The following is a 440,703-nucleotide window of genomic DNA, read 5'->3' as shown; positions in this document are numbered from 1 at the left end:
AATGAGAATGAGAGTCAACTTGTTTAAGAGGAAGAAAGTCATAAGCAGAAACCTACTCACATTGCACCTCATCCCATTGGCAAACTCTATGAAAGATATTATCTTAAAAGACATCTCTTGTTTAATTCAAATATAAATGTGGTTCATCTCTTTACTTGGACATGGCACTTCGTACCCATATCCCTTGTCCATCAAGACTCACTAACAGGCAAAGAAAAGGAAAAGACATCAGTGAGGGTATTTTCTGGAAAGAAGTCTGCATTCCTTCCCAGTGATCCAATCCGCACTGCTGTTTGAGGTGGGAAGAAACCCTAAAGAGAGAAGTTACTGATCACTTGAACACAATGCCACTGAAGGGCCCCCGCAATTCAAAACACGCCAATCCATCAGCACTCGCGCTGCTTTAACTTTGTTAGCTATTATCTCGTCTGCATGGGAAATCTCCTTCGCTAATATGCAGGAAGACGGATGACAGTGAATCTCATGTAGTCGCACATTTAATCATTAGTGCATGCACCCGCAGCCCTAACCATGCATTAACTCACAGGATAAAACATTATGCACACACACACACAGGCGGTCACACAGAGGGCAAAGCTTTTGTTGTTACCTCCGATGGAGTGGATCCCATTGGTGGTTTGCTTTGAGGACCACAGATATGTTTAAATAAAATGTTTCTGAGCAGCTGAACCACACCAGGACCACACACAGGGTTGGTGACCACAACACAGCAATGCCAAGGCATGCTGGGAACATATACACACATGCACGTTTGCATGCGCGCGCACACACATACACAAACATAGATGATTTTGTCAACGATCTATAAGGTTGCTTGCAATACGTCACTCCAGAAACGTATAGTCTGCAAGTCCCCAAGCATGAAGCACAAAGTGACAAAGAATTTTGTTTTTATATTTACAGCACAACTGCATAGATTGGACATTTGCAGCTTCTCCATTAAAATCAAGGGTGATCATTTTCTCTCGTGGGACGCCTTACTCTCTGCTTTGCCTTTCAGTTATCACCTTTTTCAACACCTATTATCCCATTTCCACGCTGCCCAGGCCACATACTCATTGGCTTTAGTGGCGATAATGACCAAACCGATCGACTATCTTACCCACAAATGCACACACCCTTGCACCCCCACGTCGGAGACGAAAACTAAACCAAACCCCAAAGACAAATTTGTTCCTGTGAGTGCCAGGACGTCCACTCCTGCCAAGGCTGAGATGTGCCAGCTGAAAACATACACTCTCTCAATATACACATGCATATACAGAGAATTAGTTGTCTACCCCATGCTGTGACAGGAAGAAAAGCCTTCAGTATTTAGAGACCTCTTGGTGAGCTTGAGGACCTGACAGGCAGCTGTACTAATACTCTGTTTGACTGTGTGTAGGTGTGTTTGAGTGTGTGTGCATAAAGACAGAACAAGAAATTGAAGAGGTGGGGGCTTCTGTGAGAAACAGACACATCGTATCTTGTTTTCAGGCTCTGATTAAGATCAACATACAGTATATGTTTGAGGTTTAGAATCTAAATATTTCACCAGCTTGAAGTTCACCATCTTTCCTTCAGATCTACAGCTCATACACTGCTTTAACCACATACTGAATAACAAAACCAGAACAAGTTATGCTCATGTATTTAGCATTCCATTCTGTATTTGTGTAAACAAGCTGAGGGGAGATTTTTCAACATTAGCATTGCGAGCGGAGTCTTTGTAGCTGCAATCTGAGCTCCGGCAGTGCTCTGAGCCTTCGAAAAGCCTCATTCGCTTACACATGGCAAGCTAAGCAAAGGCCTGGAGGGGCATATATATTAGCTCACTTAAACAGGAAGTGGCTAAATGGAGACCCCTGCCTTGCCTCTGCTGCTCGAATGCATGCAGCCTCTTTTTAGAGAGCAAGCCAGCGTAACAAAATGGACAGTTGTGAGTGCAGAATGAGGGGAGAACGGAAAGTGAGGAAGGAGACCTAGATTGGAGGTCAGGGAGGCAGTGGAGGGAAAGGCAGGCTAATTGTAAAGGAGCAGGGGGTCTAATGATATCATTACCTAGAGCGAGCCACCGCTGGCTCTCAACCTTGGTTTGTCCCAAGGTTCCGGTGCGAGGTTGGGAATAAAAACCACTAGAAGTATTGTGAGCACTTACGAGTTTCCTCGGATCACAGTTCATCAGTGTCAGCATGTTTGTCTTGGATGCTGGGGCCATCAATGAGTTCGAGGCTATTGGGCTCGTTGGCTCCCTGCTGCCTGCTATAAATCCCGCTGTGTTGATGAAGGCTAAATGTTGATGTGATAATTGATGCTGTGTTTTGTTTTTGCTTTTTTGTACATCGGGATTGTGCGGTCGTATCAAACTTTAATAGAAGTCAGTGTGTGTCTCTGTGTGAGTCCATCTGTCATGTTTGATTTGTATCTTAATACTCCAGCCTGAGAGCTGCTCCTGCTAACCTTCTATAAACTCAGTGCAGACAGGACTAAATGGATGATGTTACTGGCACATTAGGTTATGTGTGCGTGCATATATGTGTGTTGGCATGCAACACACTCATGTTACATGCCAACACACATATGAGTATAGAAATGCAGAACTATGATCGTTGCTTTTCTTGTCCACCAAACTGTGGACCCAGACAAGGTTAAAGTATGTATCCATAGTGTAATGTATGTGTGTATTTGCTAGCATTAATACATGAAAGAGTGTGTCAGAGCTTGATCAAAAACGTGTGTGAGACAGAAAGAGAAAGGTTTGTTCGGTCCAAACTGCCAAAAACCATGAGTTTAAAGGACTGTTTGAGGGTTATATATTGGCTCTAGGGTTCGGGTTGGAAAGTTGGATGATTCAGAAGAGTACTCTACAGTTCTTTATAAGAGTATTTTCCTCTTAGTATTATTGTTGTTGTTGTTCCTTTTTTGGGATACGGTGGTGTTATTGTTAGCGCTCATTTCATAGCAAGACGGTTGCCATTTTAAATCTCGGCTGGGGCCTTTTGTGTAGTGATTGGATGTTCTCCCGTTGCGTGTGTGGGTTTTTCTCTTGGTACTCTGCTTTCCACCACAGTCCAAAACCATATTAGATTATTAGGTAATTGTAAATGGTCAGTTGGAATGATCACCCACAGATGTTTGCCTCTGCCTGGCCCTTTTGATTGAATGGTGAACAGAGTGTACTTATCAAATCCCAGCTAGAATAGGCTCCACCCCTTCACAACCATGACCCGGGTGAAGCGGGCATAGAAAATGGATGGACGGGTGAACGTTCAAGGCGTTGAGATACGATCAATAAGTATTTGAAATGCAAAAAAAAAAGAAGTTTGAGATTGGGAGGGATATCTGAGCTCTCACGGGGATGGCAGGATTCAAGGAGAAGTCGTCACAAGTCTAGAAAAACAGGCACAAATATGCTTCTGTACACACACATTTGGCTGGAATGATGAGCCGCATGTTCTTTGTGTAAGCCTGGCCCGGGTCTTCGACGCCCTTATTTTGCATAGCATAGCAGTGAAAAGAAGGCTAGGGTTACAACCACAGACCCTGACAGAAAAATCACTCGAGTAATCTGACATTTATATGCCCTAGTGTCCCTTGGTTACCTCTTGAACGCTGCGCTCAGTCATTATTACCCTCTTGACCGCTGGAACATCTGAGTGTTTGTTCTCGATGCGGTGCGTCAGCCGCAGTCCCTCGCATCCTTCTCCGTCTTAATCTTACCATTGTCCCTTTTCCGTGTTTTCATGTTGTTTCCCGTAGATTTAGAATAGGATATAGCTTTGCATGTTGAAAATTGAATGTATTTTTCTATTCTTTTTCTCCTTTCTTTCGTTTTCTTTTACTAAAAGCCTAACTAGGGACAGGAGATGGAAACTAGCAATAGCTATAATCTCTGTATGCAGAACATCAGTCACATTGGCTTGTTTGTAATGAGTGAATGTGATCACATGTAAACCTGCATTGTCCCTATTAAATTAAATTAAATTAAATTTACATATTTATGCTCGAGTCTAAAGTGCGCGCCGTCTTTTTTTCATTCCAAGCCTGCGACCCTCCTGCTTTCTCTCATCCTAAATGTCCTGAGCATTTTAAAGGCCATGACATCAGAGCGGGCTAATGCTGGTGGCTAATGTGTGTATTGTGGTTGAGGCTAGCTGGGCTGTAATGTCATCTGCTTGTTTTCTGAGATCTGTAGTTGGAAGGGCGTCCTAGGGAGTGGGTTGATTAGGGTCCCCATTTATGTGATTTGTGTGCACTTCCAGAGTTACAGTGTAGGTCTTGTTGTGAGTAAAAATAATCAAAGTTGTAAAATGCTCTGGATATGATCTCGTCATAGCTCAAAGGCATAGTGGGTGGGTGTGCATCATGGAGTGGATGAATGTGTGTTTGTGATTTATATTGCTTATTAGTGGGTGTATAAAAAGTTTTACTAATGAGCTGTGTAATCCAAAATTCCTGCAGTGTGTCATTACACGCAGTCAGATTCGTCTTACACCAAGAGGGATAAGAAGACGAGACGAGAAAGAAATGCAAGTGAAGGATGAATATGATGAAACTGTGTGTGTATATCCATGTTTGAATGTGAGCAACAACGTAAATGTTGATTATTATTGTTGTCAGTGAAGGAAATAGCAGTAATCCCCTTCATATGCCACCATGGTTGATTTCTGTAAGAGCAGAGATGAATCCTTCACTTGAACTTCTGAACTTGATTTCCTCCCCCTCTCTCTGTATGTTATTTCATTCACTTCTCACTCGACCTTCTTTCCTCTCCTGGGTGTTATTTCCTCCACTTCTCAGTTAAACATATTTCTTCCTGTTTTCACTGTAGACATTGCTTTTTATTCATTTGGCCAGCTTTTGATAGACAAGATCTTTACCTCAGTTTTTCATTATTTCAAGTATAAGACAATTTCCAATTCTCCTAAAAGATTTTTAGGAGCTACACTGTTACTAATCAAAGTGAAATCCATGAGCTCACATTTGTGTGGGACATCCAGATTTTTTTTTTTGGCTTCTCAATTCTTTTTTATTTCTTTCTTAATCCAGAAATAAAACTAATACATTAGTCTTGCTGAAAATGTCCGAATCAATGTTTCATATTTCACTTTACATCTTTCAGAAATCAGTTCATGGTAAATGGTAAATTTGGAGTCCTGTTGCCAAAACTTCAGAACTTTCTACTGCAAGTCAGTTTTTCATTCATCGACACATAGAAAACAATAACACCCTTGAGATGAGAGAGGTTTTGGAGTTCATTGAAGTTTCCCGCCGGTTATGTGAGGTGATTGCACCTTGGGACACATAAACATCTACACTTGTGTTTAATTTTGCATAAGTTGCAAAATCAAGAATCGCAAAGAAAACCGTTATGGAATCTCTTGATCTCTTGAGCCCTTCAGTTCTGAAAAAGTAACAGATTAAAAAGTTCAAGATGATGTAGATGTCTTTACAGAAGAATGCGCCAATGGTTTAAAAAGGTTGTATTTAGACATCACCTGAGCGACGACAACCCTCAGACAGCAGTCACATGTTAGCATGTCAATAGAAGAAAAGGAACGAAGATTATTGTGGGTTTGACTTCATCCAACTTTCAAGATAGACCTAAAAACGTTAGTCTGACCTATATTATGCTAAATCAATTTCTTTCGTTTGCAGTCAAACAGACTTTTAAAACGTTTTTAAGTTCTACAAAACACTCTACAATGGGCTTCTTAATTAGCTTCCATTCAGGGAATAATCAAGTATTTTTGAATTGATTCACCCTGTTACACAAACCCACTCTTCTTTTATAATACACTCTATATGCAGAAGTACTTTCTGTTTGGATAATCATACCCCAATCAGCATATCGGGGTTAATGTGGGCTTGAGGATCCTGTCCAAGGACGCTTCAATATTGCCTTTCAAGTGTTCAGTCCACGAGCTTCCATTTAGATGACGACCTGCTCTATCCTCTTGAGTCATGGCTACCCTAAATAACGGGGTTCGTGTAACAAGATCTGCTCAGCAACCAAGCATTCAAATGGATGACACAACAAGCAAGCAGCGTAAAATTTCTGGGTGTTTTTTTTCAAGTGAAGGAAGTTCAGTCACAGGTAGTCAGCTCAAACAGAAGCAGAAGAATCAAGGAATAGGCAGCAGGAGGAGGTGGATCTGGTGAGAGATAGACCGGATAAACACAAGAAGATGAAGAAGATAAGGGAGGATGTGGATAAATCAGAGAATGAAAGGACAACGTAACCCACGCAGTGGTCTAGGATGTCACATTTGGGAGTTAACTTATACTCCTGCATGCATACTTTCAATTAGACTCGAGTAGAACCCGGCTCTCTGTGCCTTGCACTTTGAAGACACATAAGAACTTAAGACATAAAAGAACACAACGCAGGTAAATAATTACAAGGAGTAACGGGGAGGGAGAGCTGGAGAGCTGATCACCATTTGAAATGTTTCAAATTTGCTTCCCTAATATTATTTCTTATTTGTACTGATGTATGATGCAATAGGTCAACACTAACGAGGCAAATGCTAAAAAGCTAAAAGAGATTTCAGGCTTGTTTGTTTTTTCATTTTTCCTTGTTTGCACTTGACAAAAAACAACTTTAACATCTTGATGCCTGATATATAAAATAATTCACAGAAAATTATAATTTTTACAATTCAAAGCGTTCATTATATATTGAAATCAAAACACTCCCAAGGCTGTCTTTAACAGTTTTCTAAATAATAATTTGGGGACTTTATGAATACATTAATTTTATCTATTATTCTATTTATTATACAATTTTTTTTAATTGTATAAATCCATTTTTTCATTATTGTTTTGATTTTTGGGTTGGGGCAGAGGTTTCAAAAAGGTATGAATCAAATATCAGGTATCAAGTAGTTAAACTAAAAAACAAAAGCAAAAAAAGGCAGTAAATATCAAAAGGATAATTTTGATGAAATTGTCATTAATCTGTGAGTAGATTTGCACCGAAAACACCTCCTTAACTAAAAGTCCACTTCAGGAAACATTCAGGAAAGCTGTAAAACTTGAATTGATCATGAGAACATGTGTTCATATATGAATGCCAAACTAGCCGCGCTTCCACAGCTCATCAACTAGTATACAGTAAATCCTTACCCAGGGACGTGTAAGGTGCATCCTCCACCTGCCGGTCTACCTGGTGAACAAAATGTTGTTCCAACTTAAAAAGGAGAGGGAGAGGGAAGAGCTACTACTAGTGTCATTTAGCAGACGCTTTTATCCAAAGCGACTTACATCTGAGAGAATAACACAAGCAAGAAATCACATAGGAGGGTCCAGCTGGATCAGTGCTGGTCAGACTGCTGTGAGTCCAGGTGGACACAGCTACTGCCATGCCAGTGCTAGAATATATATACACCTTTTTTTTTTTTTTTTCCTCTGTTTCCCACCCAGTGATGTACAGGTAATTGTAACTAAAGTGATAGAAAAAGGATGAACATTTGATTCTGCTCTGTACAAATGTGACAAGGACCAGCAAGGCACAGGCTTGAAACAGGTAACTCATGCAACAGACAGATTAATTAATCTGTCCAGAATGGCGTTCAAGGCAAACAGGTGTTATACTTACACTCTTTATTTTGTGTGATATACTATGCATTTTGGCATCCAGGGCAAGAAACGATAGGGAAGCATAAAATCTATAGCCTTAATAGCAGTTAACTGTAGTTAGTTCAAAGTTGTTTTTTTTTCTCCACTACAAACTTAGTATTCTTTTGTTAGTTTCAATAAATAGATCTGCAGGAAACAAGTTCTACATTTAATAAATTACTTCTAATGTTGAAGTAGCCCACCGGAGCTGCAGAAACAAAACCACATACTGTAGAATCATTCAATAAATTGCTGGCTTGTCCAAGTAGCTCCATCGGGGGCGTTGTGAACTCGTTCTGCAGGCACTCTGGTGCATACAAGACCTCTGGCACTGGTAGACCTCGTTTCAAGGCCATGTTGTACAGGACACAGCAGGCCAATATTAGTTTGTATACTCATGGTTTGTAAAGCAGGGTGTTGCCACTTGCCTCCAAGCAGTCTCCTTGTTCAGTATCAGGTTATTTTTACATTTAACAGCCTAGTAGACTATAAGAAACACAATATGAAGCCTAAATATACAAAATGGCCTTCAATATTGATAAATATATCATATTTCTAATATATTCTCATGGTTAAAATACATGTTTTAACAGTATCTGCATATTGTGAAAATAGCATTCCATATAACACATTAACATTGTAAAGTCTGATAATTACATGCAATATTCCTCATCTGCACAGGTTCTATGCATGGTTGAAGGTAGGAGTGGGGTTTTTGCCTATGAATTACATTAACATGATCATGAATGCCAAAATCAGTGTAAATTCTGCTAGACTCACACGTTATACACACATTTGTTCTGCTCAGGTTTCCTGAATGTGGCCCAATCCGTGCAGTTTATCTAGTTCAGTAAGAACTACTATCCAGATTATTAATGTACAGTATAATGAGGGATGAAGTGTTTTATTTTATTTATTTTTGTTTTTTGTTGTTGTTTTTAATGATATAATCAATATGAGTGTAAATCAACATTAGAGGTTACTAACAGTTTCTCTATGCTGTCCAGGGCAGGATGTCCAATTAAGTCTAACCCTGTCTCCTTGAAATTGTGTTTATACACCACTAATTTTTGTTGATTGCTAAAGGGTTATGGGGTATGTGCAGTATATTATGAGCATGAATTAGACTAGAATTTCTGGAGCCTTGAGTATTTCCCAGATGTGTTCTCCAAAGTTTAATGTAAATTATACCCCTGGGTGAATTTGAGTTGAGGGTGAAACCAGGCATACATTTCTTGGTCTGAATTTCCATTTTTCTTTTTTTTTTCTCTTTTTTCCACTGTTGGAATGGGAAACTTCCTATTCTTGTTGACCTCCAGGCCAACAGCCTGTCTCCTCTCAGTGGCAATGACAAGAGACACAGGTATACCAGGTGTTCGCGCCAGGTGTGTCTTGGCAAGTGTGTGTGTCAAGGATAGATCTCTTTTGTGTGTAAACTGCCAGATGTGAATCTTGTTATACTGTCAGAGAGTTACAGAAACCAGAACCAGCAGGCCAGTGTGTCTCCCGCTTAAGAACACTGATCACAGCTGACATCAACAAGACCCAACTCAAAAATGGAGCATAGCTGATTTGAAAGGAACGGGTTTCAAGGAAAGTGTAACGCTTAAATCAGGAGATTCTGAAACTCTGGAATAGATGAACATCTACTGAGTCAACTAACTGAGTCATAGGTCTCTCTGTGGATCAGTGAGGATGCGGCCAGAGTTAAAATGTGAGACAGCTGTCAGCAACGTGGATTAAATGTGTGATAAACCAGCCATCTAGTGCCCTATATTACAAATACTACTGAAAATGACAAGAAATCCATGCACCTCTGCCCTGATGGTCCATTGCAAAACACAAAATGAAATAGTATAAGCTTACTTTTGTGTTTGGCATTTTGAACTGAATTGAATTGAATATACTTTATTTATTCCTTGCAGGAAATTCTATCGTCAATGTGCTTCAATGCACAAATGGCAAAGATTAATGTATTATCTTTGTTGTTTCTCTTTCTTTCTTCTTTCCTCTTTTGCTCTTTCACTATTGCTCTCTGCCTATTTTTTTTCTTTTCTATTCCACGAATTCTCCATTGTGGCAAAACAGTGGCACGGAGTATGGAACATAAAAATTGCAAACAAAATGAACTAGCTAAAGTTGTAGCTACAACAAATTGGATCTTGTTAAGTCTGCAGCCGTGCCCTTACAGAATTCCATCTTACAAAATAAGTTCTTAAATAGAGATTTCTGGTAAATTTTGAGGAGCAAACCTTGACAGAATGGACTAACAAAGTATAACTAATTACTTACAGTAATTGACACTCCTAAACCACTATTACAACACACTTTTTGTCTTTTCTTAAAGATGTCTTTCTTGTAAGCGCTTCCTCGTCTCATTACAAGCCACTGTAATGAATATACTGTATCATATTAGGGACCCTAATTTGGTTAGTTTTTAAATAAGTTCTTGCAGAGCACATGCTCCACATGTCACTACTGTAGGTTTGAGTTTGCCTCAGCTCTTGCTTTGTCTTATTGTGTAGTTGCTTCACTTTATTGTAGTGACAGAGATGGAAAATGTGCTCGGCTGGTGCATTACGTTGTGTGGGAGCTGAAAAGCTAATCTCTTTACGACACAACCATGCTCCATGATGAAATTCAAGTTGTGTTTAATGAATACCCACTTTCCTTATTAATGTCCCATCTACACAAGAGAAGCTGTTAAACAGCTGAGCGGTCCCAGCATAGTTTCACTCACATATTGATACTCTTACAAAACCTGGAGGGCCAATACACACTCCGAACTTGGCAGACGGTATGACTTTGGTTTGAGGACTTCCCTCGTGCTTCTTTTTCATGTGGTTCTCTTTCTGTCTCCCTCCCAGTCTCTCTTTTACTTTCCCCGTGCATGTGTGTGCGTGTGTGTGTGTGTGTGTCTGTGTCTGTGTGTGGTAGTGGTGGCGGCGGTGGTGGGACCTTTTCTTGCATAACTTATATCATGCAGGAAAAAGACATTGCGGGCTCATAAATCATAAGCACTTTCTACGCAAAGAAATGAAAGCTGCTCACAGATGTGATGTTTCAGTTAACATTCATCAGTTGATGTTTATTAAAGGAAATATGGAATTTCCACCTCAGGTGTCTGTCAATAAAACCAACTCGAGCACTGAGCGCTTTGGGTTTCTTACTCTCATGACTTGATTTGGTAGATATGGAGATGAGAAACGTTTAGCACAGTTTCTGCAGTAAGTTCTGCATCCTTGCAGAATTCTTATCACGGATGGTTAAAGAAAAAACATATCTTTCATAGGGTCATATTTAGATAGTTAAAGTAAAAAAAGCACCACATGTCAGACAATCTCATTTTCCAAAATATAAAACTAGGTGAAAAGCTTTCTGTGTTTCAAAAGCTTGTAAAACTTAATTAGTTAATTATTAATTAATTACATCTTGACTTGTTGCAATTTCATAGAATCCTGATTGGTTTGTAAAAAATACCCTTCATAGCAGTTGTATTAGAAGAAATGTTGTACAGTTAGCATGTTTGAAAAACATGTATTCCTTGAAGGCAACATCCTCTTAATTTTTCTAACCTGCCACCTTTGAATTGATAATTGTGGGAAACAAACAAAAAAAAAGTGATGAGAATTGACATTTTGACTCAACGCTTGTCATTTTTGGAGTAGTCGATCCAAGTCTGCCTCAGGCATCAAGAGCGTCGACCCTACTGACCTGCTTAGTCAAACTAAAACCTACACAGCCCTCTCTGCTGTAATCACGGAAAATGGCAGCATTAAACGTAAACGCTTTTGCCTCGCCAAAAAAAAAATCTTTTTATACATTTTTCTTTTTTGCTTTCATTTAGGAAGGAACAGGTGGAATAGGTCCAGGGGCCAGTCCTGTTCATGCGTAGTTTAAAGTAACGCTGTGCAATATTTACGGACATCTAGCATTCCAGTTGAAAATAGCATCCGTCTTCGTTCATTCACATCTACTTACGTCTTGCATCTAAGCTGGCATGGTGTAATGTCTGTCAAGGAAAACGAGCTACTTAAGCATGACTACCAAAACCTCTGCTCTTCATTAGTCATCTTCATGTGAGAAAAGCCAGGGTTCATTCTTGCTGTCTGCGTTTGTCTATCCCCACATCACTTGGCTTCTCTGGGTGTTTGATGAGGTTAGTTCAGCAGCCTCTTGTCTTTCCTAAGCAATATGATCCTCAAATGTGTGCCTGTTTCTTTTTCTCTGTCACTGTCTGAACACCACTCTTCTTCTGTGTGCCTTTTATTGTAGCGGTATAACAGCAGTCTCCATGTACAAGGCCCTATTCCTTGCATACTTTTAAAGGATTTGTTCTAAGTATATAAAAACATAACAGCAAATAATATTTTTATTATTGTAATATTTTTTCTCATTAATCTGTGTTTGTGTTACCCATTGTTACTATGACAACTTCACTCTTTTTGAAATACAGGATCGCAGAGTCCAAAAATTGTTTTAATGGAAATATTAAGTACATTTCTGGTTGGTTCGGGAACATGTTGGACTTTAAAACCAGTGTCTGAAAATCATCAGAGGTCTGGTGTACGAAGAAAAATAAACCAAAACAAAGTGTAGCTCCAATTGAATTTGTTAGTCTGCCAAGTTAGATGAAACTGCAGAGAAAAGAAGAAACATCTGCTAATTTTTCTTTGCACCACATCACTAACATAGCGGTTGGTCCCCAGTACTGGCAAATGGCGTTTGATAAAATCTTTATCATAAAGGATTGAAGATCTCATATTATTTCATAAGCCCTGTCATTAGAAGAAAGCAGTACTATATTTACAATTTTCACCATTACAGTTAAAGATGTAGGAACAGCAGCTCTAAAGGATGAATGGCTACGATAACGGGTTAAGGATCAGGGTAGGGGTAAGGAGTAAGGGTTAAGTATTAAAGGTAAAGGTTTAAGGGGCTGAAGATTGAAGATAGAAGGGCTAAGGTTATAAATTAAGGTATAACAAGGTTTGAGGGCTTGGAGGAAAGGAAATTTCATGGATTTTAGAAAAATTACCTTTCTAAAGATATGAAGGAATCCCTTTGTGATTGATTTGGATTTTGGTTTAAGTTCTCCATCTGCTATTCCAAGGTTTTCTTTACTTTTTTTTCTGTTTTAGCAGCTATAATCTTGCCAGGTACTTCTGCCAGCAGACCAGCCATTCCGATGCTGGGACTGGCAGGAAGGGAGTCACTACATGCTGTGATTTTTGGGCTGCAGCTTAAACTCCAGGTCCTCGTAGCAGCGCAGCTGGCATGGTCAATGTAGGGACTGGTTGGCAGAAGCTTTCTGCAAGCTGAGATGTTTGTTGTTGCGACATGAACTCCAGCAGCACTTTCAAGGCAGGCACTTGAGCTGATTATGAAGGAGTCGCTGCAGGTCGTGGTCTTTGGGTTGCACCTGGAGCGTCAGGTTTTTACAGAAGTTGGTGGTGCAGTGGCGTCTGTGGTTCATCTAGCGGTGTAGTAAACATGTCAGGTACCTGGCTAGTTTGTTTGTTGGTTTGCTTTGTCCTGCAACAGACTACAGACTGCTACCTTCTGAGCTAAAGCTCAGTTTTTCAGATACTCTGAAATGCTGTGTAGATGTTACAGTTCCGGAAGACTGCGTCATCATCAATCCAAATGTTAATCTCAGGTGATTTTCTTCTCTCTTTTTTTTGATATTGACTTTCTGACCCAGTGGTCTGATTGGCTATTCTCTGAAGGAAAATCTGATTTAACAAAGTTACAACCTTGAGTAAAGTTTCATTTTGGTCTGATGCGGGAAGTATTCAATTTTGATATTTTTTTCATATTACGCAGCTAATGGGAAGATCTTGTTAAACATGCACAACCATGTGTTTTTCCTCTGTGTGGTCCATCATTGTTGGACTGTAGAGAAGATGACTGGACACACCTAAGACATCAACCACAGGCTTTCTGAAAAGTGGTTTTGAAGTTCAACATTATCCCGTTTCAGATGTTGATTCAGTGGCGAAATCAGACCAATGACTTCCTCAGCTTTGGGACGATAAAATAATGAGGAAGGACTAATGGTGCGCTGCTGATTGGGCTGGCTGTCAATCAAAACGATACACCTCATATAAACGCCTTTTTATGAATTCAGCTGATACGGTAAAAACAAATGAATTCCCCTCAGAGTGGTCAAGGATGTGAAATCAAACAATACACACCATTTTAGAACCAGGCTCTGAATGTGTTTATTAAAAACTGCTTAAAAACAGAAGACATTTAATTGGATATTATTCTGTAGTTTCGGATCAACATCCGTTGTTGCTACTTGGGCCAAAGTCTATCCTCTCTAGACCATCAGGACATGTTTTTGAAGTATAATAATACAATACAGCTATTTATTTAAAGTAAGAATAACTCTCTGATGTATTATTGCAATTTGATTTTTTTTTTTACACCACTCTTTAAGTACGTTTGTTTCTGCTGTAACGTTTAACATTCGAACATGGGGTTCTCACTTTTGGAGCCAGTTGCCTGGCGTCAGAGGAAGAGGAAGGCACTGTTTGGACTCCCTGGGTGGATTTGCTTTTAAAACACGGCTTGGTTGTTGCATGAGCCAGCCCACATACAGTACATGAATATATAACACTCACCTTAATCACCTCTTTTATTTTTAGGGTCTTTTTGTTTTAGGGTCTATCTTGCTCAACTTAAGGACTTTAATTAGTCACTTGAGTAAAATCAAAAACATCTACTAACCTAAACTAGTCTTTTTTGTTTGTTTGTTTTTGTTTTTTCATCTTTCAGCCAGTTTAGGTTATCTTGCAGAACAACTTGGTTCCTGTAATATTCGTCAGATTACGTAAGAAATAGTCTGCAGCATCACTTCATGTAGACCAATCGATCAGACAAGATCTGACTGTCTCCCAAGTGGCGATGAGGGAGCCATGTGTAGTTTTCAGTTTTTCCATTTTCTCAACCTTTGAAGATTAGCGTAAAAAATGTAACTTCCTAAGGAAGAAAAAAAGTGTGAATTTTTCTAATTGATATTAAGTTTTTCATACATTATATCATCTATTTAACAGATATTGCACATTTATGTGTTTGAAAATCAAACTCATGAGCACTACTTGGACTTAAAACCCCACTTTAGATGGAAGTAATATCTGTGTGTGTGTGTGTGTGTGTGTGTGTGTGTGTGTGTGTGTGTGTGTGTGTGTGTGTGTGTGTGTGTGTGTGTGTGTGTGTGTGTGTGTGTGTGTGTGTGTGTGTGTGTGTGTGTGTGTGTGTGTGTGTGTGTGTGTGTGTGTGTGTGTGTGTGTGTGTGTGTGTGTGTGCATGCTGCCATCTATACAGAGGAGTGTTCTCCTAAAGTCTGGGATGTGGGATGCTCTGGGGAACAACCATATATTAAGCAAAGGAGAGAAAGACAGCCATGTCCTCCTCCTGTTTCTGTACCCTCCCTCCCTGTACCATGTACCTTCGCAGCATAATTTAAAAGCAGCAGACTTTGTGAATTAAATATTACACATCTACGTAATGCTGTCTGATTTTTACATCAGTGACTACAGAATAGACTAGATGACACTGTGGAAAAAGAGCATCTCCGCTACTGTACACGGTGAAATACAGTTTTCAAGAATTATACTGTAAATGAGCAGTAAAATAAAATGATGGGTTGCTGTCTGCAGCAGGTTCGTACGTTAGAGCACATTCTTCAGAGCTGCAGTGCAGAGGGACAGGTTTAAAAGGAATGTCAGTCTCCTAAAACCCTTCGGGTGAGGAATCAGGAACCACAGTCTGACTGAAAACACCTGCACCGTATAGAGGCCAGTGTGCAGAGAGCTTCAACATCCTGATCCAACATACACATTCATGAATGTTCGCTTTCACACACACCCGCGTGCATCCAGGCTAAACACGCACGCACACACATGTGCACACAAATGGAAGTGGGAGCCACTGGGGCGCACACACTGAGCAATGCAAGAAATTGTGGCATATATACCTTGTGTCATCTTTTCCATGACTGCCCAGCTCTCCGCACATAAGAAGCATTTTTATCTCTTCCTCCGGTAGGTAAAGTGCAATGAAATACTATCCACAGGTTACAGAAATGGAAAAGACCCAAGAAAATGCTTAACACTCCCAAATAAACTTCCCCTCTGCTCCTTTTCAGCTTTTCATATGGAAACTTCTGCAGACACTGAGTTATTTGTGCAGGTCTGTCACATGTTTGCAGGCTTGCATTGGACTGTAGCTGGGATAGCTGACTGGTTTTACTGGTCTACCTTGATTCACCTCATTGTGAACCAGGGACAAAGCGAGTGGGGCTTAGAGGAAACTTTCTTTCTTTTTTTTTTTGGAAACCCCTGTGTATGGTGCCTTAAAGGCAACCTCCTCATTAGTGCTCCTTCCCGCTGATTACACAGGATGTCTTCAGACTGAATTCAAATCTATTAAGTCTGAGATTTCCACACAACATACAGAAGCAATCAGTCCTTGTGAGGAGAGTTTGTAACACCTGGTACATTTTAGGTTCCTCACCTTAATACAAGAGCTTAGTTAAGTTTCAACTGTGTGTATTTTGAAAACGTGCCATGTAACACAGTCATATCCAAGTTTTATTAAGAGGTGGCACTGTGGAATACCTTCATATAATTTAATTGTGTCTCATTAGCCTTGCCTCAGGGCTGATGGCGGCTCGGTGCTCTGCATCGGGTTAACACACAGCCTTCATTAGCATTATTGTTTACCCAGGCTGGAGATGTGCTATCACGCTCCAGGAGTCATTAAGAATCACAGCACAAGTGATGAGTTAAAGAATAAACTGAAGACTAGCTGGGAATCAGTGTACTAAGCACACAGAGATGACTTTAACACCGAGCACCTGAGGCACATCTTGTGCAAGGTTCTTATCCTTTTCACGGGACATGATGAAACCAATACTGTATATTGTTTGTGGACAGAGCACTGTTCTCATTTTGGTTTCTGGCTGTCTTTTCTATAAACAGGAAACCAGATTTATTTTCGTTGACATCCAAAAGAAAGTTTGAAAAAAGCCAGGCAGGAGGGAAATGAGGATTTTTTTTAAAGTGAAGTACAACCCCATTTCCAGAAAGATTGGGAGATTATTGAAAATACAACACATTTTGAAATCTCTCAAGTCTTAATTTGTCAGAACCTTTCTTCAGAAGACACAAATAAAAGATTAAACTTTGTTCTTGAGTCATTTAAACATATCAAAAATGAGGCAAATATATTAGATAATAACTTAAACTTCCCGACAAGGAATTATCAAGTAAATATGCAAATGAAAGGTGTATTGAGAGGATCCAGAGGTTGATATGTGTATGGGATATATATATGAATTTATTTTCTAGGTAAGAACTGCTATCTGTGCCCAAGACATTATTTTATTGTATAAATTCAGAAGGGTGTGTCATCCCCAGGACATGAGTGTGAGTAATGGTGTGGCATATCAAAACTTTCCAAAAGAGTGAGCAGAATTTTGATCTTGGACCTGAGTGTTAAAGGTCAGCTCTTCCCAGTTAGGACCAGACGAAACCGGAACATCTCAAGAGCAGAACTCAGAATATGGTGCCACGGCCACCTGTACGTAGCTGTGTCACTGGACAGAGTCCAACTGCTGATCCTCGAGTCAAGCTCTTAACTAGCTGAGCTGGAGCATCTGGAATAAACTTATCTTCCTTTCCAAACATCTAAGGAGGTCCATTCCCAACAAGCCTATGAGTAGTTTTGACCAGCAGCAAACTTGGCAATTGTGCATTGTTTAGAAAGGCAGAGATGGACACTGTTCTCCTCCTTTAAATAGATCAGTGATCTGGAGAGTAGAACTGGAAATAACCCTGTTATGTTAGAGCCTTTGTTTCATAACATGAAAAGTTTCTTGAGGGAGTTTTTCAAAAGTGTTTCAACCAGACTGAGTACTTCAAGTATTTTAACCATTAATATATATGCAGACAGCTGTTTTTAGAAAAAAAAAGAAGAAAGAGCCACCGTTTAACACACGCATCCTTTAAGCTCCCAGGCAACATTGCACAAGTAATTTTAATGATTCTACCTTGGAGAACTATTGTTACTCGGTACATTTTAGCGTTACATCCACAAATGTAAGCTGAAAGTTTATAACACAAGCAGGAAATCATTTATCAACAGTGCACCGAAATCACAAAAAGTTCTCTGGGCACGAGCTCATCTCAAGACATGGGCACATGTTCTGTGGTCGAATGAATCCATATTTCAGCTCGCTTTTGGGAAGAACAGATGTTGGCTTCTGCAGCCCAAATACAATAATGACAATAATAAAAGACCAACTAGATTCTTATCAGGGAAACATGAAAAATTACATTATAGGGGTACAGCAGTGCACATGACACGGATATCCTACAGAGCTTCATTTTAAAAACTGGATAAACATGCACCACTATCGGGTTAACATCTTCTCCCCAGAGGTCTGTGGTTATTTCAACAGGACAATGCCAGACTTTTGCACAGCTCCCAAGAGTCTGGGTTTGAAGCTGCAGTACATGTGCTTGACGGGCCTACTCACAGTCCAGATCCGCCTGCTTCTGAAAACGTGTGGCGCAACAGGAAGTGGAGAATCACACATCGGTGGCCAGACTGCTGAGCAGCTGAAATCTCGTTTTCAGCAAGGATGGGCACAGATTCCTCGTGCAAGACTGCTACAATTAGTTTCAAATCAATAAACGCCTACTTTTAAGTGATATTATACAACAGTAAAGCTTACTATGTGGTTGTATTGTGTTTTTATGTGTTGCTGACATTAAACTTTAGCGTGTTCTTATGGAAATGATCAGTAAAAACTCTAAAAAAGGAAAAGCCAATTCCATTTGTACCTGTTAAAAAAAACATTAAAAAAAAGTTTTCTGTTGCATTCTAGTTTTTGGAAACTTTGTTATTACATTAAGAATGAAAAGTGAACTGTGAAGACAAGGGAGACAGTGAGGAAAAATGTTGGCACCAGATATTTCCCCCGTTTGCTGCAGGGCTGAATGTAATTTGTCTTTGTTGTATATTTGGGCTTTGTTGTCAGAAAGACATTCTGGATAGTATTATTTCCATTTTTGCTCCAAAGTCAGTCTCACAGCACTCAGGTTTTTATCTTCTCTGCTATTTTCTCGTTCTACATAGATGCCAGTATTTCATTTTTCATTAGCCAATAAGAAAGTAGGATTAATACAACACACTTTCAGCGTTAATATATTATGACACATGTATTATATGTTTAAGCGGTTCAAAAGTCCACCATTGTCTTGAATCCATTTTCAGCTGCTATTTTATCTTGATTGCTATAAATTTTGCTTCTATTTTGGCATATAAGCAGAAGGGGAATTGCAACCAGTTCCAAGCAAGTATGAGGTACTATGAATTAGATAACTGGTCTTTCTCTAAGACTGAACTCAGGTCAAACTATATGAATATATGTCAAAGTATATGAGCTTTTTGGATTCAAAAGCGCATTGCTATTGTCTTTGTCAGTAATGAATAATGTTTTCCATCTAGAATGAAGGCTCAGAAGAAGGTCATATTTTAATGATGTGTGCTGCTATGTGGTATGTGTTTGCAGTTTGCATTTCTGCGTTTGTCTGTGAGACCCCTGGGAACAAAATTTCTGGGTGTAAGAAGACCTAAAGCTGGTCCTCTCAGTGCGGCCAATCATAACCGTGTCTTTAAAGTCTGAGTTTTGTGTGTGTGTTTATGCACGCATGCAGACTTACACACATCACTAGCCCAGTGCCAGAACACATTCATCAGACCCTCATAGCTGGGTCCTGTCAACCTCCAGCCCCAGGCCTGTAGGCCTTAAGCCAGGGGTTCGAGTTCCGGGCTCCCCGCCAGTCTGTCATGGTGCTGGGCCACTGGCCAGCCTTCCATCAGCTTTGATGTGAGCTGGATTGCCAAACGGCTGAAGAAGGGTGGCCCCTCAGCACCGGGAGTTACACTGCAAACTGTGTGGGTCAGTGAGCCACCACAAGCAGTCCCAATGAGCTCACATGTGAATGCACTCACCAAAAGTAGATGCATCAAGGTTGCACTTTTTTTCATTTTTTTTTTTTCTAAATTGAAGTTTCCATTGCATACACTTTTAATAAATTAAATTAACACTAGAAATATTTTGTATTCTTACGTGATTAAGTGGGCCTAATTGTTTGACTTGGAGGGTTTTTAGAACTCAACCTAATTAACATTGCAATAAATAGACGTTTTTTTTTATTGCTCCACATGCTGAGCTATAATTTGTCAGATTTTCATCAAGTTGAAGACTGAAATACAGCATTTTATGGAACCGGAGGCCCAAGAGATTGATTACATTGGAAGAAAGCAAGCAAAAGTTAAGAATTCATGAATTATGTCATGTTTTAAACTAGTGTGCCAACACCCGTCTTCATAGACAGGTTAACCCCTCACAAAATACAAACATATGTAGGCACGCGTGCATGCAAAAACCTCACATATACATGCTTATTCACACCATAAACGGCGCAGACGTCTAACAACTGGTTGTGCAATACTCCTTGCAAAATGATTTTACTTAACTAAAAACAGCATTCATGTTTCAAAAACAACAAACACTGATGAGTATACATGTGCTGACTGACAGCCAGTGTAATATAAATTGAGCGTGAAAAATTTGTACTATTTTAATATAATCTGAGAAAGCGTTGTGTTAACTGTTGTCCAACCTTGAGGAGAAAATGATTTTCCTAAAACGTGGCCTGCATTAGCACCTCGGCTCTCTTTTGCTTTGCTGTGTTTGTGGTCCCTTTCTATCATTCTGCTCTCTATTTACCTCCTTCTTTTTTCTCTCTTTCTATCTTTGTGACAAAAGGGTTTTTTTTTTTACTTTCTTGTTGAACAGAATCAACTATTAAAGAACATTCATCTCTCTGAGTTCAATAAGGTTATACACAGCCTGCTGGATCCAGCAACTCTGATTAATTTCTCTGAAAAATAGTTTTTCTTTAGATAATCTGACGAACAATCGTCATTCCTTCTCCATTTAAGTAGTTATTCATTTAAAAACCACCGCAAAGCTATACCAGTGATATTTTAGAAAACCTTTGGTGCTTTTTTTCCAAATTGGACAAATAAATATGACTTACACTTTGTGGGAATGCGGTGGCCTTTCCGAGCTCTCCTAGAGAGTTACAGCCAAAAGGAAATGTAAAAGTTCCACATGTAGACACAGGCCCTTACAGAAGGATATTCACCTTAAAAAAGGTGTTAGTTTTATTGGATCTCGCAAGACTTTACCTGCATATGCAGCCTCCATTTTTCCATCTGTGCTGTGTGGATTCATAAACCACAAAGACCTCAGTGTAAAACTGGTGTTTAAACACCTTATTTCATTAAGTACTTTTTAATGAGGGCGCTAACTAGCCCAGGTGTCAGTCATCAGGAAAGATATGGCTAGAGCTTATGGAAATGATGTCTTTCTGTGGTCTATTACATGATTCCTGTGATGGTTAAGGTAATGATGAGTGCATGTGTCAGTTCCTCTTTGGTTCTCAGCCTAAGTGCATCCTGTCCGACCTGTGTGGGGGATAAACTGGCAATGAAACAATGGGCTCAGTTTCACAATAGCATGACTGAAACTCACAGTGACTGAAACAGTAATAATATATCACTGTGCATATTGTTAATGGATCAGAACAGAAAGTGTCCATGTTTCACTGATCGAATTTACATGTTGTGGGGCCTGTATCACCTTCCAAAAAACAAGTTTAAACAATTAAGCGTTGACGTCTTTGTAATGCTATCGTTCATTCTCACAATATAATATTAGGATTTTCTTGACATTAAATAGTTCAAAAATGATTTGTTGCATCATATATTAATCTTTTATGTCATCCAGTTGAATTTTATGCAGTTCACAAACGCCTAATCGACAAAAAGCATGTGTCAGTGTGTTGAGAATGCAATGTGTTAGACATAAAGTCAAGAGAAACCATAATTGGACTCCCATCACAGAACATCTGCATCTGGACCCCACATGAGCTCTGCCCTATTCTTGTGGCCTATTCTTGTGGTGTAGCAGCTTGGCCAGAAAAAGCCCACCCACTGAGACTGCATGTTGTCAAGGTAGCGATATTTGTATTTTTGATTTTTTTTAGACATTTTGATTTTCTCACAAAAAATAACAGGATTCAGGCAAACATAAGGTAAACATATTCATCTACAGAATATGTATTAATTGTATATTAATTATATGTATCTCTTTACAGTTCTGTACCTTGTTTTGCATTGTTTGCACAAGACTTGCATATACACGTGAATATATTATAAAGTAAGCAAAAAGCTTGATATCAATGATAAATGATTCTGTTGCTCACGCTATTGTTCCACAACTTGTGTTGGGAGGTGTCCTGCAACAGCTGTCCGGATGGTTCACGGCCACGTTAACTTTCTGGATCAGATTCGCAGTGCGGTTCTTCAATCTTGTCTCGCCATTCTCAACTATTTTACAGACGCTGTTTTGATTCTGATAAGTGCATACGAGGGAGATGTGCTGAACAACTCCATGTGTCAGTCCTGCTATATTCTGTGTTTGATTGGTTCAGAAACGTGACTAAAACAGCAGAGTGGGGATATCTGGGGAAGGGCTGTGGATAGAGGAAACTGGTCAACATTAAAAAATAGAAAATAAAAAAAAAGAGGCTAAATGAAAACCTTTTAAATGAGAAACATTTTTGTTGGGTTCTATGTTAAACTAGTTAATTGCAATACTTTATAAAAATAAATACACTTGAACATAGGAAAATATGAGATCTTTAAAGGTGTTTTGGTGTTGATACCAAGAGATGAAAAGTTTCAGTTTTCATTTTTTTTCCATTCTTCCTGAAAATGTATCTGAAGTTTCATTTCAAAATTCTCCACAAATTCTCTTTTCGGGACATGTTAGGATTGTAGGCAGAACAGTCTGGTACCCGCACCCTCTATCTTTCTAATGTGTATAGAATATGATTTTGCATTAACCTGTTGAAAAGATGTTGTCTTGAAGGCAGCATCCCCAAAGTAATGCCTTGCTAATGTGGTTATATCAAGTCATCTGAGGGATTTACATGCGTCCAGTTTAGTCTTACATCCTTGCCTTTTATGCACTGAAATTCCCCCAGATTCCTTAATTCACTTAATGAAAATATTAGTAAAATAAGAACTACACAAATCCATTTTAATGCTTCTTGTTTTGAAGCATATCACTGATTTTCTAACACTGAGATTCTTTGCCCATCTTTACTGTTCAAGGACTCACCCTCTATATATATATATATATATATATATATATATATATATATATATATATATATATATATATATATATATATATACTGTATTTGTGCCACATCATCATCACACTTTATATCATATGTCTGACAACATTAGTGTTTCTTATATTTTGAATCTTTGCTAGCACTAAATTACTTGCATAACCTCTTCTGATACAAAGTATCTGATTATCATGTTGCAGATTTTTCTTAATTGCTTATATAATAAAGGCTAACAATAGTAAAACACATACATTCACCTAAACTCCCAACACTTTATCTGTTTTGACAGATGTTTGTTAGCTGCTCTTGGTAGAGTGTAATGTAGCTACATGTAATGTAGCTGTTAAGTGTACCATCACATATGTTGTCAGAAATGCACTGACTCACATCTTATATATAGCATAGTATGTTTAATTCAACTTTGTAAGAAAGGAAACGGAAGAGTTACAGTATCCCAAACGTGTACTTGGACGACCCAGAGACATCCACCTGTTGCAGGCGCTTCATGTTGTTGTATGTTGCACATATGACAGATGATATTATAGCCATAGAGAAAGATTCTAATGTCCAGGTTGTACGCGCCCACTCACTTCCACTCGGGTATGTAAAAAATGAATACTGGCTCTCAGTTGATTGATTACCAGCAATGGCCAAAATCCCCCTTCAACCTGAACTTGAACACGTCACCGATATGCTCCATTAATGCAACCATTCAAGCACATGGCTTCAGTTCAGAGAACCAGCAGTGCATCAGTCACTGTCTTTCTGCTTCCGATGCAATTTCCTGTGCTGTAAGTCTTCTTGGTAGCGTTATTTTGTTTCTGTAAATCCCATTTCAAAATAAATCTTATCAAAACAGCTTTTTCAAGAGGAAAATCTTCCGGGTGAAACTTCAAGAGATGTTTTGAAGCTGAAGTTAGTGAGTTCAAATTGCGAATTTGACATCTCATTTTGCCGATTATTGTCTGTAATTTGAACATCAATGTCAGGAGGTATCTATCTTCCTCATTCGACGTTTTAAACCAAGTTCACAAACACAACAGCATTTAGTAAGAATTAAGACACACACCCTTTTGAACCTATTTCATAGTAAGCTTCTAATCAGCCTTGGCAAAAGGGAACACATCACACTGTCATTGTTGGTTTTTTGTTGAGTTTGTTTAATGTTTTTTTTTTCTTTTTACTCCATCACTGATATACAGTACCTACGATTCATGTAAAGAGTAATGGAAGTATTATTGAAATGAACACAACTCAGTCAGGATGAACATAGCTCAATAACTGCTGTGCTATTCTTTGATCATAAATGGGCTGAGTTGCGCTGATTTCCGAGCAACCCCAGGGGCCCACTTTAGAGTAATCCATGAAGGCTTAGTGGGCTGACAGAATCACTCAGCTACTGGCTGTGACCTGGTATCCCCGCTCCCTGTGGGGCAGCGCTGCACTCACATCCACCACATGACCAGAGATGGAAAATGAAAGAGACCCCATGGCAAACCATAAACAAATATATCTGTCCAGGGCTGCTTGTAAACATGTCTCGTTGTGTGATATAGTGCTTGTACTCTGAGAGGAAGCCATAACGCAAAGATACGATGACAGTGGAAGTGAACGCGATCTACGTTGACTCAACGAAGGAGCCGTGTGAGAGCAAAGCAGTGGCACACAGAAACTACTCTGCACCACATGTATGAGAACAGCAGATCAAATGTCAGAGTGAAATACTCAACAGCAAATATTTGTCTTTCTCCGAAATGTTCTGTAAAATCAATCTAAGTGCTTCTATAAATAAAAACCTCAGAATGGTCATTCTCTATGGCATTTAAGACAGAATGACATAGTGTACTCCTCAACTGCCAAATGAAGGTGAATGTGTTTCCACATCTGTGAGCAATGAAGCAAGATGAGCTGCGCCCTACTGTGCTGCACAAACAGCCAGTCCTCCATTTTTACCTTTTCAGTTTCACAGGATTTACCTCAATTAGTCTGCTTTGAAACATGATCAAATAGATCTAACTATAAAGCATGAGAATAACTCTTAATTGGATAGCCATGATAACCAGTTGAACAAAGATAAACTGACCTCTGTTGTAAATGAGAACAGTTATTATTGAGCTGGTAATGATTTCCTTTGGCAGCCGTTCTTCCCTCCCTCTAATCCTCCTCCACCATACACACACAAAAACCTCAGCCATGCACGTTGAGAAATTGTGACCTCTTTGTATAACTTGTCTATTTTCAGCAGGAGCTCTGAGCTGTTGAAAAAACTTGTGGCGCAAGTGGTTTCTGGGGGAACCCTGGGATGGAACTGGCAGTAATAGGTGGGAGAGCCGGTAACTCTGAGACCGATTTATTTCTCTGATCTAGTCCACATTGCATGTGACGTCACAGCCTGGTGATAGACCTTTCCCTCTTTCTCTAAATCATGCAACCACAATGTCGAATAACCCTGAATGGAGCTCTGTGGAGCACCTTTACTTTGACCAACTTGTTGTTTTAAAGCAAGAAACCTGGAAATAGAACAGAATCTGCTTGGGCTTGGGGAGATGAGCTCTGCCACACAGCTGCACTGACAGAATATCCCTAATGCTTTAAATATGGTTTATGCCTTTCTTTCTTTTCTTCCTTTCTCTTTTTTTGAAGTTGTACAGTAGGTGTTTTCCACACTGACAGTTTTATTTGAGTCATAATGTCACGTAGTGACATACATAGGAATCAAACTACTCATATAGGCTACCCCTTTATTCATTCAACCATGATGTGGCATGGTGAAAAATGGGGATAGACCATAGTTCAGACTGAGGTTTCGTTTCACAGATGGTAAAATGTGGGATAAATGTATTACATCAACATGTGTAACCTGGTATACTACAGTGGCTTTTTGCAGCAAAGGAACAGAGTGAACACAATTGAGTATTCTGCATCCAGAGAGTTCTGGTCAACATAACTGGCTTCAGCAAAGTTTGCCTTAAATCAAGCAGCAACTTTTTATTAAATAAACACAACTTTACATATACTATTCATGAAGAACCGCAGAGGAATTTTAATGTAGTGGAAGAAGGATAGAGTAAAAACCACTTGATAAGCTCAGGGAACCTCAGTTTTTATAAAGATGTTTTCTCTATTGTCAAAATTACCATTGAAGTATGAATTAAAAAAAAACTAAAACACAAGCAGCTGAAGCAAATAAATGCTCAACTTGGTTTCAGAGTTCCAATATCTGTTTTTGGAATTCAAAACCATCCGAATAAGTGTGTTTTTTATTTATTCATTTGACATCAATGCAGAAAATATCCAAGCTTTATCAGGTAAACCTTAAACAGGCCGTTTTTCTCCATTACCCACATATAGTGGTGCTTGCCTCTAGCCCTGCAGAATAAGCTCTATACTAGTAGATAAAAAGAATCACATGAAGCAAATAGCCATATGATCATACTTGATATTGTAATTACTGAGAAAGAAATATGTAACTTTCCACATATTTTCATTGACAAAAACATCTGGGCCTCCGTGTTCAGGTCCTTACACAAAGGCATTGTAGATGCTGGTTGGTTTCCTCACACGAACCGCTAATTTTAAAGCATTGCAATTTATTTAAAGTCAACAGCTTGATTTGGGTTTTCCAAAACATTAGTTTTATTCATTATGCATCATTATGTTGCATGTATATTCAGGGCCAGAAGCTCAGCTCATGGTTGCATGTTTTGACTTGATTCTTAAGAATTTGCTCAAATAATTTGTACTTTATCCTACCATCAGCTATGACAATCCATCATGGCCTAAGTGCAGATTTCCTTTCTTTAAAAACAACACCTACCATTTAATCCATCAAATTCTACCTTGGCTTCACCGGTCCAGAAAGGATTTTCCCAACAACCTTGACGTTTGTCCCTTTTGATCTCTTGCAAACTCTAACCTACTCGCCAGTAGGACTCATTTTTCTTCCTTCTTTTTCTTCTTTTCAGTAGCATTTTCTTGCGGACATGACACATGCACCAAATATTAAAATTAACCAATGTAAAAAGCCTTTAGGAATGAATGAAGCCTGGGTTGCTTTGTGGCTTCGCAGACTTCTTGCTTTTACTCCTGCAGAGGGTAACAGCAGTCTTGAATTTCCTTGTGCTCAATCTGACTGTGGATCAAATTCAACACTGATGGTTTTGTAACCTTTTTATGATGAGTATGAACCATTTGTTTTTCTAAGGCCCTTTAAATGTTCCTTTGTTTGTCCCACTTCCACAAACATGTGGTGAGGATCAGACTCGGGTATATGCCAGCACACGTACTCACCTACCGTCGTCCGACTGGAAATTACCCCCCCTTTTTTTCCACCTTCAAATTAATGACTAATTGACAAAGTTTACAAAAAAAAGAAAAGTGACCAGATATATAATTTGTTTCTTTATATGTACATATATGACAATTGTGTTGAATTTAAGTGATAATTACGATCAAATCCAGGCCGTCAGTTATGTGAGGCTTGTAGGTGCTTTCACAATCAATACTTAGCTGTGTGTGCAACGCCAAACCACACCTTATCACCGTGTGACCACAGCCCCAGAAAAAGACGTGGTAGGACAGATGTATAAATATTTATGCAGTCACCCACATCAGCTGTCAAGAAAAGGGCGCAGGCTGAAAAAAGACTGCCAAGATTAGATGTCGAAGCATTTTGTTTGAACATTTAAAAGTATCCGTACCTCTTGCATTGAGTGAGCGTGTCAGCTGTCGTGCTCGTGCACCTGTGAGTTTCAGGTTTCCCCCTCCTCCTGCTGTATCAATGAGCTATGCACCTGGATTTTTGTTTATGCTACAGTTAGAGTCGTGCTGCTGGTATGAAGCCAGGCCCTCACTCCGAAGCAGAGCCTCGTCCAGCGCAACCTGCCCTTCATGTACAGCAGGAACCCAAAGTAAAGCCGTGATTTCATATCCCCATAAACCTAGCTGTTGACAGAAGGTTCAAATATGCAAGAGCTCTTGCTAGGCTCAATCTCCTCTGAGTTTTTCTCTTAACATCTTGCGCTCCCTCACACTCTCTCTCTCTTTCTCTCCCCACATGCCAACTTTGCATCTTTCTTGCCTTTGCTTATTGGCTGGCATGACACCAATTAGAAATGTAAACACTAGTGATGATGTTGCAGAAGCTGCGTAAATGGGACACACGCAACTGTGCAGCCACACACATGGGGCTAACTGACAGGGTCACATGTGGTACATGCACTTAATGTCTATATCGTTTTACAAGTGTAAATATTAGTCAGATTCAGGAACGTTTACTGTATACTCTAATGGTAGGTGTTCAACTCTCTTTTTGCTATGAGAATTTATTTTTGCTTTTCTCTTGGATCTTTCAAGCCCCATTTCTTATTACCAGATCTCCCCTGCTTCCGTCTTCTCTTAGTCATCTCTCAGATATTTAAATGTCCCTCTTTATTCTGACACAATATGATTAATCACCCTATTTACAAACCCGTCGTCATTAGATATTCATGGAAACATACAAAACAAGTGAAATCTTCTGATCTTTGTGTGCTACGCCCCTAAAACAGCCACCATCCAATATGACTGACTATTTGCCATAAATCTGCTGGATTTAGAGGCTATTTCACCATATATCATTGACAGTTTGGGGACAAATATGCTCAGAAAAAAATGTTTCTCAGAAAGGATTAAGACTAATCTCAGAGGATACACACAAAGAAATACTGATAGAAAATACATCTCAGCTGGTTTTACATTTGATATTTATTGAAACAAAAAGTAGAGCAATTAGCCAATTTGTAAAAAGGTAACAAAATATCAGCTATAACACATTATGTTTAACAAACCTCAAATTCGTAAGAAGCTTATAAATATACATAGTTGAATTGGTAGAAACAGTTGGCCTATTGAGAATGATCACAGGGATAGTGAGAGGTTAACTGAGTGGTACTGGAAATACGTGGCAATAGCAGAATCGGAACATTTTGTGATGCAATGTGTGCGACAGTAACGCTGAACATGAGTGAGCAGAAAGAAATGGTTTCAAACAAATAAGGTGCATTTCCCTTTTACAAAAAACAGTGAAAAGCCACATTGGTGTGAAGAAGGATTCTGAAGTGACCTTAAAATGCAGAGATATCTGACTAAATATTTATTATGGAGACAATGCTTTTCTTTAGGATTAAAGGAAATAAATACAGTTTACTGATTGGTTGGATAGACATACTATATACAGATAGCACTGAATTTTTCACCACTGTAACCACAACATTGCCCATATATATTAAAACCAGGATAAGTACTGTAGAATAATGTTAAACTGATAATCTGAATTAATATGGGAAAAATGTAGGCTATAATATGAGTATACTGATAACAGCTGAACAGACATACCGACCAGTCAAAGTCTCTGAATCAAAGTGCATAATGGTGGAGGGCTTGTTGCAGCACCTGGGGAACATTAAGGCTTCTGGGACAGCTTAATAAGTGGCCCAGTCCCCCAAAAATATCCTGCCTTTTATAACCATAGTACTGAAAGGACTCACGCAAACCAACAGTGTCCTTTCCGGCACGTGCGGTGACAGGTGACATGCAGGCATCGTGAAATCCAGTTTGGGACTTGAGGAGGGACACCCGCAGCACGCATGCATTCCTCTTCTCTACACAGTCATTTTCAAAACAACGAATCAGAACCTCTGAGCCAACTATGCCACAAATACAAGACTTTTCCTGTTAGAAAATGGGAGGCACAGTTCAATTTAGCAATCAGAGTGACCCATTTGATGAGAAAACATCTTCTCTTGCATTAAAAACAAAAAAGGTGAGGTGGGGGGACATTTTCAGACCGTTTTAGGCACTTGAAAGTTAAAAAAAAAAAAAAAAAGTCTGGTGATGACTGGGCCTGAATAAAACAATCTACAAATAAATATTTCACAATACTCTCAGTTTCTGTAGACATAAGGTTTTTTTGTTGTTTTTTTTTTAAAAAAAAGGAGTGTCTTTTTGCAATGACATAATTGTTTAACTCTATAAATATAATTTATATAGTTTCTTTCTTCCATTCTCTCTCCGTCTTCCATTCCTTTGCTCTACTGCTCACAAATGCAACAGTTCTCACTTGCAGACGAACTGGTCTACAGTTTTGGTGCAGCGTCTGCACTTGACGTAGCAGCACCAGTGAAACTTGCAGTTGCAGCGCTCCACTATCAGGGCCTTGTATTGGTCGTAACCTCTGCCGCAGCACATCAGCTCACACCCATCCATGCCCTCTGAGGTCTTGTTGCAAAGGCGCCCCACTGTGCCCAGGGAGCCTGTGCTTTGGTTCTTCAAGCAGTAGTCTGGACTGGGGTCAATGTACACCAGATCGTGGTTCGTGGGAGGGTTGAACTTACTGTGCATTTGCACCAACCTTCCGCGAGAGTTGAGTTTCATGGCTGCGGCACTGTCGTACTTTTCCTTCAACGCGTCGCCCACCTTGCGGAAGTCGGCCAGCTGAAGCCAGCAGGTCTTCAGGCTGCAAGAGCCTGACACGCCATGGCACTTGCAGGAAACATGGGCAAGATCTGACACCGTCTTGAAGAGGAGAAGAAAGTGGATGGTTTTAATAAACGAGATGAACTGACAAAAGGGAATTGTCTTTCTTAGAAAATGACTGATAAATAGCATGCTCAGGTGACACATGCTTCATATTGTGAACTTGTACTGACAAAATAAATATTCTCTAAATATGCTGCCGACACTCTCATAAGGAATCACTTTTGTATAGAAGACAAAATGATCCCGTCCGTGTCTCAGATGGTGCACGGAATAAAACATTGTCCACTCATTTGTTCTACTTGAAAGAGTACAGTCTGGCAACAGAAATCTGGCACTTTGTCTGCTTTGAGGTGGATTCAAGATGTTTGGAAAGGAAAAACCCCAGAGCCGTCTCCAATGACTCCATCTCCCTACAGATCAAAGTTGCAGGAGGAGGGAGCAGACGGAGCTGTTATACAGATGATCAGCGGAGACCTTTCCGACTGACCTGCATTGTCTCACTTCCAAAAACCTCTTGCTCTCCACCACTAGTGGGTGTCATTCTAGTGCTTGCAATTGAAATCTGTTTGTTTCTTATCTGATGAAATCTATCCATGTCTGTGTGTGCACGTGTATCGCTCAAATGTCTTACCCTTCGTCCCGCCTCATTATTGTGAAGATTCATCAACAGTCGTGCACTGTCATACGAGCCTTTGGGATAGCTCTTCTCCCTCTCACGTGCATCGACAAACTCTTTGGAGAACCTGTAGCCATAGATGAGGTTGTCCCCACAGCCGCCCCACAGCCAGTCTCGGGGAAGATCTTTGGGGCGAGCGGCACGACTACACCCGCAGCTGGAGAGCTCCCCCTCTCTGCAGGCGCGGCTCACTGCATTCACGACCCCCGCTGCGCTGATGGCGTAAGTGAACGCCGTCTCTCGGCTGCCTGCACAGACACAAGCATGAGCATGTTATCCCTCTTGAGCTCAATGACAGGCAGTAAATTAAGAATTTCTAAATGCTGTTCTGTCACTCAGTGTACACATTTTTTGCAGGTTATGTCTTTAAATGTATTGTTAATCTGTCATTTTGCTTAGGAGTGTGTGTGTGGTGTTATGAAATCTTATGTGAGATGACAGCATTCGCTGTACACTTAAGACTCCTTAAGTACCTCATACAAGTGCTGAAGGCTCATCTTCAACTTGTTGAACAGTGATCTGGTTTGCTGTTATTGGGCTTCAGCCAGAGAGAAGAGAGCGCCCTCAAGTGACCGAGAAACTTAACATGCAGCTGCCATTTCACCCCAACTGAAAGTGATGGCAGCACTTTTACTTTATCTGTCATGACAGTGGTCCTGGAGCCACTGCTGATTAACTCCCACCATTTCTACCCTCAACATTTCCTCTATGGAGACAAGAGTTTGAAGAACATAAAGAAAGAAGGGGGGGGGGGGGGGGGGGGGAATAAAAGACAAAAAAATTGCACATAAGCGATATATGCTGTCACTCCACAAAGCCACAGACAAGTAGAGAAAACTGAGATGTGGAGATAAGTGACTTAAGAGGAAACAGACGACCAGACCATGAGGCTGCGTGGTAAGATTGAAGCAAGGGCTGCTACACAATAAAAAGGCATAGCTCATATATACCTGCTGGGCCAAATCTTTAGAGGCACTGCTATAATGACAGTAACAGATGGGCAGAGACGGAGAGATATGTCAGAAAAAGACAAATGGAGATTGAAAGAAAAAAAACAAGCAAAGTGGAAAATGGGACAAACACACTTTCGATATCTGGGAATTAAAAAAAAAAGAAAAGTATAATGCCAAATAAAGATGAAATAAAGATAAAGAAAGAGCTCTTTCTGAAAGTCTAAAAGATGTCAACTTGGGATGGCAATGCCAGGAGCAGAAATGATTGAGAATGTTTGTTTAGTTTTTGTTTAATGAGGACTAACTTTTAATCTATCCTTAGGAAACTGGCTTCATGATGTAATTGTGGACAAAAAAAATGGTCAAGGTTCCAGTTACGGCTGCCTCCATACTGCAACCCAACTTGCAGAGTGCCAAAACAGGCAGGGGAGGGTCTGAACACAGTACGAATCCCAGACCTTTGGTGTAAACCTTACGGGCTTTCATCCATTCACAGAGAAGGATGCATGTTTATTTTGCCCAGTCTGGATGGAGGCAAGATCCCTGCTGGGGACGGAGAAGAGGAATGGAAGAATGACTGCTGATGAGGATATGTCTGCGAGGGCAGACCTGCAGGAAAAGAAAGCAGCAACAGTTCTCCAGACGCAAACATGAGCTGAAGGGAGGGTGACTGACCGGAAACACCAAGCACCAGAGCGTATCGATTCAACAGCTTTTGGTACCCGTCTTCCTTACACAACCTCCGAAGTGGAGTTTTTGATGTTATGTTAAATATAAAAAACAAAAACTTACTCCTTCTGTTCATTTAAAATGTTTATTCTCGTTAGGAAGAGTTCAAGAAATAAAAACTAAACCATTTGCTATTAACTAAGTATTCAAATTAGGTAAATACAGACTCATGTGAATAACACCACAACATTTTTCAGTAATTTATCTGATTCCAATCTAAGGGCACATTTATAAAAGCCAAAGCTTTTCTGGAAAACTCCAATGGGCTAAATAAAAATATTGAAAGAAATTAAAATATTCTGCTTTTATTGCAAAATTGCTGACTTTTACTTCATGCTTAGTAGTTTGCGTAGAAATCTTGCAGCAACACGTTCACTACTCCAGGTTTGGAAGGTAAACGCACATGCTACTTCTCCACACATTGCTGTGGAGGAAATTTGAGCTGTTCCTCTTTAAAATTAATTGAAAAAACACTGTATTCAGGCATAGATCTCTTAAGGTCCTGCCACAGCATTTCAACCAGGTCGAGGTCTAAACCACGACTTAGGCACTGCAAAATCTTGACTTGCAAAAAAACAAAAAAAAAAGAAGCTATTTTCCGGCTTGCCAAGGATATCTGTTCTGTTACACGAGCCTGTTTAAAACATGTCTCTCTGTGTACAAAGTACTTTACAGTAGATTCAATGAAGGCAAATGAGTCCACATTACGAACCATCCACCTATCCACCTCCATGCTCGACAGTTAATGTGAAATATTTGTAACTTTATTCCCAATTAAATTATTGAATAATTCAGATTTTTAGGTGGGGAGAAGTGGACCGTGCAAATCTACTAAAACGTGCGTTTATAATGCTATTTATAACAAACAAAAGCATTGTGGTTACAGCATAACAAACCGAGAATCATGTCGCCAGTAGACCATGCATGGGTTTAAGCTGGTTTCTGACTCAATGCCAAATGTACATTTTGTTGATATTGTATCCGATTTAACACAAAAATCAGAGAAAATATTAAATCGAAGTGAACACTGTGTTTAGCCAAAAAACTGAAGTGATCTCCACATATCCCTCATTATACAACGGGGCAGCCTCAAGCTTAAATGCGCCCCTTTAGCAGCAGGGTTAAATGTATCAAGTTTAAAGTTTAAGAGCTTTAATGTGCACCTAATACATTAAACAGCTGGAAATGAGGCTGCATTAACTGGTAAAACAAATATCGTCTTACAAATTTACACATTTTACAATTTTCAGCCAGCATTATACTCTTACCTTACGTGTAGCAATTTGCTGTAATAGCCTAATTTTTTATATTCATTATAGCTCTCTCCGTTTTAACAACCTGGCCACCCGTCTGACACGGGATTGGACAAATTTCTTTGGAGCAGCAGAGGCATCAAACTCGCACTTTTTATGACTAGTGTAAAGCCGTTTTCTTTATTCGCATCAGTTATTTGCATCAGACTGGTGCATAGTTGTTTTCTCAGATGAAGCCCCTTCCAGCTGTTTGAAACATCTGGAAAATTGATCGTCTGCTGAGGAAAAGGTGAACGCAGTACCATGAGTCCCGTGTCATGCCAACAGTGAAACATTTAGAGGCCATACATGTTTGAGGTTCCTTTTCATCCAAGGGAGTGGGTTGACTTACAATTGTACCCGAAAACGATGCCATGAATAAAGAACGGCATCGGAATGTCCCATGAGAGCAATTTCTCCCGACAGTCTAGTAGCAATTTGGTGATGATGCTTGCAGTTTCACACGTAATGGAGCACCACTTTCACAAAGCAAAGATGATAAATAATTTTTGAGATGATGGAAGTGAAATTTGTACTCTGTGGCCAGGAAACTCCCCACAGTTTAATCCTGTAGTTCATCCTCACAAAGTGGACTGCAGGAATAAAAATTATGATCAACTCGGGGTACTAATATAGCAAGAACAGATCTCCAGGCTTTGGTGCAAACATTGATATTCCCCATGCCATAGTGAATTGCAGACATTTTAAAGAAAAAAGAACAACACTGGTAAACATTAAGAGCCTGAATAGAATTATGCATTCACCAAAAAAAGAAAAAAAAACACAGAAAGGCTCAGAAATGATTTTAAAGCTCATATGTTCTTCAAAACCCCATCAATCAAAGAATACTGAAGCAGCAAAGTTTGCATAAAAAAAAAAACGAAAAACTTTGCATCACTGCCAAGACCTTTGACTGTGAATTCAGCCTCCTCAAGTGGGGTTTAGTTTCTTTAAAATACTTAAAGCTGTAGCTTTATAAATAAATTAAGCACACTGAACCTCCATCTTTAGAAAAATGCAAAAACTAACGGTTGACAGAGAGACACACTGCGACGCACTCTGCACACTCGCTTCTTGTGTAAACACAGGGAGGCAGGTATTGTGTGCGTGAGGTTTGTGGGTGTGTGAATGAGTGCGAGTGTGCATTTGACTGTCTCCCGTTCATTAGGAGAAAAGTAGATTCTCAATTTCCCTCCTGCACTATGTCGGGGGATGGTTTAGCAGGCCCATGTCACATGAGGGATTTATCCAGCAACCTTACCCACCAAATATTCCATTCATACAGCTGCTGAGAATCAGTAGCATTATGCATTTCACACACACTCAAAACAAAAAAGGTCACTGGGAAAACAGAAACACAGAATGCACACATAAAGTCAGGTTAACCGCAATGAATATTTCCAGGAAATATGTTCAAGCTGGTGAGTACATACCTGTGGTTGGAATAATTCATGAGCGCATTCATCTATGCATTTCTTACAACGTATTCTTTTGGGTGCCTTCTCCGACTATGTCTTACCTATTTGCATGACCCGTCCAAAAACAGAGGAGTTGTCCACCGTGCTGCAGTTCCAGCGGCGATGTCTGAACTGGTACTGGCACTCTCTGATACCCGTCTTGGCACCTTCGCCGATGTACTGCATGTGATCCTGGTAGAGCTGGCACAGCTTCTTCTGACCCTGCGACAGTCCCACCAGCTGGCTGCACAGAGGCTGGGCACCGATGATGTACACCTCTGGGACCAGTATCTGGTTCATGGCCAGAGACCTGCAGGGACATTTAGTGCAGCGTTTTCATTCCTGTGCCACAAGAAAGGTGTGTATGCAAGTTTTTCAGGCCAAGGTCATGATCAGTAGCAGGTTGCACTTGACTGGTTTGGAGAGATCAAGTTAAGCATCCCACTGAATTATACTTAGTGTGTGAAGTAAAGTTACATATATCTTACACTGGGTTGAAAGGTCATTTAAAGCCAAGAATGTATAATCAGCTAAATACAAAGAGAAAAAAGCTTTTTACTGGACTATTATCCTGTCTCACACAGATTGAAAAAAACCTAAGTGCTGCACACTTTTTTTGAAGTGCCACAATGGCTAAAGTCTCCTTGTTTTGTAAAAAAGTGACTACTCTGATCAGAGAAAGAACGACAAATCAAAATGTACTGGAAAAAGAGTGGGATGGGAACAAACAAAGCTAAAACAGAGAGCAAAAGAGGAACACCAGTGTGAGCATCTGGTTCCAGGCCACAGGACAATTAGAGCAGCCCATCTCTGAGCCCCAAGAGAGACACAATTAGCCCCCAGTGTAACCTGATCGACTGAGGAAACTCAGCTGCAAGGGAATGCAAAATGAATACAGCGGAAACATATACAGCGGCACACAGCAGAAAAAAAGAAATATGCATACACAATGTCTGTGCACTCCTACAGACATGCAGATAGATGTTGCCTTCATGCCTGTGTTCACCACAAAAATAATTAAGAACTGTGCGTCATGTCTACGCGACGCATCGAGTTGGCGCTTCAAACTCTATGTTCTGCAGGATCTGTCTTAACATGCGAGTCGCCGAGTCTGTAATCTGTCCCATTGTTTGAACTTTAATGTAGCTGCGCTTTGACTTTAATCTAAGACTATCCTCTTGTGTGCATCACACAGTCTCAGGACAATTTTCTTAAAATATTTTTGTGTAACCGAGTCTACAGGTCATGATTTAATAACTTGCTTTGATCAGTTCATAAATAAACTTGCTTTTAATACTTCATGTGCTTGAGGAGCTCTTGCTGGGATACACAATCATTCACAGGGAGCAAAATTGAATAAAAAAAAAGAAAAAAGAAAAGGGGAAGAAAAATAGCAGACTTAGCCCTGGGATACAAAGCGTTATGATTAGCTTTCATTTCTATTGTGAAGTACTCTACAATATCAGAAGTCCAGTGTCCACAAATATCCATTTCTGCCAATCGCAACAGGACATTTCATATTTGCACGCCGACTCCTAAACCTCAGAATTTTGTGTTTTCTATAATACTCATAATTTTGGTTTGGCAATAGAAAGATAATAAGTGAGAAAATGGGTTCTTTCAGAGAACCTAATGTGCTACAGTCAGCATGTTATACTTTATATGTGGTTCAGCTGTAGCTGGGAAGGCTTACGGTACATTGCAAACACAGACATATGCATCTCAATCCGTATGTCAAACAAGGAAAATAACTGACAACGACAAAAAAAGTTTGATTCTATTTCTTTTTTTGTAATTTTTGGATCTGTAGTATCTCATTTTGAGTTGTTTGAAGTCTTTTTAGGCACGGTTGTTCTGTTTCCAAACGTGACTTCCATATGAGAAACAACCACCTTTTGAAAGATGGTAATCTCCTCTTGAGGGAAAGCATCAAACGCATGAACAAATGAAGACACAATCAGGCAAAAAAACTGTATGGAGATAAAAAATGTATGCATACCACCATGAGTTGGCCTCCACCACCACCTGCATGAGAAGTGTAAGCAGCGTAAGGGCAAAGACACAGTGTCTGGAGTCCAGCACGCTGCCAAAGGGCCAGCAAACTGGCCGGCGCACACAGCCTAGCGCCAGGTTCATACTGCCAGAGATCTGCGGGAGTACAGAGAACAGGATGCGCGTCAGTCTCCCTGCCTGCTTCAATTTTTGTTCTCACACACATTTCACTGTCCATTAGGTGGAATACATAGAGACATATCTTTTAGTGAAAATGAGGTGGTGTCTTTTTTAGCCGTGTTCTTGTACATCTGCACTTGCAAGCGATGCATGTGTGATGAGAGCCCTGAGGCCATCACCGCCTGCACAGCAAAGCCAGGGAAGCCATCTGGCACCAGGTCTGAGTGTGAATCACACATGACTGATAGACGTGCAGCTGGAGAAGACACAATGACCGAAAAACTGCAGACACATTCCTGACATTTCACTTTTCTCAAAGAAACAGATACACAGAAGCTAAACAGAAGAGATAAGAAGCTGAAGGAGGCCTTTTTTTTTTTTTAGATAGGATAGGGTGTGGTAATTAAAAAAAAAAAAAAAAAAAAAGTATTTTAAACTATAAGCTTACATAATTATGATGACACATTTTTAATTTGATACCAGTTCATTTTCCATTTTGACAAACATAACCGTTTTTGCCTGAGCTGACATGTTTTAATTTGATTGATTTTATGTCAATTTAAAGCATGCACAAATTTGGGAAAATGTAAAGTTGTTACAGAAAATCGTTCAAATGATTTTCATTTTTGGTTAAAATAATTTATTCAAATCGGACTTTTATGCAAAGTGCAGACATTAAAATGCTAAAATTGAATTTAAAAAAATGTGTCTTTGGTAACCGATGCGTGGAACGACCAATGCGTAATCTGATAATTAACCTCATGTTTGAGCTGATTTGCATCCTCATTAAAAGTTTGTGTGTCGGTCTGACTGGGGCCACGTCAGCGGATGGCGGCCTGATATTTATGTGCAGCTTTTCTCTAGGAAACTATACAGAAAGAAAGAAAAAAAAAACCTACTAAAAAGCTCTGCAAGACCACTTCATAGCGTTTGGTGATAGAGTTTAGTTGCCATTTAGGCAGAAAATGAGTCCGAATAATTACCCCTAAATATAAGAGTGAATGCCATGTGCCAGCCTTCCAGTTGGGACGTGTGTGAATTTTGGGACCGAGAGCAGCTCTAATTTGCCACGCTCCTTTATTTTCCAGGGTTGATTTGTGGAGACCTAGGCCTGCCTAAAACTCATTAAAAACAAAGCCAAGTTCGCCCAGCGTGCGCATACACAAACCACACACGCACACACCTTACTCGCGAGCATGTGCTTTTAGTTTGCGTGCAGCCTCCGCGCTGAGAGCTGCTCTGGCCCTTCAGCTGCTTGCTGTTCTTTCACATAAATTAAAGTAATAATCCAAAGAGTCTTTTTTTTTCTTTTTTCTTTATTTTTTTGTTTGATTTTAAAAAAAGAAGGAGAAAGCGATAGATTGTCCGCTAATTTTAGTATTTGAAAACATATTTAAATCGGCCGCTGACTCTACAATTATAGGCCTCTACTTTCCAAACTGCGCACGTCATTACAAACCGAAAAAGATAAATGACTCATTATGCAGACTCGAATTAAGTCAGTACGCGCATTGCATCAGCATTTGTTTATTTATGCACTGACATATTATTTATTCACAAAATTTGGTCAACTGGAGGAGACAAATTATAGAATATTAATATTTCACGTTCTTTCCATTGCCATCAGATACTAAACACACGTTGCAAAAATCGTTGTTATCATTAACATTTTGTCATTATCATTTTAGACTTCCTGGATTTGGCACCGCCATCATAATCTGCGTAAACCCTGCGCTCAGTGACCCCTGGAAACGATTTGACCCGAGCAAAGCGCTCATAGGACCTGGCCCGATGACTGATGACGGCTCTGCAGATTTCTGTCGGTGAAGCAGGCATCTAACTGAACACATTTCCGGAAGAGAACAACTCAAATACTGTTGTCAATATGATTAAACATCAGGCGCGGCCTTGGCTCTGGGACAACAGAAAGTTTATTTTAAACTCCACAAGGGAACGTACAAAATAGAAGAAATTATGTGAAAAGTGCTTGGAAATTTTCTTTTTTCCCTATACTTTTTTAAAATTAAAGTTTTTGTATTTGTCGCATTTTTCCTGTTTTTAATTTTTTCTTGTTGAAACATTTGGCCAAACTATCTTAAATATCTGGCCAAAAGTGAACATATACATTATATATATATATATATATATATATATATATATATATATATATATATATATATAAATAAACACCATATTTTATAAAAACGAGCAGATTATAATCTCAGTAAAAGTGTGAAATTATAATATATTGTAGCCTACTAAATGACGGCATTGTAAAAGCAAAAACATATGAGCTTTCCCGATAGTTTTTAAATTAAATATTTATAGAAGGTTTGTGGAATTGAGGGCGTGTGAGCTGGTGGTGCAATAAGAAAATGAGAATTTCATTCATCCTATTGGGGGAGAAAAACAATCCACATCTCACCAGGCGGCACGGAAACCCAGTTTAATGAGTACGAGTATGCGCAGGATGCATAAAATGATGCGTGTCTCTCCCTCCTTGTCCTCGTGTTTACAGAAAACCAGGAGAGGGAGCCAGGTACAAGGATTTGTTGAAGAAACAGCATTTAGGATGTACATACGAGGTCCAGAAAACAATAGGATACGAAAACAGAGATTAGAACGTAATCTGTGCATTTATAACAAATGGCCTGTGGGTGACTTTTAATGAACTTCCTTCTGCACAGCAGGTCAGGGACATGAGTCAGTACCAGTGGGGGTGGTGGGGGGGCAGCAGCATGTATCCCATAACACATGTCAAAAATTTATATCCACATCCAAGGACCAGTGTCAGTCCAAAAACTTCCCACTGAGACACACTTTACCCATTCATAAAGAAGAACTGCAGTAAAGTTGAAAACTGAGTAAAGCATGAGATCTACAGGCTACTCACCGGGGAGCCCAGCACGTTAGAAGATGTAATCCACTCTCCGCAGACGATATCAAACCAATAATCCCAGTGCAGGCCAGGTGGATTTAAGATTTCCTTTTCCGCTGCACTGGAAGTAAATTTCGCCTCTTTGAGAGAAAAAAAAAAAAAAAAAAAAAAAAAAAAAAAAAGAAATCAAAAAGATCCGGCTCTCTTGGGAAGAGCTTGGGTTGACAGAATGTAAGACTAAAGGGGAGAGTTCCTCTGCTTTAATGTTCTGGTGAGCACAGTCGCTCAAAAGAAAAAAAAAAGATCTATGAAAGCGCTCCGTGCGTCTAGCAGCTTAGGGTCTGGTGGAAAGCAGCGGGACATATGAAAAGATTAAAGTGAGAGCTAACGAACAGTCATTTTCTTTGACTTTTCAGTGCGTGATTGTTGCGGTAGCAATTAAGGCACAAAAAGCATCTACAGCGACCCAGAGCGCCGCTGCACAGAAACCTTGGATGGAGTCTATACTTTGAGGCTTTGGTTGTAATTGAAAACGGCCTATCTATTAACGACCTTTCCCACTGGAAAAATAAAGTTCCAGATTATAAACTAAATATATCAACATAAAAAAAACGTGTAAAAAAATCCTCTGATGAACATAGAATCCAGCCGCTCACCCGCTCAGGTCATTGCGCCTTTTACCTGCGCAGAGATCCACACGGTGATCCTCGCCACAGACGGCTTGTCAATTTACCTTCCATTCTGTGCAAAGAAAACGAAAAAGGAAAAAAAAGACTCTGGCAAATCCTTGGCCCCTGTTAAAACCCGTCACACGCAAAAAAGGTAATACATGCGTCTCACATAAATTAGGAAAAAGTGGGGTCGGCTCCCAACTGCATGTTCCAAAGAAATAAGAAAAAAAAAATGAGGAGAAAAAAAACGCAGCACGGACGCAAGTCTCCAAACAAGTGCGGTTGAAGCGCACACTTGGTTCCAGGAGGGAAGGAAAAAGGACACGGCGTGTGAATAACAGCGGCTTTTTGTCGTGGATCCGAGTGCGTCGTGCTCCCACGCTGTATGAGCGCGTCTGTCTGCGTTGAAGTGCACAAAAGTTTCCCTCCCTCCTTCCTCCTCCTCCTCCTCCTCTCACCCTCTCTCTCTTTCTCGCTCTCTCTCACCTGCTCCGGTCGCCTCCTCTCAAGCCTGAATTATGGTTCTGCGTTAAATCGACGCAGAGCATACGCCGTAAGGTACGCCGTTGGCTCTGCGTTGGTGTAACGCGGAACCATAAATCAGCCTTCACAGACAAGCACGCTGCAGCATGGATGCGCGACGCAAAGGGGGGGAAGAAAGACGCATTTTCACATGGCGCATGCGCCTCGCGATTCTAATCCAATCTCTTCTCTTCTTCGAGCCACTAACTTTCAACAACCAAGGAATTTCAGTGAAGGTAATATTGTGGAGGCATGAGCGACTGACTGAGAGAGAGAGAGAGAGAGAGGCGGAACAGGCTGTAACAAAACAAGCGTCTCTATTACCTAAAATAAACTTATAAAGCACCCGAGGCTATTATCCTATCCATACCAGAGCAAGAGTCAGGGTTTTCACCGGCTGCAGATCAAGTTACCGCTCAGTAGAATCAAGACAAGCAGGTCCGTATCGGGTGCTTACACAAGCTGCTCTCATCACCTGAAGGCCTGCGAGCATTACGGCCGTCGCGGTAGGCCTAATTATTATTTTATGGTACACTATCTCAAAACATGCTCCGGGAATCTTGACGGTTTACAGTTCGAGATGTTTCAATGAGCCCGACTTCCAGTGTCAGAGAGGGTGAAGTGTCCGACCTTGATTTCCCGGTCTGGAGCACACTGAAGGCATTCACAGGTGAAGGCGTTGCTCGTGTCAATTATATGCCGGGCAGAATTTCACGTGGATCCAGGAAATATGGTTAGAATAACAATCAGTAAAATGATTAAAACAATGCAAAAATGTATGGAAGGAAGCAGTCACCTGACTATCTGGCGGTGTGCCAAAATAAAGACTTGCCCCCCCCTATACCAAAGACTTGAAAGAAACAATGAATCCTAATTATTAGTCAGCTTCATCAACATCATCCCAAAACGCAGATGTGAGCTATATTTTCATTTGCAGAAAGCCACAGGAGTTATGCAATTCCAGGAGTTTATGATTAAAATAGAATAATTAATCAATGACTTGAATAGGTGCCACATGCACATTTAAAGTGGTTAAAAAGCTACTTCTCCTAAACAAAACAAAAAGGAAAGAGCAGAAAATCATGTGTTTATTCAGCAGGGAATCATTTTTTTCAAATGAATAGTTTATGTAAAGGAGAATAAACAGTATGAGGTCTTGCTGCGTTATTTTCCATTATGTTTTGAATCGTCACCTGCTGGCTTCCTTACATAAAATCATTTCCACAATAAAAGACCACAATTTTGTGTGCTAAAAGTGTACCACAGTGCAACAGTTTTTTCTCTTTTTTTTAAGACACTCTAAACAAAGCTGCTGCAAACCTCCAACGGATTTGTCAAAGTCCTGTTTTGAATAGCTGTATTTACTGGAAATAGGAGCCATGCAAAATGACCAACGCTCAACTTTATGTTTGTGCATGTTTTCCCATCAATTTTGTTTTAAACTATGAATTTACTTTCCCACACTATAGTTCTATACACAGAGCGTATAAGACTTGAACACCACTGAAAGTCTTTATCTGTGTGAATGCCTGTGGCAGAAATCAGTGTGAAGGGCCTACAAACTTCCAGACTCTGGAGTTCTGGTTCCAGCTAATGTTACTGTGGTGGATGCTGGGGAGACTGTGACTGCGTCAAAGAACACTTAAAACATGCTCGGCCACATTTTAGGACCCCCTTCTTTCCCCCTCCTACACCACCACCATGCCTCAGTGCGCCGCCCTCCGCCATCCCCCAACGTTCCCTCAGGAAGAAAACTGGGCAACATCTGGCTGAGTTTATGAGAGAGAGGGAGAGAGAATTGGTAGACCATGAAAACTGGGAAGAATTCTTTCTCGGGCAGTGCAAGAGTCTATTGTTGTAGATGCCATTAGTGGCGGTGAAACTTTAATCTTGTGAAAATTCTCATTGTTGCGCTCAGATTTGCCAGTAACACAGCTGATGTCAGCGTTCGCGTTATTGTCCTTTTGATAAAACATATGCTGCAGCGCTTGTGAAAACAATTTTTATTCAAACAACAGAAACAGGCTGACCTCTGCAAAACACCATGGACCAAGCCAAGGGTGAATACTGTTACTTTCACAGTCCCTACATCTGAGTGAGCTGAATGAAATCACTCACAAGCTGTACAAAAACTGTACGTGATAGGCCAGACTGACACACTTTTAAGTTGTTGAAATAAATCACAACAAAACTGCACATTATCGCCAATTCGGTCGACTATCAGTACAGTGAAATAAGTATTAATACAGTTTCTTAAAATGCAAGTCACTTCAATGTACTCAGATTATTCACACAGTTTCACTGGATCAATAAATACACAATTAAAACACATCACTCTTCAGTACAATAAGACACGCACAGCTGCTACAATAGAAAAAAAAGAATAAGAGTGGCACTGAGATTGTTTCAGCTGTAGAAAATGAAACAGAACATGATAGTGGTTCATTAAACAGACGCACAGCAGGCTAAACGGACACAAGGAGAAATGTATAAACATTCAGCTCAAGCTGTAAACTGGCTCATCTGAAGTCGGTGGTAATTCCCTCTCTTCAAAATTAAAGTCTCAATTTTTGAGAGGGTTATTACGCAATCCTCAATCTGGTTGTGGGGCATCTTCGAACCCAAATAGGCCTTTTCTCATTGATTTCTGTGCAGGAAATGCAAGATAGAAAAATGAGTAACTGGGGTGGTTTACTGAGTAGTCTTAGATCACAAACGATTCAGTTGCAGTCCCATCTCAGTAATTTGTCCCAGCAGACTGGGACGACTCCTTTGGCACGGCACATTGAGAAGGTCTCTGTGGATTGTTGATTTTGAGGTCCATGTTGTCATATTTACAAATGTTTGATATTTAGCTGCAGAAGTAAACACATTCATGCCAACATAAACCAGGCCAGGATTGGCATGGGTTTATGGTTTGTTCCACTAACTCAGCTTCGTCACGCTTGCAGTCGACAGCAGAGTCGTGACTGTCGGTTGATGTGAAGCCAGGACTCTGTAGCACCATAGCCCTGTAAAATGAATCCAGCTTCCAGTCTATTGAAAACAGCGATGGAAATGATGGGAGGGGACTGCTTGCCAGTACCTTAAGATTCCACAGTGATGGCCGATGCTCTGGTAGTGGACTTCTACCCACCACAGCCGTCGCACCCACTATTGATCCAGAGTCGTGCTTATTGAGGCCGAGCCAGGCCAGCTGCTTTACCTTTGTCACTTTCAACGTTAAACAGTCAACCTGGGCCACCCTGGATCCCGCTCTCTGGCCTGCCTTTGTGTACAGCTAAGCAGGGTTGAACTGAACTAAACATTGGACAAAAAGTAAGGACATTTCTGTTTGGTAGATTACTTCTTTGTTGTAACAATGCTTCTTGGCAATCAATCTTAAACTGATGAAAAAGCCTGTTTATTTCCCTTCTGAATGGTGCTGCATTTGTAAGGAACATGCATTTGTGGGATGAGCAGCAGAACTGAGTATTTGGGTTGCGCCCCTGAAAAATTTCCCAAATCTTTTCTGCCAATGCAGAACAACATTGATTGTTGGATGTTTGGTGGATTGGATGATTGAAGTTTGAAGAAACAACACATACTAGCAATTTATCCATTTAACAAACAAGAGCCTTGTTTAAAGAACCATACACAACCACAACAGCTGGCTCCTCCTCCTCATGCTGGTCACCAGCCTGGTCACACACTGCTGTTTTATGGCACCCCATTGTACAACCAGCATTTGTTCCAAATCAGCCAACATAGTTGTGTTGGTCACTCTGGCACGAACAGCATGCCCAAGCTGATCTCACAAGTGGGGTGAGGTCAGGACCTGTCTACTCCCAAATTCTGTAGGTAGCCTCTGATGAACCCCGGTCCGTGGGGACGAACGTTGTCATCTTGGAGGATTGAGTTTGGTCACAGGCTGTGGAGTTATGGGATTGCCACTGGTTGCAGAATCTCATCTCTATATCTTTCTGCACTGAGATTGCCTCCAATGATGACGAGCCTCTTTTTTCTTGTGAGGGAGATGTCGCCCCAGACCATCACACTGCCTGCACCAAAAGAACTCTCGGTGCACACTTTGACCCTATGATCTAACCACCGTAGGCAGAATCTGGACCCATTGTTGGACACAACATTCCTTCATAATCAGGTGCCTGACTGGCAGCAACTGGCGGTACCAGAAGCTCAAAACAAGAGTCAATAGCAACAGCAAAATAAGCGGTTTGGTATTGGTAGAGAAGATTTGGGAACGTTTTCATGGGCGCAACCCACATACTCGGCTCTAATGGTCATCCCACGAATGCATGTTCCTTACAAATGTGTCACCATTTAAAAGGGAAATAAACAGGCTTTCCAATGGTACAAGATGTATTGCCAAGAAGCATTGTTACAACAAAGAAAATCTACCAAACACAAATTTCCTTACTTTTTGTAGCAAATTGTGGTGACTAGACTAAGGGTTTTACAATTCAGCTTCTCTCTGGTTTAACTGATGGCTCTTTTTATTAACTATGTTTATGATAAGCTTAATTGATTTACAACAGTTGTTTACATTTGTCACCAGTACAGCAGATTAAGTTTCAGATTAATTTCAGTTACTTTGTGCATGGTCTCTGAGTGTTTACTCGCTCGGTCCCATTGTGCTGCTTGTGCTTGCAGGTGCGTTCCCATTACCCCTAGATTTGTGCAAAACCAAATATTGAAAAAGAAATCCTGTAATGGAAACGACACTAATTCGGAAAAACTCCAGAATATCCAATAAACCTTTTTTCACTTCCAGGAGGTGTTTTTTCAGGCGATTTGAAGATCTAGTTATTCCCAATAGTGGAATGAAAATGCTTTTTGTGAATTTCCACATCTCTACCAGCCCTGGATGTAACGTAGCCGGTCAATCTAAAGTAATTAAAATCTAGTTTCCAGCTACTTTTGGCCTCATTAATAAGATGTAGTTGTGCTATAACACTATTTAATCAATTAAATATAATTTGTCAAAGATTAAAGATGTTTTAGTCCATTTTCAACATTGCGATTTTCTTTTTCATTTTTTTAAAGAAAAGTCTCGTGGGATGAGATAAGGAGAGTTACAAGACCCCTTATTCCCCTTATTCGAAAAACAATGCTTCCTGCAGTACTGTCCCTTTGACAAACCAGATCCCAAATATAAATCTACACATTTTAGAAATTTCCTTGTTAAATATTCAAATGCTTACATTGCTCCTGAATTTGTTGAGTCTGATTCTGCCAGTTCCCTGTTGGCTATTTGCATGTTCAGTTTTTATGTAAATTTATTGGTTCATTGGATGAAGCGCTGGTCCGTACACAGCTGCAGCTTCCTTGCATTACAGGCAAACCAAACTATTTCATTTTGTGCTGATTGAAAAAGTCTGTCAAAACAATGGGGAACTAGAGGTTTGTGATGGTGACTTTGTTATCATTTCGCATAAATCTTCAGTGACTAACACAGGGATACCGATTCACCAATGTCATTTGTTTGCAGGGAAACAATCACATTCGTTCAGTCTTGTGCAGTCTCTGTGTCTAGCTCTGGTCTCAAGGTACCGCATTAACAACTGAGCAAAGCTGAATTGTAAAGTGAATGGATTATTTCAGTAAGATAATTTCATTTCAGGCTATTTCAGCCCAATTCCCAAAAAAATATTTTCTTATTTGCGATTCACACGGTGTGAATATACCCCTTGATGGCTAAAGCGCAGTGCGATGTTTCTACAAGGATGCACCATTATGGACAGGTCAAAAGGGCAGCATAGTGGGACTATCAGCCCCAGCAGGAATTATTTTTTCCCCATGTGAACTGAGGCTATGGTGTGATTTGTACATTTAAGCCTTGGCTCGGCCGGCTTCCATTGTCGCAAAATGGCCAACGGGCCCGGGTCCCAAACAGGCCACTGCATTTGTCCATGAGGGAGACATTCATCGGTAATGAGTAGTACTTTCGAAATGGTAGGAACAGGAGTGTGAGTGGACATCTGCTTTTAAGTATATCTGGTGCTCATGATGATGGGGCCATATCAGCTGGTGTTTGTAGCCAAAGATAATCTCACGGTATCTGGTTCTGTGGAAAGAAACATTAAGAAAACAGGAGTTAGTGGAAAGTGAAACACAAAGAATAAAAAGTATACTAAATAAGGGTGCCAAATTGGTTACATTTCCTTAATAAATCCTGAAGGGTTATGTCGCATAATTTCTTAAGAAAACAGCCATCAGACATTATGGTTTGAAATAAAATAAAAAAGACACTATGGTTCAATACAGCTTCTTTTCTCATGATAGTTTTCCTGTAGCTGTCTGGTAAGCATTTGGCAGTACAGACAGCAAGTGTTCATTAATAAAAAAGGGGGGAAAAAAACGATTGGAATGTGTCTATTATTTAGATTGCACTGCTGTCAACAACAAGTCACTTCTTTCCTGAGGACCCTGAACAATGATGTATGTCTAGTTTGCTGGGGGCGCCTCATTGGCTGAGCAAACAGGCCCCCGAAATAACCACCAATCACTGAAGACGCTATCATCAGTCACCCAGAGAGGGGCTTGTGAAAGAACCAAGATAAACTTTGTTTGTTGGAGGCCCAAAATAAGCATGGCTAAAACATGGAATAATTTGCACGAGTAAAATCAATAAATTAATTAATATGAAGTGCAATACTGCAAACATGGCATGTTAGGCTAGTGTGTGTTGTGTATTTTAAGGTGTGGGTCCACACTCTTCCTGCCTCACTCTGAATGGCTGCCAGGCAAAGAAGGAACATCTATTACATGCAGAAGTAAATAAACAGTCATGCAATTAAAGTGCCATCATTTGTTATGCAATGCAGGGCGTGTGTACGTGTGTGTGCACATGCCATGCTGCTTACATGTATGTGTCACCAACTATATGTCTGTGCATCTACATACTTGCGTGTGTGTGTGTGTGCGTGTGTGTGCGTGTGCGTGTGTTGGACACCATTCTCAGGTTTCTTTGCCGTTGACTGCACTTAAATTAATGATTTGGGGGCCCAAAAATCAACAAATATGGCCCCCGGCAGAGTATAATGGAGAGCATGACCTGCCTGTGGATGTGTTTGAAGACTGCTCCTCTTTTTTCTCTGTCAGCACCTCACTACCTCCACACAACAGACGCATTCACTTCACAAACTTGCCTGTGTTCATGTTGTTAATGAGGAAGCACGTAGCTATGTGGTCACTCAGCTGCATATGCTTATAAACCCATGATTATTTTGCATGTTCTTAAGTTGTGACAGTCTTAAAATCATTAAAAAAAAAATAAAAAAGGTTTAGAGGTATATGAGAAAGGAAAGCATATTATATCAGCTGGGGAAGTGGGAGAGCTCAGCTGGCTCTGACAGAGGTCACTATCCAAAATGTTCTGTATCATCAGGCACTAAAAGCAGCAGAAGAATGACAGCTACCCGGACTGCAATGCACAAGAGGAGCATTTATATGATTTGTTGTTTACTTTTAAGTACCAGTGTTAAAACTTCAGCTGGTGTTTCTGTTTCATATTCAAAAATGATTTTTGAATAAGCATGCTGCAGAGTAATTTTAAACAAACTGACCCAGGCAGACATGTTTCTTTAAAAATACTTGTTCTAATTGGTATTTTTCTAGTGTTAGAAGCATGATTGATAAATAAAAAGAAAATGCCCCCAGATAATTACTTAGGAAGCAAGGTATAAAATAAGCTGTTGAAAAGGAAAGAGTCTTGATACAGCTGTGATGTGCAGGAGTTTAGCAGCATGACTAGAATAAATTGCTCTGTAACATCCAAACCCTGGCCTAAGTCTTCACAGAGAAATTTCTGATAAATCCAAAACCTCAACTCTTGACACCCATTCCAGCAGATCAGCTGTATTCCCTCCATTTTCCTGTTTTTCCACTTCACATGAAGAAGGCTCACTGAAAGTTTGCTAATGGCAAACATGCACAGTTGTACATGGTAAAATATAATTTCTCCCTCCGCCTCACTCCAATCAGCCATTCCAATCTTGTACTCCCTCAGTAACCTCCCTCCTCCCTCCTACTCTTCCACTCTCCGTATGCTTGATGGCAGGATCAGGCAAGGTGAACACTCTCTCATATTAATACTTGTTGAGTCTGTGGCTGTAGACAGAAAAAGAACTGTATCAAAGTTTACAAATGCTCTCAGAATCTTATATGTATTTCAGATGTAAAATAATACATGATGTTGCTGGTACCACTGTTCACCATGTGATCATCGTTTGGTCACAAGACCCCTGACCAAACTACAGGCAAAAGGATCAGACATTTCTGTAATAATGTCTGTCTGTAAGGTGCCTATTTTGTTTTCTACCAATGTTTCTCAAAAACTCTGAAGACTGGATATCAGATCTCAGGTTGGATGTGAGTGGTTAAAACCATTCTTGTCTTTAAGTGCTACTAACATAAACGGCCTGTTAAATGGATCCATGTAGAGTTTGTGGACCACCAATGCTAGAGTGCTGCTCTTTCACTTGAAATTACCTTGTGGTTGGTGTTCTTTCACTCCTGCAGAAAAAAAAGAGAAACACACCAAATTCAATTACTAGTACAAAGATTCAGTCCCCTCAACGGCCCACTCTACCTCCAAGAGGAGAGTGATGTAAAACAAGTTATTTGATGGAATGAAGAGGCAGATATTGGGGCTAAAAATACTGGAGAAGAGCAAGCGCCCTTCATCACTGGTCTTCAGTAATAGTAATATTCGTGGAAATCGACCGTGTATGTTTTTCTAACCTAAACCATACATTTTTTCACTTCTAAACCTAAATAATTGTCAGTAAGACTAAATTAAAAAAAGTGATGGGAATATGTTCAACATTTTGCAAGACACGTCTCCAATTTGTATTGTGCATAGAAGTCCACCTTCATCCATCCAATTCTTTTTCCTTTTAAGAGTGATTTTGTTCAGATCAGGAACAGAGAACATGCATAAGACACAACACATGGACATGATGACTGTTGACATCATGACGTCTCCTGCACAATAATGTAGGAAACACGATCTTCATCTAAGTAAATGATTGACTAAGGCATATTTAGTCATTATATATAATTTCTTTTATCTCACAGTTGTGGACCAAAACGGCAAACAACAGCTGTGAAGAGAGCTGTGAAGAGCGGCATATTTTAGAGAAGATGGTCTATTTAAGCTTAAAAATAAAGCCGTTTGGGCAAGAAGCCATGCAGCAAAAACAAATACACAATAAATCATTTCACTTCTTATGCCTTTGATTTATTTGATGGAGAGACTTTGGGTGAATCAATTTTCCCAATGATGGGAAACTGCAACAGATTTCTGCTCCTGTGTCCATTACATCAATCATAGAGAATCACTTTTTTGATCGTTCTACTGTACGTCTGGCTGTCCCAACAACATAGAATATGATTTTTGTAACAATGGCTGCAAGAGCCCACTCCTCCATCCCTAATTTTCTCCTTTTTTCTTCTTTCTTTCTTTTTTTCAGCCTGACTTTTACAACTTCCTCCTGGTTGGGGCTGCAGCTCTAACCCAAACAAAACTCCATTTTTTAGTTATTGGCCCTCATGGCATGTAATGGAGAATCAAGCTAATTATCCCTACAGCTGTTTTCACTTGCTTTTTATGTAAGCAATACCTGGCTGATCCAGAGAGCAACAGTGAGGCCCTTCTTAGCGCTCCAGGCCTCCAGGCCGGCTGGAATTAGAGAGCAAAATGCCAGGTCCACGCCCCCACCCCCAATCTTCCCTTCCCCGGTACTGCCTGTGTGTACCCCTGAACCCATCTCCCACCACACAAGCCCACTTAACTAGGCCCAACACAACCCCCACCCATCCAAAGTCTCCATGTCCACTCCTAAATCTACCTCTCAGACTCCCCCTTTGATGTTTAACAAAGCTGCTCTTCAACAGCTAAGATGGATCCACATAATAAGTACCAGTTTTCTGTCACTGATGGCAATTAATGAAGGAGGTGAGCGAGGGTGTGGCTTTGGTTAAATGAGAACCATCTCCTGCTGTCACAGGACTAGAAAGAGATAAAGTGAGTCCACAAATAAGAGGGAGGGAAGGAAAGAAAGAGGGTAAAGGTAGATTCAGGGGAAAAGAGTGAAAGAAAACAATCCCTCACAGGCTAATTACATAATTTCCTTCATCTGAGCAAACACATGCTGGGTGAAAGCAAGTGTGAGCAAAGCTCACATATGCCAGGCTGAGGGATGCTGAGCAGACCTAACACTGTCTGCAACTGCTCCCTGGCAATGGACAGCGTGTGCCACACAGGCATGTTGCCGGATCTCGGGGGGGAACATCATCCGCACAGTTTGTAGCTTTTAAGTGAGTCATATCCAAAATCTTACTGTACTATCAATCTTCTCTTTTACAGCAATGGTGCGGTAAAGTGTCTCCGCACAGATAAACCATTGCCGGTGTACTGTTTCCCTCATAACAATCCATTCCACACTGCAGCCAGAAATGTGTTCAGTACAAACACCACTAGGTGGAGTTGACTGATGTTGAAAAAATAGATATATCTCACGTATCAATCTCATTTAACTCCCATGGAGAGGCTGCATGCATCTGTAAGTGAGTCAGACACTGTGCATGCTTCACATGTGTTTGTTTCTGAGCTTTATTTTTGTTTAAACACTGCTTTAAATGCATTGACTCCTCCCATCTCTTCAGACTGACATCTACTTGGAAACGAACAGTGAGAGAGAAAAAAGGAGATAGGAGACCAGCTTTTTCCCTCTCCCCGTTTCATTTTTTTTCTTGTCTCTAATTCGGTGAGGAATGATGGGAGAACTCTCTATGGAATGGTAGTGAGTTTCCTGAGTCCAGCCAAGGTGTGCCAGTATGCAAGAAATGATATGGGTGGAATCTACAGTACCTGTTACTGGTGTGGAGGTTGTTTTGACATATTTTGCTGACACTGGCGGCTCTCCACACACACGCGTATGGTGCAGTAGGTATGCTTCCATAAAAATAATTGTAAAAAAAAAAAAAAAGCATATGCGCTGAAATTCACACATAAATACAAAGACCCACATGTCAGAGGAAAGGTGAAAAATAGTTATTGGTGGGACACGTTCAAAGGCTCATTACTCATTTAAAAGCCCTGAGGCAAAAAAGAAAGTATGTCCATAAAAATGCTTAATGTTCAAGCAGGTTAAAAATCCAGGTTTGCGCAACAAAAGGTGAATGGAATTCTACCTGTCATCCCCAAAGCCTTTTGATCTGCGTCTCTTAGCGCTCAGAGTTTCCTCTCTACATAATCTCACTCTTAGGCCTTCAAGATTTTTTGTCTTGATGATTCATGAGCTGAAAGAGAGAGAAAGTGTGATTGACAGTGTTTTTGTTGCTGAGAGGAAAGTCAAGAGCTCTGCTGTGGGCCACCTGCTTGTGTGTCAAAACCTTAGGATACAACCCAACCACTGTACCTGCTTTTCAGGGTGAGGAGAGTCCTGCAGCCCTAGTGAGCTCGTGCCCCATAACAACACCTTGACCTGGAGTTTAACCTTGACGTAGAGCAGTGGAGAGACCCATCAGAACCAGGTCCTACATCAAGACGCCTGAACACGCCTGCATCTTGAAAGCAGCGCAGGCCCAGCCAGGCAACGGAGACGAGTGAAACCCGAGCCCACATTAAAGCATCTGAATCAGGTAGGAGATCAGGGGAGGCCTCCATGCTGTCAGAGTTTGCGGGAGTCCGGGCCTCTGAAGCCCTATCTCACCTCCATCTGGAAAGAGAATCTGAGGGTAGTCTGATGGCCCGATAAGAGGCCAATGCCGACTGACACGGTAACAGCCTCTCACCCCCATTTGCAAAAAAAACAGCCGAATGGATGCAAGTCTCGTTCTCCACTCTTATGTGGGTACAGGAGGAAGGGCGGTGAGTTTAGAGTGGGGGTCTGGAATTGAGTAGGGTGGGTGTGGGGGTTATTGGTGCATGGTGGCATCCACTTCACTTTGATGGTTTGACCCTTTATCCTGAAGTTCACACACAGGTGCTAGGTTTACAGAAACAAATTTATAATGAAACGCGTATGGTGTCTTTCTCCTGTGCGTTCTTTGCTGCTTCAGAGTTAAAATACACACAGAAAGGAATTATAATTTCAATTATCAGGGAGGAAAATTCCGACGTAGGGATTACAGAGCGGACCGGCTTCCAGACTTTTTTCTGGAGGACAGAAAAGAAAAACGGAGAGCAAGACAACTTGTGCAAAACCTTCAATGTACAAAGTGCAACAGCGGATTGACACATTTTCAGAATGTTTCTATCCGTTTACCTCTCTTTTTCCTTTTTGTGTTTTTGGTGACTGGGTTAGAAAATACTCCAGTTATCATCCAAGCAGTCGTTCTTTTTCCCTGGGTGCTGTTACAGCTCCACTCTCATTATGATGTCTTCTCAAGACGACATCAACTCCACTGACCCATTAGTTTTTACTCCTGACCCAACTTGTTGCTTCCTCTCTTTAACTGCCCACAGACTCACTGCTTCTCCATCTGTTCTTTATTGCCCCCAGTTCAGTTCAGTTTCTTTTCCTATTGCCCCTCTATCACTCCAGATAGGAGACAGAGAATCCACTTTCCTGCTCTGTGTTTCAATAGCAGACTCTGATGTGGTGGAATACATTTAACAAGGACTACCCTTCAGATTTTATGAATTCCAGCATAACTACTAACCAACATAAATAAAATATGAACAATTACTGAGCTTAATCCGGAACACAGCACAACATTTCTGAACTTGAACTTAATTTAGTACGCCAAAGTTTTAAAATCTGCTTTAGTGCAGATGTGTACTTGCTGTAAATGGGAACAGAGACAATAGAAACCAGGCTTCGCATTTAAAATAATTCAGTTTGGTCTAGTTTGATCAGCTCACATCTATTTAGGGTCACTTAAAAGACAGTGGAGAACATAAACGTGATCCCTGAGCTCCCAATAGGCTCCCATGGTGCAACAAAAATGTATGAATGTATGTCGGTACTGTACATCTATTTGTCCTCATGCGTGGGATAGTTGTGCCAACAAAATATGACAACAATGTGTATTTAGGAGCTTCGGGTATTTTAAGTGAATGAGTACTGAAAGAAATTTATGAAAGAAATGCATACAGTATACCCATCCAACATTGACACTGTAGACATTTATTGATCTTTCCAGCTCCCTGTTTTGGTTTAGCGGCTTTTTTCATTAAAATAAAATACAAAATGGGTCTACAGAGCGGCAAAGTTGACTTTTGACTTGACTTTTTATCAAGTAGAGTTAGTGTTTTTGTTGTAGCTAACACAAACCATGGCGCTTAATACTAGGTAAGTCTGGTCTCAGGTCTAAGTCTGTTTGGTGCTCTTAGGGTCACTGTAGCCCCAGGACATGAGACATATAAGATATACGCTGGGGATAAGCACGAGAGGCTTTTGCATTGCCTGGTGGTCTGCTAGAGATGTTTACCTCAGTATAGCATCTGTGTCAGTGCAAAGGGTGAAGGAATGTAAAAGAAAAAAAGAAAAAGATGTCAAACAACCAGTTTTAAAATGGTTGTGCTTCTCACAGGTTGGAAAAACTGTAGGTACAGGTTACATATCCACCATTAAAATATATGCAGCTTAGACAGAGAGGAAAAATTGTTCATTTACGCCCGCCCCCGGTCCGCAGGTTTATTTAGTAATTTTTTTAAATTTTTATCCCAGATTTTTTCCCATTGTTTATCACTCAGTGCCCCTACCTAAGTCAGTCCTGGGCATTGCTCACCCTCTACTAGAGGGCCATACTGAGCTCAAGTTTCCTCCTTAACTTGAGGAGTGAACCGGCTTCTTTTCACCAGACAGGGTGATGCTTCTCCGGCCAGACGTAGCGCATGGAAGGATTGCGTTATTCCAGCCTGATAATCACACCCCTTCTGGCGGCCGGCTGGCCAGAGGGGGCAGTGTGTAGCCCAGGACTGCTGCCATCATGGGGGAACTTAACACACACTCAGCACTCACAGCATCCCCGACGGGAATCGTGCTGTGAGTGCTGTACCTGCACTACCAGCTGCCCCACCGTGATGTTGTGTGGCTGTTGTGACTGATAACCTCAATAACCAGGAATATCAGCTCAGGTTGAATTAGGTTTTGGGAACCATGGTTGCGTTTTTATTGATGTTTTACTTTTTCATAATTTTAACGTAGTAAAATGAGTTTTCTGAATAAATTGACAAAGAGAAACCTCAATATTCTCTTTCGTATTTGTCAAAGTTGTTTACCTTCTAATTTTCAAGGTGTTGTTTTCAATTAGCCACAACATCTACAATCTTCACTCTATTACGTGCAAACACAAGATAGTTTATAACACAAGCATTTGAGAACACGGTCCAGTTTTTTGGTCCGAAAACCCGTAAATGCAAATGTGACCAACTGGCATTTTCTGTATTGCAATATTTCAAAAAGTTTTTTTTCCAACTATGACAGTAATATGGAAATCTGATTTACATATCTGTGTGCACATATGCCGTAGTTACACAAGACCGTGGCGTTCCAGTGCCGTGTTTGACAAACAGAGACGTGGAAAGGAGGGGAGGTACGAAGAAAATGATTTGAGCAACATAACAATCTTTGCAGCATCGGGGTGTGTTGGTGGGAGAGTGACAATGATACATAGAGGGTTAAGAGAAAAATGTTGCTGGATTGAAATGGGCTGTGGGGGCACCTGACAGGACAGGGGCCAAAAACACACATTAAGGTGATAAACAGTTAAGTCATCTGAGCCAGTTATGATTCCTGAGACTTCTCTGAACTACAAAAGGCCTCTGGAGTGTTTTAAACCTCTAAATATGTACATTTTTCACTCCAACTAAAACCACAGATATTCTTTGCAGACATCTTGAATCCTTAACAGCCGCTTGGACTGCTCTGTGCGACCATATAGAAAGCTCTGCCCGTGAAACCTAAAGGGATATACTGCAGATCATAAATAAGCATCGTAGAAAGTGACAGGACTGGCTCCGCCTGTAGAGAGAAAGTAAATACTGCTCATTGGTTCTGACAAAGCAACTCATAGTCTTATGATATTTACTGCCGAAAACACCAAATACACATTAAATAAGCGTTGATAGAGTCATCAGCACTGACAGTGCAGGCGCTTGCACTTAACATTTGCTACGTTGCTGTGGGATCTCAGGCTGCGCTGGCTGGGGAAAGACGCTTTGTTATGATAACCAAGAATGATATAGAGTGGAGCGCAGACTGTAATGTATGTAAACCTGTCCTCGCTGTGTTTATTAAAGTCTGTGATGTGGAAATATCGACCTGCCTGCTAAGTTACGGATCACTTAAGGACTTTGGCTCTTTTAACTCAGGCAATTAAAACAAACTCAAGATAAACTTACCAACTTTTTTATTGATATCAAGACCAAAAGAAAATGAATAGAGGAGAACAAGCAGCTGATAATTTACACTAAAAGGTTTTTGGAAATGTTATTCAGAAAACCACGTGCCAGTAACTCATAAAATTTGCAGTATGAAATGTTACCGTGTATGTGTTTGCAGAGGTTTGTGTGTGAACCCGGTGTATTTAGTCTTGCCAGTGCTGGGAATAGTATCGGCTTAAGACTGAAAGAATTCAGGCCTCCCAAGCAAGGTCATGTGCTGATGTTTAGTAGGAGCTTTCTCAGGTCACAGACTGTGACTTTAAACCATCACTCACATTACTCCAGATCTTTATGTGGTTCTGTTTAACTGGCATACCTGACATCTCTCCTCCAGATTGCTGTAATGATGGGTGACAGCTGTCCCACTCTGCTCACCGAGTTAAAGGAGAAGTCAACCCAAATAGTTGCTAGATATGTAATACACATAGTGTTGTTGATTAAGTCTGTTCGGTTATAACTTAAGAATGAAAAACCTTCTAAACTTGTAGCTTGGTTTTTGTACTTAAATAACTTAAAATCCCTGCAAAGAAAGCCCAAAAATAATAGTTCTGTTTAAAAAACAAAGACTAATGAAAAAAAAACAACATAAAACAAAACTATATCAACAGAAAAGTGAGTTGCTGGTTTTGGACAGACTCATGGTTTTCATTCCTTTCAGACCCCCACACTTGTGGCTAAAAAAGTACAGCAACTGTAGTTAATATTAAAACAATTTGACACTAAAGCATTAAAGGATAAGTCTGTATTTCTTCAACTCTGGCTTAAAACAACATCCACATGCAATTACTAGCATCGAGACAAATTCTACTTGCCGCAATCATTCCCCCTGTTTATGCTGGCTGATGGAAGAAATCCCCTGATAAAGTGACAGGCGAATAAAATCTGCATCCCTCTATTCTTGTGGTGAACTGGATTTAATGTTGGATGAGGATTTCAGGGCACAAAGCCTCACTAGTTTGAGTTACACTGAAGAAGGTATGATACTTAAAGTACAGAATTCATTCTTTGCATTTCTGCAGTGGAGGAATTGAAACAAAAGGAGTGAATGACATTTTTTGTACCATGATGATCACTCATTCTGTTCAGGACTGCTGGATCCTCACATTAGCTCTATTAGCTCTATTTTTAAATGAAAGTTAGAATGGAGGTACAGTATTTGGATTCTGTCCTCTCTCATTGCTATTACTGCTAGCAAAGTGATTAAAGTAAGTAAATTAAATCTGGTTAACTGTTTTCACCTTACTCTTATTTTAAGACAGGCCTAGGGTGAATTTATGCTTTAAGCAAGCCCCCCCCCCCACAAAAAAAGACATTGGCATGGGTCAATGAAGCTCTGTTTGGTCTCCACACTGAGAACATTAATGGGAATTCTTCAAAGTTATAGCCCACACTGAAGTGGATTTGACTGACTCAAGTGGTGATGATTGATTACGTTTAGATATGAGAATTAAAACAGAGGCACAATATGGTGATGCTCGCTGACAAGGAAGCGCTTCGCAGGTGATGAGTGCATCAGAGGTGATTCAGACATAGCTCCACAAGTAACATTTTAGTTTTCACTATACAAGGTTTGAGACAACACAGCAAGATTTTGTATAATCCAGCTCACATTGGTATAATTTAACCTACAACTACATGCTTGTAACAGTTAATCACTATTTACTTATGTATATGACATACATTTAACATGAAAACCGGAAAGAAAAATTAAATTTAACCTGTTCAACCGTAAATCTGCCCTTTTTTCTTTTTTTTAACATACACGTGGAAATATAGCCTTTATTATAAAACCTGCAAGTGTTGTTTGACCTGCTGGAATGTAAAACATGACAAAAAGAGTTCTGGGCACATGGGATGCCTCCGGGCTCAGGGAGACCCAGAGTTCTTTCTAAAAGGTAGTGCATGTTGTAAAGATCAGCAATATTATACATATTTGCATTAACCTCTTAGAAAATGTGTGATTATATCTTTTTTATCTCATGCTATTTTGGTGAACCTCAAGAGTAAGAAAAGATCCATCCATCCATTATCTATACCCGCTTTATCCTTTGCAGGGTGCTGGAGTCTATACCAGCTCGTTACAGGCTGAGAGGCGGGGGTTACACCCTGGACAGATCACCAGTCCATCGCAGGGCCACATATACACAAACAACCAGACACACTCACACCTATGGGCAAATTTAGAATCATCAATTGACCTAATATGTTTTGGACTGTGGGAGGAAGCCGGAGTACCCGGAGGGAACCCACGCAAGCACGGGGAGAACATGCAAACTCCAAACAGAAAGGCCCCTGCCGGGCCTGGGAGTCGAACCGGGGACCTTCTTGCTGTGAGGCAACAGTGCTAACCACCAAGCCACCGTGCTGCCCAGAGTAAGAAAATATATTAAAGAAAGAAATCCTGGACCCCCTCACTAATTTCTAAACCCTGGCTTTAAGAACTTGAAGAAGATGGTGGAAAAGTAAACATGTTCACTGCTGGATGAGTAACCATAAGTGTATGTGCTGCTAACCTTGTAATCATCGCTGAATCACGCTAATCAGAGTCCAGAACAGATCAACAGCAAAATTCTTCTTTCTACTCTTTCAGTCAAAAGGATCGGCCTCTCAACTCTGTTCTTTCTCCTGTTCTTCTTGTTCTGAAGACTGGTGACCACAGAGCAGAGTTTACTGCAATAAATTAAGATCAGCTCTTGTAACTGCCGGTACACATGTGTGTAGCGTTTGTGTTACATAGATAGTGTTTCGCAAGGATAATTACATTGTGTCTCTCCCCACCTGGACTCTGACACATGTTAAACATCTCAGACAGTCACGCCCAAACACCTGTACGAAATAACACACTGAGGTCTGACTGTCAGAGTCATTGAGGGATGGAGGAACAGGGTGTGAAGACTTGGCATTTCCTGTGCTCCTGCTGTGACTGCGGCAAGAGACACATTTTTGGGTTAATTGTCACATACGCTGCACTCGTTCCCACAAGCAATGCGTAACAAACACATGTACTCACCAAAAGTCGTAATATCACCACTGGTATCATTGTACTAGTTCCTCTTTCTCTGAAACTCTGGCTACAGCAGGAGTACAATTTCTGTCACATTCACCTCTTACAAAGCTTCTATTCAGGGATACCGTCTAAAGACAATGGCCAGAGCACATTGGCTTTTCGATGATGACATGCCGGTCATGGTATACCATACCATAATAATTTCTGAAACCCCCCCCCCCCCAACTTACTTCAAGCACAAAAAGTAAGACTGGAAGAGCCAGAGATACACAGCAAGATGCAGGAAAACAGAGACAAGGAGTGATATTTAAAAAAGAAAAAAAAAGGTGGGGAGGTTGGGGGGGTATAATGACAGTGGTGAAGGCCTGCTCTTTCATTGAGTCAATCTGGCTGTGGCTATTTCACACTGTAGGAATCTCCTGTCGACTAGATCAAAGGCTCGCCCAGACACAGGACTTGCCCAGAACACGAGGAACAGGTGACACCTCCAGCACGCATAGGCACTCACACTTGAACACACATACCTTCTCCCACAACACAGCGCACATATATTTATGACTGAATGAAGACACCACAAGATCAGAAAAGTGTTGTGGCAGCTTCCTTTGTGTCGAGGTGAGTCTAGGGGGAAGTCTACTCCAGAAACCAGAGGAAAACCATACTGTCTATCATCTATCATCTAAGCTTGGAAAACCACTTGACGAGAGTGCATAGTACACGCACACACTCACACACAAACTTATGTTGCAGTGGGTATTACAAAGCACGTTTAGACTTTTCAAGAGTGAACTTGCACATGCTATATGAGCTAGAACACTGACGCAACAGACATCAGTGGACATCTACTGTAGCTATGAAGAGCATAGGAACTGTAGTACTCAAGTGCAACCACATAATGAATAGCACTAATATTGAGTGGCTTTGAATGAGTAATAAGTAGGAGGATTATTATATATCACTATATCATCACTAGCCCATCTCTCTCCACTTAATCCAAAATCATTCACGCAATCCAAAAACAAAGCAGGAGATAAACTGACAGAAGAAGTAAAATATGAAACCACACAGAAGAGGAAAGCACTTTTGAGATACAACACGAAATAAAAATAATACACAAAAGTCCAAAAGAGACCAAAAAAATAGGAGAACCCAGAAGGTTTCAAATAAATCCTCAAAATCAAAATCCCAGAACATGATAAAAACCACGAGGGATACGGCAACTCATTGGAACGCATGGATTCATCCCTATGTGCACACAGGCCCTTTCATTTAGTTCCTTTTGAACTGAGACATGCCAACAAGCGCTTGCATGCCTATACACAATAACATTTTCACAAAGATAATTTAATCCCGGGCGATCCCAGAGCAGCAATGCTTTGGTTTTGAAATCACGCTATCCAGTTAGTCTGGCTTCCAACTGCATTCATGCACTGCAAATACCAACAAAATAAACTGAAGGGATTTTCAAGGAGTAAAATACCGGTAATATATTAAATGGAAATCCAATCTCAAATAAAAAGTTGGTAAATGGAAAATGCAAATAAAATAGCATTGATTCATATTTTTTGCAATGATGCCTTTCCTTCTCACAACACTTACATGACTCTATGGCATTGATGCCAAATGACCAATAGTTCGAGGTTCTTCTTCTTCTTAAAGGAGCATGAGGCAGGATTTAGGCAGGATTTATGAAAAAAAATGCGTATATGTTTTAAGTTTTCTAATAATAATGTCAGATGAAGCGTTCCAAACCAAAAAGAATGAGCCCTCTAGTGTATCTCTCCGTTGCCTTGAACAGGCTGTGTGCTGCAAAATGTGCTGCAATTCGGACTCCGAATTTCCCACGCTGGGCGGCGGATGTGACGTCACATGACGCTGCATGCGCGTTCTCCCCGTTCTCCCGTGCCGGCTTCGCTGTTGGCTGCAGTACCCCCGACGGCCGTCGTGGCGAAGGGTGGCGCTAGAGAGTCTCATTTCTTAAAAGGAGCCTCAAGCTCCTTTACTGTAAGTATTTCATTTCAATTTTTTTTCCTACAATACTAGGAGCAGGTCATGACTGTGGTCAAACCAGTCCACTGTCTGTACACTCTTCTTCTGCAGCCACGCTTTTATAATATCTCCAATATACAGCATGTCATCTTCAAACCAGCGCTTCTCTTTCGCCACAGAATTGTGGATTAATTTTACTGAAAACTGAACACTGATTCATTCTAATATATTATAGCCCCCGGCTTTTGGACTTTGGCTTTTGGTTACTGACTACAGTTTGGTACAGTATGACTTTTCCAGCCACATTATTACATTGTTGTCTCATCATCAATGAATTCTGATTCTATGTAGAAGACCATGACTCATAAAAGACACAAATAACACTATTTTCCTCCAAAATCAGGATCTTAATGTCGTCAGTCTGTATTTATAAAGTTTGAATGGGATCAGAAATACAAGCAGGTGATACTGAAACATCAATGTCTAATAATATAGATACAAATAGTTTTTAAACTGAGCTGAGACGAGTTGTTGTGAATCCTGTTTTCTGCAGTGCACTGGGGAACGTTCACTAACATCAATCGCTGATTTGAACATCTCAAAATTCTGTGTTTTATTTCTGTTGTGACATAGAACAGGGAGAATATCTGTGGCCAGCTCTGACTGATTTTGTTGTCCATTCATTGTTAATTCCTACTCATGACAAAAGCATTATTTGAACAATGACGATCACATTGTTTTGGTTGGTAAGGTAATCCCACCCTTTTCTCTTGATGTAAAAGGAGTGAGGGGCAGGATTCTGCTTCAAGCCCAGCAAAGTTTTTGTTTTAGCATAGAACCAGTTGTCCCGGGGTTATACTGGCACGGAACCAGTGCTTTCTTTGTGGCTGGCAGTCGAAAAGCAAAGAGTTCAAAGTCTGGCACCAACATGCATGCTGAATGGTGCAAGAGGTGCGTGGATGAAAGAGTGACGTGTGTGTGCAGCTCGCTGACGTGTGGAGAAGTTGCATGTACAGCTTCAGTACAGTAAATAAAAACACTGCAGCTCCTCCAGCTGGAATAGGCCTGTGTTGAAAAAATCGATTTTCCGATTCTAAATCGATTCTCATATTAATTCCTAAAAATCGATTTGTATGCCTAAAGATCGATTTTTTTCATCATTACATTTTCGCCTGGTGAACTTTAATCCCAGTTGTCACTTCATTTAATTCACGCATGCGCGTGGTGTGAAGCTATCAAACAATGAACATGGCGTTGAAGAGTAGCGGTAGCGTTAAAGCACTGTTTTTGAAAACTCCTAAATGGCTTTACAATTGGCGTAAAAGTTTTTTTTTTTTTTCTTGGACTAAATGAACTTTTCTTTCAAGAAAATGCTCCTGCCCCCGCTGCCCTCATGAACAAAACAAACAAGTCGAGGCGGCCGCCTGAGAAACCAGCAGAAGCTACAGAACGACCGGTTTACTCCCAGGTACAAGGCAGAGCAGCTTCCCCAGGACTGTTAATGCTGGAAAATACTTACTGTTTATTGGTATCGTCAGCCTCTTTGTGTTGTAACTTTTATGCTTTTCACTCTGTAAGTGATCCTCGCAAGTATCCTTTCGTGTCCAGTCAACTGTGTGTTGGCAAAACTTGTAGATCATTGAATCCTCAGCCATGTTACACACAGACACGAACACACTCATACACACACCCAACCATGCAAAACCAGTGTTCAGTGCTTTGGATATTTCAGCTTAAATTTCAAAATGTTATATTAGTTCAATGAAGTTCATATTATCTATATTTACTATAGCTTGTTTGGTTTTTCTGTTATAGGACACACGGTTTGTCATGACATACCTGAAAAATGCCGGGTGCTTCATGGCAAGCTGTGTGTCTGGTGACAGAATAAATTAGACGAGCTAAAATTATTTGTTTACTGCATGAGCTTTTGCAATTTCTTTCTTTTTTTGCACTTTAAATGGCTATTGAAAGGCCTATTTCAGTTATGTATTTCTTAGTTATTTGTTTCATTCAAATAACTTTTGGCATTTTTTTGTTTATGCCCAAAAAATAAATGTTTTGTCAGACACAAAAATAACTAGTGCCATATTTTTGCCTTTAAATATGTTTAAAAGTGTGAAAACATTAAAGTTTTCAGTTATAATTGCATACATTGTCTATATTTCATTACTTTATATACCGTCTTGGGGGTTATATTTGCATAAAATGCTAAAAACCAAATTATCAAAGATTAAAAACCGAAAAACACCAAAAATGGAAAAAAAAATGTAACGGAATTTGGGAAAAAATAAAACTGATTTCATAGGGCCCTACCTCTGTTGACTGCCCTGGACCTGTTTCATCATTCTGCCCCACACAATGTTTCTGAAAGCAATTATATCAGCATTCTGGGAGGCGATTAGTCCTTACAGCCATCATTAGCTGCCAATACTTGCTGTTGAATCTCAATATAATACTAGTATTAATATGTTGCATAACTACACAGTCATATAATTCCTAAATCAATATTGGAATCGAATCGGACTGAATCAAATCGTGATAATCGATTCTGAATCTTAAGAATCGGAATCGAATCGATTCTTGACATCTGAATCGATCCCCCGTCCTAAGCTGGAAGTGTCCAGATCTCCTCACCAGCTGCTGTGTCATTTGTGAGCGGGTTTTACCTACGAGTGCTGCTTGTCCCTGGAACGACTATGGTCGGCACACGTCCAACGTGATCGCAAAGTTATTAAATTCTCACACTTCTCACTAGGCTACGGAATGAGTAGATGGCCCTAAAATACATGCCCGGTCCCTCCTTTTTCACACATTTTGGTGTACCTCAGGATGTGCAAAAAAGAGGTGATCAGATTTTACACCTTTCCAGAAAGTGGCTCTTGCATACAAGCACTATGGGCGGCAAAAGGTGGAAATGTTCTGCAAAGAAATGCCAGTATGTAAGTGTGCAATTGTGGATGGAGCTCTGTACTGTAGTGCTTAACAAAAGTTCCCCAAAGCAGCTGCTTGGTTATGTTATTATATATTACAACCACCTGATTACATCATTTGTTTGACACTGTAATGTATCATAAAAGACACACACACTCAAAAATGTACCTGAAAAAATAAAATTCCCATTTGGAAGGTGCTGCAGGCCTCGTCTTGGAGTTATATTTTGTGAAATTAAACATGTTTATATCCAAATAAATATAGGGGCTTTCTTATTTTTTCCCCTCCCAAATATGTATAATAGAACACAAAGACAGACATTTGGCCATGTCTCTTTGCTTTTCAGCCAAAGCAAGGATCAAGCTTAGATGCTGTATGTTTAACATGGGAAGGTCCCACCTTAAACAGGTCATTATGGCCAATAGCCTTTGCTGTTTTCATAGAATATGAGAAGATTACACAGCACTATGACAGGCCAATTACGTCCTTTGCTAAAATATACCTCTGTAGCAACAACTCTCTAATGATGATGGCTTAAACGTTTTCACCAATAGACCCCTTTCAGCGGGCTTGGCACTCACATACAAACATACTCTGCAGGTATAGTTAACACACATACGCGCAGTCACAGATGCTGACTGACTCAAATTGAATCCTTCTGTTATGTGTACAGGGCATCCCACTCTACCACAAAGGGTTGTTTGTATGTGCATATGTCATCTCCGTGGAAACACAGCAATCAGACTGAGTTCTGCTCAAGTTGGATTTGAGAAAAAAAAAGAGAGACAGAGACACACAAACGGAAGGTTATTGTGCAATTTGTACTTTATCCTTTTTCTAAACAGAATTATCGAAAATGTTGATAGTAACCAATATACGGGGCAATCAACGTCCTTCATGCCAGATTTCAATAAGACCTAGGCATGACTTACACTTTTAAAAAAGCCCTGATTAAAGTTGTCAATAATCTTTAAGTTAAGAGCAAGAATTTGTTTATATTATTATTTTTATTATTTTCTTTCTTTATGTATTTTTTGCTATTTGCGATTATTAGATTGATGTTTAGCAATACTTTGATTTGCAGACCTGAGAGAAAGAACTACATTCTGCCTCAGTAGGCAAGTTTAAAGCCTAAATAAAATAATTTCCTCCCTGCTGTGGGAATATGAATTAAAAAATGACAAAGCTGGGATTGCTCTAAGAGCTAAAGTGTTGCAGGAATATACCAAAGGGGCAAAAATGCCTCTTAGTAGTGAGAGATAATGGGAGACAACGGTACCCTGATATGTTCAAGTGAAACATGAAATGTAATCCTGAAAAACCTTAGCTAAGCCTATTATGCTAACAAAAGAAAATATATATCAGCAACTACAAGGGGTATTTGAATACATTTTGAATCACAATAAAAGGTACTTGAGATGGAGACATTATGACAATTGTGTAAATTTAAGTGTATGTAAATCAAGTCAGAGTAAAAGAATGTTTTTTGAAGAGTGATTTTTACACTGACTTTTAGGTATACTGTACCCGTGCCATTGAGGTATCGGATTACCACCACTAATCATTGTTCAAAATCTTTACAGAAATAGAATCGATGTCAGTTTACACCACATGGATAATATGGGAATTATCCAATCAGAACGAAGCAAAAACTGCATATATGGTTGAAGGGTAATCAGCCGTCTAAGCTTTTGTAGGTATCTCTCAGTAATAGAAATGTCCAAGGACAGCCAGAATGCTCATGGAGGCTTGGAATTACATGCTGGAATATGATGTTAATGTTAATGGTGAACCATCCAAGGTCATACCAGTATCAGAGGATGTCTGGAGAATGTGAAGCTGCTAGCTCAGTGAGTGTTTGGCATAGAGTAGCTGTTCGTATACAGTTGAAATTTGTGGAGTCTTGAGTATCAAGTAGTAGTAACACTTTTGTGGTGTTGTTTCACAGCTGGACGCTGGTGTCTGCTTTCTGTGACGGACACCAGTCTTGTCTTTTTGTGATGTGTTCATGAGCAGCTTGGTGTTGGAATTGTGTTTTGTTTAGTTGGATCTTAATTTACTTAAATCTTAGGGATTTTTCCATTAATTTGCTGTGCTACATGTATATATTTTGTAATGTTTTGTTTGTCTAAAGATTACTTGAATTATAATGGCGGCCATTTCCCCAGGACTGGGGGAGTCTGTTTTTATCACGACAATGTTCAGTGTTCTCATTCAAAAACCTAGTTAATTTGTTGAACATATCAGATATTCCTATTTCCACTTGCTGCCCTCACTACCAGAGAGCAAAGCTGCAGCGGCATAGACTGTCAATACAGAACTATTAGCAATGGGTGCTACATGCCAGTATGTCTGTTATTTTTTTCTTTTTCCTTTTCAACTTCCACAGATGGTCAGAATAAAAATGCAAAGAAAGTGACACCTCCTTACTCCTTCACACACTCCTGCCAAAAAATGCAGATGGAGTGTGTGAAAAACCAAGTACACCTCATGACTCAGTAGCTTGAAAAACTAACTTCAGTAGAAACAACTTTAAGTAACTATATACTGCAGGACATTATCAGCCTCTCACTTCATTGGGAAGGCACCTCTTCTTATTTTTTTACCAATTCATTGAGATTTACAGGCATTTATTTATCCACATATCTCTTAAAGTCACACCACAGCTATAGTATTAGATTCATATCTAGACTTTGAGTGGACAGGGCTCCAGACTAACTTTTTTCACTAGGAGCACAGTAGCCCCTAACTGAAAATTTTTAGGGGCACAATCAGAAATTTTAGGAGCGCACATCGTTTATCGACACGCTAACCAAATTTTTACATTTCTACTACATTTCAGTGTATTAGTAATACGTATTTCATAATAGATTAATGAATTACCACAATGTGCTGTTTCAAATGCAGTGTTACATTTTATTGTGCATTTTTAAAGATGCTGCAACATAAAGTAAACTGACAGCACCATTGCTGTCATTATATATAAAAAAAACATACATTCACATGATAAAAAAGTGCTTGGTAACAAAGTGCTTAGTAACCTTTCAGCCATGAATGTAACTGTTAAACACAGTACTTAACAAATGTACAAATATTGGGGGTACTGGCCAATAACATTTCCCTACTTGTGTCTTTACTAAAACCCTGAACTTACACCAGTCGACCAAATTCAAATTCTTATTTCTAACCTAAAAATGCCATTACACCTGAAAACACACATCACTTAAAAGGTTAGGTGTTTTTCCCACGTGTTAAAATTTAACTTTCATTTGTGTCAAGCAAATTTTAAGCAGTGTTCAAAATAAAATTATGAGACCTGCTGTATTGGAGCACATTTTCTTTTAGTTAAAACTGTAGCGGGGACAGAATGATGTTTAGAGAAACCTATGTATGTACCGGGTGAAGGCTGATTTATGGTTCCGCGTTACAACAACGCAGAGCTCTGCGTCGATTTAAGGCGGAACCATAAATCAGGCTTTAGAGGGGGGACATATCGGAGAACAACCAGAAGAATATAGAGTGGATTAAAAATAAAAGTTAAGCACTGAGCTACATGTGTCTCCCGTCTGGGCCATTGCAGACTCATGGCCTGAGCATGATGTTACTAAAACCAAACATACCCGCCGCCTCTTTCTTCTAACTTTATGTGCGCGCCGCGGCGGCAGCGGGTTGTGTCGCATTAAATGTCGTCCGGGCGTAATACCTGCTTTGAGCTGGTGAAATTAAACGAAAAAAAAAATAAATAAATAAATAAATAGATCCCCCAACTCATTCCCTTTCACACTCATTGGCCTGCAAATATGGGGGTTCATTGAGGCACTCCTTCCACGTTTAACGTGTAAAAAAAAAAAAAAAAAAAAAAAAAAAAAAACAGGCAAATTTACTGGTCGCACGTGTGCGAGTGGACATGAAATTCAGTCGCACATACTCAAATTTTGGTCGCAAAATGCGAGCATTTGGTCGCAGTCTGGAGCCCTGGTGGACCATTGCAATTCCTTGATTATCATCTTTATCAGCCAGTCTGTGTTTTATGATCTCCTTTGGATCATTGTTCTTTTACCTGACGCAGTTTAAGCTAAGCTTGATTCATCCAACACATGGCCTCACATTTGAATTGATAATCGTCAGGTATACAGAAAAGGCCTATTCAATGACTGCAAGTTGCCCAGGTCCTGTTAACCCAAATCATCAACCCTCCACTACCGTGCTTGACAGCTGGTACAAAGGGGGATGCTGAGTTTAACCATGCCCATAATGGCCAAATGTGGCCAAATGTTTCCCATTTGGCCTCATCTTTAATAATTACAAAAAAAGCATGTTCCAAACCCATGTGATTTACTCATATGCACCTAAGCCATGATGCTGGCATGTTCTTTTTTAAAGACAATACTTCTATACTTCTTTTACTGTCATGAACATTTAACTGTAATTCAGACTTTTTTTGTCATAATTTCTTTGAGTATTGCATAGTCTGACCTTGGGCGGAACTTCCTGAGATGTCCACTCCTGCTAAGATTTGTCATCTTAAATGAATACATTTTTTTTCTTTTTTACAATTAAAAAAATCTTCATTACTATAGACTCTCAATAGTTTTGAAATATCCTTATAACCCAGCCTAGACTGATGGGCAGCTAAAATACCTACTGCAAGGTCATTTTTTGTTGTTGTTTTTTTCCCTCCTAAATACACATCTAAAGCATACAGTATGGTTTTACAGAAGTGGTCACACCTCAAAATGATTAATAACTCAAACACAGGACACCAAACAGGATGAAAAAACCAACCAAGGACAAAAAAGAAGAGTTATATATTTTTTAAACAGTCGTGAAGTACCAAATACCCACAAAGGGGCAAGGAAAATGAATAACACAAGAGGCACCAATACACACCAAAACCATGAAAACATGAAACAGGAAGGAAGAAAATGAAAGTAAAGTTTGACTAAAAGCATTAAGGCTATATTGGAAAGGATGCAAAGAAAAAGGGAAACCAAAAGAACTTCCGGGTTCTGTTATAAATCTCTCGTTTTCTTATGTATTTGATTAGCCAAGTGCAGCTCAATCTACTACGTTGTATACATCAACTGTTTTATATTTCGGTTGATCATGTATCTTCTGTGTGTACACACACTTTTTTGTTTTTACTGTAAAGTATTTTGAATCTACCTAGAAATAACATTTGACCCATAAATAAGGTTTGATTTTCACTCAAAGTGCCACCTTGTCTCTGACATCTTCTCAACATCCTTTCTCCATCCCCCTTCTCCACCAAAATCCTGTGTCACCTCTGACCCAGGTCCAATTCACTACCGTGATTATGCAATTAACACCAATTAAGTCATTTGGCTGTGAGAATGTGTGCGTGCATCTACACGAATGTGCATGCATGCTTGTGTCTACGTGGGTATGTGTTAAGTATGTGGATGTGTGTAAGTGTGCATGATAGGGCAATTACAGCAGCACAAGGGAGCCTTTTGGAAGCTGAGAGCACTGCAATCAACCAATCAGCCTTCATATGGCTTTGACATGAAAAGAGAGCATGGCCTCTGCTAACCCTGGGGGTCAGCCTCAATTTACTCTATTTACCCACTCAGGAATGATCCTCTGTGTGTGAAGAAGGAGACAGAGATAGGGAGGGAGAGGGGATGATGAATAGGTATGGAAATGTCTAAGCGAGTGGGAGCCAGATAGAAATGGGGAGAATGGGGGGGGGGGGGGGTGCATGAGAAGGCTTTGGGTTGCTGTGCAGGTGAATTTGATCGAAGGGCGGGTGGGCGAGGCGTGGTGGTTGAGTGGAAAAAAAAGGGGATGGGGGAGAGCCCTTCAAGTTGTGTTTGCAAAGCTAAAAGGCCAGCAGTTGGAGCCCATTTGCTAACAATTTCCCCTCGGAGAGTGGCTCTACACACTGACACTATACACACACTTATGTAGCGCACAGATGAGGAATGACAACTTTACACTTGGCTGGAGTTGTTAAACAGAGAGATGCTCTAGAAAGATAAGGAGGTTGTTTCTGGAAAACAAAATGTAAAAAAATTACCAATATGACAGCAAGGAATTATTGGATTATGCCAACTTCTGTTGGTTTGGATCTACTCTTCAACGGTATAAAACCCACATGTTTGCAAGCTAAGAATGCTTTAACCTTATAGCCAAAATTCAAATGTGTGCAAAAAAAAAAAAAAAAAATCAGCCTCCGGTACAGTTGCTATGATGACGCAATGGAAGTCAAGAACTAAAGCTATCATTCTCAAATGAGAAGGTTCACCCTCTGGTTCGACTCACGATAAAACATGCAAAACCACTGATACAATTCCGTAATAACTGAACTGTAGCATATAGCCACAGAAGGAGGACAAGTTTTGTTTCTTCTCACTCCAGCTTAAAACAAGTATTGATTTAAAAAAATAAAAATGTCATGTTTGTGTCCCCCCAACCCCAAGCTAACCACTCTACTGTTCAATAGCTCAGCTGTGAGGCCTGGTGCCAGGACTTGGTCACAGAGCAATGAGTAAAATACAACAGCAACAGTCAGCCCTTCATCATAGCAAACAACCTCCTGGCTTCAGAACAAGGGATGGCAGAAAAACCAGAAACAGACAGAGAAATGTTAAGAGAAAAATAAGAGAAAAGTAAACACAAATGCTCAACATTTCCAGTGCTCCTGATCAATGATATCGTATATCTGACAAAGGGCACAGGTTATTCTATATCCATGGTACATATACTGTATACATATGTTTGTGTGTGTGTGAGTACATTTATGTGTGTGTATTAGTACAAAACTGTCCTTCTCCCGGGGTCTTGGATGTGGACTTTAATCAGGACCACATTACTCCGCCACAGGAAGTCCTCCAGCAATGGACAGGAAGCAGGAACACTAGGACCACATCATTAGTCTCGCCAGTGTTCAGCCCCACAGCCAATAGGAGCCGTAGATATGGCGGAATGGGCGTAGCTGTTGGTCCGTCCGTGATTGTGTAGGACTATTATAAGTTTACATATGTGTGTGTTGTGCCTGCTGGCTGGTATTAGTGACTTATTTGTTTACTGAGGGTAATGAATCCAGGTTGTGAGTGTTTAGTAGAGTCATAGCACAACTCTGAAGTAGGGTATGGCTCCTGGCCAGAATACCAGAGCTAAATAACAAAAACACACACAGGCACACACAAACAGACAATAAACACAGGTACAGTACAGACAAATGAGAAACAAATGGCTCAACTGTATGGTCTCTACCTTGACTCTCCTTCCCTCTTACTCATAGTGGCACAGTGCGAACACGGTTTTGAAAATGGTGTGTCCGTATATGTGCCACACGTACGCATAAACACACACATGCACTGCACACACCTCCTCAAAGCCCCTCCATCAATAGAGCCTCCTACAACATTCTCACCACCCCTTCCTTCTCCGCTCTGCATCCCATCAGAACTAAAGAGGCTAATTTCTGTGGATGGCTTACAGGTGGCCAGTGCAAGGTGAACCAAAACCACGCTGTTGGCTGACACACATGCAGCAACGCAAAATTCATGCCTCTAGAACCAACCCTTTTATAAACCCGGTGCAAAACATCAAAGAGAGCAACACACCTTAGCACACCTCAAAGGCACCAGAGACACGCAGTCATGCATGTGTGCAAAAGCACGCATACACACGTTAAAACACCCAAACTCAAACATATGCACACTCATAAAGTTTAAGGCATAAAAGATTTCAAACAAGTGGTTTAAAGTTTAACCCTAGGGCTAGTACTATCTCATATTTCAAAATAGAGGAAAATCTTTTAGTGGTTTTAGAAAATTTGAAAAAAGTCTTATGACTATTGACCTTTATATTCTATTGTTGGGAAAAAAACTGTATGATGAAAAAAATAAACATTTGAAGCTGAGTCAATAATCTTCCTCTTTTTCTCTGAAAGTTTCCATTTGGAAATACTTCAGCTGACAGCAAGACAGTAACCAACTATGAGACAACTGTTACAACATTTTACTTGGAATGAGGTTTCTCTCCAGCCTCAACTTTAACACAATTTAGTTCCCACAATTTGCTCATTAGCCCTTAAATTCCAAAATTTAGAAAACTTAGCACATGTCACCTTCAATATACGTCCATCATAAAAAATTACACAAGTGTGTGCTGTTCTTTTTCTTTTTTCGTGTTCAGTCACAAAGGTTTGACATTCTTGGACATACTTCTGTCTCTCTCAGTCAAGGTTGAGAAGTGTACTGCCAAATTGCAAGACCAGGCTGAGAGATTGATCTCTTATTTTTTCATTTTCTACAGCCGGCATAGGGGTACATGTGTAGCGAGTGCATGATTGCGTGTGTACTCCTGCACATGTAGATTGAATTGCAGCTCTTTGAAGCCATGCCCTTGCCTTCATTAAACACAGTCCTACAGCCTGGAACAGCTTTCTGGGAATGTGTCAATAGCACACGCAGACATAGGTTAACACAAAAAAAAGAAAGTGCACATTGCAGTGCCAGTAAAAATTGACAGGTTTCTTTGAAGTCTGTGTCACTGTGCAAAATGATAAGATTAAAGCTGATCGCCATTTTCAAAACAAAAACAAAACAAAAGAGAAAAGAAACTGCAGAGGCTTAAGTAAACACTGCAGCAGCAAGCCTGCACCTCAGCCAGGAAGGCCCGATTGGTGCCAAGTTAACTACTACATGCCACACTTATCAGCTGTTATCTGATTGGACGGCATAGTAAGCTCCCACTTGGAAATTACAGATCAAAAATGAACAAGACGTTCTGACGAATAAAGGCTTTTGAAGTTCTGACACGCGGATTGCAGAACCAGCACAGACAAACCGGTGAATGGGTGATAGGTAAAATGAATGTAGACAAATATACACTGTTAAAAATAAAGTCGGAATTATTTATTTATTTATTTATTTTTTATACCTTTTCTCATGAAATGTAGCAAATAAAGAGAGGAATAATAGAGATGGATGCTTTTGAAAACAAAATTATTATTAATTTGAATACAGTTACAGTGGGTGTTCCAGTGTGGGTGATATGTAAAAATATATATGATATTTTTGATATGATATTTTTATTTTAGGTGGGTAGGCAGGTTCAGCAAAGGTTCAACCAATCAGAGTGAGCGATTGAAGCACTCTATTTTTCCCAATTAGCCTTCATGTCTGTCCTCTTTTTCCAAACCTTATCAATATAAAAACAGCAAGTTCTTTTTTCCCCCAGAATCTTTTTCTTCGAATGTTGATGTGAACGTTGGAATTAGGACTTTTTTCCTCACATCTATGGGTGCCAGTAAACCAGGACTCGATCCAGCTTTTTGACTATGTTGGATTTACATGCTAATAGCATGCTTGCTTATAATATTTGGACAACTGTGCACTATTTTGCATTCAATTCCATTTAGCAGATGCTTTTATCCAAAGCAACGTATAACAGAGGAACAGATTCAAGCCACAGTAACATCCTAGACCACTTGGAGGAGGACAGTTTTAAACACCTTTACATAAAGAGGGACTACTCATTTCTCGTAGCCACTGGTAACTTGTTCCTGCATTGAGGAAATATGGGAGAAGAGACTATACTTCAATTTCCTTGTGTGAGGATTGGTCAAAGCCAGTTGTTATTGTGATGAGCACAGTGCTCGTGAAGGGGTGTAAGCTTTTACAATCGAGTTTAGGTGCGGACTCTGAGATCATCATGTATGCAAGTGTCAGAGACTTGTGTTCATTTGAGCAGCCATAGGAGTGAAGCTCAATAAACATAATAGATTATGCACCTTTTGTGGTATTTCACAATGTTAAATCTAACTAAGCGAATCACATCTTTAAGTGAAAATGATTGATGGGAAAATGGCTCCTGTTCCATAGCTTAATTATGAAGTATTTTTCTTCTGCAAGAACAAATACAGTAAATGGTAAATAAATGCTCCATACTTAAGAGTATATAACACTGTTTTGACGTTGTCCGGGTTCTACAAAGGGTTTAATGTGTTTATTTATACAAACACTCATAAAGCAATTCTTATTTTATATATGCACACTATATCCCAGTATGTATTATTTCCTTTTTTCTTACAATCATACCTTTCTGTGCATTTCATGGGAAATATGGAGGGCCAGGGTCTTGCCAAGGAGACATTCTCAACCCGTCTTTGTACTTGCAACTGCTGGACACAAACTTGTCATCTAATTCCTGTTGACTGCTGCGACTTTGGAGGTGGAACCAGTGACTGATGCCTCCTCCATTTAACTGGAAGATGCCTGGTTCCACACTCCAACCCTGCAAGCTACAGTTCCTGGAATTAACAGAAGAAACAGAACACAGTACACAGTAGGTGTTGTCAGTAATTGTGCACTTGTATTCAAAGTTGCTCCACCTGTAGTACAGTCCACATAACCTACAGCAGCCTAATATAAGCAGTAATAAAAGTTGGATGCCAGCATGCAGTTTGAGAAGTGGGTAATAATAAGTGCAGTTATACCTTTGCTAGGGGTTTCTACAGGGCAGCCCTTCACTCCAGCAGTAAGCACTGTGACGTCACTTTTGATTATCAAAGTTTCTGGGCTAAAATCTCAACTGTTTTCATGCATGTTTTCCCCATTCCTCCATATGTTTTCTCTGAGCAAACTGGCCTCCTCCCACAACCTAAAACCAAGCAAGCTTTAAATGTGATTCAAAATTTTCCTTGGGTGTGAATGTTTGGCTATGTGTGACCCTGTGTTGGTCTCACAACCTCTTCAAGCTGTAGCTTGCCTCTTTCTCCATGTGGCTCTTGCACATATGGGACATCTGAATATAATTGAAGCAGATTTACTGAACTGAACTTATTTCCATACTCTGTAAAGTGCTAAGTGTTGTGAAGTAGGACTATATGAATAAAATGTTTATTAATGAAATGAAATAAAATGAAATTAATGTTTTTCAGAGGTGAACCAGTAGTTAAACAGCACTGAGACTGCATGTATGTTTAGTTACACTTGTGACAATGATTGATTTTTCATTTTTAATCCATCACCAAAGCAACACGTCCTGTTTGTACATCAAACAAAATGGACTGTAGTTCAAAGTGGCATTATTTTAATTATCTCTAAAAAGATCTGACCTAACAAGAGCCAGCCAGAGGAGGTAAAAAAAAAGACACTTTAAACACCTCCTAATTCGGCTTTACATGCAAGCATGTGGAGCATATGCAAACACGTACGGCGCATCGACCATGTGCTCCTCGTAAGCACTGTTATGCATTTGTGGGGCAAGAAATGTTCCCTTGTGAGTATAGTTTTTGACTGGTGGGTAGTGTTCTCATATCACATGCACATGCTGAGCATTCACACACGCAGCTTCTGAGACTAATTAAAGGCCATACATCACTTTTAGTGAGGCTCAGCAAGCCAGAAGAGTCTGACACGATGGAGCGCAAACTTTGCAGAAAGAACTCTTTTTTTTATTTGTGTGTACCGGTATATGTTTACATGAGGTGGATACAGAAACAGGTTAAAGAGAGAGCAAAAAAGAAAAAAAAAGATGGAGTGAAAGTAAGCAGGGGTAATCCTGTTGCTTCGTGCAGTGGCAGTGATCAAATGGCATGCTCACACGCATTTAAACAGAGGGTTATCCCCACTCTTTGATACACCCCTCTGTAATTACCTGTACACATTGTTGTGTGAATGTTTGGAGTGCATGTGTGCATGTGTCCGTGTAAGTGTGCAGTACTGTCTTGTCTGTCAGTCGTGGTCATTACGAGTAATCCAACGGATGACACTTTCAATCCTCTCTGTCAACCTCAGCCTTTGCAGCAGCACTCAGGCAAAGATCTGGGTTTAGCACTTGTTCCTCCTCCTCCTCCTCCTCCTCCTCCTCCTCCTCCTCCTCCTCCTCCTCCTCCTCCTCCCCCCCACCGAACCCCCACCCCCCATCATAAACACACATGCATACACACACACAAACACGCACACGCTTACTTGTCAGGTAACACCAAAGCAGGTCGCAAAGAGAAGAAAGCATTTTTGCTTGGCAAGAAAAGCAAACTATCCCACATCTGTGGATGTGTAAGAATGTGAAAAGAAAAGGGGGACGGAGAGGGCGCTAAAGACAGAGATAAAGACTCTCAAAGATACACTTTGAGCATAGAGAAAGATGAAATAAAGCAACACTTCCTGTGTTTGGAAACTTAGAACCATCACAAAGAGATGACAGATAAAAGCCCTTCGAGGAGGTTTGTATTGATCATGAACTTCTCCATTTAAATGTGTACAAACTCAGTAGTTATTCATTGTTCTGTTGCCCCCACTTTCTCTTTACTTTTCATTTGTTTTGTTATCATTACCTCCATTTTCTACTTTCTCCCCACTCTTCTTCCAGCAAAAGGGAATCCGAGAAATGTCCACAAAACATCTTTCACCAGCTGTTAATACTCGTTCTGTGTTGGCATGATAAAGTCACGGCATGTTGCCCCACTCCACCACACAAAGGCGCACACACCCACATATCCACACAAATGCAGACACACACGCATACAAACATTCGTTCATTTAAAAGTATTTTATAGTCCAAATGCTGACGCACATAAATGTGTCTCTAAACATATTGTGTAAACTTTTTTTTTCGAATTCCTAAATGTCAGTAAATGACCCTGCTCTCTTTCATCGAAGTGTATGTTGTTGCAGGATGAGGCAAGGTGATTTTACAACCAACATCCCTGACAAAACCTCTGAGCGGAGCTCACAGTGGGAGTGAAGTCACCAGCTGGGTAGTGAAGACTGGCAACCCCTTAGCTGATTTGGCAATTACTAGCACTTTTTGACCCCTGATATTACTTTATATTGAGGTAAATGCTGTTTTCAGGATGGCTGTGTGCATGTGGCCAACAGTATAAAAGTATAAAAACATTCATTTGTGGGTGGCTTGTTTGTAAGTTCAAAGGGACACACTTGAACTTTTTGTGTAAATGTGTAAAATCCCAGGGAGTAGTTCTTTTCAGCATACACACACATGCATACACACACAAACACCCTCACACAAGCATCATACAACAATATAAACACAAACAAACTATGGCTAAGCCCACTTATTACTTAAGCAAACAGAGCAAGGCGGAATGGAACGCCTGCTGTGAAGCACACACCACTTCCAGACACAAAGGCATGTGATTCAGCAACAGAGCAGGCACACTCACATACACAATTTCTGACATACATGCATTGTACTCACACTGCTTCAGGTAACAAAAAAAAACCAGTGTATATGCAATTAGAAGAAAAAAGCAACAGAAACACATGTTTTGCATTGTTATTTGGCATGCACTCCTGTGCTGCGTAGCATATTTAGCTTTTCTAGAAAAACAGAAGTTTAAAGCTGGTTGATGGATCCATGCTTTCATGCATGTTATGCCAAATTCTGACCATAGAATCCAAATGTCACAACCAAAATCAAGACTGATCAGACCAGGTAGCATTTTCTTTCTTTTTTTTAATCTAGTGTTGTCCAATTTTGGTGAGCCCATGTGACTTATAGGCTCAGTTTCCTCTCCGTAGCTGGGAGGAGTGGCACCCGGTGTGGTCCTCTGTTGCCGTCACCCATTTGCTTCAATGTTCAATGTGTTGTGTGCTCAGATATGACTTTTGCATACCTGAGTTGCTGGGGTGAATATTTGAGTAACTGTGGCCTTTTTGTCATCTCAAACCAGTCCAACCATTCAGAGCTGCAGTTTTGCCCAGAACGTTGCCAGTCATTTTGTTGTTTTTTTGTTTTTTTTTTCCCCTTATGGATCATTCTACTTTAAACTCTTGAGGTTATTGTGCTTGGAAATCCCAGTAGGTCAGAAGTTTATAAAATCACAGACCAGCCAGTTTGGCACCAACAACCATTCCATGTTCAAAGTCCCTTAGATCTCCCTCTTTCACATTTTGATCCTCAGTTTAAACTTCTGCAGTACTTATTCACCCCGAAGAGAAAATGTTTACATTAACGAGCAGCTGAGCAGTTTAAGTGTACCTAATAGAGTGGCAGCTGACTGTATGTTCTTTCTTTCTGATTGTAGTTGGTTGGGGAATGTTATTCACATGTTCCATCAACATTTTGTGTAGTGTAAAAAAAATACAAATCTTGCTCATGAGAGTCTTAGCCAACACAGCAGAATTATAGTTCTTCGTACAGTAAACTCACATAGAGTACAATCAGCATCCATGCAATACATTGGAACATACATCAAACTCAAAACAGAATTTAAAATAACTGACCTTTCAAGAAAAAACAACTGCATGTTTCATTCACCACATTTTTTACATCCCTATTAATTCCTCCATCCGTTAACATCCACTTATCAGTTCAGGTTGTGAGGCCAGCAGCCCAAGTTCAGAGGCCCACTCCTTACTCCCCCCCGCCCTCCTCTGGGGAAATACTGAGGCGTTTCCAGGCCAACCCAGAGATGTAATCTCTGCAGTGTGTCCTAGGTCTGCTGAGGGGCTTCCTCCCTGTGGGACATGCCTGGAACACCACCCCAGGGAGGTGCCCAGGAGGCTTCCAATCTTTCAGTTTCTAACCACCGTTTGTGACCAGGTGAGGGGAGGGTCAAGGATCGACCGGTTAACAGAGGGTCTTTCCTCGTGCCTGTCTTCATGCCTCAGATTTGGCTATGTAGCCATGGCCTTTAATTCATCAGTAGATAGATTTGTTTCTATAATGACAAATTTGTTAGATTTGCCAACAATTACACATTAAAAGAAAGACTCTTGTAGAACATTTTTTAATTTAATATAATTAGATTGTAAAGACAGAAGTCTTGTTGTTGTATAGATACTGTAGATAGATAGATAGATAGATAGATAGATAGATAGATAGATAGATAGATAGATAGATAGATAGATAGATAGATAGATGGCAAAAAAGAATTACACCTCTGTACTTTCAAAAAGCTTGCTCATATATGGTAGATATTCTTCCATGGATATTTGTCATTAAACAAAATAAGCTACGACACTGTTCTACCTACTCCCAAATCGTATTACCTGTTAATACTTGCATTTCTTCTATCTGCTCGACTCTCTATGTACTATATTCCAATACAGGTACATTTATAATAATTAAGTTATTTATATTCTTATGTTTTTCTACCTTCTTATTTCTCTTTTGGCTAAACAACTGCATAATCATGGGGACACTCTTTGGTGGAATTCATTCATTCACTAGTTAGTTTTGTTTTGTTTTAAAGAATGACCATCCAAAGTACCTAAACGGGTAACAATTTTGAAAAGTTGAAAGTAGTATGAAACAACCATGTAACAGAAAATATTGTATTTGAGCTGATGTACACAGATACAAAACATCAGAACAACCCAGAGGACGGGACATGTCAGCATAGGAAAGATATTGTCCAATACATTAACACTGTGTCTGTTTAAAAATTAGTTTTCCTTACTTTGATCATACACTTTTTAATCCTGAACTGTAACCAAGAAGTTTTTAATGTGCAAAACATAAGTAGGGAATGAAAGCACAATGAAACAACGATTTCACTTTTTCCAAATGTTGACAATGAATAATCCAAAAATGAGTAAAATGATTTCAAGACATGCCCCCTTAAAAGTGTCATTCTAAAATCTTCCTCGTACTTCAAAAAAACTGTGGAAATGTGTTTGTCTGTGTAGTTAGTCACGTCTCATGTCTGAGGAGACAAATCAGTAGACTAAGCTTTGTGACTTTTATTATTGCTATAAGATTGGACTTAAACGGTGGTGTGGACAGCAGTATCTTTGTTTAATTTCTCACGTATGTGTCATTTCTATGTCTGTCTAAAGAACAGAAACACATGAACAAAGCTTTATTGGTTTAAAGCCACACATCCAATATAGCTAACCATGTGCACTGTCACATTTCATGCAAAATAAATTGAAGGAACGTTAACCTGACATAAACAGTGAAGAAAAATCAAACTAATTAAAATGTCAAAGTCAAGACGGAAAAGCTTTGACATTGCTGAGTTACCTGTTACTGGATGTAATTGGAGTGATTTCTCAACATAGCCATCATTCATAGATAAAACCAAAAATAAATGAAGAAGAGAAAGGGATAATCAGAAAGAATGTGACTGAGTAAGATAGAAGGGCTGTGAAATTAAATCGAGAAGTACAAGGGAAAGACAGATTGCATCCATTCTGGTATGCCATCTTTACGATCTGTCTGTGAAAGAACTAGTGAAATTGAACTCAGGTGTGGTGTGATGCCGAAAAAACCCATTTCCCCATTAGGCCTATGGAGTCTCATATAAACAAATTACACAAATACTTTCTCTATAAAAGAAAGGGTGAGCTTTCTGTAACTGCAGTGAAACTCGAGCGGGGGCTTTATTTATGTGTGTGACAGAACGTTTACATTGCCTTCCTCTCCCTTCCTTCACATGGGGAGAACACCAGGCCTCCGCCAGCGCCGCTGCTGTCACACTACCTGTCTGTATGAGGGATTTTTCTTATGGAGAACATGTGCTGAATCTGCGCATGTGGGCGCGTGTCTGTTGGGCTGCAGATCGCCAACAAGTTCTTCTGTCCTCATTACAGGCAGTGTAGGAGCCATTATTTCTCTGCTTATTTCAGTCTTTTTGTTTATTTACAAGTTGTCACTTGGTGGCAGGTTAGATGGTGGTTTGGGTCCACGTCACTACCGGTGCAATTGGTATTTAGGCGCAGGTGTTCTGGGCGGCCAATTAATGCATGGGTGACGGGGAGACCGCACGGTTTTTAACCTCTCTTTAAAGACAGCTTTTCTACCAGCCAAAACCATCACAATTAATTCAGATCACTCCATAAACAGTTTTTCCATAATATAAACATGCTTTGAAATATACAGTAACGATAATAAATGGGAACCTCACCCAGTGGACGTTAGGGATGGGCGGTATGGACTAAAAAATGTATCACGATCATTTCTGGCATTTATCCCGATAACGATAAAAAATGATGATAAAAAAAAATACCAATTCAACTCCACCTTTGTAACTATAAATTTATCACCACATTCAGTCTTTGGAGCCCCCATAACACTGCTCTAAAAGATACTAAATACTACTAAACTACACCAATTACATTTAATTGATCGTTCTTTCTTTCTTTCTTTCTTTCTTTCTTTCTTTCTTTCTTTCTTTCTTTCTTTCTTTCTTTCTTTCTTTCTTTCTTTCTTTCTTTCTTTCTTTCTTTCTTTCTTTCTTTCTTTCTTTCTTTCTTTCTTTCTTTCTTTCTTTCTTTCAACGTGAATTTATCGTTTTAACCTCGAGATGACAAATTCTTACCGTGGAGAATTTTTCTGACGGTTTATCGTGAACGGTAAAATATCGCCCATTCCTAGTGGACGTTGCTGTGTACTTTTCATTCATTCACTCATCCATCAGCTGAGCGTGTCAAAAAAGAAGTCCCGTCCCGCACCCAGTCGAGTGGCTAATTGTTTGCCAGGATAGTCGCTATAGGCAGCTACACCACACCAAACAGTGATGAGTTCATGGACAGGTAAAGAGGTGAGAAGCTGAGAAAGAAAGTGACAAACTGACACCAACGGTGGTGAATCTGCACTACCACCTGCCCACAACTACAGTATGACTCCTTCACTTTGCATTGCACACTCATCGCAAATCTTTCTTTATAGTTTTTCTAACCCGTAATCTCTCTGGTGACACCAGCTTTAACGTATTTCCGATCCTTGGGTACAGGACCTGACAGCTGACTAAAGCAGCAGTCATAGCAACAATGAGATCATCCACTTCCTCTTGCGGGATCAACCGCCACTGTGACTGACCTCTCATACTGAAAGTACTTATTGCATTTAGGCTTTTTTTTTATGTTCTTGGAGCTGCGTCATGGGTGCAAAACAATCAACATTACCCTGGCTGGCCGTCAGTGCAAGCAAACACTGAGCAAATAAAAAGCCAGACAGAAACATACATGAATCAGTTCCAGCTGGTGGAATTACTAATGTTCATTGCTCACATCCCCGCCCACGGTATTTACTATTATGCAAGCTATAGGCGTCATCTTGAAATTTTGCGGCTTTTGTCTCGTCATGAATTTGCCGAAACAACCACACAGACGTAAATACAATCAAGCCAATAATCATATGTTTTTTTAAACATACAGCTCAACGACCCAACCTGATTCATAGTCCCAACACCTAGAATGACTACACACTAGACGATGATGCTTTTCTGAGATCAGCATTAGGAGGACCACCCAGCAGTGGAGCTAATCCCATAGCTGCAGGGTTGAAGACTTGCCACATATACACTCTGACAGGCTAGTCCACTCCTGAATAGGATATTAGAGCGGAGCAAAAATACAATGGTACCCATTGATGACTGGTGTTATGTTTTATCCCGATGTGCTCTGATTTTGGTGAGAAAGAATGATCAAAAAAGTCTATCTTGCTCACTTGCTCACTTACCCCTCTTTTACACCCTCAACCAGCTGGTGAGCAGTTCATGTTTAACATGGTTCTTATTATAGGTGGTTGATAACAGTGTTTTTAAAGACCGCGCTGAGTGTCACAAGATGCTTGAGATGTTTCTCTGGGGAAATGTGATGTGAAAAGCTACATATTTTTCATATTTGAGATCTTTTTGTGCTAATAAATGCAGTGTCACTGAAATAGCAGTCATCTGTTTCATCTGTAGTGCACGCTCCAAGATTTAACCATGCAACAGCAAAAATCACAGAGCATTGGTATGATACAGATAAAGCAGAGAAGACTCAGTATTTTATCTTACACACTAAATAGTTTCCCTATGATACTGCAAAGCATGAAAACCAAGGTGGTTAATAATATTGCCTGATTTTACACCTCTAAATGGATTTTAAGGCCTGTGCTTCTTATAAACGAATGATATGTTCTATATAAGCACAGTCAGTTACATAGCTGTTTGGCCTGCATGGCTTAAAGTTTGAATTTTAAAACTTCTAAGTTTAAAAAAAAAAATGACAGTTATGTCTAAATGAGCTGAAAACGTCATGTAGACACAATAAACCCGTACTCTCATTTTTGAAGTCTTAACAGCATTCTTACGTGGAAAACAAAGAAAGAATTTCACTGTACCGGGAGACATGTTTCATTACTTTACATATGACAATAAACGTTTTGACTTTGAGTTTGAATTGGAACTCAGATAATATATTCACTCTAACGTCAACAAAATCCCACAAGGATAATGTGGGCAACCATCTCTGCGCTGAGCTGGGTTAACTTTGCAGAAACACAGACCAGCACACTGCTGGTTCTGTTTTCCTCACTCAAACCTACCCACATGAAACACACAGCCAGCAGCACTCAATAAGATACGGAGATGGAGAAAGAGAGAAGAAAAGAGCAGGGAGAGAAATTCAAAAGCAGTGACAGAGATGCACTGAATCAAAGCAACCCCTAAAGATGAGGCTCAGGGATAAATATCCATCAGGAAACGATCGTTGTTTAGGCCAATCAGAATGCATTCCAATGACAATCCTCTCCAGACCGAAACAACAAATCCCCAGAGGTACGCACAAAAACATAAGGCACATATACAGTGTGACCTAGTTACACAGCAGTATCTTAGCTAAGATCCTGAACATTTCTGGCCTTAGCACAGCTAAAACACAAGGAGTCTGTCTTCAATCTACCACTGGTCTTAACAGTGTATGTGAGTCGGTCAGTATGTGTTTCTGAGTGGGAGGGACTAAGGGGGCTCCCATTGATGTCATATTTATGTCTGGTCTGTGATCCGTGCTGAGGATACCCTATTATAGAGAGCAGAGTTACAAAAATAGTAACAAAAGGATGTCAGCGTGTCTGTGAGCTTGTGTACGGAATGAGATGATTGTGTTTGATGAGCAGATATTGTTACTTAGCTTTGAAGTAATGAGTACAACATTTAAAAAATATATGGGTAGAAAAAAATATTTGTTAAAGTGAGCCAAATATGTCTGTATGTACATTGTATATGGTATTTGTGTCCCTGCTAGAGTGGTAATTGGGTTACAGGAGAGCGTGGTGGTGTATGGATTCCCTCTTGGCAGTGGCAGTGTAAACTGAGGAGGGTCTAACAAGGGCTTTAATCCTGTGCTGAATGTCATCTTACAAGTGTGGGTTTTCCACAGACCAAGATAAAAGAGAGAGAAGAATAATTTTGTCTGTTATATCTGTGATTTATATGCATGTTTGCATAAAGATGGAAGTGCATACGTGAATAGGAAAAACACCCACGTATAGGAGTTCAACTTCCTGGAAATGCAGCAGTGACTACAGTTATCTTTTAGGGAGCAGTTACAGCACTAATCTGCTTGTCTGAGCTGATCTGATGAAAGAAAGCAAGCCTGCCTAGGCATCCCCTTCTGATGTTTCAATAGAAAGCACTGTCTACCTGAAAACACGTTGCACAACCCAGCAAGCAAAGCTGAGTTGGACTAATACAGGTTAATTCTGTTTTTGAGGCAAAAAAAAGGCTAATCTATAGAACCACATCTGAAGTAACAACCACCACTCTGACATCCTTTTGTCTCATCACTATTTTGGTTACTCTGCGCTCTGAAAAAGGGGTACCCTCCCCACAGATCACAGACCAGACTGACAGAACACAACCCTGTCAGTTTTTACAGGAATACCCAAGTAGGAATTAACAACAAAATAGTGGATGAAAGATTGCAGTGCCATTATTCTGATAGAGACATGGCAAAACTAATGTTCAGGACATCACCATTCGCAGGGAAGAGCAATCAACATTCAAGTGGGAGAGAAAATACATTCCCAGCATCTTAAGGGGGTTGGTATGTGTGTCTACAAAAGCTACTATTTTGGGTAATAATACTACTGTGGTCTGAAGTTATTTCTCTCTAGACACCGACTTTCTGGTGATGAAATGAAGAACATTTTATCTTCACTGGGATTTTAGAAGTGCCATTACCACTACCACTGTGTACATCCCCCATGGTCCAAACATCAAGGATGCTCTAAATGTAGTGTACCACTCCATCAGTACACAGTACACACAGCTGTACATCGCCGTGTCTCCTGATGACACAGGGCCACTTGATGCCCTTTTTAACTATATTTTAGATATTAAGTCATGGATGGCAGATAATTTCCTACAGCTCAACCAGGACAAAACAGAGGTTTTAGTTATTGGTCCTGAAGGCCAGAGAGAGAAACTTTTACCAAAACTACAAGATTTCAAACATTCGCAATGCGTAAAGAACCTGGGTGTTATTTTTGACTCTGAGCTCACTTTTATTCCACACATAAATAATATTACGAAGATAGGTTTTTACCATCTTAAGAATATAGCCAGAGTCCGCCCGTTTCTCTTTCAGGCCAGCACGGAGGTGCTAATGCATGCTTTTATCTGTAGTCGTTTAGATTATTGTAATGCCCTGCTCTCTGGTCTTCCTAAAAAGAGTATTAAGAACCTACAATTATTACAGAATTCAGCCGCTCACGTGCTGACGAGGACCAGAGGGCGGGAGCACATTACACCTGTTTTAAAATCGCTGCATTGGCTCCCCGTCCGCTTCAGGATTGATTTTAAGGTTCTTTTACTGGTTTTTAAGTGTCTTAACGGTCTTGGGCCATCTTATTTATCTGATCTGCTTTTACCGTATCAACCCTCACGGAGGTCCTCTGGCACCGGCCTTGTTTGAGTTTGAGTTTGATCAGTAATCAATCTACAAGTAAACCTCACATCCAGAGCATGTCTCCATTGTTGTTGGGGACTTCAACCAGGCCAACCTTAAGAAAGTTTTCCTTCATCGTCATCATGTGGATTTTGCAAACCGAGGCATGGACACACTGGACCAAGTCTACACAAACATCAAGAAGGCATTTAAGGCTGTCTCGTGACCCCATCGCAGCTCCTTGGACTGCTTTTCTGTGGTGTTCTTTCCCGCACACAGGCCCCTTCTCACCAGGCAAAGAACCACAAAGAAGCTGGTAAGGGTCTGGCCTGAGGGTGCTATGTCAGCACTGCAGAACTGTTTTGAGAGTAAGGACTGGAACATGTTCAAAGGAGCAGTGACTCTAAATCACCACCAACGTGGAGACGTATGTTGCATCCGTCTGGACACATTTAAAAGCCTATGGAAGATGTATTTGTTGTCAAGAACATCACCATGTGAGCCAGTCTGAAGCTGCAAATGACCAGTGAGGTGCATGCAATGCAAAAGGCATGTAATAACATGTTTAAGGGCAGTGATGGGGTGGAGCTCAGTAGAGCAAGAGCCAATTTGAACTGTACAATCAGAGTTGCAAAACAAACCTACAACCAGAAAATCGTGACCTCACAAACACCAGGTGTGCGTAGCGGGGCTTCCAAACTGTCACACACTAAAACATTTCTCCAACATCCTGTGAGGCTAACAGAGTTTCTCAGTGAATCATTACTCATCAATTATGATTTAAAAAAAAAGTATTTATCCTGGAGGAACTATGTCTTGACATAGCTGATGTCAAGAGGAGAGGAGAGGAGAAGGAGAGCTAACCCCTGCAAGACAGAAGGCTTCTGGGATGGCTGCTCAAGGACTGTGCACATAAAGTAGATGTGGATCTTGCAGACATCTCAAATTAAATCAAATCAAATTGTTTTTATTGCCAATTAAAATTACTGGTACACAGCACAGTACATGTGAGGGAGTGCTTGTGTTCAAGTCTCTTACACAAAAGTATTAAAGAACATTTAACAAGAATATAAATGGGCAGATGTACAGAAACAAAAAGCAAACAAGTAATACACTACAACTAAATATACAATGATTATGAATGCTGCGCAAGATGACATTGTGTGCAATATTAGGGTAAATAACATGATGCTGTGCTTATGATTAGTGTTCAGCATTCTGGTGGAAGAAACTGTCCCTTACTCTGCTGGTTTTGGACTGGATGCTACACTATTATCTTCCTGATGGGAGTAGCTTAAAGAGTTTATGGCTGAGTTGATCCCTGGTGATCCGTTCTGCTTTCCTCAGGTACTGCTTCCTGCAGATATGTTGGAGGGAGGGAAGCTCACCTCTAATTATCATTTTGGAACACTGCACCACTCTCTGCAGAGCTTTGCAGTTGTAGGTGGTGTTGCTGCCGTACGAGTGGGTGATCTCCTCCAGCGAGGATGCTCTCAATGACACAATTGTAGAAAGTCCTGAGGATGCAGGGGCTCAAGCCAAACCTATGCAGCCTCATAGTAAAGAAGAGGTGGTGCTGTGCCTATAGTTCTGTCTGTGTGAAGTGTTCTTGTGAGGTCCTCCACAAAATGTACACCATAGAAGCAAATCTCAATGTGCCAGCTGAAACAACATCTCCAGTAGCATTTCCGTGAGCATTGGCTTCCCACAGGGCTGTGCCCTGAATCAACTAATGTTCACCCTGATAACCCAGTCACACTTTGCCATGTTCAGTACAAATCACATTGCCAAGTAAGTGGAAAACACAACAGTGGTGAGCGTCGTCCAGGATTAGGAGCAAACCGGTCTACAGGTAGGGAAAATCACATCATCAATGACACAGCAGTACAGGTTGCAGACAGTACCCAGCTCCTGGCGGAGCATGTTAGGGAAACTCTTTCATGCTCCCTCAAATCTCCACTGGGGTCCACAGCATCCAGTGCAGAACAACCAGATAATCTTTTTTTTCTTAATTATTTTTCTTTAAGTCATTAGATCTTGAACTTTTAATAAACCCATATCAGTATAGGCTACAGGACTACATCTCACAGAATCAACGCCATGACTAAAGTGCATTATCTTTTATGCATATTATGAAGTTTATAATATGGAATATATTTAACCTATTTATCATATTTTAATTATCTTCAATTATCTCAAGAAATTATCTTAAAGTAACTGCCCAAGTTTGGACAGCCATTTTATCACACACTAGTATGCTATATAGTTATTTAAGCTCAGTTTACTATGTGTGCTTGTGAGTGCCCTCTGATATAGAATAACGTTGTACATTTACATAGCATAACTGGTTTCTAATTTTTTAATTTGCATGAAAACAAAACTCTACATTACTCTGAAAAGTGGAAACCCCAGCAACAGTAGCACCACTAAACACTGGGCTGCTTTTAACTTAGGTGGAGAGGAATGAGTAGAAAGGGAGTTGTGACACTTAATTTCTGTGGTATTTTGACTAAAGTATGTCACAGACATTTCATTAAGACTGCAGGTAACTTTGTCAGCTTGTGAAAAATTGGGCATAATATGTCTCTTTTAAGACTCGGGGGGCTTTAAAACATTTTTACTACCCATGTCATATGGTTGCCCTACAGCAACAGTCTCATGACCCGTTTCAGAATTGGAAGTCTAATATCAACAGACTTTGTGCAAGTTTGAAGAGGTCACTGATATAGAATTTCAGTGACTTCTTTTTTAATGCAAAAAGCTAAAAAAGTAATTCTGCCTGACATGAAGAAAGGTGTTGCCATTTGTCAAGTGCTAACACAAGGCATCTTACCTTTTACAAGCTAACTAGACGTGAACAACCTTTGGGAACGTGCTTGGCTAGCGTGAGGAATAAACTGCAGCCTACTGTTATATGAGGCCTAATTAGTGGTCAACCCTTAATGCTGAATGACAGTCCAAAGGTTCTTGACGGTAGGTATTACAGTAGTTCCTTGACAGGCCCAGTTCAGAAAGCTGACTTTCAGATGGAGGAAACAAGTACATTCCTGTTAGTTTAGCTCTTCACTTCTGCAATATCTGATAACAGCTCAGGTATTTCGGTAATAAGGAAAGAAAACACTATCATTCTTTCCACTGCTATCTATTATAATATATTTCCGTTTTTTTCTCTGCCATTGTGGAACCTTAGTGTCAGTTCGATTTTTTTTTTCTTAGCCGGTATAAGCCTTTATGTGGAAACATTTGCAGTGGTGCTGAAGCTGAGATATCATAAATGCTGTTCAGCACGTTTGAGGGCATTACATCCTTTTAGTGATTGGTCAAATAATAAAGTCAGCAGGTATAATTCCTTTACTTTGGGGCAGACCCCAGCACTTACATTCCCATCTCTTCCTTTCTGTGCCTGAATATTTTCCTCTGCCTGCACAGATGCAGCCACGTCTGTGATTGGTAGCCTCAGGGTGGTTAAAAACACGCTTTGGGGAGCAATAGAGGCCTTAACAGAGACCTGTGACTGTGCATGTGTCTTTTTTTAAGAGCTTTTAGTGTGTGCATGGGTGTTTGTGAGTGGGCGTGTGTGTCATGTGTCTTTTAAAGATAAGGAAAGCAAGGCGAGTGCAGGAAGTCTCAGGAAAATAGCAGCTTTAAAGTGAAAAGGCTGTGATTCTCTTTTTTCTGAATCCAAATACCTCCCACTGTCAGTACAGCCTTGTGGATTTGCAGACTTTCCCTTCAAGGAAGTAATCCAGCTTGAACAAGGGATATGACCTGCAGATCGTCACACCGAGGGGTCCCTTACGCAGAATTATTATGCTCTGTATGTCATACACAGGCACACACACGCACAAATGCATCCACTCAAGAGTGCCTCCCCAGGTGCAAGTTCTTCCTGAGGGAAAGGCTTTTGTGTGCTGCCATCCCATTAAGCTCAGAAAACACCAGTTTAATCCTGAAAGAATCTCTCTTTTTCTCCTCCTTGATCTGTCCATTACTCACACATACATAACATTCACGCACATGCTGCTGCAGAATACGAGCCATCAGAATGTATTTAATGGATAAATCAGTTTTGCGCTGTTCCACAAAATACAGGAAAGTGTCCTGGGGTGGTGACATTGGACATTGGAAGAAATGATGCATGTAAGTGATAAAGTATAAAACAGAGAAGAAAAGGGTGGGATAGGGGGGTGCAACAAAAACAGTTTGGGGTGTGCTGATTTATGGCTGTAGGCTGACTTGCGCGGAGAGCTCTGAGAGGAAGATAGGAGTTTACAGAGACAAACTGAATTGCACCTGGCATGTTCAGACAGAGACAAAGATGAGAAGTTACTAAAAGTACTCCATCTTGTATGAATACTGCGTTTACAAACATTTTATGCTGCAATAATAGTGTGGAACATTTGTATTCAGTTCCATATAAATGTAATTGACAAGTTTACGCCCGTCCAATCAAATGTTTTATGTTCATTTCATAGTGTTATTACCTGACATTAGGATTTGGAGCTTGTAAACCAAGGCACATGAATTAAAAACGCTTTGCAATCATTGACAATTATGAAAATTACAACAATTATGAGAAAGGTATGACTCAATATTTTCTTGCACTAATTATTGTAGTCATGAAATCATGACATTTTGTTGGGAAATCTTTACCGATGTACTTTTTATGATTTGTTGAGTTAATATGATAGCGGTGCTATACAATGAAGTGTTTAGTCAAAAAATTATATTTTCAATATATGAGTCTCAAATAAAGTTTATCTTTAAAAGAGATGCCACTACTTGATCTCACAATAATTTTTGACTCTGAATAAACAGCCCTTCACTTGCAATCTTTTAACCACTTTTCCACATAAAGTTATGAAATCTTGATAATTTGCTACTTTATTTCACATCAGCATTAGCCTCATGATGAAGACTGTATTTTAACGCTTTGTAGCTAATGACGTTTACAATAATACACTATGCAATTATTAATTTATTACAGCCATGATGAATTGTGCATCTGTTATTTTTATTTGTACATTATTTTCTTCTACTGGGCTATGTGTATGGAGAGGAATGGAAAACTATTTCCAGCTGAGAATGGTTTCTAAATTATGACTTGCACCAGAATTATACGCTTCTGAACTTAAATGATTTCCACATAACGATGCTGATGTTTCTTGGACAGCTGCAAACGGCAGAACGATGTTGTCAAACGCTTGTGTTGATGCTGCTGGAAGCAAAGGATGATGAGAACATGTGCTACATGGAATATTTGTAAAATTATCTTTTCAAGAAAGTGCGGAAACACTCGCAATATGTTTTATGTGCATCATGCTGGAAATTCACAGTAGGCCATGTCCCTGATGCTCTCCTGCGACTCTGCTCCTGAAAATAAAGAAGCTGCAGCATACAGGTAACCATAGCAGATTTTCTTCTTCACTTAAGAAGGCCCTAAATAAAAACAAATACTGCTCAAATGTTCTCTCATTTAATATATTTCAGATGATGACAGATAGACTGCTACTATGGATAGGTCTAACTTGGCACATAGGACAGGGGAATTACTAGCAAAGAATGTGTCACATTTTACAATTAAAAAAATCTGTCGCAAAGATTAAGAGAAGTTTTTCTACACTTGACTCCAATGTTTTTCATTTTTCTATTAAATTTGAATACTTTTTACAGGTACAGTGCCAAATGTTTCCCAAAATGCCCAAACTATTGTACAGATAATGTGTTTAAATTAATTGCAGATAACATCAGAATAGTATACTATGTTTTTCAAATATTCCTTGTCACTGGAAACAATCCCATTCCATACAGAGTTTTGACTGAGAGTTAATGCAAGTCATTCAGAACTCTGCTGCTTGAGTCCTCACTAAGACCAAAAAAGTGACCACAGTGGTGGTCCAGCTACACACTGGCTGCCTGTCCATCAGAGGATAGACTTTACGGTTCTGATGCTGGTCTATAAAGCTCTGAATGGTCTAGGACCAAAATACATCAGTGACATCCTGACCCAGAATTAACTTTCCAGACCCCTCAGGTCACCTGGATCCCGTTTTTCATCAGTTCCCAGAGTCAGAACCAGACATGGAGAAGCTGCATTCAGCTTCTATGCTCCACATGTCTGGAACAAACTCCCAGAAAGCCTCAGATATGCTGAAACACAGTGTATTTAAGTCCAGGTTGAAGACACACCTATTTCCAGCTGCATTTGAATAAAGCTCTAAATCTGCACTGGTATTTAAAGCTTGAGTTTCAAAATGTAATCATATTTTAACCACTGATGCTTTTTATGTCTACTATTTGATGTTTTAATGTCTCTGTAAAGCACTTTGAATCACCATGATGTTGCTATACAAATAAACTTGCCTTGCCTTGCCTGGCCTAATTAGACAGACGTGTGAGTAAAAGCACTCTGCAGCATAATAATTAATCCCATTCAGACCTAATGTTTTGGCAAGCCTATATTGTTCATCTTTGTACTCGGAAAAAGGGAAAGATGTGGTCAGGCTATCACACCAAATTAACTTAAAAACCTGTCTTAAAAGTCAGTTCTTCACTTCTAAGTGGGGGAGCTTTATGAGAGGAAATGTTTGTAGACAGATCTCCAGATTCTACCATTATCACCACAGTCAAGTGGGCCATTATAGGCAGCTGAGTGATGGAAGAGGTGGAACGTATGCAATAAGGTAGCTGCTAAACTCTTCAGATCTGCATATTCTGGCCGGGGTGGTCCACACACGGCTTTGTGGATTTACTCTTGATTAAACGAGCAGCACACAGATACTGCATCTTATTGAAAGGATAAGAAGTGATGAGTAGGGATTTACTTACGATCACAAAAAACCCAACTATTAGGCGTTGCTTCCGATTCTGAAAGTTTGCATGAGGTAGTGTTTGTGTGTGGCCGTGTCTCTGCGTGTGTAATGAGTGTGTTGTGGGTGGGACAATGGGGGTTACTCACACAAACTGCTTTATGATCCACAAATCAGGCAACTCACTACCCTCTCCCTTGTACAACTTCAAGAAAACCACAAAATAAAGGAAAGGAAACAAGAATAATCTTGCATGGCTGACAGCACTGCCATGCCTTCCTCCCTCCCCTTTCTTTCTTCCCACCTCCTCCTCCTTTGTCTGCTCAGGCTGAAGAAGTGTCTCTGGGTCATGTCTGTCTACAGTTTCATGGGCTGACAATGATAAAGCAACTCTGTCGCTGCTCTTCATTTATCTGTTAAAAGTAACATTGTGCATGGCCTTTAAAAAGCAATATGTTCTTGTCAGTTTAATCATGATGCCACTCTGCTACAGAAAACAAAGTCAACGACTGGATGCCTACGTCAGGGTTTTCTAGTTTCTGCAGATTGCCATATTTTCATTTGTTCCATTTCTTATGCACTGTAAATTTTTAGTTGTCAGTTGAACTTCTATAAAAATTTGTTCAAAATGCACTAACATAGATCTAACAGGCATCAGTGCTCAGGTGTTGCTGAGTTAATAACTTCTCTCCATTCATGTTCAAGTAGTGGAACAACCTTTGACTCCAGGGACCGATGATGCTGACAGGAGGCTGAAGGATGGTCGCGGTCAGACGCCTCTTCTGACCTTGTAGCCATAGTTTACTGATAACCAAAAACACATGGCACTGAATTGTGTTATGCATTAACATATTCATATTAATTCAAAGTATTAGAAGGAAATTCAAAAAAATGTTTAGTTCATTGACAGCGAGGAAACAGCTTGAATAAGTTGATATAAAATTGAGGTATCCAAAAAAAAAAAACAACCTTCAGATAACTTTTAGAAACTGATCAGAATCATAAATGTTGCCTTTTGATGTGCTTTTTTATTTGATTTGCATGCGGAGATCTACGATAAGCAATGATTTCTGACTGTTTACAGAATCTAGCCTGAGACCAGCGCATTCAATAGTTTACATTTAGAGAACATTTCTTCAGGCACCTTACGAAATCACACCGTCTGTCATCTTGTAAAAGCCTAATTAATGTGTTGAGTAACTGTTGTTTATGCTTGAGATTCAATCTGGCATGCTGCATTGCATAAGTTTAAAAGCTGGCATTGCAATTTTGAACGCTCCGGGACTCATTTTCTTTTGGAAGCAAACTTAAATTAAAATTCACATTAGATAATTAACTCAACGTGCTAGTTAAAGCCTCGGTCCTGTTTAAATTTAAATCGCAAATGGACTGCATTTATATTGTGACTTTGTAGTCTTGTTGACCCCTGAAACCATTTTAAACTGGAAGGCATTCATGGATCTTTACAAAGCACTTTTTGATCTGTGAAGGTTTTTAATTGGTTCTTTCAAGATTGACCAAAAGCCGCATTTCAAGCATGCGTTGGATCAGTGGTTCCCAAAGTGGGGGGCATAGCCCCTAGGGGGTGTGCAGAGTCATTGCAGGGGGGTTTGCAGTATAAATGAATGAAAAAATGAATGCTTGGAGAGTGGTAGCATAATGAGAGGCACTGCTTGCCAACAGGCAGACCGGGTAAATGCTTGGGGCCCCAAGCCAGAAGGGGGCACAGAGCAGTGACAATGAGGAAAATTTGCAATGGCAGTGGTCGGCCGGCAGAGAACTCTCTAAAGGGGCCTCGCCTCTACCCCCCTCTGTTCTCTCTGACAGCGTGTCTATCAAAATGAAGAGTAGCTATCCATATGGTAGTGAGAAGTTAAAAAAAAAATAACAGGAGTAGAAAATAATGCATAAAGAATGTAGTAAGTAGTGCCGATAAGACATGAGCTAATTCAGTTCAGAGCAGCTCGGTCTGTCCTGCTAATTTTGAGTGTCACAGTAAAGACACCTGCAATCAACTTGTTTATTTAGCTCGCCCGCTGGAAATAAAATAGCTATCCTGGACAAAACTCGCTCTTCAGCTATCAAATCAAAGCTGTGTCCAGCTAAACTTAACTGTCAAGGTAAGAAGGCTAAACCATCAAAACCAAAGGGGGGCCCACCAGAAAAAGTTTGGGAACCACTTCTCTGGTGTACACGTTACTAAGCAAGATCATTGTTCATTATTGCTATTAATGTATAATATGTTGTTCTTGACATCGATGCTGTTATTTCCTCATTATTCATCCAGGTTTTAGTTTTTTTTTTTCTGGTGCAGCGTCGTTGTACTGTAGGTTGTATGGCAGCATGAGGGAGAGGGCATGTACAGTCAATAACCTTCCTAAAGGGACAGTTAGTAATATCTACATGATTTCAAATCCCTGTTACTATTCAGTGGTAACTGAGGATAAATTGGAACTGAAAATGACTGAAAATGAATTTGCTGCCCTATATCTGTTATAGTCTTGCAGATTATATAAAAGAGTAGGGGCACACATCAACATATAAAATACAGACATGAAGACACTTTATATTTTTTTATATAGACAAAACTACATCGGATTTGAACTTGAGGATTACCTTATTACCTGCTTGCACACAGACATTTTGTCATGCACAAACATATATGCAAACGTATTTCTTTACAAAGTTGAAAAGCCTTTCAGCTTTTTATTGCTTTATTGAGTACAAATAACTTCACGGTGGGATAAAAGCATAATGTTCTCAGAACATCTCTTCCCCTCAACCTTAACTCTTCTTCACTCTTTTGGCCTCGTGATCTTCATTTTTACATCTAAAGCTTTCTTTCTTTTTCTTTTTTCCCCCTGCACTCTTCGTCCAAAAGGACATTCTTGTTTCATTAGAAGAGGTTCCAAGAGGCCACAGTGTAAACAAAATCTCTGTAATCAGCAGCAGGATATATACAACATCAATGAACCAATCAGAGTTGAGTATCCTCAAAGACAAAAAAAAAGAAAGAAATGAAAAAAAAAAAAGAAAATTGCTAGTCAATGTGTTTTCACACCTGGATGTTTGGAAATCAGACTTGCCAACTAAACTCAGCACTGAGGTTTGTGAGGAATTAAAATTGCAGCCTGGTGCTGAGACACCGATGTGCACACATGCACACAGACACCAAGATTCCCAGCTATTTCTCTATCTGTGCTGTCATCTCTGTTTTCTCATATTAGGGAGGGCTCACTCAGGAACAGGAAATGGGGATTAGGTATGGCCTTATTGCACCGTAGCTACATACAGCTGAATGGCTCCCATCTGTTCCTCCATTGAGAATGGCTAAAACACGTTAGCTGCAGTCGAGCTGTGCACTGCCAGAATAACAGGAGTGGATAGATGAGCAGCACTGATATCGCTAGCCACAACACCACTTTGCACTAAAGGCTAATGCGGTGGGCTTATTCTATTAGATTAGGATAAAAGCCTCTAATACCCCCACACATACAGATATGCATGATAAACTCACCCCATCGTGATAAACTGATTGAAGTTACTCAACCAGTGTGCTAGGTGTAGCCTAAAATTAAGGTTTACCTTGAGGAATATGAGTCAGAGGAGAGCAAAGCTAAACCCTGTAAAAGGTGGAAAGAAAAGGAGAAATGGAAAAAGGTGGAGAGATGGAAAGGGAAGAAGAAAGGGGGCAGTGTGGTCTGTTTCATTACAGTGAATCCTGACACTGCTGCATTCTCGGCACACATGGACTGGATTAAAGGCTATGTGGGCTGCTCCGATGCAGTATAGCTCAGCAACACTCTTGAACACAGGCACGCACACACTTGCAAATGCACGCACATCATCGAAATGAGCACAAACGCTTTGCACTGATGGAAGACAAACCATTTTCTCATACACAAGCTATATGACTCTTAATCCCAAAAGCAAAAGGCTTGGGCAAAATACACAACTACTAAGTCATTGAGGTTAGACACAGAATCTTCTTGTGATGGTCCACCTGTGGATGACAGAATGGGATGCACTGGAAACTATGAGTGTACCATACTGTTTGGTTTTCTCTCTCATTCACACATAAATATAGACTTTCCCTTTCCATTTTCTACATCTTCTTCCCTCCTCTGTCTCTTCAGTCTTTCCCATGTAAATAGTCAGACTAAAGCAAATTCAAATGTTTGGATGGCAACTTGTTAAAGTAATTAGAAAAATTAAATACGCTTTCGATTTCTTTTTGTATCAAAACATAATTAAATAGAATGTGATCCCGATCAGATGTTAAACAGCATACAACACATTACACTATCACATTATGTATGGAACAAAACCAAAGGCAAAATACAGAAGCAACGTGTGACAAACTAAATATACCTCATGGTTCAGTAAACCAAACTGACTGGATCATTGCAAAACGTGGATTCTTTTCTGTCAAAACATTCTGTTGCAGATTTTGCATGTGTTTGGGATCATTTTCCTAGAAAATGACAATATTACTCCCAAACTTTAGCTCTTGGACAAATGCCCTTTCATTTGACTCCAGGATACTTTCATATACAAAGGATTTCATGGCTGACTCAATGGATGTAAAGATTTCAGGTCCTGTTGTTGCAAAACTAAATCAAATCATGACCCTTCCACCATGAAAGTCTGACAAGTTATCCATCATAATTCAAGACATAATGAAGTGAAAGAGATATATCTGAACTTTTACACAAGCCTTCAGATTTAACTTTTAATATAGTCTACCATTTTCTTAAACCAAGACATGGTGAACTTGATGTTTTGACAGTTTCCTATTTGTGAATAATCTTCAGCACTGTAGAAAGATGGATCTCAAATCGTTTTGAAATGGCCTCGCAAACATTCCCAGATTGTTGAGCAGCATCAATTGTTCCTGCAAGATTCCATGTTAGATATCAGCTGGTATGGAGCATTCAGGCATTCGTTAACACACTTCTGAATGCTCCATCTCATGTTCTGCTTTAACTGAGGGGATTTTTAAAGACACTAATAAACAGTTAACTGACTGCATTTGAGTAGCAATGCCTTGCCGGATATAACCTTTTAATTACTATGTAAGTTGCAAGACTTTGCTTTTGCATTTTAACTTTTATTAAATTAACAAAAGTACTAATGAGTTGTTGTTCATCCTAGGCTTTAGTTATCTAACTGTATGACCTAATAAGGACCATATTTGTTTTTTTACTACGCAGTGAAAAGTAAAACCTTAGAAGTGATAGAGGATGCACTTTTATTTCCACATGACTGTACAGTATATGTCAAGCAATAGTTGCTGAAAACAACTTTTGCTTTTTTCTGCTCAGGAATTCTTTGGGCAAATCTTAAATACCTCTTTCATAAACAGGAATTGTTGAGTAGGAATCATAGAGTGTATACAACAATGGATAAAGCATTAGGTCATGTGACCCACAGGATTGTGAAAAGTGGTTTTGAAGCCCCTTCTTCCTCATCTGGTATATCCTGCCATGGTCAGTCAAGGAACTGCAACAAATCTTGAAGGGGACCTATTATGGCATGTAATATCTTATTTTAAACAGGCCTTAAATGTCTTAAAAACAAGCTTTTGATTGTTTTTTCTAAATAAATTAGAAATTCAGCCTCTGATCCATGTCTTTATCTTCCCATTCTCTAACCTCATTATCTATGCGGGATCTGAGTGGGCGGGGAGGCTATGATAATGAGGCTCTATGCTGATTGGCTGCCTGAATGACGTGTAGCAGGGACGGGCACAAAGCATCGCTGTGGGCAGAAGAGCAGCCGGCTGCGTACACTATTAAACCATGTCCTAACTGCATACGATGCTAGCGAGCGTCAGCGACAAAATCAATTCCATTGCTTTATTTTCTATTGGACTGTCCTAACTGGCCGCAGCGACGCAGCGATGCAGCGATGCAACGCTGCGCAGCACGCCGTTTTAAGCTGAACATTTGTCTTCTATTTTCTTCCTCTCGCTTGCGTTGAAAGTTGGTTGAAAGCGCTGTAGGAAACAGTCATGGATGAGGAACTGGCTGATCCAGTTAGTTGAAATGAGAAGTTATCTCTATGATACCTCCTCATTTCACTACAAAAACCTCAATAAAGTGGCAGCTGGCTGGAGGGAGATGGACAGAGAGCATCCAATGTCACGCAGTGCGACACGATAGTTGGACGCTCGCATGCAGTTAGGACACAGTGTTTAGTTGTGGGCATGGTTTGCATTTTGGTTACGTAACGATAGTGAGCAGAATCTGAACGGCTCGTAGAAGCCACATCACACTGGATGGCTCATCCTGGGCTGTACAGACACTGCAGAATTTGGTTGCTTTCCTCCTTCTCTGAGTTGGCAGGCTGAGGGGAGACCACTTTATATATGTTAAAGGGATTGTGACATGAAAAACACATTTTTCTTGATTTTTTGTGTCTTGACATCAATTACACCCAAAAAACAACAAACTTTTAACATTCAGTGTATTGTGTGCTTTCTGGGACTTTCCGCATAACTATGCAAAAACGGTGCATGTGGTTTGGTGGCGGGCCGTTACGTAAATCACCGCCCCCTCCACCCAGCTCCCTGCCTCCTCTCCTCTCCAGCGCACCATAAAGGCTGATTTATGGTTCCGCGTTACACCGACGCAGAACCTACGGCATAGGGTTACGCGGCGACGCGCAACGTACGCTGAACCCTACGGCGTAGGCTCTGCGTCGATTTAACGCGGAACCATAAATCAGGCTTAACACGGAGCTGTTTAGAGCCTCTTTTGTTCTAATCACCGGAGGACAACTGCTAAGAAGACCCGCGGCCACTGACTGGACTTAAGATAAGGGGACCCTGCTGCTTGCATGCCTTTATTTTTATGATTGTTTGCGGTGGACTACTTCGCCGTGCTGCTTTTCTGTGCATGCTTCGCCTGTCGCTCCCGGCTTAACTCTCCGACGCCGCTGTTAGAAGTCCGGTTCGGTGTGCGCACGGACTTCATCCCCGGGCTGTAGTCGCCCTGTCTGGGCTGTGTGTGTGGGTGTTTGTGGTCGGTGTGCGCGCGTGTGTGTGGAGACCCGTTATATAATACATCCATGGTGGAGACGCTGGCAGAAGTGTGTAGCAGTTGGTTGGAGGAGGAGGTTTGGAGGAGGAGCGGGGCAATGATTGACAGGAAAAAGGGAAAAGGACGCATTTTTCACGGCGCAAAAAAACACTAATAAAAAGCCAGGAATGGAGTACTAGAGTGAAGTTAAAACCTTTTAGACACATTTGAGATATGTTGGCCAAGACTTTTAATAGTGTTAAAAGCATTTTAAAAATGATGTCACAATACCTTTAAAGCAAGAAAAAACTTGTTTTTCATAATAGGTCCCCTTTAATTACGCATGAGCCTGATCCCAGAAGTTAGATGGTTGGTGCTTGGTAGAAATTGGAGGCCACCCCATCCCCACTGCTGTAATATTATAAATTGGCCTAGATACGTATTGATAGCTAACAATCATCATATCACAGAAATTTTCCTAAATGACAGAATTTTCAGATTTTGGACAACCCGCGTAAAATTGGCAAGGAATATTGAGATGACTATTTTAATGTTGTCAAAAGCACAGCCATAATGCAGCACTGCAGTTGTTAGAGAGGCATACTCCAGACCGAAGGGCCAAGTTAGAAATTGCACACCATGGATTCGTTTTGTGTAGAGCCAACTGTGTACTGCTGACATTAAAGACCTGCGTGTCGACTGAGACAACCGAAGTTACAGAAATAGGTGGTCATGTAATGCTTGGTGGCTTTAGGTTGAGCAGAGCCAAAGTCAATGTGAGAGTTACGGATCACTGCCAATATGCATCTCTGTTGAATATTTAATTTATAAATGTATATAGGAGACTAGGGATGGGAATTGATAAGATTTTTCCAATTCCGATTCCATTGTCGATTCTGTTTAACGATTCGATTCTTCATCGATTCTTATTTGGAAAAAAGGAGAACAAACAGGTCGATTAGCATTAACTTTGTTTTATATCTTTGAACAAAAAAATACAAGTGAGGTCTTGAGCCCAGCCTTGGGCTCCTCGATGGTGTGCCAGGGGGTCCCCACAAAATGATTTGTAATATAAAATGTGTATTTATATAAAATAATAATAATAAAATAAATATTCTTCTGTAGAAATTAACTAAATATAACAAATTATTCTGTGGCAATTACACAAGATTGTCCAGTAACATGTTCAACATCACAAACTTAGTCACTGCTCAGTGATATTCATCTATTCTGGCCATGGTCAGACTCTTCCCTGCCTTGATGAAAAGGAGAAGCTAGCAATAGACTGCTCTTTAACTTCTCCCATAGATGAGCTGACAAGCTGCAGCTGTCCGCCGGAGCGTGCCTGGATCATCCTCGTGGCCGAGCGGCTCTTCTGGCCACACGTCCGGCCGACTCCGCGCTCCCAGGTGGGAGAGGAAAGGACCAGCCGGCCAGCTCTAACAGTTTCCTACCTTTGTTGAAATGTCCACATTGCAAGTATTGCAAGTTGCGCTGTTGTCATCCTTTTTGGTAAAATATAACCAAACTTTCGAGCGTTTATGCTGCTTTGTCGCCATGTTTTCCTGCTGCGTGTGTGGTGACGTCATTCGCGCCCACTGGAATTGATAAGGGTATCATTTGCAAAAAAGGCAGACGATTCCAAGGAATTGAAACACTGGGAACCGGTTCTCAACAAGAACCGGTTCTCGATTCCTATCCCTATAGGAGACAGTTGGGATAAAGTGATACATCATAAGGCCTTTTTTATATTAGACCCCGCAATTGCCCCTGGATGAAGAACGCATGTGTAACGCATGCTGGGCAATGTATGCGAGGCGTGTTTTTGCGTCCCCGGTGCCTGAAGCCGAGTTGAGGGGAGGGAAGAGATTTGGGAGGCGTTATCGAGTGGTCTTACATAATAGGACGGTCCAGTGTCTGTCTGTCTGGTTGGCCTCTCTGACTTTACCAACATCAGAAAAGCTGTCTGTTGCAGGAGATGGAGCGGGTGGAGGATCCATGCTGAATAACAATGTGATTTGCATAGCGACTTTCCCCCAGATTGTGTTGCACAAATGTGACCAGCAGTCTTCCTCTGCCACTCCTGCTGTTGTGTTCCCTGAATGCAAATAACTTCTTTCTGAGGCTCTCCAGTTTGTTATTTACCCAAGTTTGTTTCTTGCAAAGCCACGGTCTGTCATTTTAGTAGCCATTGCAGATTACGGTTCTGTAACAAGCTGATTTATGACGTCCACGGCTCTAGGGATGAGGAGCTCATGGACATCCTCCTCCTGTCATTAACAAATCCCACTGACGACACGCCACCACGTGTCAGTTGATGTAAAAAGGACTGGAGACCCGCTAAATGTGAGTGTTAAACGCAGGATCTGCCAATGTCAAAGGGGCTATAACCTGATTACTTTCTTCTTCCCGTATTACATTGCCCTCATGTTCACGCTCACAAAACTCGAATGCATTGCAGTACGATATACTGTACCTGCCAGTTACTGTCATTTGCACTTAGTTCACAGCTGGGAATTGAACAAATAATTTATCATCTGCAATTTGTTTGTGATTTAATATGTAAAGCAATATTTGCTCCACTACTGCCATCCATTATTTTTGATCAACAAGTACTAATTATATTGTTTTTGAAAAGAAATCGGAAAAATTCACTGATGCTTTTTTATTAATGCTCATGTTAAGTTAAAATAAATGAAAGACACATTTTTCTTAGATGTGACAAACCTATAATACACTTAATTCTGCCTTACTCAGACTTTAAACCACTATTAACTGATCCTGATACCACATGCATGCTTTTTTTGATCATTCAAGCCTGGAGTCATGCACATGTTGTATGAAGAACAAAAGCCAACTATAATTCCTTCTTTCCTTTTTTTGTTTTTCTGGTAAACAAAAGAGCTAAGTTAGTCTTTTGAATCAATGCTTAAGGTTTTACATCTCAAATGTTTTTTTTTAATTTCATGTTTTTTTGTTTCAGAGGCTAAGAAATAAAAGTTTTTTTGTAGATACATGTAGCTAGCCTTTTTTTTTTTAGAAGTCTTTCAGGATTAAAAGACTTTTTAAAGCAAGGCCTTTGGTTTGAATCTGTTATACATTTATACATCTCTCTTTGTGATGGATGTACACACACAAAACACTTAAACTCCAAGGAAACTTTACCCCCCCCAACACAGACCACTTTCTGCATGCCCATGTTCAAAGGCATCTCGTCTCAGTAGGGGTGCATCGATATAAAACTCCCAAAACAGGAATTATTCTTTATGACTCGGCATTCTTCATTTTATGCATTTTCTGCTCATAGCCTTAGAAAAAAAAAACAAAAAAAAAACACCATGACTGTTCTGTGTTGTATTGGAATAACTACCCCACACACTGGCACACAACGGGGTGTGGTGATGTGGTAAAGTTTTACTATGACTGAAAAAGAGTGGTGCAGAGGGACGGACTCATCCATCTCTGGTTTTTCTCACCATGTCATTTTTATCACCTATGGGCTCTGGTGCACTCACTTTATGTGGATGTGTATAAGCTTAACCACATAGTTACCTATATAGCCACAAAGTCCATGCACCATATGCAGCACAACCAGCATATGAGCACTTTACAGAAAGCACCCATAAACTTCTGAATCAACGGACGCTTTTTAGTTGACTGAAATTCACAAGCAGTGGGAATGGACTCAGGTTCCATTACAGTCTCCTCTGTCAGAGCAGGGTAATGCTGTGGTTAGTGTGGTACCATCGGTGTTGCCTGCAAATGGTTACTTAAGCCTACTGAAGAAGTCCATTGTATAGACAATCATTAAAGTAGCTTGAAACGACTCCCTTGCAAGCATTATTAGCTGTGTAATAGAAACTTACTATGAAAAAAGGTATGCAGGTTGCCATGGTAGTTGTCATCATGCCCATATTCCCTCTTCATCATCCTGTGAGTAAACAGATGAAGCATCATCAGTCATCCATTAAACATCAGCTTACATTTTATTGACAATACAATTTTAATCAAAAGTCATGTGTGGTAAAAGATATTGCCCTTCAAAAAGAGAAAAGGAAAAAAGAAAGAAAAAAAATATGTAAAGCTTTCCCAATGGTTATCTTTACTAGTCAAGACTCATTGCTGAATCTTATAGTATTCCTAACCCCCCCCTGTGACTTTTAATCAAAACAATTCTGTTCATGCTTTCTTTCAAAGAAGTTGGGTATGATATCATGAAATGCTTTCCTTAAAGTGATTGTTAAAAACCAATAACTAAACACATAAGAGGTTTCCTTGGGGCTGAAACTGTGCAGACAAGAGCCCTGCTAACAAGAAGGCTAATTCACTTAGACACTAACATTATGACGGTTAGCATGAACTGGCAGCTCACTACAATCAAACCCTTGCCTGAGTAATGCTAAAATGGGCTTCAGCAAAGCAGGATCTATGCTAATGTGACACCAGAGCAAAAAAATCACAGAAAGGGTCTTGGCTGCAGTCCACAGTGGCTTTTGTTGAAATAAGGAGTTGTGACAAGCTTGGTAAACGCAGTAGGCTACACCTAAGCAGCTAAGCTATAGATATAATGGCCTTTAAATGCAGTATGCTAGATGCTAACTGCAAAAAAAGCAGAATGGCTGTGACAGGCCCAGTAAACAGAGCCAGACGTATAACTGCTCATTCTGCCAGTTTAAACACATAGATGCATACATACACACACATTCACACAAACATGCCAAATACCATGTGCTACCTCTCATAAACCTGAGGCAGGCAGCATGTTAAGAAAAACAATCAAAAAGAAAATGTTGTATAATTCAGTCTCTGATTAACCCTTTATGGCTGCTTTTTATTTCCTTCCGAGACTGTTGCCAAGTATCTGGCAGTGGCGCTGGCATGCCTAAATGAGAACAACATGGACACAACATGCCCGTCAAACTGCACAAACTCCAGTCTGGGACATAAAGCCAGGATGGATCTCTAGAGGGTTCATGCTTCCGCTGCATTTCTGCTTCAATTCGATCTCACCTGCCCTCTTACATGGTCCATCTACAATTTAACAGGGGACATGAAGTATTGCTTAAGGATGGGGATGACTTGGAGAACTTTGTCCTTGGAAAGTGTATTTGTGCATTCACTGATTCACAAATGCAGAAAATGATTCATAAGTGCACAGAACAAGATTCACAAATGCAACGGACAAGATTTACAAATGCACTATGCACAGGATGTTTCACAGGTGCGTAGGATAAGATACACAAATGTATTTTTGATGCGCACACAAATATAACCTGATTTACAAACAGCTTGTGGGCTGTGGACTTCGCTGCATTCGTGTGTGAATTTTTGAGACCCCTGACTTACCTCAACCCACAAGAGTCTCTTTTTAAAGGCGTAATGATTTGCAACCAATCCTATATCTTCCTTGTTTCAGCCAGTCATAAGAATGCACTTCACATGGGGGAAGATTTACATAAGCCATGAGCCATAAGCCAACCACATCACCCTGTGCATTTGTGAATCGTCCTGTACATTTGAGAATACTGAGACTGTTTTAGCTCCATACATCCATGTCCTGTTACATGTCTGAAATGCACCAGTTTCATGTGTCTGTTTTGGCTCAAATGTAGATACAGAAAAACATGCTTTTGTGGTAACTGTTTAGGTATTCACAGCACTGGCTGCATCTTGAAAAGGCATTGTAGTCTTGAATGTGAGCATCACACCTCTTCATCATCATAATGATTATTATCAACATCAATCATCCTTTGAATACCATTCCTCAACCAGAAATACTTTGAGTCGACCTGGCTTTATTAGGGCCCGAGCACTGACAGTGCGAAGGCCCTATTGTATCTGTAGGAATTTTTTTTTCTTCTCGTTTTTATTTTTCTGACGAAATGAGGCCCTTTTTGCCCCCCTAAACGTGCCCCAAAAGTCACCAAATTTGCACGCAAGCCAGGCCTGGTGAAAAATTTGATATTTAATGGTTTGCATTAATGGGCGTGGCCAAATGGCTCAACAGCGCCCCCTAGAAAACTTTGTGCCTCAAGCCCAACAATACGGTTTGACGTACATGCACGAAAATCGGTACACACCTGTATCATGTCACAACTTAAAGAAAAGTCTCTTAGCCGAAACCGAACAGGAAGTCAGCTATTTTGAATGAATCGTGTAATTTTGGCGCAATTTATGACATTTCTTCGGCCGTTAATGCGGCCCGAACCGTAACGTGCACCCAGATGTGCTATACATCAAAATGTGCATCTCCATCCTGCGACGATGCACATTACTTTTCTCAGTCAAAAGCGTTACCGAGGCAACGATAGACTCCAAAAAGCGCGCCCCCCCTTCATTTGATTGGTCCATACAGGGCATGAGTGCGAGGGCCCGTTCATCGCTGCTTGCAGCTTAATTTGTAATTACTTTTAGAAGGGGAAGGATAGAAGGAAAGGAGAGACAAAAGTTGAGTATGAAATAGAAAAGGAGAGAAAGAAGGTGGATGGGGAAAAAGATTAATAAAAAAAAGTTGTGTTAAAGGGGTAAGAGACAGGGGAGGTGAAATATAACATGGAATAAAAGAGAAATGGAAAAAAGAAAGATTGTAAGAGATAAATAATCACTATGATACTGTATATATGCACACATACGCATACAAACTGGCCTCGCACCAATCTCTGCTAAACTTCTTCATGACGTCAAAGATCAATAATGAGAAAAAGCCATGTGGAGATATATCTGACCTGTCAACAAAATCTGTTTGTTACTTTTGAAGCACATTTGCATGCTTCAATTAATAAGAATAACTAACAAACAACATCCCAAAAAGAAATGCAGTTGTAAGAAGAGATTTGGAGGGCAACAAGTTCATCAGGGAACAGTCACCAAGCCAGCTTGGTCTGATCATACTAAAAGCAGGGTTCTTTGAACTGATAAGTAAAAACTGGTTTTATTTATTGCAGCAACCCTAACTAGTTGGAGCAGTTTAGAAAAAGGGGTGCTTAAACCTAATTATAGTCAATACATTACTGAAACGTGATCTCACTTCCTTTTTTTAAGGCTTCAAAGCTGGTTTTAATTGGCTGAAACAGATGTGAAAATCATAATTTTTACCTGAATATCATCTTAGCAGTTTTTGACAGAAGCTGGTTAAAAGGTTATGGTTGTGAAAACAATATTACCATTAAACACTGACATGACAAACTGATATGTCTCCCCAGTGAGACCAGACACAGTTTCTTTATTACTCGTTCACGTCATAAAAATAAGATGACCATCATAATGATTTGAATGAAAAAAAAAAATCTCCAAAATGTGATCTCCAAAACTGCATTCCCAAATCCATGCACCAAATTTGGTTTTGATAGATCAAAACATCCATCCATCCATTGTCCGCCGCTTATCCGTTCCCGGGTCGCGGGGGCAGCAGTTTCAGCAGACATGCCCAGACTTCCTTCACCCCAGACACTTCCTCCAGCTCTTCCGGGGGGAGTCCGAGGCGTTCCCAGGCCAGCCGAGAGACATAGTCTCTCCAGCGTGTCTTGGGTCTTCCCCGGGGACTCCTCCCAGAGGGACATGCCTGGAACGCCTCCCTAGGGAGGTGTCCAGGAGGCATCCGGTACAGATGCCCAAGCCACCTCAGCTGACTCCTCTCAATATGAAGGAGCAGTGGCTCGACTCCGAGCTCCTCCCGGGTGACCAAACCCGTCACCCTATCTCTAAGGGAGCGTCCAGCCACCCTGCGGAGGAAACTCATCTCGGCCGCTTATATCCGCGATCTTGTCCTTTCGTTCACTACCCAAAGTTCATGACCATAGGTGAGGGTGGGAGCGTAGATTGACCTGTAAATCGAGAGCTTCGCCTTTCGACTCAGCTCCTTCTTCACCACGACGGTCCGGTACATCGACCGCATAACTGCGGACGCTGCACCGATCCGTCCGTCAATCTCCCGCTCCATCGTTCACTCGTGAACAAGACCCCGAGATACTTGAACTTCTCCACCTGAGGCAGGACCTCCCCACCCACCCGGAGAAGGCATGCCACCCTTTCCCGGTGGAGAACCATGGCCTCGGTTTTGGAGGTGCTGATTCTCATCCCTGTCGCGTTGCACTCGGCCTCAAATGCCCCAGCACATGCTGAAGGTCCCGGTCCGATGAAGCCAACAGGACAACGTCATCCGTAAAAAGCAGAGACGAAATCCTGTGGTTCCCAAACCGGATCCCCTCCGGCCCCTGGCTGCGCCTAGAAATCCTGTCCATAAAAATTATGAACAGGCCCGGTGACAAAGGACAGCCCTGCCGGAGTCCAACATGCACCGGGAACAAGTCTGATCTACTGCCGGTAATGCGAACCAGACTCCTGCTCCGATCATACAGAGACCGGACAGCCCTTGATAGAGGGCCCCGGACTCCATACTCACTGAGCGCCGTCCAGAGAATGGCACGAGGGACACCGTCAAATGCATTCTCCAGATCCACAAAACACATGTAGACTGGTTGGAGAAATTCCCATGAACCCTCGAGCACCCTGCGGAGGGTGTAGAGCTGGTCCAGTGTTCCACGACCGGGACAAAAACCGCATTGTTCCTCCTGAATCCGAGGTTCAACTATCGGCCGTATTCTCCTCTCCAGTATCCTGGCGTAGACTTTCCCGGGGAGGCTGAGAAGTGTGATCCCCCTATAGTTGGAGCACACTCTCCGGTCCCCCTTTTTAAAGAGAGGGACCACCACCCCGGTTTGCCACTCCAGCGGCACTGTCCCCTTCCTCCATGCAATGTTGCAGAGGCGTGTCAACCAAGACAGCCCTACGACATCCAGAGACTTGAGGTACTCAGGGCGAATCTCATCCACCCCCGGTGCCCTGCCACTGAGGAGCTTATGAACCACCTCAGTGACCTCGGCTTGGGTGATGGATGAGCACGCCCCAGAGTCCCCACTCTCTGCTACCCCAGTGGAAGGCATGTCAGTCGGGTTGAGGAGATCCTCGAAGTATTCCTTCCACCGTCCGACGATGTCCCCAGTCGAGGTCAACACCTCCCCACCCACACCATAAACGGTGCCGGCAGAATACCGTTTCCCCCTTCTGAGGCGCAGAACGGTCCGCCAGAATTTCCTCGAGGCCGACCGAAAGTCTTCCTCCATGGCCTCCCCGAACTCCTCCCAGACCTGGGTTTTTGCCTCCAGGATCGCCCGAGCCGCGGCTCAGTGCACGTGGCACCAGGACACCCTAGGCCGGAGGTCAATGATCGACTTTGTTGTCGTTTCATCTGACCTTCGGCCGCATGTCTTGGACACTCGGGTGAAGAGAGGGGCTGAGCTGTCTACTGTTGGATGCGCTGGCAGGGGAGGAGGCTGGACAGACCGGGCAGACCCAAACGGATTGTGAGGGTCTGTTGGGAACGTCTGGCTGAGCCCTCTGTCAGGGACATCTTCAACTCTCACCTCCGAGTGAACTTTTCTCAGATCCCGGGGGAGGCGGGGGACATCCAGTCCGAGTGGACCATATTCTCTGCCTCCATTGTCGACGCGGTTGGATAGATCAAAACATATCTGAGATTTAACCTAATTTTCTATTACGTAGTTTTGCCTCAAACTAGCCTGGAATGAATGAATGTTAAAAAAATAAATAATAGTTAATTGATTTTAAAAACTGGAGAATTGTTTCTGAATTTTTCTTAATCTCATTACCGATGTTGGTGAAGATTGGAACAAACTGAGATCTATGAAACTTTTACTTTGTTATAAAATCTAATATAGCATAAACCAACATCACTCATCTTCACCCAAGGAACACAACTGTATTTCATGTTTTTGGCCTTACAGGGACATGATTCAAAACTTTCATGCATTAATGCTCCGACTGGCATCCTGTACATGGTTGCACCCAACAGTTTTCCTGGTGATGTCGCCCCCACTCCCAGAACCCTGCATAGGGTTAAAGCAGCTAATGGAAATGGATGTATGGGTGGATGGGTAGATGGACGTCCCATCACAAACTCAAAACGCATTACAACGTTGTGAAAAAAGTATCAGAGGAGTAGCTGCAATTAATGTTCTTAACCTCAACACCATTTCCTATGTTTTGATGAGGTACAACTGATTCAGATCACAGAAGGCAAAAAAGGAGAATGAGTTGTACAAAACAGAAAATATGTTCTTTTAAAAGCATCAATTGCGCTGTCCCTAATCAGCCTTCAGGATGATGGGAAATCAGCAGCTGAACTTGTTACCGGTTTTGAAAGGCAGATTTCATGTAAGCAGGGCAGGGTTACACGGCCATACACACTTGATTGTTTTTTTTTTTTTTTTTTTACATTTTTTTAAGTCTTGCATATCTCATCTTTTTGAAATCATAACTAAGATGACAACTACACCTGCAAAGATTTACATGAGCACAAATGGAGAGGCCATTATCCTTTCACATATTGTAAACTTTAATGTGAAAAACAACAGTTGCAGAAGTGCCAAAACAATAAATGATACAAACTGGGAATCTAACTCTGCAAAGCATCTGCAGTTGTGGGCCTGATTGTTTTCAGTATCCTGGTAAAGCCAAGCTTTTAAACTGCTTTCATGACAACCACATCTTTTTCAATGTAAGATATCAATGCTTTGAATATTTGCTTTCATTGCTGACTTCTCATACAAATTTACACTGGAAAGTGAGGCAACAAATGTTATGTCTTCTCTAGAGCGTGAAGCCCATGGTTGCACATTGTTTCCATTCCTCTGTGTACTTTAATCTCAGGTGCTGAAAGTCATTTGTCATGCTACCACTTAAAGTTTTACCAAGTTTACACAGCATGGTGGTCCAAATGGCGGACCTTTGAAAAAGTAACAATTTAAGTGTATCAGACTGGAAATCTCATTTGATCAGGCAAGGAAACAGCACCCACTGTTTGTTACGGTGTCTGACAGTCAGCAGAAAAAAACAGTAGTCTTTATTTGATTTAGGCTTTTAAATAAAGCAACAATAAAAGTAAAATTAATCTAATCCATTCAACAGACCCCGCAGCATGACATCACTAAAATGATGTCATTCATGTAATTTTCAATTATTTGTAGGCACTGTCTGATACTGTATGTCGTGACTTATAATTTCTTTTTGTAGACCCATTAGAAACCTCAGCTTTCATTTTTCCACAAATATATAAATAAATGATTAAAGCAAAGTCAGATCAAGTAAACTTTACATGAGTTTTGCTCAGCCAATGTGCCCACACTGATTTCCCAGTGCTTCCTTTGCTACAGCTGCCTCCATCCAACTTCAAAAAAAGTTGTATCACTTGCAGAAAGCTGATGTTTCAAATGTCAAACACTTGGACCGACAACAAACAAGACTGCAATAAAGCAGCACTGTCATATTAGAGCGAAGACATTTGTGATGTGAAAGAGGGTAATTTGTGCCAGAAAAAAGAAAGAAAAGAAGAGAAATTGAAAAAAAAAGATCTTCTGCAAAATTCAATAAACACTACTGTAGTTGGAAGTCATTCAAAAATAATGAATCTTAATTGCTTGATTTAAGGATGTCGGATTAAATTATATCACATTATATTGGGATTCAAAATTACATCTCAGGAATGTTATGCTCCATTACACTTTCCTCCTTCTAAATCCTCTTATGTTCAGAATTAAATGTAGATTCTTTATATGCCTTGAAAATAATGCAAATGTATACCCTACAGAGTATACGGTGTCATTCAAGATTCCTCAGTTAGAGAAGAAAAAAACAGTTATGCAAGTATTAACATACTATTTTATTTTTTCAAGAATCAAAAATAGTTTAAGGCATGGAAAGCTATGAATGACTGGAACCAGCAACACTGTGCTTCCACATATTCTCATGGTATTTTTAAGCATGTGCATACATTTAAAGTGTTGAAACATGCAAGGGTGCATTTGAATAGAGAATACATTGGAATTTAGATCCAAGTGGAAACTTCCAGATATTCCTCTTTTAGTCACTTGGACATGCATATTTTCATAGCTTGGAATCCCCCCAATCATAACAATGGAGCCGTGATGAGTTTGAATTACATTCAAATTGCAAGAAGCTTTTATACTCTAATGGGTGGACAGCACATTCTTCTCTGGTTTTCTTTGATTGTGGCTTTATCCCATAAGCACTTTCAGGAGTGTAAACATATACTCCTGTGCATCTACAAACGCACAGGCAAGCACATGCTTGTGCTCACTTGGGTGCTACCGCAGCTCAGCTGCTGTGCTGAAAACAACAACAGTCTGTTCTTTTTAAGCTCTCCTCAGACACATCAGGTGTGTCTTGAGGGTGGTGTGGATATCATACTCGGCGAGACAGGAGGAAGCCTGCATGGGAGTTGAATGATGAATAAACTAATCTCATATACAAATCTCATCAATCAAAAGCACTCATTTGGCAGGTTTCCCCTTCGGGCCTGTAATCTAAATAATGTGAATAACTGTAACTTGGCAGGAAGCATTGGGGTTTGAGGGAGAAGAGACAGAGAAGGGAGACTGGAAATTTTATGCTGTCAAATCAAACCACAACTGACTCGTGGTGAATATGACAGATATGAAATTGCATCAACTTCAAAAGGCATAAAAATTAGAACCCACAACATGTCAACTTGTGTAAACAAGCCCAAAGTTGAAATGCTGTCTCAGGGTGGTTGTGTATCTGTGTGATTCGCACATTTATATTGACCTGGTCCACAGGTGGTCGGTGATTGGCGTGGGGGAACCCTCTTGGCAGACTCCGGTGATGCACATTTACTGGGTGCGAATGGTGGGAATGATGCGGATGATGTTGTGGCTGGATGTAATCTTCCTCATAATTATCTGCTATCAGCTTCATTCTGCTCTGAGTCTGAAAAAAATAAAAAGAATAGAATGATATACTGTATGCAAAAACCAAGCAACAAGAACATTAAAAATACATAATTACAACACGCATACACACACAGCCACTTATTTTCCTAACACTACTTATTTGTTTCGTGAAAATGTTCTCCGGGTTTTAGGATGATTAGGCTGAGGAATTTTTGGATGAGAGAAACTATGTTGAAAGCCATCAAAGAAGATAAAAACTGTTGCGCTGATAACATTTGACAGGTCATAAATTGTGTTAGTCAGAACGCCAGATGAATATATCGTAAGTCTGTCAAATATCATCAGTGTTGCAGATTATGATTTGATTTGATTAGACAAATCCTCATAAGTACAGTTAGTTAGAGATTTGTGTAGCCTGAGGCCACAAGCATTCTGCTCTGCATAAGCAATCTCACTTTTAGATGTCAGTGATTAAAATTACACTCAAATATGTATGTATCTTTTGGCCTCTAAATGGCCAAGTGAGACTATGGGTCCATTGTGTATTTGCATCTGTGAGAGTGGAATAAGTTGTTATCCTGCCAAAATCATTACCTCAGAAGTAGATAACAGGCTGACTAACTTTAGCAATCAGCCACACTGCAGTGAGGCTGGCTGTTGAAGAGATAGACAGACGCAGAGTGGCTGCAGACATACTGACAGACTCAACATTATTGCCTTAAGTGTACATATTTCCCTTGAGTGCATGTATGATTGCAGAGTGGGAGGTAGGACAGTGGGATTTTGCATGGAATGAAGATGACTCCAAGGGAAGATATGCACACATTGTATCATCCACAATGTTGTGGCATTTTCTAGCTTAAATTAGAAACAGCCGCTGCAAGAAGAAGTAAACAGCCTGACTCAGCTGTGAAGATAGGAGGGAGATGGTGTTACAGTAGTTAGCGGCCCGGGGACATGAGCGCCGCGATAAGAAGCTGCAGCCTAATGACTGAGGAAACGAGCCAGTCAGGATCACAGGAGAGGATGTGGCTGGTATTCAAGAGGATAGTAATTAGCTTAAATTGGAGAAGAGCAGGAGATAAGATGGGGTGGTAGTTGGGGGTGAAGTTGGGGTGGGGTCTAAGATGGACACCAGACCCATTGTTAAAGCTGTAAAAGGCTAGCTTGTTATGCACAGCTTTTCATGACCCCAGGTATAGACATTAGCAGGTGTGAGTGGGTGTGGCTGGCTGGGTTTAACAGTTGCAAAGCTGTCACCTTTCAGTGAGGGGAGGAGGCTCTCTTACAGCCTTATCACAGTGCTTATCCTTATCAAATGTTTTTAAATGAATTTTCCACACTGCTAATTTTCTGTTATTAAATCTGTGTCTCTCATTTTTGAAATCATTCTTTGGCAGTGAGTCAAAATCGCTAATGAGTTTACTTGTTACTTGTTGCTCATAATATAATAAGAAGCTTAGTACTTTTTCGTGATAACCCAAAATAACCATATTTGGTAGCATAAGAAGAATACTTAACCTGTTTGTGTGTATTTGCATGTGTATGTGAATGTGTATGTGTCTTTGTAACTTCCTGTGTATGTGAATGTGTTTGTGTATGTGTATATGTGTGTGTGTAACGTCATGTGAGTGTGTAAGAGAATATGTTTGTGTATTTGCATGTGTGTATGTGTAACTTCATGTGTATGTATGTGTAACTTCATGTGAATATGTATATGTATATGTATGTGTATGTGTATGTGTATGTGTTTGTGTGCAAGCTCACATTTAATATTTAACGACTTGAGACAAACACACATGAATGGAGTGATGGATTGCCTCAGGACGAGTCTTGTTGTGTGGTCAAGACAACCCGCATTTAATCCAAACACATACACACGTACACACACATTTCCGACAAACTAATTCCAGCATGCGTGCCTCCAGAAGGTGTTCACACATAAAATGCCTGTGAGGTGGAATGTGCATTAATTAATATTAATTAGTAGCTTTGGTGAGTAAACAGCTCGTTGATGGCCTCCAGGCCTGCTTGTATATCACAGACAGATCCACAGACACAGGTGGCTCAACTGGGGGTAGACAAGAGTGGAGGAGCTCTTGTTTGACATCTCTATGCAAAACTAACTATGTCTGTGCTGCGTGCACGTTTCTGCATGTGTATCAGTGTACAGCTGCTGGTGTAAACATGGCAGCGACGGCTGCTGTGCTCACAGCTGCGTCCCAAACTTCAACACAAGTCCTCTGTAAATCATACTCCTGCCATGATTAGAGAGAGACTACATTAATACAGACACAAGAAGATGACAAAAACCCCTTAAAAAGCAGGCAGCTGGGGAAGGGGCGCCCAAGTTTCACAAGATTTGTACTCTCCTTTAATCAAGTTTCACCTGTGCGTGAGTGCAGCACATTTTCGTGCAATGCAAGTAAAAACAGAGTAGAGCAATGACCCAGGTATATGAGGTTCCTAAGAAGCGCTCAATGGGAGGAATGATGCTTGAGTACATCCAAAATAAGAGAGAGAGGATAAAGATACACCTTTGAAATTTTCCAATCCATCTTTTCCAAGCTTCAAAGCCCTACTGATCTCAGGTCAACCATCACTTGGATGAACTACTCAGAGAAATCCCACATGGGGACACATTTGTTGAGACTCTCTCCTCATGAAGTCTAAACACTACACCCTACACGTGTATCCCTGTATGTCTGTATACGTGGGCCATACTGTTTTGAAGGGAAGCAAACCGAATGAAAGGAAAGTTTGTCTTAGACTGCCTGCTTTCTACAGATATTCTCACACACATGCATCTTTAAAAATGAGGGGAGGTCAGACGGCAATGCTATCTTTAAATCAATCTGCTGTCCTAAGATCAGCTTTCTCCTGAGAGATTTTCAGTCCCATAATTCTTAGGCATTTCCTGGTCAGTTTCCTTCCGGGATAGATTGTTGAAGACCTGAATGCGACACCCTATCCTGATATGTGTATTAATGGAGGACAAAATGCCAGACTGTGGAAAGTCGAGTAAGTTCACTTCCAAAGAACATATTGTGTAAAACAATGGAAAGAATCGTAGCAAAGAAGAGACTCCTTGCAGGAACTACATGTTTGAGGACTTATCCTCATTAAAGTGATAAGTTCCCATTTGTTACCAGCTAATATGGTGGGCGTCCATGATACTGCCACTGTTAACCTTGATGTTAACTACAATATTTAAATGCAGGATTGAAATGCATGTGTGCCTCTTTTCTCCAAATCTGGTTTTCATGTACAAGGAGACAAAGAAAGTTTGTGTCCTCTCCCTTTCTTTTCTTCTTCCCCTTTTTCCTTCCCTTCCTTTGCCTTAGACCCAGAGGCCACATCGTATCAATTAGAGCTCATCACATCATCAGGTGGACTTGTACTGCCAGTTACCCGACGGGAAAACATGACGCATCAAATGGCGATAAACAGATAATGGGCTTTACTTGAAATTCCTCAAATGGAATTGCAGCCGTAAGGAACTATTTACCGTTTACGAGACACAAACATAGGTTCTCACTTACATGCACAACCAGCCACTGCATCTGTTGACTTTTAAATGTACTATCTTTTCCCAGAAGCTCCAATGACTAAGGAGACCGTACTTGAAGACTCCCTGCTGTTAGCTCATTACTGTTAGCATTCACGTCAGATCAGTCACTGATGTGGTCTCACCAGACCTTAATGACCCAAATACCTTCCTCAGCCCCGGGTCATATTGTAGATCCAGGGGAGCATGAGAAATAGATGTGTGAGAATATGCAGGTATATACTTGTACTGTGATTTAAGCCAGAATACGTCAGCCAAAAAAAGTCCAGTGGTTGACTCACCAATGACACCAACCAATGTCTGCAACTTGCATCCAAGTGCATCTAATGACTCTTGACAACTTGACTACTGAATATCTTTCTTTGTGTGTTTACGTGCCTGGATTTGAAATCATAGCCCCTGGTTCTCAGCTTTGGGTTAAAATGATTAAACCCGGCAAGTAAGGTTTGAGGTGGGGAACTGTATTCTGTTAACCACCACAAACGATTAACCCCTATCTGTTCTTGGTTTTAAAGTTCAAAAGTCTTGCTCTGAGGTTGCTGTAATGTAAGCAATGCCTCACAATGTGCAGCAGGTTTTCATTTGTATCCCCCTGCTTTGATTCACTCGTAGGCCTTTGCCACCAAAATGGTTCCAGTGCTGATTCAGTGCCAGTGCCTAGTGAAGAACCAGTTCAACAGTTGTTTTGACAGCCAACCGTGAAAAGAAAGCAATGGTTCAGAGCCAGGACAACTGGTGCTAGTCTGGCCCCAAAAACCCTTCCGGGGTAGGTATAAAAACCAAGGGATAGACGTAGGGTGGGGCGTGTCGTTGTAATAAAACAAAACATTGTGACTGCCATTGTTAAATCACATCCATGACTAAACACATTTGATGGCACAAGACACCAAAGAGTCCCACTAAAACATTTGCATCAATAACTTAAACTAGTCAGCTTGATTTACAAATAAAAACAGGATGGATAAAAACCTGTGCTTCAAAATGAAAGTGAATTGGAAGCATCAGTGGAAGAACGACTTTAAACCATTTAAAATCAGCAGCCATTAATAAGTATTTATACACTCCTTTCAAATATGGAGGTGTAAATTATGTTTGTAGCAGTGCGAAAAAACACTGGTCGGTGTTGGGAAATGTCTGTTGGCATAGCAAAGAGTGCTCAGCAAGCTAAACACAGACTAGCAATATTAAAACTATGGATTTTCAGGGAAGACGATGTGTGATCTGTATCCTTTATGCACTATTGTCCTCTACAGAAATTCTGTATACTGAATTGAGGTTCAGTTGATAATGATGTGGCTCTGTTTATAAGGAAAACAAACTAGTTATTAAAACATTCCAAAGTTAAAGCAGCTCCGAACTAGCTCTAGCACCAGGCCAGCTCCAACACCTGGTTTAAGTGGATCGAAAATGCTTTAAGTCATGTGCAGAACAGTCCGATTTTAGAACAGACGTGTTTTATGTTCATTTTATTCTTTATCGGCACATATAAATCAGTTGGTGGTTACATCTGGGCAATGTACCTGCTGTTTGAGCTGGTGCATGAGCCTGTCCTTTTCCCTCTTCAGGGCCATCACTTCTTCCTGGGCCTTCTTGCGTTTGGAGGCAGTTAACTCCAGCAGTGCAATGTTAGCATCCTTCTCACTGATGGCTGCCAGCAAAGCCTGCTGCCTGAGGTGGTGAGAACAAAGGAAGGAAGGGGGTTGTATTCAATAATGGGCAAGATATCAAATGGGAAGCATGTTTATTACCCCAGGTTCACATTTAGAAAACAGACAAGTGCACAGCAAAGACACATAGACGAGCAGAATCCACACTCCAGCTGTGGGCTCTTGATCTTATTGAGAAGTCACAGCAAGCATGCTAATTCCAGATTTCCCCAAAGTCAGACAAATTCTGCAGGGAAAAAAGAAAGCAGACATCTTTGAAGTGGTCTGCTAAGAGTTGTATCAGGGATACCTCACTGTGACTCATAGGCATGTTATAAAGTAACAGACACTAATGGAGCAGGCTGAGGAGGATATGACATCTTTCCTCTGTCACCACTAGTTACCAGAGTGTGTGTGTGTGCGCGCGCGTACGTGTGTGTGTGTGTGTGTGAGTGTCTGTACTCTTATAAAAAAGGGGTGGCAGCAATTGACTGTCTACAGGTGCAGCGGAAACACACTGTTAAGCTTCATCATACACACCCAACCAGATGTAACTTTGACCGCAAGAGGAACTGATGAGCATGCCTTGCCTAACATTTACAGAGAAGTCTGTATCTGGAGCAGATCTTTGATGGCTATTCTCACAATCACGGAGGATGTCGTAAATCCAGAGTTGCGACAAACACATTGTCTATACACACACGTAAACACACTCGGAAACAGAAACATTCCCACAGACGGACAGCAACACACCTCCACTACTTTAGTCACTGGCTTTTAGAATATGGTTAAGATATATAATACACAATTATGACAAAAGAAGGGGGGGCATTAAAAAGGCATACTGATGTTTGCATATAATCTGCCTGTTTGGTGTAATTCATGGCAATGACCACTGTTAATGTCTCTGGTGGTATTTGAAGTTTGATAAACATGCATGTTTAACTCCAGACTCCTAAACAGCATTAAATAAGCATCAAACTAACATAGCATGGTAATGTGTGGGTTTGTGTGAGGTGAGTGGTAGCAGGAAGGAGAGGGAGGGAGCATTCAAAATAGACTCGGTCTCTTATTAGAAATTGACCTGGATTGAGGTGTTTTTATTCCATGATTTAAGTCCCTGCAGAAAATAACTAAATTGCAAAAACAAACACATTGAACTCAGAATAAAGACCTGCTGGCTTGGGACTCCACGTCTTGTGTTTTTAGTACAATTATCTGCATGCCGCATCTGGATTCTCCCATTCAACAGCATTAATAGGCCTCTGTGTGATTGTGTTGTGGATGTATTTGTGTATGCATCCATGTGGGATCTGACGTGGACTGGACTGTAGCTAATCACTCCATTAATCAGAGAGTGGGAAAACCTTGACAGCTTTCGTCTCCCCACACATGGACCGTTATTTCTTTTAATGCTCTCTGCAGCAACACACTGTCCTTCAGTGGACCTGCACCACAGAAGTCTGCTGTAGACTAGAATGATTATTCAGTTTGATCAGGTCATTCACAAAATCTTTAAATTCAAAAATCAACAGCAAAAGGAAAAAAAAAAAGTCTCTTTTCTTGGAGCCTACCACAGCATGGCATAACAAACTTATGACAGATTTAACATTTTAGAAATTGGATAATTGCAGTTCCTTTGCTTTATCTGAATAAAGAAGTCATGCACACATACTTATATGGGCAAGGAATGTGGCACAATGTGTCACAGCTCATAAACAGTCCATCAGATTAACAGCTTGCAGGATGGTCTTCTTTACACCAGACTGCTGTTTCACAAGCAGGCAGTCTAACAGCTACGTGTCTTACTTCTTTTAAGATTAACTTCATACAGATGCAGCTTGGGATTTTAAGGTTTGGGGTCAAAATACAAGCGTAAATCAAACAAGGGTTGCCATTCCACTGCATAACATGTCCACGGTTCGGACTGACACAAGATTTTTCAAAAAGAATCTAGAAAGTGAACTCATAACTTGATATGGCACCTGTGACCATAATCGATCAACGGTCTCCAGTTACAAATGCCCTACTAATGATTCCAAACGATGATGAAAATTAATTTTTGCTTTTAATTTCAAGTTGCCGTTAATTTGAGTTTAGAGGTAACAGTAACTAGTACCTAGTACCAGATACTAGTATCTGGAAAAATGGAAAATAATTGTGGAAGTAGAGAAAACAAATCAATGGTGCACAATTTAAGTTTTACTGTTTTTTTTTAAATCATGTTACCAATATATTTTTTTTATAATACATTATGTACTTTTTTAGATCTCTTTCTTTTATATCAAGTGAATTTCCTCCTGTGGAAAATGTGGTCGACAGAGCAAAGCAGTAGTTTCATAATATATGCTCAAAAATATCAAAGTTACGACACTTTATAGGCTCCAAGATTGTTGTACATATGAATGCTTCTTAAAATTGTTGCATACCTATTTTGCATTATGTAAAGTTGTTCCATGCTCAAAATATACAGTCATTGGAATTAGGCTACACACACAGTGAATGTAAATGAAAAATTGCATTAAATCATAAGAGCTAAATGTAAGCAATGGACGTCAACCCAGATGAAATATTATGAGTTCAGCTTTTCATAACAAAATAGTATGTCTTAAAAGTTGACAGAAGTAACTTTTGACTTGATTATTAAACAAATGTGGTGAAATAAGATTTATTTCCCTCTTGCTGTCTGAAATGCATAGGAGTGTATTGCAAAATATTAGAAGAAAATAAACTGTTGCTGGAATGTAACTTGGAGAATCAATGGTAATGTGAAAGAAAATATATAACCTGTGATATAAAAAATAAAGAAAAAAAAGGAATTAGGCTACACCAAGGATATTTGTCTGAGGAACTGAAATCAAGTCCCCTCTATATCAAAAATGTTGCACTAAACAACACAGAAGTAAAAAAAAAAACTACAAAAAAACAAACAAACAAAACATTAACATTGGGCAATTTAGGTTCCTTTTATTGTGCCACTAATCTAAATGGACATGTGACACTGTAGAGAGCAGGGTATTACACAAGTGGATTTGGGGAGGTGACAGGGCAATGAGGAAACTCTTTCAAGCCATCAATTCACTGTATTTTATTGATCTATGAACCAAATATTTCGTCAACCACATTTTGTGGCCTAGTTTGGTCTGAAGTCTCATGACCATAAGCCCAACCCATCACTTCAGGTGCTCTATTGGTTTATAATTATGTGGCTACATTTGAATGCACTTGTGTCAACATCTTCCCAAGAAAAAAACTGGTGATCCAAGCTGGACAAACGGGACCCCGGGAACCGAAGTGGCTCCCACCCTTCAGTGCTAGCTAAACTGTTTCCTGTCACTGCATCAGCATCTAACATTACAAAGCTGTCTCCCTGTGGGTGCTCACTGAATGGGGCCGCATGATTCTGCTGAGCATTGTCTTCCTAAAATGATAAAAAGGGGCATTATTATGATTAGCCAGCTAGTAAACTCTGGCTCCCACATCCACAGCCGGTGACTGTGTGTGCACGGTATTTGTGCCTGTGGTTGTGGGCTGATTAGCATTACAAACAGTCTTTGAACCTGAATCGCTCTCAAGTATTTAATCACATCTAATTTGAGTGGCCATTTGGCCTTAGTTGTAGAGTACACTTGCAAGATGCATTAATCTGGCAGACAGGATTCATCTGTCAGGCACGTGCACACACCCCACACAGTCAAAGACCAACGCATACTGTAGCCTATCTGCTGGCTGATCTTCATTGGATGAAACCTCTGTCTCCCCTCTCTTCTTCAGTCACTCCCTGCTCAACTTTGAATTCTCCTGCATTAGCAACGATTATAAGCAAGGATTATCTTTTTTTTTTCCCATCGAGAGGGTGATAATTACTTGTGTTTTTTTTTTCTTTTAGCCAAACCAGCTCTTAACCAGTGTAACCCCAAAAAAGGGAAGTCAACACTTAAATAATTCCTGCTGCTGGATGTCTGGCGTCAAAAATCCTCTCTTTTAGAAAAATGGTGTCGTCACTGACATTATAAAACTAGCGGTCACGTAAACAGATATAAAGACACATTTACATATACATCTCACATGGCTTGAATTTAGTGTTAGTATTGCAGGTGCCCGTGGAAAGCTCTCTAGAAAAGCACTGGCTGAGCTGACATCTTATTTATAACGGGTGAAATTCTCAGTTCAGCTAAAACATGTGATTCCAATTGAGCCTTCATGGTTCTTGGGACATATTGAGACATTCAGATCTATAGAGGTGGAAGATGGATTGCTAAAGTACATGACCAAGGGGATGAGAAGTTTGTCTGCGTGTTTGTGATGTAGACATGGACAGGAAAAAATGGAACCAAAAAAGTGGAGGAAGAGTGGGGTGAAGATTTGATAGGCGGAAGGAGATTTGTTCAGGACAATGAAAACAAAAATTCAAGAGAGGAGACGGTGATGAAGATATCGTCGACGTGAGGCTGATGTTTAACGAGTGTCATGGGGCAAGTAGGAGACTGCCAGGTCAAGCAGATTTCTGAGTGAAAAAGGGTGAAGGTAGGGTCATGAGTGAGCATTAATTCACATTTACATCTGAATTAAAGGAAAATTTGAGAAAAAGCATGGGAAGCACTGGTGTTGAGGTCGGAGAGAAGATCATAAATATCAAAAAAAGACAAGAAATGGCAGGATGAGAAGTAAACAGGAGAGATGGAAGAACGTCTTTTTCAAGATTGAATGCAACATGAGAGAGAAAAGAGGGGAAAAAAGGAGGCGAGGAAGGGAAGAAAGCAGCAAAGGTAAAGATTTAAGAGTCCCAGTCTACCCTAAATCAGCTCAGCGCACTCCATGTTGTTATTCCAAGGCGTCACGGTTGAGCGATATGTGTTTATAATTTGTGTTATGACTTACTTGAAATTATGAGTGGGGAGAGTCAGTGGGATAGAAACAGATGCGTCTGCAAGAAGCCTGGGGGAACCATCAATACTGTCTGCCCCTAAGTGTAGCATGCGCTGTCTATGTATATGTGCGTACATTTGCACATATCCTAGCTTTCATGTCCTTATTTCCCCAAGTGGGTTTCACTAGCAGAAAAACAAGAAAAGCCCACTTGTATCTGTTCCCAGCACATCCGTTATGAGCTCTTCCAGTTTGCAATCATGCCTTTCCACCACTCGAGTGTCCAGTTCTGGAGAAACATTCCATTGGCATTTTATGGCTGTTCCTTGATTGTGAGTGTGTGAAGGTGCAGCACGAGTCTAGGGGCCCCCCAACTAAGCAGTACTAGAGGCCTGTGGTGAGAGCAAGCAGAGGACATGAAAATGGGGCATGGTTGAGTGACACTATTATTTATGGTCTTGGAACAGTGTGTTATTTACAACTAAGGAGGAAGGGAAAATGTCTATTTTCAACATGAAACATATGCCCTGGCTTTATTTGGTAATCTTACTTTAAAGCTGATTGAGGTAAATCTGTGTTTCGAATCTAAATGTTGGTTAATTGTATTTTCATCGGGTGCATGTTTTGGCTGTCCTACTTTCGATTAGCAATTAACATGTGGCAACTTGCAAGATCCACCAATTAGTATTTCCTGTCATATGCTTTCCTGTAAAAAATGTTATTAATCTTAATCAACAAGATAGGACTTAATGGTAAAAAGCACAAATAAAACTCACAGGGCGATACGTGCTAATACTGATCCTGGCCATAAGGGTGCTACCGTTTACATGCTAACTCTGAGCTGAGCTTCCCGAGAAAACTCCATGACAGGAGATGGGGCTCCCAGAACTGGACCAGGTTATGTGTGTTTTCACTTGACTAATAAAATATACAGCCCACTTACTCTGCTCGCCCCCCACTCCCACACTAGTGCTGTGACTGGTGGGTGGCGGTTGAGGTGGGAGTCTAATTGAAAAAATATGTATCAGTTTTACAGGAACAAGAAGGAAAATATGAGGGGACAAAAATCAACAAATCTGCCAAAACTAGCCAAATGTTTAGAGTGGGAGCAGGGACGAGGAGAGATGGCTGACTACTCCCAGAGATGAGCAGGACCAGACGGCCACAGCTGCATTCCAGCCGGAGGCATGGTGGGAGGGACAGAGGGACCCAGACGGAAAGGAAAAGACTGAAGAAGACCAGGTGGCTGTTTGTGTGCACAAATTAACAAAAAGATTCAAAGTTTATCGTACTTCAATGTCTATACTAGCAAGGGTTAATGCTAAATATGAGATGGAAAAGATACAAGATTGTAATTTAAACCAAATTAACCAAATTAAGTCTTAAAGGAAAAGTTTGACATCATGAAAGGCATGTTTCCATGGGCTGACTCTATACAACATTATGTCATGCTGCTTTACCATATTCAGAAAGGAAATTTAAAAGTAGTAATAAAAAAAATCCCATTAGACCCATATCACATCATGTCAACTTCATAATGAAAGTAAATTATTGTATTACCTAAAATTAGGGCTGTTAAGCAGTTACTTTTTTTTAATATCAATTAATCAAAAGAAGTTCATAGTTAACTCTCAATTAATAGCATTTTTTTTTCCAGATGTTCTGTTTTGGTTAAGAAAATATAACACACTTCAAGTGCAGCAGAGACTCGCCTGCAGGAAACAACACAGCTTTGGTTGAGAAATAGAACCATCTATTTCCCCAGATTGAAGATGGAATCAGACCACGCCAGTACTTCCTGGGGAGCTACAAGTGATCAAACGTTCATCCTGAAGACACACAAGGTTGACTGTGTGTTAAAAAGTGTGAATGTCAATAGGGCAGCAGGCCTGATGGGATCCCAGGCAGGGACTGTTCCCACCTGCTTGCAGAGGTTTTAACGGACGTCTTTCATCTCTGTTCAGAGGCTGACAGGGCTACTGTGGTTGACACAGCCCAAAAAATCTTTGGTCCAATGATTCAGTGGTGACAAGAAAACACATGAATTGATTCAAAAATATATTTTTTCAAATTACATTGACACAGGAGAAGACAATTATCCTTGCTTTTAACAAAGGGTTGTTGCACTAGAATGTGTCAAAAACCTAAAAGAGGAATTTTGGCCAAACAAGCAACAACTGATGCTCATCTAGTAATTCTAACACAAAATAATGTCCAATTAAACTGCTCCTGTTTGGAGAAGTTTGTAATCAACATATGTGACCAGCCACGGAAAAAACAGCAACAAGTCGGCCTGGCACAAGTGCTGAAAACAATGAAAAACACATTTTTCTGAGAAATATGTGATTTGTGTTTTTTGTGCAAAATATGCCAGACGAAATCATGAATATACTCGTCCATACTTCAAATAACAGTATAATGGGTTTTAAAACGATAAACTTTGTATTTGAATTTGGTTACTCTCAGAGGAAATTCTGGCGGGAGCTGCTTCCTAGTGGGGGATTACAACATCTGATTTGCATATCAACTCTCTTGACTATTCAAACACCTTTGTTATGTCTTTCAAGTGAAACCACATGGCCACTTAAGCAGTTTTTCTACCCTGGGTTTTCCTTTTACCAATGCTGCTACTTCAAGTTGTGTATCTTCTGGTTGAATGAAGATGGACTTGGAAAAGAAAATTCACAACATGGGACACAGTCGGTTAGTCGTAAACTTTCTCCAGAGTTAATGTATAACATACGGATGGATTCTTTAGCAGCAGAAAAAGAGTAGCAGGACATTAGGATCATTGGACACCTTGAAGCTAACAGGTGTACAGTTGATACTTCGGAGATGACTAGATCCACCAAGAAACCCTTGACGAAAAGAAAGCACTGCACAACCTCGTACATGATCGGAGGGAATGAAATCTGCAGGAATACTTTTCAATTTCTAATGGCTTGAGTTTCAGACCATTTAAGTTATCTATTTAACATTACAAATATTACAATTGTTGTTAACTAACTCAGTGTTATCATTTTAATCACCTCAAAACTGAAATCAGACGTGTAATATGAGGTTTAGATGTGACAATAAGAGCAACAGTTATTCATTTGAATGACACAAAACCCTGATAATGTACTTGAATAACACACCCATGTGAAAGAAACTAGTATCGACTGTAATGCTTAAGATGTGGCATTGTAATTGGATGTATGAAACTAACCTACCCCAAGTGATTGCTTTACAAGATTAACTTCCAGTTAGCATAAACCATGATCTGAAACAAGTATTTTCTTTCTTTGCCTTTTCAGAATTGGCAGAGACGAGAACCAACATCATTAGACTCCTTGAAAAGAATGGTTGATAAAAAACAAACAAAATAAAATAAAAAAAATATTGGTTTGTATAGTTTGATTTTACATCCATGACAACTTGGAGAGGTGTTGATTTTTTTAAATTACATCAGCTAAATTTATATAAAGCATTTTTTTTCTAATGCGAGGTATAAACTTTTGATTGATAGTTAGCTTAGTCAACACCATTACCACTTTCTTTTTATTGCATCATGATTATGCACAGTAAAGAAATATTTGGCAGCATATGTTAAGCCAGCATCTGATTTTGCCACCAAAACAACATCTGAAAACATAAATTCTGCAGTAAATTTCCACAGCTAACTTTGATTGACAAACAGTGGGCATGTTCCCCTTGGCTTTGAGGGCAACATGGGGGCGCATAATACCAGGAAAAAGTATATATTATTATTATTATTTTATTTTATTTTGTATTTCACAGTACATGGAAAAAGAGGCTTCAAAACCACTTCTCAGAAAACCAATGCGTCATGCGGGCACTGGTTTGTGCATTGTATTTTATGGTCTGGATCAGTTGTTTCTCCAAATTACAGGTTTGGGTGAGGGTCATATTTCCTGAATAGTATTTCCTCAATAGTAGTAAGAAGCTGGACTCTCAGTAGGTACATCTTGTGAAGAATCAGGTAATGGACAGTTGAGGATAACTACAGTACATGCATAACCTCCATAATTTCTAACACTATAGTTTTAAAAATCCACAAATAAAGGCACTGCATTTCTTTCTTTCATCTCTTTGACAGCATAACACCTGTGTGACAGTTACAGGCTTTTATGGACTGTTTTGTGATCAACTCTTTTTTTACTGCGATAACCAGTATAGTAAACTCTGAACCCAAACCTCCAGAGATCCTTCCAACAGCAGAGCAAGACGTTCCTTGCTTTTACAGGAAAGCCTTTTTCTAGCTTTATTGCCATTTAGCTGACTGACAGTGACTCCCCAAGGCCCAAGAAACAAGACAGGAGGTTGTATTGTACCACACACGAGTATGCCTCTCCTGCTTTGCAGTTGGACATAAGTACGAGCACACACAGACAGGTCAGCTGGGTTGTTAAAAGCTCCCTGTCATCTTAGTGAGAGGTGAGGGTGACAGAGTGGGTAACACAACTCCAGTAGGTTGGACAAAATTATGGAAACACTATATTAAATAACAGTTTTATGATTTAATTTTGAGTTGGTCCTGCTGTAGCAGTCATAACTGCTTCAGTGCCTTGATAAATAGTCATTTAAGTTTTGGTCAGTGCGTATGGAAATGTTGATATATTCCGCAAAACAGATTATGAATCTGCTTTTCAGAGATTGTTGGGGGTGCAAGTTGTTTGCATAAGAAATGCTTGATCATGCTAAAATCTAGGGATTGTGAGAGCTAAAGTTCTCAACATCACTTCTGTGCTCTTCAACTTTTATGTCAGTGTACAATCATCTTAGAAGATGGCACAGCCATTGAAAACAGTTGGTCACCGAAAATTGGCTGATACAAGTAACCAGTGGCGGCTTGTCAATAGGGGGCGCTAGGGCGCCGCCCCCATTAAAATTACAGGGGAAAAAAATATATATATATAGAAACAGTACACATAAATTACGTAATAAAAAGTAATTATCACATCTGTGCACTCATAAAATGTGTAATTTTTCAAGCCTTCCCATCCCATACTGGGTTTATTCAGAGTTGTTTTTTGTGCAGACCGAAATACATAGGTTTCAATGGCGAGGGGCGCCGGCCAAATGAGTGTGTATTGCATGTTCTTAAACTTTTCTTCCATGTGACTTCATGCTGGTTTCTAATTGGTTACTGAAAGCCTCTCCTCCGGGCGCAGCTCTCTGCGCCCGTTGCCAATCAGCGTGTTTTCTGTCATTCTTCATCCAATCTGATTGATTCATGAGCTGTCAATCAAAGTCACACCCCTGACAGTGTAGACGCGCGACTGCATCTGTCACTCGCATACAAACGAAGTCACAGCCATAGACATCTATCCGTATCCGCCCCATGGAGCTGCTGCGATACGTCAACGACGCCGCCATATTGGATGTGGCAAGACTGCGCTGTAAACTAATACAAGTAAATGGACTTATTTTCATACAGCGCCTTTCTACAAAGAAATGTACGTTTTACGTCTCATTTATTAATTCACACATGCACTAATATACTTGGGAAACAGTTAGGCACCAAATATAATATATTTAATTTTCTGAGATGGCAAAAATAAGAACTTTATTGATCCCACATAGGAGTAATTCATGTTATATCAGCTATAGAGAACAAGGTAGTGCCAAAAAACAATTTATATCCCCCTCACAAAAATAAGAAAAATAGAGAAACATATTTTCTCATCAACAAAACAAATTTAAAATTTTTCAAATAACAAAATAATATATTTGAACCATTTTTCAGACAATATCTGTCAATATCTCTATATAATAACTGAAAAAATCTGAAAAATGGTTCAAATATGTTATTTTGTTACTTGAAAATTTTTAAATATGTTTATGTAAAATATGCTACATGTATATGTAGTATATGTAGTGATATGAAATAAAAAATAACAAAAACATTTATGTTCAAGTAGAGTTTATAGTTGTGTTGTAATCCCCACTCGCCAGTGCGCCCCCCCAAAAAATGTTATCACCAGCCGCCACTGCAAGTAGCCTTACCATGCAGCACTCTTCTTTATTATCGGGCTGTCCCAAAAATTCAACTGTATTGATACACCTCCAAATCACAATAAATGTATAAAGAATTGTGCAGCTTTCCTACTAAAAGATGGTGTTTGCCCAAATCTGGAAAAGTGTGTACGCACAGAAATGTCCAGATGTATAAATCCCTGCATACACTTGTTTGTGCGCACATTTCCCAGTTCCCAGTTACATCCCAACTAACATGGAAATCAGAATGGTGCTTGGACCGCCTTCTCTCCTCCTATTAATCTGCACAGTGCACAGAAGCAACCTTTCTCTTTCTCCTTTTGCCACACCGTGCAATAAACATTGGTGCAGAGCATTGACAGTCCTTGCAGACAGGTAGCTTGATTCAGTTATTGTTTGTTAGAAATGCAGAGAAGCCAATACACAGTCTGCCTTTTGTTTTTAACCACAAATATATTTATCAAATCATTATTTCTGCAGTTTCATGCATGATCTGTGTGTTTTTAACATTAATTATTTCTTGATACCTGTGGCTATTTACAACTTTGGGGACTGCAACTCTAGACCTCCAGGCCTAAAAACACCTGCTGATGAGAGAAAGGAAATGCGTTGGCAATGAAGGCCCTTAGACACTATCCTGATGTATTTAGCCCTGGATTGATACAACAATGATTTGCCTCTGTAGCTGTAGCTGTGTGGCTTTTTTTCCTCAGTTTTTTTCTTCTTGACATAATGTATTTTAATATTAGGTGGTCACTGACACTGTGGTTCACATTGCGTTACAGACAGGGTTGCCCTTTTTTTTTTTTTCCTTGTTTAATGTTATGCTACCCTGATGTTAAACACAAACTTTGGAGTCACAAAAGTCAGACAATTGAGTACAGACAATTGAGTACAGATCATTCAAATGTGGGTGAAAATATAGTGTTTCAAATAACTTAAATAAATAAATAACTGCTTTAATTTTTTCCTTCCAACCCCCTTGATTATGGTTAGATTACTTGACAATCAAAATAATTACCGTATGCAACAAATACCTTTTCTTTCTTTTTTGGGGTTTCAAACCCTCTTCCATTAAACATTACTCAAATTCAAAGATCATCCATGTATAAAAATAATTATCGCTGATGTTTTTGTTGATGGACTGAATGTTTTATATGATTCCATTCTCATGAGCATTAATAACAAATACAGTAAATTATATTGTTAAAAATGAAAACTCCCACAATGTACATCTAATATTCAATTCTTCTGTTCTGAGGTAAGAAGTCCTACAGTGTAGTCTTGAGTCTAAGCTGCCAGTGACGTAAAGTACCAGGAGAGCACCTTTTGCATTGCGTCATTAAAAAACAGTCTTTACAGCCTTGAGTGCTCCACTGTGTTACAATAACCCTTTGTTAAGCAGTTCATCACAGGCTCTTGAACAGTAAATCAACAGCGATCTCCTCATTCCATTACTCCTTCTCTCCTCCTTTTTGTTAATCAAAGAGAGAAACAACTTGTAAGAGAAGAGAATGGCATCACCTCTGCCTTGGACCTTGAACCTCTATCATTCAGTATTTGTTTGTCTCTATTATTCTCGATTTGGCTCTTTCATCCCCTATACTCACACCAAAGTGGGGCTAAATATTAAGTTTAAGGAGGTTATGAAAACACGTTGAAACATCCATCCTTGGCCTAAGTATTACCCTGAACCCTTCAATTACCCTCCTTGCTTTCCTCTCTCCTCATTCTTCCTGCCTTTCCTCCCCACCCCATGGGTTCTCTCTCTCTCTCTCAGGCCATCTAACTGGAGCCTGGAAATAAAGCACACACTTGTGAAATGGGGCCAAAAGGACTTCAAATATCAGGGGCAGAGAGGACAACAGTGTTGTGCACTGTAACACATGCACACACATGCACTTACTCACACACATGCCATCACCCAAAATACACATGTGCACTCAAACCAATGAAAGACAGGTCCAGGAATCAGTGGGAGCATGTACCCCCGATGTGTTTTCTCTTTGTTCCAAATGCAGGGCCTGCCGGTGGACCACAGCTGAGCCACAGCCGACATGCCGTGGAATCCACAACCCTCACTTTCCTTAAAGAAGCAAGAGAGACTTACACACATACGCATATGGGCATTACAAACAACGCCCGCGTTCACTCAAACACACACGAAAACAAATGTTCAGCAGTTTCCTGGAGAGCAACATTATGACGATGGGTCCACGTTTAAAAAGTGGTTTGAGGTCAAGGGACAGATCTGCATGGGCTGTTTCCCACATTACTCTGCCAGACAATTACACAACCCAATTAATGTGGTTACTCCGGCACATATAGGACATCACTCCGGGCAAACTAAGTGTGCACGTATGTGTGGGTGAGAGGGATGGCGTGTGCATGCTCCTTTGGCGTGTATTACTCTTAGAATTATAGCTTTCTTTGGACCTTGAACTGGTCTATTTCCCGTCAGTGTGTAGAGGACCCACAAGGTCACACTAACATTCATGCCACACTCCATCAACCAATGAGAGTTATTTCCGATTGTGAGCAAACTTTGGCCTCTTGAGTTCAGCTGGATATGACAAAATACAATCCTCGCGTCTTGTGAGTCTGTGTTTTTTCAATAAAATCTTGGCTTCTTTTATCATCATGAGTATAAAGTAAAAACAAATGTTTTTTCCCCTAGTTAACAAAATACCCACTTTTTTCTCCAACTTCTTCTTCCCTGATGCCATTTGCTTTCCCATCACACTGACGGACTCCAGGAATAGTCGCTACTACTTTAGAAAAGCTAATTTGGATCTAAATAAACCAAGGAACTAAAAGTAGGAATACATCACCTGCGGCTGAAGTTTTTTTTTCTTTTCTTCCATCAAGTGAAATTCATGTACTTGTGTACAAACAACTGATTCTCATACAAGCAGTCCATAGAACTGATGATGTAAAGCGTCCTTCTTTTTGTGTGTTTTAGATCCAATCACTCCCTAGTTACCAGTCATGGAAGTCTGTCTTGTCCTTCAGCGTCGGTCTTGAAATGTTACCACTATTCCTCAGGTTCATCACTATTACCTCAGTGATGATTCGTTGGCCTTGGAGATCGATGGAAAAGAGATTAACAAAGAGATTCTCTCATAAATCATTGCCATTTAGAGAAAAACCTGGCTTTGGGCAGCACTTGGCTTTCAAATAAACAAGAATCTGACAAATAAAGCCTAAATGGTCACAAAATTATTAACAGAGAACAATATTTACATTTTAACACGGCCACTCCTGGGGCCAGACCCGGGTCCTTCCCAGAATCTGAGGAGGGATCTAAAGCCAATAGTGATTGCAAGGAAGCCTTCCAATCTTAAAGACCTGGAGAATGTTGCAAAAGATGTGTGGTCCAAAATTATAGTGGAGACATGCACAAAGCAGTGATTAACAATGATTACTGATTGCTGTGATTACAAATAAAGCGTTTGGCATGGTTTTGAAAAGAAAGGGTATGAATAATTCCGGACAAAGACCTTTCAGTCAAATACTACAAATGCATATTGTGTTAATCATAAATAATGATAAATTAAATATACTGTGTAATTAGCATGTATATGCAATTTATGACCATGTTTTTCTGCCCAATTATCTAAGTTCAACTCAAAAGAAACCCAACAGCTGTGTAAAAATTAATTATTAACCAAAATAATGGGTATGATCAATTTGGGGGGGTTAACTGAAGGCTATGCGTTACATTTGGTTGTAATTTGACAGATTTACATTCCCAAAGACGGCCAAAAACAGTACGCTTTTTCAAAATTGTGTGAAAGGTTATATATCCCAAGAAAAAAAAAGTAATTTGTTCTTTACAAGGTTGTAAAATCTGGTGACAACATTCTCAGATGGGCAACAACATAATATATTATTTTTAATGCAGTATGTAATATGATTAATACATCCAATTGATACACACATTGATACATCCACAGGTTGTACAAGCATCTTTCACAACATAAACCTAAAATAATCTTTGCATGATGTTATGTTATATTATTATGTTATAACTTCATGACATCACTCTACTTTTGGGAGTGAAATGATAAATTTGTTGTTTTCAGCTCTTTGAGCTTTTAAGGATTTTTTTTGGACAAAGTTTCATTAAGATTCTACGACATGCATTTAAATATAGTTTTTTCTTTTCTTTTCCATCCAGTTTCTTGCAGATTTGTTGGTTCTGTTGGTATCATTGTCCCTTTAACATGACCTAATTTCAGCCCTGATTTGTCTCTCAGACAAATGGCATCAAATTTGACTCTACACCAATTGTCTATGTAGTGTTCATGGGCAACTGAGCCCAAATCACCACCCCTCCACCCCTGCACCATGCTTAACAGCTGGAATTGGGTGTTTCTGCTGACATATTGTCAGCACAAATATGGTAGCTAAGCCAAGTCATGTTCTTTTTAGAGAGAGGAGGTTTTCTCCCAGGATCCCCTCCAAATAAAACATACTTGTTTAAGCTTTACCTAATTGCACAGTCATAAACAGGCTCTACAGACCTCATGAAAAATGTGACTCACTTCCACGAACTCTTTGGGAAATCCACTACTTGGAAGATTGGCAGCTATTTTGAATGTTTGTCATTTGTGAATAATCTTTCTCACTGTAGCATGATGGACTCCAAATTGGAGAGGATATTATAATCCCTCCTAGATCAATAGGCAGCAACAATCACGTCGCTTGGATCTCTAAGGGATCTGCTGAAGTCTTACCTCTTTGCCATTGAGTAAATGCACAGCAAAGGTTTAGAGGTTCAAACTGAAAAAAAATCTGCTTTTATATAAGTAAACCCCACTACTACTACTACTACTACGTAGCCTCTTCATTTGCAAAGAAGCAGTCAGGATGTACATTCCTCCATAACTGCAGGTGCTGCAGTTATATATCACTGTGCACATAATGTGAATACTGCAGATGTTTGCTTGCACATTTCACCCATGCATCAGTATTATTATATTATGATGAAGAATAATCTCAAATGCAATTTGTGGTTAAAAGGTCGACTATTAATCCCTGAAATGTGATACAGGATTAAGGACTTTTACTTGAGTAAATGTACTGCACATATAGAGCCACAGTGAGGTAGTTTGAGCATAAACACACCTAGAAACACATCTGCAAATGATCAGCAATCGCCTGATTCCAACTGAAGTTAATACTTTCTTTTAATGAAGGATGGTAAAATGTTAGAAAAAGACTAAAAAGCTAAAACTGCTCTGTTTTGTGTTGAAGCAGCAGGAAACACGTGTTCTTTACAGTCTATTACACATACACACTCCGACCACATACTAACTTATATGGACTTAATTTGCTGAGCTTTAAAGTACTTTAATAAGAGTGAAGGGGGGAGAAATACATTCAAAGAAAGAAATTCTAAAAGAGAGGCATGCAGCAAGTTTTTCATGCATACACACACACACACAAACACACAAACACACACACTCATAAAGCAGTAGGTAAGGTGAGGGTGCTGGTTACAAGAGATGTAAACAAGACTCGGCACGTATGCTGTATATTTAGACAAATCAGTGAGGATGATGGGATCAAAGAGTAACATGATTACTATCTTGTCTTCTTGATAAAAAGGGGAAAAAAATTGAATACACACATTTGTGCATGTTTTTATACAGACTTGTATACACATACATTCATATGCGTCAGCATGAAAAGACGTGCCGTCAGGACACACAGGTAGATGCAGAAAACACAGAGGTGCACACTCATATGCACAAAAAGGCAGACACATACACCCATGCCGCTCTATAATCTAGGTAATTTGTATGTTCAAGCCAGCGTAGACAGATTGTGCCTCTGGTACGCTGTTGTGTCATTGAATTTGCTTGTTCACCAGTTGGTCGGAATTCCCAAGCAAAATATACCCTTACTTTCAAAGCAAAGTTGTTGCAAACAGTTGTTGAATACACACATTGCAAAGCTTGTCGTGACGGCACGTCTAGTATGTGGAAGCTTGCATGTGTGAGCCCGTGCATTTTATAAGGGCATAAAAAGTGGAACTGCGAATGCTGACACAAGAGCACATACAGTAAATGCAAGTGCTGTTTTAAAAAAGCAGCAACATGGTCCATTTCTGTTTCTCTTCTGGCATTGTTTTACTGTTCCTCTCCTTTTATCATTTGTAGCCTTCTTTTTTTTGTTAGCAGTTCTCATAAATATGCCTAAGATAATGTGTCGACAGTTTTCACACAGAAACACAGACCACATCAGAGCCCAGGCGACTCCCCTACACCTGTGCATGAGTTTCAGCATACATCTGGTTTTTAATAAAGAGACTTGTGGTGGCGTGCATTTAGATGCTGCTGACAGACCCAGTGATTTCCAGATAGATAGCACGTCCAACAAAGCCAGATCCCATGCCAGATTACATCACAGTTATTTTAACAATGCCCACCACTGAGTCCTTGTGCTTGCTACACATCATGCAGGAGTGTGTATGTCGCTGTTAATTGTTTTCTCTCTTTCTTTTTTGTGGTTCTTGACCATTTCCTTCTCTGCTTATGTCCGTGTAATGATATGTTTCATTGAGAAAATGCGCTTGTTGTAAATTTTGTTTGTGTTTACACTGGTGTTAACACTGGAAAGAAGGAACATGGCTAGATGAGTCTTCCTTTAGGATTTTGTGTGCATATGTCGTGTGTGTCCATTTGTGACTGTTGTGGCCAAGCAGTTAGTGTTGTTATGCATGCAACTGTGAGAGTACAGCACTGACAGTGGAACTCTAGCCTGTTACTTTAAGCATAATTATAATTTAAAATGAAAAGAAATGGACCACTTTACCAGCAGTGCGGGTGTTGAATTTATCCAGGCTGAAAGAGGACTGCATTTCACCGTTTAACCATCTTCAAACTGTGCAGTGAACCCTTGTACATGCCAGGCTGCAAAGCATCCACCTGATGCACCATCTTCAGAAAAGAAAAGTAGTATGCATCTGTAGCCTACATATGGAGGAGTTTTCAAAAAAGGACAGCCTACATGTTGCAGCAGTGGGACATAAGAGGCACTTCAAGTGCAGCCTTTGAAGGATGCAGTCCCTGAATTGGACATTACGACTATAACAGTTTTCTCCTCTACAAATAGTAATCCTGATTCTGTTCCCATCTTCGTTTCTTTCCCTTCTCAGGATATCTACTCAGTGTTCTTTTTTTCTGACAATACAACTCACTTTCTTGTGTATCATTGCACACTTTATTCCGTATGTAGCTGTAGCAAAACTCTGCTATCCAGGGTTCACACCAACAGGCAACGCACAGTTTATGCATCAAACTCTTTTCAGAGTTCAGAAATGGACTGGTATCTCCAGTCTTCTGCTGCTTCCCTCCACTCCTAGAAGTCAGTGTATAAAAAGAGATGTTAGTGAGCCGACTGAAAACAGCTGGTCCTCTCTGGCCGCAATCAGCTGAACCGCTGCCACACAGCTCTTCCTACAGCTCCCCCTACAGTCGAGCCAAAACCACACCCCCCTCACCACCACCACAGTAGCACTTAGCTTCTCCAAGCATACCAAAATGAGGATATTGGGGGACAATGTGTGGTTAAGCCCTACCCCTGGACACCTCGGTACATGCTGAGGGATCGATCTTGGAGGACGGCCTACTCTACTCAGTAATCCTCAGCCAGGCAAGGTGAACTCTGACAACCAAAGCTTTTCCTCTTATGGTTAGGGTCGTAATAATAATAAATACGTAAAATGAATAAAGATGAAGGAACAGGTAGACAGGTGGGGAAACAAAAAACCCAAGAAAGCAACTTGAACAAGAAAAAGCAGGGGACATTGCAAGGCTACACTATGACAGTATGACACTGATTATCCAACAGCTTTCATTTTTGAACTCATAGAATGGTGCTACATGGAGACCACCATGGCGCTACCCAAAATCAATAATTCTGCTAGAGCTATAAAGAGATATGTACAAACATTTTGACCTATAAATCTGTCTGTCACCAAACAGCAAAACTGAAAGAAGGTGAGGATGTGATGAATACAGTTTAGCAAGCAAGAAAGAAATGTTTATTGCTCTTGTATCTGCAGTCATGCATTCCGACATACCAGGGAGTTGCTTAGAAGTTTGAGGAAACACTGGCACGAATATCACTGTGACTGACATGTCATGATGTCTACAGTGTGGCCTGCGTGTAGACTCGTCGGCTTGTGTTTCTGTATATGTGTGCATGAATGCTTTTGGTGTTTATCCCACTTGCGTGCCATTTGTGCGTTTATCCTGCACCGAGTTCCCTAAGTGACATGTCAGGACACTGATCTTAGGAAACAGACACTTTAGGTCTGATAAACAAACCATGCCAGCAGGAGGATCTAAACAATGTGTCGCAATTGCTTTATTACTCAGTGTTTGCCCTAGGTGTCGTGTTACGGAGATCCTCAACGCCATAAAAGCCTTCTCTATGGTTTAGCCCTGTGTTTGTGTATGCGTGTTTGCTCTGGCAGAGGCTCCCTTGTGACTGGTTATATTGGACATGCTCAAACAAAACCAAACACACAACAGGAGCCGCAAGCAATTAGGCCTGCCACAGTGCATAACTCCTCTCTGAACACCCTCTGATTCCCTCTCAAAACTCTTTCTCCTCTACCACACATTTCAAGCTTGCATCTTCACCAGCGCAGGCTCACAAACCAGTCTTAGCAACATGAGTCCACAGTTCTTTGCTTGCATGTTATATGGCATCAGTGACAATTTTTCAAGATTTGCAAGTACAAAAAAGACAACGTCATGGTGCAATGCATGTTTTGCTTGAGTGATAGAAAATGGCCGGGTTTCCCAGATCAGTTAAGTAGTTCTTAACAGCGAAAGACTTCTTTCAAACCTTCTTAAGGAGCCTGTGAAAGAAAATCGCGTTTCCCAGAGTCGCTCTTAGCTTAAGTATCTCTTTCATTAAGAAGGAAATGAAAGATGCTGCTGACCCAGTCTTTACAACCATCTTAGTGAACAAAGACTCACAGATCCAGCCGCGTCAGGGAAATCAATATCACACCAAGCAATGAAATATTAAAACAATGCACCCCGCACAAATTTTGATCTATTTTATACTTTAGATTTATATTGTTTAGCATTTATTGGTGACAGCAAAGGGGAAAAAAAAAAGAAAAATAAGGAATAACAAGTGTGTTCCTGTATATGCTTTATGCATTACGCACAAATAAAACGATCATCATGAATATCATTTATTTGATAATTTGGCTGCTATACAGCATGTTCTCGCTGCAAATCAACCGCGTCACCGTGCGCGAAGCAGAACTGTTTATATGAACGCATTGGTGCGTCAGCACTTCAATCCCCTGGACGTGTGTCGGACCAGGCTGTCCAGGCAGCCGTGACACCGATCCTCCTGCCCGAGCCCGAGCCCGAGCACCTACATGTGTGATGACAGGGAAGCAGCAGCTGAAGAACGTGATCCTTTGATGAATCGTTCATTACAGTCTCAAATATAATCAATGGTGTCGGTTTATATTAAAGAATCTTTTTGCCCAGAAGAAAAAAGAGCGAAGACAACGACCCATAACTATTTTCTTCTGTTGAAAAAACCCACATGCACCGTGGGGTTTAGGATAAAAAGACGCTGCAGCGCGAGTCGGGATGCAGCGTCTCAGAAGAAGAGCAGTGGAATACGTGCGAGGCGGTGCTGATCTCCGCAATTAGAAGCCCTCTATAATTGTAAAAAGAATTTCACTTATCACGGGTTCTTTTTGGAACATAACCCCTGCGAAAAACCAGGGATTGCTGTAATTCCACGTTGCGATTTGCGAAACTCGCCTTCTCTTGGCTCATGTTTTTGAACCCACACACACGCCCACCACGTTTCCTCCCGGTCTCTGCGTGTGGGGAAAAAAAGCCTCACTGTAGCCAGAAATAACGGAGTAACGCACCGTTTGGATGAAAAAGGGTCATTGAATTATATTTATCATCTTAATTTTTCATTATAACGCACAGGCAGCAGGGAATTAGTGCGTTAGGTAGCAGCGCTGCGTGTGAAAATGCGCTGATAGTGATCGGTGATCGATTTGCCTGGCATCGATTGATTTGGTTTCAGAACCGGACAGCTGCTCCAAAGAGCTTCTGAAAGAGCGAAACTAAAGGACGGTGTTAAGAAGTCATCTGGGAAACACCCTTATCTTAGGGTTCTCTCTTAAGTGAAACCTTCTTTGAACCTCTCTTAAGTCCTTAAGAGAGGTCGGATGTGGGAAACCCGGCCAATGTCTGAGGCAAAGAACTCCACTTAGGGGTTGAGGAAGCACCTGCAGGTTAAGCACAGCTCAGAGAGATATTCATGCTGGATGCATGTTGGACGAGATAATAGTTAATAAATTGCTGTAAAAGGCAATATAAACTCCATCAGTGCTGCTATTACCCACCAGTTTCCAGACCACAGAGCAGACCACTGGGGTTAGTGAAGTCAAAGGTGGAGATATTCAAATACTGGCCAGAGTGAATAGCGAGTTACTTTTTTCAGCAAGTAACTTGGTTATGCAAGCTGTTACGTTTTAAAAACATTAATCATGTGATGATATGTAGTATGCATTTACTGCATATAGTGCTATTTTATCTTTGTCTGAAATCTACAAAGTACTTCACAATGTGTTTCTCATTCATCAAAACACTCTCCCAGCACATCTGTACACAGCATGTGACACTCAAAAACCAATCTACAAGCAGGCCACTGGTGTAATCTCATTAATTTTGGATTTTCAGTACTAAATTTTGACCTCTGTAGACAGAGCAAAGTACATTAGTTTTAGTATGCTTTTTTTTTAATGCTTATAGTTGCATAACCTATTGGATTGTCACACATTAGAGTGATTTAGCACAACACTCTGTGTCTCCTGCCACTGGGAAGGATTTGCCTTTATCCACATTTTAATACTCCGCCTTATTCTGGCTCCCTCAATATTGTTTTAGTGAGCTAAGGACATCTAACTTGCAAAACTGCTACTCTCTAGGCAGAGCAAAGTCAAATCACACATTTATGAACTTTCAGTTTGAATTAGAGTCTCTGGAGACCGAGTTGTGGAGGATATCTCGCTGCTTGCAGTTTGGACAGTAGACACTGTGTGGATCTGTTTCAAATCAAAATAAGAAAAATGACTAAACTCAGTCTGAGTCAACCGTTCCCTCACTACCCCTCTGACCCCCTTTTCTCCTCGCTCTTTGTCTTTCTGTCTCTCATTTGCTGTTTTTTGGTGTCTCTTTGGCCTTTCATCACTAAACACCTCATAAGTGAGATTTCACTTTCAGGGAAGAAATACAAAAGGACAGAACAGAGAAATGAAGCAGTATAACAGTTGCAGGGACTGTTAGTATAAGGTGTTTATGTGGGGTACATTTGGGCCACTTACATGCTTATAAACAAACCATTTTTAATTTTTTTCCCCATGTTAGTAAATTACCCGGTCATTGTTCCAGACCAGGCCATGTGCCAGCTGTAGCTAACCACACCATTGATCTTAAACCCAAACTAAAATGAGTGAAATGCCCAAATGATACTGATAAGCCCAGGGTCATGTGCAGTTGTCTAAAAATATGCACTAATTCCTGATTATGTATGAGAACTGCAACAGTCACTATGATTGTTCTATGTGTACACCTTTCGTACTGGCCAAAGCTCCTAGACACACACATGTTTTTTATGGGGTGGCTAATGGAGCTGAGTTCTTCCTGTGTGTGTGATGTGGTTTACTGTTGTTTGATGTCCTCAGGAATCCTGCATAGGAGAGCACCCCGAGCCGATCTTATCACATAAAAGCCCTCGCGATGGAAGAAGACAATCAACTCTTTTTTTTTTTAACTTAATAGAGATCTGTGTCCCTGTTGGGCAGTATGTGTGTCTATGTGTGTAACTGAGCCTTTGTGCATGTGTGCACCATTTCTCTAATTCAATCGAGTGTGTAACCCAAGGCCAAACACACACATTTGATTTCAGTAAACGCTGAACCCGGAGACCTGTGGCTAGAACGGATCAGAGACATGTCAGATACCTCGGTGTGGGTGTAAAGATGGAGGAGGAAGGAAGCACAAGAAGCGAGAAAAAAACCCGGGTTTCCCTTTTGTATTTTCTTTTATGATTTGGTTTTGAAATTACTTCAAGTGTGACAAATGTATGTTTAAGATGCACGCATTTAAGCACACCCATTTAAATGGTGTTACATGGCATTAAAGCCTTTTTGAAGGCTTGTTTTGTTTAGTTTTAAGCTCAAGGCGTAGTCAGTCCATGTCTTAGCTCGACAAAGCATTTATTACAAGTATTTACCAGAAATGTTGCTCATGCGAGGCCCATGTAATGTTGAAGCTCTCCAATCAGACATGCCAGTGCTACAGCAGCCTGCTGGAAATTTTGAAAAATTATGTGAATGTTAATACAAAGAAAACGTGCATCAAAATGGTGACTTGTTGTTTTACTTTGCATGAATTTCACAACAGAAAGAACCCAAACTCCTGAATACACTACGTATGATCAGTGAAACCTTAGACCCTCATCATGTAAAACCGAAATTCTTAACCTGATGAGGGTCTGAGGACAGACACTTTGTAAACTAGAAAGGCACTTGGAGAGCGTGGTCTTCCGCCAGGCTTACTGTCCTATCTCACAATTTTAAGTAAACTGATCTGGATCCTCCTCCTGGGCTCTGTCTTGGCAAAGGAATAAAGTATCGTGAGCATCAGTATGCAGGATCTTTTGGCCCTTTTACAGTCACAGCTCGGTATGCTCTGCATGGTCACATAGGGCTTTCTCCGGTGCAAGTACTGTGTAATGTTTTTGTAATAAAATGCAGCTATTAATGGGCTAATTAAACTTTCCTGCAGACATGCAAAAGATCATTTCAGACAGGACCTGCTCAGAAAATGTTCTCTTAAATGCAGGTTGAGTACAGTTAAGCTGGTTCCCCACTGATTCTAAAGGTTCGGTTGCTAAAATCCAAGCGGATACTGACAACGTGAACACCCTGCCTGGCAGCTCTGCCAATGTCACCATAACTTGCAGAAGAATCTAAACAAGTTTAAAGCACTTTAGAAGTTCAAACCATTTACATGTGCAGGAATTCAACAATGACAGAAGTATTTTGAGCACACACAGAGCAGATTATGGCCACAAATGACTCTGTTGTCATCAAATCGGCAGTTGAGCAGACATCCACACAAAGCCTCGTGAAAACCTTCTGATGATGACACTTATATCATGCAGATCCTTGTGGCTTCTTGTATGTAACAAATCTAACACCAGTGCTCTGTTGTAAAGGTCCGTTCTGCTGTTTAAAGTGCTTGCAGTGCCAGTAAACAATCAACAATAACCTTGATTACATGGAAGACTTGAAGTTTAGATGGTGTTAATCGGAATTAAACCCATTTTGATGGTTGGTTTTGTTTACTTAAAAGTGCATGGCCACCCAAACAGATTGTGACCAATTATGCTCAGCGGAGAACAGAATTTAAAATCTGTTCTGCTCACTTCTGTGCAGAGATTATGATGTTTATGAATTTGGTTTATGAAGCAGCAGAACACATTAAAGCATGCAACTGTTTATCCATTGTCACAAACAGAAAGAAAGGAAACATCCCAGAACCCCTGTTACAGTAATGTCTCTATACTCTTCATAATTAACCTTTATGCGCGTTAGCAAAAGGTATTTACAGTAGGCTCTCCGTGCAGACATGCTTTGAAAACCGCATGCAAAAATGACGCAACATACTGAACAAGTTTCCCATCTTTAAAGCAGACCTAAACTCAGATTCCTTCTTATCGAGACACTGGTGAACGCCCATTGTCTCAGTCGTGAATGCACGCACTGTCCATATACTGTGCTTCATTTAAGGCTTTAAAGTCATGCCATTTTCTTTGCTCACACTCCCTCCAGCCATTCTTGTCTCTGCAGGATTCCTGCATTGTTTGTTTAGTGGTGACCTGTCCTGTCTCTGTGCAGTCTGCCCGCCCACATCAAGGTCTCCCCTGTCTTATTGAAAATAGCTTCAGAGATGAAGGACTACACCGATTAGTCTGCGGTTACCATCTTAGATAGATGTGACACTCGCTCCAAATAAAGCTGGTTTTAAGTTTTGGGTGAGTTTTTTGGGGTGTTTATTTTTTGTTTGTCCTCCCATTCTTCCTCTCCATCAGTGGTTTTTGTTTTGTTTTATTTATTTATTTCCACTTCTTGGACGCAGACTCTGATATTGTAAAAATCAGCCTAAAGTTTTATTGCCGACTTGTGAAAGTTAACAGAGTCTGCGATGCTCGTGAATGGTAATTTCTCACCGCAAACAAATAAGATGAATGAAGCTTTTGTTTTTATGAGATTTGAAATCTCAGTGGTGAGCTTAACTTCCACGACTTTTCGTCTCCTTTGATTTTATTTTTACTTTCGCAATTTGCTCTTACTACACTTCTCCTCCCATTTCCATTTCTCCTCCTCCTCTGGCCTCTTCTTCCCATCCTCGTTTTCTTTCCAGTCCTAAACACTGGATACCCACTGGCCTCAAGAGAACAGTCATGTTTCCAATATGTCTCCATTTTAGCAGAGACCAAATGAAACAGAGCTGTGCCAAGACAAAAGCAGGAAAAATCATCATGTTCCCATTGGCACAATCTACTTATCTTTCATAGCTAATGGCTCTTTTGCTCTTCGCATCAATTTTTGTATGTGCACATGTGCATGCACACACTTATACAGATGCAAATGCAAATTCATGTATTGACGTGTCGTTCTCTGCAAAAAAAAAACTCATTCATTGAGAACCCCAGTGAGGATGCACATGCTTATCCAAACGTGCTTGGGCTGTTTCCTACCTCTGCCGAGAAGTGCATAATGATAATTACAGTTTGGGTCTACATCCCTGAATTAACCAGATCAGACACACACGAACACTCGCATACAAAATCCAGAAGTGCCAGGGGCTTCTGGGGTGCAGTGAGCTGTGTGCAGCGCTGGAGCAGGCCAGTGCTGGGAAATGGTCCGTTCAGCTGGTGTTCTCTATCAAAACCTCATGGGGACCATTTAAGCAACACTGAGGGATGTGCAGGGCCAATAAAAACTACACTCAAAGCTACAAAGAGTCAGAAAGACTAAGCATTTATTCAGGGTGTTATCTAACAATATGCTACACTTACTGAGATAAGACTCTTTTGACTGCGGCAAGTTAAAACGCCAAAAATTCACTGGAGAAATCCTCAACAGTGCACAACTGAAGATTTTTTTCTTTCCCACTGATCTTTATAAGTGGAGAAACAGAGGGTAAGAAAGATGCAGGGACATGCAGATAAAGGCAGAGGCATACTTTTTTTCCCAGATAACGACAGATAGATGCAGCCAAAGAAGCCGCAGAGAAGAAAAACAGGAGTCTCGGCTCAGGTGTGTGTGCCAACCACATAGCCCTGGGGGTGTTTACAGAGTGTAAATATGTGCCAGTAAGCCTCATCAACTCGCTTGTGTGGGTATACCAGCATTTCATGCGCCTATAATGGTAAATTATGAGGGCATTTCACTAAACCACTATTTTAATGGCTCTTTTACAATGCAGCACCTACAACAACATATTACACGCAGATGCATTTTAATGCAACCCGTCCCACTTTCTTCTTAAAACAAAGAAAACAATGAAAAAAATAGTGCATAGTTGTACATTTAGCTGAATTTGCAATAAGATTTTCTTCATGAAGATGTCTATCAACAATACCCTTCCCTCCTTTTATCGCCCTTCCTTCTCCTCATTCCACCAGTGACCCCGAGGGCAGAATTGCTCAAGAGGTCGCTACTAACTACTTCTATGTGCTGCATCCTGGCCTCCCTCTTTATGGCTTTGGAGCCCACCAAAACAATTCCCTACTTCTCCATGCACACAAACACGCACATACTTGTAATCAATTAGTCTTAAGATTTATACAACCAGGCCAACTTGGGGGTGTTAGTGTCCCTGAGGCCAATCAGAGAGTTCCACATCTAGAATGGCTAAATGATGCTAATAAGCTTTGTCTGTGTGTTCGCCAGTGACACTAATTAGCAAGGCTAGCGCACCAACTTCCTCAACACAATTTCCTGTGATAGTAATTATTAGGTATGTGTGATAAATTCCAGGCTTTCTTCCACACGTCCAGGGATAGAAGAAAAGAAAAAAAACAGGAGAAAAAAAAGAGGTGGGGGAACATTTAGTGCTCACAGGGAAAAAAGAAGGCCTTTACTCAAGGAGTGATGGGCTAAAAGTTAAAAGAGCCACCTAAAGAAAGATTTTAATCGAGGAGGGGACTTGGCACAAAGGTGAGAGCTGTTAACCATTCCTGTTTTCATGTGTTCCAGGAATTCCTCCTATAAGAATGAGACAAAAAAAATAAAAAAAATCTCTCTCTAAATGTAAATGTCTTTCTTTTCTCAATGTCATTAACTTTTTGCTTTAGTTGTTGTGTTTCCTGCATCTTTACTTTGTCTTCTGAGGGTTTTGCACTTCCTGTATTGTTTCCATTTCACCTTTGTGTTCTCTTTTTTTCTTTGTTTCATCAAACATTGTTAAGTTTTGGCCTTTCCTGTCTTAGTTTGTCCAGTGTCCCTTTGTTTTGTGTTTCGTGGCCTTTGGGACAGTTTTCCGGCCATCAATTTATATTACAGTTCAGCATCGGCTTCATAAAACTGCTCCAGCTTTCCACCCATCCATACATTGGCTTTAAAACGACAATGCCATTTCACTCATCTGCTCAGTGATTCACAAATCCACTCGTTTACGACAGTAACCCAACCCTGCGCTTCTTATAAAGTAGCAGAAGTGTGCACATCTGTGTGGCAGATTTATAAATCTTCAGTCAGGAATTATGTGCAGCACATGAGTTTGACTTTACATTTAATGGATGGAACAATGTTTGCCAAATTGTGGATATGAGCCCCAATAAAACCTTAATACGCAGAGATAAAAAATAATAATAATAACCATAATTATTTCTGAACCAGCAAAACCCTGAGAGATGATGTGGTTTGAGAAAAATGGTTTTGAAAATTCGGATTAAAACTCATCATTGAAGCTTAAGTCGCATTAGCTGAGCAGCATAGTTCACAAATGCACACATCAAACCTTGCAAGTGCATCTCTGGACCAGTAACTTCTCTCATGCAGGCTTCTGTATGTGACCCAGGTGGAAGCCGGGATTTAATATGATCAAGTCCACCATTGACAAAACCCCAAGAAGGGGAGGAGTAGGGTGGAGACCGCCTTGGCGCTGACATAATAACACACCTATAGGTTCGCCAGCTGACACACATGTCGAGGGTAAACACGTGTGTCAGAGGCCACGGGAGCACAGACAGACATGATGAATGACCTGAAGTTCCCACGAGGCGACACACACACACACACCCACGCACACACAAGCCTGCTCGGAGAGAGGAAGAAGCTGATGTGTGGTCAGCCCCTCCTCATCCCTGCAATACAGAGAATACCATTCACACGGTGAGCTGACTCTCTGTCTTATTGACACAACAATTGCACTGTAATAGCGGCGCGTGCGTGTTTAAAACATTCTTGGCGTACATTTATGTGCAAATATATTGTATCTTTTTGCATGTGTGACTCCAGACATGACGGAGGAAGCTTTGATGTATCCATGAAATTTATGGGAACATGATTTCAAATTACAAAGAGTGCAGTGCTGCTTGTTTGCGCATGATTTTATCCTATAAATACACCTCTTTGATTCTCATGTACCTCGATGAGCACATGCACATTTTTGGGTGTGTGTCTGTGTGTAGGCTCCTCTGAGAGATCAGCGAGCAGGGACATGACCTTGCCAGTATGGCTGGCCTCTCGGTGTGTTTAGTCAGCGTAACCATGGTGACAGTGCTATGCAGACAGAATGTCTACATTAGGGATTTGAAAGTCATAATGTCGCTACTGCTCTAAGCTTCATTATGCCACGAGTTACTGTAACTAGCCAACAGATGGATACATGAATGCTTCATGGCCAAAACTTAATTTGGAGTTGAAGTTTTAGGGCTTTGGAATTGTTTTTTCTTGTTGCAAGGAAGCTATTTCTGAGTAATCAAAAGGACTGAAAGATATGAGTATATTCTGCCACACCAAAAACCTCAAGGCAACTAATTTAATAATGCATATAGAGAAAAAGTAAAAGTACAATCAGATTAAATACGTGTAGCAGAGACGGTGTGGTACAGGTGCCTAAGGATCTAGTGTTTGTATAATGTGACAATGACCATTGGACAAAGTGGCCAAGAACTATCATCAGTGCAAATTTAATTACATTTTATTTATATAGCATCTATTACAATACAAGTTGTATCTAGGCACTTTCCAGAGAATCAAAGCATATCCCCCGAGCAATTATTACATTAACAATGGCAGGTAAAAACTCCCCGAGTGAGAACGACCTTAAGCTGAACAGTGGCAAGAAAAACCTCCCCTTTAGGAGGGAAGAAACCTTGAGCAGGACCTGGATCATAAGGGGGGACCCTCCTGCTGAAGACCAGGCGGGTAGAACAGGAAAAGGGAGATAGGAAAGAGAGGATGAAGAACAGAGAGAGGAGAGGCACAGATATATTGTCAATGCTACAAAAGACAATATATATGAGGGATCTTATCTTTATTGGATATTATTGGATAATATCTTTATCCGTTAGCTAGAAAACTAAGAGTTGTATGTACATATGACAGATGCATGGTTCGTTGATGTACTACAGAGACGACTATATAAACAGGTGTAGACAACAGACACTGAGGTGGTCGGACGATGGGAGTGCAGGTCAGCATGTTAGTAGATATCCAGCAGAGACATCTACATAGACAGATGGAGGTAAACACAAAGGGTGGGACTGCAGGTCAGCATGCAGCTGTGAAAGCTCTGGCCTGAAAACATGTACAGAAGAGAAAAAGAGAGGAAAAAACTACAAGAACAATGGAGCGCAGTTATGCTTTTGAGATACTTCTAATTAATAACTGTGGGTTGTTCTGAAGAAAGGGAAGAGAGGGGCACTGCTCAGTGGATCATGTTGGTGTCCCCCTGCAGTGTAGGCAGGGGTTAATTTGTGCCGGATCCTGCCGGAACAGGATCCGGCACCTCTCGATTTTGGCCTCCCTGTGTTCCGGGACTTATTTGGGCAGATCCGGCACCTCTCGTATATATATAAAAAAATAATAATATAAAAAAGTTTTTTTTTAATGTATAAAAAATTATAATATGCATAAATTCATTTACAGAACAAATCCCAAGAATTTCATGTTGTTTATAAAGATTTAACGTCATTTGAAAGAGTCGGAGATTTGTTGATGCTTTGAAAAGATGGGCCAGCAAACCACGCCCCTGACCAAAAAAACTTTGGAAATTTGCTGGATCTGGGGAGCAAGCAGCGAGCAACGCAAACATGTCAAAGAGACAGCTGAATTTACTGTCTTTTTTCAAAAAGAAGGAAGAGTTGCATGATTCTTCAAAACGAATCAGAAAAGCAACAAGCGGCGATGAGGGCAGCTGCAGCACAATCAATGTGGTCCTTGCGCCGCGGACCACATACACATGAATGGATTTGTGTCGGTTGCTGTGTGGATTATGTTCTCACTACAAATAAAAAAACGGGCTGAAGCCCCCCCAAATTTGATCTCAGCCCCCCCAAAATTAAGAGGACATTTTTCCCTTTCCAACGATCCTCTTCATGGACAAATTAAGCACTGAGTGTAGGCCTATGGTAGCATATCTATGGTGAGGCTATGTTTTGTCCTGTAGCTAAAGCTATGACTACTGGCCCTAACACACCAGAGTTTACATTAACCAGGCCTATAGGCTTTACTAAAAAGAAACAGAAACGTTTTAAGTTTGGTTTTAAAGGTGGAGGTGTTGTCAGCCTTTTTAACCCAAACTGGAAGTTGGTTCCATAGTAAAGGTGCCGGATAGCAGAAGGCCCGTCCTCCAAATCTACATTTGGATACTTTAGGAACTACGACGAGTAAACCTGCACTCTGAGAGCAGAGAACTCTATTAGGAACATAAAGAACTATCAGGTCTTGCAAATATCGTGGAGCTAGGCCGTTTACTTCTGACTCCTGCAGGGAAGGGATGACCCCAACAGAGGTCTGATCGCATCAATCAGTCTGATGGAAATTTCGTGAGGAGTCAGAAACAACCGAGACAGCCTATACGCATGGAACAAATGTGGTAATCTTACCAAGATGCTTAGAATAACTCACATGCCACGTGCTTCGAAAAACTACATGCAAATGTTCCAAGAAAGATTTATCCTATTTTAAAGGTGAAGGATGGTTAAAGCAAATAATGATTATTTTGTAGGGTTTTTTTTTTTTTTTTTTTTTAACTCTGCACTTTGTGTAAAGTTAATAAAGAATAATTTGATTGTTATAATTTTGGGAGAAGGATCAGCTTGTGTTTTTTGCCTAAAACATTTGCAAGGTTACGTATAGCCACGAAGAATAACATTATTATCTAATTATTTTTCCAGGATATCGGGATTAAAAGGATTGTGGTCTCAATGATGTAAAAAAAAAAAGGAGGTTACAGGATCAGTTTGAGCCTAGTAAAGAACAGTCTCCAAGAGGAAGACATATAGCCTTATTTAAGTTTACAGCATGAATAGGACCTTATGAGAGCAAATACAGAGGGTTTACCACAAGGTCACCTTAGAATCACTGTGTAAAAACCCAGACCAAAGAATATGATTTGCAAACCAAGGTCAGGTTCCACCAGAGTCACAGCAGAGAAAGCATAGAGGAGGTTCAAGAAAATTTGTGATACAAACTATACAACAGCATCTGTAAATCACATAGAGGCCATGTTGAGGTCACAGACGTGATCAAGCAATTTCAATGGCGGGCTCCAGACTCAGAAACGGTCCATGTTTAATATCAGAGCTGCTAACGCCTTCATTTATCTTAAAGTTCTCCGAAAACATTTTTTTTTTTGTTCATTGCCTTTTAGTCCCAATTGAGCAAAATGTGTTTTTATCATGAAAGCACTGGTTTTATTTGTTTACTCTATGTAAGTATTTATTTTACTCCTTTATTGCGTCATATTTTGACATTGTTTTGTTTTATTTGTGCAATATGCACAGCCCTTTGGTCAACTCTTGTTGTTTTAAGCGCACTTTCTAAATAAACCCTGACTTGACTTGCGTGAGAGCACAGACAGGGTCGGCTGGCAGCTGGTTACGAGCGTCTAATGACGACGAATTCAGAGGCGATATCTTGTCTGCTCCGATTTAGTCAAATGCAGTTGACTGGACGGAGCTTGATAGTAAAGAGAGCTTTTTCCTAAAGCATAATGTGAAAGCAATCCAGGAGGTTTGAAAATAAAAAGAGGAATATTTATGAATATGCTTTATGTCACTGAATCTTTATTCGGCCATGAAATAGAAACCTTTTATATCTAAAAGGCCTTTTCCAAGAATGTCCTGGGCACGAAAGGCAGAACCTCAGGTTAGTAGAACACACACACACACACACACACACACACACACACACACACACACACACACACACACACACACACACACACACACACACACACACACACACACACACACACACACACACACACACACACACACACACACACAAAGTAACAGATATAAGTATACATAATAAAACAAAGGATACATTAAAAAGGGAAAAGAAAAGCAATTTAAACTTCAAAAACTAAAGGAACATAAAACCTCGAAACATATACTCTCTTCGGGTAGCACGGGCCAAATGGGCCTCCAATCGCCCTCAATTTACATTTATACTTTTCTGATTCTTTAAGATAGGTGTTATTGCAGCTGATTCCAACCAGAGTAACAGCATATTCAAATACATTTCTTTTCTTTTTTTTCCAATTAAGTGCGGGCATTGGAGTTAGATAAAAGCTTTAAGGGGCCCAAGAATAGCTTTATAGTCGAGAATATGTCAGTATTTAAGTATATAAAAGGACAAAGCAGTTCATCAAACCTAAGCACAGAGTAGGCAAGGGTGTCTATTAGGATTATACGGTTTTTGAAGAACCTCGAGGCTCTTTTTGGTGGCTTTTTGAAGGATAAGTCTCTGTGTGTGACTGTTTACATGTAGATGTAGAGCAGTTTATCAGCGAGTCAGAAGCATAGAACTGAAACGTGTCGAAGCTACGATGATAAAATCAACAGCTAGCTACTAAAATAATGGCTCCACATTAGACAAACCTTAGAGTTTGAGAGCTTTATGCACCTCTGGAACTGCAGCTGGATTAAAACTAGAGGAGTGAATCACGAGGGATTGTCTGAGAAAATACCAGAAAATAATCCAAAAAATAATAGTCCTTTCAAGCAGTATTAGGGAACCAGATACAAGGGACCAGGTGCATTTAAATCCTCATAAAGAAATAAAAAATAAGACGAAAAATGAGTGAGCGTTTTGACCTCATTGTAGTCCTTAACTATGCATGGCTCCAAAACATTATTATTTTCAGATAAGGTTATCTAAGTTTTCTAAAACTGAATGCTTGACAACAAGTTTAGTAAAACCAATATTAAAACCAATATCAATATTAGGATACTTTTTTTTAATGCCACTCAGCCATATCTATTTCACTTTGCAAAAATTGTCCTTCATGAAATGAGCCCCTCATATTCACAGCCATGTCCATTAGTAAACAAGATACCAAACCAATCACAATGGGGTAGGGGCAGGCATACGTGCTGACTCATACAGGAGCATCCACCAGCCACTACTCATAACTACGATGGTGGCAGAGTTGCTACAGCAGCACCTTGGATCAACATCTCTCTCTGTAAAACCAACTAGTCATTTACTGATGTTTCTACTCCACCGCACGCCATGTTGGATGTCTTTTGTTGACAGCAGTCTGGTTGCACCTCACATGTGTCTGTGTTTGGTTACATGTCAGTTCAATTGTGTCCAGAGGAAGTTTCTTCTTCAACCGCCGATACTGACTCTGAACATTAATGGCGCTTTTACAAGTACCTACTCAGCCCAACTCGACTCGCCTTGCCTCGGTTTTGCGCTTTTCCACTACGGGTCGAGGTGGGTCGAGGCGTGCTCAGTAGATACTTTTTCTCTAACTATTCTGCAGAGGTTCCAAGCGACTGAGTCAGCCTGCATCTGACGTCATCACACTACACGCCAGTGATTGGTCAGGGGGCGGGGCCGTCAGACGTCTGAGTCAGGAGGCGGAAATCAGCGAAAGAGCGACTCGCGGCTTCTTGTTCATTTTATTCGACCAGCAATGGCAGCGCAAAAGTCTGTTTCATGATCCAACTCTGAGGTGCAGATGTTCATAAACCTGGTGGCTGAGGAGAGAATTAAAAAGGGATGTAGACGGGCGATAAGGAACGACCAGATCCACCAGGCGCTCTGTCACTTCATAGCTGCTCGCGGCTCCAGCTGACTTTTCAGCAGCGCCGAGACAAACAAACAAAATAAAAAGCGTCGCAGTTTGAGGCTTCTCTCACTCTCATTTTTTTACTTGATATCGAACACAAGTCACAGACCCAGCAGCACATATATCATCTCCTCCAGGTTCTACATCTTTAGTGTTGCTGTCTTCTTCGTTTAGATCACACAATCAAATAAGTCACAGAAGCTTCGCTCCAACTTCTCATCTGGGTATCGAAAATAAAGGAGGGAAAGGCGAGTCGAGTTGATTCGAGTCGGGCTGAGTAGGTACTAGTGTAAAAGTGGCATAAGTGGAATCCACTGAGGATTGCGGACTAAGTAAGTGGAACAGGTCATAAACACACCTTTCATGTCATTTGTAACAGTAAGGCTTAGATTTAGATTTTTTCTTTTGGTTCCTAGGTGTAGCAGCAACAAAGTGGACAGTGCAAATGTGGACATCTTGGATGAAATCAATTAGTGATTACTTTTTTAGCTATCTTAATTGGGTCTGATAGAGCTATTAATAATCTGAAAGAGATTCAAGGAGTTGCCATAAATTTCCATTGCAACAAAATCCAATTTAGGTCTCAATTAAGAATAATTTCTTTAGGTCAGAAGTTAATTCATGACGTTGGATGATCTCTGAAGGCTGATCAAATCCAACAACTAATGACCAACAACTGTGATATGGAGAGCTTGATAGCTTATAACTCCTCACTTGCAAATTTAAAAAAAAGGGAGTCAAAGGGCTTGTTTCTGGTCCTGACACCTGACGGCCATGAATGGAGCTGTTAGAGACCTGGTTGACGTTTCCTATCCCTGTGATATTTCGACCAAAACATGTCTTGTTATTTCATTAGTACCTCAGGAAATCTGTCAAGATGTTGGAAAAACAAGTCTATTTTTAAGTACACTACAAACACTGAGATGGATTTAAGGGTGCTTTCAGACCTGTGGCCCATTTGTTTTGTTCCGATTCAGGGGCTAAATCGATACAGTTGTTTCGTTTTTCGTTTGTGGCGTTTGTGTTCACAAGGCAACCGTCTGTAGCGGTTCAAAGCTGTTAACAAAAGCCATGTGCGAACCAACTGTTCTTTCATTGGTCAGAAATGAACGCGGAATGAGTTTCCTCTTCCGTACCCCGGGAAAAACAACAACTATGGAGCATCGTAAGCGAGTGTGGCTAGTTTGTTTCTGTGTGTTTCTGTTTGCTGTGTCGATTATGTTCTCACTGCAAACCAACCGCTCCAGGTCTCGATTGTAAGCGAGCCGAGACCACCTCTCCTAGGCGATCTCGGCTTGCTTGTTTTGTCCCGCATCCGAGCGTGATCGCTGTGTTCAGATATACCTTTAGGGGAAAATGCTCCCTGTTTCGGAACAACTGCTCCAAACGGGACATGTGTGAAAGCACCCTAAGTCAGCAGGTATGTTAAAACAAGTAGAAGATTGAGAGCCTGGAATGGGGAGTGCATTTCCTGGCATTAAAGCATCAAAAATGCCTTTTTAAAATATCAGTCACCAAACGAAAGCGACAGCATTGCAAAAGCAACTTAACCTGTAGGGGGACCCACTGAGCGAAAAATGAGAAAAGTTCCTTGTGCTACTTTAAAAGCAATACCTATGCTGATGATTGATGTGGAGTGGAACCCTGGTGAGATAACTCCACCAAGGTGGGAACACCACATGTAGATCATGGGTCCTAAAGTGGATCCACAATATTCGGAAGCAAAGTACAGCCGGAATTAATGGCATTTACAGTTTTAAAATGTCACTCCTCAGAAAATAACAAAGGGAGCAAATACAATGACAAAGTTCAGGTCGATGCCGTTCAGTTTGTTCAAGATGTTCTGCTTTCTGCAGCCAAAGATGGACATGCATGTCGCCACATGTAAGAATGGGAACGGAGGTGAAAATGTCAGGAATATAAGCAGCATATGTAAACATAAAGAAAGTAATCAACACATGTATTTAGAGTGTGAAAGTAATATTCTTAACATTTTCCTGACATACATGTGTTTGCTGATGTGCTGCGCTGCTCAGTCACTCCTCTGTGACCAATGAGTTTCCTTTCCACTGGTCCTTTAAGCTAACCCCACCCTGCTCCCTCCCACTCTTCACATCTCCACTCCATCTTCCCTCTGCTCTTTTATCCACCACTCTCTCCATCATTCTCCTCCTCCTTTCCTCCATCCATCACCCCCTTCATCAATCACTCCCTCACTTTATCATCCCCTTTTTCCCATCATTTACCACTTCCTCCCTTACTCTCGTCTACAAGTTCTGTTTTCCTCTGTCAAATGTTTTGCAGACAGTTTTTTTTCCCTTTTTCCTAACATCTGCATAAGTTTCCTACCATCTCCCAATGTTTTAGCTCGTGCCTTCTGAAAATGTTCACTTTTTCAGCTCGGCATCTCGGTACGTGCCCGCTTCAAATGAGCCGCTACCTTTTCTTTTCTCAATTATATTTGTCCACCACTGAAATGTAAACAGAGATAACATCAACCGCATTCCCAGCGTCTGCAGGAGGATCAGGTTCACTAACTGCAGTGTTGTGGCATGTAGTGCAATCCCATTCAGACTATGGAGACATCTCACTGACTGACTACTCAGAATGTCCAAACACATATTTCCTATATTGTGGACCTACACCCTGTGACCCTAGATTTATTTAATGAGTAGCTCCTCTGGAAGCCATCTGTGGCTGTGTGTGTGTAGACACTGTACAGTATGATGGAAACTCAATCTGGTGCAGGGTGATAGAGGAGACCCGCACAGCTCCTTATACATCAAGCACTCAGCTCCATATCCGAAAATGACAAACATGAAAATGTGCGCTTTCTCTCTCTCAAACTGAAACACACACACACACACACACACACACACACACACACACACACACACACACACACACACACACACACACACACACACACACACACACACACACGGGAAACCCCCACATGCAATAGGAGGATATTAAAAATGATTTTTCCCCTCTTGTCTCTTTCATTAATAGTGTTGAAAAGCCAAGAATCCCCACCCCCAGCCCCCTCCCTCTGGCTTTCACACACATACACACACATCAAAAAGCACACAAAGAAAGCTCCCCGGTTCACTGGGGAACGTGCCTCACACGGTTTGCTTCAGCTGGCCTTCTTGACAAATGCCACATTACGAAGGAGAGAGGGAAAGACTTGGCACGCGCTCAAACTTCTCTCATGATTTCTAAGATTTGAAATACTTCAGTTTGTGCAGCGCCTCCATTACATCCTCCCCTCCCTCCATGTCTCACATTTTGCCAGTTTTCACTCTGACTCCTTCTCTCTCTCTCCCTCTTGTTGCCCCTCTCTCCCTGTCTTATATCTTTTCTGTTTAGTTTTCTGGTGCTAACTTGTACCAGAGCTCTTCTGTGGGAATATGGACCTCGTTTAAAGCAGAAAGCCGCAGTTTGTGTGAGTATGTGCATGTCTGCAGACATGTGTGATTGTGCGCGTGCTCCACCGAGGTCGTGCGTGCATTTTGCATGCGTATCTTTGCGGCTTGTTCAATATATGTCAGTCTCACGAAGCTTTACCCCCTCGCAATTCAAAAGTCCTTTAATCCTCATCATCAGTGACCCCAAACCCCAGCTTCCAACCTCTTCATACACACAGAATCAAATGCATAGTAGACCACACACATTCTTGCCACCCTATACCCCCCCCACACCCCACTAACTCTCACTGTGTACACCATTCAAAAGCTTGAACACAAAAGGAAAGATTCACATTTGCTTTGTTGCTGTTAAAGTCAACCAACCATCACACCAAACTTCTCCCTTAGTCATCTTCTGATGGTAGTAGAATACTAATCTAAGTGTGGTGGCACCGAAATGCAAATATACAACTCTCATGCTGGGTCAGTGAGTATTTTTGGTACATTCGTAGATACACCTCAAACACAGATTGTTTTTGTGTTATATGTAATACATTCCCTATCAACTTAGACGCAGGAAATTGAAACAGACGTCAAGTCAGAGAACATGCATACACATTCTTTAAGAATTAGTGTGATCAGAGGGACATAAAGGCCTTTAAAAGTTGCCTTCTCAATGCACATGTGCCCGCTTTCTCTTTCTGTACAGTAATGAGTCGCTGACATTAAAGGCATTTCTCTGTGGCACATGACAAGCAGATATGCGGTTCCATGCTCCCTCAATCAGAGACAGCTCAAAGCAGACACACATGTCGCCGACCCACTGACACATCACTGAACTCACTCACATGTTCACACATACCCACGACACACGCTCACATATGGAAACGCAGGCAGGTTTTTTTTTTCTTTTTTTTACCTCCTCCTCCTTCCCTAGCTCCCTCTCAGTCACACTGACACCTTAAAGAAAAGAGCCGGACACACGTTTGTCTTGCTGTCTTGTCCAAGGCTGCACCGCCTGTCCTCAATAAATGTAACTTTACACGTGGCACCTATCACCGATCCTGCTTTTCCAGCACACCGCAGCGCTGATGTCTATATAACACTTGCGCACATGTGAGCAGGTGACAAAATGAAAAGTCCTGATACGCCAAAAGGAACTGGCTTTTTGCTATAATGAAAATACTGAAATAAAAGAATAAAGCAATGTGCAAATCCTGCCTACACTTACCTGACAAAAGATCATTGAGCATAAAAGTTGATAAACTGTCACTACCAACACGGCTCTGGTGGTTCAGATTGTTTTTTTTTATTGCTTTACAACACATCTTGCTTTACATGGCACATTAGTTGCATGACAATTTCTAAAGCTTAAACTTTCTTTTCACTGAGACGTAGGTGTAGGGGAAGAACTCGGTCAGAAGAGAAGATTAAAGTTTGTCCAGTAACAAAACGAATTCAGCACAGCTATAGATGAGTGTGCCCTCTAGTATAATGAACAATATACTGTGTAATCTACAGGATGTAAGTGGGAAGGACAAACAAAAAGAAAACCACTAATCAATTATGAAGTAATCCGATACAACATTCCCTTTAAAATATTCAAAAATGTGTTCTCAAGTGTTTCCTTAAAGCGAGCCTTTGATATTAGTAGATGGCACAGTCTGCTGCACTGCAAAGCCATAACTTCACAGTTTCTGTAACCGGTCCAACAGCCATTAGTTTTCTCTTAAATCCTTGACAAATGAGAATAAAGCAGGGGATCTTCTTTTGGTTGCCACTTGCAATTTAAAATTTTCCGTAAACACTAAACACTGATAGAGCTGACTTACACAGTGCCTAATTGCCTAATTAAGTTACTTCTCCATGTGACTGGGTGTCATTTTTTTTTAAACTAAATGTGGACAAACTGACGGGTGGTGTGACACTAACTTCATCTCCAGGACCTCCTCCAGCTGCTTGCGTCTCTCCAGCTGCAGACTGCTCAGGTGCCCGTCTCTTTCGTGGAGGCACTGCTGGGTGGAGGACAGTCGTAGCTTCGTGGCATCCAGCTCCTGGCGCGTCTTCTCCAAAGCCCCCATCAGTTCCTCCAACTGTTAAAGGGGAAAATCAGGTTTGAAAAATGTGAAAACATACCGCAACAGCATCATTCCCTTTTCAGACTTAAGATGTGTGAATTGAATTATTCATTTTATGTTAAATCCAATATACCGTTCTGCCCTTACGCATGCTCGCTCTCACACACGTATATGTGAACATGTTAAAGTAATCAGATACACAATGCACTTTGGCTGCGTGCTTGTGTGTGGTCTGTGAGAATCTAGAATGCTTGAAGATGAGAAGAAATGACAGTGTAAACATGAAAAGCAATGGGCAGTTGACATCTTGAAGCAGGTGAAATTACTGGGGTTCGATAGGTTAGTTGAATGACGTGTCTGCCGACCCCTGCACTGGAAACAAGTGTTCCCTCTACTCTCCCACTTTACACCACTTATTTTTATCTTCCACTCAAGTGTGGCTCTACTTTGGAGCTGGTGAGGATAATACTCAAAGTCTCAAGTACATCTCCTTCATGTGCACACACATGCCCTGTAGCCGTGCAGACCGGTGTGTCCACAACCTGAGTGCCTGACAGACAGGATGTGACCTCGGGGCATCGTTATCCCAAGACAGGAAGAGTCTAATTGCCGAACGAGTACTTCACAATAGAATCCTGGTTCTACGCAAGATGTTCGATTGGTGTAACAGAAAACCAAAAGAATATAATAGCATGTTTATTCACGTCTGAATGCTTTTAGTCAAAAATTCTGAAATAAATTCAAAGAAATAAGGAAAAGAAAAGAAAAAAATAAAGAAATGGAGTATGAAGGAAAGCACTCCATGGGCTTGGATACAAAAAAGGGGCCTCTTTTATGAAGAGACCAAATGGTTCACACATTTTCAAGACACCCCCCTTATCCTACAGCTTTCTAGGTGTGTTTCACAGATGTCAGATAATGTGCTTTCTGACTGTTCATGAATATCCCATATGGACCAAGTGGAGAAAGGGTGAAAGCAAAGCCAAAACTCTTGATGGAATGTGACAACTTTTTATCTCAACAATGCAACGAACACGGGGAATTTTCTTACCAACAATAACCAGACGCTATGGGTTCCAGCTGCTCATGCGCCCAGTAACAAGAAGACATCCAACAGTCCATAATAATTATTATTCTTTTCCAGGTTCAACACAAATCCAATCTTTTAAAATATTTCTTTTTCTGATCAGCTACCAAATATCTATCAGCCTTCAGCTTCCCCCTTCTGGTCCCTCATTAGACTACCACCCAAGATAGCCTTCACTTCACAATCACATCATTAATAAGGAATACAATGCATTTTAGTGAAATTAGGGGTCTAATCAGCTTAGTGGACAGCCTGTGCGTGCTAATTTAGCTCAACTTCAAGGCAAAGCCCCTCCAGCAAAGCTAAGGTCCGCTAAGACTGGCCCAAAGCCCCTTTGGTTGATAAGCTGATTGAGGGCTCAGAGGTAAAGGCCAAATCCCTCTTGTCCATTTGCGTCGTGTTGCTGGTTCAAAGGCCTAGTTCAAACGCTGCAGAGCAAAAGCAACAAAAGTGGACAAAAAGGCAGTGTGGAGATAATTGCGTGAGACAACTTAAGAAGCCTGATGGGAAAGAACAAGGATGGACAGCAGAAGCGATTTTTTATGAGAGAGAAAGACGCAGAGAAAGAGGGAGGCAGAGACAGAGTGAGAGACTTAGAGGATGGGGGCGTGAAGAAGATGACCCAGGGCATTACCCGTGCTCCATTTCAGCAGGTCAGGCTGATGGAAGACTTTCAGCGCATTACACATCATGAGACTGATTACTTTGGGATGGAGGGTGGAAGAAAGAAGAAAATTGAAGAATGAAGGGAGGGAGTGTGAGAATGAGAGTTTGGCGGGGCGCTCTGTATCGCTGCCAGGGTCAGGTGATCTTTCAGAAGAGCATATCCCTCTCTCCCTTCCCTCCCGACTCCAATCTTTGATCAAGAATCAAGAATGTCGGCTGACTGACAAACGTCTTACTGCATGGTAATTACATTCTGACTGGTTGCCCCCTTATGCGTTAACTCCACGTTGTTTACAAAATTCGCCATACTGACAGCTTCCAATGAGCATCAGCAGCTGAGAAGCTTGAGCACTTGGCAAGATGGTTACCTTTCCTTGTGTCAACAGTGTGGCTGTAACTCTATTCTAGTTCAGTTCATGTCAAGTTCAGTCGCCAGTATGACTGCACGCTGGCTCATTATGTTCTCTATGTGTAGGGTCTGGAATGACTTAAAATAAAAGCAAGTTGACTATAGCTTATGGGGTCAATGAGCGTTAATGTGTCACAAGTTAGGGAAAGGGGTCTCTAACTAAAAAAATCTTCTGCACATGGGTAAACTTGGGTCAAAGCTGAATCATCCCTTCTATGCGTGCAAAAACACCCACAGACATAAATATACTTTTCTCTCCGACTTCTCAGTGAATCAGAATATTGTTTGATAAACACGGTATCCATGCTGAAAGTAAGTTGAGCGTGTAAACTACGCAATGGCGGAAAAAGCAAGCCACAGTTAACATTGGCTCTCACAGGATTTTCTAAACCGAGTCTGACCTTTACTTAGCCGGCCCCGCTGTCCACCAGTCCCGTCTTTTCATCTTTTAAGTTCTGCTAGAAAGTGTGCGTAAAGCAATACAGCCATCACTCTGCCTCAAAATGTTAGTTCTTGTTTAAACCGCCGACAGTTCTCGTATTACTTGTGGCACTCATAAGTAATGCGAGGTCATTCTCATTCAAATGCACACTCACACCACAGGGAAACACATTCCCTCAGCCCGTCTCTCTTTCCCACCACAGACACACCTACGCTCACACACAGATACGGCAGCACACACATTTTTCCTTTAAGATGCGGCGCGAGCAGCTGGCAGTCAGAAGGACAGATAGCAGCCCATACAGGGTAGGAGGGGAGCTTGTATCCCATCAAGTCTGCAGCAGTTGTTAGTTCATTGGGATTTCATACAAATAAATGTGCAGCATAGCAACCAAGAGGAAGAAATTAAACCAAAGAAAGTTTTGAGAATCTACTCTATTTTATATTAATCCCTTTTTGGGGTATAAAAAAATCATTCCTCGTTAGAGGTTGGGGATCTCCAATTAGCAGAATTGTGCTGACAGTTGTATTTAAAGCCACACGGGGGTGCAGTTCAGTTCAAGTTTTCTCGGGCCCCCTCCTGCGTGCGCCTATTAAAACGTAAACCAGACTTTCTGTGTAGATTTGCATGATGCTATGAGTATTTGTATGTGCGTGCTTAATTGTTCGTAAGCGTGTGTTCCAACAGGTGAACCTGTCGCTGGGCCTGAACTCGGGCAGCCTCCTCCTGCGCCCACAGAGCCTCCCTATGTGCGGAGGTGTTCATGCTCTCCCTCAGTGCCATCTCCAGTTCCATGATTCGCTCTGCCGTCTCACGCATGGCATCCTGGGAAGTGGAAAAGGGAAGCTGGGTGGGGGATGATCAGATCAGAGGAGGTTTGGAAGAGAAGCAGCAAAAGCCAAACGACAGGGATGGTTTGCATTGAGTATTGTTTGCTCCAAACATTCATCGTGAAATGATTTTGCACTTGTTTTTACTATGTTGGTGAAGGACACCCTGAAAAAAGGTTTAATTGTTGCTCCATTTGATAAAAGAAAAAAATAATAGAAAAACAAAGAAGATAAGAGGTTTGTAGAGAGACTACAAGAGATTTCTTTAGGAAAAAAAAACAGAAGAAAGTGATGACAGACTTTGTAATTGCTACAATCTCAATGCCAATTTCCACGTGAGATAGCAAATTTCTAGGCTTGGGTTTTGTACTATAGATTGTGCACGTTTCCATGCACAGTTTGCGTGTGGCCTCTGACACCTATGGTGAGGGAAAGAAAATGATCTGTCTCTATTCTGGTTGATGGAACTGTGAAAGAAAACACCGGACAGAAATAATAAACCCCCTGGTTCCCTATGTTTTTCCTTTTTTTTTTTTCTTTGACTCTGAAAGTGTTGACTCACTTTCAAGTTCACACGTTCACACTTTCCTTAAAAGCAGTGCACAACCCTGGAAGAGGGAACATCAAAGGGGTGGAGGACACTCTCCAGGTGAAATCTAGAGGCAGGATGCCTCCTGAAGCATCTGAAGTTCCTTAAAGCTGCATTTCGTCTCAGGAATTCCTGCTTCACGTTTGTTAGAGTAAGTTGGTGACTTTAAATCACTGGAAATGGTAATATGACCAAGGTAAAAAGCTGCAACATCAATGTGTTCTATGTCAAGACGAAGATCCTTCTGTAAAGACACTTTTTTTCACATGGTAGAAACCTGAACACCAACCTAAAAGGCACCATAAGCTGCACATAAGGATTTAATTGTGATGGATCCCCCAGACGGAGGGAAAGTCATTCCATGAGACAGTGCCGGGATCACACAGGAAGGGTGCGACTGGCTTATCACTTGCCTCGAACAAATTCCAAAAGGATGGAACCCCCCCCCCCCCAAAAAAAAAAGCAGCATCAGAAAAAGAGCAATAATTACAGAGTAAGTCAGTAGTACGGATGAAAACGGCAGCATCGGGATTACCTCTGAGGGAGAGGAAAATATCACCAAGCTAGCCAAATCACAAGTGGACAATTGTTGCCCATCATGTCAACACGACACAGCTGGAAGTTAGTGACAAACACCCCCCCTCCCCACACACACACACCCACACACAGAAACATGCTGAGTGTGTCAGCAGTCCAAAATTGTAATTGGATGTGACAGACAGGCAGTAATTCGATGCACCAGAATCAACAAGTACCGGTCTGACCCCACACAACAGACAGAAGCATGCACACACGGTACCTCTTGAACACACACACACACCCTACTGAGATGGGGCTTCCATTGCTGGGCCCTGAGTGTAACATAACCAGAAAGCTCTGTGTGCCTGCTCGTGTGTGTCCCTCTGTGTGTGTTCACACGTACAGTGGAGGGGCCTGTATACGTGTGTGTCTGTGCATATGCGAGTGTAATATGAGTTTTATTAGTAACAAGAGAAGATTGTTGGCTTTCGAGAATACAAAGATTGGAAAAGGGGACAAAAGAGATACAGATTCTGAGAGCAGAAAGAAAAGGAAAGATAATTGCTTCTGCAGCACCAATCAACACCTAATGCCCCTGGGAAGGATTAGTGCAGCTCCGGCTCTTTCTGGTCTGATGGAGGGATTATAATTGCTCATATAAATGAGCAAAGAGTGAGAGAATGCATATGTTAAGCAAGGGGGCAACTTTGGATCTATATCTTCAGATCCACATGTACATAAAACACACACTGTTTGTGCAAGTTCGACCATGTACACATTTGTGGGACCAAAGGATTCTAAGAAAAAAGGCCAAAATAGAGAAAAATACTGAAACATGTCTCTGTTAACAATTCTGATTCAAAAGAAAAAAGTATTTAATCCCAGAATAAGGGAGAACTGAAAACTGATGATGCTTTTATGTTACCGATAAAAGAGAAACAAAAGACTTGTGCGAAGGCCTGAAGTGAATACTTCCGACATGTGTTGTTTCTTCTCTGTTTGGAAAGTGCAGTATTGCGCGATGGAAACAATGGAGTGGAGAGATGATATCAGTCCATCCCACATAAACTGTCTTGGAATGATGGGGAGAGTTTGTTTGTGTGTGTTTACCCTCGGAGCGTGCTGTGTTCCCGATGGATCCAGAGATAAAAGGGAGGGAGAAAGAGGAGAGCAAATAGAGAGAGGCACAGGCTGAAACACAACCTCTGTGCTGGAGCAGACACAATATATGCAGCGCATGACATTCATGACATCCCCACAGATAGTGAGCAGGTAGATATGACACTAACTGCCTTAACTTTATAGTTTTCATCGTTTTTTTTTTATATTAGTCTTTATTCATCCCACAAGGGGAAATTATTCTCTGCTTGTAACCTATCTCTAGTTGAACTAGGAGCAGTGGGCTGCTATTTTTACAGCGCCCAGGGAGCAGTTAGGGTTAAGGGCCTCGCTCAGGGGGCCAAAGTGGTTCACCTTGGTTGCAATCCGTGGATTTGAACCTCCAGACCCAAACCCACCTCTGTAACCACTAGGCTACCACCCCCTCTTGAGTGTTGCTGAAAATGGTCTTATATTTAGTATACAACCTCATATTTATTCTATAAAATTATGTGCGGTAGCACTTTTTCGGGGATTACAGTTGTGGTAGCTGTTTGAAATTTGTTTATTTTCTACAAAAGTATGACAAAAAAAAAATTTAAATCATCAGATTTTCACAAATGTGCTAAAAGTAAAAGGGTGAAAAAATGTGAATTTAAGAAAAAAAATTTAAAAAAATGCTTTTTTTAATCCATTTAGGGAACTAATTCAATTTAAAGAGCTTCAAACAAGTGGGAACCTTTCCTGACAGCATTTACCGTGAGCCTCTTGTGTGGTATAAATTGAAATTACCTTATGTCATATAACAGTTAATCCTGCAGATCAGCTTGGAAAAATCTTGGTCCATTCCTCCGTACAGAACGGTTTCAACTCCGGGATGTTGATGGGATTCCTCCCATGAACTCTTTGCTTCAGTGTTCTCTGTAATATTTGTACTGGATAAAGATCAGGACTATGACTTGGCCATTCAAAGATATTAAATTATTCTTTTTGAATTATCCTTTGGGGGATTGACATTTGTGATTAGAGCTGTTGGTTTGCTGCATGACCAACAGAATTGGTTCATAGACAGATATCCTGACATTTGCCGTAAGAACTTTCTAGTTAAAGTCAGACTTCATTACTTTATCAACAACAAACAGTTCAGGCCCATTTTCAGCAAAATAGAACCGGACAATGTACTTCCTCTACAATGGTTCACAGTAGAGATAATGTTTTTTATGCTTGAATGTGTTCTTTTCTCTGAAAGTATTTGTTATAATTTAGACCAAAAAGTTCTATTCTATTCTAATCTGTTTATAAAACCTTTATACAATAACTTAAGATAACTTAAAGGGGACCTATTATGGCATCTAAAACCTATTTTATATAGGCCTTGAATGTCTTAAAAACAAGCTTTTGATTGTTTTTGCTAAATAAATTAGAAATTCAGCCTCTGAGCCATGTCTTTAACATACCAGTGTCTAACCTCATTCTCTATGCAGGATTCTGAGTGGGCGGGGAGGCTATGATAATGAGGCACTGTGCTGATTGGCTGCCTGAATGACGCGATACACAAAAAAAATGGCGGAGGCTCCAGCCAGCGGAGTTAGTTGTGGGCGTGGTTTCACGCATCGGAGGCCAACCTATGTAAGTGACGACGGGCGCAGAATCTGAACGGCTCGTAGTAGCCACATCACCTGGCCCTGTCCCTTCTCAACCTTTCCCCGACCCTGAACCTAACCTGGGACTTGCTGATTGGGCTGGAGCTTCGGGAGCTGCGTGCTGGCCTGCGGTCCCCACCCCTGGTCATCCCGTTGCTGCTTCCACCTGCCTGCTGTGCTGTTGACGTCCCCGACCTCCAGTCTGGCCCTCGGCAGGAGGGTCCCCCCTTATGAGCCTGGTCCTGCTCAAGGTTTCTTCCCTCCTAAAGGGGAGTTTTTCCTTGCCACTGTTTGGCTTAAGGTTTTTCTCCCACTACGGGAATTTTTACCTGCCATTGTTTATGTAATAACTGCTCGGGGGTCATGTTCTGGGTCTCTGGAAAGCGTCTAGAGACAACTTTTGTTGTATTAGACGCTATATAAATACAATTGAATTGAATCACACTGGATGGCTCATCCGGGTGGCTGTACAGACACTGCAGAATTTGGTTGCTTTCCTCCTTCTCTGATTTGGCAGGCTGAGGGGAGACCACTTTATATATGTTAAAGCAAGAGAAAACGTGTTTTTCATATTAGGTCCCCTTTAATAATTTACCAATAAACAAAAGATCTTCCCCAGAACAAGGCTTTGAAGAAACCACTGACAACGATGAGTCATGTGAGATCAGCCCTGTAAGTTTTTAATCTGACTACTCTTACGCTTTCCCATATTGTATCATGTATACAACTCAAACAGACCAAATAAAATGATTAAGAAGACTGGCTCTGTCATTGACTTTTCAAGCTGTGGCTCCTTTGATATAGGGATCATTCATACCTCATGCAGTAAGTTTGTACACACGTCATCTCTCTGTGACTGTACTCTAGACTGACTTACCATGTGACCCACTCTATAGCTGGACCTTCTTTACCCACATCTAGGTGTTTAAATATCTCTACATTTCTTTACTGATGTGATATTTTGGTTGTATCTCCTTTCAGTATTTACACGTAACTTAGCCTGTACATCCAATAGTTTGGTTAGGTTTTTAGATGGAACGTAGCCTGCACGTTTGATAGTGGAATTTCCCAGCTTGGGAAACAAATTCCATCTATAATTGTCTAGCCCTGCTGCATTAGAGAGAATCGTGCAGTTTTATGCCGGTATAGATGATGCATTCTAGCAGGCAGCTGGATGTAATTTTTTTGGTGTGTTCAAATGGTATTTTTTTTCTTTATCTTTTTTTTTTGTTAAATGCTGGCAACTAAGCAGTCACAACAGAAAACCTTTGTCACAGCTGGATCTCAATGTCTGTTTGGGGTATTAGAGCTCTTAGGCTGAGGTTACAAACTGAAACCAACTGATCATCTGTTGTCTCAAAACATATGGGACACAGTTAAAAAAGATGTGTTGAATTCCCTTTGAGAGCATAGTGCCAGCAGCCCTGGTATATGGCAAGGATTGGAGGAAGAAGAGCGTCACGTGTCAATTTATAAAGGGCTCTACAATATAGACATAAATAAAGTTCATAGTTGGAGGTGATTAAGATGAAAATATATGAATACTGTTTTGGAATAATCTTCCTGAAACAATGGGATAGAACACTTTTTTCACTAGATTTTCATTTTTGAATTGAATTGAACATCATATCATTCTGTTATTGTTCCTGGATGTGTTCCTATGTCATGTTTGTGACATATTTCAGATATTGCTGTACATACATGTACTGTGCAGTACACTGTTCCTGTTTCATGGTATTAAATCCCGGTCTCAGAAGTGTATCTGCAGGCCATTGTAATGTCACAGGAAAATTGACCTTTGGCTTGGCGGTAACAAAAAAATTCTCTAATATTAACTTCAACATTATCAAATTACTCAATTAGATGCTGTCATGATTAGCATGTAAATTCTCCAGATATGGTTGGGGTAAACAGACAGCTTAATAACATAATACTTCTGACCTCAGCTGTTACCGGAGCAGAGGGATAATAAAACTAAGAAACCATCACAGAGGAAGAGCAACAAACTGGAACTTGAGCTCGATAACGTGCATCTGCTCCAGAATTAGAGCAGATATTTTATAATATATAGAACGCAATGCAACATAAATTAAACCATCTGTGGACTTTTCCATTTTGCTCTCCCTGCCTGCATCATCCGTCTCCATGACATGATTCCGTCAAAGTTGTTTCTGTATCCGGCAGTCACTTCAGGCTGGAGAAATATTAATGTGTGCTTTACAGACGCTGTTTAGATCAGAAATAGGCTGCTAGACGTCGCCTCCCAGCATTCACAGAAATAACAAAACAGCTCTAGCAAAAACAGACTCTTGCTCTGCTTGGCAGGGAAATATAGAGATGTGTACTCTGGTTTATGGGCCCCTCTGGGAACCATTTGGCTTTATATTAACACCTCAGCCTGGTACTACAGGTTAGTATACAAACAAGCACACAGACTTACACGCAGAAGGAACCCATCAACCAGCTAGCACATTAGATTATCATTAATCTAATTAATCTAATCATAATCAAAAGTGCTCCCTGACTCAATACAAAGGTTCTTTTCAATTCAGGAGACTCAGTATAATCTTAGAGGTGTCTGCAATTTTACTGTACAAAAACCTAAAAAAGGTATGAAAAGGAGATGTGTCTCCATTATTGGAGTTAAATTCTGGAATGATGCCAACATACATTTAAAAAAATGTCATTCTCTTTTGGTTTTTAAGGAAATGGTTTGTAAAGCTATTTTGAAGCTTATAAGTGCGAATGACTATTCTGTTAATGTTTCTTTGCTTTTCTGTTGTTTCTTTGCCTTTTGTTGTTTCTTTGCTTTTCTGTTGTTTTTTTGCTTTTCTATTGTCTCTTTGCTTTTCTGGAAGTTGGTAGCCAAAAAAAAAGAAAGTTGATAATATAGGATAGTCTGCTTCTGCCTATGCCTTTTCAGTCATTGTTCAACACATGATTATTGGTTTTGTGTGAAATGTCAATGCTGTGCACAATGTATTTTTGGTGTTGTTTTTTGTGTTGTCATGATTGAATAAACTTTCGTTCGTTCGTTCGTTCGTTCGTTCGTTCGTTCGTTCGTTCGTTCGTTCGTTCGTTCGTTCGTTCGTTCGTTCGTTCGTTCGTTCGTTATCAATGTACAAAATTACATCAGAAATGACTCATCAAGATGCTCATTCCGACTCCCATCTAAACATTTGTGTGGGGCGATTTCCTGATTCTGCTCAGGACTGAGAGCCACAGAGGGCCCGGGAAGACCAGGGGCACCAAGGACTATAATACGACTTTCGCTGAGCAAATGAGTGGAATGAGTGGAAAGAGTGGCGACGAGCAATGAATGGAAAGATAAAGAGGAAGATGAAAAAATGGCCCGCAGGAGAGGTCAGACGAAGACAGCAGAGGAACTGAGTGTGAGGATGAAAAGCTCAACTTGATGCCAAGGAACTGACTTACGCCTTTATACACGTGTGTTCACACCTGTGATAAAGAATGAGGATGTCCATCAGTCAGAGCATCTTTCCTCATCTCGGCTGGCACCATCTGTTTTTGGATGTTTGGCGACCTTATTTGCCTTCAGAGAGAAGAAAAAAACGGATGAAAAGAATTCAAGAGAGGCACTGTAAAAAAATGAAGGGTATTAATCAAAATCACAAAAACATCTTGTGACAACGCCTTTTATGAAACTAGCTATGTGATCCTGTTGGAATAACATGTTCTGGTCAGTTGGTTCAGCATAAGAATTCACAAGAGAAAAAATAAAATCAACTTTAAAGTATAGAGATTGAAATGGGTTACTTTGGTACCCCAAACTCATCGACTCAACTTGGAATTAAATAAATACTTTTTTGAAAATGTATTTCAATAAACACAATATGCCTATAGTTGCAGTTTTCATGCCAACTGTGAATGTGACTCCTACATTTAGCAGAATATTTAAAATGCATGGACATTAAATGTTTCTCTTTCACAAACTTATATCGATCTATTCTGAAACTACAAGAAGACAGTGGAGTTGGAGTGTGTGCAGTGAAGAATCTTAAGACAAAGAGCGAGTGTGTGTCTAGTCTTAGTAACATGGCAGACGAGGACAAGACAAGACTCGACTGATGGAGGTGAACGTAAATCTTTCAACAACAAAACTCACAAACATAAGCAGGCGGGAGATGCAAGCTTGTGCATGCACACAAACACACGTACGTGTGAACGCGCACATTCTCGAGGGAAAAAAAAAAGGTCTAGCGTTGCAGGTCTACAGCAAAGAAGACACGATTATGCCGACGCACAGAAAAGGGCCTTTGTTTTTGAAAATAAAGAGATGCTTTTAAACCTGGACAAAAATGTGCCCACACATCGATAATAAATCAGTTGTCAACTGTGTCTTGTAGAGGTGCTGATTAAAGAGCAAACCGTATTAACAAGCCAGGATGATTGTGTATGAATTTACCTCCATGCTGAGGCCTGCTACTTTTTTTATTTACACAATTTTATGCAACACACAGATTCATTCAAATAAAGTAATGTGAAAAAGGCAACTACATATTCTTTCAATTCTAAAGTTTATCCATGTCAGGATGTAATAAAAATGCATCTGGTCCTCACTAGGTCTTAAATTAAGGCCAAATCAACCTCATGTGAAAAACAACACATGACATATTACACTGTGGCATTACTTATTTAATAAAAAAATAAGCCAAAATGTAGAAGCAGCTTGTAACAATCTTAGTAGACCTTTACTGTTTCTAAAGGAATTAAGAGAATAAGGAGCTACCAGGTGCTGCCAATCAAATGCATTGGATTGAATGATCATTAGCAAGAGTAAATACCTATAAAAAAGCAGAAAGTTAGGGAATTTGCTGAGTTGGAGCATTTTTTCTTTTTTTAAAGATGATACTTGGGCCATAATACAGAGTGCCACATTTGGTAAAAACTAAATACACTATATTCAACACAAACACTTTAGATCATCTGTTGAGTAAAGTCCAAATGCAATGATTTGAGCTTGTTTCACAGCAACGGTCCTTTAATCAGCTATAGACTCCTCTGCAAACCAAAGTATTCTATAAATTGTGGTGTCAGGTGTGTGTCAAATGTGGAAGCATTTGTCCAACCGCTAAATCCTGCCTAATGCTGAGCCAGGCAACAGCACAATGATCCCAGCAAATCTATATCAAAATGGCTGAAAAAGAAAGAAAAAAACTTCTGCTATAGCCTTATCAAAGCCCAGACTTCAACCTCCTTTTTGGTGCACTCACACCAGACGGTCCATACTGTTCCCAAGTGTGAATGGCCCCCTGAGCGTCGGGCTCATTGGCTATTAGTGTGAATGCTCCAGCAGGATTCCTGATCTCTGGGTGTGCTTGGGCACGGAGCAGTTGCACATGCATGTGGTACCCCTCTGCTTCACTGCCATGTCCACCGGTACAGAACGTACCAAACCAAATGGGGCAGGGGTGGGCTTTATGTGATGATTCATACAGTAATATCCAACAGCCACTATTCCACTATGGTTTCTCTGGAAGGCTTATATCTGTCCAGGAACATTGGTTCCTTGACAGGAATTTCTTCTGCATCCACCGGCTTGCCCCCCATGGAAATGAAAGTCAAATCCAGAGGAATCAAACTAACTATTTGTATTGAAGAGTAAAATAACTATGATGGCTTGCCAGACTATGCACATGCAAAATAAAGAGTGGGGGAGGTTGGAAAAGTGGGTAAATCGTGGGTAAATCGTGCCTGGTCACAGCTAGGTTCAACTCTTGCAGTTTGAGTTCACTCTAAAAGTCTGTGTTGGACCAGAACAAAACCCATGCACCAGGACACACATTTAAACAAGTCTTATATTCTTAGAGTTATCAAAAATGACTCAAACACAGCCTTTACACTTAAAAGAAAAACATATAGAAAGTGTGAAAAAGCTGACAGTGATAAATTGGCGCTTAAGAGAACCCTCCAACACTGTAAACAAGCTGCGACCAAGCAGCTGCTAAAATTCGCCACATTATTATTCCACATCCACGCTGCTATGTTGACTCTGGGAAAAACCTACATGCTGCCCCCACATGTGGGCAAATATTTGCTGTCACTGCACTTAGAACCGTGTGAGTGTGTGCCTGTGTGTGCGAGTGTGTGTGTGTGTTAGCTTTTATGAGTGATGTTGGTGTACAATTAAAGTGAAATGTAGCTGACCAGATGATAAATAAATTTAAGATACTTTGCCACACATAAGGGCAGCGCCTTTCAAATCCTTTGAGAACATTTTTGTTGTAACAGGAGGAGACGGAGCAGAAGGGGGGTAGTCAACATTTTCACCAATATTCAAGTCCTCCTTCATGAAACCACACATACAGTTTACTTATCTGCCACTTCAGGGCCTCTGGCTTCTTTATTTCTGTTTTTAATAACTCTGATCTTGTGAGTTTTGATCATTTTCATGAGTGGAGTGTTATATTAAAGATTATCCTTTGATTGTCCTATGAATGAACTGTGATATATTCAGTATGTTCATGTGCAGACATAAGCAGCAGAGACGAGTAGAAGAATCTGTGTAGGCTCCAGCCTCTGATGTCTGAGTGTGTTTTTCTAAGCTCAGATGCATGTCCATGGAGAGCAGGCTTGACATGAGGGCATATCAGCTATCACAAACACAGTCGCTACCGGCACAGGTGTATAAACCAACAGCCACGCTGGTCCCGCGTGATAGCTGATACACCCCCATAAAACCATCAGTGCAAAATGAACTTAAGTGTTTTACCACTGTGAAGGCAAATGAGGGCACTTAGAGTGCGAAAGAGCAGCACAGCGCCTGGGCTGGCTGTGAGAGGGGAAAACGTGGGAGAACTGTGATTTGTTAAATGCGTAAATTCTTCAGGGGAAATCGTATTTTATTCTAGTGACTCCAGAAAGATGAAGTGAGAGCAAGAGAGCAGCATGCAGCCAGTTTCCCAGAGCGAGTGTAAGAAGTTATTTTTCACATTTCCCTTTTTCTTTTTCCACCTGGAACACTCCGCCATCCAACACAAGCAGATCCTCTTCATTTCTGGCTGTCAGAGGAAAGCTTTTTTTTTTTTTTTTTACACATATCTGTTTAACTTTTTCTTTAGCTCTCAGTTTCTTTCATTTTTCTCATGATTGTTTCCCCTGTATCTACTTCTCTTATTACTTATCACTCTGAGGTCTACAGGTGATATGTCCTTGAGCAAGACACAAAGAGAACCTGATGGGCTCCAGCGGCGATGTCAGCAAGCAGGAAGCTGCCATCAAAATGGGACACAACTGAATTAGGAATTGTAAATATCAAGTATGGTCAAGTTTGAGAGGTGCATACATTTTTTCCCGGGTATACATATATAAGTTAAGAGAAGTAATAACATTTAAGAAAAATTCTGGTTTCTATCTCCCCTTTAACAACTCTGTCTCGTTCTGGCCTCATTCAATGAGCAGCTGAGCTGGAACTTCATCCGCTGGTTCAAAGCAGACAGGGACACATCACTGCTGTTATTACTGCACAGGGTTGCAAGGTATATTGAATAACAGGCAGATATAATCTGAGGTTAATGTAAATACTTTTTTTCCTTTGGAGTGAAAATAGAGAAGGTAAAGAAGAGAGGGGAAGTGTAGTGTGAGCTGGGTCAAACTTGGCAGGCTGAAGTTTGATCTGAGGCGCCGGCCTTGATGCTGTGACGAGAGCATCAAAGAGGGCATGTGTGTTTATTGCTGATATATGATATTTTGATATTTTCAACGTCTTGCTGCTCAGTTGTCTTGCAATTGCCCCTCGGGGAAAAATAAAGTTTTTCTGAATCTGAATCTGAATCTGAATACGCTTTCTGGTGTTTAGATACTGTATCTCTTATCAGAACACAAATATCATCTAACATCTGCCTTTATGTCATTAAGTATAATGTGACTATATATCTATTTGCTGTAATTGGGGTTTTAAAACATCTCATCTCAGCTGCAGAGGTCACATGTGATGAAACAGGATGTTTACAGTGTATTTTTTAATATTTAAAATATCCACAGGACATGGACACCTGCAACAAAAAATATGCTGTTTAGAAAACGTTTCATGTACAAATATTACAAACAGAAACATCAGCGTCCATGTGTGTTTTGGCATTCGGCCACGTGAGGCTACATCTGGAGTTTGATTATGGTCACAGGAACAAGATCGAAAATATATGTGTGTTTATATGTATTAAAACAGTTATTTGTGGGCTCACGAGTATTTGTGAGCCTCTAACCACTGATTGCTCCCTCTTAAGACACCCATTTTTTCTACCACAGTAAACACAGCTTGCTCTGCAACTTGGGATGGTCGTGGCTAAAAAGTGCATTTTATTGAACTGGAAGTCTGCCACCCCACCCACCTATACCCAATGGCTCACTGAAATGCTGTCAGCTATTCAGATGGAGAGACTGCGCTTGCATGGCTCGGACAGGCCAAATAGATTTGAGAGAGTCTGGGGTCCTTTTCTGGCTCAGTGCGGGACATGATATCTAACTCTTTTCCACTCGCAATAGACTTGTTTTGTTGTGTGTTTTCTCTGTGGTCACTTGTCTGGCAGCCCCCTTTTTATTTATTTTTTTGGTTATTTTTATTTTGTTATTAATTTTTTTTTGTTTTTTCTTCTTCCTGTTTTGATGTTTGTTGTTTGCTTTCATGTTGTGGGTTGTTCCTTGGGTAAAATGTTAAAAACTATAAATAAGGTATTAAAAAAAAAAAAAAAGACACCCATTTTTGAGTCCCCTACCAGCACATATACACCGTTTCTCCTTCAACACAAACCTATACATTTATACTGTACGGACACTTATCCATACACACACACACACACACACACACACACACACACATATACACCTCCCTTTTCCTGAAACCCTCCCGTACATACCAAAGTGCTTACCTCGTGAGTGGCTGTGGTAGGGTGAGACAGGGAGGTTGATTTATTTGTTAAAGTTTAACCCCCACATCACATTGGGGGGCCTACAATTTTAAAAGCATAAAACAGTAAAAGCAATAAAAAAAAGACTATACATAACATTCTCACTAGTTAATAATATATACCTAAGAGGGTTGGAATGATAAAAAAGAAACAAGGCCCTATGCTCACTCTTATTGGGGAAAAAGTTTTTATTTCTCAGTTCTCGTTCCATGTTGGCACAAATTTTGTCACGATACTTTCTCAAATTATCTGAATCGGCAGATGTCTCGAGGCAACAACACGTTTTGGGAGGATTTCAAATCTGAAGGGGTTCAATTTAATCAATACACATACTCAAATCCCTCCATCAGAGAGGAAGCACGATTTGGGGAATTCAGAATAGCAATTTCAGCTATTAGCATGAGTATTAATAGGTTAAATAGATACTTTCACAAAGTCTACTGAGTGTTGCTAACCACTTGGAAAATTAGGGTTACATCTACTGAAAAGAAAAAAGTTGAACCACCCACGAAGCTTACAATTATCACCAATGACTACTAGATCACAAAAAAGAAACAAAGAAACTCCTTAGCTCTAAAATAGCTCTGAGACAGTCTCCAGTTGGTTAGATAGTATTCATTACAATAACGGGCTTGCTACATCTATCGCTGATTTGGTGTGTTGCCATCTGGATGAGAAAGTGTCTATTTACTCATCTGTTCTTCTCTCCCTCTGTTCAGATAGCAGTTAATAGGTCAGCTGACTGAGCTCCAACAGAAACACTCTGATTAAAAAGACATTTATCCTCTGCTCAGACACACTGCAGCTCGCACGCTCTGACACAGACACTCAATCAACACACATACACACTCACAAATGCATGTGCACTGCTACTCAAGCTAACATGCTTTTTACTCTTTAATATCTTTGTTAAATTTAAAACAATGATGCCAGATGGTTTCCTATAGAAGGCAAAATATAATAACATCTGCTAATGGAAGTTTTTAAATATGTTGTAATCTATTTATATGTACAGAAAATGGATATGATTACAGTGAATCCTCCTCTGATAACCTGCGGCTGCCTTGCCTGTGACTTTTGACCCACGTGTGCTGTGCTAAGGGGAAGGGTTGAGCTGATAGGGGAGGCCGGTTGACACTAATGAGACAGCAGCCCCAAAAAGATGGACGAGCTGAGGAGAAAAGAATCTTTCCAACGATCCCAAACTCTCCAGGTCTCGAAAAGGGCTGCACACACGAGCGCACGGAAACCGAGCGTGCTGCTTGAGACGGCTGCATGTGAACGCCACATATGTGTACACTTAAATGTTGAGGCATAACGAATGCACACACACGGGAACACGGAATATACTGATTGCAGTGACGCTGCAGGAGCTACTGTATTCCTTTTGTGCTCGCTGCCTATGAGTTCCCGCAGAGTCAGCACACGGTCTCAACGTCAGAGCAGAAAGTCTGTAAAGTGAGTAATGAATGAGGCAGGAAACTGCGTTGGATCCAGTGCATGCAGGCCATCAGAACTGACTCTAAACCATTCAGAGCCAGCGCTAGTGATAACACACCTGATGGGGGTCATGTGTGTTAAAGAGAGACACAACCAACGAGAGGTGTTTCAAGTTCACATTCTCTGTTAAAGAACAAACAAACCTACCTTTTTTCAAAGTTTCTTTTACATAACACACACTTATCCCATGTAAATATGCACACAAACAGTCACATATGCTACTTCAGCCTTGGCATTAAACAACCGCTCATTTGGGTGCACATACACACCATGCCAATCCATAAATCAAATGATAATTGAGTAGCACTGTGCCAGTAATAAACAGAGTAGTATAAACAGCTAGTGTCTGGGCTGGATACACCACCTCCCACTGGCATGCCGCTGGCTGTCTGCCGCCTGGCAAAACTCAAAAACACACACTCACACACACAAAAACGCATTTACAGTAATGCAAAGACAGAAACGGCGGGATAAGTTCGCAGGCCCAGAGGTAAAACCACATAAACATGATGTGATAGGACGAGTAAAAAAAAGAAACAAACACAAATGACAGTGCGGCTGACAGCTCAAAGTATGAAGCTTTGCAGAAGCCGACACAATGAGAGACGATGTGTCTCCGGTGTCATAAATCAGGAAACGTGGAAAGGCTCTGATTGTGTTATTGGGGTCACAGGAAAGAAGCCTGAGATTGTTTGCCCTGAATGAATTGGACATTTATCATACCAATGGGATAGTCAAATCTGAGCTTCCTGAGAGTCAGATTTGAGTAACATTTCTATATTTCAGCTTTATTCCTGAGAAGAGTTCAAATCAAGCCAACTGACACGGTATGCTCTCAACAGTAATGAATATGGACAGTGTTGGGAGTATCATAAAGGTGAAGTTATGAGGTGTACTGAAGTTTTACTTACCCCGGTCTGCAGATAAACATGTAAACAAATAATAATAATTGAAAAAAAGAAAAAGGAAAACCATTAAATTACATTATTAAAATCCTCTAGTTGAATAGCTAAAAGCATGCATTTTCAGACAGTGATTGCATGAGAGCAGGAATAAGCAAAAGTGACTTCAAGTGGCAGTGGGAGAGAATCTAGACAGTTTACATCTTGTTGATTACTCTTTTATAAATAAAGCACTTAGGAATTGATTGATGTCAGGATGTTGCTCATTGAGGATGATCATTTTGTGTCTTGTAATGGGATATCAATGTCACTGGATTTTTGACCCTTACCTCTCGAGATCGGATATTTTCTTCTCCTTGCATGATTTGTCCGTTTCAGCATCCTTCAAGGCTCCCATCAGCCTCTCAACCTCAGCTTGGGACTTGGAAGACTCCTCTCTGTAGCGCGCCACTTCCTTCTCTAGAAGCCTCAGACGATCAGCGATGTCCGGGCACGTCCTGACCGCATCCTCCTTTTGAGCCTTTTGAGGTGAGAATGGTCACAAAGTTAGACACAAAGAAACACATGGCCATGGGGAAAGGGAGATATTGAGCATGTGATATTGAGCATGGATCTGTGCATGAAGTACAGTTCAACAGAAGTTGTTCATGTCCATTTAGGAGTTACTGTCCGATGTCAGTGGTAGATGGGCTAAATGTATTACTTTTTTGGCTGCCTAACTTTGTTTACACTTAGTCTGTTTTATTGAGAGAAAACATCCCATGTTACTGGAAAGTAACATGGGATGTTACTTCCCAGTGAACTACGGTGTCGGTTTGTTTATTCCAATATCAAACCAGAGAGCGCTGAGAGCTCTCCTTCCAAGCAAAAGCTGCATGGTTTGAGGTGTGTTGTGAACTAAGATAAATAAAGTTTAAAAAGCATGAGTCATGAACATAGTTTCTAACTCCATTTACGTCACTTATACTACCCATATATAGCATACCCAATATATATTAAAAAAAAGAAACTTATTCTTAGCTTTTTACCGTCCACTCTCTTAACTTTTCTCATACTCAGCTTACTTACAAGATGCTTCAAAGTGCAAAAACTCTTTCTTCCATTCAGAGTCGCGGGTTCAAATGCTATGTATGCTCTTTTGGGTTTAATCAATTGATTATTATGTTTTGAGGTACACCATACTTTAAGCATTCAGACCCTGTTGGCTTGTCGTTCAGTTGTGAGAAAAATTAGACTAAACTGCATGAAACATCTCTATTTATCATCATCAACAATGGAGGCAAAATGTAAACAAAGTGTAGCCCATATCAGCAAATGAAGTTCACACGTGTCAGCTTAGGCAAGACAATAAAATAAGATCATATCTCCTATGTGGGCATTTTTCACAAGAGATGAAACACTGGAGATTTAAATTCCATGGCCATCCCGGTGCTGTCATGATGTAGTCTTTTGGCTGGTTTTGGTTGTACTTTGTGCTTTACGATCTTTGCTAATACGGCCTCAGGAGGTTTGTTTTGTTTTCCGCTAATTGTTTGATTTTTATAATGTTTCCTTTATCATTACGCTGTTATTCAGTTTATATTTTATCTCTGTCTCATCTGCCTTTGCATTAACCTGCTGCATTACTTCCTGTATGGATATTCCCTGCATGGTAGTTTAGGTGGACGTCCTCCGTTCTCCTCTGTTCCTGTCCTGCCCATCCTCACATCCCTACTCCAATGTTTTTCTGCTCTTTGTTTCTCCTTGTGCTGCCTGCTGGTTTGGGGTTTGGGTTCACCTGGTGTTCCTGCTTTGGCAGCATTTTCAGTTAAATGTTTTGTTTTTGTTTGTTTTTTTTAACTTAACTCATGCCACCTGGTCTCCTGCATTTCACGTCTAATTCCCCTCAAATCTGACTGACGTACCAGAATCAGTGTCTAAAGCGCTATCATTTTCAAAATCACAGAGTTCAATGCACTTTCAGCAGTTACCTTTAAACCAGCTTTCCTTCTAAATTTACTATTCTTATAGACTTCTCATTAAAAACAGTTTAGTTTCAGATCATTTGAGAAACACCAAACCTTAGTGGCTAATTAGTTAACAAACCACAACGACAAGGTTGTATGTTACCGTACTGTTAGAACAACGCATTATGTCATTATGTGATTAAGTCATATGGAGCATGCTAACACTCATAACAACAGCAAGAGAGGGCATAAAATAACAATTAACCTACCGTGGGGCTGACTGTTGGAAGCCCATCTACTTTGGCTTGCACCTAGAGTTTAATGATAAAAGACACATTAAATATAGTAGCAAACAGCAAGAATTGAATGCAGTCTGAAAATGTTAGCATCCTACAAGGCTTCAAAATTGGCTATTACACTGATATCTTAGATATGAGATTATTTTTGCATAAGCTGCTTTGAAAAGGAAAAGTAAGGCCTGAATATGTGGTTACGTTTACAACACAGCTCCAACAGAACTCTGAACCCTCATCGGATCTTATCCACCTCCCCAGCTCCTCTGATGCTGACTTTTTTGGTGGTTTTCTGCTATCATCTTCCCCCTGCGGCACCTTCATGTGCAGTTTGGAGTTCAGTCATTATCATCATGAAATTACTGGTTCCCCTTGTTTTGGCTGTGATTTTATGAGACAACCACATATCTCATTTTAAAAATTTCATTTGTTTATCTTTGTGTGTGTGTGTGTGTGTGTGTGTGTGTGTGTGTGTGTGTGTGTGTGTGTGTGTGTGTGTGTGTGTGTGTGTGTGTGTGTGTGTGTGTGTGTGTGTGTGTGTGTGTGTGTGTGTGTGTGTGTGTGTGTGTGTGTGTGCATGCACAGATGTTAGGGGAAGTAATATATATAGAGAAAAACCTGAAAGAAAAACAAAACACATGTCACCGTTATGAATCTAATCTTCACTGAGAAAAATATCCCAGAGGAACTTGGTAACCTAGAATTATCTTTCTCTCAACTTTTTTCTCTTGGTTCTTACCTCCCTCTGTCTTCTGTGTTTGTGGAGATTGTTTAACTTGTTGAGACAGCTGAGGCCGGTCGTTTAAACAAATCAAGTGAATGTGCACAAACACTTCTAAATGCACAGTCCTGCTTCAATCACTGTAGAGGACATGCTATTGACTTGCACTAATGTCTTCAACTGTGTGTAGCCAGAACTTGAAAGAGAATAAGAAATATTTTTCCAAAAGCTCTGTGGAATGTGGAAATTAACCTTTTAAAAACAATCATGTTCTTAGCAGTCTTACTTCTACATATATAATGTGCATGGTCCACTGTGATTGTTAAAGTTTTATCAATCGCTGATATATTGTAACGTTCTTTCAGTAGCAGTGAGAAGTCACTGCCGAACCTGAGTCACTAGCACAGGGATATTCAATTGGTGGCCCGCGGGCCACATGCGGCCTGCCAGGAGCTTTTATGTGGCCCCTGGTCATATTTTTCTTTTTTTAATATTTTTTATAAATAGCTACTATGGACTAAAATGGTTGTGCTCAATGCTTAATATAATATTCAAATAAGGAAATCTTGGTGGAAATCTTGGTGGAAAGTGGTGCTTTGTCATTATGGCGTGTTTTATTAAAAGTAGGTCAAAATCAATTTCATTAAGTTTGCACAATGCATGGTTTCAAAATGAACTTGCATTCAAAATAATATTTCTTTATCTGAATATTATATTTAACATTCACAATTACTAAATCTGGAGACAATTAATACATAATTCATATGTAAACTAGATATATTCAAATGTATAATACATTATACAATATAATGTATTATATTTACATAAGTCTTCGTCTTTGAGTGCAAAATACATTTTGAAAACCCCCACATTTTCAAATTGTGCGGCCCTCTCCATACAGTCCTTTTGCAGATGTGGCCCCCGGCCGAATCTAGTTGAATACCCCTGCACTAGCAGCTCAATACCTGGAGATTAATTTACGGTTGAACATCAGATCTCCATGGACCACATGTTATAGTCATAATAGTCACTGACTTCACAAGACACAAACATCCCCAAATAAAATAAATGAGGCAGCCCCTGAGAGCTAGTTCAGATGACCATCTTAGCTGATTTTTGTAATCTCACTTTCAACCTTCTGCATGCTTTAAGTATTCATTGTAGATTTTGAGTGTAGCTCCCTGCTACACTCAAAATCCCACCTTCTCTCTAGCTTTCACCTGTAGGCCCTGATTCCATAGAGCAAGGTAAAGCTACAGTATGTTCATTATCCCAATATATCTACGTATGCCTAATAAATCTCAGCCTATAGATGCCAGTTTTGAGATCATCCTGCTATCGGAGGAAAGATTATTTTACCTGCAGCTACAGGAACATTTTTTAACCTCAACGGTGCTTGTGTAGATTCAGTCGGTTCAAAGATCTTTGGAAAGATGTTGGAACAGATGATCTGTGGTGGTTTGTGGTCATTTCAGTCAAATTGATTGTTTCACAACATTTATGTATGTTTCATATCCAACTGGCATCCATTTTGTATCAGATTTAATCCCAATCATAGTCACAGAGATGTAAATATAACCGTCAAAACAATTGACAACATAACCCCACCCTTCATCCACCCACACACTTCTATCCTGACATTAGGCATAATACAAACCTAACACAATCCTAACCGTAAATCAAGACACTCATCCATTGCTTATATCTGGGTTGTGGGTGGGTTGGAAAAGTTGCCCCTAAACAGAGTAAACAGAATAAAACCAAAAACAAAATAAAGGTTCTTAGGTTTTATTTATGTTTTTATTTATTTATAAAGCACATTTTGCAATGTTGTAATGCATTTTGTGAGGAGCATAATTGCTGTCAGTATGACTGGATAAACAGATTTTGGCCACTACTGACTTAAAAAAACAACAACTATACTTTAGGGCTGGGTCATATTATACCTTTCATGGTAATACCGGTACAATGTTAGGCGATGATAAGAAAATTAAATATTGCAATAGAATATGGGTTAAACACGCATGCACAGTGCCTTTGTTTTCATACGTATATGGCGGAAAAAGCATGGTGGCAACGGAAAATGAGCCGGCGAAAGCTGATGGTTGAATGAAACAGATGAACCAGAATTGTTTTTTAAAAATGGTGCAACTTCAGTGGTGGTTTGGTTTTCGCCCGTCAGATACCCAAAAAAGCAGACATTTTTGTAGACCATGCAAGTGAGCCGCCGTGGCGAAGTGAGAAACACCACCAACCTATTTTGTCATTTTAAGCAGAAACACCTGTTGGACTACAACAAAGGTGTTAAAGCACGTGAAGAGGCATCCGCTTCAACTAGCACGGTGGTGAGACCAAAGAAGCTGACTCAACAAACAATCGGCATGGCTTTAAATAGCTGCACACCTTATGAATGGTATAAACGCTGGGGGGAACTAACTAATGCAGTGACGCATTGTTTGGCCAGGGATATGATGCCCATTCGGAGTGTGGATGGAGAAGGTTTCACAAAGATGCTTAAAACAGTTCCATCCATGCTACAAGCTGTGTCAAATGCATTATCTTCGATGGAGTTTTTTTGGTCCACCACTGACATGTGGTCAAGTCCAACATCAGACCCCTACATGAGCCTCACAATACATTACATGGACAAAGACTGGAAGCTACAAAACAAGGGAAAATATAGCCAAAGGCATAAAAGAGCTCCTGAGGTCATGGAATCTTCAGGATGAAAAACAAATATGTGTGACGACAGACAACAAGTTCTATGTTGTGACAGCCGTCGCACTCAACAACTGGACCAGCCTTTAATGCTTCAGATATCACCTGAACATTGCAATAGGTAAGTTAATTATAACGGCATATATATATATATATATATATATATATATATATATATATATATATATATATATATATATATATATATATATATACATACATACATACATACATACATACATACATACATACATACATACATACATACATACATACATACATACATACATACGTACGTACATACATACATACATACATACATATATATATATACATACATATATATGTATGTATATAATGTGTGTGTGTGCGTGTAAATAATTGTGTGTATATATATATAAAACTTAAATGTCACACATTCCACACCGCATTAATAAGCCTGTTATTTAGATGTTTAACAATGACATGTTAAAAGTAGACAGGACAGATATAATTGCAGAAAGGTTATTATCTGAACTGAGCAGTTATATGAATAGTCCATCAGCAGACAGTGAGTGTGATCCTCTTTTTGAGGTGGAAAGTTTGCACGGTAAACTTTCCCCACATCAGCAGATTAGCTGGGAAATACCTCTGCATTCCAGCAACTAGCTCTGCATCTGAAAGGTTGTTTAACACAGGTGGAAACGTTGGAACTTGTCAAAGGGCGTCCCTTAAGCCCACATCTGTGAACATGTTAGTGTTTCTGACAAAAAATCTTAAAACTTGAAATGTAGAAAGCTTCCATGAGCAGTGGCATAATTTATCCATCTTTTTTGTTTGTTTTTACTCAATAGGTTTTTGTAATTTTATTTTTTGGCTTATTTATTTGGCACCCTGAAGTTTTATGTTGCAAAGTTTTGTGGATAATATACATGATTATGCTCAGGATATGTCAGCCCATTTCCACTGGAAATGCCTTTTGGTTAAACTGTCAGTAAGGAATTTGGATTTGCGCTATTACATTTTAGCTATAGCTTTAATGCACATAAAAAACAGCTGCTTGTTTAAGTGAAAATAAATTGATAGTTTTTTTGGACTAATAAAGTTGTGGAGTTGTACATTTTTTTGTCTCGGAATAATCATATCGTCAATTATATCGTTATCGCACATTTTCTAATATATAACGTGATAAATATTTTTGGCCAAATTGCACTGCCCTACCATACATGTCATCAAAATTACATAAATCTGAGGGTTCCCAGTCTACCCTGAACTCATCACAAGCAACATTCATTGATTACAGATTTACTGCACCTGGGCTTCTCTGCTTTTAAACCGCAGCCTCACGTCTCTCCATTGCCAGATCATCAGCTATTTAATCTGTTCACATCCAGCCTTATCCTCCCTGTGATTCTCTCGTTCCTACTGTTTTGACCTGTTTTTCCTGCCAAAGATTTCAGCTGTGCCGTTGTGGATTTTTCTGCATGGAATTTGATGGCTTTTCTGGTTTTGGAACTTGGACCAGTGTTTTCGATTTACAAGTTTGGTCAAGCCCTATATGGATTGTCGCACACAGATTCTGACGGCTCTTCTGGTTTTTTTTAACTCAGACTGTTTTATGATCATAAAAGTATTAGTTCCTGGTGGCAGCTCTGTTGAGCCTCCTTCTGGTCCTCACCACAGAAGGCAAAAGCTCACATCATTACATCATCTGCATAAACGTTAGTTTCATATGCACAATTGTACTATAAAAGCTATGCGATAAACAGATTTTTGTCAGTGCGCAATCAAGGGCACTGAACATGGAGAAAATGTCTTATGTTGTCATATCTTTTGAATTTTAGATGAGAGTTTTCACCTCAACCCACCTTGCTTCGCCTCGAATTTACTTGCTTCTGTCTCGGTTGTTTTCCATTACAGTTCAGTGCATCTCAATGTGGGTGGGGCTTTCAAGGCAAGGCGGTCGGGAAACGCATTGCCCCATCGAGCCACATTGAGCTCCGTCTGGATGCAATCGTTGGCCATGAGGCACAGAAATGTGCGGACATCCCTCATCCCTGCACCAAGATTTAATTGTAAAGTAAATATCGCGGTCGCTGTTGCCGGGTTTTAAATATGGCGGGTGTGAACGAGCTGTGAGATGTTACACTCCGGCCGATCAGTGGCCAGCAGCCTGTTGGCGTTGCATTTTCAACCTGACTCAGGCCCCGTTTACACGGAGCAAAAACTGAGGCGTTTTCATGCGTTTTGGCCGTTCGTTTACACGAAAACGCAGCTCAAAGCCCCCAAAAACGATCATTTCTGAAAACTCCGGCCAAAGTGGAGATTTTCAAAAACTCAGTTTTCACGTTTGCGTCTAAACAGAGGAAAACGGAGGAAAACAGAGGAAAACGGAGATTTAAGCTTCAGAACGTCACATTATGCACCAGAAACTCACCAGCGTCATGTGTGCGACCTGTTTACAATTAGTTTGGCCACTGTCAATATTTTCTTGTATTTTACCTGTTTTATATTCTAAAGTCACACTTAAAACTAACTCCACTTCTCTGTCACTCCAAACGAAAGACTCGTTCCGTCTTGGAAGTAAAGCCTGAATTATGGTCCCGCGTTAAATCGACGCAGAGCCTACGGTGTAGGGTACGCGGCGATGCGCGCCGTACGGTGTGCGTCGCCGCGTACCCTACGCCGTAGGCTCTGCGTTGGTGTCACGCGGAACCATAAATCAGCCTTAACTGGAAGTTACACGTGTCATTTGTTGATGTTTTTTCCAGGATTCTGATTGGCTGGCATGACGTTAACAGCGTTTTCATGCGGGTCCGTGTAAACGAGGATATTTTTGAAAACGTAGAGGGGAAAATATCAGTTTTTGTAAATACCCGGCTACGTGTAAACGTGGCCTCAGCTGTGTTACAACCCCAGCCAAGAAGGTGCGGAAAAAGGAGGTACTAACCACTACTATCACCTGTTGGAAAGCCCTTAAACAGATTAGTCAAGTAAAGACGAGCAAAGTAGATGCTAGTGTAAAAGCCCCATACATTCACACCTGACCAGCATACGTCAAGGAATAGGCCTTACAAGAGGTGAAAGTTGTGTTGCTTTACTGGAACTTTGCAAACAAGGGAAAGTAGGGCTGATGGGACAGAGGGTCCAACAGGAATTTGTGATATTATGACAGGAGGGGAAAGACCAGTCGGGATAGGATTGCATATACAGTCAAATTATTATTGCTGGAGCTGTCTCTTTAGTGTTAATATTTCAAAATATGTTAAAAATGTGTAGCCTCAAAGCTATGCACGGACTTGTCTAACCCCTAGTCAGAGGCTAGCCACCAACTCAGAGAGCACTGTTACAAAAAGTGGTCCAAGTTTTAGAAAGGTTTTTAATCAGCCTCTGTGTTTTGTTTTTTATTAACAGAAGAGAAAGACAGATGAGGTAAGACAAATGTGTGATTAAAAAAAATAAGGAAAAACCTTTTTTTGTTTTTATTATAAGTCTCAAAAAAACCTTAAGGTGTGGGGCCTTGTTGCTGGAATTAGCCAACCCACTCTGAAAAGGTCACTTCCTTCCCTGAACTACTTTTCTCTTTGAAGTGCTGGTATTTGGTTCCAGAAGTCCTTTATTAACCTTGGAATCAACAAATACTGTTTTATGGGAAGAGGATGAGGACGCAGTGAAGTCAACAAAGCTTTGAGCTGAAGATAAAAAGCTCCGCAGCTTGTTTGAGTCAGTACTCCGAACATCTGGAGATACAGTGAGGGGGCCACTGTGTACACAACCTTATGGCAAGAAAACGCTATATATCTGCCTGAGATGAAAATTATATCAGTGGTGCAGATCAACACTGTCAGGCTTATTTCTTTTGGAAGTATTTGCTATTAATTTCAAGTGAAAGTTGAACTAAAATCATACAGTGATTGGGCTGATATGAAATGTGATATGAAGCCTTCTTGCAAAGTGAAAAAAAAGAAAAAACTTTTTTTCTTCTTTCTTAAAAGCTGACAGTGAAAAAGCAACAATGTCTTATTGCAACATTATTATTTTAGCAGGATTAAAGAGGTCATTGTATACTTTAGAGGTTTTTCCCTTTTTCTCGAGTGTTATTCGTGCTTGTAAAGAGGTCTGCAGAGCTGCAAAATCATCACTAAATAGTTATTCCTTTTCCATGACTTCCTGCAGCCCCCTTTTTTTTGTACTCCCGGCTTTTCTTACATGACTTTACACAATAATCACGATGCATATCTGCATAATGGGTGCTTTCTGTTTACTCTGGAGCACCCCAAACAGCAACCCATCAGCTGCCTTGCCTCTGCTGTTGTTTTAAATTGCTGATTTTGCCATATTGTTTATCAATTAAAAAAAAAAAAGAATTTGGTCAACTGGAAAATGTTGATCTGTCCAAACACAAACGCTAGCATGGTTTGTTGAAGTGGAAAACATGTGCAATGCTCCAGGTTTGAAGGATAAAAGGGCACAGATGTTGTATCAGGTCAAGATAACAGTTCTGTAAAAACAACTTTTTTTTCTCCTTTTGAATCAGTTTACCTTATTTTTCTGCTATGTTCATTTAAAAGAATGTTTTTATCTGATGTACAAAAATTGCCGTATATCAGATATCGCAAAAATAAAAAAGGAATAAATAAAAAGATCAAGATACTATACAAATTGATGTTTTATTGTTGTTTAAAAACTATGTTTTTGTGCAAAATTATAACTGTAGATTTTGACTAGAACTGAGAATGGGCAACAATCATGCTGTTCAATACTTCCTAATGCTCTCCACTTCAACGAGTAAAACATGAGTGCAACACGAATAGGACAGTACTAATACAAGGTCCCCCTATACATTATAGAGGCACGATTTCCTTTGTGAACAGAGAACAAATAGGTGGACACGTGGCGAGAAGAGAAAGGTCCAGAAAGAGAGATTGAAAATGTTTCTTATCAAAGCCTGTTTAGAGTTGAAATGACGATAAACACTGTTTATGCAAGTTGCTTAATTAAACTGGCTGATGCACTGTTGCGTTCTGTCTAATACTTCAATTAGTGTGAAGTGCCAACTGCATGTGGATGAGATGTGTATTTTGTAGTAGTAGTTTGTTTAAGCTGATTTCACTGTTTATCTTGACTACTTTTGCACTAAGTTATACCAAGGGTCTCATCATGTGGGTTGAAGTGTTTTAATTTCAAACCTATAAATACCAGTGCGGGGCAGTGCGGTGCCTTAGTGGTTAGTGTCGTTGCGTCACAGCCCGAAGGTTCCTGGTTTGACTCCCGGCAGGAGTCTCTGTGCAGAGTGTGCTTGTTCTCCTTTAGCTGGTGTGGGTTTTCTCCCGGTACTCCGGGTTCTTCCCACAGTCCATATACATGTTTGTTAGGTCCACTGATGACTCTGAATTGCCCATTGGCGTAAGTGTGAGTATGCATGGGTGTTTGTCTTCATGCCCCACCCGCCCCTGTACGGGACTAAGTGGGTATAAATAAATGAATAAATACCATTATGAAAATAGGTGCAGCAAGTATAAAAATGAAGTTATATATATTTCTTCAATTCAAGTTTAATTTTTATAAGAGTTCAGTGGCTACTGTATCAATACTCAGCACTTTATCTGTTATATCTTATCTTAATCTTTTACAACTTTGTAGTTTTATCAGGTCAAAGCAGCGGAAATGCAAAGCAGCAGAGATGCAAAGCACTGCTTCTGGTCAAAACATTCAGATGATAATCAGGTAGAATGAGATGCGCACATTATTTAGAGTGGCCATGAGCTTTGAACTGTAGACACAGGCTGCCTTCTTTCCAGGCTATTCCTGCAGCTACTGCACAGCAAACACGTGATCACAAGTATAATATGATCTTCTGGCAAAATAACACCTTGGATTAAAGTGTCTAAAGTGTAATTCAAAATAGAGTTCAGTATATTAAATGAAATGCAATTTGCAATAGATACATAAGTAAATAAAATGAAAGAAGGAGTCAGTTTTTAATTATGTATTTTCTCAGGTGAGGGCCAATCATATATGTCAGTATGTGGTAGACTGCCAAGAGACTTCTCTCAAGCAACATGTGTGACCACATGAATAACAGTCTCTCAGCCTGTCTCTGGTCACCATAACTGGATCAAACTCACGAGAACACTTGAATACATCTGGACATTCAGAATGACATGCACATCAACAGCTGTTTCTGTGCTGGAATGTGCGCGCTCACACACACACACAAATACACAATTATCATCTGCCTTTTTGAAAAATCTCTAAGTTTACATAACAGGTTTGATTGCTGCAGAGTACACAAAATAGTCCAATTATGGCTACACTTCAGTCAGAGTGCAAATCTGCTCGCTACAAAGAGTTCCTGAGGTGCTGTCACTTTCATGTGGTGCTGCATCAACATTTGGTAAGATATCATTTCACAGGAATGAGGTGTGAGTGTGTGTGTGTGTGTGTGTGTGTGTGTGTGTGTGTGTGTGTGTGTGTGTGTGTGTGTGTGTGTGTGTGTGTGTGTGTGTGTGTGTGTGTGTGTGTGTGTGTGTGTGTGTGTGTGTGTGTATAAGAGAAAACATTCTCGTAAATTCTGGCAGGACAAGTGTCTGTCCTGGCTTGTAGGTTCAGGAGAAGAAAGGGAGAGAGGGAGAAAAAAAATGGCAGCAATGTCTCTGACTTGGCACTAAAACAAGGATAGAGAGATCTAACATCTATAAATCACTCGCTCTTAATTGATCCCTTCATCCTGAGACATAGTGCAGGCAGGCCCTTTGCATCTAAACTGCTAGGAATACTGCGGATGCTCACAGGGAGGTGGGAGACAGGAATTACTATTACTGTAGATGTTAGCTGTGTAAACACAGAGTGCAAACAGGAAATTACAAACACTGCACCGTATGCAGCAGTTGTATGTTGATTGCCTCTAGCCATGTGTGTTAGAGCTAGAGACTGCAGAAGTATTTCAGGTTGAATTCAATATTTAGGAATAAGAGAATAAAATGATAAAATTAGCCAAATCATAAGAACAAAAATTTGCTGGGCCTCAATACCACACAGACAAATCAGTTTCTGTTATTCTGAGCTGCATAACTTCAAGACAGTATTCATACAAGCATCATTCCATACGAACCTCTCCATCATCTCTCTGGTCCTGGGTTGAGGTAGGATTAGTGGTCTGATTCTGTGACAGTTTCTGGGATTGCTGGGCTGACAGTTTGTCCTTTAACTGCTGGTTCTCTCTCCTCATCTGCTCCAGCTCCTCAAGCCGAACCCTGTCCTCTCGCTCCTTTTGCTCTCTCAGGTTCTCAATCACTCGCTCCTAAAAGAGTGAGACGCAACAGGTGTGAGTAGAAATACCTTAGCCATCATCTGCATTAAAGAGTGTTCATTGAATTAAAAAAAGTTACAAAATCAAATTGCTCCTTCCGGTATTGTCAGTGCTGTGTGCTAATAAATCTTTGCTATCATCCCTGAGAACTACAAGCCGGTATCGCACCAAGTAGGATCGCCAGCATGCTTTGCACAGTTGGCCAAAGACAATCTCATAAATGCCCATCATGAATAATACTAGCACAAATAATATAAGCCATATGAGAAGATCAGAGCCAAGTGGAACTGAGGGAGAGGGAGAGAGAAGAAAAGCATTTGAAGATGGAGACAGATTTATTGAGAACGAATTAGACAGTGCTGTAGATCCCTCCTAACAACTCCACAGTGCCTACTGGTGAACATGCCTGGAATGTTTACATCATATTTTTCTTTTTTCTGCAATCACAGAAGACAGCAGGATAGCTTTGGACAGCAGGCTTGGATCAGGTGCAAATTATCAGGGGTTGAGTGTGCAAGGTGTGTGGAGTAGGTGTGTTAAGGTGTATGCATGTGTGTTTTAGCAGTAGACTGAAGTGATTACTAAAAGGTGTTTATTCAGATGTTTATTTAGGTGCAGAATACAGCTCATGATGATTGGCAGCTTTAAACCTCTGCATAATTGGGCAAAGTCATTCACTAACAAGACCTGGCACAGTGCAGCGTCGCAGAGTGGGCTTGGAATTAAAGGGCAAGAGAGACCACTTGGTTAACGAGTCCTGGGTGTTTTCCCTACATCGTGAAAAAATCTCTCGGATATTTGGGGTTTTGGGAAAGAGACCAGGATGTTACAGTAAAACCTGCATTTGTGAGGCCTTAGTGTGAAACAAATATTTTTAAAAAAGCACATATAACGCATAGTAGGGATCAGCATAACACAATGCCCTCGCCTTTTAATTACAACCACAGAGCTGTGGCCAGCGACTGGCTCCAAGAGAGGGTTTGTGACAGAGTTTGTGATTAGCAACACACACACTCACCCTTGTAAACACATTACACACACCCTGTGTAGACCACAAAGTCTGAGAAGCTCGCCAACATTCTCCTCATCACAGCTGAATTATATGAAGGCTGTATCAGAAGTGGTTTCTTGGTAAACAGATGGGCTGAGTGAAGGGATTTACAGTTTATTGTTCCATTGCGCTATAAATTTCAAAGAGTATCTGCAACAAAAACAAATTTTAGGTGATAAAAGATCATTTTAAGTGAAAACATCTATGTGCCGTGTGCTGCAAAAACAACAAAACAGTCATTAGCTGACATCTAATCTTTAAAATAAATCCATTTCTGGTGGTCTAAATGATGCTAGACTGAGTGGACATAAATCCAATGAAATTAAAACCAATTAGAATTTAAAAACAATTAAAGTAAACAATACTGACCCGAGTATGCTACAAAAAAACGTATACACACAAACACATTTTTAATCTTAACATCTTGGCAAGGATTTAACTTTTTTAAATTGAATCCTGACAGCGCATTGGGTGCAATTTTCGCATTTTGTGACGGTGACCTCTTTTTAAATAATTTTCTAGGCGTACTGTACATTTAAACAAAGAAAGTAAGACTCCTTATGTAAACAGATTTAGCTAATCTGTAGCTCATAGATAAAACATAGATAAATACAGGTTCATTATGAGTATGCAAGGAAGCGAGAAAAAAAACAGCGCATCCCTAGAAACCACACTTGGACAGTCGGCCATCACATCTGTTTTAAAAGTGAACTCTTCACCAGCATCCACATCACACAAAATGTAAACTGGGGTCAATCTTTTAGCAGAAAGTTAAAACGATGTGTAAAGGGTAACCATTTCTTTTAAACCAGCAGTCAAGAACAAATCATTTTCAGATTGTGGTATTAACGACCTTACGAGCAAAAGAAGGAGAAGCATAAAAAAAAAAATCTAGTCCACCTCAGGTCTTAGACTTAGGTAAATGCAATCACTGATAAACAACAACACCTGTCATATTACAGTGTCTTTATTTATTTCACAAAAACTACACCAGAATGGAGACGCAGTGAGTGAAAAACCAAACACACTTTTACTGAAATCATGTTTCTTGGCAGGCCAAGTAAAAAGAAAAACAACTAAATAGCCAAAATAAAAAAGTATTCTAATAAAGTAGAAATATAAAAATGCAAAGCAGATTGTGGAAGGAATCAAGCACAGAAAAACAAAAAGCACACAAGGAAAACAGTCTGGAAGGGTGTCCATGCGGCCAGGTAGACAGGCCAGAATGAGGAGGGAGGTGGTGCGGACCGGGGGTCGGCCAAGTGGTCAGTGAGACATGCAAAGCAACTTTAAAGCCTTGGAATTGAAAGACTGTGAGATTTCCTTTTCGCGACTGTATTTTGTGACAAAGATTTGACTTTTGCATGTTCCTAGTCAGTACAACATAACATTAAATGAGTGGAAATCAAGTGCCTACATCCGCCTTTCTGGTCTCACAGCAATAAGGAAGTGGAGAGGACTTACAGTTCCTCAAACAAACATTAAGGGTCTGACTCCAAAAGTGAAATCTCATCTATGGCAACTATATGGGGGTTGAATTTGTGTGTACTTTATCAGTTAAAGGCCAAACATAGGCGTGGCTATTTGAGTGACAGATGTATTAGGGTGTTCACAGCTAACCGCCATCAATTGAACTACTGCTACTAAAGCCTGAGTTAGAATTCTGAGTCAAAAATACGCTAGTGTGAACCTGATAGCATTAAGTCCAAATCTTGGTAGACTGGACTATAAAATTTCACAGTTTGTTCAGAACGCTGCTGCCAGAGACCTCATTAAGCCCAAAAGAGTTGACAATATAACTCCAGTTCTTAGATCTTTACACTGGCTTCCTGTCCGTGACAGAATAGATTTTAAAATCCTGCAGTTGGTTTATAAATCTTTGGATGGTCTAGAGCCAAAATACATCTCTGATATCCTAGTCCATTATGAACCAACCACAACGCTAAGGTCATCAGGGTCATGCATACTTTCTGTACACAGAGTTAGAACCAAACACGATGAGGCAACATTCAGCTTTTATGCTCCTCACCTGTGGAAAAAACTCCCAGAATGCATCAGGTCTGCAGAAGCTCTCATTTGCTTTAAATTAGGGTTGAAAACCTTTTTATTTACTGCTCTATTTCAGTAATCCACCATATTGCACTACAACCCCTGAATTGTCTTGGATGTGAAATGTACTATACAAATAAACTTGCCTTGCCTTGCCATGGTCTCAGCGGTGAAATCAAAACGTTTTGTCACATTTAGCCAACACAAACAGCTGGTTGCTTCATGAAGCACAGCAGCATGATGATTATAGATGAGGAAATTATACTGGCTAGCCATTGGCTGAACCGACTGTCAATCAATCAATCATATTAAAAATAAATGTATTGCTTTATATAAACTTTCTTGACAAGGTACAAAAAAATGCAGCCCCCTCAGAGTTGTCATGGATGTGAAATCAAACAATTGAGACCAAAAAGCTTTGTTTTTAACTAGGCTGTAAATATGTTTATTTCTGCTCTAACATAGGAGTCATTGGAGATTAACTCGCTTTTGCAGCCAGCCTCCACTGGTCAGTGGAGGAACTGCAACAAACCTTAATTCTGCGTTAGCTTCAAGCCTTCAACACATAAGTTAGATGGTTGGCCCTTGCTGTGGCTAAGCCTAAGGTCCACCTCTCACACACAACATCTGCAAGAAATGTGATTGGTACATCTAAAAATGACTGCTGTTCCAACATTATCAGCTCCAACTTATGTAAACTATACTTTATTTGCTCTGTTGCTGTGTCTAAGCTACATAGAGGAAGTAAACAAAGGGAAACTCCTTGTCACTGCGAGCTATGATGCTGCAGGAAAAGAACCTACACTGCCCGCTAGCGGTTGGTGGTGTGATGTGATTAGAGAAATGCAAATGCAAAATAACGCAGTAACACCAGAGACAGTGCTTAGGGGCAGTGCATAGGTGCAGTGCGTAGCTGCCACACAGAAGTATCAATCAGGCTTTACACATCACATTTTCTGAGAATTTGAAATCCAAGTTGTGAATTATGTGAAGAATGGCTTATTGTACTGTTAAATATACAAACAGACTGCCACAATCTCCTCCAAGTTGTCCTCGAAGAGTCCAGGGACAAAGGCCACTGAATGGCCCATGGCTGCACATGGCCCATGGCCTTTGGCCGGGTGAGTAAATTAGTTAATTGGCTAGAAACTACTTTCACCTCCAGATAAAGCCTGCTAATGAGGACTAACGGATGTCTGGACCAACAGCCACTGGCTCAGTGCTGTGAGGCCCTCTTGGATCCAGACTGACAAACTAGACATAAAACAGACAGCCGATCATGCTCCACCGTGGTAACTGGTAGCCAGCCAGACACCTGAGCAGGTTCTTTACCCTGAGATAGTGTCAAATTGATGGTGTTTTACTGGATAAAAGCAGGCCTTTTCTGCTGAGGTGAGATTTATGGAGACCAGCTGCTTTCCCATGATACCCGAACGCAACAAACACCAGCATATTTACAGCAAACAACCAGCCCCTCTATTTATCCCTCCCCTCACCTATGTGCTGTAGGTCTGTTTTTTTCACCTTCAGTGCCAAGGAAGCTCTTCAGTATGTTAAGCACAATGTATTTTGTTACCTATGACCACACATATAGTAACGTATAAAAGCCACGACCGAGGATTCAGTAAAAACCTGTGATTATAATACTTGACTGTCAAAAATGTCTGTTCATGTCAACGCAACATTTCAGCTGTGTAGCAGTTATTGTCTGTTATAATACAATATATTAACCTGAACTATGATAGAGTTGTTCTTGTGATACTGTAGTTATTTTTCATAATGATTCTAAATATTCTAGGTACCTTACTGTGGTGGAGGGGTTTGTGTTGCCCGAGTGATCCTAGGAGCTATGTTGTCGGGGGCATTACGCCCCTGGTAGGGTCTCCCATGGCAAACAGGTCCTAGGTGACGGGCCAGACTAAGAGCGGTTCACAAGCTTATTATGGTAAACAAAACACCAAGGGCCGTTAGGTCGCCCGGATTGGCGTCACCGGGGCCCCTCCCTGGAGCCAGGCCTGGGGTTGGGGCTCGAAGGCAAGCGCCTGGTGGCCGGGTCTTTGCCCATGGGACCCGGCCGGTCTCAGCCCGAAATGGCAACGTGGGCCCACCTTCCCTTAGGCCCACCACCCGCAGGAAGGACCGTGATGAGCTGGTGCCATGTGGGCTGGATAGCAGTCGTGGCAGGGTGCCTCGACGACCCAATCCCTGGACTAAAACCCTCTCAGTAGGGACATGGAATGTCACCTCGCTGGGGGGGGAGGAGCCAGAGCTTGTGCGTGAGGTTGAGAGATACGAGCTAGAGATAGTCGGGCTTACCTTCACACATACTGTAGCTTGGGCTCTGGAACCCAGCTCCTTGAAAGGGGCTGGACCCTCCACTACTCTGGAGTTGCCCAGGGTGAGAGGCGGCGGGCTGGTGTGGGCTTGTTTATAGCCCCCCATGTGTTGGAGTTTACCCCGGTGAACGAGAGGGTCGCTTCCCTGCGTCTTCTGGTCGGGAAACTGCCTTCTTGGAGTCCCTGGGAGGAGTACTGGATAGTGCTCCAACTGGAGACTCCATCGTTCTACTGGGGGACTTCAACGCTCACGTGGGCAATGACCCAATCTGAACCCGAACGGTGTTTTGTTGTTGGACTTCTGTGCTAGTCACGGTTTGTCCATAATGAACACCATGTTCAGGCATAAGGGTGTCCATCAGTGCACGTGGCACCAGGACAGCCTAGGCCGGAGGTCAATGATCGACTTTGTTGTCGTTTCACCTGACCTTCGGCCACATGTCTTGGACACTCGGGTGAAGAGAGGGGCTGAGCTGTCAACTGATCACCACCTGGTGGTGAGTTGGCAGAGGAGGAGGTTGGACAGACCGGGCAGACCCAAACGGATTGTGAGGGTCTGTTGATAACATCTGGCTGAGCCTTCTATCAGGGACATCTTCAACTCTCACCTCCGAGAGAACTTCTCTCAGATCCCGGGGGAGGCGGGGGACATTGAGTCAGAGTGGACCATGTTCTCTGCCTCCATTGTCGACGCGGCGGCTCGAAGTTATGGACGCAAGGTCTTCGGTGCCTGTCGTGGCGGCAATCCTAGAACCGGTGGTGGACACCGGATGTAAAGGATGCCGTCAGACTGAAGAAGGAGTCCTACCAGGCTATGTTGGCCTGTGGGACTCCTGACGCAGTAGATAGGTACCGGCAGGCCAAACAGTCCTGGAGGCAAAAACTTGGGTCTGGGAGGAGTTCGGTGAGGCCATGGAGGAAGACTTTCGGTCGGCCTCGAGGAAATTCTGGCGGACTGTTCGGCGCCTCAGAAGGGGGAAGCAGTACTCTGCCGGCACCATTTACGGTGCGGGTGGGGAGCTGTTGACCTCGACTGGGGACATCGTCGGACGGTGGAAGGAATACTTCGAGGATCTCCTCAACCGGACTGACATGCCTTCCACTGAGGACTCGGGACGTGATCATGCATCACCCAAGCCGAGGTCACTGAGGTAGTTCGTAAGGGGGTGTATGAGATTCGCCCTGAGTACCTCAAGTCTCTGGATGTCGTAGGGCTGTCTTGGTTGACACGCCTCTGCGACATTGCATGGAGGAAGGGGACAGTACCGCTGGAATGGCAAACCGGGGTGGTGGTCCCTCTTTTTAAAAAGCGGGACCGGAGAATGTGTTCCAACTATAGGGGGATCAGACGTCTCAGCCTCCCCGGGAAAGTCTACGCCAAGGTACTGGAGAGGAGAATACGGCCGATAGTTGAACCTCGGATTCAGGAGGAACAATGCGGTTTTCGTCCCGGTCGCGTAACACTGGACCAGCTCTACACCCTCCGCAGGGTGCTCTAGGGTTCATGGGAATTTGCCCAACCAGTCTACATGTGTTTTGTGGATCTGGAGAAGGCATTTGACCGTGTCCCTCATGCCATTCTGTGGGGGGAACTCAATGAGTATGGAGTCCGGGGCCCTCTAATAAGGGCTGTCCGGTCTCTGTATGATCGGAGCAGGAGTCTGGTTCGCATTGCCGGCAGTAGATCAGACTTGTTCCCGGTGCATGTTGGACTCCGGCAGGGCTGCCCTTTTTTCACCAGTCCTGTTCATAATTTTTATGGACAGGATTTCTAGGCGCAGCCAGGGGCCGGAGGGGATCCGGTTTGGGAACCACAGGATTCCGTCTCTGCTTTTTGCGGATGACGTTGTCCTGTTGGCTTCATCGGACCAGGACCTTCAGCATGCGCTATGGCGGTTTGAGGCCAAGTGCGACGCGACAGGGATGAGAATCAGCACCCCCAAAACCGAGGCCATGGTTCTCCACCGGGAAAGGGTGGCGTGCCTTCTCCGGGTGGGTGGAGAAGTCCTGACTCAGGTGGAGGAGTTCAAGTATCTCGGGGTCTTGTTCACGAGTGAGGGAACGATGGAGCGGGAGATTGACAGACGGATCGGTGCAGCGTCCGCAGTTATGCGGTCGACGTACCGGACCGTCGTGGTGAAGAAGGAGCTGAGTCGAAAGGCGAAGCTCACGATTTACCGGTCAATCTACGCACCTACCCTCACCTATGGTCATGAACTTTTGGTAGTGACCAAAAGGACGAGATTGCGGATACAAGCGGCCGAGATGAGTTTCCTCCGCAGGGTGGCTGGACGCTCCATTAGAGATAGGGTGAGGAGTTTGGTCACCCGGGAGGAGCTCGGAGTCAAGCCGGTGCTCCTTCACATTGAGAGGAGTCAGCTGAGGTGGCTGGGGCACCTGTACCGGACGCCTCCTGGACGCCTCCCTAGGGAGGTGTTCCAGGCATGTCCCTCCGGGAGGAGACCCCGGGGAAGACCCAGGACACGCTGGAGAGACTATGTCTCTCGGCTGGCCTGGGAACACCTCGGACTCCCCTCGGAAGAGCTGGAGGAAGTGTCTGGGGTAAAGGAAGTCTGGGCATCTCTTTTGAGACTGCTGCCCCCACGACCCGGGAACGGATAAGCAGCGGACAATGGATGGATGGATGGATGGATGGATGGATGGATGGATGGATGGATGGATGGATGGATGGATGGATGGATGGATGGATGGATGGATGGATGGATGGATGGATGGATGGATGGATGGATTCTAAGTAAGAATAGCAGACAGTAAAAAACTGTATAGACACTACAGAACAAAATCAGACACAAACTTCACACTAAAATAATGATGACAATGACTGTACCCAAGCTTATTGTGTATATTGCTGTTACACAGACAGGTCACGACTTACATATGTCTCAGTGTACATGGTACCAATTACTGCCCTTCCATATATGCTGATTCTTTAAAATCCTGCTTGCCTTACTAGCTTTGTTCTTTTCATCTTCAATCTATTTTGATTCTGTCTCGACCCTCGCATTCCTCAACCTCCCTCTCCCTACATTAATTAATTTTCTCCATTTTATATGAAGCACTGTGCCTCCTCTGCCATTCGACTTTTCCATTGCTCTATTCTTTTTTCCATCTTAACCTTCATCCTCTTCTGTTCTCCTATAGATCATCCCCTCCCTATGTCTGGTGCAGTTGACAAAAGGGCATTTATTGTCTGTCTGTGTTCACTGTAGATCTTGATTCTGCCCGCACCAGACAGAGGCTAATGCATTATTTTGATTTCTCTGCATCCTTTTGGAAACAGAGCATATTAAGCCTGGCCAAATAATAGAGAAAAGGATGTGAAACATCTGCCTGAGAAAAGCTAGCAACATTAAAAATGTTTTATCCCCAAAAATCCATTGTGTGAGGATTTTAGTTGCCTTTGAGGCGACATCCTTTCGAGGGGCAAGAGAGATTCATTACCCCAATAATTTCCAAGGGTTGGTAGATTTTCTTACTTCCCTAAATAATATTCTGGAGTAATGCCTAAAGAATGTGATGTTTTTGGGGGAGGTGGAGGAGTATATCTTCATTAATATGTAGAATGCATCCTCTGATATGATCACGTCAGCCCTCCTGGAGAAGCGAAACATCTGCCTCCCAAGTTGACATATGCTTAATGCTCAAACTGTAAGAAGTTATTTACTATTCTTAAACAGGTGGTAGCAAATAGCCTGCCCAGAGCATCCAGAACACAGTGGAACTTCCACTGTCACGCTGTAAACACTGTATGAGCAGAAGGATGACCTCCTTGAGTGTTTCCAGACTTTCAGAGTCTTTGATCTTCTAACTGTTAGACATGGGGAAGGCTCGGGGAGGGGGACTCTTGAAGACAAGGCTTTCTGTTTATTTCTGACATTGCTCCACAAACTCACACATAATGTGTACCAATCATCTGCAGAAGAGGAACATAGATCCTCTCTTCATTAAAACCTTCTTCAAGGGTTCACAGACAGAATTGCTTATGGTCAAGTAAATAACTATGTTTAATATTAGCTTCGGAAGCTCCTCCACTTTGAAGAGGATCAAGACTTTCTTGATAAAAACTCCTTATAATGCTCAGGTTTTGCCTTTTCGTGGAAAAGTAGCTTGTGAGGGGTATTCCTGACTTTAATAAGGAGCCTCATTAAGAGGCTTGCCAGGCAGAAGAGAGAAGAGAAAAATTCCTGTACAAATGAAAAGGAGATGTTTGCATAACAATGATTAGTTGTCCTGTACTGTAGTTGTCCTTAATCATATTTGTTGACTAAAGTTTATATTCAGTTCATCAAAAAAAAATTCAGGGATGGTTAATGCATTATTAAGAAAACATAGATGCAGTGTTAAGAGTCTCGCCACCACCACAGGACAATATGGCTCTTGAAATCAACCAGCAGTCTGAACCTCTTTGCAGGTATTTTCTCTTACAGCTCATTATGCTTCTATTTTTTTTTAAAGTGCATTCTCACTCTTCATTCATCTCTCTTTCTGTACCTTTTCTGATAAAGCTTCTTCCAGGGTGGCCAGAGCTGTGTCGGTATTACTGGAGTCAGTTTGAAGACCCTGAACTCTTTCCCTCAATCCAGCCAGCTGTTTGTCCTTATCCTTTAACTGTTCCAGCAGGTTCTCAATCTGGACAGAGAAAGACAAAGATGGAGAAACAGAGGCAATGAGGCATGTTGTCAAAAAAAAAAAAACAGAGCACAATATTAAATTAATTATAGGCAGAATAGGTTTTGACACACCTGTCAAATTATGTAGCATTTGTTTAGTGTACAATGATAAGAGGATCTTGACTTTGGAACCAGTGAACACACAAGTGCCACATAAACATATTAAAGGAGCATGAGGCAGGATTGAGGCAGGATTTATGAAAAAAAAATCGTATACGTTTTAAGTTTTCTAGTAATAATGTCAGATGAAGCGTTCCAAACCAAAAAGAATGAGCCCTCTAGTGTATCTCTCCGTTCCCTTGAACAGGCTGTGTGCTGCAAAATGTGCTGCAATTCCACGCCGGAATTTCCCGCGCTGTCCTGCGGATGTGACGTCAAATGACGCTGCATGCGCGTTTTCCCCGTTCTCCCGTGCCGGCTTCGCTGTTGGCTGCAGTACCCCCGGCGGCCGTCGTGGCGAAGGGTGGCGCTATAGAGTCTCATTTCTTAAAAGGAGCCTCATGATCCTTTAAATTAAGAGATTCATTGAAAATACAATTTCTTCATCTAATCGCTACCATTCTTCATATAGCAGGTGATACAGATATGATAGGGTCTTCAAATAGAGGATAGTTCAATGTACGTCTGTTTAGAGACTTTAGAGAGGTCTACACTCTGAAGTTACAGAGAAAACCAAAAAGAACAGGAAGAAGATGTTCCAGTTTCCCAGGTCCCCGAGTCTTATTACACCACCACCCTGCCCCAGTCCCGACCAGTGCAGAGTCTGAACTGCAAAGTTTAGTTTTTTTTCCTTTGATTATTGTGATTCTTAACATTCTTCTCAGATGGGTTCCTTTTTAGTTGCAGTGTTTTATCCCAACAGAACTCTTACGACAGAAATGTTTCAATCAAAGTCAGACCGTCCAGCCTTAACAACATTCTTGTTCAAGTGTTCTTGTTATGTTCAGTTTTCAGATAAACATTTTAAATGTTTGAAACTGTGGCAACCTTGTGTTCTGCCAGTTGTTAATCCCAGTGACTAATTCTTGCATTTTCCATACTTTCCTTTCAAAGTCATTATTACTGCTTATTACCACCCTGTGAGTCTAAGAACATTGGCCTGTGAGGTCAAACCCCGATTGACTATTATCGACTTTAGTATCAGTTGAGTAGAGTTTTAGTTAAAGTTAATTCATCCTTTTGACTCTGCGTCTGCATCTGTCTTTCTGCGGCTAACCTCATGTTGCTAAAGTGATGGTATAATAGCCAGTGTGGTGTTCAACAGCCTTTATCTGATGAGCATCTGGAGAACAAAGCACAAGCAAACACAAAAACACATACAAAGACACACACAGGAGCACACATAATGCTCTGAGCTATACCAAACAAAACACTCACAGATGCAGCTGGGGTAGGACACGGTGCCATGCAATGAGACTCCTGAGGTAAACACATTAGTTTCAAAGAGAGACCACATCTGACGATAGGGCATCACTGATATGGAGACTTGGGTACTGCTTTTCCCATTTCCAATAAAAATTCCTTATAATTCCAAATGGATGTCATATTGATTTTACGTCAGTTAAAGTCAAAAGCTACTGGACTGTCAAGTGGGATCCCTTATGGTTCTGTTTTAGGCCCTATTATTCTTTTTCACACTATATATTCTCCCTCTTGGATATATTATCAGTTAATTCAGCAACATCTCATACCACTTTTTAGGATAACAATATTCAGCTGCACCTATAAATACTGAATTTCAGAAATAGTTAGCCTTGATTTATTGTTTGACAAACATCAAGAAAGTGTGACAGATAACTGCCTTTGGTTAAAGTCAGATTAGACAATACCTCTGAGCATTGCAGGACAATGTTATTCAACAAGTGAGGAAATAAAATAGCTCCTTGAGCGTATCATTCATGTAGGAGATTGGCTATGTAAAGCATCTACATTTCAATCAGTTTCCTTTGATAAGAAATTGTAAACGTCTAGTCTAAAATTATTTTTCCCACTTGAGAAGCATTTAAAAATGAAGATGATGATTTGATATGATCATCCGAATTGGAGATGATTATTCAGGCTTTTATTTCCTCACCTTTAGATAACTTGTCTTAACAAAAAAACCCAGCTCTCAAGTTCAGATTGTACAAAAAAATGTAGCAATGGATCCTTACCAGAACAAATAGAATAGCTGACATGACCCCAACTTTGTGGTCTTTTCAATTATCTTTACTTTGATTTAAACGGTACTTTCTGTTGTTATGCTGGAGGATGCAGTGCTAATTCTAAAGCTGATCAAGATGTATTTCTTCAGACAAGCTTTTAAGTAGTGATGGATATTATATGTTTCTATTTTCTGTTATATATATATATATATATATATATATATATATATATATATATATATATATATATATATATATATATATTCTATTTTTGTCTTTTATATCATTCTTATGTTTTATGTTGTTTTCTGTACTTTACTGTAAATAACTTTGATTTTCATTTGTAAGATACTAGTCAAAGTTTTTGTGCACTAGTGAGAATGGGTAGAAAAAAAAGAAAGAATAAGCTACATTCCAGTCATGGGTAAATAAAAAGATAATGAACAAATCCCCATGGCTATTTTGCTAAATAAAAAAAATCGAATTATACTCGGAGACTGGCAAACTCCCCGGAAGGCACAAGGGAAGATGTAAGGGAGCCATCTTGGTTTTGGCAATGGGAAGAAAGTGATAGCGGGGGATGTGAAAAAGTAGCCAGAGCCCTTCAGCAAATCTTGATATGTTAATGACAGTCATTACACAACCAAACGAAAGGCTCTGGTAGGCCAGCATGCAACTGATAGGGACATAAAATCCTTTAGGGAATGATGTGAAAGCTTGACGCAATCAAAGTCTGATAAAAATTCCCAGTAATTCATGATTGCTGTGGGCGTGTTAGAATGGGAATCTGTTCTGGAAACTGTAAGAAAGAGAGTCGTAGACAACTGTGGGTAACATGGGCTTTCTTGCCAATCCTTTCATGTTTTGACCCTATTGAAATCGAATGGACAGAAAAGGCACTCTTGCTCATTTCATTGGGATGCAGGCTCTTCTGTGTTAAATCACCTTGTTCAGAATTTTTATATCATCAAGAACTGGATTCTCACACGCTCAGCTTAACATGATGTAAACAAGGTCCAACATGCTAACAAACTGAATATTTTACTTTGGCCTGTGGTTGTAGTAGCCCAGTAGCTTGACATAACTTGTTCTTCTCAATGTATACATATGCACTCATGCACACCCTTACTCCGTATCCTTGTGGGCACCACAGAGCTCTATTTTAGGTCAAATTGAGCATGCCGCCCCTGGTCCTTAGATAAATGATTACATTCTTCACCAGTATTAAGTTTGCTTTGGCCTGGTCACACAAAATAACAAGACCTCGATGAAATATTTAGCCCCGTTGCTTAACCTTCTGTGAAATTGTGCAGGAAAACGTTGAACACAGCTTAGACCTTACTTTGCTGCGTGAAAACAAGTCACGAGCATCATGGATATGGGAAAAAGGGCAAGGAATTCTGTCACACTCCTTAAAGTTCAATCACTCTCCCGGAGGAAAAATGCCTTTTGTGGACCGGCAAGAAGCATGGCAACTCTGAGTATTTTTTTTGGGAGTAGGAGCTCTCCTCCAGTAGCTCAGCTTAATTATGATGAGAACAGCATCCCTTCATTTTATGACTTAGTCAACCCAATCTTGAAATATAGCAGAGATTTTATTTTGGTCCAGTGTGCAAAACATTGCACTTTCACAATAGAGTGAAAAAAAAAAAAAAATCATACTATGATGATACTTTTAAGAACCACGAGGATGCAGCTCATACAGTATGTTGCTATGTAACAATGTTACACTGTTAATCAATATAACATAAAATAACTATATTGAGTTTGTGGACTTGAAAGCAAATGTTTGAAAAACTTTTGATTACAGTTAAATGAACATTTTCAGTAAATCAACTCAAATGTTTTATGTTAATATGACTTAAATAGTTTTCATTTACGTCTCTCCTGAGATTAAGTTTACAGAATTTAAACAATAAGCAAAAGAACCCACACTTTTATGTAAGAGTAACGTTATTAATTTGTTCTTAAAGGTCACTGCTTTTACATATGGTCAAATTAAACAATTTGACTTCATAAACTCAAAATTAACTGGCTCGAAATTTCATGGAAGCTGATTGCCTCAATAACTTTGAGTACAACTAACTTCATCGGGTTTAGTACATTTGTTTCTGATATTTTCTCATTTCCTAATTGTATTTATTTTTTGCCCTCTACAATCTAAAATACCATAATTAAAGGCAATTTTTTAAACAAAAGTACATAAATTGACAAGTTACATGTATATTCATTATTAGGTGAAAACGTGAAACGAGCCACTGTGGTGCAACTTTACGATTTAACTGTTTATGAATATTTTAAAACTCCTGAACAAAGGTCAAGAAGAAAATTAACTGTGACAGAGGCAATCTGGTCCATCTGACTAAAAAAAACCTACAGACATCAGAGCAACTCATACAAAATATACTTTATTTGCTCCATTGCATGTCTGAGCCAGACACAGGAAGTAAACGAAACCCACGAAAAGCCCCTGCACTGTCACCCAACGATGCAAAGCGTAATTACAGAGCCACGCAAGCAGTAACATAAAGTATAAATGCCAGAGATAGTGTGACGGACATAAGGGCCGTGCATAGCAGTCAATTGTTTATTTGGACACTTTTAAGGAGGACAAGACGTTGGGTATGGGATTACTTTGCTAATTCAGCCAGACACCCAAGGATTCTCTCGAACATGTTGCCTTCTTTTGGCTTGGGGTGGACATTGAAAACGTATAGTGAGAGTCAATTAATTTACTGTACATGGCTAGATCATCTGCGATGGACTGGCGACCTGTCCTGGGTGTATCCCCTTGCCGTTTGCCTAAAAAGAGCTGGGATATGCTCCTCGTGACCATGTGGAACACTACAGTATGTCACTTACACATCTTCCTGTGAGACTGAGCTGTCTCAGTATGTGAGACAATAGTACATCAGGCAATGCAACATCTCTCTCCATGTTTCTCAACTGCATGCAAACACGCCAACATGCAGAAGTCTATATCACCAAACTCCAGCATTACGTCACCCAAGCAACTGCACCTCCCACTGAAGTAGACCACCTACAAAAAGCTGCTTACATGCCTGGCTCTGCTCTGCTGTGTGGACTGTCTGTCTCAGAGAGCTGTGTCCTCAAGAAATCATGACGTGTGTCTCCGTCATCCCCCAGACACGGCTCCCCAGTGTTTACAGTCACAATGTTTTGACTTAGATAACTTTATCGAAAAGTTGACAGGACAGAACCGGAGAAAAAAGTCGGAGTGATGAGGCGCAGTTACAGCACTGGCTGTGACTTTGTAAGTGTCATTGAAAGTCATAGCTACAAAACACATCTGAGGATCCAGATTTCATAGTAGGTGCTTTCTAGGAGTCACCAGCTTGTTGTAAATTACATTTGCTGACAAGAAAAACAATCTTTCAAGTGATAATTCTGATTAAAAAATTAGGAAAAAAGTGATGATAATGCTGAAATAACACGTAATCACAGTTGGTGTTTCTCTGTTACTGTATACTGGTCACAGATATCAAACGTGAGAGAGGAATCTGAAAGCTAAAAACATCTAAAATGCATTTAAATTACATTTAGGGAAACATGTTGAGCTTTTTTTCCTACTGCCAAAATTTCCTGAGGTCCTAATGACATGATTCTGACATGTTTTGGTCAATGTTTCAGATTCAATTGCCTCTTTCAGGATTTGTGTCTAATTTTGAATTTCCATGTAAATGTACATTTGAAAAGAAATTATGATCAATAGCCCTTGAAACTTTTGGAAGATACTGCATTATATGACAAATGGGAAATCGGAATTCTATATGGAAAAAGTTGAATAAAACACTAATAGTTGGATTTCTAAGCTTACATATACTCACCGGCCACTATTAGGTACACCTCTCCAACTGCTCGTTAATGCACATTTCTAATCAGCCAATCACATGGCAGCAATTTAATGCATTTAGGCATGTAGACATGGTCAAAATGATTTGCTGCAGTTCAAACCAGCATCAAAATGAGGAAGTAAAGGTGATTTAAGCGACTTTGAACGTGGCATGGTTGTTGGTGCGAGGCAGGCCGGTCTGAGTATCTCAGAAACTGCTGATCTACTGGGATTTTTTCCCGCACAACCATCTCTAGGGTTTACAGAGAATGGTCCGAAAAAGAGAAAATATCCAGTTAGCGGCAATTCTGTGGGCGCAAATTCCTTGTTGATGCCAGAGGTCAGAGGACAATGGCCAGACTGGTTGGAGCTGATAGAAAGGCAACAGTAACTCAAACTAGAAAATTTCATGAAATTTTGATATGGGCATGCCCTACGGCCCATTCGACCCCTCTCGCTGCTTTGGTTTGGGGCTGTAGTGGTTGTCTTCGGGGTGGTTCTATGTCAGTTTGAGGTGTTTACAGTTGTATTGCATTCATTCCTGTGCTCCCAATAGTTATTAAAGGCGTGCGCTTTTTGGCGTCTAGCGCCCCCCACGGTGACACTTTTGACTGAAAAAAGTAATGCCCATCGAGGCAACATGGAGACGCATCTAACGATGTATGCTATGCATGGGTGCACGTTGCGGTTCAGGCTACATTAATGGATAGGTTTTTGTTTCACCGTGGTAAATAAATCCATCCGAATGAATGGGGCCATTTGGCCTGGATTTTGACATAAAATTTCCTTAAATAACAGCTTCATGAAATTTGAATATGTTGAAGTCCACGGCGTGCCGAGTCGGGGAACATTTGTGGGATGTCTCTATGATAATCTGTTGCCTAGCAACAAGCGTCCAAAGTCAAACGGAAATAAAGAAAAAAATGAAAGGTCATTTTCGCAAAAAGTGTAATAATTGGCATAATGAGCTTGTACGGTCCGTTAGTGCCAATCGGGCCGAGTGTTTGAAAGTTTGAACAATGTCTCTACGATAAAGTCTGGCCAAGCAATAAACGTTCGAATTTTTGCCTTTTTTTTTGCTTTTTGGCATCGAGCGTTGCCACGGTAACACTTTCGACTGAGAAAAGTAATGCCCATCGAGGCACGATCGAGACGCATCCAACGATGTATGCCATGCATGGGTGCACGTTCCGGTCTGGGCAGCATTAACAGATGTTTTATTCACATGCTCCCCCATACAAATGCATAGGTTTTTGTTGCCATGGTAACAAGCTCCATAGGATAGAATGGGACAATTAGGCTTCAATATCTCAAAAGCTGTAAACGACAGCGTAATGAGACCTTAGTATGTTGTAGTCCACAGCAACCCCAGTCTTTTAACGTTAAATTAAAGTCTCTACGATATCGTGTTGCCTCGCAACAAGCGTCCGAAATTCCGTTAGCATCAAAATTCGCAAAGTGGAATACCTCAAAAACCGTAATAGCAAGCTTGACGAGACTAAAATATGTTGCAGTACAAAGCGTCCCGGGTTTGTCAATGTTGTAATGATGTCTGTACGATAAACCGTTGCCTAGCAACAAACATCCAAAATAAAAGGGATTTTTTTTTTAAATTGAAAGTTAAATATCGCAAAAACCGTAATAACTAGAATGATGAAGTTGTATGGTCCTTTAAAGACTATCGGGCCGAGTGTTTCAAAGTTTGAACGATGTCTCTACGATAAAGTTCGGCCGAGCAATAAGCGCGGGAATTTTCGCCTTTTTTTTTGCTTTTTGGCAACTAGCGTTGCCACGGTAACCCCTATTACTGAGAAAAGTAATACCCATCGAATCACGATGGAGACGCATCCAACGATGTATGCCATGCATGGGTGCACGTTGCGGTTCGGGCCGTATTAACGGACGAAAAAAAGTGCGGAATAAGAATAATAAGAAAAGGGAAACCTTTTCTGTATACCAATATATCGCCTTCATTTTCATGTTTTTCCTCATTTCTTCGGGCGTGTTTTAGTTTTTGGGGATTTTTTTTTTCCACATCAGAGCGGGGTCATGCTGTACACCCGCTGGTGTGACGTGGGACTTTTGCGACTTTAGCTTGTTAGCAAAATGCTAGCAACATTGCCCTTTGGGCCATTCTGGACGATTGCAATATGGTCATGCCATTACTTGGCATGCCCATAATAACCACTATGAACGCACAACACTTCGAACCTTGAGAGCGGATGGGCTACAGCAGCAGAAGACCTCACCGGGTGCCACTCCTGTCAGATTAGAACAGGAAACTGAAGCTACAATTCACACAGACTCAACAAAATTGGACAACAGAAGATTGGAAAAACATTGGCCCGTCTGGTGAGTCTCGATTTCTGCTGCTACATTCGGTAGGGTCAGAATTTGGGTTGAACAACATGAAACCATGAATCCATCCTGCCTTGGATCAACGGTTCAGGCTGGTGGTGGTGGTGGTGTCATGGTGTGGGGGATATTTTGATACTTTGGGCCCATCAGTACCAATTGAGCATCAGGTCAACACCACAGCTTAACTGAGTGTTGTTGCTGACCATGTCCATCCCTTTATGACCACAGTGTACCATCTTCTGATTGTTACTTCCAGCAGGATAACGCACCATGTCAAAAAGCACGAATCATCTCAGACTGGTTTCTTGAACATGACAATGAGTTCACTACTCAAACGGCCTCCACAGTCACCAGATCTCAGTCCTATAGAGCACTTTTGGGATGAGGTGGAACAGGAGATTTGCATCATTGATGTGCAGCCGACAAATCTGCAGCAACTGCGTGATGCTATCATGTCAATATGGAACAAACTCTCTGAGAAATGTTTCCACTACCTTGTTGAATCTATGCCACGAAGGATTAAGGCAGTTCTGAAGGCAAAAGGGGGTCCAACCCGGTACTAGCAAGGTGTACCTAATAAAGTGGCAAGTGAGTGTATAAACACTGAAGAAAGTATTAATAGTGCATTATGATGCCATTTCTTTCCTGAGTTAGGTCCACTTGTAACTCCTGACAGTAATTTGCTGTTAGCAACAAAAGAGACTTAATTTCCCGCTTCCATGGTACAGCAAAACAAGTGTGATTTAAAGCTGAAATTAGGTTTCAAATAAATACAATTTTATTTGGTTCTTTTTTTAGTGGGCCAATTTATTGGGAGCCTTGCTTTTCTTTGCAATCATTACAATCGTGATTAGCACTAGCTGAGTTTTAATGTAATGAATGGGAAGTATCAGGCTCTGTCCCTGGCAAAACAGAAAGAAAAAAAAAAGTGGTCTAAAAGCAGCTTGTTCCAGAGCGGAACCACAAACCCAGTCGACCCCTCTATCTTCCATCCAAACTAGAACTCTGTGGCCGCCAAGGGAATCGTTGCTCCAGAACAAAAAGGAGGCCAGTGTGGAGCGTGACCACCATGAAAATACAGTCATTTGTATTTTTAAAACTCTTTTGGACCAATAAAAATACCAAACAATAATTGCTCACTGTTTCAGAAAAGCAACATGCTTGTCATCACAGCTGAAAATATGACGGGGACAGCTGTAAAACCCAAAGATCCGGGCAGCGACATATACATGCACGGACACAGAAATACACAGTGGGACGACAACTTCAAAACGAACAAAATGTAGAAACATAGTGTGTTTTATTTTCCAGGTGAAATCTAGATCCCAGTGAAACAGAGAAAGATTAAAAAGCTATGTTTTGGATAAAAACATGCTGCTACATCCAAAAAAGGAGTATGTATGTATCAAACTCAGACGTTAATTTTTAAATTCCTATTTTTTGTCTTGATTCACAGATTAATAAAAGGAAAACTAAGAAAGAATATGGTCATGAAGATCAGGGTGGAACATTTCCTTTCATTTGTGAAGAGGGTGGGCTTGTGTACCTCCACCAAATTATCCTCGCTGCTGATTCACATAGGGGACAGAGTGTGGAGGGAACATACTGTGTAAGCTGGCGCCTCCATGTGGTAACTTTAAACTATAAACACAATTTTGCACAAACAATTTTTGATCAGTTTGGGGTTTGGCTTCTTCTGTTTGTCTGTGTCTGTCTGTCTGTCTGTCTGTCTGTCTGTCTTTCTCTGTGTGTCTGTGTGTGTTTGCTTATTTCGTCTTTCAACAACTTTATTTTGTTTTATTTTATCTATATACCCTGTGACCCTAAAAAAAGAATAAGCATGTACAGATGATGGAAGGATGATAGATGGATGGATTTATTAATATTTTTTCTGTGTGATATGACTGCTAACTGGCTCAAAACCACTGAAGAAATCAAATTGCAACACTATAGGACTAAATATTAATCAAATATTCTTCCATCATCACATTACAGAGGAGAATAATATAAGAACATATTCACTTCTTTGGCTTCACTCATGCATCAGAAAATACACAACGTCTAAACACCCCCCATTAAATATCATCAACTTCTTAAATTGATGGCTTGAGTCATCATGTTCTCCAGTCAAAAAAACAATGTTCAGTTTAGTTTTTTTCTGTTTTCTGAAAAACTTGAGAAAAAAGGCCATTATTTTAAGAGGGTTAAACATTAAACACAACCACATGACACTGGAACAATACAGCTAGCACATTAAGGGTAATTCTCATCACGCACTCATGGTGATGATGACAACTACAAAAGCAGCATTCTGGGAATGGGAAGGGACAATGTGGCACAGGGAAGCCTTAAAATGAGCTGTCTCCCATTTACTCCACCAACGACCTTCCAAATGTCATACTGGTGTGCTTGAGGAGTCATCATTATTCATCACTTATCAACCACAGTGACAAGGACTTGAAAAGATGAGTGATGCCTCAAGAGGGGGATCAATAATACTGAAGTTCTAAAAAAATGCACACTAATTCTGCATTTCACTATATGTCAATGATAGCAAAAAATATATATTATGAAGGAATAAAATAGATTATTTGGTTTTCCATCTGCTGTTTGTAGTAGTGCTCAATACATGTCGAGCCACAATGCCCGTGTCTCACTGTGCCTGCATTTCTCTCTTCTGCAGTTTCAGTTGCACCTCTTTAGACACAAAACCAAAAAAAAGGTAATGAAAAGACAGAATCCAGCATTGACTAACAGCCAACAAAAGTGGAGATTTTAAACTTTCTACAGGTTTCACAATGATTGTGACTGGGGTGTGCAACCATCACAGTAGCTTTTCTCCATTTATGTAAGAGACATTATGAACCAAGAAATACAAAAGGTTCCCTGTGTCCATCAGCAACACACGTGTATCATTTACATGCAGGCAGACAGGCAGATAAACTTGCACAAGAAAAAAAAAATTAAAGAGACGTTCACTTCACGCATACAGGGAAAGATGGACAGAGATAAAAACAAGACAGCCTGGATTGCATAAACCTAGATTCTGTAAATTTATGGCAAAACATCAGAAACACAGGGTAAATAAAAACTGAACACCCACAGAGATGATTCTATGAACGTAACCAATGGGTTCAAAAATTGTTTTTTTAAATATGGCACAGCTCTCAATGAAAAGCAGAAGTTGTGAAATAGTCCAGTTTATTTCTATAGCACATTTAAAACAACCTCAGTCGACCAAATTGCTGGACAGGCTAAAACAAATTATAACAGTTGACGGGGTTTCTGCTTGACAAAACTTCTTAGTTTAACATCTAATTACATTTACGTCTTTTCATTTACACATTGCAACATGAACCAGAGAATATCTTTTTTTTTTTTTTTTAATGTGTGCAAGGAATTTCAGATACGATTTCCTGAGCAGCTGTGGGATTCTGTGATCGTCAGCAAAGTGACGCTGGAGGGTGAAGCTGTGCTTTTACAAGTTTAGCTCTGTTTTGCATTGGCCGTCTCTTCAGTAAAACACTGTGAATATCATTTAATTACGTTTTTATTTGATCTGTTTTGATACTACGTATAAACAGATACGCTCTCTTTTTTTTTTTTTTTTTTACATTATTCTACATTTGTCTGAAACAGTTTCCCTTAAATATTGTATCTTACTTGTAATATAGTTACCGAAACGCTGTTATCTGATTTATGAGATATTTTCTACATAAAAACCTTCAGGTAGCAACTCAACAACACAAACACTGTCCGATTCTGCACACTCACTGTATCATGTGGCTTTTCGGAAAAACACAGATGGTAAAAGGCACATTTTACAATTAGCCTGTGATTATTATCATGGATGTCGGGCCAGGTTCAGGAGATGGGAGCTGCACATAGAACTTGCACATTTGACAGGCAGACAGACTCCCCCTCTCCCCACACATTCCTCCCTCCAAAAAGCCATTCACACAGAAAACCCTCCGCTGAATTCATACATATCAATTATGTACGAGCGCACAGACAGATGCGGACGAGCTCTCGGAGAGGGACACGGAGCACGGAGCAAGACGAAGCCAGTGTTGTTTTCACAGTGATTTCTCCTGGTTGACCACAGAGCACAAATGAGCAGGGTGCGACTCCTGCAGACCCAGCGCTGTTCAATGAAGACAGATTGCACTTGTGCAAGCTGGCCTACATACGTAGGCTTGAGTGTGTGTGTGATTGTGTGTGTCGACCAAGTTGATCCACGTCCACGCTCTTTAGGCTCAAGACTCTATCTCTGCCCCCCTCAGCTGCGGAATGCTGCAATGATTGCTCAGTAATTATTATAGTCCGAGGCTCCCAGCACCATTAGTATTAATTCTTTTCTTTTTCTCCTCCACAGGCAGTGGAAATAACAGCCTTTTGATCAAAGAAAGTAAGAAAGAGTAGCCACTGGTTGGAGAGCACAGCAGCTGTGAGTCGACCTGTAGCCAGGCCCATTTCACATCGATCTGGTCAGACAAGTGAAATACAGCATACAGTCATACAGTTTAGCTGAGTTCAGGGGTCAAACTGGGACCAATTTTACTCTGAGAACATTAACTTAAGTGCCTCTCTCAGATCTGCAAGTATGAAATAGTGGACTGCCAACAAGTTAACAGGTCAGCCTGAGTTATGATGTGGCATCATCAGGATACCATCAGATTTGGGGGCTTCAATATTTATTTTTTTTGGGGGGGGGGGGGGGGTCATCAATCATGTTTTATTTCTTGAGGTGAAGTGCACGTGTTGTGGTCACGTAGAGGATGGACTACAGTGGCTGACGCCTGATATGTGGCCCAACCCGGGGTTTGTCTTGACTAATGTGTAGCCTGGCTCCAATCATCCAACCTCTGGCTCTCACCATTAACCTCGGCTGATTGCTGATAGGAGCAGGGAGGGGGGGGGGGGGGCTATCACAGGCAGTTTACCGGAACCTCCCCAGCTCCAGCAGGCTTATCTGTGGCCACGTCTCTGCACTGTGATTGGCCAGCTGGAATCCATTAGGATGAAAGACATTGGTGGCCTCATCACAGATCCATCAAGATTGTGCACACCGACACACAAGAACATACGCAGAGAGTGAAGCAAAGAGTTATCTAAAAGCATCTCTGACAAATACAGCTCTTACACACACAATCATTCACCTGGAATGCCTTTTGTGGACTGGACATATGTATCCATTGAGGAAATAAAATACACTGTATGCCAGTCCAACAGGAAATGGACTGAGGTGGAGAAAATGCAGTAAATAAATCATTTTACTGCAAGGAAAGACATTCTAATAAAAATGTTTGATCCCTTTTCTCTTCGATTTTTGCATTAAAATAGTGGTATTTTTATGACATACCATTATTAAACACTTGTTGTCATCATACTATACATTCAACAAGCAGGACAAGAGATTTGCCGAATTGGAAAAAAAAAAAAAAAAACAAGAAATGGCTCTTAAATCATTGTAAGTAAAAAAATGACCAAAAAAGAAGCAACAGACTAAAACTGTAATTGTTGCTAATTTGATGTCAATGCTCATCAGCAAGTGCTGAGTGATGCTACATAAAGGCAAATGTGCAGACATTGCAGTCTGCATAACCTTTGACTAAAAGCTGAGAGTCGACGTCTGAGGACAACAAATATCTCAGTGTCTTGGGAAGAGAAGCAGGGAGCACTAATGGGAAGTACCAGGAACTGGTAGAGTGCTTGGCTGAATCCATATCGGGAGGCAGTAGGGGTTTTGCAGGAGACCGCAAAGAGCTCAACCAATTTTGCTCCGCAGGGGTCTTGGAGAAGAGGGCCATTCACACAACAGCCACAGAGAAAGTCACCAGGAGGCTTTGAACCAAGGCAGCTGGTTTGTTGGTGGTGGCTGATGGGACATAAGTCCAGGCCTAAGGAACCCTGGCTGGTGGAAGCAGCCTAAGGTTAGAAGACACATCCAAGATGCCCGTCCCAGTGGGTTGAGAAAATGCTTACTGAAGATTGTGTAAGTTAGAATTTATCAGACACCTCATTCTTTCCTTTTCGAAGACCTGAATCTCTTTGGCCAAACATGAACAAGGACAATTACCTGTCTTACCTCAACACTTATTCTAGCTCTAAAAGTATCATATCCAGACAACCCTTTGAAGATACATCTGAGAGACACCTCTGGCACAATGTCCTCGCTCTCCCAAAATGTTCTCAATCCTGAAGTCAAGTACCCCCAAATGGTCCCAACTAAGATACTACAGAAGTGCACACAACATATAACACACTATGCTGGACTAATATTTTCCTTTCAAATCATCATGCAGCACTTCTTCCCGCTATCCATATGCATCACGTTCGATAGGACCAGCATTGTTTTGGGTTGGTGTGTAAAGCATGTGGGAGGAGGGAGAGAAAGGAGGCAGAAAAGAAAACAGCAATACCCTGCACTGGTGAGGACCATGCATTTGGCAATTTGTAATAATTTGTTCAAACATGAGCACGATACTTTAGCGCATTTAAACTACAGTATAAGTTCTCTGAATTCTGAAAATTGACAGCAGGCAGACGGAAGAGCTTTTGCTCCACAGAAAGGCAGAAAGCAGAGAAGGGTAGAGGAAAAAGGAAAAACGTATAAGGCAAGGGAATGACTCTATTAATCTTTATACCGATCTCTCTCCCTACTTTTCTTCACAATCAAAGTCATGTCGATGAAACCAGACCCGAGCCAGTGATGACACCAGGCCAGAGCAAGTGCTGAAAGAATCTGGCAGAGGCTGCACTGGAAAAGAGGGTGGTTCCCCTGAGAAACTCTCGAGGAGACCCGCTACAAATTACAACTAAGAGAGCCCCTTGTGGACAGGGCATCCTTCCATACAGACACACAAACATTCACACATGCAGTCCAAGCAAACCTAATCAAATCTCCCTGTCTGTGGCCACTGTAGGAGGGAACATGATAGGGGGTACTATACTCCCGTGCACACAGCCAGTCTTTTTAAAAGCATGAATATGGATTGAGATGACCACAATGTTTGAACATGAATAACGCATGTATGCCAAAACCACACCATATACTGGCTCTGCATATGTACCTCCAGAGTCCTGCCCTCATGGCCAAAGAGGGAAAAAAAAGAAACAAAAATGCCAAAAAAAAAAGACTAAATAAAGGCATCGTTATGCATGGGTTATGGTCACATTGACCAAGAGCTCCAACAGAACTCCTGCTGTTCTGTGTTGTGACACATAATACAAAATATGCTCACATAGTTTTTTTCCCCCTCTTTTATTCAAAGAGAATTTCCACATAAATTTTCAGTCAAATTATTCCTATTATGATCAACATAGGTCTCAAATTATAGCCATTACATCATGGTATAATGCTATAAATCATGCTGACTGTCAAAGCAGAGCTTCGTAAGAGAAGACTAAAATCTTCGCAGTGTCCCGAGACCGACCGTACTTACTCCAGGTCAGTCGTGAGTGATGCATACTGGGCACAGATCTATCTATGCATCTGTGTGTCATCGGCCCACCGGTCTGGCTTTTATTTTTTTTCATATGTGAAGTATCACATGTGAGAAGGGGCAGAACTTTGTTATTCAAAGTTCAACATTTAAAACACAAATGAGATTCGGACCACCAGATGAAAACGTGATTTTACAGCATTACTCACATTTGTATCTATGGCTCTTGGCACGTCACATATGCACTAGAAACTAATAAATCATTGACTGATGTTAAATGAGTCAAGCTTTTTAAACCGTATGTAAAAATGAAAAACAAACTATATGCTGATAACATAAACTGGTCTTCTCAATTTATAGACATAACCTTGTTTCAACTTCTTCTACTCCATTGCTGACACACACACACACACACACACACACACACACACACACACACACACACACACACACACACACACACACACACACACACACACACACACACACACACACACACACACACACACACACACACACACACACACACACACACACATGCAGCAATAGCATGCAGCAGTTGACCTGTCATCAGTCTTTATCATCATCACCAGGTGGGTCATTGGACCTGTTTGTAGTGATGACAGAGCGCTTGTCGTAATAACAGCTGCACCTTCTTAACCCCTCAAAGCTGTTTTCATCAGTGGGGGAACATGTATAAGAGATTAATTGCCCAATGAAATGTGCTGGGTGACTCATTCCAAGTTTATAATTTTATGAGGAAGAGCCTCGCCACTCTTCAAATGATCCAACTAGACCTCAACGCATTGTGTCATGAGAGGAGAAACACAGAACAAGATTTGTAGTCAAAAGTATTATACCAGAACTGTTTGCTTCTCTACAAACCCTGTTTCTTTTTTCTGGAGGAATCATTTGTCACAGCAAAACGTAGCAACTGAGGAAAATGGACCTTTGATTTTTAGATACACTTATCTTAGGAGGGTGATTTATCCTGCCCTGATCAAAAGTACTTGACTGAGTTGTTTTTTTTCTCTTGCACGAGATTTATAATATACATTTCAGTCTTTCAAGTTGTATACAGATCCATAAGTTATAACCCTTAAAGTCTACTGAGTAACCTATAAATTTGGAGAAGAAATCAGGCAGTAATGGCCTGTTTGCGTGCCCACAGTTCACATTAGTTCCTCAAATGTCGATATGACACTCCAATTCCATTTTTTTTTCCCCCGTTGGACAGGCTCCAGTAGATTCCTACGACTGTGAATGAGAATAAGTGGGTATAAAATGATGGATGGATGAATATTACCACGAAAAAGATCTCTTATAACATGTAATGGTGTTGGTTCAACCAGATTACAACAACTGTGATTGAAATAGTTTTAGAGATCTGGAAGAACGCTCGCTGAAGGATGGGAACTGACGAGAAGTTTTTAAACTGAAAGGAATGTTTCTTTTGTGTCAAGTTCTTTGCGCTCTGGTTGACAGCAACATCTATACACACACACACACATATATATATATATATATATATATATATATATATATATATATATATATATAGGGAGGAGTTCGGGGAGGCCATGGAGGAGGACTTTCGGTCGGCCTCGAGGAAATTCTGGAGGACCGTTCGGCGCCTCAGAAGGGGGAAGCAGTACTCTGCCGGCACCATTTATGGTGCTGGTGGGGAGCTGTTGACCTCGACTGGGGACATTGTCGGACGGTGGAAGGAATACTTTGAGGATCTCCTTAACCCGACTGACATGCCTTCCACTGAGGAAGCAGAGGGTTGGGGCTCGGAGGCGTGCTCATCCATCACCCAAGCCGAGGTCACCGAGGTGGTTCGTAAGCTCCTCGGTGGCCGGGCACCGGGGGTGGATGAGATTCGCCCTGAGTACCTCAAGTCTCTGGATGTCGTAGGGCTGTCTTGGCTGACACGCCTGTGCGACATTGCATGGAGGAAGGGGACAGTACCGCTGGGGTGGCAAACCGGGGTGGTGGTCCCTCTGTTCAAAAAGGGGGACCGGAGAGTGTGTTCCAACTACAGGGGGATCACACTTCTCAGCCTCCCGGGGAAAGTCTACGCCAGGGTACTGGAGAGGAGATTACGGCCGATAGTCGAACCTCGGATTCAGGAGGAACAATGCGGTTTTCGTCCCGGTCGTGGAACACTGGACCAGCTCTATACCCTCCGCAGGGTGCTCGAGGGTTCATGGGAATTTGCCCAACCAGTCTACATGTGTTTTGTGGATCTGGAGAAGGCATTTGACCGTGTCCCTCGTGCCATTCTGTGGGGGGTGCTGAGTGAGTATGGAGTCCGGGGCCCTCTACTAAGGGCTGTCCGGTCTCTGTATGATCGAAGCAGGAGTCTGGTTCGCATTGCCGGCAGTAAGTCAGACTTGTTCCCGGTGCATGTTGGACTCCGGCAGGGCTGCCCTTTGTCACCGGTCCTGTTCATAATTTTTATGGACAGGATTTCTAGGCGCAGCCAGGGGCCGGAGGGGATCCGGTTTGGGAACCTCAGGATTTCATCTCTGCTTTTTGCAGATGATGTTGTCCTGTTGGCTTCATCAGACCGGGACCTCCAGCATGTGCTGGGGCGGTTTGCGGCCGAGTGCGACGCGGCAGGGATGAGAATCAGCACCTCCAAGACCGAGGCCATGGTTCTCGACCGGAAAAGGGTGGCATGCCTTCTCTGGGTGGGTGGAGAAGTCCTGCCTCAGGTGGAGGAGTTCAAGTATCTCGGGATCTTGTTCACGAGTGAGGGAACAATGGAGCGTGAGATTGACAGGCGGATCGGTGCAGCGTCCGCAGTAATGCGGTCGATGTACTGGACCGTCGTGGTAAAGAGGGAGCTGAGTCGAAAGGCGAAGCTCTCGATTTACCGGTCAATCTATGCCCCTACCCTCACCTATGGTCATGAACTTTGGGTAGTGACCGAAAGGACAAGATCGCGGATACAAGCGGCCGAGATGAGTTTCCTCCGCAGGGTGGCTGGACGCTCCCTTAGAGATAGGGTGAGGAGTTCGGTCACCCGGGAGGAGCTCGGAGTCGAGCCGCTACTCCTCCACATTGAGAGGAGTCAGCTGAGGTGGCTTGGGCATCTGTACCGGATGCCTCCTGGACGCCTCCCTAGGGAGGTGTTCCAGGCATGTCCCACCGGGAGGAGACCCCGGGGAAGACCCAGGACACGCTGGAGAGACTATGTCTCTCGGCTGGCCTGGGAACGCCTCGGACTCCCCCCGGAAGAGCTGGAGGAGGTGTCTGGGGTGAGGGAAGTCTGGGCATCCCTGCTGAGGCTGCTGCCCCCGCGACCCGGTAACGGATAAAGCGGGAGAAGATGAGTGAGTGAGTGAGTGAGATGAGAGTATATATATATAAAAATATATATATATATATATATATATATATAAAAATATATATATATATATATATATATAAAAATATAGACCTGCAACTTGCAAAGTTAATTTGAGCTCGGTGCTGAGCTTCACCTTCAAGTAATATGTGTCATTTGCTGGATATCACATCATCTTCACTGCTGAGGAACTCGCAACCATCCCTGAGCCATTAAACACATCCTTGGCATCGGCTTCTTCTTGCCAAACACGTCTCTGTGTACTTTACGACGAGAGCAGAAACTAATGTTAAATCTAGAGCTCCTCTCTGAATTTTTCCCCTGGGACAAAATGCTGTAACTTAAAGCCCCTGAAGACTGTTTGGAAATGGGCATATTTGGAAAATCACTCACACCGTGGTAACGTGTGAACATTTTGGCAGATGGGATGAAACATGTTTATGCTTACAGTGTAAAGTACTCATCTGTCCCGCCTGTTCAAATATCATATTTATTTATTTCACATCACCATATGCAAGACCTATGATGAAGATGCTTCAAAAAGTATTTTAAAAAAAACTGCAGTAGTTAAGTACTCTATATTATTGCTGAACATTTTTCAAGCTGCGCTCTGTTACTGCTGGCCATAAATGTGATGATGGGAAACACAAACCCAGCATCTGCCATCCAAAATAAGCTCACTTTAAACCAGTGAAAATACCAAATTAGGCTTTAAGTAAAACAGCACAACTGCACATAAACATATATATTAAGAAAAAAAGATTGTTTTAAAATACATAAATCCCCTCATTACAAGTTTTAGCATAAACTTTAAACAGCTAACCATTACAATATAATCACCTAAAACCAAGGTTTTTAACAAAAGTGCTCCTGCTACAGTATGACCCAAAGGAGTACGGCACAGTATAGGTGATGCATGAAAGGCATATTTAAAATGACCTAAACATCTGAAGGTCACGCAAACAATCATCCAGCTGATGTAGGGTCACCCAAATGCGTGACTTCTGGAGCCCAACCTCAGTAAACTCAGCAAAGGAGAGAGAATGAGAGAGAGAAAGAAAAATCTAATTATTAAAGACAGGAGAGGGAAGAAGGAAGTTGAGAGAAGACCTTTATGGGTGAGTAATTATTAAACAGAGGAATAACCAACATGCACGCCGCGGGTAGCAACAGACCTGTCTAAACAGCGAGTTTTATTAATATCATCAAGGCTTCCGAGACATGAGGAGTACCGGTACGTTTTGTATGCACACATAATGCATGTGTATGTAAGACAAGAGAGAGCATGTCTGTATCATTTACTGGACAATTACCGTTTACTGCTGATATGTATCTTTATGTAAACAATGCGAAAAGAGTGACTGAGAAGAAGATCTGTAGGTAAAGTAACTGTGATTCATACAACATTTTCAATTCAGCCACACTGTCAGCAACATAAACTTGACATGAAGATTAATATTTAATGAGATTCATTCAGGTGTAGTTTTCTTTTTTCTTTTCTTGTTGGTAGATCACAATGACTTTATCAAATAAAAGGATAACGTCAGAAAAATGCAAATAAATGCAATGATTCTTCAATTTACTCTGCAGATAATGTGATATATATATATTTGTTTTTTCTTTTACTAAATTTCATTTAATTTTCTTTTATGTTGTGCCTGTAACATGTCCCAAATAAAAAACTCCTATGCATGCATTTAATGCTAGTTAGGAAGTGGGGTAAAAAGATGCAAAGCATCTACATGTAGGGACGTCAGCGTGTCCAGGGAAATTTAAAGGTATTGTGACATCATTTTTAACATGCTTTTAACACTATTAAAAGTCTTGGCCAACATCCCTCAAATGTGTCTAAAAGAGTGTAACAAGAAAAACTTCACTCTTAGTACTCTTTTCCTGGCTTTTTATTACAGTGTTTTTTTGCGCCGTGAAAAATGCTTCCTTTCCCCCCTTTCCTGTCAATCATTGCTCCGCTCCTCCTCCAAACCTCCTCCAGCCCAACCATACGCTCACAGCGGCGTCGGAGCGACAGGCGAAGCATGCACGGAAGAGCAGCAGGGAGAACCACAGCAAACAATCATAAAAATAAAGGCATGCAAGCAGCACTGTCCCCTTATCTTAAGTCCAGTCAGTGGCCGCGGGTCTTCTTAGCAGTTTTCCTCCGGTGATTAGAACAAAAGACGCTCTAAACAGCTCCGTGTTAAGCCTCATTTATGGTTCCGCGTTAAATCGACGCAGAGCCTACGCCGTAGGGTTCAGCGTATGGTGCGCGTCGCAGCGTAACCCTACGCCGTAGGTTCTGCGTCGGTGTAACGCGGAACCATAAATCAGCCTTTATGGTGCGCTGGAGAGGAGGCAGGGAGCTGGGTGGAGGGGGCGGTGATTTAGCGGGCCGTTACGTAACGGCCCGCCACCAAACCAAATGCGCCGTTTTTGCACAGTTATGCGGAAAATCCCAGAAAGCACACAATACACTGAATGTTAAAAGTTCGTTGTTTTTTGGGTGTAATTGATGTCAAGACACCCAACAAAACACAAAAAATCAAGAAAAATTTGTTTTTCATGTCACAATCCCTTTAAGCAAACTCCTCTAAGAAGTATCTGGCACACAACCATTACATAGCGATGTGCAAATGTGTCTTGTAGTGAGGTGAATCAGTATTACTGATCATTTTGGAAGAAATGGACACCGGATGCTCCAGACCAAAGACAAAAACGACCATCCAGACTGTCATCGATAACGAGTCCAACAGTCAGGCTCCATGAGATGGGGTTGTATCAGTGCTCTTAACAAAGGCGGCTCACACTTTTGTCATGGCAACATAAACACTGACAAGTGCAATAAGATGCATGCATATGTCAATGCAAAAGCATATTGTGCAACATTTCAGAAGCATGTCGAGGTAGAACAGGATAACGCCAGCTTCCAGTCTTGACCTGTCTTAATTATAGAATGTGATGTTAATTTTGAAATTAAAAAGGGAAATAAATATGTGACAAGGCTGACCCCGTACCTTTGGACCCCTTAAGACAGGAAAAATGGGACAAAATAGTAACGGAAACTCGTCATCACCTGGTATAACTGATACCAGAACGGGTCTTACTGTTCCAACTTTTATTGGACCGCTTTGAAGGCCTGAAATGCAAAAACAGCTGTATTTTAAAAAATTGGGTGAAGCTGATGAGAGACAAAAAAATATAATAATCATGAGCCAACTTGAGTTCATTCTGAATGCAAAGAAAAAAAAAAGTATGCTTAAATATAAAAATAACTGTACATTCTCTTTTTATCTGTATTTTCCATTTGTCTTGTTACAAAGTGTGTGTTTCAAATGTAAATGAACCATTTGAAGTACTATGTAACAAAAAATGTAATAACAGCTGGTGGAGCAATACGTTTTATGACTTTTTTTGGCTGTAGTGAGCGAAGAGGGGAACAGTCTAACCAGAAAATGAACTTTGAAGAAGAGGACAAAAATACATATATTTTTAAAAATGATAAAAATTAAAAGAGGTCTTTGGGAGTTCTGTTCAGCTGTGTACACTGTGATCATTCTTTCGTGACAGTGAGCATCAGTCCAGGTTTATTCAAGCCGAATGACCTTCTCACTTACATAAATGTTGTTGGGTTTTTTTTGTTTTATTTTTCTACTGAAAAAGTTCCAAAAGTACCAGAAAGTACCTCACATGAACATGAATTTGTTTTTCCATCAAACTTTTGAAACAAAACACCATCGTCAAACCATTGTCAAGCAGATGGTGGCAACATCCGCAGCAGTTACACACATTTTGCGGGAATGATGTACCTTCTTCTGCAGGACAACGATTTTTCTCTCCTTGACATCCAGCATGTCCTTCATGTCTCTGATCTCTCCTGTTAGCGTGCTCTTTTCATCAGTCAAGTCCTGCAGCTGCTTGGTCTTCTTGGTCAGGAACTGTTCCTTCTCCTCCAGACGCACTCGCAGGGCATCTACCTAAAATTGAACAGGGCAAGACGGGAAGTGCGACACATATCAGAAGAATTACCAGCAGACTGAAAATAGTATGGTATATTCATGTTGACACAAAGCACGTGAAGTATTTGCGCTCAGACAGAAGGTTGACGTTCGTCTGTAACAGATTAAACTCTCTAGACCATAGGAGAATGAACCAGAATCACTTGAGTGACAGGCAGCAGTACAGAAAAGGAAAAATATTCACACTACCATTTCTTTTTAACTCCCAGTCAGGTGGCCCATGTGTTATTATTCAGTTCTCCGACTGACATCTCTCACCACATTTACGTGTTGACATTTGGAAGTGGTAAAAGTTTGACTTTGACCTAATGTTCACAATATGAACCACTGTGGACCGAAGCAGTAAAAGTGCACATGAAAAAAAGCCAGGAGCCTGGAGCCCGTCCCATCATTTCCATCAAGAGTGTTGCATGATTAGTCCTGTGCTGCCATAGATCACACCGCTAACTCACTCCTCTCTCAAGCCTTAAAATTCTCTGTATCTGGCTGTGTGCAGTGGGATGAGGGATCGCTGAGCTCGCTCCAGAACTGGCTTTAGACATCAGTATTATTCGGCACACACAGCCACACACGTACATCCTGAGCTGGCTGTCAGGGACAAACATCGTGCTTTTCCGACAACTGATTTCAAATCCAGCATGTTTTGCCAGAGGGCACATAATGAACCCACTTGAACACATGTGTTTTATGTGAATTTAAGAGACACACATACACCCGGGTAGGGGGAGACAGCAAGAGAGAGCTTGTTAACAATCTTTTTAACAAGGGTTACTTGGACACAGAACTGATGATGCGGAACAAAAACACTTAAATAACAGACTCTTCTGCTCTTCAGCTCATCTTTCAAATATTTTACAAGGCAATTCAAGAGGTTTGTAAGGGGTGGAAAGGTGTTTAAGCAGCTGGAAGGAAAATCAAGTCGCTTTAAAACTCACATGGACTTTTGTGACTGAGAGTTTATTAAACAATAAATTAAAGAGAGTTGGGAAAAAATGCATAAATATAAAAGTAACAAATGGCACCCTTGTCTGGATTGGCAGACTGTGATAGTGGTGTTCCAGCTACAGGAGGATTGCATGTGCAAGCTTGTGCAGGGAAAGTCTGTGCCGCATCCTGGAGATGAACGTTTAGAGATTAACAGCACTTGGTGTTCGTGGTAAATAATGAGTTTTTAGTTTTGCTGGTAGGATGCTGGATGAGGTTCCACCCAACTTCATTCAGCCCCTCTAGATGTCCTTTTTGGACTTGGAGGAGGTGATTCTGGAGAACTATTGGCCATTTGGTCCCTGTATAACTGGAGTAAGAGCTTAGCTCGCATAGCCAGCAACTCATAAAACACATTCCCCATTGGGTTTTGGTACCGATTCATTTTATAAACTTTATGGACATCATTTGTATGGACGGCCAAAGCATGGAACGTGTCCAGGTTGGTCGACTCGGGACCATATCTTTGCCTTTTGGGAATGATGTGGTCTTGTTGGATTTGACCTACACCTGGCAGTGAAAGGACGTCTCTGATTTGTGTGAAGCGGCATGGATGAGAGTAGGCTCCCCCAAGTCTGAGGCATCATTTCTCCTCCTTGGAATGCCCAGTTTAGACTAAGCTGCTCCCTCAATTGAAGGAGTTTTGTCCACATGTGAGAAGAAAATGGAGTTCAGGTTTACAACGCATCTACACTGATTCGGCAGCTGTCGCTGTCAATCACGATGACGAGCACAGGGCACTGGTTCCTTCTTGCACAATTGTGACACATAAAGCCCCCCCCTATCACCCAACAGCTTCACTGATAGTCTGGCTAACACCTGTACGCTTGAGCGGTGGACACTGGGTTCAAAAATAAGATCATGAATCCAAGAGGCTCAAATGAATTTCTTCCAGAGAACATGTCAGCTCGCCCTTGGAGTTACAGTGAGGAGCTCAGACATTCAGAGAGGCCCAGGGTAAGGGATACTGGAGAGTCACTGTAGAAACAGTAAAAAAAGGAATAAATCAACTAAATAAATCAACTGAGAGAGAAGGAAATAAAAGACATTGGAGGAGAATGGCTGTGCAGGTTGCGTATACTTATGTAAAATCTGTATGTGTGTATAAAAGGAAATGCAAGTGTGCTCCTGAGATGCAGAGAGGGTGCCACTCATGTGGTAACGTGAGAAGCAACCAGGAACTCCAGGTGTAAGATGAAGTATTTCTCATGTTGCTCCTCTGGCAGAAAACCAAAGTCTAATTCTGAGGAAGGCTCTGTGTTGCCACATCCACAATTACGCACACACACACTCTCAGTAATGATATCATTAATCCGTTGCATGTTAAGTTTACCTGTCCAGTGTGTGTGTGTGTGTGTGTGTGTGTGTGTGTGTGTGTGTGTGTGTGTGTGTGTGTGTGTGTGTGTGTGTGTGTGTGTGAGTGTGAGAGTGAGAGAGAAAGAGAGAGGGTGCTTGTTTTCCCACCATGTGCGAGACAGGAGGAAAGAGAGACCACCTGTGTCTCAACTTCACCTGGTAGGCAGAAAAATTTAGCAAGAATGCAGCAGAGGGGCCTAACAGGAAATCCCTGCTGTCTCACCTGCCCCGGCACACGGAGACGTGATCATGATGCAGACGCCCTGCTAATACCCTCTAAAAGCACTTACCGCTGCCAGACGCCAGACATGAGAAACAAGGAGAGAAAGTTGGACAGGTGAGCAAGGAGAGATTACAGGATGGACAGGAAATGGGGTGAAAGCAAGGGAGCTGAGAGAAGGTGAAAAGAGATTATGGCAATTCTTCACGGATCATTTGGCTTGGGGATATTAACACCGCTGACACGCTACACCTCCACTGGCTAAAAACACTACTTCTTCAACAGGACTTTTGCAGGACACAACACACCTTTATCAGCTGGTATGCATGATGATAGTGCAACAAGGTGACTAAGATGTCTCTCCTTTTTATTTCCCTTTCTCCCCCCAACCATACTCCAAACTCTGCAGGAGTTTTTCTGTGCAGTTCGAAGATAGTGGTCCTGCGATGAGTAACGTGTCGATGCAAAAAATCTCTGAAGTTCTATAGGCTGACTGTCTTAATAACGGGAGCACAATTCTAACCCTGGTCTTTATAGATTTCTACATCTCTCTGTGGGGATTTCTGGAATTTTGTTTCCAGCTCGTCCATGAAAATGGTTCTGCTAACCTAAGGTATCATAGGACACAAGGGCCCATATTCTGTTTTGCAATGAAAACTATTTTTCTCTCTCTTTTCTTTTTTAAATCTTGATTGCAGGAAAGAAATGAGACAGATCAGGGACATAAGTAAAGGAGCTGTTGTCCATTCAAGTCCATTTTAATTCCAAAGCATTCCTTAGAGGACACGGGAGAGGGTGTTGAGAAACTCAGTCGATGAATTAAAAACACATCTATAACACTCATTCTTCCTAAAAATTCCCACTTAAACCTGCCAGCCCATCACTCAGCACCATATCATTTAAAAATTTCCTTGATATGCACTCAAGATTCTGTGGTTGAAAAACTAATAATTCTTGGCAGCGCATTGGATTTTCTTTGAATGAATACAGTAGCAAACTATTCTAACATCTGCATGTACAAATGTACTGTATGTATTGAACATTTTTCTCAACGTATACATGTCAGTAACTGTATCTGTAATTCAACTTTCAACCATGCACACTAATAAGTAAGCAGGCCTGGATTCTCTCCGACTTCCTCTATCATGCTCGCAATGACAGCCAAGTGTGGATTCTGGAAACTGGTTAGCAAAGTAAAACAGAGGCTTAAAGAAAACAGCTTCCCTGTTTGTCTTCACCTCCCTTTTTCCTGCCTCAAATTTCATCATAAAAGTTTTTCTGGCAGGCAAATCTGCAAAGGTATTGAGCTAAGCATCGGCGCAGGGCCGCAATAAACAACACAGGGACCACGCGAGGAGACCACAGTCTAAATGGCAGAACCAGAGACCACAGCAAAGGCCTGGGGACGCACCAACGCTCCCATTTTAAGATCTGTACTCTCACTCACCCACCCGGGAGTGCGATATTGCGAAAAGAGTCTTCAGCTGATCACGAAAACATTCCTTGTATGTTTTCAAATATCCCAAGCTAAGTCTTTAAAACTCTTTGACCTTCACACAAATGCATGCTGCGCCAGAGGCTAAACTCATTTTTGTGTTGGTTTTCAAAGAACTTTGAGTGTCTTTTCAGGCTTAAACATCAACATAAGAGTACTTTAATCCCAAGAGAGGGTCTGGTGAAATGTATCTAAAGCCTGAACTAATGTCTGCTGGAGCTGCTGGGAAGCACAGCGCACAGCTGTGTGAGTTCTTCACACCCCTTGTCTCAGTGCAACTAAAGGCGCCCATGAAACGGAATTTATTCAAAGGTCTGTGCAGCGAAATCAATCACGTGAATTTATGGCATAATATTCGCTTAATATATGTTTTGTATGGTCAGTAACATGGCCAAGTCTGGATTGCGTCACCAAAAGTATGAAGCCTATTTTTTTGCAAAACAATGCTCCACCCCTATTGTTCTCCATACCACGTATAACCAGTCAAATATCTCTTTGGTAAATTGTACCATTTACATAATAGGCATGCATCAAAGAGAAACTAGCATAAGCTCACATGATGGAAAAAAAAGAATAGCCAGTTGCTGCTTTCCCTTTAAAGGTGTGTGTTATTGCAGATTGGTGAAAGGTGAATTAAAATATATATGCAATATCTGCATACAGTGTTACTCAGCATCCTGCCCCAAACATGGGAATTTATATATCATTTATTCCCACAAGCGTAAGAATAGATAGTGTCAAATGATTCATAGTTATTGATGAGGCAACCTTTCATGGATGTTGGGAGGTCACAGTTCCTGCTTGACGGCCTGAACACCGAACCAGGTGTTTTTCACTCCAAACCTGGTTGACCATACCTGATTTTAAACACAATTTTCACACTATTGGTAGCCATAGCTATATAGTTTGAATATCCCCAACAAAAGGCCCAGGCATTGATTGCTTGGCACCAATCCCAACATAAGGACACTTGTCAAAAACATGTAACTTGGAGGAGTCTGTGCGGAGACAGTTGATGAGTGAGAAATCAGTGAGGACCTAGTGCCACTGAGTGCAAAAACAGGAGCAAAATGTTCTTGAAGGTTAACAAGAACATCCATGTTTCTTGATGTTTCCAGCTTTTAATATTGTAATTGCTTAAAGAGGGAAAATATGTGGGAAAAAAATGTTCTCTTCAACAACCTGGTAAACGTAACACATTAAGTTTCACCAGGAGCCATTTTAAGCATATAAGAATGATGGTGAGACAAACCATTCTGTATGATGTCCTGATCCAGGAAGGGGGCAGCCACTGCACTTGGGAATTGTGACACTGGCACAGTGATGCATCCACTGGGTTCCACCAGCAGCAGTTTTACTGCACGTTACTGTATGTAGTGCACCCCATAAAACTTTTCAATTTGGTTTCAGTGTAGTATGCAAGCGTGTGTCTGTGTGTGTACACAGGTACGGGTATAAACTGTTGTATCTAATACTTTGCACACAGGGCTGAGCTTCTCTAAGGCTTTTTTTTTAGTTATTCCTCTCACTTTACAGTCATCAAATACACAATCAAACAAAAGAGAGAATCGTACACTGATTATACAAGAACATGCAGAAGAGATTTTCCTCTCCTTCTTGGGAAATCCCAGACCTCACAACACCAGAATCTAACAGTGTGAGTGGAAATGAGGGACATTCATTCCCCCATCCCGTGTCCTGGGGCCGAACCTGTGTGTCATTTGAGGGGCGTCTTAAAAGCTGGGTGAAGGGAACAGCCAGAGCCCTGATCAGGAATTGTATAATAAACGGATCACCTCAGGCCCGGCACAGGATAATAAGCAGATGTAAACTGCCTCACAGCAGGGGCTGCAGGGTGGAGAGTAAGTCTCATCGTACACCACAACATCTGTTGATAAAACATTAGCAACACAGCTGTCTGCCCACAGGCAACACAGGGAACATGGGAAAGCGCAGATGTAAGACAAGAAAAAAAAAAAGTACATATGGGCAATCATAGAAATCCCAGGATCCACTAACAAAGTCATCTTTGTCAGCAGAATGAGTGATGTTTTCTTCGAAACCATGAAAGTGAATTGTTTGGTATTGTACGAGTGGATGGATAAATGACACTGAAATTGCAGGGGACTCACCCTGAGTATAATCACAGGAATGCTCACAGCTGCCTCAACTCTTCTTTCCCCCTCCATCCATCATCATTACCCCTTCCAACAAACACAAAAGATGCACACGCACCACACACACACACACACACACACACACACACACACACACACACACACACACACACACACACACACACACACACACACTTACACACACTCAAATGTAAAGAATGAGAATGCTGCAGGCGTTCCCCATCATTAACACTTTCCTCCTGCTTTGATTATTTTTCCTGATCATTTTCAGCACTGCATGTCAGTGAATACATCCTGTTTCCAGGGATTCCCTTCCTGTGAAGCCACACTCGACCGTCATTCTGGCGAACACATGTAGAACGAACGCAGTTTGAATTACAGCATTCGATTCAGCTCAATTTTCTATTCGACCATCAAGTAAAAAAAAGGTTTTCTTGTCTTTGTCACAAACGTATGTCCTTCTAGTGCTTGGATTGTTAACATCTTTAGCAGATGACAACTGGCATGAAATCTTTTTTATTGTATTATGTATTTTTATTGTAATAATTGACTTATCTCTATGAAACTACAGAAGTTCTGTACAAGATGATGCTAAGATTTCCAGATTCCCAATATGTAAGGCCAAATGCAAAGAATTTTGTTGCAGAATTGATAGGATTTCCTCCGATCTGGCAACTCCGAACCAGTAACTGCCAACCCCGAACCTCCAAACTCATGGGACTCATTGTCTTTCTAATCCATTAAGTGTAGGAAAGAGAATCTGAATTCACAAATGAATGATAATGATATATCCACACTGCTATGACCACTACAAAAGAAAAACATATTTCAAGTTAAATGGCCACATACTACATGTTGTACCTGTTGCAGATCCAGCAAATTAGAACTATTTATGTAGACTCAAGTAAAAAAAAAAAATGCTCACCACCATAAAAACCACATAAACACACAACGGCAGTAGACTGTGACTCTCCTAACCTTCCGTTTGCTTATTCACAGCTGTAATTTCAGTGTTTGTGTTCACTGTGAGCCATTAAGGCATTGCAGAATGTTTTAGATACACCCAAAACTGCTTTAACCTCAAAGTCGGTGTTTCATTTTAAAATCAAAATTTGCCAAATTGACACATAAAAATGGTAAGTATGCAACTTTGAGAAAAAAATATAATGAAATGAAAAAATAAACAGCTTTCATTGTTTGATTCAGAGACTTTCAATTAAAAAAAATAGGGTGGACTTTCTGTAATTTTGGGGCGAAAACCCTTTTCTGACTGTATTCTTGTGGCACTGGATGTTTGTGGAAATGTGTCATTGTATGTCTTTGTGTATATGCATGCATGAAATTAGAGGTTAAGTGGTCTGAACAAAGTAGGGTGACCCCGAGGTCAGAATAAAAAGAAAGGAGCTTATTGTCTCTGGCTGCCCTTTATCATCACGTAGTTGATTTTTGGTTAACCATCTGCTGAATGACAGAAGACCAAGCAAAGCCCTAAATGCCCTCTGTGTTTATGCGTGTTTCTGTTTAGTTTCAAAATAGAAAACAAAAACTGAAGGGAGAGCATGCACACTTCCGAGAGACCTACGTGTAAGGCACTTATGATTGCACAAGTTCAAAGTAATTTGTCAAACTTTCTGCACGTGACTTGCACAAAAATGTGTTGTGTCCAGTTACAAACGGTGCTTAAGTAGCTGCATGCACATGCTTTGTTGACTCCTTCATTCTGTGTAAATCATGAGTATCTCGTCCCCGTTCTGACCTCTACAACTCCACTTTATTGCTTTTCCACATGGCCTCTGAAGAACTTGCAGGGGCTTTATTTTGGACCGTACCGTGTTTGTTCTAGCGGGCCCAGTGCTTTGCTATTCACACTGAATCCCAAACCGCACCGGTCCAGGAACCCGCGCTAATGCTGCTGGGACTGAAAATGGTGACCATGGTCAGACAAGTTCAGATGAAGTCAGGTCAAAACCGATCCACGTCATTTGGGACTCATCACAGAATCTCCAGGAATCAATTTGAAATCGACCATTAGCGGTCACACTAAAATAAGAACGGAACAGAAGCTTTCCAACCTCAACAGTGGTCTTTACTGAGCTCATCGTCTTCTTACTTATCTTAAGAGTCGATGTTATCAAAAGTGGGGGTGTGGGGGCGGACAGGGGAGAAGGATACATTTGCCAAGAAAATGGGGAAGAAAAGAGATGGAGGTTGAGAAAATATGGACAGAAGAAGCAAAAACGAATGAAGCAGAAAGAACGACGGAGAGAAAGAACAAAGCATGGAGAAAGTCCAGGGTGGACCACAACCAGCCTGAGACCACATCTTGTCTCTGCTTCACCAGCAATAAAAACTATCAATCAGCAAAGAGAACAAGGAAAGATTAACAAAAATAGTCCAGCACGGACCACAGCAAAGCGTGTTATTGCATCACTCACTGACAAAACTCTGGAGCCATCGACATCCATCAAGCAACGCCTTTCTCTCACTTTCACTTCCTCTTGTCGCTCCATCTATCCACGATTCATTCCTTCTCACGCTCCAGAGTCTTTTTCATTTTCCTCTTGTTTTCCCCATTCATCACTGTCACTGCGGTCCACGTTAGCAAGTCATATTTGAGTCATTTATATATCTTCTTCGAATCATTACACCTCAACCTCAAGATCCAAACTCAGTAGAGGTCTTCTGCCAGATGAACAAGGAAGTGGTGATGAAACAGAACGAGAGAAGTGTGAGGCCAATCTGAGGAAACTGGGGAGAAACACTACGGACTGAACTGTACATCGATATGAATGATGCAAAATATTCAGGAAAAGCGTGTTATTTCTAACACTTTTTCTTTTATTCACTGAGAAACTAAGGATCTAATGTTACTTTGCTGTGTTATTTATGTATATGTATCATTCAAACTTGGACAAAACAAATTTGAATCATATGCAATATGCTTGCTTCAAGAAATCCATCCTTCTATTTTCTATACCCGCCTAATCCTGTACAGGATCACAGGGGTCTGCAGGAGTCTATCCCAGCTCAATCCAGGTGAACGGCATCCTGGACAGGTCCCCAGTCTCGCTTCATGAAATGAATATCTAAATAAAAAAGCTCCAATCGGCCAAAAGACATTACATATGAGCTTGAATACTGACAATGTGGAAAAGTCATTTGAGCTCTGCTGTCAAGGATCTCCACATGATTGCAGGCATTTTATTCGCCTCACAAATTGTAGCAGTAAACTACAAAAAAACACTTTCTCAAGCAGCTCTGCCAGTCGACAACCCACACCTCTCTCACGTCCGATACATCAACTGGTGTCATGACGATAGAGTTGTTCCGATTCCAGCATCTGAAATACTCGACGAAAACAAGAGTGTCGTGTTCAATTCTTCAGTTCTTGCTTGCTTGGCAGGTAGAGAGGCGGTGACACGCGAGTTGTTGGATTGAACTAGATGTGTAGCATTAGCAATATGTTGGCAATGTGGTGTTTTTTTGCCACTGGAATTGTCCTCATGCATGGCTGCAGTCTCCAGAGGTGGCCCAAAAGCTGCCAAAGATAACACTTATTAAGATAACATAAAGCAACCATATTAAGCTTTTAAGTGGCCATCGCATCAAAGAGCAAGAGGAACTTATTGAGCCAAAAGTGAAAACTGAGGACCCACAGCAGACAGTCCTAAGGTTTGCCTTTTAGGAACGCAAACAATTCCTCAAAGACAGCCAGAAAGCCGCAGCAATAATGGATAAAAATGTAGAATTCCTTGTTTAAGATGAGCAGCCCCAGCCAGTGGTTGAAAATGTCAGATTTCACCACCTAACATTTGGAGCCACAGCACAGTTTGTCTGGATAAAAATGCATCTCTGAAACCGCTGTGAAACTGCTATGAGACTGAGACCGAACACAATCATGTCAACTAAAAGAACTACAGGCAAAGATCTGGGCCTCCGATGTGTGCCCTTTGCCTTCGTTACATTTGAGAGGAGACTTTACCATCCAACTTTTTCACTTCAAAGGAGGTTCAGCATAATAAGGAGTAGGTCAATAGCCTCTACAATAGAGTTGATGCTGGCAATTCTTGAATTTCTTGATTTAATAGATATTGAATATATATTTCTTACTCATTTATAATGACTATCATACTCGACAAACTACTCTGTGGCAGATCGGTACTCAAAGTCGGCCACATACAAAAATGTTCATATCAAATATCAATAATCACAGTTACATGAAAAACTTTGCAGTGTTTACTTTTTTCCATACAAATGCAAAAAATAAAAGTATATTTTCAGTTAATCTGTGTGATTTAAGTAAGAACTATATTTAACAAGATCTTCTCTTTAAATGTGTTTTCGCGCACTTGTTGCTCCTCCCTATCATGCAGCATTATTGGCTGGTTCCTCATTCAGCATGTGGGTATTAACTGTGTGTTGTGGACACGTGAATAACTGGAGGATTTATTATCGCGACCCTGATCCTGTCACCAGCAGGTTATATGAGTATCTCATCATATGTGCACCGACTCATGGGCCTCACAGCTATAAACACAAGAGCTTGCAATAGGCTGAACTGGATTATTATAAGCGTTGCAAGCAGGACTTGCGCTGAAAATTGTGACTTATTGATACATGATATCCATTTTCAAAAAGGGTTTAATTAGTTAAAAAATACAGAACCTCAGAGTGAGTTTGCCTCATAGATTTGTGGGGAGATACAAGGACCTGTAAACTTAATTTTGTATGTGTGAATGAACCCTACAGTTCTCTTTATTAATGCCTGAAAATATTGTGAGTCAGCAGTCATAGTAAACATGGCACCCAAGCGATACAAAAGCTCGAAAGTCTTGTTACATTTCAGTAAAAAAGACGACAACAAGGCAACTTGCAATACTTGCCTAGTGAATATTTCGTCAAAGCGAGAAAATACTATCAACATGCCAAAAGATTTGTGCACACAGCATGCAATAACAATCAATGAAGGTCGCGTTTTCGATCCGCTCTGGACCCACGTCAGTAATTCTCAACCCAGCAGAAGCTGCAGCAGCAACGTTAGCATATCCTCGGCTAATAATACTGCAGGTTACTCATTAACAAACAAATACTGCCTATCATATTAGCGCCATTTGCCACAGTGTTTTCCTCTTTTTTCCAAATGAGAATCGATAAGGTAATCGATTAGAACAGAATCATTAATCAGAATAAAAAATGGAATTGGAATTGTAAAAATCTTATCAATTCCCATTAGGCCTGGACTGAGACAAAAATTCGGCCCTGGACTTTTTTTAGTCCAGACTGGCCCACCACAATACGCGCGCAAATACTGTCCATTGATGTACATTAGTTTTAACTGTATAATGTGAAATGGTTAATTGTCTCCCTGGCTCTTATTTGATGTAATTTAATCTGAAAATGTATATAAATAAGTGTTCAAGAAAAGAAAAGCAAGGACAATAAACCATAAACACTGACAGAAAAAAATAGGTAAAGCATGAACAAATTGGAGATTGGGCTTGAAGAAAGTGTATTGATACTTAAAACGCTTTAACTCTGGTGACTTGATTTGTAATTATAAAAATTGTGAAAAAGCAGATCTGCATGCTCAAACCACACCACCTAAAATAGTGGTTAAATAATCAGGATAGTATATCATTTTCCAACACTTTAGAACTAGATTTACACCACACGCTATCTATTATGTCAAGTAAAGTTCATAGACAATGTTTCTGAACACTTAGTGAATGAGTGTTTATCCACAACACTGGCTAGCACACACACCTGCTATCACCACCACCAATGTCCTCCTCCCCCTCCTGGACCACCAGGGCAGCGGGAGCATCACTTTCACTGTCCGACGCCTCCTGAGAGGAACCAGCCAAAGCCCCGGAGGCTACGTCACTGCCGCCGCCCCCCCGGAGCAGCAAACATGTTTGTTAAATTTTTGCTCTTAGTAGCATCCGTTGCTAGAGCTTTTTTTTTCTGCACCACCTTTTTTTTTGCAATTTTTGCTTTCTCTTCTCTCTCACAGATTGCTAATGATTGATTATTAAAGGTGATTGGACGAGGGATGTCTGAAAAATGTGTGGGCGGGACTACTTTGCCTATCTCCCAGCCCACCGGGAAAGACTCCCGGTACTCCCAATAGCCAATCTACCCCAGATTCCCATCTCTCCTCTATGTTCTGGGTCTCTGGGAAGCGCCTAGAACCCAAAACAATCATGTTTTTTTTCTGTCAGCTTCATTTAGTTTGTTAATAAACCTACATTTTTGCATTTCCGATCTAGTGTCTCTTGACCTGTTTTTTTCATACCCACACGTGTTTATCATATTTAAAACAATCGGTGAACGGAAAACTAAACTTACTCCTCTACCGCTGGATTTTTTTTGGTCTGCTCCTTTGTTCCTGGCTGGTTAAATATGCAGGAAGGTCTCTGTGAGGTTACCTGATCTGTTGGAGTATCATTACAGCCCTGCATTGTCTTGACCAGGACAGGAAAAAACACTCACATTTACTGTATTAAAGGGTTACGTTTCCAAAGACACTGGCAGACTCACAGTGCTCACACACAAACACACGCTTATTATTTTCCACATTTCCTACAGTAGTTATCTCAGGATCCATTAAGAAGCTGTCCTTAATTTTGACTGACGACGAGATAGACCTTTCTTTTTGTCATCCCTATTGCTCACAGTGCCTTCTCTGTTCAATAGCCAGTCCCTTCTTAGTCCTGACATGTACTGCTACTCGTCAAGTCCGAGAGTCCAATCTAGATCTGAACAAACGGGCTACTGTACCAATCACCTTGCGTATATATATATATATATATATATATATATATATATATATATATATATATATATATATATATATATATATATATATATACGAGGTTACAATGCGATTGGATGGCAGAAGTGAGGGGAGAAGGGGGATCCTGTGAGAATCGCACAACTCTTTCTTGCTGAATGACTGACATGGAGCAAAAGAATGCTGGCGCTTGGCTGGCCCTCTAAATCACACTCATCCTCTGGTTTGCTCTCTCAGTCCAAGAAACCCAAGCCAGATGCAAGTGGGAGAAAATGCCACTTCAATAGCTGGAAAAAACTATTCAAGATGAGAGACAAGCAATCAGAACTGACAGCATTTACGGGTTATTGTGTGTGTGTGTGTGTGTGTGTGTGTGTGTGTGTGTGTGTGTGTGTGTGTGTGTGTGTGTGTGTGTGTGTGTGTGTGTGTGTGTGTGTGTGTGTGTGTGTGTGTGTGTGTGTGCTGCAGCCTGTGATAAGTGAGAGGAACGGTCCCAGAAAACAGTAAAGTACCGAACATTAGAAGCATTACAGTGGATTAAGCCATTCTGCTGACCTGCACCATAACAGCGATGGGTCATCTATGCTTCTACATAAGACCCACAACATACATCTCCTACAACCGGGACTCTCCGCCACGGCCCACGTACTCCTCGTCAAAAATATAACTGTGTCAGAACGTTGCACGCCACAGCAAGTGTGTTGGGTCCATTTGTTAGCTTTTTATTTTACATTGTGTGTTTTTTAAAAGCTGGTGTCTCTACAGAGCAACACTAGAACAAACAAATATAAATTTAAGCATTGATGTAGGTCCCATATGTATAGGCTATGTGCACAGTTGCCAAGCAGAAGCATAAATCAAGGACATCACTAATGCCAGCACATTTTAATGACCACGCATGGGTTCTGAACACATCTATATTTAAACTAGGCCTTCAGTGTGACTAAACAACTTTATCTCACCTGGTTGGTCGATAAACTCTGACCACAAACAGACTTGTGCATAAATACTCAGAACTGCCTTTGTGGTGGTCCTTCAACAGTAAGCGTCACCAGCAACACATTTTGCCAAGATGAGACGCGGTCATTATCACAAGGTGGGAAACAGTACCAGCTTTGCTATTGCGGCTGGTAAACCTGCAAACACATAAAAACCTCCCACTAAAAAGCAATTCTTCTAAGTATGATGTATTCAGCAAACAGCAAGGGCCAAAATTCTTTGCACATGTATGGACAATTACGCCTAATTTTGGCTCAAATTGCTTCCTGTAATGATGAGTGGACATAGTTAGCAGGCTGCTCTCAACTGCCGAATACAAAGGGATCTGAAGTATCACTTCCAAGTCTAAAGAATGACGCAGAAAAATGCTAAACCCTCATACACACACACACACACACACACACACACACACACACACACACACACACACGGAGAGCCCACGCCCAACCCACACAGACCTCCATCTCTACTCATGCACCCTACATGCATCCCTAACAGCTGTGATAAAATCTTAAGAGCCACACAGTCGAGAAATTTCAGGCTTGAAAAAAAATCTGCCAGCTTTCCTCCAGCATGATGACTGACCCGCCCACACATATGAACCTGCTGGCCACACACAGACATTTTCCACCCACATAAAAAGGTCATTAAACAAGCACAGAAAAAAGAAGCTAAGGTAGAAAAAGACCTTATCCTCTGTATATGTATATTTATATTTTTCTATAACAGACATATATAAACACCATCTGATGTCTAGAATATCCATGGTTTTCATGACACAAGACTGAAAATCTCCCCAGGTTCAGGTGTCCCTGAACAACAAAGCAATCAAACACTTGGACAGCTTCGGGCACGTGAAGCTGTGAAGATTTTGCAGCTGCCTTACGTATGTGTTTGTATACGTATATACATGTGTGAGTGATTATGCACACACTTACCTCTGTCTGCAGCGTATTTGCCCGTTGCTCCTTGGCTGTGAGCGACTCTTTCAGCACCTCGATGTGCTGCTTGCAATCAGAGTTCTGATTGGTCAGTGTTTCTAGTTTGGTCTGCAGGGCCTGCATCTCCGACTCCTTCCTGTTCAGCTCCTGCTTCTGCTGCTCTATCTGACAATCACACACAAGCAGACAACTTAGTTATCAAAACTTTTACTCATTGGGGGGTTGGGGGGGGGGGGGTGGAAAGTAGAAAGTTTTAGTTTTTATTCAAACCACACATACACACACAAACTTTTCAAAAAAACAAATCAAATGTTGTGCACCCATTTTTTGGGCCATTACCCAACTCAGTTTGTTGTTTAGATGCAAAACATTTTACAGAACATGCTTTTTAAAGTGCAGCCAGACCCTAAAATAACAGTTTAAAGCGTTGATATGCTGAACATCTTAAAGAAAGGGGCAAGTAAAAGTGTGTCATGGATCTACTTTGTAAAACTGGGAATTGAAACCTCTGAATGATGACAAGTGCTCCAGGCCTTGAGGCGGCAAAGCAGGCCCCTACTATGATGCTCCCTCCACCGTACATGGTGCCTCTTCCCAAACAATTTGGCTTGCATCATATTTTCCCAGCAGCATGGAGGATGGCTATCGTGTTCTCTGACAAGCTTCAGCCATGCAACATGTCTGTGAAGGAGAGCAGCGGCCCGTTTGATGGCTCACACACGGTAGATTAATCCACAGAGCCGTTTTACAGTTCCAGTGGTGTCTTCCTTCAGCTGCTCCTCCTGAGTTCTTCCTTAGTTTACTGAGGTTTCTGAGTTAATCATCTTGGCTGGGCACACACTTCTAGGAAGAGTACCCACAGCACTAGTCTGTCTCCATTTATAGACAGTTTTGTCTAACTATGGACGGTTGGACGCCTAAATACTTAGAGATTACTCTGTATCCCTTTCCTGGCTTATGGAGATCAACTAAAGATCTCCTTTTTCCAATAAATGGTTCCCACCAGGAGTTACTTCATATTTTATATTTCCTTTTTCATAAGAAATATCTTTCTGTCAGTCAAAGTAGCTTTACATTACACCTTTAGTCTTATATTGCAACAATTAATCTACAGGTTCACTATTTTTATCAGCAGCACTGGGAATATTTTTAAATGGCGTATTCTATAAAGACACAATAATTTATAATTATTTGTGCCTTATTAGCTTAAATACAGTCTTTTTTATATCTATTGCAACTTAAATGAAGATTTGATTCAATTTTATGGCAAATTAATAGAGAAAACGAATTATTTCCCAGGGACTCGCATACATTTTTTTTGCCACTACAGTTGGGAAACAGCACACATTTTTACGTGTTCTGACTCAAGCTGTCTTAAAAATCTTTAATTAAAAGAAAACCTGAGAAGCTTCTGAGGTTTTGATTTATTTTGGCACATGTGATCATTCACTTATCACAATCTAAACATGCCACTTTTGCTGTGATGATTAAGATTATGTTCCGCAAAATTGAATCAACATCCAGCCACACTTTATCAATCCTCACTTGGAAGTCCCGGGATCATTGTGTGAAATCACTTAGCCAAACATTCAAAAAAGCACAAAATCATAGTGGGAGACCAATTGTTTTATAGAACATAACAGAAAACCACTCAGGAAATGAAATGCATTAACAGAGAGAGGTTTGTGTGATGACAGTAGCTACGTACAGGAGAACAGGATCCATCCACTGGTGCCAAAAATTCACAAAGCTGATTTGAAGCTAGATTTCTCTAATTGTGTGAGCAGGGCTTGCTCTGTAAAAGGGAATTTCTGACTGTATGTGAATTTGGTCAACACACCTCCAGTCACAGAAAGAGCCAAAGAAGAAGAGGGGCAACATAATTGGAGACAGAGGGTAAAAATGCGAGGTGGAGTCCAAATATGATCAGAGAGATACGAGAGATGAGAGAACAGTAAGAGAGCGACGGAAAAAAAAAAAAAAAGCCAGGAAATGAGCAAGCAGTGGACTAAAAATGATGTTAATGATATGGTATTATAATTAAAATAAAAGGAGGAAAGATTTCAAAGACTATCAGGCAATGAAAGAAATAATGAGAGAGCAGAGAGACTAATGAGAGGGGTACTTCTGCTTGTTCTGTGATCCAAGGATGTTGGGTGGGGAGGAGGAAGGAGGGGGCTGGTCTGATGGAAGACACGCGTGGTGACAGGGCCAGTTCCTACGAAGACACGGAGACAAAAGGACAGCACGCCACTCAGCTAAAGCGCTGGCTGGATTCACGACTGCACTCTGTGAAAAAGTTATACTTCTGAGCTGGACATGGTGAAGCTCCTAAATGGGGAAAGCTCTGCAATGTACCTGCTCTAGTAACCATTTACCACACCATGTTCTCAGAAGCCAGTCTCTAGATCAAAGTCCAGAGAGGAAACCAGAGAGGACCAGGATGCCGCCCTCTCCGGTTTCTCTTATCACAGTCGCACCTCAACACCAGCCATCGCCGCTGCTGAAAGACCGAGACCCTAAACACAGTAAGGATATAGAATGAATCTGTTCGTGTCTGTATGCGTTGTGACCTCCTGTGTTTCTGTATGCAGAAAGATGAGACACGCGAGAGCGAGGCAGGCCATCACTGTGATGTATATCATGGGCGAGGAGAAAGCTTTTTTTCTCTGTTCCTCTGTCGTAAGCTCCCATCCATCCGTCAGGGCCCCATTCATAAAAACATCTCTTTTATGATTGCATCAGGAACTTCCCCGATTCAATGACAAATGGGCCTGACAAAGAGCACCATTAATGAATCCAAGAGAAACAATTTCACATGAGCCATTTACTAGCCATCATACTGTAGCCATATGGACAGAACCTCTGTGAAACCCAAAACTAAATTATAAAACATGGTATCTTAAATGGATTGTTTTAATAAAAGCACATTTTCAATCTTCTTGACCACTCCGGGAACGTTATGCTAAAAGTCTGATGAACTCATTTACACACACTGATGCAATACTTTTTACGCTACAGAACAAGAGACATCATGGGAAACTACTTGTGTAAAGATGCAACACGCGGACTACAGAAACTGTGAACAAGCCGTAGGCCTCAAGACCTTGCTCACCTCCTAGCGACAGCCTTCCAAATGTTTGAGTGCCCTATCAAATATGTATATAGACGAAGGCTCAACCCATCCTTCCAGCTTTGGGGAGATGGGTCCGGCTTTTTCAAGGCTAACCAATATCTGGACAGTAAACCGACACAAGATACTTTTAGCTGTTAGCTGTTAGCTTCTACGATTGCAACTTCAGAGTAGGAACCTGTCACAGATAGGAGAGCTGTAAAACGTTCACACAGATTATCAGGTAAGACACACAAATAAAACTTGATTGGAAATGATGAAAGGGGAGGGTAAAACAACTTTTCTCCTTCAGTTTGCCAACATTTGTCTACACACTCTCCATAAGCATGCAAAGGAAGAATACAGCATGCACATTAACAACTTCTCACACTGTTTTTATTGATTTAGTCAAACATGCATCGTCATGCGGCGTGGCATCGGCATGCAATGCTGTTCTACCTTAGATTTCATGAATTTAGAGTGGCTCTTGTAGACTTCCACCTGTTTGAGCTCTTCCTGCCTGTCATCAGGGTGCAGCAGGCCACTGGTCTTTAGCATTTGGACCTCATCCTCTAAGTCCCTGACGTTTCTTTCCAGGGAAGAGATCTTGGTGTCCTGTGCCAGCAACAGTAAGCAGGCAAAGATTCAGCAAGGAGTTGGCGAGGAATAAAACTTTCTGGACTAAAACGTGTGTGATACAGTACCATGAAGACAGCTCTGTGTTCATGAACCAGTCTGTCTGCACCTCTGTGCAAACCGTTTTGTACAAAAGTGCACACAGAAAAGAATTTGATCTCAAAGAAGATGTTGGTTAACAAATAGCAATCTAAGACGTGACGTTTCCATCCCTGCATGACATCAAACTAAAAAGAAGCATTTTAAGACGTGGACCATTGGAAGGAGTTCACATTTGTGCATACAAAAATCCATCCGTACCACGAAACAACACAGCAATTCACTGTATTCATTTAAATACTATCTAGATTTAACCTATAAATGTGCAGCACTGTGCCTGACTGGATTGTCTGGAACAAGTTCAAGGCATACATCTGTGTACAGTCAAGACACATGAATTGGTTTGCAGTGTCTATGAGGGAATGGAAGAGTCTGTCATGGACAGGTCCTGAGAGGGCCAGAGGTTGTTTGGTTGCATGCATTTAGACATACATTAAACACCATAACTTGGTAGAGAAGGGAAAATGTAATGAAATAACTGGAAGCAGACTGCATGATGCCATCTGTGGAAACCACAGGCAACATGTAAGCATCTGACCTCTATTACTGTGACATCAACCCTGTCTAGCACACACCACTGCATATGCATTCCTTAAATTGCATGCACATTCACCATGCAGGGATATATAGGAATAAAGGAATATAACCCAAATGCACAGCACTGTAATTCAGGGACAAGGACTTTCAATATGTACCCTGGGAAAAAAACTCAAAAAATGATTCATGATTTCTGTATCTTCTGTTTGTTTCCTTCAGGATATGAAATTAGGTACAAGCGAGGAACATAAACAAGTTTTTACCATAGCAAAAGTACAACAGGCCCTGAAACAAGCCCTGAAACATTAATTGAACATGACTTTGCTGCACTTCCACCCAGACAGAACCTATGATAGGGAAAGAAGCAAGACCGAGTACCGCATAACAGTAGCCTTATGTTGAATAAATAGAAAGGTCAAGACACAAGCACTCAGTACAGTACCTGCCAGATAACATCAGGATCAAAACAGAAAGGGGGGTTCATGTTCTGCAATTACAAAAGTGGAAAAATGCACTTCTCAGAAAAAGCTACAACACAAACATCTAATCAAAGTAATATGCTACATGCACATAACAGAAAAAAAGCGGCCGGTCATCGGCAAAAGAAAACTGCTGCATCACTCTTAATATATCAGGCCGTTCATGCATTTTTTTTTGTTTTCCCATTTCTAATCAATCCAGTCAGATTTAAATTGGCCCGTTTTTGTGCTTTTACAACATTGTGAGCATTTTTAGTTAGCACATGTGCAGTTTGTTAATAGGCAGACAAATCACAAAGTATGTGTGAAAAATAACTGTGGTTTTGCTGTAAAGGAGCCACTTTTGGAACAAGCGATTGCTGCAAGAACACTAACGTGTGTGCACGGGAGTACACACAGACACATGTGGAGTCAACTGCATTTTTTGCAGCACTAACAACTTCAAAGGGCTGGGATGAGAGTGAAAGCTTCCATATGTGACATTTGAAACAAATTGAATAAGTGCTCAACTCTGCGTGGGCCAATAATGGGCTTCACTTAGGTATGGTTTGCCATACAGATGGTTGGTAACAATAAGACAATGTTCTTCCAATTGTGTACGCATCTAACTTTGCGTCTCATTTACAGACAAGCCAGATCCTCTGCGGCCGATCACATGGCAGCAGCCCTTATCAATAATTTAATTTCTGTATGGTATGAAGCTGATGCCAAGTTAAACTAGAGGACATGCTGCAACAGGAGACGCAAACAGCTTCACACTGCAGAGAAGAGGCTGAACACTCTGTCAGCACTAAATGTGGTGGAATATAAACCCTACGAACTTTAAAACCCATCTGTGACAGAAATATTCACTCCTAGTAAAGAAGATTATCAATCAAAATATTGTCCACACCAATGCAGTTGAGCTGCAGTCTTTGTCCTACCTTTATATCAGTTACAGTCTGCAGAGATCTGGTGTTAGCCGGATCAGCCTGGAGCTGGGTCCGGCGATGGAGCTCCTGTGGAGGGACCCGGTAAAAATAAGCCTGGCGGCTCATCTCCTTTAGCGTTTTCTAAAACCTGCAACTTCGGAGGCTCTTGAAAAGATGACAAGTCCCTCCGGGTTCCAATCTTTACCCTATTCTCTTCTTTCACTCTATTGTTTACATGTTTAATAAAGGATGCGACAAAACTGACTGCTATGCACCCATAAAAAGCAATGTTGAATTTTTCTTATTGGTTTTTTTGCTGTTCCTCAGACTATCTCCTCCCAGACCGTGTCCTCCCAGACTGCGTCCTCTAAAAGCAGGTGCGACGTCCGTTTTCACAGCCCTAATTTCGCCCCGTAACTGCTGGGTAGTTGACACACTCGGCTTTAGCTTGTATGAATCTGTTGCTATCACTGTTTCAGTATTAATCCTTGGATTTCTTGTCTCCCACTTGTTTTCTCTGTCTCTCTAGAGACGCCAAAGCCTCTGCTTAGCAACACTTTCTGCCAGCACATGCGCTAAGCTTTATTCCCCATTAATAATTAATGGTAGCTCTGGCCTACAGCCATGCCTACACAAAAGCATTTACATGTTCAAAATAACAGCACACTCACACACATTCTGGCACACAGAAAGCTGCTATCAAAAACGGCCTGTGACCCCTATGCTTAGCAAAGTCAACAATGGAGCCGCTTAAACTCAAACGTCCTCAGCACTGCTGCCAGTATTCACTCCTCTTGAATCAAGGATATCTGACATCTGAACAGCCAGCTCATTTCTTTGTAGGTATGTATATATTCAGATGTTTATTTTACTATGAGAGTAAGAGCAACTTTCTCTCTTTTTAAAAAGGCCTATGAAAAACCAGCACACAGTCTAGTATAGTCTCACCCGGGCGCCCACCAGCACGGCCGCAGTCTGATCCGCTGACCACCAAGCAGCTCCACGGGATATCTTAGATGTGGAAATTTAAGAGTGGCTCTGTTTTCTCAGCTTTTTCAATTCGCATCGGTCTTCATCATTCCACGTGGTGGAATATAACTATACAAGGAATCAATGCAATCTGCAGTCACAGCACACAAATGTATGACAACTATCGTGCTCCAATCATAGCATGTGAGGGCGACGTGAGGGTTCTGCAGCTGCGGGGAAAATGGCAAACATTTTCCTTCCGTTCCATAAGGCTTGGGAATGAAACACACATGCAAGACCCGAATAGTCACACTGAAATGAATCTCAACAAGGCAAAGCCAAAAGAAAAAAGTAAAAATGACAGACAAGAAGGAAGAACAGTGAGACTGAGAGAGCTCAGCAGGCAGTCGGAGGGCATCAAAATCCTGAACAGATCTACAGGGAGAGGCAACAGGATGGAATGATTTTTCACATTCTTCTCCGTCCTGCAACTGAGTTGAAATTAGAGGAGACAAGGATCTTATCCTCTTGTCCATGTCAGTTTTGGATAAGGAGGGATTAGTGCTGTCAGGGCATGCCTCCCACAGACCAGCATTCCCACTGCTGCCACAGTCATAATCTTTTACTGACCAAATGTGTAATAATGTGTCACTCTCCGTGTGGTTGTGCTGCTCTGTTCCCGTCTGTCCTTTTTGACTGCACATTTCTCAGTCCTGCGAAGAAGAAAAAAAGTGCTTATGAACTCCCTATCGTCAATGGGTCAACGACAATTCCTAAAACAGCTCTCGGTGGGAGAAATGAAGTCAAGCAAGGCAGCACGTCCTTAAAGACCGCCTGCTCTGCTCCACATGTGTCAGAGGAGTGAGCATATGGAATGAATAGGATCAAACGTAACACTATAGCAATAAGTCTGGCCATCTTGAATGAAGGATACGGTCAAAAGGTTCAATTCTAGCCTCGAGGCGATGGTGTCATGAATGCCACACAAACTTAAGCATAGACAGATTCTCGGCGGCCACGCGCTCACGCGTACATGCATGCTCATCAGTGACATTCCCATCACATTTCCCTTGATGAGTCAAAATGAAACACATGAGAGAGGAGATGAGAAGATTTGGCGTTGTGTCGTCCTTAAATGCATTTCCACCCAAACGTGAGCGTGGTGTGTTTGTGTTGCCTTGGTTTCAGCAGGGAGCATTAATGTGTGTGCTTGCTGGTATTTACAGTAGTCCTCTAATGTTACTCGAGAGGGGCTTCATTAAGCCAAGGCGGAGACCCCCACCCCCCCCATCCGGCACAGGGTTTTAAGCAGTTAACCAAACCACAACTGATAGCGTATCAGCATGTAAGGGAAGAAAGAGATCAGGAAACACTGATGGACAGACAAGCGGAGGAGACATCAAAACAAAGCCAAAGTGAGAAAAAGTATTGAAACAAAATTAAGATTTGGCTACATGAGCTTCCACCTCCAACATGTTGGTACCAGAAAGTATTGAAGAATTGCATCAGTGAGGCTTCATCTGTGTTTGAAAGGCCCAAACAAGCAGCAACAGTTCTGAAGCCCGGGGTGCCTTAAGTGCTGGCTCATGTTTTCTTTATAGCAAAGCAGCTTTACTGATCTCACACATATTTAGATGTCTGCAAATAAAATAGGGACCCTGAGTCAAACGAAAGCCCATACAGACTATATTACAACATATGTAGCGTGGTCCGTACAAATGTATAGATTGCAAAGTAAAAAATCTCACGGTGAGAGTGGGTGTACGTGTGTGTATGTGATAGTTTGCATGTTACCCTGCCATTGGCTGGGCTAGGTAGGAATAGACCATTGGTGCGACTGTTATTATATGGTCTGCAGGGACCTGCTGGCTGGGGAGAGTCTATTAGGCCCAGATTTATGCCTCTCAGCATGTATGTGTATGTTTGTGCGTCCCATTACACATAACTTTAGCTCCCAGTGCATGTACTCGCCACAGCGGTTCAACTACAACAAAACACTGCCACTCTGTGGAACTTGCCGGTACTGCAATTATTTACAGAATACTACAGAACACTGCAGAAGAGAATCACTTGAAAAGAATGCACCCATCATGTGGTTTCAACATCGCTCCCTCTCATCTGATGTCGATCAATCAAAGCGTACATGTTCAAAAAGCAAAGTGAACAGACTGACAAAGATGTGCCAGTGTTGCTATGTTGGGTCCGTGGAGCTAAAACAAGCTGACAGCTGACAAAGTTGAACAGGAAACGCAAGTGAGAGTGCACTACTACACACACCATCTCCTGACAAAATACATCAGCAGGTGAAGGAGTGATGGAGTACGTTCTACATCCACACAATGCACATCAGCAGACCGTGCACATATAAACACAGGCAGCTGGTTCAAGTGATTTCACATCTGGCTGTGGTCTGCTGGTCCCGAACGGTACAACAAAGCGGGGAAAGATTAAAAAGACCATGTATTTTCACACATGACATGACTTAAGCTTTTTTTTTCCCCCATTTGAAAATAAAATAAAATAGAACTGCATTCATAAAACAAAAGATTATACTTTATCTTTATACAAATGGGAATATAAAGACCCATGTCATCTCTAGGCCATGTTTTAGGGGCAAATAAGAGGTGAGGCAAAGTGAAAATGGAGCAATTTTTAATCACGGTGAACCAACGTGGTCATTAAAAAGACAGCAACAAGTGCAATAATGAAAAGCAGTTGGAGCAAATGCGAAGATTTGAAGAAGCGCTGCAGCACAACACCAACAACCATTTGCATTCACCGTGACACGTGCTGGTGAAACATCAACGAACTGAAAGTACGATTAATCTTGTACTATATCAGAAATCCCCCACTCAATGTCACATTTTCTGCAGAGAATTGAGAAATCTTTACATTTCTTTCTCTCTTACACACACACCGTCCATATTCCACCAGACAGAGGCTTCATTACTCTACCTAACAGGAAAAGAGGAGAGGCAAATGGGGGGAAAAAAGAAAGAAAGAACAACAATCCCCTTTCTTTTCAATCAGGGAGGTCAGTGTTTTCACTCATTAATCATACATTAATATTCAGACAAACACAGCATGTTTTTCTACTTTAGAAAAACAGACCCTTTCTCCCATCTCTCCCTCTCTCTCTGACACTCCTCTCAGACCCAGATGCCCCCTCCCTCTCCACAGCTTACACAGCATGTGTTAAGCTGTCAAACGGCTCAAAAAAAAAACATGGCACACCGTGTGTGTGTGAACAGGTACTCACCTCTTACACACAGAGCATGGTTGGGTCCCATTTATTTCAAGCGCGCACACACACAGACACACACACGGAGAAATGGCTGCATTAGCATGGGCAGAACCACCCAGACTCTCCTTTGAAAAGAAATAAAATTAAAAAAGATTCCATTCCCAAACAACCGGCATGGGAGAGCTATCCCATCAGCCACCGGCAATCCTGAGAGGGAGTGTTCTCGCGTGGAACATTAAGCCGATAGGCTCCAGATGTGTACGCATGCTCACGTACACACAAACACGCATTTGTTCTGGCTGGACTCAGCGAGGCAGAATTACAGCACAGAGATAGGGGGAAAAATAACAAGAACATTATGACAAAAAAAAAATATCATGGGCATGCACACACATGGAACGTGCACACACACACATACAGAGGTAGAGAAATTAAAGGCTAAGAAGATTTAGGAGTTAAAAATAGATAAGGCAGGAGTGAGGAGCAGCAGAGCAGCCTGCTGCCGGCCCTTATGGCGGCGGACACAAACACACCTGTGCTACGGCAGGACTCAAAGCGGAGATGCTCTCTGACAGAAGGCAGAATGACCGTGAAGCAGATGAAGAAAAAACTAAATCCTTACTTTTTGAAAGAGTGTTTCATGCAACTATAAATTATACAATAAGCTGATCATATGTGTGGTGGAATAGACGCTAAGCACGCCGCACAGACAACTGGCATATGAACAGAGCTCAGAAGCATGTAGCGTGGCACACATACATAAAACTGTATGGCTGAGCATGGGCTTAGAGCTCTCCGTCTGTTAATCTGGCCCATTGATAAGACCTGCTGAGCTGCTTTCTGCTCCCTCGCTCTATGTAATACACACAAGCTAGGAGGTGCACACGCACAACACACAAACATCCTGGCACAAGCAAATGTTAATACTGATACTATTGTCAATTGAAATAATAGTGAAATATAGAAAAATGGGTCTTGCATGAAGCAAAACAAATTTTCCTTTTGACAGTTAAACATTGGAGAACACAAAAAAAGTGGGATTAAAAATATCAAAAATGAACAAATAATGTCATACTCAATTTATCCTCAGATAGATATGACTTAAATTGTTGAACCATCTCTAAATTCAACAGTAATAAAACAAACACACACACACACACACACACACACACACACACACAAAATGGGAATACATAAATAGCCGTGCTAATAATTAAGAAGTGTGAAAACACAGAAACATGAGAAATAAAAACATACCTCTCTCAAATGCATGTTCTCCAGCTGGGCTTCGGCCTCCTGTGTTGCCATGGCTATTATGCCTGTCCGCTGACCCCGTCCCCAGGATCCCTGGCCTTGACCCTGAAGCATCTCCAACAGCCTCTGAATGCTCTCGTCCCGAGCACCCAGCGTCTGCTTCTGAGAGTCGATTCTCATCTCCATCTGCTCCATGGTCTTCCTCAACAGGGACAGCTCCTTGGCTTGCCGTTCGTGCTCGGACTGCAGCCGGAAGAAGTTTTCCTCAGACGGATCGAGGGGAGGAGGCGAGGAAAATCCATCACACCCTGGTACCTGACAGGGGCTACGGGGACGAAGAGAGTGAGAGGCGGCCGGTGCTACGGGAGCCTGGATGGGACTGTAAAGGGGCTGACTCGGGCTGGTCCGTGGGCCGAGCTGAAGCGTGTTGGCCGGGCTGTGTCGTTGTGTGGCTGCTGCGGTACTAGACCCATAGCCAGGGCTATGAATGATGATGTCAGCCTCCTGTTGCCTTGGATTGTAGGTGTTGGACGGGCTGGCTCTGGGGCTGTTCTTTGGTGCAGGACTGTGCAGGTTGCTGGCACTTTGTCTGGGGCTGTGGCCGGGGCTGACGCCCCCCCTGAAGTCCTGGTCCGTATGGTGGTCTCGATAGGAGTTCCCCTGCTGCCGTTGCTGCCGCAAGCGACTGTTCATCTCTTTGTGCGCTCTCAGCTCCTCCTGAAGCTCTTGAACAGTTAACGGAAGCTGCTACAAAGACAAAAGTTCAGTCATCACTCAGTCATCAATTATTTAATCATACATGCCGAAAAACCCCCACTTTTCTTTTAAATTTACAATATTTGAAGTAAGCAAAGGAAGAGAAATTCATAATCAAATAAATGTTGTGTGATCATCATTTGCCTTCAAAACAGCATCAGTTCTTCTAGGTATACGTTCACAAAGTCAGTGACATTACAGAACCATAGTCAGGTGTCTTAACCAATCATATCCAACAGATACTAATGACCATCTGTGTAATATGCAGACTGAAACCTTGTCATTAGCTGAAGCAGAACAAGCTGTGTAGGAGGATTAAAACTGGGTGAGGAACAGCCAACCCCTGCTACCAAGGTGACATCATGGAAGACAGTGTCTTGTCACGGTATGACTGTATGACCGTAGCAACGAGACACACATTACATCCAGATGCACCTGTCTACTGTCTGGGGAAGTCAAGAAGAAGTCAGGGGAGAGTGATGGAAAAAGGTTATACCTCGGACACGGAAACAAGTCGAAGCAACTCAGATTTGGACAAAAACATAGGAATTCGGGTATGAGGAAAAATGGCAGCAGGTGTTCTGGACAGATGATGTAAGATTTTTAATTCTTGGCTAACGGCAAGCTGTTTTTGTTAACTCAAAGGGGTAAAGAGATGTACAACAATGAATCTGCAAGCCACAGTGAGGCATGATGGAGGTTCCTTGCAAGTTTGGGGCTGCATTTTTGCAAATGTATCTGGCAATTTGTTTGGAATTAATGGAGTCCTCAGTGCTGACAAATACAGGCAGATCCTTATTCATCATGCTGTACTATTAGGGAGTTCATCAGTTACCCTTAACCTGTTGACCTATTCTGCAGCAGGAAGACTCTAAACTTAAACAATATAATTAGGGATTACATATCTTCAGCAGAGCCCAAGGAGTCTATGTGGGATTGCATGGAGGAAGAGGAGGAGCCTTCATCCACAGAAGATCTGTAGCTAGTTCTCAAATATGTTTGGCACAACCTACCTGCTGAGTTTCTTCAAAAACGTGCAACTGTATCAGATGAACTGATGCTCCTTTGAAGGCAAAATTACATCACACTAAACATTTCTTTTCACTTGTTCTTCATTTTACAAGTTGAATACTACTAAATTTACATTTGACAGCATTGTGTTTTACAGCATTTAAGTCAATGTACCAGGACATAATAAAAGGGTACGCTGTGTGATTCTGTAACATGTCAGTCTTTTATATTACTGTTGAGGAAATGTGGTGAACTCTTCTTTCCAACTTTGCTTCTCTTCATTGAAGTTTTCTAGCATTTGTTAAACAGTTCTCTATAAAAAGGTTACAGCTCTGTTCACAGCAGCCAGTCCTTTTTTAAGGTCCCACCAGAGCAGTTTTAATCTGTTTCAGGTCTGGACCTTTTCACCTACTCCATTCTTTTCTTTTTAGCCATTCTGTTGTAAACTTTCTGGGGTATTTAGGGAACTTTCCTGTTCCATTTCTCACTTCAGCCAAGATGTATGTGTAGAGGGATGGCCTAAGATCTGACTCCAGAATAATTTAGTATAAGGTGCCCAGGGTCTGTGACACTAAATCATCAAACTTTCACCACCCGCAAGGCATGAAGACGACGGACAAGATGCATTTGTGCTGAAATAAAGTGACTGCTAAAGACTTATATGGTACAATAGGATACTTTATGGCCAAACCTTTTAGTCTTATCTGTCCACTGTTCCAGGGGAAAGGCTTTTTATTATGTCCTTATACCAAAGGTCAAAGAATGTATGTATTTTATCAATTCATGTAATTTTATATTTTTAATATAAAACAAAGTGGTGGGCCAAAAGAACAGACCTTGGTTCTTCTGATATCCCCTGGCTGCAGCAGATGTGATGGAAGAAGCAAACGCAGATGTACATAAAGCCAAAGTGAAAGCAGACAGGAATGAAATCCTCTCAATGTCTAACCATCAAGTAGATTAATTCAGTCATCTGAATTTAGGAAACTGTGGGATGACAGTTCCACAATTTGGCCAGAAGAGGGCGAGATTTCTCTTTAGAAAGAGAGGAAGAGCCTAGAAGGTGATGGAAGGAAAATGTAGCGCAGGTTTGTTTTCAGCAGTGAGATGACCATGAAAGGGAGGAAGACAGCACAAAATGTAATGACTTCCACTTGAACAACAATTTTATTTTTTTGATCATTTTAAAAACTCTACCAATTAGAGATCAATTAAATAATTGGGTTAGTTCCAAAAGGTAATATGTTAAAGATAAAAACAGATATTTAGCTATTTAAGGAACATTATGCTATGTCATCTTTTCATCTCTAACATAAATTGTACAAATCAGGAGTGAAAGTTATCTAATGAATCATGGGGTACTGTTGTTTTTTTGTGATGCATTTTAGCTCAAAATATAAACGTAAAAATTGTAAAAATGCATTTATCTATAGCTAGACTGACAACTTTCAGTAAAAAAATAAATAACCAGGAGGACATGACATCTTGAAAGACAAAAGAGAAAAACTGAATTGAAATCACGCAAAAAGAAAATATATATACACAAATACACAACCCTCCAGAACACAGACAGCATTGAAGAAGAAACTAGATCTTTTTTAATAGATTTTGTTTTGTTTCATTTTTCGGAAGCTATTCCTCATTTTTGCTCAAATATTCTGTCTCCTCTGTTTATGTCTGGAAGGTGAGGAGCACCAAGGACAGAGTGGAGACGTGGGAGGGCGGTGGGGGCGAACACAGATAATCAATGCAACAGCCAGCACTGAATATATCAAGTTGCACGTACACAATCAAGACTGCAGACGCAAATGCATATGTGTACACATTCACACAACCGAAAAACACGTACACCAAACAAACAGATGGTTGGGGGAAAACTCTGGTCACTGCAGCTGCGAGGAAAGGTGACATTTCTTATGCTAATCACAAAGTTTCCTTGTCATACTGAAACCTTTCCCTGTGACACGATAAGCACAGAAAGGGTGAAAAGTAAATCAGAAAAATGGATGAAGTGTTTAAGATGCAACTTCTCTGCCTGTATTTCTCTCTAGCTCTCTCTCTCTTTAGGATGGAAAGAAAAACATGGCGGCAGGTTAATGACTAGCCTAAACAATATTGTGAACAAAACTGTGACCAGCTGAAGCTGAATAGCTGTAGGTGTGAGTCAAGGCAACAGCCAAAGGGAAAAGATAGTTAATAAATGCTGTTATCTAAACTCATTTAAAGCAACTACAGTAATTGAATAACAACTAAAAAGGTGTTCAGCAACTAACATCCTTTCTCTGTATGAACTTACTGGAAACCAGACAGGTTGTGTAAATTACAATGCATGGAGAGGGATCAAGGACAAGCTTTCAGTATGGTTCAGTATTGTTCATCAGCATTTTTTTCTTTTCATTTTTAATATTCCTGCATCAGGCTACAGACTGTATGAGACTGCTTCAGATTTAGAACATTATATTACTTCTCTTTTTCTTTACAAACTTTTGAGTTTTTTATGATTTGGGGTTTTAAATTATGACAGGTTGTGTACGTGTGTCTCTGTGCGTGAAAATCTCAGTTTCCTCACACTATGTGACAGTATGAGATGAAAAAGCTATAAATACAAATGCAGAGGTGGCTCCTTGGTTACGATGGGTGAGCGAAGATAACGATAATGAGATGAAGTTTTTGCATGCTTGCGTGAGCAACACAAACTCAACAGCACAAGCTAATGTAGACTTTGAACTATTTTCTTAAACATTCACTAAAATACAGCATTGCACAGTACAGATGTTCTGTTCTGACAAATTACTGGAATTTTCTCCAGAAAGAATATTAAACAAGTTTTAGGACTTTTCCTCCACAGAGAATACTAGACAAACACAGACATGCAAAGAACTAAAACAATCAACAAGCAAATGGAGAAACAGAAGGCCGATGGGTAAAAACCAGAAAAAGAGGAGCGAAAAACAGATACCACACAGTAGGCATGCAGAGAGTGATGCAGACAGATGGATAACGCCTCAGACTGAGTGGGACAGACTCGGGGGAGAGATGGCACAGGACAGACTGGTCACCATTCCTTCAGGAGAAGCTGTGAGTTTTTTTAGAGACTGGCAAACACCTTGAGTGGAAGCAACTAGTGCACGTTTCCATGGAAACACAAGGAGGCTGGCAAACATTGTTAAGATTGAACTAGACAAAATATTTTCAATGCAACCTTGAAAATTAGAACAAATGGTTTTGAGATAGAGGTATGAGGAGATGGACACAACAAAATTGGACATATGAACAGAAGAATTGCAGAATTTGATTGCATACTGTAATTTGGGACATGTACACTATCAAAGACTTAGTAAAAGTAATTTGAATTTCAGCAACTGAAACAGAAGATGGTCCTATTTAGATTATCTTTGTTGAAACATTTGTGAGGTTTCTCACCTGAACGTCTCCTTGGTTCACCCTGTAATGGTCCTTGACGACTGAAGTCCTCCCTCCCTCTTCACGCTTAACCCCCTTGTCTCTCTTTGCATCAGGGCTCCAGAAGTTCACACTGTTAACGTTGTGCCCCGTCTTTCCATCCCTCCCTCCATCTAGTTCTCTCCGGAGGTTGTCATTCTCTCTCTGCAGCTCTCTCACCTGAGCCTGAAGGTCATAGGTGCAAACTTCTCCCCGCCCAGCAAAATCTAACGTTTGGTTATATCTTCCAGTTTGCTGCCGCAGACTGGAAGTCCTGGCAGAAGGCATGGTTTGGCTACTGCAAGGGTCTGACACATGATGCAACTCGGAGGATGCAATGTTTGGGCTGCTTCCCATGGGTGTTTTTCGGCCAGTGTAAGAGGATCGACTGGTATTCCGGCCCAATGTCATGGTGCCTTTGGGGTACCCACCAGAGGATTCCAAGGACTCTCTCTCACCGGGATACATTGTGCTGGAAGTAGCATAGGCGGCACTTAAAGACTGGATGTTCTCCATGGACAGGGTTTTACCCCCGGGAGCAGTTGCAGAACCATGACTTGAGCCTTTGTCTGCTGCTGTGCCAGCCTTGATTTTTGAACCTGACTTTGACACTGATCCTTGAGCCCCAGCTAGTTTAGCTGCTGGTGCAGGCACACCCCCTGACACAGAGCCTGGCTCAAGCCCTGAGCGAGACCCTGGCGCTGAACTTATAGTCTGCTTGCCTTTCCCATGTTTAGATAATTTTGAGAAGCGTGAATGAGATGTACTGCTATCTGTGTGCCCACTACTTTTTGCAGCAGCAATCTTGCTGTGCGCGGGCTTTGCTCTTATATTTAAAGGCATTGTTATATGGCAAAGAACAATAACTGAAAGGAAACTGCTACAGTTAGGGATATATTCATGTCCCCTTATAGAACTAGAATAAATAACAGCATGACTAAAGGCCACTTCTTGGCCTTTTAGTTTTCACCTATCCATCCCTGTATGCACGTAGCTTGAGACCCAGTCTTATGTAGTCCTTTATGAGGAATATCACTGTGGCTGTTGGCAATTGGGCTCCCAGGTACATTGGCCAGAGCTCTTGAGATTTCACTTATTGCGCAGGTCATCGTGGATTCTACACAAAAAAAGTAAGGCAAACACAGACAAACCATTTTTCAAAGACAAAATTAATATAGATAGATAGATAGATAGATAGATAGATAGATAGATAGATAGATAGATAGATAGATAGATAGATAGATAGATAGATAGATAGATAGATAGATAGATAGATAGATAGATAGATAGATAGATAGATAGATAGATAGATAGATAGATAAGCAGATAGAGCTCTGTGCAAGAATCAAGCCACCCCTAGGCTTATTGTTTAATAAACATTATGATGACCTCCATCACTTTCCAGTCTTTTCTGGATAGAAACAGGAATCCTAATAACATAGAACCATTGAAACCCTGACATTGGTATGGTACAGTCTAGTGCTTTAACTATTTGAAAAATCCACCAAACCTGCACAAATGTGCGTAAACACAGACCGCTATATATGTGTCTTGTACAGACATTCTCTTCTTTCTCTACAATATTCATCCAGTCAAGCAGGGGAATATTAACACCAAGTTTGGATCCTGAGGAGAAAGGCTGGAAACCAGTGCTGTAGAACACAACTTGCAATTAATATAGGATAAGCCTGTTTCTTCTTTACTGAGTGATGTGAGGGTGCCAACAAGATAGGAAATAAAAAATTAAAGCTGCCAGACCATTACGTTTAGTAATGAAACATAGAATATTGCACTGTTGTCCATGTGGATAAATGTCCACAGTCACCAACTCATGATAGTGAAAGAAAATAAGCAGAGGATGAATTGGTATAGTCATTTCAGCACCATGGATAGCACTAAATGTAATTGTTTAATGAGGACTGGACTTGCAGAGGTTTCTGGAAATTGACATCTTTGCAAGCTGCTCTCAAGAGAAAAGAGAGGGAATTGGAAGTCTAATATTCATTATATATAGATGAGAGGTAATTGAAAATTTGCTGTCAAACTTTGCCAGGCTGTAGACATACCTCAGGCTTGAACTATAAATAGAGGACAAAAATAGGTACTTAGAATTTAGGCTAAATCCTATTTCTCAAAGCATATTGAAACAGCATTTATAATAAATCAAAATATAAAAAACCCTGCAGCTATATCATATTTAGTATTTATATCCATGCTTCTTGGCTTGGGTTGAGGCCTTACAACGTTAAAGTCCCTGAAATATCCTCACGGAATCAAAGTAAGCATAACAACAGTGTATGATGGACCAGATATTGGGGACTGTCTGCAAAACAGAAGCAAATCCAAACCATAATCCCACCTCTAATCCAAGAGGATTGGGTCCTTGGAATCACTGCACAGGATACAACTGAGAGATTGGTTAAGTCTGCTTGTCAGTCATAACATAGCTGTCAATCCCTTGTCTATTACCGTTTGAGAACTGAGCCTCGTGTGCATGCAACGGAACCACGGAATATTCAAAAGCTAACTGTAATTTGCAGTGATTCAATTACACTTCTGATTTAAAAATATATATATTATAGAGATAGGACTCTGCATGGTATTTAGAAAAATGCTGTATGTTAGCGGGGACTACTAGAGTTTTAGTCTACAGGCTATTCGAATAAAATGGAAGTATTCTAAATCAATGGCCCGTCAATGACGCGTCAATTTTACGCATAATCTGATGCGAAACCGTAATATTCGAGCGGGCAAATTGGTCAGAAAAAGAGAAGACCGATTAAAGTGATCGAGTTTAACAGTCATCTTCACTTCTACCGCTTTCAAAACGCCTTTACTTACTTGGGAGTTGACAGCCAGCTGTTGCTGCGGAGAAACGAGTCCAGGCACAGTCACCACCCAAACTGAAACCGCGCAACTCATCCATTTGCCAGCAATTTACTGTCCACGCACGGGCTTCTCCGTCAAGTTCAACATACACTCGTTTCATTCAACAGTTATTATGACCGAACTACAAAGCAAGACCGCAAAAACATTTCACGCAAGTGAAACGGTCGGCCAGTAAGAGCATGTGAGCAACGCAGCCTGGACTCAGATGCCCGAATAATTCTACTACAACTGCGGGATGAAGGATTAGTTTCTTGCTCATATGCACACGGCTGTATGAGTTCCAGCAAGTACCTTACATAATAATTTAATCTGCCACGCAAACGGAGCTCATGTCATTCATTTGTTTTAATAATGTGGTCATATAACGGCACAGAGTCCAGGTGCGCACTGGAGCTCCGGCTTACCGGACAGGCAGCTCTCCATCACCGCAGCGTCCCGGCCGCATCCCGCCCGACCTCCTGCATGCATGCTCTCATCAGCTTGACCTGTCCTGCCGGGCCGCGGGGGCGCGCTGCGGCGGGGACGCGCTGGCCCAGCTGGCGCGTGCGCGACCGAGTGGCGTGGTGGGGCATCAGCACTGAAAAAAATACATCGAAGCGCTTTTTTTTTTTTTTTTTTAATTTTACCTTTATTTTACCAGGTTACTCCCATTGAGATCGAGGATCTCTTTTTCAAGGGAGACCTGGCCAAAATGGCAGCTTTAAAAGTTACAGACATTACAACAAATCAACAACAACAGAAATAGAAGGACAATGCAAAATACATCACAAAACAGCGCCAGTAAATAAGTTACTATACTTAAGGACAGTGACATGTACCAGCAGTCATTTAAAAATGCATTTGTAAGAGCTTTAAAAATCAGACAATGACACTAATGTGTTTAGCTTCAGGTCTTTTTGGAGGCTTTTCCAAGCAAGTGGGGCAGAACAGCTGAAGGCTTTCTTCCCTATAGATTGGTCCTCGCACTTGATATAATGGACAGCAGGATAGCATCATTTGATCTCAGGCTATAACTGGCTTTCAAATTGATCAGAGAACAAATGTAAAATGGAAGTTTACCTAATATAGCTTTGTATACTAACAAGTACCAATGACTAAGCCTCCGCCATGTCAGTGAAGGTAAGCCAGCCTTGGAGTACAGAATGCAATGATGGGTAGAGGTTTACACTTTGCATGTAATATAACATATTCAAATATGTGATATTAACAATAAAAAATTAAGTTTGTTGCTTTAGATCATGGTCTTCATTCCAGGTCCTCGAGAGCCGCTGTGCTGCATATCTTAGATGTTTCCCTGCTCCAGTAAACCCTGATACAGATGACTGTGTCACCAACAGAACTATGCAAACCTGAAAGATTGGTGATGACCACTAATTAGAATCAGGTGTGTTGATGCAGGGAAACATCAAAAACATGCAGGAAAGCGGCTCTTGAGGACCAGGAATGAGGACCACTGGTTTAGATGAATACAGTTTTGAACTTAATCTGCATTTGTTCAAAAAACAAGACATTGTGCATTTTTTCCTTAATAAGCAGTATTTAATCCCAGGCAATATTTTCATTTACACACAAACAACAAGCAAGGATCTTGTATTTACCTTTCCTTTAACAATTTTAATCTATTAGGCAGATTAACCCACGTTTAGATGAAACATGCTTTATTTGTTTAAGTAGAACGCCACAGTAAAAAATAGCTTGTTTGATCTACTTTTAAAAAATTAAAGCAACTTTTTCGCATGAGATTTTTATGTAGATCAAGAAAGACTAGTCTTTGTATAAACTACTCAATTTTTAGTAGGCTATGTACAAAATTCATTTGCAAGTAAAGTCAACTTAATTTTTGCAAGTAAAGTCAACTTTATTTTGACTTAACACAATTAAGTTGACTGTACTTGCAAAATGTATTATTTACATACAAAAAATTAAGTAGTTTATACAAAGACTAGTCTTTCTTGATCTACATAATTATCTCATGCAAAAAGTTGACTTATTCTTTTTAAGTAGATCAAGCACAATATTTGTATCAGTGTATGTCTACCGGTCATGTTTATTTGAATTTCAACAGTGCTTTGGTTGTGTCAAAGCCCTTTTAACAACTACTATGTGTGTTTACATTGGCACATTTGGTTGCATCTATTCAACATTTGGTTTACATCTGTTGTCTCCTTGCACTCTCTTTCTGACTGTTATGTTTTAAGGTTTCACAAAAGGCTAAAGGAGGCAATCAATACTTTAAAAAAATCCATTTGGAGGAACATTTTACATCTAATTAGATTAAATGTCAACATATTAGCAACGTGACAGTGTATAAAATGAGCATCTATGAGACACAGAATCTTGCAGATAATTGTGAAACATCTTTAGAAAAATGTTCCTCAGTGTAACCTGTAACAATTTTAAATATCACAGTACACGGTATCATCAAAAGATCTGGAGAAGCTGCAGAAATCGCTGCGTGCACAGGAGATTAGACTAAAAAAATGTATTTACTACTAGATGCCGTGATGTCCAGCCCCCAGGTGACACTGAATTTAAATTTAAAAACATGAAAATAAAATAAAAGAAAGTTAATGTGGGCCAAAGATAATTTGAAAAAATAATAGGCAAAGAGGAAACCATCCTGCCATCAGATGAAACAGAATTTTAAATTGTTTTTGGAAACCAGAATGCTGCATCCTTCTAAAGAAGAGTGACTATCTTATCAGTGCTCAGTTTAAAAGCCTGCATCTCTGATGGTATGAAGGTGTACTTGTGTCCATGGAATGAGTAGTTTCCACATATGGAACAGAAACATCAATGCCCAAAGGTATATACAGATTTTAAAGCAACATGTGCTCCCAATCAAACATCTCTTTCAAAGAAGGCACTGCATTTTACAGAAGAAACCGCTTAACTACATACTAGATCTATCAAAAAAGACTTTGTTATATAATAGCCCAGCTGCTGAGCCGACCTGTCTGTAGTTCAGACATTTCAACATGAAATTAAAATTACAACAATATGACAGAAGTATTGAGTAGCTCAAATTCAATCAGCAAAGGATGGGACATGAATGGGTCTCCTCAACTGTCTAAAGTGTGTGCATATGTTTACTTATGCCTACAGTTGGTATGCTTTCCATGTTTATGTTCTATCATGGATATACCGGTAATGTGGATTTTTTTTTAGCACAGTTCCTAACCTTTTTTTAAACTAGGGTTTTACACTTTGTTCTTTCAAATGCCCCATTATATTCAGATGATATAGCCTATAGCCTATAGCCTATAGCTCATTGCTCTTCACGAGAAAATTAGCATGAATAACCATTTTTAGTCAGGTTTCCCTTTCCCATGATTCTGCATGCGAAACCGCATGCAGAATCATGGGCTAGAATAGACGCAGCAGGGCATCAAGCCAGGAATCTAGTACATTCAGTATTATATTGTATGCACTGCTGTCGTCATCATTAAGGTGGGATCTTGTTTTCTGGTTGACAGACCATAGAATTACCGTGTACCAATTCTGCATCGTTTAATAACATTTGTCTCAGACTTACAGTGAAATCACAACTTACTTTTTCTCTTTATTTGTACCTTGTAACTACAAACAATAGTTTCAATTCCTCATACTGCCAAACCAAAGTGAAGTGAAAAGGAAAATTCAGTGTGGGGGTGTTCAAAAGGAACAATCACTGCATTACTGTGATCTTTTGTAATGTCTATAAAATTAAGTTACTCAAGTCAAGTCAAGTTTAATTGTAGAGTTCCACATCAGTTTCAATGAAGCCCTTTCACCTGTAATTAACATGTTTGCACTTAATGAAATACATTTTCAGACACAGCAACAAAATAGTCTCAAAAAGTAAAACTACATAGAAAAAAAGCCAATAGGTGTCATTAATGAAATAATCAGTTTGTCAAAATTATGCAAAGTCAAAGTCAATAGAGAATTCTAACATGGTTCTCTCTATTAAAAGTAACATCATATAAAACTTTCAGTCATATTGCTGTCATAAAACTTAAGGTTATCTAAAGACAATGCCGTCCTCATTCGATTCCAGAAAAGGGGTTGAGCCCTTGGGTTTCTTGGCCAGGACAACACAGACTTGCTGCATAATCTCTTCCTCAGCTGGAGGTACTTCAGCTTTGGAAACATCTCATCCAACAGAACCAGCACAGCGGTATCCACCTTTCATAAGAAGTTTCAGAAATAATTTGGTGTTATGAATACATCTCCTAGTCAAAATTAAACAACAACAAAAAAAACACATGTGAATGTCAAGTTACCTTTTCATCCAGTAGTCTCTGTTGAACCATGAAGAAAGCCTGGCGCATCACACCATTTACAGTCTCCGATCCGTTTGCACCCTTGGCCAGCACAAACACTGTCTTCACACTGCTGTGGACAGCGTTGTGTAGGTTATCAATACAGGGAAGCCCAGGAATCCAGTCCCTTTCTTCCAAGCAGAGGCTAAATCTCCTATGGCCAGAGTTCTCCAGATTGACAGTCAACTCATTGTAAACCCAGTCTCTCACAGCCTGGTTCCCGGTGTCAAACACCACAAAAGCATCATAGTGATGGCATGAATCATTACCAGGCAGCTGGGAATAGCCTTTGTGTCCTGCCCAGAGCACTTGCAGGCAATACCACAAATCCCATCCATAGAGATGTTGCAGTAGAGGAAGAACAGTAAACATCACAGTCAAGAAGGAGCAGGTGAGGAAAGCCAAGCTGCCATATATGTCCTGGCAGGAGTGCTGGTCCAAGGAAAGTAGGATCTTGCCCCCTTGTGATTCTGGAAATTCACAGCGCACACGTGTTGTCAATTGAGGAATCTGCACCAAAGTAGTCCGCAAAAAGTCAGCAAGCCAAGATGTATTACAGTCACATTTGAAGGGGTTGTCATGCAGAGTGAGCGTCTGGAGAGCACTACCATTTTGAAAGGGAGCAGGGAGATGCTGATGCTGTAACTCTTTGATCTGATTATGATTTAGATACAGATATTGCAAGGACTTTGCCTCATCAAAGACATTCCTTGGAATAAAAGTTATGTGATTATGACTGAGGTCTAGAAGGGTTAAATTGGGCCCAAATTGTATCGGTATTGATGGCAAATGATACAGGAAGTTGCGACTTAAGTCCAAGTGACATAAATGGCAAAGTGCTGAGATGTTTGGCCAGGGAAAATATCTCAGTAAATTGGCACTAATGCTGAGGCCCTTAATACTTTTCGGGAGGTTAGATAGCACTTCTGCCGACAGTGTCACCAGATTATTGTTGGCCAGGTTCAGGTAAATTAGCTTTGTCAGATTTTGGAAGAAATGGATGTACTTGTTGTTATTAGAGTCCCACATGATGTTCAGATAATTTCCGTTAAAGTAGAGATACTTCAAAGAATTGCTGCTCAGTCTTTGATCGATTCGCATCCCAACCCCATTGTTTGCCAGACTCAGCACTTCCAAGTGATTTAGGTTTTTAAGGAACTCAAAGCGATGGCCCATGCCCCTCATTTTGAAATGAAAGTCATTGTAACTAAGATCCAGTACCTTTAGAGTGGAGTTAAGTTCACTGAAAGCTCTTTTATTATAAAGATCCAACCTATTGTAAGACATATTGAGCACCACTAAATTTTTCATGTTTTCAAATACCCCCCCCTTCAGTGTCTGACTCATGTAATTGAATGAAAGGTCTAAACAGACAGCATTTTCCATGCCTTGAAAAATGTGTTTGTCGAGTGACAAGATATCATTTTGAGAAAGGTCAAATATCAGCTTATCTCGACAAAACTTATTCTTAAATTCCCATAGCGATGGAACTGGACAGTCATTTTCCTCCACCATTTCTAGATCATTTGATTGTTTGGATTCCCAGTTGTCACTTCTGGATGTTGTTTCTCGATCAATCACAATGTGAGGTTGGTCTGAAAAATGATCTGAATAAAAGTTCTGGTTCTCACAGCTTTCTTGTACCACAATCCCAGATGATGACTTTGAGCAGCACGGAAGGAAATTAAGCATGTTTTGGGAGAGGTCAATGGTGGTGAGAGATTCTAATTGCTTGAGGTATGTTAAGTTAAATTTACTAATGAAGTTCATTCTCAGCTCCAGTTTTTTCAGATTTCTAAGTTTGGACAGAACATAAAAGCTTTCTTTCGAAACACTGTGAAAAAAGTTACCACTCAGCAGAAGATACTGAAGACCATATATACGACCTATGTGACGGGAGAGGACCAGGTCTGGAAATGTCATTAGTGGTTCGTAGTTATAAATAAGGCTAATCCAAGTGAGGCCTGTCAGCTCTCCAAAGAAGGTGCCGTTTCGTATAGCATATGCCAGGAGGTTATCAGAGAGGTCCAATCTTTTTAAATTCTTCAAAGGTATGAAAAGGCCACCAGGGATATTTTTCAGAGAATTCCCCCGTAAGCTTAGGAAGGTGATTGAACTGTTCACAGAATACAGCGAGTTAGGATGTAATTGCAGAGGCAGATTTTGTGGGCAAGGAAAGCAAGGCCTCGCCGCATGGTCACAACGCTGACAATTCCACTCCAAATTCAGATACTTGAGGGCCGTCAGGTTAGAAAATGCCCCCTCCAATATCTCTGTGATTGTATTCTCTTTTAAATCCAGCATCTTCAGTGAGGGTGGCAGCCCTTTAGGGACAGTTGTCAAATTATTATATCCCAGTGTAAGATTCTTGAGTTTGGGAAGCTCTCTGAAAACAGTCTCATTGATGTAAAATGACCGATTGCAGGGGTTTGCATAATAGCAGTTCTTGGAGAGAAGCAGTGTTTCAAGGTTTGGAGAATTTAAAGGCTCAATAATATTGACAATGCGATTATTCTGTAGGTCCAGAAACTGCAGGCTTTCAGGTAACTGCGGCATTGAGGTGAGGCCGTTTCCTGAGAGATACAGATGCGTAAGATGTTGCAGGCTCACAAAAGCATCAGGGTGCATTTCCATTTTGCACAAGCGGCCTTCTGGGGCTCTCATTCTACCTGGTTGACAATTGTCCATTAATTTCAGAATGTTAAGGTTTGGAACACCTGCAAATGCATTAGCCTCCACATATTGTATCCTGGTCCTACTCAAATTGAGACACGACACGTAGGTATCTTTGAAGTGTGGAATGTACTGTAAAGGCCTGTCGGAGCAGTCCACTATGGTGGCATTCTCCAGAGCATCACATGGGAAAAACCTGACATTTATGGTCTTCGTTAATGTGAGAAACTGACTGAGGATGAGGATAACTTTCACCAGAGCCTGAAAAAAAAGGCATCACAACATTTAGATCAGTTAATGGCTGTAGAATTGCTATTTGAGAGTTAATTTACAGACAACAATACACAATATTGCTATCATTATCATTCAATGAATATCATGCTTTACACGAAGGAAGATTAAAATAAATTCCAAATACTGCCCTCTCATGTCAAACAGGCATCTGTCCTGATAATGAAGTAACTGTGATTTCAAAAAATGTTTTAATTGTCCTATGTGTATTGCTTTTATGATTTTGACTAATGTAAAGCGTCTTTGAGTGCCTTGAAAAGCGCTATACAAATAAAATGTATTATTATTATTATTATTATTTTCTTATGGCAAAGTGCAGCGCCTTTTTACAGAACAATAAAATGTGTCACTTACCATAACTGATGGAAAATATATCCTAAAATTCAGATTTGGAAGTGCATGCAGCAATCCTTAATTCCAAGTGGAGGGAGAACTGGCTGCAACAAGGCTTTGTAAAAGTATGTGCAGTGATGATAAACGGTATCCAGTAATGCAGAAGTGAAAGCACGTTGTTGAATAACCGGCAACCTCATACGAACCACGTGGCTTAAGTCAAATTCACGGGGGAGATCAAATTTAAATATTACATCATGTGATAAAAAAAAAAAAAGCAAAACAAAAATGCTACAAATACAAGCCTTAACATTGTAACGTCTTCAAAATATAAGCAATTTCAGTTTGTCAGAGGGAATTTTAAATTTGTGGACAATTTTTTTTTAATTTACAAGTTTTACGGAAACAGCAGACGTGGCCATGACGCGTCAGTAGACATCATGACACCGATGAGTTTTTGTAAGCATTGTTAATCTCTACCTTCATTCGGTTAGCGACTCTACACATCTAAATTTATATGATTTCCTTTGCAAGTCTTACAATCAAACTGTACAGACATCCCAATAAACACCTACTGAAGTACTCAAAACTGACTTTGCAGTTGTTCCCTCTATTAATACTAACTTTACCATAATGACACTGACACTCTCTCTTTGTTTCTCTCTCACACACACACTCAGACACACACGCACATACACTCTCACAAGGTGAGAACAACAGTAGCCAGGGTATTTCATTCCGTAAATATACTGTACCACTTCAGCTGCTTGAAAAATCCCTCTCCAGCTGAAGTCGCAGCTGTACAAACAAAATCATTCCTACCACTACAGAAGTTTTCAAAATTGCTTTATTAAAGTGGACTGTATCATAACATCAAAAGAACACTAATTTCACAAAAAAGAAAGAAAAATATTACTACAGAAAATATGATTACAAAATTAGGTTTCATTTGTTAACATAACCCCCAGAAAAGCAAACATATAAAGCCCTTGATTATAAGATCATTCAAAATAATTCCAATAAGATATTTCCATTGAATCAAAACTGCTTTTATACCAGTGCCATGTTAAAACGGTCACTTCCCCATTCACTCACTGAACTTATCCATGACAGTTGAAACCCACAGACAGATTATGAGTGAATTACAGTCGAAAGACGTGTGTTCTGGTTGGAGAGCACTTAATATTCTTTGGCTTTAGTCTGGATCTCATAATGGGCACATAACATCGCTTACACACAGTAGAGATTCAGCCCTATTGCACAGAAGTGAAATGTACAATCACTGATTTAGGTGTTGAATTATCCACAGAGCAATGTTCATGAAGCCATCCGACTCTGCATCCACATTAGAGAGAGAGTGGTTGTTCCCTGGGTACCACAGCAACCTAAGCGACACATGTTATACATTGGTGAATTTAAAATTAAATGAATTAATTAGATTTTACAAAGTGCATTTCTGATATAGAGAAAAATTGGTGCTCTGGTGTGTGCTCACCGAGCGGGAATCTTCTTTGCCTTCAGAGCTCTGTAGTATTCGATTCCTTGCTTGCTGGGAACACGCTTGTCATCTTCACCTAAAGTAAGCAGCACTGGTGTCTGTACCTAAGTGGGAGTTTATACTGAGTTATACATTGTGCAACGACAGCAAGTCCGCCACATGCCAAGAAAGAAAAACATTTATGCCGATATACCTGTGTGACATATTTAATGGGAGACTTGTTCAACATCTGCTCCCAGACAGCAGGGTCGGGCAGACAGTCTGGACTGTAGTCGTAGCCAGACTCAACCATACACCTGCAAAAAGAAATGAATCCATCGACGTCAATACTGCATGGCTCTCATGTCACAACCATTACACTGAACTGCTATCAATTCAAATCAATTTTAACTTTTACTGGGGACAAAGCAAAAAAAGACTATAAACTGACAAAAGTCTCCCCACTACTTCTAAAAAAAGTAGTTCCCCAACACTAATGTCAGCCATTTTCATTTAATTGGAAACAGCAAAGGAAGTGTGCTTTGCAAATAAACACAATTTAATAGGGATGGAATAAAACAGATACACAGTTTACAACAAAATATTCTTGTTTAAATTATATACAACCATTAACTGCCTTGCAAATACAGACAGTCCTGGCCACAGACGAATAATAAAGAAAAAAACATTTCTGAATTTCTGTTTTGACTTGTGCGAAGTGAAAATAAATCAAGACCTCATTTGTGGGCCAGCTGGCCTGTCAGACCGGAATGTCACTGACATATTGCTGATAAAACATCATAGCTGCATAAAACCTTTTAAAACTGATGCTTTAACCAAATGAATAAATAACTGTGGGCAAAGAATGCAGGAACCTGCGTGCCAAGCCCTACCAGTCTGGGATGTCTGTGCTGCCAATCATAGAGGCCATATTGATGACAGGGTTGCGGGTCACGCACGCCTTGTAGAAACCCGGGTATTGGCCAATCAGATGACAGGCAAGAAAACCCCCATGGGAGCCCCCACATACTGCCACTTTCTGTGCATCAAACTCGCCACTTTTCAGGACACTTTCAACAGCAAACTAGTGGGAAGAAAAATGTGGAGGAAAAAAATGAAAACCAACATCTGGAAGCCACATGTAGACTTCAAGAGAGAACAAAAAAAAAAAAAAAACCTCAACAGAAGTACTGCTATTAAGAGCTACGACTTAAACGGAAGCTATGGCAACAATCAACAATCATCAAACAATTTATTGGTTTCTAAATATAGACACTGAGCACGATAAACAAAGTTATACTTGTGCACCACTATTGTTAAGCAGAAGCATGAGAAACATCATCTGTTTACACAAGAGGTTCATTTATGCTGGTTTTATTCTTACTTGAACATCTTTGACATCCTGGGTGCCCACATTGCCCGGTAAGGAGTAGACACTGTCCTGGCCGTACCCAAGAGAGCCTCGATAGTTCACTAAAAACATTTAGCAAACATAAGTGTAAAAGCAAGCAAACATATGCGTGATAAGTGTAATTAATACTGAAACTAACATCAGAAAAAATGTTGTAAAACTGTTGACTTCACAAACAGCTGCACACATGTATCAGTCTGTTAGCCAGAACCAAACAGAGGACAGATACAACATATGATTGTGTCTTGATTTCATAACACATTGGCTGTGCCCCCTGCATGATGAAAAAAATCTACTTGTCAACAAGGTTGAAATGCTGTGGTGTGAGACAAGTGGAGCAAATTATTAAATGGAAAAAACAAAGCAAAACATTTCAAAACATTTCTGAAGTTTTGGTTTTAAAAGTGTTAACTTTTTTCAGAATGTGAATCAAATGCAAATAAATTACATGGAGCTTTAATGAGGTAATAAAAAGGCATGGGAATGGGAGGGATGTGTAGACACATTGTTTGACACAGAAAACTGATTGAAAAGTACCACAATAAAGCTTCTGCATTTTTATACACCTCAAAGTGGAACAAGAAACCCAGGATGACGACGACTGCATGTAAAACACGAAAACAAAGGTTAAAAGAAGATGCCTAGCTTGAAACTGGTTTCTAAGGCTTTAAATGTACTAGTTGTTTCCATTCTGATACAACTGTTACTGTTCAAAGAGAGCAATCACATTTAAAGAAAAAGCATAAACAGAAGCTCAATAGGACATTCACTCCTGCCAGTGAAACACGAAAGCACCCTCTGACTTATTGATTTAATGTGTAGGTGATCAAATGGCTATGTAGTGCATGTGCAAAGGTCGTAGCTGAAGTAGCTGATCTTACTGTATAACAAAGTCATGTCAGAGAAGAAAAGGAAAGAGCAGCTTTAGAGGAAACGGGGGCAGGTGAGGCTGGAAACAACCACAGGGGCTAAAATTACCAAAAAGAAAGTACTACAAGGAACTGAGTGAGAGAGATACATGTGATTATGCCATCATTAAGCCATTTTTACTTTAGAGACACTTTAGAGAAACAAGTTATAATGATACCTTTTCTTCTGTATTGATGGATGATTTTTCTCTTGGCATTTATCAGAGGAAGCAGCATTTTATTATCGTAAATAAACTTACCCAGTAATATTGCAAAACCCATTCGGCAAAGCACAGAGGAGCTCAGAAGCCAATCAGCTACAATCACTGAGTGTGGACCACCTAATGAAACACACAGGTTAGATGTAAGCAGTCTGCTTTAGAAATTATTGTTAAGTAATAAGTCTTAGTGCCTTAGTACAGGCTCAACATAAATGTCACTAAATATTTAGCACATAAAATTAAATAATTTTTTTTTTAAACATATTACTAAAATAGCAGGTGTGTTTTCAGAAATTGACTGAAGAGATTGCCAGTAAGGGAACCAGTGTCTTAGCAGCCATCTCCAATGCCAAGTATAAAGACTAAACAGAATTAAATCCCCGAAGATGCTCTATACTATAGATCATTCTAAAGTGGATGTATTATTTTCAAATGTAATTATTTTGGTCATAATTATATGTATGCTAATATTTTTTGCTCTTAAAAAACAACCAAACAACAAACAAACACAAAAGGAGAACCAACCATGAGGGATGACGATGAGAGGCAGCTTCACTTCATCTTTAACTTCCTTTGGTTTGATCAGCAATGCTTCAAAATCTAGGCCGGCTGAAATAAATAAATAAATAATTTTAGTGACAAAACACATACTGCCCTTCTTGTATTTTATAGATAACTTTTGTTTTTCCCCACCAATGTGTAACTTAGTCATGTCGATAAGATTGGGTGCCACCTCTTGTGTGAACAGCCCAAGAGTCTGACGCTTGATGCGTGAAACTTAGCAACCCTGATCATTAGTAGGTGTTTGGTCCAAAGATTCACAAAGCTGTGATTAAATGCTGCCTGATTATTCTTTCAAAAGTGCACATATAATTTAAAAATATCATGGATATCCTTACCAGTTTAAAAATCTTGTAGCATATTTCAGTGTGATTATTTTTAGGCCTTAGATAATTATGGTACATTTACAGTGCTCTTATGTCTTATAAATCATGTGAAAAAAGCAAAAATAAATAAACTATTGTTTAAGACAACTGGACTAAAACATGCACAAATGGTGTAACTGAAGTTCTTCACCTATGACTTCTGTTTACATCATACAGGATTTTTTTCATCTTACGGTATTGACTGTTGTCTTGCTCCTGCGGTGGAGTGAAAGTCATGATCTTCCAGTCAACATCTGGCAACATCTGAGAGTCTTCCAAAGTAACCCAGGCCACCTCCTCCTGAGAATCCCTGCTTGGAAGGAAGCCCACTCTCTGGACACAAGAAATGACATTGCCATAAGTAAAACAGTAACTCCTCCATCATGTGTTTTGTTGTTGAAAGCCGTTATCCTACCAGACTCGGGGGACAGTTAGGAGAGGAGCAGCTGACCACCATCAGATCCCTCTCCACATTCAGTAGACACCAGTTGCCCATATCAGACTCTACGGACAAACAATGTGCTCAGTCAACAAAAACTGAAAATAATAATGATAATTAAAAAAAAAAAAAAAAAAGCCACCAAACTAGTCTGTGAATATGTCATCACATTAATCGAACCCCAACTGTTTTCAGTGACTCACTTGCAGTCAGAGAGGTGATGCTCCCTGTATTTATATCCACCATTAACAGATCCTGTAACATCACAAGTAAAAGATTGTGAGGTTGTTGTTGTCAAATAAAACAAAAACTTCCACCTCTTCAGCCTCAACCTCTTAATAAAATTCTCAGTAAGTGTGCACACCTTGCGGCTGCGCTGAGGAGAAGCAATGACAATACGCTGACTGTCAGCTGACCAGCACTGTGGTGATAACTGACTAGCGTAGATGCCAGTAAAGCCATCTGTAAACACAAATACAGAGAAATGTGACATTTTAAATACATAAAGAGTTTTATTATACACTAAAAATGTGACATTTATGTAACGATTAAGAATTCCTTACCTTCTCTAGATCGCTTCACCACATCCACCACAACCGAGGTCTTCTTAGTGTACCAGTCGTACTAAAGGTTAGGTATGCAGGAACAAAAAAAAAAAAAGAAAAGAAAAGGAAAGCCCTTGAAAACAAGTGTATTTACTGATTCATAAACATACTTGACTTTGTGGGGGGGGGACATGGACAGCAGCTTATTACTTCCTATGAAGACTGTACACTGTAAAGAAGGGAAACCAAACATGTTTAAGTTGAACAGCGAGTCAGTTTGTCTTACCATGCAGAGCCTGCTGCACTGCATGTGTGGCCCGTACACAGAACATTCTAGGTAGACGATACGGCACCGGTCCGGGCTCAGTCTTGGGGAGCACACTGCACTGGTGCCTGATGAAAGCTGCTCTGGAGACAATAAACACATACACATGTACATCAGGGGCATTATCTACCCATGCTAAATTTGACTTACAAAAGTCATACAGAGGACTACATCCACACTAGTGCACTTTCATTTTAAAACGTCAAGCTTTTGTTACACCTGGTTTTCCACACTGCTCTAGACACCATTTCTGTTTTACAGGCTGAGTATGGAGGCACAAAACTGAAAGCCTTGAGAAACGATGATTTAGTTGCGTGTATACGCTTCTGTTTGCTTTGCTTGCTGGGTCACTGCGCATCCTTCCCTGATCTGCATAGACTATGACACAGGTTCATTACCAGAAGATAAATAAAACATGCCAGGCTCAACAACAGAATAAACAACAACATCAATGGAATGGTAAACATTACTAGCTTTGCTGTTCATGGTATCAGCTATCATGAAACTCATGTCTATTTATACTGCAAGTGTCTACATGTGCATGGAAGAGTCAACGTAAGAGCAATCTGCAAAAAAGGTTATTTCCAGCCATGCATGGAAAAAGTGTGTCTTTTTTTCGGGGGAGTGGGGGGGGGGGGTCGTTTCACTTTGAGCAGGGATGGTTCAGAGATCTGTGTCACATACTTCAAACACTACATGAGACTGAAAACTTTCTATGTATTTAATATTATCTCAAATTTCTAAAGACATTATCATGCATTTTTAAGATTATATTAAAAAAAAGTTAGTAACAACTATGAAAATGTAAGATTATGGGTTAAAATATGTGAAACACTGTTATTACCTTTCTATACAGGTTTTAAAATCATTATTCTGAGCTTATACTAAATAGGTGAGTCAAAGTCCTTCATACATGTTGTGGTCATATAAAGATAAAGAGTTTATAAGAAGCCTTAAAAAACACATGAATAATCTCAGAGCACATTATTAAATTGGTAATTATTATTCATGTCAAGTGGGGAAATAAAAAGAGAGAAAATCAGTAGGAAATTATCAAATCAAAACTTGAGGTTGTATTAACATTATGCTTTGTCTTACCAATATTGTGTTCATAGAACAAGAATTACAGACCAGATCACAGTACAACCAAGTATTAACTTACCACATTTCCCACCAGTAAGATCCACATAGAACAAAGATGACCTGGTAAGACAAAATTAAAACATCAATGTTTTCCACTGTGAGTACATGCTTGACAGTTTATCTGTACTATTTGATTTCCATCTGGTCAGTGTAAAATTAAAGCACCTCCTGTTGGGGCAGTACTTGAGGCCAAGTCTGAAAGGCTCATGCCACCAGCCCACAAAAACCACCCCTGTGTCACCTGGAGCCCAAAATGCCTACAGAAATGGAAACAGATTAACCCACAAGAGGACAAATACAAGGTAAAAAACAGCCATGAATTATTAAAACTGTCAACCGGACCTGTCCAGGTGATATGTCGTCAGGCACTCCTTCCAACACAGAGACATTGTCACCCTCAATGTCCAAAACACAAAGCACCGGGGAACTCTTGCTAACTAAAGCTTCTCCCCAGTCCTCGTAGTATACGAACTGCTCCCCCTGCAGGAATAAAATTGAAAAACCATTACAACTTGAAGTGGAACGCAACCTTGAAAAAGGATTTAAATCTGTGACATAAATATGATTTGTGTTTGAAAAATAAAATTGTATTTACTTTTACTGTCTCTTTTTTGTCCAACCTCATGGTCTCCTCCTCATCTCCAATAGCAGACAACTCTGGTGACTCTGTCTAAAAAGACAAAATGAGGCATGGAAAAGCAAGTTAATGATATCAACTTTTATTGTGATTTAGCAAAATCTCAAAGCTCAGAAATGTTTAACTGTCCCCTCAGTCTTACTGCAATCAATGGTGTCAAGGTATGTTTTATCTGAATGGCAATGCAAAATATTTTGAATATTTATTCAAAATGAAAACGTGTACAGAAAGAACCCGTCTGCTGAGTTTCTACAGATGGATGATAACCTTTTATAAATGGCATGTAACAACCTCTGAGAGGCATATGATCTGGATTGCTGAATATTTTTGTTTTGAGTATAAATTCCCCAAATAAATTAATTCACCTCTGAGGTTAGTTGTCATTGCAATTTTCAATCAATTCTTTCAGGAAAAGAGCAAGGATAACTATCCTTTCTTTTTTTTTTTTAAACCTGCATTGTGAAACAAGGAAGTTGTCACTCGCCATTACATGTTTGTCAGGTTTTGACAATGTCAAGACATGTTATTTTTTTGACATGTTTTTGTAAAAAAACATCAGAAAAAAAAATAGCTTGATATAAAATCTCAACCTGCATATAGCTGTTCAGCTATCTGATCTATGAAATCCAGCATTGAGCTTTTCAGACGGACCTGGAAAAAGGATTCTGCCTTGGGTCTCTTTCTCTCTGCCACATACAAGAGATGGGTCTCAGAGTGCGACCAGACCAAACAGCCAAACTGCTCTGAGGATGCAAAACGGGCAGTGGTTAAAATAAGCACATGTACTATAGGGAAATATTTCCCAAAAAGTGCATTAGGAACAACGAAAAATAAAAAATATTAGAATTGTTATATTTTTCCTGAAGACAACTCACCATCTTCATAGACTTTGCCATGCTTCTTTAAGGCTGTTAGATTGATGCTCTTCATCTTGATGTTTTTACTCCAGATCTAAAAAGGAAAAAAAAGACAGATAGGAGAAAAGAAAAGACAAAGTTCACAGGTTGAAAATTGAGGTTACACAAAATTTGAATGAAACACACACCAAAGACAAACAATTAAACACAGCAGAGACGAAAATGGGCAACATAATACAAATGAATGTGATAAAGTCCATGTTTAAACCACACACCTCCAGAAACTGCTTTTCCTCTCCTTTGACTGTGCATCCTCTGACAACTGCCTTCATTTCACCAGATGGAGAATCCTTACTCAATACCCTGACATGGGACAGAAATTAGAAGTTATTTAGGTTTTTCTCAGAGAAAGACCTGGGAAAATGCATTTAGCTTAGATAAAATCTCGGCTAAGTGTGGTATCGACCAAACATAGCAAGGCAAGGCAAGTTTATTTGTATAGCAACACAAGGTAATGCAAAGTGCTTTACATCAACATTAAAAGCGGCAAGACATATTTAAACAGTAAATAGAGTACAGCAGGTAAGTATTTAATTTAAGAGTATGCTTCAGTAAACAGTAATGTTTTTAGGCCTGATTTAAAGGATCTACAGTTTGAGAGACCTCAGGTCTACAGGAAGTTTGTTCCACCGGTGAGGAGCAGAATAACTGAACGCTGCCTCACCTTTGCTTGGTTCTTGTTTTAGGGAAACACAACAAACCAGATCCAGATGAACCTCAGGAGTCTGGGAGCTTCATAGGGAACTAACAGATCAAGCATGTATTTTGGTCCAAGATCATTCAGTGCTTTGTAGACCAGCAGTAAGATTTTTAACTCTATCCTTTGACTCACTGGAAGCCAGTGTAGTGATTTCATGACCGGTGTAATGTGGTCCAGTTTCCTGGTGTTTGTAAGGACTCTGACGGCAGCGTTCAGGATCAGCTGCAGCTGCCTGATAGATTTCTTGTCGAGGCCTGTAAAGATGGCATTGCAATAATCCAACCTACTGAAAATGAATGCTTAAATAAGTTTTTCCATGTCAAACAACACCTCGGCTGATGCCAGTGACATCTCACTGGCAGAGGAGCTGAACCACTTCTTCGCCCGCTTCGAGGTAACCTCACAGGACACAGACACACCACATTTCAGTCCACAGCAGTGACTTTCTCAGAGTGGAGGAGCACGAGGTGAGACGCACGCTGAGGGCGGTAAAGCCGAGGAGAGCGACAGGGACAGATGGCATCTCTGGAGAGATGCTCCAGGTCTGTGCAGACCAGCTGGCTGGGGTTTTTACCACCATTTTTAACCAGTCACTGTCCCTCCCTGTCTCAAGACCCCAACCATCATTCCAATCCCAAAAAAGACTTCCATCGGCAGCCTTAATGACTACTTACCCCAGTCATCATGAAGTGCTTTGAGAAACTGGTACGTACGTACGCACATCATTTGAAATCTCCCAATCAGGTTTGACCCTCACCAGTTTGCCTACAGAACCAACAGGTGCACAGAGGATGCTATCGCCACAGCTCTATGCCCGGCTCCTATTTGTGGACTTCAGCTCAGCATTTCATACCATTCTCCCAAACAGACTAGTGACCAAAGTTTTAGAAATGGGAATATCCAACTCTGTCTGCCTTTGGATCAAGGACTTCCTGTCAGACTGCTCCCAGAGAGTGAAGGTAGACCCCCACATCTCCTTCTTCAGGTCTCTGAAAAGTCAGACTATCAGACTTAAAAAACAGTTTTTATCCAAAGTCTATAACAGTGCTTAACACCGCAAATACCTTTATCTATAAATCTCCATCTGTGTTATAGTAACGACATGCAAGCTACATGCACTCAACACCACCTTTTTTATTATAATCACCAAATGTGCTGCTGAATTTCAATGTCTGGGTATCTTTGCTCAGCGTCTTTGCAATCTACTGTTTTTTTTGTTTCGTCCCCTTAAGCTGCTACGGTGTGTGTGTGTTTGTGTGTGTGTGTAATCTTGTTTTAAATGTGTCTTTTTATTCTCCACTTTAAGGGTTCGTACTGCCAATTTCATTGTACTGGTACTGCTGTACTCTACTGCCCTTACTTTTTATCAACTTGTGCTTTTTATTATTTTACCTCTTTTCTTATCATTTTATTTGTTATTTATTCTTTTTTATTTCATTGTATTGTATTATTTCTTGCTGCTTTTAATGTTGATGTAAAGCACTTTGAATTACCTTGTGTTGAATTGTGCCATACAAACAAACTCGCCTTGCCTTACAATGACAATAAAGACAATTATTATTATAATCATAATTCTAAAAGAACATCTTTACATACTCTGCTCTGATCTCAGTGCAGTTTCCCGAGGCTCCAGAGTAGACCACCGACTTGTCATCATGGAATACAATGTACTGTCGGCAAAATTTGACATTTTCATTCCTCTCCAGATCACGCTGGCTCCATTCTGTGTATAAAAGTACACAAAAATGCAATCAGTTATGAAAGACCAGGACGTTTTTAACTGTAATAATGTATAAGGCTTATAATAATTTACTTCCGGGCTGCAGGCAGGAACTGTTCAAGCCAAGAGAGGGCAAACATGAACTCAGGGGAACAGCAATGTTTAAGACAACAACAGTAAGAACAAATACAAAAGGACAGATGTATATCCGTTTTAGGAGTAAAACTGTGGAACTCATCAGACAACGAGCTCAAATTAGCAAACTCAATAAAAGCATACAAGATATTATTCAAAGCAAAGGTAATGGACACATATATAGAATAAGCAAACAAAGAAGAATGTACACATGCATGAGATGAAATGAAAACCTAAATTGGTTTTGTCGGTTTCTTTAGCATCTTTTCACTTTCTTTTTTCAGAGCTATCATTAGTAATATTATTATTATTATCACTATTACTATTATTACAGTTAATACAGCTATTATTATTATTATTATTATTATTATTATTATTATTATTATTTTGTGTAACCTCATGACACTTCATTTGTTCTTTTTGTATATTCTATTATGTTAAAAGGGGGGCAAGATAAGCTTTATGCTTCAAGCCCAGACCTTTTCGATCAAAATAATCCCAATGTTGACCAGGGAAAAACCTGTGGATGTTTGTTATCTTGTTTGTTGATTTTTATGCTTGTGATTGACCGAAATAAATATTAACTAAAAAAAAACAAACTGTGCCTTAGATGAGACCTACCTGTGTAGATGTTACTGTATTTCCCCCCATACTGAGAGGTGATGACTGGTCCCACGTCTGCTCTGCTCAGAGAGGGGAAGAGGCTCAGTTCTCTGTAGAGTTTGGCTATCTCGTCCGGGTTGGTGATCACCTGACAGGCGGAATAACAGCGTCTCAGTGAAGCCAGGCGTCCAGCAGCAAACAATGCCCTATTCATTTCTAATGAGCCAGGAAGCTAACCATCTACACAAATGCGGATACAGTTTAACATTCAAACTGTGTGGCTCTATAATGGCTATTTTACTGTGTTATGTTGTCGCTTTTTGCTTTATCCAAAGCAACGGAGTGAGATTTGTCAGTGTACGGAGCCCGACGAGGAAGTTCCTGCTGGATTGACAACAACAGCAGAGCTAGTATCTAGCGTGACTGGATCAGTTCATCCGGCTGTTGACTACATTACAAAATGATGTCCTGTACGTTATCATGATGAACAATAAACGGTGTTGTGCAACGGAGAGCATACCTGTGACTCCATGGCAGGGACGTTTCGTGTAGACACCACACACCCTTCTATCTGCCACAGCACAGGAGTGGGTGCTCCAGGGCAGCAGCAGGAGGAGTTAAGGCTGATTTATGGTTCCGCGTCACACCAACGCAGAGCCTACGGCGTAGGCTCTACGTTGGTGTAACGCTGAACCATAAATCAGCCTTTACGGTTTCCTGTCAAAATAAATTAGAATAGTAACATTTTCAATATTTCGTTTTCGGCTGAACCAAAGCTTTGGCTTTCCGGAATAACTTGATTCAAAACAAAGAAATTAACGACACAAACTGGAAAATAACAGCGTTGCTTTTTGATTAGTAACTTTTTTCTTTCTTTCTTTTTCTTTCTATTTTTCATTTGTTTATTTATGTTTTTTACTGCTGTGAAGCACTTTGCTGCCAGTAATACACAGTATTTTTACCTTTTTATATTCAACATTGCTTTTATCCTATCCTAGTAATTGTTCTATAAAGAAATTTAGAACTGAATTTTGTCAAAATTCTGTATTATATCATTGCACCTAAATGTTTCTATGATCATTTTTATCTTTCATTTTTATTTGCTATTATTGTTTATTTCTCTATTTCTCATTGTTCTTAACATGTCTATATTCCTACTGTGAAGCACTTTGAGCTGCAAATCTTGTATGAAAGGTGCTATGAAGGTGGTATGAAATAAAGTTTTTTTTTTTTCCTCTACCACTGTGCTTAAAAATAACATATGCTCGTGCTTTTATTTTGATAGCTACTTTTGCGTACAGGAAGTCTCCTCAGTTTCAGCAAGATTACATTTCCGCTTCTTTTTTTTTTGTTGTTGTTTTTTTTGTGTCCAAGACGTTAACCTACATGTGTATGTTTACGAGTTATAATTTTATTATTCCTTTTTGTATGTGTGCGTGTGAATGATTGACAGCCGAGCAGCTGTCGATCATCGAGGTGGGCGTGGCCACAGGGAGCCAAGATGGCCGACTACGAGGAGCCGCTGTCAGAGGAAGAGAAGGTTTGATCACTAAATCTCTGCAAACTGTCAACTTCTTATATTTTAATACGGGCATGCATACTGTATTTTGGTGTCAATTAATGGTTATGATCTGGACGGTAAATGTCAAGTTCTGGTCGACTGTGGAAATGATAAACTTGTGTTTTTAGGCTCTCATTAGCCACCTAGCCCCTGCTGGTGAATGCTGATAGTTTGCTAACGGCGGTATCAAATGTTTATGGAGGATTAATTACCGGACGCCGGTGTTGGGGAACTTTTCAGTACACTGGTAGAAGCATTTGCACTTTCTCACGCAAGCCGTATCACAATGTCCGCGCTAGGTGACAAGAATTAGAGCGACTGGTGCGATTTAGTTTCCCATGACGCCAGCTAACGTTAGCTGCTAACATTACTTTCCTTTAGGTTTCTGGGTCAAACAGATTCAGTTGCAGCTCAAATACTTGACTCCTGACATGGGTGTAGATGCCTTAATCTTAGACAGAGCCGCATGGTGGCACTCGACAGAAAGACTGTGGAGGAAAGTCGGAAGACAAAGTTAATAGAGGGATAACACACTGATGTTATCAGTGTTTCTGTCACCAAAGGTAAATGCAGCAACATTTCTGAATTATTCATATAATATATTATATTAGTATTCTGAATACCAACAGGATGTTAGAACTCTGTGGTCCTACAAGTTGCTTTTTTGTTTTGCGATCAAATAGAGGTAAAGTTGACATCGTTTTATAGATGTAAAACAGTGGAAGCAATCTCCAAATTAATGACATTTCCTTACAGCTGACAAAATAAAGTGAATTTAATAAAGGTAAACCCTTCATCTTCAATTAATGGTTTCAATTCTTTACTTTCCTTAACGTTTTCTTTCTTAAAATGTTAAAGAACTAGTGTTTCTCAAAGCTCACAAAAATGTTCTTAACTGTGTTGTTTGGTGTACAATCATAGATGTTTACTTTTCCACATCAAATCAGTCAGTTGACTGTGATTAAAACCTGTAATTCACTCAGCGATTGATTTATTTTGTCTAATCATTTAATGAATCATCTGATGTAGATCTTATACAGGAATAAACCCAGTAAAAATCAGTCAGTTGACTGTGATTAAAACCTGTAATTCTCTCAGCGATGGATTTATATTGTCTGATCACTTAATGATGAATTTGATGTAGATCTTACACCGCTATAATTTGTTACTGACGTTTCTTAAATCAAATATCTATTCAGTTGCCACATATCCCACTGCAGTAGCAAAATGGGAAGGAACATTTCATATGGAAACGGAGATGACTGATATACTGTCATTAAGTTACTTTTATTTTGCTTCCACAGGTCCGCATAGCGGCCAACTTTGTGACTCATGCCCCACCTGGAGAGTTCAATGAGGTCTTCAATGGTAAGAAACAGATGAGGCAAGATGATAATTTGTGGATGGCAGTGAGTTACATGATACATTTAGCTTATGATTATAGTATTTTGCTTTCTTAAGAACACTACTCAAACAGTCATTTCTTTTGTCTAATTAGATGTGCGGCTTCTTCTCAATAATGACAACCTTCTTAGGGAGGGAGCTTCACAGTAAGTAACGTTTGACAATCTAAAGGAATTAAAATGTTTGCAAATCATGCAGTTATATAGATGAATGCAAACATGAAATTCTTTTTTTTTTTTTTTTTTTTACATATTGATCATTTGAAATATGCTGATTTTTGCATTACATTTGCATTATTACATTACTCTAACCGCTTTATTTTATTCTATTCTATATATTTTTTTTACAGCTCCTTTGCCCAGTACAACATGGATCAGTTTACTCCTGCCAAAATAGAGGGATATGAAGAACCAGTACGTTTCTTCTTTAAATCTAATTTCGCGAAAGCATAATTAGTCAGGATTCTTCAATCTAACCTGCCATTTCTTTATAGGTGCTGATTACAGAGCATGGGGACTTGGGTCAGGGACGTTTTCTGGACCCCCGTAACCATTTATCATTCAGCTTCGACCACCTTAGGAAAGAGGTCAGCGACGTGCAGCCCTATGAAGGAGAAACAGCTATAAGAAGTTGGAGAGATGCCTGTGATACTGCCCTCAGTGCCTATGTCAAAGAGCATTATCCTACTGGAGTCTGTACTGTGAGTTACACAAAGCATTGGGACAAAATATGACTTAGCTTTTGCCGATTGCATCATGACCTTTTGCATCATAACTGTGTTTTACAGGTATATGGGAAACTGGTTGATGGTCAACAAACGATTATAGCATGCATTGAGGGCCATCAGTTTCAGCCCAAGAACTTCTGGTATGGTGTCTTCGCTTTAAAAGGCTATTTGAAATCCCTTTAATATGTATGTATATCTGATTCAGCGTGCTGTCGATTTTTATAATTAATCTTATGCTCAGTCCCAAAGGTTATGAATGGGCTTTTGAATCATTAGATTTTTAATAGTTCCACGTGCTGCTGAATTATTGTAATTTCGGGATTCTTTTGCTTTCTCCAACAGGAATGGTCGCAGTAGGTCAGAATGGAAGCTTACCATTGGTCAGTCCACCGCTCATGTGGTTGGAGTATTGAAAATCCAGGTCAGTGTGCTTGTCTACTTTCAAATAAGGGATATGGAATATTATCCTAAGCTTGTATCCAATGACAATACAGTTCATGACATTTTATCAAGTCAAACATTCAGCACTGTAGACAAACCCAAGTGCTCACACACACGTTGCGCTACTGCAAACTACTATAATATAGAGAATCTAGTGGTACCTCAAGGCCAGGATCCCTGCATGAAGCTGTGAAATTTGCAGGAGTCAGAACAATTCAACAAAGAGGGTTGAGTTAGGGAAGTAAGTGGCAACCTGGTTTAGAGTGTGATTTCTGGTAGTTGACTGTTAATCATCAAAGGCCTTTAAAAAAAAAAAAAAAAAAATTAAACCAGCTTTAAATACCTGAAGAAAACATGAGGTCATCATTTGAACCTTAAATTTAAAGGCTGAATAACAGCCTGAAATTGTTAAATCCTTAAAACTTTGAGCTACATAATACATGTTTTGACTCTCTTTAGGTGCACTATTATGAAGATGGGAATGTGCAACTGGTTAGTCATAAGGAGGTCGAAGACTCAATACCCATGACTGTAAGTAAATATCTTTTATATAATCGCCTGAAAAGAATGAAGCAAAAACATAAAGCATGACTGCATCCATGAGTGAGATTATATTTGTGTGGTCTCGTCTCCACCCAGAATGAAAGCCAAACAGCTAAGGAATTTGTCGACATTATTGAGAATGCAGAAAATGATTACCAGGTAAGCTACCCTTTTGTTAATTATTTGTTTTATATGCTTTTCAGAACAATAGGTATATTTTATGTACTTGAATAACATACAGAAACACGTTTAAGCCCTTTACATGAAAATGTACTTATTTCCCTTCTTGTCTTGCCTTTAGACTGCAATCAATGAGAACTACCAGACCATGTCTGACACCACCTTTAAGGCCCTACGTCGCCAGCTGCCTGTCACACGCACTAAGATCGACTGGAATAAGATCCTGAGTTACAAAATCGGCAAGGAGATGCAGAATGCTTAGAGGAGGAGGGGCAAGGACTGACCTGGGCAATGCACGCTCCCATGGGCCCACAACCCATCTATACATGCGCGAGAACTAACCAAAGCATAACTATATCAACATGGGGCAAGGAAGTAATTATAAAATATATATATATATATATATATATATATGTATATATATATGAAAAATAATAATTAAAGAAATAGCAAAATTGAAGATTTGCACACTGGTTAGGCACAGATATCTGTCTGCTGCAATGAAGGTGCAGTTCTGGAAGGAATCATGGCTTGGAGATATTGTTTACTTTTGGATGTGTATGCTTTTTTTTTCCAGGACAATGTGTAGGGCTGTGCTCAGGACTGCTACATAAGTCAATTTTCTTCCATGATATAAGGGTAACAAACCTTAAATTCAGGGAAAGAAGTTCAGATATCGTTTTTGTCGTTTGTTTTTTTTTTTTTTTTTTAATGGAACTGATGCAGAGCTATGAACATGTCACTGCTCTCAGTGCACAGGGAAGCACACAAAGCTGCTGATGCAAGGAATCAAGCACATCGTTACATAACAGGGTTTGACTTTGGTCGGATGTGATTTTTGAACGTTTCATGTCACAGTTGTTACACGTGTGGTGGAACTGGAAATCAGGTGGATTAGTAAAATCACAAAAACATCAAGAAAATAAGTTGCCGTCATCTTTTTAAAATCTAACATTTTAAACAATAGCAAGTAACACACATTTCCAATGAAATTGCTAACAATCAAGTATAGCACAGTCCTCAGCATAGCTCTGTTGCACATGTACGGGTTTCGGTATCGCTTGTTCGGTCTGATGGAGTGTCGACTTGTTTCCCGTTGTGCTCCACTGATCTACAGTCTCTCCATGTCTAAAAAGCGATGATGACTGAAATGAGATAAAGCTCCCTCTGTGCTGCTGCATCCATATTATCTGTTCTCATTCTTTGGCAACACCTGCATTACTGTACAGCTTTTCCTTTGTAAAAAGGAAAACGCATTCATATGAACTACGATTTATTTGCCAAATTCTCTTTCCTATGGTAAAGACCTCCATCATCCCACCCATGTACGCAAATTTCTATTTTAATACGCTGGATTTTGTTGAAGTCTTAGAATGTTGCACTCATAACTGTAACAAACTGTATATTAATCAATGCCAAGTGAATGCAAAGCAGTCATCATATGGCAAGGTTATGTACTGTAAATATGATGTTCCTCCTGTAGGGTCTTACTCTGTGTTTCCTGATTCCTGGGTAGGCTGACTCTTCATCAGTTACTTGTTAGCTATACTGTGTACAACCCTCACTATATGCTACAAATGTGTGCCGATCAATAATGTTCAAGGCTGTACTGCCCCATACGTTCAAATAAATGAACTAAACATCTCGGCCATTTCTTTTTTTTCTTCCCCTTTCCTGCGTTTGCTTTCAGAGCTTTGCCTCGTGTCCCTATCAAGAGATCTAAGAGTTCTTTTTTGAAGAAGACAAGAAACAGCTTTAAAGCATGGACGGTTTATTTAAAATGCAGGTTTTGCAGGTGTTTATGATATGCTTTTTTTGTTTGATTTTCTTGACACTAGATGCATCACACAGACAGCCTAGTTTACATCTACCAATTTAGATGAATTAGATAAAATAATTTGTTTCAGTGATCATAAGACATAAAAGAGCAAACCCATTAAAGTTATCTCATGTCTAACACAGTGACGAGACAAAATACTACATAAATAATTTGGCAGTTGATGAATGAAATGGTAACATTTAAATCTTTAGTTCCCAATATGTTCTAAAGCAGGAATGTCTCGAACATTTATTGCAAATAATGAAACTGATGCAATGGTTCATAGCGATTTGGGTGAAGCAAGAACTCAACCTTCCCTGAATAATAAAAAATTATAATCTCAAAGTGTAGACATAAAGCAGTGCAAAGTGTGCTTTCCCTTTTCAAGAAAAGTTTCAGTGAAAAGCGTAAAAACAGTACAAATATGTGATGTTCATTTATGGGAAATGAACAGAATTAATAGCATATTTACAGTGTCTTTCTGATCCACTTTCAAAAAGCAGGAGTGTTTGCAAGGAAAGCAGGATGTATGTCATGGTCCATATCCGTTCAGCATCCATCCTGTCCGGCGGTTTAGGTGTTAAATGGAAAAAAGAAGTTGCTCAGTGAAATCCTGTCCGTTTCACACTATGGAGAATGTTGTGCTTGGTTTCTGTATCTGGTGTACGCCCCCCCCTCGTTGGCTGGGATATAGCTGCTATGTTCTGTTTTGAGGAATTCTGTGATAACAGTTGTTTTTTCAAATCCATGAGGGAAAACTATTTGACTGGTGCAGAATATAAGTGCATGGTAAAAAATAAAACGTAAATATTCCAATTAAAGAATTTAAACAATAATTCGACATAAAGTCAGCAATGTTAATAATACTAAATCCAATACAAGAATCTATAATATATGCATAATCATAAATACGGGGGAGGGGCATCTGTTTGAGCCAGTACAGCTATGAAGTGTCTGATTTAGATAGATTTTGCATCCATTGACAAGAGATAGCAAAGATGGATATCACTGTAATTGTTACTTTATCCCTGACTTGCTTAGTTATCAGCTTGTTTGATGTGGTCATGAGCTGCTTGAGGAGAAAAGCAGGTCTGATTCTTTTGCTCCCTCCTGCCCACCGCTGCTGTGTCCGCAGCTCCCCGTCAGCTCCGGGAAGTGGGTGGTCCGAGCAGAGTGACTCGGCGAGCCTGGAGTCGGACTCATGCCCGGCCTCTTGGGTGGAATTGGAGGAGGATGGGTCTTCTCCGAGCGAGGGGTGAGAGGGGAGCGGACGCCCGGAGATAACGGCCCCGAAGAAGGCGACCTCCCACCCGGAGGCGAGGCCGCCAGATTGCGGTAGTCCGTCCCGAACGGAGAGCTGCTGATCGGTGCCAGCTTGACCCCGGCCTGCTGACTGGTGAAGCGGGACAACACCTGAGTGACGGTGTTGCGGGCCAGCTGCTTGGCCGTGCTGTGTTCTGGTGGAGGCGGGGTGGAGGAGGTGGTGGGAGACAGGTCTCTGGGAGAAAGGGGGCCGCCGTGCTGCTGCTGTTCCAGTTCGGCCTGACTCTGGAACTTGTGCCGGGCAGCCTGGAATCGCTGGTTGACTCCGGCTTGGTAGCAGGACTGATGGAATCCCGGGCTGCCCAGACGCTTCGCCAGAACTGGGGAGGAAATTGGCGACGAGGAGAGGGAAGATGAAGCAGTGCTGGAGGGAGACTGAGGATGTGGGTGAGGAAGAGGGTGAAGTGGGGAATGTAATAGTGTCCCAGCTCCATTTTCCACCCCATTTTCTGCCCCCCTCCCTTCCTGTGATGGGTCCATCTCTCTAGAGTCTCTCTGAGAGTGAAGACCATTGACCTTCGGCGGTACGGTGGACTTGGGAGTAACCATGATCTTTCCATCCTGCTCTGTCTGAACAGAGACAGAGAGCATCACCGTCTTGGACGGTGACTCTTTCCCATCGGTTACAGCCTCTTTTACCTCTTCCTCACATCGTTTCGGTTCAGCCAACCTCCTCCTCAGTTCTTCCATCTGTTTCTCCAGCTCACTGCGTCTTTCCTCCTCCTCTTTGAGCCTTGCTCTCATCTGCTCTCGTTCTGCCTCAAAGTCAGCCAGTTGCTTCGCAGATCTGGCTTCCAGCTGCGCTGCCCTGCTCTTCTCGTACTCATGGACCGCCCTGAGCTTCTCCAGGGCGCTCGTCTCTTCTTGCAGCAGCGTGTGAAGTTGGGAGACCTTCTGGGCCTCCTCCTGAGCCTGGCTACTGGCCTTCTGGAGTTCCAGTGTCAGAGTTGAGGAGAGCTGCTGCTGATGGGACAACGACTCCTCCACCTTGCTTACCACTTGTGCCTGTTCCTTCTCTAACCTCTGCACCACTGTGCGCTCCTCCTCCAACTAGAACCAAAAAGAGAGGGATAAATAAAGGTGAGGCAGTTATTCTACATTTGACCACAGGGAGGCATACTAGCAGCGTTTTGTTACATGCAACAAAACACAGAATGAGTATTTTCTCTTTATTATTGGATGTTTAATTAATTTATTTACACAAAACAAATACCAACTGTATACTTTAACTAAGTTGGTAGAAACTGGCACGCTTTAACTGATCTGTGTATCTTAGATCCACCGTAAGGGTAAGGGTTTACACATTTCTGCTGCTAGTAACAGTAATGTCATCGACCCAAGCCAAACCATTTTGTCCCAATACCTCCCCTGAACATGGTTAAGTGCCAAAAAATATATTTGCTTTATTAAAACATAAAACTTAGATGCTCAAAATGGTTAGCTTGCAGAGTTGCGTATGAGTCTGCTTAATAAACCAAACAGCACCTGAATCCTGAAGAATCAGAAACGACACATAGATGCTTACATCGCATGTCTATGGAAAGTTCACGGTGACTGTGCTGTTTAAAACCTTTGATGTGTATAAAAAGGAAATGTGAGGTGATACAATACAGCAGTCTATTTAGTCTATATAGTTTTATTACAAAAAGAAGTAAAAGAAAAACATCAAAAGCAGGAAAGCCTGAGGAAGACACTCTTACATAAGGCCCCTGAGTAAAGTTTGTGTAGTAGCTGTTTGTGTGCTCACAGCGTGTGTGCGCCAGCTGACCTTGCATTATATGTGGTGTGGACATCCATTATCTCAGGTTTCCTGAGACCATAAAGCCTGGCTGCTGCTGCTGGACAGCTAAACAATGACCCCTTCCTCATCTGTTTCCCATGGAACAGTCCTGTGCTCGTGCATACAGTAAAAGAGTGTGTGTGTGTGTGTGTGTGTGTGTGTGTGTGTGTGTGTGTGTGTGTGTGTGTGTGTGTGTGTGTGTGTGTGTGTGTGATTTAAAAGGGCCAAACCCTCTCCGCCCTGCTGAGTTGCACACTGGAGCTACACTGATACTTCCCTGCTCAGTCACCAGGTTTTAAATCACATCTACAACAATGGAGACGGATACTGTGCAGACAAACCGAGGAGACGGAAAAGGAAGCAGATTCACCTAATAAACTCATCTCTTAGCAAGTGAGACTGCACTACTTTTCAAAGTTGTAAACGCAGTACACATTCATACACACACAGTGCATGTACACTGCATGCCGCGCAGTCAGTCAAACCTGTTGCAGCAGTTTGTCTCGTTCCGTCTGCACCATCAAGGCAAAATCAGCACGCCGTGCAGAGTCTTTGGCATACCGGTGTTTTTCCTCCTCCAGATCGGCTATCATCTATCAGGGATGCAAAGAAGTTTAAAAAAACGAGATAAATTGTGGCCAGATTTCTTGGGAATGATTCAGAGCAGGACACTGATATTAAATGCTTCTCATATTGCAATTAACCTTATCTAAATCCCACTTCATAGACATATATATTTTCCACACACAACAGGGTTGTACTAGTTTGAAATGTAATTTTATAATGCCAGGGGTACTTGCTCCGACTCCCCTCGCAGGTTTGAGTGAGCTGACAGCATATGGGTATGATTTTCTACTCACCCTTTTGTGTCTGCTCTCAGCAGCAGCCAACTGTCCCATCATTCTGTCCTGCATCCTCTTGCAGTGAGTCATGACCAGTTTAAGTACAGCCAGAGGGTTTGGGCCTGCTGCTCGTCCCTGCAGATGTGTGTGAGGTTGAGTGACTGTGTGCTGGCGCTCTGTGGCTTCATTGTCCCGTTGCAGGGCCAGGAATGGATCACTGAGATCATACTGTCCATAGCGCTCCTGGACAAAAGCATCTCTGTGCTGTGCCTGGTGAATGCACAAAGAAAGAAAATGTACTCATGAAATCAAGCAATTATATAAAGAGTACCCTACAGCAGAACAGACTCATTTCCATGTACATGCACAGCTCTGACTGAATGGAAACCTGAGTATTTACGTAATGTTGGTCATTGTATGGGTTTGACAGGATGGAGTCTCCTTTTCCACACTGCAGCACAGGACATGACATGTAGCCCCGCCGGCATCGCTGGTGCCAATGAAAACACACACATGCACACCTAAGCATATTGTGTTCAAGGTAAAACTGGCTGGCTCTAGGGATGCACATTTTCAGTGAACATAGTGTAGATCGTAGTGTGAGCATGTATCTGTGCAGGAAATCTGGGCTGCATGGTTTTATTGTCAGCATGGACATAAGCAGATGGTCGTTCTTGTCAACCCAAACACAAAGAGGTGAGGCACCGCTGTCCAACCCCCACAAGGGGCAGATGTTAACTTCTCCCCAGGGATGCTGTCAAATGAAGGGCCAGGTCATTAAAAGTCCCTTTCTGTCAAACACGTACGCACACTATGGCTTTAAATTCAGTTGGTTAGATTATAAACTATAAAAAACATTAAGTTAAGCACAAGATCATTAGAAAAAAAAAAAGCCAATTGAACTATTTTCATTTTATCCCACGTTATTAAAGCTGCTGGAAGTGAAACATGATAGGGTCGTGTTGACCTCCCTCCTGGTCACTGTGTCATCAGGGGGTCTCATTAGTGACATAGCAGTTGTTCAGTTTGAGATCTGGAGGTATTTAGGGTCAGCCTGAAGTCCTTATGATGTAAGTACATGCAGCAGAGTTCACGTGCTCCCAGGACACCCTCTTTTGTTTTCTCATGGGGTTTTCCGTCACCCTGGCCCGGGAGCCCATCATCCCCAGCCCCCTTAGCATGTCTCTGCCGGTTCATCACAAAATACCTGTTTCTACTTGCGCACTTTGGTTAACCTCATTTTTTTCTTCTTACGCTCTCAGACTGTGGCACACAAACACACACGGACCCCGAGGGCTTCAGTAAGGACACAGCCTTTTCTCTGGCTGAATAAAGAATGTGACCCAAGAGATTACAGATCTTGCACAAAGACACCGTCTCAATGCCTTCAGTCTCCAGCATTGTCTGTGGGCCTGGCCCGGTAGGCCTCTCTATAAGAGAGGGAGGGGTGCTGGTGTGCACATGTCCAGCGTTTATATTTCAGTTTCTCTTTTCTCCATAGCATTTGAATTTGAGTGAGAAGCATTGTGGGTATGCTTTAGTGTGATTGTGCTTTTGTGTGGGCTTTTAGAGTAAAGCTGTAGAGCTGCTTCATCTAACTGGAGACAAAACACCAGCTTCCTCGGTCAAGCAACTCTTTAAACAGACCATTAAGGGCTGGGTTCTGTGTGCGTGCATGTGCGTGTGTGCGTGTGCGTGCATGCCTGCGTGCATGCGTGCGTGCATGTGTGTGTAGAGGCCCAATCCTTGGATCTGGTCTTGCTGGGTTTTTGTCGGTATAGTCCTGATCATAATGACAGAGTGAGCTCTGCTTTATAAAAGGGCACAACAAGCAAGCCCTGCCGGCTCCTAAGCTCCCATTCCTGCCCAGCTACTTACGACAAATGTCTTTTATAGTAAGCTGTGGGAAAGAAAACCTTGCAGGCGAATAATAAATTAGTGTATTTTTTAAATTTTGATCATTGTTGCCATTGAAATTGCTCCTGCGGCGTGTTACCTTCTAATACAGTCCCATTCCTGCCGCTGTAACCAGGAGTGAGAGAAAACCTGATGCCTTTTACGTGTAAAACTCTGACAGACAGTTACCTGCAGCCTCAGGCACAAACATGGCTTCTACGAGCTGAACAGAGCACCAGAGTCCTGTTTCCTTATTAAACCTCAGGAATGACTGTCGCTTACTAAACCCACCAGGCAGAATGGATAAATCCCAGCTTTGAATTGTACTGAGTGCAGATCTCCAGTTTTATAAAAAAAAAAAACTACAATTATTTTTTCATTCTAACTCAGCCAATGCTGTACTTGAAAAGAAATCAATGCTGAGGTTTAACGACAAACATTTTTTTGTGGCAGTGGTGCTGTGGGCCGATGAGCTACAGACCATCCACAAACATAACCGTTCATCACTTCCAGACAGAATTAGCTGGAAAATCTAGGGAAGGCTCAAATTGTATATTTATCTTCTTCTATTATTTGAAGGCAGAGCATCTTTGCAACAGTCTCTGACACAAATATCACAATTCATGTGTCAAAACTCACACCCTATTTACCTTTTAACACCCAAAACTGCCTGCAAAAAAACCCAGAAATCTCCCATTTAACAGTTCTAAATCAATTCCTCGTGGGCTGTAATTCCAGTATCGTTGGAAACATTAAGTCCGATGAAGGCCTTTTAAAAATCTATTTAAAAAACACTGTTTTTGTCGGATTAAACCATGAGCTTTCAGAGTTAATGACATGGAAACCACGTAGGCAGACAATGCCTATGTGGTTTTTGAGGATGAGTTGTGAACAAAAGGCAGTTGCAATTGAATATTTCTGTTAAAATCCCATCCTGGAAGTTAATGAAACGCAAAACTGGATTATCATTGTGTGCAAGGCTAATCTTAGTACTCTTTAAACGTCATTCCGTGGCACATGAAAAATTAAAGAGAGCACAGCAGCATTAGAGGGAAATTAAGATCTTAAAACAAAGAAAGACCTTTCCCCCCCCTCCAGACTTTACAATTGAGTCATTGAGGGTTGCAATAATAGGTTCATCTAGATCATGCAATAAAATAATCCCCTCATTTATTGCAGAAACCAGTCGATAATACCCTGCAGCAGAGTGGGAACATCAAACACTGTATTGGTTATAAGGGAGCTGGAAAGAGACCCCGCCAGCACTGGAGGGAAGTACCGTGATTTTCTCTAGACTGGGAAATTATTATTCTATTTTTATTATTCTATTGTACATTCTTATCACTCTAAATGTATCAATCCTAAAATATAAACCTGGACTTTTGACACTAGGTAAGGGTGTTCCACTCTGAAGTACTTGACCTGTCTTCAAATGAAAATAAAAGAGACTGCAACAGAGAAAAATTGGATTTCAGGACTTTGCTTTTATAAAGTACAATCAGGTGTGTATTTAAGGCTCAGGTTATATCCTCCACACCTCCCACCCACACATTAAACCCAGATGGCGCTGAGATAACTGAAAAGAGGACAAACAAAAGCCGTAAAGTAATGTTTAACAGCCTCAAATGTTATCATCAGTGGTTAGTGAATCATGGAAGTAGGTGCTCTCTGCCTTTGGTGAGGCGCTGCTTCTGGGGAGGCATGAAGTACAGTATCTCTGGGTGGAACAAGCCATTGTTTTACTATATAGTAGTCAAAAATGATGAATTAGTCAAACATTAGCCAAAACGTATACTGACGGGGCAATTCGTTGGTGCTGGCACATTGTTATCTTATTGTCTCAGACTGGCTGCTGTCTTGGTTTCCTTTTTCATTTCATTTCAGGCGGGAGAGCATTCTCATCTTCAGTGCAGGGTGGACAGAAATATCAAACTTTATTTTCAAGATAAGTCTAGCCTACAACGCGGCTGCCATAAAAAGATGTAGCTGGGAAACGCTGCTCAATCTGTTGCACTAAATGACCAGTCACTGCTGTCGACTGCATCTAAGAAAAGAGGGACTCCCCAAGTACTTTGATGTCATCTGAAAACGTACTTTTGCGGCTGCAGGATGTTGGTATGGAAGTGCTTCGCTGACATCAAAGACCACCATGCTTAACAGTATCATTATTGTCATCGCATTAGTGTAAATGCAACCCTATTTTTAGTTACTAAGATACTTTTCTTTTTAAATACTTTCCCCTAACATATCCAAATTGGGCAGTAATTCCTAAGTAGTAAAAGAATACACACCCTTATCTGAACAACACACTTGCCAGGCCCTATTGTTTATGGAGTCCGGAAAATACGTCAGCCTGCAAAAATAGACAAAGCATTTTAGGATTACAGGATATGACATCATACGAACTACAAAAAGATTCTGCTGAGATAGAATCTGACATTTTTACCACGTAAGCCGTGGTAAACAAAAACTGTTACTTCCAGACAGCAAGACAGTATCTTAAAGGTGGTGAAAAGAGCAGATTCAATGATAACTAAAGAACTAGGTGTCATTCAGATGGATGTATTTCTATGCCTTTGATGGATACTTTGGAGCCACTAAGAACTCCTCCTATACTGGATTTAAACCAGGATAATAATAGCATTACACCCAAAAGATAAAGACAATTGTCAACTCAAGAGATATGCCACACCTCTTGAAATGCAAAAACTGTCTTCTGTAACTTCTCAGGAATGTTCCCTCTAGTAAAATGCACATCAGTCTCCCTAGTGATGACAACGAGAAGCATTATGATCGCAAATCTGTACAGACAAGTCCCATAGGTGACGCCATCTCATTCTGCACTGGCAAACCCTGATGCATTCCCAAGTTTCCATCGGTAACGGGTAAAGGAGGAGTTAAAAAGCGACTTAACACGGTTGTCATGAGCAATCCACAGGCATCCCAGTTACTTGCTCCTGTGAGGGGAAAATATTCAGAGTAGCCTTTTCAATCATTTTCTCATTCAGGCAAACATTGCTCTTCTTGCTTGCTCTCCAAGACGAAGGAAAGAAAAAAAATAAACAGGCTTCAAAAGTGCCAAATTCTCACATGGAGAAAAGGCCCAATAATAGGTGCACTAGTTTACTATAGATTCCTGACACTCCCCTTTACAAACAGTGTGCCCTAGCATTGACCAGTGAGTAATTTGCTGTACAGGCCCCCAGTGAGAGCAAGGGAAGTCAGTGATTTCAGCCAATAACACCATACATCCTCTCCTCAATAAACACTGCTCTCTCTGAGCACTAAAATGTGTGTGTGTGTGTGTGTGTGTGTGTGTGTGTGTGTGGACAGGACATGGGTCATGGTTCAACATGAAAGACCCCCCACCCCCCCTTAATGAGGCTGTGTCTGAGTAAGAAAGAGTGAGAGCTCAGACAACAAGGCGACCATACGTTTGTCGTAATGGAACGACTGGGTGTACGCATTCAGTTTTGAGTCAAGCATTGCATGCTTCAGATCTCAGCTGGTGTGGTTGGCATGGCTTTCCTGCAGGCTCCGGCACTAAAATTATCTCATGATTACAGTCTCCCGTGCTTTCAAGATGCATTTCAACATCAAGGCCTATTTATTAGAACAAGACAGGCATGGTTTTCCTCATCGTAGATGCACATTCCCAATTTCAGACAATGAGCCAAGCATTCAGGGCCTGAAAAACCTTTATGCAAGTCTTAAGCAGCTGCTCTAGTCATGAGTGTGAAAAGCAGCTTGTGCCGTGAAAGGAGCTAATTGGTCTGGACACATGCACTGAAATGCATTGTTACTGAAAGCTATGCAATTTCACTTGAATATAAGTGGCCGAGACACACGAGGGGGGGAAAGAGAATTTTAGAAACAAGTCTTGGAAAAACAGCCCTTTAACAGCAGACATCTGCAAGGTTGTTGCTGCTGAGTAATGTCTGAAGTGCTTTTCAGAATGTGCTCTTTTGTGTGAGTGTGAGTGTGAGTTTGTTTGTGAGTCAAGCTGTCCAGACCGATAGCATTCACATGCTGTCTGGACCACCTGTGATCACATGGCAAGTGCATTGTAAATGTAAATCCATCTTTAGTCATCCTAAGCCTGTGTTTAGCATTTCAAATTCAGGTGGATACAAGCCAAATAATTCCTGCAAGGGTTTGAAAAATGTTCTGGTGGTGCGCTGGATGAAAGACTGGGTCATTAAAGGTTATTTTCTTTAACTGAGACCAAATTCTGATTTACTTGAAAATCTGTTTGAATTGCTCAGATTCAAACTAAGGTAAGCACTATCAGTATCAAGACACATTCAAGACAGCACCGTGCATAAACTGCAGGCTGTTCACTGTCACTCCACACAGACCATGGTTGCATCCACATCTGAATCATGCCAAAGACTGGTCTGACCAGCAGTGTTGCTGTTTAGGCGCTGGAATAAAAGGTCTGGAAGCACAGAGTGGCCCCTGTGTCATTGTCTTTACAAGCTCTGTTTCCTCAGGTTCCTGTTTACATATCCCCTCCCAGTTAGCCAACATTCTTTGTATCAATGCAGTGCCAAAACTGGTTTATTTTAGTATCAAACATGCAATGGACTCCTTGAATTGGCAGGCATATTATTCATCAATCTGTGCTATTATCATTTAATGCCATGAGCAAACAAAAAGTTTAAAAAAAAAAGTATTAAGACATATTAAAAGAAATCACGTGGGCTTACCATGTCTTGAAATTAGGTAAATACAAATTCAAATGCAAATTCAATACACAAACAAGCTGACTTTTTGGAACGTTTCTACTTTGAAGCATTGAGGTGAAATGTGTGTAAACACAATGCCAAGGAGGAACAGCATCAATTACGGATCTAAGGAAGACAATTGATATAATCCATCAATCTGGGAAGCGTAATAAAGCCATTTCCAAACAATTTACGGCCCATCATTCTACTGTGAGAAAATTGTTCAGAAACATTCAAAGCAGATGCAAATGTTTCTGGAAGCTGAAATACCAGCAAGTCCTGAGAAAATGCAAAGAATAAGCAGTTCGACTTGAGTTTAATTTGGAAAAACCACTAACCCTCTGAAACAATCTCCTTGGAACAGGCAGGACCAAAGAGGAAATGATGCACAGTGCCACATTTGGCAAAAGCTAAACACAGCTTACTAGCACAACTCCTTTTAAACCAACTGCCAAACACAGTGGTGGAGGAGTATTGATTCGTGTTTATTTTGCAGCCATGGGACCAGGGAAGCTTATAATCTCGAAGCTGACCATGATTTCATGTTATGCATTGTAAAGTCAAACGTCCAACATCTTAAATTTAGCTTAAATCGTGTCATGCAAAAGGACAATAACCTAAAATCCAGCAGAAGTGATAATATCGGAATGAGAAAAGAATCATGGTGTTGTAATACTCCAGTCAGACCTGGAACTGACTGAAATGATTTGCCAGGAGATGTGTCTAAATGAATTATAGCAAACTTCAATGAACTGAAGCAACATGGTAAAAAAGAGAGGCTTGAAAATCCCCCACAAAGCTGTAAGAGACAAATATTGTTCAGAAAACTTTTCCTTTAATGTATTACTGCTAAATGTGGTTATAAGCAATTATATTAATGAATATACTTGTAAAGGCTTCTGCAGTGTAGTCTAATTTTATCTAAAAGAAATACTGACGTGGTGTAATAAATGTCCTTGTTATTTTTCCATGTGAGGTTGCATTTATCTAATATTTAACTATTATATGCTGATCTGATATAAAACCTCACAAAAGCAGAGTCTGTGCTTTGTCGTTGCAGAATGACCACATGCACATAATATAGTTCAAAGTGTATGTTCTGGTATGAACGTGAGTGTGAGTCCAGTGGGGTATTTGTTATTTTAAACTCACCCTGAGAGCATGTATGACTACATCCTGGGCCTCAAGTTCTCCCTCCAAGATACTGAGGAGCGTCAGCAGCTCTGCCCTGCTCAGAGCCTCCACATTCATCTTCTCCTCCTGATGGGGGAAAAAGGAAAATAAATAATTAAAAAAAAACACACACACACACAAATATAACATCAAATCAAAAAAATCTTTACCAAGAAGAAACCATTTCTAATAATTGACTTTTTATAAATGGATCTACCAGTAGCATGGAACATAAATGTGACTCCTCCAAATGTATTTTTTTTGTGAATGGTACGATAGTAATACACAAAGGGACTTGGGGGCCATCTGTGGCCTCCCTGGGTTGTGCTCAGGGCTATAAACAGGAAGCCATTAGCATATCTTGACATTAAATTGCTGAGGGACTCAGGACAATTGTCTGGTCCTACTCCATCTTCAACCACTACCGCAAAGGCTTTTCATTCCAAATTTTAATGGTTACAATTTTTTTTTCAAACTTCTTAAACATCCAACCCATTCCTGCTCGTTATCAGTTATATTCTGTGATTCATCGTCTCAGTTCTTGTTACAGATGCAAGACATGACACATCTCAGACAGCTGACATCATCCTTAAAGTTGTGAGAAAGACAAAGCACTCTTTTTAAAGCTTGTTTAAATGAAGCGATGACATCGCTGTCAGATCTGATCCTCGGAACGTGGCTGCTCCTCTGAGTGTTAATTATGTGTTTGACAAGGTATGTATGAGCTGGGAAGTCAAATGACATACACATAGTAATAATCCGCTTAATTTTCATGCCCCATAATGTTTTAATAAAGTTCAGGATGGCCAGAATAAGGTACTTCGCACAGCTTTTTGTCTGAAACTCGAACTGAGGGTCAAACACTTTTCTTAAACAAGATTTGAGGTGATGGTGATGGTGATGGATGCATTTATTCATTTGACTTTTGTGTTTATTAAAAGTGAAAGCAACTGTGCTCATCAACAACCCTCTCCTCTTTACTGCCACAGAGGTTGAGAGTATTTACTTTCTTACAGAAATGTCCCAGAACATTCTATCTTCCTCCAAAATTCCTGGGTGCATTCTGTGGCTCGCCACAAACTCACAGCAAAGCAACCAAGTGTGATTCACAAGTTATTCACAACCTACTGACTTGTATTGTAAGACCTATCCTCAAGCTTACCCAACCACAAATATACACACACACACACACATACCTGGATATTAGTGTAGTTGTCGTGTGCATTTTAACTGTTGGCCATGCTCCTTAAGTGTCACCTGATATGTAAGCCTACAAATCAGCTACCGTGGAAAATGATTCCAACATTCCTGGGATACACACAGCATGAGAATCGTCAATCAGAAGTAAATTGCTGAAAGCCCCTTTGAAGGCCACGTGTTTTTCAGTGGCAGTGCGGTTGTCTGGATGTGTGAGCAGTGATAGATGAACCAAGAAACAGCCCATGGAAATATCTTCATGGGTCTGCCATCAAGTATTTCATTTAGCAAATATAGGCAGTTGATGATCTAGCCAGATGTAAAAGTCAACACGGAAGCAACTAATGCGGGCTACTATGTATGAAAATAAAATGTTTACCTGCTGGTGTGTCGCCAGACACAACTTGTTGTTTCATGAATATTATTCCCTGCTTTTTAACTTTCATTTTTCTCAAATGGAAAAATAATCAAACGATCCCTGTTTCCTCAGTTTAAGTGAAGGAAGGAACCATGCTGGTAATGAAAGAGCTCAGTGTGTTCAGTACAATGCGTGGTTTCTGTGCGGCAGCAGCGGAGGATCCACCTGCCGTCCTGGGCCTTTAGGCTGATTTATGGTTCCGCGTTACACCAACGCAGAGCCTACGCCGTAAGGTACGCGGCGACGCGCACCGTACGCTGTAGGCTACGGCGTAGGTCCTGCGTCGATTTAACGCGGAAGCATAATTCAGGCTTTTGTCTGACACATGGGACTGTCATTATGTTTCGAGTTGGCAACACTCACTTCAAGTGATAAGTACCACAGAATTCCCCCAAAACATCAAATTAGCTATCATCCATAGTTTGCCTATGGTGATAATAGTAAAATCAATAACAGATCATTATTACTGAAGTACTCACACCCATGAGCCTGGAATTGAAATCGACATAAAAACCGCCGAAATCCGGCTTTTGTTATATTTATTTTTAAAGAAACCCGTTTTTGAAATTCTTAATAAACTTAAAGTCCGACCTACTTTTTGGCTTTAACGTTTCACTCAGCAAGAAAGAGCAAACATAAAAAAATGCATATAAATTAGATTAGGTGTGTGTTTTTGCATGTGGCTTTTCCACTAATAAGCAAGTCCAAACTAAAGTAAGGATCTGTTGAAGTCAAAAGGACATTTGTGCAGTCTATCGTGGTAACATACCTTCATGCGTTCCAGTCTGGTCGCATTAATTGTTCTCCAAACCCCAAAACGAGACTCCACAACGGCATGAATCAGAGCAGCCCAGTGTCACAGGCGCTCCTGCTCTCAGGCGAGCGTGAACAACAGACGCTCAATGACGAGGCGTCCAGCCAATCAAACAGCGCGGTGAGATAGATCTGACCAATGGGCGGCGGGCTGGTCGCTAGGGGGCGGGGATAAGGGCGTTCCCAGGTCTGTGGGATAAACTTCTTTGTTTCGGACATCCAATGTTGGATTTCTGCCCACTCTTGAATGTTTACTTTGGTGGTCTTAATTCTTGTCTTAAATTACCTTGTTTATTTTGTTGTAATAATTAGGATCAAAGTTGGAAGTGAACGGGTAGGTTACAAAGAAAGTGTAGCGCTTGGGCAGCAGAGATGGAAATCGTTAAAAAAGTGTTTGCACTGCCTGGAGCAGCTGTTAATTTTATTTGGAAAACTCAGAGGACTTGCAATAAGCCTATTACAAATTTCCTCCCAAATTGGGGGGGACCCGTGTTCCACCCGACTTCAGCATGTGCTGTCTCACTATGTTTTAACTCCCCTCGATGGACAAACAGCAGTATCACACTTCTGCTTGCTCACTAAGACGTGGAAGTGGAGCGTTTAATGCCTATCATATCTTCTTATTTTTTAAATTTTTATATAAATCTTATTTTGTTATACCTCCCAAAGATAAAAATAACTAAAAATCACATTGCATCATAAATGTTTTCCTTTTGTTTTGCAAAGTGGCTCTTGTCATTAGATTTGCCCCAAACTGGCCATCATTTGAGAAATCTATATTATGTGGGCTGGCCTTCTGAAAACTCACAACTTGTCAGCCTTCTAAAAAACATTCCACTATTTGGCATCTTCATGATGGTGATGGAAACCAGGATATGTCCTCTTACCCATTAAACACCCATTAAAGAAGTTTAAACAAGTTTCTCAACCACCTTTGTATTCCCAGAATTAGGGGCTATCAGAGAACTGCAGAAACACTAGTTTGTGCATATATTGCTTCAAGATGGTCCCACTGAAATTCCATATGCTCCAGCTGTTCCAGAAACTTATTTGAAAATCCACTAGTTTATCCCCAAATTATTCTCTTTATTGTTTCCCTTCAAAATTTAGAGTAGGATTTAAAGTTGTCCTCACATAAAAAGCTTTTTTCTAACCAAACATCCTCATAACTCCTCAATGTTCCATATTTTCCCAGCAAAGCACTACAGGTTTACTTGTGGTTCTTTCAAAATGGGAAGCAGAGCCCTTGGTTATCAGGCCACTCTATTTTTGAACCAGCACCCAATTAAGGAAAGAGAGGCAAGCATCCTTGTTATATTTAAGATTATACTTAAAATGTTACTGTTTTAATAAAGCCTATAGTTGTGTCTGGCTTGGGTGGTCTTAAATCAACCCAGCAGCAGCTATACTGGTGTAGGATTTGACTCTCGAACAAACCTGCAAAGATGCACTGAGCACTGTTCCTTACTCTACTCTCCATGAACAGTATGTTTAAGATATCATTGCTGTAATTGATGTGGTTTTGTTTTATTTTCCATTTGTAGGCATCACTAGCCTAGTGTTACAGTGTCTCTTTGCGAAGTGTGTGGTAATAACGTGTTATCATTATTCTGTGTGGTCTGTACATGTTGGCTGTGCAATAAATTGCCTCTTTGGCTCAACAGACATCCGTGGTCTCAGTTGGCTTCTCTGTGCTGTGTTGCCTTCATATCAGTGATGGGCAATACCCCGTTACACCACATTCTGAAGGCACTTTATTGAATTCAGATCTGTTTGATTGTGTAGGTCATTTGACTCACACTGACCTAATTGCGATGTTCCAGCAACCAGTTTGAGATGATTTGAGGTTTCTCACATTTCTTGTTATTCTATTGGAAACAGCCCTCAGAGCATGGATACACTCTGTTCATAACAGAATATATATGATCAGCAATACCCAGTAAGATCAAGGCATTTAAATAATATCCAGTCACTATTAAGGGCCTTTGTACATTCTCATTGTGTGTTGAGCCAACAAAATATCCCCAACACCACAACACCACCAGCAGCCTGAATTATTGATAGAGAACAGGATGGCTCAGTGCTTTCATATTATTTATGGCAAATCCAGACTCTACCAGCTGAAATTAAGGTTAATCAGAAGAGTCAATGTTTCTACAATCTTCTGTTGTCTAGTTTTGGTTAGAGTATTTGAACTGCACCCTCAGTTTCCTGTTCTTCGGTGACAGGTTGACACTAACACTGTGTCCTGCAGTTCATGTGCTTCAAGGTTGGATGTGTTGTGCATTTCTCCGTAAAATGGTTCAAGGTGACTTTTATCTTGGACTGGTGTTACATATATAAAATGCCTAATATTGAAATAGGCCATGTTTGGCACACCTGTCAAAAAACACCAGTATCATTTCAACAGGACTGAATTCTAATAACTGGGACGGACATATATGATTTACACCTTTCCTTTACACCCTCGTGCCTTGTTAAAGAGGGGCACTGTCTTTATATGAGATCATATTTATGACAAAAAAAATAGTTCCTCGTATAGGAAATAAAGAAGGATAGAAAAGAAACTCATCAGATAGTCATTCAGAAACACAATAGGACTAAGATGCACTTGGAGAGATCAATATTAACATTTCCCATGATTATAAGAAATAGAAAACAGAAGACAATGCAAAGCCAATGCCTGATAAAGAGGATTGTACAATTTTACACCCACTACAAAATATGAAATCATTGTCAAGTATGTTGTCTTTCCATTAAGCATGGCAAGAGCTTATTAAATGTACTCTGTGCTTTATATGAATTTTATGCTCCTATCCATCACACTGTCTGTCCCACAGAAGAAGTTTGCAAGTAAAGTACATCATAATTTATTATCTTAAAAATATGACACTTTAGTAAAACTACAGACTTAACAAAGTATATGTTTTTAGTTTAGTTTATTGTTTTGCACAGTTTTAAAAATATACAGGAAATATCAAATATAAATACTATAGGTGCAGGAAGAGGCAAAAAACCCAATGGGCTTATTTGAAGCCTCCACCGAAGTTATTAAAATTTCATGTGCTATAAAGAACACAAGATTAGCATACAAAAACAAAAAGTATAACTACACAAAAGTGATGGCAAACTAATAATGCAATATATAAATAATAAAGAATAAAGACAAAAAATAAGTGTATTTAACTGAGTATGCTTTAAAGATAATAAGGTTTGACTGTGTCTCAATTTGATCATCTTCATCTTTTAACCATCCAGAAAACATTAAAGCCATGTTTACATGTTAAATTGGATTACAATTAGATCAGTAATTACAGTGTAATAGTACTCTGTATAAATGTTTTAACCTTAAAAGACAATGGAAGAAATGGAAAACTCAACAACAGATGCCCACCAATGGATCGCATAATGATCAAAAACTCAACAATTAGCTCACAGAGTGGTGTGTTTTTAAACAGCATGCTTAAAATCAAACAAATCTGTTGCCGTTAATGAGAATAAAAAGTACATTATCAGAACATTAGAGGAACAACTTAGTGAAATTCTGTGGTGAGCAAGTCTTGATACATGCTTCATTTTTAAATGCTCTTTGGAATAATGTAATCATTCCTACAGGCAGGGGCTCCGCCAGGAACGCTCCACGGAAGAAAAAAGAAACATCATATTGGTCTCCTTCATCACAGCACAAGCATGCAACACACAACTGACTGCTTCTTTTCTTGAAAGTGGCCTTAGTGATAAGGATTTTTTTTCATCCTGCAAATTATTTTTCCTCTTTCTTCTCCAGAAAATATATTTAACAGTTATTACATAGTGAGAAAAGAGATTTTTTTTTAATGTCCATCAAAGCTCCCCCACTTTTCCCAACACCATAATGTCCCTGCCTATAAGTGATCGAGTGTTTCATTTATTACAGATAAATGGCAGTATTTTCTTTCTAATACAAATGTATTTAGGAGGATAATCATAAACATTTAACACTTAACAGGTAAATGTAAGTCTGGTCAGGTTATTAGCTTGTGGGAGAATCAGTCTCAGCTGTTCTGGGTTTGAGCTTCAGCTTGATTGGGTTCTTGGGTGTTGTGAATCCATCAGCTCCCAGCTCCATGGGAATCTAGGAACAAAACAAAAAAAATCACCACAATCAAGATGGTGCCATAGCTTAAATCAACTTTGAATTTAACAGTTATAAACCTTTTTTGTTACTATTCTTAGACCCCAAACACTGAATGTCCTCTCACATCTGTCTCTTTGCAAGTGACAATGGTGAAGTTCTGAAGGATCTGCACTATTGCCAGCTTCATCATCAGGTTAGCAAATCGCATGCCAATGCAATTTCTTGGCCCTGCTCCAAAGGGTAGGAAAGCGTAAGGATCCAAGTTGGGTTTGTTCTCTTTGCTGAACCTATAGAAAGGCAGAAGAAATATATTCAGTTTATCGGCCAAACTTAAAAGTCCAAAGTTAGAAAAGATCTTAACTTGCTATAAAGGCAGTATATTACCTTTCAGGTTTGAACGCTTCAGGCTCAGGCCATAGAGAAGGGTCACGGTGGAGAACGTAAACCGGCACTACAATAACCGTTCCCTTAGGGATGGTCAAACCGTTTAACTCAACTGAAGTCTTTGAAATTCTTTCCAGTCGATTAGCAATAGGATACAGCCTCATTGATTCATTCATCACCATGTCCAGGTATTCCATCTGCATCAGGGCATTGTAAGTTGGCTGACACTGAAGGGGGGTAAAACATAAAGTAAGATGCCAGCACAGACCAAGTGTTGGAAAAAAATAAAATATGCGCAAGGTAATAATAATAATAATAATAATAATAATAATAATAATAATAATAATAATAATAATAATAATAACTTTATCTGGGAAGGTTTCATCAATCTCCTGCTGGAGGATCTTTTGGACATGAGGCTGGGTTGCCAAGTTGTAGGCTAAAAAGCCAAGTGAACTGCTACTAGTTTCATATCCAGCAAAGATGAATATCATGGCCTGAGCAAGAATCTCAGCATCAGTCAGCCCTGCAAAGCAAGCACAGCATTGAACTGGGATTACTGTCATGATAACAGCTACAGAGCCACTGTCAACTATTTGGTCCAAAATTCCTCAGTGAGGAATAACTTGGGATAATAAAAGTTTTAGAGTAAAAGTAAAAGGTTTTAAGAGTTTAAAGTAACACGGATATTGTTCTTTTTTTTCTTTAACCAAAAATGGACAATACTGTGCTATTTGACTGGACAAAAGTAGAATTCATGGTGATTCTGAAAATGGGCAAATATGGCGATAGTACTGAGAATACTGTGAAACTTTTATTTAAACTTTAAGCATTTCAAAAACTACTCTGAACTTGGATTCACAAGCATTAAGGTTCACCAATAAAAACATTTTCACTGTTCTTTTTCATGTTCAACACTGAAATGATGGTGACCCTAGCGTAGCTGTAACACACACATTTAACAGCGTCTGACATATTTGACTTCTCTGTGTACATGAACTATAAATTATCATAAAAAACTTGACTTATTTTCTTTCAACTTTGATTGCAGTCACAACTATACATGTGAGTGTCTCAGGCTTCTTTCTCTACCTTTTTGTGCGCTTTTCTCCTCTTTGTTGTCCTCTACATTTTGAGAATCCACCATTAGTTGCATGAAGTCCACTCGGCTCTACCAGAAATAGTAACAATAACCATAATAAAAAAGGGGGTAGAAATGTTCAAGGTTAATGTTACGGACACAAAACAGAAAACAGCCACTGTCTGTGGAGGAAACCGTTTTGTAGTTGAAATTACTTTGTTATTAGTTTGATCCCTTTCTGATTTTATTTTCTTTAAAAAACTGAAGAAGAAACTCAACACATCGCTGGGGAAGAATGACACATCCATCCTCTCAAGTAAGGGTCTGCAGAATGGAAACAGAACTGAAATGAAGAATAAACATGTTATTTCAGCACTCAAGACGAAAGCATGGACATTCAGACTGCAGCCTGTTTGACGTACCCACAAGGACAAGCAGAGGGTTCAGGAAGTTAAACTTGACCATTTTTTTGATGTTTCCCACAAAAGGATCAGAGGGATGGTTGATGGAATCAATGTCCACACTGAAAGCTGAGCTGGTCACCACATCCATACTGTACGGTCCAAATACTCTGAAAGAAAGGTGAATGTATATTTAAAGATGGCTGGAATGGATCCTTTATTGAGGAATAACAACTATTAACTTACTCTTTAACCTCTATGACTTCATCTGCCTCAACTTTCTTCTGCAGACTTTTAATCAGATTGTTTGAGTGCTTCAGCATTATTGTGTACATCTGAAGAAAACATTGAAACGTTAAAAATGGTTATGAATATGAATGAGGCGTGAATGATGTGCTTTTGGACCTCTTTCAGTCGCCCGCTTGTGAATGATGGAGAAAGAATGCTGCGAATCCTCCTCCATTCCTCGTCTTCGACCACTGACACAGCATCTCGTAGTGGTCCATTTAAGCCCACATCCTGTGACATACAAATACATGCTGTTTTTATTCTGTTATTTCACGAATGGTAAGGTATTCACTTGAGAAATCACATCTACTGTACATGGGCTTTCCCTTACCCGTCTGTTAGTGAAGATAGAATAACACTCCTTAACCAAGATGGTTTTGATCATAGCCGTGTCCATAACAGCCAGCAGAGGAGATCTGCCATCATACATGCTTGAGACACAATGGCACCTTATTAATGTCTGGGACATTGATTTAGAAATGCATGGCATATTTGGTAAGAAACAGAATATTCTTTTTTTTTTAAACAGTAAACACTTACCCCCATAGTTTCCCATATTTTTCATAGCATTTTGTGTCAAAAATGTGGATGCCCTGAAGAACAAAAGCAGAGTGTTGGCGTGAAATTTAATCACTGCACTAGTCTGGCAGATCTAGCTCACCTTTCTGTACTCCAGAAATGTCCCAATGAAAGGTAACGGTTTGGGCCCAGGGATGCCTATTTTCTTGAAAAAGCCATAAGGAGCATATCCATACCTGAGAGGTAAGAGTAGGATTAGAAATCTGAGACTAATGACCCTGCAAATACACAAAGCCATCTCTTTCAGCTCCTGTGCTTTTGTGAAACCCCCCTGGGCTTTATTTCTTTGGAGCCAACACTTCTTTTGTAAAATAGTTTCCTAAAGAACTCTTTTACATTTAGCAGGCTGCTTTCATTAGAAGTGTAAGGTAACCCAAAAGCTTTCAAAGATGTTCACTGCACTTGAACAAGTAAGTGAGGGAAATTCAAGTCAAAAACAATACTCCTGAATCAACGTGGAACATTGTAAATAAAAATTAGCACCAGAAAAGACAGAAAAGTGCACAGGAGCTCATTTCTTATTCTAAGAGTAAAGAAAATATTTTGGTAAAAAAAAATGTTATGCCATTTTTTAAATTTAATTTGAATGATGGTAATTGACATGCAGTACATGCAACTGTATGTACAGTACCACAATATAATAAAAGACAAATCAACATAAACGTGTATGGCCCTGCACAGCTCAGTGGGTTGAGCGGGCGCCATTTACAGAGATATGAGTCCCGGCCTTTCGCTCTTTTAGCGGATGTTAGGAAGGTCCCAACTCCGATTAGAGTACCCATTTTTCATTTTCATTCTGATTACATGTAGTCTGGTGTAGTCTGTAGTCATGTAATCAGGCCTTGCACAATCTTCAATTTGACAGATGTGATAAATATAAAAAGGTTATAAAAATGTGCATTAATATATGATCACACACGAAAACACTACAATTATATACGGTAATGATTATAGTCACTGATTTCACTCCCAAGTTCCCATCCCACTGTGGACAAAGTACTTGATCCCCAGATAGCCCCCGTTGTGAGTTCCCCACATCTAAATAGCGTTGGATAAAAGTCTTTGCTAACTGAATGAACTTAAATATAAATGCCTAGGAACATACTTGCTGCTTGACCCTGCGTTCGCGTCTGTTTGCGTACGCAACGAGCTGTGTCGCAAACAGTTTTTTGATTGTGTACTACGTGAGGAGAGTGTGTCATACTGGAGGTAACAGGTTGGAGGCAGAATGCGGAGCCATAGTCGTAAAAATAAAACAGCTGGTGGAACATAGGATACATCTGGCATTGACAGGTCAAATAACATTTGAAGTAGCTTACTGAATTTTTATTATTTAATGGGAAGGCTAGCTTAAGCATAATTTAAAAAGCTATTATGCACCCGTCAGCCATAATGGAACCTTCTATTCATTCTATATTGTTTTAAACTCTTACCTTTTTATTTTATTTTTATATACTTATCTCGGATTCTTGATGTGTACTTACACACATTTATTATAATGTTATTGAATTTATTTTGTTTTTATTAGTATTACTGTGAAGTGAGTTGATCGGATCCACTCATCCAAAGCGTTTCATTGCATTGTTGTCAGTTAAATTGCATATGACAAATAAAGGATCTACTGTATCTATCTGTCTTATTAAGGTGCTCCTGATGCTGTAAAACGTGCAGTGACAGGTCAGGGCATGAACAAAGAACACACTGGGTGTCATGGGGTTTTGGGTCCTAGAACTGTAGTGACCTTTGGGCCTGGTGTGTTGAAAAGTCATATGAGGGACTTGTGAGTAGTTAGTGTCTTGCCTCACTGCGCTCTCCCTCCTGAGAAACAGGAAGTAATCTCTGCTACTCAGAATGAGCCCCACGGAAGGGGAATTTTCACCATCTAAAACAACTTTAACCTCACATATTTGATAGAGGTTTAAGCCAACACTATAGTAGGCCTATGGATTTTACACTCCGTCACTACAGCATCAGGCAGTTACACACACTGGGCCCGACTGGGCCACAATGTTGCAACAGAAGGTAAATCTACAGTGTGGGGACAACAGATTTGGTTTTGAAATACCCATAAACATCTCATATGACCTAATTTATTTTTTATTTTTTCTTAATCCAATAGAAGAAAAACAAAGATTGAGTGGGGCCATTGCAAAATTGTTTGAGTGGGTGGCAAGACTCAAAGTGAGAGCCAAGATGAGCAGCTTTACTCACTTTGGCTTTCACTGGTATTAATGTTGTGGCTGATTTAAATGTAGTCCACTCTATATAGGGTTAGACGTTCAACTGCAAACTGTACCTTTAAGGGAAGAGATGAAAAAAAAGGTCGTTCAACTTGTCCGTCTTGATTGTTTCTTTAGTGACAAACAACCTTTCCCTTTATGTAAAGGGGTGTGAGTTGAAAATGTGACCTGACGGTGGCCTTTGATTTATTTTTGCTGCGCCGTTTGCGAGAGCATGTATGAAAAACAAACAAACCAAAAATAACAATAAAAAACGTTCTAAATATTATAGAAATAAAACATGAATTATAAACCACTTACACCGCGACGAGAGTGATGAAAATAACGACCAAAGTCCAGGTCTCGATGGAGAAGTTGAGAAGGAGGGCCATGTTCGTCCCCAGCACAGTGCGCTTCTGCGAGCAAAACAAGCTCTGGGTGGAGGCGGTTCCAAAAAACTGACATATTACGTAATACACTGTAGTACAGGCTTGACCAGGAACTTTTATTTATTTATTTATTTATTTGTTTAATTATTTTTATTGAAGACTTGAATATTATACAAATCTTTGAGGCGTATAAAACATATAAAACAGCATGTAGATTTATAAGGCACACAACACATTCTGCATCATTGTAAGAGTGCAACGGTAAATGTAACAGATAAGTTGTAAAGCAAGGACATAAACAAATGTCGGGTCAAAAGTAAAAAAATAAATAAAAAGCAACTAAATATAAAATAAATAGGCTAAATACAATAATAAAATATGAGAAAAACGATGAGAAGCAGGGGCATTGTTTTCCCCTTGCTCCGTCCGTGCTGCTCCGTACTGTTTCCTCCCTCCGTATTTCAGGTCTGTTTTTTTTTCTTCTGCTCTCGTGTTTGTTTGTTTTACTCTGCTCAGCAGCGCTTTTGCTTTTTTGAGGAAATCACCCTTTCTGAAACTCGTGCCTCCTGCTCTCCTGTGTCTGGGGCCTAACCGACCACTTCCTGACAGAGATGGTTGTTTATAAGGTAGCCTATCTTTTAAAAGCTGAAACGTTTGGTTTTTTGTTTCCCCATTTGCATGTATGAATAAGGAACTTGGCAAGGATGAACAGGTTATTGAGTACAAAGTCACTTATTTTATCTTCGAGGGGGGTTTGGAGGTGAAGTCACGAACCCTGATTTCTTTAAAAGTTGATCTCAACTCTTGACTCAACAGTTAACTCTTGACTATTTATCCACAACACAATCCTGCAGGTATGTTTTCTCTTCACTTCACCTCTGTTACTTCTTGCTAAATTGGTGTGTAGGCTACTGAGGGGTGTCGGACTCCAGTTCTCGAGGGCCGGTGTCCTGTATGTTTTGGATGTCTCCTTGCATGAACACACCTGATTCAAATTAATCAATTAATTAGTCGTCACCAGCTTGTCATCAAGGTCTGGACAGCTCTGTTGGTGTCACAGCTACTTTTATCACGGTGTGCTGAAGCAGGGAAACATCTGAAACATGCAGGAATGCGGCCCTCGAGGACTGGAGTCCTGTCCGACACCCCTGTAAGACTGTAATTGGCAGATTTGATTTATTTGTTCTGAATTGAATATTGTTATTCAAGGGTTATATTATATTGTATTCATAAATTAATACTATTATTCATACTCAGAGCTCAGCTTTGAATAAACTAGTCTTTTGCTGCATATTTGTGGCAGTGTTTCTCTTTAAAGTTAATAGACTAAACCAGTATATGTATGTTTTTTTTCTCTTTCTTGCACATATTTAAGTTATATAAATAATATAAGCTTTGTCAGTGGTAGTGAGACCAGCTCTTCTATCTGGTGTGAGACAAGAAACCTGGTCTGACCAAGAAACAGGAAGCAGAGCTGCAGATGTTAAAATGTATTTTTGAGAGTGACAAAGATGGATAGGGTTGAGAACAAGCCCATCAGCAGAACAGCCAGGGTTTGGAGGTAAAGTCAGAGAGGCTACACGAAGATGGTTTGGACTCAGAGACAAGGGATAGTGGATATTTATTTAGCTGAAGGATGCTAGAGATGCAGCAGCCAGGCAGCAGAAAAAGGAGAAAAAACAAAACAAAAGAGAATATTTCTGGATGGATATGAAGTTGGTTGGTGTAAAAGAGGAAGATTCTGCAGAATCAGCATGGAAACAGTTGATCCAAGGTAACCCATCCTTCCATCCATTATCTGTACCCGCTTTATCCTTTGCAGGGTCACGGGGGTCTGCTGGAGCCTATCCCAGCTCATTACAGGCGAGAGGCAGGGGTTCACCCTGGACAGGTCACCAGTCCATCGCAGGGCTCCAAGGTAACCCCCAAAGGGAAAATCTGGAAGCAGAATAAGAGGTTTACATAAAAACAGCCGATATAACCTCCATATCAATAACACATTGGGGGGAGAAATGTTGGAAGATGAAGTGTAATAGACAGGGTTGTCCCGATCAGGATTTTTTAGCTCCTGAGTATCTGCCGATCCCGATTTTTCCCGATCCGATCACTTTTGGCAGTGAAGTAAAAAAAAAAAGTACTAAAACTCAAATTGTCCCAAGTTTCTGTTATTGTCCATTCTCTCCAACATGGACATATATTTCTTGTCACTGACTGCATCATTGGATCAAAACAAAGCTTATCAGCACTGGTGCCACAAAAGGTATTGAAATTGTAAACTAAAACAAAAAGTGCAGAATAGTGAAATAACAAAAATAAATAAATTACACTTCAAAAGAGGTAGTTTACCTACTAGGTTCAAAAGTTGAATGACATCCAGTCAAACTCTCCGACAGCTTTTCTTTATTTTTAAAACTTTCAGACATTGTCTCCGTTTATCTGAGCGTAGCCTAGCTGTTTCTGTCAGCCAAGCTTCTTTCCCCCTCCAGCGCAAACGTCTCTTCCAGCCGCCGGCGCCACCCAAAAGCAATATCTTATAATAAACTTTCTGTATTGTTAAATACAGTTGTTAAATACAATAGAGGGAATGCGCATGACGTCACAGATGCAACTTCACGGCGGGTTACGCCCACTGAGTGGCAGAAAGACTGAGTGGCAGCGTAGACTTTCAGTTTGAGCACTCGAAAACATCTAAAATGGGAAAGAGCTGTTGTGCGATCGACTGTACTCATAGATTTAGCAAGAAATCGGAGTTATCGTTTTACAGACTGCCGAAAAATAAGCATAAGAGAGACAAATAGATCGCTGCAATTCGCAGAAACAACTGGATTCCAGGTACCGAAACGTGGATTTGCGGTTCCCATTTTGTATCAGGTAATGTTGGATTTTTGGGTACCTAACGTTAAACGGTCAAATCATAAAGTTCGGTGTCCTCATCACTTTAATTTCGCCAACAAATCCTGCCTTGAAGTAGGACCAAGCGTCAAGACTTTTGTAAGCTTTCGTTTTGCTTCGTGTATTTCCCCAGCGTAGAAATTAAGTACATATAAATATCAGGAAACTGGATTCATGGCCAAATATTAATGTCCATGGACCACTGGTTCTTGGGGTAACTGTACGGGTCACTGTCAAGTCCAACTGCCTTTAATTTAAGCCGATAATCGGCTGCTATCCCGTCTTCTCCACTAGTTGCAGCCATTTTTGCTGATGTTTTGCCACTCAGTGCGAGTAAGGGGGCGTGGTCCAGTGGGGAAGTGACGTCAATGCATACCCTCTATTATAAAAAGATTTAATAAATACATATTAAAAACATTAATAACTAGGTATGTCCCGATACTCTTTTGGCCGATACCGATGTTTTGAAAATGACGTGATCGGACCTGATCAATCAGGTGGCAGATCGATTGGGACTACACTAGTAATAGACCAACAACACCAAAGGAAGACATTTCCCTTGGTCTACTCTCTGTTTTTATAGTGTGAGCTTGACACCATAAAATCTGCTCCCACATTGTCACACACTCCTAGCAATCAACAATCAGCCTTCTTTCTTCCATTAATTCATTCTTTTTGTATTTTATAGTTAACATTGGTTAACAATGACACTTTCTAACCCAAATTAAGACCTTTTCTTCAACTAAACTTAAAATTGGTTCATGAAATCTAACAACAAAAAGAATTGAGAAAAATTGAAAAATGTTACAATATAAAAATAGATTAAGTAAGTGGACATGACACCAGTGTTTGTCACACTTGGCCATGCAAGTCTCTCCTGACTTCACAAGCTTCTTTAAAGGCCATCAAGGAAAATGTTTTCCATCTGCAGAATTCTTATCATTTCCTTACACATATATAAAGGAAATGTGAAAAATGTCAAAGTAAAAGGTCCGTTAGAAAAAAGTATTCCACTTTGATGTTTGGAGGTCTTTGGCTGTGTCTGGGTCAGATAAGATTAAATTGTTTTTTTTCTTCTTCTTTCTCCTTTTGTGCTCCTATGACACCATAATAATGTATCAATGTCACACTCATTGTAAGCAAAGATGTCCAATACTACTACTCATGCCTATCTGTCACAGCATTAGCGGGAATATATTTTTTTTCTTTCTCTTTGGCTGCGATCAGTCTTTTCAGTTCCGTACGTTTACAAAGTATTAGACAGTGGTTACATAGCTGTTGATGACTTTCTGAGCACAGAGGGAATTCAGAGGTGTTCAACAGCAGCTGTATGGCTGACGTGTCCTCCAGATGTTGTCTGGGAGGAAGTGATTGACCTGCTAATGAAGTCTGCTCTCTTCCTGTCAGCTGTCCAACTCAGAGATAGTTTGTGACATTGAAGAGGGCACATGTCCGTTTGCCTCGACGGCAAACTCCAGCTGTAATGTAATGCTTATAATGCGGTAATGCTGCTTTTAAAGAGGCCCTCATTCATCTGATCAGATGTTTCCATTGTATTCTGCAGTCCAAATTGCAGCAAGAAGAGCTGTGAGGAGGAGTTAGTTGGGCCAGTGTGTGTGTGTGTCTGTTTGTGTGCGTGACTTGTTCTGTGATTTGGCTGAAGGTCTGCTAAATGTCAGCTCCTATAAACAGTTAGTCTGTATGTTTAGGTGTGTCTTTCTCAGTCACTGCCTTGCATATGTAAGCAGTGCACAATGAGTCACACTGGAAAGAGTTCTCTTACTGTGGCTACTGGACAGGAAGATGAGATATTTAAATCAGATTATAGAGAGAAAGCAGATGGATTTTATTGTTTGGTTTTCAAGCACAGACACCAGTGGGATATTTTGAGTCTCTGTGATAGAGACAATGCTTGGGTAAAACATTAAAAATACTTCAAATACATCATTCTTGTCAATTCCATCCACATAAGACAGGAGGTTTGTTGTACTTGCCACTAGAGGGCAGTACAGGGTAATGTAAAATGGACACATTCAAAAGCAGAAACTGCCTAAAATAACCATCTCCTGCTTTTAAAAAGGTCATATAAAAGGGGACCTAATTAACTTCTCAATACATTTAGACACTCTATACTATCCAAATTTTCTTAGTTAAATAAAGTGATGAGACATGCACTTTCAAATTGCCATTCTTTAGCTTGGAACTGCTTCCTGCTCCGTGCCTCTCTTATTTTTTTGTAGGCTGCTCCAGCTTTAGCCAATTATTTTTAGTCCTCTGAGACACAATGCACTACCTTGCCCAGTGTCTCACAGAAAGAGACACATGGCATTCTTGAGCCACGGTGGGGGTAATGGCAGTTAGGCGAGAGGAAAACGCCTCTGTGCCAAAGGATGTACAGGGACCTTCTCCCAAGGGGGCTGAATGACATTGTTACTGTGTCCCAAATGAACTACTGCAAAGTCACACACCGTCATCACTGCAATGACAGACGACACTATTTAGGGCTTGTGTCTCTTCGCATAAAGCAGAGAGAAATGATCAAAAGTGACTGTCAGAAACACTGACGCAAGCTTCTGAGTGTTTCTACTTAACTAGTTTAATATCACCTTTGAAGCCAAATCTATTTCACTTTTTTAGTGAGTTGTTTGTTTCCCCAAGTGAATGGTTAAGGTTAGATTGAATTTAGCATGGAAATGTGCACAAAGAAACAAAAGAGAACAGAAACAGAAATGAAGCACCCTGGTACACACGTACAGGACGGTGACAGGAAGATTAAGTGGCTGTTAATCATTACTAAATCGCCCGTCTTTCTCTTTGTCACAACAGCACTTGATTACAGTACAGTACATTACACGGAACAGGATCCGAGTCCTGTCAGACACCAGGAGTGGCACGTTCTGGGGCTTTGTTGGTAATAGGGTTACAGAGCTTGAGAGCTCACGCTGTTGTTTCTTGTCTTACATTAGGAGTCAGAAGAAAGGTGCAGAGTGACTAGGACTCCATCACTGCCATCAGTGACAGCGGTTAAATGCACTCAGTCCACTTTTTCCACATCTGGCTGCAGGTTTAAAGGATTTCTATGAGGCAGAGAGCCATTGACTTGTGACTGCTGCAGAACCATGGTCTATGTAAAGCCAAAAACTGATAATTGAAGCAGCCAGAAGAGGACAGCTTTGCCCTTATCTAACTACTACTTAAAAATAATGCTGCTATCAAATCTTTCAAGCTTATCATCAATTAACCTCTTAAGCACATTTAATTGCAGTAGTCGTGATGGTTGGTTGATGGAAAACTTAAATAGTACATGGGTTAATAAAAAGATAATGACAAGCTTTAAAAAAAAAATCAAATGGAAAATTCTGAATTTAGATGGCAACTATTTAATTCCTGTTTGTTTATGTTTGTGGCCTTTGTAAATCTTTTTTTTTTTAGGTACGTGACTAGGTTCATCAGCCACTTGACTTTTTGTTTCTGATTAATACAGTTATTTCAGAGCATTGAGAGAAAAAAGGCTGCTAATTAATTAATATTTCCCGGTTTCCCAGTTTCCCGGTCTTGTTAAAATGTTTTGAAGTTCCGAGGCTCTTTGAATCTGCAGGATTCCTCTTTTAAAATCTCTTAACATGTTATTGTTGTTATAAGTCAGGCTTCTTTCATAAACTTTGGATGGGAGTTTGGTGGTAACTAGCACAAAAACTGTATTTTTTGTGCTTATACAATTAACACCTTTTGGTCGAGTTCATTTTGATTAATTCCACTGATTTAGTCTTTGACAACATCACAAACTCCTCTTTTGTGTCAGTATCTTTTGGTGCAACAAATTAGCAAAGAGAATGCTTAAGTGTAAATTAAAGACAGCCAAAAATCTTTCATCCTTGAACGTAATGAGATGCCTAAGCCTAAAAAGAAAAACATGTTGCCTAAACTTAACCAAAAAGCAGATTTAAAAAAAATGAGTGAAATCAAAAGTAATTCACAAGTACAAGGAAAACTGAAAACAAGGAACCAGAAAACAGAAAAAAAGAGAGAAACTTTGTTGAGTCTTCGCTCCCACTTCCTCATGGAGACTTTCTACTTAGTTCATCAGTAAATAACTCACAGTGATATCAAAGCATTCGCTACCGGTGTCTAATATTATCATGGATGACGCATCAGGTACATCAACCCTAAAGTACACCTTAAACGTGTCTCAGAGACATCACGGGCGTAAAAAAGCTGCATGCCCCTGAAATGAGTATAGGATGTAACACTGCAATTCTTCCGGCATTAATTAAACCCTTAAAAGTCATCTTTGTTCATCACTAATCCCTTCATGCCTTAAAATGACTTAGATGTAACTCTTGCTTCATTTAGTATGCACACATCTATGAATATGTAAATTGGTTCCATCCCCTATCTCCATTGCTTGCCCGTGATTCTGCTCAAGCTCTGTTTAAGTACACCATACCGCACCATGTTATGTTAATACAGACATGCAGATCCCAGCCTGAGTCCCAATCTGAAGAAGAACAAGCAGAAGGAACATTTCTTCTACAGGGTTGCCTACAAGTCAGCGCCTTAGAAAGATAGTGTATTCTCTGGATATCTCTGCAACTTTAAAAGTTATCCAACAGCTAACAATGCTGTGTCACCTTCAGATACTGATCGCTTCTTCTAATAAGTTTCACAGGAATGATGGTTTCTGAGGCTTGTTATACTTTTATCGGTGTCTGTGTCTCTAATAGGTGAGGTGTCAATGTGTAAATGCTCATTTACATCATTATTATTTACATTATTAATATGGGCAAAAATTGATTTCCTTAGAAGAGGTCATTGTGGAATGTATTATCTTGACTATAAAAAGTGTGGTCAGCAACATTGCCTAAGCAGCTTTTTTTTTAATTGTGACAACTGTATGCTGGTGTAGATGCGTATTCCTCTAGGTCATGAAACTCCTAATCCTCGAATGGAAAGCAAGCAGACTTCCTTTCTAGGGCCTTGAATACAGTTATTTGCTCATCTGAAAGGTGTCTTTGGTTTAAAACTGGCTGGTGTGGATTTTCCAGTTTGTAAGTCTTTTGTGGATTGTTACGTTCTTTTGTCAGCTGGACATTGTTCATCTGTTTGGCATTTGATATGTTTTGGTCACTTGAATCAAAATATAGTTTTCCCGGGGAGGAAAGGGAAGACTATATTTTAAGTGTTGCATAGTGTTTAGATAAGGCTTTTACTTCTGGAGTTTGGAGTCCGAGCCAGGTTTCATCCACATGTCTGAGGCAGAGACTTATTATTGATCTGGCACTGATAGGTAATGCTGGTAAACTAATGGCAAATCTCTACTTTTTTCGCTGCCAGTCTCTACTTTTTCAGATGTACCTACTAGGTTTTTACAAGATTGTACGTGACTGAACTGATGCTGCTGATCATGAGTCTTTCTGGATGCACTTTATCTTTGGGAGTCCTTATATACATGCCCTGGACTCAGCAGAATAAAGTCTGTAATAAAATGGATGACAAGTTACTTTCCTTTCCTTCTTTTTTTAATGACTCATAACTGTTGCTGTCACATAATAATGTGTGATTTTCTTGCAGTGGTCAGCTACCTTGAGGATCACTGTATGTCTTCCCTTTTTTGCTGGCAAAATGTTGATACTTTGGTTTCACAACTTTTATTTACCATTCAGTATTTCAGTGTAAGCACTTCAGAGCAGTAGCACGGGTGGCAAACAGCTGCCATAAGAACACTTAATACACAATTTTATGTGACATCTGCAAGGCCCAGTAAGAACAAGAGAGATGTCTATTAAGAAAGCTGCATTATTGGATCATGGACTAGCCTACTTTTTTTTTCTTTGCTTAACGGAGATAATGAATCCCATAAAAGAGAGTATCTCATAAAATATCTAATTCTGTGTCCGTTTCTCACCCTGATCCTCCAAGTCTATTCACGCCACAGTCTGGAGGCTTTTTGGGATGTGCACAGCTGTTATTATGCCATGTGGCTGTGCATGCATGTTTATCTGTGACATGTGTCCTCTAACATCAGACTCAGAGTGAGACTTTTTAATCCCCAAAGTAAAGAACTGAAAAGGTGTTGTGGGGTGCATTTATAGGATTAAGTCTATGCTACTCTGGCCATCCGTTCATGGGTTTACTGATGGAAAGTCTTAATTCTGTTTACTCACTCTGTGTACACAAAGACAGCAGTTTAAGCCTGGGATATACTTGCAGTTCAGAACGCGTACGCATCATGGCCGCCACGCGTATCATGGTTCATTTGACGCTTGACGTGCACGTTCTCAAAAAGACACTGAACGCGTATGCGACCTGCAGTTCTGTGACGACGCGGAGGTCGCTGGCGCTGTTTCCTTTGCCGAGATCGCAACCAAAGCAATGTTATGATCTCCTACATCATCCAATGGTGTCATATAAACTTGTTTTTGTTCTAATCTGCTACTGCTACTACCGCTACTACTACTGCTACTACTAAATATTTAATCACTTTTCCAACTGTTGCTCTGCTTACTTACCCCTATTGGTCACGCGCTCTCCTCGCGTACTACGCTAGCGATGTTGCAGTTGGTGGTGCATGCGAACGGACGCGAACGCAAGCACCAACAGCAAGTATATCCCAGGCTTTAGAAGCAGGCCAACCCAACCAGGAGAGGATTTAGACAACTGACATATAAATATCACAGTAATAGCACTGGTAGAATAAGCAGAATGGCACAAGAAGAAACATGAATAGGTTAACTGTGCAGGCAAGATTATTGTATTTTAGCATTTGCAGTAAATTAACATTCAATTTGACATCCAACAGAAGTGGTACTAACCCCCTACAGCCCACCACTTCCTTTTTGTTGACAATTATTTTTTAAGCGTAAGTTTAAATTTCTGCTGAACACCCTCAAAACCCAACAACAATTTGCATCTCAATAGTTTTGTGACTTTTGCAGTTATAAGTGGGACAAATCATGTATTTTTCAACCCAAAACCCGACTCTTTAAATTTAAAACGCTAATGTCAATAACTGCCTTTCCTTTAAAAAGATGTAAAGCCATTCCACAGACCAATCCTGGAACATTCCCCAACTGTCAGCCTGGAAACAAGCAGAATTATGGGATATACATACACATCAAAGCTTCATGACAAATGCCCAGAGGAGGTGGAAATTAATCATACTCCAGTCTTGCAGTCTAGTGATGTATTCACACTTCTTATAGATCACACAGTGCTCCATGTTCATTCACAATCAGTCATCAGTGTTTCCACCGTAGGAGCACATGTGCGTTAGTGTTACACAAACCACACATGTAAAAAGACATGCTTGTTCATTAATTAAGAAATAAAAAAAAAATCCAGCATAGACCTGTTTGGAACTGATGGTACTTCTTGAAAAACTGCATTGCATCACAGTAATTATGTAATGTATGATGACAGCAATAGATAGATATGTGATAGAATGTATTTTTCACTCAAGGAAAACATGGAACAAGTGTACAGATGAGTATTTGCTTGTGTGTTTTGCACTGCACTAATGTTTTGTGTTCTGTCTCAACAGACTGAGTTTTTTCAGTGTTTTTTAGATGAGCGTTGTTCCTCCCTGTGTGAATGTGCACACGTCCATGTACTTTTTATTGCTTTGCAAATGTGATGTGCTGCTGTTGAACAATGATACGATCTCTGATGTGTGGGTTTGTGTGTCAGGTATAAGGCCATGTTTTTGAGTTATTTATGCCTCTCTGACACTGCTCCACTGACTGTTCGAATAGCCCAAGGTGTGAGAGAATGTAAGAATAAATAATTTAAGGTTGCAGCAACATGCACTCACTCACAATAAAAAAAGCCCAATGAGCTTAGATATACATTTATTTAATCAAAAATGAAAATCTTTTTCTTCACAGTAATGACATTTAAAGGTTGAGACTTATACATTAATTCATTTTCTTTTAGTTTATTCATTATACCCCTGAATGAAACACCAGAAGAAGCTGCTAGATTCCTATATGAATAATATTTAACTAGCCCCATTAATCACTGAAACTCATCAGTTCAACACTTTAAAATAATGATACTCTTTCTATATTAAGCCGTTTAATGATGATCAGCTACTACAAATAAAAAGGCCTTCTATAGTTTATTTGATTGGTGGAAGAGTAGGAGTTGTTATGAAAGGCTAGAACATAAACTTGATGTATGCAACCATAAAGGTTTTTCCTTTATATTTTCTGGGGAAGGCTTGAATTCAAACAAAAGTCGGTTTCAATCACACTTTTGCATCACTACCATACACAAAAAGTAAGGACATTTGTGTTTGGTAGATTATTTTTTTGTTGTAACAATGCTTCTTGGCAATAAATGTTATACCAGGAAGCCTGTTTATTTCCCTTTAAAATGGTAACACTTTTGTAAACAACATGCATTTGTGGGATGAGCAGCAGAGCTGAACGTGTTGGTTGTGCCCTTAAAAAATTTGCCAAATCTTCTCTGCCAACACCAAACAACTTTGACTCTCTTTTGGTGTTTGGTGGATTGGATGATTGAAGTTTGTTAAATGGATAAATTGTTAAACTGCCAATATGTGTTGTTTCTTCAAACAGTAGCATCAGTAGCGTGTGGAACAAACATACACAGCGACAACAGCCTGGTACCTTCTCCTCATGCTGGTCACCAGCCTGGTCACACATTGCTGTGGGATGACATCCCATTCTTCAACCAGCATTTGTCACAAGTCAGCAAAAGTGGTTATGTTGGTAACTGGCAAAAACAGCATGCCCAAGCTCATCCCACGAGTGTTCAATGGGGTTGAGGTCAGGACTGCTGGCAGGCTGATCCATATTCTCCACTCCCAAATTCTGGAGGTGGCTCTGATAAACCGAGTCTGTGGGGTCAAGCGTTGTCATCTTGTCGGATAGAGTTCGGCCACGGATTGTGGAGACATGGTATTGCCACTTGTTCTAGAGTCTCATCTTGATAAACCTCTGCATTGAGACTGCCTTTTTTTTTCTTTTTAGTATTATTGTTACCATTGTGCCCACCAAGGTGAAGGTCATCATTGCTAAAAAGGAATTTCCATGGAGAAATGCTCAACAGGTCAGAGATGAAAAAAGAGAGTGTGGAAAAACTATTATGTCACTGTAAAGAGAGACTGAGCATATATAATACAGAGCTGAGGAATGCAAGGCAATCATATTTTTCTGATATCATTGCCAAAAACAAAAATAATGCATGCACTTTGTGCTACACTTTGTTCTACTGTTGACAGGCTAACAAATCTCCCTGAGTCAGTGGACCCTGAACTTCTGTCCAACCGTGCCTGCAATGATTTTGGACCTTTTTTTACTGACTAAATTCTGAAAAAAAAACATTCAGTGCTCCTATGCTAGATGCAGGACATTTGCAGGCTCTGTGTCCACTGAGAGAAACCATGACACAATTCTGGCCAGTCACTCATAAGAACCTGGACGACGTCATACACCACCTGAACTCCACCACTTGCTGCCTTGATACTCTGCCAACAGGGTTCTTCAAAAGTGTTGCACATTGTATGTCCTTAGATCTTCTAGACATTGTAAATACGTTTCTGCTTTCAGGTATCTTTCCTCAGTGCCTATAAACAGTTGTCATTAAGCTACTTTTTAAAAAAGAATAGTCTAGACAGATCACTTGTGAACAGCTATAGGCCTGTATCAAGCCTCCCCTTTCTTAGTAAAATCATTGAAAAAGCTGTTTTCCGACAGCTGTATAGCCTCCTGAAACTAAATGACTGTTTTAACATCTTCCAGTCAGGTTTCCGGCCCCTTCACAGCACTGAGACAGCTCTAGTAAAGGACCTAAATGACATCTGCTCCAATACATAGTGGCAACTTTTCAGTTTTGGTCTTACTGGATCTCAGTTCCTCAAGACTCAATTCCGGGTCCTCTGTTGTTTAACATCGATATGCTCCCACTTGCTCAAATTATGGAGAAAAAAAAAACAATAAACAAAATGTGTTACCATAACTACGCAGATGACACATAAATCTATACTAACTATCCCACCCGGAGACTATATTCCAATTCGAAGAGTGATCAAATGCATTGATCAAATTAAAAAGTGGATGTGCCAGAATTGTCTTCAGTTAAATGAAGATAAAACAGAAATAATAGTGTTTGGAAGGGACTTATTATGGCATTTAATGTCTATTTTAAACAGGCCTTGAATGTCTTAAAAACAAGCTTTTGATTGTTTTTTCGATATAAATTAACAATTCAGCCTCTGGGCCGTGTCTTTATATTTACCGTTTCTAACTTCCTTCTCTATGCGGGATTCTTAGTGGGCCGGGAGGCTATGATAATGAGGCACTGTGCTGATTGGCTGCCTGAATGACGCGATACACCGCTATGAAAAAATGGCGGAAGCTCCGGCCGGCGGAGTTAAGCCTGAATTATGGCTCTGCGTTACATCGACGCAGACCCTACGCCGTACTCTACGCCGTAGGCTCTGCGTTGGTGTAACGCAGAACCATAAATCAGCCTTTACACCGTGTCATGCATGCGATGCGAGCGAGTGTCAGCAACAAAATCATTTCCATTGCTTTATTTTCTATTGGACTGTCCTAACTGTCCGCAGCGACGCAGCGACGCAGCGCTGCGCAGCACAACGCGGTGCGTTTTGAGCTGAACATTTGTCGGATGCAGGCTTCTATTTTCTTCCTGTCGCTCGCATTGAAAGCCGGTTGAAAGCGCTGTAGGAAACAGTCATGGATGAGGAACGGCTGATCCAGTTAGTTGAAATTGAGAAGTTATCTCCATGATACCTCCTCATTTCACTACAAAAACCTCAATAAAGTGGCAGCTGGCTGGAGGGAGATGGACAGAGAGCGTCCAATGTCACGCAGTGCGATGCGATAGTCGGACGCTCGCATGCAGTTACACGGTTTTATAGTTGTGGGCGTGGTTTCACGCATCGGAGGCCAAACCTCTGCTCCTGTCGTGACGTCACGATAGGAGGAGAGACCACTTTATATATGTTAAAGCAAGAAAAAACATGTTTTTCATAATAGGTCCCCTAAGCCAGCCCTCAGCTTCAAGCAGTTAACCTAAAAACCAATAGCCAAGCCAGAAATCTGGGAGTGGCTCTGCTCTCAGACCTGAATTTTAGAAGCCACATTAAAACAGCAGTGACGTCAGAATCTCCTAAAGGCCTGCAGTCCCACCCTCTGACCATCCCAGTGCCTACAGTACTTCCATCTGTCTATATAGATGTCTCTGTTGGATATCTACCAACATCCTTACCTGCAGTCTCATCCTCTGATCACCTCAGTGTCTGCTGTCTACACCTGTTTATATAGTCGTCTCTGTAGAGCACCAACTAACCAGGTATCAGTCATATGTACATAGAACTCTTAGTTCTCCAGGTGATGGATAATTAATACTAATATAGCTTGTCTTTTGTACCTTTGACATATATATCTGTGCCTCTCCTCTCTGTGGTCTTCATTCTTTCTTTCCTATCTCCCTTTTCTTGCTCTTCTCGGTTGGCCTTCGGCAGGAGGGTCCCCCCTTATAATCCAAGTCCTGCTCAAGGTTTCTTCCCTCTTAAAAGGGGAATTTATCTTGCAACTGTTTAGCTCAAGGTTTTTCTCCCACTAGGAGAGTTTTTACCTGCCATTGTTAATGTAATAATTGCTTGGGGGGTGTTCTGGGGCTCTGGAAAGTGCCTAGAGACAACTTGTATGCCATATAAATACAATTTAATTAAACTGAATTAAACAACATATCAAGGATGATGTCTGATGTCTCAGCAGGACTTGTCCATGCTTTAATTTACAGTAGATTGGAGTACTGTAGCGCTGTTCTCACGTGTCTCCCTAAAAAATCCTTTAGTTGCTATATGTAAGTCAAAGCTGTTAGATAATGAAAATGCTGCACTGAAAAGCTTAAATGGTAGTTGATAAAATCACATTTCTAAAAAAAAGTTGACAGGGTTTAAGATGTAAATAAAACAGAACACACAGATATTCATATGATCTAAAATATTGTATTTATTATAAATCAGCAAATATTCCACACAATTTTTTGAAAAGGAAAAATTCAGTCATTAAAAAAATGACTGAATTGAATAGCAGTAAGGTCTCATTATATTTCAAATGTGAGAATAAAAGGAAAGGAGCGTTAAAAGAAGAAGTCTATATTTGTGTGACAGAAAACCAACATTCAGGGATGTGATCTTCCATTCCTAGTAATATAGACAATGTGTGCATGTCCATGAAAATTTGTGTCAGTGCCACACAAAAAATGTCAGTAGTGGTCTTGTTGGAGTGGACACTTAACTTCCCTCATATCTTGCTTAATACACATATTTCCACGGTCGGCTAAGAAATATAGTACAATAAAAAAAATAACACCCTCCTGAGGCAGAAAGTCTTGATTTCATAAAATATCTTTCTCTGATTTTATTCTTGTTATTGCAAGCCAGCTTGTTTGTTGTTGTATCTATTGAGCTTAATTTTTTATATTTTATTTTATGCGTCTCTTTGGATGAATGTGTTTCTATAGAAGCTACTTATGCAGTCTGGCCACATCCCTCGTCAGTATCTCACTGCATATGTGTTAATCATTCCTCCAGAGATGTCACCTCAGCCCCCCACCCCACACACGCACACACACACACACACACACACACACACACACACACACACACACACACACACACGCACACGCACACGCACACGCACACACATAGCTTTGCATGTTGTATACAGAGTGCATATCACTAATTACTCTGCATCCTTAGCAAATCATTCTGTTAGTCATCCAAATACACATACAGTGAAATTCTCTTTGTACTACAGAGAGAATATCAGAATGTTCACTACCTCTGTGCACGGTCCTCATAGAGGTGTTGCAGTTTAATCTCAGTCTACAGTGTTGCAACAGACAGGCTCTGCTCTGTTCATCTTGGATGTCAATAAATAAGATCAAAAGGATAAAAGTGCCTTTGCTGTATAAACATCAGCTTCTTGCAGCCCAGAGCAGAGTGTTCATCCGTGACCAGAATTAACTGGAGAACATGTAGACACACTCAGACGATGACCCACAGCCGTGCTTCCACAAAAATCTAGAAGCAGCCTTGAGTTTTAATTCTGTACCATGTCAAGTATCGATGGGAGTGTAAGACCTTATTTCATATATCAGTGGTTAACTACAGAAGCGTATAGCTGCCACTTCAGTGAAAGAAATATAGTCATTATCACGATATAAGATGGAAATTTATTGTATAAACAATATCTCTTTCAAGTTTGTCCAATATGTTATCATGTAATTACGATATTGTTTTTCATGTTTGCACAATATGATATCCATATGATACAATAAACATGTTAATCAATTCATAACGAAAAACGTTTCACGTTTGTACAATGTATGACAAGGTTATTACAATATAAATATTATAATATAAAAATTAAATTTTTTGTTGTAACATGTTAAATATATATATTGTAATAACGTGACATATTATTCAAACATCGTTATAATGTGATAAGATATTGTACAAATGTAAAAAATATTTTGTTAGAACATTAATATCTCACATTATAACATGATATGGCTCTCATTTTCTTTTAAAGATAGTGGCAGTTCTATGCTCCGGTAGTTAACAGAGGCAGATGTCAACCAGAAAAATTCCATGAGTTAATCAAACAACCTTTCAGGAGAAATGACTCTTTGTTTGTTGCAGGAAAGCAAACAGTAAACATGATATCCTCAACTCTGCCCTCCCCTTTCATTCATATCCAATCCATAATAACTAGAGAAGAGGGTAAAGAAGACATTTCTGTGTGATGTGGGGGACAAAAATGTGAAATTATTAAGACTTGTGTTGCAGCTTTTAAGGGGGAGAAAGAGAGAGATAAATCTGTGCATTGGCTGAAAAGAAAAAAAGAAAGCGCTCCACAACTACACCCATCAACTGCACAGGGGTATTTCGCCATACCATTTTAACCAATGTGAGAGAAACTATGATCGAAAAAAGGAGAAATAGGGAAAAATTGTAGATCCAGGAGTATAGATTGCTATTCTGTGTCACTCTCATCTCTCCATGACCAAATCTATTTCCTCAAAGGAGCCCGGAAAAGCTTTTAGGCAGTGCTCGAAAATGCGCAGCACAAAAGACACTGTCATGCTGTGATCGAAGGTCATGCTGTAAAGTGCCATGCGGAGAGCTGAGCCTTTGTAAGACGCTCTCAACCCACCACTCCACCACAGAGACCTTTCCCCCTTCCAGGTCTTTTTCCTTCCCACCATAGAGTTGTTAACTGTGGGGCAACCACATGGATGGTGCCAACACAGCTACCTGGACTTTAACTACCTAGTCTGTATGCTTCTACTGTAGGTGATAAAAAAAAAAAAAGCGCTTCTGCATGAAAAAAGGAAAACTGGTTATGAGGCTGTTATTGCTTTTCTGTGTTTGGAGCTCTTTATGAGACACAACAACATAACAATGACTGACAAGAGTGACTGAAGTAAGGTCTTTTTTTTGTTTTTTTTTTAATCCTTTGAAATGGCAAGAAATGTGCATTTCTTGATTCGCTCTTTCTGTCATTGTCATGTTTGTCTTATTGTTTCCATGTCAACAAAAGACCACAATGCCACAAAGCTCAAAGCTTGCACCAGCAAAAGGCTAATTTCTACACTACCTTGCACCTGAGCATCTACAAATGCTTTGTTGGCTGTACAAACATCTTCCAAAAAGAATGAGAGGCGGACTTGAATTCTACCAATCACTAAACAAATCAGGGATAACTGAGCTGGCGTCAAATCTGGAAAAAGACTGGAAATTAAATGGACCGATTCAGATATGCATTAACAGAGGACTCTGACTTAATGTACAATCATGAAGAAATCATATAAGCGTTCTTAAGTCAATATCCAAAATAACATTCATGTAAGGATGCTCATCCTCACCTTTTTTTTAACCTTTACAACATGTTTTATTTTTCACCCAAATACTCATATAGCTAATATTCTCTGTTTGCAACCCAGTATAATATTAAGCACTTTGTTTCTACAGTTACATCCAATTACCATATATTAGAGGGCAAACTGGATATCCGATGCATTTCCCATGGACACTGCACGGACTGATAATTGAACCGTTGGCCTTCAGGAGGACAACCTACTCTGTCTGATTCACCGCTGCAGTTTGTAGCAGGTAAAATGAAAAATCCCAAAAGATTAGCATTGGTGTTGCATGCCAGACAACTTTTCACTAAAGTTTTCAAGGAAAATTGTGTTTTTAAAGAAAGGAAAACATGCTGCAGCACACAGAAACTCACACAACCGAACAGCGAAAGGCGGAACTCATTGGAAATCACAGCAGGAGGAAAGACGAGGTAAAGTCATTCAGACTGATTCAAAGAAAAGCAATCAGCCAAGAGTAGACATCTGCACTGATCTTTATCTCAGACAGACAGCCTAAAGGGGGCCCTGTCAAGGTCTCATTATGGAGAAACGCCATGAGGGGCAGAAGGCCAAAGAAGACACTGCTGCTATTTCAAATGTTGCCTCAGTTACATTTCGTCGGCATTAGGGATGGGCATTCGATGAAGGAAATCATTTCATCGACGATCAGGGAAATTAACGATCAATTATCGACTAATCATTATGTTTTTCATATTACAAAATACAACGAAAATACAAAATACACCGTGTTGTTCCTCAAAAAAATATTTATTTTAGGAACAGTCCAACTCTTTGGGCAGATAAATTGGCAGTTCAAATTGCATAAGCAGCAGAGCCGGTTCCCGAAAACACAATTGACGCTCTTTTGTTCCAAAATAAAAAATCCAAAAACACAATCACATTAAACACTCAATAAAAAATATAATAATACTTAGGACTGACAGGTTTTGCTAAAATATAACTTAAAACTATTCCTAAAGGAACGGAGCCGAGAAAGACGGTGAAAGTGCGGGAAAATACTTAACAAAATACTTAACAAAAGTAAGGTCAACAGGTCAACAAGGGCAGCATATCCGTTTCAATAAAGTTGCAGATGCATTGGGTAATTTTCTCTGCTCTGTTTGCATTGCAGCCACTCCGTGCTAACATTGCGGTGATGGTAGCGTTAGAGCAGGATGCACCGCCACCGACGTTAAGCAGGGTTGCATGTACGTTGTTCAAATGGTATATCATTTGAGTTGTGGACGTGTCGTATTTATACACTGCTTCGCAGTGTTTGCAGTGATCTTTTTCTGGAGTCTCCGGTAACTTGCATGTGTCTGAGTAGTGCTTTCTCAGTTGAGTGCCCCCCCCTGGTGGTAAGATCTCTCACTGCTGGCACACAGTGAAATTCACTGCTTTGCTTGAAGAATCAGCGTGTGCAATACAACCTCTTTTGATGCCAGACTTTGATCGATAAGAAATTCACGTGATCGACAAAATTCTTAACGATCAGTAAATGATCGTCGATTAATCATGCCCATCCTTAGTCGGCATGGTTCAGTTTAACAATGGTCTTTATTTTGTTACAGGAAAGTTCAGTTTTATTTAAATTGTTAGTTCAGTTGAATTAAGTATAAATGGAATCTAAATAGTGGTTTTATGTGCAGAGTTGTACCTTTGGACTGCTGTAAGAAAAACACAGGTGCAGTAACAATGTTATCATTATCGATCGTCTTAGCAATGTGACTCATGCAAAATGATGTAAGCAGGATTAAACGCATCAATCTTTACTTTTTTATACTATACTTTTCTTTTTTTCCTCTCATAAGAAATCTAAACTGAAATCTGTGTGTTACTGTTGACGACTGATTGCCATCAAACATGGTACCACTGTTATCGTCCATTAAATCTATCTTGTTCAGAGGCTGCCTCTACTGCAACTTCATATTCCCCAATCTGTCTTTCATAGCATGGTGTATATTAAAGCCCATGATGGGTGTTCACCGACAGAACGAGGGCTGGTGTCACAGCAACCCAGAGCAGGGTTCTGTGTAATGTCTCTGGTTGGTGCTGGACGACCCAGAATTCTGACGTGTCTGTGTTTCTGTTTCTGTCTTCTCCATCAGGGCAGGGGGAGTTATATTAAGACTTTGTTTTTGTTTTTTTTGTAGAAGACATTAAAAATCATGTTTGAGAACCAGATTTATATTTCATATTGTTTTCAGGTTGATTGTTGTAACATCAGACTGTGTAATAACACGATGACTCCGTCAACCACCACCATGTATGTCAGTAAAACAAACGGCACGCTTCATCAAACTAATCAGAGCACGGTGCATATCGCTCTTGTTTCCTCCTGCAAAGAAAAGGACCAGCGCATAAAACTGACAAGGCACCTGACGAGCACAAACAGAGCGAACCTCGTGTTGCTGCATCTGTACTGCAGCAACACGATCACACAATCCTGATTGAGATACTGATGATCTGTCTCTTCTAATCCAGCATGGTTCCACAACCTTGTGATAATGTAATATTTGCTAACTGTGGAGGCCTTTGATTCTGCCAATTTACCTCAGTCTTGGCTTGTTTGACAAAGTTAAGCACCCTTGAGTCTGTCCCTGAAAATAATGGCAGTTGTGACATAATCAAATCAGTACAAGCAGATGAGAATAATTGTCACAACATTTCGCAAAAGGTCTCGGTGCTTAGCTCAGTTAAGTATGTTGTTGATGGTTTGTAAATCTGATTATGGTTAGATGATGTAATGGTTAAAGGAGCACTCTTGGAAAACCGAACATATAGACCATATTATGCCCATTTATCATGTTTTATGTTCAAAAAACATGATTTTGTTATCCTGCTGCACCTCTTGTCACCTTGAAAGATTAGATTTAAAGCAGCTAGCTTTAGATTTATAGTCGATCGGTTCTGTCATCACTCCTGATACATCTAACAAGGTATGATACAAGTAGTGAGTTGTTCTTGTACCTTTTCTTTCTGCAGTTGTGCACTAATTTTTCAGCTAACTAAAATTAAAGATCAGTTTTATTTAACCAGTTAAGCAAATGGCACAATTTGATAAATAAGGTCATACGCAGGACGCAGAAACTGAATTAAGCCATGTTGACTTTGCCAGTCTTGGTCACACAATGTCCACCTGCATACTTTTAATAGTCTGGTTATTTCTATATACTGTACATGCAAATATAGCCAATGTTGTGTGGCTTACTACAGATTCCCAGGATGTGTTTAAAGTTGTGCCCTAAGGGCCCGATTTACTAAGATCCTAAATAAAGAGTACTAAATTGCGTGTGCAAAGTTTGCGCGTGCTGTTTGCGTGTGGTTTGCGGGTGATCAACTAAGATTGCGTGCGCAATTGATAACAGGTGCAAACCTCAGTATTTAAATGAGGTGTTGCGTGTCTTACGGTTTGCGAGCGCAAACTCTGCGCCATGGAGAGTGGATGGAATGCACAGTCACAAGTCACAAGCGCAAAATGAAATTTGACGAGTTGGAGTTAGAGATATTAGTGGAAGAGGCAAATAAACACATTCATGAACTACAACAAATAAATTTAAACATTACCAAAAGAAACGCAATATCGGAGAAAACCTGGGATAGAATAAATGCAGTTGGTAACACAAAAAACGGAAAAACGTCTGGTTTTTCATATTTCAATTTTAGGCACAGATCAAAAATACGAAATAGAAAAACGGGCCACAGGACCGAATTTGATTTTAATATTGAATTGGTCGGGTTTGATTCAATCTATTTATGAGTTAAGTTTTTATTCAGATGTCCACAGCATATTGCAAATATTATATATTATATAGCAAACACTGACAGTAAATGTGTGACAGACGGGACCATCATATGGCCGTCGATTTAACGCAGAAGAATAATTCAGGCGAAGCTGCAGTCTCTGCGCTGATCCTGACACAGTAGGTCGGAGCGGATTTGGTTATAATGTTTAACCTGTGTTTTGTGATTAATAAGCACAGGTTTTAATTAAATGTAATTTACGAAGGATGATTTCACGTTCAATAAGATAAATAATCAATAAAATACAAAGTTTTGGCACAAAGGCTTGGCCTGCTTGTGGGCGAGTGGAGGGGGGCACATTAAAAGAAGGTGGCAAGATATAAGGCGAAGAACTAAAGAAAAAGTGGCCTTTAATAAAACTTGTGCAACCATTTTTAAAATAGCATGCAGCAGAATAAAGACTCTCTCTCTGCGTATTCTTTGATTTTGGATGTCGCCTCCTTGCCACAATAACAGCAGCAGCAGATTAGCACCTTCCTTTCGAACGTATTAAATACAGACGCAATCACAATACGCGCAACTACTTTCAGGCTTGGTAAATCTCATTGCGTGTGGTAAATTAACTTATTTGCATCTTCCCCTCCCAGTATTTAGCGCTCTCTGGCGGGTACGCCCCATATTGATTATTCATCAGGGCAAAAGTACTAAATGGATTGCGTGTGCAATTTTGCGCATTTCAGAGACGCAGTCGTCTTTGCACGCTGTTAGTAGATCAGCTTGCACATTGGTTTGCGGGTGATGTCAAGTTTGCACACGTTTTTACGCACTCAAACCTTTAGTAAATCGGGCCCTAAGTGTAATAAACCCTGCAATGCCTGCAAGCTAGTTTAGGCAAACAACTTAACCACAGTTTGAGCTCACATAAACCCCTCTAAATGGTTCATAATGACATCTACTAGTTCATTGGTCTATTTAAATGTTGACTTGTTAACTAATGCACAACTGCCAAGCTTGGTACTGCTAAAAAAATACCAAGTTGCAGCTTTGTCATACTGTATGGCTCTGGTCTTGCAATGTATTTATTTACATCTTTGATTCTGAGTGTGTATTTTCTTGGTTCTTTGCAAAAGAATACATATTTTCCGCTTCCAAGACCGCAGAGGTTATTCCACCTCCTGGTGACATCACACCCCTCTAAACCCTGGGATCTGCAGTACCAGCTCCATTCATCTGTGCTTGTCAGCTCTGCAGCACCTCCTGAGATGTGGGTCTGCCCATCAACTCTTATCTCCTCACTATTTAATAACTATCTAATTTAACCCTAGCTCCTCACATGCTCACCTCTACTCTGAAATCTCCTGTCTGGTGGTCGTCCGACCCATTTCAAAAGCTTAGCTGCTCTTTATAAAAGAAAATCTTGACTTCAGAAAACATGCAATTTAACATCAATACGTTGTCATTTATCAAGTATTTATTTTTCTTATCCTATGCTTTCATTTACTGGATGCATTTCTTAGGGAAATCATATAATTGTCGGTGTCAGTGGTTCGATGTAGCAGTTCCTCATAACATGCACGTCATTCTGGAAACCCACTTTACACCTACACTCTTCCTTGTTGTTAGTGAGTTAAGCTGTTGTTAGTAACTCTCAATATTATAAGCTTTTATTAGCTGCATATATATCTTAGAGAATGCTTTACAATGGCCCGCATCCTGATGCCTCATAGTTATTCCTCACTAAATGGGAAATTCCATTTGTAAAGTCTGTACTCTTTGGGAATGGCAGCTGGCGCCATGGCCACACAAACCAGTTTCTCACTTGCTAGACTACTTCCTTCATGATGCTTTAGTCACTGTTAATGGCAGGACCTATTCTGGTACCACATCCTCTCACTTTATGCACACCATATTATTGTAATTCTGCTTTTCCTCTCCATCTCCACTCTTCATTGGTGTTCATTGGGTGTTAAAATGTTGCTCATCAGCAAGAGGAAGGCTGCCATGCCTTAAAAAGACAGCAGGAGAACAAATACACACAGGATGACCCACCCAGGAAATCCATGATACAATTTATGGAAACAGACAAACAGACAAGGAGAGCTCACTGCAATGATGCGATGACTCTGCTTATGTCTTTTTATATTCAGTTTCACCTGCGATTTCATTACTTAACATCTCTTCCTTGTCTTTCAACATCAGTGTTCCTGCGTCTGTCTTCATTTTTCTTCTCTCTAAATTTGAAGTGAGTAGGAAGTGTCAGCAGCTCTAACTTGTTAGTCTTCTGTTTTGGCAGAGGGCTTGAAAAACATTTGGAATAATAATGTGTATTCAGTGGAACAATATGATAAAGTGGCTTGTCTTTGTGCCACCAGATTTTCTTTTCACCTTTTTCAAGCCTTATGAGCTTCTTTTTTCTTGTTACACTGTTGATAACTCGAAAGTCAAAGCTTATCAGGAAGCACTGACAACAAAATTTAGTAAATATACATTAAGAACTACTATGTACTTTGCTCAGCTTTTCCTGTTTTGTAATTCACCTACAATAACATCTTATTGGGTGTGCTCCGTAGCACTACTTTACATGTCGAAGTATGAATCATTTCTCCATCTTGACACTGATTTTATGAGAATGTACCTGTTTATAAGAGCTGCCATGCTCTGATTTCACTTGAGAAAGACAGCTGAAGCTGAAAATCGAGCATGCTGCTGTTAAAGAAAGACTCCTTCTGTCAATCCAGTGAGGGGGATAAATCAAAGGCGTTTCTAAATATAGCCCTGACATAGAATTAGTGTGACGTTTTAGAGTAGAAGGCAATGGCCTGGCGGTTACTAAGCAACTGGTGCATGGCAACCTTGTTGGTTAGCATCGATTGTGCTGTAGGGGAAGTTGGGGGCTGATTGAGGGTGGAGTGGCTTCAAAGCTAGCTGCTTTAAATAATCTGGCTGTTTGCAATAAGTTTTAAGGCAAAACTGGAAGGATGTGAAAAGCTGGGACTGCATTGAGACCTATTTATAGCCGTTTCCTTTGAATATCTGATAAGACTAACAGAAAACTAGAAAATTTCTGGAAATTTTGATATGGGCATGCCCTACCGCCCATTCGTCCCCTCTCGCTGCTTTGGTTTGGGGCTGTAGTGTTTGTGTTCGGGGGGGTTCTATGTCAGTTTGAGGTGTTTTTACGCTTGTATTTCATTCATTCCTGTGCTCCCAATAGTTATTAATGGGGCGCGCTTTTTGGCATCTAGCGTTGCCACGGTAACGCTTTTGACTGAGAATAGTAATGCCCATCGAGGCAAGATGGAGACGCATCTAACGATGTATGCCGTGCATGGGTGCACGTTCCGGTTCAGGCTACGTTAACGGATAGGTTTTTTTTTTCACCATGGTACAAAACCCCATCCGAATGAATGGGGCCATTTGGCCTGGATTTTGACATAAAATTTCCTTAAATCCCAGCTTCATGAAATTTGAGTATGTTGAATTCCACAGCGTGCCGAGTCAGGGGACATTTGTACGATGTCTCTACGATAACCTGTTGCCTAGCAACAAGCGTCCAAATTCAAACAGAAATAAAAAAAAAAAATGAAAGGTCAATATCGCGAAAACTGTAGTAATTAGCATAATGAGGTTGTAGGGGCCGTTACTGCCAATCGGGCCGAGTGTTTGAAAGTTTCAACCATGTCTCTACGATAAAGTTCGGCCGAGCAATAAGCGTCCGAATTTTCGCCTTTTTTTTTGCTTTTTGGCATCTAGCGTTGCCACGGTAACACTTTTTACTGAGAAAAGTAATGCCCATCGAGGAACCATGGAGACGCATCCAACGATGTATGCCATGTATGGGTGCATGTTCCGGTTCAGGCTATGTTAACGGATAGGTTTATTTTTCACCATGGTAAAAAACTCCATCCGAATGAATGGGGCCATGTGGCCTGGGTTTTGACATAAAATTTCCTTAAATCCCAGCTTCATGAAATTTGAGTATGTTGAAGTCCACAGCGTGCCGAGTCGGGAAACATTTGTACCATGTCTCTACGATAACCTGTTGCCTAGCAACAAGCGTCCAAAGTCAAATGGAAAAAAAAAAAAAAAAGAAAGGTCAATATCACAAAAACTGTAATACTTGGCATAATGAGCTTGTACGTACCTTTAGGGACAATCAGGCCGAGTGTTTGAAAGTTTGAACGATGTCTCTACGACAAAGTTCGGCCGAGCAATAAGCGTGGGAATTTTCGCCTTTTTTTTTGCTTTTTGGCAACTAGCGTTGCCCCGGTAACCCCTATTACGGAGAAAAGTAATGCCCATCGAGGCATGATGGAGACGCATCCAACGATGTATGCCATGCATGGGTGCACATTCCGGTTCGGGCCGCATTAACGGACGAAAAAAAGTGCGGAATAAGAATAATAATAAAAAGAAAAGGGAAACCTTTTCTAGATACTAATATATCGCCTTCATTTTCATGTTTTTCCTCGTTTTTCCGGCCGTGTTTTAGTTTTTGGGGATTTTTTTTTTCCACATCAGAGCGGGGTCATGCTGTACACCCGCTGGTGCGCAGTGGGACTTTTGCGACTTTAGCTTGTTAGCAAAATGCTAGCAACATTGCCCTTTGGGCCATTCTGGACGATTGCAATATGGTCATGCCATTACTTGGCATGCCCATAATAATAATAATAATAATAAGAAAAGGGAAACCTTTCTAGATACTAATTTAACGCCTTCATTTTTCAGGTTTTCTCGGCCGTGTTGCATTTTTTGGGGATTTTTTTTTTCCACAACAGAGCGGGGTCATGCTTTACACCCGCTGGTGCGCAGTGGGACCTTTGTGACTTTAGCATGTTAGCGAAACGCTAGCAACATTGCCTTTTGGGCCATTCTGGACGATTGCAATATGGTCATGCCACTACTTGGCATGCCCATAATAATAAGAAGAAAAGGGAAACCTTTCTAGATACTAATTTAACGCCTTCATTTTTCAGGTTTTCTCGGCCGTGTTTCATTTTTTGGGGATTTTTTTTTTCCACAACAGAGCGGGGTCATGCTTTACACCCGCTGGTGCGCAGTGGGACCTTTGCAACTTTAGCATGTTAGCGAAACGCTAGCAACATTGCCTTTTGGGCCATTCTGGACGATTGCAATATGGTCATGCCACTACTTGGCATGCCCATAATAACTAGAAAATTTCTGGAAATTTTGATATGGGCATGCCCTACCGCCAATTCGAGCCCTCTCGCTGCTCTGGTTTGGGGCTGCAGTGTTTGTGTTCGGGGCGGTTTTATGTCAGTTTGAGGTGTTTACGGTTGTATTTCATTCATTCCTGTGCTCCCAATAGCTATTAATGGGGCGCGCTTTTTGCCGTCTAGCGTCCCCACGGTAACGCTTTTGACTGAGAAAAGCAATGCCCATCGAGGCACGATGGAGACGCATCCAACGATGTATGCCATGCATGGGTGCACGTTCCGGTTCAGGCTACGTTAACGGATAGGTTTTTTTTCCACCATGGTTTAAAAAAACCCATCCGAATGAATGGGGCCATTTGGCATGGATTTTACATTAAACTTTCCTTAAATCACAGCTTCATGAAATTTTAATACGTTGAAGGTCACAGCGTGCCGAGTCAGGGAACATTTGTATGATGTCTCTACGATAATCTGTTGCCTAGCAACAAGCGTCCAAAGTCAAACGGAAATTAAAAAAAAAATGAAAGGTCAATATCACAAAAACTTTAAAAAAAGGCATAATGAGGTTCTAGGCTCCGTTAGTGCCAATCGGGCCGAGTGTTTGAAAGTTTGAACTATGTCTCTACGATAAAGTCCGGCCGAGCAATAAGCGTCTGAATTTTCGCCTTTTTTTTGGCTTTTTGGCATCTAGCGTTGCCACGGTAGCACTTTTGACTGAAAAAAGTAATGCCCATCGAGGCACGATGGAGACGCATCCAACGATATATGCCATGCATGGGTGCACATTCCGGTTCGGGCAGCATTAACAGATTGTTTATTCACACGGTCCCCCATACAAATGCATTGGTTTTTGTTGCCATGGTAACAAGCCCCATAGGATAGAATGGGACAATTTGGCTTTAATATCTCAAAAGCTGTAAACGACAGCGTAATGAGACTTCAGTATGTTGTAGTCCACATGAAGCTGAGTCTTTTAACGTTGGAACCAAGTCTCTGCGATACCGCGTTGCCGCGCAACAAGCATCCGAAGTTCCGTTAGCATCAAAATGAACAATGTGGAATATCTCAAAAACCGTAATAGCAAGCATGACGAGACTAAAATATGTTGCAGTACAAAGCTTCCCGGGTTGGTCAATGTTGTAATGATGTCTGTACGATAAACCGTTGCCTAGCAACAAGCGTCCAAAATAAAAGTGATTTTTTTTTAAAATTGAAAGTTAAATATCGCAAAAACCGTAATAACTAGCATGATGAAGATGTATGGTCCTTTAAAGACTATCGGGCCGAGTGTTTCAAAGTTTGAACGATGTCTCTACGATAAAGTTCGGCCGAGCAATAAGCGCGGGAATTTTCGCCTTTTTTTTTGCTTTTTGGCAACTAGCGTTGCCACGGTAACCCCTATTACGGAGAAAAGTAATGCCCATCGAGGCAAGATGGAGACGCATCCAACGATGTATGGCATGCATGGGTGCACGTTGCGGTTCGGGCCGCATTAACGGACGAAAAAAAGTGCGGAATAAGAATAATAACTAGACAAAATTCCCGGGAAATTTTGAAGTGCCACGGACTACTGCCGGATCATCGCGGGGCTTATTTGCACCCATGAAGGTCAAGGACTCGATACAGATTCCAATGACACCACCCATGACTCTCTATGTCAAACCATTCAAAAGTTATTACAGAAAATATGTAATAGGCTAATAAAACCGCTAACAAGACCGCTAACGGGACCGCTAACGGGATAGCTAACAGAACCGCTAACGGAACCTCTAATGGGATCGCTAACTGAACCGCTAACGGGATCGCTAAAGGGATCGCTAACGGGACCGCTAACGGGACCGCTAACCGAGCCGCTAACGGGATCGCTAACCGAGCCGCTAACAACCGCTAACGGAACCGCTAACGGGACCGCTAACGGGACCGCTAATGGGATCGCTAACGGAACTGCTAACGGGACCGCTAACGGGATCGCTAACGGGATCGCTAACGGGACCGCTAACCGAGCCGCTAATGGGGTCGCTAACGGGACCGCTAACAACCGCTAACGGAACCGCTAACGGGACCACTAACAGAACCGCTAACAGAACCGCTAACGGGACCGCTAACGGGATCGCTAACAACCGCTAGCGGAACCGCTAACGGGACCGCTAATGGGATCGCTAACGGGACCGCTAACGGGGTCGCTAACTGGACCGCTAACGGGATCGCTAACTGGACCGCTAACGGGACCGCTAATGGGTTCGCTAACGGAATCGCTAACTGAACCGCTAACGGGACCGCTAACGGGACTGCTAACCGAGCCGCTAACGGGATCGCTAACCGAGCCGCTAACGGGATCCTTAACGGGATCGCTAACAACCGCTAACGGGATTGCTAACGGGACCGCTAACGGGGTCGCTAACTGGACCGCTAACGGGATCGCTAACTGGACCGCTAACGGGACTGCTAACGGGATCGCTAACAGGACCGCTAACAGAACCGCTAACGGGACCGCTAACACCAATAACACTACCATCCCATAATAAACACCTACCATCCCATAATAACACTAACATCCCATAATAACACTAACATCCTATAAAAACACCTGCCATCCCATAATAACACTAACATCCTATAAAAACACCTGCCATCCCATAATAACACTAACATCCTATAAAAACACCTGACATCCCATAATAACACTAACATCCTATAAAAACACCTGCCATCCCATAATAACACTAACATCCTATAAAAACACCTGCCATCCCATAATAACACCTATCGTGTGTGTGTGTGTGTGTGTGTGTGTGTGTGTGTGTGTTCATCTAAGGTTAAAAGGTCAGGGTTCAGATTTCTCAATTTTCCAGGTTATACTATGAATTCTGTACTGAGTGAGTCATGTGACCAGTTCTGGGTAAGCCTAATCAGTCAACAGCTGAGGTCTGGTTGCTAGGGGCAACAAGAACCTGATACAGAGGGAGCGGGAGTGACTCAGCTGGATTTTCGGTTGTGACAAACCTGAAATCACTCCACTTTGCGCTCAAACCGTAGCTCTTAGCAGAAAAACGAAAACATTTTGAGAAACAGAGAACCTACCAGATTATCTAAATGTTATTTTCATACAGATATTCCTTAAAATGTGTTAGTAACGGCAATTCGAAAACAAAAATGAGATTTTTTTTAAGAAAACTTCATTTAACATGGGAGTCAATGAAGAGACAGACAGGAATTGGCGTGTCTGTTGGCTCCACCGTTAAAATTTTGTGCACACCACGCCTGTGAAAGTCACATTTTATGAATCACAACACCTATGTCTATATTCTGACCAAAAATGATCTGTCTACCTTTTACGGTTTGCCCGTGAGCTCGAGTTACAAATAAGAAATCATGTTTTTTTTTCAGTGTAACTACACTCTAGCAAACTGACTGCCGTGCTCTAGATTTGAAAAAAAGTGATTTCCAGTCCTCGCTTGAGGGCTCATATCTTGAAAAGTGTACATCTTAGGAAAAAACACCCCGGGGTTTGGAGAGAGAGGAGAAGTTTTCCTCCGTTTTGAAGTTTGAATGACGTTTCTACGTGCAAGTATGAGAAAGATATGTGACTCGGAAAAAACGTGAATTTTGTCTTTTTTTTCTCGACATTCTCCCATCCGCTTTGAATGGGCCCATACAAATACATGGGAAAATCTCCCCATTAGTTTGGAAATTTGGAAATGTTTTTGCACTTCGTGCAAAAACTATTTGTGCCATCGCTCTGAAAATCCACAGGACTGTAGTTAAATTCAGGGCCTACAACTTTCTAAATCGGTTCAGAATTTTTCGAGCAACGGTGTGCGAGTGGTGAGGCCCCAAAGTTCACGCAATGCGTTCCGGATGGGGCAAAAAGCGCACGTTTGTGCACGTTGCGCAAAAACGTGCACGCCAATCGCTAATAAAAGTCATACCCATCGATTCCCGATTAAGGCGCACGTTTCTACGTTTTTACTTTTCGCGTTTTCTCAAAGCTGTAGGAGGAGTAGCCGGACAAAGTTTTTACGGAAGAATATATAAATAACTAGACAAAATTCCCGGGAAATTTTGAAGTGCCACGGACTACTGCCGGATGATCGCGGGGCTTATTTGCACCCATGAAGGTCAAGGACTCGATACAGATTCCAATGACACCACCCATGACTCTCCATGTCAAACCATTCAAAAGTTATTACAGAAAATATAGAACCGCTAACTGAACCGCTAACGGGATCGCTAACGGGTTCGCTAACGGGACCGCTAATGGCACCGCTAACCGAGCCGCTAACAGGATCGCTAACCGAGCCGCTAACAACCGCTAACGGAACTGCTAACGGGACCGCTAATGGGATCGCTAACGGAACCGCTAACAGGATCGCTAACGGGATCGCTAACGGGATCGCTAACGGGATCGCTAACGGGATCGCTAACCGAGCCGCTAATGGGATCGCTAACGGGACCGCTAACAACCGCTAACAGAACCGCTAACGGGACCGCTAACAGAACCGCTAACAGAACCGCTAACGGGATCGCTAACAACCGCTAGCGGAACCGCTAAGGGGACCGCTAATGGGATTGCTAACGGGACCGCTAACGGGGTCGCTAACTGGACCGCTAACGGGATCGCTAACTGGACCGCTAACGGTACCGCTAACGGGATCGCTAACGGAATCGCTAACTGAACCGCTAACGGGACCGCTAACCGAGCCGCTAACGGGATTGCTAACCGAGCCGCTAATGGGATCGCTAACGGGACCGCTAACAACCGCTAACGGAACCGCTAACAGGACCGCTAACAGAACCGCTAACGGGACCGCTAACGGGATCGCTAACAACCGCTAGCGGAACCGCTAACGGGACCGCTAACGGGGTCGCTAACTGGACCGCTAACGGGATCGCTAACTGGACCGCTAACGGGACCGCTAACGGGATCGCTAACGGAATCGCTAACTGAACCGCTAACGGGACCGCTAACGGGATCGCTAACAACCGCTAGCGGAACCGCTAACGGGACCGCTAACGGGGTCGCTAACTGGACCGCTAACGGGATCGCTAACTGGACCGCTAACGGGACCGCTAACGGGACCGCTAACGGGATCGCTAACGGAATCGCTAACTGAACCGCTAACGGGACCGCTAACCGAGCCGCTAACGGGATCGCTAACCAAGCCGCTAACGGGATCGCTAACGGGATCGCTAACAACCGCTAACGGGACCGCTAACGGGATTGCTAACGGGACCGCTAACGGGGTCGCTAACTGGACCGCTAACGGGATCGCTAACTGGACCGCTAACGGGACCGCTAACGGGATCGCTAACAGGACCGCTAACAGAACCGCTAACGGGACCGCTAACACCAATAACACTACCATCCCATAATAAACACCTACCATCCCAAAATAACACTAACATCCCATAATAACACTAACATCCTATAAAAACACCTGCCATCCCATAATAACACTAATATCCTATAAAAACACCTGCCATCCCATAATAACACTAACATCCTATAAAAACACCTGACATCCCATAATAACACTAACATCCTATAAAAACACCTGTCATCCCATAATAACACTAACATCCTATAAAAACACCTGACATCCCATAATAACACCTATCGTGTGTGTGTGTGTGTGTGTGTGTGTGTGTGTGTGTGTGTGTGTGTGTGTGTGTGTGTGTGTGTGTGTGTGTTCATCTAAGGTTAAAAGGTCAGGGTTCAGATTTCTCCATTTTCCAGGTTATACTATGAATTCTGTACTGAGTGAGTCATGTGACCAGTTCTGGGTCAGTCTAATCAGTCAACAGCTGAGCTCTGGTTGCTAGGGGCAACAAGAACCTGATACAGAGGGAGCGGGAATGACTCAGCTGGATTTTTGGTTGTGACAAACCTGAAATCACTCCACTTTGCGCTCAAACCGTAGCTCTTAGCAGAAAAACGAAAACATTTTGAGAAACAGAGAACCTACCAGATTATCTAAATGTTATTTTCATACAGATATTCCTTAAAATGTGTTAATAACGGCAATTCGAAAACAAAAATGAGATTTTTTTTAAGAAAACTTCATTTAACATGGGAGTCAATGAAGAGAGAGACAGGAACTGGCGTGTCTGTTGGCTCCCCCGTTAAAATTTTGTGCACACCACGCCTGTCAAAGTCACATTTTATAAATCACAACACCTATGTCTATATTCTGACCAAAAATTATCTGTCTACCTTTTACGGTTTGGCCGTGACCTCGAGTTACAAATAAGAAATCATGTTTTTTTTTCAGTGTAACTACACTCTAGCAAACTGACTCCCGTGCTCTAGATTTGAAAAAAAGTGATTTCCAGTCCTCGCTTGAGGGCTCATATCTTGAAAAGTGTACATTTTAGGAAAAAACTGTTTCGGGTTTGGAGAGAGAAGAGAAGTTTTCCTCCGTTTTGAAGTTTGAATGACGTTTCTACGTGCAAGTATGAGAAAGATACGTGACTCAGAAAAAAGGTGATTTTTTTTTTTTTTTAACCTCCTCCCACCCAAAATGTGAAATGCTGCCCCATACAAATACATGGGAAAATCTCCCCATTAGTTTGGAAATTTGGAAATGTTTTTGCACTTCGTGCAAAAACTATTCGTACCATCGTTCTGAAAATCCACAGGACTGTAGTTAAATTCAGGGCCTACAACTTTCTAAATCGGTTCAGAATTTTTCGAGTAACGCTGTGCGAGTGGTGAGGCCCCAAACTTCACGCAATGCGTTCCGGATGGGGCAAAAAGCGCACGTTTGTGCACGTTGCGCAAAAACGTGCACGCCAATCGCTAATAAAAGTCATACCCATCGATTCCCGATTAAGGCGCACGTTTCTACGTTTTTACTTTTCGCGTTTTCTCAAAGCTGTGGGACGAGTTACGCGCCGAAGTTTATACGGAAGAATAAATAAATAAAGAATAAGCCTGAGCAATAGTAAGAGTGCCTCGTGCTGCGCACGAGGCACTCCTCCTCCATTGCGAAGCTCAATGGAGGAGGAGTGCCACGTGGCGCAGCCGTGGCACTAATAATAAGCCTGAGCAATAGTATGAGTGCCTCGTGCTGCGCACGAGGCACTCCTCCTCCATTGAGCTTGCGCAGCTCAATGGAGGAGGCGTGCCACGTGGCGCAGCCGTGGCACTAATAACTAGAAAATTTCATGAAATTTTGATATGGGCATGCCCTACCGCCCATTCGTCCCCTCTCGCTGCTTTGGTTTGGGGCTGTAGTGGTTGTGTTTAGGGTGGTTCTATGTCAGTTTGAGGTGTTTTTACGCTTGTATTTCATTCATTCCTGTGCTCCCAATAGTTATTAATGGGGCGCGCTTTTTGGCATCTAGCGTTGCCACGGTAATGCTTTTGACTGAGAATAGTAATGCCCATCGAGGCAAGATGGAGACGCATCTAACGATGTATGCCATGTATGGGTGCATGTTCCGGTTCAGGCTACGTTAACGGATAGGTTTTTTTTTTCACCATGGTACAAAACCCCATCCGAATGAATGGGGCCATTTGGCCTGGATTTTGACATAAAATTTCCTTAAATCCCAGCTTCATGAAATTTGAGTATGTTGAAGTCCACAGCGTGCCGAGTCAGGGGACATTTGTACGATGTCTTTACGATAATCTGTTGCCTAGCAACAAGCGTCCAAATTCAAACAGAAATTAAAAAAAAAATGAAAGGTCAATATCGCGAAAACTGTAGTAATTAGCATAATGAGGTTGTAGGGTCCGTTAGTGCCAATCGGGCCGAGTGTTTGAAAGTTTCAACAATGTCTCTACGATAAAGTTCGGCCGAGCAATAAGCGTCTGAATTTTCGCCTTTTTTTTTGCTTTTTGGCGTCTAGCGTTGCCACGGTAACACTTTTTACTGAGAAAAGTAATGCCCATCGAGGAACAATGGAGACGCATCCAACGATGTATGCCATGTATGGGTGCATGTTCCGGTTCAGGCTATGTTAACGGATAGGTTTTTTTTTCACCATGGCAAAAAACTCCATCCGAATGAATGGGGCCATGTGGCCTGGATTTTGACATAAAATTTCCTTAAATCCCAGCTTCATGAAATTTGAGTATGTTGAAGTCCACAGCGTGCCGAGTCGGGAAACATTTGTATGATGTCTGTACGATAACCTGTTGCCTAGCAACAAGCGTCCAGAGTCAAATGGAAAAAAAAAAAAAAATGAAAGGTCAATATCACAAAAACTGTAATACTTGGCATAATAAGGTTGTATGGTCGGTTAGGGACTCTCGGGCCGAGTGTTTCAAAGTTTGAACGATGTCTCTACGATAAAGTTCGGCCGAGCAATAAGCGCGGGAATTTTTGCTTTTTTTTTTGCTTTTTGGCAACTAGCGTTGCCACGGTAACCCCTATTACGGAGAAAAGTAATGCCCATCGAGGCATGATGGAGACGCATCCAACGATGTATGCCATGCATGGGTGCACGTTCCGGTTCGGGCCGCATTAACGGACGAAAAAAAGTGCGGAATAAGAATAATAATAAGAAAAGGGAAACCTTTTCTAGATACTAATATATCGCCTTCATTTTCATGTTTTTCCTCGTTTTTCCGGCCGTGTTTTAGTTTTTGGGGATTTTTTTTTTCCACATCCGAGCGGGGTCATGCTGTACACCCGCTGGTGCGCAGTGGGACTTTTGCGACTTTAGCTTGTTAGCAAAATGCTAGCAACATTGCCCTTTGGGCCATTCTGGACGATTGCAATATGGTCATGCCACTACTTGGCATGCCCATAATAATAATAATAAGAAAAGGGAAACCTTTCTAGATACTAATTTAACGCCTTCATTTTTCAGGTTTTCTCGGCCGTGTTTCATTTTTTGGGGATTTTTTTTTTCCACAACAGAGCGGGGTCATGCTTTACACCCGCTGGTGCGCAGTGGGACCTTTGCGACTTTAGCATGTTAGCGAAACGCTAGCAACATTGCCTTTTGGGCCATTCTGGACGATTGCAATATGGTCATGCCACTACTTGGCATGCCCATAATAATAAGAAAAGGGAAACCTTTCTAGATACTAATTTAACGCCTTCATTTTTCAGGTTTTCTCGGCCGTGTTTCATTTTTTGGGGATTTTTTTTTTCCACAACAGAGCGGGGTCATGCTTTACACCCGCTGGTGCGCAGTGGGACCTTTGCGACTTTAGCATGTTAGCGAAACGCTAGCAACATTGCCTTTTGGGCCATTCTGGACGATTGCAATATGGTCATGCCACTACTTGGCATGCCCATAACTAGAAAATTTCACGAAATTTTGACATGGGCATGCCCTACGGCCCATTCGACCCCTCCAGCTGCTTTGGTTTAGGGCTGTAGTGGTTGTGTTCGGGGTGGTTCTATGTCAGTTTGAGGTGTTTACAGTTGTATTGCATTCATTCCTGTGCTCCCAATAGTTATTAAAGGTGTGCGCTTTTTGGCGTCTAGCGCCCCCCACGGTGACACTTTTGACTGAAAAAAGTAATGCCCATCGAGGCAACATGGAGACGCATCTAACGATGTATGCCATGCATGGGTGCACGTTGCGGTTCAGGCTACATTAATGGATAGGTTTTTGTTTCACCGTGGTAAAAAAATCCCATCCGAATGAATGGGGCCATTTGGCATGGATTTTGACATAAAATTTCCTTAAATCCCAGCTTCATGAAATTTGAATATGTTGACGGCCACAGCGTGCCGAGTCGGGGAACATTTGTACGATGTCTCTACGATAATCTGTCGCCTAGCAACAAGCGTCCAAAGTCAAATGGAAATTTAAAAAAAAAATGAAAGGTCAATATCGCAAAAATTTTAATAATTGGCATAATGAGCTTGTACGGCCCGTTAGTGCCAATCGGGCCGAGTGTTTGAAAGTTTGAACGATGTCTCTACGATAAAGTTCGACCGAGCAATAAGCGTCTGAATTTTTGCCTTTTTTTTTGCTTTATGGCATCTAGCGTTGCCACGGTAACACTTTTGACTGAGAAAAGTAATGCCCATCGAGGCACGATGGAGACGCATCCAACGATATATGCCATGCATGGGTGCACATTCCGGTTCGGGCAGCATTAACAGATTGTTTATTCACATGGTCCCCCATACAAATGCATTGGTTTTTGTTGCCATGGTAACAAGCCCCATAGGATAGAATGGGACAATTTGGCTTTAATATCTCAAAAGCTGTAAACGACAGCGTAATGAGACCTCAGTATGTTGTAGTCCACATCAACCTGAGTCTTTTAACGTTGGAACCAAGTCTCTGCGATACCGCGTTGCCGCGCAACAAGCATCCGAAGTTCCGTTAGCATCAAAATGAACAATGTGGAATATCTCAAAAACCGTAATAGCAAGCATGACGAGACTAAAATATGTTGCAGTACAAAGCGTCCCGGGTTGGTCAATGTTGTAATGATGTCTGTACGATAAACCGTTGCCTAGCAACAAGCGTCCAAAATAAAAGTGATTTTTTTTTTAAATTGAAAGTTAAATATCGCAAAAACCGTAATAACTAGAATGATGAAGTTGTATGGTCCTTTAAAGACTATCGGGCCGAGTGTTTCAAAGTTTGAACGATGTCTCTACGATAAAGTTCGGCCGAGCAAAAAGCGCGGGAATTTTCGCCTTTTTTTTTGCTTTTTAGCAACTAGCGTTGCCATGGTAACCCCTATTACTGAGAAAAGTAATGCCCATCGAATCACGATGGAGACGCATCCAACGATGTATGCCATGCATGGGTGCACGTTGCGGTTCGGGCCGTATTAATGGACGAAAAAAAGTGCGGAATAATAAGAATAATAACTAGAAAATTTCTGGAAATTTTGATATGGGCATGCCCTACGGCCCATTCGTCCCCTCTTGCTGCTTTGGTTTGGGGCTGCAGTGGTTGTGTTTAGGGTGGTTCTATGTCAGTTTGAGGTGTTTTTACGCTTGTATTTCATTCATTCCTGTGCTCCCAATAGTTATTAATGGGGCGCGCTTTTTGGCATCTAGCGTTGCCACGGTAACGCTTTTGACTGAGAATAGTAATGCCCATCGAGGCAAGATGGAGACGCATCTAACGATGTATGCCGTGCATGGGTGCACGTTCCGGTTCAGGCTATGTTAACGGATAGGTTTTTTTTTTCACCGTGGTACAAAACCCCATCCGAATGAATGGGGCCATTTGGCCTGGATTTTGACATAAAATTTCCTTAAATCCCAGCTTCATGAAATTTGAGTATGTTGAAGTCCACAGCGTGCCGAGTCAGGGGACATTTGTACGATGTCTCTACGATAACCTGTTGCCTAGCAACAAGCGTCCAAATTCAAACAGAAATAAAAAAGAAAATGAAAGGCCAATATCGCAAAAACTGTAATAATTAGCATAATGAGGTTGTAGGGTCTGTTAGTGCCAATCGGGCCGAGTGTTTGAAAGTTTCAACGATGTCTCTACGATAAAGTCCGGCCGAGCAATAAGCGTCCGAATTTTTGCCTTTTTTTTTGCTTTTTGGCGTCTAGCGCTGCCACGGTAACACTTTTTACTGAGAAAAGTAATGCCCATCGAGGAACGATGGAGACGCATCCAACGATGTATGCCATGTATGGGTGCATGCTCCGGTTCAGGCTACGTTAACGGATAGGTTTTTTTTTTCACCATGGTACAAAACCCCATCCGAATGAATGGGGCCATGTGGCCTGGATTTTGACATAAAATTTCCTTAAATCCCAGCTTCATGAAATTTGAGTATGTTGAAGTCCACAGCGTGCCGAGTCGGGAAACATTTGTACGATGTCTCTACGATAACCTGTTGCCTAGCAACAAGCGTCCAAAGTCAAACGAAAAAAAAAAAAAAAATGAAAGGTCAATATCACAGAAACTGTAATACTTGGCATAATGAGCTTGTACGTACCATTAGGGACAATCGGGCCGAGTGTTTGAAAGTTTGAACGATGTCTCTACGATAAAGTTCGGCCGAGCAATAGGCGCGGGAATTTTCGCCTTTTTTTTTGCTTTTTACCAACTAGCGTTGCCATGGTAACCCCTATTACTGAGAAAAGTAATACCCATCGAATCACGATGGAGACGCATCCAACGATGTATGCCATGCATGGGTGCACGTTGCGGTTCGGGCCGTATTAACGGACGAAAAAAAGTGCGGAATAATAAGAATAACTAGAAAATTTCTGGAAATTTTGATATGGGCATGCCCTACCGCCCATTCGAGCCCTCTCGCTGCTCTGGTTTGGGGCTGTAGTGGTTGTGTTCGGGGCGGTTTTATGTCAGTTTGAGGTGTTTACGGTTGTATTTCATTCATTCCTGTGCTCCCAATAGCTATTAATGGGGCGCGCTTTTTGCCGTCTAGCGTCCCCACGGTAACGCTTTTGACTGAGAAAAGTAATGCCCATCGAGGCACGATGGAGATGCATCCAACGATGTATTCCATGCATGGGTGCACGTTCCGGTTCAGGCTACGTTAACGGATAGGTTTTCTTTCCACCATGGTTTAAAAAAACCCATCCGAATGAATGGGGCCATTTGGCATGGATTTTACATTAAACTTTCCTTAAATCACAGCTTCATGAAATTTTAATACGTTGAAGGTCACAGCGTGCCGAGTCAGGGAACATTTGTATGATGTCTCTACGATAATCTGTTGCCTAGCAACAAGCGTCCAAAGTCAAACGGAAATTTCAAAAAAAATTTAAGGTCAATATCGCAAAAACTTAAAAAAATGGCATAATGAGGTTCTAGGCTCCGTTAGTGCCAATCGGGCCGAGTGTTTGAAAGTTTGAACTATGTCTCTAGGATAAAGTCCGGCCGAGCAATAAGCGTCTGAATTTTTGCCTTTTTTTTGGCTTTTTGGCATCTAGCGTTGCCACGGTAACACTTTTGACTGAAAAAAGTAATGCCCATCGAGGCACGATGGAGACGCATCCAACGATATATGCCATGCATGGGTGCACATTGCGGTCCGAGCAGTATTAACAGATTGTTTATTCACATGCTCTCCCATACAAATGCATAGGTTTTTGTTGCCATGGTAACAAGCCCCATAGGATAGAATGGGACAATTTGGCTTTAATATATCAAAAGCTGTAAACGAGAGCGTAATGAGACCTCAGTATGTTGTAGTCCACATCACCCTGAGTCTTTTAACGTTGGAACAAAGTCTCTGCGATACTGCGTTACCGCGCAATAAGCATCCGAAGTTCCGTTAGCATCAAAATGAACAATGTGGAATATCTCAAAAACCGTAATAGCAAGCATGACGAGACTAAAATATGTTTCAGTACAAAGCGTCCCGGGTTTGTCAATGTTGTAATGATGTCTGTACGATAAACCGTTGCCTAGCAACAAGCGTCCAAAATAAAATTGATTTTTTTTTTAAATTGAAAGTTAAATATCGCAAAAACCGTAATAAGTAGCATGATGAAGTTTGATGGTCCTTTAGTGACTATCGGGCCGAGTGTTTGAAAGTTTGAACGATGTCTCTACGATAAAGTTCGGCCGAGCAATAAGCGCGGGAATTTTCGCCTTTTTTTTTGCTTTTTGGCAACTAGCGTTGCCACGGTAACCCCTATTACGGAGAAAAGTAATGCCCATCGAGGCATGATGGAGACGCATCCAACGATGTATGCCATGCATGTGTACACGTTGCGGTTCGGGCCGCATTAACGGATGAAAAAAAGTGCGGAATAAGAATAATAATAATAAAATATCTCAAAAACCGTAATAGCAAGCATGACGAGACTAAAATATGTTGCAGTACAAAGCGTCCCGGGTTGGTCAATGTTGTAATGATGTCTGTACGATAAACCGTTGCCTAGCAACAAGCGTCCAAAATAAAAGTGATTTTTTTTTTAAATTGAAAGTTAAATATCGCAAAAACCGTAATAACTAGAATGATGAAGTTGTATGGTCCTTTAAAGACTATCGGGTCGAGTGTTTCAAAGTTTGAACGATGTCTCTACGATAAAGTTCGGCCGAGCAATAAGCGTGGGAATTTTCGCCTTTTTTTTTGCTTTTTGGCAACTAGCGTTGCCACGGTAACCCCTATTACGGAGAAAAGTAATGCCCATCGAATCACGATGGAGACGCATCCAACGATGTATGCCATGCATGGGTGCACGTTGCGGTTCGGGCCGTATTAACGGACGAAAAAAAGTGCGGAATAAGAATAATAATAACTAGAAAATTTCTGGAAATTTTGATATGGGCATGCCCTACCGCCCATTCGAGCCCTCTCGCTGCTCTGGTTTGGGGCTGCAGTGTTTGTGTTCGGGGCGGTTTTATGTCAGTTTGAGGTGTTTACGGTTGTATTTCATTCATTCCTGTGCTCCCAATAGCTATTAATGGGGCGCGCTTTTTGCCGTCTAGCGTCCCCACGGTAATGCTTTTGACTGAGAAAAGCAATGCCCATCGAGGCACGATGGAGACGCATCCAACGATGTATGCCATGCATGGGTGCACGTTCCGGTTCAGGCTACGTTAACGGATAGGTTTTTTTTCCACCATGGTTTAAAAAAACCCATCCGAATGAATGGGGCCATTTGGCATGGATTTTACATTAAACTTTCCTTAAATCACAGCTTCATGAAATTTTAATACGTTGAAGGTCACAAATGCCGAGTCAGGGAACATTTGTATGATGTCTCTACGATAATCTGTTGCCTAGCAACAAGCGTCCAAAGTCAAACGGAAATTAAAAAAAAAATGAAAGGTCAATATCGCAAAAACTTAAAAAAATGGCATAATGAGGTTCTAGGCTCCGTTAGTGCCAATCAGGCCGAGTGTTTGAAAGTTTGAACTATGTCTCTACGATAAAGTCCGGCCGAGCAATAAGCGTCTGAATTTTCGCCTTTTTTTTGGCTTTTTGGCATCTAGCGTTGCCACGGTAGCACTTTTGACTGAAAAAAGTAATGCCCATCGAGGCACGATGGAGACGCATCCAACGATATATGCCATGCATGGGTGCACATTGCGGTCCGAGCTGTATTAACAGATTGTTTATTCACATGCTCTCCCATACAAATGCATAGGTTTTTGTTGCCATGGTAACAAGCCCCATAGGATAGAATGGGACAATTTGGCTTTAATATCTCAAAAGCTGTAAACGAGAGCGTAATGAGACCTCAGTATGGTGTAGTCCACATCAACCTGAGTCTTTTAACGTTGGAACAAAGTCTCTGCGATACCGCGTTGCCGCGCAACAAGCATCCGAAGTTCCGTTAGCATCAAAATGAACAATGTGGAATATCTCAAAAACCGTAATAGCAAGCATGACGAGACTAAAATATGTTGCAGTACAAAGCGTCCCCGGTTTGTCAATGTTGTAATGATGTCTATACGATAAACCGTTGCCTAGCAACAAGCGTCCAAAATAAAATAGATTTTTTTTTTAAATTGAAAGTTAAATATCGCAAAAACCGTAATAAGTAGCATGATGAAGTTTTATGGTCCTTTAGTGACTATCGGGCCGAGTGTTTGAAAGTTTGAACGATGTCTCTACGATAAAGTTCGGCCGAGCAATAAGCGTGGGAATTTTCGCCTTTTTTTTTGCTTTTTGGCAACTAGCGTTGCCACGGTAACCCCTATTACGGAGAAAAGTAATGCCCATCGAATCACGATGGAGACGCATCCAACGATGTATGCCATGCATGGGTGCACGTTGCGGTTCGGGCCGTATTAACGGACGAAAAAAAGTGCGGAATAAGAATAATAATAATAATAATAATAAAAATAAGAAAAGGGAAACCTTTTCTGGGTACTAATTTACGCCTTCATTTTCATGTTTTTCCTCATTTTTTCGGCCGTGTTTTACTTTTTGGGGATTTTTTTTTCCCACATCAGTGCGGGGTCATGCTGTACACCCGCTGGTGCGCAGTGGGACTTTTGCGACTTTAGCATGCTAGCAGCATTGCCCTTTGGGCCATTCTGGACGATTGCAATATGGTCATGCCACTACTTGGCATGCCCATAATAATAATAACTAGAAAATTTCCTGAAATTTTGATATGGGCATGCCCTACGGCCCATTCGACCCCTCTCGCTGCTTTGGTTTAGGGCTGTAGTGGTTGTGTTCGGGGTGGTTCTATGTCAGTTTGAGGTGTTTACAGTTGTATTGCATTCATTCCTGTGCTCCCAATAGTTATTAAAGGCGTGCGCTTTTTGGCGTCTAGCGCCCCCCCACGGTGACACTTTTGACTGAAAAAAGTAATGCCCATCGAGGCAACATGGAGACGCATCTAACGATGTATGCCATGCATGGGTGCACGTTGCGGTTCAGGCTACATTAATGGATAGGTTTTTGTTTGACCGTGGTAAAAAAACCCATCCGAATGAATGGGGCCATTTGGCATGGATTTTGACATAAAATTTCCTTAAATAACAGCTTCATGAAATTTGAATATGTTGAAGTCCACAGCGTGCCGAGTCGGGGAACATTTGTGGGATGTCTCTATGATAATCTGTTGCCTAGCAACAAGCGTCCAAAGTCAAACGGAAATAAAGAAAAAAATGAAAGGTTATTATCGCAAAAAGTGTAATAATTGGCATAATGAGCTTGTACGGTGCGTTAGTGCCAATCGGGCCGAGTGTTTGAAAGTTTGAACGATGTCTCTACGATAGAGTCTGGCCGAGCAATAAACGTTCGAATTTTTGCCTTTTTTTTTGCTTTTTGGCATCTAGCGTTGCCACGGTAACACTTTTGACTGAGAAAAGTAATGCCCATCGAGGCACGATCGAGACGCATCCAACGATGTATGCCATGCATGGGTGCACGTTCCATTAACAGATGTTTTATTCACATGCTCCCCCATACAAATGCATAGGTTTTTGTTGCCATGGTAACAAGCTCCATAGGATAGAATGGGACAATTAGGCTTCAATATCTCAAAAGCTGTAAACGACAGCGTAATGAGACCTTAGTATGTTGTAGTCCACAGCAACCCGAGTCTTTTAACGTTAAATTAAAGTCTCTACGATATCGTGTTGCCACGCAACAGGCATCCGAAATTCCGTTAGCATCAAAATTCGCAAAGTGGAATACCTCAAAAACCGTAATAGCAAGCTTGACGAGACTAAAATATGTTGCAGTACAAAGCGTCCCGGGTTTGTCAATGTTGTAATGATGTCTGTACGATAAACCGTTGCCTAGCAACAAACGTCCAAAATAAAAGGGATTTTTTTTTTAAATTGAAAGTTAAATATCGCAAAAACCGTAATAACTAGAATGATGAAGTTGTATGGTCCTTTAAAGACTATCGGGCCGAGTGTTTCAAAGTTCGAACGATGTCTCTACGATAAAGTTCGGCCGAGCAATAAGCGTGGGAATTTTCGCCTTTTTTTTTGCTTTTTGGCAACTAGCGTTGCCACGGTAACCCCTATTACTGAGAAAAGTAATAGCCATCGAATCACGATGGAGACGCATCCAACGATGTATGCCATGCATGGGTGCACGTTGCGGTTCGGGCCGTATTAACGGACGAAAAAAAGTGCGGAATAAAAATAATAAAAAAAGGGAAACCTTTTCTGTATACCATTATATCGCCTTCATTTTCATGTTTTTCCTCATTTTTTCGGGCGTGTTTTATTTTTTGGGGATTTTTTTTTTCCACATCAGAGCGGGGTCATGCTGTACACCCGCTGGTGTGACGTGGGACTTTTGCGACTTTAGCTCGTTAGCAAAATGCTAGCAACATTGCCCTTTGGGCCATTCTGACCGATTGCAATATGGTCATGCCATTACTTGGCATGCCCATAATAAGAAAAGGGAAACCTTTTCTGGGTACTAATTTACGCCTTCATTTTCATGTTTTTCCTCATTTTTTCGGCCGTGTTTTACTTTTTGGGGATTTTTTTTTTCCACATCAGTGCGGGGTCATGCTGTACACCCGCTGGTGCGCAGTGGGACTTTTGCGACTTTAGCATGCTAGCAGCATTGCCCTTTGGGCCATTCTGGACGATTGCAATATGGTCATGCCACTACTTGGCATGCCCATAATAATAAGAAAAGGGAAACCTTTTCTAGATACTAATATATCGCCTTCATTTTCATGTTTTTCCTCATTTTTTCGGCCGTGTTTTACTTTTTGGGGATTTTTTTTTTCCACATCAGTGCGGGGTCATGCTGTACACCCGCTGGTGCGCAGTGGGACTTTTGCGACTTTAGCATGCTAGCAGCATTGCCCTTTGGGCCATTCTGGACGATTGCAATATGGTCATGCCACTACTTGGCATGCCCATAATAATAAGAAAAGGGAAACCTTTTCTAGATACTAATATATCGCCTTCATTTTCATGTTTTTCCTCATTTTTTCGGCCGTGTTTTACTTTTTGGGGATTTTTTTTTTCCACATCAGTGCGGGGTCATGCTGTACACCCGCTGGTGCGCAGTGGGACTTTTGCGACTTTAGCATGCTAGCAGCATTGCCCTTTGGGCCATTCTGGACGATTGCAATATGGTCATGCCACTACTTGGCATGCCCATAATAATAAGAAAAGGGAAACCTTTCTAGATACTAATTTAACGCCTTCATTTTTCTGGTTTTCTCGGCCGTGTTTCATTTTTTGGGGATTTTTTTTTTTCACAAAAGAGCGGGGTCATGCTTTACACCCGCTGGTGCGCAGTGGGACCTTTGCGACTTTAGCATGTTAGCGAAACGCTAGCAACATTGCCTTTTGGGCCATTCTGGACGATTGCAATATGGTCATGCCACTACTTGGCATGCCCATAATAACTCACCCAAACAAATATGACAATAAGTGACTTTCTATGTGTTCCAACTGAATTTGCACCTTCTTCATCATCAGCTGTATGACTGATAATACGATCAGTTACTAACCCATTGGTTAAGTTGATATGGGTTGTATTGCATACTAATGAGAGTGTGAAGTTTTATTGTGGAAAATTAGCGTATCTGGTGAGTGAGGGCCTGCTTCTCTGGAGAAGGTTATCAGACCTTTGATTTGTGTAAATCCGAATAATTATTGATGATATATTTACTTTTTCTCAGATCATGGTCAGAAGATTCTAACCATTTGGTGCAGTCCCAAATGAAGTTTGAAGTTTGTTCATAATCACAAACAGCAAGCAGGATTTAGAGACAGTGCAAAATCTAAGCCCAAGAGTTTTTCTTCTGTTTGCAGAAATACAACAAAGACAGCCAGGGACTTTCTGATAGATGGAAAAGCTGCAATCCAAACAAAAGCACATGTTTCAGGGCCAAACAGCATGAAATACTTCAACAAAAAAAAGGGACATGATTCAAGAACATTGCTGCTACATTCATGAATAATGTAAAACATTAGCAAGAAGACAAGACAGGACAATTTTGTTTCTATTAAAAATTTACATTTCAGTGCAAAAGTTTTGTATAGGTCAAGACATAATGCACCAAGGTAAGATAACACGGAGACTGTGAGGTCACTGGGATTAAGTTTAGATATCTAAAATTGTAGCACAATATACAGGTACTTATCCAAACTAAGTCAGGCTTACAGTGTATTGTGAGATAAATGCTCTCATATACAAGACTTAAGTGCACAGAAACCCTTAAAGCAGCAGCCAGAAAGCAAAAAACTATTAGCTTAACATTGTAATCTAAATAGATCTATTTCAAGCATGGACATGTCATTGGAATAACCTCCAAACAGATAACTGCCGCCAGGATTGGAGGCCAGTGGCACACCACCTGGAGGTCACCTGTTATTCCTTAAATGGTTAAATGTGAATAAGCCCCCATCCCTGGTGTTTATAGGATTTAGGCTGTCAGATTTGATCAATACTGTTCTTCATTCATCAGCTAGAGTGGAGAAAAAAAGACGGGGACAAAGAGATAAATGATTTATGGCGGCTGTGTGTCTGACAAGATTTATAATGGTCTATTTTAGATGGTAAACGGAAAATAAAAAGGACTCGATCAGATAAAAAAAATGTAAAAAATAAAAAGGTTTTTGATTGATCAAAAGCCTCTTGCTTGATGTTTACCCACAAACACTGAACAATATGTGAGTGGAATATCAGGTTTTTTTTTGTTTTGTTTAGTTTCTTGTGTGTGTCTGTGGCACTCTGTTCGAGAATGGTCATTATCTTTAGATCAGCCTCTCATCCCCTGTGAAATAAGCTATTTCCACTGTGGTGGCTAACACCAACACCGCTGATTTAGAAAGGAAAGGATCTGGCTGTACTGTGACACAGAGGTCACATGCTGTTTTTGTTTGAAGTGTCAGAGGGCAGTGGCAGTTAACTGTCATCAAGGGCTCCTTGTGTCACCCTAGGTCTATACACAAGTAAATACTCCAATGCTGGTCTGTCTCTGGGTGCCCACTGATTGCCCAATCTTCACTGAATATGACCACCACCTCGGCCAAAATGAAAAAAAAAATCTATTTATTTTTCATAATTATTGGATGGTATGCAATTAACTATTTTCTAGTAATGGTTCAGACACAATTAATCATGGTCCTTGTTTTATTTTCCGCAGTTACACAACTGCATTTTTTATTTTATTTTAAGGAAATAGCTTAGCAAGTATTGCATATGTTACACACATTTGCCCAACATCTGGGATAGTCTTCCACCCTCCATGACCCTATGAGATAAAATGGGTATAGAAAAGGAAGAATGGATGTAAATCGTATGTGTAAATAGCAGGTGTTGGTGTAGTGTCAACAATCCAAGTACAAAATGTGATGAGACTGGGGACATGCATTGGACTGCTGAGATGCTGAGATGCCGAGTTAGCATGCTAAATAATTAGTGTTGTTCCATCCCATGTCGTCATACCAGTCTTTGCCACATGTGGAACTAGCGAGCGAAATGGCAGCCTCAGTACAACGACAATACAAAAGTCGGTATGTGGGCGTACTTGAACTAGTTGCCAGTTATGAAGGTAATTGTCAGGGATGGTTTTAGTGAGGACCCAGATGCAGGAGAGCAGGAGGCAGGAGTTCCAAAAACATAGTCAAAGTGTAGGGGCCGTCCTCGAGACCAGGCCGACCGGCGAGACAGTTCGGGGGCCGACTCCGGGGCCAGGCAGACAGCTCGGGGGGTCGTCCTCGGGATGTAGCAGACGGGTCAGGGGGGGGTCGTCCTCTCGGGACTGAGCAGACGGGTAAGAGGGTCGGTCTCGGGACTGAGCAGACAGAACCCGAGGAGCCGGCTTTGGGGCAGACAGAACCCGAGGAGCCGGCTTCGGGGCAGACAGAACCCGAAGGGCACCGGCTGAGGGGGACACCGGGTCCTCGGCACCGGCTGGGGTGCGTCCAGTACCCCCCCCTCAACGAACGCCCCTCGGCGTTCCACCCGGCCTGTCGGGGAAACGTCGTAGGCGGGGTGACCAACGATGAGTCGGGTGGGAGGCGGGGCGACGGCCAGAGGGCTGAGCTCGCTTGAGCCCAACGGTCTCAGCAGGGAAACACGGGGAGGTGTGTCCGGAAACACCTCGGGAACAGGAACAGGGGCCGATGCACCCGGGACCACTGCCGGAGCAGGAACAGGGGCCGATGCGCCCAGGACCACCGCCGGACCAGGAACAGGGGCCGATGCGCCCGGGACCACCGCCGGAGCAGGAACAGGGGCCGATGCGCCCGGGACCACCGCCGGAGCAGGAACAGGGGCCGATGCGCCCGGGACCACCGCCGGAGCAGGAACAGGGGCCGATGCGCCCGGGACCACCGCCAGAACAGGAACAGGGGCCGACGCGTCCGGGACCACCGCCGGAGCAGGAACAGGGGCTGACATGTCCGGGACCACCGGCGGAACAGGAACAGGGGCTGACGTGCCCGGAACGACCAGCAGAGCAGGGAGAGGGCGAGGTGCGTCCGGGACCACCGCCGGAGCAGGAACAGACTGGGGCTGGCGCCGACGTTGTGGGGTTGGGGTTGAACACAGCTGGGCCCCCCTCGAGCCAGGCGTGTTCCCCACAAGGGGGGGAAGAGGCTGGGGTGCTTCCGGGATCACCTCGGGAACAGAGTGAGGTGCGTCCAGGACCCCCAACGAGAACAGGCACAGGGGCTGATGCGTGCGGGACCACCGATGGAAACAGGGCGAGGTGCGTTGGGGACCACCACCGGGGCCGCAACAGGCTGGGGTGCGTCCAGGACCACCCCCAAGCCAGGAACAGAAGGGGCTTGCCGCCGCCGTCGTCGTGTCTTCCGCCTGCCCTGAGCCTGAATGTTCTTGGGCCCACCGAAGGCCAGGTGCGTTCCCAGAAGGGGGACTCCTCCTCCTCCTCCTCAACACAGCGCATATTCTTCTCTGATTCTCGGCAGAAGAACTCAAGGAGAGTAATATACTCTCCCGCTGGGTCCATAGTGGCTGGTGCGTTCTGTCAGGAATGGTTTTAGTGAGGACCCAGATGCAGGAGAGCAGGAGGCAGGAGTTCCAAAAAACTGAGATTTATTCACAAAAAACAAAACGCTGCTGAGCAGGATCAAAAAACGGAACATGAGCATGAATAAGAAAATTAGGAAAACCTGATGAGGAGACCATGGAGGGAGCAAACACTACGGACCAGCGAGGAGCAAGGGAAAGACAAGACTAGATATACACAAAGGTTAACGAGACACAGGTGCAGACGATCAGGGCAGATGGGAAACAGGAAGGTCAAGACAGAACTGAAACTCAAGGACATGGGCTTTCAAAATAAAGAGGGAAATGTCAAATCCTGACAGTAATGCCCCCAAGTGACCATTTTAGCATGGGTAAACGGAATCAGCAAGGATGGCTGACGATCTCGGGAAGAGAACTTGCCACCACCAAAACCACCTGGTACAGGAAAAAAAGCCTAGTTTGAAAGCGAAAAAAGAGCAGGTTAAAAACAGGGCTAAAACCAAAGTAAATATCGTCTGAGCTTTTCCCCGTTGGAAACAGCAAAGAAATGAAGTCTAATGTGGAACTTCCCATGTTTATTTTAGACTAGTAAGTAAACCACTGCTGATTTTTGTTTCGCATAATATTTTTGTGCATTTTCTCGTTCCTTACGCTAGGGTACACCAATCACTTTGAGCAGCTGCCCCCATTTTGATTGGAGTGTGGAGTAGGAATTCATTTTTTGGCATCACATTACACATTGTTCCTTTGATGCACCATGGGAATGTTTCTCTAATGGGTGGTGCTGTCACCACTGATCCTTTAATGAAATATTTTAATTCAAATCAAAGCATACCGTATCATCCTTACTTTTAATTATTTTAAGTTTTCCTTTTTTCCCCCTTCTGCCCAAAGTTATGGCCAGAATCTTAGTAACAACTCAAGAAAGGCTATCTTTAAACACAGCAGCCTAAATGGCAAATTTGACCTGAAATGTATTTAACACAATAAATAATGAATATGGATGATTTATGGCTTCATCAGAAATTACCCAATTTTGATGGCTAATATCTTCATTAATATTCTCGAATTAGTTCAACTTTTTTCCCAGCATCCGAAAGAGTGTCATATTTTCCAAATTGTATCTTTCTCATTTTGGTAAAGGGCTTTTCTTCTGCATCATATTTAATTATCTTTCATCTTTAAGAATATAGTACACATAAACACAGACAAAGATTAGATGCTGCTTCTGAACAGAGGTGTGAATCTTTACATTTACATATAGCTGTGCATAGTTGCTTTTTTCATAAATGAATTGGCTACAATCAGTCCATTCAATCTAAATCCTTTTTTTTATGTATAATTCTTTTGAAAAATCAAGCACTGGTCTTTGAGCTAAAAAGCGGCATCTTTTCTGTGACAGTGTCTGAGATGACCCACCTCAGTACACTAATGTATGCCGAACACAAGCCAGTCTCCATAGTGCATGATTCACATGTAAAAGCTATCCAAAAAGCAGTGATGTAATACTAAATACACGTGAGTACACACAGCACTCCTGCTTGTCTTTCAGTCATTACACAGTATTCCCTCTTGAAAGTCCCCTCTAAGCAGAATCACATTTTGTACTTTGCTGCAACTCTGTGTTTTATTTATTTATTTATTTTCTTATTTTAATTTCCTCCCCCCCAGAAAGGCAAAGATATGATGTGTTTGTCTCTGCCTTTCGCTGGGTTTTTGTTCTTGTCTTGATTGGACAGCTTGGTAAGGTCGAGGCACTAATTTCACACTGATCTACTCCTATCACCCCTTCAAGAGGTTCGGGAGTAGCACTCTTCTGCACATCTACATATTTGTGACTATAACCCAACCACAACTGGGCATATTGTGTGAGAGGATTTATGATAAAGTGAGCCAAAACATTTTTTTCTAACTATATCCCGGTATGCCAAAACCAAGGACAGGGTTACCTTTGCTGACATTTTCACAAGCTCCTGTTAGACTGTGTTGTTCTGGTATATATATATATATATATATATATAATTCTGCCAGTCATTGTTCCAAACAAATGCAGAAAATAATGAAACATGAAAGAAGTATAAAAGACAAATGAACCAGTTAGCAGAATTAATTAATACAATTTTGACAGAAAGAGGAGAGTTTTATCAATCCATCCATCTCTTTTCTGCTGCTCCTGGGCTGGGTTGTGATGGCTGCAGTCTGATCAGAGACCTACAGAACTATAATAATAATAATAATAATAATAATAATAATAATAATTAATAATAGTAGTTAGTCTCATACTTTGTCCCGCACTGCCAAACAAGACCCAGGATACTAACCACTCTACACATTCAGAGCTTACGGCTGTCAAAATATTCTTCTCCTGCTGAGGACCAGGGTTTCAGGAGTTGCTAATTCTCATATTGGCTAAATGACATCTGATTGAAAACCACCTGAGAAATTGTTGAAGTTCTCCATTTGCTATAGCCAGCTGTACCACATCATCTCAAAAAAGCAAAGACTTTGTTAAATTTAGTTTTAAAACTTGTGTTTTCCTTTGTTGTTCCCCATCCAGCATGAATACATGTACGTGCTTGTTGCTGCAGGAACAAACAAGGAGTGCATTCAGGCTGCATTGCAGGTTTTTCTTGCACTACATTTGGTTGTATATTTCAGGGTTATAAGTAAGATACATCAAACAACACAGGGACCAGAATATAACCATTGTGACAGAAGCAGAAAGGAGCATTTCTCTTCCTTTATTTTAACCCACTTTTCATTTTCATGTTTTGATTACTTTGAGAATACTGCCAGGGAATTTTACTAGGTGTTATTCTTCTGTGAGTAATAAGGTGTTTGTATATGTGTCTGTGAAATAGTGTCCATGCCAGTGAGAAGTGTTAATCTGTTGTCTTACTTAAGTGCCAGCCTGTTGCACACATGATCACATCCTCTCTTTTCCTAGCAGAAAGAGATACACATGACACCAGTGCAAAGTGAGTGCGTGGTAATCTTCTGGCTGGTCATTCCATCATTAATGAGTTATTGTTAGTTAAGTAGGTTTTACTCTTTACCAGTGTCAGTTTTCTTTGAAATGCAATCCACAGTGGAGCTGCGGTCTAGGCTGGCTACATTCTAGTTACTTAGCCATACCCACTATAGTCTGACCATGCCCTTGTAGACCAATATATATGTATACACATTTAAAAAGTCCTTGCTATGCCTGGAAGCAGGTTTCTGCAGGTGCCTTGGTTTGACACATTATATGTATCACACAAGAAATGCTTTTTATGACTGGCGTTGTTATGTCGCACACAGACGTAAAGATGTACTTACTCATTGCAATTTAAACACACATACACATGCCTAGACACACAACCTCAGCCCAGACATCAAAGAAGCGAGAAGGGACCCCACAGGCTTTGTTAAGCAACAGGAGAAAAGCTGTCAAATAAAACATTTAAAAATCTAGGTTACTGGAACACATGAATATCTTATACAGCTCTTTTTGTATGGGAGAGTGACATAGTGTTTTGAAGAGGGGTAGAGATGTTCTACGCCTCTGCACAGCATAACCTGATTTCCCTCTTCTGGTGCATTTTCAAAATAAAAGATACATCTCATTCTTCTGATTTCTTTTGGTTGTTAACACTGTGTTTATGAGTACAAATATATACATAACATTACCCCTCAGGGACATAATGGCAGATGTCCATCAGAGCCAGCTGCTCTAAATACGTCCTTGTTAAGAACTCATCCTTAATCTTAATGGGTAAAGAAATTGGCACTGCAGCTTCACGCAATTAGTCATCCAGCCTGGAAACAGTTGCGAACAACCCTGCAGGCAGAGTTTAAATGGTAATGTTGTTTACCTGGCAATCAATCACTTGCAAGAGGAACTGAGGCCAATCTGTTAAGGCTGATCTAACCTTCAAGGTGTTAACCAACATCATTTACTGTTGATAATGAACAGTGGGGTTCTGACTGTAACACAACTGAGCCTTAATGTTTGAAGCACATATGAGATACTCTCACCATCCTGCATATTACAAACCTTATCAACAAGGCAAACGGAAAGAAATAGGTTGATCTGAAAGCGATGGCAGCAATTTTGCAGTTAGTGTGCAAGATGAGGCCAGCGCATTTATTTAGACTTAGAATTATTATAGAATAACCTCAGTTTGTTGTTACCCATGCTTTTTTGCATTTTGAGTTAGTAAGATACTTTTAAAAAAAGGTTTTGGGTAGATTTGTTTCCTAGAAATGAAATTGGGGAAAAAAAGATAATATTAACAATGCAATGTCAAAGAGGTGATGTAATCAGGGAAGCTCTGCAGTTGTGCATGGGTTGGCGAGGCAGAGATGAGCACAACTGGTTCCTGAAAGGGATGAATGAACTAGAGGGTGTAATAGGGATTAACCATGTAGAGGGGTATATGTGAATGAAATTATGTGTATGTGAACAAAATTATGTTTCTGTTGCCTGTCTGGATTTGTTATTGGATCGCTTCATCAAATGGTCCAAAGAAGAAGTTTCAGTGCTGGAAAGGCAAGAGTGGAAGCATAATTTGAACAGTTTTGATCTCGGATCCCTTGGACTCCACAGCATCAAGGACTATCATTCATTGATAGCTGAGAGAGGATGATTTTCTGAACATTTTTGAAGCTTTACAGTATGGAGCTAGATTCACAAATGCCACTTAAAGCTTTATTGCACAAAACAAAAACAAACAAAGCTAAAAGACAAGTCTTATTATAACCTTGTTCAGAGGTGGCATCAGCATCTCTGTTCTCTGAGGCATCTGAAATCAACCATCACAAGGTGAAGGTCACTATGTCTTATGTAATTGGGGGGGATATTTTGTGCTCTGGATGATAGAGGAAAAGGGCTAAACACTTATCAACAACAAGTGCAAAAGCCAGGTTATTAGATTTGTTTGTTTTTATTTTGGATCCCCATTAGAGGATGCAAAACGCCAGCTAGTCTTCCTGGGGTCCATGGAATCGTATGAGGTTGTACGAGAGTTTGAGCAATCGAACAATTCAGTTCAATTACCCAATAATTTTTTTCATTATGTTTTATTATATTGAAATTAATTAAACACATGTTCTTGCCTTGTCTATACACTCACTGGCCACTTTATTAGGTACACCTGTTCAACTTTAATATATATTTTTTCTGACATTGATAGAAATAGATTATTATTTTACTCAAATGTGACCGAGACCTTTATCTACCTAAACTACAGAGGGTAACATGACCTTATTTTACTCTTTACAAGTGTAATTTGTTGTATTTTAATAAGAAATGTTGCACCTGTTTGCATTGTTGAAGTTACTGCATGACACTGTTAATACAAAGGTAACACGATCTGCATCCCTTTCAAATTATGAGCCAGTGGCCAGAGTTTCAGTGGGCATACACTCCTATATTCCTTTAAAATGCTTTTATTTTATCGTGAAATATTTACAGGAAGCTGTTGGAGAAACACTCATTAACTTGCAAAGTTCAAGTTAGCGCTCGAAATTGCAATAATGTTAAAAAAGACAAAAACAAAGAACACGATAAGCACAGTAACACAAAGAAGAAGAAGAAGAAAAAAAAGAGTAGACGATGATGACTCGTATTAAAAAAAAAGACCACCAAACGTAGCAGACTCTGACCCACCGGAAAAGAAAAAGAAAACAGACAGCAAAAAGAGACTTTACAAAGAAAAATATATCATATTGGGATTTACAGGAACTGATTGGGACCCTCAGCAACATGCGGGGGGGTCCTAAGAGTTAATCACAAATTTGCAGATTTCCAGTGCTCGACGTGTGCCTCCATGTGTTCTTGCTTCCTGGGTTGGCAGTGGATGTCACACACCCCCCCCAAAAAAAAAAAAACTCACTGGGTTTGTATGTGTATATATATGTATGTGTATGCGTATATATGCGTATATATGCGTGTATATATATATATACAGAGGTGGAAAAAGTACAAAAATATTGTACTTAAGTAAAAGTACAAATTTTCTGCTTGAAAATTACTTAAGTAAAAGTAAAAAGTACCCATTAAGAAAATTACTTAAGTAAAAGTATAAAAGTACCTCAACTTAAATATAATAAAGTACAAAAAGTACATGGGTTAAAATGTACTTAAGTACAAAAGTAAAAAGTACAAAGTACAAAGTACAAAGTACAAAATTCAAAGTACAAAATTATTTTCAAAAGGATTGCAAAGAAATGAAGAATCCAAGAATATGCTTACAACTCTAAATAATGGTGATATTATTCTGACCCCTTTAGTGTTTGTTTCCATTACCCCATTTTAATTTCTCCCTTTGCTCATCACTGCTGCTGTACCCCATTGGCCCCGCTGACAGGTGCACCCCCAGCCTGTAGTATGCAGTGACAACATTAAGCAACCCCAGCTGATAAAGGATGAGACTTTTGAACTTTTAAATGCCAAAACCACCTTAGAAGTGGTGGAATCAAAGAATGGTGCGCATGGACACGCGTCGGCTGGCGCTCAAGGCTGATTTATGGTTCCGCGTTACACCAACGTACCCTACGGCGAGGCTCTGCGTCGATTTAACGCGGAACCATAATTCAGGCTTCAGTCCTCCTCGGTACTCGACGCGACGGCGGTTCCTCCGGCCTTCCGGCCCGCCTCTGCGGCGCAACTCTCCCGGGAGCTGCGGCTCCTTCTCGGTATATTCACGTGCCCCCCTTCCTTCCCGTCCGCCTCATGGTTCCGCGTTAAATCGACGCACACCTTACGCCGTAGGCTACGGCGTAGGGTGTGCGTCGCCGCGTACCCTACGCTGTAGCTCTGCGCCGATGTAACGCGGAACCATAAATCAGCCCCCGCTGTGCTGTTCTTTAATTTGTAGCGAGTAACGACGTGTCCAATTTTAAATGTAGCGGATTAAAAGTACGATTTTTTCCTTGAAAATGTAACGAAGTAAAAGTAAAAGTACAGAAAAATGAAAGTATCAATAAAAGTACAAATTCTCAAAAATCTTACTTAAGTAAAATAACGAAGTACTTGTAGTTCGTTACTTTACACCACTGTATATATATATATATATATATATATATATATATATATATATATATATATATATATTAAATATAGTAATAATGCACATATATATGCCTTAGGTTTTTAACGGCATGGTATCAACCATTAATATGTGTGCAGACAAGGTAAAAAATAAAAAATAAATAAATAAATAAAACAAACACACTTAAACTAATGAACACAGTTGTGACGGGTATGCGGTCCGGCTCACAACGCAAAACTAAGCTAGTTAAATGGGATAACTATGTTTCTCTGCCCAGGCACAAAACAGCCTCTTATGTGGATATTTGTAGTTGAAGAAAAAGGTGGTTTGGTCTGGCCAGTCCAGGTCGGTCCAAAGGCTTTCACGTCAAGGCATGCAAGGGTCCCTCGTTCGGCTCATCTGGGGCTCAGAATGTTTGCGGGTCACTCGTTGCAGTGCTGCAGATTATGGTTGCAATTTCAAGGCAACCAGACGCTTCTTCAGGCCCGATAATGGAGAAGGCTGGCCCATAGCTAGTAGTTCTTCATGCTAAAATTGGAGCTTTGGCCTTCTCCATTTTGGGGTCTATGCCCAATGAGGGTGCTATTCCTTATCACCGAAGGGCCTCAGAGTTGGTCCTCAGAGCTAGGCCTTAGAATTGAAATCAAGTCTTTCCATGTTCAACACAGGACTTTGGCCCAACACCTGAGAAGCACAACTAGATGTCCACTAATTAAAAAAAAAAAAAAGAGATTACATTTTTCTAATGGCATTTTCTATATTGTCCTGTTTCTGATTCAGAGATTTCTGGTTCTCTTATTTGTACATATCTCGTGTAAAATCAAAACTGGAAGCAATTTAGTATTCGGTTCAGTCCCAAGAGTCAGAATGGTCCATAGTCCACACTCCAGAACAAACTGCATTATGTTTTTCTGAAAAAGGTGTATCTCGCTCTATTGTTTTTCAAATAGGGAGAAAATATATTCTGTATTTCCCCTGTCAGCAACAATGCAACTGACATTTTATAGAAAGATAACACCTGACTGCTATCACCACAAAATATTGAAAAAACCTCACTGATACAACACAGTGGTGAACAAAGCACTTCACATTATACTTCTCATTCACTGACACCCACAGTCACACACAAGCAAGTCAGTGGGTTGCCATGTGGTATTTATGTGTCACTCATGGAAATGTCAGTATATTGAGAGAAAGAAACGGTGACTGAACCACCAGTTCTGAGATTAAGTGTGTGACCGCAACACCTCCAAAACAGCAGTCACAGGTGTCTGAAAGTGTTCCCTCTTCACCATCTGTCTGTTCTCCAAACCGAAGGTCATAGTCCCAAGAAGTCAGTCTGTATGTATTATGTATGCTACTATCATCCACTTATAAACCAAGGCAAACAGTGGCACAATTCAAACTTATTTCCCAAAGGCCAGGTCACACATTCACGATTTAGCCAGCAAATCCCACGTATTCAAAATCTGCAGAATATGCTGGGCTGCGTGGGATGAGTTATGGATAGGTTTTGTGTAAGTTAAGAGCATGATGAAGCCTGTTGGCGTACGCTGTAATATGGCAAGGTTGTTGAAACATTTTTCACATGCACAACACTTCGGTCCCGGGGGCGTCGGAGGCGGAGACTGAGGTCGGCGAGGCGGAGGCAGACCAGCGGCCGGAGCAGTGCTGCGTCGGGGAGGGGGTGGTCCTGGACACACCCCGGCCGCGGATGCCGTCTGGCCCGAGGCCACCCTGGGCCCGGTTCCGAGAGCGGCTTTCTCGACGGTCGGCCCGACGCCGAGGGCGACCTCCCGACCGTTCCCGCTGATCGGCCCGACGCCGAGGGCGGCCTCCCAACCGGTCTCGGCATCCGTCCGAACCAGGAAGGCCCGGGGGCGCAGACGGCGGTTCCGGGCTTCCGGGCGGGGGGGGGGAGTAGGCTCGGCCGGACGGACCCCGGCGCGAGTTTGGCGTTGGGGGTGTGTGGCAGGGTGGAGGTGCAGCCACTCTGGTTGATTGGGTCACAGGTGTGTCCCATCAACCTCTCCACCCTGCCTGCCTTCATAAGGCATGGCTCTGCTGGGAGAAGGGGCTGCTGCTGTTGGAGAGACTGAAGCTGAAGCTGCTGTGAAGGAGCTGGAAGCACGTTTCTTTACTATTACTAATAAAAGGGTTCTGCACTAAACTCCGTGTCCTCTCTGTCCTGTCGGTCGGGCCCCGTAGCACTCGCCGTGCTACATGGACATATTCTGGAAGACCACAGAATTTACTGAATGTGTGTCCAACTTACAGACACCATATAATGGCGTATTGACAGTGTTTAGGGGAACTGGTATATAAATATATAATCCACAGGAGGAACCCATCAGTACTCAGCTCAAGACTATGCCTGGCAAAAGTCCATCTAAGAGATGGAAGATCACAGCAAGGTTGAGATGAGAATACCTACCAGCTGTCCTCCAACATTAGCATGACATCATCAAGTTGATGCTGTAAAAGGTCATGTGCCAATAGAGCCAGGGGAAGAAGAGGTGAATGGAGGACAGAGAATTGGATGAGACTGTGGATCGGGAGGTGATGACAGTTTGGCATGTATGACCAGCGTATTGTGGAACTCCGTTGATTGAGAGAAGGTGGAGGCCATGGACGCGGCTACAGATGCTGCTGACAATGCCTGAGAGGCGTTGGAACCTGTAACATCTCCATCAGAGGGTGAGCGTAAGGGTTAGGGGGACGATAGATAATCCTCATTCCCACATATAAGCACACATGCCCACAGCCAGGAGACTTCTTGACAGTGTTTTCGATGTTTTGGCATGAAGTTAATGTTGTTGATGGTACTGTGACTTCTACCATGTCTAGTGTGCCTTCAAGTGGCAGCATCTTTGTAGGCTACGACCGGGGATCACTGGTGGTATGCTGCTCTGGATTGTGGATAATTTAGACTGTCGTTGGGCATAAATTGTGAATGCGATTAACACGTAAAGCATTCATTGGTATCAGTCGCCTATATGTTATCAAAACGTTCTATATAAGTTACTACTACGTTATGTATATGTTATGTATAATAACTCCAACTCATTATGAACACGCTATGAATACAGTCAAAATTGCAAAAAATAAACATTGACAGTTCAGCCTATATAAGTGTTACAGAGAAATGTTGATTTCGCCGGCTAAATTCTCAATGTATGACAGGGCCCTACAGGTATGTGATCAATATTGCTAAGGAATAAAGATAATATGCATCTTCCTTTTGAACAAGCATGCATGGAAACCAGCAGCATGTGTGCATCAGTGCAGATCGGTTGTTCTTGTGAGGCATCGGGCAGAAATATTGCAGTCTTTTACATCAAGTCCAGTCCAGGATTACATATCCTGTTCCAGTGTTACAAGTTATTACGCCTGTTGCACAACTCATCGCTGTTCCCTGAATATTAAGTCATTGAGCATGTCCTTTGTCTTTTGTTCTCCATCTGCTGGTAGTTTATTTTTCTTCCCTGAGAGTCTTTGTATGCATCAATGTCAGCCACCCTCCCTGCTGGCTTCTGATTTATGAATCCTGTCCTGGTCTGTCATTGCCGCCTCCAGACGGGAGCAATGATGGGCCAGTGTGTCGAGTCTGTCACCGGGAGAATCGCCTCATGTCTGCAAATATCATGAATATTCTTTTGACAACCTGTAGCCTGCAGCATCTCAGACCTAGATGATGCAAGGTTGTAGAAGTAAGACAGTTTAAGTCGGCTAATTTAGGATTTCATGTGACATTAACCTTACATGTCTCATTTCATTTTGTCAGTAGATTTTATACTCAAGTGTGAGTGTAAACCACATTTTTACATGCCGTTCAGTCTCCTAGTAATAGCAGACCTGGGGGGAGTTTTTTTTTCCATCAGAAAACATGATGCAACTATAATTTTCCTATTACTCTGTTTTAGCACTAGATTTTTAAAACATTTTCACACTAAGCTTGTCCTGGCAGCTGCAGATCCAAGCCATCATCCCCAGAGCGGTGGGCATTAGGACAGAAGGGCAACCTAAACTCTAAAAATACAGGAAGCTCCATCAGTCTCAGGGGTTTCTATAATAACAGAAACCCAGGGTGTGATACAGTGTAATTATCACAGACAGAAGCTCCAGGGCAGAAATCTGGAGTACAAACAACATAGGTCATGTTTAGATAAAGGCATCCTACAATCCTGTCTTCAGAGACACATCCATCCATCTATCTACCTACCCCTTTTCAAACTACTCACCTAATGATCTTCCAGCCTTACTCCATATTTATATGAGAGAGAGCTACATTCAGAATATTCCAGAAATATTCTGTATACGAACAGATTCAAGTCACCCATTGAAAAATGAAGAAAACCTTGTTCATTCCTGGCTTTAGTTAGCCTATCTGCTTATGTGTAGTTTAACATTGTATCACACCCATAGCTTGTGATAGTTAAGTAGTAGCTACTCTGTGCATTTGCATGTTTTTCTACAAAGAACCTCAAATAAAGAGTTACCTGCCCGTAGATATAATGAGCAGAAAAGAACGCTATTTTGGCTGTGTTGTCATGTGCTTTAGGAAATTATGATTGTGCAAACCAATCCAGAAGAAAGCTGACTTGGGATGCCATGAATTAAGTGATTTACAGTGCCTTGTGAAAGTATTTGCCCCCCTGAACTTTGTGACCTTTTGCCACATTTCAGGCTTCAAACATAAAGATATAAAACTGTAATTTTTTGTGAAGAATCAACAACAAGTGGGACACAATCATGAGGTGGAACAAAATGTATTGGATATTTCAAACTTTTTTAACAAATAAAAAACTGAAAAAGTGGGCGTGCAAAATTGTTCAGCCCCTTTACTTTCAGTGCAGCAAACTCTGTCCAGAAGTTCAGTGAGGATCTCTGAATGATCCAGTGTTGACCTAAATTACTAATGATGATAATTGGAATCCACCTGTGTGTAATCAGGTCTACGTATAAATGCACCTGCACTGTGATCGTCTCAGAGGTCCGTTTAAAGCGCAGAGAGCATCAGGAAGAACAAGGGACACACCAGGCAGGTCTGAGATACTGTTGTGGAGAAGTTTAAAGCTGGATTTGGATACAAAAAGATTTCCCAAACTTTAAACATCCCAAGGAGCACTGTGCAAGCGATAATATTGAAATGGAAGGAGTATCAGACCACTGCAAATCTACCAAGACATGGCCGTCCCTCTACACTTTCAGCTCATACAAGGAGAGAAGACTGATCAGAGATGCAGCCAAAAGGCCCATGATCACTCTGGCTGAACTGCAGAGGTCATGATCACTCTGGATGAACTGCAGAGGTCAGAGGTCAGAGGTCACCTACAGCTGAGGTGGGAGACTCTGTCCATATGACAACAATCAGTCGTATACTGCACAATTCTGGCCTTTATGGAAGAGTGGCAAGAAGAAAGCCATTTCTTAAAGATATCCATATAAAGTGTCATTTAAAGTTTGCCACAAGCCACCTGGGAGACACACCAAACATGTGGAAGAAGGTGCTCTGTTCAGATGAGACCAAAATCAAACTTTTTGGCAACAATGCAAGACGTTATGTTTGGTGTAAAAGCAACACAGCTCATCACCCTCAACACACCGTCCCCACTGTCAAACATGGTGGTGGCAGCATCATGGTTTGGGCCTGCTTTTCTTCAGCAGAGACAGGGAAGATGGTTAAAATTGATGGGAAGATGGATGGAGCCAAATACCAGGACCATTCTGGAAGAAAACCTGATGGAGTCTGCAAAAGACCTGAGACTGGGACGGAGATTTGTCTTCCAACAAGACAATGATCCAAAACATTAAGCAAAATCTACAATGGAATGGTTCACAAAAAAACATATCCAGGTGTTAGAATGGCCAAGTCAAAGTCCAGACCTGAATCCAATTGAGAATTTGTGGAAAGAACTGAAAACTGCTGTTCACAAACGATCTCCATCCAACCTCACTGAGCTCGAGCTGTTTTGCAAGGAATGGGCAAAAATTTCAGTCTCTCGATGTGCAAAACTGATAGAGACAAACCCCAAGCGACTTACAGTTGTAATCGCAGCAAAAAGTGGCGCTATAAAGTATTAACTTAAGGGGGCTGAATAATTTTGCACGCCCAATTTTTCAGTTTTTTATTTTTTATTTTATTTAAAAAAAGTTTGAAATATCCAATAAATTTCGTTCCACTTTTTATATAGTTTTATGTTTGAAGCCTGAAATTTGGCAAAAGGTCACAAAGTTCAAGGTGGCCAAATACCTTCGCAAAGGCACTGTAGTAGACTTTTGCACTTTCAATATGATTTATTAATGGTAATCGCAAATGTACAGCTGAGCTGTGGAAAGTAAACATTTTTTTTTGTTGCTATCCTTCAACTACCTGCTCAGTGTTTTTTTTTTTTTTTTTGAAGATTTGGTAAACCTTCTTCCATTGCAATCTCTAAAGTCTTGGCTTTCGATCAATAACAAACTTGTTAATACAGTGCCCTGAGTGATGCTGGTTTTCTGTGGCATGTAGCTTTGATGTTTTACAAGAGTTTGTCTTGGTGTGCTGTAGGTGTATAATTGTAACATACTTCCTATGAACCCCCCCCAATGATCTCGCCCTAATTTGGCTCCAGATCCAGGAGCACTTGTTGGCTGCAGGATAGCAATATCAACAGATCCACATTGACACCTTCAAAATACGGTGTTCTGGAGACATAACTCTAAAAGTTTCAATCTGTCTTTCATCCCACTCTTTTCATTGCAAACTGAGATGTAAATTTCAGTCTTTTTTGAAATTCTGAAGGAAAAAATGCTGTTTTCATTCATGTATCCATTGAGCATGCAGCCTAAGGCGACCTGGGGTGAGAACCAAAACCACACCTGCCCAGGAGAACCCAGTACCACCGGCACTAATAAAATATTCAGTGACCCACTAAACCTTGGCTGGACTGAAAGGGAAAGATAGCCCTAGTCTGGCATCATCACATTGCCTTGCATTCACATGCAAGCACAAGTTTCAAAAGCCTTGGCATACACACACACATTTGCCTGTCACCACTTCAATACACACAAACCATGTGAGTATTTCATGCCAATCTCCCTCCCAGGTTGGTTGGTATCAACTGTCATTCAGAGATAATGTCTCAGATGTTTCCATACTTCTCCTTGTCCTCGTGCATTCATCACAGTCATGCAGATGCAATAGCCTAGACAATAGAACCACTGATATCTTGGCTTTTTCATTCAGGCTCTGTCTAGCTCCCGAAGTCTCCATAACGTGTAACCCTATGCCCACACAACTTTTGTGTCATTCACCGCTATTTCCGACAGCCTAAAAGGCCGAATTGCTATTTATCAACGGGGATTATTCCTGATTTTATTTTTCAACCAACCAAAATGACATCAGTGGCATTGGGGAGACGGCGTAATTGATCTGTCAAAACGCTCATGCCAGAGAGTTGCATTTGGGAATCAGATGATCCTTCTCAGTTGCTAACGGCAGCACATCCATTAATCAGGGATCAGGCCAGCTATTATCTGCAACAGCCAAGATAGAATTGCTCACAGCGTCATGTTGTGTCCCTGACAGCTGAGGAGAGAGGAGTCATTGCTTCCTTCAAAAGCGGCATTTTTAAAGAGCCGCGTTGTGTTGGTAACAACAGCGCTTCATCCATCAGCTGCTAAGAGGGAGAACGGTCAGTTGACATTTGCTTTGAATTCCTTTAGGATGATTCAAAGGTTTACTGATAAAAGTCCCCTACACTGAAAACAATAATATTATCGCAGTTATGAATAGGTAGAGGTAAATAGACAGTGGAGTCCACATCACAGCTATAATGAAAACAAGACAGTCAAAATGTACCCTGAATAGTTTCCTTTCCCCTGTGGTGTTGAAAGATGGAAATCTCCAAGCCTGTTATCCTATTATCTAATCCAGGAATAGGCAAAATCTAAATTGGTCACACAGATAACAGTTAACAGCAACAAAACAAAAAACATTTGTTTTTTTCTTTTCCCACCCAGCATGATTCTAAAAGTCATTTATTTCCTTGGACTTGTTATTCATCTGTGTCTAACCTTTTTGTGGGTCCATCCAAGGGGCAGCTCTCAGGAGCTATTCATCCAGCCAAAAAAATAGTTTGATTCATGAGTTAATGTACTGTTTGTTTTAATGAAAGCCATTAATTTTTTCTAACTTTAAGCATTTGCATTAGTTTATAATGCCCAACCTTTACCATCTAGTTTATAATGTGTAAAACCTTCCCATTTTCCTGTGAGACTGGATATCTAAATCATTTACTTTATTAATGTCGTGTCTGACCTTTCTGACTATTCTTTATGTGAGCTAATTGATGGTGTAGAAAATACTTTCCTTCTAAAATTGCCAAGTCTTAGCTTCAGGCTACCTCTTAATAAATGTTCAATTAACCAGATATTAGGTCAAAACAACCAGGGGAAAAAAAAAGAATTACCTGTGACACACTGAAAAGCAGTTTGGCAGTGATGGAGTGGTTTCTTTTTACTGATCCCCTCTGACAGTTGCCAGGATATTAAAGGGACAAAGAACAATGTGTTTAAAACTTATAACACTAATATTTTAGCTGCTAATACTTACCTTTGGTGCAGGTTGGAATGTATTTTCTAATATTACTTTCTAAATGATGTATTAGGTTTGCTGTTCTCTCTCCCTCTCTCTCTTTGAATGCTGATTCATGGATATACAAATGTAAATCTGCCCACATCTTCACCCACCAGCAGGTGATTCTATTTCCATCTAGCTGGTTCTAAATGTTGTGGTAATTCAGCCTTGAAACATCAAATCTGGATTTGTATCCTGTCAGATCAATCAGTACCCTGATACGGATCCGACAAATCCTTCATATTCCCTCAAACCATACATACAAATGGTGAAATCCTCAGAGAGCTAAAAAACCTTGTGTCTTGGTTTTAAGAAGCTTGTGTCTGCAAAAGTTAATATGGTTTCACATCATTTTCAGATACAAACATAAAGACTGAGCCATGTCTTCTGAAAAATATCAACAGTTAAAACACACACACAAAACTTTAATTTAATTTAAACTGTCGTGTGGAATTAAGTTTTATTTGTCTGTTATGTATATGTATATAAGAAGTGCACAAGGTACAAGAAACAAGGAGAACCCAGTGGAACAGTAGCACTGACTCATCCAGCACATCCTTGAACCATTTGCCTTTGGATGCAGGCGAGTTCATGAGTCTCGGTTTGCCAGCCTGAATATGTTATGTCTGTAAGACTTCCAGATTGGAAAGATGAACACTCCAACTCCAACAGTACAGCTCACATGTTATGAGGCTGAGCAACAGATGCTGAAAGCTGGAGACCGGCTTTAATATGTTGTAATCCACAGGATATATGGAAAGTAGTAAATAAAAGAGTAGCCTACAGTATGTAAGTGATTTGTATTTATGCACTCACCAGCCAATTCATCAATTAAATGATAAGGTATATACACAAGCAGCACTAGTACTAGGATTCAGATCCTTAGCATTTGGGATTCAGGATTCCTTAGTCTGCCCACGGATCCGTGTAATTAAGCTGGATCTACAGGGACTAACACATTTCTAACTCAGCTTTACGTGCTTAAACTAAACAGAAATAAGATGAGGTTAGTTTACTAACCTGCATTTGCTTGCAACAGTCCTAGACATTTTGCGGTAATTAATTTTGAGGTTTGACAACAATCACAAGTTGTTGTTGATGTGATGCTAGAGCTAGAGCTAGCTGGTTGTTTGCAGATTCTCGGCCGCTCCTCCGAGGAAACCCAGCTGTTCCAGCTTCCTGCAGTCACTGTTTGAGTGCATGTGATGCAAAGAAAACAGAACATCAAAAATAGGCTTAAAGGAGCATGAGGCTCCTTTTAAGAAATGAAACTCATTAGCGCCACCCTTCGCCACGACGGCCGTCGGGGGTACTGCAGCCAACAGCGAAGCCGGCACGGGAGAACGGTGAGAACGCGCATGCAGCGTCATGTGACGTCACATCCGCAGGACAGCGCGGGAAATTCGGGCCCAGAATTGCAGCACATTTTGCAGCACACAGCCTGTTCAAGGCAACGGAGAGATACACTAGAGGGCTCATTCTTTTTGGTTTGGAACGCTTCATCTGACATTATTACTAGAAAACTTACAACGTATACGATTTTTTTTCATAAATCCTGCCTCAATCCTGCCTTATGCTCCTTTAAAGGAGCATGAGGCTCCTTTTTAAGAAATGAGACTCTCTAGCGCCACCCTTCACCACGACGGCCGTCGGGGGTACTGCAGCCAACAGCGAAGCCGGCACGGGAGAACGGGGAGAACGCGCATGCAGCGTCATGTGACGTCACATCCGCAGGGCAGCGCGGGAAAAGCGGTCCCAGCCTTGCAGCACATTTTGCAGCACACAGCCTGTTCAAGGCAACAGACAGATACACTAGAGGGCTCACTCTTTTTGGTTTGGAACGCTTCATCTGACATTATTACTAGAAAAATTAAAACGTATACAATTTTTTTTCATAAATCCAGCCTCAAGCTCCTTTAAGTCTTACAGTAAGTTTAGGCTTAAAAGCCACGAGAGAGTAAACGTCTCAGGACAGGTTGCTGGTTCCAAGGGGAAGGGGCCTGAACACCAAAAGCTCTACCTCCCATTCTGGACTTGGACAGTGGCAGCTGTGAGTAAACCAGCACATTTAAACAGTGTTCTTGCTTGGTTGAGGTCTTTAAGATAGATAGAGCCAGACTATTTAAAGCTTAATGGGTTAAATTCCAAACTTAACAGGTTGAAGTGAAGGTAAAACAGGGATGATGTGGTGTCCCTTGGGAGAAACAGCAGCATTTTGGATTGGCCGAAGCATTTTAACAGAATCATTTGGACATCCAGCTTGGATACTGTTGCAGTTGTCCAGCCTTGATCAAACAAATGTACACATTTTTCTATGTCAGAATGCGACAGTATGTTCCTGATTTTTGAAATATTATAGAGATGACAGAAAGGCATTCTTGAGACCTGTTTGATATGTGGTTATCACAAGATCTGGTCTAAGATGACTTTAGAGTTTCTCACAGTGTTGCTGTAAGTAAGGCTGCGCCATCATGAGAAATTATTGGATAATGAATTTTTGAATTGTTCAGTGCCAAAATTATTATTTCAGTTTAGCTAGACTTTAGCAGGAGGAAATTATATCTCTCTCTCTTAGGCAGGCCTGTAGCTTCAGAGATGTTTTAGTTTTATGGGGTTTCATGGATAAATAGAGCTTATTATCATCAACATAATGGTTGTTACGAGTTAGCAATGTTTTCAAATATGTTATATCTACATTTGCTTTGGTATTAATGAATATTTGCAGAATATGATTTTGTGCTTAAACATTATTAAACATAACATCTTAGGGTATCCATTATCACAAAAAGAGCAAAGCATACAAAGCAGGTGGTCATTCTTGTATCTGCTGTCTTTGTCACCTTTCTTAACTTCCCCTTGAACTTCTTATTTTTCTCATTGCACATACAAGTTCCCTTTAAAGCCCCAACCTACAAACGAGTTCCTTCATGCTGAGAATATGGGTGGTCTGACCTTGCCTTTGTTAGGTTGCTATCCCAGAAAAAAAATCTGCAGATTTAAACAGTCACCTTTGAATACATAAAAGAATAATCTTATAAACATCTTAAGAATGTAAAAAAGAAATGGAAGAATTTTTATTTTATTACTTTTTATCAAAGGGTGACTTTAAAATGAAGGAGAAACCAATATCATATATACTGTGCCCTAAATCCCTTTCTTCATATCAACCTTAAATTGTATGTAGTTACATGCTAATGTTAGTTCTTTCATCATACACATTTACTAGCATTGTGTCTGGATAAAGATCTCATGTAGCCCTGTTCAGAGTGTGCCCAGCCTCTCACCCAAAGTTAGCTGGAATAAACTCCAGCTGCCCTGCAACTCTTAATAATATAAAGCAAGTATGGATGGATGGATGAATGTATGGATGGACGGGCGGACAGGAATAAACATGTTTCCATATGAAAATGACTGACAGTACATCACCGGATTGCCAGCACAGCCTGAGGCTGTTACAATAAATGTAGGTCTTTAGATAGCTGAGATAAACAAAGCTGATATTTGCTGCAGCTAATTGATTCCTTATCAGTTTTTAATCAGATTGCAGTGGAATTGGACCTTCTTTTTCATCTCCTCCCATCTCCCCAGTTAAGTCGCTGGGCTTATCACACTTCCCTCTCACTTCAATCTACTGGCACGGGATGCAGGTCCCTAGGCATCATAGTTAATATTCAAATCATTTTTTTTCCTGTGGGGATTCAGCCTCAAAGGGCCTCTCAGTTGCCCGTTCAGCTTTTTGAACAGATAAAAACCCCTTGGAAAATCATGAGAGAATATTTATGGCATAAAAATGATTTCGAAGTTGAGCTGCTGAGAAGAATTGGCATTGACGTAGATGATAGTTATCATGCCATTTATGGTTTATTTATTTATTTGTTTCTCTTGTCTGCTCTGACAAAACTTTGTTTCTGATGCTGGTGTTCTAAATATAAGGATAGAGCCAAATAGAAATACATGCATTTACTAATATTCTGGTGTTCTGGAGAACAGACAGAGGGAAAAAAAATCATACAAATTGTTGCAATAGTGGTCACAAAAATAGTTTTGTCTCAGTTCTTAGTTGTCCCCATTTAGATTCCACTCAAAGCAAGTGATGGAAAACACACTGACAAAAGCCGCATGAGTGAGTCGAAAGAGATGAAAGTCAACCAGCCGAAAGGGGGAAAAAAATGGATTTCATAATCCTAAAGTAGCTTGATATTTTATTTAAGCTCCATTTAATAACACACACTTCTATTCTATATTCTTGTACAGTTACCTTAAAAAAAGAAAGTTTAATATATTAAAGTTTATCATAATTCTTCTAGTGATAATGTTCAAAAGTAATACTTTTTATTATCCTAATCTCTGCCGAAATTTAAGATAACCAATCAGATGCATCATGTATTAGCTTGTTGTCGGTCTTTCCCATAACCCGACTAAGAAAGGTCAGTGAAAGAGAAATTGCACTTGTTGCTAAAACCTTTTAACTGCTGTTCAAATTAACAAGGAGGCTGTCACAACAGTCAAAGCAGAGTAAAAGCAATCTGAGCATGCAAAATATTTTGATATTATTGAAACAGTTTGATTGGGAAAACATTTGAATGTCATGATTTTTAGTCAACAATGTGTTGCAGTGTCTTGACTGCAGATATTTTAGAACATTATTTGATATACCATCCAAATTTGACAAATTAATCAGACAGTTTAATCACATTTATTGTCTTTTTGTGCTTACAAGGATCAGCTGGAAATTAAATAGTGGCTCCTACACATCTTTAAAAGTTTAAAAGTGATTTTTTTTTGCCTTTTTTGAGCACTGACATCTGACAAAAAACAATGTATTTTATGTTTGCATTTAAACAGTTTGAGACTGAGACAGTTGGGCCAGTGAAACAGTGATTCCCCCCACAAAAATTCTCATAACTTCAGACAAGACTTGGTTCAGTTTTGCTTTTATCAAAAGCGAGTTACTTTGAAAAAAATGAATTGTCACAAAAAGAAAAAAATCAATTCGTCTTCAGAAAAAGCCTCTTCAACTACTTTCTGCAGTAGTTGTATCTACTACCAGCGATCCAGGTGATAATTTATTTTCAACACATTTATTGGTATCAAAAATAATTAAAGACAGGGCACTTTGAGTGAGCTCTAACCATCTGCCTGTGGAGAGCAAATGACATGTTTAATATCCTGCTCAGAGTATAGGAGATGTACAACTCCAACACATGTGCTGGCTGCCACGAAGGGGGAATCTCAGATCCAATCAGAGAAGAACTGTCATTTCCAGGGACACCACAACAAATAAGGCATTCTACAAGACAAGAAAAAAAAAGGCTTCCCGGATGCTAAAGCTGCTACCTAAGTGACACTGAAAACTTTCACTAAGTTAACTGTCACCTGATGTCTGACGCTGCGGAAACCGCGGCCGTCATTGAGGGTGATAAATTGATTTAATATCCAGTGTCTGGACCACTCTGTTCAGTGGTGCCAGCGACAATTACTGTCATCAATAATTGATAAATGCCAGAACAGAAGAGGGGCCATTTCTCCGCTGAGGAGTTTGATCTCAGTGCTGATGGATACTGGACATTCACACTGGGATAAGTGGAAAAATCATGGTTTGAGATAAGTAGAAAATGTATTCATTTGGGATCAGAAAGAGGTACACGTGACAAATGTGCCAGTCAGAACTGTTTGAATAATGTCCAATCCACAGGACAGTTGGCCGTAGTTGATGTACCATAGCTTTTAGTTGTCTGAATCAACTAATGCACCGGTTTTTACAGAGCGTATCATCTAGATTTTGTACTTGCATAGTGGTTTTTCTTTCCAAGTGACTAGATTTATTTCTACTCTTCCAGAGGCAGACAAGATTGCACTGTTTCAGCCCTGCTTGGTTGAATGGAGGATGCAGCAGTTCAGTGTGAAGGCTGTGAGCTCTGTTCAGCAATTAGTGTGTTCACTCAACACAGCAGCGGTTCCACTGAAGTACAAGTATACCCTGTCGTTGAATATAGATGTGCAAGGGTACAAAAGAGCGGAGATATTCTCAGCAGTGCTTGAAAACCTGAAATGAACATTCTGCACATATTTAAATGCCTTTTCATAAATGACTATACAGCGAAAAGTATTATTTTTGGTCTACAGTAACACAGGTAATAATAACTATGGTTAGGGGTTCGATAAAAGAGAAAAAACTCACCCTAGCAGCTACAGGGCACTGTAAGGTTGATTGCAGTAAAAAAATGCTTTCAGTGACTTTGACGTTTTTTCTCTAAATGCTTCAGACTCATCTCAAAACTGATTTAGTTTACTTCAGGGGTAGGGGGTTAGCACAATGCCCATTCAGCCATCCTCATCCCAGCTTCACAGTTTTCACGATCTGCTGGAGCCTATCACATCTCCTCAGACAAAAAACAGGGTACACCCTGGAGGGGTCACCAGTCCATTGAAGGCATGGACAAACTGCGCATGCTTACTCTCACTAGGGCAATGTAGAATCATTAGCCTAACATATATGTTTTTTGGCAGTGGGAGGAAACCAGAGAACTCAGAAAAGCCACCTTGGCATAGGCAGATCATGCAAACTTTCTACAGAAAGAACTAGACACTAAAAAAATGACATCCATGTTTTCACAGTAGTGTTCTTTATTTGAATGCTTCATCTGTGCATTTGTGAACATAAAGCTGATGTGAGAAAAGGTTGTGGCTTGTCAGTGTGTATTTTCACAAATTCCAGTCTTTTTTATGATTTGCTTTCAATGGTGGTATCCTCTTCGGTCGTTCGCTCTGGCTCAAACAGATGGTGGATGGTGTGATCTGTTGTACTGTGGCCTTTAAGTTCACCTTGTATCTTTTTGGAAGTAACTCTACTCTCTTATCTGTTTCTTCAATTACTCATCAATTTCCCTCTTGCAGGCCTCGTCCAGGGAGGTTGGCTACAGTCCCGTGGAGCCAAAAGCTCTGAATGAAATATAGAACTGTTGTCACAGGAACATCAAGCTGCATGAGATGATCTTATAGCCTTTACCTTTAACATCCTTGTCTACAATTTTCTTTCTGATCACCTCAGACATCGCTCTCCTTTGCTTTCTCTGGTCCATGTTCGGTGGAGTTGATCACCATGATACCAAACAGCAGAGTGACAACTTATCACCCTTTAAAGGAGCTTGAGGCAGGATTGAGGCAGGATTTATGAAAAAAATTTGTAAACGTTTTAAGTTTTCTAGTAATAAAGCCAGATGAAGCGTTCCAAACCAAAACGAATGAGCCCTCTAGCGTATCTCTCCGTTGCCTTGAACAGGCTGTTTGCTGTAAAATGTGCTGCAGTGCTGGGGCCAAGTTTCTTGCGCTGTCCTGCGGATGTGACGTCAAATGGCGCTGCATGCGAGTTCTCCCCGTTCTCCCATGCCGGCTTTGCTGTTGGCTGCAGTACCCCCGACGGCCGTTGTGGTGAAGGGTGGTGCTATAGAGTCTCATTTCTTAAAAGGAGCCTCATGCTCCTTTAAATAAACCGACTCACAGGTGAACTTTTTCAGTTTCAAGTTATTTCAGAGACTTGCAGGGTTTTTTTTCTTTAATGAATGAGTATCAATTAATTTGTCCTTGTGCATATGATTATATCATTAAAATGACAAAATAAAAAATACTATGAATTTTGAACCAGTAACAAGTTTCCCTTGTGGAGATGAAAGGGCCTGGTCAGCAGTACAATGGTGTCAGAGCAACCAGTCAGACATTTTTCATTAAAAGCAACATGGCAATATACAGAATACACAAAAGCATCTGTCCTTTATGAGAAGCAAGCGCAAATGTTTGAGCACAATTCCCAGTTAGCTGTTTAGAGAAAACAAGGCACTGAGCTTCTTCGCGTTAAAACCATCTTTGCAGTCAATCACTGGTAAAATGTAGAGGAAAATATACATGAAGAAATCCTGTTTGAAAAATCAAAATCAGAGGATTACACAAACAACCTCAAGCGTTCCTCCAAAACAGTGTGGCCTCTGGAAATTCTGTGAGTGAGTCTGAACCTAAACTCTGCAGACCACCTCTGTAGAGACCTGAAAATTGCTGTGCACTTACACTCCACACTTGGCCGGCAGGCCTACTCGACTCACTTGCAACAGCGATGCTGCTGCAGCATTGAACTGTGATGCAAAGACTGTAATTTGTGTCACAACATGTGAGATGCACCCCTAAGAGTCTTTGCTTCCACCTACCTCATCTCTCTGCGGTAGCAACCCCTCAGATTCAGAAATGTTTGTCCTTGCGATCTATAACATGTCCCCGTGCATCTCCATGACAGAGTCTGCAGGTTATGTACTGTCAGCCATGTGCTTCGTCGGTGCACCTCTTATTGTTAATCGTATCAAACTTGTCCTGTATGTGTGCCTGCGTTTGCATACACATATCCACTAGTAACTACTGCTGCTGCTTTATCACCTTAATGTGCATTGTCATAGCTTCATTTCTGCAGTGCCAAAAAAAATTAGACTTGACATGGTTTAATATTTGATGAAACTTGCTTACTTCTTTGCTGGTTGACTTGTGTTTTAATATAGCTGGAAGCTAGTAGCTTGATGAAAAACGTATTTTTGCTCCGTACCACCCCTCTCAGGCTATAAATCAACCAGAGGACTGTCATTTTCCTTTATTGACCATTTCTCCTCTCTTTCATTAATTTTCAATGAGGCCTTATTCACTTTAGAGCATACAAGGGAACTGTGTATTATATTGTTTCCAATGTTTTCATATTCAGACACACGGGTTTCTGGACACATAAGTCATTTTTAAAGTCAGCCAGAGACACATGCAGCACTATATTTCCCCAACTACTTGTAGAACTAGTTTTGTATCAGATCTATTGTGCCTGTGTCAGATGTCGTATGGCAATTTTGTGTCATTTCCTAAGCGTGCAGATCGATTGAGGGAATGGCTGAGCTTTACGGGTATTGAATATAATGTGAATCACCCTCACACAAAAGTGCCTGCCCTGCAGCTTTCCATGGCTGTTTCAATTTTAAAACCATTCACAGAGCACACGTCAACTCAGTGTCTCCCTCATTGCGCGCCAGTACTGCACTTTTATTATAACTCATTTTTCTCTCTCTCTCTCTCTCTGTCTCTCTCTCTCTCTCTCTCTCTCTCTCTCTCTCTGTCTCTGTCTCTCTCTCTCTCTCTCTCGCTCTCTCCCTCTCAAAGTGACAAGCTTGTAAATTTTCCAACTCATTTTAAAGCACTTTCCTGCCTCAAAGGAGCAAAAGTCACAAGGTTTGTTACACTGAGGTAACATTTGGTCAGCTGAGACAAACTTATACTCAAATATGCAAATGCACCAGTGAAACTTTAATTTCTGTTATACGTTAAAAACATGTAACCATGGTAACACTTGTGGTCCTGGTAATGGACCTTATTCACGTTTCTTCAAAAAAGTATTTAATGAGGGTTATTTTTGCACTCTATAGTGACACAGGAAATACAAGCACCCGATGATGAGTTCCTAATTGACTGTCATACTAAGATAATGAAGAAGAGGCTCTTGTGCTCTCATAATGTTTCTATTTTGTGGTACTTTATAGTTTAATTTACAACATTTCATTAGAAGAAGATTTTTTTTCTGCACTGCTTGCCTAACTGCTTTAGCACTGTTTTCCCGTTTGTGTCGTGATTCAGCAAAAGACAACATAATCAGAGAATATAAAGCAGGTATCAAGAAAAAAAAATCATTTTGGTCGGCTCCGTGTCGGTTTCGTGTTTCGTTTGTGGTTTTTGTTGCAGATTTCCAGTGCTCGACGTGTGCCTTCATGTGTTCTTTCTTCCTGGTTTAGCAGCGGATACCACCCCCCCCCCCCCCCCCCCCCAAAAAAAAACAACAACACTGGGTTTGTATGTGTATATATATATGTATGTGTATGCGTATGTATGCGTATTGTGTATATATATGTATATATATTAAATATAGTAACAATGCACATATATATGCCTTAGGTTTTTACCAGCATGGTATTAACCATTAATATGTGTGCAGACAAGGTAAGAAAAAAAAAGCTTGACTAAAGTAAGCCTGAAAACAATGTAGTGATGAATAAAGATGAACTGCAGGGACTATATTCATTATGATGAGCTGATTACTCAGTTACTCAGCAATGGCCAACTGTACATAAAGTATACTTCAAGTTGAACTCAGGTGACACACGATTCTCGAGAAGAAGCAAACATCAGGGTGAAGAACCAAAAACTGTGCTGCACAAAATTGCAATGTGACAAAATAATAACAATTTGTCTGAAATTGAGGAGACTGAAGATTTCTGCACTAATTTGCTTTTCAGTCAAAAAAGGTTGGCCTTGGGCTGCACAGTGGTTAAAGCAAGCAGCCCATGTACTGAGGCTACAATCCTCCTGCAGAGGTCACAGGTTCAAGTCCCAGCCTGCAGCCCTTTGCTGTATGTCATCCCCATTCTCTCTCTCTACCCCCTTCCTCTCTACACGTTAAATAGAGGCCACTAGAGCCACAAAAAATCTTTAAAAAAAAAAGAAAATGTAGGCATCACTGATCAGTGAGTGTCAAAACTAGCTCCATTATCAACTAGTTTAGTATTATATCATTTACAGTGACTAGTTTCTGGATTATTATTTTTTTGCAAAGTGTCAGCTATTGTTTATTTTAGTAAAACAAAATATGAACATGAAAACTGCAACCATACGGTCTGCAGCCTTAACTGTCTCTTTTTACTACTCCGTTAGCAGCAGCTTCAGTCTCAGCATGCAGCTGTTTACCATAAAATCTGTCATAGGCTGCTGCGCGTTACCTGCTTTCCACCAAACAGCAGACAAGGACACTCAGCAATTATCTGATGGATGTTTTGGATCATTTGGGAGTCATGAAGAGCAAGAATTTCCCTCTCTACTTCCTGCATCAGTGATGATAAATAGAGGTATACTCTTTCTTTCTTTTTTTTTTCTTAAAAAAAAGTATACTCAATATACTTCTTGCTCATTACCTGCATCGGCTTCTACCATAGCTCTGCACACACATCAGTAAGTAATCTTAATTTTGTGATCGAAGCCTCCCTTATATTGTGTTTACAAATGTACATGTATGGTTATGGGCTTCGTCTCTCTCATGGCTGTAATTCTGCACTCTCTATTAAAGTATTGTGCAAGGTATTACATTTGCACAAGAGTACATGACTAAATAATGACATGTTTAAATCTGAACAATAAAATAAATTCTTTAGGAAAAATCTGATTTTTGATACATTTTTGCGTGATAGTTTGGGTGCTTTGCTGCTGGGATTCCTCCTACTGGCAGTGGCAATATCAGCAGTTTAATATGTTTCCCAGGATTTGGCAGCAGGAACAGAATTTCAACAATGCCACTCTACAGATTTCAGACAGTGCATGCGAAAACAGTGCATGCAAAAAGAGATCCCAGCTGCAACAGCAATAGTAAAAGGGGAGGGGCGGGATTTGTTTGGATGATTTAATCGTCCACCATTGTAACCATGACAACACTTAAACTTCAGCTGGTTGAGCTTTCCAAGTCCAAGTAATGTCCAGAATCAAATCCCAACAAGATGATGAGAACAATTTGACAAAAATGAGCAGGAGCAAAATACAGAACAAAGAGTAGGAAGCTTGAACCAGTCTCTGCATCGTCTGTTCTCTGAACCTTCAGTGAATTGTCATGGAGAATGTGAGATCACTGGCACATAGAATGGAAGAACGTGGAGCCATGATGAAGACCGACTGTTTGGAATTAAGTACTGTGTGTTTCACCAAGATGCAAGGCTGCAGAAGCATTTTCTTGCCTTTTTTTTTTTTTTTTTTTTTGGACTCTAGTACCTCTCTACTGAGCTTTTATGGATAGACAGATTGAAGGCAGATCAGTAATAATAAAAGGACAAACGATTGAAGTACTTTTTCTTAATAGTTATGTAATTCTGGACATTGTACTGTGAATGTAGGGCGGTCTTTGAAGATGTCAAACATACCATTTGTAACTAAATATCCCTACCTTCATTTGTTGTTTATCAATTGAAGCTGTGGCAATATAACTTTCATTAAGGATAAATTAATTATTTTCAATTCAGTTTTATTCAGCCACTCCAGAAGCAAATGCAGCAGCTCATCCAGGGCAAGACTACTTGAGATCTCTTTGATAAACACTTGTTTATTTTCAAATTATATTTCACAAACTCACTATATTGGGCTGTAAAAAGTACTTTTTGTTCTGTTGGCTGAGTCACACTCATATCTGTTATCGCGCTCCCTTCTGCTTAGCTCTGAATGCAAAGGTTGGCCCAAAACTCTGAATATTTGCAACCATGTAATGGTGCTTAAAGTTTAAAGTCAGTGTTATGTTTTGCAGGCAGTGCTCCTGCAGTTAGTACTTCTCCAATGCTATATTATTAACACTAACTAATTAACCAACTACTAAGTATCTAACTATATAAAAGTTATTGTAAATTCTCATTCTCAGTACAATACTTCAATACTGAAGCATTTCAGTAAAGGATTGGTGGACAAATCACATCTTGTATATTTGTTGCTTGTGTTCATTAAAAATAACATCCGTATATGAAGGACAGACACATGTAAGGATATGGCTGGAATAGGAACTTGTTTTGTTCTGCATAAGCACAGAGTTTAGGCTTGGTGGATTCCGTTCTCATATGAACGCAGTAGCCCATCCCTGCACTGCTACCCCAGTGCCACAAAAAGCGAAGGGACTTCATTATTTGATAGCATGTTGACACTCAAAAACACATTTTCCAATTTACTCTCTTTTACGAACACACATATGAAATGCCTTTCATTTATTTTTCACTCGGTGTGGGTGTTTGCTCCAACACACCATCTAATATAAACAAGATTCGTTTTCACCTCTCTTGTACCCACACTCCAGAGAAATGAGGGCATGTGAAACAAAAGGGCCTTATAAAAAGGAAAAGTGACCTCGTGCTATTGGATTTCCACCTAGAGTTGTATGTTTCAAGGCATAAGCAGCCTGACAAAAACAAATCCTGGATATTTTTTAGTCAAAGGGAAAACATTTAAGGGTGCAAATATCACCCACTTACACTATTTTTGATTCAAATACCGGTATATATCATCGAAAAGATTCTATTTTCACAACAACTTCTGTCATTACCAAATATTTCCACTCTCCCCCTGATGAAGATTTGCTTAATCATGTTGGTTCATTTTTATAGGCAACAATGATTATACCACAACAATGACTGACTAATCATTGCCTCCCTACTACTGAGAAGCAAGCAGAGGCTTCAGGTGCCTCTTAGGTATCTGTAATGCCAACAGTGGGAATAGATGACAATCTCTATTCAGTTTTCATATGAACATGGTAGGCCATCCCTGCACCTAAACCTTTTTCGAGTGGATTGTCATCTCTATGGACTATCAATTCATTGGGATCTCAGAGGGTCATTAGAACACTCGGGCGAAAGACAGGTCTGGAAATCAACTCCAGTTTGCAGGTTTTTCTTCCAATTCTTAGGAATACATTTATGATATAGAAGAAGCAGAAATGATTTACTTGTTTTTCCTCACCAGGAATCTAGAAGAAAAGAAATAAGTAAACCCACTCATATTTAGAGGGATTTATTCATGATGTGTGAATTTTATCCAATTATTCTTATTGGTTTTTAATGTAATAAGATATTTTATTCTTTATTTCTATTTTATAGCATTTGCAAATAAATGGCAGATAGAAGAGTCATAAGAAAATAACAACACTGTGCAAGAGAGGCTTGAAGCCAAATGAGGCAAATAAAGATTCATATGAGAAGATGATAAAAAATGTATTTGACAAACGCATCAAATACATCAAGACAAATCTAAAACGACATCAATAGAATAATTACTATAGAATAAGATAAATGTAATACATTAAATGATGTGAAAAAAATGTCACTAATTAAAAACCTTTGTGGGTTTGCCAGAGCGCTAATATGAGAAGGATTATCAAGCAAAGTGTTTAGCAAAGTAGAGCAACAAGTGCGACTGATGTTTGTTCCACCAAGGCAAAGAGTTTTTATGTCTCCGTTACAGCTATCTTGGATGTAAAACAGAATATTCAAACCTTTGCTTGAATTTGTAGGTTTGCATACTCTTTACCCCCTAAACCAGACACATCCCTCGATAGAGCTTAATTATGCGAGCATATGCACATCATGGGATACAGCAGGAGAGGTTGACTTTTCAGTTGCATATTGGACATTTTCCAGAAGTAGCATGCATGTTTTAATTTTAATCACCCGAGGGAAAGAAAAGATTACTTTGATAGATTCATTCTCACAATCGTCCACAATCACAATTTTCCACAGTTACATCTTCCTTTGGACAAATTTTATGCTCCCATTCAGATTATAAATAAAAGAAAAATTGCTCAATTTCCATCAGTGCTATAAACATTATTTCACAGTGAAAGCAGAGGTGAAAAAGAAAACAACTTTAATGAGCGCCTACATGCTCTGCATGCTATCCTACTGGTTTAAGTCGGTAGCGGGATAAATAACTGCCTAATTAGCAGTGACTGGTCATAAACGACTAATTTCTATTAACTGACAGAATCAGTTTGACACATTGATCATCATCACATATTCATAACACATAATTCAACATTAAAACACATTTTTGGGGAATGTTCTAAACATACGGGGATGATATACTGTAGGACTTGATTTCACACCCTCATGGAAAGCTACAATATGAATAGTGTCGTTTACTTGAGAGTTGTTATTCAGACACCACCATTCACAATGTGTGAGATTGTCTAAAAAAATAATTACATGGTGCTGAATGCACCACGTCCTCCCCACACTCCAAGGAATATCCTGCTTTATCACCAAAAAACACACACTACTAAAATGAGAAATGCTTACAAAATGATCACTGATGCGTAAGCCACTTAAGAACAACGGAAGAACCGCTATCTGTTTACTCACTACGTTGTTTACTGTTTAAATGAAGTAACTGCACTCTGATCCTGAGGCCTGCTGAGCATCTCTGTTCTTCATACATGTTAAACTGACTCCATATTCTGCAGAATAAATGACATGCAATGAAAACATACTTAAACAGAAGCCATCGTCTATAAATGAGCTAATGGAGATTCTCACCATTTTGATAACTCTGGCAGAAGTAGAGCATCATTCACAAATGCTGTAATTTATCCCCTGGTATTCTTTCTGTCATTACTAAAGCCCGACTCGACTGTCATGATCTATTTCTGCAGAGACCCAGTTCCTCTCTGAGCTCAGATCTGTATTCCTAACTGGTCTTTTCACTTTAATATTCACCAAACATTTTGAATATACCATGAGACCAGTACGGCAGCTCGACTGCTCTAATTGCAGAGATATAATGTTCCTCATAAGATTTATGAGCTATTAATCTGTTCATGCGGAATGATTCATGAGTCCCAGAGTTGGGAGACATATGATTAGAGTTAATCATTTGTCATGGCTGCTGGAGACATAAGGCTTTAAGATACGGATATTTCATCTGAACTCCAGTGATGGTGGGTCTGATCCACAATATTTTTATTTTTACTTCTTGACATGTTAAATTGTGAAAAAGTGACAATTGTAAACAAAAGGAAAAAAAAGTGTTTGGTCATTGTTGTGTTTTATATAGTGCTGTCAAGCGATTAAAAAAATTTAGCAATGAATTAATTATGATCTGTAATTAATTAATCTAATTAATTGCATTTTTAATCTCACCTAAAAATTGCTGAGAAAAGCTCACAACTTGAGGTGTTTTCCTTTGATTTCATTACATTATCGTGGCAGATCAAAAGACTGATAAATAACAACAAAACAAGTGGATTTATAAAGTATTCTTTTTTTTTTTTTTTTAACAGACATTGACAGATGCAGTCCTAGCCATTTACATCCACTTGGCAAGATCATTCGTCATCCTCTGTAGCAGACGAGCGCATGTGCGGGGTGCTCTCCTCGAGTCTAGTTTGGGGAATAGCGTTGCTGTGGCAACATATTTGCTGCTAACGTTAGCTGTGGCTGCGCTCGTGACCGGGTGCTTTGAATTTATGTGGTAGGCTAAACTTGAGCTGCATCCATGGTGAGCAAATTCCTCTCCAAAAAGAACACATATCACTCTACCTTTAAGGTGTGACTGACCGTTGTTTTCCACCCATAGCAACTCAGAAAACAGAAAAAGTAAAGTTAGAGATTAAAAATAGATTAAGCGATTAAGAAACATAATGTGCTAAATATGCCTGTAATTAATTAATCGCAATTTGACACCCCTGGTTTTATACATGCTATTTTGTTGTTATTGTATTACTGTAATCCCACATACAAGGACTGAATTCTTTTGGAAAGGTATTCAATTACACATTGCTGAGTGGGAGGAAATTAGAGGAAATGCTTGGAAGAGCACGAGAACGAGATCAGGCAGAACATTCTACAAAGTGAAACCTGAGAGCAAGTTTAAACAGTCAACCTAAGTTTGGCTGCTTGATGAGGTACCGCTATTTGGCTGCTCATTAAAGCAAAAATCTCATTAGTGAATCATGTGTCAGAAACTCAGTATAATTAAGCTTGTCGACAAGGTCAAGATGATCAGCTGAAACTTAAAGCGGGTATCAGAATGGGAAGGAAAGAGGACTTTTATCAATTACAGTCTGGTATTTAACGTCCAGGAGCAATTCCATGGAACCACATGCCACGCTCACAACTTTCTGAAAAGACTGAAAAAAAAAAAAAGACTGCGGTAACCAGTCATTGCTTCAAGAAAAAATATGTATGTAGAGCACACACTTGAGATAGATGGACCTTCAGCAGGAGAAACCCACACAAGTACTGAAGAACTGACTTCAGGCTCATCGCTACTGGATGTAGAATATTGGAATGATATTGACTGCTCGTATGAGCCTTTTTGGATTCACACCGAAGAACTCGAACTGAAAACATCAAGAAATAATTGATCAGTCCTGGCTAGAGTCAAAAATTCAAGCTGCTGGTGGTGTAATGGTGGAGAGAATATTATATTGACGAGTTTTGAGCTTCTTTTTATTGTGCATTATTTAAATATAACATCCTCTACCTGGAAGATCCAATATGCAAATCATGTTAACAACATAATGAAAATATTCTGCACATGTAGGCATATCCTCTGAGGCAGTTTCAGTGCCATCGTACTCCAACGTTACGACATTCATCTTATTGAAGTTGAATACCTTTGGGTTATGATGCAAGTGGGGAATCACATTTTATAGATCTTGCCCGCAAAATCTCTATGGAATATTTCCTGAAACTCTTTGAACCTATGCCTCTGAAAATCTAGTCAGCACTGATGTTTCATTTGAATGAAACAACAAAAAAAATGTCATTTCTGATCTAATGCCAATCTTAAACCTGGGTTGGATAGAGAAGCACTGCAACACTGAAAAGAAGAAGAAGAAAAATCTTTATCATTCAGGTTTAAAAAACCTAAAAGAACAACCAGTTATAATTAATACTATACTGTATGTAGCAATAGTGGCCTCGGTTACAGTAAAACAACAGGAAATGAGAAGCAAACTGCCGCACTTAGCTCTTCAGTTACCCTCTATTTATTAACCTGGTAGGCAGTACTGTATATGGCTCTACATCTTTGTCACACAGCCTTCAAGCTTGCTATGCTATAGGGGCTTGTCACTGGAAATTATGCAGATGTTGTTTAAGAAGGTTTGCTAAAGAGATTTACAGTCCTGTTTTTCTTGGACAACAGGCTCCTTTTGCAACAGGGCTGTTTCCAAACCACTTACAGAAACAGTCGCTGTCTCCTGCTGCTGTTAATATTGCATTTTTGAAGACTCACCTCTGCCCTGCCTGTCAGAGTCTAAAGGGAGAAAGTTACTGGCTCTAGCCATTTGCTGGTGTGCTGCATTAAGCTCATGGTGCCTGCTAAACTTAACACTATATACTTATCTCTCTGTATGAAGCAAAGCTTTGATCACTGGTCTCTTGTTTGAGTTAAATTTCAAATGTAGCAATATTTTAACAATACAGGATTGGCGTACATATTCAATCCATTCATACCGCAGTGGCCACCTGTAGGTCCTCAACCCCTGCGTGGAGATCCTTATCCTGCCTCACCTTTTATTTCCTGTGCTAACTTTAAACTGTAATTATTTAAAAATTAGAATACTCCTTTCAAAGCTATTGCTTTGTGATAGTAGAATAACTGGAGTGCTGTTATCTGAACATTTATGCATGCAGTGAGAGAATAGACACAAAAACTTCATCCAGAGCTACACTCACTCTCGACAGCTACGTTCAACCAGAGAAAGACGCCTGGGGCTTCCACCACAACGTGACATGAAATCAGTAGCCAGACTCTTCTCCTCCATTGTTCCCCGATGGTGGAATGACTTACCTGTCCGATCTGCAGGGTCCGTACCGACTTTTAAGAGCAAGCTAAAGACTCTGCTCTTCAAGGAGCATTTCTGCATTTAGTTTAACTTCCGTGCTCGTCAGATTGAGTTAGGATATTTGTCCAGCTTTTTGCATGACTCAGCACTGAGAAGCTGCATACACTTATGCCAAGATGATATTATGATGGTCAATTTAAGGCCTAGTTTTGCTGTATAAAAGGGACTGATGGGAAGTGAACTAAAATAAAACCCTCCAGCCCTAGCATGGACACAGGTGGACCTGTGTCCACCTGGACTCATAGCATTCTGACCAGCACTTATCCAGCTGTATGGGTTTTCTTGCTTGTGTTGTTTTCTCAGATGTAAGTCGCTTTGGAGAAAGGCGCCTACTAAATGACAGTAGTAGTAGTAGTAATAGTAGTAGTAGTAGTAAAATAATTTATTTCATAAGTGATGGCGTGTTCATTTGTCAGCTAACATTTGCCCCTGAACTCCTGGTGGATTTAGCAGATGAAGAATACAATAAAGACCATTTAGAATGTGACAAGATTGAACACGTGCTCACAAATTACGTTGTATTAATGGAACGTGTGTATGCAAACCCTCAAAGTTTAATCAAATGTTTAAATGTTCTGCCCCCCCCACCCAAAAAAAAAATATATATAAATACGATGCACTCCTTGTGTTGCATGGTTGCAGTTTAACATGTTGCTCTGCTATTTTAACTGTGTATTTATAACCCTTCATATATCACTGCCTTGGCAGATATATTGGAATAGGAGCAATGTTTGACTGGCATTGTTGTGGTAAAGTGTGTTTACATTTGAAAATCAATTCTGTGATACATTGAAGTCACAGAACTAATGTTTCCCTCTTCATTTATCATCTTTTACTTTAATAATTTAATACGATCAAATTAGAATGTATGTTTCGTCCGTGAATTAAACATGAGCCGTAATTTGAGCAGGAAATGGAGCCTGATTTGCCAAGGTATGCAATGACATCCAAATGTAGGACTAAATGACTAAATGACTCACCAAAGCAGGTTTGAGAAATAGCTGTAAAAACACATGAAATATGCATGGTAGACGGGATATTATTAGATCACATATGTTCTGTTCAGTCTACACAAAGGTAACCTGCTTTAACCACCAGAGAACCAGAACTCGCACCAACCTTGAGCAGGCGGCATTGGTTAGAAAACTGCCAGAGGAAAAAGCTGCAGAAAAATGAACACTGGTGGGATGCAAAGGAGTCTTTGTAGGAATTATTTATGATTCTTTCAGCTTTAGTATGTTTGATGCAACAATGCCCCAATAGACTTATTCAGTTAAAACTTCTTAGTTTTAGGGGGGAGTCAAAGAATGAGTGAATGTTAAAAGTTAGTCTCCTGTAGCATTCTGGTAATAATGAGAGGCTTCTTTAAATATAAGTTTTGAACTATCAGGCTAATTGCAACCAAGAAATCATGTGAAGAAAGCAGTTTTACTCAAGGGCTACAGTCTTTCTGGCAGTGTGTTAGGAATCATATTCTATCCTTTCCTAATGAAGGAGGAAGCACAATCATTAAACTGTATGAAAATACAGAAAAAAAGGGATTTAGTTTTTTGGGTTTTGCTGCACTGCAGACAGTGTAAACACAGACATTTTTATGTTTTGCTCCACTACATCTTCAGTGCAAATAAAAAAAACAGTTACTAGACAGTAAAGCTTTTAGAACTGACCAGGGATTTGCCTTTTAGTATGCCAAACAATTAAGGTGTTATTCATGTTTGTTTTGTTTGTTTTGTCACATTCTTCCTAGAAACACATATAAAGACATTGAGCAGTACAGGGTTTCCATGGCATTTATTCTTTCTAACTTCGCCACACATTATTGGGGATAGGTCAAGGAGGCCATAGTAGTACCCACACCATCTTTTTCCTCATTCATGCATGTGTTTTGTGTCCTAAATGTGATTTGCATTGTCTTGTTGAAAAGAGCATGGATCTCCCTACAAAGGTTATCTTCAAGACAGCATATCTCTACACCCCCCCCCAAAAAAAAAAGAAATGAAAAAAGTGTCACCTTTCTACATTAAGCCTCCTATCACAGACGTTAAAAATTACCTTTGCCGAGAGCATTAGTTAAGGCCCCATCCACACGAAGATAAGCTCAGACCTAAATGCAAAAGTTTTTTTTAAAACCAATGTATCATCTATACGAAGCTGGTATTCTGAGTGTTTGAAAACGATTATTTCTGATTATTTCTAAAGAGTGGAATGATTTGAAGATGCTGTTTACGTGGCTCCACCGTTACTGCTTCTCCCCAACTTTTCTGAGATACCTTCGTCATACACGTCACTCGTACTTTCAACCATTTTCTCTGTTGACAGATTTCTACACCACTGCATATGCCCAATGTTCTGCCACCCATTTTGGCTTGTTTCTGTCATAGCATCACAAGCCAACTAACAGGTCTGGTTTGTTTTGTTTTTGTTATATGTTTTATTGTAACCAAATCTGAAATCAAATCAAATTTGTTGACCACATCACTAGCCATAAGGTGCGTCCTTCCGAGATTACTGGAATTTGTTGGACTGTGTTGCTGCTGCATTCAAAACCCACCTCAATCCAACACTTGATCTCACTGCAGCCTTCAACACCATCAATCATAACATTCCCCTCTCTTGCCTTGAAGACTACTGAACCACCACTAGTACTGCATTTTCCTGGTTTCAATCTTTCACCATAAGACAATAATTTATTAGAATCTGGATCATATTTATTGCTCCTCTCCCCCCATGGTGTTCCCCAAGGTTTTGTTCTGGGTCTCCTAGTCTTCATTCAGCATTTTACCCTTGGAAATATCATTGAACACAATCTCTACTTCCACTGCCACGCTGTTGACATCCAACTTTATATTTCTACCAAACCTTCGCCTCAACCACCTGCTCCTATATCTGGCAGACTGACTCACTTCACTAAAGTCTTGGAAGCAAACCAGCTTCCTCCAGCTTAACTTCTGGAAATGTAATATAATTTAATCTTTGATATCAACCACATCACAAAAACGACTTTAATTAATCTCAAAAAACATTGCCCGTCTCTTGACGTGCTGTATGGTGAAAGTGTCACAAATGTTGTGATGATTAGAAAACAGAATAACAGTTTGGAAGTCTGGAATGGTTTGATGGTGGTTTCTCCTGCTTCATCACTTTTAATGCACCTTTTAAACATCACTTGTTTTCATTAGCTGCTTGCTTCAGCCACTTTTTAATTATCTCGGAGCACTTAAAATGCTTGGTTAGGCTTAAACATTGAAAGTTACTTGCTTAGACTGAGAAAAAAAAGTTGTTTTGACATAAACAGCAATAATTATAATTCCCACAACCTTCAGCACATGTGACATTTTCTGACATATCCGGGGATGAGTAACAAGACACAAATGTGTTGACGTCACATTTGAAAAAAGAACACAGGTATACTGATACAATGATATTCTATAATTTTCCTTTTCACATTTTACCTTTGAGTTCTGGCATCACAGAAGTCCAACTGAATACACATAGGAGCAGAACCCATCAGTCCAAAATACGGAAATTGTTAAAAATTCAATTTTTCAATTCAATTACATTTTATTTATATACAGTAGTGTCTATTATAATACTATTTTTCTCTAGGAGCATGACCCCTGAGCAATTATTACACACAATACAACAATAAACAGGATTACACTGCAAAATACCGGGGTTCAATAGAGTATCTCAGATTGGACAAGACCTCTTTCTTGCTCACAGAGAAAGGAAATAGAGAAGCTGTAAGTAAGCAGGAGCTTATTAAGCTTACATCCCCTCAGACAGGAAACCTCAACCAAGGAACAGTACATCTTCTGCTATATCTGATCTCTATTGTACATTATACACACTGGATATGACTTCCCTTATAGTCGGCTGCATTTATGACTTGACCCCAAAAAAATTCTAACAAAAGGTTTTTCAGTGGATTATTGTAGTACTAGGTGTACTTAATGACATCCTAAAAGTCTACCAAAATCTGACCACCAGAAAGGTGTATTTTTCAAGATGGCGACCAAGGTGGCCAAGAAATCCCAGGTGAATAGGGTAAAATTTTTAACAAACAGATATCATCATGAAACTTCCCCAGTTAATTACTTACATGAAGACAAAAAAAAATTGCATTGGAAGTTTTTTGAAATTGTATGTGTAACTATGCAAATTAGGCGTATCTCATTGAATATGCGCCAATTCGCATAAAATAACCATTGCTCCATATTCTTTAACAGAGGCAAGCATTTTTGGTGCCAAACCCCATGTTTTTTGATAAAAGCATCTAATTAGAATATTTAAATTATAGTGACATTATTAGCCATGCACATTTAACATTTAATAAAACGTTATGAAATCGGTTATGAACATATCTATATTAAATGTACGATTTCCAGTTTCACTTTTATTTCTAATCCTGTATTCAGGAGCTTTCTTTATACCTGTAGTCTAAAAAATCCATTGACTACTACAGTGTGGTACTGTGAAATTAGTCAAAACAGGGCCGCCACGTGAAGGCTCAGTACCGCTAACCCCTATAGTTGTTTTTTCTCTTTTTTTATGTTTTTTTTTCATTGTTTTTTTTGTATTTTTATCTTTTTTTTCCTCATTGTTTTTATGTTTTTAAGTTCGCTGCAGTTGTTTCTTGTTTATCTTGTATGTTTTTTTATTTGTTTATTTTTTTTCCTTTCACAGTTCGTCGTCACACTCCTCCTCCCATAAAGGTTGATTCTGTAGATTCTCACAGTTTTCAACTTGACATGGTCCACAAGCAGGCATGCATGGTAGTCCATATGCTCTGCAACTGCACCGTTGTGTTTGGCAGGCGGTTTTGCAATTACAGTGGACCATCTGCAGGAGGTTTACTTGGGCAGCAGTCTTATTGGTCATAACTGGCAGGAAGATATTGCCCTCCAGTTTCCACCCCCAATCCACTGGGTTCATGTTTTTCAATTTTTTTCCATCCACACCATGATCTGGAAATAAACTCTTTGACAATGGTATTTAGTCGAGGACTCTGTAGGAGGGAGACGTTCTGGAGTAACAAATGACTTAGCAGAAACAATTTTCTTGCTAAAAAGGTTGTAGCGCAAAGAAGCAAGTGAATCAGTACTCTTGCCGCCAAAAAACACTGCCATTGCCTTGCTCCCATGGTCCTCGATGACATTCCTTGCCTGATTTGGGAGCAGAAACACATTTGCACAGGACTGGATGGTTGATTCACGTTTCACAAGTTTCTGGAATGCTGACTGTTTCCCGACACTAAAGATGCGGGAAGTTGTATCACATCCTGTGAAAGCATGAATAAAGAGCAACTGGGAACACAACTCACTACCCAGGACTTGTTTCATCTCTCTAATGTTGTACACTTTACTAGCTTTGGACTTATCTGAACGAAAATAGAGGTCTCTATTGTTTGTCTCAGCATAGTAGAGCAGAAGAATAAGCAAGTCTGTATCCTCTCCTATTAAGGTTGTGGTCTGATGTTCTGATGCTTTGACTGCAGTTTTGACTATGTCAACACAGGTTTGCATCACCTGATGCATTGATAACACTGCAACACAGCGACGATCAGTATTGCTGTAACAGTGAGGAGGTGAGAAAATACAGTACAGTGGATTCTTTTAATTTAATAATTTTGTTTAAAGAATCATGAAAAATCGTAATCGTGGGCTAAAAATCGTGAATCGAATTGAATCATGACCCGAGTGAATCGTTACATATATACTTGCGTCTGTATATTTTTGTATATTACTAATATAAGAATTCACAATCGTTATCTTTATTGGCCATTTTCTCAAAATTTGTTTTTACCTCTAACAGCGTAAACCCACCGGACGCCGAAGCAGAGCGGAAGCACCGCGCGCGGAGGCAGTCTCCTTGGTTAAACAGGGCGTGAGCCTCCGCAGGCACTCTGCTCCGCTCCGCCTGCAGAGTGATAAGAGTTTTCCAAAATCTCCTGTGTAAATTTGTATCTGATAGGTGAATAAGGTCAAACAATAATTTTTAACCTAGCTTTATCCAATGTTAAGATATATGTTCCTTTATGCGAATTGGCGCATATTCAATGAGATACGCCCAATTTGCATAGTTACACATACAATTTCAAAAAACTTCCAATGCAATTTTTTTTTGTCTTCATGTAAGTAATTAACTGGGGAAGTTTCATGATGATATCTGTTTGTTAAAAATTTTACCCTATTCACCTGGGATTTCTTGGCCACCTTGGTCGCCATCTTGAAAAATACACCTTTCTGGTGGTCAGATTTTGGTAGACTTTTAGGATGTCATTAAGTACACCTAGTACTACAATAACCCACTGAAAAACCTTTTGTTAGAATTTTTTTGGGGTATGATGGTTTTTTTTCATATATGCAGCCGACTATTAAGCATTTACTGCATGTTCAATTAATTCTCCCCACTCTCAACAGACCACTGCTAGACACCTCCTCTGAAGTAGCTCCTGAATCGATCAAAACAACAAACTTAGTATTAGTTCTCTGATTTGAATTTATTCCTACCAATAACAAGGTCCTGTTCTCTTTGCAACTGACGCCCAGCGCCTCCATTGATCTGCTGCAATTAGATCATGTGGACAGCTTACCACACAAATCTGATTACCAGTCAACATGCACACAAATATGTAAGGCAGCATCAGTGGATTGCTCATCCATAAATAATGTTAAGAGATCATTCCTCCGGTTTTGCGTGTTAATACTTGGCACCCAGGTTCACAGATAGACTAATTAAAATTTTCTCAGCCACACCATGTTCACTGTTAAGATACATTGTGACAGCACAAGCGCTCATCATCTGTAACACTGTCAGTGAATACAAGAGTTCGGACCTGGAAAATCATTTTTCTTGGTGTTGATCCTCCCTTTTTAATGGGGGGCAATAGAAAGGTGTTGCAGATGCTGTTAGCAGGTGGCAGCACAACTGTTTACTGTCAGGGGAGATTGAGGCTTCATTCATGTCATCAAGAGAGATCAACAGTTAAATGCAGTATATGCCATATTTAAAAGGTGGACAGGCCCATGAAAAAGACGCCAAGATGCACAGTCAGACTAAACATTGTTCAGTTGGGTAGGGCAGAAACACTCAAAAGCCTGGAGTTGTCAAGCACTATTGTTTACTATGCTGGCAGTGGTAGCGGTCTACTACTCCCTTACCAATGTAATAAGCCAGGGAAACATTTACTGCTAATTGCATCGGAGGGAATTCATTTAAAAAAAAAAAAAAAAGAATAGTTTTTCTTAATAAATATTCCACAGAGCTAGGTTAGTGGAACACTAATATGAAAAAAAAGATCTACCAAATTCTCGTTTCACCTTTGACACTTTTGTTTAAGGTGGGCAAGGGCTTAAAAACACATTCAAAATAAAATATTCAACACACTTCATCTCATTTTCAGATGCAAATGGTTGTCAAAATACTTTCAATTGACCTGGGATCCCAAAGCAGAAAGAGCCCTTGAGGCTATGCATTTCCAGCTTTCCTTGGAGGTTTGTACTTAGCACTATGAAATTATTATTAGAAGCTGAGAATAGTTATTAGGTTGTCATGTAAAAAAATGAAATGAAAGAAAAGAAAAACATGAAATGATTAAGACAACCCAATGCCTGGTTTCAAGCAGGGAGGACTTGAAAATTGTTGCATCTCTTTGTGTATGGAAAAATACTCATGCCACATTAAGATGCTAAAAAATAAACAAACAAAAACATTTTAATGAGAGTAGACATACTGTAGGGAAGAATACTTCAAGGTTGCAAAAAGAAGTAATCGATATCATCAACAGAAGATGTTTTCAATGCTAGTTCAGTTAATATTTAACTAATAATCTCTTTCTTTATTACATTTAAGCACTGCAGTTCAAACTAAGCTGCAGTGCCTTAATGCCTTATGCTGAAGTCATAAGCATGCAATGTTTCCCCCTGTGCTATCTTTGCATATTTGCTGAGAGCAACGGTACCACTCTTCGTGCTGCAAAGATAGTAGTAAGTAGAAGGTTACTACCCTACCCACAGCATGCTGAAACCCTTTTTCACATACGAGCATGTATTTGGTATGTTTTATTTCAAAACAGTTACTGATTGACAATGATCTCCTGAACAAAATTCTCTGCTTCTGTTTCAATATATACTATAGCACACATAGCAGCCATCTGTTATGCTTTTACTGAATGGCTGTTAATGAACAGTTGGCGCAGACTGAAACTGAGATCATTCATTAATGCCGACTCATACAGTGAACATGTGGAAAGTCAATGGAACATGTACCTGCGCTCGATCTCTGTGTAATGGAGTCATAATCATTGCTTCTCAGCCCATAAATCTCAATCAGGAGACTCCAACACTCCAACCCTTACCTCTGCAATGTCTTTATGAATCGTATAGTAGAGTTGATGTTAATATCAAACGAGAATGGTGTTGATAACTAAAGCATACGATTAGTGTATGAATCATGCACTGCGCTGACTTGAGTCACTCTTGCCATCTTTTTAGGGTAGTAAGTTTAATTTAGTTAAACATGTGAAAGTTAAACATGATCAGTGCTGTCAATAAACTAAATAGAAGAAAATGTCCTAAAGTCAATGAGAGACCAGACAAATGTTCTATTGTTCTTGCAAAAACTGTGAGCTGCATCACTTTATGTGTGGGTTTGTTGTGTTGTTTCTTTCTTTAAGGGGTTGTCATTGCAGTCAAAAGCAGCATATGAAGTGAATTTGGCAGAGCCACAAGTGCTCTGTTGAGATGAACATGGAGGGGCTTGGAGCAGAGCCAGACTGGCCAAGTGTGGGAGAGCGGGAATGCTTTTTGATTTCTGCTTAGGCTACCACTTTGAGTATATGTTGTCTCATCTGTGATTATTGTGTTTTGACTGCAATCAGACCGAATATAGATCTGCATCAAGGCTCAATAGAAAGATATGATTTTATATCATGCAAAAGCCAATATACTGTTCTTTATAATCCTAGTTGTATCTGTTCCTAAACATATTGCAGCCATACAGACTGGCACATCCTTCTCAGCATGTATTGTAAGTATTGGAAATTGATATTTGTGCATGCGCAAAATATGAGTATCTTCCAGAATCTGTGAATACATCTACTTTAAATTTGAAGACGCATCTGAAAACTAACATAAAGCTAGTGGCAAGGCCCATTGATGAGGTAAAGTATGCACGTAATCAAGATCCTATAACAGCATGTCCTCAGTTCAGCAAAGACTGTAGAACAGCTATTATTGATACAGTAAATATCATTATTGACTGATATCAAAACGTTCATCTCTTTAAGGTTATTACTGCTATGACTTTTGGTCCTTCAAATCTTCCTCCTTCAACACAGAGTTCTTTTCTTCAGCCGATCTTCCTTTTTTCAGCGTATCTTCTTTTGAACTCATCTTATTGTCAACTTATCTAACTGATACTCTGAACTCTAGCTGATGTATTTCTTCTTACATTATTTTTTTTCTTTAGGTTGTCTTCCTGTTTTAAGCCCATCTTCTCTTTAGCAAGTACTCCTCTTTTCAGTGCCTCCTTCTGTCTTCAACTGCTCTTTTCTTCCATCATCTTAAGAGTTTTCAAATATTTGAGCTAAGTTTTACAATTTTCTTCACATTTTTACCCAACCGGAGCAATTTCTTTGATTTTCAGCAGGTCAGCTGTTTTTTCCATAAAGTTCATCTCTCTGCATTTTCAGAAGAAAAGCAGCCTTTTCTAGTTTTTAATACTTTGGGTTTTTGTGCTCCTCTCTGAACAGTTTGCCTTCTTTGGGTCCATCCATCTTACCCATCACCTAGCATGTTGAGACAAAAGCGGTTCTTTATATCTTGATGCTTCATTGAGGTTTTTTTTCAGGTGGAATTGATGATAAGATGATAAGAAATTTGCATCCACACAGATATTGCAGATCAGCTACAGTATGGGTCACATGAATGGGGAAAAAATAGAATGTAGGTTATTTCTGACTGGTAATGTGAAACTGTACAGCACTGCACTGTAACTCTGTGAGACTGACTCTGGGTAAGGTCTCAGAGTCTGAAATTTTAACAGGACTGACCTTCTCTTCAGATCTTAACAGTTGGTCTCCATTACAGAGTCAACCTTTGTCAAAGGCTTGATCTGAGAGATTGTAGTGACTTAGTGGTTGGTGCTTTTGCTTCACAGTAGGAAAGTTCCTGGTTCAACTCCCAGCAGGGGACTTTCTGTGGTCGGTTTGTACAGGTATATTCTCTGTGCTTGTGGGGTTGCGTTAGGAAGGGCATTTGGTGTGAAACCTGAGCCAAGTCAATATGCAAACTGTGATGCTTTGACCCGTCTAAGACTTGGCACTGTGCCGACACCCACAAGATTAAAGGCTTGACTTAGATGAGATGTTTATTTCACCTAATTACAAACTATGTTTGATCTTTTTTTTTATTCCTTTTCATCTAATAACACCAACCATTTTACAGTTTTGCTGTTTTAAGATGTGTAAACCTACTGTCATGTTGGTCATTACCTTTTTTTTCCAGATATAAATTTGAATGGAACAATCATTAAAACTGACTATCTTGTTTAAAAAATAATTTCTGAGCTTCAGTATCAGTCACCTGGTGAAATGATAATTATCAATTTCAGTCCGACTTGTGGAGCTGCACCTTCATCAGTTACAGCAGCCTAATTTTCTTTAATTACATTTACATCATTACATGTAGAATGTGATGATAGAAATGTAATCGTGCGCGCATCAAAGGGGACAAAACTAATTCCACATAGAATGTTATAGAATATTAGTGTTATTTTAGTACCTTTGCTTAAGCAAAACAATAAGTAATGTTGTAAATAATTAAAAACTCAGAGGTATTAATGTTATCTTGTTCATATTAATACTTGATGATAATACTTTCATTATTGAAACCTACCATTTCATTTGCTGTTTTGAGCAACAAAATACTGTTATATTATCTGGTATATGAGTGCACGGAGATGCAGACATTAAAATTTTCACAAGGAGGCAGTGCTTCCAACCTACACAAAAACGACACAAAACCGATCAAATATTGGTAATCTGTTGAGCCCAAGGACAAGGTGCAGTCTGGTTTGAATCATTTTACTTCCAGCTGTTCTTATAGAGCATTGCAATTTTATTTAACAATATCTAACAGCTATGAATGTAACAGAGACTACACTTTCAAACATGTTTGCTGGGTTTTACTCATGTGTCTTTTTGTTGATTTGCAAAATTTTACAGCACAATAAATCCATGCTAGAAGAGAAATACTAAGCAAACATAGCACTGGTATTCGAATGAACTGAATTTTGCCTGGGAAATTTGGATGTAATATAAATGAGGTATTTTCTTCACACACCTAATGAATAACTGATTAATTTCCAGTCAGGTGGGCTCAGTGGACAGAGCAGCAGCATTGAAAAGTCCTGCTTGTCAGCTTGGTCTTGAGTAGGCTGTACAGAATGAATCTCCATGGTAAGTGATGGAATGTAACAAAGTATTTGTACTTTTGTACAAATACTTTTTTTTTGTTTGTTACTGTACTTAAGGGAATGTTCACGTATCAGTACTTTGCTTAAAGGAGCTTGAGGCTCCTTTTAAGAAATGAGACTCTCTAGCGCCACCCTTCACCACGACGGCCGTCGGGGGTACTGCAGCCAACAGTGAAGCCGGCACGGGAGAACGGGGAGAACGTGCATGCAGCGTCATGTGACGTCACATCCGCAGCCCAGCGCGGGAAATTCGGGACCGAATTGCAGCACATTTTGCAGCACACAGCCTGTTCAAGGCAAAGGAGAGATACACTAGAGGGCTCATTCTTTTGGGTTTGGAACGCTTCATCTGACATTATTACTAGAAAACTTAAAATGTATAAAGATTTTTTTCATAAATCCTGCCACAATCCGGCCTCAAGCTCCTTTAAGTGAAAACAAAAATGCATACTTTTACTTGTACTGAATTAATTTTGCAGCAGTTATCTGTACTTTCTACTCTACTACATTTCTACAACTAATGCTGTTCTGTAGTTCTTTTGAAATACAGGAAAGCCACCCTTGGTCATACTTTAAGAAAATTTTCAAATTTAAAGGAGCAAAGAATGAGTCCTGGTGTTTCCAGTATGTTCCGTACATACCTGCGGCAAGTCTATCTGCAAGTCTGCCTGCAAGTCTGTGTGAGGTTAATCAACCTTTTTGGATTAAGTTTTGTTCGTATGAAAAACAGAATCGGGTCAGCTTGAAGAGCTGACTGTGTGTTAGACAATTGCTTATCACATGTTACCAGTTACAACAGCCACTCCCTAAACTGCTCAGGGGTTTGGGCTGGTCCACAACTGTCTCATTTCAGTTGGACAATTCTGTTGGAACACCCTCAACAGAAAGGATGTCTGTTTGTTCTGCACAACATAGATTAGTTGTTCTTCAACTGAAATGTCCTGTTTATCTGTTTGTTGCCTCCCATTGTCCATCCACTGTCTACCATTGGTTGTCTTAACATAGCCGACGCCTGTCGGTTTCTGAAATAAATACCTCCTGCTAAGAAGGACCCAGCAAGCATTTCGTCGAGAGCGAGAGGGCTGTGTTGCTCTGCAAGCTTCGACTGTGCTTCCCTTCTGCAGAAGGCCTTTAAAAATCATTTCTACCAGTCTCTGTGTCTTTCCTAAGTTATTAATTTATGTATGTTGATTTAGGAACCTAACATTTGGTGCCGAAACCCGGGATCTCAAGCTCTAACGATCGGAGCGGCGTACGATCAAAAGGAGGCCACCTGAAAGCTGTATGCAGCCGTTCCGACTTCGGGAACGGGCCCAGATTTGGTTTTGCGCTGTTCCGGTCCGGGTGACGAGATTTCCGAGCCAGGGGAAGGCACTAAGGGACTGGTAAGACCTCTTCTTACTTAAATACTTAGGGTATTGACGTATTTTTGTGTAAAATACGAGTGAAATACTTAGGGTGTTGAAGTATTTTTGTGTAAAATACGAGTGAAATTTCTGTGTATACTAACAAGAGGTTAGCGAAAACGGTGTTTGGCGGCGGGTCGGGGACCCGATTTTTATAGAAGGCATAGGGGCCTCTAAAAATACTGCCTAAAGGGCTGAGTATACTTCTGCGTCACACACACGCAGAGCACACGGCGCACCCGTGGTGCCGTCACGAATCGTTCAGACTTCTCCGTCTCTCCGTTTGGTCGCGGTGCAGTACCCCCCGCGGCCACTAGTTAGCGATCTTTTTCTGAATGGTTTATCCGACTTTTTCCGGTCACAGTAAATCAAAGAAATAAGGACAACTATTGTGCAAAAAACAAAAACAAAAAAAATCACATATAAACGAAGAAAAAAGCCCTGGAAGTTCACTACTGATTCAAACCGGAAACCGGAAATGCTTCGCTTTCAAACGAACCAATCACAGCCCTCTCGGTCTGCGTGTGGTCTGCGTCTCCTCGACGCGTAGTTACAATTTTCGGGAGGTGCACGTCACTGACGGCGCATGTGACGGCGTGTCCTCTGCGTGTCCAAAAACCACACGCCGTAGACACGGCGTCGTTTTGACGCAGAAGTGTAATTCAGCCTTAAGAGCAGTGCGTAAGACCAACATCTAACTCGGTCGGGGACCGGCTTTTTTATGTCAGGGGACTTTAAAAGTACAGGATAACGAGGAGAGGTTTCTTGGAAATGATTTTTAATGGTTGTGTTTTATGTTTGTCTAATGTTTGTCTAATGTTTGTCTGATGTTTATGACAGGAAAATGTGTTCAATGTGGAGTTTCCAAAATTGAGGGAAAAAATTTAAATTGCTCACTAAAAAGATCAGGCTAAAACCAAACTGTTAAAAAAGGAAACTTGTGTCCTGAGAGAAACTTAAGAAAGAAAAGAACTGACGAAAAATAGCAGAGGCGTGGTTAAGCTGAAATTTATGCTTAAAGAATCTCAAAAGATGCTTAATTGATGGGGAGACGTCCTCAAACTTAAGAAAATTGAGACAAATCTTGCAAAATAATAATATAGGGAACTTAAAAAGAAGTAAATGGACTAATTTAAGACTAGAAGAAAAAACAAGAAAGTAGCAACCTGTGATGAAGAGACTGGGGAGGGGAGAGAGCTGCAGGCTGCAGCTGCGGGGCTGCAGCAGCCCAAAGCTCTGTGTCTGTGTGTGTCTGTGTGTGTGTGTGTATTCATGAGACCTTGTGAAACAGCTGCAGAGTTTGCAGAGCCAAGCTGCAGAGAGTGTGTGTGTGAAAGCATGTTCCGGTTTACGAGCGGCTGCAAGGCTCTGTGTCTGAGGGAGAACTTTTTTGTGTTTCTGGAAAAGGGGGGTTTTCAGTGGTGAAGTGAAGTGAGGTGAAGCTCCATAGAAAAATGGAGAAATATAGTTTGTTCTATCATTCTAAGCCTGAATGAAGGCATAGAATCATAGAATTTTCAAATTGGGTTAATTCATCATTTAATTTGCAGATTACTTTTGTAACACTGTATTTGACTTGGATTGTATGGAAATGGGATTCCTGCGATTTGCAAGCATGAGATGAAATGATTGGGTTGTTTGTGACATGAATGTAAAACAAATCAATCATTTGTCCTTACTCTGTTTGTTGTGAAATCACTACTGATGATTGACAGCTTCAGAGAATGGGTTTCGTCCCGTAAAATGAGCACCGCTGTATTTTTAGAATACAGTGGAAGGGGCTGTTCATGAGCCTACTCTCATTTGTATGTCAGTGATATTTTACACAGAAAGGGTTGTATGCAGGAGAAACAAACCCGTTGTACAATCTTTTTAGAAAAGAAGAACCCTGAGTGCATATCAGGTTATTCACACTGAAAATGTGTACATTTGTGATCAGTGTTGCTACCATTTAGTTTGGGAGTTAATTTGAAATGCACCAATTGAGCTTGGTTAGTGTAGTTTGAGGAGAAATAATTTACACATTTGCACTGATACACGAACCCACATGTAGATGATCTGAAGTGTGTGTTTAATGTTAGTGGGTTTTTGTCTATGTGTAGTTTACACATGGGAATTTATCCCACAATTTTCTTAAGACTTCTATGAGTCTTCATAAGAAGAGCATGCATTTGCGTTGCAGCATGCAAACAGAAGATTAGGAATCACCTGAAGACTATATGATTAATCTGGAGACAATTTTCTGACAATTTTATGACAATTTTCTAGCATTTCTTTTGATTTGGGGAAAATAGAGCTCAACAACAGTTGAGAAGGCATTATTTGATAGAATGATTCCTTTCAGTCCGACGTTTTGTGACAATGAATTATTGTTTATATATACAATATATATATATATATATATAAGTTCACTGAAGACTACTGTTTACGTTGCAGGAGAGTTGCTGCACTGACAGTTTTTGTGTGGTGTTACTCTAATAAGATCATAACCCACTTGGTTTGAAGTAAGAACGTTTTGAAAGACGAATTCTGTGGTCCTTGACTCAGATAGGAGACAGAATTTAAAAGGTTTTTGCCCCATCTAATCTGGTGATGGGAGGGGGGGATCTCTGAGGGACATAGAGACCTCTTGTCCCTAGAGGGTCAGACCTGCCGACCTGCCAGGATGCGAAGGTCAAGAAGTGGGAGGGCCACTTATCTGGGGAGGAGTCAGGACTCAGGCGGTCCTGACCCCCTCTATCCCCTGTTGACATTAGAAACAATGCTCTTGCAAGAAGAGAAAAGCATTTGGCTAAATGAAGGTGCTACTGCAACTAGCTACTGTAACTTCAGAAGGCCTTTGTCTGGAGCGAAGCAAACTGGTGCTTCCAAGGAATCTGTTCCCCTGGTGGCTAAGTTGAGCCATAGGGAGTTTCTATGGCTCAACAGGAGGGAGTAGGGGTACATATGATACATCATGAGGATTAAATACTAAATACCCTTTAAAAAATTTTTTAGTAGGAGTTTTCCGACATGTTGCAGATACAACATGCAAGGCAATATGAGGCCTAAAAGAGGTCGGTGTCGTGAAGGGACCTATCCATTTGAAGTTGTTCATATGGATTTCATTCTTGGAGTGAACTAATGGCCTGTGAAGTTAAGGCTCAGGAAAGCCATGGCCTGAATGACGGCCATTAGTCGAACTGTACATGAGAATCGTCTTCTTGTTAGGCTGCTGTTTTCTTCCTCTTCCCTCTCCTAAGCAGGAACTGCTGAAACTGGGCGACCCGATCCTGAGTCAAGTGGTGAAACGTCATCACCCGTCAGGACGGGCCCTTTTGCTGTCCAAATCAGGACACCGACAGCACCGACAGCAGTAAAGGCTGCTGAATGATCTACTGCGTTCACCAGTTGCAGTGAAAGCTAGCGGAGAAACGTGCCAGGCTCGAGTAGTGCGGGAAGTCGGGCGGTACTCAAACCTTTGCCCGCCGAAGAATTCATCTGATGCCTATCTCGCCAGCCCAGCCTGAAGAAGATGACTAGCCAAACTGACTTGCGACAACAAACTAGGAGAGGAGTCCGAGGAATGGAAGAGACTTTTTCATTACTGAGTCATGCTGACATAATGACTGAGATTACGATTCCGACTATTACTGTCCTTGTACTGTTCTGTGTTTTCATTACCTGTATCATTCTGTGAAGTTTCATATGAACAAGAGGAGCGAAATGTGAGGTTAATCAACCTTTTTGGATTAAGTTTTGTTCGTATGAAAAACAGAATCGGGTCAGCTTGAAGAGCTGACTGTGTGTTAGACAATTGCTTATCACATGTTACCAGTTACAACAGCCACTCCCTAAACTGCTCAGGGGTTTGGGCTGGTCCACAACTGTCTCATTTCAGTTGGACAATTCTGTTGGAACACCCTCAACAGAAAGGATGTCTGTTTGTTCTGCACAACATAGATTAGTTGTTCTTCAACTGAAATGTCCTGTTTATCTGTTTGTTGCCTCCCATTGTCCATCCACTGTCTACCATTGGTTGTCTTAACATAGCCGACGCCTGTCGGTTTCTGAAATAAATACCTCCTGCTAAGAAGGACCCAGCAAGCATTTCGTCGAGAGCGAGAGGGCTGTGTTGCTCTGCAAGCTTCGACTGTGCTTCCCTTCTGCAGAAGGCCTTTAAAAATCATTTCTACCAGTCTCTGTGTCTTTCCTAAGTTATTAATTTATGTATGTTGATTTAGGAACCTAACAGTCTGAATAACACTACAGAAGCTGAAAGTTGATATTTTGTCAGCACTAAAGCTGAACTGACTTTACTGAAAATAAACGTGCATTACAATCGCCTGCAGTTATCCACATAACATATTAAATTTAAGTAAGGGTCTACTGTAATTGAAAAAATTTACAGAGCATTTCCAAATGACAATGAGTCGATTGAAATTTATTAGAAAGAAGCAAAGCAAGCCTTTAAGATACTTAAACTTGCACCACTGACAGTTACAGCAAACCTTCTGTACAATACAACAGCTATGTCACCAAGTATTTTTTACATAATTAACCATTATACATAATAATACAGTTGGTTTGCTTTGGAAAGATTAACACTTAATGATCTTACACTGCAATGATTTCACTCTCCCTCTAATTTCAGCAAAATGTCAAGAAAGAAAAGGCTAAGCAAACAGATGAAAAGAAAGCTGCAAGAGGCAGTTCAAGGTGGTAGCTCTTCTGCCCCAAGGCAAGCCATCTTTACTAGGAATGGTGAAGAAGATGTATCGTCTTTAAAGCATCGGAAATGCGGCATTCTTCCTCCCTGTTCTTGAATAAAGTATTCTTTTTGTCAATACTTTAAAAGCAGCCATGTAGCAAAACTAATCCCACTTTAGTCCCACTGAATCCAGGGCCTGGGCTGTATATATATATATAATGTTTGTCTATGAGTGTATGGGTGAAATGAATGCCCATAAAACAAGTGTTACTATTGGTTTTAATCACTACATATACGGTACTGTAAATGAGTCATTCAGCTTGAACATCTTCTGTGCACTGTCCTGGTTGTCAACTTCCTCATGCATTTTGATTAGGGACTTTTTGAAACAAGCATCACATGCCTTCTACATTTCAGAATCAGAAAATATCATCCTTGTTTTGCATTCATGCAAAAGACAAAGGTAGGACAAACTTGGTAGAAAACGTTAATCCCTGCTTTTTCAGCCGTCCCGATTTTTTTGTTCTACTCAAGTGCACCAGCACTCAGGTAGGTTTTATGTCCATCACAGGCATAATCGTTTAAGACAACAGCAACCTGAACAAAGCCAGGATCTTCAAGAAAGCCAGCATGAAAAAGCACAAAAGCTACCACGATCAAGACATAATTATGGCCGTGATCATTAACGTAACTTGTTATTTAACCACGGTTTGCTTCCTCGGGCTTTGTTTGCACTTGCATCGTAGGGGTGGGGAACTGTCGATGTCAATGCCGTTGCTTATGTGATATGTCTGCACAAAAGGCTCTTAAAACTTTCAGCTTGATTGAGTGGTTGCTCTTCTGTCACTGTCTCATAAAACTCTTTATTGTTTAAGTTTCATTCATCAAAGTTTGCTTGGATATAGGCCGCCCTTGAGATGATCTGGAGGCCTGTTTGGGGTGTGGCCCAGCAGCTCCTGTGACCCTGAATAGGATTGAAGCCAGAATGGCAAATTACTTAATTAATATTCCCTGATGGTAGCTTAATTTATGATCATATAGCATTATGTATCCATTGATAATGAACAGTTTTATGGATAATTGTAAGTAAAATCAGGACAAAGTTTAAGAGTATATCCTATTCTGCTTTCAAAGTTCCCATGGTAATGTGACATAGACTAAAATGTGTTCAGCTGTAACTGCAAAGCTTCTTTGGATGTTAGATGTTGTGATTTTTTCCTTTAAAAACTTACATCATGAGTTGTTAATTCAACATGGATTTCAAGTCAAAAGGGTTTTAATTCAGATTAAAATCTCTGCAAGAACTGTCCAATAGATTAAGTTCAGAAAAGAGAAAAACCGGACAGTCTTGTGACTATATTTGAAAAAAGTGCAATTATCATATAATTGATCTAAGATGACAGGTGAATCATTGAATTTCAGTCAGTCATTTGTGAATCCGATATTTCAACATGACTTACTTACATGACTTCAACAGGCCAGGACACACCAGCCCGACGCGGACAGGAGCGTGCGTTCTGCGCATGCGTGAGGTGTAATACCTCCGTGTAACTGCAGGTGGCGCTAAGCTGTGATGACGCCCAAAAAGAAAAAGAAAGAACAACCGGGAATGACGGATCACTCTAGTCTAGAGTTCTGAACAGAGCCCACTGTCATCAGTCAGTGTTATCATTTCTGATAGAACACAAGAAGGATCGAAAATACAATGACTAATGATGAAAATATAATACAATCAAACACAATCCAAATCTAAGCCGATGGGATGATAGAGTGTAGTGTAGCATCTGTGCCATCGCTGTTTATCTAGTATGTTGACTGTCGTCATTTCCGGTTAGATCTGATTTGCTAATTAAGGGCTAGAAATCCACCAATCAGATTGGTCGTAGAAGCCGACGGCTAGTAATGAACGGCGACAGACGACTGCACGGGTCACACCAACCCCACTCGAGTCAATGACCTTGCTCGACTGCCAGAAGGCCGATAATCCCGGGCCTTTAAACTGCTCTGGAGCTGGTTATACGCTCATTATAAATTGCTACGGGGATATAACCAGGTTGAAAGAAAGTCACCTTCATTTCACCAAGAATCCGGACTTTAAACTTTACAAACCTTCCTAACCCACTCACATCATGTTGTGGAAAACCCCTCTAAGCCTTCTGATAGATCCTATCAATAGAATAAATCATTTAGGGCTTTGAACTTTAAAGAAAAGAGTCTAACACTGACTGCAGCCCACATGCTTGAGATGTATGTGTTCAATGCCAGAAATAATCTGCAATGATATAAATAAATCAGACTCAGATGTTTTAGAAAGTAACGTTACAAAATGTTAAATGTATAGATTCTTTGTAACAAGCTATTTCTCTAATATTGCAGTTTTTCACATTTAACTGTATTTATTTAAATTCAACCTTTATTACAATTTAAATGTATGGATCTAAAGGTTGACTATGTGTCTGCATCTCTACTCTCTCTGTTCTTCATTCTCTCTGTCTGATCTCTCTTTTCCTGCTCTGCCCAGCTGGCCTTCAGCAGGAGGTTTCCCCCTTATGATCCTGGTCCTGCTCAAGGTTTCTTCCCTCCTAAAGGAGAGTTTTTCCTTGCCACTGTTTGGCTTAAGGTTTTTCTCCCACTAAGGGAGTTTTTACCTGCCATTGTTTATGTAATAATTGCTTGGAAGTCATGTTCTGGGTTTCTGGAACTTTTGTTGTAATTGACGCTATATAAATAAAATTGAATTAAAAATTGAATCATATGTCTGCTTTGAAATCACTTTTTATTTTGTTATTCATTATTGTACAGCTTTATAAACATGGTGAAAGTATTCATATACATGGGGATGTCAAAAAGTGCGTGAGTCTCTGGATTATACCATGTTATGTTTTTTTAATTTAATCCCTTTCTGATCCGTTGTAATACAAACAGTATATTGAGATATTTTCCTCAAACCAGTAAGCTGTCTTTAAATGTTTCTCTCTCTCAAGTTTTTCTTGTTGTTTACTCAAGACATGGCTGTTTTTGTGTGGACAAAACGCTGCGACATGGAACATCTTTCCCCTCATAGCCTAATTTTCCCCCTCACCACATTGTAGGCTTTTCACTCTGCACAAATGTTAGACAACATGCTGTATGAATTAGTTCTACTCTGGCATACCCATCCCCTTAGGCTGCACTGTTCTTTTTTTTTTGTAAGACTGTTGCTTGCTCTCTCTCTCTCTCTGCCTTTCATTTCATCCTCTAAAGGAAAAGAGGAAAAAAAATCACAGGCCATTTTCTCTATATATTCCTGGTCTCAGACCTCTGCACAATCATTATTTTGGGTCAATTCTTTTCTCATGGTTGACAATATTGGGCCAGCTGAGTGTTGTGAGACTTGAGACAGGCTGCATTGTGACAGATGGGACCCCTGCTTCCCTAATATCCAACCGCAGGCGACACCAGCTCCGCCAGTGCTTAATGGAAAACCTGTGTTTCGTCAGCAGACAGACCCTCATGCTCCTGGAAGGGAACGAATTCTGCTCACTGCTCCTGAAACCACACCTCGTGACATGGTTTGGATGTAGTCTCCCCCTGGGAAATGTTCAGCACAACCATGCCAGTGTGTCCTGGAGTTAGAGAAAAATAAATAAAAATGTAAAAATTAGAAACTGATCAGACTCTTGTGGAGACAGCATTTCCACTCACGTCTTGGTGTCGACAGTAAGAGCTATGGCCCACACAGGGAATAAATCATGTATTACTTTATATCATTGGCTGAGAATTGTGGGTCAAGGTTTGTGCAAATTGAAGGAGTTGGGAATACCCCAAAGCCCACAACGACTAATAACATGAGAAGATATGTTGAAATCATTTTTGAAAACTAATTTCATATTTGCTGAAGTTGCCAATATTATGAATTCTTTCGATTCAAAGCTACATCATTTACATGAGCAACTTTTTGTTCCAATTTAAGTCCCAAAGTCTCAATTTAAATATTGTCCTAAAAGAAGTTTTTGGTGAGATGCACCCACAAGAGTATGACTCGGTCAGAAAGGCACAGGCTCATCTGGACTTTGAAGACATACATGCCAAAAGTCTTCTTATAACTGCATGTATGGGGACGGAGCACAAGTCCTTCACGTGGTACTTAAGTGCCAGGTATTGCAGTCCTTGCTGAACTCACCTGCAGCTGTTTCTGATGCCCTGATTCATGTTTGTGATTCTCAGCATAGACAGCCACTGATTAATCGGTAATCACTTTGTTAAAATGGTCCGCAGCCACTCACAACTCAGGCTCTGCGGGAGGAGAGAATGACTAATTATTAGGGATGATCTTTTTTTTTCGCACTGTTTTGTAGAAGTGGAAGAAAAATGAACTGGGTTCTCTAGTTACAGGCAATAGTATTGACTTTCAACTATCCTGATCTGGAAGTCTCAAGTGATTATTAGAGCTGCTTTAAACTTCACATGCTGACTTGGAACATTGCTCCTGCTGACATACAAAAACCCAGAAGAGTGTGAGTTGTTTTAAACTCTTCATTTAATATGCCATAGAAATTGTGTCATCATTCAGCCGAGCTGAATGATGCTTTAATGTTTGAGTGTTGTTTTTGTGGTGTGGATCTGAAACTCAAAATTCTAGCAGCTATGGAATGAGCATGACCACAAGGATACAATATCTATATGTTCCGCTATAAATCTTAAAGAGGACTTGTCATGTAAAAAATCTGTTTTTCTTTGGAACATACAGTATGTATATTTAGGTGTTCAGTCACTAGCATCTCTTTGTTTTGGGTTACCTATTTCTGACAGTATCTAATTTGGTCAGTTATACAGATTTGCAATCACAGACTCAAATCAGAGCAGAATTATCCACCTTCCCCATCTTTATGTCCACTCATTTTCATGCTCTATTTACTGTACCTCAGAAGTGGGGTGAATTTGAGTGACTCACTTCAGCCACTTCGGGCTGCTAACAAGGGTGTAAATAACTGATTGCAAAGGGGATCTTTTATACCGTATCTCAATGGCATTTTGACCAAAGCATGTCTGAGACATTTTTTGAAAATGTTTCAGACATGGTTTGACCAAAAAAAAGATCTTTTTTTCTCATACAAAGCCAAAATGATGTTGTTAATAAATAGCCATTATGCAATAATATCGTGCCATTTTCATGTTAAAAGGCAGACTGAAAACCTGAGAAGATGCAGCAAAATTACTGACTTCTTTAAGGGATTTCTGTCCCTCTGGATCAGCAATTACTAAGACATGCGGTGCGTCCGAAATGCCATACTAAACAGTATATAATAAAAAGTATACTTAAATTAGGCACACTTTTGAGTAAATATCAGTAGTATGCATTCATTCGGACGTACTATTAAGAGCACACACGTCACTTCCTGCTGTTGGGAGGAAGTGACGTGTCACAGCAGCAGTAGCAGCACCGCTCCGCTCTTTCCCGTTTATCCTGGCCCAAACAAGATGACATTATATAATATTATTATATACGAATATTATAATATTAATATTATATAATAATATTATTATACTTAATATTATATAATAATATTATTATACTTAATATTATACTTATGACATATACGTATCACTTAGCAACCAAACGCCGCTGCATTGCATTGTGGGAAGTTTCTGCTCGGCTAGTGTCCATCAATCCACACTAATAAAATTCTCCAGAATGAGTATGGATAGAGCATACTATTGAGGACGTTTCTAATGTTTCGGACACAATAAAAAATCTTGCATACTCATTTGCATACTCATTAGGTTGGAAGTTTGCAATTTCGGACGCAGCCATGGATTCAACTACTCCTTCAGATCCCTTCCCTCCATACAAGGAATCACAGAAATTCTGCCTGATAAATAGGAGTCCACTGTCTGTAACTTTTAACTTTTAATAAATACATCCAAACTCTATACGATATATTTATAACAAACAACAACAAAATGTTTATTTCCAAATGCAACTATAAAGATGAAAATGTTGCCAGTTTGAAAAGGTTCAGTCTATTTAAAGGGGTTAAACACCAGACATCAATTTTTCTGTTATTTCATCAGTCTATCTAGCGCAGAGGATTATACAAAACCGCATTCCATAACATCACTTTATTGAATGCGGTTTTGCATGATCCTCTGCGCTAGGAAGCCTGACTCTGCACTCTTTCATCAAAATGTCACTGAGCGCCGATTTGTAACTCCTGATTTTTTAACTGTCAGCTGCCAGCTTTGAAGTAGTTTTTTTTCTTTTGTTCACGACAAGCTTATGATAAGCCATTCATTTGATTGAGGTGGGTTAAGAAAGGGAAACATCTAAAACGTAGAGCAGTGGCCCCCGAGGGCCAGAATTTGGCAACACTGACCTAATCTGTCCCCTCTTTTATCAGATGTTAAAGCAGAGCCATTGTTGGCACAGAAGATGTACCGTGGGATTTTTTTTTTTTTTTTTACCATAAAAGAATATCCCACCATTTCTACTACATTAACAAGATTCTGGCCACTGAGTGCATGAAATATTCAACACTTCATTTTCTACATGATTTTTCTGGTGTTGTTGATCCCTTAAAAGGACATTACAGATCACCTTCACCTATCCACACCACGGCGACACTCCCTTAGTGTGGAGAGTTTACAAAGATATCTCTTCCTATCACAAATACAATAGAACACATCAGAAGCAATGTGGGGTTCAGTGTCTTGCTCAAAGACCCCAAAACAGACAGATAAAGTCACACGGGAAATAACTACTTAAAAAAGTAGATCTACAAGCTATTGAATCTCGAAGGTACTAAATATAGCCTACGTTACTTCTCAAATAGGAAAAATCAATTAATTACTCTTCCTTTTTTAGCCTGGGCAGTATTTCTGAATACCTGTTTTATTCTATAATAATAATAATAATAATAATAATAATTGTTTTATTCTGTGTTTGTAGAGTAAATAATCAGCCTAAATTGATATGCCAAGGATAATACACTCACGATCAATAAACAAATGAATTCAGATAATTTTTCTACAGCTTCACACAGAGGTCTGTAGACACCAATTACAGGTTATAAATCATTACCTTATGTCTCAATTCTAGGAAATAAATTCACCTTATTTAGGAAGTGGAGCTGAAGTATACTTGGAGCCAGCGGAGCTGCTAGCATTTTAACACAAGGTAAGTAACTGGTTTGTGACCACATAACATTTTACCATTTAAGTCTCCATTAATGTTAAAGCTAAGCTGAATTTTAAAGTTGTTTTTGTCACTGGGCTGTAACTCTAATTGCCATTTTATCTAAAGGGATGTCTTGACCGACTTGGAAAATGTCTGTTATCCCTCATTTAATTAATTCAAACAAGAATGCTGAGAGTAATCCAGTTTAATTTACTCAGACAAATTATTCAAATGACTAGAGTTAATTTATTGTTCACATAGCTATAATATTTAGCTAGTGTGTTGTTTACTTGTTAGCTTGATATGAAACGTCTGCTGCTGGTTTGACGAAGACTGAAGTTGACATTTGGGCATGATGCTGTTAATTCTTGTGGATTATCAAATGATTATGAGCAAAGACCACACACAACACTCAGTAGCTATAACAAAGTCTGATTATAATCAAGTCATTATTTATGGAGGGCTCTTGTGAAGCTGATAAGAGAGTGGCCTTAATCCAGTTAAATGTGAGAAGGTTTCTGGATGTCTAACCTGATGCCATGTGCAGCGGTGCATTACTCCAGCAAAGTGCACAGCAAGAAGGCTGTCCTTACAAGTAATGCTTCTCTGATCATCTAAGACAAGAACTGCCCTTTTTGACCTCATCGCATAAAGAATGGTGTTTTCAACAACTCCATATTGTTGATGTTGTGTATGTTTTGTGTGCACCTGTACATGAATGCCTGTGTGACACAGCCATAGGTGCCCCTTCTGCTGTCGTGTCATTCTGATGAGTTTGCTTGCTCCAGATGTTTCACTCTAGGCCAGGATGAACTGTGTGTGTGTGTGTGTGTGTGTGTGTGTGTGTGTGTGTGTGTGTGTGTGTGTGTGTGTGTGTGTGTGTGTGTGTGTGTGTGTGTGTGTGTGTGTGTGTGTGTGTGTGTGTGTGTGTGTGTTCTCTCTCCTGAGACCGTCACAGTGGGGACATGACCAAGGCAGAGGTTCGTGTTGCTATGGAGTGTGACGTAAAAACACAGCGCTGACAAGGACCCGAAGCAATGCGCTGTGTTCTGAAAGGTCATGTGTGTGTGTGTGTGTGTGTGTGTGTGTGTGTGTGTGTGTGTGTGTGTGTGTGTGTGTGTGTGTGTGTCTCTTCAAAGGTCTTCATCTCTTTTGAAAAATGTTGATTCATAGCCATAAAATTGATGTAATAAGATGTGAAAGTAACAGTGATATAATACAGCAGGCAAAGCCAATACACCACATGTCCTTCGGTGACATGAGGTTTTATATCATCAAACAGCTCGGTAGGAATATAAAATGTCATGGTACTTGAGTAAATAAAGACGTGTTAACTATACTTCATTTTTTCATTTTTTTTCAGTAGTTTTTAAAAGGTATAACTCAAGAAAATATGATAGATTTTCTTAAAGTTATCCATCCAGCACTGTTTCCATCCATGTTCACTACCGTTTTTTGCTTTATTCAATTGCACGTGATGAAGTTAGATGTGGAGAACGGGATCCAAAAGCAGAGACAGGTAGAATGATAAGTGGTTGTTTTTATTTTGGTGATGGATCGGGGAAGTGGAAAAGCTGGAGTGGGTCGAAGTCAGTGGCCGGGAATGGTATTGCTGGGCCGATGAGCTGGAGGGCTGGTGAACCAGTGAAGACCAGCAATGGTGAAGAGTCTGAGCAGACGGATGGCAGGAACGGGGAACGGAGAAACAGGTGATCCAAAGAACAAGAATGTAGGTGAATGTGCAGTTTGACAGACAGACCGGTTCTTGACAGGACAAACAAACAAGATTAGAGCACAGTTTGGTTACTACGAGCAAAACTAGCAAGGACCCGTGAGCATAACCACTTGGGAAACAACAGTCTGGTGCTGATGGGACATCCTAGGTGGAATAAATACAGCTGTTGATGTGATGAGTCTCAGGTGCGCTTGTTTGACTGCCAGAGCGAGGGCACGCCTACTGGATCAACAGCATGTTAATGCAGTTAAATCTGGAAAAAATGTTGTTCCAATTTTATATTTGTAAACCACATCTATAAGCAATATGTGTATTTCCTAATCAGAAGAATAATAAAAAAACAATAAATGAAACAGCCAATGTTTAAATCAGTGATTTCCAATAATTACAATGCAAGGTTGAAATTGTTTCATTGATTGATAAAATTGAACAATTGAAAGACAAAAACTAATAATATTCAGTAAGATTGAATTAAATAGTTTGGCATGTATTAACGCTGCACTTTTACATCATCATCATTGTCTGCACAAATTGTAGTTTTGTCTGGACGTTGTCTATGTAAGTCTCTTGTTTATCTATTTATCATGACAGTCCCTTTTGACAAGGTGCTAAAATGTTTTAGTAGTAGATTTACATTTGAAGGCCGCCACTTCAAGGAGGTAATGCTAATGTCTAACAAAAATGCATCACAGGGGGTGGGGGAGTACTACAAAGGGGACTGGGATTTACTTGGCAAAATGCAGTCCCACTTTAATGTCTCTCAAATATGTTCTCTTTTACGTTGATGTGGTGGTGAGTGAGTGTCATTGTCATGTCTGAGTGACACTCAGATGCCTTGCTGAAAGATGTCTCAACAATGTTGGCAGATTGGGCTCACAGACTGGAGAAGAATGGACATATCCTGTCGTTGCGAAGATTATGCGGAAGTGCCTCAAAGTGCAATACCACTGGCAGCCAGTTCGTGATAACTCTAATGAAGTGTGACAGAAGTTGTCTTGGTGTCATTACCTGGATTCACTTCTGCACACAGTAGCACAGTTTAAATTATGTTTTCATTTTCCTCCGTTAAATATGGAGAAGTAGCTTCCATGTTGCTGTGTTAATTACGGGTGTCAAATTAGTGATTAATTAATTACAGGCATATTTAGCGCATTGTTTTTTAATTGCCTAATCTATTTTTTAATCTCTAATTTTACTTTTTCTGTTCGAGTTGCCTTTATTAGGAAATCTGTGTTTTTGCAGTGTTGTTGGGGGTGGACATCTTTAAGTCACACCTTTAAGTGGACATTGATTGGCTGTCCCTGTGTGTGGGCGTGTTTAGCAACGCTGGTAGGCTCCAATTGTAGCTGGACAGGCATGGGGGGGGGGGGGGGGGGGGGGGGGGGTGAGTAGCGGAGAAGAGAAGTGAAAATGGAGGGGCATGTGAGAGTTGTCAGTCCAGTGAATAGGGAATTTACATTTCAAAAACGCCCCGACGGCCCCATTGATAAAGGTATGTGTTTTCTGTGGAAAGGACGTTGCTCACCACCGAGCAGCTGAAGTTTAGCCACATTAACGCAAAGCACCAGTCGCGAGCGCAGCCACAACTAACGTTAGCAGCAACGATGTTAGCAATTTATCAAGCCACAGCAACGCTCTTCCCCAAACTAAACTCGAGGAGCGAACCCCGCACATGTGCACGTCCGCGACCGAGAGGCGGACGTTCCACTTGGCATGTTCTTGCCAAGTGGATGTAGGCTACAGTAAATGGCTAGGACTGCATCTGTTAAAGTCTGTTAAAAAATAAATCACTTTATAAAGCCACTTTTGTTGTTATTTATCAATCCATACCTATCATGCCTCCCGTTTTGGCTGGGAAACTACCGTTTTTTACCCCTCTTTCCCGCCGTATTAGTATTTTCCTGTAAATTTCACGTTTTATATTATAATAATTTAAAAAAAAAGCATTCCTGTGCCTAACAAACTGAATTGCCACCAACCTCACGAGAACTGCCCCTTGCTGTAGCCTGGTTCTCGTGAGGTTAGAGGCAACAACGGGAACAAACTCGGAACAACAAATAGGTGAGATGGATGGATGTAACCAGAGAGAAGGCTTTTGCCAAAAAGCGAAGACTTCGTGTAAATATCTCTGAAAATAGGATACTGAATTTACTTCCCTAAAGAGGAGAAGGATGGGGCACAGTTCAGCGTTCTGAAAGATGTGTAACTGCAATTTTAGTGTCTCTCACAGGGGAAGGAACGATGTCCGTCAGCAGCACCAGCGCGGCTGGAGACACAGACACGTGCGTGTGTAGTCAGTCAGTGAAGGCCAGAGAGCCACATCAGTGAAAATGACAAATTAAAAGAAAATGTCAATGTTTCACTTGAAGACAATGTGTATATAAACTGAAAATATTTAAAATAAATAAATTTGCTTTCATTCCCTTTTGTGTTTTCATTTAGGCTCTATTATAGGAATTATATACATAGGAATGTCCACAGCATTTCAGTGTCAACAAAGGTCAGCCTATCAGATTCTGAGCACATATTTGTAGTATGTAAGTGGTTGACAGGTAGTTATTTTAGATTTCTTGTAAACCTGTCTTAAAATGTAAGGTTGGGCTGGTGGGACAGCGGGAGGCGGAAAATTTCCCTTATTTTCAAATTCCAAAACTTGACAGATATGTATCAATCTTGTGATCTCCCACAATAATGTAATGAATTTACAGGAAAATACCTCAAGTTAAGGGCTTTTATCAGCAATTGTTAGGTGAGATTAAAAAAGAGATTAATTAGATGAATTAATTACAGATCTTAATTCATTAATTCATTAATTCATAGTGTTGATGTTACCCTAATGTATAATTATTCATCAATTATTGCTTACTTTCAATGTGATGATATTCGCCTGAAAATCTGCATGTCAAATTGGTCAAAATCACCTCATAATCTGTCACTACAGATGCCATTACATGACAATAAGACATGTAAAACAGGCTTTACTTAATGAGAGAAGGAATGTATTAGGCCCCGTTTACACGGAGCAAAGACGGAGGCGTTTTCATGCGTTTTGGCCGTTCGTTTACACGAAAACGCAGCTCAAAGCCCCCAAAAACGATAATTTCTGAAAACTCCGGCCAAAGTGGAGATTTTCAAAAACTCAGTTTTCACGTTTGCGTCTAAATGGAGGAAAACGGAGGAAAACAGAGGAAAACGGAGATTTAGGCTTCAGAACGTCACATTATGCAACAGAAACTCACCAGCGTCATGTGTGCGACCTGTGTTTACAATTTGTTTGGCCACCGTCAATATTTTCTTGTATTTTACCTGTTTTATATTCTAAAGTCACACTTAAAAGTAACTCCACTTCTCTGTCACTCCAAACAAAAGACTCTCGTTCCGTCTTGGAAGTAAAGCCTGAATTATGGTCCTGCGTTAAATCGACGCAGAGCCTACGGCGTAGGGTACGCGCCGATGTGCGCCGTACGGCGTGCGTCGCCGCGTACCCTACGCCGGTACTTAACTAGAAGTTACACGTGTCATTTGTTGATGTTTTTTCCAGGATTCTGATTGGCTGGCATGACGTTAACAGCGTTTTCATGCGGGTCCGTGTAAACGAGGATATATTTGAAAACGTAGAGGGGAAAATATCTGTTTTTGTAAATACCCGGCTACGTGTAAACGTGGCCTTAGTGTGCTGGTTCCCATGCAATTCACGTCATGTCTCACATTATTAGCACTCCTCCACTATGCTTTCACTCACAAATTGTTAGAATTAAAAGAACATAGCCTTTCTAAAGGGCAGTTGCTGTGACCTTATGCACACGAGGTCTTACACAAATCAATGACCTACAAATAGAATATGTAGGAATTTCTTGATCTTACGCCTTAACTTTTGGATATGTGTATAATCAAACCTACAATGTTACATGGACTCCTGCACATTACAACATACAAACAGCCAGCTTTCCAGTTTCTTTTACACTACTTCAGCCAGATAAAGCTGAGGACAATGAATTTACCCCTTGACAGCATCTTCACTATGACACAGCCATCAGCACTGGACCAATGAACTCAGAGGAACTGAAAAATAAAAATGTTATGTTACTCTCACAAAAAAATAATAAAAAGAAACACTTGTTGATGCAAGTTCAATAAAAAGTCCAGTGTAACACTTCCTGTATGAGAAGTTTAAGCTTAAACATTTTCATTTTTGACTCCTCCTTGAAACAACAACATAAAGTTTTTTTGGATAATATAAATTATAACAATAACGTGGTAAAAAAAACACGTGTTATCAAAGATATAGCGAGCAATCTGGTGTTGCACCTTGTCGGGGTACTGTCGACTTTAGCAGACAGTCTTATATCTGCTTCATGTGTACACTGGTCTTCTATCACTGTCATCAGAATGCCTGATGAGGAACATCACCGTAAACGTGTTAACTGAAAACTGAAAATGTTGACTTTGACAGATTGATGAAGCCATTACTGTTACACTTTCTACATGTGAGAGGTTTAACTGTATGTACTGACACATCTGTCAAAACGCAGCTATTTCCTCTGATCTCCCTCAGAGCCAACAGTCTAATCTCTCGTTCTGTTCATTCGTTCAGCTGAAAAGCTGGAGTAGTGATTGGCAGGCATTGAGGATCATTTCCACAACACGACAAATGCAGTTCTGTAAGTTATTAAAACACAATGGGCATCATTCATGGCATGTTAGCATAGTGAGTTAGTGCATGCCCTAATTCATGCGTGTTAGGCTTTCATGAAAATGTTCTAAACATTTGAAGGTACAAACAAAATCCACTTGTGCCACCAAACAACAAGTAGAGCTTGTGTAAATGAGAACAACAGTTGGATATTGCTACAACACATAATACAAGTAGGAGCTTACCTTCCCACCTTAGCTGTGCTGTTGATAAGTGCTACCTCCTGTTATAGAGGTGATGTGGCAGAGTTTTGTCATGTAGAGAAATATTCTTTTGGGGTTTTTTGCATCCACCCTAATATTAAATCATTTTTCTTCACCTCTAAAATGCTTTGTTGAATAGAAGAAACAGCTGTAGAAGTCACCTTTTCGGTACCTGTGAGCCTACTGTCAAGGCAAAATTAAACACCTTTTCTTTGCCCTATTTCACTTAAAATACCTTCTATTGTCTCGTCAGAAATATTTCTGTTCCTTTCTCTTTTTGAACATGCAGCATGTCTACAGATAGACATGTAGGTTGAACACGCACCTTTCCACCTCCTTAAATGGTGGTCTCTGGGCAGGGGGTTTAGCTAAAAATGTAGACAGCTCACAATCTGTGATTCGCTTTCATAAATATGTACACATCTTTTGTTTAAATTCAAGTTCTATGCAGCATTAGTGAATCCGGAGTAGGTGTTTAGTAAGGTGCTGATTTATTTGCATATCTACTCATTATGAAGATGTCATGAATGAAGCCAATCATTTTTAGGATACAATCTTAATATATTCTTAATACTCAATATTGTGACAGGGTTTGTTCAGCATAAAACCCTTCTTCAAACCTCTTGGCAGTGGATGTCATTGAAACCAGATGTCTCCTTTTCTGTTTGAGATTCTTCTTGCATCTCCTGACGACTTCTTGTGTTACCCCATCCTTGTGCGACTTCAAGGGCCACTCGTTTTACAGCACAAGAATCCTCAGCACTATGTCGTAAAATTAAGCTACCCATGATTGAATGGTTGGGATGAAACTTAATAAGGGAACTGGATAAGATATTGAAACCCCTAAGAGGGAATTACCAGTTATATATTTGAATTCTTGCATCTGAATTAACCAAATGATCCTTAAATATGATCCTTAAAATAACATTGACCCAATTTAAACTTATTATCTTTATCTAAATACAGTTCATTATTATAATATATCTCTGAACAGTTTGCATTACTTTATTTGTACAATAAAGGTTCATGTTGTGCTCTGACTTCAAGTGTCTTTCTCTGTCCCTTCCTAAACTGGTATTAGTTTACTCGCTTTTAGACCTCCAGGCAAAACTTTATTACAGTTTAATTTGCGGCCAAGAGCTTTACTCTGCCAGGTAGCGCTCCCGGCCAGCCAAGGATAATACTGCTGTCTCACGGGACACAGACGCTCTAAAGTCTCATCACAGTGAAATGCTTCTAACTGAAACCATGGTGGGGAGTTGGAGGTGGGGGTTTTGGGGGGGACTGTGATTATGGGGAGAGCTCCAGGGAAGGATGCAGTTTCTACATGATCAACTACTTCGGTCTGGTGGTCAGTGAAACTGACACCAGTGCATGAGGTCCAGTCAGATGGAAAACATGTCTTTCACCTTGAGGGTTGACAAATTTGGGCAGACCAGAAGTTCCCCTTCCATTAAAGCTACTGCACTACGACTCCACTGCAGAATATTGACTCCCTGCTCAGTAATCACAAGACAGTTTCTATGTCAGAAAAGCTTGCACCATGTCTGCGCTTTATTAATAACTTATTTCAAGTTTCATTATAGTGCACCAGATGGATACATTTTTTTAATTAATTTCTTTTAACTCAGATCGTCTTATTTAATGTTCGTAAATACTGGAATTGCTGGATAACTGAAAACAAGCCTCAGTGTCATTGGTACTGTATCTCCGTGTAAATGTTCGATTGTAAGTATCTGTATAAGTAGTATGTGTCTTTTTTCTTCCCTTTAATAGGAATAAATTACTCAGCGTGCAGAGGTGCTGGAGTTATTTCCACTTCTTTTAATCCAATGTCTTTTTTTGTTGTATAAAAACCTGATAAGAATATCTACTCATAGTGGGAATTAATATTTGTCCAATGCAAATTTAAACTTTTTTTCCCCCCAAGCCATAACTTGAAGCCAAAAGTAATGCTGTCCCCAGCGAACTGGCACTTTTTGTAGGTTGCATACTGGGACTTTTCCCAGTTTGACCATGGACTTCAACATTTAACATGCCCACTTAGGCCTGTGAGTTGCATACTGGGACCTTTCCCAGTTTGACCATGGACTTCAACATTTAACATGCCCACTTAGGCCTGTGAGTTGTGAGAAAGTTCTCTTTTTTGTGTCCTTTCTCTTAGCATTGCATGACGCAACCTCGGAGTAAATTTTCTGGTATGTTTACACCTCTGAAGACAAGCCACTGCCTTGGATGCTTTCTGCTTGTGAATAATCTATCTCGCTGTAGAACATTGAGCCTCATATTGTTTGGCAATAGTTTAATGGTCTTAGAGAAGCAACAACTGCTCTCTTGGCATTGTGTTAACACAAACCTTAATGTTCCAGGCTAGAAAGCCATTAAAATGTCTGCTTTTATAGACTATTGTCTGCAGACATGCTGATGATGAGTTTATCAAGACTGCCCTCTTACATCCTGGAGGCAGCAAAGGGGTATGTAGTATTGCCCATCTGATTTCTCATTTTCATTTTTGTTGACTAATGTCATGAAGAAAATAGTTAAGGATTACTATTTCGTAGGGTTTTTTTTTGCCTAATACTCAGATCCATTCCAGTTAGCAAAAAATCTGAAGCTGCTTCCGTCTGTAAAATGTTCCCTGCAATCTGAAAAAATCATCAGCCACATTTGGGAAGTAATCTTGGAAAGTGAGAGTGTACTTCACCTTAGAAAAAAGAGCCATTATGTATGCATTTTAGTTTTTGCATGTTCAAAAGACAGACATGTCTGGTATCAATTGTTTTGTTAAATTGTTGGCAAGAAAACACGTGTTATACCAGGGAATTTAAACTAATCCAGTGAACCTAATTATTGAATTTTCATGGACTGATACAAACAAGATTTGGCAGTTGTTGATGTTGCACTGAACTAAATTGTGAGGTTTATTTTATTTTATTTTTTTATGGAAAGTATTACATTTAGCCCAGATTATGTTTACATCAAGGGTGGCTGCAGCTAAAGAAGAACAGTGTCCGTATTTTATTCACAATGTTGGTGGTTTCCCCTGTTCACATGTGAAACTGTGCTTGGATAAGCCACTGAAACCTGCACTGCACTGCTTGAGATTTGTTTTTGATAAAAGTGTCTGCTGAACAAGTGTAATTTTATGTAAAGTCAGGATAATTCCTTGTAGCAGAGGTGAACATGAATCTTTGATATTTTCACTATCAATGTGAATAAGAACATTGCCAAGGGACACGTAAAGAATTTCTGCAATAAATGAAGAATATTTTATACTGGCTAGCCTTGTAGATTCAATGTCTAATGAAATATATTTTTCCCTGAGGGGATTAACACAATGACTGTGCAATTAATATGATACTTAAAGGCAATGAACTGATAAGTGAAGAGTGCATCCACTGAAACAACTCGTGATCAACACTTTTATCATTAAATGTTTACATTTGGAGTTCAGGGTATAAGTTCATACTTGAAAGAAAAAGATACATCCACAGTAGAAGCCTTAATTAAACATTCATGAATTCAAAAATAAATAAACTTACAGAAATGATCCATGGATCAAGCAGCTGGTAAATGTGGGCATAACTGTGTGTCACGAGATGTAAATATTGTTAAACCTGACACTGTTTACCGCTGCTCTCTGAGTGGTGAAGGTATTTGAGCTGCCTGCAAGGGCAGAAACATTTATCAGTGGGAGACATGCCCTACACAGTCTGCAATGAGAGCCATTCAGCTCTGACTATGGCAGGCATCAAACAATATGACTGCTTCATGTCATACAGTAAATGTGTGAGTTAATGTTAAAGACATAGCTTTAAATCAAGAGGTATACATAGAAGATGATGATTAAACTTTAGGAAAAAAGTGAACAAACCATTACTTACATGCTTGTCAAAACACTAAAAATTGAAAATAAGATTGTGGGTCAAAGCATTCTTCAGATTATATATGTTTAATAAGAAATAAAAGAAAACTATTTATTGAGACATGTTGGGGGTGGGCAATTTATTTATTCAGATTATGTGAGTGATAAACGGTACAAAAAAAATGTATAGAGGGAAAGTGTTGTGAATGAACGAGTTCAAAAGAACGCGTTCATTGAACAAGTTCATTTCTGTGAGAACGTTGAACTGAACATATTTGCAAATAAAGAACTTGAACTGGAACTTGTTCAGATCTGCAGATCACGAACTTGAATTTGAACTGTTCAGATTATGTGAGTTTCAGCTTCACTGTTTAGGTCCAATTATTACGGAATAATCAACCTTCTCATTTCACAAGCGGGCGGCGCAAACATTTAAAATACTCGACGAGACGACGACTTCATTACCCACAATGCAGCGCACACACCAGCATAACAATGGGCACCAGCTCCATGGCAACAGCGGCCGGAGCCCGGTGCAGTCTTTACATGACCAGTGAAGAGAGAGACGTTGCAGACACAGCGTCAGCGAGCCGTCAGATGCGGCCTCCGCTTATCATTATCTGTGGGATTTTACACATTGTCTCCCAAAGAGTCCGACGGTTTAAATTTGAAACGTCATGTGGAGTTAAAGCATCCGTCCAGTGTGAGAAAATATCTGCAAGTTCTTGACAATCAAAAAAAGTCATCAGGAAAACTTCTCACCTAAAAATATTGAAATTAACTGAATTTGGACTAGTTCAAAGTGAAAATGGTGAACTATGAATGTGAATTATTCATTTTTAAACTATGTGAACTGAACTTTGAACCAGTTCATGAGAAGTATGAAATTGCACAACTAGGGCTGAACGATTTTTGAAAATAATCTTCGCGATTTTTTTCCTCAATATTGCGATTGCGATATTTATAATCTTTATAATCGCATATTTAATATGCGATTATTTATTCAAGGTCCTGTTCTCATGTATTTTTCTACTCTGTTTTATAATAAACAATGTCAGATTTATTTAAAGGACATATTACAACAATAAAGAAAACAAATCTGTGGCTTTACCTCTTTAACACGTCTACACACGTCTGTACACACGAGTGTTATGGGTCGTTCTCTCTGAACCCAATCGCACAACACCAAACCGGGTTGAACTCAAAAATCACAGGGAGAAAAAAACCCACCAGCAAACCAACAAAGCTCACAGAGTTAACAAAACGAACGAGCAATGAACAACTGGCAGCCCCGGTCTTTAACCTCTCCTGCTGATGAGCTGACGAGCTGCAGGTGTGGCTCACAGCGCGACTCCACCGTCCGCCGACGCGCGCCCGGCTCGTGCTCGTCGGAGCGTAGCTCCTCGCCATGGCGACTCCGCGCTCATATATTTCCTCATATATTTCCTCATATATTTCCTCCGCAGAGGAAAGCCGCGCCCGGCCGAGCCCTAACACTGAGGCCATAGATAGGTTACTGTTAACTTTTTTTCCCTGCCGGCTCTGCTCTTCCCGCTCTGCTCACTCGCACATTACGTTACCAGATCACGTGACTGGTCAAATTGCAGCCTTTGCGGTTAGAACATTTTGTTTTATCACATTGCAATATTATCGCAAATGCAATTAATCGTTCAGCCCTATGCACAACACTGGAAATCAGTACAGAGACTCGGTGTGTTAAACTGTCCCCTTAAACTGGATTAAAGTTGTATTTACTTTGACTTTTAAAAGTTTAAATTGCCCAATATGTCACAACTAGGGATGGGAATTGATACGATTTTTACGCTTCCAATTCCATTTTCGATTCTGCTTACGATTCGGTTCTTTATCCATTCTCATTTGGAAAAAAGGGATAACAAAAAGTCGATTAACATCACCAATAGAACATTTTAATAATAATAAAATAAATATTCTTGTGTAGAAATTAACAAAATACAACATAAGTTGTTCTGTGGCAATTCCACGACAATGCCCAACATTTTTCTAATAGAAATTAAAATTCTCCTTTTTAAAAGGATATATGAACTGAGCACTCAAAAGTAAAAACTGTCAGCCACTGACAAATACAATCAAGTCAAGCATATATATATATATATATATATATATATATATATATATATATATATATATATATATATATATATATATATATATATATATATATATATATATATATTCTCCAGTGAGAATTCTGTTCTGACAGGTTAGAGGAGAAAAGGGCAGCTAATGCACCAACACTGTTGAAACTCCTGGGGTACATTGAACAGTGAGTTAGGGAAAGGCTTTTATTTGTTTAAATACAATTGAAATAGAAGAACGAGACATTATTGTGTTGGATATATGATATGTGATTGTAACATCTATTTCAAGATTTGAAAGCACTATAACATTTGTAGCTGGGATGACCACCAAACCTTTAATTGTCTTTTCCCAAAGAGTAGAGGAACATGACATTAAAACATGGTGATGTAGCAATGACTACTAGCAGTTTTTGCAAATAATAACTGCAACAAAAACACAGAAAGCTAGCAAGTACAATTTAGTCTGGTTAAGTGTAAATTCAGTCAAAATATACTCTAATTCAATGCAGGTTGCAATTCAGTTATCCAATTTGTTCCAAAAGAGTTCAGATTTAAAATACAATGCCCTAACAGAAAAAAACAAGCAGCACAGCTAGGGAACACAACAGACTGCATTGAATCTTCATTTCAGTGTATTACTGAGCAAGCATGAGGCAGCAGTAGAAATGAAAGAAATAACAAAAATGGCTTAAAAAATACCTCCAGGAGAACCAGACCCAGAAAGGTCAGCTCAGTTTAGGAATACATCGCTATGATGCACTGGAAAGCATCTTCAATGATGTTCCTGGGGTCGTTGGGGGTTTCAGGTCTGTCAGCATCATACCCACTCACCTGGGTGACCCAGCTGGGGTGATCAAGTCCTAGCTTGCATCCCAGCCGCGACAGGCCAAGGGTCTCCCCACTTAATCCAAAGGCACCTTGTTTATTTTTCTGCGGCCTCATTGATGGACTATGTGAATGCCCTTTTTACTGCTCCAGACACACTCAGCAATAACATGGCTTAGCAGAGGGACCTGCCCCGGAACCTCGGCAGCCAACTTCAATGGCTTGGGAAGGTGCCTTCCAACCATGGTTCCTACACTCTGCCAACTCTTGGGACTTGCTCACCTTCCTCTCATGGGCCAATACGATGTGTTCCTCCCAAAACACATATACACATCCTATAAGATAATGTTTTTGCTGAGAAGATAACTAGATGTGCTCTGGAATCCTCAGCTGCTTGCCAAGGTCCACTCTCAACTGCCAATCAGTATGGATGTTCTTATCTGTCATGGTGGGGGTTTCTTGTCAGGTTTAAGGAAGGAAATGGAACTATTTCTGGTCTTGTTTTTTTAAATATTTTTATCCCCATTTTTTTCCCCATTTTATCACCCAGTGCTCCTACCTAAGTCAGTGCTGGGCATTTCCATCCTCTACCAACCCTGGCAGACAGGGTGGGGCTTCTCTGGCTAGCAGCGTGGAAGAATCACGTTATTCCAGTCAGATCCTCCCCAGAACGTGCAAACTCCACACAGAAAGGCTCTTTTGCCAACCCCACCCAGGGCGCTGAAGTCATGGTGGAACACGCACCCTGGCGGGAATTGAACCCAGGACCTTATTGCTGTGAGGCGGCTGCACTACCAGCTGCGCCACCGTGCCACCGGAATTTACTGGTCTTGAAGTGAAGAACGGTAAGGGCAGAGCTACTGGCGTCACACAGTACAATCTGTTGATTGGTGGACAGAAAACTTCACTACCCACGACAAAAGCATGTGCAAAACCAGTGGAGCTTTTGTAAACTCTCTTTTTATTGTGGGTGCTTCCTGGCCAGGCTCCTCCCTCGTCTCATCAGGATGTGGTCCTGTGCACTGCACCTGACTCTCTCTCCAGGCATTTCATCACGGCCTGATGAATTTTAAGCCCACACAGATTTTTACATACTTTGCTGCAGATGCACTATGCGTTAGTGGTTGTCTGGTGGTTAGCCTGGGTCATCAACCTTAAGTCATCCTCTTCCCCTGGGGGTATGATAATACCCTCAGGGGATCCCGAAACAGCCATCCTCCTCGATTGGTTGGGAGTCTATGATGATCAGAAAGGGAGAGCAATATGCAAAGAGAGAGAGAGAGAGAGAGTCAAGGGATATCTGCTTATGAGACATAACAATGAACAATGTTAATTTCAATAATAATGAAATATACATTCAAGAAAAGTAAAGAGAACAGACTAAGGAATGAGCTAAGTGCAAAATGGGAGGTTAGCAGTGTGGAGCTGCAGCATAACAAATGTTGTTGAAGTCAATAAAGCTAATCATTGTTGTTTGGTTTTATGTTAGGCTTTTATGACATTTCTTCATTTATGTACGTTTTCTAAGTCAGACAAAGGAGGTGTCGAATACCCACCAAATTATTTATTCCAGGCACTGCAACAGTCTTACACTGGCTACACACAGACTGAATAGCCTGTAATAAAGCACACAATACCCCATGCTCCCCAAGCAGTTACCCACAGAACATCACAAAGCCCATGGTTGTAAGTCTTGTCCAATTCCACAAAATATAGGAAAAGTTGTTAGTAACAGTCCCACATATGTTTCAACATCTTTGCAAATGTAAAGAATTGCTGCACTGTGGCAGAACCAGGGCAAAAACTGCATTGCTCCTTCTGAACCTGAGGTTTGATTATATTTGTTAGATAGACTTCCCCAGTGATCCCTCTATAATAGAAACACTTCAGTATTTCCCCACTTTGTAAAACACCAGACGAAACCCATTGTTTTACAATGATTAAAATAATTTATTTCATTGGTATTCATTTAAAGTACCATATCACCTTCTTTATGAACTGGACATGATGCAATAACTTAAAAAAGAAGGATTTAATAAAATATTAGAATACCGGTAATATTCAGTGTTACTGAGTAAAATCAAAGTGATCATTAGAATTTTAAAATTAAAAAGTTTGTTGAATGCTTCAAGCCACCAGCTTAAGGCCCTGCTGTATACTGGCCCTCCAATGACACCCAGAAGTCTTTTTTAGCATATTTCCAGATCATTTGGCCTCTTTGTTCATGAACCATGAGTAATGCTCAATATTCATGTGAAAAGGAGAACGGATTGATCAATGTGGCTCAAGGCCCAATTGAGTAGCAGCAACCTTATTTCTCTCTTCCTCACTCTCCACATTCCCTCTTTCACTCCTCCTGCATTTATCATACATTTTTAAGTTAAATCCACATGAGTACATGAATATTATCTTATGGCACACAGTAAAATATGCATGAGACAGTATATTGTATTAAATTTGTATTGGTTCTGTACAAAACTGTTCAGTGGGAGACTGCTACGCATGGAGTCGTGACACCACTAAAAAGGCTTTGGATATGACCTACATACAATTAAAAAAAATGCAGATATAATTGTATTGATCATGAGCCAGGTTATGTGTAAAAGGCAGATCGTGATCCACTAGCAAGACATGTGAAGCATGCTGTAGACCTCTCTGTCTTCTCTTTGACATATTTCCTCCTCCTCATTTTCAAGGTCTATAGACTTCTGGATTCACTTCTGAATATGAAAATGTGAAATGACTCCTTCCTATTTCGACATAGATTGTATAAAAAAGACAGACAAAACCTCTGAGTTAGAACAGTGAAGCCAATGCCAACTATCCTCAGTTTGCAAAAAGAACATAATTGTCCAGAAGTTTTAAGAAAAATGACTAGTTGTCTTAATCCTACTTACAACATCCAAAGACTTTTTTTTCACTTTGTAAGTTATGTTACAATTTAGCATAATCTAAATTAAAAGTATATTTCTGGCATTATTCTGAAACTGGAACACTGTTACTATATGGACACGCTCCGGATTTTCTGTCATTCATGATGACGCTTCAGACAACAAACCTACGGCTACATCCTTTACAAACAGCTAAAGAATTTCATTTGAATAACTGACAGTCACATGACTCTTTCAATGTAAACACACACATCAATACTGGCAGTGCTTCTGGGAGCGTTTGCTAAAATCATCTTGTGATTTTCCCCAGAATGCCACCGGAAAAGAAGACTGCATTTGGTACGAGTTAGATAGATTGATAGGCTCTCTCATTTGCACAAAAATATGAAAATCCTTCACCAAAGTCTACAATGGATGTCGCATTCCTAAGTAATCCCTCATCTGGAGAAAGCTTTTAACACTCAGTATATAGTCTATGAATAGGGATTATACTTATGCAAGTGTACTGGATCCTCATTTGTTTAAGTCTCTGCATAAAGCTATCAAATGTATTCTGTCCGCTCCTCAGAATTGTACTTTCAGGACACTTTGTGATAAACTGCTAAATTTCAAATAAAAAATTCATTAAACATTTGCCACAAGAGTAAATAAGCAAATTAGAAGGGGAAGTGACACTGATTTATGATTAGACTTTGTTGGGAAAACAAACAAGGATTATATTCAGTGAAAATACCTCATATACCCAGTAGTATCGTGTTTTGAGGAGGAGGAAATGTTATAAGATGCTTTGAAAAAGAAGAAACTGAGGAACAATAGCTACAAGGAAAAAAATGATGAAATGTTAACTTTGAAAACAGGGAGTCACAAGGGTGATGGGTCTTCAGAGTTACAGGGACTGGCACGACTGGTTGATGCAGCCCATGAATAAGGAATTATGCCCCAACGTCCAGTGGGTGTCTGAGCGCTTCCCCGCAGAGCAACCCAGGTCCTAGCCCAAGGGAGCGTTGTCTCATTCATCATTAACTGCTGCTTAAGGCGAAAGAAGGCAGACACCATAAAGATGAAGGGAGGATAAGACGATGCTGGAGAGGGAAGGTGACAGATGAAAGCAGAATTGGAGGAAGATTACTGAGGGGTTCTGAAAGCAGATTGAGCTGAGAGAACATGATGATGAGAAGAATAAAAAAAAATCAGGGCCTCAAAAGAAGAGTGAATGGGAAAAAAAATTATTAAATCATGTAAAAAAAGAGGAATGCAGATATGAATGTGAGACTATCCAAGATCTCTGAACGTATTATCATATATAAAGTGGAATAATATTTGGTTTTCCAGTGATGGTGACTGTTTGCTCTCATCAAGAGTTGTGTGATTAAAAACTTAAACCACTTCATAGGTAGCTTAGACATCATTAGCAGTAACAGGAACTCCAGATCAGGAGCAGTAGTGAGGTCACGTTTAGTAATCTGAAATGAGAGTAACACAGAAAAACACACAACGGGCACACAAACCTTTGGAATCTGCAAGAGAGAAAACAAACGAACAGACACAAGGACAGGCAGAGACAAAAACAGCAACCATCTCAGGTCTCTAAAACTAAATCAAGACTAGGCTACTGCGAATAACTGTCCCCCAAAACTGTGGGGTTAGTATGTAGGTGAGTGAGCAGGTGTGTATGTATGTGTAACTGTGTGTGCAAAGTGAAAACAAGGTTTTACCTAAACTGCAACTACAGTGGAGGAGGAAGGGCACAACCACGCCACCCGAGAGACCAGAAGCCGACAAGGAAGAAACCCGAACCCACGAGCAGCCCCACGGACCCCAGAAGAGGGCGGGAAGAGATCCCCCGCCAGCAAGCCCCCCACCTCCCTGCCTGCCTGCCTGCCTGCCTGCCTGCCTGCCTGCCTGCCTGCCTGCCTGCCTGCCTGCCTGCCTGCCTGCCTGCCTGCCTGCCTGCCTGCCTGCCTGCCTGCCTGCCTGCCTGCCTGCCTGCCTGCCTGCCTGCCTGCCTGCCTGCCTGCCTGCGACTTTGGCTAATTCCCGGTTTTTGGATTTTTGCCTGCCCCTTTGGATTTGTCTGCCTGATCTGCCTGTCTGCCCAGTTTTTGACTCCTGCCTACTTTTGACCTGATTAAAGCCTCTTGGACTCTGATACACTGTTTGATGTTGTGCATTTGGGTTCTCTGTCTTTTGAGCCGTGACAGTACAATCTGGCCAAAAGTATGAACCCAGCCAACATGGACCCACCAGGAAAGAACGTGGATCTGTGGGAGTTCTTTTACGGTGACCAAGTGGCGTTCTACCACCGTATGGTGAAGGGGACAGGGACAAGCCGCCAGCCCCAGCCTGTCCTGGTGGGGGTCCTGGACGTACCTCTTTCTGTTCCCAAGGTGGTCTCGGACGCACCTCAGCCTCTTCCCCCTTTCTGGGGAACACGCCTGGCTCGAGATGGGCCCAGGAATCTCCAGCTTCAGGAGAAAAGATGGCGGAGCCAGTCCCAGCCTGTTGCTGCTCCGCCGGTGGTCCCGGGCGCGCCTCGCTCTGTTCCTGTTCCGGCGGTGGTCCTGGACGCATCGGCCTCTGCTCCGGTGGTGGTCCTGGATGCATCGCCCCCTGTTCCAGCTCCAGCGGTGGTCCTGGACGCCTCGCCCCCTGTTCCTGTTCCGGCGGTGGTCCTGGACGCATCGCCCCCTGTTCCGTCTCCAGTGAAGGACCCGGGTTCCCCCTCAGCCAGCGCAGAGGACCCGGGTTCCCCCTCAGCCAGTGCCGAGGACCTGGGTTTCCCCTCAGCCAGCGCCGAGGACCCGGGTTCCCCCTCAGCCAGCGCCGAGGACCCGGGTTCCCCCCGAACCAGCTCCGGGGATCCGCTGTCCCCCGAAGCCGGCTCCCCGCATCCTGTCCGCCCCAAAACCGGCTCCCCACATCCTGTCTGCCCCGAAGCCCGCTCCCCGCATCCTGTCCGCCCCGAAGCCGGCTCCCTGCATCCTGTCCGCCCTAAAACCGGCTCCCCGCATCCTGTCTGCTCCGAAGCCCGCTCCCCGTATTCTGCCTGCGGCGCCCCGAGACCGGCCTCCTGACCTGCCTGCTACGTCCCGAGACCGACCTTCTGACCCGCCTGCTACGTCCCCAGACCGACCTCCTGACCCGCCTGCTACGTCCCCAGACCGACCTCCTGACCCGCCTGCTACGTCCCCAGACCGACCTCCTGACCCACCTGCTACGTCCCGAGACCGGCTTCCTGACCTGCCTGCTACGTCCTGAAACCGACCTCCTGACCCGCCTGCTACGTCCCGAGACCGACCTCCTGACCCGCCTGCTATGCCCCGAGAGGGGGGGGGGAGTGGTGTGTTTGATGGACAGTTCACCCAGGACTCAAAAGTAGCCAGGACCGCCTCTGCATCCATCCATTTGATATACCCACCTTATCCTTTGCAGGGTCACAGGGGTCTACAGCGAGAGCCAGGGGTACACCCCGGACAGGCCAACAGTCCACCGCAGGACACCCACTCCCACAGACACCAACATACACTCACTAACAAAGACACGGACATTCATTCTCTCAACACTCCCATCTCCCCCCTGGGGGCCCGGCACAGCCCAGCAGAACTCCCCCTCCCCCCATGGCAGCACGGCGAGCCCATGCCTGGGTCCGACCATCAGCGCCCCCCGTGGTCCCCCCCGCCACAGGCCAAATGCGGGAAACATGGGTGGAGGAAGACCTCATCCCCTGCCCCTGGTGATGAGTGTGTGTGGGTGTGACTAATCCCGATGTTCATTCATCCTCGTTTGGAATATTACACCTGTCTGACGGCGTACATATCTTGTTGATGTGGGGGCAATAGGTGATTCTACACGCCCACACATCTTACATTATATTACGCAAATAACGCCTGCCGACTCGCCTTCCCTCCGCTTAACTCACATTCAGGCCTGAGGTGACAACGCGCCTTTATTAGTGATGTCACAGAACTCTACACATCTCAGTGGCTCACTGAGAACTATTTTTGAGATTCAGGATGTTCAAAACAAAACAAGGTTGTGTCATGTTTTTTTTTGTTTTATTTTCAATTTGATAGTCATTTCAGACAGCCAAACATTTTCATATACATAAGTTTTTTACAAAAAATCTTCCTTTTATGCTTCAAATGCACTTAACGTCTACGAAAATATCAGTTTCAGGCAGCCTTTAGAGCACCTTTATGCATCTCATAAAAGAGCCAATATGAGTCCAGAGGGGTATTCCAGGAAGCGGGTTTTGTGAAAACTCTGAGTTTGTTAACCCTGAGATGAGGGAAACCCGGAGTTTTCAGTTCCAGAAAGCGATGTAACTCAAACTCTGAGTCAGTTACTATGGCAACTGACCCCGTGAACCTAACCTGCTCGCTAGCAGGTTTTCTTCAATAAACCCTGAGTTTCTCTCTGTCTCCTCCCTCAGTGGCGTCAATTCAGCCAATGGGTCCCGATTCACCATGGCAATCTGCTCCCTCCCTCTCCTTTTTGCATTTGGACTTTAACTGTTTAAAGTTAAACTGGGATGTCCCTGTGATATTGTTGCACTGACATAGTGAATAAAGTGAACCGAATGAGTTCAATTGCGTTTGTCAGATACGCTTTTTCTGCTCTCTAACTCTGCCGCTTGCTGTCCGTGGTGCAGAAAACGGATGCGTATTGCGTAAAGGCCCATTGGCTGAATTGACGCCACTGAGGGAGGAGACAGAGAGAAACTCAGGGTTTATTGAAGAAAACCTGCTAGCGAGCAGGTTAGGTTCAGAGAATCTGTTACTACGGTAACTGACCGAGAGCTTAAGTTACCTCTCTTTGTGAAACAGGCTAGAGTTACCCCTTTTTCTCTAGTTTGAGTTACCTCCCTTTGTGAAACGGAAAACTCAGAGTTACCCTCATTTCAGGGTTAACAGACTCAGAGTTTTCACTAAACCTGCTTTGTGAAACGGACCCCAGGTGGGTGTGATACCTGAGTCCTCTGGTTCAGTTCATACTGTAGGTTCTAAAGGGATTAATTGGGAGACGTATTGTGCTGTTTGCTCTGATGACTGTTCTGCACTGACGAATATTTACCCGATATGTATGTTTTTGTCATGAGTTGGTATACAAGGACCCAAATGCAGGAGAGAACAGGAGGCAGGAGTTTCATAAAAAAGTAGATTTAATATGCAAAAACCAAACTAAAAGCGCTGCAGAGCAAGGGTTTTTTATTTTTTTGTCTGCACACATATTAATGATTGATACCATGCAGGTAAAAACCAAAGGCTTTTGTGCATTATTACTATATTTAATATATATACATATATATACGCATATATATGCATACACATACATAAATATACACATACAGACCCAGTGATTTTTTTTTTGGGGGGGGGGGAGTGGGGGGGGGGTGACATCCACTGCCAATCCAGGAAGCAGGAACACACGGAGGCACACGTCAAGCACTGGAAATCTGCAACAAAAACTACAAACAAAACACAAAACCGACAAAACCGACACGGAGCCGACCAAAACACGAGCAGCAATCGACCCAAATCTCGAGATCTGATCACAGTCTGAGCTAAGCTACCGCTAACTAACCCCAAAAACTACAGAGCAAGCATGCAGGTGAACAAGCCAGTGTGTATGTCTATGTGTGTGTGTGTGTGTGTATGCGTGCGTGTGTGTGTACATGTCTTTGTGGCTATGTGTGTGTGTGTATGTGTGTGTATGTATGTATATATTTGTGTGGCTGTGTATGTGTGTGTATGTGTGTATACGTATGTGACTGAGTGGCTATATGTGTGTGTGTGTGTGTGTGTGTGTGTGTGTGTGTGTGTGTGTGTGTGTGTGTGTGTGTGTGTGTGTGTGTGTGTGTGTGTGTGTGTGTGTGTGTGTAATAGTCCTATCAAAGCTCCACCTGAAGTGTATCTATAGTGGGGGAGGGGGGGAGGAAACCCTGCAACCCGCGAGACCAGGGGCCGACAAGGAACCCAGGCCACCGGTCACCCCACAGAGGGGAGAAGTAGGAGGGAGGCAACCCACCGCCAGCGACCCCCCCCCACAAAAACACGAGCGCAAATCTAAAAAAATCGGACACATGGAGGGTGGAAACAGTACAGACCAGCAGGGAGCAAAGAAAGACAAGACGAGATGTATAGAGAGGGCTTGACGAGACACAGGTGCAGACGATCATGGCAGATGGGAACAAGGGAAGTCAAAACAACTGAAACACAAAGACACAAAAGTTTCAAAATAAAACAGGAACTGACCAAACCGTGACAGTTTTGACTCAAACAATTTCCTAACACAGTTGTAGCTTGTGCAGCTTGAAGACACCCTCCTCTTCTTGCTCTCTCTTTCCACCTCTTTTGCTCATTCTCTTTCTCACTTCCTCCCTGTGTTATTACATAAGTTGCCCAAATTGACAAACTATCATCTGCAGTGAAATCACCCAGAATGGCAGATTCTGCTCAGATGGGCTGCCGGTTATTGATTTTCATGGAAATGTGAAAGCCTACACAGAGTAAACCATATGCTTTTGGGGGGGGGGGTAATTAATTCCCTGTTTTGCCTCTGCAATTGTGATGTACTGTATATTCCAATATTCCAGTCTGAAACACTGTTTTGGCAGATCGCTTCTGCTTTATTGTTGTTTCTTTGTCAGTATCCACATGTACCTATTGGCTCAATATGAGCACCAACAGCTACAGTTCTAAGGAAAATTACTTACATAAGATGCAAAATACGCACACCAGACATGGTTAGTTTCTAGAGGTGGTCATGTATACAATAAGGGTGTTGAACATACAATGCTCAAACCTCATGGATACATTTCACTTTTGAACATTGTCCCCACTTCAAAGCAGAACTGCTTCTCTTTGTGTCGTATGTTTCTGACCAAAAGAACGCCAGTGTTTGAAAGGCATGCCGTGCATTTGATGTTGCAGTGGAGAGGTTTGTCTGCTTTCTGATTAAAGGCAAATCAACCGACTATTAATCAACATAGAATGTCCTATAATGACTTGGACTAAACACACTGTTCTCACTGACTTTGATCTTTTTTGCTGCAGAGAGAGTTGTGGAGGCAGTGAAGCAGGTTTAAGGGGAACAGAACAAAACCAGATCTAATATTTCCTGCATCCTCAGCCCCCTCTGAACTAATGGATGGAGAGGGTGTTGAGGGTGTTGGATGATGATCTTTTCTTACTTTTCTTTCTTAGAGAAGTGGATCAGGTGTATTTTGTAATTACTGTGTGACAAGGCGATGATACATGAACAAACACATATAGACACATTCAAAAAAAGATGAAGACACTCAAAGTGACATACATATCCAAATGTGCAAACACACACACACGCACGCACGCACGCACGCACGCACGCACGCACGCACGCACGCACACACACACACACACACTCTAGCATGTCTCTAGCAGGTCAAGACACAGCTGTTTCATGATCTGTAGCCCATTTTACTTTTCAAAATACATAAACCACAAATAGATCCCTGTCAATGTCAATGATTCCGAGCAGTTCTGTGTAAAATGTCTTAATATTCCTAGAAAGAGACAGAGGCACATAACTATTCAGAGACCCTGCCATCAGTTTCTATCCAAAGAACAAGTATCTTGGGCCGGCTGAGACATCTTAATCGTTTGTATCGTGAGTAGGGGATAAGGCTTGGTGAATTCCAGCCTTGGTCTGACAGTGGTGATCAATAACATCATATCGCACACTCTCATTAGGCTCCGCTTGGCTTGCTGAAGGGTAAGGCTTTGTTTTGTAGCATCTGACGCAGGAAGCATTACTGGCTCAGCCATCATTCTCATTTCCTTCCCATCAACATTTGTGAAGAATACACTTATCTTTCAAGGGGGTAAAACTGAAACAAAAGGAAGAATTACAAATATGAGCTTTGAAAAAAACTGTTGGATTTTTTTTCTGACTCCGCTACATTGTTGCCAATTCTGTGATGTGTGCACGTCTATGATGAAGAATAAGCTTTATGTTTTTCGTATCATACACATCACCCTTACATTCCTTTAAAAAAATAAAACAACATATAACGTGTTGGCAATGGTACTGTATTTTTATTGTGGTAGTGACCCTTTTTTTTAAAGCATTATCTCTGGTGCCCCTCAATCTCACGATTAATGTGGTGAAGCACTGAATCAGCAAACAGCATAAATTCAAGGATGCTTGGTCGCATTGTTGAATCTTTTTTGAGGCCTGTCTGATTTATGGTAATGAGGCCTCAGAAGAGCCTCCTCAGTGCATCACTCTTCACAGAATCTTTTCAGGTTTTGGATCAGAAATGCATTTTCAGCAAGAAAACAATGTCAGTCCAGCAAACCAAACCTTATACCACTCAGAAAATGAGATCACAACTCATCATAAATGGATTCATCTGCTTTGAATACAGTCCAGTTCTCCCTGTCCACAGACCTTTATTTACCAAATGACTTAGGAGGCAGTACCAAACTTAAAACTCTGATTCATATGTTCTTTTTCCATTTTCTGTATTAATGCTATTTTTTTCAGGCACGGGATTAAGCTTAATAATCATGATAATAATAATAAAAGGCTTTCATCTCAACATGGACATGCTTAGCTCATTTTGTATTATACTAAAAATATTATATTCATGACATTGTTCAAAATGGATATCAATAAGCTTATACACAATTTTGAAAAAACCAGTAAATGTAATCATGATAGAGAAGATGGTCGCTGAGCCAGCTTCTCAGTCAGAAAATCAATGGTTTTCACTTGTATGTAATCAAAAGCTTACGTTGTCATTTTGCTTGCCATAATTTTCCTTAATATCATCTTTTGGATTTGTTTAAGAAATAAGTTTGTCTACTGTTATTCTATGTATGTTTTGCTCTATTCCATTGTCTTGGTTTGAATCAAACTCATCTTGAGAAACGTCTTCATACAAAGGCTTTCCCCAGCGTTTGACTGTGAGCAAGGCTTTGTTGTTATATCAGCTGGAGTTGCACAGAAGACTGAAAATGATCACCTAATTTGAAACATCCCTGACACATCAAAAAATAGGTTTGGGATCACAGAA

The 440,703-nt window shown here is 40.8% G+C and overlaps 7 protein-coding genes across 10 annotated transcripts; 1 reads left to right on the top strand and 6 right to left on the bottom strand.

Annotated features, from left to right (window-relative positions):
- Positions 1-28,637: 28,637 nt before the first annotated feature.
- wnt5a (wingless-type MMTV integration site family, member 5a) lies at positions 28,638-41,658 on the bottom strand. Its single transcript, XM_061736036.1, has 5 exons — positions 40,601-41,658; positions 37,535-37,683; positions 35,598-35,845; positions 31,060-31,352; positions 28,638-30,464 (listed from the first exon to the last, which is right to left on the bottom strand). Exons 2-5 carry the CDS (start codon positions 37,669-37,671, stop codon positions 30,006-30,008), a joined length of 1,137 nt encoding a protein of 378 aa, XP_061592020.1. The 5' UTR covers positions 37,672-37,683; positions 40,601-41,658; the 3' UTR covers positions 28,638-30,005.
- Positions 41,659-46,885: 5,227 nt separating this feature from the next.
- On the bottom strand, positions 46,886-257,914 carry LOC133456455 (ERC protein 2). Of its 2 annotated transcripts, none has more exons than XM_061734932.1 (17): positions 257,838-257,914; positions 254,527-255,661; positions 251,940-251,963; positions 249,340-250,083; positions 238,093-238,260; positions 222,960-223,127; positions 199,823-199,960; positions 189,677-189,865; positions 179,121-179,162; positions 177,235-177,425; positions 169,036-169,129; positions 158,148-158,308; positions 118,415-118,562; positions 113,202-113,363; positions 104,405-104,469; positions 50,269-50,292; positions 46,886-47,842 (listed from the first exon to the last, which is right to left on the bottom strand). In XM_061734932.1, the coding sequence occupies exons 2-15, from the start codon at positions 255,385-255,387 to the stop codon at positions 104,443-104,445; spliced, it is 3,117 nt and encodes a 1,038-aa protein (XP_061590916.1). In that variant the 5' UTR covers positions 255,388-255,661; positions 257,838-257,914; the 3' UTR covers positions 46,886-47,842; positions 50,269-50,292; positions 104,405-104,442. The 2 variants fall into 2 exon arrangements, with proteins under 2 accessions (XP_061590916.1, XP_061590915.1); XM_061734931.1 differs by lacking the exon at positions 257,838-257,914 and adding an exon at positions 257,386-257,506 and having other exon boundaries at positions 113,190-113,363.
- A 3,112-nt stretch (positions 257,915-261,026) lies between these two features.
- Positions 261,027-265,153, bottom strand: tlr9 (toll-like receptor 9). Its single transcript, XM_061736034.1, is given in 5 exon segments — positions 261,027-261,600; positions 261,699-262,984; positions 262,987-263,010; positions 263,291-264,671; positions 265,056-265,153. Coding segments are annotated over 5 exon segments (2,901 nt in total). The 5' UTR covers positions 265,059-265,153; the 3' UTR covers positions 261,027-261,393.
- Positions 265,154-265,863: 710 nt separating this feature from the next.
- On the bottom strand, positions 265,864-277,792 carry apeh (acylaminoacyl-peptide hydrolase). Of its 2 annotated transcripts, XM_061736033.1 has the most exons (23): positions 277,662-277,792; positions 277,160-277,289; positions 276,280-276,406; positions 274,199-274,286; positions 273,942-274,017; positions 273,718-273,809; positions 273,025-273,099; positions 272,772-272,909; positions 272,595-272,686; positions 272,449-272,489; positions 271,248-271,369; positions 270,980-271,040; positions 270,781-270,878; positions 270,620-270,671; positions 270,393-270,481; positions 270,172-270,310; positions 269,577-269,660; positions 269,091-269,171; positions 267,896-267,984; positions 267,405-267,595; positions 266,726-266,828; positions 266,530-266,636; positions 265,864-266,419 (listed from the first exon to the last, which is right to left on the bottom strand). In XM_061736033.1, exons 1-23 carry the CDS (start codon positions 277,671-277,673, stop codon positions 266,314-266,316), a joined length of 2,193 nt encoding a protein of 730 aa, XP_061592017.1. In that variant the 5' UTR covers positions 277,674-277,792; the 3' UTR covers positions 265,864-266,313. The 2 variants fall into 2 exon arrangements, with proteins under 2 accessions (XP_061592017.1, XP_061592016.1); XM_061736032.1 differs by lacking the exon at positions 277,662-277,792 and having other exon boundaries at positions 277,160-277,550.
- Positions 277,793-278,630: 838 nt separating this feature from the next.
- Positions 278,631-283,641, top strand: capza1b (capping actin protein of muscle Z-line subunit alpha 1b). Its single transcript, XM_061736031.1, has 10 exons — positions 278,631-278,681; positions 280,007-280,070; positions 280,201-280,252; positions 280,456-280,519; positions 280,600-280,806; positions 280,894-280,973; positions 281,176-281,254; positions 281,734-281,805; positions 281,914-281,976; positions 282,119-283,641. The coding sequence occupies exons 1-10, from the start codon at positions 278,643-278,645 to the stop codon at positions 282,257-282,259; spliced, it is 861 nt and encodes a 286-aa protein (XP_061592015.1). The 5' UTR covers positions 278,631-278,642; the 3' UTR covers positions 282,260-283,641.
- On the bottom strand, positions 282,654-298,049 carry LOC133457120 (CTTNBP2 N-terminal-like protein). 2 transcript variants are annotated; one of them, XM_061736030.1, is made up of 6 exons: positions 297,942-297,959; positions 295,537-295,644; positions 291,949-292,010; positions 287,780-288,031; positions 287,405-287,512; positions 282,654-286,189 (listed from the first exon to the last, which is right to left on the bottom strand). In XM_061736030.1, the coding sequence occupies exons 4-6, from the start codon at positions 287,849-287,851 to the stop codon at positions 284,879-284,881; spliced, it is 1,491 nt and encodes a 496-aa protein (XP_061592014.1). In that variant the 5' UTR covers positions 287,852-288,031; positions 291,949-292,010; positions 295,537-295,644; positions 297,942-297,959; the 3' UTR covers positions 282,654-284,878. The 2 variants fall into 2 exon arrangements, with proteins under 2 accessions (XP_061592014.1, XP_061592013.1); XM_061736029.1 differs by lacking the exon at positions 291,949-292,010 and having other exon boundaries at positions 282,655-286,189; positions 297,942-298,049.
- A 2,876-nt stretch (positions 298,050-300,925) lies between these two features.
- LOC133457119 (cytochrome P450 3A40-like) lies at positions 300,926-307,486 on the bottom strand. Its single transcript, XM_061736028.1, has 13 exons — positions 307,376-307,486; positions 304,918-305,011; positions 304,797-304,849; positions 304,588-304,687; positions 304,374-304,487; positions 304,215-304,303; positions 303,990-304,138; positions 303,783-303,910; positions 303,579-303,657; positions 302,852-303,012; positions 302,487-302,713; positions 302,227-302,389; positions 300,926-302,099 (listed from the first exon to the last, which is right to left on the bottom strand). Exons 1-13 carry the CDS (start codon positions 307,444-307,446, stop codon positions 301,998-302,000), a joined length of 1,530 nt encoding a protein of 509 aa, XP_061592012.1. The 5' UTR covers positions 307,447-307,486; the 3' UTR covers positions 300,926-301,997.
- Positions 307,487-440,703: the final 133,217 nt, after the last annotated feature.

This window comes from Cololabis saira, chromosome 12 (genome assembly GCF_033807715.1).
Source record: "Cololabis saira isolate AMF1-May2022 chromosome 12, fColSai1.1, whole genome shotgun sequence".
NCBI classification, from domain to species: Eukaryota; Metazoa; Chordata; class Actinopteri; order Beloniformes; family Belonidae; genus Cololabis; species Cololabis saira.
This window is presented reverse-complemented; position numbering and strand designations above follow the sequence as displayed.

Excerpts from the sequence above, each read along its gene's own strand:
- wnt5a (XM_061736036.1), bottom strand. The coding sequence starts at position 37,671 with ATGAACCTGGCGCTAGGCTGTGTGCGCCGGCCAGTTTGCTGGCCCTTT. Across the intron at positions 35,846-37,534 it reads GTGGAGGCCAACTCATGGTG|GTCTCTGGCCATGAACCAGA; the intron begins GTATGCATACAT and ends ATGTCCCTGCAG. Across the intron at positions 30,465-31,059 it reads ATAATGAGGCGGGACGAAGG|ACGGTGTCAGATCTTGCCCA; the intron begins GTAAGACATTTG and ends CTCCTCTTCAAG.
- LOC133456455 (XM_061734931.1), bottom strand. The coding sequence starts at position 255,387 with ATGCCTTTAAATATAAGAGCAAAGCCCGCGCACAGCAAGATTGCTGCT. Across the intron at positions 251,964-254,526 it reads TGAACCAAGGAGACGTTCAG|CCAGGGGATATCAGAAGAAC; the intron begins GTGAGAAACCTC and ends CATCTGCTGCAG. Across the intron at positions 169,130-177,234 it reads AAAATATCCGATCTCGAGAG|GCAAATAAGGTCGCCAAACA; the intron begins GTAAGGGTCAAA and ends TTCTCTCTGAAG.
- apeh (XM_061736032.1), bottom strand. The coding sequence starts at position 277,355 with ATGAATAGGGCATTGTTTGCTGCTGGACGCCTGGCTTCACTGAGACGC. Across the intron at positions 271,370-272,448 it reads TCTTACTGGTGGGAAATGTG|AGCAGCTTTCATCAGGCACC; the intron begins GTAAGTTAATAC and ends TATTGTCTCCAG. Across the intron at positions 267,985-269,090 it reads GGGTTTTGCAATATTACTGG|TGAACTATCGAGGCTCTCTT; the intron begins GTAAGTTTATTT and ends AAATGTTTTTAG.
- capza1b (XM_061736031.1), top strand. The coding sequence starts at position 278,643 with ATGGCCGACTACGAGGAGCCGCTGTCAGAGGAAGAGAAG. Across the intron at positions 280,071-280,200 it reads GTTCAATGAGGTCTTCAATG|ATGTGCGGCTTCTTCTCAAT; the intron begins GTAAGAAACAGA and ends TTGTCTAATTAG. Across the intron at positions 281,255-281,733 it reads TTGGAGTATTGAAAATCCAG|GTGCACTATTATGAAGATGG; the intron begins GTCAGTGTGCTT and ends GACTCTCTTTAG.
- LOC133457120 (XM_061736029.1), bottom strand. Across the intron at positions 287,513-287,779 it reads CTGAGAGCAGACACAAAAGG|ATGATAGCCGATCTGGAGGA; the intron begins GTGAGTAGAAAA and ends CATCCCTGATAG. Across the intron at positions 286,190-287,404 it reads GAGACAAACTGCTGCAACAG|TTGGAGGAGGAGCGCACAGT; the intron begins GTTTGACTGACT and ends TTTTGGTTCTAG.
- LOC133457119 (XM_061736028.1), bottom strand. The coding sequence starts at position 307,446 with ATGGCCCTCCTTCTCAACTTCTCCATCGAGACCTGGACTTTGGTCGTT. Across the intron at positions 304,688-304,796 it reads AAATATGGGAAACTATGGGG|CATGTATGATGGCAGATCTC; the intron begins GTAAGTGTTTAC and ends TTGTGTCTCAAG. Across the intron at positions 303,658-303,782 it reads GGGATCAAACTAATAACAAA|AGCCGAGTGGACTTCATGCA; the intron begins GTAATTTCAACT and ends TATTTCTGGTAG.